At 46.1% G+C, this 576716-nt stretch overlaps 1 protein-coding gene across 1 annotated transcript; it reads left to right on the top strand.

The window, feature by feature from the left end:
• Positions 1–290808: 290808 nt before the first annotated feature.
• Positions 290809–551757, top strand: CAPZA2 (capping actin protein of muscle Z-line subunit alpha 2). The gene is made up of 10 exons (XM_069228921.1): positions 290809–290961; positions 363013–363076; positions 364562–364613; positions 386489–386552; positions 388187–388393; positions 431849–431928; positions 490902–490980; positions 491177–491248; positions 511567–511629; positions 551019–551757. Exons 1-10 carry the CDS (start codon positions 290923–290925, stop codon positions 551157–551159), a joined length of 861 nt encoding a protein of 286 aa, XP_069085022.1. The 5' UTR covers positions 290809–290922; the 3' UTR covers positions 551160–551757.
• The last annotated feature ends 24959 nt before the right edge of the window (positions 551758–576716 follow it).

Below are 576716 nucleotides of genomic sequence, written 5' to 3'. Positions count from 1 at the left end.
GTTGGTGCACGCAGGCCCTCTTGCACGGAGTGACACCATGGGACCTCTTTTCAGTGTGGTGTGTGAGCAGTGAATCCCTCTGGGCCACTGTGACTTCACTCACGACTCTCACTACTCGTAACTCATCTGTGTCTCCTGACTCTCCAGTCTCCACGCCAACCCCACCTCCCCTTGTGTGGGTGCCGCTGCCCAGATAGTGCTCATGTGTGGGTGAGCGCTGAGTGGCCGGGCGACAGGAGCCTGCCCCAGCCCAGGCTCCAGGCCTGTGAGCACCACATGCCAGCCAAGGGCCCCTCTGCTCTGAACGAAGAATGAACGCATACTGCGTAGTGAGTGCAGTGCAACCGCCAGTGGTCGGCAAGTAAGTTAAGTGCTGCGGCTGCCTGCAAATGCAATTGCAAAGGAAGGGAATGATCGCCCATGAGGGCAGTGTCCACTGTACCTCCACTGTCCAACTTACTCACACATTGTAAGTTACCTAAACCAGAGGTCAAAGTGATTTTAGCATTATTACTTCTATCACTGGTTTAGGTAACTTACAGTGTGTGCACAGCCACTTCAGGGCATGCAGTGGTTGCAATGGCCAGTGCCACTGCCTCCAGGGACAATTATGTGAGGGTTGGGTGCCAGTCACAGTTTCTAGTTTGACTGTAACATGATTTCTCAGTGTGCTTTTGCGTACATACATGAACATGGCATTTGAGTTGTTATGAGTGACATCACACGTCTCTATTTCCCTCCTCATGGTTGTATGGTACTTGGCTGGGCAGGAGGGATTGCATCCATGTTTGAGCTTCTGTGCATTAAGTATAGGAACTGTGATGCTGCATGCAATGGGGGTGGTATGAAGAGTAGTTAAACAAAATAATCTGTAAGTATTTTTGGTCTTTCACCCTCAGGTAGCTACATATAAAATATTGCACAGCTTATATGAGAATATATAGTAAATTATGAAACCCTTGTTGGTTAATTCACTACAGAGACCTGGGTGTAACAAGAGAGGCACAGAATTAATTCTTGGTGGTGCAGTGGAGATTTTGGAGAATAGTGAGTTGTGTATTTTTAGTGCTGCTATTGCCCTTGCTTTTTGTTTACAAACAAGACAAAATAACCTGCCTGCTACAAAGGGCTCCAATGTGAAAACTGGTGTCAAAAGGACTGCTGTGACCTTGATCAAAGCCAAAAGCTGTGAAACATACAAAGGATCAAACCATAAGTGACCGAATGAACCATTAGCAATTTCACTTCACCAGCCACATTTACTTACAGATGCAAGCCTCACACTTTGAAACAAGCTTATCCAGGCGCAGGATGTGACTAACGCATTTTCTTTCTGTCTCCAAACAAAAGAAAATAAACTAGCTGCTACAGGCTCCAATGCAAAAAGGTGTGTCAAAGAAGGATCACTGTGCACGTGATCAAAGACGTACGTGTCTCACCAAGCTCAGATTTACTACTTGTTCCAATTGTCTGCTCATTAAAAGCGATTGACCATTTTTCCATGTGTATTTCCATTTTTTGTGTGTAATGCAATTAATAATTTATGCACTGTGAGTTCCGCATATTTACTTCAAATAGAAATTCGATTTATGCTTCAAAATGTTTGCTTCAGCTTATGATTACATTATTTCAGTGTTCAAATTTTGGGCTACTTTTTGAGCTAAGACCGGTTCATTTGGGGCTTACTTTGGGCTGGAAGTTCAACAGCTTTGGGTTTTATGCAGCTTTTAAAATCTGGCAACACTGCACTGTAGGAATCTGCAGTAGAACATCGAGGAATCAATTGACAGACTGCTGCTTCTGTTGGAAGTACATGGTTTACCCAGTATGTCAGACTTTATTCTCACATGGCTGAGGAAGATACACTCTCATTTTAGCTTCTAGAGCACCTTCCAAAATCTTTATGACAAAATCATGAGAGAAAACAAACAGTTTTCTCTTAAACATGGTCCAGCAAATCCCGGCACAAGATCTGCATTTTACATAAGTAAAACCATCTTAGGGTACACCACAATGCCTAACATTAATATGGTACCACCAAGAAATTATTTATATTGTGACTACACTCTGTCAGCACCCTTTATGTGTGCTCCTTTTTGTAACCCTCAAAACAGGCTTTCACTACAATGCATTTCTATAGGGACCATGTCCCAGAGTCATGCAATGGCTGCCACAACATATTGTTAATGTTGTGGCAGGCCAATAAAGGGGGTTTCCTTTGAGAGCACCCACATGCCTTTTGGGGTCAGAGCGTGCTCACCCTGCCATCGTTGTGTATATTTTTTTATTCATTTTCAGAAGGCAGGGACCATGCCCTGAGTGCTGTAATGGCTGCCAAAACATATTATTTAGGTTTTGACGAACCAATCAGGATTGACTAGTCACCTTTAAAGTGACCAATCAGAACATATCTGGAGACCAATGGTCAATAGATATATACATTTTGAGCCTACATTTCTCAAAAACTACCGAACAGATTTACACTAAATCACAAAAAGCACACTTTCTGTGTAAAGATGTAGCTTACTGACACATTTTGGTGTCATTCTGTTCAGCTGTTTTGGCTGTAGCACAGACTAAAATTCCCCATGGAAAATGAATGGGAAAAAATAATTTAGAGACCACTCTTTTTCTCAGCCCTGCATGATGGGTCACCAGAAAAAATTCCAGGAAGGAGCTGCGGTGGATGAAAAAATTTTTGTTGGAATTCTGTGTGTTTGACACACAAAATTAATCAAATGGAGTGAATTTTATTAGCAAAACAAAAAACGTTCTTCCTATGGAAAGTCTCACCTAACTCTATTTAAACAGTGGTGACTGCCACTATATATATGAAAAACAATACACCCAGAAAACCTTTAAACAATCTCAATGGTTTTCTCTGTGCCCAAAGTTTAAATGCAACCTGTATTACTTTCTGTAATTACTTTACACTCTGAGCTTTACTGATTACCTGTGGTACATGGTATTTCCATAGCACCACAAAGGTTCAGGCACCTTTCTGCGGGAGCAGGTATACTGCAATCATAAATAGACGATATCAAGAAATACAAAGAAACGATGAAGCCATGCTGGGACCAGAAGATTCACAGCACATGGATGGGAGCCCAGTGACTGTTCTGTTGCTGTCTATCCATCTCAGTGCTCTAGGTAGCCAAACGTGAATCTTGAAACTGTTGCAAGTTGGAATTAGTCATTCAGTCCAGCTGTCAAGACCCGCTCTATGTCATTTAACCAGAAACACCCTTTCTGTGCTGCTAGCACATTGAACAAGAAATCCACTGGCAAACAACATGATGATAAAGTGGAAAATCCATTAAAAAAACTTCTGTGGTTTCTTCAGTGGCACATCCCTAACATTGAGCCTATTTTTCTTTTTTTATTGGAACAAATGATAAGTACATGAAAGATATGCATACCTCATCATACAATAAAAAAATATGGAGAGATAAAGGAGCCAAGGGTGACACTAAGATTTGGAACCAATAAGGACAATACAATGCAGGGTGCAACTGATCGTTAGGTACTGCAACAAAATTGAGAGAAGAAAAAAAAGTAATTAGATGGACGGTAACAGATAGCCATGAACAACCCTGGCCAGTTCGAAAATGGCTCAAAATCCCCCTCTTTGGGTCCCAGATGCTCCTCAGCCTGCACCTACTTTCATCATTGCCAATTAATTGCGTACCCAGGGAGCCAGTATTTACAAATATATGCCACCAAAACGTAGGCTTATGAGCCTCCTTAAACAGCCAGTGTCGGGCCAGCTCTAACCTTGCAAGAAATATCACAGAAAAATATATCCCTCTTAAGTGTGATGGGATAACTGGTGAATGTCCTAAAACTATTAACTTAGAATCCCAAGCATCGTTAGTCTGAAAGGTTTGCTAGAACTGACTCCCAGAAATGCGTGATTGGCGGGCAAGAAGCAAAGATATGGACTTCTGCTGGCTCAGACATACAGCAATACAATTTAGCATCGTGTCTAACCTTCATAATCTAAAGCCAATAGGGTGTAAAATAAAAGTCATTAATAGAATTGAAATGGTGAACTTTGACCCTTGAAACGTTTAAGACACTCTCCGCAAGCATATTAGTATTCCTGAGAACGTCCACTGTGATCTCTGACCCGAAGGGCGGGGACCACTTGTTCGCTCCAAACTGAAAAGAACCCATTCTACCTCCCACCAGAGCCTCAGCTGAGGAAATCATCCGGTACGCCAAAGTAATAGTTCGCCTAAGGGGACCTTTTATAAGATAATCGAGAAAATTACTCTGAGTACGGTGTAAATTTTATAGATTATTAGTACCCAGAAAATGTTGTGGTTTTAAATACCGAAAAAAATCCGACACATGAAAGAAAGAACCTTTGTTGCAAACTCTCATAAGAGAGAAAAATACCTCCCTCATAAAACTGTCCTAGTGTAAAAAGTTGAGAGCATTCCCAGCATGTCAGGAAGCTCTCATGCACTTTCCAAGACCAATTAGGATTATGTCCCAAATATGTGTATGCATTATAGAGGACAATTTGGGGTATTATTTTTTGAGATAAAACTAGATGAGGTGATAGACCTGTAGGATCTTAAACCTAGTCCTTTTGAAGTAAATCATGTCAATAGTGCCCCTATGGGGCACAGTGGTCTCACCCCATGGCAGACACTCTGGGAACATATGCCCCAAACGCCACGATTCCCTACCGAGCACCATCTTAAATCGGGACATAAATGCAGCAAGATAATAAACCTGCAGGCCTGAAAAGAGAGACCCACCCCTTCTCCTGTGGTAATTGAAGAAACTGTATATTAGATCTAAGTTTCGGGTTCCTTCATATCAATTTCTGCCAGGACGCCTCCACCCTTGAAAAAAAGATTTTAGGAAGATAAAGAGATACACATCTGAACAAATAAAGATAACAAGATGAAATAATAATTTGAATGAGGTTACATCTCCCAATTATCCCCAGATGAGGTCTCTTCCATTTAGCGGACATCTCCCCCATTCTCTTGAACAATTGGTCATAATTCAATAGAATTATCTCCTCCATTTACAGTGACAACTCAACCCCCAGATATGTTGCAGAATATACCCAGTGTCAATCGTGTCCTGGGGCAATAACGTTAGACAAAACTTTAGCCTTATCAATGTTAAGCTTGTACCCTGAGACAGAACCATAAGTGCTGGCAATTGTATCTATTGCTGTCAGGGCAGTAATCGGGACAGATGTCACGATGGCAACATCGTCCACATGAGCTATAACATTAATCTCTAGACGGTGGATCTGCAGTGGAGAGATATCCTTGGCCATCCTCGAAGTTGGATATAGGGCTTGATGTATATCTCGAATAGCAAGGGTTAGAGAGGGCAGCCTGTCGGGTGCCCCCGGTGATACTGATAGGATCCAACAGAATACTTGAGCACAAAACCCTAGCCTTTAGGCCTTTATATAGCTGTTGAACCTGATTGATAAACGGGAGGAAAGCAAACTGCTTCCATCACTGACCACCACTATGACCAGGAAACCCAGTCAAATGCTTTTCCAGCATCAAGTACTATCATTCCGACCTGGCTCCCGTCAGAGGACACAATTTCTATAGCAGAGACAGCCGTGTTCACACAGGCTGTGGTATCTCTCCCACATTGATTGTCATCAACCAGGTCAACAATAAAAAAAGATAGTCCGTTTGCAAGAATCCAAGAGTAGATCTTGGAATCCACGTTGATCAATGAGATTGGCCGATGACCCACACAACCTGGGGTCCTTCCCCTTCTTAGGAAAAATTAGAATATTAATTTCTGGCCAAGTTTGGGGGACCTGCCTAGACAATCCACAAAAGTTGAAAAGATCACATAGGAGGGGCACAAGGGCCGCTGAAAAGGTTGCATAAAATTCAAGAAATTTGATCCGGGCTGGAAGCTTTCCCCCTGGCTAGCTGCCTTATTATGGTCTCAACTTCCAAAAGGGTAATTGGGTCCTCCAAGCAAGACTGCTGTGGGTCGGTCAATGTGCGATGATAGTGCTGGCAGATAAATGAGTTAATGGTATCTATTGGAGCTGCCCCATCCTTGTGATACAGCTTTTGATAGTATCTACAGAATCTTTTGCAAATGAGGGTTTGGTCATTAACTAAGTCACCACTTTCATTAGTCATCGACTGGATACTATTTATGCTTACTCTATCCTTGACCCAAAACGACAGTATGCAATCCACCCCTTCATTATTTTCAAACGTATTTATTTCCTTTGCTCTTATCTTCTTTACCAACTTATCCCAAAGTCTCTCCCTAGGTGTGGCCTAAGCAGTTGTGAGGTGATCCAAGACAGAGGTGAAAGTCCCCCAATTTTGATTTAGTATGTAAAGTGCTAAAAGACGCTCCATGTAATCTGAATATTTCAACATATAGACCCTCATTACAACATTGGCTGTTAATGCCACCTACCGCCGTGCTGACGGCCGCCAACCTACCATGACCGCGGCGGTATACCGATACGGATATTATGACCCACACAGAGAAATCCACCACTATACAGACACCCACACAAGTCCGCCAGCCCAAAGGTCAGTAATAAACTGGGGTACCAAAACCCACACCGTTACGCCAACAGAAATACGCCCACAGCATCATGACCCACGAATCACCGCAGCGTACATTCAACAGCGGTAAACCATTGGCGGTACACACCGCCGCGCTCAAAATACACACACACTAACAAAACCACACCACAATGGAGAATTCAAACTACACACACCTGACACACATTCACACACCCACACACTCAGACCACTATAAAACACACGCCCACAATACCCACAACCCTTTACAACGAAAAAAAATATTGCCAACTGAGAGAGAGACAAGCCAGGCGCACCCACTGAATCTGAGCCACATAACACCATCACCCATACACCATCCACGCACCTCACAGCACACACCCCAACACATCACCCCACACACCCTCACACATATCACTCACACTACACTCATGGCACCACAAAGACACCCCAGTTTCTCAGAGGAGGTGCTAAGGGTCATGGTGAAGGAAATCATCCGGGTAGAGCCACAGCTATTCAGGTCACAGGTGCAGCAGACGTCCATTGCTAGGAAGATGGAGCTATGGCGGAGAGTCGTGGACAGAGACAACGCCGTGGGACAGCACCCCAGAACAAGGGATGACATCAGGAAGAGGTGGAACAACCTACGGGGGAAGGTACGTTCCGTGGTTGCAAGACACCAGGTAGCTGTACATAGGACTGGCGGTGGACCCACACCTCCTCCCCACAACTAACAACATGGGAAGAGCAAGTCTTGGCGATCATGCATCCTGAGGGCCTTGCAGGAGTATCAGGAGGACTGGACTCTGGAAAGTCAAATCTTTACTACTATATCCCCCACCCTACCTGCATGCCATCACAAACACCTACCCCTACACTCACCCCATCACTCTACCCACTCACATATACCCCATTATCACAACCCACCCATCCCAATACCAAGCCCTGCATGCAGCACCAATACATGGACACCCATCACAGACCTGCATGGAGACCCATGACCACAGCATGCACACTAGTGACAATCACTTAGCCAAACCAAGCACAACTCACACAAGCCAAAGCTGCCTTGCTAATAACAACCATAGAGGGAAACATATCCATGCACAAGATGGCAAACGCAGATACAATAACACTGCATTTACATCCCCACAGGACCCCCACTCAACGTCACTGGAGAGGAGGTGCCAGCCACATCCAGTCCCCCCACAGAAGAGGCCCACAGTGATGACAGCAGCTCTGCACGCTTGGATCAGGATGACCAACCTGGCCCATCAGGGACCTCTAGACAGTTGGAAACCCTGCCACAGTCCCAACCCACCACAGAGCCTCCCCCCTCAGGAAACACCAGCACAGCACCCACCCAGCGGGTCATACCTCTGTCCCCAGGACACGTCAATCAGCAGTGAGTCCTCCACTACAGGGACCCCAGGCAATCCCACAAACCCAAGACAATCAGAGAACTGGGGTCAGTGGCAGTGGGCACACGGGTCAGGTAACAGAGGCACAGGACAACAAGGAAGGTGGGGGGACTGCTGTGCGACAGGGGGAGGACAGGCCCAGGGAACCCATTCTCCACGAGGCACTTGCAGGGATCCTGGGAGCATACCACCATTCCCAGGAGACCATGGGCCAGATACTGTACAAGTTGCAGGAGACCCAGCGGCGGCAGGAGGGACAGTACCTGGGGATCAGGGAGGACCTGAAAGACATCCACATCACCCTGGTCACCGTTGCAGGGGTGCTGGCAGACATGGCCAACACCATGAGGGAGGCAGTGGCACACCAACGGGCCCCTTACACCAGCCACACCAAAGAACAGCCCTCCACCTCCACCGGCGCTAGTGGACAGGAGGCCCTGCCACAGGACCAACAGGCCACAAGCACCCCACCCACTGCAGAAGGAGAACCACCCCACAAACAGTCCCTTCGATCCAGGAAGAAGCCAGAGAGCATTGCAAAGACCCCCGCCTGGGAATAAGGCTCTCCTGATTGTCACCCTTCTGTCCCACTCTGTACCCCTGTACACCTTGAACTGCCATTGCTCCATTTCCTATGCCCCCTTGGACAATGCACTTGTGACAGAAATAGACTGGACTCTACCCTGGACTTTCCTCCATCAGCAACCCAGCCCATTGCAATACCCCCTCCACTTATTAGCACATAAATAAACACCCTTGAAACAAATTCAAGTATGGAGTCTGTCAATTGTTTGACATATCTATTAGTTTAACAAACTGTAAACATTGCAATTGAAATTATCTATAATATTTACATAGGTATGACCTGTAGTGGGCACCAGTAAACACACCAGGAGCCAGAGTGGGGCGCAGAGATCTGAAAATAGAGATGCCAAAGGGTACAGTAAGTGGCCATAGACATAGGGAAATCAGACTGACATGTCCAATGTCAAACACAAAACTGCAATGGAAGGTGAAGTTACAGTGTCTTACCTGTGTGTCACTGGAAGTAGTGTTGAATGAGTGTACTTCTGTTGCCCACATCTTCATCCTCTGCCTCCTCTGCCTCCTCTTCATCACTGTCCACAGGCTCCATCGCTGCCACAAGGCCATCTCCAGCTCATCCTCCTGCAGAAAAGGCACCTGGCGTCTGAAGGCCAGGTTGTGCAACATGCAACGATGATCTGGCACACCTTCTTGGGTGAGTAGTACAGGGATCCACCTGTCAGATGGAGGCACCGGAATCTGTCCTTCAGGAGGCCAAAGGTGCGCTCCATTGTCCTCCTTGTTCGCCCATGTGCCTCATTGTAACGTTCCTCTGCCCTTGTCCTGGCATTCCGCACTGGGGTCAGTAGCCATGAGAGGTTGGGGTAACCAGAGTTACCTGTAAATATCGAGGGATACCTGTTAGCCACACACTCACCCTTAGGGCCAAACCCACACCCATATAGCTACATCAACTGCGTGGGGATCATGGGCTCACCTATTAGCCACAGCCCGTGCCTCTGGAGTTGAGACATCACATATGGAATGCTGCTATTCCTTAAGATAAAGTCCTCATGCACAGAGCCAGGATACTTGGCATTCACATGGGAGATGTACGGGTCCACCAAACACACCATCTGCACATTCAGAGAATGAAAGCTTTTTCTATTCCTGAACACTTGTTCATTTCTCGGGGGACAGAAATGCTATATGTGTACCATCAATGGCACCAATGTTTTTGGGGATATGTCCCAGGGCATAAAAGTCAGCCTTCACTGTGGCCAAATCCTCCACCTGGGGGAATTCGATGTAGCTGCGCATTTGTTTCAGCAGGGCAGACAACACTCTGGTCACCACGTTGGAGAACACTGGCTGAGACATCCCTGATGCCATGGCCACTGTTGCTTGGAAGGAACCACTTGTGAGGAAATGGAGCACTGACATTAACTGCACTAGAGGGGGGATACCTGTGGGATGGTGGATAGCTGAAATCAGGTCTGGCTCCAATTGGGCACACAGTTCTTGGATTGTGGCCCTATCAAGTCTGAACTCTAGGGTGAAAAATGTTGAGCAGAGGGTCATATTCACACATATGTTAAAATAAATATGCATTTTTTCCTTTACAGAAACAGTATGTGAATTTGAGAGTCAGTTGATGTGCCAATGTCTGCTATGACGCTGTTAGGTGCCATGGCCTGTGCCCCCCTGAAATGGCAGCTGCCTGACCTATGAGGAGAGACAAGTGGAAATAAGGTAATTCCGCTGGCATCATGCGCCATTGCGGTTGGCGGTCGACGACTGCCGCGCAACTCTGCATTGGTTATCATTGGTCCCTATGGGTTCCAGGAGCCAATGGCGTTGTACGCCAGCGGTGACGGTACGCACCACCGCGAACGTAACCGCCATTTTCTATCTGTTCACTCACTTGCTACCTAACCTTCAACAAGAGAGGGCCTACACTGCAAGTACTGCTGTGACCTGTGTCTGGACGCGACAATGGCTTGAGTGTGTGGGGAAAGGGCCCCTGCCTTCACTTCGGAGGAGTTGGAGAGACTGGTGGATGGGATCCTACCCCAGTACACTTTACTCTATGGTCCTCCAGACAAACAGGTGAGTACACTGTGAGCATGATGCGTGGGCCATGAATGTATGGATTGCTGTGTGTGTAAGCCTCGTGTAGGGGGGACTGAGGTGTCCTGGGCAGAGTGCTGCATGTCTGGTGGTCAATGTCTGTGCGTAAGGGGATGGGAGGGATATTGTGAGCTATGAGTGTAACAGTCTGGATGGTATGACTAATCCCTTTTTCTATGCATATTTTCCTGCAGGGCAACGCCCATCAGAAAAAGGGTATTTGGTGTGCCGTCGCCAAGGAGGTGCAAACCCTGGGGGTCTTTGATAGGCAGAGCACCCACTGCCGCAAATGGTGGGAAGACCTGCGCTGCTGGGCAAGGAAGACGGTGGCGGCCCAGCTGGGGCTGGCCTCCCAACGAGGAAGGGGTGCCCATCGTACCCTGATCCCCCTGATGTTCCGCATCCTGGCGGTGGCCTATCCAAAGTTGGATGGGCGCTTGAAGGCATCACAGCAGCCACAAGGGGGTGAGTACAGATTCAGAATCATGACTTTGCGCACGTTAAGGTTTTACCTGGGTGGGGGATGTGAGCTGTGGGTGCCCCTAGGCCAGGGCGTACTGGCAGGGTAGGTCCCTTGTGGGGAAGTATCTGAAGTACTCCAACCCCAATAGTGTTAGTGGGCATCTACTACTGGGCAGGGTCCGGTGGGTTTCAGGTGTGCAGCTAATGGCATTAGGCAATGTACCCCTTCTTGTTTTGTCACCCTGTCCTTGTGTGCATTAGCATCATCTGGCGGAGGAGCAGAGGCAGCGGCGAGGGAGGGAGCTGCATGCCACATGGGCCTGGAGGCCAAATCCATAGACAGTGAGGGCACCAGTGGGACTGAGTGCGAGGGTAGTACCACGACGGAGACAGGAGAAGACACTACCGACAGCAACTACTCCTCCGATGGAAGCTCCCTGGAGGTGGCGGACACCTCTGTGCCCACCCCAACAACAGGTACAGCTGCCACCCACCGTACCAGCACCTCCGTGCCAGCAACCCCTCAGTGTGTTTCCCGTGCCCGCTCACCCAGGATGGTGGGCATATCGTTCGCCCCAGGCACCTCAGGCCCTGCCCCAGTCAGCCCTGCTGCCCTCAGTGAGGAGGCTATTGACCTCCTGAGATCCCTCACTGTTGGGCAGTCAACCATACTGAATGCCATCCAGGGTGTCGAAAGGCATTTGCAACAAACAAATGCATACCTGGAGGGCATTAACTCTGACGTGGCGGCCCAACAGAGAGCATTCCAGGCTCTGGCCTCCGCACTGATGGCAGCCATTGTCCCTGTCTCCAGCCTCCCCCCTCCAACTTCCTCTACCCAGTCCCAATCCCCTTGACCCAGGCCTATCCCAAACACACCTTCATACCAGCAATTACCCAAATCAACACACAGAAGTGGCTCAGGCAAACACAAGCACCACACTTTGTCACACAGGCACTCACACAAGCACCATACCCATGCAGACACACCAACATCCACTGCCTCCACTGTGTCCCCCTCCTCCTCCTCATCCACCTCCCTCCCAGTAGCATCTCCACTCATACTTGCATGCACTACATCCTCATCCACTACCTCCATCATCAGCACGCCTATCACTACATGCCCCTCAGTCGCAGTCACCACCCCCACATCTATGCACATGTCCCCTGTGTCTTCTACCACTGTGTCTGTGACCCTTCCTCCCAAAGTACACAAACGCAAGCACAGACCCACCCAACAGCCATCCTCACAACAGCATCCAGCTCATGCACCCGCACCCAAACACAGGAGACTGACACCTCCTACAACCACTCCTTTTTCCTCCAGTTCCAAACATTCACCCTCTTCCCGGCCCAGTGTCCCTGAGAAGCTTTTCCTCGCCAACATTGACCTCTTCCCTACCCCTACCCCCTGTACTTCACCTTGGGCCAGAGTGGCCTGAACCCAGCCCAGCACCTCAGCCACCCAGTCCACGTCCACTGTGGTTTCTGCAGCTGTGAGAGGCTCCAAGGAGGCACCCGCCAAGAAGATTCCGCCACCCGGCAAGGGCAAGAAGGGGAAAGCATCCAGCAAGGGGAAGGAGGGACAACCAGCCAGCAAGGCCAAGTCAAAGACTCCAGCTGGCAGAAGCAAGGAGGCACCACCATCTGCCAAGGGCAGGAAAGGGCACAGAACACCAGCAATGGCACTTCAGCCGTCCGAGGCTTCAGGTGAAGGCCTGGAGGCTACCACCACAACCGCCAGCACCGCCACCTGCACCGCCGCAAGAAGCACCACTGACAGCAGCAGCAGCCCCAGTGGGCAGCCGTCCGAGGCTGCAGGTGAAGGCCTGGAGGCTACCACCACCACTGCCTGCACCGCCACCTGCACCGCGGGCAGCACCGCCACCTGCACCGCGGCCAGCACCGCCGAAAAGCAGCACAACTGGTAGCAGCAGCAGCCCCAGTGGGCAGCCTTCCGAGGCTGCAGGTGAAGGCCTGGAGGCTACCACCACCACTGCCAGCACCGCCACCTGCTGCGCAACTGTGATTCACTGAGCAGCCATCACCACTGGTGAGCAATGTGTAGTGGTTGCCTACATGGGCTGCAGTGCGTCCTGCCCCCAGCAAAAGCTGTCGTTGTGACACTCAGGTGAGTGACCTTGCACTCCAAAACATCTGCATCACAGGGCGCAATGCCCCCTCCAGAACCAGTGGAAGAAGCCATCCACTCAGCCCCTCCTTGCCAGGATGAAGCACACTGGGCACAAGGCCGACTCCAGAACCAGTGAAAGAAGCCATCCACTCAGCCCCTCCTTGCCAGGATGAAGCATACTGGGCACAAAACCCCCACCAGAACCAGTGAAACAAGGCATCCACTCACCCCATCCTTGCCAGGATGAAGCACACAGAGCACAAGGCCCCCTCCAGAACCAGTGGGAGAAGCCATCCACTAGAGAGACTGTGGCCTTGCACTCCCCAGGACCAAGCAGTGGGCAATCCACCCACTAGAGAGACTGTGGCTTTGCACTCCCCAGGACCAAGCAGTGGGCAAACCACCCACTTGAGAGACTGTGGCATTGTACTCTCCAGGACCATGCAGTGGGCAAACCACCCACTTGAGAGACTGTGGCCTTTCACTCCCCAGCACCAAGCAGTGGGCATGGACCCCCCTCCAGGAGCAGTGGCTTTGTACCATCTTCTGGCTGAGGTGCCACCATCCCATCCCCCTGAGGTGCCTGTGTGTTTTCGACTTGATGCCCCTGCAGTGTTCTCTCTGTATTGAGGCAGGAGTCAAGTGTGGCCTTGGCCTATATGTTTTGGCCCAGTGGGCCCGAACTATTTTTGAGCAGGCATTGTCCGGCCTTTTGTATATATTGTATATATTGTACATACTGTTTTTTCTTTTTGAACGCATTTCTAAGTATTACCAATATTATACTCATTTGACTCCATTCCTTTTGTCCTTGCATTATTCCTGAGGGTTACGGGGGTTTATATGTAATGTTGTTGCATGTGTTCGTGTGTATAGTGTTGTTAGTGAGTGTGGGTGTGGGGGTGTTGCGTGTTGCATGTGTGTGTCACTCTCTTATTCCTCCCTCCTCCCTAGCGTGCTAGGTGCAGTACTCACAGTGGTCGTCATCGCAGGTGTTCATGCTCCTGGTGTATGAGAAGATACACCAGCATGGGGAAAACCTGCAGCTTGGGCTCCATGGCGTCCTGGTTCTTCTTTGAGTGTCTCGAACTGAGTCGTTTCCCTTCAGAGTACTGTTTCCGGCGTGCTTTTGATGACGTTGGTACCGCCTCGGAAAACGTAGCGGATGGATGGGTTGTAATGCTGTGGGCTCTACATTGTCTTCCGCCTGGCTGTTGGCGGTTACCACCACGGTGTTTGTTGCTACCGTCGTGGCGGTCAGAGTGTTAAAGTAGCTGTATGTGTTGGCGGTTTCCACCGTGGTCATAATTAATTTTTTTTTACTGCCGGCCTGTTGGCGGTGTTACCGCTGCTTTAACACCGACCGCCAGGGTTGTAATTAGGGCCATAATCTCTACAACAGGCCTTAAGCACGTCCCATACCACTGGTGAGGAGGAAAAACCCACATTAAGCTGCACATATTCCCATTGTTCATTATTCATATAGCTGATGTATCCCTCTTCATGTAGCACCATCTACTGAAAGTCCACTTACGAGCCAAACCGGTCTGAGCAGGTTGTTCTATTAAATATTAACCCCTACGGTGCCTTGGACGAGGTGGTCTCGTCCCAGCACACGGTTCCCGTGTGCCTGGGCTGAGACCACCTCGTCCTGCACCTGGCCCACAGGGGAAGCGCTAGCGCTCCCCTGTGGGCCCCCCGCCTACACACCCCCATCAGGGATGAAAGGGGAATCGCTTCCCCTCACCCTGACCCCTCGAACCCCTCCAGTGACATCTGATGACGTCAGCACGCAATCACGTGCTGACCTCATCAGAGGTCGCCTCCCGTCGCGCTGGAAGCATTCTTCTGCTCGGGAGGAGGGGAGCGGGAGGGACATCGGAAGAAAGGAAAGGCTTTTCCTTTCTTTCGATGTCATTCTGAGCATTTCTGCTGCCCGATCACGATGCGATCAGGCAGCAGAAATGCCCACTAGACACCAGGGTTTTTTTTTTTTTTTAATTTACATGAGGGGAGTGGCCCCTTGGGCAAGGGTCGCTCCCTAGGGGCCAAATAATTTTTAGGTCATTTCTGCCCCCCTTGGGGGCAGATCAGCCTAATAAAATTAGGCCGATCTGCCCCTGGGGGGGAGAAATGCCCACTAGACACCAGGGAATTTTTTTTTTTTCTTTTATGTGCAGGGAGCGACCCCTTAGGCAAGGGTCGCTCCCTGGGGGCCTAAATTGTGTTTAGGCCATTTCTGCCCCCTCTGGGGGCAGAAATGCCCACTAGATACCAGGGATTTTTTTTTTTTGTGTTTTCTAATAAAGGGAGCGGCCCCTTGGGCAAGGGTCGCTCCCTAGGGGCCATATTATTTTTAGGCCCTTTCTACCTCCCTGGAGGCCGATCGGCATAATATAATTAGGCCGATCGGTCTCCAGGGGGGCAGAAACCTCTAGACACCAGGGATATATATATTTTTTTATTTACTTTATGTTTTTATGTATGGGGAGCGACCCCTTAGGCAAGGGTGGGGGGAAATTGTATTTAGGCCATTTCTGCCCCTCTTGGGGGCAGATCGGCCTATTTTTGTTAGGACAATCGGCCCCCAAGGGGGGCAGAAACCACTAGACACCAGGGATTGGTGTGTGTATGTGTGTGTTTTGTTAGAGGGGGCAGCCCCTTGGGCAAGGGTCGCTCCCCATGGGGACACATTACTGTTGGCCATATCTGCCCCCGTTGGAGGCAGATTGGCCTATACTTGGAAGGCCCAACTGCCCCCAAGAGGGGCAGAAAGCTCACCAGAGACCGGGGAAGATTTTGTTTTTCAAAATAAGAGGGTGGTGTTATGGCCATACCCCCACCCCAAAATAAATGGGGCCAGAGTTGTTCTGCCCACCAGTGGGCAGATGGGGTAATTACCCCAAATCCACACCCCTGGGGGCAGAAAATCTAATAGATGTCATGAAATAAAAAATAATAAAAAATAGTGGGGTGGTGACTACCAACCAGTATGGGCCTGGTTATGTCCCCACCCCAACTGAGGGAGTATCAGTCTTTCAGCTCTCCCCCCACACACTAAAACATCTTATCCCACGGCAAGCAAGAGGACATTGGATTATTTTGGGTTTTGGTTTTACATTTGGGCCATGAGAGCTTGGTAACTCTCAAAATCGTCCCACTAGGAATGGTGAGGGCTGAACTTTTTTGGCTTTGGGACGCTGCCATGTATAAAAATCCACAAGACCTAGACACATCTGAAAACTAAACACCTGGGTGAGCCCAGGGTGGTATGCTTCACATGCACACCGCACCATTTTCTTACCCACAATGCCCTGCAAACCTCCAACTTTGCTGGAAATCACACATTTTTCCCACATTTTTGTGATGGAACCTACCAGAATCTGCAGGAATCCACAAAATTCCTACCACCCAGCATTGTCTCATCTATACCGATAGAAATTCTGCCCCACTTGTCAGCCTAAAATGTTTTTTTTTTCCAAACTGCCCTTTTGGACCCGCTTTGGTTCCCCCTCAATTTCAACATGTTTTTGGTTCTTCCCTGTCACAGAACCAGCTGCAAAAAGTGAGGTATAATTTTTACCGGGAGACTGAGGGGAACGTTGGGTGGTAGGAAATTTGTCCTGGTGCGGTGATCCCAAACAGAAATGTGAGGAAAAATTTGATTTTGTAGCTAAATCTGAGGTTTGCAAAGGATTCTGGGTAACAGAACCTGGTGAGAGCCTGACAAGTCACCCCATCCTGGATTCCCCTAGGTCTCTAGTTTTCAAAAATGCACAGGTTTGGTAGGTTTCCATAGGTGGCAGCTGAGCTAGAGGCCAAAATCTACAGGTAGGCACTTTGCAAAAAACACCTCTGTTTTCTTTGAGAAAATGTGATGTGTCCACTTTGTGTTTTAGGGCATTTCCTGTTGCAGGCACAAGGCCTACACACACCAGTGAGGTACCATTTTTATCGGGAGACTTTGGGGGAACGCTTGGTGGAAGGAAATTTGTGGCTCCTCTCAGATTCCAGAACTTTCTGTCACCGAAATGTGAGGAAAAAGTGTTTTTTAGCCACATTTTGAGGTTTGCACAGGATTCTGGGTAACAGAACCTGGTGAGAGCCCGACAAGTCACCCCGTCTTGGATTCCCCAAGGTCTCTAGTTTTAAAAAATTAACAGGTTTGGTAGGTTTCCCTAGGTGGCGGCTGAGCTAGAGGCCAAAATCCACAGGCAGGCTCTTTGCAAAAAACACATCTGTTTTCTTTGAGAAAATGTGATGTGTCCACTTTGTGTTTTGGGGCTTTTCCTGTCGCAGGCACAAGGCCTACCCACACAAGTGAGGTACCATTTTTATCGGGTGACTTGGGGGAACGCTGGGTGGAAGGAAATTTGTGGTTCCTCTCAGATTCCAGAACTTTCTGTCACCGAAATGTGAGGAAAGAGTATTTTTTAGCCACATTTTGAGGTTTGCAAAGGATTCTGGGTAACAGAACCTGATGAGAGCCCCACAAGTCACCCCGTCTTGGATTCCCCTAGGTCTCTAGTTTTAAAAAATGCACAGGTTTGGTAGGTTTCCCTAGGTGGTGGCTGAGCTAGAGGCCAAAATCCACAGGTAGGCACTTTGCAAAAAACACCTGTTTTCTTTGAGAAAATGTGTCCACTTTGTGTTTTGGGGCATTTCCTGTCGCGGGCACTTGGCCTACCCACACAAGTGAGGTACCATTTTTATCGGGAGACTTGGGGGAACATAGAATAGCAAAACAAGTGTTATTGCCCCTTGTGTTTCTCTACATTATTTCCTTCCAAATATAAGACAGTGTGTAAAAAAGACGTCTATTTGAGAAATGCCTTGTAATTCACATGCTAGTATAGGCACCCCAGAATTCAGAGATGTGCAAATAACAACTGCTCCGCAACCCGTTATCTTGTGCCCATCTTGGAAATACAAAAGTTTTCTTGACACCTATTTTTTACTCTTTATATTTCAGCAAATGAATTGCTGTATACCCTGTATAGAATGAAAACCCACTGCAAGGTGCAGCTCATTTGTTGGCTCTGGGTACCTAGGGTTCTTGATGAACCTACAAGCCCTATATATCCCGCAACCAGAAGAGTCCAGCAGACGTAACAGTAGATTGCTTTAAAAAATCTGACATTGCAGGAAAAAGTTACAGAATAAAATGTAGAGAAAAATGGCTGTTTTCTACCTCAATTTCAATAGTTTCTTTTTTATTTCAGTTGTTATTTTCTGTAGGAAACCCTTGTAGGATCTACACAAATTACCCATTGCTGAATTCAGAATTTTGTCTACTTTTCAGAAATGTTTAGGTTTCTGGAATCCAGTATTGGTTTCACACCCATTTCTGTCACTCACTGGAAGGAGCCTGAAAGCACAAAAAATCGTAAAAATGGGGTATGTCCCAGTAAAATACCAAACTTGTATTGAAAAATTGGGTTTTCTGATTCAAGTCTGCCTGTTCCTGGAAGCTGGCAATTTTAGCACTGCAAACCCTTTGTTTATGCCAATTTCAGGGAAGAAAACATAAGCCTTCTTCAGCAGCCCTTATTTCCAATTTTGTTTAAAAAAATGAAATTTTCACTGTATTCTGGCTAATTTCTTGGTCTCCTTCAGGGGTACCCACAAAGTCTGGGTACTGTAGTGAATCCTGGTTTGTTTTAGCGGGATAACAGGAGTTAGCTTAGCCGTAGGCTTGTAAACTCGTGCCCCCGTCACCCAGTGACTTTTAACCTACTTAGCTTGCTCTGTATTAGTCCATTTAATTATTTAATTCCTTTCAAATGGCGGGCTTGTTTATAGTTAGGCCACTTGTTATGGGTTCTATTATCAGTGTCACTGCGCCAAGGCGTCAAGATCAAGCACGAAAGACAAACATACAGTAGGCATTCACACTTAGGGATTTTCCCTCTCTATACTTTCGAGGGATGTTGATATTAATTGCCGTCCCAAGCATGCCTGTTATCTATTGTTATGAATAACACTTATGTCAGGGGACCTTGTAAATCTGTATAAATACAACACACTTTTAGACAGATAATCAGAGGGATTCCGACCAGAGGGCATCGCCACCATCACTGATACCGATGCTGCAGTCATCTTGACGCTGACCCAGTCTTCGTGTCCCTGTGGAGTCTGAGATAGAGACCTCATTCCAAGGTAACGAGGGTTGGGGGCTCCTCTCATGGACACGGCTTTGGCAGATTAGGTTTAACGAACCCAGCTCTCCTTTTATAGGTAGGAGGTTAGACTTACTCTCCTTAGGGTATTAGGGCTTATTCCATTTTTTACATATACATATATTTCTTTCATATATTGCATAATGGTGGGGGTCTTTATAACAATCACTCTCCTCTTCACAATACTGTTGCTTGGTATATTCATTATCCTAATCATTGCAGTTCATGCAACTTATCGCAAATTGCAGTTATGTTGAATAAAAACTATTATAACTTCACTGCATCTGTGTTTTTGCCTTTGTTTGTATGAGACATAATAAATCTGTGAGAAAAGGGTAATTTCCGTTCAACCACGACAACCCTGAGAGATCTTACTTTGAGTCCATGCGTAAGCGACTGCTACAAATCACCTTTTACTATTATGTTTCGGGTGAGGTACTGCTAGTAAGCCGGTAAGGTTTGGACAACAGTTACAACCAGTTGGGGGAAGGAACTTAGTCACCTACAAACGAAAGTACTGTCATCCTGAGACCAGCAGTCTTGCTCAGAGCAAGAGTCCAAACTACGACATGGCGCCACCAACGATGGTGTTTAGGCACTAATTTACAGATACCCTGACTATCACTGTCTCACAGGCAACAGGTACCCTTAGTACCATTATACAGAGATGTCCGTGGTCTTTGGGAGAATCCTCCTCAGCCGAACAGGTAACCCCTAATTAGGCTGTAGGTTGTTCGAGCTCGAACTCACAAAAGGAAAAACTTCCCTTATTTTTGGTGTTCCGTTTCTCTAAAACAACTATGGCTAATACCATAGACATTCCTGCAAATGCTAGACATGCACTTACACAACATTTATCAGCGCATGGCCTTACAGAAGAGGGCGGGGAGGTTACTTTGATTATAGAAGCAAATGAAGCATACCAAACTGAAACATTTTACTGTTGTGTTAGAATCCATTTTGAATTGCTTCGTTCCTTTTACACGTGTAAGTTTGAGCTTTTGTTGTCTCTGAACGCACTGTCTATCACATATGTTATCTTATGTATATTTGTTTAAGTAAAATAAGCCTGGTTCCACGCCATAGGCTTGCAGCTGGTTTCTTTCCCTAACTGGGGCACTGTACTCATTATAATTGTGTGTTCAAATAACTAACTGACCTCGGCTGTGGTATTTTGGGGAAGGAAAGGCTGATATCTATACCTTTGAACCACGTAATCCTTTGAAGGGTCTCAAGAATGTGGGGAGTCAGGCAGCTGCAGAGGGGAGGCAAGGACAAAGCTGGGAATGGAACCGGTGTGTGGAAACTGATTAACTCCTTAAAATATCTGTATGACGTATATCATTATTTACACATTTTATGTATCCTTTGATGTATGAGTATAAATATCACTGTTAAACGCTTTATGCTAGCACACTTTACTTCGGGCCTGGGATGCCAGTGGTAAACCTGTCCTCTTTGCTGCAGCAAAAATAAACAGACCTTTGGTCATTGATTTTTCACTCCGGCTCTCCGTGTCAAAAACTCCTTTGTAAATGCATTTGTAAGTATCTGCAAATATGTGCATTTGACAATTTGGCGCCCGAACAGGGACCTTCCAGTGGATATCTTCAGTAGCTCTGTCAAGAGACGTGCTGCCAGTGGGGGGACGCCGTTCCGGAGGTGTAGATTTCAGGGGCCCCTGCACAAAGACTTAGTTTCAAAAGCAGCTGCATCTTATCCACCGGGCAGGCCTCTCCCCGCTTTCTCGTGATGTCCCAGCGAAGTCCCTGAAAACATCGGTTTTTATCTTGACTGATTAGTCTGACACGGGCGGCCGGAGAGAAATCCAGGAAAAAGCAGATAGTCAGGTAAGACTGTTCCTCGCTGGCTACTTGTCTGCTTTAACTTGCATTTGAGAGAATAATTGTTTTTGGATAACTTATCACTTTTGGGAATGATTAGTTCTTGGTAAATTTGCATTTGTACAAGGTACCATTTGACAATTTGTATTACACGTGTTTCTCTTGTTTGAGTAATTTGCCCAGGCCTGGAGCAATTTGTAAGTTGGTAAATATTTGAAAAAGGGTTTTTTTTTTCCTTTGGTGCACATTTGAAAAAGGTTTTCTTTGGTGCACATTTGAAAAAGAGTTTCTTTGGTGCATGTTGCATTTTGAAATTTGGTGCGTGTTGTCTTTTGAAAATTTAAAAGGTTAGATATGGGAAATAAGAAATGTTGGCAAGGGTTATGTCTTTGTTTTCGCCGAAATCATGTGCCACGTTTAGATAAAAAGCAACCGATCCCAAAAGAGGGAACACCAGGGTGGGACATGTTAAAGGATTATGGCTTAGAGAATAATTTGTATAATAGTATATGGCGCAGGTATACGAGACATTGTCCTGACCTCCAGTGGCCGGAGGATGGGTCTCTTGATTTAAAGAAACTAACCTACCTACAGGAATGTTTGTTTCATAAAAAGGCTAGACAACATATGTTTGAGGTATACAGAAAATGGGAAATGGAGGCCACTAAAAGAAAAATTAAATCAGATAAACTGATAGAGAGGGAAAACAGGAGAACCATCATGCAGAAGGCCGCCCTTTATCACCATTCCCAAACCCAGAAAGGGATTGAATCTGAAGATAGAGTCCATAGGGCCCAGGTGGAGGGAAGTTATGTATCAAAGCCAACAGAAACCAAACATGCATTAGAGGAAGATGAGGTAATGCTACAGCTATTAGATAATAGCCCTACTGCACCTAAACCTTACACACCCCCTGCAGTAGCCCAACCTATCATGGGGGCACAACAACAGCAGCAAGGGCAAGGGCACAATTTGGGAAATCCAGGTGCACCACTACAGCAGCATGTGCCACAACCACCACAGCCTCTAGCCCAAGCTACCCCAATAGCCCAAGTCCTAATCCCTCCGCCACCTGCCCCACCACTACCAGCCAGCACTGTAAGGTTACCAATAAGGTCCCCTGCCCCTAATACCCCAAATGGACAACGCCGGCAGTGCACAGCCACACACTCACTTTCACCCATATAGAGCACACCTATTAAGTCGATTTCGCCCCCTAGTACCCGCTCCACTATTGGGGATGGGGAAAAACGGGTTATCAAGAATCAGTCAGAGAACTGGATGTCACATCCTATTTACACCCACACCGATATTATGGACACAATACAACAGATGTCACATTTTGGACAGCAATTAGCACTACAGTATATGATTGAAAAATTGGAGAGGGATTGGAAGTCTTGTATTACAGATTCTACCCCTCTCCCTTATGAACAAGAATTATACCAATTATGGCGGGACAGAGTGGCTTGTATTCTTGATAGTAACAGCATAAATGAGGGAGTACGCATTTGTGTCATAGCCAGGGAAGATGTTCTTAATATATATGACAAGGGGTACCCAATGAGGGAAGTGCACCCTGATATGCCCACTGCAGCTGCAGTTGCAGCAGCAGCTGCCGCCGGACGACCAGCTCCCGTGCCGGTGGCCCAATTTGTCCATATATCATGGAAAAGGGAGGAGGTAATGGCTATAAAGAAAGACTTGCCAGACCCTCGAAAGAATCCAGCTGGATTCTATCGGGACCTTAGAACTGCCATTTCCACCACAACCATGACACTCAAAGACATTGACTATTTTTTTGGTGTTTTATTGGGTCCTGAAGTTTGGCATAAAATTAGAAGAGTAGATGATGCACCTACTTTGGGAAATACATGGGGGGGTTTAGAAGCACGGGAAGCACAAAGGGCACCAGGAACCCTGCCGCATCAGGATATTTTAAATTTACCTAACCGGATATTGACTAAGTTAGAAACTGTTATACCTCTTCAGACTGTGGATTGGGGAAAACTTGCCACTTATAAACAGAAAATAGGTGAAGATGTCCCAGATTATTTTACTAGAATTGAACAAGCTTTCATAGATTTTAGCGGTCAAGACCTCGCCACCGTAACAGGTGTCACACTATTTGTAGAACGCTTTGTTAATGGCCTTCTACCTGAAATATCACAAAAATTAAAAGCAACAGAGAGTTCGTGGATGACGAAGGGACAGGCAGAGATTTTACAGATGGCACAATACTATGAGAGCAGGTACAAGGAAGAATTAGAAAAGAATGAGAAGTCAGTAAAAGAATTGAAGAAAAAGGTATTATTACAGCAGGCATACCCCCAGCGGGATACAACCCCTCAGCAAAGGGGTGGCCCACCAAGGGGACGGGGAAGGGGTCGAGGCCGAGGTGCATCTGCACCACCCCAAGACCGCCGATTAAATATCAACCAATGTGCCTACTGTAAGCAGGATGGACATTGGCGTGATACTTGCCCATTACTGGAAGGAAGACAAAGTATGTCACTTCATAGAGGGAACGCGGCAGGTAATGCACGAGGACGAGGAAGAGGTAGAACTGATCAGAATTCGCAGAATGAGAATCAGGTCCCGCGTAACACTAATATTTTTGACAATGCATTTGAACGACAATATTATGCTGATGATTTCTTTTCTGAATCCTACAATTATTAGGACAGCCACAGACAGGGCCAGGGGCGAGTAAGTATTCCTGTAGATCAGAATGGTCCCTACATTGATGTAAAAATCGAAGGAGAGGGCCATAAGTTTCTTCTAGATACTGGTGCCACCAGAACATCTATTGCACATTCTGCAGTCCCCGGGGCTCCCCTGTCTGGGCTTCATACCACATCAATTGGGATTTCTGGGATCCCCGTGGTGAGCCCCATCTCAACACCTATGAGAGTAACTGTAGGCCCATTTACAGTACACACGCCACTCTCTTTAACATCAGGTTGCAATGAAAACTTGTTTGCATTAGATTTGTTAAAGAAATTAAATGCAGTTATTCACTGTTCAATGGATGGTGTCTATGTAACTATGGATAGTGTTTCCCCTACTCGGTGCATGTTCTCACAGGAATACGACTTACCCCCAGAGCTAAAGGAAATAGACCCTCGCTTATGGGCCAAAGGCAAGAATGATGTAGGCATTATGGATATCGACCCTATTGTAATAAAAATCAAACCAGGTGCCCGGTTACCTCGTGTTCCTCAATACAAATTACCTAAATCAAGCGAAAAAGGGCTCAAGGCAGTCATATCTGAACTTGTGCATGCAGGTGTCATAAAGGAAATAGTGAGCAGCCCATGTAACAGTCCAATCCTTCCTGTTGTAAAGAAACAAAATGATGCTAATAGATTAGATGGTGAGCAATCAGTTACTGATAACACAGTATATCGATTAGTTATTGATCTCCGAGAAATTAATAAAATAGTAATTCCCCAGTTTCCCGTGGTCCCAGACATGAATAGTCTTTTCACCATGATTCCACCCTCTGCGTGTTTTTTCACCGTAATCGATTTGAAGAATGCTTTCTTCAGCATTCCAATTGCCGAAGAATCTCAATATTTGTTTAGCTTCGCGATTTTTGGTAGATCATTCGCGATGACAAGAATTCCTCAGGGATTTGTTGAGTCCCCGAGCATATATAGTCAATGTCTTAAACGTCAATTAGACCAATTCAATCCACCTTCAGGCTCTGCATTGTTGCAGTACATTGATGATATTTTAATTGCCTCAGATTCCATGACACAATGTAAGACTGATACTGTTGCATTATTACATCATTTAGCACCTCTGGGCCATAAGGTGTCCCTTCCAAAATTGCAGTATTGTAGAGAGGAGGTCACCTATCTAGGACACCTCCTCTCTAAGGAGGGAAGGAGATTACATCCAGACAGAATTAAACTGGTTCATACAATGACTGCACCACGCACCCCTTCTGAAGTCCGAGCATTTTTGGGATTTACATCCTTTTGCAGACAGTGGTAAACCTGTCCTCTTTGCTGCAGCAAAAATAAACAGACCTTTGGTCATTGATTTTTCACTCCGGCTCTCCGTGTCAAAAACTCCTTTGTAAATGCATTTGTAAGTATCTGCAAATATGTGCATTTGACAGTTGGGTTGCCTTTCCTGGGGCTGACCAAAGAACGCACACATTTCACACATATGACATTGCGGACGTACCAGTACGATACGAAGCATACCACTATCATGAAATATCGCTCACATATCAAGAGCATCAGAACTGGTTTGAAGGCGCCCTACCACATGTACTACGACGAGTGAGGCTAGCTCCTTTAAGTAATGAAGGGCCTACATGGCCCATGTTTGCCACATATACACCTCACCCGGGCATACAGAATATGCCGGTTGTCGATTTAAGAATATTATATAATGAATTAGTGGCATTGTATAGACGACTAGTTCAGTTCGTAATGCGAACATTGAACACTACACCAGCGCGTCCAGCACTGCCAGTGGCTGGTGGATATCAATTGGCTACTGGGATTAATCCACAAACAGTACATACCATTAAGGGTAAAGTGCCCGAGGAACGAGAAAAAATACCGTTCTGGATTGCTCTGAAAACAAATCAGCTGGAAGCTGTGTTCCCCCATACGGGGCCACAGGAAAAACATAGATTGCTCACTATGTGCTTGCCATTTGGGATGGTTCCCTCGGTGGATGATTGTGCCACTTGGGGTACAGTCTCCGCTGCTGTTTATACTACAACACATGGTACCCCTACACTTGCCAATTTACCGGAAGTGTTAAAACAAATACAAAATGAGCATGGGGCTGCACCGGCCCTAGATCTGGGGATGAAATTGATGCGCAACTTTGACGCCGTCTCCTCGATAATATTAAGTAATATTAAAGGGGAAGCAGTGGCACTGGCGATACCCCAACGTCTCCGAGAAACTCCACATGTGGAACAGGAGAGACAGCTGCCGAAAATAATATCCGATACCTATACTAGTATAGGACGGGATGGGTTGGGGGCCAAGCCTAAAAAATTGGACATACCAAGTACCACCCATAAGGAAGGTACAAAGCAAGCACAAGAGGGCTCTAAGAAGCGCTGGGACAAACAAAAAGATTTCAAAGACAGGAGAAATAAGAGAGCTGATTCTCCACATCCGGAGTACTCCGAAAGGAGGTATAATCTCAGGAATAGGGATAACATTAGAACTCCAGACAGATATACTGATTCACGTCCTTCTCGTTCCTTTCAGGACGCACCGGATAAACGTAGCGAGAGAGGGGGCCGTCAAGATCGACGTCCGGAATACGTGAAAGAAAAGAAAGACTCGCCGCAGTCCACCATTAAAAAAAAAGAAAAGACTGCTCAGCAAAAGCCACAATTTAAAAAGAAGAAAGTGGCAGCACTGACTATTAAAAATGCCAGTAGTTTTGAGAACGCTGTTGAGGAACAAGAGGTGGGCAGTGACTCTGTTAGACAGCGCAGCAGAGGTCACGATATGTCGCCAGAGTCTGAAAGATCATCTGGATGCGACAGCAACTAGCGATTACATCGCAGTTGAAGCGGCGGATGGCCGCGTTCTCCCACCCGATCGGGTTTATGATTTAACAATTCAGATAGAGGGAGACATGGAACGCATTATTAGTGTAACATTCTGGGATGAACTAACTAGTGATATCCTGTTGGCCGAGAGAGATTGGCCACCTGAACATGTCCGCAAGCTCCCGCATGCGGAAGGTGTCATTTTGCCTTCTTTCTCCGATCTTGTTCCAGAGGCTGACAAAAAAATGTATGCTGCTGAATGGGCTTTAGCACAGGCACCTGCATTATACCGTAATCATGTAGGTTGGGACAAGGACTCTCCTTGTCATGTTATTCCCGTCCGGTCTACACCTCACCCGCAGCCACAATACCCTGTTAAACATGAAGCGAAAGCTCCAGTGACGGAGATACTGTCACAACTTGAATACCTGTGGTTCTAAAAATTCTGGACCCATGTAATTTACTTTGCCACAGCAGTACGATTTTAGTATCAAAAGACCGATAATGACTAGTACACTAAGCATGAGCATTTTCGCTCAATTCCAGCAGCGTTTTCACCTCGAAATCGCCATTTTCATCCTGCACTCGTGGATCCCATTTTATGCACGGCAGCCATTTTTAAAAGTTGCCCTCACATAGGCTTATAATACAGTCAGATTTGATTCCAAGGACACGTACACCTTGATTGACTTTTCTCTGACCTGGGCAAGCTGGAACCATTGCCTCAGGCCAAACCTGTTTGGTCAGTCCCTCTCCCAGTGGCCGAATCAGATAGCATCAAGGCACACCATGCCATAAAACCCTTATTATCGCTCACACACCCTGCCTAATCTTGCCCACACCTGCACCTGCTCTTTTCTTCTTCTTACTTTACGAGGGGGAGGTGCCCGTTTTTATTGGGGGTCCACACTTATCTGATGTAAGATACTAGGCCTTGCCGGGTAATTTATTATGGGTTGGATGACATGAAATATGAGGTTTCATCATGACAATGTTTTTTCCTTTGTAGTGAAAACATGTGAATGACCAACCAAAATGTCAAGAATGTTTGCCTGAAGCTTAAAAAACTGTATATAAGGAAACCTGACTTTGCATTGAAACACAGTCTCCTGAGAACATACAAACCGTGCTGTTGTACTTCTAGGACGCTTGTTACTTGGTTGCAGCCAATAAATTCGATCTTTGCTTTCACCTAGAAGACTCTGAGTTTCTGTGGTCTGAATCAGGAAAGTACCCGAGGTCTTTGGGTGTACCCTGGCACCACTGGGTTACCGGATCAGTACCGGTTCTGAAAAACCCAGTACCTCATACCAGGGAGTAATTGAGCCCTGTGCATCGGCAATGAATAATCCGCTATTTCCTGTTGCGAAACCTGATCATTCATATAGAATAGTGATTGATTATAGACACTTGAATAGTCATACACGAACATATGCTATACAAAATTCGCACAGCACAGCGCTGATCAATAATATAGTGCGTAAAAAATACAAAACTACATTGGATATCTTGAATGGATTTTTCTGCCAGAATTTAGCACATGAAAGTAGGGACCTAAGTGCATTTTCCTTTGGCTCTCAGAAACGCTTTTGTCGTTTACCACAAGGCTATAAAAACAGCCCAGGGCTGTTTTCGGCCCATGTAACATCAATATTGCATGAGCTAGATCCCGAGGCATTATCATATGTGGATGATATCTATCTCACTGATGACACCCTTGACATTCATCTTGCAAGGGTCGATCGGATAATTGTGGGATTTGCTGCCTTCGGATATAAATTTAATTTGAAGAAAAGCAAGATAGCTTATCTTAGTGTATTGTTCCTGGGATATGAGCTATCAAATGAGGGGAAGAGCCTGGCCCCGCACTTCCTAGAAAAATGTGCTCAGCTAAAGCCTCCGAACACGCTTAAGAAATTACAGTCATTACTGGGTTTCTTTAATTTTGGCAGGACCTACATTCCAGATTATGCTGAACGCATCAAACCACTATATGACTTAATACAGCCCAATTTTTCTAGCAGGCGATGGACAATTGAACACACACACATCCTAAGGGATATACAACGTGACATGCTGGAAGCTAGACACTTGTACTCATGTGATAACAAAACGAACTTGGTCATCAGAATAATAGCTGGTGCCCTTGGGTTTACATATGTCACCTTTAATGAGGGTGACACAGTGCCTATAGCATACAAATCACATTTGTACTCCAATGCAGAGAAACGTTTTGCTCCTACTGAAACAATTCTGACAGCAGTTCAGATGGCCGTCATAAAGGAGAGACCACTTGCCCAGGGGAAGCGCATAATTGTTGTCTCCCCGGTGCCGGCCTTAGAGGCTGTCACTAAAGCGAGCGTTCCAAACGCTAAAGCATTACATCCACGCTGGATTCAATGGGCAACGTCTCTGACCGCCACTGATGTTGATTATGTGTTTGATCCAAGACTTCAGACACAAGAATTTCTCCAGTATGAACAGGAGTACCCCGCTCCCCTACACATATTGCCAATAGACAGTTATGATACCATCATTTATACTGACGGATCGGCACAACCGACTGTGGGTACTAAACATCAATACTCGGCAGCTTGCGCAGCCGTGTGCGGGATAATGGAAGACGGAGTTTTCCATCCTCATAATACCTACACTCAGACCTTAGGGGACTGCACAGCCCAGTTGGCCGAGCTTAAGGCTCTTCTTCTAGCGCTCGAACATTCAGAGCCAGGAACACAGACTTTGATTGTCTGTGATTCATATTACAGCATCCAGTCATACAATGAATACCTCAATCATTGGAAACTGAACGGGTTTAGAGATTCTAAAGGGAACACCATTAAACACAAAATGTTGTGGGGAAGGGTGGCTGATCTTAAGGATAAGCTGCCATGTGTCCATGTAGTTCATACATTGGGGCACCAACGTGTAGGAATACATGTTGCCGGTAATACATTGGCTGATGAGGCGGCCAAAGCATCAGTAGCTACGGCTTCTGTAGCTGCAGTGACTCGTTCTCGGACGAGGTTGGATAATGAAATACTGCTTGCCGTTAAAGCCTCGGCTGCAGGCAAGACCCTTCCGAAAGGATACCCTACGAACTATACCTATCATGTCAGTGCACAGAATGTTGCTTTTGCAACAATTCCTGATGTTGGTGATCGAGTGATCCCAAATGAAGACCAAAGATTGGAGCTGATTACAGCTGCACATGAGGGTGTCGCTTCTGCACATGCTGGTATACAGGCCACTATTACCATTTTACAACAACGATACTGGTGGCCTGGTCTATGCAGACGGACTAAACAGTATGTCCTTTGCTGTGACATTTGTCAGCAAATTAAGGGCTCCAATATCAAACGCCCTCCGCAGACATCTCTCTTAGTGTCAGACAAGCCACTCCATTGTGTGTACCTGGATCATTGTGGTCCCTTACAACCTGATGGTGCATACAAATACATTTTAGTGGCTGTAGATTCCTGTTCTAGATTCCTGTGGGTATGGCCACAGCGGTCGGCTGACGCCCAGACTGTTATAAAAGATTTGCTGATCTTTATCGGTACATATGCGGTTGCAGCATTCCATTCGGACCAGGGCCCTGCATTTGCCTCTAAGGCTTTCAGGGACACCATGAGGACGATGGGTGTTGAACTCCATTACTCCTCACCATACCATCCCGAGGGAAATTCGGTCGTGGAGAGGCGGAATCGTGATCTAAAGCAGTCCTTAACAGCTCGAGTATTAGGTTCAGGCCGCAGTTGGTTACATCACCTATATGGGGTCCAGAGAGCACTGAATAATCTGCCAAGACGGTCCTTGGGGGGTAAGTCTCCATATGAGGTTCTCTTTGGGACACCTATGTATGTCCCCGATCTTGATGCCCCTGTTATGGTGGCAGCAGAAACACCATTTGACATAAAAGAACGTCTCGCTGTTTTACAGGAGCTTCAACAATTCCGTGATGATAAATCATCTGCAAGTGCTGCCACCTTGGGAATAAGGGACTTGGCGAAAACTTCGACTGGCTGGATTCCTAACGTTGGGGATCTGGTTCGTGAGAAGATCGCTGTGAAAAAAGAGTTTGGTCCATCATACAGAGCACCTGTACCAGTCTTGGGAATAAAAGGCACCAGGACTGTCATCCTTCCACCTTTGTCTGGTTCCAAATCAAACAGGTTCATCTCCATTGATGACATCAAATTACACCATGTGGCCGATTCTTCACAGTTGACCAGGAGGTCCCTTGGGTAGTTCCCGATCCCCTCTCACTACCCAACAGGACATCCCTCTACATAGTAGGATGACTATCGCTACTACTGACTATGCAACTATGTCAGCTGCTGTTCCAGACACTTCCTCAACCATGGGGAGGGCGGAAAATGAACTTTTGTTGGTTCCAGTAACATCTTCGGAGAGCGCCCGCTACAGGATTTGGCTGTATTTTACACGAACACTTCCACGACTGGTAACGTGGTCTATCAAGAACTTCCACAACCAGTGGATGAGAATTCGATGGGTCCTGTGTTTGTGGAAAATTCCTCTGGTTATTTTGTAGACATTGATGATTTTTCTTCAGATTCATCCTCAACTGAGACTGACAAACTTTCCAGAGGTAGCAGCTTCTATAGATGGCTTAAGAAGAACTATTTGATATATCCATGGAACTATCTCTGGTTCTGTTTGACATTTATTGCATTGTTTTTATGGATTGGTTTTGTGACTGTCTTCTTTTTACTAATTAATGGTCACTATATCGCTGGTCGCTCCTCAGTGGAGCCTGTTGATGTAATTTTAACACCACATCGTTCGTCACATAAGGTCCGACGTGATTTGTCCCCGTCAATATTACAGCTATTGCAATTCCTGATGGGATTGTATGGGATAAAGTTCCGTTCGATATATACAGGCCTACAGAGATAATTGAAATACCATACACCTAATGTTGTCTCTGATGATTGGGATGTCCGAACAGTCGATTCAATGCTGACTGAAATGAAGGACTACTCCGCTTTTGGAAGTGATGATGTATATGATTATACAATGAATTATGGGGAAATGTTCTGCTATAACAATTGGGGACATCACTACCTGCACCGTGCAACTAGATATAGGCCTCTCTTTAACTACACACAATGGGAACACTGTTCACCTCTAGTACCTCTAGAATCCCTAGGATGTTGGGAAAAAAGGACGCAAATTTGGCATGGGTAGCTTATGTGGATAAAATGTTATGAGGGCCTAAGCGCGCCCTGCCCCAAATAGCCAAAAAAAGGCCTGGCACCTGAGGGGGGAAAGGACTGGCAGCGAAGGGGTTAAGAGCAATAGAGGGTTGTGATCAGAGATCACCCTGGGGTTCAGCCGGACAATGAGAGGGGATACTGATGAATAGCTCACTAGAAACATATCAGTTAATGAAAGTGATTTATTAGGGACAGAATAAAAGGTATATCCAGTTTTGTTGGGACAACAACATCGTCATACATCCACCATTTCCTGTCTCAAAGCCTCTCTAATACGTTGTTTTGTTTTAGGAACTCCACTCGGCCCACCAAATCGCATGGAGTCCATACCAGGATAGAGAGTAACATTAAAGTCCCTGCAAGGTATCATTGGCTCAGCCCAGAAATGCAGTTCCACCAACAGACGGTTGAAGATCGTAGGATCATCTTCATCCATATACTACACACACTGTGAGTGTTATTTTTTCCTGGGTAATAGTCGTAATTAGCCATTGACCCTTCGGGTCCGAGCAATGATCCCCCATGACCCAACTCTTATCTCGAACCAAAAGAGCCACTCCCCTGGCAGCAGAGGGAAATCTAGCTGTGGAGAGCATTCGATAACCCAAGTCATCCAATGGTTACATTTCAGTCCTGGAGAGATGTGTATCCTGTGGGAAAACAAAATGTGAGCATAGACAGAACTCTTCCCTAATTAATCTACACCTACAGGATGCTTTAACTCAATTGTAGCCAATTTCATTGATATTTGCAGTTCTGCCATGCACTCACCCCCTATATAATGATCTTGCACGATCTCCCTGAATTCAATCCACTAGAGGATAAACCCCTGTTGGGCGACCTGGATGACCACAAAATAGCGAGAGTATATCACTCTCATCTCTAATACCACAGACATGATTCTCACCTTCAGGGGGGGGCTGGAAGGTGGTTATTGGAACCCTACAGAATGAAGATTGGACTGAGGCTCTAGGGGTGCCCCAGGAGACTGCCATTTCTGCCCACCAATACAAATCAAATTTCTCCACAGGTTGTACTACACATGCCTGTGGCATATGGGGGTGATTGCCTTCTCGACTTGCCTCTGTGTGGGGTTGCACCGTGCTGAACCGGTTCTGGTGCGGAGTGCCAACCTGTCTCAGTGAACTCTTATAGTGGTCAATCCCACTGAACTCAAAATTGATACTCCTACATGTCTCAGATGGCCTCGGGAGGAACAGATATAAAGATCATTCAGATAGAAAAGATCACTCTTGTTTCTGGGATTGACCCTGGCAAGGTGGGAGATAGTTAGGGCATGGAAGGCCCAAAGCCCCCCAAGCCCAACCTGGGAAAAGGGGATGGATCAATGCATGGGTCTGGAGATCGCGGTGTACCAGACCAAGGGATGCCCGCAGAAACACCACAAGATTTGGCAGGAATGAGCGAATTATAGGCATTGTATTGAACCAGTGTCGTTCCTTGGGTACATAGATGGAGGTGGAGATTCAGATGTTTCGGGGGGTGGAAAAACAGGTGACCTGTGTTCAAATTGATCTAGGTGCCATGGGTTGATGTGCTGCATTTGTGTAGGGTGTCAGCCATGCAGGTTCTTGTTAATGTTTATGGGTATGTTGACATTATCATTCTGTGTTTTTTGCTGGCCCATGAGGCCATGAATCATTGTCAAAACAGAATAAAATATTGTTAGAAATGGGGTCTCTAGTTGGCAGAGGTATACACTCTTGTCCAAGAAGGGACCACAATCCTAGTCAGGGTAAGTCACACACAATACAAATTATCCTGTGCCCACCCACTGGTAGCTTGACACTGAGCAATCAGGCTTAACTTAGAAAGCAATATGTAAAGTATTTGTGTAATAAATTATGCAATAACACAGTGAACACACCACAAAAATACGCCACACAGGTTTAGAAAAATATAAGATATTTATCAGAGTAAGTTAAGTTCAAAATGATCAAGATTTCAATTTGATAAGCACCAGTTGAAATATCACTTTTGCAATGAAAAGAAGAGTCTTAAGTCTTTAAAAATCAACAATTGTCTCTTGTGTGCACAAAGTACCTGGTATGCGTCAAAATTACACGCACTGAGACTGCAGAGGAGGAGATGCATGGAATATGGGAGGTGTGCGTCGGATTTGAGGACGCGCACAGACGATGCATCGATTCTTCCCACGCTGCAAGGGTCTTGGGTCCATTTCCGGCACGCAGTCTTGGAATCTCACTACGATGCGGGGTCTTTTGATGCCCAGCAACGATGCGCAGAAATCTTGGGCGTGCAGGACGAAGTCACAGGTGCTACATCAATCCGGTGGGTGATGCGTCAGAGTTTCTGTCACACGGCAGGCACTGCGTCGATTCCTCAAGCAGAAAAGTCAGGCTACGTCATTCCGGCTCGGCGATGCATGGATCCGGTGGGCGTCAATTTCCACTCAAGGAGGCGGGCTGTGTCATTCCGGGTCAGCGATGCAATGATTCTTTCACCACTAGGCAAGCTATGCGTCGATTCCGGGAGGCTGTGTGTCGATTTTTACAGCACAAGGAGTTCCTTTGAAGAGAATAAGGGTGTCATTCTGACCCTGGCGGCCGGTGACCGCCAGGGTCACCGACCACGGGAGCACCGCCAACAGGCTGGCGGTGCTCCCGAGGGCATTCTGACCGCGGCGGTTCAGCCGCGGTCAGAAAGGGTAAACCGGCGGTCTCCCGCCGGTTTACCGCTGCCCCATTGAATCCTCCATGGCGGCGGAGCGCGCTCCGCCGCCATGGGGATTCAGACACCCCCTACCGCCATCCTGTTCATGGCGGGAAACCCGCCATGAACAGGATGGCGGAAGGGGGTGCCGGGGGGCCCCTGGGGGCCCCTGCAGTGCCATGCCAATGGCATGGGCACTGCAGGGGCCCCTGTAAGAGGGCCCCGCAAAGTATTTCAGTGTCTACTTTGCAGACACTGAAATACGCGACGGGTGCAACTGCACCCGTCGCACCCCTGCAACTACGCCGGCTCAATTCTGAGCCGGCGTCCTCGTTGCAGGGGCATTTCTGCTGGGCCGGCGGGCGCTCTTTCGGAGAGCGCCCGCCGGCCCAGTGGAAATGTTTAAATGGCCGCCGCGGTCTTTTGACCGCGATGCGGTCATTTCACGGCGGTACCTTGGCGGACGGCCTCCGCCGTCCGCCAAGGTTAAAATCACCCCCTAAGTCTTTTGTGGCCCTGAGACTTCAGGAACAGGAGGCAAGCTCAATCCAAGCCCTTGGAAAGCACTTCTCAGCAGAGCTAGAGGCCAGCAAGGCAGCAGGGCAACAGCAAGGCAGCAGTTCTTCATAGCAAAGTAGACCAGGTGAGTCCTTTGGGCAACATCACAAAACAAAATAAAATTATGGATGGAGTATTGAAACTTTTCAAACACTCACCCCCAGTCACAGATCTAAGTTTAATCCATCATTATTTTGCTTGTCACGTCACCCCAGTTTGGACCCAGACATATGCAAATCAGTCTTGACCCTGTTCCCCATGGGAACAGTTGTGCCCGAACTGCTAGGCCAGGTCCTCCGTGGACAGGAAACAAGCATCCTGGGGCCGGTTTCAGGGTATCACCCTTCATCAGCCGGGCTAGCTTGAATCCAGTGGCGCAGCAGGCAAGGGACCCACGTCTGGGCATACCCTTGCCACTTAGGGCGCATAAAGCAACATCGCAAAACAAAATAAAATGATGGACAGAGAGTTGAAACTGGGTTTAATCCATTGTTTTTTTGTTCGCCACGTCACCCCAGTTTGTCCTTCGGGCAGCCAGGCAGCTCCTCTAGGCAGGTTGCATGGTCTGGTTCAGAGTGTATGCCCCAGGAAGTGTCTAAGTTGGTAGGGTCAGGGACCCAATTTATATACCTAAAAGTGCTATGGAAGTGGAGGAGACTTCAAAGAGTGGTTTTGAAGTGCACAAGGTCCCCTTTCAGTACCGGTCTGTCTGCCAGAGTCCCAGTAGGGGGTTTGGAAGTCCTTTGTGGGAGGGCAGGCCACTAGCCTTTGAAATGTAAGGTTCAAGTCCTTCCATTCTTCCAGCCCTGGAAGATCCATTCAGTATGCAGATGTGTGCAAGTGTTACTGAGCATTCTGTGTTTCTGGTTGTCTGGGTGAAATGCACAAGGGAGCTGTCAACCAGCCCAGCCCAGACGTAGATTGGAGACAGGCTGTAAGGCACAGATGGATTTTAAGTGCAGAGAAATGCTCATTTTCTAAAAGTGGAATTTTGGCCATACTAAATATGACCTGTTTACCCCTTTCTGGTCAGTATCTACCACTCAAACAGTATATGAGGGTAGCCCTAATGTTAGCCTATGAAAGGAGCAGGCCTCACTGCAGTGGAAAATGAATTTAGGAGTTTTCCACTACCAGGACATATAAAACACACAGGGATATGTCCTGCCTTTTACCTACACAGCCCCCTGCCCTATGGGTTACCTGGGGCCTACCTAAGGGGTGACTTATATGTAGAAAAAGGGGAGTTTGGGGCTTGGCAAGTACTTTTAAATGCCCAGTTGAAGTGGCAGTAAAACTGCACACACAGGCCTTGCAATGGCAGGACTGAGCGAGGTTTAGGGGCTACTTATGTGGGTGGCACAACCAGTGCTGCAGGCCCGCTAGTGGCATTCAATCTAAAGGCCCTGGGCACTTGTAGTGCACTTTACTAGGGACTTACAAGTAGATGAAATATGCCATTTGGGTATGAACCAATGTTACCATGTTTTAAGGGAGAGAGCATATGCACTTTAGCACTGGTTAGCAGTGGTAAAGTGTGCAGAGTCTGAAAACCAGCAAAAACAGTGGCAAAAAGTAGAGGGGGTAGGCAAAAAGTTGGGGGTGACCACCCTAAGGCTGTCAGGTCTAAGTAATATGTTCTGAAAAAAATGTTAGTCATTTACAATACCCATCCTAGAACAGTCGCACCCCCGAAAAAGCTTGAAAATGATCCCCTGCCTCAAACAATAACCACCCTATGTGACTAAAGTACTAGTGTTTTCCTTCACATTTTTTTTATTACCCATAATCTGCTGCCCATTTGCTTCTATTTCAGATAAACACCCTGACACAGACATGACCTAATCCCCTCCCCAATGCAAAACCCTCTGAAAGCTATCCAACCCCCCCTGCAGCCCACCCCCCAGACAAAGGCCCAACCCAGGGCATTTCTCCCTACCCCCGAAGTACAAGAGTGCAAGAACTATCTGACTATCTAGGAGCCGTGGGGATTGAAACTCCCCTCATTCCTCCCTAGGACTGTTCCACGATGATCTATAAAACAGAAAGTCCTCCCTGTGCTGCTGTAAAAGATCACAAATTGCAGATAAGGTTGGAGAGACAGTCTTATTGGAATTCACACTGGCTAGCAACTGAGGGCCAGCCGGACTCATGGCCAAAGCATCCTGTGTGGAGGGGCAGCTGAAGAAGAGTCTGACTCTAGAACTGGAGGGATGGAATTTGTAGGAGTAAGCTTGGTGCCATCAGAATCCCACAAGAGTTTGTCGTCTGATGCAGATATGGATGTCAATGTCACAGTATCCAGAACCCCCGGAGAAAAAGCCATCATCACAAGCTCTGACATTTGGGCACATGTGGAAAAACCAGTCACAGCCACCTAGCTGCCAGCACCTGGCGCCATTTGTTCCGTTGTGCCTCTACATCTGGGAGAGCTCTCCCTGGTACCAGTATTCCCTACTGAGTGAATTGGTCTATCTGAGTCCGACAAACAGCTGGAGTCTGATAATGAAAAGAAGGCCTCTGCAGACTCGAGTGGGGTACTTGTAGAGGATATAAGTTGAGTACCATTATCAATGCTTCTACAATTCTGTTCTCAGGAGACCGCCGAGCCTTCTGTTTCCAGCAGGGAGTGAGTAACAACCATAGGTTCGGGTTGCCCACCTGAGTTAATCAACCAACCACCTGAGCAAGGCCTCTTGAAACTGTTACCCAACCCGGTTTCCTCAAGTATGGCACTTGCACAGGGATACAGGGGGTAACTCTGATTTGTTGAGATAGTCCCAGCTGTACCAACCGGTTTGAGAGGTGAGATGTATTGATCCATAGTCCTTTGGGGGGATGGCATTGAGGTTAATATGGGCGATGGAACCACTCCCCTATCCTCCCCCGAGTTCAAAATTCCCTTCTTCTTGCAGATGATCTGACAGTTCGAGATTAGACTTAGCATCAGAAACCTGTAGCCCGTCCATTGCAGGAGACAGATCCCCTGCATTAATGGCCTTAGTGGGTGCCGTAAAGGGCAGAGCTTTTGTAATCTGAGGTTTCTTCCTTCCCATCCTCTGTGGGCTGGTGGTGGGGTGAATCAAAAAGCTTTGAGGTACCTTTCCTTGTGTAGCCACTGCCTTCAAGAACATCTGGCCAAAAATAGCTACACAGAAAATGCCAAACAAAGCCCCAGGGCCTCCTCCTTATTTTTTGCAGGCACAGAAGATAGAAAAAGTCCCAGAGGTAAAGGGTGAAACAGTGTTGTGGCAGAAAGCTGCCAAAAACACTTCTCTGAACACAATAGAACAAGAGTCGTTCATAGAACTGCCAGTGACTGCTATACTCACAGTGCTGTGGCTGTTCTAGGCTTTGTTTCCCCTTAGACCCGGCAGTGGTATCCCAATACCCGGCAGCTTCTGTGAGATGCAGTCTATTGCCTCCTGTGGTGGAGAGAACCACCTATCCCACCATTCAGTATGATCTCTAGGGGAAGAGGAAAGGAGATGAAGGCCCACTAACCCACCTGCAGCTGTGACTGGAATCCACTTTCTCACTTTTCCTACTGCTGGGTCAACCTGGTGAGCCCCGAGCCAGTGGCCACCAGCTCCAACCGCCCCAAGAGTCAGACAGTCGTGGTCCAGTCAGAGAAGGTAAGTCCCCACAACCTCCTACAGGCTGCAAGCAGTTTCAATCCTGGAGGTTGCTCAGAGAGGATTGCATCTTCTCACGGCTAGTCCTGCACTGCCATCTTACCTGATCAAGCCTATTTTTCTGTTAAAATCCTGCGGCAACATTGTAGTGTCTTGAAGCTCTAAATGTATCTATGTAATGTAATTGTGGAATTTTTGTGTGTAACTAAGGGCCGATGTACGAAAGTTTTGCAAGTCGCAAATGGGTTGCAGCGCTATTTGCGACCTCGCAAAAAGCGAAATGGTATGTAGCAATGCCATTTCGGAGTTCCAAATAGCAATGTGACCCATTACCGACTCGCAAAAATTGCGACATGAAATTGCGACTCGCAATTACGAAGTCGCAAATTACGAGTTGCAAAGTGAATGCACAAGGCAGTCACAAACTGTGGCTTTTCGCAAAAAGCCTGTTTTGCACACCCAGATTAACACTGATTCCGAGACCATTCCGTAACAAGAACCAAAGTATAAAAGGAGACCCAGAAAGCATCTGGGTTTCTCAAAATGGCTGCACTATACGTGATTGCATGGAGTAGGAGAGCCCAGGCTGCCCAACAGAGGAGGAGGAGGCAGAGACAGGAGAGGATATACCGAACCAGGCAGACACTATTTCAACAAACTGATGGTGAGATTTATGATAGATACAGACTGGGTTTCTCAAAATGGCTGCGCTATACGTGATTGCATGGAGTAGGAGAGCCCAGGCTGCCCAACAGAGGAGGAGGAGGCAGAGACAGGAGAGGATATACCGAACCAGGCAGACACTATTTCAACAAACTGAGGATGAGATTTATGATAGATACAGACTGAGCAGAACAGTTTTCCTAGAGAATATTGAATTGCTGAAACCTCAGCTTGAACGCCAGACAATGCTCCATTCCCACACATGTGCAAGTGCTCAGCTCACTGCACCTCTTAGCCTCGGGTAGCTATCAGGGGGTGATTGCAGTGGCAGGTGGGGTATCCCAAAGTGCCCTCTCATGATTCTTCAGACATTTCCTAGATGCCATACACGCGCACATGTCCAGATATATGTACCTTCCCAGGAATGAGGTGGAAATTCCAAGTTGGTCTTCTACAGAATTGCCAGCTTCCCCCATGTAATCGGGTGTGTGGATGGGACACATATACCAATTTGCCCACCAGCAAATCTGGAATATGTGTTCCGCAATAGGAAATGTACCCACTCACTAAACATCCAGGTGGTATGTGATGCCCATAATGTCATTACTGACATTGTGACTAAATATCCAGGGAGTACACATGATGCATACATATTCAGGCACAGTGGGATACACCAACGCCTAGAACGTGGGGAGTTTGACGAAGAATATTTATTAGGTACTGTTGAGTACACTCTGAGGCCTTAAATACATGTCACTGCATAACCCTGAGATGCCCTGCTAACTTTGTCTCTTTTGTCACTCAGGTGACAGTGCCTATGCCCTGAGACCATGGATACTCACCCCATACCTAACACCTGGCAATCAGAATGAGAGGCGATATAACATAGGACATCGGCGGACCAGAGCTGTCATTGAGAGGACGTTCGGCTTGTTGAAGTCACATTTCTGATGCGTGCACAAAAGTGGAGGGGCACTCCAGTATGTCCCAGAAACTGCATGCAAGATCGTTGCAACTTGTGCCATCCTCCATAACATTGCCACCAGACGTGGGCTATATCTCACCCTCCACGACACAGATTTGGAGGATAAGGGGCAAGAGCTACCACACCAACAACCTGGGGATGGAAGCATCGCAATGGAGGGCAGACAGAGATGGAACCACATTGCAACCCACTACTTTGGCAGGTACGTGGCAACCGTGACAACACTCACAAATGTAAGACACACATAGCCCAGTTGTGTAGTACAACAAATTATCCCTTTAATTTCAGGAATATAATGTAGAAACTCTTGTCAACTCAACTGCACGAAAAAAGCAAAAAGTAATGTCTGACACATTAAGTTCATGTGCCTGAGTCAAAACACAGATTGGTAGCTCACAGCCTCCTGCGGCTATGGCCACCATGGCCCAATCCAGGTTGGTCCCCTGATCCTTGCCGGGCACTGCTACTCTGCAGGATCCTTTCATCAGAAGCAGACACACTGCTGACGCTGGAGATCTCCTCGCTATCCTGAGGGGTATCGCCAATGCCCCTTGCTGCCTGGCTGGTCTCTATCAGGTCCACTGCATGGCTGATGCGCCCTAGTCCTCTTGCCACATCACTAGCAAAATGGGCAAGTTCCACCTGCAGCTTCACTGTGCGCCTTGACAGGCAGGTTGTTGTGGTTGCAAGGCGCCCAATTGATACACTTAGTCGGTCCAAACGGGCAGCAGGGTTGCGCTCTCTGCGCCTTGCATGTGCCCTATCTGCCACCATTTCCCTGACCAAGTCGTTTATGGAGCTTGTAAGGTTTGCTATGTTGTGTTCATGGCAGTAAATTGATTGTCCTCATTGGCAAAACCCTGGGAGAGTGTCTGCTGCAGTCTGTTTAGGTTCCTATTTATCACCCGCACTTTGTAGTAAGGATGCCTCCAGTCCTAAAAATTGTTCGTCGTTGACATCCTCCTTACTGGCTGACTGCATTGGGTGTTGCCGTCTCCGCACAGACCCAGCTGACCTATGTGGCTGACTCCCACTCATCAGTGGCCCCGGTGTCAGGTTGCCTGCCTGAAGACCCAGACCAGTCTCATCAATGTTCTCTGGTGCATGTTGGACGGGTGGTGTAGTCATGCACTCCCCAGCAGTTACAGTGGCTGCCTCGTCTGCTGTGTTTGTGTCAACATCAGGGTAGTGCGTGCTCTACAGGCTACTGGAATGCAAAAAAACAACACTTTTGCATTGCAGAGTTTAATCCTGAAGACTTATATTCAAGGTGCTTGTAAATACTGTTCATTTGCAATGTATTGCTGCAGGCTTTCAGACTGTGTCAGGGTGTGGTCCCTTTCCAGGGCCTTCTAGAAGCTTTCTCTGTAGCATGACTGGGTGTGGTTTGTGGGCTGGGCCAGACTCTATATAAGGGAGCCAGCCCAGCACCACGTGCTCACTATTCAGAGGTCCTGGTGCAGAGCAGCAGCAATTTCTTTAGCTCCTGTTCCGGAGGCCTACCTTGATCTTCCAGGCCATTGCTCTTCATTGTATTGGTCCTTGATCAGGGCAGTAAGACGGAGGTCGGGCTGATTCCGTTTTCGAAGGCATTCGAGTTCTTGGGCCTAGTTTTTCATGTTGGAAGATTTTTCCTTGTGCGTGTGAATGTGCTCTTGGTTTCTGGCATTTACATGTTGATATTTGATTCGCCAAGACCTCCAATTCATTCTTGGCATTTGACTTTTGAGATTCGGGTCTGCAACAGTGTGCGCAACCATTTCTAGACATTTGCATATTGACATTTGAATCGGCAAAACGCGCGATTCATTCCGTGCATTTAACTCTTGATACTCATTGTGCGCTACCATTTCTTGGCATTTACATGGTGGTATTCGAATCGGCAAGGTGCGCGATTCATTTCTTGCATTTAACTCTTGATACTCATTGTGCGTTACCATTTCTTGACATTTACATGGTGGTATTTGAATCGGCAAGACACGCGATTCATTCCTTGCATGTAACTCTTGATACTCATTGTGTGCTACCATTTCTTGGCATTTACATGGTGATATTCGAATCGGCAAGACACGCAATTCTTTCCGTGTATTTAACTCATGATAATAATTGTGTGCAGCCATTTCTTGGCATTTACATGGTGGCATTCGAATTGTCATGCATTTTACTCTTGATAATCATTGTGCGCAACCATTTCTTGCCATTTTCATAGTGGTGTTCGAATCGGAAGGACGCGCAATTCATTCCTTGCATTAAAACTTTGATAATCATTGTGCGTGACCATTTCTTGGCATTTACACTGTGGCATTCGAATCGGCAAGACACGCGATTCATTCCTTGCAATTAAAACTTTGATAATCATTGTGCATGGCCACTTTTTGGCATTTACATGGTGGCATTCGAATCGGCAAGACGCGCGATTCATTCCCGCATTTTAAATCTTGATGTTTCAGATCACTTGCAGAGTACGCAATCATTTCATGGCATTTGCATTCCTAGATAATGTGTAACATTTCATGAAAAGTTTCATTGAGAAGTTGTAGTAATCATTCTTGATTCCTTCCCAGGTACCCAGGCTTCTTGAGGCCTAGTTATTCGTCCTTTCTTAAGTTATCTATGGTTACAGTATGACAATGCTTAAAATCATAGTCTAGTAAAAGTCAATGTGATATAATCTTGATATTGTGTGGTTTAACCTTTTGTTTCCTACAGGTCTCCTTCCCAGCTTTCCCCATCCTAATCCCCTTTTCCCCCGCTTGGACTCTCTCAGTCTCTGTGCTTTTATCTATCAGAGACTTGGAGCTGTCTAGTGGTGGACATGTTGGGAACGTGCTCAGACACCGAGGATCTGGTCTCCCTGACAGTTTGTGGTTGGTTCATCTCCCTGCACAGTAGGGATGTTGGTGGGTCCCTGTGGGAGATCTGTGGGACACAGGGGATACACTGTCAGTGCCTCACATATGTTTGATGTCTCACAATAAATATTTCTCAAAAGTTGGACTACTGTACTACATTGGCCATAATGCACTGTTCTGTAGGTTGCAATATAGGCATGGAGCAAATCTGGAGGATGCATGCTTATGTGTACTGTGGTTGTGTGCATGGTGCATTGAGTGGTGTAAATAAGTGAATTTTGGTACTTACTTTTGGATGTTCCCGGAGCAGATCTGTCAAGGTCTCCAATTCCAATTACAGCCTCCGGCTCCAGAGTGGTCTCCACCATGGTCTCTATGGCTGTAGGGGGTGGTAATGTAGATGGTCCTCCTCCAGTGCCATGCATCTCCCTCATCCGCTCGGCCACCCTTTCCTTGGTCCTGGACCAGAGGTCGTACCACCTTTTGCGGACCTCATCTATTGTGCGATGGCTGACTCAATGGCATTTATCTTGGTAAGGATGTCCTGACAGATTTTCTTCTTTTGGGTGTCAGGGACACTCATTGCTGCCTTACCAAACAAGACTTCATGGTGCAGGCAGCACTGCTATGTTAGGACCTCCATCTCCTATTCAGAAAACTTCAGTTTCCTTTTCCTGCCAGCACTGGGTGTCTCCTTGTCCTGAGATGCCATGGTTGTAATAGCTCCTCCCAGCTGGGTGTAACTCTGCTGTTTGTGCTGGGTAGGCTCCTCCCTGTTCCATGGGGGTACTTCCTGGTTCTGATCTCATCACTCAGAACCAGGAAGTGTGTTTTTAACTATTTTTTTGCACCTGCGTGCAATTTGTGACCCAGTCGCAATTTGCGACTCCAGACCACACCCTTGTGCAATTTGCGACCTCACAAATTGCGAACTCGCAAATAGCGATTTTGCAAAATACGAGGTCGCAAATTGCAGTGCGACTCCACACCGAATCGCAATTTGTTATTGCAATTTTTTTCATGCATCTCGTTTTGCGAGTCGGAAATAGCAATTCGCAAGGAGTCGCTATTTCCGACTCGCAATTTTGTTTTCTTCCTACATCTGGCCCTAAGTCACAAGGATGGAGCTGGTAGATTTTGCATGTTACCAAAAATATGAAAGGGCGACTAAGGAACAAATGGGAAAGAAAATAAAGAAAATAAATAAAAGATGAAAAAAACTCTACCTTATGTGGTACTTGAATCTGTTGATGCTTTTATTCTATCCAAAAGGATTGATCTGCAGGATCAGTGGCAGGCACTACGTCATGAATAATTTCAAAACAGGCTCTCACTTGGTCTTTTTTAATATATTTTTTAATATTAGATTTATTCAGTAATCATAACTAACGTAACAGAAGTACTGTAACCAGCAATATAGTACAAATCGTTAAATCAATTGTATGTTCATGGCACATAACTTAACTAAGAAAACAATAAATAAACCAAATTACAAAGGCATTTTCAAATAACCAAATCACAAATTTCAAGCATAAAGTGTTCTGCACTATAAGATCAAAGTGTGTACAGAAAGCCCATAGATATATGAGCACATATCAAACACATCTGGAAAAATAAGTTAAATTAAGTTAAATGATCAACTGAGCAAAGTAAGTTAAAGTGAGTCTACTGAATGAAAAAATAAGCCAATTGAGCTCCAAGCGTCTTCTTATAGTGTTTTGAACAATACGAGTAATTTATATACATGGGATGCAGCTCCCTCGTGCTCCGGTGCCACTGCTCCTCCGCCTGATGATACTAATGCACACAAGAATAGGGAGACCGCAAAAAAGGGGGGGGGGAGAGCAGAAGAAAGACATGTTGAGTGCATGGCTTACCGCTACCGTTGACGGACAAGACAGACACAGAAGCCCCCTGCACTACGTCGTGCTGTTGGGCTCTACAGTGCAATTCCTGGGAAATGGCCTACAAGGCTATGGACGACATATGCACACATAGATGACACAGGGGCATGAATAGCTGTACTTGGAACTCTACAGAGGTGGTGTGGGGGGCCACAGGGCCATGCCTTACGAAAGGGCCTAGCCTACGGAACTCGCCCTGACCTAGGGAAACCCACAGCCCTCCTCCCCCACCCAGACCCCTCCACTGCGCGCAAAGTCAGCTGAATGAGAGTGTACTCACCCCCTTGTGTCTGCTGTGATGCCCTCAAGCGCCCATCCAACTCTGGGTAGGCCACCGCCAGGATCCTGAACATCAGGGGGGTCATGGTTCGACGGGCACCCCTCCCACGTTGGGAGGCCATCCCCAGCTGAGCCTCCGCCGTCTTCTTGCTTCAGCGGCGAATGTCCTCCCATTTTTCCGGCAGTGGGTGCTCCGTCTGTGGTGGATCCCCAGGGTCCGGACTTTCTTGGCGATGGCACGCCAAATATCCTTCTTCTGGTGGGCGCTGACCTACATGAAATGTACAGGGGAAGAAGAGAAATCATTACCAACTGCCCCGTCAAAGTGAGTGGCCCCCATCCCTACCCTTGCCATGTGGCACATGCACCCACCATCTTTCATGCGCGCAGAACTCTGCCCCCTTCCTTCTTACAACCAGCCCTCTCCACACAGGCATAGCCCATACAACATGCTCCCTGTGTACTTACCTGTTGGTCTGGAGGACTGTACAGTAGCGTGTACTGGGGGAGGACCCCATCGACGAGCTTCTCCAACTCCTCCAATGTGAAGGCAGGGTCCCTTTCCCCAGATGCACGAGCCATTGTCTCTTCCAGACCAAGTTCACAGCAGCACTTGCAGTGTAGGTCCTCTCCTGTCGAAGATCAGGTATCGAGTGATTCAACAGATAGAAAATGGCGGTCACGTCCGCGGCGGTGCGTACCATCACCGCCGGCGTACATCGTCATTGGCTCCTGGGACCCATAGAGTCCAATGTTAACCAATGCAGCATTGCGCCTCGGTCTTCAACCGCCTACCGCGACGGTGTACAACGCCAGCGCAGTTACCTCACATCCCATTGTCCCCCTTTAGAGGTCAGGCAGCCGCCATTACAGGGGCCCACATGGCCTAATTACCAACAGCGTCACACATACCTAGGCCTACTCTCAACACAGATACAGGCCACATTTTGTGTATGAATGGTGTTCTGTGTAGACTGTGGGTACATACCTCTGAGTTGTTTGACTCTGTGCTCACTGTTGTCCTTCATAGGCCCCGTCCGCTGAGACATGTGAGGAGATGGCGGAATCCTCCGGTGTACCGACCGCTGGTGGACCTGTCGACAATGGAGGAAAGAAATTTGATTATCACCTACAGGTTTGACCGTGCCACAATCCAGGAACTGTGTACCCAGTTGGAGCCTGACCTGATGTCAGCAATCCGCCATCCCACAGGAATCCCCCCTCAAGTGCAGGTGCTATCAGTGCTCCATTTCCTTGCAAGTGGGTCTTTTCAAACAACTGTGGCCATGGCATCAGGGATGTCCCAGCCTATGTTTTCCAACGTATTGTCCAGAGTGTTGTCTGCCCTGCTGAAACACATGCGGAGCTACATCGTTTTCCCTCAGGTGGAGGATTTGCCTACAGTGAAAGGTGATTTCTATGCCCTTGGACATATCCCCAACATCATAGGTACCATTGATGGGACCCATGTGGCTTTGGTCCCCCCCCACAGGAGTGAACAGGTGTACAGGAACCGGAAGCGTTATCATTCCATGAATGTACAGATGGTATGTTTGGCAGACCAGTACATCTCCCATGTGAATGCCATGTTCCCTGGCTCAGTGCATGACGCCTACATCATGCGGAATAGCAGCATCCCTTATGTGATGGATCAACTCCAGAGGCACCGTGTGTGGCTATTAGGTGATTCTGGTTACCCCAACCTGTCATGGCTACTGACCCCTGTGAGGAATCCCAGGACAAAGGCAGAGGAACGCTACAATGAGGCACATGGGCGAACTAGGAGGGTGATCGAGCGGACATTCGGCCTCGTGAAGGCCAGGTTCAGGTGCCTCCATATGACAGGTGGATTCCTATTCTACTCACCAAAGAAGGTGTGCCAGATCATCGTGGCCTGCTGTATGCTTCACAACTTGGCTTTGCGACAACAGGTGCCTTTTCTGCAGGAGGATGGTCCAGATGGCGGTGTTGTGGCAGCTGTGGAGCCTGTGGACAGTGATGAGGAGGAAGCAGAGGAAGAAGACATGCAGAACAGGGACTCAGTCATCCAGCAATATTTCCAGTGAAACACAGGTGAGACTGTATTCCTGCCTACTACATGTACTTTTACACTTCTACCTCTATCCTGTCTGTCAATTTCACCCAGTGTATAGTCACTGAGTTGTCACTTTCCCTTACGGTTTCACAGGTGTGGGCCCCAATGTGTGTCATCTGCTTAGATTCCTCAGGGACTAGAGCTGTGTGACATAGGTATGTTAACATTACTATTTCATGAACACTTTGTCACTGTAATTGCAAATACATTATTTCGAAATCACAGACAGACTCCAGAACTTTTGGTGCTTTAGGTGTGTTTATTTAAATACAAAAAATTGGAGGGGGAAGTTAAATGGTGAGGGGTGATGGCGAAGGAGTGTCCATGGCAGAGTCCAGTCTAATAGTCTCACAGGTGCATTGCCCATATGGGCATAGGAAGTGGAGCTCGGGCAGTTTCAATATGGACAGGGTGACAAAGTGGGACAGTGGGATGACAATCAGGTTGGTCTCATTTCTTGGCGGGGGTCTTGGCATCGTGCTCTGTCTTGTTCCTGGATCTCAGGGACCGTTTGCGGGGTGGTTCTCCCTCTGCAGGGGGTGAGGTGCTGGTGTGGTGGTCCTGTGGCGGTTCCTCCTGTCCACTAGCGCCGGCGGAGGTGGTGGTCAGTTAATCGTCCATGCTAGTGTCAGGGGCCCCTTGTAGTGCCACAGTGTCCCTCCTGGTGTTGAGTATTTCCTTCAGCACCCCTACGATGGTGCCCAGGGCGGAGCTGATGGTTCTGAGTTCCTCCCTGAACCCCAAATACTGTTCCTCTTGCATGCGCTGGGTCTCCTGAAACTTGGCCAGTGCTGTTGCCATTGTCTCCTGGGAGTGGTAGTATGCTCCCATGATGGAGGAGAGGGCCTCGTGGAGAGTGGGTTCCCTTGGCCTGTCCACCCCATGTCGCACAGCAGCCCTCCCAGTTCCCCTGTGTTCCTGGGCCTCCGTCCCCTGGACTGTGTGCCCACTGCCACTGCCCCCAGGTCCCTGTTGTTGTTGGGGTGGTGGGTTATCCTGGGTTCCCTGTAGTGGTGGACACACAGCTGATTGACATGTCCTGGGGACGGAGGTATGGGCCCGTTGGGTAGGTGTTGTGCTGGTGTTTCCAGAGGGGGGAAGGTCTGTGGTGGCCTGTGCCTGTGTGAGGGGAACCGACTGTCCTGAGGCCCACGATGGTCCGGGCTGGTCATCTAGATCCAGATTGACAGATGTGCTGTCATCACTGTGGGCCTCTTCTGTGGGTGGAGTGGAGATGTCTGGACCCTCCTGTCTGGTGACGTTGGATAATGGTCCTGCAGGGGTGGAAAGGCATGATTATTGCATCTGTGTGTGTCATGGTGTGCAATGGGTGGGTGACCGTGTACCCCAGTGCTGGCATTCCTGTGTGGGGGCTTGTGTGATGAAACCAGGGTAGGAGTTACGAGTGCTCCAAGTGCTACATCGGGTATTGAAGAATGGCAAAATGGGCCACCAAACCCAAAAGGGTGGGACAAGATAACTGAAAAAGATCTGAAAACCTCAGATTGGGCTTAAGACAGTAGCAATAAATTTTATTCTCTGACAGAAGAATCAGATGTCAGCAGTGGAGAGCATAGCTTCAGTGAGTCTGGTAGCAGTGAAACCTCTGAGACTGGAAATAAATCATCAATCAATGTGTGAACCCACAGTGCGGCAGCTGCGGCGGCAGCAGAAGGTTACAAAGGTACGGCCTGATCCTCAAGAGGGTCTCGAATTCTCGACATCTACTGGTAGCAGGACATTAAAATGGGATTACTCTGGCATTAGACTAACAGACACCCCTACCACAAGCGGCCAGGAACTGGTTAATAACAATATGGAAGGAAGTACAGGAGGCCCTGCAAGCGGTATGTGTTTAGCTGGCGCCGACTCCGGGATGCTGCAGTCGATATACAATCAATTAAAGAACTTCAAACAGAGACCAGGATTGAAAGTCGCCGAGCAAGGGTCGCTACAAAGCGACTGCAAGGGACAGTTCGCAAGGTTGCAAAATCATGCACGGAAATTGAAGCCAAACTAAGCTCGATGGACAAAAGGATAGGGGCGGTAGAAGAGGATGTGGATGCCCTTAAACAACTGAGCACTACAAGGGATGGCCAACTGAAGGATGTAATGTGGAAACTGGAAGACTCTGAGAATCGACAGGGAAGAAACAATCTACGCTTCTTGGGTCTAGCCGAAGGGCTGGAAGGGAGTGACATTCGGGCCTACATGATTAAGCTTTTGCGGGGGACCTTCCCGGAACTGGGTAATTGGGATTGGGATAACGAGGTCCAGCGTGTCCATAGGTTTCCGGCAACCCGGCGGGAGGGAGGTCAGTTGGCAGAATCCAAATACCCCAGAGCTATATGGGGCTTTTTTGGCAACTTTTTGCTACAACAGGCTATTTTTGATAAAGCTCGTCCCATTGCCCCATGTAGTGTGGAAGGGGTTACATTCTTCACTCGGCCAGATTTTTGCCACACAACCCTTGAACGGAGGTGGCGGCTTCAACAGCTCATTAAACTGTTTTTGGACAAAGGGGGGGGAGGCCTATCTGATGGCCCCTACTCAACTTAAAACGATAGTGAACAGGAAAGTAAGAGTATTCACTTCAGAAATCCAGGCAAAAGAATATTTGATGGGGCTTAAGTAATAGAGGTTAGAGACATGAAGATGATAAGTGAACTTGGGGGGGCTGGCGGCCCGCATTTACACGGAACCAACAGTCAGGCCATCGGGGTCTGATTGCTCAACAGGATGGGAGGGGGCTGGCTGGGAGAGGGAGATCGCAACCAGCCCTGGGGGTGGGGAGGGGGGAATGGAAGGGGTGTGGGGAGGAGGGAGGGGTTGGGGAGAAGGGCAGTGCACATGGGAGGGGGAAAGAGAGAGGGGGAAAAAAATGGAAAGGAGGTGAGGAAGGGAAGCAGGAGAAGCACAAGGACAGAGACGGGGGAGCAAATAGAGAAGGGAACTCAGGATCTTGCGTAGCCAGTTGGGAAGCAAAAGGGAGGAAAAAAATAAAATAGAAATTGACTAGACTTCGAATTGCCTCAATTAACATATGTGGACTAAATGACCCCTGTAAGAGAAGGAAAGTTGCCGAAGATTTAAAAACTCTTAAGGCTGATATTTACTGCCTACAAGAGACACATGTGGAGTACCAAAATCTCCAGAATTCTAGGGTCACTCTGTATGAGAATGATGGTGTGCTCTGAGCAAGATGTCAGAACTAAAGGTGTGGCAATATTGGATCAGAGTAACAAATTAAAATTCACTAGACAGAGGGCTGACAGGAATGGGAGATGGGTGATTGTAGAATGCTGCTACAGAAAAGGTAGCTTTACACTATGCTCTGTATATGGGGTAGTCACAGATGACCCAGCAGTATTGGACACTCTCGCTATAGAGCTAACAGGCTGGTCTCCCCCATATATTCTTTGCAGTGATCTCAATTTCAATGGCTCTTGGGAGGCCCTGATGCGATCCCTCTAGAGTTCTATAAAACCTTTAAAGTACAACTGCTTCCTCTGATGATGGAGTTATTTGTCCAGGTACAGAATGGCGGGGAAATCCCGCCATCATGGGATAACCAACATACTAGTCTTTCTGAAGAAAGGGAAGGCCCCACAAAGTCCCTCTTCATATTGGCCGATTACATTGATTAATAGTGATGTAAAAATATACTCAAAAACACTGGCCGCCCGATTATCCTCAGTGATCAAGAAACTGATAATATCTAGACAACATGGGTTAGTTCCAGGCAGAGATACTACAGACCATATTCGAAGAGTCATCACGCTCTTCGATGCTACAGAAGTAGCAGAGGAGCCCATGGCAGTCGCATTATTAGATGCAGAGAAGGCATTTGATCGGGTCAACTGGAAATATCTATGGCAGGTAATGGAGCATTATGGCTTCGGGAAGAAAATCATTCTAGCGGTAAGGGCTATATATAGGTCACCGGGAGTGAAAATACAACTAATGGGAGGGCAATACGAGTGTATCCAGGTGAGGAGAGGTACCAGGCAGGGATGTCCATGCTCTCCGCTGCTGTTTTCGCTATATACAGATGCTTAGACAGTTAGAAGAGAACAGCAGGATTGAACCAGTGTGTAGGCATGGATGGGATACAAAAGTCCTAGCATATGCGGATGACATTGCTATCATAACCTCCAATCCAGATTCAGCACTAAAAGAAGTTGAAGAGGTGATGAGAAAATTCGGAAGGTTTTCTGGATACCTGCTAAATAGAACCAAAACGCAATTACTGATTAATCAATACACGAATACTCAGGATAATCGGAGGGTCGATCATGTAGTGTATCTGGGTATAGATATAACACCAAGAGTAGGAGAGATTATCAATCTAAACTTAGACCCAATACTTGCGAAAACCAAAAATGATATGTGCAGGTGGAATAATTTACACATGACTATAATGGGGAGGTGCAACATGGTTAAAAGGATCCTCCTCCCCAAACTGTTGTATGTTTTTCGCGCTGTACCATTGAGCTTTACAAACCCCAGATTTGAGGAGATGGATCGGCTGGTCATGAGATTTATCTGGGCATATGGCAAATGTAGAAGATCGAGTAAGTTTATGTCTCGACTGCGGGAAAGGGGGGGGGTCTTTACCAAACATAAAACTGTACCAAATGGCAGCAGCTTTTCAGTACATGCGGCCACTATGGGGGGCTAAGAAAGGAGGGACTGAGGTAGAGGACTGTCCTCATAAATACGAGCTGCAGGTAGCAGCAGCAGCCAGTGGCTGCCTGCTAACATTTCACGAGCCTGGTTACTACAAGAAAGCTTGATTTAAGGTATTAGAGGTGGCTTATAAAAGCTGCCGATTACGGTGGAGAAAGAACGGGCTTGGTAGATTCAATTATTATACTATAATAAAAATATTTAAGGATAGCTGTATGGTAAATTGGGCTTCCTTAGGTATAGGTTAGAGAATTTCTTTGATAATTTTGAGGTTAAGGCGTTTAGTGATCTTCAAGAGCAGTATGGTTTAGAGGGAAGGGACTTCTCCAAATACTTACAGATACAAGACTTCTTGGGTAAAAAAACGGGGGGGGCACTGGGATTTAGAAGTAATCCACTGCTTAACGACATCTTGGTAAAATCCAATATAACAATTAGGTCAATCTACTCATCATTGATGGCAGAGCAACCTGACGACCTGGAGAAAATTAGCGAGAGATGGAAGGACAAGCTGGTCGATGGGAGCAGTAATTTTTTTAAGTCATTAGAACTGGGACATACTATTTTACTCTCCTCTTCGTTGCAAGCACAACATTATAAGACCGTGTTCGACCTGTATTATACACCAGCACATCTTGCCAAGTGGGGGGGCTCATTAGGAACAAACTGCCCGAGATGTGGGATCTACGGAACGGATTTTGTACGTATGTTTGCCACTTGTGGGGAACTAAGGGCTTTGAGAGATGGCATCCAATCTGTCCTAAAAGGGGTTCTGGGATACGATCTGGATCTTAACCCCGAGATCATGGTGTTAGGGGTCGCCGAGGGAATAAGGGGATGCCATAGAGCATTTATTTTTCTCGCCATAGCGGTTTATCGAATATGTATTGCCTCTGCATGGTTGAACCTACGACCACGGACATGGCAGCAATGGTTGGGCAAACTATTGTCTGTATACTGTTTGGAAATGGCATTGTATGAACGTAAAGGGAGGCAGGCTAGGAATAAAGGGAAGGCAATGTGGGGGCAATTCCAGGATTTAATTCTGGCCCATTAATATTTAATTAACCAAAGCTCTCTCCAATTCATAATAATGAAAGCCTCCGCCTCTAGGCCAATGGGGCTATGTAATAATCTTTTTTTGAACTCTTATGTCTTGAGCGAAATGATGTATGATCATAACTATTTATCCTTCCTTTCCAAATAAAATATATATAAAAAAAAAGGAAGGTATGACTCTAACCTATAGTTTTTATTTACCAAATCATATTCTTATATTTCACAAAACGCTGATTGGTTCTTCTTGCAATGAGGACATCACCCGGCTCTTCCGGTATCAAAATTGTTGCACATGGTTCTCTAGTCAGTGCTTCCATTATTCAAGTCCAGGGAAAGTACATTTAGCCTACACTACACATAATTGTTTCAAATTGTCTTCACCATCTCCTATCCGTCGATACATTGCAGAATGTTCTAGCTAAGCAACTTGAACTCTGAGCGGTTCAAGGTCTCTGTTTCCAGTTACCAGTCCTTTGCGAGGCGTTCGAATTCTCCATGTTCAGAGCGAGCAAGATCCAGTAAAAGTAGGTCTTTGGTACGGCTAACTTAAAACTATTGAATTAATACAAAACATAGATTATACATCTCATTATGACATAGTAGTACATTTTTCTCATATATTCTTCATTATTTTGCACATTTAGTCACTTTAGTAAATGTGGTGATCACTCCCCGAGGGCACATTTCTAAACATGCACATTATTTCCTACTATTAATTTCTCTATGCATTTTTCTCAATATTATACACACATATAAGTCATTAGAAATTTCTTAATTAACATATCTGCTCCAACATAGGTAACAAAGAAAAAGATCCAGGAATGGAGGGCATAGTTTGCAGGTGCCATGTTTGGCTGGTAAAAAGCATGATGACAACTAAACACAATCTTACACTGCATAGGCATGTTCAGATTGTCTGTGCACTTCTATATGTACTTTCATTCTGCCTTAGCTGCCTCTGGTCTGTTGATGGCGCCCCCATTGGGAAACGTGTTTGGGCCCAGACATTGGACAAAGGGCCACGTCTAGAGGGGACTGCATCTTCCTGACAGCATGGCTGGGCTGGAGCTATTTCCTGCCCGGAGTACACTTCAAATGGACATGCCCCAATACATACAAAGGAACGTGACACCCAGCATGCCCCTTCCTTTTGTTTCACTAGCCAGACTGGAACCAAACCCAGGGAAGAGGGAAGAACTGACCAGAACTAGTTTTGAAGTATACAAAGTTTTGTCCTCCATCCACAGGTTGGTCCTGGACATAAAAGTGACAACTCGAGGAAATTAGAAAACTCTTTGATTTGAGAAGACCCAGAAGAAGGACTACCCAGGGAGAAGACCCAGAAGACTGCCCAGCTGTTGAATAAGGAGGCTCCACAGGCCCTACACTGAAGTCAGAAAGTAAAACAACAAGGGAGACAAACTTAGTCCAGTATCTGGACCACACTCCATCACGGTCAGCATGACTGCATGACCAAATACAGAAGCTGGCAATTTACGTCTTTTGGCACTATTTTGAATCTTAAACTTTAAAAACCCATGACTCTGCTTACACTGACTACATTTTTGTCATTTTTATGTCATTTTATTATAATATTCCATATTTTTCTAAATTGGTTTGGAAAATTGCCTTGGGTGGTGCTTTCATTGTAATAATGTCTGAGTACTGTATAAATACTTTGTTCTACTCTAAGATAAGCCTGACTGTTTTGTGTCAAGCCACCAAAAATTTAAGCATAGGCTTATTTATCGACATTTGTGGTTCACACTGACAAGGATACCCAGTTATGTCAAGTTACATTTCAGAAACACCTTAGGTACTGCTCCAAAGGCTGACTGGTTCTCACACTAAGTGCACTAGGTGAGGATCCGATGATGACGCTTGCCACGGATGGTAGCTGTGGGTGAGGATCCTATTAAAAAAATCGAAGGGGTGCCAGGATATCACTAACCACCTCCTGTAACATGTAGAATATAGAGGATAAGGTTAACCCTCCAAATTTTTTTAGCAGGTACTATATTTGGGAGGCTGAGGGTACTCTTTTGTTCATAGTTTCTCCCACCCCCTTATTGTGATACATATATTGAGCAGCATATAGCGGTGGGAGTAAGGAAACTATGGCCCTCATTACAACCCTGGTGGTCGGTGTTAAAGCGGCAGTAAAAGCGCCAACAGGCCGGCTGTAAAAAAAATGGAATCACGACCGAGGCAGAAACCGCCAACATAGACAGCCACTTTACAAGGTTCCACCCACTGTATTGCAACAGTCCAATCCGCCACCTTTTCCGGGTTTCACCGTGAACAAAAACACGGCGGAAACAGGACTTGGAAGGGAAAACGCTCACCTCTACACACCCCACGAGGAACCAGGACGCCATGGAACCTGAGGTCCAGATACTTCCAGCCTTTGTCTTCCTACTCCTCTACCAGGAACATCAAAGACAGCGGCGAAGACCACGGTGAGTGCTGCACCTACGACACAGGGGAGGGGAGAGGGAAAAAAGAGTGACACACACATGCAACATTCCCACCCCCACCCTCACCCACTACAACACACACACAAGTACATGTTGATACATTACATTTACAACCCCCAACCCCCCCCGGAAGAATGCAAGGACAAAAGGAAATGAGTTGAATGTTTGTAATCTATTAAAATACAGTAATCAAAAATATCCTCGGGGTCTGCGCACGTTCCCAACATGTCCACCACTAGACAGTTCCAAGACTCTGATAGATAAAATCACAGAGACTGAGAGTCCAAGCGGGGGAAAAGGGATTAGGATGGGAACAGCTGGGAAGTAGACCTGTAGGAAACAAAAGGTTAAACCACACAATATCAAGATTATATCACATTGACTTTTACTAGACTATGGGGGTTATTACAACTTTGGAGGAGGTGTTAATCTGTCCCAAAAGTGACGGTAAAGTGACGGATATACCACCAGCCGTATTACAAGTCCATTATATCCTATGGAACTCGTAATACGGCTGGTGGTATATCCGTCACATTTGGGACGGATTAACACCTCCTCTAAAGTTGCAATAACCCCCTATGATTCTAAGCATTGTCATACTGTAACCATGGATAACTTAAGAAAGGACTAATAACTAGGCCTCAAGACGTCTGGGTACCTGGGAAGGAATCAGTCTCTCAAGTGGATAACAGTCTCCACTGGCTCTGGAGTGGGCTTTGTGCCTAGAGAGCTTCATCCTGCCAAGGACTGAGGTAGTGGATGCCTTTCTCCACTGGTTCTGGAGGGTGCTTTGTGCCCAGAGTGCTTCATCCTGCCAAGGACTGAGGTAGTGGATGCCTTTCTCCACTGGTTCTGGAGGGGGCTTGGTGCCCAGAGTGCTTCATCCTACTCGTGGCGGCCTCAGTAGCGTCGGAGCTTTTGGCGCTCATTGGCCTGCGGTGCTGGTGGTGGCGGTGTCCTGTTCAGCAGTGCTGGTGTCAGCGGTGTCCTGTTCAGCAGTGCTGGTGGCGGCGGTGTCCTGTTCAGCGGTGCTTCTGGCAGCGGTGTCCTATTCAGCGGTGCTGGTGTCGGCGGTGTCCTTGGCAGCAGTGCTTGTGGCGGCGGTGTCCTTGGCAGCGGTGCTTATGGCGGCGGTGTCCTGTTCAGCGGTGCTGGTGGCAGCGGTGTCCTGTTCAGCGGTGCTGGTGGCGGTCTTGTCCGCCGTGCAGGCTTTCAGCGACTTGCCTGTTTTTCTGTGCCCGTTCCCCACCTTGGATGGTGGGGCAGCTGTCTTCCCACTCCCAACTGTACTCCTGGGAGAGGCTTTGGTGGTAGATGTTTTGCCTCTCTCCCGCGGGGCAGTTGCCAACGTTTTGTGCTTTTGAGGTGGGAGACTGTCCGTGGTCTGGCTCCTTGGCACACTGGCTGCCCTGCTGCTTGGCACACTCCAGAAGCCGGTTACTACTGGCACCACTGTTCCCGCAGATGTTGTGGCTGAGGTGCTGGGTTGGGAACTGGAAAGGTGGGCCCTAGGAGACTGAAGGGGTGGGGGAGGTGAGGGGAAGAGGTCAAGGTTGGACAGGAAAAGTTTTTTGGACACACTGGGACGGGTAGATGGAGGGGGTTTGGGAGTGGAAGAAGAGGTAGTGGTTGTAGGAGGTGTACGTTTGCTGACTTTGGGTGAAGGTGCATGGGCTGGAGGCTGTTGTGAGGTGGATGGCTGTTGGGTGGGTGTGTGGCTGCGTTTGTGTACCTTGGGAGGTGGGCTCGCAGACACACTGGGAGAGGACACAGGGGATGTGTGAATGGTAGTGGGGGTGGTGAGTGCAAGTGAGCAGGGTGTGATGGTGGGTGTGATGGTGATGGAGGTAGTGGCTGAAGATGTAGTGCATGCAGGTGTAAGTGGAGACGAGACTGGGAGGGAGGAGGGAGACGAGGAGGAGGGGGACACAGTGGAGGCAGTGGATGTTGGTATGTGGTATGTGATGCTTGCATGAGTGCTTGTGGGATGTGTGGTGCTTATGTTTGCCTGAGCTTCCCTTGTGTTTTGTGGTGTGTGCATGCTGGTCTGATGGTGTGCTTGGGATAGGCTGAGGTACAGGTGTTTGGGTCTAGGTGGAGGAAGTTGGAGGGGGGAGGCCGGACACAGAGACAATGGCTGCCATCAGTGCTGAAGCCAGAGTCATAAAAAGCTCGCTGTTGGGCTGCCTGACCAGAATGAATGCCCTCCAGGTATGCATTTGTATGTTGCAACTGCCTCTCTACACCCTGGATGGCATTCAAAATGGCAGAATGCCTAACAGTGAGGGACCTGAGGAGGTCAATGGCCTCCTCACTGAGGGCAGCAGGGCTGGCAGGGGCAGGGGCTGAGGTGCCTGGGGTGAAGGAGATGCCCACCCTCCTGTGTGAGCGGGCACAGGGGAACACGCTGAGGGGCTGCTGGGAGGGCGGTGCTGGTAGGGGGGGTGGCAGCTGTACCTGTAGATGCAGGGGGCACAGAGGGGCCTGCCACCACAAGGGAGCTCCCATCAGAGGAGGAGTCCGTGTCGCTGGTTTCAGCTCCTGTCCCCGCCGTGGAGCTCCCTTCGCCCTCCGTCCCACTGGTGGCTTCTGACTCAGTAGTCTCGCCCTCCAGGGCCATGTGGGATGCAGCTCCCTCCTGGTCCGATGGCACTGCTCCTCCGCCTGATGATGCTAATGCACACAAGAACAGGGAGACCACCAAAAGGGGGGGGAGACAGAAGAAAGACATGTTGAGTGTATGCAATACCACTACCGTTGTGGGACACTACAGACACAGAAGCCCCCTGCACTACGCCGTGCACTTTGAGTTCCCAAATTAATCACAGGGACATGGGGTACAAGGCCTATGCCCGAATGCTGCACAAATGGCAGTCACAGGAGGCTGACTAGGTGTAGTTGGCTCTGAACACAGGTGGGGTGGAGTGCCACATGGTCTGCCTTAAGAAGGGACCTTGCCTACTAAACTCGCCCTGGCCTAGGGGAACCCACAGCCCACCTACCCCACCCAGACACCTGAATCAGCAGAATGAGAGTGTACTCACCCCCTTGTGGATGCTGTGATGCCCTCAAGCGCCCATCCAACTCCGGATACGCCACTGCCAGGATCCGGAACATCAGGGGGGTCATGGTGCGACGGGCACCCCTCCCACGTTGGGAGGCCATCCCCAGCTGGGCCTCCGCCGTCTTCTTGCTCCAGTGGCGAATGTCCTCCCATCTTTTACGGCAGTGGGTGCTCCGTCTGTGGTGGACCCCCAGGGTCTGGACTTCCTTGGCGATGGCACGCCAAATATCCTTCTTCTGGTGGGCGCTGGCCTACACGAATAGTACAGGGGAAAAGGAGAAGATATAACCGTCCACGCTGTCACAGTCATTGGCCCGCATCCCTACCCTTGCCATGACGCACATGCATTCACCGTCGTTTCATGCATGCCTCATTCTCCCCCCCCATCTTTCATCCACACCACTCCACACAGGCATTGCCCATTCGGCATGCTCACAGTGTACTTAGCTGTTTGTCTGGAGGACCGTAGAGTAGTGTGTACTAGGGGAGGACCCCATCCACTAGTTTCTCCAACTCCTCCTTGCTGAAGGCAGGGGCCTTTTCCCCAGACACATGAGCCATTGTCTCTTCCAGACTGAGGTCACAGCAGCACTTGCAGTGTAGGTCCTCTCCTGTCGAGGATCAGGTATCAAGTGAGTGAACAGACAGAAAATGGCGGTGACGTCTGCGGCGGTGCGTACCGTCACTGCCGGCGTACATCGTCATTGGCTCCTGGGACCCATAGGGTCCAATGTTAACCAATGCAGGATTGCACCGCGGTCTTCGCCTACCGCGACGGTGTACAACGCCAGCGCAGTTATCTCACATCCCCTTGTCCCACCTTACAGGTCAGGCAGCTGCCATTTCAGGGGGCCACATGGCATTAATTCTGACTGAGTCACACATATCTAGGCCTTGCATAAACACTAATACAGGCATATATCTATTTAAAAAAATTATGGAATAAAGTTGTGCTTGCGTACCTCAGTGTTGGTTGACTCTCTGCTCGCTGTTCTCCTCCATAGAGCATGTCCGCTGGGGCAGGTGAGGAGATGGCGGCATCCTCCGGTGTACAGATAGCTGGTGGACCTGTTGACAATGGAGGAGCAACATGTAATTGTCACATACAGACTTGATGATCGTACCACAGTCCTGGAACTGTGTGCCCAGTTGGAGCCAGACCTGATGTCAGCTATCTGCCATCGCACAGGAATCCCCCCTCTAGTGCGGGTCCTGTCAGTACTCCATTTCCTGGCAAGTGGGTCTTTTCAAACAACAGTGGCCATTGCATCAGGGATGTCCCAGCCTATGTTCTCCAACGTGTTGTCCAGAGTGTTGTCTGCCCTGCTGAAACACATCCGCAGCTACATCGTGTTCCCTCAAGTGGAGGATTTGCCTACAGTGAAAGGTGACTTCTATGCCCTGGGACATATCCCCAACATCATAGGTGTCATTGATGGGACACATGTGGCCTTGGTCCCCCCGCAGGAGTGAACAGGTGTACAGAAACCAGAAGAGTTACCATTCGATGAATGTAGAGATGGTGTGTTTGGCAGACCAGTACATCTCCCATGTGAATGCCAAGTTTCCTGGCTCAGTGCATGACGCTTACATTTTGAGGAATAGCAGCATCCCTTATGTGATGGGGCAACTCCAGAGGCACCGTGTGTGGCTATTAGGTGAGGACATGGACCCAATACAGTGTGACTAGGTGTCTGGGTCTAGAGATGTCCCTAACAGTTAGTGTGTGTCTAACAGTTGTCCCTCGACATTTGCAGGTGACTCTGCTTACCCCAACCTGTCATGGCTACTGACCCCAGTGAGAAATCCCAGGATAAGGGCAGAGGTAAGCTACAATGAGGCACATGGGCGAACTAGGAGGATTATAGAAAGGACCTTTGGCCTCCTGAAGGCCAGGTTCAGGTGTCTCTATATGACAGGTGGTTCCCTATTCTACTCACCAAAGAAGGTGTGCCAGATCATCGTGGCCTGCTGTATGCTTCACAACTTGGCTTTGCGACGACAGGTGCCTTTTCTGCAGGAGGATGGTCCAGATGGAGGTGTTGTGGCAGCTGTGGAGCCTGTGGACAGTGAAGATGAGGAAGCAGAAGATGAGGACATAGACAACAGGAACACAGTGATGCATCAATACTTCCAGTGAGACCCAGGTAAGAAGCCAACACTGCCTGCTACATCTGATACAATTCTTCTACCTCTCATCTGTCTGTCACTTTTACCCAGTGTATGGACCCTGATTTGTCACTTTCCCTTTCAATTTCACAGATGTGGGTCCCACTGTGGAACATCTGCTTTGTTTCCGTAAGGACTAGAGCTGTGTGACATAGGTATGTTGACAATACATTGGATGTAGCGTTTTTCCACAGTTATTGCAAATACACATTTTCGAAAGCACAGACTGACTCCAGATTGTTTTGTGATTTAAGGGTGTTTATTTAAGTGCAAAATAGTAGAGGGGGTTGTAAATTGGTCAGGGGTGATGGTGGAGGAATGCCCATGGCAGAGTCCAGTCTATTAGTCTCACAGGTGCATTGTCCAAAGGGGCATAGGAATTGGAGCTAGGGCAGTTTAAGGATGGACAGGGTGACAAAGTGGGACAGAAGGATGACATTCAGAGTGGTCTCATTTCTTGGCGGGGGTCTTGGCATTGTTCTCTGTCTTTGTCCTGGATCTCAAGGACCGTTTGCGGGGTGGTTCTCCATCTGCAGGGGGTGGGGTGCTGGTGTCGTGGTCCTGTGGCGGTGCCTCCTGTCCACTAGCGCCGGCGAAAGTGGTGGGCAGTTCACCGTCCAGGCTAGTGTTGACGAGTTCCTTCAGCACCCCTACAATGGTGCCCAGGGTGGTATTGATGGATTTGAGTTCCTCCCTGAACCCCAAATACTGTTCCTCCTGCAGCCGCTGGGTTTCCTGAACCTTGGCCAGTACCGTTGCCATTGTCTCCTGGGAATGGCGGTTGGCTCCCATGATGTTGGAGAGGGCCTCGTGGAGAGTGGGTTCTCTGGGCCTGTTCTCCCCCTGTTGCACAGCACCCTCCCAGTTCCCCTGTGTTCCTGGGCCTCTGTCCCCTGAACCGTGTGACCACTACCACTGCCCCCAGGTCCCTGGTGTTGTTGGGGTGGTGGGTTAGCCTGGGTTCCCTGTAGTGGTGGACACACTGCTGCTTGACGTGTCCTGGGGACAGAGGTATGGGCCCACTGGGTGGGTGCTGTGCTGGTGTTTCCAGAGGGGGGAAGCTCTGTAGTGGCCTGTGACTGTGTGAGGGGAACCGACTGTCCCAAGGTCCCAGATGGGCCGGGCTGGTCATCTAGATCCAGTTGTACAGAGCTGCTGTCATCACTGTGGGCCTCTTCTGTGGGTGGAGTGGACATGTCTGGACGCTCCTGTCCGGTGACGTTGGGTAGGTGTTTTGCAGGGGTGTAAAGGCATGATTATTGCACCTGTATGTGCCATGGTATGAAATGGGTGGGTGACCCTGTACCCCAGTGCTTGCATTCTTGTGTGGGACCTTCGGTGATAATGGTTTAGGGGGGTGTGTGGGTATGCGCAGTGGCCATGAATTGGTGATGGGTGCCCATGCTTTGGTGTTGCATGCAGGGCTTGGGTTTGGGATGTGTGGTTTGTAATAGTGGGACATGTGTGAGGAGTTGGAGTGATGGGGGTGAGGGCGAGGGTGGGGGTATGTAATAGCATGCAGGTAGGGTGGGGGACGAAGTAGTGAAGATTTGACTTACCAGAGTCCATTCCTCCAGCTACTCCTGCGAGGCCCTCAGGATGCAGTATAGCCAAGACGTGCTCCTCCCATGTTGTTAGTTGTGGGGGAGGAGATGGGGGTCCGCCGCCAGTCCTCTGAACTGCAATCTGGTGTCTAGAGACCACAGAACGCACCTTCCCCCGTAGGTCGTTCCACCTCTTCCTGATGTCATCCCTAGTTCTTGGGTGCTGTCCCACAGTGTTGACCCTGTCCACGATTCTGTGCCACAGCTCCATCTTCCTAGCTATGGTGGTGTGCTGCACCTGTGATCCGCATTGCTGTGGCTCTACCCTGGTGATTTCCTCCACCATGGCCCTGAGCTCCTCCTCAGAAAACCTGGGGTGTCTTTGCGGTGCCATGGGGTGGTGTGGGTGATGTGTGGGGTGGTGTATGTTGTGATGTGTGGGGTGATATTTAGGGGTGTGGTGTGTGAGGTGCGTGGATGTTGTGTGAGTGATGGTGTTGAGTGTCTGTGGATACTAGTGTTGTTTCTGGTGGTGTCTCTCTCTGGCCTTCAGTCGCAATTGTGGTCGTAGGGGTTTGTGGGTAATGTGGGTGTGTGTTTTGTATTGCATTGAGTGTGTGGAAGTGGTGTGTGTATGTGTATCAGGTGTGTGCATTTGGATTTATCCAATGTGGATGTGTTTTGTAAGAGTGTGTGTATTTTGAGCGCAGTGGTGTGTATCGCCAATGGAATACCGCGGTTCAAAGACCACTGCGTGGATTCGTGGGTCATGATAGTGTGGGCGTATTCCTGTTGGCGTGACGGTGGAGGTTTTGTTATCGCCAGTTTATCACTGACCTTTGGTGTGGCGGACTTGTGTGGGTGTCTAAATTTTGGCGGATCCCCAGCTGTGGGTCATAATAGCTGTGGTGGAATTCCGCGGCCGTGTGTTGGGGGTCTTCTGCACGGCGGTAAGCGTGGTAAGCGGCTTTTACCGCCAATGTTGTAGTGACCCCTTGTATCTCCTATTTCAGAATCTGCCAATATCAGCAGAAATCTTGCAACAATTGCCTTTAGTGCTAATGTCATGTAAGAGATCCCCTACATAACGCCTCAACACACCTGTAATTAGGCACACATTGAATACACACCTTTTAAAGCAAGCATGGCAGAATACGTAGGCTTGACCTTCACTAATGAGGATGTAAACCAGATTTTGGCAGGACCATGTCTCATGGCCAATCTGAAGATAGCACAGACAATAGCACAAACACAAGAATGGAACACACTGACTGAGCTCAAAAGGAACTGTATTAGAAATATCTTGCAAGGCGACATTAAGAGAGAATACCTCAGGGTGTATTCAGCCCTGTGGATAAGCAATGCCCGAGGATATTTCTCGAATATGTCCCCTTTAGAAAGAAATGGACCCAAATAGCCTGGCATTGTACCAGGAACTGGCTGATCTTGATCATAAAACAGGGAGATTACCAGATACTGTTCTAATAGAGATACGAGCCAGCAAGGGTCACCTTAAGAACACAGTGGCCACCTTTAAAAAGTGACTCAACAAGATCAACAAGGAGATAACTGAGTACACAATTTCTTAACACAATCTAAGATCCAAAGCTCCAGAAAGATGTGAAAAGGTTTGCATTCAATGAGGTGTATCAATACTCAGTACCTCACTATAAGGCACCAGCAGACAAGGATTATGATCTAACAGAAACAAACTCCTCAGATGACAGGCCTACCGACTCGGAGGGGTGGTTGAGTGATAATGACCAGAGGAGGAAAACAAGGCCTAGAAATAGGAGAAAAACTTGGGCTCAGCAACGACAAGGATTTTTTTTTTTTTTGCCAGCTTCATCTTTCTATCAACCACCTTTCCCACCACAAGGGCAACCAATGATGCCATTCAATCAAATGGTACCATCCAGATTCCCAAAAAACTATTGTCTTTTTTTTTAGCCAGGGGCCAATGCCACACAAAGCATGACAAACGCACCACCAGGACCCAGCAGAGGGCCAATTTAGTGACAAATTTGATTGAGAAAACACTTATAGACACCCAAATGAAGACACTGAACAAAGGACAAGGTTTTGTTCCTATCCCTACCTTTAATAAGTTCCATCTACACTGCAAGTAGGCCGCTTGCTTTAAAAACTATGTTTGAAGGCACATTTCGGAGATCAGGAACAAGTACAGGGACTAACAGATGAAGGATTACAGAAAAAGTCCAGCTTCATCCTCCCACAAACACTAGCTCTGTAGAGCTACTGACTTTCTAACAAGGAAGTGGAAGAAGTGGAAACTAAAGCGGTCATTATGAACATAGGCGGTCGGGACCGCCATGCCGGCGGTAATTACCGGCACTGGCATGGCGGTCCAGACCGTCACAGGCGGAACTCTGCCAGTGCCAGGCTACTGCCGCCAGGCAGCCAGCCTGATGATGGAGGAGCTCCTTATCCAAAAGGGCAGGGCTGCAAGCAGCACTGCCCGCCAGATAAAGAACCTGTGTCCACCATCCTTTCCCTGCCGGTCACTATCCATGCACTTGGCATGGGCAGTGCAGGGGCCCCTGTGCACAGCCCCGATGCGCATGTCACTGCCCAATTTACGGGCAGTGATATGTGCAACGGGTGCTGCTGCACCCGCCACACTGCTACATTGACGACGGCTCCATGTGGAGCCGTCGGCAAAGGCCAGGGTCAGCATTCCGCTGTTTCCACCCACCAGCCCAGCGGAATGTTGATTATTCAGCCAGCGGGGTCCTCAACAGGCTGGCGGTCTGTGTTTAGACCACCAGCCTGAACACAGCCGGAAATCCCGCCATGTTTATGAGGGCCTAAGACTTTGCAGAAATTCCAAAATCTAAGCAAGATATAAAGGGAAACCCTGAACAAACTGAAACAAAGCACCACCATAATCATAAAACCCACCGATAAGGGCAGAGGGATTGTTCTCCAGACCATGACTGCATATAGGACAGACTGTCTGGGGATGTTAGCAGGGGCACAGAACTACAAAGTTCTGGACACAGACCCGACCTCTGCACTCATGAGAGAGATAAGCTCCATGATAGAAGAGACAGAATGAGAGGGGTGGATCAGGAAGAAGACAGAATACCAGTCTAATAACACCATGGGGGTCATTATGACCCTGGCGGAAGGCAGAGAACCGGCGGTAAGACCGCCAACAGGCTGGCGGTCTTACTTTGTGGAATTATGACCATGGCGGTTACCGCCATGGTCATCCGCCGGTTCTTTGTTCCGCCTGCCAGGGCGGAGATGACTGCTGGGCTGGAGACCTGGGTCTCCAGCCCGGCGGCCGTCACTAGTATTTGGACCCGTATTTACGGGCTTACCGCCGTGGATTTCCAGCGGTTTGAACCGCCATGAAATCCATGGCGGTAAGCACTATCAGTGCCAGGGAATTCCTTCCCTGGCACTGATAGGGGTCTCCCCCACCCCCCACCCCCACCCTGACTCCCTACCCTAACCCCCCACCACCCCTGCCACCCCCCAAAGGTGGCAGGGCCCCCCTCCCCACCCCGACCCCCAACATCACATTACCCATACCCACACGACACGCACGCAGGCACCACCTACACACTTACAAGCACACACACCGACATACATGCCTACATCCACACACACAGTCAGACACGCACACCCACATTCAAACATACACGCACACATCCATACAGACATACCCACAGACATACACGCACTCATTCCCATACACACAACACCCCCGCAAGCATACACGCACTCACACACCCCCTCTACAGACGCACACCCCCATGCACTCACACAACACACAACACCCCCCCACCCCCCTCCCCTCACGGACGATTGACTTACCTGGTCCGACGATCCTCCGGGAGGGGACGGAACCATGGGGGCAGCTCCGCCGACACCACACCGCCACGGCGAATCACAGGAGGGTGTTCTGTTGGCGTGGAGGTGGAGCAACCTCCACTTCCCCGCCTCCCGCCAGTATGGCTGTTGGCGGCTCTCCGTCCATAAAAGGACGGAGAGCTGCCAACGGTCATAATAGGCCGAGCGGCCAACCGCAACCACTAAAAAAGACCGCCAAGGTCAAAATGACCCCCCATATTTTTACACCCTCCCCAAAATTCATATATAACGCACCCCTCTCTCATGGTAGGCTAATTGTTTCAGGCATAGGGTCCCTATTGGAACCTCTGTCCCAATTCTGTGACTGTATTCTAAAACCTCTAGTGCACAAAACAGAGACATACATAAGACACCAATGACCTGTTGGCACACAAAACAAAATAGAATTTGATCAACAACAGAATGTGTTAATGAGTTTGGATATGGAAGGCCTGTACACCAGACAGACAGAGAGAGAACATGGCCGGAAAACTGAGAGCCTGGGATTATCGGGAATGTATCATCCAAAAGGCTAACCAAAGGACCAGAATCCAAACTTTACTTGAAACACCAGTAAAGGAAAACCAGGATCCCACCTTAGTATGTGTGACGACATACAATATCACCTCAGATTGTGTCAAGAAAATCATTAAGAGGAACTGATGCACCCTGTATATGGGACCAAGGCAGTGGGACTACCCATTATTTCCCCACAAAACAGCAAAAAGCTTGAGGGACTCCCTTGTACATACAAAACCAAGACAGATAACAAGAATTAGACCATACAGCAAGCTCTGGGTCTCCCAGATATAGTGGGACACTACCCATGTGGGCAGTGTAGTGTTTTCCTCTTGACATCCCCAAAAAAGGAATTAGACCTGGGCTTACAGTTTCCCTGGCAACTAATAAGACATATCAATTGTAACACAAAGAAGGCCATATATATATGATAACCTGCCCATGTTGCCTTAAGTATATAGGTATGACAGCCAGACAGGTTAGAACTAGGATATGTGAGCACAGAAGCAATATTTGTTGCAAACATAACACCACAAAAATGGATGTACTCTTTATCACCAAAGCACAATCTCAAATAGTTTGTTTTGGAACAAGTAATAGGAGAAAGCAGACATATTGAGAAAACTCTCTTTGAAAAAGAACAGCATTGGATATACAAATTATCAACAGACACACAAAGATTAAATGACAATATTCTGTGGTGGAATATACTATAGAATAAGCTATGAATTCAATTTTACTATCTTAGTATTCCCCCACTTACTCTTAAGTCATTAGCAATGTCTAGTAGATCAATACTGGAGAAGAGTATGACTCTCCTGCAAGGTACTTTGCTTAAAATAACTCATTTTTGTACTATTTAGCCCTTTTGACCAAGGAAAACTCTTTGATGAAAGAAAGTGCATTCCTGGTATAACGAACACACGCAGGTCATTAATAGGTGAATAGCTAAGAAATGTATGATGCCCTCATAAGATACTTTTCATAAATGAGTTCAGTTTGTACTAATCGTTTTTTTACCCTTCAAAAAAGAATGCACACTTCAGACATCCTCAAAATAGATAGCTACTAAATTAGAAGACGGGTAGCTAGATAAGGACCAAATCTCCCAGTCGGCTATGCGCTGAACTACAGAACAGTGCCCCTTAGCGTACACTGAGAAAGCGCAACCATGATCAAGTGCCCACCATGAAAAAATATGTGATGAAGAATCTCTTCATCTCTAACTCTACACAATACAGAGGAAAAACTCTGGTATGGTCTATATTAGCATGCATGTCTCTTTTTGAATGTGTGATAGTGTCACACCACTAGTAGAATATGAAGTTGTAAATACCAACCAGAGAAAGGTAGGGGTTATATTTTACTTGGTCCCGGAGGAAGCTCATTGACCCTTAGAGGCACAGATTGAGGCTGAAACATGTCAACCCCGATTTGATGTTTTGGGCCATTGTATACAGTTACATCACTCTGTTTTTAACCTTGCCAAAGAACCTACGATTACAGACACAGACAAGAAGATCCAGTAGGCAATTTTAACTGACACAATACCTCTCAGAAAGCGCTCCGCTTACAAAGTGCATTGCGCCGACCCACTCTCACTAGGTGTAGTAGGGGAGGATCCGATGATGAAGCATGCCAGGATCTCACTAACCACCTCCTGTAGCAGGTAGAGTGTATAGCAGTGGTTCCCAAGCTTTTGATTTCCATGGACCCTTGCTTTATCATTACTGGAACCCAGGGACCCCGACTGAATCATTACTGGAAGCTGGGGACCACGGCCTAAACATTGTCAATGATTTGAACTGCCAAACAATATACAAAAAATACAGAAACAAGCATTCATCAAATGAATGCACAAATGATAACACATATTACTCAATTTGCAAACAAATATAAATAAAAAAGTAAAGCTTGCAATAGGAAGATAGGAGCTTTTCTAAATTTAGTTCAAGCCACACATCCTCCATACTATATTCTGTTTGGTGCACCTGCACTGCTCCCACAAATCAATCTGAGAATACTAATTTAATTTTTAGCTTCTAATTTCATATTCCTTGACATTTACAATATGTTTTGAAATTTTCAGTTGCACATTTAGCAACTTGATTTATATTCACTTTATTGATCTGTTATTATTAATTTTCTATTCAGTCCCTGACCCCCTAAGGAGGTTTGCGGACCCCAGGGGCCCAAGAACCATAGGTTGGGAACCACTAGTATACAGGATAAGGTTAACTCTCCAAGATTGTTTAAATGGTTCTCAGTAAAGACCTTAGTAAGGGAGTAGAACCCTCAGGATAAACCACAGGTTATTCCTAAAGCAGGACACAGAGCTTTCCAAATTTGAGACATAAATTGTGATTCTCTATCAGACACAATGATTACTGGAAAACAATTAAGGTGGTAAATATCCTTGATACAACACAATCCCATTCCTTTAGTGCTTGGTAGTTTATGAAATGCTGAAAAATGGGGCATTATGGTAAATGAATGCTCACTAACCATTAGAATAGTAGGCTGATCAGCAGGCGATAGGTCAACTGCAAAGTGTGTGGCTATTGTATGCCACAGGCCCTGAGCAAGAGGTTATGTTTGATACAGTTCAATTTGTTTTTGATTAGAGGTTTTATATTCAGCACAGGATGAGAAATCTTTTATCCATAGTTCTACATCTAGATCAGTGCTCATAATTCATCAAGAATGCAGTTGACACCCAGCAACAGGAGTACATCAGCAAGAATCTAGGCCATCAATCGGGGTTTAGACCATGCTACAGTATTGAAATAGCTACAATTAAAGTACTCCAATTACACCCCTACCTTAATGACAAAAACACCTTTGAGTGCTGCTGAAATTCTCTACAGCTTTCAATGCCCTCAACCGTACATGACCTCACAATTCACATGGGCTCCTCTTGCACAATCCTACAATGATTCACATCCTACCTCACCAATCTCCAGCTGACAGCAATTCATTCAGATATTAACTACTAGATCCCAAACTCTACTTGAAACCTGCAGAGTCCCGTATGGCTCCATCCTGCTACCCATTTTAAAGTTCTATATGTAACTTCTGGGAGACATCCTTTTAGACAGCAGTATCAAGATCCACCACTATGCTGATGATACCCAATTAAGGTTGCTACCTTTCTCAGAAAATAATACTGACCATTTGTTTACATTTTTCTATTCTAGAAAAGCCAAGAACTGGTAGGAAAATTAATTTGTGTACAATTGTCGGGATTCTTTTGTAACATGACCATTATCCCTCTATTTGCGCTAGTAAATCATCCTGAAATGATTTAGACAACCCTCAAATACTTTTCAACTGTTTTTAAAATATATATTTGGCCTTTTTTAGGTTTATGTTTCAGAATGCAAAAAATACTGGATTTCACTGCTTTTCCCAATAATTATACTAGCCTGGACATAAAAATACAGGACAAGATGGTAAAAAAACAGCCAGGTGGCAATTCTACACCCAAATGTCCGTCCAAAATTACTCACACAATGACATACAGAGAGTCAAAGCCTGCCTCAAACACCTGCAAATATCCATGTCAACAATCTACCTGATATTAAACCCAAGAAGCCTGGATTCCTCTTGTTTACTAACAATACCAGGCATTCTCTGATTTAGTCCTGGCTCTCTAAATTAAATCTAATGGCTTTAAACCCCATCTGACAGAACAAGCTACATTTCCCAGATTAACTGGCTACTTGAACCTCTCGTTCAAAGAACACTGACAGGAATACCAAAACAGACTGTTTTCAACTCTCACCTTAAAAAGTGAATTTGTTCTCTCAGACGTAGACTTCAGAACAATAGTTTAAACCCTGATCCTTCCCCACATAAACACATGCAACACCCTGCTCAGCGGCATCCCAGAGACCACTCTTACATATATAATCACCATATGTGTACGGTGGTGTGGTGTGAAAACGGTACTCATTGCTAATGGGGGGATGACTGTATGTGTCTGGGGGAGTATGTGTGTGTGTGTGTGTGTGTGTGTAAGTGAACGTGGGTGAGTGAGTGGGAGTGATTGAGAATGAGTAACAGTGAGTATGAGTGAGTGAAATTGAGTAAGGATGAGTGATTAGAGTAAAAGTATTGGGAAATGAGTGAGAGAATTAATAAATAAGAATGAGTGTGAGGGCATGTGAGAGTCTGAGGGAGGGAGAGTAAGGAAGTGAGAGTAAAAATGAGTGAGACAGAGTCAATGAATGGGAATGAGTGAGTCTGAGTGAGTGAGAATATGTGAGACTGACTGAGAATATGTGAGGTTTACACTAATGCCTGTGCCATGCATCATCTAAAGATAATGTATTAACATGTTTCTATCTACCAGAGCATCTATAACATTTATTATAAAATTGTCACTGAAATTCCTGAAAGCTTGTGAGGATTCAGGATGATATTAAAGATCCTCCTCTCCCAGCTCTAGTTAGGAAAACATCTTGGTTCAGTAATAAAACTACAAGGGAACTGTACTTGCCTTCTCGAAGTTCACAAAACTTGAAGATTCTTCAACTTGAAGAGTCAATTACATTTGTAACATTCTAGAAATATGAACCAGATTATGATACAAATGGAGTCGTATCCCTGATGGGAATACTGCTCTAGCATTTTCCAAGTGGCCATTTGTTGCCTTCTATAGGACTATACCAATGGGGAGATACCAGCAACATTCTAGCCCTGGTATCTATCTAGGGACTTTTTAGCCAATTGGTATTCAGGATCTGTGTCATGCTTCAAGCTCTTTTTTTGAAATACAACAGACCATCACCATTCCAAATCATAATTCTACTTTTCAGCATTATTGTACTCAATTGATTGAATTGCTGCAGAACTAGATGGCTGATGTGAAATTTATCAGTGACAGGACATGGTGTTGCTTTTATTCTGAACATCATCAGTTTTCTTAATCTGAATACAAAAGAGATGAGAAAGAGCTCAATGACACACTAGTGTGAGAATTTTAGTGGGTTTCTTGGTTGTGTGCAGCACATCAAGGAACACTTATTTGAATCAGTTGGATATCACAACAAGATAAGTGGTGATGCTAAAATAGGAAAATGTAATAACATATTTCAAAGACTGTAAGGTTCCTTTAGCCTGTCACCATTCTTAGTATTCTCACCTGGGAGGACTCCCATTCTTAGCGTTTCAGGTGATCTTTGCTAAACATTTTTCCCTCTTCCGATATGTAGAAGACAATTAGCAATTGCATTCATGTAGATGCAAAATGACGTGTTATACAGTTCTTTGTCGGTTTTTGCAGACAAGTCTAAAGCCAAAGAGTCCTGAAATGTAAGTGAAGGACCATAAAAAATGAACAGTGGTTTATTAGTTGGAAAGTACTGACCAAATGAATTTATACACCATACTCTTGCTCCCTTATGGCCACCAGACATTGTCCCTTGCCTGATGCCTTTTATTCAAAATGAATAAAAGGGTAATGGAATGTGTCTTCTGATGAGCACCTACAATTCTCTTTGTTAGGCCATTTGTTTGAAACCATCCAAACATCCTACCCCTTGACCATTGAAACACTGAATCCAAAAGAATCCTGTTTACGTCTCATGGATCAGTGTGAAGGGTAACTGCGAAGATTGCCACAGATGTAGCTGTTACAAAATTAATAAATACAAACATTTGGGTTTATGTGGTTTTTGATCAATTCCTGATGCATTTAAGTTTTGCTTTAGGTCTAATCAAAAGTCTATTATAAGGATGTTTTTAGCATGTGATCTTTATTGATATCCATAAACAATAAATATGTATATCACGCCATGTGTGCTAATTTATAGGAAGGAAATTGCATCTTTCCTCTTGTGCTCACTCCTTTTGAACTTCATAGGGAATACCTGAGCCAGTATGCTAGGTCACAGCAAGCTTCTACACGAACACTGTTACTTTAAGATCATTGGATGACTCATGATGGAGTGTTAACCCGTGCATTTTGATTTACAGAATAGAAAGAAGCAGCTGTGCAACAACTGCAGGTTATCAAGGACCTGGACAACACAATATCTAGTGATGTCAATGAATCCGTTTGTATACATAGCCATATATGTGTCCACAGATCTTCTCGGCATCAACAAATCCAGGGCAAACATTTGGGTCTACCGTTCACAGGCTAAATTAGGGTTTCTCCTCCAACAGATGAGTTTCTGAGAAATGCATGACGGTGTTGTAAGGGCTACATCCATCATTTCACTAATCTCTCCTCTCAAAATATAAGATATTTCCAGCCTAAAAGGCTTTTAAAATTTTAAAAAGCTAAACAGTTATCCCAAGAAAAGCAGAAGACTTCTGGCAACAAACAAAGATTGCTATTAGTTGTTTTCTCCTCAGTAGTTTTCATGGTGATCTCAAGGGAGCCATGTTGATTTTCTCTTGGAAGTTCAGGATGCATTGATTCACATTTTGGAGGATCCATTCTGTATAGGAGGAGAGCTGTTGTCATTTTATTATGAATGGGTATAATTATGTCCAAAGCAATTGATGCAAGGAAGATGGAGCTATGGCGGAGAATCGTGGACAGGGTCAACGCTGTGGGACAGCACCCCAGAACTAGGGATGACATCAGGAAGAGGTGGAAAGACCTACGGGGGAAGGTGCATGGACACCACCCACAGACATGCATGGACACCCATCACCAAAGCATGCCCAGTAGGGAGACTCAGCCAGCCCACAAATTCACCACCCACACAAGGGCAAGCTAACAGGGACAGCACAATCATACAGGGAAACACACCCATGTACAAGATGGCACACACAGATACATTAACAATGCATTTGCATCCCAACAGGACCCCTACTCAACAGCACCGGAGAGGAGGTGGCAGCTACATCCAGTCCCCCCCGAAGAGGCCGACAGTGACAACAGCAGCTCTGCAAGCCTGGATCAGGATGACCAACCTGGCCCATCAGGGCCTCTGGACAGTTGGTTCCCCTGCCACAGTCCCAACCCACCTCAGAGCCACCCCCTCAGGAAACACCAGCACAGCACCCACCCAGCGGGCCCATGCCACTGTCCCCAGGACACGCCAATCAGCAGTGTGTCCACCACTACAGGGACCCCAGGCAAACCCACAAACCCAGGATGATCACGGACCTGGGGTCAGTGGCAGTGGGCACACAGTTCAGGGGACAGAGGTACAGGACAACAGGGAAGCTGGGAGGACTGCTGTGCGACAGGGGGAGGAAAGGCCCAGGGAACCCACTCTCCACGAGGAAATCTCAAACATCCTGGGAGCATACCACCATTCCCAGGAGACCATGGGCCGGGTACTGGCCAGGTTGCAGGAGACCCAGGGGCTGCAGGAGAGACGGTACCTGGGGATCAGGGAGGACCTAACAAAAATATACACCATCCTGGTCACCATTGCAGGGGTGCTGACTGACATGGGCAAGACGATGAGGGAGGCAGTGGCACAACAATGGGTCCCTGACACTAGCCATAGCGATGAACAGCCCTCCACCTCCGCCGGCGATAGTGGACAGGAGGCCCCGCCCTTGGAACAACAGGCCGCCAGCACCCCACGCCTGGCAGAAGGAGAACCACCCCGCAAACGGTCCCTGCGATCCAGGCAGAAGACAGAGCACAATGCCAAGACCCCCGCCAGGAAATAGGACTCTCCTGATTGTCACCCTTCTGTCCCACTCTGTCACCCTGTCCACCTTGAACTGCCACTGCTACCCTTCCTATGCCCCCTTGGACAATGCACATGTGATACCAAGAGACTGGACTCTAACTGGACATTCCTCCACCATCACCCAAGCCCCTTGCCCATACCCCTATACTTATTGGCACATAAATAAACCCCCTTGAAACAAATACCATACTGGAGTCAGTGTAACGAATCTCAAATGTATTAGTACAACATTTCCAAAGCATTGCAATGTGTATGTAGAGTGAAATCTACTACAGGATGACCTTTGATGGGCAGCAGTATATATAGCAGGAGCCAGAATAGGGTACAGAGATCTGAAAATAGAGAATCCAAAGGGAACAGTCAGTGGCCATAGACATAGGGTAAGAGGCTGCCATGTATAATGTCCAACAGTTACTGAAATGTTGAGTTAAGTTACAGTGTCTTACCTGTGTGTCACTGGAAGTACAGCTGTATTATATTTGCTCTGTTGTCAACATCTTCTTCCTCTGCCTCCTCTTCATTACTGTCCACAGGCTCCACTGCTGCCACAAGACCATCTCCAGGCACATCCTCCTGCAGAAAAGGCACCTGGCGTCTCAAGGCCAGGTTGTGCAACATGCAACGTTGATCTGGCACACCTTCTTGGGTGAGTAGTACAGGGATCCACCTGTCAAATGGAGGCACCGGAACACCTGTCAGATGGAGGCACCAGAACCTGGCCTTTAGGAGGCCGAAGGTTCTCTCAATTATCCTCCTTGTACGCCCATGTGCCTCATTGTAATGTTCCTCTGCCCTTGTCCTGGCATTCCTCACTGGGGTCAGTAGCCATGAGAGGTTGGGGTAACCAGAGACACCTGCAAATATAAGGTGACAACTGTTAGATACACACAAACCCTTAGGGGCAATCCCATACCCAAACACCAACTGATACTCAATGGGGACCTTTGGCTCACCTATTAGCCACACCAGGTGCCTCTGGAGTTGGCCCATCACATTTGGGATGTTGCTATTCCACAAGATAAAGGCGTCTTGCACAGAGCCAGGATATTTGGCATTCGCATGGGAGATGTACTGGTCCGCCAAACACATCATCTGCACATTCATCAAGTGATAGCTTCTTCTATTCGTGTAAACCTGTTCATTTCTCCGTGAGGGGGAGGGACAAATGCCAAATGTGTACCATCAATGGCACCAATGATGTTGGGGATATGTCCCAGGGCATAAAAGTCAGCCTTCACTGCGGCCAAATCCTCCACCTGAGGGAATACGATGTAGCTGCGCATGTGTTTCAGCAGGCCAGACAACACTCTGGTCAGCACGTTGGAGAACATTGGCTGAGACATCCCTGATGCCATGGCCACTGTTGCTTGGAAGGAACCTCTTGCCAGGAAGTGGAGCGCTGACAGGACCTGCACTAGGGGGGGGATACCTGTGGGGTGGCGGATAGCTGAAATCAGGTCTGGCTCCAATTGGGCACACTGTTCTTGGATTGTGGCCCTATCAAGTCTGTACGTCAGGATAATGTGCCTGTCCTCCATTGTTGCCAGGTCCACCAGGGGTCTGTACACGGAGGGATGTCTCCATCTCCTATTCATCCTCAGCGGTTGAACTCTAGGGTGAAAAAGGGTGAGCAGAGGGTCATATTCACACATATCCTAAAATAAATATGCATATCTTCCTTTACAGAAACAGTATGTGAATTTGAGAGTCAGTTGATGTCCCAATGTCTGCTGTGACGCAGTTAGGTGCCATGGCCTGTGCCTCCCTGACATGGAGCTATCTGACCTGTGAGGAGAGATAAGTGGAAATGAGGTAATTCTGCTGGCGTTGTGTGCCATTGCAGTCGGCGGTCGATGACCGCCGCGCAACTTCGCATTGGTTATCATTTGTCCCTATGGGTTCCAGGAGCCAATGGCAATGTACACCGGCGGTGATGGTACACACCGCCCCGGACGTGACCGCCATTTTCTATCTGTTCACTCACTTGCTACCTGACCTTCAACAGGAGAGGACCTACACTGCAAGTGCTGCTGTGACCTGTGTCTGGAAGTGATAATGGCTTGAGTGTGTGGGTAAAGGGCCCCCGCCTTCACTTCGGAGGAGTTGGAGAGACTGGTGGATGGGGTCCTACCCCAGTACACTTTACTTTATGGTACTCCAGACAAACAGGTGAGTACACTGTGAGCATGATGCGTGGGCCATGAATGTATGGATTGCTGTGTGTGTGCGCCTCATGTAGGGGGGGGCTGAGGTGTCCTGGGTACAGTGCTGCATGTCTGGTGGTCAATGTCTGTGCATTAGGGGATGGGAGGCATATTGTGGGCTATGAGTGTAACAGTCCAGACGGTATGACTTATCCCTTTTTCTATGCATATTTTGCTGCAGATCAGCGTCCATCAGAAAAAGGGTATTTGCAGTGCCATTGCCAAGGAGGTGCGGACCCTGGGGGTCTTTGACAGGCGGAGCACCCACTGCCGCAAACGGTGGGAGGACTGGAGGCCGAATCCACTGACAGTGAGGGCACCAGTGGGACGGAGGGTAAGGGGCGCACCACGACAGAGACAGGAGGGGACACTACTTACAGCGACTCGTCCTCTGATGGAAGCTCCCTGGCAGTGGTGGACACCTCTGTGCCCACCCCAACAACAGGTACAGCGGCCACCACGTGCCGGCACCGCCCTCCCAGCAGCCCCTCAGCGTATTTCCTGTGCCTGCTCACCCAGGATGGTGGGCATCTCCTTCGCCCCAGGCACCTCAGGCCCTGCCCCAGTCAGCCCTGCTGCCCTCAGTGAGGAGGCTATTGACCTCCTGAGATCCATGGTTGACTGCCTCACTGTTCGGCAGTCAACCATACTGAATGTCATCCAGGGTGTCGAAAGGCATTTGCAACAAACAAATGCATGCCTGGAGGGCATTTACTCTGATGTGGCTGCCAGACATTCCATGCTCTGGCCTCCCTACTGATGGCAGCCATTGTCCCTGTCTCCAGCCTACCCCCTCCAGGTTCCTCTACCCAGTCCCAATCCCCTCAAACCCAGCCTATCCCAAGCACACCTTCAGACCAGCAAATCACCCAAATCAACACACAGAAGGGGCTCAGGCAAACACGAGCACCACACTTCATCTCACAGGAACTCACACAAGCACCATCCCCATGCAGACACACCAACATCCACTGCCTCCACTGTGTCCCCCTCCTCCTCCTCATCCACCTCCCTCCCAGTATTGTCTCTACTCATACCTGCATGCACTAAATCCTCATCCACTACCTCCATCATCAGCATGCCTATCACTACACACCCCTCACTCGGAGTCACCACCCCCACATCTATGCACACATCCCCTGTGTCCTCTCCCACTGTGTCTGTGACCCCTCCTCCCAAAGTACACAAACACAAGCACACACCCGCCAAACAGCCATCCACCTCACAACAGCATCCAGCTCATGCACCTGCACCCAAACACAGCAGACTGACACCTCCTACAACCACTCCCTCTTCCTCCACTCCCAAACCTTCACCCTCTTCCCGCCCCAGTGTCCCTAAGAAGCTTTTCCTCGCCAACATTGACTTCTTCCCTACCCCTCCCCGTCCTTCACCTCAGGCCAGGGTGGCCAGAACACAGCCCAGCACCTCAGCCACCCAGTCCACGTCCGCTGTGGTTTCTGCAGCTGAGAGGCTCCAAGGAGGCACCCGTCAGCCCAGTCAGTGTGCCACCAACACCTGCCAAAAGGCCAAAAAGGTTCCGCCACCTGGCAAGCACAAGAAGGGGACAGCATCCAGCAAAGGAATGGAGGCACAACCAGCCAGCACGGCCAAGTCAAAGACTCCAGCTGGCAGAAGCAAGGAGGCACCACCATCTGCCAAGGGCAGGAAAGAGCACAGAACACCAGCCATGGCACTACAGCTGTCCAAGGCTGCAGGTGAAGGCCTGGAGGCTACCACCACAACTGCTAGCGCCACCTGCACCGCAGCCAGCACCACCACCTGCACCGTAGCCAGCACTGCCACCTGCACAGCCGCAAGCAGCACCACCGCCAGCAGCAGCCCCAGTGGGCAGCCATCCGAGGCTGCAGGTAAAGGCTTGGAGGCTACCCCCACCACTGCCAGCACCACCACCTGCAGCGCAACTGCGATTCACTAAGCAGCGTCACCACCGGTGAGCAGTGTGTAGTGGTGACTACATGGGCTGCAGTGCGTCCTGGCCCCTACAAAAGCTGTCGTTGTGACACCCAGGTGAGAGACTGTGACCTTGCACTCCAAAATAGCTGCATCACAGGGCGCAATGCCCCCTCCAGAACCAGTGGAAGAACCCATCCACTCAGCCCCTCCTTGCCAGGATGAAGCACACTGGGCACAAGGCCCCCTCCAGAACCAGTGGAAGAAGCCATCCACTCAGCCACTCCTTGCCTGAATGAAGCACACTGGGCACAAAGCCCCCTCCAGAACCAGTGGAAGAAGGCACCCACTCACTCCATCCTTGCCAGGATGAAGCACACAGGGCACAAGGCCCCCTCCAGAGCCAGTGAAAGAAGCAATCCACTAGAGAGACTGTGGCTTTGCACTCCCCAGGACCAAGCAGTGGGCAAACCACCCACTAGTGAGACTGTGGCCTTCCACTCCCCAGCACCATGCAGTGGGCAAACCAATCCACTTGGGAGACTGTGGCCTTGCACTCCCCAGGGCCAAGCAGTGGGTGAACCACCCACTTGGGAGACTTGAGAGAATGTGGCTTTGCACTCCCCAGGACCAAGCAGTGGGCAAACCACCCATTGGAGAGACTTAAGAGACTGTGGCTTTGCACTCCCCAGGACCAAGCAGTGGGCAAACCACCCACTTGAGAGACTGTGGCTTTGCGCTCCCAGGACCAAGCAGTGGGCAAACCACCCACTTGCGGGACTGTGGCTTTGCACTCCCCAGGACCAAGCAGGGGGCAAACCACCCACTTGAGAGACTGTGGCTTTGCACTCCCCAGGACCAAGCAGTGGGCATGGAGCCCCCTCCAGGAGCAGTGGTGTTGTACCATCTTCCGGCTGAGGTGCCCCCTCCCATTCCCCCTGAGGTGCCTTTGTGTTTACGACCTGATGCCCCTGCAGTGTTCTCTCCGTTTTGAGGCAGGAGTCAAGTGTGGGCCATGGACATTTGCAAGGGACAGTGTACGGCCTTCTGTACATAGTGTAAATATTTGTATATACTGTTTTTCAAATCGTTAACTATATCTGCATATTTCAAAATATCACAGTTTGAACTCAATTCCTTTTGTCCTTGCGTTCTTCCAGGGGAATACAGGGTGTAAATGTAATGCTGCTGCAAGTTTTTGTGTGTATGGTGGTGTGGGTGAGGGTGAGGGTGGGGGTGGGGTTGATGCGTGTATGTGTCACTCTCTTTTTCATCCCCCCCTCCCCTGTGTGCTAGGTGCAGTACTCACTGAGGTTATCGCCGCCGCCTTTGATATCCATTGTGTATGAGGAAGTAGACCAGCATCGTCAGGACCTGCAGCTCAGGCTCTTCATTGAGTGTCGAGAGGTGAGTGGTTTCCCATCCAAGTCCTGTTTCCGCCGTGCTTTTGATTTCATTGGTACCACCCCAGAAAAGCTGGCAGATTGGCAGGTTGTGATAGGGTGGGCGGTACATTGTCTTCCGCTTGTCTGTTGGCGGTGACCGCCGCTGTGTTTGTTGCTACGGCAGTGGCGGTCGGTGTGTTAAAGTGGCTGTCTATGTTGGCAGTTTCCGCCGTGGTCATGATCCCATTTTGTTTTACCGCCGGCCTGTTGGCGGTATGACTGGTGCTTTATTACTGACCGGCAGGTTTGTAATGAGAGCCAAAGTCTCATCATATGTGGATGGCCTCCTGCTCTTCCTTTTGTATTTGAGATATACAAGCCCTAAAGTAGAGCAGAGAGTAGTGGGGAATCAAAAAATCAAAACCATCAATACAAAAAAGTTTAAATTTGTACTGTATACTTGTATTTTTCTTTCATTAACATATAGTTAACAGGTAATGAACAGATAAGAGGCACTCGTTGAATAAACACTTGTATAACAATGAGTACAAAGGAAATCTCCTGAAGTCACTGCAGTTGTCCTTTGAAAGAGAACACCAGGCTATGTGTCTTTAGGATGGAGTGAAACACAAACACAATAATTAAAGAGGCGAGGCAGTCTCCAATGCGGTTCCCAAACTCTTGAACTTTAATATCAATGTCCAAATTCAATCCAGTCAGTTACTCAGCAATACTGCCATGAATCATAGTTTTGATGTTCCAATCAGACCCCACAGCCAACACGTGTTTTGTCCAGGGGATACCCCATCGACTTCATCAGGGCTGAAATTTTACCAAACATATTCCTAGTAAACACATTTGGACAATCATCAAGTAATAAAAAGAATTTTGTGGACCCGTCACCATACCAAAACGTGGGATGGATAGATGTGAACTTATAGTGAGGCAGGTGCTGTTAGGTAAAACACACACTATAGTGTACATGCCCGTGACAATATCACTAAACGTGGACTCACACTGGGAAGTTCCCAACAGAAATCTATTAATATAAGTCCCAACATGTCTCCAGTGGTTGTGATGTAAAGAGACTAGAGATATATTACTAGAATGAAACACTAAAAAGTAACACTTGTCTCAAATGGCTAAAGTCCCTAGGTATCAAACAAGAATCAAGGAGTAGATGTGAGAAAATATATGTAGCCTGCCATTAATCATGCAAACGGACAATATTGTGAAATCAAAAATAGCCAGTAAAAGAGTTACCTGTAAGGCAAATCAGCTGTGTATCTCAAATCTTAGGATAGTATAGAAATAGGTCATCTATTTGTGAGCTAATATAATGCTCCTCTCCAAAATCACCTAGTTAACAGGTATATAACATTAATTGTGAGAATTCATCTAGAATAAAGTAGGTATATTAACCACTGAGGCTGCAACACGTGTTTTGCGGACTACATCTGTTTATTCAGGGCTGAAAGATCTATACAATAATGTCACTTGCTTATAATTGCAAATACAAACAAGTCATAATTTGAACAAAATTTATAACATAAAAAGTTTGACTATCAGTATTAAGAAACGGTGCCTAGTCTGGTTAATATAAAGATTATCTAGTTAATGAGAAAACAATAATTAAAGTGACAAGAACAGCCTCAATGTCCTTTAAAATGTAGAAAAGGAAAAGGGTAACATTAGATACATGTACATAGGTAAGAAAAATGAGAAAAAGGAAACAATAGAAAAGTATAATGAGAATGGAATGTGCACTAAACATAAGCTCAGAGGTAGCCAGTTGGGTTCAATTCTTAGGTAATTAAAGGAATAAAACATCCTTAGGTTTGCTTTTTTGTATTATCCTATATCTCAGTTTATATATGTCACCTCCACAAGGGACTCACTAAAATAGTCTTTAAAAAATATCCCTTATTGAAAGTAGTTTAATCAGAAAATGTTCTTATATCTTTCAGACCTTAACTGGAGATGCAAAAATCAAAGAACAGCATATACAATGTCAGAAATAAAGTGTGACACTATATTACATGGTAACATGTGTAGCTATCTCAGCTTGAACTACTTGTGAAGTATAGCATGCTTACTAAAAATATATAATGATATCCACACAATTGCACAACACTTATGATAAAGCATCATCATTCCCAGTCCAACTGTGAACAAACTAAAAAAACACAATGAATATCAACAGAGAAGTGCAATGATGTAAAATGCATTCATACTCGAAAGAAAGTTGAAAATAACTAATCAGTGCAAAGGTAAACACAATTTAACTACATCATTTGACTGCTCTTCATAACAGGAACTTTCCTACAAACATAGTCAACATATGTGAAGTAAGATTGTCAACTAAGATACAAATTTGAATTAACCAAAGATTAAGCATCACAAACATTCCATCTTCTAAGTACAAGATCAACCACATGCTATCATTCCCTCGTGTTCTCAACGCAATACATTTTAAATATTGCGTGCATATACCAACTTTTAGTTCAACTCGATATGTGCATCAAGACCTTCATAGTGCTACAAATCACTAACACAAAATTAAAAAACTACCAACATGTGTACAAGTGGCTGAATATGACACGCAGCCCACCACTTTGTGGTGCCATGTTAGCTGATTAATAACAGTGATAATCATCTGAACACGCTTCCATCACATGAGCGCATAGCTGTTCTTCAAAGTGCATTGAAAATGAAAAAACAATGGAAAGCACAGTTAACTACTCTCATATTGTCACATTTGCTAAGTTTCCAAAATGGAGAAACACGTTTGCCATTGTGTAAAGCCCCAGGTTTATGAGCAACCCACCTGTTTTGGCATCTCCTTTCCCACCAGGCTTTGTGCATGTCTGATTAGGGGACTGAAGGGAGGGCCTGTCCTGGTATCAGCTAACATTTGCAACTGACTATGTTGGAATTAATCAAGTTACTGGCCTAGATGATCCTTCTGCCAGAGGAGCAGAAACATCCCCCCAAACATAAGCCTTTGTCCTGCTCTGGGAGCAATTTTCACACTGCATCAAGGGGGGTATTCAGCTGCCATGTAACAGCTGGAACTTTTGCACACGGGCATATATAAGCTTAGACCAGGAAAGGGTAACTTTCAAAAAGTACCTTTTCCCATATATCTATTAAAAATTAAACTTCATGCGTAAACTGAAATTTTGATAAATATTTCAAAGAATCCAAGAATGACATTTCTAGGTTTTTCAAGCCGAAGATAACATTATTATAATCAATATTGCATCTCAATTCTTTCCTATTGAACAGCCAGCCTGTGAAGAATCATGAATTGCTAACATATTCAGGGGACCAAAAAACCTGAAGAACTAGTGATCAAGTAGGAGGAAAGTAGGATTCCCCTGGGCACAGTAGAAACATAGAGAACAAAGGATGATGGAATGTGACTGGGCAGGGTTCAGGACTTAGGGGGGCGAACATGACCTATTACTCTTGAGTTTATTTGTGTGAAAAGAGAGATCTTAGGAAATATTCGAGAAGAAGAAAGGGTGAAAACCTGTTAATCTATTACACCTAAGTGGGAGACAGTTTATTAACAAACAGATTTACTCTTAGTTCTAGAATTTTCTTGTGACATGATACAAGTTTATTTTTGTATTTTCGAAGGAGGGGGATTTGGCTCGTTCCCTCAGATAACGTACTGTTCTTTCAAACTCTTAAGATTGAGAAAAACAAGAAAAATGCAATCCAATCTGAGAATCTATCACAATAGGAGGAGCACATGATAAGACTTCACTACAGCTTGCCTTCTTTATTATCCAGAGCCTCAACAATTCAGCTAAGCGTTTGAGTATTTTAAAAGAGGTTGCAGACTTTAAAGGGTCTGTTTCCTCTAGGAGACACACTTTTCCAAAAAAGATCAAAGGCAAATGCCTCTTCCCTATACAGTATTTTGTCTCAGCACCAAGAAGTGGAGAAAAAAGTCAGCTGGACTGACTAAATTAGTAAAGGAACAAAAAGCATATGTAGAGAGAGGATAAGAAGAGATAAGGATGAGACATTGGTTATAGTGCCTGGGACATGAACTGACCACCAGTGCTGGGAAGACACTGAAGCTTCTGCCATTTGGTGATGACCTTCTGGCATTCCTGGATGTCCCCTGACTGTCTCTAAGCGAGCTGCTGCCTGAAAGTAGTAGACTGTTGCATTAACCTTCACAATGTCAGGAATCCCCAAGGTGCCTTCTGCATTATCTGTCAGCATCCCCAGGGATTAGCGTTAAATCATATCTCTGTTCTTGGTTAAACTTTCATGTTTCTAGTTAAACATAATGTGCTGTGTTACACAATTGGTTTTTACCAATGCTTGTTTCATCAATGCTTGTTTGCTAATGTGAGCAGGTGTAGACATGTGCTTCTAAATTGGGTGTGGTGTAGACATGTGCTTCTAATTGCGTGTGGGGACTCATCCACATTTGGAAACTCAACTGCTTTCCTGATTGGCTAAAAATAGCAGAGTGAAGCATGCCTCCCTGCTTGGCTTTGTTTTGCTTCCTGATCTCAGCATCTGATTTGGCAGTCCAGCCCCTGCTGTCATCCTCGTATTCAGGACTTTTGGAGGCAATTCTTTTCTTTGTTCCTGTACCAGCTGACACCAGGCATTCCTCCAGCACTCCGGAAAAGACTGCAGCTAAGTGACTAGTATTCTCCAGGGAGTTTGTTCTTTGAGCGCTGCGCTTTCCTAAAACAGCTGGTGTATTTCAGACCTCATATTTTGGCAGAGTGCTTATTTTGAAGAGACAAATGCATTTCTGAACATTCTGCATTATTATTGTAGTTACTTGCCTAAATGTACTTCAGGAAATCCGCTTGAGCTCAAGTACTACAAAAAGTGACAGTGCAATTTTAAAAGAGCATTTACGTGACTTTTCTTTCTCTAATAGCATAACTCTTGGATTTAAATTGTGTCATTCATGCCTGTGTTTCAGGTTTGAGGAATTTGCTTTTGAAGGGTTTTTCACACACACAGCGAAACCAAATCAAACTGTGCGACCCTAACTGTTTAAACCCAGAGTGGACATTTGTATTTCTTGGATTGTTTTTGTTCCTTTTAATTTAACCCTACGCATGCAGGAAAGTTATACATGATATAATTAATGCCCTTGTTTGTCTTTCTTGTGCATGATAAGTGCAACCACAGTTCTAATTTTAGTGTGCAACAGTCAATCTCTGTGAAGCCAGCCCTAGTGTCGCAATACTTATTGTTCTGGTACTCAGTTTGGGGTTTTGGTAATGCAGTGTTAGTAATTGTGCCAACCGTTATTATTATCCAAGAAAAGTGCAGGAACATCCTGGTGTTCTTCTACTGCTCCCATGCCCATATCAGAAATAGAGATTCAGTTTCAAGGAAGTTCAGTGCACTAACTCTATTATCACTCTGTCAACAACGACCTGCCGCCCGAAAATACAGGGTGCCTGGCTGGACCGGCAAGACGTGGCAGTGTTTTGTCTCTTTCTCTTCCACTCCCCCTTTCCTTTTTGGACACCCGCCGGGGTTTCTGTGTCCACCAGGAAGTGCCGAGAGGTGTTCCAGGAGGTCGGGGGGCATACCATCGCCCCTGCAGACATCCTGCTTTTCAGGTGAGTGTCCCTGTCTCGACACATAAGTCAGAGGCACCAAACAAAGCTGGCGGGCATATTACAATCATGTACTCTGTTCTTATGGTATCTCCTATTTGGGAATGAGACTAGCTGGCACATCTGTATCAGGGAGAATTTTCCTACCTTTTTGAGAGAAATCAAAGCATGGACCAGGACTTGCCACAACTATACTGTTTCTTGGGCAGGACCAATCATGGCCTGGAAGATGATGATACTACACAAGATATTCCATTTATTTCAAACCACCCCTTTATGCCTTTTGGTTGAGGAAATATAATTTGCCACCAGAAAATATCTAACTCTTTTATAAGATCTAATAGGAAACCGAGACTCAAATGGCAGCAATGCACTACACACTCGAAAATGAGGGTGAGGGTATTTGGCGTTCTATATTGTAACAGTTACTACTTAGCCTTCCAACTTAGATACATAGTAGAGTGGCAGAAGGGGAAAACAGGTAAACTGTGGTAGGGTGTATTCATCAAAATCAAGCCAACCAACCAATGGGTGAAGTCCCCTGCATCCCCAAATACTAACAAGGTGACAACCCATAGAGGTCACCAGTTTCCAGGTCACTAGTTACACAAAATGCCCTACATGTGTGGGATCAGTTGACACACATAGCATGCTTACTCCACATCCCTCTCCAAAGACACCTTTCTATGGCAACAGAAATAAGCTGGCTAAATCACTCTTTCTCCACTATTTGTAGAAGGCACAAGGAGATTTCTTTTGGAATTTAAAAAAGCCTATCCGGAATCACAGCAATCCCATTATATTCAACTGAGACACTAGGCATACTCAGACTGAGGTGAAAAGAGGAGCAAAAGGGCTACAGACTCCATTTGAACTATTTCACCAAATACTGACCTTTTCCCAAAATCGTGAATATGCCTCACATGCATACAAAGTTTCTATGAAAACTGCACTCAATGACAATAAATAATGTTTTCATTAAAGCAAATAATGTTTCCCTGGAGAAGAAAAGAAGTCATCTATAAGGTATGACACTCCTGTAACTACAAGCCAGCCACATTGCAGATCATTGACCCATCAAGAACTAGAGGACGTTTGATCCAAATGGTACTCTACTGCATATCTTTTGGAGTTGCCCAATATTAGAGAAATATTGGGCTGACCTTATGGAAGGGTTACATCATATCATAGGAAATGAAGTAGACTGGTGCCCAGAGATCATATCTCTGGGGTGACCAGCTCAAACTGGCTACTACTATTACTGGCTACTAAACAAGTGATCTTATCAATATGAAGGATGGAACAAATACCAACATATGAATTATGAATTCAGAGCCTAAGAGTGCTAATACATCAGAAATTTTAATTTACTACCCTTCGTCTACTTCGTCTATTCTGTAATAAACTTTGGTACCTAGTGTTAACTTACATCTTCCAAGATTGTAGAGGGCTTACTTGTCCCACAAGGCTTTTTAAATGAAGAAATATATTTAAACTATACATTGGGCACCTAGGCTTGATAAGCCACAGGTACATGGGATATTAACACCAACAACATGGTTTCTTCGTGTTTGAACATATAGGAAATTATGATTAGGTCAGGATGCAGTAGAGGGGCATGAGTCAATCAATAAAAATGATTGCAATCTAGAAAAAACAAATGAAAGACATGCAAATTGCAGACAAAAGCAAATAATTCTAGCAAAAACCTCTCATATGATGGATCATGGCCTGTTGGTGTGGATTTCTAGTAGGGTATGACTGATGTCGAGAGGAAAAAAGAGAACGAGAAAAGGAAAAGAGAATTAGAAACTGGTGGAGATTAGGAGAGGAAAGACAGGAGAGGGAACATGAGGGAAGAGAATGAGGAAACAATTCAAGTTCAAGTTTTATTATTATCCACGCAGAGTCAAAAAAGACCATTACATGCATTCAAAAGATAAAAAGGGAACAATTACAAAAACAAAGTTATTCTGCTATTCAATTACAAACAGCAGTTAGTTCAAGTTTAAAAAACTGTAACTAATTCATTGTTAAAAGAATGTACCTTTTGTGTTCAAATGTTCACGTACCGCAGTGCCTTTTGATTTTTTCATTAACCAGGAAACTCTATGGGCCAAGCTATTCCCTGCCTCAAAACTAAAAGACTCAAAGAAATGTTGGATGCGGATTAACAATATTGATAAAGGCCCAAGGTTAGCCTATAATGCAAATATTAGTGAGAATGACTGGGTCATTTATTTGGAGTCACATTTAAGTGGAACCATACAAAATGCAGCTGGGCCAGGGTGCCATCAGGGGATTTATGCGGTAATTACCACCACTGACACACTGGAGTATATGGCATCTGAAATCACCAAAATTATTGAGACAGCTCGACCCTATTGTGCCCCGGGCCAAATTAAATTCCTCAAGCAGTTTAAACTAAAACATGTTGCATTGGGCCCATTTTTTGGCTGTGTTGTTCAAGCCTATCTTATCAACTGGGTCCATCCTGGGGAGTTGGAAAGGATCAATTATTCATCCAATTTTTTTAAAGGAGAAGCTGCTTCATTACCAAGCAACTACTTTTTAATAGCCCTTTTAGCTGTAGATCTCAAATACTTCTCAACGTTATTGCTTCAAGATCTAGAGGCACAGGCATTAGACACAAACAGGCTACCATTTAACCAGATGGGGTTTATAAAAAAGAAGGGAATACTAACTAACCTTATGGCTGTAGGCCTAATCCTGAGCAGAGCAAAGGCCACGCACACTCCATTGCCTATGTGCATCGTGGACTTTAAAGCAGCGTTCAACAGCATTACACGTGATAAACTGTGGGAAATGATCCATGTAACCTTACAAAGGTGAATAGGATGCTCTTAACAACATATGGGTCAAGATCAAGGTTGAGGATGGTACCAATCTGTCAAGAGAAGTGAGGTCATCGATGGGTGAGTGCATTCTGGCACTGCTTTCATTTAATTTAAATATCTTTGTTCTCCCTCCAGCACTTGATGAGATAGTATCATATGCCCGACACTTGGCGGTGTTCAGCTGGCGAACATGGTGTATGCAGACAATTTGCTTTCGTTCAGTATTACCAGGAGAGGTCTGCAGAGATTAATTAATTGCCTGGCAATCCATGCAGCCGACAATGGGTTGGAGATCAACCAAAAAAAAACAAAAGTAATGTTGTTAAGTTGTTGCATCCTGAATCCACGCAGATGGTGTCTCGATGAGTTGTCATAGAAGAAAAACCTGTCTATGACTATCTATTGGTCAAAATCGATTTGAGGGCCTTGTTTAATCCACAAAGGGAAGAGATGATGGAAAAAGCATTGACCTTACATTTTGCATTTTCAACACTAGCAAAAACCATTTGAGGGCTCAATATCTAACCACTGGCACAATCACAAAGGCAAAAGTGATTCTCACACTTTTGCATGGAGGCGAAGTGAGGATGGGCACAGATGCTCCTTTATTGGACAAACTTGTACAAGCAAGTACTTTGGATGCCAAGATCTACATAGCCTGCACAAGTAAGGCTGGAGTTTTCACTGATATAAGAGTCCCTTGCTAGACCTGGAGCATTCGTCAAATGCTGCCATAAGCTAAGAGCTGCAACAAAGGGCATGCTAGCCTACTTGGTTTGGACCAAAATTTACCTCCAAAGAGGTCACTAAATAGGAGCATCAAGATGCAAGGTTGGTTAGAGGATAAGTAGCAGTATCCACGCGTTCTTATGGATGGCTGGAATTTAATTCCTATGATGACCCAAAAGAGCACCCTTTTTTAGAAGTCACATCCTTGCTAAAAGTCAAACAGAAACTTCTGTCACTGAGACTGGAAGAGCTACCTACCCTGGATTTTACACCAAATGGGCAGGAAAAAGCCAAAAGGGGGAATAGACGATGCCTCTTGGTTCATCAGTCAAATGAGACGCCTTTACATGTACTTTTTATTTGCCTATACAGGGGTGTGGAATTTAATAAAATATTTACTTGTCCATGAGTCAGGTTGCTTCTTAAGTCTACTTGTCCTGTAAAAAACAAAATCTACTTGTCCCTTTGGTGCCATGTAGTTCAGCAACAAATTATGGCAGCAATCTCATTATGTAAGAGCTCTGATGATAGCCTCTCTGATTATGTAAGGGCTACTACTATAGTAGGGTTTGAATACTAGCAATTCAAATCCCTACTATAGGAATTTCCTTATTTTGCCACCTTTTCGCTGATCTACATTTTGGAGCTGGAGGAAGCAGTAAGCAATAGTTCCAGGGCTGGAATTCCTTTGAGTCTGCAAACCTATTAGCTTGCATGTTTAAGGATTTTCACCAGCTCTTCTCTAATCATTTCCCCATACTGAGAAATGCTGAAAATTTACTCTTGAAAAAGGCGGAAGTAGAAGTTCTTCCAGGATTGGGGAAAAAGTGGTTGAAGGAAAAGCGACATTGTAAATGCTCAATAGATTTTCACATGAGCAAATCTACACATGCATATTTGCTTGTTCTAAAATAAAATACAGTTCACAAATATTTTCTAGGAGTACGATTTCCTGGTCTACTTCTGTAAGTTCTTGTGAATTCATGAAGGCCACTAATTCAAAGACATATACCATGGGTGCATCTTTGTGACTTTCTTTAAGACTTAGGTCCCTAATTAGGTCTGGCATTAACCAAGACATTTTGTTTTTATTAAACTTCTATTTCTCTCTCTACCTATCTATGGCTTGACTTTACTGTGAGTGATCACATTCTGCTCTTCCACAAGGAGCATATTGGCACACAAGTAGTTTTGTTCAGTGCAAGGAAATACTGTGGCAATCAGGGGCGTAATGAAACCCCCCGCAAAAAACTTGGAGGGGACTCTCACTCCAGACTCACTCAGGGCAGGTGCTGTCATGGTGGGACAAGGAGGGGTCCCCCCTCAATGCAGCGGCTCTGAGGTCTTTGTTACGCCACTGGTGGCAATATGTGCTTTTTGAGACCAAAAAGCTTGGTTTGCTTTTTGCCAGTGTTCGTTACAATGGTGCAGGCCTGGCAACTCCCATAACAATAAAGTGTTACAAAAGTTATGTCAAAACAAGACACGCATTGACGAAACCAAAAGACTCACAACAAATGTCGGATTGGTAGGCTTTACCAGTGCTTGTTTTTTTCCATGCTTCCCATAATCTTGTTGAAAATGGTTGCACTGATTAGGAATATTTTTGGAAAATACTAGCATGCATCAACACATTGTACTAATTGACGCTTCAAAGAAATAGCACCTAAGATTTCATAGTAATGAAATGTTTTTTTCCTACTTGCATTTTTTTCTGAACATTTTATTTTTAACAAAGAATCATCACTCTTGCTTATAAGCTTCTGAAAACATTTGTATCTAATCAGGGAACATTATACGTAGCCTCATATTGATAAACTTTTCAAACAAGCGTGTACGCTTCTTTTTCTTTTTTTTTTTACTGGAACTGCTGTCAGTAGTGTAGTGTGGCCTAAAAACATTTATTTACAGTGCTACCCCTAATAATAAAGGCTTTTCATTAATGAACCATAAATACAAGTTCGAACAACATTAACATATAAACACACATATTACCTAAACTGCAGTCAGTTCCCTTCTCTGTAAACTGGCAGCCAAAGGGTTTGTGCTGCAGGGGGTTGGGCCTACTTGTCCAAAGGACAAAATAAACATGAAAACCTGTTGCCCTCGACCCCAAACAATATGTCCTGGGCATTCGGCTATAGGAATTCCACATCCCTGCTGTGATTAGGTCATCAGAGGAGGTCCCTGCTGAAGAACTATTTTAAGACATTGGGGATCAGAACATGCAGATCGGCAATGATAAAGTCACTTGATTCAAGAAACACAATGCTCAATATTCACCTGGTGCAGTTCCTGGATATTTTTAAGGACCTTGTTAATAAGACTCTGGCGATCCAACCTGGGTTTAGAGATGCCGGTCATGATGAGCACCCTGAGGAGGGCATGGTACCCAACCTTGTCACAGCAGGCTGCTAGGAAAATGTAGGATCTACTAAACCGCTGTCCTGTCCATGGGCAAGGGAGTCATTACAAAAATTGATATATGCACCACACACTTGATCTGAGAGTTTGTTTAGAGCTTGGCAAAAGAGCCATTTGGCATGTATTGATGTATTACCTAACTGAGGAATAGATGTTATGCAGGGTCGCTAGGGTGATACAAGTCCTACTATCTCCTATCCAGTCAACTTAATGTTATGGTGGGTTGTCAGGAGGGTCCTACTATTCCCAGGTCAGTCAGCTTGAGGGTTACTTTTCTGTATTAACTGATATCCACACCATGGCACTTTATTTGCGAGTTTGCACAGTGTGGTAAAGAACTTGAATCTTTTCCCTCTAATTTTTATGTGAGAAAATATAGATGGCTTAAGGTTTGTTTACTGTCCATTCTACCCCTTCAAGGGACACCTCTTACAGAAATTAATACATGCGCCTTGGCTGCCTATTTGAGGGTCAGCTCTTATAGAAGCTGATATATGCACCTTGGCACTTTATGAGTAGGCACTGACTCTGGGAGATCGAAAACCTGCATTCGAAGTGCGGAAGGATGTACATACGAAGGACGCATGCACGAAACAGGCAGAATGGGGTTGCATAGTTGAGGGGGAGCTGCAGGATCCTTTTCAGACGGTTTCAGCTATGGCTACGGCTCCTGTAAACCCCATCACCCAGTAAATGTTTGCCTTTCTCCTAGAGGTCCCGGACTCAGTACTAGAACATCATCAAGGGGCCAGGGCAGTATCTCTGCCTTGTGCCCCTGCCCTCGTTATCGTCCCTGTTGCCTGTTGTCCAGCCACCTGGCTTGACATGCCTTGGCCCTGGGACGAGTGGAGGGACTCAGGCGACAGCAAGAGAGCAGAAGCCGCAAGTTGCCCGCATAGCAAAGGGTGGTACAGGGAGCTCAACATCAACAACAACGGTGACGCACCACTGTAGGCGAAGATTGGAGTGCAGTGTCCAGCAAGCCAGATGACCAAGACAGCAAGGCAGGAACATGGGAGGGTGGTGAAGGTGGTGATAAACCGGAGTCTAGAAGCCCTCCCCTCAGCTGTTCCCCCCCCCACCTGCACTCTGTCAAGGGCCAGCCAAGTGCACGGACCTATGAGTCAGGAGTTCGGTGTGCTAGTAGCAACACCACCTTCTGCCCCCTCCCTCCCGAGGAGTTTTTAGCAAGTGCTTGCCTTCTCTTACACTCCTGGACTACTGGTACATTCAAAACACACACGGGGTGAGGCAGCACCAAACACTGGATAAACTTGGGAGCCCTCATTCACCAAAGCAATCTGGGCATGCTCGTGCTTCCAGCCCACCACCACCCCAAAAGGAGTGCTCAGCAAGTGTAAGACCTCTTTGGCGCTCCTGGTCTCTCGACCATCTCAGTACATCTACAATGCATACGGAGGGGGAGGTGGCACAGAGGAGTGATTGTTACCATCCAAAGGTCACCGGGCGCTTCTAATGCAGTGACAAGCAGTGAATATAAGGATACAAGCCGTGCCTGGTAATCCAGGAATCTACTGACCCTATTAGGCCTGCTAGGCCTGGAGCACCTCAGAGATCGTTGAAGCATGGGGCGCGTCAAATTAAAAGAGCTCCTCCTAGAGGTCCCCCTAATATTTGTACAGGCTGCATTTGGCTGTATTACTATAGTCAGGTGCAAAGGAGGACAGTGGACACAAGCCACAGACCTCTGGGCCATGGCCCGATACTACGATCACATCGAAAGGTCAACGCCTGAATCAGACCTCGGGAAAAAGGCCACTACAATAGGAACAACTATCCTCAATGAACACTCACCTCATGAGCTTCTCAGTAAGTGTCAAGAAACCTCAAATCCAGCCTCAATTCACACAGACATAACACCTGAGGGAAGCCCACTGGCCCAGAGCCTAGAAACAGAATCTGAGACATCAAACAAGATGAATCACAGGAAACATAGAGAACTTCCATAGAATCTCACTCAAACAGCCAAACGGTGGCAATCAGGCAGGAGTCTTCGACTCAAGTAAATACATGGGCAACTGTATACTCTAAGGATACAACCACCAGCCCCCGGAAAGTTGGTCATCAGCCAAGCGACGATGTGGCAAGGGCTAATCCAGGAAGACGTCCCCCAAACCAGCCAGGGGAAATTAAGCAGGGGGCAGAGGGAGGCCAAAGAATGTTAAACAGTAACGCAGTAGTTCAGCCGTCCGGAAGGAATGCAGGCTGCCCAGAAGGAAGAGCAGAGTTTTCAGACCTGACCCAGAAGGAGTGGAATTAATTACTGGCCTCCTATGCCTCTGATGAGGACCACAACACGCCAACAAAGGGCACCAAAAGTACCAAGGAAACCTCAACCCCGCAGGTGGCACGCAGCATGACAGCACCATAAAGCACCAGGTACAATCCAACAATTATGTCTGGCCCTCTTTGTTGACGACCATTCAATCAATGGTCGAGGCTCTAGTCTATCACTCTGTCAAAATAGACGTTCAAATTGAGGTCCTTAATACAGTTGCAGCCCACGTGGTCAGAATTGATGACAAAATTGCAGAGCTGAAAAAGCTGATCAAAAGAGCACAAGAAGACAGTCTGGAACTGACCCTCAGATGTACATGTTCCCCAGTATTGGAAAAGTTAAGCACCTTACCTGAGTTATTAGGGGAGGAAATGGAGGGTCTCAAGGAAACAAATAAGCTAGCAATTAGGGTGGATCAGTCCTTATGTGTGAGGTGACAGGCACTGAAGCAACTATCACTGCCAGCAGCTGAGGTGGCCCAGCCCTTAACAGACCAGCAGGCCAGCTCACCTATGGCCCCAATCAAAACATTGAGTACAGCACCAAGTAGAAAAAAACTGACACAAGGGCTTAATACATCGCCAGTGGACAGACCTGTACCCCAGGTTCACTAAGTGAATCACAGAATGCAATACAAATGTTGCTACCTCCAAAAAAAAAAAACTCCCCCTTCAATCCCAGCATTACATAAATTCTAAAAGAACTCAAAAAAGGAAATCCTGTAACAGAAATTTACCTAAAAGAACCTGGCTGTCAAATTATGCTCTTTTTGTAACACCCGGCTATAAACTGAAAGGACAAAATAGCGTTCCTTCGTCACCAGCTGAAGAACAGCAGCTGCAGTGCCCTACTATACAACCTGAGAACCAACGGGCCTTATCTGGGTCCCTTCATTACCTCAAAACCAAATCTCTAACTCTGACACACAAGATAACCATGCAGTTAGCTCCACAAAAGTGCAAGACTTCAACGCCTTGAAGGTCAGCACAACAACCCCACAATGAGGAAATTAAAAGAAGGGGGTTCACCCTTGCGGCAGGGATTTCTGCAGTGTTTAACAACCTGAAGGGACACTCATTTAGCCCAATTTTGGAAATCAACAGAGCCCAAGTAGCACCCACCCTGGCATATGGTTCAGCAGCCCTATGAAGGCGGGATTGGAACAACCTTGGACACAACAGTAACACACATTTACAGACACATTTTCCAGCTTCCTGGCTACCCATCACCAGCCCAGATTAGGCTAGAGTTTGGGCTTGTAAAACAGCCCTTGTGAGGCAAGCAGCATTTTCTTTTTTTTGCCATAAGCTCAAACTCACTGAGGTACACACATTCAACCTTATTATATGGGGGTCAACACTGAAAGGCCATGCTTACCTGCAAGGGCTTACCTTGAAGAAACAATAACTCAATTCAGGCTAGTTGAATTGTGGCATATTGCTGTGAGCCACGGAGTCGTAAAAAAAGCTGTCCACAAAACCATGAAAATGATCTCACTAGAGGATAGAGCTACCTTGGCTAACCACACACACACTGGGGCCACACTAAACATCTACAACGCCTTAAGACCTCAGGAATACCTTGGGACAGAATTACATTTTTAGACTCATGGTTAGATATCTCGTTTACCATTTAGGGATCTTGCCATACTCTACCCATAGCAGCCCCTGGAAAAGGTCAGCTGGGGCAAAGATTTGTCGATTGTGGGGCTCAATGTTTGAAGATCTACAGCATACTATCTGCCTCTGCAGCTCCACCCTGGACAAACAACGACAATTGCTGCGCCCCAATTGGAATCAGCGAGGGATGCGCTTCTGTAGCCAAGCCGTCCTCGTTTGGCTCAACTCGGCTGACCCGGGTATAATTGTGCAAATGGTGAAATGCCTGCTGGGAGTTGAGAGGTCTTTTGCATAAGCAGGCTATGACCTATGATAGTCCTTTTTTGGTGATGTCAGCTGACCACTGATTACTTGTCAATCAGCATATCCCACGGAAAAGCTGGACCTTGTTCATCACTCAGCTTTTGCTCTGCACCCGCATTTCATGACTTACAACCCCATGGCTGCTGCTGGAAGTTGAAAATGTTAATGTTTGTTTGAGCTAAGGTTATACTGTGACGTCCTTTTGTAGGACTTGATTTCTAACCAGTATTACAACTCTGGCGCCTTACAACGCTAACTTTCTCATCTCAGTGGTGAAACTGCTGCTTCTTTCCTGAGCTTGTACTGTGCTAAAGGGGTTGGTCTTGACCAGTCTGGTGCTTTTAAAATGATATAATGATATTGGGTTTTTTAACTAGCTTTATAACCTTGGTATTTTATCATTCCTACTACCTCCAGTTTTAATCTGAACAGTTGTCATCATTCCACACTTGCACTTTGTCAAAGGAGCAGGCTTTGATCAGCTTGTTCCTTTTAAATGATTCAAGCTCACCATGTTTGTGGATGGTATCCATGCCAGCCAGTTTCACAATCCCAGTTCTCTATAACGTTAATATTTCAGGCTTATTGGCAAAACAGCTGCTATATCTGCGCTTTTCTCATCGATAATGGTACTGTTTTTTAATCAATTTTGAGTCCCTGAATGGAGGTCACTTTCTAACCCCTTGTATCTCAGCGTTATTATTTATCACATTTTTATTATTGATATTTGGCACTGTTTTTGCATAGAAAATTTTGTAAAGGTTTTAATTAACTGAATACAATAAAGATACCACTATCATGACTCCGGGGAAAGATCCATCTGGATTGAATGAATGTAATATTTAAGTGGGGTTTTGCTGATGTTCTGGTGGGTTGCTAGGGCGAAAGAGGACCGATTATTTCGTATTACACTAAATTGAAGCTTTGCTCCTATATTAGCTATTACTTGCACCTAGGCATTCTGTTTTTGAGTTTGTATAGCGCCTGGTAAAGAACATGGCTCATACCCCTGCAACGTCTAGGTGGGGAAAAGTCGATGGATCAGGGTTCTCCTTGCCCCGCTAATCTGAGTGTTGCGTCTCCTATATATGAATATATACACCATGGCACTTAATGCAAGAGTTTTTACAGAGTTTGGCAAAAGAACTATATGAAATGTACTGCTGTAATACCAAAGTGGGAATCTCCTGGGAAATTGTTGATGTTATGGTGGGTTGCTAGAGTGACAAGAAATCCCCTATCCTCCTAAACTCAGGTTGCTCAGGTTTATTTTTTATTCTGGGTTGTATTTGAGCCTTCTATCATTTTTGGTGACTTTGATTGAAATATGATATTGCAAGGTTTATGGTTTACTTTGACCATATTGATATTTCTACTTGTTTGCTGTGATCTTGATTGCGATTTGACAATATAAGGCTTATGGTTTCATTTAACTAATAAACCATTTATACACACTAAGATTTCTCATTTCTGTCTTAAATGGTACTTGAACCCTTGCTGTGAGTCTATCAGTGCCAGAAGTATGAGGGTGTAAGGAAACAGTGTTTTTTCAGGTTTCTCCCTACTTTTGGCCCCCACTTAGACCACTGGCTGCTCGTTTTTTTAGTCTGAGAGTGTGCTGTGACCTGCTGTCCAGACTTCAGTGACAGTGTCTGGTACCTTTACAAACGTTATGTTGAATTGGGCATCCCTAATTGGCAAGTACTGGCTTACTTATAAGCTCCTAGTATATGGAACACAGGGTACGGAGGGCATGTAAGGCAGAGTGTCCGTTTAGAGCTTCAGCACTGTTTGTGCCAGCCTGTGTGTGAAAAAGTACAAAAATGGCTTCCAGCCTGCCACTGCAGACTGGTAGATCATTGTTTGCACAGACAGTGTGGCTTTGCCATTCACCCCAATGGCAAAACCACCCTATCCTTTAACAATATATATAAGGGCCTGATTTAGAACTTGGCAGACGGGTTACTCCGTCACAATAGTGACGGATATCTCCACTGCCGAAATAAAAATCTCAAAGCAAATAATGGGATTTAGATTTCGGCAGACAGGATATCTGTCACCGTTGTTACGGAATAACCTGCCCATCTAAATCTAAATCAGGCACTAAGTCTCCCCTATGGAAAGCCTATATAGCAGTATAGCAGGGAGCTATATTTTCTTAAGTAGGACATATATTTTTTATATGTTTCAATAGCAACATGTCCAAATTGCCCTTTTGCTGTGGATAAAGTTAGTATCCCATTAGCTAACACAGGGTTACAGGTTGTCACTCCAACCTCGCTAACTCCTGAATGGAACTACCTAAGTCGGTCATGTAAGGTATCAAATTAATTGTGATATTAAATGTGACATGATGGTCGACATTTATGTCACTTTTAAAGTTGAGCAACTTTTAGAAAGTTGCCACTCTGTGCCCCAGCCAGGCCAGTGCCCTCACAAAGGCCCTGGTACACAGACAGCTTTCTGACCACCTGAGGAGACATGTGAATGACTCCCAGGCTCAGGAACAAAGGCAGTTGCCGCAGAGTGAGGTGGAAGCTCCTCCTCCAGGATGGCCACTCGGGTGTTAGCCCAAAAGGTGAGCTTCAAAGGTGAAGCCGCCTTTGAAGGGAAAATTGTGACAACCCTCCCAAGCAGATTGCCTTTTGTTCCTGCAGACAGTTTGGCAACAGGGACAGAGAGGGAAGCCCAGTGTCAGAACCGGTTTTCCTGTGGGCAGGCAGCCCCTAGGTAGCCACACCTCAAAGGTGGTCTACCAAGCTCCTGACGACCAATGCAGGGTTGTGCCATCATCGAAGGATCAAGAATGTTGCACTCTAGGATAGCCAGATGCCACACCAAACAGGAACTTCATCACAGAAGAGGAGGGGATCTATTAGCCCATTGACTAGTGACTGCATTCTCCACTGACGACATATTCCTATGATAAATATGCCACCTTTGGCACCCTAGACTTCAGATCATGCAGGAATCAGAGAAACGACAAAAGAAGGACTGACAGGTTTGCCTTGGACCCGCACAAAGAGGTTGCACCATTGGAAGGACTGCACCTGCTGAACTTTGGGCTAGTAAAGTTTGGACTCTGCCTGCAACTACTGGCTTGGGGTATTGTGTAGCCATTTTAGTTATAGCTCCATGCACGTTATTTTAGCGTGCTAAGCCTGCTGCTGTGCACTTTAACCTAGATATATTTTATTCAGCTTTGTTTAGTAATGTGACAATAGCCACATTTGCGGTCTTGTTTTATTTCTCTCTTGCTAGCTGTTCTTTGCCTAGGTCAGCAATGAGTTCTTAAACAAGACATTTCTTTCACTCTGTGCTTTTTTCAAGGCTGCAGTAAGATAGGTTGTCGATAAACGTGGCAACGATTTGTTTCTGGTATTCATAGAAACATACACATCCTTATGTGGGGACATTTTCTCAGAACATCAGCTGTTTTATTATAAAAAAACACTTCTCTATCCCATACACGTTAGAGGGAGATTCCAGCCAGATGACCACAGCTGTATGCTGATTGCTGAACGCTTCACTACAGCTGCTTCTGTAGACTACAGGCCTCTTGCTCGGGTATGAGGGGTGATGCCTTCCCAAGGGAACCTGAAGGGCAGAACTAGAGCTTAACCTGCTGTGCTCTAGTATAGCCTAGCTAGGAATTATATTAATGATTCTAGTGACAATATGGTAGTGTTATTTTTATGCTTGTCACAATTTTAATCCTGTCATGCTTCACCGTCCTTGTTATTGTAGAACATGCTTTATTATCTGCGATGCAGTTGCTTCATTAAAATCTTATTGAAACATATGCTGCCTCTAATTGTCCTTGTATATGTGAGACTAATGTAACTGAGAGAAACGGATGCGATCTGAGTGACCACGATTTCCCTGAGGAGTCAATTGTGTAATGCGCTTGGCTGCCCAATCATCCCTGCTCTTGGGTGGAGATAAGGCACTTCTAGTTAGCCAGAGCAAAACCCGGATTAGGCCAACAGGTATCACCTTTAGTAAGTTTAGAGTCAGTCCCCCACACCGCAGGCGATTATGCCGCTCAAATCCAGTAGTCTCATTAGAATAATGAAAGCCTACGTAACAAGGCGCAGCCAATGTTTGTTCAGGCTCTAATTTTCGGGTCCTTCCGAGTATCTCACTATATGCAAAGAGACCTCAGAACTATATACGGAGACGTCTGTGGTATTGAGGATTTCCTCCTCAGCTAAGTAGGGAGTTCCTAACTAACGCTGTAGGTTGATTAAGCTTGATACATTAAAAGGATAATCCCCAATTGGTGTGCTTATCTCTGAACAATTTTACCATTCATTATGGTGAACTCACAACAGGTAGGAATTGCAGTCAATATGTGACCACCCCTTAGAGAACATTTACTGGCACATGGCCTAATGGCCCAGGGGGGTCCAGTTACATTTGTTGTTGAGGCTCATCCAGCCTATAGAACAGACATTTTTTATTCTTGGGTCACATTTCCAGCAGCTGATGGGAACACAAATACATTTCATCACTATACACATTCAAATATACCTGCACAATACAAAGCATATGCATATCTAAAAATACCTCTATCTTATCAAAAACATAATAATTGGCTTGATGGCACCCTACCCCACATAATTGTACATTAGGTTAGGTCCTCTAAGTAATGATGGTTCTATCTGGCCTTTATTGGCCACTTATACACCTCATCCTGATGCAGCAACCTTGGCGGTAGCTGAAGTCTGACGCTTATACATTGAGCTGATGGAAATATTTAGAAGATTAGTACAGTTTGTAATGCAAACATTAACTACAAACCCAGCAAGTGCTGCTCTGGCGCAACCACATGCAGTAACACCAAGTATTAATCCTGCGACTACATTCGATCATGGGTAAGGTACCCGCTAAACGGGAAGAAATTGCGTTTTGGTTAGCTCAAAAAAATAAATGCACTGAAAGCAGTAGTTCCCCATACGGGACCTCAGGATAGGCATGGAATATTAACTATGTGCTTGCCATTTGGGATGGTTTCCACTATAGATAACTGTAATACTTGGGGCACAGTATTTGCCACGCTCTACTGTATACTACCGCACATGGTACACCGACACTTGCCAATTTACCGGAAATGTTGAAACACATTCAAGATGGATACGGGGCTGCCCCAGCCCTGGACCTGGGAATGCAACTAATGGGCAATTTTGCCACAGTATCCTGAATTATATGAAGTAACCTTAAAGGGGAAGCAGTGGCACTAGTGGCGCGCATGCAGCTCCGGGACGTTCCTCCACAGGATGAAGAACGTGCCAAAGATTATTGCGGAAACCTACTCTAGCATTGGTCAAGATAGTCTGGGGGCCAGACCCACAAAACCACAATTCCAGGTTAAATCTAATGAAGATTCTACCAAGCAAGCTCCTGAGGGTACTAAGAAATGCTGGGATAAAAAACAACAAAGACCTAAGAAAGAAAGGGGAGAATCTCCGCATACAGAGACCCCACAAAATAGATATAATCTCAGAAATAGAGATAATATAAAAATGCCTGACAGATATCAAGATACTGATACACGCCAATCTCGTTCCTTTCAGGACTCACTGGAAAAACGCAGTGAGAGAGGTGGGCGTTCAGAGCGAAAAACTGAGAATGTGAAACAGAGACATGAATCACAGCGCTCTACGGAAGTTTCTGTTAAAAAAAGAAGTTACATTTCCCCAACAAAAACCCCAATTGAAAAAGGAAAAAGTGGCAGCAGTTGGAGGTGAAAACAACTGATGACTTCCTACAAGTAGAAACTGCAGACATGCGTGTCTCCACGCCTGATTGGGTGCACAAAGTAACGTTACAGTTAGAAGGGGACGTCGAGCGCACGATCGACGCAATCTTTTGGGACCGCGTCATGAACATATATGATATTCTACAGGCCGAAAGGGATTGGCGACCTGAATTTGTCTGTACTTGCCAATATGGGGAAGATGTTATCAAACCTTCTTTCTCGCCTCTTGTTCCCGATGAGCTCGCAGAATCCTGCGCCGATTGGGCATTGGCGCAGGCACTCGCATTATATCGCAACCACGTAGGATGGGATAAAGATTCCCCCTATCATGTAATCCCTAATAAAATTCAACCACAACCCCAATATCCAAAAAAACACGATGCAAAAGCACCTGTGAGGGAAATCCTCACACAACTGGAGTGCCAGGGCGTAATCGAACCCTGTGTCTCACCAATGAATAATACCTTATTCCAGTAGCTAAACCGGACCATTCGTACAGAATAGTCTTAGATTACAGACAATTAAACAGTCATACACGCACATACGCTATGCAAAACTCACATAGCACAGCACTCATGAACAACATAGTGCATAAAAAATACAAAACAACATTGGACATTTCCGATGGTTTTTTTTTGCCAAAATATAGCACCTGAGAGTCGAGACTTAACAAGTTTCAGCACACTAGGCTCCCAGAAAAATTCTGTTCTTTACCCCAGGGGTACAAGAACAGTCCAGGACTGTTCGTGGCTCATGGGTCTTCAATATTGCACGACATTGACCCTGAAGCATTGTCCTATGTAGATTATATTTATGTCACAGGTGATGAATTGCTGCAACATTTAAGATGGGTAACCCGCATTTCTGTGGAATTTGCTGAGTACGGCTACAAATTCAATTAAAAAAAAAAAAAAAAATAGCCTTCCTTATTGTCCTGTTTTTGGGATACAAGCTATCAAGTGAAGGAAAGAGCCTAGAGCCACAATTCTTGGAAAAATGCGCACAGTTACAACCTTCAAATGCAATTAAAAAACTCCAATCCCTATTGGGTTTCAACATTTTTACCGAACTTACATTCCTGATTACGCATCACGCATAAAACCTTTATATGACCTAATACATCCTGACTTCTCCAGTACATTTTGGACAGTCGAACACACACGCATTCTCAGAGCTTTGCAAACAGACATGCTTGCAGCACAACACTTACACACAAGGGACAACAAAAAACATCTGGTCATCAGAGTAATTGCTGGTGCCATTGGTTTCTCCTATGTAACTTTCAATGAGGATGAGACAGTCCCGATTGCATACAAATCACATTTGTATTCAGCAGGAGAAAATTCTCACTGCTATTCAGATGGCCATCATTAAAGGAAGACCACTAGCCCATGGGAAATGCATTATTGTCATCTCTCCAATTCCAGCCCTTGAGGCTGTTACCAAAGCCAGCGTTCCAAACGCTAAAGCATTACATCCACGTTGGATTCAATGGGCAACGTCTTTGATAGACACTGATGTTGACTACATTTTTTACACAAAATTACAAACTCAAGAATGTTTGCTATATGAGCTAGAATACCCAGTTCCAGCAAATACGCTGCCTATTGATTAATATCAAAGAGTCATGTACACCGATGGCTCAGACCAACCTGCGATTGGCACAAAACATCAATACTCCGCTGTTTGCGCGGTCGTAAGTAGACATATGGAGGATAATACATTTTGTCCTCAACATACATACGTGCAGACCCTAGGGGATTGCACAGCACAGCTAGCAGAGCTAAAGGCTCTGGTGATGGCACAGGAACATACAGATCCTGCACAGCTAACACTGATTGTTTGTGATTTGTATTGGTGTGTCCAGTCCTTCAATGAATACCTGCATTACTGGTGCCAGAATGGGTTCAGAGATTCTAAAAGCAGCACCATCAAACAGACCTCTGTGGGGGAGAGTAGCAGATCTGAAGGAAACGCTACCAAACATCTATGTTGTACATACACTTGGACACCAGCCCGTTGGAATACACGTTGCTGGAAACACATTGGTTGGTGAAGCTGCCAAATCTGAAATGGCTACAGCTGCTGTTGTTGCAGTAACCCATTCTGTAATGAAACCAGATGATGACATATGGGCTGCTGTGAAAGCCACGGCTGAAAGCATGCCCTTTCCAAAAGCATTTCCAGCTAAATATTCCTACCGAATGGGGGGCTGCCTTGAAGCCGAAGTAAAAATACCAGGCATGGGGGTTCGAGTAATTTGCAACAAAGATATACGATCAGAGTTGATTAAGCAGCGCATGAGGGGGTAGCTTCTGCCTATGCTGGTGTGGCCTCTACAATAGCATTATTGCAAGCCCCTTATTGGTAGTCAGGTCTATACAAACAGACCAAGCACTATGTCCTTTGCTGTGATATCTGCCAACAAATTAAAGCTTCCACTGTCAAACGCCCACCGCAGACACCCCTCCTAATTTCCAACTAACCTTTACAATGTGTGGACTTGGACCATTGTGGTCCCCTAACACCTGACAGTGCATACAAATACAACTTAGTCGCTGTTGACTCTTGCTCCAAATTTCTATGGGTGTGGCCACAATGCTCGGCTGATACCCGGACTGTTATTAAAGATTTGTAAGTCTTTATCAGTACATATGCAGTTCCGACATTCCACTTGGACCAGGGCCCTGCTTTTGCCTCAAGGGCATTCAGGGACGCCATGGCTTTGTCAGGGGTCCAATATCATTACTCGTCTCTATTTCATCCCGAGGAAAATAGTGTAGTGGAGCGACGAAACCATGATTTAAAGCCATCCTTAACAGCCAGAGCCTTAGGTACAGGTCGTAGTTGGCTTAATAGCCTGTAGGGAGTCCAGAGAGCACTTAACAATCTGCCTAGAAGGTCCCTGGTGGGGTCGTACTTCATAAGAGTGCGTGTTTGGAATTGAAATATATGTTCCAGATCTTGATGGTCCTGCTGAGAAGGTGGCAGAAACACCTTTTGACATAAATGAACCTGTCACTGTCTTGCAGGAATTCCAACATTTCCGTGATGACAACGCTTCTGCCAGTGTTGCCTCCACAGGAATTAAGGATGTACCAATAACACCTACCTGCTGGATTCCTAAAGTTGGGGATCTAGTACGTGAAAAAGTTGATGTGAATAAGGAGTTCGGTCCTTCTTATCGTGCACCGGTCCCAGTCTTGGGAATACAAGGTACCAGAACTGTCATTCTACCACCGTTGGCTGGTGCTAAAGAAAATCGCTTTGCATCTATCGACAATGTCAAGTTACTCCATGTGGCTGATCCTGACAGCAGACTAAGAGGAGCAGCCAGTAGTTCCCGAATCCCTCTCATTACTGGTCAAGATGTGCCTCTACAAGTTTTGAGCAGTAACGCTGACATCTCTCCAAGCTTGGGGAGGGTGGAAAATGATCTTGCATTAGTTCCACTAACATCTGTTACAACAAACAATACTGAAAGTACTGACCGATTTGACACAATTTCAATACAGGCGGATGGTGTCATTTACTATGAACCACCGCGGGAGATCCTTACCAGTTCTCCTCCTACAAATACGGCTCAAGTTTTTGCACAAACTGCTTCTGGATTCTTTATGATGTCAACGACACATTCTTGGACTCATTTGCCTCTTCCACATCTAAACTGCCAAAAACACATAAGCTGATAAACTGTCTTAGAACACATTACTTTATTTTCCCATGGAACTATCTGTGGCTTTCCTTGACTGTATTAGCTTTCCTCCTTTGAATTGGTTTTGTTATAACGTTCTTTTTATTAATACATGGCCATTTTCCTCCTGAAAGATCAACAGTTGAACTGGTGGATGAGGTCCTAAAACCCAATTTTTCTTCTCACAAGGTCCGCAGAGACTTGTCTTTCGTGAACATTTCAGCTATACCAATTCCTGATGGGATTGTTTGGGATAAGGTCACATTTGATATATATTGCCCCACGGAAGTCATTCAAATACCATATGTGTTTAAACTTTCAATGAAGGATGTAATAATACCTGGACTTGTTTCTGAAGACTGGGATGTGAAAACAGTTGATTCTAGGATGACTGAATTGCAGTATTTTACGGTATTCGAAAGTGAAGCTGTTTATCAATCTAAAGAAAATTATGGTGATATGTTTTGCTATAATTATTATAGACACCATTTCATTCATAGAGCAAGTACCTCAAAGACTATTTTAATTACATAAAATGGGAACACTGTCCAACTCCACCACAAGGGAGTTCTAAAACATATTCTGAAACATTTGCATATTTTTCTGGGCACAATGTTAAAAACGCTGAGTCATATTATTTTAAATTGCCATCAATGGAAAATGTACATATATTATTGACAGATACGAAATTCATTTATTCGGATTTCTTTGTTTCCCTGCTGGCTATAGAAGACTATGAACATTGGCTGAAGTCGATTGACTTAAAAAGTGTGTAAGGAACAAGAAATTGGCAAATAAGGGGGAAGGAAACTTTATTTAGAGCATGCCTGATACCTGTTCAAATGATATTTCTAAATGAAACTGCACAACAAACAAGTTGTTTAGGCTTAGCAAAGAATAAGGAATTGAATGAGCCCAATATTCCTGCCCCTGCAAAATTTTACAAATGGCAAAAGTATAGAAATGTAAGTGAAGATCAGCTCGATGAGTGGGTTCAGAATGACACGTTTACTGCTTCACTGTCACGTCTTGGGGGTGGTTATTGTGGCGAATAAATACCAATGGGTGACATAAATGTTTTATAAACTCCACAGGGTTTTAGAACTAGTAGTCTGGACCCTCGCTATGTGTCATCCGAACATGCAGGTATAATAACAACATACAGGGGGTCATTCTGACCCTGGCGGTTATGGACCGCCAGGGCCAACGACGCGGAAGCACCGCCAACAGGCTGGCGGTGCTTCCGGGGGCATTTTGACTGCGGCGGTAAAGCCGCGGTCAGAAAAGGGAAGCCGGCGGTTTCCCGCCGGCTTCCCGCTGCCCCAGGGAATCCTCCACGGCGGCGCTGCAAGCAGCGCCGCCATGGGGATTCCGACCCCCTTCCCGCCAGCCTGGTTCTGGCGGTTTTCACCGCCAGAAACAGGATGGCGGGAACGGGTGTCGTAGGGCCCCTGGGGGCCACTGCAGTGCCCATGCCACTGGCATGGGCACTGCAGGGGCCCCATAACAGGGCCCCACATTGATTTTCAGTGTCTGCGTGGCAGACACTGAAAATCACGACAGGTGCAACTGCACCCGTCGCACACCAGCAACTCCGCCGGCTCCATTCGGAGCCGGCATTCTCGTTGCTGGTGCTTTCCTGCTGGGCGGGCGGGCGGCCTTTTGGCGGTCGCCCGCCCGCCCAGCGGGAAAGTCAGAATCACTGCGGCGGTCATTTGACCGCGCTACGGTGTTCTGCCGGGGGAACTTTGGCGGGCGGCCTCCTCCGCCCGCCAAAGTTAGAATGACCCCCACAGTGTAGAGAAACTATGCCAGCAATGGTTGAAGAGTTCCTCACTAGATGCTGTTACAGAACATCTCAGTCTCCTGTCTAATAACACTGATTTATAGGACTTCCTGTTAGGCCCCAGAAAACAATGCAGAAAACGCTTCTTGTATGCAGTATATAGTGAAATTTGGAAGCTTTCCCAACAAGAAACTGCTGCCCAGTTAAGGTAAATAGATCAGGAAAACTTACAGAAGGCATTAACTGTTGTAGATAATGGGATTCATACCCTGTCCGACCGGATATACACCTTAAACAACGTTGTTTCTTCTGCAATAGACATAATATAAAGTGATATGTCTTTGTTACACCATGGACAGTTTCAACTGAGGTCCATTATGCAGTTGGGTTGGACACCACAAACATTGAAGGCAGTTGTCAGAGTCACCAGATCCTCGGGGTCTGTGCATGTTCCCAACACGTCCACCACAAGACAGCTCCAAAACTCTGATTAGAATGTCACAGAGTCTAAGAGAGTCCAAGTGGGGAAAAGGGGATTAGGTAGGGAGCAGCTGCAGGAAGGAGGCCTGCAGGAAGCAAAAAGGTTAAAACACACAATATCAAAATTATATCATATTAATCATTGCTAGGCTATGACTCTAAGCATTGTCATACTGGAAACATGAATAACTTAAGCATGGACTTAAATAACTAGGCCTCAAGATGTCTTGATACCTGTGAGGGAATCAAGAAAGATTAATACAACTTTCCAATGAACCACTCAATGAAATGTTACACATGGATTAGAAACATCAGAGCCGTCTAGAATTATGCTTTCAAATTCAAGCATAGTCTTTTGCATGAGGACCAGGAAATAATCTGAATGATTTCTATAACACCCTACGAACTGTACTTGAGGGACTTATTATGCACATACAATATAACATCTAGAATTCTAACACTTTAGTTTTCTTAAAATACCGGAACATGAATTGCAGATTTCCACAAAAGTTTGTAAATGCCATGAAATGATTGTGCACAAGGAATAACATGAGTTAGACACGAGAAATGAATCACGCGGCTTGCCGATTCGAAGGCCACCAAGTAAATGCCATGAAGTGGTAGCGCACAATGAACATCGTGATATAAGCACAAGAAATGAATCGCGCGTCTTGCTGATTCGAATACCACCAAGTGCATGCCATGAAATGATAGCGCACGATGAGTAACATGAGATTAGCACAAGAAATGAATCGCGCGCTCTGCCGATTCGAATGTCACCACGTAAATGCCATGAAATGGTAACACACAAAGAATATCATGAATTAAACACAAGAAATGAATCGCGCATCTTGCCGATTTGAAGGCCACCATGTGAATGCCAAGGAATGGTAGCGCACACTGAATATCATGAACTATGCACAAGAAATGAATCGCGCGTCTTGCCGATTCGAAGGCCACCATGTGAATGCCAAGAAATGCTAGCGCACACTGAATATCATGAATTTAGCACAAGAAATGAATCGCACGTCTTGCCGATTCGAAGGCCACCATGTGAATGTCAAGAAATGGTAGCACACTGAATATCATGAATTTAGCACAAGAAATTAATCGCGCGTCTTGCCGATTCGAAGGCCACCATGTGAATGCCAAGAAATGCTAGCGCACACTGAATATCATGAATTAAGCACAAGAAATGAATCGTGCAACTTGCTGATTCGAATATCACCATATGAATGCCAAGAAATGGTAGCGTACAATGAATAACATGAATTAAGCACAGGAAATGAATTACGCGTCTTGCTGATTCGAATGCTACCTTGTAAATGCCATAAAATGTCAGCGCACAATGAATATCAAGATTTGTACACGAGTAAAGAATCGCGCGTCTTGCCGATTCGAGTGTCAGCATGTAAATGCCATAAAACATTCACATTCACACGCACAAGAGCAAAATTGTTTTATCATGCTAATTAGGCCCAAGAACTCGAAAACCTTCGAGAGCGGGATCGGGGCCCAGCCCGACCTCCGTCTTACCGCCCTGATCAGGAATCACCGACAAAGTGAAAGCGGAAGGCCTGGAAGATCAAAGTAGGCCTCCGGAATAGGAGCTCAGGAAGTTGCTGCTGCTCTGCACCGGGACCTCTGAATAGTGAGCACATGGAGCTGGGCTGGCTCCCATATATAGAGTCTTGGCCCAGCCCACAAACCACACCCAGGCATGCTGCAGGGAAAGCTACTAGAAGGCCCTGGAAAGGGACCACACCCTAACACACTCTGAAAGCCTGCAGCAGTACATTGCAAATGAGCAGTATTTATAAGCACCCTGAACATAAGTCTTCAGGATTAAATTCTGCAATGCAAAAGGTTAAACAACAGCATATCAGCACGATGCATAAATTACGTTATCTTGAAAGTGCTGGGTTTTTGCATTCTAGTCGCCCGTAGAGCGCTCACTGCCCTGATGTTGACAGCAGGTCGCGTTTCCTGGCAAAACGTTAACACAAGGGAGATATTTTCTACATTTAATTTAACGCAACAACAACAACTAATGGCTAAGAAAGAAGCAACTTAGGCCATGTTAAACATCGAAAAGTTACAAAAGTTGCCTTTTAATGTGGCTGAAATACCATCTGCTGAGTGGTTAATAGACAGGGCCATTAATCTGCCTATTGCAACACTCTAATTCATGTCCTGCTTAAAACACATTCCAGTAGGCAAATATGAAAGGCTGGGAGATAGTTACATCCATGGCCCTTGATAAGACCTGCATTCCAGATGCTTTCAAATGGCATCTATGTTCTCCTCAACACGTGTGAGAGCTTCCCTTCTCAAAAAAATGTCTCAGTGGCATGAAAGAGGTCTTTCTTAGCGGTAGTGAATGCGAGACTTCTGTCAGCCATTCGATAGTTTGTAAACAGCTGTCCTTGCACGGGGCGTGTAACGCTTCGGCAGCGAACTTGGCTTGTTATTTGAAGGGAGTTCCAGTCCCCTTGATTAGACATGCGTTCCAGGTGCTCTCAAATGGCAGCTATGTTCTCCTCAATAGCGAAAACTGTTGTGGGATGCGAGCCGGAATAGTTTATGTTGTTTCGGTCTCTAAGATTGTTACATGCTGCGGGAACGCACTTTTTCCTCCCACAAGACAGAGGGAAGTAGCTGAGATTTGGCCCCATATTGCTATTTCTAATGTGAATTTTGACAAGTTGAGCAGACTCGAGGCTTGATTGTTCCAAAAACATGTAGCGCTTACATCTGCACGCGAGCCCTATGTGCTTCAGGTGGCAAGGTCACCAGCAGAGATACAGTCCCTTTTAAGTACTAACTTTCTGAGACACTTTGGTGAGCTCGTGGATATTTAATGCATCCAGTACTACTGGAATCGCAAATTTCTTTAAGGCTGTTGGTTCTGGTTTCGTTCAAATCTTCTCCTCTATATTCGGTTTAATACCATCAGTCTTCCACTCAATATTCTCCAGTATTTTGGGGCGATTTCCGATAACTTTGGCTATAATAGGTGGTATTTTGTTATTGCTACTTTTTCTGCACAATGGCTATCCTGCCGCAACAATAAGTACTGAAAGCGCTCCCACCAGGGCAGCTGTGTCGTGAACGAATGATGCAGTACTTTGGAGCAACAATCCTGGAGTAATTGGAGTGTGACTGGTCTCTGTCATTCAGACTGGTTTTGCATTGTGTGCAGCCCATGTTTCGGTGCCTCTGGTGCTCATTCGAACATGCACTGAAAGGTTGCCTTTCTACGCAGCACTTGCTTTCATTGGAAGCTGATCTGTTGACGTTCTCGCTGGGGGCTCATTACCAGACATGCACATTGAGGGTGCTTATGAGTTGCCCTTCATGGAGTATGCAGCTCTAAACTCATTGTTGGGCACACCACAGAATGCTGCTGCCCTTGCTAGAGCCCAGGCTTTGGAACACGAACGCTCCTTGGTTTTCCTTGGCGATTAATTTCCTACTTTACCACCTGCCGACATGAAAGATTTCCTATCTTCAATTATCCCGGATTCGATTGGTAACTTTCAAAATGACTCTGACTCTTGAAATTCGGCCCTTTTTTACACCACAAGTTAACATTTTTAAATTGTCTTTTTATACATACTCAAGTGTCTTTTTAGCTTGTCATTATTGACATTTTTATCTATATCTTAGATAGATTTGAATAGCTTTTATATATTATTAGGCTATGAACCACCTATGAACCGGCAAGGGGAGGGTGTTGTGTAGCCATTTTAGTTATAGCTCCATGCACGTTATTTTAGCAAACTAGGCCTGCCACTGTGGACTTTAACCTAGATATATTTTATTCAGCTTCGTTTAGTATTTTGACAAAAGCCACATTTGTGGTCTTGTTTTATTTCTCTCTATCTAGCTGTTCTATGCCTAGGTCAGCACTGCGTTCTTAAATAGGACATTTCTTTCACTCTGTGCTTTTCTCAAGGCTGCAGTAGATAGGTTGCTGGTAAACGTGGCAACGCTTTGTCTCTGGTATTCATAGAAACATACACATCCTTACGTGGGGACATTTTCTCAGAACATCAGCTGTTTTATTATAAAAACACTTCTCTGTCCCATACACGTTAGAGGGAGATTCCAGCCAGATGACCACATCTGTATGCTGATTGCTGAACGCTTTGCTACAGCTGCTTCTGTAGACTTCAGGCCTCTTGATCAGGTATGGGAGATGATGTCTTCCCAGGGGAACCTGAAGGGCAGAACTAGAGCTTAACATGCTGTCATCTAATACAGCCTAGGTAGGAATTATATTAATGATTCTAGTGACAATATGGTAGCTTTATTTTTATGCTTCACTCTTCTTGTCACAATTTTAATCCTGACATGCTTCACCGTCCTGGTTATTGCAGTACATGCTTTATCTAAGATGCAGTTGCTTCGTTAAAATGTTATTGAAACTAATGCATCTCTGATTGTACTTGTATATGTGGGACTAATGTAAATGAAAGAAACGGATGTGATCTTTGTGACCACGATTTACCTGAGAAATCAATTGTGTCATGCGCTCGGCTAGCCAATCGTCCCTGCTCTTGGGTGGAGATGAGGCACTGCTAGTCAGCCGGAGCAAAACCCCGGATTAGGCCGACAGGTGTCACCTTTAGTGGGTTTTGACTCCACACCGCAGGCGATTCTGCCGCTCAAATCCAGTAGTCTCATTAGACTAATGAGAGCCTAGGCGACAGTGGAAAAGTTGATTTCCAGCCCCAACCTACAGCCGTGACTCCAAGGATCCGTTGGCTAATCTCCTGGAACCAGTCCTGAGGACACAAGAGCTGAAGTAGCCCAACCCCACAAATTGGTAGCCACTGCAAACTGTTTGCCCCTACCCATTTCCAGTGAATTCTGTTCATCAAGGTCTCTACAAATTCATAAAAATGTAATCCATTCTTGTAAATTGGTGTCTTCTTTCTTTCATGTGTTGTTGCTTTCTTATTCTGTTGTTTGGTGCTGTTAAATGCTTTACACATAGTTCCTTTGCTAAGCCTAACTGATCACAACCACAGCTATCCAGGGTTGAGCTTGAGGGTAAGTAAATGAGCCTGACTGGACCCAAGATGGTATTTGTGAGTCTAGTGCACAATAAGGCCCCACAGCCATATCATATAGTACACCAAAATGCTCACAGAAGGCATTAAAGTGTCTCTGTGTGTATGGAACCTTTAGACTTGCATCCTTGGATATTCAAATCATTTTGAATTCTCACTACTCTTCTAAAGGATCTTGGCACCGGACCATGACTCTATCTGTGCCAAAGATTCTGGGGTATTAAGGTGTCTCTAGATCAGTAGGCCAATTGGCCTTGCACCCTTGGATTCTCGAGGTGCTTAGTACAGGTACTGGAAGTGCTCGAGTGCTACAGGTCCTCCCAAGATCTCTTGTTTTTTTTTATGCTTGTATCTGGAATATAATTTCTCGATAAAGGATCTATGCAGTCAAAGGTACTTGGGAACATGAAGACCTGTAGACGTTCTCCTCATGTTTTCTTTTGAAAAAGCAGTGAGCTTGTTTTCGTGGAGAGGCTCTCGAGAACAGGGCCCTTGCATGATTAAAGTGCTCAGGGGCTTAGCTTGATCAGTAATATTGGGTGGGAGGAGAGATTCAGATTTTCCAACAATCACGTTGGCATATAGGGGGTCATTTTGACCTCAGCGGTCTTTTTTAAAGACCGTCGAGGGACCGCCGTGCGGAAGACCGCCAGTGTTGGCGGTTTGCCGCTCAGCCTATTATGACCGTTGGCAGCTCTCCGTCCTTTTACGGACGGAGAGCCGCCAACAGCCATTCTGGCGGGAGGCAGGGAAGTGGAGGTTGCTCCACCTCCACCGCCATGCCAACAGAACACCGCGCAGCGAATCACGTCCTGTGATTCGCCGTGGAGGTGTTCTGTTGGCGGTGTGGTGTCGGCGGAGCTGCCCCCATGGCTCCCGTCCTCTCCCAGAGGATCGTCGGATCAGGTAAGTCGATCGTCCGTGAGAGGAGGGGGTGGGGGGTTGTTGTGTGTTGTGTGGGTGCATGGGGGTGTGCGTGTGTGTATGTAGAGGGGGTGTGTGAGTGCGTGTATGCTTGCGGGGTGTTGTGTGTATGGGAATGAGTGCGTGAATGTCGTGTGGGTATGGGTGATGTGCTGTTGGGGGTCGGGTGGGGAGGGGGGCCCTGCCACCTTTGGGGGGTGGCAGGGGTGGTGGGTGGGGGAGACCCCTATCAGTGCCAGGGAAGGAATTTCCTGGCACTGATAGTGCTTACCACCATGGATTTCATGGCGATTCAAACCGATGGAAATCCACGGCGGTAAGCCCGGTCAAAATACCGCCAGCGGTATAGTGACGGCCGCCGGGCTGGAGACCCAGGTCTCCTGCCCAATGGTCGTCTCCGCCCTGGCGGGCGGAACGGAGAGCCGGCGGATGACCATGGCGGTAACTTCCATGGTCATAATTCCACCAAGTAAGACCACCAGCATGTTGCCGGTCTTACCGCCGGTTCTCCGCCTTCCGCCAGGGTCATAATGACCCCCATAATGTTAAAATACATTATATGACAAACAGGATGCATGAGAGGGGCTTAAATGACAGTGGGAAGGGAGACAAATGTAGATTGGTAGTAATACTAAGTGAGAGTAAACAACATTTATGAGGACTTTAAAAACAGAGTGTGTGCATGCATTTTACTCTGTGTGTATGTAGAAATTCCAGGTGAAATCCAACAGACACCTCACTAAACCCAACAGAAAGCATTTATAGCCAACTATTTATCAGAAAATACATTTATTAGGGGATGTAACACCCCCAACAAAGCTACGTCCCCGAAAGGTACTAAAGTGTGTATTTGCTCTTATATCTTTTTAGAGCATAAAAAGCTGCAGCATGTTTAAAGCTAGTTTTGGTGACATATTATGGTAGTGTCATCATAGTTGGGACAATCATGCTTTGAGTTGCGTCTGTTCAGTTTTGGGTGACTTGTGATTGACTGACCTTTTTGTCAAAGATGAGCATGAATTTTGTGAAACTGCCATTCAACCCTGTGTTTGCTGGATTCAATGCCCCAGTGATAGCTTGCCTAAACATCCAGACTGATAGCTGATTGAACAACATCCTAAGCATGAGGCATCATTCGTTCAGTGCGGGACAAATGTGTAGCAACTGTAGCATTCTCCCCAGCCTTGGTACTCGTAAATGAACATGCCACACATGGAGCTTGGTATTACATGTCTCTATTCTTCGGCGTGCCAGTGTGAACGCACCATTTTACAACTGAAATTCAGTCACTACACCCAAACACTCCTGTCACAGTTCTACGGAGTCCTTCAGGAACCTGAAGGGTCTCATCATTACTAATCACACAACAGTAATGATTCCTTTGTAGCTCAGCAGAGCCTACAGCTATGCACCCTGCTCTTTTTTTCCACAGTGGAGGGCTTTCAATGGTGAGCAGACGCCAAGCCATTGTAGTAGAAATGAACCTTTAAATAATCTGGAAAAGCAAATGTGATAGTAGGGCTGGGCTTTTAAAGTGGTATATGTATACTTTTTTGGCCAATCATGGCCCCGTTTGGCTACAGTGGCTACACTGTCCACTATATTAGACTGTGTGTCAGTTTGTTCAGAGCTGTTTTAAAGCTTGTGGGTGATAACAGATGAGATCATTTAAAATCCAACTGTAAAGTGCCTATGGATTCCTTCAGGTTGCATTGATGGAGAGACTCCTTGCAAAACGAGTTCATCTTGTGCCATGTGAAATGGATCAGGCCGAACTCGAGATGTACTTAGGCTTGAGATGTATGCTAAGGGATTCTAAAGATAAACCTATAGCTTTTGGCGATCTGAAGGTCCAAAAATTAAGTATGTTTACCCCTCATGATTTTGTTTCCATCCGAAATGGATGGTGACAATTTAGAGCTCATAACTTTCAAAGGCGGCTTAATGTGGGTCCCCACAATACTTTAGGTACTGTGTAAAAAGCCCATCTCAATACTAATGCTTTGGCTTCCATTAAATGACTGTGCACTATATAAGAGCCCCTACTGTAATGATAACTCTGAAGTATATTTCGATACACTGTTCAGTTTTTCTCCATTGATATGCAATGAGCACGGTTGCCAAGTATAACCACCAGTTTGGAGTTAGTTGTGAAAACATGCAGGGTGTTGAGTAATATGGAGGCCTGCCTCCATCTTGCTAAGTAATAGAAGGTCGTCAGCATAACAATGATTTGATAGTTGCCGGCCACCCAGCTTTGGAGCATGCGCATTGACTGTCAACTTAACTTGACAGGTCTGAGATTAAAATATTAAACAGCAGGTGGCGAGCACACAACCCTGCTCAAGACCAGAGTCAGCATAGACTTTTTGGGACAGTTTACCACCATCACCTAATTTTCCACTAAACCAGGTGTTTGCATACAGAAGTTGGATGGCTCCGGGTAACGTTGGAGAAATACTAAAATCTCGTAACTTACAGGTTTCTTGGAACATTATTGAATGCTGCCATGAAATCAATGAGGCATGCAAAAGAAGTTGATTTGGCTAAAAGTGATCTTTCCATAGAGATTGCAAAGTCCAGGAGCTTTTATAGGTTGCGTTGCCTCCCATTGTACCAATGAGGCTGCTGGATTTGGTCAGTAGCATCACCTGAATTGTGAGGAACTGAGCTTCATCCCACACCATGTCACAACTGTCGGCCTAATTTGTTTCTGTCCATCTAGCGGCGCTTCACCTACACCCAAGAGCAGGGATGATCTGTGGAAAATGGGCACATTACATTGTGACTTTTCAGGGAAAGTGTTGTGGATCAGATCTCATCCTTTTCTCTCAGTTACATTCATCTCACACATGCAAAGACAAACAGAAGCAGGGAATGGTTCAATAAGATTTATTGAATTAGCTGCGTCCTTGATAAAAAACATTAAATGCAATAATTAGGATGATGAAACATACTAGAAGCAGAATGGTGACAAAAAAAGTGAAACCCAAGAAAAGGCCCACCGTACTCTCACTATGCAGGATGTATGATTTCTACCTAAGTCACTAATGTTCTATGTTAGAGCACAGCAGCATAAGCCCTAATCTGCCCTTTAGGACCCCCAGACAAGACATCATCCCCATATAGGCCACAGAATCGGCAGTCTCAGCGAGCATCTGTAGTGAAGTCAGATAGCATGTGGTAGTGGTCATCTGGCTGGAACCTCCCTCTAACGTGCAGCGGACAGAGAGATGTTTTTATAATAAAACAGTTAGAGTTCTGAGAAAGTGTCCCGACGTAAAAATGCATATATTTCTGTGAAATGTTAGAGACGCAGTGTACCACCTTGTGCTGGAAACCCTATCTTGTTGCAGCCTTTAAAAAAAGCAGACTGAAAGAATGTCATGCTTCAAAATGTAAAGGCTTTCCTAAGCCAGAGGACAGCAAGATAAAGGAAAATAAAACATCACCACAAATGTGATCGTTCTTAAAGAATAAAATGAAATACAATAAAATGCTACTAGGCTAAAGGGCACAGACAGCAGGCCTAGTTGCTAAAATAACATGCTAACAAACAGCACTAAAATGACTCCACTACACCCTCCCCTTGTCAGTTTAGAAGTGGTAAAGGAGCCTAGTCCCTAAGTTAAAAGCAACTAAAATTCAGTACTTCAAAACATATATGCATATGTCAATTGAGACAAGTCAGAACATACCCAAGCAAGCAAATAAAAAGGTGAAATTGACAAATTAAACGTTTAGCAGTGGCGCCAATAAAGCCAAATTTCAAAAGTCAGTGTCCTTCTGAAAATCTCCAATCACAGCTGGGACAACTGAATCAAAGAAATATTCCATTTCGGCAGGTGGTAATGGGATCAAGTTGGTGCCAAGGAAAACCAAAGAACACTCATGTTCCAAAGCCTGAGCCCCAGCTGAGGCAGCAGTATTCCGTGTAATGCCAGATATTGAGGCAAGAGCTGTATCATCCACGAAGGGCAGCTCATAAATGCCTTCCCGTAGCAAACACACCCTTAATGTTCATGCCTGGTAATGAGCCCTCAGCGAGAACATCAAAAGATCATCGTCTAATAAAAGTAAGCAGCACGTAAAAAGGCAAACTTCCAGTACACATTCAAAAAAGCACCAGAGGCGCTGAAACACAGGCCTTACACAATCCAAAATTGGTCTAAATGACAGAGACCAGTTCTTCCAGGTGTGGTGCTCCGAAATACTGCAACATATGTTCACAACCCAGTTGCGCTGGTGGAAGCGCCATCAGTCCTCCTTGTTGTGATGGGCCAGCCATTGAGAAAAAAGACAGCAACAGCGAGATGGCACCTATTAAAGACAAAGTGATTGGAAACCCCCTGAAAATATTGAGTGTATGGCTGAAGGTATTATGCCAAAAATAGGAAAGGTGCTAACCAAAACCAACAGCCCTAAAGAAATGTACAATCCCTGTAGTACTGGACATGTCAAAAATCCATCCCACAAGTTCACTGAAGTGTCTCGGAAAAATTGTATTCAAAGGGGACTGTATCTCTGCAGATGACCTCACCACATGGAGCGCATAGGTCTTACGTACAGATGTCAAGGCCACATTTTTTTGGAACAATAGTGCTTTTAGTCTTCTAAGCTTGTCTAAATTCACACTTGAAGTAGCAATGTGAGGCCAAATGCCTGCTACTTTCGTCTGTTGGGTGGGGAGAAAGGTACATTACTGCAACAGGTGACAATTTGGGAGACCAAAACTACTTAAGCAATTCTGGCTTGCATTCTGCGACAGCTCTCACTATGAAGAAGCACATAACTTCCATTAGAGAGCACTTGCAACGCTGGTCTAATCAAGGTGACTGGAACTCCCTTCAGATAGCATGCTAAATTTGCTGCCATTCAGCAGATGGTATATCAGCCACAGTAAAAGGCAACGTTTCCAACATTTTGATGTTTAGCACAATATAAGTGGCCTCCTTCCTAGCCATTATTTGTTGCTGTTCTGTCAAGTTAAAGGCTGAAAAGATGTCCCCTGCACTAACATGATTCTATTGAACACAACAAGATTTTAACATTTATAGTGTCCATCTCAACTGCATATTGGACCAACGCTGGCTCTGTCCATGTTGTAGAAATGACATGTCACTTTGTACAATGCCTATTGCAGAGGAAACAATGTTGTCTAGAGTATATATTCGGTCGGGCAGGGTGCTAATCCCATGATCTACAACAGCTAATGCTTTCTGTAAATTTTCCTAATCTATTCGCCTAAACCAGGCAGCGACTTCTTGTTGGAAAGTTTCCAAATGTCATTGAAAATTGCATATAAGAAGCACTTTTTACATTGTCTTCTGGGGCCTAACAGGAAGTCTTGCAATTCTGTGTTGTTAGGAGACTGAGGTGTTCCTAAACACCATCTAGTGAGGAACTTTTTAACCATTGCTGGCATAATTTACCAACACTGTATGGTGTTACTATACCCAAATGTTCTGGTGACACATGGTGGTGTCTGGTCTAGTTGTTCTAAAACCCCCTGTGGGGTTTACGAAATGCCCATGACAACCATTTGTGTCCACAGGCCACAATAACCACCTGCAAGGATGTGAAAGTGATGCGTTAAATGTTCAATGTTGGACCCACCCATCGAGCTGATCTTTAGTTGCATTAATGTACTTTGCCATTTATAAAATTTAGCAGGAGCAGGGATACTGATTCAAATTCTTAATCTTTGCCAAGTCTAAACAACTTGTCTGTTGTACAGTTTCATTTAGAAATATAATGTATCCAGGTACCAGGCATGCTCTAAATAAAGCTTGCTTTTCCCTTATTTGGCAGTTTTCAGTTCTCCATGCACTCTTTAAGTCACTCGACTTCAGCCAATATTCATAGCTTTGCTCAAACGGAGCAACAAAGGAATCAGAATAAATCAATTTTGTATCAGGCAATAAAACATTGTGCATTGCCATTTAGCATGCTATCTGAAGGGAGTTTCAGTCACCTTGATTAGACCAGCGTTCCAGGTGCTCTCTAATGGAAGTTATGTGCTTCTTCATAGTGAGAGCTGTCGCAGAATGCAAGCCAGAATTGCTTAAGTAGTTTTGGTCTCCCAAATTGTCACCTGTTGCAGTAATGTACCTTTCTCCCCACCCAACAGACGAAAGTAGCAGGCATTATGGCTTCATGTTTGATTGGATATTTGAGTTGAGGTTGTGGTTGGGACCTAATTGGTATGATATGGTAGGGAGTCATTATCCCACCCTACATGGTTACGATACAGCACTGGTGCCTGTGTAAATGCCCAATCAATAGCACAAGCCTCTCTGAGCTTTACTGGAACAAGTGGTGAAAAAGATGGTTCAATTACCTCTTCCCCATGTGGGAGATTACGGACAGAATCTGGTGGGCAATCTTTTTCGGCCAATAAAATATAATAAATGGTAGTTACACGATCCCAAAAGATAGCATCATTTGTGCGCTCAATGTCTCCTTCTAATTGAATTGTCAGTTAAACACCCTATCGGGTGTGGAGACGCGCATGTCTGCAGTTTCGACTTGTACAAAGTCATTAGTTGCTTTCACCTGCAGATGCTCTTGAAGATACCGGCAAACTATTGTGACCCCTGCTGCTCTGTCTAGCAGGGCCAGTGCCCACTTCCTGTTCTTCTGTAAAGCACTCATCCTCAGTGGCATTTCGTATGGAAACCACTGGCACTGTCTTCTTTTTGAATTGAGTTTTTTTGGGGAAATATTCACTTCTTTTTTAACAGAAGCTTCTGATTAGCATTGTGACTCCTTTCTCGGTTTCATGTACTCAGTTCGCTGTTATGACCACCCATCCCTCTCACTGCGTTTATCCAGTGAGTCCTGAAAGGAAGAAGATTGGTGTGTAGAATATTGACATCTGTCAGGTGTTTCATATTATCTCTATTTCTGAGATTAATGCGGTTTTGAGGGGTCTCCAAATGCGGAGATTCTCCCCTTTCTTTTTTAAATGTTTGTTTTTGTTTATCCCAGCATTTTTTAGAACCCTCAGGTGCTTGCTTGGTAGAATCCTTATTGGATTTACCCTGTAATTGTGGTTTACTAGGTCTGGCTCCCAGACTATCCCAACCAATACTAGAATAGGTCTCGGTGATAATCTTTGGCAGCTCACAGGAATGTTCCGCAGCCCCCATGCGCAATGCTAGTGCTACTGCTTCCCCTTTAAGATTAGTTTATCATATGGAGGACACAGTGGCAAAATTGACCATTAGCTGCATCCCCAAATCTAGGGCCGGGACAGCCCTGTACTCATCTTGAATTTGTTTTAACACCTCCGTAAGATTGGCAAGTGTTGGTGTACCGTGTGAAGTACTATAGAGCGTGGCAAATGTTGTGTCCCAATTGTTGCAGTTATCTACTGCGTTAACCGTCCCAAATAACAAGCACATAGTGAGAAATCTGTGTTAATCTTGAGGTCCTGTAAGGGGAAATACTGCCTTCTTGCGAGTTTATTTTTTGAGCTAACCAAAACGGAATTTCTTCCAGTTTGGCGGGTAACTTACCCACAATTGATTGTACAGTTGCAGGGTTAATGTCTGGTGTGACTGCATGTGGTTGTGTACTAGGTTAGTATTTAATGTTTGCATTACAAACTGTACTAAGAGTCTATGGCCCTCATTACAACATTGGCGGTAAATGCCGCTTACCGCCGTGCAGAAGACCGCAAACATACTGCCGCGGAATTCCACCACAGCTATTATGACCCATAGCTCGGAATCCACCAAAATTTAGACACCCACACAAGTCCGCCACACCAAAGGTCAGTGATAAACTGGCGATAACAAAACCTCCACCATCACGCCAACAGGAATACGCCCACACTATCACGACCCACGAATCCATGTGGCGGTCTTTCAACCGCGGTATTCCATTGGCGGTACACACCGGCGCGATCAAAATACACACACATTTACAAAACACAACCACATTGGACAATTCCAAATACACACACCTGATACACGTACACACCCCACTCCCACACATCCAATACAATATAAAACACACACCACCAGGCCAGAGAGAGACACCACCATCTACAAACTAGCATCCACAGGCACTCAACACCATCAATCACACAACATCCACGCACAAAACACCACACACCCCTAAACATCACCCCACACATTACAACACACACCACCCCACACATCACCCACACCACCCCATGGCACCGCAAAGACACCCCAGATTCTCTGAGGAGGAGCTCAGGGTCATGGTGGAGGAAATCATCCGGGTAGAGCCACAGCTATTCGGATCACAGGTGCAGCACACCACCATAGCTAGGAAGATGGAGCTATGGTGCAGAATCGTGGACAGGGTCAATGCAGTGGGACAGTACCCAAGAACACGGGATGACATCAGGAAGAGGTGGAACGACCTATGGGGGAAGATACATTCCATGATATCCAGATACCACATTGCGGTTCAGAGGACTGGCGGCGGACCCCCACCTCCTTCCCCACAACTAACAACATGGGAGGAGCAGGTCTTGGCTATACTGCATCCTGAGGGTCTCGCAGGAGTGGCTGGAGGAATGGACTCTGGAAAGTCATATCTTAACTATTATATCCCCCACCCTACCTGCGTGCTATCACATACCCCCTCCCTTGCCCTCACCCCCATCACTCCAACTCATCACATATGTCCCACGATCACAAGCCACCCATCCCAACACCAAGCCCTGCATGCAACACCAAAGCATGGTCACCCATCACCAATGCATGGCCACTGCACATACCAACACACACCCCTAAACAATTATCACACAAGGTCCCACACAAGAATGCAAGCACTGGGGTACAGGGTCACTCACCCATTGCACACCATGCCACACACAGATGCAATAATCATTTCTTTACACCCCTGCAGGACCCCTACCCAACGTCACCGGACAGGAGGGTCCAGGCATGTCCACTCCACCCACAGAAGAGGCCCACAGTGATAACAGCAGCTCTGTCCAACTGGATCTAGATGACCAGCCCTGCCCATCTGGGACCTCGGGACAGTCGGTTCCCCTCAAACTGGCACAAGCCACAATAGAGCCTCCCCCCTCTGGAAATACCAGCACAGTACCCACCCAGCGGGCCCATACCTCTGTCCCCAGGACACATCAAGCAGCAGTGTGTCCACCACTACAGGGAACCCAGGCTAACCCACCACCCCAACAACACCAGGGACCTGGGGGCAGTGGTAGTGGGCACACGGTTCAGGGGACAGAGGCCCAGGAACACAGGGGAACTGGGAGGGCCGCTGTGCGACAGGGGGAGGACAGGCCCAGGGAACCCACTCTCCACGAGGCCCTCTCCAACATAATGGGAGCCTACCACCATTCCCAGGAGACGATGGCAACAGTACTGGCCAAGTTTCAGGAGACCCATCGGCTGCAGGAGGAACAGTATTTGGGCTTCGGGGAGGAACTCAAATCCATCAACACCACCCTGAGCACCATTGTAGGGGTGCTGAAGGAACTCGTCAACACCAGGAGGGACACTGTGGCACAACAAGGGGCCCCTGATACTAGCCTGGACGATGAACTGCCCACCATCTCCGCCGGCGCTAGTGGACAGGAGGCACCGCCACAGGACCACGACACCAGCACCCCACCCCCTGCAGATGGAGAACCACCCCGCAAGAGGTCCCTGAGATCCAGGACAAAGACAGAGAACAATGCCAAGACCACAGCCAAGAAATGAGACCACCCTGATTGTCATCCTTCTGTCCTACTTTGTCTCCCTGTCCATCCTTAAACTGCCCTAGCTCCACTTCCTATGCCCCTTTGGACAATGCACCTGTGAGACTAATAGACTGGACTCTGCCATGGACATTCCTCCACCATCACCCCTGACCATTTTACAACCCCTCCAATATCTAGCACTTAAATAAACACCCTTTATGCACAAAACAATCTGGAGTCAGTCTGTGCTTTCAAAAATGTGTATTTGCAATAACTGTGTAAAAATTATATATCCATTGTATTGTCAACATACCTAAGTCACACAGTTCTAGTCCATGAGGAAACAAAGCAGGTGTCACACAGTGGGACACACATCTGTGAAATTGAAAGGGAAAGTGACAACTCAGGGTCCATACACTGGGTGAAGATGACAGAGGTTGAACAATTGTATCAGATGTAGCAGGCAGTGATGTCTTCTTACCTGTGTCTCACTGGAAGTATTGTTGGATCACCGTGTTTCTGTTGTCGATGTCCTCTTCTTCTGCTTCCTCTTCTTCACTGTCAACAGGCTCCACAGCTGCCACAACACCTCCATCTGGACCATCCTCCTGCAGAAAAGGCACCTGTCGTCGCAAAGCCAAGTTGTGGAGCATACAGCAGGCCACGATGATCTGGCACACCTTCTTTGGTGAGCAGAATAGGGAACCACCTGTCAGATGGAGGCACCTGAACCTGGTCTTCAGGAGGCTGAAGATCCTCTCTATAACCCTCCTAGTTCGCCCATGGGCCACATTGTAGCGTTCCTCTGCCCTTGTCCTGGGATTCCTCACTGGGGTCAGTAGCCATGACAGGTTGGGGTAGCCAGAGTCACCTGCAAATGTTGAGGGAAATCTGTTAGATACACACTAACTCTTAGGGACATCCCCAGACCCAGACACCTAGTCACACTGTATAGGCTCCATGTCCTCACCTAATAGCCACACACGGTGCCTCTGGGGTTTCCCCATCACATAAGGGATGCTGCTATTCCTCAAAATGTAAGCATCATGCACTGATCCAGGAAACTTGGCATTCACATGGGAGATGTACTGGTTGGCCAAACACACCATCTGCACATTCATTGAATGGTAACTCTTCCGGTTTCTGTACACCTGTTCACTCCTGCGGGGGGACCAAGGCCACATGTGTCCCATCAATGGCACCTATGATGTTGGGGATATGTCCCAGGGCATAGAAGTCACCTTTCACTGTAGGCAAATCCTCCACCTGTGGGAAAACGATGTAGCTGCGCATGTGTTTCAGCAGGGCAGACAACACTATGGACAACACGTTGGAAAACATAGGCTGGGACATCCCTGATGCTATGGCCACTGTTGTTTGAAAAGACCCACTTGCCAGGAAATGGAGTACTGGCAGGACCTGCACTAGAGGGGGGATTCCTGTGGGATGGCGGATAGCTGACATCAGGTCTGGCTCCAACTGGGCACACAGTTCATGGATTGTGGCACGATCAAGTCTGTAGGTGACAATTACATGTGGCTCCTCCATTGTCAACAGGTCCACCAGCAGCCTGTACACCGGAGGATGCCGCCACCTCCTCATCTGCCCCAGCGGACGTGCTCTATGGAGGAGAACAGTGAGCAGAGAGTCAACCAACACTTGGGTACGTTAACACAACTTTATTCCACATTTTTTTTAAACCGCTATGTTCCTGTATTAGTGTGTATGCAAGGCCTAGATATGTATGACACATTTAAAATTAATGCCATGTGGGCCCCTGGACATGGCGGCTGCCTGACCTGTAAGGTAGGACAATGAGGATATGAGGTAACTGCGCTGGCATTGTACACCGTCGCGGTAGGCGGTCGTAGACCGCGGCGCAATCCTGCATTGGTTAACATTGGACCCTACGGGTCCGAGGAGCCAATGACGATGTACGCCGGCGGTGACGGTACGCACCGCAGTGGACGTGACCGCCATTTTCTCTCTGTTCAATCACTTGATACCTGATCTTCGACAGGAGAGGACCTACATTGCAAGTGCTGCTGTGACCTCAGTCTGGAAGAGACAATGGCTCATGTGTCTGTGGAAAGGGCCCCTGCCTTCAGCACGGAGGAGTTGGAGAAACTAGTGGATGGGGTCCTCCCCCAGTACACGCTACTCTACGGTCCTCCAGACAAACAGGTAAGTATACGGTGAGCATGCCGAATGGGCAATGCCTGTGTGGAGTGGTGTGGATGGAAGATGGGGGGGGGAGAATGAGGCGTGCATGAAATGACGGTGAGTGCATGTGCGTCATGGCAAGGGTAGGGATTCGGACCAATGACTGTGACGGTGCGGACAGTGAAATCTTTTCCTTTTCCCCTGTACTATTCCTTTAGGTCAGCGCCCACCAGAAGAAGGATATTTGGCGTGCCATCGCCAAGGAAGTCCGGGCCCTGGGGGTCCACCACAGACGGAGCACCCACTGCGGTAAAAGAAGGGAGGACATTCGCGGCTGGAGCAAGAAGACGGTGGAGGCCCAGCTGGGAATGGCCTCCGAACGCAGGAGGGGTGCCCATCGCACCATGACCCCCCTGATGTTCAGGATCCTGGCGGTGGCGTATTCGGAATTGGATGGGCGCTTGAGGGCATCACAGCAGCCACAAGGGGGTGAGTACAGTCACATTCAGCTGTTTCTGCGTGCAGTGGAGGTGTCTGGGTGGGGGAGGTGGGCTGTGAGTTCCCCTAGGCCAGGGCGAGTTTAGTAGGCAAGGTCCCGTCGTAAGGCAAGCCATGTGGCACCCCACCCACCTGTGTTCAGAGCCAACTACACCTAGTCAGGCTCCTGTGACTTCCATGTGTGCAGCAATTGGGCATAGGCCTTGTAACCCATGTCCCTGTGATTAATTAGGGAACTCAAAGTGCACGGCGTAGTGCAGGGGGCTTCTGTGTCTGTAGTGTCCGCCAACGCTAGCGGTATTGAATGCACTCAACATGTCTTTCTTCTGTCTTCCCCCCCCTTTTTGTGGTCTCCCGGTGCTTGTGTGCATTAGCATCATCAGGCGGAGGAGCAGTGGCACTGGAGCAGGAGGGAGCTGCATCCCACATGGCCCTGGAGGGTGAGACAATGGAGTCTGAAGCCACCAGTGGGACGGAGGGCGAGGGGAGCTCCACGGTGGGGACAGGAGGTGAGACCAGCGACACGGACTCCACCTCTGATGGGAGCTCCCTTGCGGTGGCGGGTCCCTCTGTGCCCACCGCATCTACAGGCACAGCCGCCACCCCCCCTACCAGCACCGCCCTCCCAGCAGCCCCTCAGCATGTGCCCCGTGGCCGCTCACCCAGGAGAGTGGGCATCTCCTTTACCCCAGGCACCAAAGCCCCTGCCCCAATCAGCCCTGCTGCCCTCAGTGAGGAGGCCATTGACATCCTCAGGTCCCTCACTGTTGGGCAGTCTACCATTTTCAATGCCATCCAGGGTGTAGAGAGGCAGTTGCAACAGACCAATCCGTACCTGGAGGGCATTCATTCTGGTCAGGCAGCCCAACAGAGAGCTTTTCAGACTCTGGCCTCAGCACTGATGGCAGCCATTGTCCCTGTGTCCAGCCTCTCCCCTCCAACTTCCTCTACCCAGACCCAAACCCCTGTACCTCAGCCTATCCCAAGCACACCATCAGACCAGCATGCACACACCTCAACACACAAGGGAAGCTCTGGCAAACAGAAGCACCACACATCCCACAGGCACTCACACAAGCATCATACCCATGCACACATACCAACATCCACTGCCTCCACTGTGTCCCCCTCCTCCAAGTCTCCCTCCTCCCTCCCAGTCTCATCTCCACTCACACCTGCATGCACTACATCTTCAGTCACTACCTCCATCACCAGCACACCCATCACCACACCCCGCTCACTTGCAATCACCACCCCCACTACCATTCACACATCCCCTCTGTCCTCTCCCAGTGTGTCTGTGAGCCCATCACCCAAGATACACAAACGCAGCCACACACCCACCCAACAGCCATCCACCTCACGACAGCATCCAGCCTGTGCACCTTCACCCAAAGTCAGCAAACGTACACCTCCTACAACCACTAACTCTTCCTCCACTCCCAAACCCCCTCCATCTACCCGTCCCAGTGTGTCCCAAAAACTTTTCCTGTCCAACCTTGACCTCTTCCCCTCACCTCCCCCACCCCCACAGTACCCTAGGGTCTGCCTTTCCAGGTCCCAACCCAGCACCTCAGCCACCACATCACCGGGCACAGTGGTGCCAGCAGTAACCGGCTTCTGGAGTGCGCCAAGCAGCAGGGTAGCCAGTGTGCCAAGGAGCCAGACCACGGACAGTCCCCCACCTCAAAAGCAGAAAACGTTGGCCAGTGCCCGGCGGGAGAAAGGCAAGACATCTACCACCAAAGCCTCTCCCAGGAGTACAGTTGGGATTGGAAAGACAGCTGCGCCACCATCCAAGGTGGGGAAGGAGCACAGAAAGAGAGGCAAGTCGAGGAAACCTGCACGGCAGACAAGACCGCTACCAGCACCGCTGCCAAGGACACCGCTGCCACAAGCACCGCTGCCAAGGACACTGCCGCCACCAGCACCACTTCAGAGAACGCTGCCGCCACAAGCACCACTGCCAAGGTCACCGCCGCCACAAGCACTACCGCCAATGACTCCGCCGCCACCAGCACTGCTACCAAGGACACCGCCGCCACAAGCACCACTTCAGAGGACACCGCGGCCACAAGCACAGCTGCCAAGGACACCGCTGCCACAAGCACCGCAGGCCAATGAGCGCCAAAAGCTCCGACGCTAATGGGGCCGCCACGAGCAGGATGAAGCACTCTGGGCACCAAGCCCCCTCCAGAACCAGTAGAGTATCCCATCCACTACCTCAGTCCTTGGCAGGATGAAGCACTCTGGGCACAAAGCCCTCTCCAGAACCAGTGGAGTAAGGCATCCACTAACTCAGTCTTTGGCAGGATGAAGCACTTTGGGCACAATGCCCCCTCCAGAATCAGTGGAGTATCCCATCCACTACCTCAGTCCTTGGCAGGATGAGGCACTCTGGGCGCAAAGCCCCCTCCAGAACCAGTGGAGTATCTCATCCACTACCTCAGTCCTTGGCAGGATGAGGCACTCTGAGTGCAAAACCCCCTTCAGAACCAGTGGAGTATCCCATCTACTACCTCAGGCCTTGGCAGAATGAAGCACTCTGGGCACAAAGCCCCCTCCAGAACCAGTGTAGTATCCCAGCCACTACCCCAGTCCTAGGCAGGATGAAGCACTCTGGGCACAAAGCTCCCTCCAGAACCAGTGGAGTACCCCATCCACTACCTCAGTCCTTGGCAGGAAGAAGCACTCTGGGCACAAAGCCCCCTCCAGAACCAGTGGAGAAAGGCATCCACTACCTCAGTCCTTGGCAGGATGAAGCACTCTGGGCACAAAGCCCCCTCCAGAACCAGTGGAGACTGTTATCCACTTGAGAGGCTGTGGCTTTGCACTCCCCAGGATAATGCAGTGGGCAAACCGCCCACTTGAGAGACTTGTGAGACTGTGGCTTTGCACTCCCCAGGACAAAAAAGCAGTGGGCAAACCACCCACTTGAGAGACTTGTTAGACTGTGGCTTTGCACACCCCAGGATAAAGCAGTGGGAAAACCACCCACTTGAGAGACTTGTGAGACTGTGGCTTTGCACTCCCCAGGATAAAGCAGTGGGCAAACCACCCACTTGAGAGACTTGTGAGACTGTTGCTTTGCACTCCCCAGGATACATCAATGGGCATGGAGACCCCTTGTGGATCTGGCGTCGTGCACTCATCCGGCTGAGGTGCCCCCCCTTCCCTTCCCCCTGAGGTGCCTGTTGTATTTCGCACTGATGCCCCAGCAGTGTTCTCTCCGTTTTGATCGGGTATCTTGTGTGGGCCTCGCCCATGCATTTTGGGCCCAGTGGTCCACGGACTTTAATGGTGGAATAACTTGGACTTGTATTATTGGTGTTTATATTTGTTAATAGTGTATATATATTTTTTGAATACTGAATTTTAATAGATTACAATCATTCACCTCATTTCCTTTTGTCTTTGCATTCTTCCTGGGGGGTTAAGGGGTGTAACTGTAATGTATCAATATGTATTAGTGTGTGTGTTGTTGTGGGTGAGGGTGCGGTGGGGATGTTGCGTGTTGCATGTGTGTGTCACTCTCTTTTCCCTCCCCTTCCCCTGTGTCATAGGTGCAGTACTCACTGTGGTCTTTGCCGCCGGCGTTCATGCTCCTGGTAGAGGAGCAGGAAGACAAAGGCAGGGAGTATGTGGAGTTCCGCTTCCATGGCGTCCTGGTTCCTCGTGGGGTGTGTAGAGGTGAGCGTTTTCCCTTCCAAGTCCTGTTTCCGCCATGTTTTTGTTCACGGTAAATCCGCCCCGGAAAAGGTGGCGGATTGGACTGTTGTAATACTGTGGGCGGTACTTTTTCCTCCACCTGTTTGTTGGCGGTTACAGCAGCAGTGTTTGTTTTGTACCGCCGTGGCGGTCGGAGTGTTAAAGTGGCTGTCTATGTTGGCGGTTTCCGCCACGGTCGTGATTCCATTTTTTTTACCGCCGGCCTGTTGGCGGTTTTACCGCCGCTTTAAAACTGACCGCCAGGGTTGTAATGACCACCTATATGTTGCTGTGAGCTCAATGTATAAGCGGCAAACCTCAGCTACCACCAGTGCGCCTGCATCAGAATGCGGTGTGTTGTGGCCAATAAGTGCCAGTTAAGGCCATCATTACTCAGAGGGCCTAAACTAACATGAAGTATGTGTGGGGATAGGGCACCATCAAGCCAGTTTTGGTGGTCTTGAAAGGATAGCGGTACCTCTAAGTATGTGTATGCTCTGTATTCTGCAGGTAAATAAGAAGGTGTATAATGATGAACTGTATCAATGTTCCCATCAACTGCTGGAAAATTGACCCAAGAATAAAATGTTTCTGTTCTACAGTCTAGATGAGTCTCAATTACAAAGGTAACAGGACCCCACTGGGCTGTAAGGCCATTAGCGAATAAGTGAGCAGTGAGGGGAGGTCACATGTTTACTACAAATCCCGCCTGTTGCAGGTTCTCCATGCTAAATATACCTGTTCAGAGATAAGGACACCAATTGGGGATTAATCCTTTGAGGGTTCAAGCTTGAACAACCTACAGCATTCAATAGGTACTACCTATCTAGCTGAGGAGGAAATTCTTAATGCCAGAGATATCTCCGTATACAGTGTTGAGGTGCCTTCAGCATGTGGTGAGACAAAGATAATCAGGACGATCCGAAAATCAGTGACTGACAAAATGTTGGCGGCACTATGTCGCATTGGCTCTCATTGTACCTATGAGGCTGCTGGATTTGGATGGCAGCATCACCTTTATTGTGGGGAACTGAGCTTGATCCCACATCATGTGACAACTGTTGGCCTAATCCATTTCCAGCCAGCCTATGCCCAAGAGCAGGCGTATCTGTCGCAACCGGCGCATGACATTGTTACTTTTCAGGGAAAACATTTTGGATCAGATCTCATCCTTTTCTCTCAGTTACATTCCTCTTACACATGCAAAAACAAACAGAAGCAGGGAATGGTTCAATAAGATTTATTGAACCAGCTGCGTCCTAAATTAAATAACAGAAAATGCAATAATTAGGAGATGAAACATACCTAAAGCAGAATGGTGACGAGAAAAATTAAACACAAGTAACATCCCACCATACTGTCACTATACAGGATGCATGATTCCTGCCAGCGCCACTAATGTTCTATGTTAGAGCACAGCAGGATAAGCCCAATTGTTCTGTGCGAGCCACTCACCTGAATTCCAGGCGTTCCGATGGGCCAAACTCAAAAACAATCAACTTGACTAAAGGGCTTCTTTGTGTTCTGAAGTAATCTCTTGCCAATAATAGTTCTGATAAACTTGCTCTAATTCCAATCTCCCAATTCTCAGGGGAGTGCTGGTTTCAAGAAATACGTCTTTCCTTAATGTCTGTTTAGATGTAGCTTGGATTCCAACCCAAACAATAAATCACGCTAGTTCTTATTGTCATAAATTATTTAAAAGACAGAGCTCTGTTTTGTTTCATTTAAGCGATCAATCTTTCTTTACTTTGAAATGAACTTACTTGCTTGAAAATTTCAGAAGAGCCCAAACTGTTTTTTTTTCACCTTTCTTATTTCCTCTCTTCCACAGAAAATACAAGATCATCAGCAGGAAATGGAAGGGGACAGCTGGGACTCCGCAGGAAGCTGAACGAAGGACAAGGATCGCCAGAAGTCGACTGGAGGCTGTCAGGAGGACGAGAAATGCTGTATCTCGACTGGAAGCTGGTCGGAGAACAAGGAACACTGGAACTCGACTGGAGGCAGCCTGCAGAACACTGGAACTCAACTGGAAGTAGGCTGGAAGACAAGGAACTTGACTTGACTGGTAACATGTGAGCAGAGCAATAGGTACGAAGCCAGGCAAGGCCTTAGACTCACAAGCATCCTTAAATAATACAATCTGCACATGTGCCTTTTGGCAGTTGATTGCATGTTAAGAAAATAAGCAATTAGTCTCTTGATTGTGGCACATGTTCAATACAGATAACATTGTGAGGAGCTCATGTATTGGAAGTTACAGTTGGAGCAGGCGGAAAGGCAGTTGGTTGCTTGTTAAGGAAATGAGCACTTATCCTCCTGATTGTGGCATATGTTCAATACAGATCACATTGTGAAGAGCACATGTTTTGGCAATTACAGTTGGAGCAGGTGGAATACAAGGTGGATAATCAACAAGCATTGGTTATAATAAATGAACCATTTAACAAGGATTGGTTATTGCAAATTTTATATTCAAGGATGTAATGAATATGCTCAAATAAGTCTGAATGTTGTAAGCAACGGTATCTTACTGTAATAGAGCTCTTGGATGTGCTAGTGCACCCACAACACTAATCCACCCTTCAGGATCCCACAGGAAGACATCATCCCCCATACATGAGTATGACAGGAGCGTAGACACCTGTCCTCTATTTAGACACCTTCCCCACATAGACCAGGGAACCGGCAATCTCAGTGAGCAGCTGTAGAAAAGTCAGACAGCATGCAGTGGTGGTCATCTGGCTGGAACCTTTCTCTAACGTGCAGGGGACAGAGAGATGTTTTTATAATAAAACAGCTACTGTTCTGCGAATTAGACCCCATGTAAAAAAATGTATGTTTCTGTGAAATTTTAGATGCAGTGTACCACTTTGTGCCAGCAACCCCATCTTGTTGCAGCCTTGAATAAACACAGAGTGAAAAAATGTTGTGTTAAGAAATGTAAATTCTTTCCTAAGCGAAGGACAGCATGAAAAAGGAAAATAAAATATATCCACAAATGTGATTGTTCTTAAAAGAATAAAATGAAATAAAATTAAACATTACTAAGCTAAAGGGTACAGACAGCAGGCCTAGTTGCTAAAATAACATACCCACAAACATCACTAAAATGGATTCACTAAAAATCCAGTACTCTGGTCAAACCCCTGTCTGGCTCAAATGAACTATTTTCGAGTTGGTTTCCAAATTATCCATCTCCCGGAGGAGCAGGCTTGCATAGTGTCTGTCCTTGAATGCTAGGAGAGCTACAGGTCTATAATTACCTGATTTGCTGTTTGAAAATTAGATGTTTTATGGAGCCTCTCTACAATTCCAGAACCTCTCCTATGATCTAAGTTGTGTTGTATAAATTGGTCAGTTCTTTAGCCAACAAATGAGTGTTGCCTTTAAAAAGGGCATGTGGCAAGCATTCAGACTAGGAGCACCATCGGCACGGGTATTCTTGATCACCTTCACAAGTTGTTCCCCATGGAGAGCCCCAGGTGATACTGTTTCAGAGATGTCCAAGGCTTAGCTTTTGGTTCAGGACTGTCTTCTGCATCTGAGGCCTCACAATCCCTCAAGGCCATAGAGTAATGCTCCTGCCGATGACTCACCCAGCAGCTTCATTTATGTTTGAGTTGTATTCTTTGGCTGAACCTTTATCAATGTCATGTGTCATCTTTCAGAAGTCTTTTGGATTTTTCTTTTTACTGGCGGATAACATTTTGCATTAGTGCAGATCTTGGTCAATCATCGATGTGGAGTCTGCCACGCGTGTGCCCAAGCCATGGTATCAGATACCTTTCAGTACAGCAAGAAAATGATATATTTAAGGACCATGACTAACTGTCAAAGCTCCAATGTCATATATTGCATTATGTGCCCTTGCCATCTAGGATATGTGGGAGAAACAAGAAGACAATTCAGGGTATGTTTTAGTGAACACAAGTCAGCGATTAAGAATCGGCGACTTCAAGCTCCCGTAGTTGACCATTGTAAGGAGAAGGGTCATCAGCACGGGGAATTTAGGTGGACCAGTCTAGAGAAGATCGCAGAACTTCAAGGAAACACAGACAAATATAGAAGGAAAAGAGATGTTTTTTGGATTTATTTTTTAGATACAGTACATCAAGGACTCAATGATAAAATATTGTGGGAGAATGCCTTCCTTTGACAGGTTAGTTGTTCTCTCACATGCTTAACAAATATAGAGTATATCCAAATATGTCCAAACCATCTTTTGTTATATCGACTTTCTTCTCTATTTGGTGGCAAAGGTCTTTAATATTGCCACTTGCCATTTTTCTTTTTAACTTGTAACTTTATTTGCAGACACATTCTTTATTTTTTTTTATAGATATTCAGTTAATCAGAAAATGAGTCTTTTCATAGATTCTTTTTCGTTTTGCTGACGGAGGGCCTTACTATTGCCTCCAATATAGATATTTGCCACATTGTTTCTTTGGCTCTTGTATTTATCAGTAAATAACTACATACCCCCTTTTTTTCATTATATAAGATGACCTCTTTTCATCCTTTTACACCATAATATGGAGTTTTCACACTGAGGAGTTTATCCAAAATGGTGGGATTTGTAGTACCCTGCGGAGTGGCTATTCCAACACAGTAGGAGGCTGTTCTGTTATAATGTGATGACTACTCGATAGAACCACACACTGAAGATTGAGTGTATTTGATTATTTTGGAATTATAGATTCCTACAACTTTTATGCCTAAACAAGTGAGATCTTTTTCCTTGCTTTTTCATTTATTGTTATATTGTTTCAATACATGTTCTACAATTCAATATTGTTATTGGACATGGCTTATATATGATTGTTTTATTTTTTGCTAATTGAGAGTGGTTACATGAATAGTTAGTTGAATTGTAAAAATATTGCATTATGCTGGGCACGTTCACTAACGGTTCTTCTTTTTGACAACAGTCCAAAATGGCGACTATGTTTTCCCACGGCACATCAAACATCAGTGTTGTTCGTTGTTCATTGCATCTCTGACTGCTTTTTATCACGAGCTCTCGCATTACTGGCGTCTTCCGGCCGCTATATGGCATGTGGAACCCTCATCTATATCGTGAATACATATTAGCGAAGAAGAGCACGGTGAGGACGAATATTAGAGGCATTGCTTAAAATGCCAATATGATACATATGAATCTAAGAGGTAAGGACTTTGTAGGATCCATAGATTAACATTTTAAGGCATTAGTAAATAGATCGGTGGGCTTATATTCCCTAGGGGACATTCAGTCCTTCTGATGTGTTTGCTGTTTTGTGTTTTTCTATTCTACACAAGGATTCTTGATATTCGTTGAGACCTACGAAAGAAACTCCTTATCGCGTGAGTAGGATTGGAGCTCTATTAGCTCTCCTCTCAATAGTAAGTGCTTTTCGAGAAGGAATTCACTCCTAGGGAGTCAGCTAATAGCTCTCTAGTTTGTGTTTCTCTTTGGTGTGGACATACTCATTGGGACCACTTATAAGCACACTATACTAACCCCATCTTGGGATTTTGACAAGGGAAGATACTAAACATTTATCTACACATACTTTTGTGCATATATATATATATACACATATATATATATATGGAAAATATGCTTTAATGGCGTAAGTTTTCTTTCTGCATGAACACTTCCATCATCAATGGCACTGGAAATCACATACAGTCCTCTGTGATTTCCCTCTTTTTCTGTCTTTTCTTTTCTTTTTTCAATCTTGTCATGACATTAGTCTTGTCTTTCTTGTTTCTCAAGCCAATAGGTATAAGTAATTTTTCTATATTGTAGGAATTCAGTTAATGATTACTATGGTCTCTCCTGGGATGGCCATATATACATGAATGATATGTGCCCTGAAGAAGGTGAGTGACCCCTTGTGGCCACTTATCACCAAAAAGTGCGTCGGCACTACTGACCTGGACAAAGAAGGCTCATTGGATTTTTTCTCCCTTTCATTTCTTCCATTAACTAACAAGAAAAATGTCCTCAAATAAAAACATTATAACAAAAATAGAGGACTTTTCAACAATAATGTAAAATATCTTTTTTGGCCATTTAAATTGTGATCATTGAAGAATTGTAATTCAGTTGGATCAACTCATTGGGACTAGTCAGAGAGAGCATCACATGCCTATTTTGTATATGTTATGGATATTTATTGTTTTGTCCAGGTTGTATTTATATTGTATGATTGAGATTGTGTGATTGTGTTTTTTTATTTGTTCTTTTTGTCCCAGGAGATATAGGACTTTTTTGTATTATACATTTCTATTTAATAACTATATCAATAAACATATCAATTGTTAAATAAAAAAGTTGTCTCAGAATCACTGCTTTGGACATTAGAGATTTATATTTGTTCCTTACACTTTTGGCTTGATCTTATTATTGGTTTATAGTTTGGGATTCTATATTTTAGGAACCTAGGTCTGAAGGGGGGTTTGATTCAGTTTGTTGTACTCACAATCCCTCAAGGCCATAGAGTAATGCTCCTGTCGATATCTCACCCAGGCAGCTTCAATTTTTTTGAGTTGTACTCTTTGGCTGAACTTTTATTAATGTCATGTGTCATCTTTCAGAAGTCTTTTGGATTTTTCTTTTTACTGGCGGATAACATTTTGCACCAATATGGATCTTGGTGTGACCTCATGACTGACCATACCTCATTTTTGTATCTTTTCCTCATGAGATGTACCTGGGACTGCTGTGGCAGATGAAAGGGATTTTTCTTCTGTGTGCAAAATCCCCTACTGATTGCCTTGTTGGTCTTCTTAAGGCATGTGTTCATCTAGGTGAATTTGTAACCAGTTACCCTTGACTGCTTCACCTTACTTGGGTATGTTGCCACTAGTGTAGTGACAAACTTTTGCCAGACTGAAATCCCATTGCTCCCTAGGCATTTACTGTCCTATAGTAGTTTGCTCACTTCTCCACTACCTCCTGGATGATGTGTGTATTCCATGTTAGCCTCTGTAGGTCATCAGCGTGCTCATCTTCCAGCATGAGATTGGCCGCTTTGAAAATCTTTGTTTTTGTCTGGATTGTAATTGTTTGAGGCCGATGGTCATTCTCTGTTCGATGTTCAATTGTATAGTTGTAATGTATTTAAATTAAGACAGACTCAATATTGTGTAGTTAATGAGTGAGTTTGTCTTTGAACTAGGAGGCATCCAAGATAGTGGCTGGTCGTCCCTGAAATGTCTTTTTAACACTCTTATACTAAGTGGCATACAAGTTTAGGCCAATTCATCTCCCATGGCATACCTAAACTTTCTTCTCAAGCTGAGGAATGTTGCACACTTCATGCACAATGATTTTTTCATCGTAGTATCCTAGGTGGAGGAGATTTAAATTAAAATCTCAGATGAGCAACAAATAAGCATCACAATACCAGCCAATAGATTGGTCATTATATCTTCCATTGTGGCGCCATGCGATCTCTTTTCTCCATTGCTTGGATGGATATAAAACATTCAGGATTATTAGAGGGTTTGTTTGTTCAATTTCACTTGTATCCACTTTTCCGTAGTGTGTACTGGTTCAATTTTTATGCCGAGTTTCACACTTGCATAAATTGCTAAGCCACCTCTAGGCCACCCATTTGCATTCACTCTATCCACATGGCTGTAGTATTCCAAAAGGCCTGGAAAGGGCAACAAGGACACTGCCCAGATTTCCTCGAGGGCCATCACTTTAAAGTGTTAAAAACAGATTGAGATATTGCAAGTTTGTGTTTTGGACCATAATCCTCCCACGAGCCATGAACAAAGCTTCAGGGTAGTGGTAAGGATCATCTGCAGGGAGTGCATCCGTTTCTCTGACTGGAACAGTTCATGTTTTTAGTTCTGTTTGTAAAGCTGCTGGGAGCCAAGCCCAGTCTGAGCTGTTAGGCGAATATTTTTGTTTTGAACATCTCCGTGAGACTATTGACTGGTGGTCTTCATTTCCAGCTTGCTTTTTACAGGAGTTTCTGCTAATTAATTCCTTCCCTACATGTTTGTTTAGGATTTAGAAAAGAGCTTCATTCTTTTTATTCTGTTATTGTGCTTGCTTAGCTTAGAAGACTCCTCACTTGTTGGCTTCCACTTGACCTTGTACTGTGTTTTGCCATTTGGTGGAATTTGTTTTTTTTTTCTCAGTGGCACTGACTCGCTCTTTGGTCTCCAGCTGGCATCAGCCTTTTATTCTGACTTAGGGGGTGAGCTTTGAATGCTTGTTATCCCTAAACTTACTGAGATCACCCACATCATCACACAAAGACTGACACATTGGTTTGACCTGTGTGTTATTTCAGATCTGGAATACAAGTACATGCTTAATACTACACCACATACACCTTATATTTATATTTTGCCAAAAACACATAGACCTGGACACTTCCTACCAGGTAGGCCATTCAATTCTAGTATACGTTTCTGACAGAACACATCTTGGAATTTATCGATGCATATCTACAGCCTCTGGTGCAGAATCTACCTTCTGATACCAATGACTTACTGTGTCAATTTGAGTATATATAATGGGGGGTGGACTGTATCTTTGTCACTCACTTTACACCTGCATTCCTTTGAAGAAAGGTATCTCTGCCCTGACTTCCACTCTCTCTTACAGAAATAACACTCTATTTGAATACACAGAGTTGCTTAATGACCTTACTAGACTGGTCTTGGAGAATAATGTATTTTTACACAACAGTAACTGGTACAAACAAGCCCAAGGAGTAGCTATGGGAGCTACATTTTCACCCTCATCTGCCAATGTGTACATGGGTCACTTTAAGAAACATCACTTGTGGTTGGCTTGTCCCCCTGAGGTATAGGAACACATCTTATACTGTGGTATATATATTGATGATATTTTTAGCATCTGGACTGGTGGTTCGGCACTATTGCAAAGACTGGACAATCATCTTAATGGTAACCAGTACAATATTATCTTTAGTTTGCATATGAGCTCTGACCAAATTGAGTTTCTTGATGTTGTATTGTACAATGAAGGTCCCCAAATCATGTCTAGATTATATAGGAAATCTCCAACCTGTAATTCAATTTTATATGCTCATAGTGCACATCCCACCATGCAGATCAATGCCATCCCACTAGGGAGATGACTAGGATATGCCGCAATTGCAGTGCTGATCAGATCTTTACCCAGGAACTGGTTTCACTGGAACAACAGTTTCGCCAGAGGGGTTAAACTGATCACGTACTACCTAAAGCTAAAAAAAAGATCACCAACATCTCCTATGAATCTTTGCTGGCCCATAGGACTCACAAGTGCAGTTGAGATAAACGCATGACTTTAATCACAAGACTTAGAGCACAAAGTTCTGTATTTTTTCAAATTTTGAAACATCATTGGCACCTTCTTTTGTTGGATAAAACTTTATGCAAATTTGTGAGCAACAAACCCCAGATTACCCATAGCAGGGGAATGACTCTCAGGAACAGGCTATATCCAAGCTATGTTGTCCTCACTTCATGGAAGCAGACCACTAGCTGGTTACCTGCTCCACCTGTAGGTTTTTACAAATGCACGTGTTGCAATGTTTGCCAGTTTGCCATGGACAAGAATTTTTTTTTTTTGTATAAGTCAGCTAGAGTGTTCTCTATACATCAGTTCATCAATTGTAATAGCAAATTCACAGTATATTGTATTGTAGGCAAGTGTGATTTGATATATGTGGGCAGCACCATCCGACCTCAGAAGGAATGTATTCAACAACATGTCAAAGCTATTAAGAACAATTACACTAGCTATCCAGTAGCAATTCATTACAATACTACTCATGCAGGGTCGGAGTTATTCATATAAAATTTCATGGGACAGCACACATTGTGAATGATGTAAGGTGGGAGTGATAGAGTTGACAGACTCAGGAAGTGTGAAGCAAAATGGATTATCAAACTGCAAGGAGTGGACAAAGGTCTCAATACTGATAGGGAACTAAGGGGGTCATTCTGACTTTGACGGGCGGCCAAAGTCCCGCCGGCAGAATACCGCTGCGCGGTCAAAAGACTGCCGCGATAATTCTGAGTTTCCCGCTGGGCTGGCGGGCGACCGCCAGAAGGCCTCCCGCCAGCCCAGCGGGAAACCCCCTTCCATGAGGATGCCGGCTCCGAATGGAGCCGGCGGAGTGGAAGGGGTGCGACGGGTGCAGTTGCACCCGTCGCGATTTTCAGTGTCTGCTTGGCAGACACTGAAAATCTTGGTGGGGCCCTGTTAGGGGGCCCCGCGACACCCGTTACCGACAGCCAGGTTCTGGCAGTCAAAACCGCCAGAGCCAGGCTGGCGGTAAGGGGGTCGGAATCCCCATGGCGCTGCCATGGAGGATCCCCCAGGGCAGAATGCCCATGGGAGCACCGCCAGCCTGTTGGCGGTGCTCCCGCAGTCGTTGGCCCTGGCGGTCCATGACCGCCAGGGTCAGAATGACCCCTAAAATGTCTTTCTTTAATGATGGTATCTGTCTTCTTCTCTCACCTTTATTTGTGATAAGGCCCGTTTTGAGCATGTGAATACAGAACATCTAGTGCAATTTTCTTACCAAATCTGCACATTTGCTAATTCCCACTGCTGATTTGTTATACCTATGTACGCAATAAGTTATTATCCTAGCATCCATTTGTTTTACTAACATCTATTTACAGATATGATGTGTGTCCCAGGCCATCATACTATGTATACGTATCTCTTTCTGTTTGCATTAAGACATCTTTTTTGTTCTTTCTTATCCCCTTCTAGACCGTTGTTGGTCTTCACTTTACTTTCTTTGCAATTACATCTTTTGCACTGGGACTATTATCCCAGGGAGAATCATGCAACATAGTTCCTATTAGTTGGAATGTACTAGTCAGGACTCTCCTTCTTTTACTGCGTATCGCTATTATATTTTTTCACATTTTCTTAATGGGACTTTACCAATATGGCCGCTGTCTCTGCACAATTTATGTGGCTGTGCTCCTAATTTTTTATTTTTTTACGTATTTTTGAACTAGTAAGAGATTTAGGCCCTCATTACAACCCTGGCGGTAAATCCCGCTTTCCGCCGTGCTGAAGACCGGCAACATACCGTTGCGGCTGCTGAATTCCGCTACAGGTATTACGACTCACAGCTCGGAATCCACCACAATACAGACACCCACACAAGTCCTCCACACCAAAGGTCAGTGATAAACTAGTGATACCAAAACCCACAACGTCACACCAACAAGAATACGCCCACACTGTCAAGACCCAAGAATCAACGCAGCAGTCTTTCTACCGTGGTAATCCATTGGTGGTACACACCGCCACGCTCAAAATACACACACATTTAAAAAACACAACCACATTGGACATTTCAAAATACACATACCTTACACACATACACACACCCACCCACACACCCAATCCAATATAAAGCACACACCCACATCACCCACAAACCCTTACAACCCAAATTTTGAAAGGCCAGAGAGAGAGATTAGCTAACACAACACCAGCATCCACAGACACACAACACCATCACTTATACAACATCCACGCACCTCAAACAACACACACCAACACATCCCCTCACACATCACAACAGACAGCACCACACACATCACCCACACCACATCAAGCACCTCAAAGAAACCGTAGGTGTTCTGAGGAGGAGCTCAGGGTCATGGTGGAGGAAATCATCCGGGTAGAGCCACAGCTATTTGGATCACAAGTGCAGCAGACATCCCTTGCTAGGAAGATGGAGCTATGGCGGAGAATCATCCACAAGGTCAACGCAGTGGGACAGCATGCAAGAACACAGGATGGCATCAGAAAGAGGTGGAACTACCTACGGGGGAAGGTACGTTCTGTGGCATCCAGACACCAGATTGCTGTACAGAGGACTGACGGTGGCCCCCCACTTCCTCCACCACAACTAACAACATGGGAGGAGCAAGTCTTGGCAATACTGCATCCTGAGGGCCTCGCAGGAGTAGCAGGAGGACTGGACTCTGGTAAGTCATATCTTAATTACTTTATTCCCCCACCCCACCTGCATGCCATCACATACTCCCACCCTCACCCTCACACCCATCACCCCAGCAACCACAGATACCCCACTACCACAACCCCCACAACCCAAAACCAAGCTCTGCATGTAACACCAATGTATGGACACCCATCACCAAAGCATGTCCAGTAGAGAGACTCACTCATGCCCCAAACTCACCAATCACACAAGGGCCACGGCAATAATGCAAGCACAGGAGTACAGGTTAACTCACCCATTGCACAAGATGGCAGACACAGATACTAAGATTATGCATTCACACCCCAACAGGACCCCTACCCAACGTCACCGAACAGGAGGTGCCAGACATATCTATTCCCACCACAGAAGAGGTCCACAGTGATGACACCAGCTCTGCACGCCTGGATCAACATGACCAGCCCGGCCCATCAGGGACCTCAGGACAGTCGGTTCCCCTGACACAGTCACAAACCACCACTGAACCTCCCCCCTCAGGAAACACCGCCACAACACCCACCCAGCGGGCCCATCCCTCTGTCCCCAGGACACGTCAATCAGCAGTGTGTCCACCACTACAGGGAAACCAAGCAAACCCACTAACACAGGAAGGTCAGGGACCAAGGGGCAGTGGCAGTGGGCACACGGTTCAGGGGACAGAGGCACAGGATAACAGGGAAGCTGGGGGGACTGCTATGCGACAGGGGAAGGACAGGCCCAGGGAACCCACTCTCCACAAGGCACTCTCCAACATCATGGGAGCTTACTACCATTCCCAGAAGACCATGGGCACGGTACTGGCCAAGTTTCAGGAGACCCAGCGGCTGCAGGAGGAACACTACCTGGGTATCAGGGAGGACTAGAAGTCTATCAACACCACCCTGGTCACTATTGCAGGGGTGCTGGCAGACCTTGTCAACACCAGGAAGGACACAGTGGCACACCAACGGGCCCCTGACACTAGCCTGGACAATGAACAGCCTTCCACCTCCGCCGGCACTAGTGGACAGACGGCACCGCCACAGGAACAATAGGCCACCAGCACCCCACCCCCTGCAGAAGGAGAACCACCCCACAAACGGTCCCTGAGATCCAGGAACAAGACAGAGAACACTGCCAAGACCCCCGCCAGGAAATAAGCCCCCCCGAATGTCACCCTTCTGTCCCACTTTGACACACTGTCCACTTTAAACTGCCATTGCTCCACTTCCTATGCCCCATTGGACAATGCACCTGTGAAACAAATAGAGTGGACTCTGCTATGGACATTCCTCCACCATCACCCCAGCCCATTTTACACCCCCCTCCACTTATTAGCACAGAAATTAACACACTTGAATCACAAAACAATCTGGAGTTAATCTGTGCTTTCACAAATGTGTAATTGCAAAACCTCTGGAATATAGCAATGTCAATGTACTTGTTCACATACCAATGTAACACAGCTGTAGGCCAGCAGTAAACATAGCAGAGGGCACAAAGTGGGACCCAGATCTGTGAAATGGAAAGGCAAAGTAAAAAGTCAGAGTCCATACACTGAGTGAAAATGACAGACTTATGCCAGCTCCAACAATAGTATGAGATGTGGAAAGCAGTTACATTTTCTTACCTGTGTCTCACTGGAAGTATTGCATGATGATGTTGTTTCAGTTGTCTACATCTTTTTCTTCTGCCTCCTCTTCTTCACTGTCCACAGGCTCCACAGCTGCCACGCCACCACCATGTGGCCCATCCTCCTGCAGAAAAGGCACCTGGCGTTGCAAAGCCAGGTTGTGCAACATACAGCAGGCAACGATTATCTGGCACACCTTCTTCGGTGAGTAGTATAGGGAGCCACCTGTAAGATGGAGGCACCAGAATCTGGCCTTCAGGAGGCCAAAGGTGCATTCTATAGTCCTCCTAGTTTGCCCATGTGCCTCATTGTAGCGTTCCTCTGTCCTTGGATTCCTCACTGGGGTCAGTAGCCATGACGGACACTAACCCTTAGGGACAACCCCATACCCAGACACCTATGTCAACTGTGTTGGGACCTTTGGCACACCTATTAGCCACACACGGTGCCTCTGGAGTTGCCCCATCACATAAGGGATGCTGCTATTCCTCAAAATGTAAGCGTCATGCACAGAGCCAGGACACTTGGCATTCACATGGGAGACGTACTGGTCTGCTAAACACACCATCTGCACATTCAGTGAATGGTAGCTTTTCCGGTTTCTGTACACCTGTTCTTTCCTGCGGGGGGGGAACAAATGCCACATGTGTACCATCAATGGCACCAATGATGTTGAGGATATGTCCCAGGGCATAGAAGTCACCTTTCACTGTGGGCAAATCCTCCACCTGAGGGAAAACGATGTAGCTGCGCATGTGTTTCAGCAGGGCAAACAACACTCTGGACAACACATTAGAGAACATTGGCTGGGACATCCCTGATGCCATGGCCACTGTTGTTTGAAAAGACCCACTGGCCAGGAAATGGAGTACAGACAGAACCTGCACTAGAGGGGGGATTCCTGTGGGATGGCGGATAGCTGAAATCAGGTCTGGCTCCAACTGGGCACACATTTCCAGGATTGTTGCACAATCAAGTCTGTATGTGATAATGATGCGATGCCGCCATCTCATCACCTGCCCCAGCAGACGTGCCCTATGGAGGAGAACAGCGAGCAGAGGGTCATCCAACACTAAGGTATCACAATGTGTTATTTGGTAAAACGTTGGAAAATCGCAATGTGTCTTTATCTGTCCGTATTCCAGGCCTAAATAGGTGTGACACAGTTTTTTTCCCTGCCATGTGGCCCCCTGAAATGGTGGCTGCCGGACCTGTAAGGTGGGACAAGGGGAAATGAGGTAACTGCGCTGGCGTTGTACACAGTCGCAGTAGGCGGTCAAAGAACGTGGCGCAATTCAGCATTGGTTAACATTGGGCCCTATGGGTCCCAGGAGCCAATGACGATGTATGCCGGCGGTGACGGTACGCACCGCCGCGGACGTGGCTGCCATTTTCTTACTGTTCCCTCACTTGATACCTGACCTTCAACAGTAGAGGACCTACACTGCAAGTGCTGCTGTGACCTGTGTCTGGAAGCGACAATGGCTACAGTGTCTGGGGAAAGGGCCCCTGCCTTCACTTCGGAGGAGTTGGAGAAACTGGTGGATGGGGTCCTCCACCAGTACACGCAACTTTACGGTCCTCCAGACAAACAGGTGAGTACACTGTAAGCATGGTGGATGGCACATGATTGTATGGAGTGTCTTAAATGGAAGGGGGTGAGGAGAGGGACAGGCCAGCATGTCAGGATTGTGTGTGTATGTATGTCTGGGCCAGGGTGGGAGGTGTTTGGCAAGGCGTGAGATTAAATGTACGGGATAGAAACATCCATTTTTACTTCACTTTTCCTCTAGGTCAGCGCCCACCAGAAGAAGGGTATTTGGCATCCCATCGCCAAGGACGTCCGGACCCTGGGGGTCTACCATAGACGGATCACCCACTGCCATAACAGATGGGAGGACTTGCACCGCTGGAGCAAGAAGACGGTGGAGGCCCAGCTGGGGATGGCCTCCCAACGTGGAAGGGGCCCCCTGATGTACCAGATCCTGGCGGTGGCCCATCCGATATTGGATGGGCGCTTGAGGGCATCACAGCAGCCACAAGGGAGTGAGTACACTCTAATTCAGCTGACTCGGCATGCTTTACGAGGTGTCTGGGTGGTCGAAGTGGACTGTGGGTTCCCCTAGGCCAGGGCGACCTTGGTAGGCTAGGTCCCTTGGTAGGCAGGCTCTGTGGCACCCCAACCCCACTACTGGTAATAGCCATCTACACAGAGTCAGGCTCCTGTGACTTCCAGGTGTGCAGCAATTGGGCTTAGGCCTCGTCCCCCATGGGCATGTGAATTTCCTAAGAACTGGTAGTGCATGACTTAGCGCATAGGGCTGCTCCCTGTGTGTTGTGTCCGCCAATGGTAGTGGTGTTGCATGCACTAAACATGTGTTTCTTCTCTCTTCCCCCCCCTTTTTGTTTTGTATCTCTGTTCTTGCGTGCATTAGCATCATCTGGCGGAGGAGCAGTGGCATCGGAGCAGGAGGGAGATGCAACCCACATGGCCCTGGAGGGTGAAGCAACGGAGCCTGAAGCCACCAGTGGGATGGAGGGCGAGGGGAGCTCCACGACGGGGACAGGAGCATACACCAGCGACAGCGACTCCTCCTCTGATGGGAGCTCCCTTCCGGAGGCGGGCACCTCTGTGCCCACCGCATCAACAGGTACAGCCGCCACACCCCCTACCAGCACCGCCCTCCCAGCAGCCCCTCAGCGTGTGTCCGTGCCCGCTCACCCAGGAGGGTGGGCATCTCCTTCGCCCCAGGCACCTCAGCCCCTGCCCCAGTCAGCCCTGCTGCCCTCAGTGAGGAGGCTATTGACCTCCTGAGATCCCTCACTGTTGGGCAATCTACCATTTTGAATGCCATCCAGGGTGTTGAGAGGCATTTGCAACAAACAAATGCATACCTGGTGGGCATTCATTCTGGGCAGCCGGCCCAACAGAGAATATTTCAGGCTCTGGCCTCAGCACTGATGGCAGCCATTGTCCCTGTGTCCAGCCTCCCCCCTTCAAATTCCTCCACCCCGACCCAATCACCTGTACCTCAGCATATTCCAAGCACACCATCAGACCAACATGCACACTCATCAACACACAAGAGTGGACATGGCAAAAATAAGCACCACACATCCCACAAGCACTCACACAAGCACCATCCCCATGCAGACACAGCAACATCCACTGCCTCCACTGTGTCCCCCCCTCCATGTCCTCCTCCTCCCTCCCTGTCTCATTTCCACTCACACCTGTACTCAGCCACTACCTCCATCACCAGCACGCCCATCACCACACATCGCTAACGTACAATCACCACTCCCACTGCCATTCACACATCCCCAGTGTCCTCTCCCAGTGTGTCTGTGAGCCCTCCTCCCAAAGTACACAAACGCAGGCACACACCCACCAACAGCCATCCACCTCACAACAGCCTTCGGCCCATGCACCTTCACCCAAATTCAGCAAACGTACACCTACAACCACTACCTCTTCCTCCACTCCCAAACACCCTCTATCTTCCCGTCCCAGTGTGTCTAATAAGCTTTTCCTAGCTAACATTGACATTTTCCCTACACCTCCCCCCCGTCCTTCCCCTATGGCCAGGCTTTCCAGGTCCCAGTCCAGCACCTCAGCCACAAAATCCCCAGGCACAGTGGTGCCAACAACTGCAGTGTCATCGAGTGCGCCACCCATCAGGGCTCCAAGTGTGCCACCTAGTGAGGCCAAGGACATTCCGCCACCTGCCAAGGTGAAGAAGGTGCGCACATCCCAGAGGGAGAAGCCGCACCTACCAGTCACCAAAGGCTCCTCCAAAACAAAAGGGGACAGAGGCAAGACACCTGCAGCACCATCAAAGGTGGGGAAGGGACACAAGCCGAAGAGCACGTCAGGACAGGGCACGGTGGCTCCGACTGAGAGACTAGAGTCACCCCTTCTGTCAACCACTACACCAACCATTTACGGCGGCGAACACCGCCACCTGCACTGCCACCAGCACCACCACCTGTACTGCCACTTGCACCACCACCTGCACGTCTGCAGCCTCAGCAACAGTCCCCAGCATCTTATAATAAACAATGGAGACCTAGGCACTCATATGTACATCAGAACTATATAGAAATCACTATTAAGGATTAAACAGAGTATGTTTATCATTGATTACGCATCCACTAAAAATTGCAAATTAACAGAATCCAATAGGGATCAATTTGATTGGCGGATCCATCCTTTAATGTGATACAGAAACAGCCAACACGTGTTTCGTCATGGGAGTAGGTACTCCCCGTGACTTTTTCAAGGCTGAAAGAAATATCAAACATACGAAATATACATCACCAAACAAAGTTCCCAATCTGTCCGTTACAAAATTCCACATGGTTAATATAAATCAAATAACATAAGTAACAATTTGCCAATTCCTTAGTGTTAGGCTTACATTAATAAAATAATAATCAGGAACTAATCGTTAAGTATACTGTGACAATATCATTTGACATTATATGCTAATATTGTCCCAGTCCAGTAAGAAAAGTGAGAGAGGGAAACCAAGGCATAGACCAACAAGTATCCAAATTACTAATAGTACTATATATCACATAGAGAACATAAACACTAGTAATCACTCTAGTGCATATCCGTGAAAATCCATCAAAACCACAAATAGTCGGTGAACCATATCCCAAAACAGTGCAAAACTAAGGTTCCACTATTGTGTGCCAAAAATCGCAAAATATCCGATGAGTGACCCCCAGAGCACACTGCATCATACCTCAATCGGGTATAGTATAGAGACTACCAGTACTTCCAATTGCTTGACGGATTAACGACATCCACTGTATAAACAAATCATGCAAAATGTGTAAGAAAAGACTGGTAGCAAAAGAATACTAGAACCAAGTGCTGCACCAAACATCAACAAAGAGCACCTACCCGCTAATAGTCATCTAAACATGGCTATATGTAGAAGTGAAAAAGTATCCAGAGCACCTATAACAGCAACAATAGTTGTGTGCAACCGATTAGTATAACACTGTATTAAGGATATCTCATGTACTTAAATATCATTTCAACGTGAATAGCAGTAAATCTTAATCTCTTACCGAATTCCCAAATGCAAACATGCACACCTAACGGAGCTGGAAATACCAGCTCCGCAAGTCGATACTCCAAAGAAACCCGTTTGCACTGAGCCGCCATTCTTATTATCTCGACCCATATCCGGCGCACGTAAAAGTGAAACGCGCGACCGTTAGATCCCAATGCAGGTATTTCGCAACCGGCAACATGCGGGCGCCATCTTTGTGGGAAAAAAAATAACATCAAGCGCTCCCCCAATATTCCACGATTGTTAAGCTTTGCGGCCGCTTTTCTCTACCCTGTTATAGTGGAGAGCGGACGTCCAACACAACCAATTATAGAAATGAAAAAGTCACAGAAAAACGAAGATAAACAAAAAATGAAATACCACGAAAAAAGCCCTTAGGGATCAATATAATCACTATATTGTACGATATCAAGGACCTGCCAATAGGCAACTACCTATTGATTTCGCAAAACCGACCCTTACATATATCCTATATTGTTGGTATCTCTTATACCTAATAACACAAAACGTTTTTGCCTTAGCCCCTCCCACACAAATCAGACTAGGTGGTAACAGATCAATTAAGCATGGTTAGCAACCATTCTTCACTGAATATAACATACAAGAATATCATATACCAGACATAAAACAGATGGAGAAGGCTATAAATGTTAGCAAAATTAACAATATGACACTATGGGGGTCATTCTGACCCCGGCGGTCAGAGACCGCCGGGGCCAGGGTCGGCGGGAGCACCGCCGACAGACCGGCGGTGCCCCGCAGGGCATTCTGACAGCGGCGGTTCGGCCGCGGTCAGACAAGGAAAACCGGCGGTCTCCCGCCGGTTTTCCGCTGCCCCTGTGAATCCTCCATTGCGGCAGAGCGCGCTCCGCCGCCATGAGGATTCTGACACCCCCTACCGCCATCCGCCAGGAACAGGATGGCGGTAGGGGGTGCCGCGGGGCCCCTGGGGGCCCCTGCAGTGCCCATGCCAATGGCATGGGCACTGCAGGGGCCCCCGTAAGAGGGCCCCACTTTGTATTTCAGTGTCTGCTTTGCAGACACTGAAATACGCGACGGGTGCCACTGCACCCGTCGCACCTTCCCACTACGCCGGCTCAATTCTGAGCCGGCGTCATCGTGGGAAGGTTGATTTGCCCTGGGCTGGCGGGCGGCCTTTTGGCGGTCGCCCGCCAGCCCAGGGCAAATCCCAAAATACCCTCAGCGGTCTTTCGACCGCGGAGCGGTATTTTGGTGGGGGAAGTCTGGCATTCCCTCTTCCTCAATTGTAATTCTCTATTGCCGCCATGTGGATTAGCATGAACCATCTCAAAGCCAAAGAATTTGAAGGTGCACGTGTCCGTCTGACTGGGGCAATGACTCATATGTGTGACAATAGGATAACGCTCGTCTCGCTGTATCAGTGCTCTGTAATGCTCACTAATTCTCACTTTGAGGGATCTTATGGTGCTGCCTATATAGTATAAACCACATTTGCATACTATCATATATATGATGAAGCAACTATCACATGTGATGTGGGAGGTAATGGAGAATTTATCTCCGAACAAGCTCTCAAAAGTAGAAATACCAGATCTACTTAGTTTGCACATCCCGCACCGACTACATTTAAAGAACCCCTTGCTACGAGTAGTAAGCCAATTGTGGTGTGGAGATATCCTAGGGTAACTTGGACATAGAATATTGTGAATCTAATATTGAAATGATTGGAATTCAGAAATTCGACAAACTCATTTAATTGAGGGATATCACCAGTCCAAATCATAATACAGTCGACAAAGGAAAAGTACAGCTTGTAATTCAATTTTGCACGCCAGTAGCGCACATCCTAAACACCAGATCTATTCTATTCCCTATGGGGAAATGGTACGTGCTAGGAGAAACTGTAGTTTGGAAGTGGACTTCATGGAGAACATTCGTGACATGTCAGCCAGGTTTAAATCACGGGGGTATCCTGATGGGGTTTTGGAGAAAGCGTGTAAAAAAATTAGTTGTTTATCCAGGGCCGATACCTTAAAGCATAGAAACAGAACATCGGATAATCATGTTAGGTGTGTGGTTGATTATACTCCTTCCTCAATGGCCCTACGGAAATGTATGAAGAAGCATTGGCAGACACAACCCTCAAGGATCAAATATCTAATTCACCCACCTTTACTTTTCGCAGGGGTAGAACCTTGAAAAATATTCTATGTCCAAGTTACCCTAGGATATCTCCACACGACAATTGGCTTACTACTCGTAGCAAGGGGTTCTTTAAATGTAGTTGGTGCGGGATGTGCAAACTAAGTAGATCTGGTATTTCTACTTTTGAGAGCTTGTTGGGAGATAAATTCTCCATTACCTCCCACATCACATGTGATAGTTGCTTCATCATATATATGATAGTATGCAAATGTGGTTTATACTATATAGGCAGCACCATAAGATCCCTCAAAGTGAGAATTAGTGAGCATTACAGAGCACTGATACAGCGAGACGAGCGTTATCCTATTGTCACACATATGAGTCATTGCCCCAGTCAGACGGACACGTGCACCTTCGAATTCTTTGGCTTTGAGATGGTTCATGCTAATCCACGTGGCGGCAATAGAGAATTACAATTGAGGAAGAGGGAATGCCAATGGATTCTCAAACTTAGAGCTGTAGAAATGGGGCTTAATTCAAATTACGAAATGGAATACTTTTTGGATTGACTCAATATGTTAATATACACTTTTGCTTATATATAATTGTATTGTCATTAATGTATGGGTCTTCCCGTTTCTAGAATGCAATTTTTATTTATTGAAATTGTGTTATTGAATTCAATTGTTCATGTTGTTATTATATATTACACAACAATGTAGATACAGATATATAGTGTCGTATTGTTAATTTTGCTAACATTTATAGCCTTCTCCATCTGTTTTATGTCTGGTATATGATATTCTTGTATTTTATATTCAGTGAATAATGGTTGCTAACCATGTTTAATTGAACTGTTACCACCTAGTCTGATTTGTGTGGGAGGGGCTAAGGCATAAAAGTTTTGTGTTATTAGGTATAAGACATACCAACAATATAGGATATATGTAAGGGTCGGTTCTGCGAAATCAATAGGTAGTTGCCTATTGGCAGGTCCTTGATATCGTACAATATAGTGATTATATTGATCCCTAAGGGCTTTTTTCGTGGTATTTCGTTTTTTGTTTATCTTCGTTTTTCTGTGACTTTTTCATTTCTATAATTGGTTGTGTTGGACGGCCGCTCTCCACTATAACAGGGTAGAGAAAAGCGTCCACAAAGCTTAACAATCGTGGAATATTGGGGGAGCGCTTGATGTTATTTTTTTTCCCACAAAGATGGCGCCCGCATGTTGCCGGTTGCGAGATACCTGCATTGGGATCTAACGGTCGCGCGTTTCACTTTTACGCGCGCCGGATATGGGTCGAGATAATAATAATGGCGGCTCAGTGCAAACGGGTTTCTTTGGAGTATCGACTTGCGGAGCTGGTATTTCCAGCTCCGTTAGGTGTGCATGTTTGCATTTGGGAATTCGGTAAGAGATTAAGATTTACTGCTATTCACGTTGAAATGATATTTAAGTACATGAGATATCCTTAATACAGTGTTATACTAATCGGTTGCACACAACTATTATTGCTGTTATAGGTGCTCTGGATACTTTTTCACTTCTACATATAGCCATGTTTAGATGACTATGAGCGGGTAGGTGCTCTTTGTTGATGTTTGGTGCAGCACTTGGTTCTAGTATTCTTTTGCTACCTGTCTTTTCTTACACATTTTGCATGATTTGTTTATACAGTGTATGTCGTTAATCCGTCAAGCAATTGGAAGTACTGGTAGTCTCTATACTATACCCGATTGAGGTATGATGCAGTGTGCTCTGGGGGTCACTCATCGGATATTTTGCGATTTTTGGCACACAATAGTGGAACCTTAGTTTTGCACTGTTTTGGGATATGGTTCACCGACTATTTGTGGTTTTGATGGATTTTCACGGATATGCACTAGAGTGATTACTAGTGTTTATGTTCTCTATGTGATATATAGTACTATTAGTAATTTGGATACTTGTTGGTCTATGCCTTGGTTTCCCTCTCTCACTTTTCTTACTGGACTGGGACAATACTAGCATATAATGTCAAATGATATTGCCACAATATACTTAACGATTAGTTCCTGATTATTATTTTATTAATATAAGCCTAACACTAAGGAATTGGCAAATTGTTACTTATGTTATTTGATTTATATTAACCATGTGGAATTTTGTAACGGACAGATTGGGAACTTTGTTTGGTGATGTATATTTCGTATGTTTGATATTTCTTTCAGCCTTGAAAAAGTCACGGGGAGTACCTACTCCCATGACGAAACACGTGTTGGCTGTTTCTGTATCATATTAAAGGATGGATCCGCCAATCAAATTGATCCCTATTGGATTCTGTTAATTTGCAATTTTTAGTGGATGCGTAATCAATGATAAATATACTCTGTTTAATCCTTAATAGTGATTTCTATATAGTTCTGATGTACATATGAGTGCGTAGGTCTCCATTGTTTATTTTCTGTATCTGTGTTTTCACAGTTTAGGGAAGATTCCTCCGAGGCCGGGAGCACCATTTTTTCCAATATTATTATTCGTTTCTAATTTTACAAGGGTATTGTTGGGAGCGCTTTTTCCCCTAGTATCTCTTCCCTCTTAGTCCCCAGCATCTTCCCCAGTGGGCAGCCATCCGAGGCTGCAGGAGACGTCTTGCTGTGTCCCTCAACAGGTGCTGACACATGCACCATCACCAGCACCTCCGCCACAGACACTGCCGCAAGCACCGCCACCAGCCCCGCAACGTGCTCAGACAGTGGCACCACAGCTGACATGGCTACCATCCCCAGTGGGCAGCTGTCCGAGGCTGGAGGAGACTTCCTGGAACCTGCCCAGCTTCCATGAGGCATGACTCTCATCACTGTTTGCACGTGCAGGTCAGGTGGAAGGCGAAGCCGCAGCACGGTGGGGTATGTCTCTGCCTCCATGGTGTATCATACTACCTGTTCCTAGGCAATCTCGTGCCACACACACCCATGTGAGGTAATGGGACCAGCCACACTGCATATGGAGCACTCTGGGCACCAAGCCCCCTACAGAACCAGTGGAGAATCACATCCACTACCTCAGTCCTTGGCAGGATGAAGCACTCTGTGCACAAAGCCCCCTCCAGAACCAGTGGTGAAAGGCATTCACTACCTCAGTCCTTGGCAGGATGAAGCACTCTGGGCACAAAGCCACCTCCAGAACCAGTGGAGAATCACATCCACTACCTCAGTCCTTGGCAGGATGACGCACTCTGGGCACTAAGCCTCCTCCAGAACCAGTGGAGAAAGGCATCCACTACCTCAGTCCTTGGCAGGATGAAGCACTCTGGGCACAAAGCCCCCTCCAGAACCAGTGGAGACTGTTATCCACTTGAGAGACTGTGGCTTTGCACTCCCCAGGATAAAGTGGTGGGCAAACCACCCACTGGAAAGACTTGAGAGACTGTGGCTTTGCACTGCCCAGGATAAAGCAGTGGGCAAACCACCCAGTTGCAAAGACTTGAGAAACTTTGGCTTTGCACTCTCCAGGATACAGCAATGGGCATGGAGCCCCCTCGTGCAGCAGTGGCGTCGTGTGCTCATCCAGCTGAGGTGCCACCCCTCCCCTTCCCCCTGAGGTGCCTGTTTAATTTTGATCTGATGCCCCTGCAGTGTTCTCTCCGTTTCAAGTCAGGTATCTTGTGTGGGCTTCGCCCATACATTTTGGGACCACTGGTCCACAGACAATGATTGGAACACTATCCGGACTTGTGTAGTTGGTGTACATATTTGTATATACTGATATTTGAACTTTCACTATCTGATTTTTCTTGATTACACTTGTTACAATCATTTCCTTTTGTCCTTACATTCTTCCAGGGGGTGAGGGGGTGTATATGTAATGTTGCTGCATGTATTTGTGTGTATGGTGTTGTAGGTGAGGGTGGGGGTGGGGGTATTGCATGTGTGTGTCACTCTCTTTTCCCTCCCCCCCACTCCCCTGTGTTGTAGGTACAGGACTCACCGTGGTCCTCAACGGCGTCTGTCCTGCTCCTGATACAGAAGGAGGAAGACCAGCATGGGCAGGACGTGTAACTCGGGCTCCATGGAGTCCTGGTTCCTCGTTGGGTGTCGAGAGGTGAGTGGTTTCCCTTCTGTGTACTGTTTCCACCGTGCTTTTGATAGCATTGGTTCCGCCCCGGAAATGTGGCGGATAGGTGTGTTGGAATACAGTGGGCGGTACTTTGTCCTCCGCCTGTCTGTTGGCGGTGAACTCCGCGCTGTTTGTTTCTACCGCCGTGGCGGTCGGAGTGTTAAAGTGGCTGTCTATGTTGGGGGTTTCCACCATGGTCATGATTCCATTTTTCTTCCACCAGCCTGTTGGCGGTATTACCGCTGCTTTAACACCGACCGCCAGGATTGTAATGCGGGCCTTCATGCTATCATTACTCTCATACCTTATTACCAATATATGGCACTTACTTCAATTTCTCTTATGGGTAGCTTTTATAATGTGACAGATGCCTCTGTACCACTGTTTTTTGGGGCGCAATAGACATTTTTTGTATTATCAAACATGGGTGAGATATTTTGCCATTTGAGCATTGGATGCCGTGCTTTTTTTTCTATAGCTACTTTCAGCTTGAATAAACATTGTGTAGGTTTGTTTTTCACTCAAATTCTATGACCAGGTCTGGTTGATTTGCACACTTAGGTGGTCATTATGACATTGGTGTTTTTTTGCAAAGACTGCCAAGGTGATGGCCGCCAACAGACTGCTGCGGAGGCGGTATTCCAACTGCCAGATTATGACACACAAACACAAAACCGACAGAAAACTGCCACAACCACCAGTCTGCCAGACCCAACTAAGGCGAAAAACTGTAGGACCCACCACCCACACCGACATGCCAGCAGAACACCGCCCTCCAAATTATGAACCACGAATCACCACCGTGGACATTCAATGATGGTCAACCATTGCCGCTGCGGTGGAATTGGGCACCCATCACCACTACAAGCCAAAATTGGCCAGGTCAAATACCCCGCACCTGACACATTAACACACCATACACACCCACCAATAGCACTATAAAACATACCCCAACACAACCCACAATCCCTTGCAAACACAAAATGACTGCCACACCTTGCCAGTCCAATCCCTTACAGAACTGCACACACACACCAAATCCACCTATACAACCGTCACGCATCACACATCACACACCTCACCACAACACTGAACACACTGCACAACACACACAACACACCATAGGCATGTCCCCACAAAAGCACCCCGGTTTCACAGATGAGGAGCTGTGAGTGATGGTAGAGGAAATCGTCAGGGTAAAACCAGAGCTTTTTGGTGCACAGGTCCAGCAGATCTCCATTGCCAGGAAGATGGAGCTATGGCAGAGGATTGTGGACAGGGTGAACTCCATGGCAAAATATCCATGCACAAGGGATGAAATCCGAAAGAGGTGGAACGACCTACAGGGGAAGGTGCATTCCATTACATCAAGGCACCAGGTCGCCAGCATGAGGACTGGCGGTGGACCCCCACCTCCTCCCCCACAGTGGACAGCATGGGAGGAGCAAGTCATGGTAATCCTGCATCCTGAGGGCCTCACTGGAGACACTGGAGGGCTGGACACGGGTACGTCACCATTACTTACCTACCACCACCAATCCCTGCATGGCATGTCACCCCCTCACCCTGACTCCCTTCACCCCACTCCATCCCATACAGTGCACCACCCCATGACCACAGGTAAAATCTGTACCCCTGCATGACCTACCCACTGTAGGCACACCCCTCCCAGCACTGCATGCACACCCACCAGCAATGCATGGGCAGCATGTAGTGCTACCAATCCCACAATCCAACACCATACACTACCAAAGGTGGGAGGACAACACCAAACCCATAGGGAAAGGTAGAAATGCAGAAAATGTGACAGACAATGACCCTAACAAATCACTTACATTCCAACAGGTGCCCCAGCCAATTTCAGCGACAAGCAGGTACCACAGCAACCCAGTCCTCCACCAGAAGATGCCGCCAGTGACAACAGCAACTCTGGATGTTCCGAGCTGGATGAACTCCCTGGCCCATCTGGGACCACAGGTCAGTCGGCTTTAATGTCCGACAGTCAGTCCACCACAGGACCCTGCCCCTCCGACTCAAACTCCACAGCAGCCACCCAACATCCCCAATCTCCTGTCCCCAGGACACATCGATCAATAGTGTGCCCACCTGTACAGGGACCCGAGTCGACACCACACAGGCAAGACAAAGAAGGTTGTGGTGTAAGTGGGCACACCGTTCAGGGGACACAAGCACAGGGTGCCAGGGACAGTGGCAGGTCAGCTGTGCGCTGGGGGGGCAGGCCCAGGGAACCGACTGCCCAGGAGGCACTCACACATGTCCTGGGGGCATACCAACAATCCCAGGGCAAGATGGGCCAGGTCATCACCATCATGCAGGAGAACCAGCGGCTGCAGGGGGTACACCACCAGGAGGTCATGCAGTAGTTGCAGGGCCTAAATGCCAACATGGCCTCCATTATAGGGGTGACATGGCCAACACCATGCGGGAGAACAGAGTACACCAGCTGCCCACTACCACTAGCCACTCCACTCAGCAGCCATCAACATCTGCAGCAGCTAGTGCACAGGAGGACCTGCCACAGGACCCACAGGTCACCAGCACCCCTCCCTCTGCAGCAGAAGAACCACCCTGCAAAAGTTCCCTGCAACCCAGACAGACACCAGAGACTGTTGCCAAGACGAAGACCACAGCCAGGAAATGAGCCCCTCCAGAATGTCCCCCTTGTGTACCACTGAGTCACCTTGTTCACTTTGGACTTCCATTGCTCCTCATCCTATGCCCCCATTGACATTGTACCTGTGCTCCTGACCAAATCGACCACTACACTGAGGTTTACCTCAACCACCACTCCACTCTATTGCACTGTCCCTTCATTATTGTCACTTCAATAAACACCCTTGAACACAGCTGTTGTAATTGTGCTTTATCAGACAGAAATGTGCAGTGTAATGGACTGTATCATACTATGCAAATGTCCTGTAAAATGTAACTGCATCAAACAGATGTTGAGAAGCAGTCTGTAGCCATCACATCAGTACACTGTTGTTACCACACCAAGATCTGCAAAAAGGGAAGGTATAAGTGACAGTCAATCGAAAGGGTAATGCAGTGATTGGCTCAACACAGCTGGCACACAGCACTCCACAGAAATGGAGAATTTAACAGCTCTACAGTCTTACCTGTGTGTCAGTGGAAGTACTGCTGTATGATATATGTCCTGTTGTCCACATCCTTCTCCTTCTCCTCCTCCTCCTCCTCCTCACTGTCCTCAGTATCCACTGCTGCCACAGGTGCATTGTCACCCCCCTCCTCCTGCAGGTAGGGCACATGGTGTCTGAGGACCACATTGTTCAGCATGCCACCACAATCTGGCATACCTTCCTAGGGGTATAGCATAGGGACCCACCTTTCAAATGGAGGCACCTGAACCTGGCTTTCAGTAAGCCAAATGTGTGTTCTATAACCCTTCTGGTACAGCCATGTCCCTCATTGTACCGATTTTCAGCCCCTGTTCTCGTATTCCTAACAGGGGTCAACAGCCAGGACAGGTTTGGGTAGCCGGAGTCACCTGGAAGTAGTGAGGGACACACATTACTCATTTACATCGGCATGGTGCACATCACCAGTTGCCACACACTGACATACATTATGTGAAGACTCATGCTCACCTATGAGCCACACTCTGTGCCTCTGTAGATGTGCCATCACCTGTGGGACCCTGCTATTCCTCGAGACATAGGCATCATGCACAGATCCAGGATACTTGGCAGTGGCATGGGAGATGTACTGATCTGCAAGGCACACCAACTGGACATTAATTGAGTGGAAACTCTTCCTATTCCTCCATACCTGCTCATTTGCCCGGGGAGGGACCAAGGCAATATGGGTCCCGTCAATGGTCCTGATCACACGTGGTATGTGTCACATGGTGTAAAATCTAGCCTTCACAATGGGCAAACTTCACTCTGGGGAATGCGATGTAGCTGCTCATGTGTTTGAGTAAGGCAGCCAAAACCCTTCCAAGCACAACAGAAAACATTGTCTGTGACATTCCTGCAGCCAAGCCCACAGTCACCTGGAAAGAACCACTTGCCAGGAAGTGGAGAACTGAGAGTACCTGTACTACAGGGGGAATAGCTGTAGTGCTACGGATAGCAGGCATTAGATCAGGCTCCCATTGCGCACACAGCTCAGCAATGGTGGCCCTGTCTAGACGATAGGTTAGTATGATATGCTGGTCCTTCAGTGTAGCCAAGTCTACAAGGGGGTCTGTACATGGGTGTTTGCCTCCTCATCCTCATCCTCCACAGTGTTTGGTATCTAAGTGAGCCAAAAGTAAAATGGGTGTGACTACAGGACCTATGAACACACAACATCATAGTACGAAGAGCATATATGTATGTAGGAGACTGGAATTGTCTCGGTGTGAAAAGTCGATACCAGTGACACACATATATCTTCCCAACATGAGTACTAGCAGTAGGAAATGTCAACCGCCTGTCCTGTATACAGAAACAGGTGGAAGTGACCTCATTCCACCCGCGTTAGACGTCATGGGGGAAGGCTGTCTGCACCGCTGTCAAATCCTCATTGGCTAACATGGGGCTCTATGGAGTACAGGAACCAATGATGATCAAGGGCGGTGGTGACGGTGTTCGCCGTCGCGAACGTGACTGTCATTTTCTTTCTAACACTTCACTTGATTCCTGACTTTCCACGGTACTACATCTCCACTGCATGTGCTGCTGTGACCTGTGTCTGGAACCTGTGATGGCCCCTGCTACAGGGGAAAGGGCCGCAGTCTTCACATCCATGGAATTAGAGAAGCTTGTGGATGGGGTCCTACTCCTGTATGGGCAGTTGTATGGGCCTCCAGACCAACAGGTGAGTACATAATGGGTATGGTGGATGCGACATAGCTGCATGTAGATGTATGTGTGTGCTGGCAGTGTGTCATGGTTTTTTTTTGCTGCATGCAATGTGTATGCAGAAGTATGGGTCATGTGTGTACTGGATGCGAGGCAAATGCAGTATGTAAGCCATTTGTGTGACAGAATGGATTGTATAGTTCATGGTGTCCTTCTATCTGTGTTTCCTCTGCAGATAAGCACCCATCAAATGAAAGGGTTATGGCGTGTCATCGCCAAGGACATGCGGACCCTGAGGGTTCATAGCCGGTGGAGCACCCACAGCAGGAAACGGTGGGAGGACCTGAGACGCTGGGCCTGGAAGACCATGGAGGCCCAGCTGGGGACAGCCTCCCAAAGAGGGAGGGGTGCCCGTCGGAGTCTGACCCCCCCAATGGCCCGCATACTGGCAGTGGCCAATCCTGAGTTGGATGGGCGCTTGAGGGCAGCACACAGCCACAAGGGGGTGACTACAGGCTGTGTGGTGTTTTGTATTTGTTGCCTGCCATGGGCTTTGGGTGCAAGGTTCTTGTCAGTGGATGCCCCAATATGCCGGTTGAGCTATTACTGTGTGGTTCTGCTTAGCTATGTAGGATGGTATGCATTTTTTTGTATTGCTAGGTAGCCAGCATACCATGGCAGATAGTCCCAGTAGGTGTGCAGTTGGTAGTGAATGGGTTCCTTTTTGCTGTTGTACCTAGTCAATGGTTTGTCACTGCGGTCCATACTGCGCAATGTACGTCCCAGTGAGTGATTGTGCTGTTGGTGCTGTGATTGACCCTGTGCTACCTTTCTCTCTCCCCCATCTCCTTTTGTCATCATGTCCATGTGTGCATTAGCATCATCTGGCGATGGAGCAGGGGCACCGGTGAGTGGGGGAGCTGCAGCCCATGCGACCCAGGAGGTGGAGAGCACAGATGCCGAGGGGACCAGTGGGTTGGAAGGCAAGGGGAGCACCACGGGGGAGACTGGAGCAACCATCACAGACACAGATTCCTCCTCCATTGGGAGCTTCCTGGTGGTGGCAGACCCCTCTGGGACCACCCCAGCTACTTCATCTTCTGCCACCCACCGTACCAGCACCACCCTCCCAGTAGCCCCCAAACCAGTTGCCCATGCACGCTCACCCAGAAGGGTGGGCATCACCTTTGCCCCAGGAATCTCAGGCGCTGCCCCAGTCAGGCCTGCTGCCCTCAGTAACGAGGCTATTGACCTCCTGAGATCCATCTCTGTAGGGCAGTCTACCATAGTGAATGCCATCCAGGGGCTGGCATCCCAGATGCAGCAGCGCAATGCCTTCCTGGAGGGCATTCACGGTGGCTTGGCTGCCCTACAGAGAATGTTTCAGGCTCAGACCTCCTCTCTGACGGCAGCCAGTGTCCCTCTTTCTTCTGTCCCTCCTCCAACTACCTGTTCTCGGTCCCATAGCCCTCTTCCCCAACCCATCCCACGCACACAATCTGACAAGCACGCACACAGAACAACAGACAGGACTCACACAGACATACACAGGCACCACACTTTACTCCCCAAGCCCACACACAGCCAATACCCAGAGCACATACTACAACAGCCACTGTCTCCTCCTCCTCCTCTTCCCTCACAGTCCCATCAACACTCACACCTGCATGCACTGCATCATCAGTCCCAGATCCTGCCACCTGTACAGCTGTGCCCACAGTCACCACAACAGCAGACATGCACCCCACACACCACATGCGCAGTCACCACCACCACCATCACCACCTCATGCAGCATACCCACCTCACTTGCAGACACCACCACAACATACATACACACAGCCTGTTTGTCCTCCCCCACCCTCTATGCCCCCCTTCCAAATACACATAAATGTTCCCACTCAGGCACCCAACAGCCATCCACCTCACACATGCACACTGTCCATGCACCTGCACCCAAGTCCAGCACACCTCCTCCACCTAAAACCACTCCCTCTAACTCCACTCCCATTCCTCCTCCCACACACCGCCTCATTGGTCCTACAAAGCTTTTCCTTTCCCGCATTGACCTCTTCCCTGCCCCAACCCCTATCCTGCCCGTAAGAGAAAAGTCCCACCCTCCCATCCCAGTACCTCCAGCTCCAAGTCGACTCCTGTTCCTCCTGTCCCTCCCTCTAAGAGTACGCCTGCCACTAAGGTGAAAAAGAGTGGCACTCTGGCCCCCCATCCCGAAACCACTCTTCCGCCACCAAAACAGAAGGGCAAGGACCCGCCCCCTCCCAAACACAAGGAGAAACCCTCACCACCAACCCCACCCCCTTCACCACCTGAGGTACCTGACTACCATCTCCATGATACCCCTGCCCAGTGGAGTGACTGGGCTGTCAGGAGTCAAGTTGGGCCTTGGATGTTGCCCAGTGGCATTGTACTTCATTTGGACTGGCCCATGGCCCTATCTGTAAATATTTATATTTGATATTCTTGAGGTCGCTATACCCAAAGTATTACAGTTGTTAGACCAAAGGAATGTGTCCTGGCTTTCTTTCCTTCTGGATTATGTTGCTGGGGCATTTCTCTGCAGATGGTTCAGGGTGTGTGGTATGTGTGTATGTTGTGTGTTGTGCATGTGTGTGTGTCACTCTCCCCTCCCTCCCTTGTGTGCTAGGCGGCTGTACTCACCGCCGTCGTCTTCATCGACATTGTTGCTCCTGGACTACCAATGCGTGGTACAGCATCGGGATGACTTCCAGTTCTGGTTCCATGGCGGCCGCGGACTCCTCTGTGTCCCTGAAGGTGAGTGTCTCTTTTTATATGATGTGTTTCTGCCAGGCTTTTGGTGGTGGTGATCCCGCCCTGGAAATCCTGGCGGTCTGCTATGTCATATGGTGGGCAGGTCCTTGCCTTCCGCCTGCCTGAAGAGGGCTACCGCCGTTCGGGTGGTATATTGGCTGTCTATGGGAGGGACCACCGCCATAGTCATAATTTGGTGGTCTTCACCGCCGGCCTGGTGAATGTACTACCGCCATCGCCGGCCATCAATGGCTGCCAGAGTCATAATGAGGGCCTTAGTTATTTCCCTACCCACATGTGCCATGGCTTTCATGGGGGCACAGAGGTCTGTCTTCTATGTCAAGGAAACCAAATTGTGTATATAAATGGGAGAGATAAATGGCATCTCCTTAAACTAGGAATGCTGTGTTTTGTAACACTTGGACCATTCAGTGAGTGTGCTCTTCTTTTGCGGTGACGTGTTGTTTTTGGTGTGGAAGTTGTTTTTCTACATTGATTTTAGTTGGTTTTGTTTTTATGTCACAATTTTGACATACCGTTTCTTTTTTGGGTGATACATGAACTTAATCAGGGTTACATTATGACAGTCCCACTCAATGGTATGACTTGGTGTTTTCTTAGCGTAATCTCTACTTTATACATGCCGTACAGTAGGACACATTGCGGTTTGTAAATTATGTTGCTATTTCTTTTTAGGCATGTGACTTATCATGGTTACTCACCAGCAATGAACTTCGGATTGCACTGGACCTTGGTGTAATGGGCACCTGTTGACATTATTAGGTACTCGATTACATTTATTTTTCAAACCCAAGTACCTGTATGGTAGGTATCATGTTGGTGTATCATATTCAGATGCAGGGAGTTTTGGATCACCATATATTTACATATACTACCTTTGAGGTTCTATCTGTTATCTCCCTTTCCAGATACTAGGTTTCTACAAAACGGGATATAGCTATATTGATATCTACTGCCTCTGCCGCCACAGTTATGATTGGGACATAGGCCATGTGGACTTTTGATGGTGTGTACGCAGTTCATGATACCAACGACAGATTCTAGGTATACCTTTCCCGTGGTTTTATAGGTCCTTGTTTTCTTATGATATTTCTGTTGGTCTTGTCGGAACAGCACTTCATTTTGCTGCATTGCTTCTCCACTTGACTCCCCTTGGACTATAGGTTCTTACATAGTGGGTCAGTATTCACTATATGTTTTTTTTCCAACCCTCTTCCGTTTCATTTCCTACGTACTATGGTACAGCACCAATCTTTTTCTTTTTTCAGTCCATTTATCCTTTTCGACACATGTTTTCACTCCACAAATATCCTTTTGGTGGCATCCCTTCTTATCTAATGCATTTGGTGACATTCTGGTTAATCTTCACTGTTTCCATTGCTTTTCTTCTTTTTTGATTGGTTCCTTCAACTGGTCTTCGCTATAGGCTTGAGCCCACTCAGAGTCTTGTTCTCGTTTTTAGCATGTTTACTTGTATACCTTGACTGTTTCATGGCTCTACTTATAGTTATTGTTTCTCTGTCACAATACTCAAAGGACTTATTTTGTTTTTGTGTTTTTTTGTTTATTGTATTTTGTATACTTTAAAGCCTTGAAAAAGTCACAAAGGTGACGAAACATGTGTTGGCTGTGGGTGTTGCTACATTTGAACGCTTGCAGAACTGATCCTCTAAAACATCAATAAAAGGCTCCAACCGTTCAAGTTTTCCATGGACTTTTCTTGACTGATATTATATTGTGGACTGCGTTTGAGTGCTGCAGTATTTTTGCAATCAATCATGACGGTGTTAACATTAAGGGACAGGCATTTATATGGAAACTGCCGATCTTTTTTGCCTTAATGTACCATTTACATCCAGATCGAATTTGGTCATTTATTGAGTGGCTCTCGATGTTGGTCGCCTCCTGAGTTTAAAATTTGTATTGAAGTCAGGTCTGCTGACTCCAAAGCGTTCAAGCTGTGGAAGGATTTATAAAGGTTAACTAGATTGTCCCAATTCAAGGTGTTGTGTATCTTTTGAATGCTATTCAGGAGCAAATAGTAGTTTTAGGGAGATAGACACAGAAGGAGGCCTTGTGTGTGTAGGTCTTGCAAGAGAGAATGACGTGGAAGGAAGGGTGAGTTAAGCAGAAGGAAGTAGGAGAGGCAATGAAAAAGAAATATAATAAAGGAACACAAAAAGGAGTGGAAGAAATGCGGTGTTGGGACAGAAATGTCCCCTGACAGTATACCTGTGTTTTCCCCTGTGCTGGGGGCTCAACTGCTTGAATATCTATTATCCGGATTTATATTTTAGGAGTGGAAGAAAAGCAGTGTTGGGACAGGAATGCCTCAGTACCTTTATATAAATGTGTTCCAGTGCCCTCGGTGTCCTAGTGCGTGATTATCTATTATCCTGATTTTTATTTTGACCCTAGTGTCACGCTCATCTAAACATGAGCACAGTGGCCTAGGCATGTCCCTGACTATGCAAGGACCTGAACCAGTCCTGTGACCTGAAGGGGCACACCTATTGTGTCCTCATAGTGGACAGAGGACTACTGTCCCTGGTATAGCACATAAAGGTATTATGGCAGCATACTGTGTTTTGATATTGATAGTGTGACCAGGCATATGTGTGTGTGTGTGTTTTCATGTATTCATTGTTACTTTGATGACAAGTTGACTTCACCCTGAAATCACCACTACTTATAGCACTGCTTTTCTTCCTTCAGTTTTTCTCCTCTTTGCCAGCATGGACTTTGCGTGCAGCGTTAGCTCACAGACTTTAGTTGAATGGAACATAGCAGCAGACCTGCAATTCACTGGCATGAGACCCACTTCCAGTTTTATCATACATCAGCACATGCCCACGATGCCAGAACTGGCCCTACACTGTGAGCTGGCACCAACACTGTAAACCAGTGTGTTGTACATTTATTGGCAACTTTGAACGCCCATTCAGGGTGATATACTCCTGGCAAGCACATATCTCATTGTAGCGGCCATCATAAATTGCATTCAAAATTTAGTGTATGGCACTTGTCAGTGTTGGCTGGAGCCAACCTGCACTTTGCAATAAACATGCTGCCATTTTGCTTCAGAAAAATTGTATTACTTACTCATGGACTCACAGGTTTCACAGGTTGAGTTTCACTGCAGAATGTATATGGCAATAATAATTTTTAATAACTTATATGTGTAGTGCAATTGGCAACACTTGCCTTATCCACTTTTTTTCCTGATTATCAGTACTGTCTTTTGCGGTGGTGCATTGCTACATTATGTTGCCGTTCACCTCTACCAGATACATTTAAGCAACATCTTCACATAAAAGCTTTCTTCTCAGTACAGCATCTGTTTTCTAGAGGCACAGCTTAGTTCCCCGGACATTATTGAGCTGTTCCAAAATCTGCACTCAAATGCATCATAACACAGTGTGCAAATCATCCTCCACCATGCACACAGAATCCTAGATTCCAGTTAGGAACTGGGACAAATGGATGTGGCTCTGTAACAATTATATGTTGACCATGGAAGGAGAGACCCTCATTATCCCACCTTTGGTGTTGCTGATAATGGGCGTACCAGTATCACCTAGGGCAAGAAAAATCGAGCCCATAACAAGTTAGGTGCCTGGTTCCACTATGAACTATCATCAAACAAGTGGTCCTTATGGGGGAAGAGATGTGATATGGGGAGTGACCCTTGTCATGGGTCTGCTTGGTCGGCTGGGCCCCTAGACACAACATGACAGGTACTTTTAGTTTGTGAAGTATGGAGTGGGAGTTGGGGCGGTGTGGGGATTGGGTGGATGGGAGGTTGGTTTGAAGTTAACAGGTTAATAGACAGTTTACAGCGAGGCGAGGCAATATGAACTGAGGGATGGGAAACTACGAGTGTAGGCACATACCTTTATGATGACTACCAGTACGAACGAGGGTAACAAAGCGAACCTTACTATATTAGGCACACTTAAAGTGTTATCATGGAACTTGAATAGGATCTCAGACAAATTTAAATGAGGAGCAGTTCTTACGTCAGCAATGAGAAAAGAGGCAGATATAGTGCTTCTTCAAGAAATGTATTTATTAGGTAATAGATGCCCTTTCTTGGCGCCTAAAGGATTTTCTCAGGTTTATCTTGCAGGATTTCATAGGGGGTCAAGGGACACGGCCATCCTAACTAGGAAGCGCACGCCAATGGCAGTGACGCATACGTGGGAAGATGGCATGGGGCGATATGTGGCCATTACCGGGGTACTCCAGGGTCAATCCATACCAATACTAAGTGTCTATGCCCCAGCCCACTCACAATGGGGTTTTTATTTACACTGGGCGGACTACTTAGAGACCTGCCAGAGGCTCCATGGATAATGGGGGGGAAATTTAAATGGTCTCTGTGATGTCCGCATGGACCGTTCCTCAGGTGGGATGGGAAGCAGTGCACACACACCCTTGGCCATCTTTCTGTGTAATCTGAACTTAGCAGATATATGGAGAATCCATCATCCTGGTGAGAGGGTTTATACCTTTTACTCTGGGGAGAACAAGACCTTTTCTAGACTTGACTATTTTCTCATACCAGAGGAACGCCACAGGGTACGGAAAGTGAGGCACATGGCGCAGGTGCTGTCTGATCACTCGCCGGTGGAAGTGATTTTGTCCTGGGGAGAGAGAGGGGCGAGGGCTGGGTGGAGACTGGATGGGTGATACCTACAGCAGGACGACTTTAGGGAGATGCGCCACAAGAGTAGTGCGCAATTCCTTCTGGAGAATCAGAACTCAGGACCTCGCAGGAGGCAGTTTGGGAGGCTCAAAAGGCCTCCATGAGGGGTCAGATTTTTAGTTATGTGAAAGGTTGCAAGGAAAAGAGCAAACAAAAGGTCGAAGATCTGGAGAGGCGCATTGCAGATCTAGATGGAAGTCTAGACACAGCGATCAGGGGGGTCTTTGTGTGATTTATTGCACTTACAAACTCTGTTAGGGCAGGAATTAACAAAAAAAGAGGCCCAGGAGGCCTGGAGAGCCACGCGCAGCAGGGTCTACCAACGGGGGGACAAGACAAGTAAAACCATGCACTTGCTGTGCAAGCCTAGAGCAGGGCCATAACCCATGCCATAACTGCAATTGCGTGATGGTACAGGGGCATTGGGCCAATGGTAGATGGTTACTACTGTGGCCTGTATTGGGCGGAGCAGATTAGTTCCCATGCCGATTTATACCAATTAGTGCGGGATCTACTGGTCACATGCCTGTCTTCCGAGGATAGAGACTCTCTAGAAGCAGATGTTACTGTAGAGGAATTAAGGGTCGCCTTGGCTCAGCTAAGACCCGGGAAGGCTCCATGACCAAATGGGTTTCCGCCCAAGTATTGCCACCTGGTGTGGCAGCAGACAGGCCAACCTATGCTACAGGTGTTTTATGAGGTGCTGGAGAGGGGTATGCTCTCCTCAGACGTTCAGACAACTGCTATTGTGGTGTTGCCCAAGCCGGGAATAGCTGAAGTACATTGTGAGGACTTTAGACCCATCTCCGTATGCAATACTGATGTGAAGGTGAAGGTATGGGCTAAAGTGCTGGCTGCCCATAGGAGCAGTTATAGGACGTCTGGTTCACCCAGGTCAATCTGGGTTCATGTCAAAATGAGCTACAAGACACAATTTAGGGATTTAGGGTGGGTACCTAACGTGATTGCTCTGAGCGAGTCAGTGGGGAACACAGGGCTCTGTTATCCGATGTTTTTCAGAAGGCCTTAGACTTGGTCAATTGGGCTTATATGTTTGCCCTAATAGAAAGAATTGACTGTGGACCCAAGTTCCTCAGCTACGTAAGTTTGCTTTATAGGGATCTTAGAGCGAGGGTTTGAATGGAGGGGATGGTGTCTGATTGGTTCTTGGTTGGGAGGAGCACCAGACAAGGCTGCCCCTTATATCGATTATTATTCGTGGTTGCGATTGAACCACTGGCAGCCTGGGTGCAAGAGGACGACCTGTTTTGGGGTTTCCACTGGATGCGGAGAGTGACAAAAGATCATTGTACGCAGAGGATGTGCTCCTGTACCTGGGGAACACTGGCATATCTGGGCCGAGAGCATTGCAAATCCTAGAGCAGTTTGGCAGGTATTTGGGGCTTCACTGTAACCCTCAGAAATCTATAATTTATCATATAGCCTCATGCCCCACGGATATGTCACGGGCGTCAGGCTTATCGGCAGGCTTATCGGTATAGCCTGAAGGGTTTAAATACTTGGGGGTATTCATTATTAGGAATGTGCGCCACTCATTTGAGAAGAACCTGCTGCCACAGTTAGATAGATTGTCAAGGAACATTGTATTCTGGCAGGCTCTTCTGCTGTCATTACTAGGATGGTCAGCTAAATTTAAAATGGTGGCCTTATCATGTTTTTTGTATCATCTGCTAAATCACCAGTTCCCAATCGCCAAATCCTTCTTCCTAAATGTGAATGCACATTTGCACACATTACTGTGGAGGAGTTGGGTTTTGCGCATTTCCCTGGATAAGTGTTGTAGACCAGTGTTCAAGTGAGGCATCTCCACACCAGAGGTTTGTCTGTATTACTGGGCTGCCCACCTCCTCATTATAAATGACAGGTGGTTTGAGGGAGTCATGGATCCAGCTTATGTCCTTGAGGGGACGGTTATGGGGCTACAGGATCTACCACATCTATTGTATGTGGGGGCAGCACGAAGGGAACTACTACCGGTCACTCAAGTGGTGCTGAATGCGTAGGAGGAGGCTAAGAAGGCTACAGGTTGGAAGGACAGGCTTATGCTCGTAATGCTCTTGTGGCGGGGGACCGGCCTCCCATGGGATGCGGCCTTGCCAGCCTGCACGGCCTGCATGGCCTGGGACTTGGTGGGGTTCTCCACTTTAGGGAACATCCTGACTAATGGAATATTGAAATCCTTTCAAGACTCACAGACGGAATACACCTTACACCGTACGCAGTTCTTTCAATACTTACAGCTCTGACATGCACTGACACCCACGCTGCGGGACAACCCGTACATTCTGGAGTTCTTGTCCCTGGAGATTAAACTCCTTTTAACAAATATGACGGAGCACAAATTATCACAGACGTACAAGACACTGTTACGTAACATGCCAGACTCAATGGAGCCAATGCGCAAGGCATGAGAGAGAGACCTGGGAGACATTGATGATCGAGATTGGGGAGGCATTGGAGGGACCCAGAGAAGTGGCCATAGCCTCACAGTTTCATCACATTCACATTCAACTAAAAGTACTTCATCAAACATATTATACTAGGGCGTGGCTGCATCACATGGGCTTCCTGACAAATAGTGAATGTTTGTGATGCAGAATTACACCTGAGGATTTGATACACACGTTTTGGCACTGTTCTGCCCTCACACATTTTTGGGAGCGGGTATTGTGACAACTGGAGGAGGTAGTGGGTTGGACCGTCTCGAGGGACCCTAAGTTGATTCTTCTACACATTACTACTAACCTGGGAGGTACACAGTATCAAAGGTTGCTCCTGTGGTTGGGTCTCTAGATTGCTAAAAGGGATATTGCAAGGGCTTGGAAGGATACGGCACCTTCCTCGGTACAGAGTTGGGCCCAGGGTATGGATTTCTGCATGGGATTGGAAACACCCATCTACAAAGTGAGGGGTTGCCCCAAACATTTTTACAAAGTTTGGAACGGATGGGTAGAGGTGAGGGTAATCTACCTGGAGCCATGCCTGGCTAGGCCCTGGGCACTGAACAATGGGGAAGGGATCCAAGAGGATCAGTGGGGATCATGAAGGTATCAGACAGCAGGAGGAGGGTGGGGAGGGGAAGCAAACTCTGAGTATAATGTGTATAATATTCCTATTGTAGTGCCTTACACTGTAACACTGTCACTCGCTGCTGTACTGCCTAGTGCCACTTGATCTGTATGTAAAGAGCTTCAATGCCCCAATGTTACTGTAAAGGTAAAATTCAATAAAAAGGTTTTTTTGTTGTTTTTTTTAAGTCTGAATGAGGACAACCTAGCATGGGGCGAGCAATATATTACTATAGGGAGGCCAATCCTTGAAAACAAACTTACCAATAAAAATGATAACTCTCGCACATGCCACTAATACTTCAAAACAGAGGCCCCCGAGCAAGGCGCTGGTGGCTGCCTTATACTCCAATGGCGGTCTGGAAATTAATCAAACGTAACTCAAAATAAAACACAATTACGTTTGCTTGCCTCTAATAGACCATAGTGTATTTATATATTAAATCTTCAGTCATGAAATCACGAAATCGCTGCCATTAGAAGTCTCCATAGAACAACAACCAATGTGTAATGTGACCATTAAGTAATATGACAAAGCCTTGTACCAAAGCAGTTCTTCAAAAGTAAGGGGAAAATCCCATCAAATCTTTAATTGAGTCATGGAAACGGCTCATAATAAAAAAAAACTACGGGGTCCCGTTATCGCAGCCACAGACTCTCAAGAGCCTCTACGTAGCACACAGTACTAAGATGTGAAACGGAATTACCCAAACATATTTATATATACATGCAGCAATGCAGCGAAGCCACTCACCCTAGTTGCCACCTCGAGCGAATCAGTATTGATCTTGACAATTGGCAAACTGTCAGCATAAATGTATCGCCGCAACGCATCAGATAGCACATCCCCCGGGACTTGATGAACTTAATGCAGATGTCGGCCCAGACGCTGAAAACAGGGCGCGCCTTTAATGCCTGTTTATATCCGCGCCACTTAGTGGCTACTTTTCATATCCATTTTAGCAAAATCCACCCTTCGTGCACATCGCATCTGAAAGAATAACGTAATGCGTATTTTGTCATGCTTTCTCACATATTCAAAATTATTTTAAAAAGGAAACCTCTCATACCAACAACCTTGTAAGGATTATTAAACCACCTAATGGAAACTGGATCCCTACGCACATAAAAGCAAGACCTCAATCAATACGTATAACGGGAAACACAACTCATACCACTGTGCATTACCTTTTACGCATTTAAGAAATATCAATCAGTGTAATAAAACAATCTGTTCAACACAATATAAGAAAAATATTCATACCATGTGTTTCCTTAAAACAATTATGAATACGATATTCTGATGACTAATAAAAAAACATGGCACTGCTGCATTAATGCTAAATTCATGTGCATCCACTATGAAATCATAAATGACTGGGGAACTCTGTATAGTTCGTGTCTGAATTGAGCAGCCAAAGTCTCCAGGTCAAAGTAGTGTCTTCACAGATCTCAGAATTTTGATGAGGATGGTAACTACTGTGAGCTGCCCCATCAGAATTAAGTGGTCACTTGCAACAATGTCCAAATGTTCAAACTGCCCAGGAAGAAAGCCTTATTAATCACTCTCTTGGTAATGGAAGGGCGAACCATGTTGGAGCACTTGCCTCTAGAGACACCTCCAGCTGGTAGTACAAGTAGGGCATAATGACGTACATACTGAGGCCCTTGGCAGGTTAAAACAACATTCTGCTGAAGAACCTCACATTATAATGGGGAGGAACACCTTTTACACCACATATCAATTTTAAGCAAAACAATTGATGAATATTTAACAATTAACCATTAAGAATCCTTGCAGATAAGCGCAAATTTGGAACAATCACTGATCAATAACTGTCACATGCTCCAAAAAAAGATCAAGCAACAACTACTATGACATCCTAATCACAGTAAAACAGAATAGCGACATTTCAAGAAGTGTTGGAAGTTCCATTAAGTTATTAAAGACACCTAGGTGGTCATTCTGACCCTGGCGGTCTTTGACCGCCAGGGCGGAGGACCGCGGGAGCACCGCCGACAGGCCGGCGGTGCTCCAATGGGGATTCCGACCGCGGCGGTAAAGCCGCGGTCGGACCGGCACCACTGGCGGGGTCCCGCCAGTGTACCGCCGCCCCATTGAATCCTCCGCGGCGGCGTAGCTTGCTGCACCGCCGCGGGGATTCCGACCCCCCCTACCGCCATCCAGATCCCGGCGGTCGGACCGCCGAGATCCGGATGGCGGTAGGGGGGGTCGCGGGGCCCCTGGGGGCCCCTGCAGTGCCCATGCCACTGGCATGGGCATTGCAGGGGCCCCCGTAAGAGGGCCCCTACATGTATTTCACTGTCTGCTGCGCAGACAGTGAAATACGCGACGGGTGCAACTGCACCCGTCGCACAGCTTCCACTCCGCCGGCTCGATTCCGAGCCGGCTTCATCGTGGAAGCCTCTTTCCCGCTGGGCTGGCTGGCGGTCTGAAGGTGACCGCCCGCCAGCCCAGCGGGAAAGTCAGAATTACCGCTGCGGTCTTTCGACCGCGGAACGGTAACCTGACGGCGGGACTTTGGCGGGCGGCCTCCGCCGCCCGCCAAGGTCAGAATGAGGGCCCTAATGTGGATAGGACATCTGGTACAGAACTTGCTATGGCCAGCAATAAGTCATATAATGAGAAGCAATTTGCAAATGAAAAACACAAAAGCAAAATAATTAGTACATGTCAACAAATTTCATGTGTGATTTTCTGCAGAGTCAAAGAATGGGCTTGCAGTTAAGGGAATAATAAGTTGCGTTTAAAATGTTGTCTACTGAAAAAAAGAATAAAATAACACTTGTAAGGTATAGGGTAATATAATGGAGTGGTTCAGGGTTTTTAGGATCCAGGGGAAGATAGCACTCAAGGGTAGTGTAGGGCTTTTGAGATTCGGGTACCAACAAGGGGAAATTCATTTCCCCCTGTGCGAGATGTGTTTTTGCCCCCTTGGGAGGGACTTCTTGTTAGTCGCCCTGAGCGAGACTTATTTTCACCCCCTTAGGAGTGCCTTCTTTTTTCCCCTTTGCAAGATTCTCTCTTCTTGGGGTACTTTTTCTTCTTCCCTCTGTGCAAGATTTATTTGTGTTCCCTTGGGTGGGCCGTCTTATTTTTCACCCTGTGTGAGATTTATTTTCTCCTCCTCAGGATGGGAGGACTTCTTTTTTTCTTTTTTTTTTTTCTTCTTCTCCTTCCCCCTGTGCAACATTTTTTTCACCCCTTTGGGAGGATATCCTTCTTTGTACCCCTCTGCAAGATTTATTTTCAGCCCCCTGAGAGCCCGATCACCGGTGAAACTTTGGATCGTGCAAGTATATATTTTTTTTGATAAAGACGTTTTATTGCAGCTTTGTAGAATAACAACAACAGAACATTTGCTCATCCCAAGCGAGTGATCACATTGCAATACATCCGTATCCAACTGCCCTCCCAGCCAACAGTGAAAATCACAGAACCCACAGGTACAATGTTGTAATGTCCCAGGATCACCTGGTTGACATACCATGATGTTCCCACCACTTTTTCCAAATTCTGACATATTTGCGGGGGGACCCCCAAGCCTCATAAATGTTTTCTTCTTACATTTACCACACCAGTCTATGCCCAGAGTCCAGGCCATGATTGAGGGGGCCACCAAGGAAGTCTAGTTACGGGCAATATGTCTTTTAGCAATCATCGTGCCTATTCCCACCAATATCCTATCTCTCTTGGGTCATCCCAGGTTATCAAGTACACCCATTAGGGGGATCCTGGGATCCTTAGCAATGGTTGTACCCACCACAGCAACAACGCATCCAGTACTGCCCCCTGGATCACAAGACAGAGCCATACCATGTGGAAAAATCACCCACCAAGCTCTTACACCTGAGGCACATAGTGGAGGCAAGAAGGCCAGCCTTGTGCAGAGAGGGGTCATGCATGCTTGATGCAAATATTTGAATTGTATAAAGCGGAGTCTAGCAGAAGTTACCAAAATGCGGTGGGCCATACAAGCATCTATCCAGTCTTCTTTGTCTTGTTGACCCACATGGCCTTCCCATCTGTCCCTCGGAGAAGTCAGGGATATATGGGCATGTTTTACCAGGGATTTATAGATCTGGGAAATCCCCCTTTACCAAGGCTGCCCAAAATAATCTTTTTTTCCTGGGGACTTTTGTTCGAGAATTTTATGTAGGGCATTGTTCTAAACATGTAGTGTTTGCCTGAGTTGCTTGGAGTTCATAGCACACCTTCATATGGTCGCCACTCGAAACACCTCTGACCTTCCATATCCTTATGGAGCCTCACCCCTTGAATCCTTGCAGAGTGGATAACTGCTCCATCCATCAACCACCCATAACGGAGGTTCTTCTGTAAGCTTGAGGTTCCAACCCAACCATCGCCATGCAGTCCTCCACACTCCAAGTACCACCTGGGTGACCTCCGGAATGTCAGAGGGAATAAGGGCACCATAGAGGATGTAGAGGACATTGTCCAGGCCCAGAATGGTGAACTCCCCTATGTAAGCTAGGTCATTCCACCCTCTGTCCAACCATTCATTGATAGGTAGTATTTGAGAGGCCCAGAAGTAGAGGAGAACATTAGCCATGGCGAGGTCGCCGTCATGCAATGCGCGAGTGCACTTGCCAAAGGACACCCTGCGTGGCCCCACCTGCCCGAATGAACTTGCGGCTCACAGCTTTTACGGAGTCAGACTAGGTTTCGGGGATGCACATCGGGTAGTTTTGAAGGGTGTGTAAGAATTTAGAAAGGGTCACCATTTTATATAAGGCAATTCTCACCATTGTATGAAGAGAAAGGTAATAAAGCATGCAAGATCCTCCTTCACCCAATGCAACATAGGGGACAAATTTAGGCTCCATGTCAAGCCCAGTTCCCATGATATGTGTTCCCCTAGGTATGGAAAACTAACCGGGCGCACTGCGATCCGGGATTGCCAGGCTTCATACCAACAGTGTACGTGCAGCGGAACCACAAGGGATTTTTCCCAATTGGCCCAGAAACCTGAGGCATCTCCTGTTGGAAAGTGGATTATTGGTAAGGGGAGGTAAGTACCTACACATAGCAACAGGCCACTAACTTCCACTTAGGTCCAGTTAGGTCTCAATAAATTAAACCCAGCTCAACCCTTGGTAGCTTGGCAACGAGCGACAAGGCTTAACCTCGGAGACAAGTGTGTAAAACATTTAAAAACCACAATACAGTAAATAAGTAAAACACAAAACAAAATACAAATCCAACACCAATTTATAAAAATAGATTATATTTTTATCTTTAAACTGACACCAAAATGATTAAAATGGGATACGGGGAAACAGAGATATGAATTTTTAAAGAATTTATGTTTTCTAGAGCATAAAAGCAACTAGCGCTCAAAGGGTTAAAAAAGGTCACACTGGACAGGGACAAAGTCCAGAGTTCAGGCCACCCATGAGGTAACACTGTTGCATTTACCTTCATAAGTGGTTCTTGATTCAGGCAAGTGGTCCACAGCACCAGACAAGGGTTCAAAGGCTATGGTTTGCCATTTGGGGGCTGGGATTACAACTCCCACAATGCACCTCTTCAAATTATGGAGCTGCTCCAAACGCTTCCAAACTTCTGGATCTTCTTCCAGAGGTCCTTTGTGGGTCCTTGAAGTGTCCACAGCTTGATCCAAGGTTCCAGAAGCTCTGAGTTGCTCCTTGGGAGTTGGGACTACAATTCCCAGAATACACCTGGTCAGAATCCTCAAATGGCCACTGGACGCTGGTCAGCTGGGCTCTGCTTGCAGGACTTAATGCAGGGGACTCTGGGTAGCTCCTTTGTACCTGTAGCAACCAGGGAGTCCCTTCTTGAAGCAGCAGAAGACAGGCAAAGTCCTTTTAGTGGTGAAGCCTAAGTGTGCAGCTGGTGCAGTCCTTCAGTGTGGAGTGTCCAGGTGTAGGTCAGGGGTTTAGCAGGGCAGTCGTTCTTCTTTGTCTTGTTCCTTGTAGAGAGCTGAGGTGTGGGTGCAGCTCTGTCATATTTATCCTTGCTCCTGGGTGGAAAACAGGGGGGCCCTGGTTATCCAATCATAGACAGGCTCTTCCCCCCTTTGATGACCCTTCCTGGGAAGTGTGGCAAAACTCAATCCCAGGGAGCAACATTCTTCAAAAATCCAACATGGCTGAAAGTGATTTTCGGAGGTTAGATCTGGCTGAGCCTACACACAGGTGTGGCTAAAAATCCTTAACACACCCCTCCCCTGTCCTCTCCTAATCTAATAAAGAGGTCACCTAATTGTCTGGATGTGAGGGATTGCAAAATGTGAGGGAGGTGCTGGGCTGCTCCAAATTTCCTTCTCTGCCTTTGAAGACCAGTTTAGCCGCCCTTCCCCTTTCTGCATCCCCATCTGCTGAGGAAGATCGTCTCCCCCAGGCACATCCTTTGTGTTCAGCCCAGGCCACTTCACACCTCATGGCTGAAAGTGATTTTCGGAGGTTAGCTCTGGCTGAGCCTACACACAGGTGTGGCTAAAAATCCTTAACACACCCCTCCCCTGTCCTCTCCTAATCTAATAAAGAGGTCACCTAATTGTCTGGATGTGAGGGATTGCAAAATGTGAGGGAGGTGCTGGGCTGCTCCAAATTTCCTTCTCTGCCTTTGAAGACCAGTTTAGCCGCCCTTCCCCTTTCTGCATCCCCATCTGCTGAGGAAGATCGTCTCCCCCAGGCACATCCTTTGTGTTCAGCCCAGGCCACTTCACACCTCATGGCTGAAAGTGATTTTCGGAGGTTAGCTCTGGCTGAGCCTACACACAGGTGTGGCTAAAAATCCTTAACACACCCCTCCCCTGTCCTCTCCTAATCTAATCAAGAGGTCACCTAATTGTCTGGATGTGAGGGATTGCAAAATGTGAGGGAGGTGCTGGGCTGCTCCAAATTTCCTTCTCTGCCTTTGAAGACCAGTTTGGCCGCCCTTCCCCTTTCTGCATCCCCATCTGCTGAGGAAGATCGCCTCCCCCAGGCACATCCTTTGTGTTCAGCCCAGGCCACTTCACACCTCATGGCTGAAAGTGATTTTCGGAGGTTAGATCTGGCTGAGCCTACACACAGGTGTGGCTAAAAATCCTTAACACACCCCTCCCCTGTCCTCTCCTAATCTAATCAAGAGGTCACCTAATTGTCTGGATGTGAGGGATTGCAAAATGTGAGGGAGGTGCTGGGTTTCTCCAAATTTCCTTCTCTGCCTTTGAAGACCAGTTTGGCCGCCCTTCCCCTTTCTGCATCCCCATCTGCTGAGGAAGATCGCCTACTTTTAATTCCAAAGTCGAATTTGCATATAACTTTAGTTCAAAAGCAGCCAGCAAGGCCTTTAAAATGACACTGGGCACCTCAGCAGTGCACATATGGGTGCACTACCTATGCTGGGGGGTCCATAAACCTACATGCCCTACCATATACTAGGGACTTATAGGTAGGTTGACATAGCCAATTATAATTTGCCTAATTTGCATACTTATTTTACACAGAGTTCAGGCCCTGGGACTGGTTAGCAGTACCCAGGGCACCATTAGAGTCAGGAAAACACCAGCAAAAAGTTAAAAATGGGAGCAAAAAGTTGGGGGCCCTCTGCAATCAGCCCTGTTTTCTCACATCCCCAAAGGTATTAAGAATCTGGATAAGCTGAGGCCCAGTCTCCTCTGGTTTGGATATGAATAAGAGGACATTGTTGGCATATAATGCTATGCGGTCCTCCATGGCCAGGCCCCAATTGAAGCCCTACGCCTGTGCATCACACCGGACCCACACAGCCAGTGGTTCGATAGAGAGGGCAAATAGTAGGTGGGATAAGGGGCAACTCTGAAGGGTGCCATGCGTCACCAGGAAGGCTCCCGACAGCACTACATTGACCCGCACTCGAGAGCGGGTGCCCAAGTACAGAACTTTCACATAAGTATGGAATTGGGGCCTAATGGCCAACCTCTAGGTAGGGCCAGTTGACTGTATTGAATGGTTTTTCGAAGTCAATGAGCATGAGGGCAGCCAGGCCGTCCAAGGCTCTGAATTGGTCCTGCAAGTGTTTTTACCTGCAGTTTGTAGGGGACTAGTGCCACTAGTCCAGGGAAGTCTCAGGGTCCTTCTGGCTTCTACAAGGGTCCCTCTGGTCAGAGGTTTAGGTTTATAGAATGGTGGCATTAAAGGATATTAAGGGCTTTGGGGTTCAGGGAAGGGTAGTTTTAAGGGGTAGTAGGATGTTTTTAGGATTGAGTCAAAGGTAACATGATGGGGTTGTAGTTTTTTTTCAGGGTTCATGAAAGGATAGTGTAAAAGTGTAGTAAAGTGTTTTTAGAGCTCAGCAAAGGATAGCATTAAGGGTAATAAGGGGTTGGTAGAGTTTAAGGAATGGTAGCATTAAGGGGTAGGGAGGTGTTTTTAGGATTCAGGGTAGTGTTAAGGGGCAGTAATGGTTTTTAGGCTTCAGAGAAGAGTAGCATTAAGGGACAGTTTGTATTTTAAGGTTTCTGGTATGGGAAGCATAAAGGGCTATTAGGGTACAGCTAGATAAATTATAGCATGCACATAATAAAAACAGACTTTTATGTTATGGCATTTTTGTAATTATCATAGGTTATAATACGGAGAAAACATAATTACCTCAACATTTTCAACTCAACTTTAATGAAGTCAAAATTTTAAAGTCAACTTTAAGAGGCAAAGAGTAGGTCAAATGCAACATGGTGGGACATTTTTGCAATGTGTGTAATAATAGACGCAGATAGTTGATATATTACAAGAAAGTGATGCTGTCAAGGAAGTTATGTGAAATTAGTTTTAAGTGTTCACATGACTAAGGATGCCAGCAAGATGGAGGACCAGGTACCATCTAGTACATACACACAAGTTTTAGAAACAGACAAGGAACCATATGTCCCATCTAGATATGTCAGTGAAATAGAAGGTCGGGAGTTAGAAGTACTGGCAAATTTTGGGTCACTATTCACTACTATGTCCATCACATAACTTTAAGAAGACCAGGTAACAAAACATTGGAAGCTAACAGGGTGAAAGCATTAGTATATGAGGAGATTAGAATTGAAATGATTGGATATTTTGCTACAACACAAGACGTTCCTCTAGTTAGAGGCGGCAAACCAAGTAAGGCTCAAGTGTGATTGAGCCAAATAACTGTCTCAGGATCAGCTCTTGCCCCCTTAGTACTGGCTGCACAAGAGAGCCAGAATAAGTACCCCATTTTCTCCCTAATGCAGTTTTTGAAACACAGAAATAGTTCAATGCAGACCCGCTGAACAAATGTATGAAATCTCTCTTGTCTGAACTAAAAAGAGGACCAATTCACATGGGCCTCACTGTAAGAAATTGGGTTTATGATTGAAGAGGGTGAAATCTTTACTCAAGCAACAACCACAATCCTTGCCAGGATGAACCACAAAAGTTACTAAAATAACCTGTGCTTAACTCTGTTGTAGCTTGGCACAAAAGCAGATTGACTTAACTTAGAGCACTGTGTTAAGTGTTTATGCCTCACAGAAACTTGATTAAAGTGAAAACATAACTCAAGAAAAATCCAACACCAATTTAGAAAACAAAGTTCAATCTAATCATTTGTTATGATTTTTTAAAGTTTTTAGTGAAAAATAGCACCTAAAAGATCAAAATGCCATATGTGGGTATTTGGTTGCTGACCGCGATAGAGGACGGTTCGGATACATGAGGTAGACTGGACCTGGTCTCCGCTTACCTTCGGACTTAGAAGAAATTGTGAAGAAAGGTCCAGGCAAAGGTAGAGTTCAGTGGGACAAAGCAGCAGGTTGTGTTCAAGGAGAAGTCATCATCACCAGGTAGTGCTGGATGAGGTCTTCATAGAGCCACGACAATGACGGGCAAAAGTTCGGAGCAGGAGAAGCTGTATTTCCAGGCTCAGGAAGTTGGCACCGTCGATAAGGAGCCTGTCACACTGGTGATGCACCTTGGGCAGATTGACCAGCAGGTACTTTTGGTCTTCTGTTGGTTCTTTTGACACTTTTTGGTGAATAAAGGGTTAGACCGGAGCAGCACCTCTACCACCATGTCAAGCGTCCAGGACCTGAGGGGCACCACTTGGGAGGTTAGGACTCACTCCAGCAGAAGCCAGGTGCAGGGAACACGAGGTCACTGGAGTTGGTTATGTTTTTGTAGAGCAGAGACTAGCCCTCAAAGTCACTCTGTTAGTTTTGGGTTGAAGGAGATGGTCCTCTCTCCTTCAAGCAGCATGGCAGGCCTCAAGATGCAGGGCAGTCCTCTGAAGAACAAGGCATGCCTCAAGCAGCAGGGCAGTCTTCTGAAGAACAAGGCAGGCCTCAAGCAGCAGGATAGTCTTCTGGAGTACAGATCAGTCATCTGAAGTCTTCCACAGGTCCAGGAGAGTCCTGAAATGTGGTTCTGAAAATCTGATATACGTTCCTGGTGCCAGCCTTTGGAATGGGGATAACATCCTGGCTACCCCCACATCTGGTTCTAAAAAGTTCTTCCTTTCCCTTGCCAAGGCTCCAAGTAGTCTGATGTTACAAAAGACTGGTGTCAGGTTCATTGTGCGTGTGCTGGAGGCAGCCCTTCAAAATATAAATAGGCCAGGAAACAGCTTTGTCGCATCCATCCTGCCAATACCTAGTCCCCCTTTGTCTCACTGTCTGGGAAGAATACACAAAGGCCAGCTGCCAGGCAGCAGGCACCCAATGGTTAAGACAAGAAAATGGCAACTTTCTAAAAGTCGCATTTTCTGAATTGTAACATAGAATCCGACTTTACCATTAAAGGGGATTTTAAATTACAATTCATTTAAGTCCAAATGTGACTTTCCTAGCTGTTCCCAATCGAAAGTTAACACTTATTATCTAATGAGAGAGATACGCCTTACAGTAGTGAAAAACAAATTTGTGATTATTTCACTACAGAGCATGTGTAACTTAAACATGCATGTCCTATTTTTTAAATACAATGCACCTTGCCCTATGGTCTATTTAGGGCCTACCTAAGGGGTGACATATGTTTCAAAAAGGAAGATTTAGGCCTGGCAAAAGGTTTATTCTGCCAGGTAAAATTGACAGTTTTAATAGTGCACTACAGGCTGCAAGGGCAGACTGAGATGTTTTAGAGTGTTACTTAAGAGGGGGGCACAATGAGTTCTTCAGGTCCACTGGTAGCATTTAATTTACACTCCTTGGCTACATGTAGTGCCACATACATGGGACTTATAAGTAAATGAAATACACCCATCAGGTGTAAGCCAATTATACTGTCGCGTGGGCTCTCATTATTCTAAATGAGACTTCTGGATTTCTAGGCAGCCGGATCGATAACGGTGTGGGGGACTGAGTCTGACCCACGTGTAAAGAACTCTGTCACCCTAAATCCGTTTTTTGCTCCGGCTAACTAGCAGTGCCTCATTTCTCCCATGAGGAAGGAATGATTTGGCAGCCGAGCGCATGACATCTTCGGAACTTCTCAGGGAAGTCGTGGTCACTCAGATCCAAACCAACTCTCTTATTTCCAATATGATCTCATATACAAATGACAAAGACAGTATAAGTTTTATATAATATTTTAATAAAACAACTGTATTTTAGATATTAAGGCGTGAGCAGCAATAACCAGAACGATACAACACAGTAGGATTGAAATAGTCACCAGGAGAGTAAAACATAAGAACAAAGCTATCATATTGTCTAACAGTTTCTACTCTCCCTCTGCTTGTTCTATTTAGAGCACAGCATGTTAAGTTTCTAGCTTGCCTGTCAGAATCACTGTGGAGACATCAGCCCTCATACCTGAGCAAAGACCTGTGATCTTGGTTCAGCATCTGCAACGAGGCAGTCAGCGTCTAGTTGTGGTTCCCTGGTCGGAATCTCCCTCTTGCGTGTATTGGGACAAGGAAGTGATTTTATAACTAACATGTCATTGTGATCACAAAATGTCCCTACGCAGGAATGCCAAGTCTAAACTCCTACCACGTCTATCGGCAATGTACCAGACTGTATCCTTGACTGAAGCACAGAGTAAATATGTTATGGGGAACTCCAGTGCCAAGTAGGCAAAACAGTGTGATATGAATAAAAAAATAACACCGTAGAACTGGCTATTTGAAAAATAACAGTACGAAGCCTAATAAAAAGCATGTAGAGCAAAGTGCACAGAGGGTCTAAGCTATCAGCATATGAATAAAATATATTCAGTGCAAAGTGCACAAAGGCCTAAAGCCTGAAGCTAAAGCGCAATGAATACGTAAAAAACTGACCACACTACAATACCACATTTTAGGGAAAGACAGAGAGCCCTAATCCCAACAAAAATGAAATTCAGAAAACAGGAGGCATGAAGGCAAAAAGTTTACGGAAATACCACACCAAGAATGACAAGTCTAACACTTATGAAGACTCATGATCCAGAGCACACTCTTGTGCATCTCCTTTGTTTTGCTATTCCATTTATTTGCTGTCATTGAGGAACAATTTAAAGTAAGCCTGTTTTTATGTTAGTGTAAGGCATTGATATTAAAACAAAGGCCCTCATTACGACTTTGGCAGTCCATTCCAAAGACCGCCGTGGCGACGGCCGCCAAAAGACTGCCACGGAGGCGGTAATCTGCCACCATATTATGAGTTACAAAAACAAAACTGCCAGACAGCAGCCACAAAGTCAATACCGGCAGATCTAATGACGGCGGGAGAGAGGCGGTCCCACCACCACCACAGCCACTCCAACAACAAACCGCCCTCCCAATTATGACCCATGAATCATCACAGCACTCTATCAACGGCAGTAATCCATTGGCGGTGCATATTGCTGCTGACAACAGAAGCCAACGTTAGCCAAATTGAAAAACCCACACCTGATACACATACACACACCGTACACACCAACAGCACTATAAAACACAACCCAAAATTCCTTGCAAGTTCACAAATTCTGCTACACGTTGCCAGCCCACATATCCCTAGATCTGCACACACAAACCACAGCTACCAATACACCCTTCATGCATCACACACCACACATCATACTCTTACACCAAACACCAAACACACACAACACAACACCACTGCACTCAATCACTACTTCACTGCATCCCACATATTCAAACAACCTGCACCCCCACCAAACACCCAACCCTCAGCACATCACACACACTACACAATCAGCATGTCCCGACAAAAGCATCCCTGTTTCACTGATGATGAGTTGCGGGTCATGGTAGACAAATCGTCAGGGTAGAGCCACAGGTTCAGCAGATATCCATTGCCAGGAAGATGGAGTTATGGAGGAGGGTTGTAGACAAGGTGAACTCTGTGGGAACCTATCCACGCGCAAGGGACGACATAAGGAAGAGGTGGAAAGACCTACGGGGGAAGGTGCGTGCCAATGGCATCCAGGCACCACATTGCCATCATGAAGACTGGCGGTGGACTATACCTTCTCCCCCACAGTTGATAATATGGGAGGAGAAAGTCTTGGCTATCCAGCATCCTGAGGGCCTCACTGGAATAACTGGAGTGCTGGACTCTGGTAAGTCATCCATACTTCTCTACCATCATGTACACCTGCATGGCATGTCTCCCCGTCACCCTATCTCCCTTCAACCCACTCCATCCCAAACTCATACCCATCCCCTAAACTACCCTTATCAATTTACCTTGCATGCCCAAACCACTAAAATAACACATCTTCAACGTCATCATTGACACACATAAGTAATGCATGGTTAGCATGAAGCACTACCAATTCCACAATGCATCAACATACACAAACCAAATGTTTAAATCACGACACCCATCCCATAGGGAAACCTATCAATGCTGAGCATATATACACCTGGAACACCTGAGGTGGCAATGGCAAACCAGGATATGGCAATGCCATTTACTGCTAAAAACATATATACAACATGACTTTTTAAATAAAAATATTCATATGAAAATGCTTTCGGCAATGGAGTAAAAAATCATTGTCAACTGCCAATGCCATACCTGGGGAGCAAGCACCCTGCACTAATTCCCTGCTTTGCCATATTAATATCTGAGGATGATATGAACAACTGTCATAGATGTCCACGGGTACCCCAGCTAATGTCAGCCGGCTGCATGTGCCACGTCTACCTAGTCCTCCACCAGAAGACTGCCCCAGTGATGACAGCTACTCTGGATGTCTGGATCTGGAAGATCTCCCTGTCCCATCTGGCACCACTGGTCAGTCAGACACCACAGGCATCACCCAGCCTACCCCAGAGCACCCCAAATTGGACTCCACTACAACAGCAGCCACCCAATGTCCCCAAACCTCTGTCCCCAGGACACGTCAATCTACAGTGTGACCACCTGTACCGGGACCGGAGTCAACACCTCCCAAGCAAGACAAAGAAGGTCCTGTTGTAAGTGGGAGTGGGCACATAGTTCAGGGGACACAGACACAGTCGGCCAAGACCGGTGGGAGAGCATCTGTGCGCCAAGGGCTGGGCCAACCCAGAGAGCCGACTGGCCAGGAGGCACTGTCACAAGTCCTGGGAGCATACCATAAATCCCAGGACAGGATGGTCCAGGTACTCACCACTTTGCAGAAGAACCAGAGGTTGCAGAGGGAACACCACAAGGAGGTCATGCAGCAGTTGCAGACCCACAATTCCAACATAGCCTCCATTGAAGGGGTGCTCAGTGAAACTGCCACCATCATGCGTAAGTCCTCAACACACCAGCGGTCCCCTTCCACTAGCCAGAGTACTGACCAGCCCTCTACATCTGCTGCAGCTAGTGGATTGGAGGCCCTGCCACAGGACACACAACCCACCAACACCCCCCTTCTGTAGCAGAGGAACCACTCCGCAAAAGTTCCCTGCTAGCCAGACATCCTACAGAGACTGTAGCTAAGACCAAAACCACTACCAGGAAGTGAGTGTCTCCTATATGTCTCCCTTGTGTGCCACTGAGACACCTTGTTTACTTTGGACTGCCATTGATCCTTTTTCTTATGGCACCATGGATACTGGACCATTGCTACAAACTAACTGGGCCACTACACTGAAGATTCTGTCCACCATCACCCCACTCTATTGCACTATCCCTTCCTTTTTGTAATTTAAATAAATGCACTTAAACACAACTGAAGGATTTGTGCATTTATTTTATCAATATTCAATGTCTTGACCTTTATTTTGCTGTGCAAATGTAATGTAAAGTGTGAATCCATCCAATGTACAGTCAGCTTGGGGTACACATTACCATTGTAAATGCTTGCCACAAATCACAATCCACCCAACTGTGTTAAAGCAGTCTGTAGGCATTCAATGAGTACACAGTAGTGACCACACCAGCATCTGAAAAAAGGGAAACCTTTAGTGACATTCAAATTGGAAGTAAAGGTAAGTAAAGCAACATTATCCGCTGTCACATAACAACTTACATTCATCTGGTCACATCAAGTTAATATTATGCACTGCAATTAACTCCAAACAACAGTAATGACGAGACACAACTTTTGTAAGGGCCTTAGACAAGATACCATGATTTTAGCTATGCCATGTTGTCAGTAAGCCAATCCCTCCTCTATAACACCAATCCAGGCCAAACTGTCAGGGACAATTAAATCACAGAGTGGTTGTGTAAGCAAATTGAAACTCACATTAAATTCCCAGCAGCAAGTCGTAAAGAATGTATGAAATGAGGTCTTTTTGATGCGAGCATGTATTTGAAACTGCAAAACAGCTGAAACATGGCATAGGCAGAATAAGCTTTTTTCCATAAATCCTACCACTGCAACACAAACCACTAATGAAACAGTGTTGGGTTTCAATACGCACACATTAGAGCTTGGTACATTATAGCTGCCACACAGCTCTTCATTAAAATAGTGGTATGAACAAAACTACAGACTTACCTGACTGTCGTTGGAAGTACTGGTGTATCAGAGTTGTCCTGTTGTCCACATCATCCTCCTCCCCATCTTCATCTCTGTCCTCAATTTCCTCTGCCGACACAGGTGCATTGTTCCCCCCCCCAACTCCTCCTGCAGTAATGGCTCATGCCTTCTGAGGGCCAAATCATGAAGCATGCAGCAGGCCATGACAATCTGGCAGACCTTTACTGGGCAGGAGAGTAGGGATCCACCAGAAATATGTAGGCACCTGAACCTGGCTTTCAGTAGCCCAAATGTTCTTTCTATCACTCTTCTGGTCCATCCATGTGCCTCACTGTAGCGATTCTCAGCCTCTGTCTTTGGATTCCTCACTAGTGTCAACAGCCAGGGTAGGTTTGGGTAGCTGGAGTCACCTGGAAAGAGTCAAAATCTAATATTATATGTGTACAATACTACAGAGGACAACGTAAAGATAATATACTGTGACATACATTGAATGAAAACATCATACTCACCAATGAGCCAGACTCTCTCTCTCTGTAGTTGTGCCATCATCTGTGGGACACTGCTGTTCCTCATTATGTAGGCATCACGTACAGATCCTGGAAACTTGGCAGTAACGTGAGAAATATACTGATCAGCAAGGCACACCATCTGCACATTAATGGAATGGTAACTCTTCCTATTTCTAAATACCTGCTCATTTATCCTGGGAGGAACCAAAGCAATATGGGTCCCATCAATGGCCCCAGTCATGTGACATATGTCCTATTGTATAGAAAGCAGCCTTAACAGTGGCCAAATCATCACTCTGGGGGAATGTGATATAGTTGTAGCTGTGTCTCAACAAGGCATTCAGAACATTTTTCAGCACTATAGTAAACATTGGCTGAGACATCCCTGGAGCCAAGCCCACTGTCACCTGAAATGATCCACTGACCAGGAGGAAGTGGATCACTGGCAGCACCTCTACTATAGGAGGTATTTCAGTAGGACTACAATGAGCAGGAATGAAATCTGGCTACAAACGTGCACACAGTTCAATGATTGTCACCCTGTTGAGACGATAGGTGAGAAATATATGGCATTTCTCCATTGTAGGCATGTCAACTAGGGGTCTGTACACAGGTGCATTCCTCCTCCTCCAAAGTGGTTGGTATCTAAACAGACCAAACATCACAAGTGTGAGAAAGCATGAAGGATTTGAACACACAATATTACAGTAAATAGAGCTTTCCAATACATTTCAGACAACCAATGTTTGAAATCTGCTCTGGTTGCCTCAACATGCAAACAGACTTCTGATACTATCCAATATTATTATATGGTAATACTGCTTCACAGTTGTAGTCTAAGTAGTAAGACGTTATTTGTATCATCACATTTTCAATGTTCGTCAACTACTCTTATTCAAGCAGTGCACTGGTATGAGCACTAATTTTTAAGGCAGATATCTGCCACCAAATGTGCAATGTTAACGTGTAGGAATTGCCTTGATGTGTACTATAAGTACCTATGACATACATATCATTGACTACAATGATAACAAATTTCAGAAAATGGCATCCGCCTGTCCTGAATGCAGAGGACAGGTGGAAGTGACCTCATTCCACTGGCATTAGTCGTCATGGTGGAGGGCAGTCAGAACCGCCATGCAACTCCTCATTGGTTAACATTGATGTCTATGGAGAACAGGGGCCAATGATGATCACCGCCGGTGGTGATGGTGATTACTGGCGTGGAATGACTACCATTTTCAGAAACACATTTCACTTGACGCCTGACTTCACCCTATCAAGACCTCCACTCCTTGAGCTGCTGTGTCCTGTATCTGGAAGCCACTATGGCCCATTCTACAGGGGAAAGGGCCCCAGCCTTAACATCCGAAGAACTCGAGAAGCTTGTGGATGGGGTCCTACCCTTGTATGGACAGATGTATGGGGCTCCAAATCAACAGGTGAGCACCATTTTGGCATTTTAGATGCAACATGGCTGTATGTTGATGATGCGTGTGCATACAGTGTGTCCTTTAGGCAGTATTGTCTGATGCATTCAAAATGTACACAGAGGTACGAGTGATGTGTATGAAGATTGTGAGATCTATACAGTATGTAGTCCATTACTGTAACTGACTGAAGTGCGACGTTGATGTTGTCCTTCTGTCTGTGTCTCCTATGTCGGTCAGCGCCCATCAGAAGAAAGGGTTATGGCGTGCCATCACCAATGACGTACGGACCCTGGGGGTCGGGAGCACCCACTTCAGAAAGAGGTGGGAGGACCTGAGACACTGGGCCCAGAAGACCACGGAGGCTCAGCTGGGGACGTCCTCCCAATGTGGGAGGGGTACCCGTCGGACTCTGAACCCCCCTAATGGCCCGCATAGTAGCAGTGACCAGCCCAGAGTTGGGTAGGCGCTTGAGGGCAGCACAGCAGCCACAAGGGGGTGAGTACTCACAGTGTTTTTTTTGTTTCCTTATGACTGACATGGTCTTTGGATACAAAGGTAATAGTCAGTGTAGCCTCAGTATGCCATTGTTGGTAATGTTGCATAGTTCTTCATTGCTATGGTGAGTAGTATGTACAATAGGTATTAGTTATTTGCTGGGCTTTTCTACATAAGTAAGGGCCTACAACCTGACTCTCTAGTGTAGGAGTGATACTCTGATGTCCACTATCTAAGTGGTATGTCCTGGCAATTTCAAGTTGTTCAGTAACTGTATCGGAGTAAGTGAAGCTGTACCCTTGTCAACAGGTAGACATGGATTAGTGAGTCTTAATAGGTGTGCAGATTTCAAAGTACAGGGTTGCTTATGGAGGATGGTAGTTTCTTCAGATTTCATGTTCAGCTGTTGTTCCCAAGCAATTGTGCGGTATTGTGGTTGTCACTGCATAGTGTAAATTGCCAGTGAGTCATTATAATGTGCATTCCACATGTGATGTAATTGCTGTAATTGACCCTGCCCTCCCTTTTCTTTCTCCCCCAGCCTCCCTCCTTTTCTTCCTCTGTCCTTGTGTGCATTAGCATCATCTGGCGAAGGAGCAGGGGCACCGGCGAGGGGGGAGCTGCAGCCCATGGGACCCAGGAGGCAATGTACACCAATGCCGAGGGGACCACTGAGTTGGAGGGTGAGGGGAGCACCACGGGGGAGACAGGAGCTGCTACAACTGACTCTGATTCCTCCTCCGATGGGAGCTCCCTAGTGGTGGCGGACCCCTCTGGGAGCACCTAAGCAACATCATCTTCCACCATCCCCATTCCAGTAACGCTCTCCCAGTACCTCCCCACCCAGTTGCCCTGGCCCGCTCACCCAGAAGGGTGGGCAGCTCCTTTGCTGCAGGCACCTCAGCCCCTGCCCCAGTCAGCCCTGCTGCCCTCACTGAGGAGGCCATTGACCTCCTGAGGTCCATCTCTGTAGGGCAGTCAACCATAGTGAATGCCATCCAGTGGCTGGCATCCCAGATGCACCAATGCAGTGCCTACCTGGAGGGCATTCATGTTGGCTTGGTTGCCCTACAGAGATCGTTTCGGGCTCTGGCCTCCTCTTTGATGGCAGCCAGTATCCCTCTTTCTTCCATCCCCCCTCCAACTACCTGTACCCAGTCCCAGACCCATCTCCCCCCACCCATCCCAAGTACACAATCAAACATGCACCCAAAACAACAGACAGAACTTGCAAAGACAAGCACAAGCACCACCGATCACACCACAAGCATACACACAGCCAACTCACAGAAGCACACACAACAACAACCACTGCCTCCACTGTCTGCCCCTCCTCCCTCTCAGTCACATCAGCACTCACACCTGCAAGCACTGCATCCTCAGTCCCTGATCCTGCCACCTGTTTAGCCTTGCCCACAGTCACCACAACAACAGACATGCAGATTGGCACCCCATTCACCACATGCGCAGGCACCACCACCACCATCACAATCACATGCAGCACACCAAGCTTACTCACAGACACCACCGCAACATACATTCCCACAACCTGTTTGTCCTCTCCCTCCCTCCCTCTCTCTTCCTTCCTCCCAAAACACATAAACGCTCCCACTCAGACACTCAACAGTCATCCACCTTACAGAAGCACACTTTGCATGAACCTACAACCAAGTCCAGAACACCCACATGTCCTACAACCACTCTCTATACCTCCACTCCCAAACCTGCTCCCAAAGTCCGCCTCACTGTACCTAAAAAACGTTTCCTTGCCCGCCTTCACCTCTTCCCTCCTCCTGACACACCTCGTGTTGTCCCTAAACGTCAGGTTCTTCTCCCACAGCCTGGTCCCTCCAGCGTCCAGTCCTCCAATTGCCCCCCTAGTGTTTCCAATGTCCCTCCACCCGCAAAAAACCTCCCTCTACCGAGCACAAGGTAGCCACTTCCACCTCCCGCTCCAGACCCACTATCCCCACCCCTAAGCCGAAAACCAAAACCCCACCCCCTCCCAAACCAAAGTTCAAGGATCCCCCTTCCAAAAAGAAACCATCCCATCCCCTGTCCCCGGAGGTGGCTGCCTTCCACATGGATGGCCCTACCCAGTGGAATCAATTAGGCTGGCAGGAGTCAAGTTGGGCCTATTTGTGAACCATTCGTGCCCTGTGAGTTTGTAGGGACATTTGGACTGGCCAATGGCCCTGTTTATAGTTTCTGTTTTATTTCTTGCCTACTTTCAAAGCAATACCCAGCTCAATACAGTGGTTAAATCACAGGTATTTTTCCTGCATTTATTTTCTTATGGCTTATGTAATTGTTGTATTTTACAGCGGATTCTTCTCCATGTGTGTAGTATGTGTGCAAGGTGTGTGTTGTGCATGTTGTGTGAGTGTTGGGTGTGTGTGTCTGTAGTTTGTGTGTAGTGGTGTGTTTGTGGATGTGTGTGTATCGGGACGGATGTTTGTTTGGGGTGTATGTATGCGTCACTGTCTGTGGCGGGTGTGTGTGTTGCATTTGGGTGTGTCACTTTCCCCTCCCTCCCTTGCGTGCTAGGCGGCTGTACTCACAGTTGTCGTCTTCGTCAACGCTGCTGCGTCTGAACTTCCATCGCGTGGTACAGCATCGGGAAGACTTCCAGTTCGAGTTCCATGGTGGCTGCAGACTCCTCTTTGTCCCTGGAGATGAGTGTCTCCTTTTATAGGGCTCGTTTCTGCTAGGCTTTTCGTGGCAGTGGTCCTGCCCCGGAAATCCTGGTGGTCTGCTAAGTCATAATATGGTGGGCAGTGAGTGGTCTTCCGCCGGCCTGAAGATGACAACTGCCAGAGTCGGAGGCCGGACCACACTGGCGGTTCTGGCAGGGCATTGGCTGTATATGGGTGGGATCACCGCCATGGTCATAATGTGGTGGTCTTCACCGCCAGCCTGGGGTGGTACAACCACCAGCGTGGCGGTCATCTGACTGCCAAAGTCCTAATGAGGGTCAAAGTGTCCTGCCTTCCCTTTCATTTAACGCTGTATGTTATTCTAAAAAGACTTTTGATATATGTTTTGTCAGATTAATTTCACATGTTATTTGTATTGATTGAACAGAGTGTACTAATTTAACTCATAACAGAAGAAAACACATTGTGGTCTATTCACAAACTGCATTTTGTAGTATGTGAAGTAGTACTACAGAAGTACTATTCATATATTACAAATGCTATTCACCACCCTCACCTTTCCTATTCTTTCTGTGCAGAGATGTCTTCCAAAGTGGTATAGATTTCTATAAACATAACTATATGTTTATGTAGTAAATATGGGAGGGACCCGGGGAATGGCTGGATAATAGGGAATACCTATTAGAAAACATGAAGGCTAAGGAAGGTTTGGGAAGACCATGCTAAAACAAATACCCATCCACAAATAAGTACGCCCATTGGTATTCACAAACTACACTTCTAAAGTTACTGTACCTCAAAAGCCCACAAAAACATATTCCGCCCAGCCTTGGAGTAAGTCTAGCACAACAGAAAGCCATTCACAGGTACTGAACTACACTCCCATAGACAATAATGGAGGTAGGGACGTAAAATACCATCCCATAAGAAGTAATGTTAAAATAAATACATTATTTCCACTTTTAAAGTAACATATACACACATATATCTATCTATCTATCTATCTATCTATATATATATATATATATATATATATATATATATATATATATATATATATACATATATATGTAATTGTTTGTGTTGTAAATATTACATTTAAATTTAAATATTTTATAATCCAAAATTACCTTATTAACTATTTTTTCAATTAAACGTTTAATTTTAATACATATTTAAAATGTTACAAACACAGTTTTTACTATACTAAAGGTCACAAAGAAGATGTGGAAAGATGCTAAAGTTTGAAAACCTCTCCTGCAAAAAGTTAGGTACGCTAAATAGTACTAAAACAAACTTCCATTCTAGTTAAACACAGACTAAGGCCCTCATTATGACCCTGGAGGTCGGCGGTAATATTGTGGAAAGTACTGCCAACAAGCTGGCGGTGCTTTCCACCATATTATGACATTGGCGGTTTGGCTTCAGCTAAACCGCCAATGTACCACTCCGACCGCCACTGCAGTACTGCAGTAACGCCCGTGACCGCCGCTGGCAGGATTATGACACAGCCTACCACCATGGTTTTCGTGGCTTTCTTACCTCCATGAAAACCATGGTGGTAGGCACTATCAGTGACAGGCAATCTCTTCCCTGTCACTGATAGAGGTCTTCCCCACCCCCCTCCCCACAGTCCCTCCCCCTTACTCTCCAAACCCCCTACATTCATGCCCCCTTCACACACATGCATACACATACCCATTCCCAAATTCATCCACACATGCATACATCCATTCACACACACATCTGCACACACTTTCATGCATACACGCAGACACACATTCACAGAACAGAACATACACGCACTCACACCTCCATACATGCACACACATTCAACCTGCAACACACTCGCTTACACGCACACACAAACATTCACACACACACCTACATACACAAACACCCCCCATTTCCCCTCCCCTGTCGGAGTGCCCACTTACCTGTGTTCATGGGTCCTCTGGCAGGAGACGGGACGGGGTGCTGCTACCGCCAGCAGCGCCCACCAGCAGAACACCGCCAGGCCGTATTATTTCTCATAATACGGCTGGCGGCGGTCTACTGCCGTGGCGGTGCTGGAGGTAGCAGTGGCACCTTACCGCCATCCCCTGGCATAGCCACAGACGGATTTCCACCATCCTACTGGCAGAAATCCGTCTGTGGTCATAATACGGCGGACAGCTGGTAGCCGCGGCGACAGTCTTTTGGCGGCTGTCACCGAGGCGGTAGGCAGTGTTTACTGCCAAGGCCCAAATGAGGGCCTAAGAGACATTCCTCTTAAGCAAGAAGAGATAATAAACTATAACGTTGACGGAAATTGCTATTGATAGAAACAGTAGCTATAGTAAAATGGGTTTCACCTACAGTTTTGGTACAGATGAAAACAGATCACTAAGGTTGTGTGCTGATCTGCACTCTCTCAATAACAAGATTGAGGTACCCTGTCACCCTTGCCATGATACATTAAATTTTGGCATGTACAGCACAGAGCTGACAAATAACCATCTTCATTACTCCTTACTTTAATTTAAATATATCAGGATGGTGATTGGTTTGACAGCTTCCATGTCAGTGCTTCAGAAGATCATATTTTCATTGTTTGTCAGGAGAGAATGGGTGGCTGCCTTCTAGGACGCCAACTTGGTGTTTGTCAATGACGCTAAGCAACACAGTGCAACTATGAAGGAAGTGATGAAAATATTGCTAAGCAAGGAAATGAAACTGCAGATAGAAAAGTGCAAATTTGTGGGTGAGGAGATTGAATATTTGGGCTACAAGATTTAAGGAGATTGCATTAAACACAAAGTTAAATACCTGCATAGTACATACAAAGTCACAGCACCAAGAATAAAAATCAACTTAGTTTGTACCTGGGGCTACGTGACTTATTTTGCAAACATGTTGATGTTTCTTCCACTGCAATTGATTCCCTTAGGATGATAATAAAAAAATGTCAATTATTGTAGGACAAAAGTTCAAGAATAGGTGTTCCAATGTCACTTAAACTTAGTTTTCCAGTGTAAACTTAGTTTGTTCTCTCACATAGCAATGAGAATTATCACAGTGGATACCAGTTCGGAATGTTTAGGGCTGTTCTTTCTCAGAAAGTAATAGGTAATAAATATTCTGTAGCATTTCACTCTGGGACTCTCAGTATATATATATTCTGCAATATAATGTGAGGTTTTAGACTATAGTTTGAAGTTGATGTGTCTCGCTTACACTCTGGGCCCCATTCCACTGCCATCCTGAGCACCAAGACTGCAACGGAACAATGCTAACCACAGTGGGGCACCCCCCCTCCTTCAGTTTGCTAGGGGGGCACTTGATCCCTTAACAATGGTCCCAGCAGTGGCATCACTGGCTTGTTGGAGTGGCCCAATCTGACCCTGGCCGACCATCCAACTTATTGCTGCGACCTCGCGACTCACCCGGCCTGTGGGGATGTCCATTGGCAGAGTGATGTCACCTAGAGCCCCCCAGAGTTTGTGGTGCAGCCTGCCACTACGGGCCGCCATCTTCTTCCTAACCATGCCACATTTGCGGGGCTTGGGCCTGAGGCGCACCAGCACCAGTAATCTGTCTACTGCATGTGGGGAAGTAGTAGCCTCTGGTGGAGGCTGCCTACAGGCTACCTTAGAGCCCGCCTGGAGGCCAGTTTTGGGGGTGAAACCTCCATTTTGCAAGCGGCCTGCACAAGACCTTGTTGCCTTACTTTTGTGGGCAGCCCAGTGAGTACAGGTAGTGGGACGGATTAATCACACATGCATCCCTGCATACCCCTGCCTCTCCCTCCCAGCAACTACAGTCTGCCTGAGAACCTGCGACTCCTAGTAGAGGAGTGACCTGCTTGGGCCTGCCGTTGGAGAAGCTGGGAGCACTGCCAGGCAACAGTGGACCGACCTCTACCCCATGGCTACACTTCCTGAGCCATGGAAACCTGCCCCACAGAGACCCATACTGACCCATGCCACTTTTCTTTGAGTCTGGACCCTGAATGGTGGTGCAGCCCTGAGGCATTGACATGCCTGCCCATGTGGCTGGCTGGAGGCAGCACAGCACTTGGTGAGTGCTCTGGTGGTCTCCTGCCACTCTAACATTGCCCCCTTGTACCTCTGCTGGGGAGGGCCGCTGACTTCCCAGCATCTGCGTCTGTGCCTCATTGGCATGGCCCCTACCGCTGCCCCAAACAGTGAGTACTCCCACCCTGCTAGTGTCTTTTGCTTCCATTCGGGGAAGCCTGAGGTGGAACCCGTGGCCTCAGCAACTGTCCAACCTGCGGCACTTGACACAAATGGGGGGCTAAAACTGACACAGCACTTCTTCCTCAAATTGCTCCCATCCCTACCTTACTGGCCACTTGGTTGACTTCCACCGGATCTGTGAAGACCTTGGACTCTTACTACAGGGTGGGGCACCATGGGCCCTCAGTGTGCCTCTACTTGACTCCTGGAGGATGCGCAACCCTCCCTTCTCTTGGGACACCCTTGGTCCCCACACAGCTGGCACTTCTTTTGAGCTTTGTTGGTGCATTATCTGCAGCACAGTCTTGCCAGTGCAGTGCACCTTCTGAGTCAGAGAAAGAGAGAGGGTATCATCCCTCCCTTTGAAACAAAGCTCCCCCAACAGACATGGAGAGGGCTGACCCCGCACTTACCATCACGACTGGGGGTACAGCCCCTGTGTCTATCTCACAAGACTATGGCCCTCATTACAACCCTGGCGGTCGGTGGTAAAGCGGTGGTAAAAACGCCAACAGGCCGGCGGTAAAGAAAATGGAATTATGACCATGGCGGAAACCGCCAACATAGACAGCCACTTTAACACTCGACCGCCACGGCGGTACAAACAAACAGCATGGCGGTCACCGCCAACAGACAGGTGGAAGACAATGTACCGCCCACAATATTATGAGGGGCCAATCCTATTCTAGGGCCGATTCAACGCGAACAAAACACAGCGGAAACAGGACTTGGAAGGGAAAACACTCACCTCTACACATCCCACGAGGAACCAGGACGCCATGGAGCCTGAACTCCAAATCCTCCCTGCAATAGTCTTCCTGCTCCTCTACCAGGAGCACGAATGACGGCGGCGACGACCAAGGTGAGTACTGCACCTACAACACAGGGGAGGGGGGAGGGAAAAGAGAGTGACACACACATGCAACACGCAACACCCCCACCCTCACCCACAACAACATATACACTAATACATGCTGCAACACTACATTTACACCCCCAACCCACCCTGGAAGAATGCAATGGCAAAAGGAAATGATTGTAACCATTGTAATCAAGAATATACACTATAAACAATTATGTACACCAAGAATTCAAGTCCAGGTACTGCACCTATATAGTCCGTGGACCACTGGGCCCAAAATGCATGGGCGAGGCCCACACTTGATACCCGATCGAAACAAAGAGAACACTGCAGGGGCATCAGATCGAAATAAAACAAGTACCTCAGGGGGAAGGGAAGGGAGGGGAACCTCAGCCGGATGTGTGCACGACGCCAGCTCCACGAGGGGGCTCCATGCCCACTGATGTATCCTGGGGAGTGGAAAGCCACAGTCTCTCAAGTCTCTCCAATGGGTGGTTTGCCCACTGCTTTATCCTGGGGAGTGCAAAGCCACAGTCTCTCAAGTCTCTCCAGTGGGTGGGTTGCCCACTGCTGCATCCTGGGGAGTGCAAAGCCACAGTCTCTCAAGTCTCTCCAGTGGGTGGTTTGCCCACTGCTTTATCCTGGGGAGTGCAAAGCCACAGTCTCTCAAGTCTCTACAGTGGGTGGTTTGCCCACTGCTTTATCCTGGGGAGTGCAAAGCCACAGTCTCTCAAGTGGATAACAGTCTCCACTGGTTCTGGAGGGGGCTTTGTGCCCAGAGTGTTTCATCCTGCCAAGGACTGAGGTAGTGGATTTCTTTCTCCACTGGTTCTGGAGGGGGCTTTGTGCCCAGAGTGCTTCATCCTGTCAAAGACAGAGGTAGTGGATGTCTTTCTCCACTGGTTCTGGAGGGGGCTTTGTGCCCAGAGTGCTTCATCCTGCCAAGGACAGAGGTGGTGGATGTCTTTCTCCACTGGTTCTGGAGGGGGCTTTGTGCCCAGAGTGCTTCATCCAGCCAAGGACTGAGGTAGTGGATGTGACACTCCACTGACGGTGGTGCAGCATGCAAGCTGCCCAGGCCGCTGGAACTGACCACCAGCCTCGTACGAATGACCACTGGGGATGGCAGCCATGTCTGCGGTGGTGCCAGTGGCTCAGGATGTCACGGGGCCGCTGGCGGTGCTGGCGGCGGGGTCAGTAGCAGCGGTGCTTGCGGCGGTCATTGTGGCTGCAGTGCTGGTGGCGGCCTCACTGACAGCGGTGCAGGTGGCTGGCTCACTGACTGCCGTGCTGGTGGCTGGCTCACTGACTGCCGTGCTGGTGGCGGTGTCAGTGGTGGCGGTGCTGGTGGCGGGCTCACTGGCCGTGGTGCTGGCAGCGGTGTCAGTAGGGGTGGTGCTGGTGGCGGGCTCACTGACTGCGGTGCTGGCGTGGGTGTCAGTAGCGGCGGTGCTGGTGGCGGGCTCACTGACCGCGGTGCTGGCGGCAGTGTTAGTAGCGGTGGTGCTGCTGAAGGGCACAGTGTCTGCGGTGCTGGTGAAGGGCTCAGTATCTGGGGTGCTGGCGGCAGTGTCCGTGGCAGCGGTGCATGTGGCGGTGCCAGTGGCGGTCTTGTCCGCTGTGCAGGTTGGCGGCGACGTTGACTTGCCTTTCATTTTCAGGCCCTTCCCCACCTTGGATGGTGGTGCAGCTGTCTTGCCACTTCCAACAATTGTCTTGGCTGAGCCCTTGGTGGCAGGTGTTTTGGTCTTCTCCCTCCGGGATGTGGGCAACTTTTTCTGTTTTGGAGGTGGAGGAATGTTCTTGGCCTCGCTCCTTGGGACACTGGCAGCCCTGTTGCTTGGTGCACTCCAAAATCCGGCTATTGCTGGCACCACTGTGCCCGGTGATGTGGCGGCTGAGGTGCTGGGTTGGGACCTGGAGAGGCGGGCCCTAGGGGACGGATGGGGTGGGGGAGGTGTAGGGAAGAGGCCAAGATTTGATAGGAAAAGCTTTTTAGACACACTGGGATGGGTAGATGGAGGGGATTTGGGAGTGGAGGAAGAGGTAATGGTTGTAGGAGGTGTTTGTTTGCTGACTTTGGGTGAAGGTGCATGGGCTGGAGGCTTTTGTGAGGTGGATGGCTGTTGGGTGGGTGTGTGACTGCGTTTGTGTACTTTGGGAGGAGGGCTCATAGACACACTGGGAGAGGACACAGGGGATGTGTGAATGGTAGTGGGGGTGGTGAGTGCACGTGAGCGGTGTGTGGTGATAGGCGTGCGGGTGATGGAGGTAGTGGCTGAAGATGTACTGCATGCGGTGTGAGTGGAGATGTGACAGGGAGGAAGGAGGGAGACTTGGAGGAAGGGGACACAGTGGAGGCAGTGGATGTTGGTATGTGTGCATGGGTATGATGCTTGTGTGAGTACCTGTGGGATGTGTGGTGCTTATGTTTGCCAGAGCCACCCTTGTGTGTTGAGGTGTGTGCATGCTGGTCTGATGGTGTGCTTGGGATAGGTTGAGGTACTGGGGATTGGGTCTGGGTGGAAGAAGTTGGAGGGGGGAGGCTGGACACAGGGACAATGGCTGCCATCAGTGCAGAGGCCAGAGCCTGAAAAGCTTGCTGTTGGGCTGCCTGGCCAGAATGAATGCCCTCCAGGTATGCATTTGTCTGTAGCAACTGCCTCTCTACACCCTGGATGGCATTCAGAATGGTAGATTGCCCAACAGTGTGGGATCTCAGGAGGTCAATGGCCTCTTCACTGAGGGCAGCAGGGCTGACTGGGGCAGGGCCTGAGGTGCCTGGGGCGAAGGAGATGCCCACCCTAATGGGTGAGCAGCCACGGGACACAAGCTGAGGGGCTACTGGGAGGGCGGTGCTGGTAGGGGGGGTGGCGGCTGTACCTGTAGATGCAGTGGGTATAGAGGGCCCCGCCACCACAAGGGAGCTCCCATCAGAGGAGGAGTCGGTGTCGCTGGTCTCTGCTCCTGTCCCCGCCGTGGAGCTCCCCTCGCCTTCCGTCCCACTGGTGACTTCAGACTCCGTTATCTTGCCCTCCAGGGCCATGTAGGATGCAGCTCCCTCCTGCTTCCGTGGCATAGCTCCTCCGCCTGGCCAGAATGAATGCCCTCCAGGTATGCATTTGTCTGTAGCAACTGCCTCTCTACACCCTGGATGGCATTCAGAATGGTAGATTGCCCAACAGTGTGGGATCTCAGGAGGTCAATGGCCTCCTCACTGAGGGCAGCAGGGCTGACTGGGGTAGGGCCTGAGGTGCCTGGGGCGAAGGAGATGCCCACCCTAATGGGTGAGCAGCCACGGGACACAAGCTGAGGGGCTACTGGGAGGGCGGTGCTGGTAGGGGGGGTGGCGGCTGTACCTGTAGATGCAGTGGGTATAGAGGGCCCCGCCACCACAAGGGAGCTCCCATCAGAGGAGGAGTCGGTGTCGCTGGTCTCTGCTCCTGTCCCCGCCGTGGAGCTCCCCTCGCCTTCCGTCCCACTGGTGACTTCAGACTCCGTTATCTTGCCCTCCAGGGCCATGTAGGATGCAGCTCCCTCCTGCTTCCGTGGCATAGCTCCTCCGCCTGGCCAGAATGAATGCCCTCCAGGTATGCATTTGTCTGTAGCAACTGCCTCTCTACACCCTGGATGGCATTCAGAATGGTAGATTGCCCAACAGTGTGGGATCTCAGGAGGTCAATGGCCTCCTCACTGAGGGCAGCAGGGCTGACTGGGGCAGGGCCTGAGGTGCCTGGGGCGAAGGAGATGCCCACCCTAATGGGTGAGCAGCCACGGGACACAAGCTGAGGGGCTACTGGGAGGGCGGTGCTGGTAGGGGGGGTGGCGGCTGTACCTGTAGATGCAGTGGGTATAGAGGGCCCCGCCACCACAAGGGAGCTCCCATCAGAGGAGGAGTCGGTGTCGCTGGTCTCTGCTCCTGTCCCCGCCGTGGAGCTCCCCTCGCCTTCCGTCCCACTGGTGACTTCAGACTCCGTTATCTTGCCCTCCAGGGCCATGTAGGATGCAGCTCCCTCCTGCTTCCGTGGCATAGCTCCTCCGCCTGATGATGCCAATGCACACAAGAACAGGGAGACCACAAAAAGGGGGGGGATAAAGAAGAAAGACATGTTCAGTGCATGCAATACCGCTACCGTTGGCAGACACTACAGACACAGCAGCCCTCTACACTTAAAGTTCCCTAATTAATCAGAGGGACATGAGGTACATGGCCTATGCCCGATTGCTGCACACATGGAAGTCACAGGAGCCTGACTAGGTGTAGATGGCTCTTACCACTGGTGGGGTTGGGATGCCACTTAGCCTGCCTCAAAAAGGGTCCTTGCCTACAAAGCTCGCCCTAGCCTAGGGGAACCCACTGCCCACCTCCCCCACCCAGACACCTCCAATGCGCACAGAGTCAGATGGATGTGACGGTACTCACCCCCTTGTGGCTGCTGTGATGCCCTCAAGCGCCCATCCAACACCGGATACGCCACCGCCAGGATCCGGAACATCAGGGGGGTCATGGTGCGACGGGCACCCCTCCCACATTGGGAAGACATCCCCCGCTGGGCCTCCGCCGTCTTCTTGCTTCAGCGGCAAATGTCCTCCCATCTTTTATGGCAGTGGGTGCTCCGTCTGTGCTGGACCCCCAGGGTCTGGACATCCTTGGCGATGGCACGCCAAATATCCTTCTTCTGGTGGGCGCTGACCTACAGGAATAGTACAGGGGAAAAGGAAAAACTTTAACCGTCCAGACCGTCACAGTCATTGTCCCACGCTCCCACCCTTGCCCTGACGCACATACACTCCCCGTCCGATCATGCAGGCCTCATCCCCCCCATATCTTCCATCCACACCACTCCAAACAGGCATTGCCCATACAGCATGCTCACAGTGTACTCACCTGTTTGTCTGGAGGACCGTAGAGTAGCGTGTACTGGGGGAGGACCCCATCCACTAGTTTATCCAACTTCTCCCATGTGAAGGCAGGGGCCCTTTCCCCAGACACATGAGCCATCGTCGCTTCCAGACTGAGGTCACAGCAGCACTTGCAGTTTAGGTCCTCTCCTGTTGAAGATCAGGTATCAAGTGAGTGAACAGACAGAAAATGGCGGTCACGTCCGCGGCAGTGCGTACCGTCTCCGCCGGCGTACATCGTCATTGGCCCCTGGGACCCATAGGGTCCAATGTTAACCAATGAAGGATTGCGCCGTGGTCTTCGACTGCCTACCGCAACAGTGTACAATGCCAGAGCAGTTACCTCATATCCCCTTGTCCCACATTACAGGTCAGGCAGCTGCCATTTCAGGGGGCCACATAGCATTACTTTTAAATGTGTCACACTTATCTAGGCCTTGCATACACACAAAGACAGGCACATAGCGGGTTGACAAATGTGTGCAATAAAATTGTTTTTTTACTACCTCAGTGTTGGCTGACTCTGTGCTCGCTGTTCTCATCCATAGGGCATGTCCGCTGGGGCAGGTGAGGAGATGGGGGCATCCTCCAGTGTACAGACCTTTGGTGGACCTGTTGACAATGGAAAAGAGACATGTAATAGTCACCTACAGACTTGATCGTGCCGCAATCCAGGAACTGTGTGCCCAGTTGGAGCTAGGCCTTATGTCAGCTATCCGCCATCCCACAGGAATCCCCCTCTAGTGCAGGTCCTGTCAGTACTCCATTTCCTGGCAAGTGGGTCTTTTCAAACAACAGTGGCCATTGCATCAGGGATGTCCCAGCCTATGTTCTCAAACGTGTTGTCCTGAGTGTTGTCTGCCCTGCTGAAACACATGCACAGCTACATCATATTCCCTCAGGTGGAGGATTTGGCTACAGTGAAAGGTGACTTCTATGCCCTGGGACCTATCCCCAACATCATAGGTGCCATTGATGGGACACATGTGGCCTTGGTCCCCCCCGCAGGAGTGAACAGGTGTACAGGAACCGGAAGACCTACCATTCTATGAATGTTCAGATGGTGTGTTTGGCCGACCAGTACATCTCCCATTTGAACGCCAAGTTTCCTGGCTCAGTGCATGACGCTTACATTTTGAGGAATAGCAGCATCCCTTATGTGATGGGGCAACTCCAGAGGCACCGTGTGTGGCTAATAGGTGAGGACAAGGACCCTAAACCCTGTGAATAGTTGTCTGGGTCTGGGGTTGTCCCTAAGGGTTAGTGTGTGTCTAACAGTTGTCCCTCGACATTTGCAGGTGACTCTGGTTACCCAAACCTGTCATGGGTACTGACCCCAGTGAGAAATCCCAGGACAAGGGCGGACGAACTCAACAACGAGGCACATGGGCGAACTAGGAGAGTGATTGAAAGGACCTTCGTCCTCCTGAAGGCCATGTTCTGGTGCCTCCATATGATAGGTGGTTCTCTGTACTACTCACTAAAGAAGGTGTGCCAGATCATCGTGGCCTGCTGTATACTGCACAACTTGACTTTGCGACAACAGGTGCCTTTTCTGCAGGAGGATGGTCCAGAAGGAGGTCTTGTGGCAGCTGTGGAGCCTGTGGACAGTGAAGAAGGAGGAGGCAGAAGAAGAGGATATCGACAACAGAAACAACGTGATCCAGCAATACTTCCAGTGAGACACAGGTAAGACGACATCACTGCCTCCTACATCTGATAAAATTGTTAGACCTATCACATGTCTGTCACTTTCACCCAGTGTATGGACCATGACCTGTCACTTTGCCTTTCCATTTCACAGATGTGGGTCCCACTGTGTGACCTCTGCTATGTTACCTCATGGACTAGAGCTGTGTGACATAGGTATGTTGACAATACAATGGACATTGCTATTTTCCTCAGTTATTGCAAATACACATTTGTAAAAGCACAGACTGACTCCAGCTTGTTTTGTGATTCAAGGGTGTTTATTTAAGTGCAAAATAGTGGAGGGGGTTGTAAAATGGTCAGGGGTCATGGTGGAGGAATGCCCATGGCAGAGTCCAGTTATTTGTCTCACAAGTGCATTGTCCAAAGGGGCATAGGAAGTGGAGCTAGGGCAGTTTAAGGATTGACAGGGTGACAAAGTGGGACAGAAGGATGACATTCAGGGTGGTCTCATTTCTTGGCGGGGGTCTTGGCATTGTTCTCTGTCTTTGTCCTGGATCTCAGGGACCGTTTGCGGGGTGGTTCTCCATCTGCAGGGGGTGGGGTGCTGGTGTCGTAGTCCTGTGGCGGTGCCTCCTGTCCACTAGCGCCTGTGGAGGTGGTGGGCAGTTCATCGTCCAGACTAGTGTCAGGGGCCCCTTGTTGTGCCACAGTGTCCGTCCTGGTGTTCACAAGGTCCTTCAGCACCCCTACAATGGTGACCAGGGTGGTGTTGATGGACTTGAGTTCCTCCCTGAACCCCAAATACTGTTCCTCCTGCAGCCGGTGGGTCTCCTGAAACTTGGCCAGTACCGTTGCCATCGTCTCCTGGGAATGATGGTACGCTCCCATGATGTGGAGAGGGCCTCATGGAGAGTGGGTTCCCTGAGCCTGTCCTCCCCCTGTCGCACAGCAGACCTCCCAGTTCCCTGGTTTTCCTGTGCCTCTGTCCCCTGAACCGTGTGCCCACTGCCACTGCCCCCAGGTCCCTGCTGTTCTTGGGTTGGTGGGTTTGCCTGGGTTCCCTGTAGTGGTGGACACACTGCTGCTTGACGTGTCCTGGGGACAGAGGTATGGGCCCGCTGGGTGGGTGCTGTGCTGGTGTTTCCTGAGGGGGGAGGGTCTGTGGTGGCTTGTGACTGTGTCAGGGGAACCGACTGTCCCGAGGTCCCAGATGGGCTGGGCTGGTCATCTAGATCCAGTTGGACAGAGCTGCTGTCATCACTGTGGGCCTCTTCTGTTGGGGGGGGGGGATTGGCCATGTCTGGAACCTCCTGTCCGATGATGTTGGGTAGGGGTCCTGCAGGGGTGTAAAGGCATGATTATTGCATCTGTGTGTGCCATTGTGTGCAATGGGTGGGTGACCCTGTACCCCAGTCTTACACTCTTGTGTAGGACCTTGTGTGATAATTGTTTTGTGGCCTGTGTGGGTATCTGTAGTGGACATGCTTTGGTGATGGGTGTCCATGCTTTGTTGTTGGATGCAAAGCTTGGTGTTGGGATGGGTGGTTTGTGATAGTGGGACATATGTGAGGTGTTGTAGTGATGGGGGTGAGGGTGAGGGTGGGGGTATGTGATAGCATGCAGGTAGGGTGGGGGATATGGTAGTTAAGATTTGACTTACCAGTGTCCATTCCTCTAGCTACTCCTCCGAGGCCCTCAGGATGCAGTATAGCCAAGACCTGCTCCTCCCATGTTGTTAGTTGTGGGGGAGAAGGTGGGGGTGCGCCGCCAGTCCTCTGAACTGCAATCTGGTGTCTTGAGACCACGGAACGCACCTTCCCCCGAAGGTCGTCCCACCTCTTCCTGATGTCATCCCATGTTCTTGGATGCTGTCCCACTGCGTTGACCCTGTCCACGATTCTGCGCCATAGCTCCATCTTCCTAGCTATGGAGGTGTGCGGCACCTGTGATCCGAATAGCTGTGGCTCTACCCAGATGATTTCCTCCACCATGACCCTGAGCTCCTCCTCAGAAAACCTGGGGTGTCTTTGCGGTGCCATGGGGTGGTGTGGGTGATGTGTGAGGTGGTGTGTGTTGTGATGTGTGAGGGGATGTGTTTGTGTGTGTTGTGTGAGGTGCGTGGATGTTGTGTGAGTGATGGTGTTGAGTGCCTGTGGATATTAGTTTGTTGATGGTGGTGTCTCTCTCTGGCCTTCTGTCGCAATTCTGGTCGTAAGGGTTTGTGGGTGATGTGTGTTTTATATTGTATTGGGTGTGTGGGAGTGGTGTGTGTATGTGTATCAGGTATGTGTATTTCGAATTGTCCAATGTGGTTGTGCTGTAAATGTGTGTGTATTTTGAGCGTGGCGGTGTGTACCGCCAAAGGAATACCGCGGTTGAAAGACCGCCGAGTGGATTCATGGGTCGTGATAGTGTGGGCGTATTCCTGTTGGCGTGACGGTGGAGGTTTTGTTATCGCCAGTTTATCACTGACCTTTGGTGTGGCGGACTTGTGTGGGTGTCTGGATTTTGGCGGATTCCGCGCTATGAGTCGTAATAGCTGTAGCGGAATTCCGCGCCCGCAGCAGTGTGTTGGCGGTCTTCTGCACGGCGGTTAGCGGCATTTACAGCCAATGTTGTAATGAGGGCCTATATATGGACCGCTTTCTGCAGGAAATCTGCCGTGAAAAAGGCTCACTTAAAGCAGACTTTAAATCTTGCATCCAAGACATTTTCTGAGATGTCTATGCTCGTGGGCGACCTGGAACAAATTGATGACACTCGCTCAGAAGATCAAGAGATGCTATGGCTTAGGGTGGCCGTGCACTACAATCAGCAGATCGAGCTGCAAACATAACAAGAAGACTTGGAAAGCCGAAGAGATAATATACGCATCGGAGGTGTACCCAGGGGAGCAGAGGGTAGCAACATTATGGCGGTCATTCTGACCGCGACGGGAGGCAGTCGCCGCCCGCCATGTGGTCACCGCCAAATGGCCGCTCCGCGGTCAGGAGACCGCGGATGCCATTCTGGCTTTCCCGCTGGGCCGGCGGGCGACCGCCAAAAGTCCGCCCGCCGGCTCAGCGGGAAAGCCCCTGCAACATAGAAGCCGGCTCCGAATGGAGCCGGCGGTGTTGCAGGGGTGCGACGGGTGCAGTAGCGCCCGTCGCGATTTTCACTGTCTGCAAAGCAGACAGTGAAAATCTTCATGGGGCCCTGTTAGGGGGCCCCTGCACTGCCCATGCCATGCCCGTTCCTGCCATCCTGGTTCTGGCGGTGTAAACCGCCAGAAACAGGCTGGCAGGAAGGGGGTCGGAATCCCCATGGCGGCGCTGCAAGCAGCGCCGCCATGGAGGATTCCCTGGGCCAGGGGAAAACTGGCGGGAAACCGGCGGGAAACCGGCGGGAAACCGCTGGTTCCCCTTTTCTGACCGCGGCTTTACCGCCGCGGTCAGAATGGCCCTGGAAGCACTGCCAGCCTGGAATGACCCCCAATATCTTTTACAGATGAGCTCCTGCAGACCATTCATGGAGATAGGAAGGCCCACAACCTTGCCCTGGATAGGGCCCATTGATTGGCATCTGCATCAAGGTGAGCGGACTCAGTTCCTGACATCCTGATATGTGTACACTTCTTTACAGACCAGGAGGCTATCATGAGTGCCTCCAGAAGCAAGTATGATCTGGTATTTTGTTACCACACCATTCAACTGTTCCAGGACCTTTCCCTGTCACACTGTACCGACAATGCAACTTCAAGCCAGTCACAGACAAAAAAGCAGAAGATGAACATTCAATATCAGTGGGGTCCACCCCTTCGCCCTCTTATTTTCCTGGGAGGGTAAGTGACGAGCCCTCCGCTATTTGGCAGAAGCAAAGCATCTACTGGGGCTCACAACAGATTACCAAGACAAAGGGCCTCATTCTGAGGCCGGCGGGCGGCAGTCGCCGCCCGCCTGGTGGGAACCGCCATATGGCCGATCGACCGCGGAGGCCATTCTGGCTTTCCCGCTGGGCTGGCGGGCGACCGCCAGAAGGCCGCCCGCCAGCCCAGCGGGAAACCCCTTCCCACGAGGAAGCCGGCTCCGAATGGAGCCGGCGGAGTGGGAAGGTGCGACAGGTGCAGTTGCACCCGTCGCGAATTTCAGTGTCTGCTAAGCAAACACTGAAATTCTTTGTGGGGCCCTCTTACGGGGGCCCCTGCAGTGCCCATGCCATTTACATGGGCACTGCAGGGGCTCCCAGGGGCCCCACGACACCCCATACCGCCATCCTGTTCCTGGCGGGCGAACCGCCAGGAACAGGATGGCGGTATGGGGTGTCGGAATCCCCATGGCGGCGCAGCATGGAGGATTCCTGAGGGCAGCGGAAAACCGGCGGGAGACCGCCGGTTTTCCCTTTCTGACCGCGGCCAAACCGCCGCGGTCAGAATGCCCTTGAGAGCACCGCCAGCCTGTTGGCGGTGCTCTCGTGGTCGTTGACCCTGGCGGTCAATGACCGCCAGGGTCAGAATGACCCCCAAAGACTCCTCCCTGCCTTGCTTGCCAACAAGAGAAGGGTTGCGCCCATGTGGTCCATGTTTGGCCCCATCACCCAGACAAGCGACACAAGGAAGCGGCTTCTTAGGCGAACAAGTGTGGTATCTTTCAACAGCAGCGGAGCAAGAAAGAAAAACCTCCCTGGCCCTGTCCACCTCAGGCTCCTTTTAAAGCTTTTCCATCCAGGCACCGCATTTTCTGAGATCTTGACCCATGGATGTGTGGTGCGACAGGGCCCGGAGGATGCCCTGACCATTCTCTCATGCAGAGACTCAGTCTACATGAGACGACCTGTCACTCACGGTTTTCACCCCAGGAGAGTGACTCCTCAAGCGGGATTTGTGCATATCCATGCTGATCTCCGTGGGACACAGAAGACTCTATTGGACCTTGTTGGCTTGCAGTTTCTGGTTTTCTGTGTTTGCTTTCTCTTTTTAGGTCCATTGCTCTGGAAATGTGTTACTTCCACTCACTTTACACCACATATTGCATGCTGCCTGACCCAATTAGGTGATGCTCAAGCCACTCACCACCTCCTCTCTGGGCCTCTCTGGCTGCCACGACCCTCACGGCCCCCCAGGGTTTACATGTTCTCAATGTTGGGTGTAAGTGCTGGGACTTCGATGGGTGTTGCCACTTCCCTCCACTCTCAACCCACGGCCACTCTCCAGGTATCATGAGGCCCCTGCGTGCTTTTCTACACAATGATCCACCCATGGGTACCAAATTGCTCTCCCTGAATATCGGTGGGCTCAACTCCTGAGAAAGTGCAAGCAGGGATGGGGTTACAAACTACAATATAATCCAGATATTGTTCTCCTCCAGGAGACCCATCTTCTGGTTGTGGACAGCCACCGGATGGCCCATCTGAAATAATCGTTGGGATACTGGGCCCATGCTCCCACTACAGACGTTGGGGTGGGTGTCCTCTGCAAAGCTGGCTTCTGCTTGTGGTGTCAAAGGTAGTAAGAGACAAAGAGGGTTGTTTCTTGAACTTTTGTATACTTAGGGGCATACGGCTGTTCACTCTGCTCAACATCTATACCCCCAACCATGCGCAGGACCTCTACCTCCAACACACTTTACAGGACCAGCTGGTGGGTGTAGGATGGCATATTTGTTTGCGGTAACTATAATTTAGTATGGGATCTAACCTTAGAAAGGAGCACAGTCACTTATTAGGGAACTGCGGCGATGCCTGCCCAAATTAAGTGCAGCATAATGGACTTGGGGGTGGTGGACGCTTGGCGCTACAAACACCCGGATGTTCGGGATTTTCTTTTATTCCCATGTTCTTACATCATGCATTGACCATGTCTTCCCAATTTATTCCCTCATTGGTGGCCTTGACTAGGTGGAGATCTTGGCCATGTCTTTCTCCGACCACTCCCACATGGAATTGGTCTGGGGCTGCACTGGGCCCTCTCATGCGGGCCCACCAAGCTGGCGCTTGCCTCCGAGGCTCCTTTGAGATCCAGTAGATGTGGCCAAGATTCATAAGGGAATCACTGAATATTCTGAGCTGAACGCCTTTCTGGACACTCCGCTGCATATGTTATGGGACTGCTTCGAAGCTACTATAATGGATGTGATTTCGGCCATAGCAAGGAGAAGAGAAGTTCAATTTGTGGAAACCAATGTGGCCATGATTACTACTAATATCTCAACATGTGAAATGATGTCCTGCCAGCCTCGATTGAGGAATACGTAAGCACATGCAACTGGGACCCCATTCATCCCAAACACGCCAAGCTCCTTGACAGCCCAATCACGGTCGAGGAGTTGCGCCGGACAGTTTTGGCTCTCCCGCTAGGTAAAACCCCAGGTCCTAATCGGCTCCCTTTCATTTCCTATAGATTGTTTCTCCCCATAATGCAGGACCACCTACTAAGGCTGTTTAACTCCTTCACTCAGGATGTAGGCCTCACACCCATTATGGTGGCAGCAGAGATCTCACTTATACCCAAGCCAGGCAAGGCCCGCACGCACTGCTCATCTTATCACCTCATTGCTCTTCTCAGCACGGATGCGAAAATCTTTCTGAAGATCTTAGCCACTACACTTGAGCACTACCAGGACTTATTGACCCTGACCAGGTGGACTTCATTCATAACAGACAGTGGGCAGGCAATGTGCGACGGGTGGCACACTTAGTGGAAAAGGCTCACTGCCACAACATCCCAGCTTGCCTTCTCTTGCTTCATGCGGAGAAGGATTTTGACTGGGTGGAAAGGTCCTCTCACTGGGTGGTCTTGGGTGAGATTTGATTAAGGCCAGGGATGATTGCTAAGATTATGGCTTTGTATTTTGCTTGCTCAGCCACCATCCAGGTCAATGGGCAACACACAGATCTCATCAGCATTCTTATGGGCTCCTGTCAGGGATATCTGCTCTCACCCCTACTTTTCACCCTCACTGTTGAGCCTTTAGCCATTCACATCCGCTGCAACACTGCCATTGCAGGTATCCCCTTTGGGGGCAGAGAACATAAGATCAGCTTGTTCACTGAGGATCTTTTGCTCACTATTTCTCGACACACTACCATTTTGCCAGCAATTGTTTACAGCCTCGTCACGTTCGAGGCGGTCTCGGTCTTCAAAATCAACCAGACTAAATCTCATTCACTTAATCTTACTATACCTAAACTGTACCTCCCTGCCCTGCAAGCCTTTACACCAGTTCAATGGGCTACTAACACAATCAGATATCTAGGTCTCAGCCTCACTCCCACCTTGTCCTCCTGGACCCAGTCCAACCAGCTGCAACTCCAGAAATCAATTTTGGCAGATCTCAATCAATGGAGGCCCATTTTTCTCTCCTGGTTGGGTGGGGGGGCATCAACTTCATAAAAATTAATGTTCTGCCTGAGGCTCTGTATCATTACCAATTTTCATCCACCCCAACCCCCCAGGGCAATACCTCTGACCTACAGCGAGACATTTGCTCCTTCATCTGGAATGGGAAGAAACTGAGGATCTCCAACTTTTTACTGATGCAAGCTATAGACAGGGGTGGACTAGCCTGCCCTAACCTCCTCAAATATTGTTAGGCTGCTTACCTCTGATACATCTTTGAGTGGGTGAGAAACACTGGTTCCATATGGATCGGGTAGTCACTTGCAGGCCACTTTCGGACATAGCCTGGCTGCCCAAGACGACAGCCATGCAACGCTTATCTAGCTACTCCCACTGGGACAGTTCTTTACATTTGGGGCAAACTGGCACTCAAGAGGGGACTTACTACTTTCCCCTCCCCATCACACTGATTGCACGCACCCCTGATTTTACAGCTGTGCTCAAGCCATACTCATTTCCTACCTGGGAGAATAGGGGCTGGAGGACACCGTGGGACCTCTTTTTGCCATCTGTCATGAAATCCTTTGATCAATGCAAGACCGAATATCAGCTCCCAGAAACGATGCGGTTACAATACTGCCAATTGCGTCATTGGGCACTACATCCATCCAATTATCCTCAGGCCATATACCTCTTTTGAAAAGCTGATGAGAGTGTTTGCTGTGTCCTAGGGGCTTATCTCTAACACATATCAGACCCTCCAACATTCCATACCCCAAATCCATCCTTATCAACATTGCTGGCAGGATACCGCTAAAGAGGGCATCTTGCCAAAACAATGGGAAACCCTCTGGTGCAAAATTCCCAACACCTATCACTGTCTGTCACACAGGGAGATGGCTTATAAGTTCATGTTCCTACTGTATCATGCGTCAGTTCGTCTCACCACCATATACCCCACTATATCCTCCCTCTGCTGGCAATGGGGACTTACAACAGGGAACTTTTGTCACATTTGGTGGTCCTGCAGCCTCTTCACCACCTACTGGAAAAAGATCTTGGAGCACATTAAAGCTACCTTAAGGCGGAACATAGCATTGACAAGAAAAAAAACAGCTGCTCCCTCCATTGCCCAATAGCATGTATTAGCGATAAAACAAATATTCCACACCCTAGCCGACAAAAAATAAATTTCAACATGTTTGGTTCCCTTTAATCCACTACTTGACCCACTTGGATTTCCCCTGCTTCAATCTCCCGAGACTCAGGGCTCTGCAACTTTCTGACTGACTCTCTTCCAATGCCTGGACCTACAGGCATGCCTTTTTCCAACCATATACCCTCTGCAGCACCCATGCATTCAATAACTCACAACACTACACTTTCTGTGACCTGCTATGTGGATACCCTCGACGTAAAATTGTTCAATTTTGACATCTGTTTGTCTTTTCCTTTCTTGTTCAGTGACACAAATTGGTATAGGAGACTTTTGTGAATATATCCTTTATGCATGTATTGCTTATTATGTGCTGCCTTGGGATGCCCCTATGTTATGCAATTACGTCTCTCCTGATCTCACACAATGGCCTCTGGCGGCTATGTCGTCTCTTGCTGTAATGTGTCACAAACTTTCAATAAACTGATTATGAGCAAAAAATGGAGTGAGCTGCAAGATGATAACGCTCATTTGAAGGACAAGGTTGTTCCTTTACTTTTATCGGACTCATAACAAACTAGGTTTTAACATTTTATTAGAGGACTACATTTTGAGGACCATGTGGAGAAGCTGACTGTGACTTTAAAAATTGTTTTTTTATTATTTTCTTACTAAGATGTTTTAGTTGCATTGATGTGTACACACATCTAAAATGCAGAACGTAAATTTATCTTCATTGTTTCTACAAAGTACAGGTCAACCAACTATTAGGTGCAATTAGTAGAACAGACCATTCAAAAACTGCCTAATAGCAATAGATGGTAAGACATTTGAAAGTACGTGTCTTAAAGCTACTTTTGTACAACTGTTTAGTTTCAGAAGGTTTAACGCCCTTCGATCACCTGTCTGATAATTGAAACTTTGGGTGATGGAATTAATTCATGGAAGCGGTGGAACCTTTGGAATGCCATTTCCAACATCAAAGTATTATAGTAGAAAGGCACATATTTTACAAAAGAAAACAAATGCCTCGTGAGTCTACCAACACTTATGTAGCAGCTTTATGCATTTTGGCAGCAACAGGTGACCTTAAGGGGTCTAGACAACAGTAGCTGCATGATCAGATAGTTGAAAATTGTTATGCAAAAAATGCAAGAATGTCTTTTATGTGGCTCTAATCCAACACTATCAGAGACCATTGCAATAGCAAAAGGAATTGAAAGCTCTGCTATGGCATCCAGAAAATTAAGCAAAATGCGTGAAGCTGTATCCAGTGGAGTCATTGAAGTACTTGCAATTGGTGAGGATGGGATGTAATAACAAAAAAGGAGCATACAAAGCTACTGTTACAGTTTTGAAACACACACATTTGTGAACATGTACAGCTGTTCTGCCTTGAATAAAGTTTGTAAAAAAGTGCAAAAAGACAGGTCATTTTGCAAATATGTGTCATAATGCTTACAAACTGTACATGTAAACAAGGACTAACCTTGCAGAGGCTACTGAAAGTTCAGAATAAGTATTAATAGTCAAATCTGGGGACAGCAATGATGCTGAAAGTGTGCCAAAAGGGGACCAGGTTTATGGCATTGTTAATGGAAAGATGCTTCCTACCCTCACAGTGGATTCTGTGGATTCCAAATCACAATACTTACTTATAAAATGTATTAGAAGGAATGAAAGGTCCTTCCCCAGCAGGAACTGTAACACCTGGCGGAGAGCCTCAAAGGCTCAACCCCTTTGTTACAGCGCCACAGGGCATCCAAGCTAGAGGAGATGCCCGCCCCTCTGTCCACAGCCCCCACTTTTGGCGGCAAGGCCGGAGGAGATAATGAGAAAAACAAGGTGGAGTCACTGCCCAGTCAGGACAACACCTAAGGTGTCCTGAGCTGAGGTGACTCTGACTTTTAGAAATCCTCCATCTTGCAGATGGAGGATTCCCCCAATAGGATTAGGGATGTGATCCCCTCCCCACCAGGAGGAGGCACAAAGAGGGTGCAGCCACCCTCAGGGCTAGTAGCCATTGGCTACTAACCTCCCAGACCTAAACACACCCCTAAATTGAGTATTTAGGGGCCCCCAGAACCTAGGAAGAGAGATGCCTGCAACCTGAAGATGAAGAAGGACTGCTGACCTGAAGCTCTGCAGAGAAGACGGAGACACCAACTGCTTTGGCCCCAGCCCTCCTGAAGATGAAGAAGGACTGCTGACCTGAAGCTCTGCAGAGAAGACGGAGACACCAACTGCTTTGGCCCCAGCCCTACCGGCCTGTCTCCCCACTTCAAGAAAAACTGCAACAGCAACGCGTCCCCCAGGGTCCAGCAACCTCTGAAGCCTCAGAGGACTACCCTGCATCTAAAAGGACCAAGAACTCCAGAGGACAGCAGCTCTGTTCCAAAGAAACTACAACTTTGCAACAAAGAAGCAACTTTTAAAGACCACACGTTTCCCGCCGGAAGCGTAAGACTTTCCACTCTGCACCCAACGCCCCCGGCTCGACCTGCAGAAAACAAGCTCTACAGGGAGGACTCCCCGGCGACTGCGAGCCCATGAGTAGCCAGAGTTGACCCCCATGAGTCCCCTCAGCGACGCCTGCAGAGGGAATCCAGAGGCTCCCCCTGTCTGCGACTGCCTGCTTCAAAGAACCCAATGCCTGGTAAACACACTGCACCCGCAACCCCAAGGACCTGAAGGATCCGACCTCCAGTGCAGGAGCGACCCCCAGGCAGCCCTCTTCCTAGCACAGGTGGTGGCTACCCCGAGGAGCCCGACCCCTTGGCTGCCTGCATCGCTGAAGAGACCCCTGGGTCTCCCATTGAAACCTATTGCGAACCCGAAGCCTGTTTGCACTCTGCACTCTGCACCCGGCCGCCCCTGTGCCTGCTTGTGTCCCCCCCGGTGCCCTACAAAACCCCCCTGGTCTGCCCTCCAAAGTCGCAGGTACTTACTTGCTGGCAGACTGGAAACGGGGCACCCCTATTTCCATTGAAGCCTATGTGTTTTGGGCACCACTTTGACCTCTGCACCTGACCGGCCCTGAGCTGCTGGTGTGGTAACTTTGGGGTTGCCCTGAACCCCCAACGGTGGGCTACCTTGGACCCAACTTTGAACCTTGTAAGTGCTTTACTTACCTGTGAAACTAACAAATACTTACCTCCCCCAGGAACTGTTGAATTTTGCACAGTGTCCAATTTTAAAATGGCTTATTGCCATTTTTGCCAAAACTGTACATGCTATTGTGATGATTCAAAGTTCCTAAGATACCTGAGTGAAATACCTTTCATTTAAAGTATTGTTTGTAAATCTTGAGCCTGTGGTTCTTAAAATAAACTAAGAAAATATATTTTTCTATATAAAAACCTATTGGCCTGGAATTGTCTTTGAGTGTGTGTTCCTCATTTATTGCCTGTGTGTGTACAACAAATGCTTCACACTACCCTCTGATAAGCCTACTGTTCGACCACACTACCACAAAATAGAGCATTAGAATTATCTCTTTTTGCCACTATCTTACCTCTAAGGGGAACCCTTGGACTCTGTGCATGCTATTTCTTACTTTGAAATAGTACATACAGAGCCAACTTCCTACATTGGTGGATCAGCGGTGGGGTACAAGACTTTGCATTTGCTGGACTACTCAGCCAATACCCGATCACACAACTAAATTCCGAAAATTGTCATTAGAAACTGATTTTTTTAATTTGAGCTATTTTTCTAAATTTTTAAAAGTCCTGCTAGGGCCTTGTGTTAGTCCCTGTTAGCATTTCTTTTAGAGTTTAAAAAGTTTATAAAAGTTTGAATTAAGTTCTAGAGATAGTCTTAGATTCTTCAAAAGTATTCCAACTTTTAGAAACAAAATGTCTGCTGCAGAAGAGATAGTGATGGAACTCAACCTCACCCCTAACCTGCTTTGTCAGAGTTAAGGTCTCTCTGCAAAATCAAAAAGATAAAAACTGGTTCAAACCCTACCAAAGTACAGCTCCAGGAGCTCTTGGCAGAGTTTGCTAAAAACAACCCCTCTGATGATGGCTTCACAGAGGGGGACACTAGTGATGTGGAGGATCTCCCACCTCCAATCCTAGATAGGGAGCACAGGGTTTCTCCAACCCTGACTCCAGAAGTGATAGTCAGAGATGTTGCTTCTCTCACAGGAGAGTCCAACAGCTCTAGAAGCAGAGAGCAGTCTCAATGAAGATGACCTCCTGCTAGCCAGGATGGCCAAAAGATTGGCTTTGGAGAGACAGCTCCTAGCCATAGAAAGGGAAAGACAAGAGATGGGCTTAGGTCCCATCAATGGTGGCAGCAACTTAAATAGGGTCAGAGATACTCCTGACATGCTAAAAATCCCCAAAGGGATTGTAACTAAATATGAAGATGGTGATGACATCACCAAATGGTTCACAGCTTTTGAGAGAGCTTTTACAACCAGAAAAGTAAACAGATCTCACTGGGGTGCTCTCCTTTAGGAAATGTTCACTGGAAAGTGTAGGGATAGACTCTTCACACTCTCTGCAAAAGATGCAGAATCCTATGACCTCATGAAGGCTACCCTGATTGAGGGCTTTGGATTCTCAACTGAGGAGTACAGGATTAGGTTCAGGGGGGCTCAAAAATCCTCTGGTCAGACCTGGGTTGATTTTGTTGACTTCTCAGTCAAAAGACTGGATGGTTGGATTAATGGCAGTGTTGTAAATGTTTATGATGGGCTGTACAATCTGTTTATGAAAGAACACATTTTAAGTAATTGTTTCAATGATAACCTGCATCAGCATCTGGTAGACCTAGGACCAATTTCTCCCCAAGAATTGGGAAAGAAGGCGGACCATTGGGTCAAGACTAGGTGACCAAGACTTCCACAGGGGGTGACCAAAAGAAAGGGGTCACAAAGACTCCCCAGGAGAAGAGTGTTGAGACATCCAAGGGTAAAAGTAAAGACTTCTACAGGGCCCCAAAAACCTGCTCAGGAGGGAGGGTCTTAAGCCTCTTCACAACCCAATTTTGGGTACAAGGGTAAAAACTTTGATCCCAAAACGGCCTGGTGTTGTAGCTGTAATCAGCAGGGATACCAAACTGGAGACAAGGCCTGTCCCAAGAAAGGTTCCACTTCAAACTCTACTCCAGTTAGCACTGGAATAGCCAGTTTCCAGGTGGGATCAACAGTGTGCCCAGAGCAAATCAGGGTTCACACTGAAGCTACATTAGTTTCTGAGGGTGGGGTGGATTTAGCCACACTGGCTGCCTGGCCCCCTAATATGCAAAAATACAGGCAGCAACTCTTAATTAATGGGACTAGTGTAGAAGGCCTGATGGATACAGGTGCCAGTGTCACCATGGTGACAGAGAAACTGGTTTCCCCAGGACAATACCTGACTGGACAAACTTATCCAGTCACCAACGCTGACAATCAGACTAAAGTACATCCCATGGATATGGTAACTTTAGAATGGGGAGGGGTCAATGGCCTGAAACAGGTGGTAGTCTCATCAAATATCCCAGTAGACTGTTTGCTTGGAAATGACCTGGAGTCCTCAGCATGGGCTGAGGTAGAAACTCAAAATCCATGCAGCCATGCTGGGTATCCCTGAACTGGTGTGTGTCAAGACAAGGGCACAGTGCAAGGCTCAGGGTGAAAAAGTGGTGTTGGAGCCTGGAAAAATGGCCCAACCCTCCAAGAGAAAAGGAAAGAAGACTGGGGAATCAGCTTCAACACAACAAAAGGAAAAAAGAACCTCTCTTCCCAGGAAGAAGTTCTACCCTCTGAGGGAACTGATCCCATGGAGTTGGAAACTTAGGTTGAACTCTTAGGCCCGGGGGACCCTCAAGGGAACAGTTGTGTAAGGGGCAAGAAACCTGTCCCTCTCTTGAAAGCCTTAGGCAGCAAGTTGCTGAAGAAACCAAAGGAAAAATCAATGGAACACATAGAGTCTATTGGGAAGATGGACTCCTCTACACTGAGGCAAGAGATCCCAAACCTGGTGCCACTAGGAGAGTGGTAGTGCCTCAGGAGTTTAGGAAGTTCATTGTGTCCTTAGCTCATGCTATTCCACTTGCTGGGCATGTGGGACAAACCAAGACTTGGGAGAGGTTAGTCAACCATTTCTATTGGCCCAACATGTCCCAGAAAGTAAAGGAGTTTTATGTGTGCCTGTGCCACCTGTCAAGCCAGTGGTAAGACAGGTGGCCATCCAAAGGCCCCCCTCATTCCACTTCCAGTGGTGGGGGTCCCCTTTAAAAGAGTGGGTGTGGACATAGTGGGTCCACTTGAACCTCCCACAGCCTCAGGGAACCAATACATACTAGTAGTAGTGGATCGTGCTACTAGATACCCTGAAGCAATTCCCCTTAGGTCCACTATTGCCCCTGCAGTAGCAAAAGCACTCATTGGTATCTTTACCAGAGTGGGATTTCCTAAGGAGGTGGTGTCTGACAGGGGAACCAACATCATGTCAGCATACCTGAAGCACATGTGGAATGAGTGTGGGGTGACTTACAAATTCACCACACCATATCATCCACAAACCAATGGTCTTGTGGAATGGCATTGAAGGGCATGATCATGGGGCTCCCTGAAAAACTCAAAAGGAGATGGGATGTCCTCTTGCCATGTCTGCTTTTCGCCTACAGAGAGGTGCCTCAGAAGGAAGTAGGGTTTTCCCCCTTTGAACTTCTGTGTGGCCATACTGTAAGGGGACCACTAGCTCTTGTAAAAGAAGGATGGGAGAGACCTCTTCATGAGCCTAAACAAGATATAGTGGACTATGTCCTAGGCCTACGTTCCAGGATGGCAGAGTACATGGAAAGGCAAGTAAAAACCTTGAGGCCAGCCAACAACTTCCGAAGATGTGGTATGGCCAAAAGGCTGCTATGGTTGAGTTTCAGCCAGGGCAGAAAGTCTGGGTTCTGGAGCCTATGGCTCCCAGGGCACTTCAGGATAAATGGAGTGGCCCTTACCCAGTGCTAGAGAGAAAGAGTCAGGTCACCTACCTGGTAGGCCTAGGCACTAGCAGGAACAGCAGGACCCCCAAAAGGGTGATCCATGTGAACCGCCTCAAACTCTTTCATGACAGGGCAAATGTGAACCTGTTGATGGTTACAGATGAGGACCAGGAAGCTGAGAGTGAACCTCTCCCTGATCTCCTCTCCACTGACCCTAAAGATGGCTCAGTAGATGGAGTGATCTATTCAGACACCCTCTCTGGCCAACAGCAAGCGACTGTAGGAAGGTCTTACAACAGTTTGCTGAGCTCCTTTCCCTAACCCCTGGTCAGACACACCTGTGTACCCATGATGTGGACACAGGAGACAGCATGCCTGTCAAAAACAAAATTTTCAGACAGTCTGACCAAGTTAAGGAAAGCATCAAAGTGGAAGTCCACAAGATGCTGGAATTGGGAGTAATTGAGCACTCTGACAGCCCCTGGGCTATCCCAGTGGTCTTAGTCCCCAAACCTCACACAAAAGATGGTAAGAGAGAGATGAGGTTTTGTGTGGACTACAGAGGACTTAATTCTGTCACCAAGACAGATGCCCAACCCATTCCAATGGCAGATGTTAATTGACAAACTAGGTGCTGCCAGATACTTAAGTACCTTTGACTTGACAGCAGGGTACTGGCAAATCAAAATGGCACCAGGAGCAAAAGAAAAGACAGCATTCTCCACACCTGATGGGCATTATCAGTTTACTGTAATGCCCTTTGGCTTAAGGAATGCCCCTGCCACCTTCCAAAGGTTGGTGAATCAAGTCCTTGCTTTAGTGCAGCTTATCTTGACGATATTGCTGTCTTTAGCTCCAGCTGGCAGGATCACCTGGTCTACCTGAAGAAGGTTTTGAAGGCCCTGCAAGCAGCAGGCCTCTCTATCAAGGCATCCAAATGCCAGATAGGGCAGGGAACTGTGGTTTACTTGGGACACCTTGTAGGTGGAGGCTAAGTTCAGCCACTCCAACCCAAGATCCAGACTATTCTGGACTGGGTAGCTCCAAAAACCCAGACTCAAGTCAGGCTTGACTGGCTACTACAGGAGGTTTGTGAGGGGATATGGATCAATAGTGACACCCCTCACAGAACTTACCTCCAAGAAAATGCCTAAGAAGGTAAACTGGACTATAGAATGCCAACATGCCTTTGACACCCTGAAACAAGCTATGTGCACAGCACCAGTTCTAAAAGCTCCAGATTACTCCAAGCAGTTCATTGTGCAGACTGATGCCTCTGAACATGGGATAGGGGCAGTTTTGTCCCAAACAAATGATGATGGCCTTGACCAGCCTGTTGCTTTTATTAGCAGGAGGTTACTTCCCAGGGGGCAGCGTTGGAGTGCCATTGAGAGGGAGGCCTTTGCTGTGGTTTGGTCCCTGAAGAAGCTGAGACCATACCTCTTTGGTACTCACTTTGTAGTTCAAACTGACCACAGACCTCTCCGATGGCTAATGCAAATGGAAGGTGAAAATCCAAAACTGTTGAGGTGGTCCATCTCCCTACAGGGAATGGACTTTATAGTGGAACACAGACCTGGGACTGCCCATGCCAATGCAGATGGCCTTTCCAGGTACTTCCACTTAGAAAATGAAGACTCTCTTGGGAAAGGTTAGTCTCATCCTCTTTCGTTTGGGGGGGGGGGGGGGGATTGTGTAAGGAAATGCCTCCTTGGCATGGTTAACCCCTGACTTTTTGCCTTTGATGATGCCAAGTTATGATTTGAAAGTGCACTGAGGCCTGCTAGCCAGGCCCCAGCACCAGTGTTCTTTCCCTAACCTGTACCTTTGTCTCCACAATTGGCACACCCTGGCATCCAGGTAAGTCCCTTGTAACTGGTAGCCCTGGTACCAAGGGCCCTGATGCCAGGGAAGGTCTCTAAGGGCTACAGCATGTCTTATGCCACCCTGGGGACCGCTCACTCAGCACAGACACACTGCTTGCCAGCTTGTGTGTGCTGGTGGGGAGAAAATAACTAAGTCGACATGGCACTTCCCTCAGGGTGCCATGCCAACCTCACACTGCCTATGGCATAGATAAGTCACCCCTCTAGCAGGCCTTACAGCCCTAAGGCAGGGTGCACTATACCACAGGTGAGGGCATAGGTGCATGAGCACTATGCCCCTACAGTGTCTAAGCAAAACCTTAGACATTGTAAGTGCAGGGTAGCCATAAGAGTATATGGTCTGGGACTCTGTCAAACACGAACTCCACAGCACCATAATGGCTACACTGAAAACTGGGAAGTTTGGTATCAAACTTCTCAGCACAATAAATGCACACTGATGCCAGTGTACATTTTATTGTGAAATACACCCAGAAGGCATCTTAGCGATGCCCCCTGAAAACATACCCGACTTCCAGTGTGGGCTGACTAGTTTTACCAGCCTGCCACACACCAGACATGTTGCTGGCCACATGGGGAGAGTGCCTTTGTCACTCTGTGGCCAGGAACAAAGCCTATACTGGATGGAGGTGCTTCTCACCTCCCCCTGCAGGAACTGTAACACCTGGCGGTGAGCCTCAAAGGCTCACCCCCTTTGTTACAGCGCCACAGGGCATCCAAGCTAGTGGAGATGCCCACCCCCTCCGGCCACGGCCCCACGTTTGGCGGCAAGGCCGGAGGAGATAATGAGAAAAACAAGGAGGAGTCACTGCCCAGTCAGGACAACCCCTAAGGTGTCCTGAGCTGAGGTGACTCTGACTTTTAGAAATCCTTCATCTTGCAGATGGAGGATTCCCCCAATAGGATTAGGGATGTGACCCCTTCCCCACCGGGAGGAGGCACAAAGAGGGTGTAGCCTCCCTCAGGGCTAGTAGCCATTGGCTACTAACCTCCCAGACCTAAACACACCCCTAAATTGAGTATTTAGGGGCCCCCAGAACCTAGGAAGAGAGATTCCTGCAACTTGAAGATGAAGAAGGACTGCTGACCTCAAGCCCTGCAGAGAAGACGGAGACACCAACTGCTTTGGCCCCAGCCCTACTTGCCTGTCCCCCCACTTCAAGAAAAACTGCAACAGCGACGCGTCCCCCAGGGTCCAGCGACGCCTCAGAGGACTACGCTGCATCTAAAAGGACCAAGAACTCCAGAGGACAGCAGCCCTGTTCCAAAGAAACTACAACTTTGCAACAAATAAGCAACTTTTAAAGACCACATGTTTCCCGCCGGAAGCGTGAGACTTTCCACTCTGCACTCGACGCCCCCAGCTTGACCTGCAGAAAACTAACTCTACAGGGAGGACTCTGCGGCGCCTGCGAGCCCATTAGTAGCCAGAGTTGACCCCCCTGAGCCCCCACAGCGACGCCTGCAGATGGAATCCAGAGGCTCCCCCTGACCGCGACTGCCTGCTTCAAAGAACCCGACGCCTGGTAAACACACTGCACCCGCAGCCCCCAGGACCTGAAGGATCCAACCTCCAGTGCAGGAGTGACCCACAGGCGGACCTCTTCCTAGCACAGGTGGTGGCTACCCCGAGGAGCCCCCCTTGCCTGCCTGCATCACTGAAGAGACCCCTGGGTCTCCCATTGAAACCTATTGCGAACCTGACGCCTGTTTGCACTCTGCACCTGGCTGCCCCTGTGCCGCTGAGGGTGTACTTTTTGTGCCTTCTTGTGTCCCCCCCGGTGCCCTACAAAACCCCCCAGGTCTGCCCTCCGAAATCGCGGGTACTTACCTGCTGGCAGACTGGAACCGGGGCACCCCTATTTCCATTGAAGCCTATGTGTTTTGGGCACCATTTTGACCTCTGCACCTGAGCTGCTGGTGTGGTAAATTTGGGGTTGCCCTGAACACCCAACGGTGGGCTACCTTGGACCAAACTTTGAACCTTGTAAGTGCTTTACTTACCTATGAAACTAACAAATAATTACCTCCCCCAGGAACTGTTGAATTTTACAGTGTCCAATTTTAAAATAGCTTTTTGCCATTTTTGCCAAAACTGTACATGCTATTGTGATGATTCAAAGTTCCTAAGATACCTGAGTGAAATACCTTTCATTTAGAGTATTGTTTGTAAATCTTGAACCTGTGGTTCTTAAATAAACTAAGAAAATATATTTTTCTATATAAAAACCTATTGGCCTGGAATTGTCTTTGAGTGTGTGTTCCTCATTTATTGCCTGTATGTGTACAACAAATGCTTAACACTACCCTCTGATAAGCATACTGCTCGACCACACTACCACAAAATAGAGCATTAGAATTATCTCTTTTTGCCTCTATCTTACCTCTAAGGGGAACCCTTGGACTCTGTGCATGCTATTTCTTACGTTGAAATAGTACATACAGAGCCAACTTCCTACAAAGCTGCTCAGAGTGGCCCCACAGTCCCCACACCCCCCCCCCCCCCAAGAGGAGATGGCTTTTCCAAGCACATCAGCTATAGACTCAGACAAACTTTATTCCTCACTTCTGACCATAGAAATATCTATTATCTCCCTAGAGACAAAAGTAGGTGTGGTATTCATTAACGTAAACCTTTTATGGACTGACCACAAAAAACTTACAGAGCAAGCAACAAAGTTGGGGAAAATGCTTGAAGAGTTACTTTCCAGAATTGTACATCTCCAACAATAGCTGTGGTACTTGGTAGAGCAGATCAACTTTCTGAAGGGCAGAACGGAGGATGTGGAGATCAGGGCTCGCTGAAGTAATCCCTGTATAGTTGGCTCATCTGAAGGCTCTGAAGGTCACAACATGGTGGAATAACTTTAATCTTGGTTCAAAGACTTTATGCCACCTTAGGACCTTACTCCTTTCTTCTCCATTGAAATGGCCCATTAGGTGTCAGCTCAACACCCTGCTAGACCAATGGAGACCAGCTGTTACACTATAAGGAATGGGCTGCAATTTTAAAAGTGACGAGACGGATGGACCAGCTTCAAAAAGATAATCTACGACTAGTTGTCTTCCCTGACAACATGCTTGAGGTCCAATATCAGCTTGCCTCTATTCTGGGGAACATTAAACAAAAACTGAGAGAGATAGGTTTAAAATATGCATTACTATTCCCCTGCTAAACTTAAGGTGAAGATGGGGCAAAAGGATCATATCTTCCTGGACCCAAAGGAGGCTTGGAACTGAACAGAGAACCAGGGCACATCTTCCCAAGCGGATGTCACCAATAAATAACCATGAAGCTCACCCAGATGGTGACGTAGAACAGCTCAGAAACAGGTGGGAAACATGATACCTTCCACAATGACCCCATCCCAAAAGAAGGCCTGGGGCGGAAGTGACTGGCCCTCGCAGTGGCAGCCACCTTTCGTAACCCACCTCAGAACCTCTTCAAATTCTTCAACAGCAGAATTGGAAGGAGAAGATATTGCCTTTCCTCTACTTCAAGACCTAGAGACCCCAACAAGAGTCACCCGACAAACTGCTGATGTACTCCTACAGTAAGCACCATCAACTTTGGTTTCAACGATTGGCCTCTTCGTATTCATATAATTCCCCTTGGTTATGCTGATCCCTGTCCCTCCCTCTTAACGTGAGAGGTGGGGGTTTGTGCATCACTCCCAACTAAAGGATCCCCGGTCCACATCCGTTTTCATTGAGCATTGTCCCAACCCTGGTTCTAAGATCTTACGCAGTATTCTTACTCCCTTGGATTGAGGATGGGACTGTCGCTCTTTGTAGAACCCTGTCAGGTTTGCAGGACACCTGGTGAACTCCTATAATAAGCATTGTTAACTTGGGTTTCAGTCAAGACCCTCTTCGGATTTCTTTCATTCCCCTTGGCTATCATGGTCCCTGTCCCTTCCCCTTAGGGTCAGAGGTGAGGGTTTGTGCATCACTTTCCACCAATGGGTCCCCGTTTCACATCTGTTTTCATTGAGCGGTGCACCTACCCTGGCTCTAGGCTCTTACACAGTATCCTTACTCCCTTGGATTGTGAGTGGGACTGCAGCTCTTAGTGGATACCCTTTAGGTTTGCAAGACACCCATCTTCCTTAGGACCAAACTGATGCAGCGGTACGTGCTGTGTTTCATTCTAATGGGAGCCACTGCCGAATAGTCCTAATAACTAGAGAGCTCTGGCCACAGCTACCCCAGATGTCACAATTGTGCCACTTATCTCCAACGAGACTTTAGAGGCCTTACAATGCCATTTGGACAGCTGGCAGTTTGCTTTCCGTCTTTTGTATTGCACTAGGTTTTTTGTATAGTTTTGGCTTTAAGGTGATGGCTTCTAATGAGATGGAGAGCAGCTTAATGTTCACCTATGGCCCGAAATGCCATTGTATCCTCACTGATGTTGAGAACCATCTAGCAGGAACTTTTACACGCTTTTGAATTGCCACCTTAGCACAACCCCAGAACTATCATACTGTATTATCTCCTGGAATATTAAAGGGGTGCAGACATTGACTAAACAGTAGAAATCTTTCTCTTTTCTTAAACTCAAAGGGGTTCATATAGCGCACCTTCAGGAGGCTCACATTACACACTGACCGAGGGTATGGCTGTAGAAGCAGTGGAGAGGCCAGGTATTTATTACTAAGAACTCACCGAAGCTTCAAGTTGGTGGTCGTCGTGGGTAGCAGAGTCTCAACATGAAGAGCCCGTTCATGGTTGTGAGGAGCCCAAACTTCAGGATTTCACCATTTCGTCTTTGGAGGTGCTCAAACAGATACCAGCAATGGGCCGAGGACCTGAGGAACACCTCCTGGGCATCACAAACTTACTCCAGCATAGACCAACAGGGCTCAGGCAGTCTCAGTTGCAGGTCCAGTGCAGCAGATCAGCTGGGCAGTTGCAGGGCGGCCTCTGGAGCTTGTTAGGTCCCTGTACCTTACACAGGTAAACCGAATGACCGTTGGGGTCACTCAGGTTAGCTTGGGTTGAAGGTAAGCAGTTCCAGACTTCCTTCTCCAATAGCAAGGCAGTCCTAAGCAGCAAGGCAATCCTTCTTCTGCACTGTCCACAGGTCCAGGAGTGTTCTGGTGAGTGGTTCTGGAGGTCCAATATGTATAGCTGGGGGCAGCCTTTGTGTGGGGGGACTCTCTGTCCTACCCTCACATCTGGTTCTAGAAAGATATTCCCTTCCCATCAAGGCTGTAAACTGTCTCGAGTGATAAAGGACAGTGCAGGCCTGGTGTGAGGTTCATGTGGGTTTGTAGGAGACAATGCCTATTGAAGTGTAAGTGGGGCTGGGTGCAGCCCTTCCCAGACTTTCCCAAAACAAAATGATGATGGACGGAGTGCTGACAATGCAAACACTCACCCCCAGTCACAGATCTGGGTTTAATCCATCGTTTTTTTGCTGCCCATGCCATTCCAGTTTGGACCCAGCCATATGCAAATCAGTCTTGACCCTGTTCCCTATGGGAACAGTCCAGCCCGAACTGCCAGGCCAGGTCTTCCCTGGACTGGAAACAAGCATCCTGGGACCGGTTTCGGGGTTTCACCCCTCATCAGCCAGGCTAGCTTGAATCCAGTGGCATGGGAAGCACGGGACCCACGTCTGGGCATACCCTTCCCACTTAGGGCGACATTAGCAAAACAAAATGATGATGGACGGAGTGCTGACAATGCAAACACTCACCCCCAGTCACAGATCTGGGTTTAATCCATCGTTTTTTTGCTGCCCATGCCATTCCAGTTTGGACCCAGCCATATGCAAATCAGTCTTGACCCTGTTCCCTATGGGAACAGTCCAGCCCGAACTGCCAGGCCAGGTCTTCCCTGGACTGGAAACAAGCATCCTGGAACCGGTTTCGGGGTTTCACCCCTCATCAGCCAGGCTAGCTTGAATCCAGTGGCATGGGAAGCACGGGACCCACGTCTGGGCATACCCTTCCCACTTAGGGCGACATTAGCAAAACAAAATGATGATGGACGGAGTGCTGACAATGCAAACACTCACCCCCAGTCACAGATCTGGGTTTAATCCATCGTTTTTTTGCTGCCCATGCCATTCCAGTTTGGACCCAGCCATATGCAAATCAGTCTTGACCCTGTTCCCTATGGGAACAGTCCAGCCCGAACTACCAGGCCAGGTCTTCCCTGGACTGGAAACAAGCATCCTGGGACCGGTTTCGGGGTTTCACCCCTCATCAGCCAGGCTAGCTTGAATCCAGTGGCATGGGAAGCACGGGACCCACGTCTGGGCATACCCTTCCCACTTAGGGCGACATTAGCAAAACAAAATGATGATGGACGGAGTGCTGACAATGCAAACACTCACCCCCAGTCACAGATCTGGGTTTAATCCATCGTTTTTTTGCTGCCCATGCCATTCCAGTTTGGACCCAGCCATATGCAAATCAGTCTTGACCCTGTTCCCTATGGGAACAGTCCAGCCCGAACTGCCAGGCCAGGTCTTCCCTGGACTGGAAACAAGCATCCTGGGACCGGTTTCGGGGTTTCACCCCTCATCAGCCAGGCTAGCTTGAATCCAGTGGCATGGGAAGCACGGGACCCACGTCTGGGCATACCCTTCCCACTTAGGGCGACATTAGCAAAACAAAATGATGATGGACGGAGTGCTGACAATGCAAACACTCACCCCCAGTCACAGATCTGGGTTTAATCCATCGTTTCCGCCTGAATGGCCCATACTATCCACACCTAAGCCCCCTTTGTATTGCAGTCTGGAAGTAATAGACAAACCCCAAGAGCAGAGCAATTCACAGTCATGTGACCCAGGACACTGGCAGAAGGCACAAGTGGTTAGGACAGAAAAATGCCAACTTTCTAAAAGTGTCATTTTCAGAATTGTGACTTAAATCCAACTTTACTGTTAAAGATGATTTTTAATGAAAATGTATTTGTGTGTAAACGGTATACCTTAATTTGCCCCAATCCTAAGTTATCACTTATTAAATGTAATAAGGTAACACAGTGTTAGTCAATATGAGAGATAGGCCTTACAATAGTGAAAACAATTTATAGTTATCACTGCCAGGGCATTAAAACTTAAAGACATATGTCTACTTTTTAAATGCAATGCAGCCTGCTCTATGGGCTATTTAGGGCAATCTTAGGGGTGACTTGCATTTTTTTGAAAGGAAGGTTTGGACTTGCAAAAAGGTTTATTTTGGCAGGTTAAACTGGCAGTTTTAATGCTGCACTCCATCCTGCAAGGGCAGACCTGATACATGTTTAAAGTGCTATTTAAGTGGGTGGCACAACGAGTGCTGCAGCCCCACTAGTACCATTTAACCCCTTCGCTGCCAGGCCTTTTCCCCCGCAGGTGCCAGGCTTTTTTTTGCTATTTGGGGCAGTTCGCGTTTAGACCCTCATAACGTTTTTTCCACATAAGCTACCCACACCAAATGTGCGCCCTTTTTTTTCAACATCCTAGGGATTCTAGAGGTACACAGAGTTTGTGGGTTCCCCTGGAGGAGACCAAGAAATTAGCCAAAATACAGCACAATTATTTTTTTTTAAACAAATGGGGAAAAGGGCTGCAGAAGGCTTGTGTTTTTTTTTCCATGAAAATGGCATCAACAAAGGGTTTGTGTTGCTAAAATCACCTTCTTCCCAGCTTTCAGGAACAGGCAGACTTCAATCAGAAAACCAAATTTTTCAATACAATTTTGGCATTTTACTGGGGCATACCCCATTTTTACTATATTTGTGCTTTTTGCCTCCTTCCAGTTAGTGACAGAATTGGGTGTCAAACCAAGGCTGGACCGCGCAAAGCAAAACATTTCTGAAAAGTAGACAAAATTCTGACTTGAGCAAGGGCTCATTTGTGTAGATCCTACAACGTTTTCCTACAGAAAATAACAGCTGAAATAAAAAAAATATTGAAATTGAGGTGAAAAAAAAACAGCAATTTTTCTCCACGTTTTACTCTGTAACTTTTTCCTGCCTTGTCAGATTTTCAAAAGCATTATAACGTTAAGTCTGCTGGACACTTCTGGTTGTATGGATATATAGGGCTTATAGTTTCATCCAGAGCCCTAGGTACCCAGAGCCAATAAATGAACTGCACCTTGCAATGGGTTTTCATTGTATACCAGGTATACAGTAATTCATTTGCTGAAATATAAAGACTGAAAAATGGGTATCAAGGAAACCTTTGTAATTCTGAAATGGGCACAAGATAAGGTGTTGAGAAGCAGTGGTTATTTGCACATCTTTGAATTCTGGGGTCCCCATATTAGCATGTGAATTACAGGGCATTTCTCAAATAGACATCTTTTTTACACTCTTTCTTACATTTGGAAGGAAAAAATATAGAGAACAACAAGGGGCAATTACACTTTTTCTTCTATTCTGTGTTTCCCCGAGTCTCCTGATAAAAATGGTACCTCACTTGTGTTGGTAGGCCTAGTGCCCATGACAGGAAACGCACCATGGATATATCACATTTTTACATTGAAATCTGACGTGTTTTTTTGCAAAGTGCCTAGCTGTGGATTTTGGCCTGTAGCTCAGCTGGCACCTGGGGAATCCTGCCAAACCTTTGCATTTTTCAAAACTAGACACGTAGGGGAATCTGAGATGGGGTGACTTGTGGGGCTCTCACCCAGTTCTGTTACCCAGAATGCTTTGTAAACCTCAAAATTTGGCAAAAAACACATTTTCCTCACATTTCGGTGGCAGAAAGTTCTGGAATCTGAGAAGAGCCACAAATTTCCTTCCACACAGTATTTCCCCAAGTCTCCCGATAAAAATGGTACCTCACTTTTGTGGGTAGACCTAGTGCCTCCAATAGGAAATGCCCCAAAACACAACATGGAAACATCTCATTTTCCCAAAGAAAACAGACCTGTTTGTTGCAAGTGCCTAGCTATAGATTTTGGCCTCTAGCTCAGCCGGAACCCTGGGAAACCTACCAAATCTGTGAATTTTTGAAAACTAGACACCTAGGGGAATCCAAGATGGGGTGACTTGTGGGGCTCTCACCAAGTTCTGTTACCCAGAATCCTTTGCAAACCTCAACATTTGGCAAAAAAACACTTTTTCCTCACATTTCGGTGATAGAATGTTCTGGAATCTAAGAGAAGCCACACATTTCCTTCCACCCAGCATTCTCCCAAGTCTCCCAATACAAATGGTACCTCACTTGTGTAGGTAGGCCTAGTGCCCGCGAAAAGAAATGCCCCAAAACACTATGTGGACACATTAAAATTATCAAATACAAAACTACCTGTTTTTGTGGGGGGGGGGTGTGTAGGAAAGTACCATCTTGCCTGGCATGTTACCCCCATATTTCACTGAATATATGTTGTTTTAGTTATATGTGTCACTGGGACCCTGCCAGCCAGGGCCCCAGTGCTCATAAGTGTGCCCTGTATGTGTTACCTGTGTTAAGACTAACTGTCTCACTGAGGCTCTGCTAACCAGAACCTCAGTGGTTATGCTCTCTCATTTCTTTCCAAATTGTCACTAACAGGCTAGTGACCAATTTCACCAATTTACATTGGCATACTGGAACACCCTTATAATTCCCTAGTATATGGTACTGAGGTACCCAGGGTATTGGGGTTCCAGGAGATCCCTATGGGCTGCAGCATTTCTTTTGCCACCCATAGGGAGCTCTGACAATTCTTACACAGGCCTGCCCTTGCAGCCTGAGTGAAATAACGTCCACGTTATTTCACAGCCATTTACCACTGCACTTAAGTAACTTATAAGTCACCTATATGTCTAACCTTTACCTGGTAAAAGTTGGGTGCTAAGTTACTTAGTGTGTGGGCACCCTGGCACTAGCCAAGGGGCCCCACATTGTTCAGGGCAAATTCCCCAGACTTTGTGAGTGCGGGGACACCATTACACGTGTGCACTATACATATGTCACGACATATGTATAGCGTCACAATAGTAACTCCGAACATGGCCATGTAACATGTCTAAGATCATGGAATTCCATGATCCCCCGAGTCTTTAGCACAGACCCGGGTACTGCCAAACTACCTTTCCCGGGGTTTCACTGCAGCTGCTGCTGCTGCCAACCCCTCAGACAGGTTTCTGCCCTCCTGGGGTCCAGCCAGGCTTGGCCCAGGAAGGCAGAACAAAGGACTTCCTCAGAGAGAGGGTGTTACACCCTCTCCCTTTGGAAAAAGGTGTTCGGGCTGGGGAGGAGTAGCCTCCCCCAGCCTCTGGAAATGCTTTGATGGGCACAGATGGTGGCCATTTCTGCATAAGCCAGTCTACACCGGTTCAGGGATCCCCCAGCCCTGCTCTGGCGCGAAACTGGACAAAGGAAAGGGGAGTGACCACTCCCCTGACCTGCACCTCCCCTGGGAGGTGCCCAGAGCTCTTCCAGTGTGCTCCAGACCTCTGCCATCTTGGAAACAGAGGTGCTGCTGGCACACTGGACTGCTCTGAGTGGCCAGTGCCAGCAGGTGACGTCAGAGACTCCTTCTGATAGGCTCCTTCAGGTGTTGCTAGCCTATCCTCTCTCCTAAGTAGCCAAACCTCCTTTTCTGGCTATTTAGGGTCTCTGCTTTGGGGAATTCTTTAGATAACGAATGCAAGAGCTCATCAGAGTTCCTCTGCATCTCTCTCTTCACCTTCTGCCAAGGAATCGACTGCTGACCACGCTGGAAGCCTGCAAAACTGCAACAAAGTAGCAAAGACGACTACTGCGACCTTGTAACGCTGATCCTGCCACCTTCTCGACTGTTCTCCTGGTGGTGCATGCTGTGGGGGTAGTCTGCCTCCTCTCTGCACTAGAAGCTCCGAAGAAATCTCCTGTGGGTCGACGGAATCTTCCCCCTGCAACCGCAGGCACCAAAGAACTGCATCACCGGTCCTCTGGGTCTCCTCTCAGCATGACGAGCGAGGTCCCTTGAACTCAGCAACTCTGTCCAAGTGACTCCCACAGTCCAGTGACTCTTCAGTCCAAGTTTGGTGGAGGTAAGTCCTAGCCTCCCCACGCTAGACTGCATTGCTGGGAACCGCGTGTTTTGCAGCTGCTCCGGCTCCTGTGCACTCTTCCAGGATTTCCTTTGTGCACAGCCAAGCCTGGGTCCCCGGCACTCTAACCTGCAGTGCACGACCTCCTGAGTTGTCCTCCGGCGTCGTGGGACCTTCCTTTGTGACTTCGGGTGAGCTCCGGTTCACTCCGCTTCGTAGTGCCTGTTCCGGCACTTCTGCGGGTGCTGCTTGCTTCTGAGGGGCCTCTTTGTCTTGCTGGATGCCCCCTCTGTCTCCTCACGCAATTGGCGACATCCTGGTCCCTCCTGGGCCACAGCAGCATCCAAAAACCCTAACCGCGACCCTTGCAGCTAGCAAGGCTTGTTTGCGGATGTTCTGCACGGAAACACCTCTGCACGACTCTTCACAACGTGGGACATCCAACCTCCAAAGGGGAAGTTTCTAGCCCTTGTCGTTCTTGCAGAATCCACAGCTTCTACCATCCGGTGGCAGCTTCTTTGCACCCACAGCTGGCCTTTCCTGGGCATCTGCCCACTCCAGACTTGATCGTGACTTTTGGACTTGGTCCCCTTGTTCCACAGGTACTCTCGTCAGGAAATCCATTGTTGTTGCATTGCTGGTGTTGGTCTTCCTTGCAGAATTCCCCTATCACGACTTCTGTGCTCTTTGGGAAACTTAGGTGCACTTTGCACCCACTTTTCAGGGTCTTGGGGTGGGCTATTTTTCTAACCCTCACTGTTTTCTTACAGTCCCAGCGACCCTCTACAAGGTCACATAGGTTTGGGGTCCATTTGTGGTTCGCATTCCACTTCTAGAGTATATGGTTTGTGTTGCCCCTATCCCTATGTGCGACCATTGCATTCTATTGTGACTATACATTGTTTGCACTGTTTTCTATTGCTATTACTGCATATTTTGGTATTGTGTACATATATCTTGTGTATATTTGCTATCCTCATACTGAGGGTACTCACTGAGATACTTTTGGCATATTGTAATAAAAATAAAGTACCTTTATTTTTAGTATATCTGTGTATTGTGTTTTCTTATGATATTGTGCATATGACACTAGTGGTACTGTAGGAGCTTCACTCGTCTCCTAGTTCAGCCTAAGCTGCTCTGCTAAGCTATCTTTTCTATTAGCCTAAGCTGCTAGACACCCCTCTACACTAATAAGGGATTCCTGGACCTGGTGCAAGGTGTAAGTACCCCTTGGTACCCACTACAAGCCAGGCCAGCCTCCTACAGGGGGGCACCTGCGTTTTTGGCCCTGGGCTCAGCAGCCATATAAGGAAACCTACCAAACCCAAACATTTCTGAAAATTAGACACCCGAGGGAGTCCAGGGAGGAGTGACTTGCGTCGATCCCCCAGTGTTTTCTTACCCAAAATCCTCAACAAACCTTAAATTTAGTTAAAAAATAATGAAATTCCCACATTTCTGTGTGGGATCACAGCACCAGGACAAACTTCCTACCACCCAACGTTCCCCTCAGTCTCCCAGTAAAAATGATACCTCACTTGTGTAGGTGGGCCAAGTGCCTGTGACAGGAAAGAGCCAAAAACATGTCGGAATTGAGGGGGAACCAAAGCGGGTCCAAAAGGGCAGTTTGAAGAAAAAAAACATTTTTAAGCTGACAGGTGGGGTAGAATATTTATCGGTATAGATGCGACAATGCTGGGTGGTAGGAATTTTGTGGATTTCTGCAGATTCCGGAAGGTTCCATCACAAAAAATATGGGAAAAATGTGTGACTTCCAGCAAAGTTGGTGGTTTGCAGGGCATTGTGGGTAAGAAAATGGTGCAGGGTGCATGTGAAGCACACCACACTGGACTCACCCAGATGTTTAGTTTTCAGATGTTTCTAGGTCTTGTAGATTTTTCTACATGGCAGCGTCCCAAAGTCCAAAAAGTGCAGCCCTTACCATTCCAAGTGGGCCGATTTATAGAGTTAGACAAGCTCTCATGGCCCAAATGTAAAACCAAAACCCAAATAGTCCTCTTGCTTGCCATGGGATAAGATGTTTTAGTGTGCGGGGGAGAGCTGAAAGACTGTTACCCCTTTCAGTTGGGGTGAGGGCATAACCATGCCCACACTGGTTGGTAGCCACCACCCCACACTGTTTTTTTTTTAATTCCCTGTAATCTAGTAGGCTTTCTGCCCCCAGGGGCGTGGATCGGGGGTAATTGCTCCATCTGCCCACCGGTGGGCAGAACAACCTTGGCCCCATTTATCTGGGGTGGGGGTATGGCCATAACCCACCCTCTTTTTTTGAAAGAAATAAATCTTCCCTGGTGGGCTTTCTACCCCCCCCCCCACTTGGGGGCAGATGGGCCTTCCAAAAATAGGCTGATCTGCCCTTAAGGGGAGCACATATGGCCAACAGTAATGTGCCCCCATGGGGAGTGACTCTTGCCCAATGGGCTGCCCCCACAAACAAAACACACACGTACGCACACATCAATGACTGGTGCCTAAGTGGTTTCTGCCCCCCTTAGGGGCAGATCGGCCTAATAGAAATAGGCCGATGTGCCCCCAAGGGGGTCAGAAATGGCCTAAAATAAATTTGCCCCCATGGGGAGTGACCCTTGCTTATGGGGTCGCCCACTTGCGTGAAATTGGCACAAGGAAAAAAATACTTGGTGCTGAGTGATTTCTGCCCCCCTCGGGGGCAGATTGGCCTAATAAACATAGGCCAATCTGCACCGAAGGGGGGCAGAAATGGCCTAAAATAAATTTATCCCCCAGGGGAACAAACCTTGCCTAAGGGGTCGCTGTCCTTGCGGGAAATTGACAGAAAAAAATTAAAGTCCCTGGTGTCTAGGGGTTTCCGCCCCCCTTGGGGGCAGATTGGCCTAATAAAAATAGTCTGATCTGCCCCCAAGGGGGGCAGGAATTGCCTAAAATAATATTGCCCCCAGGGAAGCGACCCTTGCCTAAGGGGTCGCTCCCCATCTGTTAATAAAAAAAAATGTGTGGTGCCTAGTGGTTTCTGCCCCCTTGGGGGAAGATCAGCCTAATTAAAATAGGCTGATCTGCCCCCAAAGGGAGCTGAAATGGCCTAAAATAAATGTTCCACCCTCCCCCAGTGGAGCGACCCTTACCTAAGGGGTCGCTCCCCTTACCTGTAACTAACCTAAAAACAAATCCCTGGTGTCCAGTGGTTTCTGCCCCCCTTGGAAGCAGATTGGCCTAATAAAAATAGGACAATCTGCCCCCAAGGGGGCAGAAATGGCCTAAAGATAATTTCGCCCCAGGGGAGCGACCCTTGCCTAAGGTGTCGCTCCCCACGTGTAAATAAATAAAAAAATAAAACAAATTATCCCTGGTGTCTAGAGGTTTCTGCTTCCTTCTGCACCTAAAAACTCAATTCAATTTTATAATACATTCTTGACTTTGAAAGCATTATCTTTACCACTTTTGCCTCACTTTGTGAAGACAAACTAGATTCGGTCTCATCTCTGCTCACACTCGGCTCTTCTGGTCCTATCTTTTCCACCTGCACATGAGAATTGTTATATGGCGGAGTCTCACTTCAGTCAACAATATGTCTATCCCCTCCCTCAGAATCACGGTAATTTTTTGTTTGTATGTTTTTTTCTGATTTTCGTTTTTATTTTTATCTTTCGCTTTCTGTGTGTCTGATTTGTCAGTAATTTACAATTTCTATCACTATCCATGCCTTCTTCCTTAAATGCGAGATTACATTCATCCAATGGTTGGCAGCTTTACCAATTTGTCCCATCAACATGTTCTTATATGCTTTCACATTCTATTCTATTCTGATTTGTAAAGTGCATGGCTGCCCCACCGGGGCTTCTCACCACTAAAGAACAGATGGGGCATAAGATTGGAAATTAGAATAGCCAAGTTTTCAAAAGTTTTCTGAACGTCTTTAGTGCAGTACATACATGCATCATCTGAGAAAGAGAGGTCCACATTTTTGGACCTAGAAAAACAAAGGAGCACCATCCTTGTCTAGCCAACGCCATGAGGTCCCACTCAGGGCTTTGAACTGCATGGATCTAGGCTGCATCATCATCTCAAACATAATACGCCCCAAATTCTCAATCTTTTTAACTTCAAATGTACTATTCAGTGGAAATTGTAACTTTTTTAATCAGCAGTAATTCTATTCCATTCTTTAAGCCACAAGCAAGTAAGTAACCCATGGTCTAACAGTATTTCGTGGGTGGGGTTAACAATTCAGGGTGGAGCCTCTCCTGCATTACCAGGAACCGCATGCTTATTCAAAAGTGCACTGAGGGTAATCCCAGTCTAGCACACAATATAGGTAATACTAAAACAACCAATCACAATATGATCTCAAAACAGACCTGAAAAGTAATACACAATATTAATAACCACAACAAATAAACGTTTGTCTTTCTACTGGGATATGTGACAGAAAATCAAACGCACCACATAAAGGGATTAGCATCTAACATGCTTCCAATCATACCAAGATAAGCTCTCAACAAGTAGCAACCTACCCATAAAGTCAGCATTCAACCTTTTTAGACTTTAAACTAAAACCTGCCATGACGCCACAGTTTGAACTGGACAGCTCCCATGGGGAGCAGAGTCAAGACTGATTTGCATATGGCAGGGGCCAAATTGGGGTGGCGTGGTGGGCAAAAAATAATGGATTAATCCCAGATCTTCATGACTAAAGGTGAATGTTTGCATTGTTCAGCATTCCGTCCATCTGTTCTTTTTGCCTTTGTCACCCTAAGTAGGAAGGGTATGCCCAGACATGGGTCCTGTGCTCACTGCGCCACTGGTTTCAAGCTAGCCTTGTTGATGAGGAATGAAATCCTGAAACTGGTCCTAGAATGCTTGTTTCTGGTCTAGGGAGAACTAGGCCTGCCAGTTTTGGCTGAACTGTTCTCAGGGGTAGGAGGCTCAAAGCTGGTTTGCATGTATATGAGTCCAAACGTGAGTGGTGTGGTGGACAAAAAAAATGATAGATTCTATCCAAATCTTTGTGACTGGGGTGAATGTGTGTGTTGTTCAGCATTCCATCCATCTCTTTTTTTCACCTTAGCCACCCTAAGTGAAGGGTATGCTCTGGCATGGGTCCCATGCTAACTTTACCACTGGATTCAAGCCAGCCTGGCTGATGAGGGGTGATACCCCAAAACCAATCTTAGAATGCTTGTTTCTGGTCCCGGGAACACCAGGACTAGCTTTTTGGGCTGGACTGCTCCCATAGAGAGCAGTGTCAGGACTGATTTGCATATAGCTGGGTCCAAGCTAGGTTGGGGTGGTGGGTAAAAAGCGCAATGGATTAAACCCAGACCTTTGTGACTGGGGGTGAATGTCTGCGTTATTCAGCATTCTGTCCATCCTCCGTTCTTTTTGCCACTGGATTCAACCTAGCTTGTCTGGTGAGGGATGATATCCTGAAACTGGTGTTAGGGTGCTTGTTTCCGGTCCAGGGAGGACCAGGGCTGGCAGTTTGAGCTAGACTGTTCCTATGGAGAGCAGGGTCCAAACGGGGGTAGCATGGCATGGTGGGCAAAACAAAACAACAGATTAAACCCAGATCCTTGTGACTGGATGTGAATGCATTGTTCAGCATTCTGTCCATCATCCGTTCTTTTTGCCTTTGTTGTCCTAAGGGGAAAGGGTGTGCCCAGACGTGGGTCCAGTGCTCACTTCACCACTGGATTCAAGCTAACATGGCTGATGAGGGGATGATAGTTCAAAACTGGTCCTAGGATGCTTATTTCTAGTTCAGAGAGGACCAGGCCTGGCAGGTCAGGCTGGACTATTCCCATGGGAAGTAGGGTCTAGGCTGATTTGCATATGGCTGGGTCCAAACTGCAGTGGCGTGATGGGCAAAAAAACTATGGATTAAACCCAGATCTTTGTGACTGGGGTGAATGTTTGCATTGTTCAGCATTCTGTCCATCATCTGTTCTTTTTGCCTTTGTCGCCCTAAGTGAGAAGGGTATGCCCAGACGTGCGTTCTGTGTTCACTGCCAGACTGCATTCAAGCTAGCCTGGATGATGAGGGGTGATACCCTGAAATTGGTCCTAGATGCTTGTTTGCGGTCCAGGGTGAACCAGGGCTGGCAGTTTGGACTGGACTGTTCCCATGGAGAGCAGGGTCCAAACTGGGGTGGCGTGGCATAGTGCGCATAAAAAACAATGGATTAAACCCATATCTTTGTGACTGGATTAGAATGTTTGCATTGTTCCATCCTCTGTTCTTTTTGCCTTTATCGTCCTAAGTGGAAAAGGTGTGCCCAGAAGTGGGACCCGTGCTCAGTGCACCACTGGATTCAAGCTAGCCTGAGTAATGAGAGTTGATACCCCGAAACTGGTCTTAGGATGCTTGTTTCCAGCCCAAGAAGGACCAGGCCTAGCAATTCGGGCTGGATTGTTCCCATGGGAAGCAGAGTCAAGGCTGATTTGCGTATGGCTGGGTCGAAACGAGTGGCGTGGTGGGCAAAAAATGATGGATTAAACCCAGATATTTGTGACCGGCAGTGAATGTTTGCATTATTCAACATTCTGTCCATCATCTGTTCTTTTTGCCTTTGTCGCCCTAAGAGGGAAGGGTATGCCCACACGTGGTTTCCGTGCTCACTGCGCCACTGGATTTAAGCTAGCCTGGCTGATGAGGGGTGATACCTCGAAACCGGCCCTAGGATGCTTGTTTCTGGTACAGAGAGGACCACGCCTGGCAGTTTGGGCTGGACTGTTCCAATGGGGAGCAGGGTCAAGGCTGATTTGCATATGGCTGGGTCCAAACTGGGGTGGCGTGATGGGCAAACAATCGATGGATTAAACCCAGATCTTTGTGATTGGGGTGACTGTTTGCATTGTTCAGCATTCCATACATCATCTGTTCTTTTTGCTGCATGCCTTTTCAGCAGACATTCTCATAATATTATCTCAAGATCTTAGATTTCCATAGCCCTGTAACCAGTCTACATAAATCTAAACACCCTTGTACATAGATTACATAATATCACACTATCTCTTCATTAACAGCACAATTTAGACATCTTTAGCAATTTGCGCAACACATGACAATGCAATACAGTTTTTGATGCATGTGCAAAACAACATACAAGACATAACCAACATAATAAGTTATGCTGCTCACATAAAATGAATGACTTCAATCCAACTCACACAACGCAAGACAAAGCACACTTCAATTACTGATACTGAGATCTTCTTCAAAGAGTGGAAGACAACTTACCAGTCAAGGCCCTTTTAATACTTATCTAATGCATCTGATACCATCAACAGTTACACCAGCTTTAACCCACATGATTCCAGGATTCTCTAACTTCTAGGGTGCACATTTTTAATTATATTTTGCACTACAATTTTCACATACTACTTTGCACCACAATGTGCACATATTAGTGCCTGCATTCTCCACCACAACTGTGTGAATGTTTTTAACTAATAAATTAAAAATGTTCATGCACATGGCCGCCCATGTGAGTCCAAAAGTATGAGGGCCCATGTGTCAATAAAGAAAACCTTTTCCAAATAAAATTAAAAGTCAAAAACATAATGGTTTATTCATAATGAAGGCATCATTACAGACAACATAAACAGTTAGTCAGATTCAAATTAGCATGAGTAATACATCACAAATGTAAATTTTGTGAGAGGTAATACAAAAGCTCACACTCCAAAGCAAATAAATTGCCAGAAGCAAAATATAGTTCAACAAAGAACTAGCATACAGCTACTCATTTCATAAGTCAAGGAAAGTCTAAATATAAATCAGCAAGAGCATTGACATAAAGGCCGATTTATACTTTTTGGTGCAAAACTGCACTAACGCAGCTTTGCACCATTCCTGTGCACCACCCGGGCACCATATTTATGGAACGGTGCAAGTAGGTGGCTAGCGTCGGGTGGGGCTGGTGGTATGGAAGAAGGGGGTTTTGCACCAAAAAATTACGTTAGGCAGGTTAGAGTAAAGAAAATTTACTCTAACCTGCCTAGAATTATTTTCTGACACAAAACCATCAATACCACATGACTCCTGTCTTAGAAAAGACAGGAGTCATGCCCTCCACCCCAATGGACAGCACAGGGGACCAGGGTCCCCTGGGCATGGCCATTGCACCCAGTGCCATGTAGGGGGGGGGGGGGCATTTCAGGGCTCCCAATGGCACTTTAAAAACAAAGTACTTAATTATACTCACCAGGCATGGGGTTCCCCATCCTCTGCGGTCCCTCTGGTGTGGATGGGGGTGTCCCTGGGGCCTGGGGAGGGCACCTGTGGGCTTATTCCATGGTGTTCCACCATGGAAATAGGCCCATATGTCCCTAACGCCTGCCCTGACCCAAGCGTTAAATAATGGGGCTAAGCAAGCTTTGCCCCATTATTTGACCCCTCCCCCCACTCGTGCATGATTTTAGCACTGGGATAAATATGGCGCAAAGGCCATAGAGTCATTTTTTGCACTGGAACGCCTACTTTGCATCTCATTGACGCAAAGTAGGTTTCCACATCCCAAAAATTGCTTAAACTCCATAAATTTGGCGCTAGACTGGGCTAGTGCCAAAGTATAAATATGGAGTTAGTTTTGCACCGAATTTGTGAAAATGACGCAAATTCGCTGCAAAACAAGCATAAATATGCCCCAAAGTCTGCCTCGGGGAAAAGAACCAAAAGATGCAAGTATAAATTAAAGAGACAGTCTAATGTTGAGTCTGCCTTCAATAATGAGTGAAAATAGTCTAAGGCTCTGATAAATAACAATACCACAGGCTATGTTATTTATTGGGGATGGTAAATAACACCAATCATGAGTTGGTGGGAATAACATGCAGAATAAAGTGTTTAACACACCAAAATCCACATCATAAAGTAAATAGTTTATGTTTTTCCCCTGTTAGAATTCAGAAGGTTTGACCTGCCAGAATGTAACTGTCACGGGGTCCTTTCCTCGGGATCTGCACGTCGCTGGAAAAAAGGCCCACCTCCCGGCATCACCAACACAGAAAGCTATTATAGCACAGAGTTATGGTGAAGCCAGTCGGGTCGAAGGGAATTAGGGAAGGGAACAGCAGGGAGAGAGATCTGAAAAGGAAAGGTTAGCACAATATGCATTTACTCATTCATAGAAACGTAAATCATTTATAGACTCCTGACTAAATGTGTCGCCGAGATATCAGGTGGAGACCTCTTCTGAAATGAGGGCGAAGCCCCTTGTAAAACACGACCTCAGATTCAAGAGATGCCAAGAACGTCGAACTATGATTATACACAGAATAACAATCCTGTAACATTTATGTATTCACAACATAAACGTTTGATCATGACTTAGAAAATCTCAAAGACTTAAATATGTTTTTCATATCTTAAGTTATTCAAAGAACAATGAAAACTTTTATTTGTTTATCTCCAAAATACTTTCACATTCATAATAATAAATGTCAAAAAGGTTTTACTCATTAAACCTAAAGCGCCTTACTTAATAATACCAGGAAGCGATTTTATTCAAGTAGTCTAAATCACTTAGATCACTGTGCCAAGAACCTTTTCTTCCTGTGAATTGAAGCGCTTTTTATCTGGAAACTGAAGCACCTGAATTATCATGCCAAGAGCGCTTTACATCTGTGGACTGAAACGCTTTGAATTACAGAGCCAAAATATCGCTTTTCAACTGTGAACGGAAACACCTTGAATTACGTGTGCACAAAGCACGTTATCTCTGTGAACTGAAACGCTTTCAATTACTGAGCCAAAAGAGCGCTTTACATCTGTGAACGGAAACACCTCGAATTACTGTGCATAAAAGTGCGTTACCTTTTGGCAGTAATAACTTCCTCCAAACTTGGATTCAGCAAGGCCTTACCGCTACGAGTACGACCTACTCGTTTTTTAATGCACCATGGACTTTGGTTAGACAATACTCTGCCATTCAGAAACTCTGGACTTCTCCAGAGAAACCTCCACGAGGTCTGGCTGCATCGAAGTCTTCAAAATAGTGAGCAACGTGCTTGGGTGTGGCTGGGCTTTATAGGCCTGCCACACCCCAAGATGGCCGCTGCCTCTAAAAACATGGGAAATGTAGTCCCTTCATAGGATAGCACTGATAAGTGTATCTTGTCCACCAATGCCCTGAACCTGCAGCTATGTGAGCTTTACCACAGGGCAGACGACGCTGATGGCCATTCTTTGAACAAGCGAGGATGACCAATGGTGCGCATAAAGCATCGCAGAGTTGCGCAGTGGAATTTCGCGCGAGACCTGGACCGCGTCTGGCCTTATTCCTGACAGTAAAGAAGGTCGAGGTATTTAACCCATCCGATCATTATCAGATGTGTTAAAATACCTACCAATTCATAATTCTGACCCATACATAAAACAGAGTTTACACAAGGGTCAGACTATACAGTCCACCTCATAACCAGGCTCTACGTTTAGAGTCATATGGCAGTCTGACACAGAGACTGCTTGAGTAAAAGCAAGGAAATGTTTCTAAGTTTAAATCAGCTGACAGACCAATGTGGAGTCTCTCTTCAAGAAAGTAAGTAAAATGTCTTGCACACATCCCAGAAAGGGCACATTTTATAGGTTACAGACGATGAAAAGCACACTCTCAACATGGTGAGATTTGTCATCAGAAGCCAGTACTAATAAAGTAAATTTCACATAAACCAATAGTAAAACAAAAATAATACATCAAAAATGAAACAACTTAATGAACCCCTACTTTGCATAGGAAATGAGAATAATAATGTAACATTTATGCAACTAGTTAAAACAAAACACAGTGCAGTTAATGAATGACTCCTAAAGAACACTAAGGCAGGTTACATTTAAAACACATCTTCCTTCTTCAGAAAGACAAATTAATTCATTGTATTTGCTGCTTCTACAGCACCATGAAAATTAAATATATTTCATGTATTTTATGAAAAGGAAAAACCCTAGTTAGAGACATGAACATGAATGCTTATTCATGGAAAATAAAAGCAACACTTTTCCTTCAGCAACATTAAAATGGATGTCAGAGCAAGCAGGCTGAGGAGCAGTAATGTCAATATGGTTCCGAATTATGGTCACCTAAACACAGCTAAATAAACATTATTCCTAATTAATAAAGCACTTTCTCAAAAGCATGTCTTAAACAGCCTGTCTTTCGGTTTTTATTTGATTAAACAAAAAATGTGGTTATTTGAGTCTTGCATCGGGCATTCTGCAATCAAGTTACAGAGATAATAAATTGTGCGGATCAAGACAGCTGGATGTGCACAATAGATTATTACCTGCCAACATTGAAGAAATGTTGTATATTCTTTATTTTCAAAATTGGCAATAGAAAATAGACAGAAGTGCATTTTCATTTATTTGAGCACATTGCAGCTGTTCCCTTGTAGTTCTGAAAAGAGTGAATATTTGCAAAAGCACTTCTAAAAAGAATAGAAAGTTGTAAAACCAAAAATGAATGTCATCTGGTCAAAGTTACCAAACAAAGGCTGGAAATTTGCTCTCTTCAGGAGGATCCAGCTCAACTGGTCCACTGTGTGTTATTAATTTTTCACTAAGAGATCAGGTGAAGAGAGAGCTGATATTATGTGACACACAGTGACCCCATGTTAGTGGCCACGTCTGGATAAATGTGAGAATTTTCTGTCACTTTCTGTGACATCACTAGGCCATAGGTCCTATGATGTCACTTCCTCTGATGTTGCTGCAGTCAATAGTACGGTGGCCTGGATCTCACCCTCTAAACCGCTCTGAAAGACTGAGAGGTATAGTATCTGGAGCATGCAGTGTTGCAGTGTGACAGGACGGATCCAACTGAGGTCAATAGGTGTCTCCATGCAAGTGGTCCCATTACCCTTGGTTTGATCCATTCCTGCTAGGCCCGGGCACACAGGTGGGACAGCGCTTTTATTGGTACAGGTAGGGTAATGGTGGATAGTATGAATTTTGTGGATTCCTCCAAATGGCGGAAGTTTCCATCACAGAAATATAAGGAAAATGGGTGTTTTCAGAAAGAGATTGAGGTTTGCAAGGCATTGTGGGTAAGAAACCCTACTGGGATCCACAAACGTCCCCCCATCCTGGGTTTGCTTAGGGGGTCTAGTTTTAAAAATGTACAAGTTTGCTAGGTTTTCCTAGGTTCCAGCTGAGCTAGAGCCCAAAATTCACAGCTAGGCACATTGCAAAAAAAAAGAGTCAGTTTTTAGTGGAAAAATGTGCTGTGTCTACATTGCGTTTTGGGCCATTTCCTGTCATGGGCCCATGGTCTACCCACATAAGTAAGGTACAATTCTTATCGGGAGACTTAGGGAAACACAGAATAGTAGGAAAAATGTTATTACCAATTGTCTTTCTCTGCATTTGTGCCTTCTAAATATAAGACAGTGTGTAAGAAAGAACTCATTTTGAGAAATGCCCTCTACTTCACATGCTAGTATGTCTAACCACAAATTCAGAGATGTGCAAATAACCACTGCATCTAATTCCATACCTTGTGCCCATTTCGAAAATATATTAGGTTTCCTTGGTACCTATTTTCCACTGTTTATATTTTACCAAATGAATTACTGTCTACCCGGTACACAATGAAAAACCATTGCAAGGTGCAGCTCAGTTATTGGTTCTCGGTACCTACGGATCTTGGTGAACCTACAAGCCCTATATATCCCTGCAACCAGAAGGGTCTAGCAGATGTAACGTTATATATTGCTTTTGGAAATCTGCCATAGTTCTAAGAAGTTACAAATTAAAGGGTAGACACAAATGGCTGTTTTTTTCAACTCAATTTAAATATTTTTTATTTCCACTGTTACGTTTTATAGGGAAACCTTAAAGGACCTACACAAATGACCTCTTGCTAAATTCAGAATGTTGTCTACTATTCAGAAATGTATAGCTTTCCGGGATCCACTGTAGTTTTCATACCCATTTCTACCACTAACAGGAAGGAAGTTGAAAGCACAAAAAATAGGAAAAATGGGCTATGTCCCAGTATAACGCCAAAACTGTGTTGAAAATTGTGTTTTTCTAATTCAAGTCTGCCTGTTCCTGAAAGCTGGGAAGATGGTGATTTTGGCAAACACTTTGATAATGCTGTTTGCAAGAAAACAACAGATGCTTTCTTTGCCAGCACTTTTTCCCATTTTAGCTGCATTTTGCCTAATTTCTCGGTCCCCTCCAGGGGAATAGAACATTTTCTAGCATATAGAACAAGAATTTTAAATTCTATTAAGGACAAGGAAGCGAGGATTATGCTTCTCAATCTTTACTACTAAAAACACAGCAGCCAATGAAAAAAACAGTAAAAACATACTACATACCCTATGAGGCTTTGAACCATGCCTCTTCATCAACATACCAATAATGCCAAGGCATAACATACAAAATAGAGAGACACCATCTTTCCTGCCTATTTCTTTGTGAAAAACGCAGTCCAATCAATAAGAGAACCAAGTCCATAAAAGGAAACAAAAGAAAAGATCAAATGACACTCAACAGAGAGTCACCCAAATCCGAAGAGCTTTGAACTTAAATCTGTAGGGAACTCCATAGCACTCCAAGTAGAGTCTTGAACGCAGTCCCAAGAAAACAGCAACCATAAGATGCTTCAACTTTGCTTCGGTTTTCAAGCCTTACTGAACCAAAAGGGCGGGAAAACATTAACAGACTGTTATATGTTATATAACAGGCAAAACAAAGCACTGATGCTATACAGCTTACCTGTCCCAACGGGTGGAATAATCCTCACATCTGTGACCTTAATAGAATCTAAAATTCTTGTTGCATATGCTAGAAAATGTTCTATTCTATGGAAGGACCGGAGGCTCTGATTGCGCTTGTTCAAAGCTGACCAACCACAACAGAAGAAGCATTCACAATAGGATTGTAATAAAAAATCTTAAACATAGAGTCAGAAGACCAATCAGCAGCACTAATAATATTTTCTAGCCTAGAACCCAGCGTGAAAGCTTTGGACTCCATGGCTCCTCTAGCTGAATGAGCCCCATACCTAGAAATGTCAATGCCAGCTTCAGAAATGACCCAGCAAACCCAACGGGCCAGGGTTGCTGCCGATACCGGACAGAAAAGTTTCTGAATGGCTAACAAAAGAGGGCCCATAGGGTCAGCCCTATGTACCATAGTGGATTCTTCGTAAACTTTTAAACATTTAACCACACATAACTTACCATTGTGGGGAAAAGCTGGATAATCAGTGGATTGGGACATGGACTTTGTCCTCTTTGAGATAAGAAACAAAACACCATCTGGAGAAAACAACCTACCTGCAAGATCCATTGCTCTTACATCTGGGAGTAACGAGACTTAGGAGAGTTTGCCACCTTAATACCTTTTAGTAACTTACACACCAAAGGATGAATACCTACTGACTTACCATTAATGAGATCATGACCAGCAGACAATGCTGACCTGAAATTATTTACAGATCTGTTACATACTCCAGATTCAGCATATTCTGAAAGGAAATTCAAAACATCCTTTAATTCGGATCCCCCGGCATCCACCTCCTGTTGAAGACACCAACCCACCCATTTCTTCCATGCCGAAGAATATCGTTTGCGGTTAGAAGTAGCCCAAGCCTGGTGTATAAAAGCGGCAGCCGCTGATGAAACACCCTCAGTTTGACCATGTCTCCCGATATCTCACAAGACATAAGAGTTAACTGGCCTTGAAGAAGAAGAGGATGGGAGGAACCCGCCAGATCCAACTGAAGATGCGGGAAGACCGGAAGAAGCATGGGAAGATCTATGGACATTTCCAGAAGGGTTGGAAACCAAGGTTGTGTTTTACACACCGGAGTAATCAGAACTAATGAAGCTAACTGCCGTCTGGCTTGAGCTGTGACCCTCGGAATCATGGCAAAGGGCGGGAACGCATAGTTCACCTGACCTGTTCAAATCTGTAGAAAGGCATCGATCGCCAGGGCTGTAAAAATCCTTCAGCTAAGCATTCAAGCTCGAAGCAAACAGGTCCATCTGACAGGGTCCCAAGGACAGCATAATCTTCTGGAAGATACAAGGATGGAGTTCCCAATCGCTGTAATCCACCAGGAATCTGGAATTTCAATCCACCATCAGATTGTCTTTCTCTGGAAGGAATTCCGCCAGCATTTATCTTCTGCAAGAGGCAAAATGCCAGAACTCCCTGTCTATGTTAGCAAGAAAGCAAGATCTGGTTCCGCCCAACCAATTGATGTATCGGACTAAGACACATTGTCCAACCGCAGGAGGATGCAGCAGTTTCTCTTTACTGGAGACAGGGACCATATGACGAACAGGCCTGCCAGCAGCTCCAAACAGTTTATGTGGAGTCATAGTTCTTTGGACAGCTATCGACCGCCGGGAGAAAAATCTCTGCATCTTGCTCCCCAACCCCAGTGACTGGCATCTGATTCAATGATAACATCGGGAGCCACCTCAAAAATGGCTTTGCCATTTCACGCCTCCATATAAAAAAGCCACCACTGAATCTCTTCCTGGGCTTCTGGGGACAATAGTTACCGGTGATCATAACTGAAACACTGTTGAAGGTACTGACTCTTCAGGTGCTGAAGAGCCCTGTAATGTAAGGGACCGGGAAGACACTGCTTGAATCGATGAAGCTAGCAACCCCCACAATCCGAGACAGGGATCGGAAAAACACCACCTGTCTGGAGACAGTAGACCTCAGTTCCCGTTTGATGGATTTCATTGTTTTGTGGTGGAAGCAATAATTGGCCTTTGACAAAATCCACCTGAAACCCCAAGAATTCTTTTAGTTGGGAGGGAATCATCCAGGATTTCGTGTCCAAGACAGATGTTTTGGCAGATGAATTTTGTCTTAAGCTCAGAGAATTATGTCATCTAGATAGACAATCATGCAAACCCCTAGCCCGTGCAAGTGTTCCACCTCAGTTGTCAATAGTTTGGTGAACATCCATTGACAGAACAAGAGACGGAATGAAAGGGACCGGTATTCGTACCACTGATCTCTCCAGCGGAACTGAAGATACTATTGGTCAAGGGGAGAATTGGGAACTGATAGGTAGGCGTCCTTTAGTTTCAGATAAACCATCCAATCTCCTTCCTGAAGCAGATCTCTTAGAGGATGGATACCCTCCATCTTGAAATGGTGATAAACCACATAAGGGTTGAATTCCGTGAGGTTGAGAATCAGCCTCTGACGGCCACACTTTTTCTGAACTAGAAACATTGCTGCAGAATAGCTATGGATGAGAAGATGTAGGGGTGATGGCATGTTTTGACAAAAGCTCTAGAGTTTCAAAGTCTATAAAAGACATGTCTTGTTGAGAAACAATTAGAGGAAGGGGAAAATAAGGTTGAACGGGGATGAGACAACTCTATGCAGCCCTGAATCATATTTAACACCGAACCATCCATTGAAATCTTGGCCCAATTGTGGAGAAAATGGTGTAACATTTCCCCCCAGAGGAAAAGGCGAAAGAGAAGGAGGATTTGTTACATGAAGATTGATTGTCAGAGGCTCAATGGCCCCTGTTGATGTCTCTGTTAAAATGACTGTTGTAGCCCCTGGATCTGCTGGGGTAGAAGCCCGCCTGGACTTTGCCTTGACCATGGCCTCTGCCTCTGGGGTTGAAATCCTGTGGAGGACCTTGCTGATTGAAGCTGCCGGCCGAGTGTCCTCAGCTGCGACCAGCCCGGCCAAAAAGGGGGTTGAACATCCTCTTCAAGAATGACTGAGATTTATCAAGAGATGTGAAGGTGTTCACAAATTTTGCAATGTCTTTGACGAAGAGATCTCCAAATAACTGCACCTCAGCAAGGGGGACTGGTTAAGCAGAAGCCAGTTCAACCAACTGGGGTCAATCCGTAACAGTACAGATTTGCAGCGCTCTGAGGCCAGCAGGCAGTTAGCATTACCCAGAGGGGCAGATTGACCACTATGTCCACCCAGCCAGAACTTCTGGGTGGATAAGGACACCCATCTCCTGCACATCGAGGGACAGTTCAAGAATCTTAGCCAAAGGGCCAGAGACATCAAGAAGTTTGTCCTGACAGGCCCTGAGGGCTCTGTTCGGGTCTTTGTTGTTTTTGTTTTATGAAGGTCAACATAGTGGCATCTAGCTCAGGGGTAAGAGCACTTTTATAAGGTAGGTCAGGTCTAGGGCATTCGTATCTGAGCCGGGCTCAGACTTCGTTTTCGAAGCCTTTGCGGAGGTGTAGATGCATATAATCAGCCACCACAGGGATCCAATCTGAGAATTTGGGGAGGACAATCACAGAAGGTTCAAACGTTGATGGAGTAGAAAGCAAAGGAGCGTGGGGAAGTTTATATTGTTTAGAGTGTTTAGGAATCTGGTACTTGTGGGAAAAAGAGGATGAATCTTAATCTGAGTCATTAGTGGGGGAGGTTGCAGAGGGAGGGGGGAACAGGGAGAGCTCCAGAAGAATAAGTGTGATCGGTAAACGCTCTGTAATATTGCATATTCATTTTCACCTGTTTTTTTCCTTCCCTTGCCCTTCCTCCTATTCTTTTCTTTTTCACTTGTAATCTATTGGTTTAGAAGTGTGAGCTTAGAATGTTGGGGTGTAGGCAGTTCGGGGAGGTGACGGTTAATGGGTATTATGGTTGGAGACGTGAAGACAACAAGTTGTACAATAAATGCGCTCCTTCTATACTTAATTTTTCAGCCTTCATTCTTAAGATTAAATGAATACAACATTTATTGTGGTGACAAAGAACCGGGATGCTTGCTGAGCGGAGTTATTTATAGCTGAGCTATCGTGGACAGATGCTCCGCGGCTTGACTGACTCTGTTTGCCGTGCTGGACTGAGTGAGGGCACTAAGTGACATGTGCGCTGACTAGAAGCTAATTCCTGTGTCATTACTAGTGTGCGCAGTATTGATTTCCTGATCCATGCTGGAGGGCGTTTTTTTTTTTTTAAGTGCTTACAATGCTACAGTCACACCTTAAAGAGGAATTTACCTTCTCCTCAGGTTAAACTGATTCTCCAGCGTGTCAAGCCTCACTTTGGATTATTGACAGCCATTTTAAATAGAAGTGTTTTCTATCGTTTTCTTGCATTCCAGTTGAATCGACTGCCATTGTAAACTGTGTTTTAGCCTTTGGCAATTGTTAAAGTAAATGAATAGAGTTCACCAAGTACTTTTCCTGTAGAAAAAAATATATATTTTTCACATATAAATTGAGAAGAGTTTTTTTCTTCTCTAGAAATACAGTTCTACTGATTAAAAAATGTTTTGGAGCACTTTCTAAGTTGAAGACATGCAATTAGATTCTCCTGTGAAATTTTTGCAAATAAAGGGTGAACCCCCTATTCCTCGGAAAAGATGGAACCAGGAGTTTCAAACTTATTTAATGGCTATTGATGGTGATAGGATGCCAGTGGAAAGGAATAAAGTATTATTTTGCATTTTTTGGGATCTTCGGGACGGGAGATTTTCAGATCATTACCTAAAGTAGAAAATAAAAATGAAGAAGAGGGAATGAATGAATACAATGAGGCAATATTGAGATTAGATGTACGTTTTAAACCTATCATAAGTACGACTCTTGAAAGGTATCACTTTTATGCCAGGAGACAAAAAGAAGGAGAATCCACTGATGAGTTTCTGACAGGCCTGAAATGTTTATCCAACACATGTAATTTGGAAACACAACAAATGAGATGATAAGGGACCAACTCATGGTGAATACAAATAAGAAACTTATGCAGGAACATTTGTGGATAATGGGGGATCCTACCATGGAAGAAGTTGTGGCTTGTGTCAAAGCAGTAGGACAAGAACTGGGTCAAAGAAGTTAACGAAACACAGCGGAATAAAAAAGAAAATGAGGTTTGCATTGCGGCAGAAAAACATGGAACAAATGAAAATTATAAAAGTGGATGTTAAGATAACAAAACTTACTGTTTCAGGTGTGGCGATACAAGTCATTTTGTATCTTCTAGGAACTGTCCACCACTTAATAAAGAGTGTGACAAAATAAAAGATCATTTTTCTAAAATGTGCAGAGACTTAAAAAAACAATTTAAACATAGAGTTCCACAAGTATCTGAAGGCACAGGCTTCAGGGAAAACGACATGGGAGATTAAATAGTAATGGGAAAAAATGTAGTTTTGATGGTGCAGACAGCTGATACAAAAGATGATGATTAACCTATCAATCCTCCAATGTGCAATTTACAAGTGTTGGATACAGAGTTATGAGTGATGGCTGATTTGGGTTCTCCATTCACAATAATTTCAAAAGCGTATTTTGAAACTGAATTAGGAATGAACATGCCATCTTTATGGAAACCTGATGTGATAGATGCCACTTTTGATGGATGTTGTATTGATTTTATAAGGTATTTTTTAGCCATGACAATATTTAAAGGAAGAAATGCAAAATGTTAAATGTATGTGGCCAATAAAGGAGCAAATGTATTATGTTGGAAAGATCAGAGTAGGCTAAACATTAAACTGGATCCTAATGTTGTGGACCCCATTCTGGTAGTTCATGAGTTGAAAGCAAAAAAATACATAATTACTCTCTTTCCAAAGGTTTTCAGTGAAAAGTTGGGAATGCTAGAAGGATATGAACATGAAGTAAAACTCGAGAAAGGTGCTGAACCAGTAAAACAAAAAGTGAGGATGGTGCCATTCAGTGTAAGAAAAGAATTACAAAACCTGTTGGATCAAATGCTAAAAGATGATGTCATTGAAGAAGTAGAAATGTCAGAATGGATTTCTCCTATTGTTTTGGCCAAGAAAAACAATGGGAAACTCAGACTAAGTATAGACTTGAGAGCACTTAATGAAAATATTGTTGTGGATAGACATCCTTTACTGAAAATTAATGACTTGCTGTCAATGTTTAATGGAGCTACAATGTTTTCCACTCTAGACTTACACAGCGCTTACCATCAGATTAATTTAGCAGAAAAAATCTAGACCTTTTACAGCGTTCATTATGACCTGTGGTATATTTCAATTTAAAAGGAAGCCGTTTGGGCTGGCATCAGCATCTTCTGTTTTTCAGAGAGCCATATTTCTTCGATGCCTCGGCCGGAATGCGCGCTATAAATATGAAATACATCCATACATACAGACATACATATGTACATACATATGTTCCAGGACATGGAAAGTCATCTAAAATGTTTTCAAGATGACATTCTTGTGTTCACAAAGGTGCAAGAAGAACATTATGATGTGCTTCATAAAGTTTGTAAGAGACTATCTGAAAAGGGCCATGGTTTGTGTGTTAATAAATGCAAATTGTTCAAATCGAAAGTCGATTATTAGGACACACTCTATTGGCCAAAGGGGAGGTATCTAAAGAAGACCTTGTGCATACTATAAAACAATGACCTGCACCTGATGATAGGGGAAAATGGACGTCTTTTATTGGATTGTTTGAGTATTATGGAAGATTTTTGAAGGATTTTGCCACAGTGATAGAGCCATTGAGAAAACTGTTATGCAAAGATTGCATGTTTGTGTGGGGTACAAACCAACAGAATGCATTTGATAAAATAAAGCCACACATTTTAAATGCACCCACACTACAACCATTTGCAGAAGAAAAAATAATGTGTGATATCCGTGGATGCGAGTGCTGTAAGATTGGGTGCGGTATTGTCACAAAAGTCAGGAGGCTTCGAGTGGATTGTGGCATATGCCTTTAAGACATTGAGGGGGTGATTCTAACCCTGGCGGTCGGTGATAAAGCGGCGGCCAACCCGCCAACAGGCCGGCGGTCGAAAAAATGGAATTCTGACCCTGGCGGCAACCGCCAACACAGCCCACCACATTAACACTCCGACCGCCACGGCGGTACAGACAAACAGCGCAGCGGTCACCGCCAACAGGCAGGCGGCAGACAATGTACCGCCCACAGTATTACAACTCACCAATCCGCCACCTTTTCCGGGGCGGGAGCCCCGCCGATAAAAACACGGCGGAAACAGACTACGGACGGGAAAACGCTCACCAAAACACACTCCACGAGTACGGAGGACAGCATGGAACCCGAATTAAACATCCTACCTGCTTTCGTCTACCTTCTCATCTACCACGAGTACGAACGCCGGCGCAGACGACAACGGTGAGTACTGCACCTACGACACACGGGAGGGGGGAGGAGGGAAGCTTACGGCACACACATATGCGACCCCCACCCCCCCAAACTATGTACACACCAATGCAGAGCAACAATGCACAGTGACACCACCCAAACCCCCCTGAAAAATGCAAAGACATAATTAAATTGTGAAGAAAAATTTATATAAAAAATAGACTCTGATATGTATCGGTCAACTATGCAAAATATCCATAACAAAATAATACTATATACACTGCCATGGAGAACCGAGGCAATTAGTCCTCTACATCAAAGTTAAATAGAACAGTCCGTGGGCTACAGTGTAGCGACACAAGGGCAAAGCCCACACAGGAGACCTGAGTCCTTTGGAGAGAACACTGCAGGGGCATCTGATGAAAAAACTACAGGCACCTCAGGGGGAAGGGAAGGGGGGGGCACCACAGCCACATGAGTCCACGACGCCAGATCCACGAAGAGGCCACCATGCCCATTGATGTATCTTGGGGAGTGCAAAGCCACAGTCTCTCAAGTCTCTACAGTGGGTGGGTTGCCCACTTTACCATCCTGGGGAGTGCAAAGCCACAGTCTCTCAAGTGGATAACAGTGGGTGGCTTGCCCACTGTGCCATCCTGGGGAGTGCAAAGCCACAGTCTCTCAAGTCTCTACAGTGGGTGGCTTGCCCACTGTGCCATCCTGGGGAGTGCAAAGCCACAGTCTCTCAAGTCTCTACAGTGGGTGGGTTGCCCACTGTGCCATCCTGGGGAGTGCAAAGCCACAGTCTCTCAAGTCTCTACAGTGGGTGGGTTGCCCACTGTGCCATCCTGGGGAGTGCAAAGCCACAGTCCATCAGGTGGATGACAGTCTCCACTGGTCAAGGAGGAGGCATGGTGGGCACAGTGAACCATAAACAGTGCTTGACAGGAAGGGCCCAGCGGAGCGGTGCTTGAGACAGCGGTGCCCAGCGGAGCGGTGCTTGAGACGGCGGTGCCCAGCGGAGCGGTGCTTGAGACGGCGGTGCCCAGCGGAGCGGTGCTTGACAGGAAGGGCCCAGCGGAGCGGTGCTTGAGACGGCGGTGCCCAGCGGAGCGGTGCTTGACAGGAAGGGCCCAGCGGAGCGGCGCTTGAGACGGCGGTGCCCAGCGGAGCGGTGCTTGACAGGAAGGGCCCAGCGGAGCGTGCTTGACAGAAAGGGCCCAGCGGAGCGTGCTTGACAGAAAGGGCCCAGCGGAGCGGTGCTTGACAGGAAGGGCCCAGCGGAGCGGTGCTTGAGACGGCGGTGCCCAGCGGAGCGGTGCTTGACAGGAAGGGCCCAGCGGAGCGGTGCTTGAGACGGCGGTGCCCAGCGGAGCGGTGCTTGACAGGAAGGGCCCAGCGGAGCGGTGCTTGAGACGGCGGTGCCCAGCGGAGCGGTGCTTGACAGGAAGGGCCCAGCGGAGCGGTGCTTGAGACGGCGGTGCCCAGCGGAGCGGTGCTTGACAGGAAGGGCCCAGCGGAGCGGTGCTTGAGACGGTGGTGCCCAGCGGAGCGGTGCTTGAGACGGCGGTGCCCAGCAGAGCGGTGCTTGACAGGAAGGGCCCAGCGGAGCGGTGCTTGAGACGGCGGTGCCCAGCGGAGCGGTGCTTGACAGGAAGGGCCCAGCGGAGCGGTGCTTGAGACGGCGGGCCCTGTTCAGCGGTGCTCTTCTGCACGACGGGCCCTGTTCAGCGGTGCCTATCTTCACGGCGGGGCCCTGTTCAGCGGTGCCTATCTTCACGGCGGGCCCTGTTCAGCGGTGCTCTTCTGCACGGCGGGCCCTGTTCAGCGGTGCCTATCTTCACGGCGGGGCCCTGTTCAGCGGTGCCTATCTTCACGGCGGGCCCTGTTCAGCGGTGCTCTTCTGCATGGCGGGCCCTGTTCAGCGGTGCCTATCTTCACGGCGGGGCCCTGTTCAGCGGTGCTCTTCTGCACGGCGGGCCCTGTTCAGCGGTGCTCTTCTGCACAGCGGGCCCTGTTCAGCGGTGCCTATCTTCACGGCGGGGCCCTGTTCAGCGGTGCCTATCTTCACGGCGGGGCCCTGTTCAGCGGTGCCTATCTTCACGGCGGGCCCTGTTCAGCGGTGCTCTTCTGCACGGCGGGCCCTGTTCAGCGGTGCCTATCTTCACGGCGGGGCCCTGTTCAGCGGTGCCTATCTTCACGGGGGCCCTGTTCAGCGGTGCTCTTCTGCACGGCGGGCCCTGTTCAGCGGTGCCTATCTTCACGGCGGGCCCTGTTCAGCGGTGCACATCCAGTAGGTCAAGGGAGCCAGACCTGGGCTGGACTCCCTGCTCAGTCGCCCTCCGACCGTGATGTTTCTGGACCCTTCGGTGACGGAGTCCTGGGCCCTTTGGTGTCCTCCTTTACAGCTGGGATGTGGCATGTGGGGCCCACCTGCTCCGCGCTCCTGCTGGCTGACTTCTCCGCCCTGCTGCCCTTATGCTCCTTAGATGGGGCTCTCGGGCCCTTGCCTCCCCTAGATGTTGTGGCTGGTGAAGTGGGCGAACTTTGCTCCTTGGGGGCAGCCATGTCAGTCCTCGCACGGCGGCCCTTATGTTTCCTGGTCCTCTTGCCGGGGGGGGGCTGGATGTGTCCTTGCTGCTGATTGAGGTGTCACTGCTGGCAAAGGGTGGACTCCAGAACCCATGCACAACAGTGACACCCGAAGCTGGGCTGGTGGTGGCTGTGGTGCTCTTGGGACTCTTTGCAGATGGAGGGGGTAGGTCATCGGAGGGAAAGAGGTTAAGATTAGCCAGGAAAAGTTTTTTAGGGCCAAGGTAAAGGGTAGGAGAAGTGGTGATGGGAGTGGAGGAAGAGGATGTGGTTGTAGGAGAGTCAGGTGTGCTGTCATTGGGTGAAGGTGCTGGTGCTGTAGGCTGTGGTGAGGTGGATGTCTGTTGGGTGGGTGGCTGCCTGCGTTTGTGTGTCTTGGAAGAGGGGGTGACAGACACAGTGGGAGAGGACACAGGGGACGTGTAAATGGCAGTGGGGGTGGTGACTGCACGCGTGCGGACTGTACAGGAGGGTGTGGTGGTGATGGAAGCACTGGCTTGGTGTGCATGCAGGTGTGAGTGTAGACGTCACAGGGAGGGAGGAGGGAGACGAGGAGGAGGGGGACACAGGGGTGGTAGTGACTGTTGGAATGTCTGCATCTGGGTGTTGCTTGGGTGAGTGTTTGTGGGATCTGTGGTGCTTGTGTCTGGATGAGCTGCCCTTGGGTGTTGAGGTGTGTGCAGGCTGGTCAGATGGTGTGGATGGGATAGGCTGAGGAACAGGAGACAGAGACAGGGTGGAGGCAGTCAGAAGAGGGAGGCTGGAAACAGGGACAATGGCTGCCGTCAGTGCTGAGGCCAGAGCAGTGAACGATCGTTGATGGGCAGCCTGACCCGAATGAATGCCCTCCAGGTAGGCATTGCTCCGATGCACCTCCCTTTCTACCCCCTGGATTCCTTTTCACTTGTAATCTATTGGTTTAGAAGCGCGAGTTTAGAATGTTGGGGGGTGGGCGGTTCGGGGAGGTGACGGTTAACGGGTATTATGGTTGGAGATGTGAAGACAGAAAGTTGTACAGTAAATTTGCTCCTTCTATACTTCTTTTTTCGGCCTTCATTCTTAAGATTACCTGAACATAACACGCTCCTTGGGATATTTTTGTAATGGTATCCGAATAGGGCCAAGAGGGTTCTGTGGAGGGGATACAATGGTGAAGGGCGGGACCTCCAGATGGGGAAAGGGTGTAATGGCGATTTGTGAGCTCATCAAGATGTTTAGAAATGGGTTGCAGGGCCGAGCTAAGGGCTTTATCAAGGGATTTGTGGAATGATTTATCAATAACGTGCTCCATACCCTCACTATAGTACTAATTCTCATCTTTGTTTGGGCCACAGATTTCAAGGATCTGATCATATGTCTCATAATCAGACAAGGTCACTGGAGGGAAAAATAACCTCTCAATCACAAATCCCTAGAGGGAAGCAAGGGTCTTCTAGTTATACACAGGAGGAAGGGGTTAAGAGACCCTGATACTCAAATTATTACATACCTGCCCAGCTCAATGGATCAGGACGTCAATGGGAGCCAAAATCTGGTAGCAGGAACTATAAGACAACATTCTACACTGTTCCAAAAATTACAGTAAATTCAGGTATTTTTTTCAGCTATAATAGGGGAAAACCATGTATGTAGCTATTAGAACTATTTGTTATTGTGTTCCTGATGTTTTCGCAGCCTCCAAGATCCCCTGCTTTTCCAGCCCGTGGAGAGGCGTCACCAGTGTGTGAACTGTAAGCTTGCCGGTTGAGAAAAAGATGCTCCGACAAGGATTCCTAAAGCTACTCGGACCATATCCCAAGTGGGCTACACAAAGCGACCTTGCATCTTCGAGGGGCTTGCCACCTGCATAGTGGCTGTGTGAGCACGCTGGGAGAATAAAATGGGGGAGGACTAGACCAGGAACAACAGGAAGGCGCAACACCGGAGATGCAACAGCATAATTAAAATGGTTAGTAAAAACAAGCCTTAAAGTGCTTTAGTGATACAAAATAGAGAGGCACTTATCTCGACTGCTGAGCAACACAGAAATAAGGATGGTGCCTCCTAATTTTGTATGTTATGCCTTGACATTGCTAACGGGTCCCTTTATGATAATTTATTTCACATCAGGACTTGTTTTAGGCCAATGAATCTTTTGACCCAGTTGAGAGGCAACGAAGGACGAGATAGCTAATCAATATATAAATCAATACATCAATAACGTCATCAATATTTATCATAACAATACATTTCACTTTAGTAAAAGTCATTAATCAATACAACCGACGCTACCATGACCTTTCAGCCATGAATAACCACACCTGTTTAGTAGAATTTTATTCCCTATTAGTTACAATCTAGCATAAAAAGCATTAATCTCAAAACCAAGAAACACAATAGCATAGTCACGATATGGCAACTTTGATAAGATCTCAATAAGGCAAGAATCACGAACAATAGAATATAACACGGCATGAACATAGATCCAGTTTAGCAGAGTATCAATAATGATCAGTTCAACATAGCATAATGTCAGTCATTTGTCTATTTGCGTCAATTTGGTGAACACCTGTCCTCACCACTAATTAGCATTAGCATGTTGGGCTTCATGCAAAACAATTTGGAATACCAATTTGGAAAACATCTAACTAAGGTCTCTGTCAAAAGCAAGCAGTTGGTACCTAGAAAAGAAAAGCAAACAGACAAATTACAATTGCATTGTCATAATTACCCTCCAAGGATTAGGTCAGCGCACAAGTTCAGTCTTCGTCTTCAGGACATCAGTCAAATCGCCATCAGTCATGTCTCAACTAAAGGGCAAAAGGGCACTTCCCTCATAAGGAGGAAAAGTGTAAATGGGCAGTCTATGGGTGAGTATGGTTTTCAATAAATCTCAAATCACCAAACAGAGTGACAGAGTTTCTGGATAAAATCAATAGGATTCCCTACCTAATTCTCCTGACCTCCCCGTGACATGGGTTTTTATCTCTTTTTCGTTGTACATTCCCCCGAAATTCTATTGGACATCTTCTATACCCCATTATCTTAAGCCTATTAAATTTGACATTAGGTAATTCTAATCTTCACCCCATATTGGTTTACAAATCTTTGATTGGTCTTCGCAATTGACGTCTTCAGAGGTGGCACGTCCGGTGTGACTTCATATTTTGGCATTTCTTGGCACATCTTTTGGTCAGCAGTTCCATTGTGTTCACCGGTCTAAATGACCTTGTACATTACATTGATCTACACTTGTTTCAATTCATTTATAACATTTAATCCATGGCACAGAAGATGCGACTGGGAACGGATTTAATATGGTTACATTCATCTTCCAAGTTTGAAGAAAAAGAACATTTGCTGGGTCATGGCCCCTTGTGAGTCAGCACACTGAAAAATAGAAAAATGCATTTAATATGAGAAGCAGGCAGCTAAGCTGCAGCTCACGCTAACTTAAGGCCTATGAGGATTTTCAATACAGATTCAATAATGCAAATATTAATATAAGCTTAATTGAACATAACATAAACATTTTATTCATCATTATTAGTGCGCGTATACATTGGTGGCCACTCTTCGTGGTCACAATTCAAGTGCACATTTACGCAAAATCGCTATTATTCGAGTTTCTATGCGGCAACATCACACATTGATATATAAACATTTCATGTTAATATAGATTATATAAGCTGCGCTCTCAGTCCCTCCTCTGATGACGCTCGTCATCACATAAACCTTTCCTTTTGACCTTTCACTTAATTTTTCACTTTACGCATAATGCGCATTTTAACATCTTGGGGGTCATTACAACATTGGCGGTAAAAGCTGCTTACCGCCGTGCAGAAGACCGCCAATACACCGCCGCGGAATTCCGTCACAGCTATTATGACCCACATCTCGGAATCCGCCGAAATTCAGACACCTACACAAGTCCGCCACACCAAAGGTCAGTGATAAACTGGCGATAACAAATCCTCCACCGTCACGCCAACAGAAACACACCCATGCTATTACCACCCACGAATCCACGCGGCGGTCTTTCAACCGTGGTATTCCATTGGCGGTACACACTGCTGTGCTCAAAATACACACACATCTCCAAAACACCGCCACATTGGACAATTCAAAATACACACACCTGATACACATAAAAACACCACTCCCACACACCCAACACAATATAAAACACACACCCACATCACCACAAACCCCTACGACCCAAAATTAGAGACGAAGGCGACAGAGAGAGAGCACAGCAATAGGCAACCCCACCACACAGAGGCACACAACACCATCACCCACACAACATCCACGCACAAAACACCACACCCCACTACTCATCACCACACTCATCACCACATACACCACCCCACACATCACCTACACCACCCCATGTCATGCCAAAGACACCCCAGGTTTTCGGAGGAGGAGCTCAGGGTTATGGTGGAGGAAATCGTACGGGTAGACCCACAGCTATTTGGATCACAGGTGCAGCACACCTCTATAGCTAGGAAGACGGAGCTATGGCGAAGAATAGTCGACAGGGTCAACGCAGTGGGACAGCACCCAAGAAATCGGGAGGACATCAGGATGAGGTGGAACGACCTACGGGGGAAGGTGCGTTCCGTGGTCTCCAGGCACAATATCGCAATTCAGCGGACTGGCGGCGGACCCCCACCTCCTCCCCCACAACTAACAACATGGGAGGAGCAGGTCTTGACCATTATGCATCCAGAGAACCTCGGAGGAGTCGGTGGAGGAATGGACACTGGTAAGTCAAATCTTAACTATCAGATCCCCCACCCTACCTGCATGCTATCACACACCCCCACCCTCACTCCCTCCCCTATCACTCAAACTCCTCACTAATGTACTAATAACACAAACCACCCATCCTAACACCAAGCCCTGCATGACACAACAAAGCATGGACACCCATCACTTAAGCATGCCCACTGCACATACCCATAACACCCCCTAACCATCATCACACAAGCCCCCACACAGGAATGCTAGCACTGGGGTACACGCTCACCCACCCATTGCACAACATGACACACACAGATGCAATAATCATGCTTTTACACCCCTGCAGGACCACTACCTAACGTCACCAGACAGGAGGGTCCAGACATCTCTACCCCACCCACAGAAGAGGCCCACAGTGATGACAGCAGCTTTGGCCAACTGGATCCAGATGACCAGCCCGGACCATTGTGGGCCTCGGGACAGTCGGTTCCCCTCGCACAGCCACAGCCCAACACTGACCTTCCACCCTCTGGTAACACCAGCACAGCACTCACCCAGCGGGCCCATACCTCCGTACCCAGGACACGTCAATCAGCTGTGTGTCCACCACTACAGGGAACCCAGGATAACCCACCACCCCAACAACAACAGGGACCTGGGGGCAGTAGTAGTGGGCACACGGTCCAGGGGACGGAGGCATAGGAACACAGGGGAACTGGGAGGGCTGCTGTGTGACAGGGGGCGGACAGGCCAAGGGAACCCACTCTCCACGAGGCCCTCTCCTCCATCATGGGAGCATACCACCACTCCCAGGAGACGATGGCTACGGTCCTGGCCAAGTTTCAGGAGACCCAGCACATGCAGGAGGAACAGTATTTGGGGTTCAGGGAGGAGCTCAGAACCATCAGCTCCGCCCTGGGCAACATCGTAGGGGTGCTGAAGGACATACAGAAGACCATGAGGGACACCGTGGCACTCCAAGGGGCCCCTGACACTAGCCTGGACGATGAACTGACCACCACCTCCGCCGGCGCTAGTGGACAGGACACCCCGCCACAGGACCACCACACCAGCACCCCATCCCCTGCAGACGGAGAACCACCCCGCAAGCGGTCCCTGAGATCGAGGAACAGGACAGAGCAAGATGGCAAGACCCCCGCCAGGAAATGAGACCACCCTGATTGTCATCCCACTGTCCCACTTTGTTACCCTGTCCAGATTGGAACTGTCCCAGCTCCACGTCCTATGCCCATATGGGCAGTGCACCTGTGAGACTAATAGACTGGACTCTGCCATGGACATTCCTCCACCATCACCCATCACCATTTTGCCACCCCCTCCAATACTTAGCACTTCAATAAACACCCTTGAACCACAAAACAATCTGGAGTTAGTCTGTGATTTTGAAAATGTGTATTATCTATGACAATGACAAAATCTGTTTGAAAATGTAATGTCAACATACCTATGTCACACATCACAAGCCCATGAAGGATGCAAGCAGATGACACACGTTGGTAACGACACCTGTGAAACCGTAATGGAAATGTACCACTCAGTTAGCAAATACTGCTTCAAATTGACAGACAGGATATAGGTAGAAGTGTGAAAGTAAATGTAATAGTAAAACAATTGTTCTTACCTGTGTGTCACTGTAAATTTTGCTGTATGACAGAGTCCCTTTTATCAATGTCTTCTTCCTCTGCTTCCTCCTCATCACTGTCCACAGGCTCCACAGCTGGCACAACACCGTCATCTGGACCATCCTCCTGCAGAAAAGGCACCTGGCGTCGCAAAGCAAGATTGTGAAGCATAGAGCAGGCGATGATGATCTGGCACACCTTCCTTGGTGAGTAGAATAGGGAACCACCTGTCATATGGAGGCACCTGAACCTGGCCTTCAGGAGGCCGAAGGTTCGTTCGATCACCCTCCTAGTCCGCCCATGGGCCTCATTGTAGCGTTCCTCTGCCCTGGGATTCCTCACTGGGGTCAATAGCCATGACAGGTTGGGGTAACCAGAGTCCCATAATAGCCACACACGGTGCCTCTGGAGTTGACCTATCACATAAGGGATGCTGTTATTCCGCAGGATGTAGGCGTCATGCACTGAGCCAGGGAACATAGCATTTACCTGCGAGATGTACTAGTGTGCCAAACATACCATCTGTACATTCATCGAATGATAACTCTTCCGGTTCTTGTACACCTGTTCACTCCTGTGGGGGGGGGGCCAAAGCCACATGGGTCCCATCAATGGCACCTATGATGTTAGGGATATGTCCCAGGGCATAGAAGTCACCTTTAACTGTAGCCAAATCCTCCACCTGAGGGAAAACGATGTAGCTCCTCACGTGTTTCAGAAGGGCAGACAACACTCTGGACAACACGTTGGAAAACATAGGCTGGGATATCCCTGATGCCATGGCCACTGTTGTTTAAAATGACCCACTTGCTAGGAAATGGAGTACTGACAGCACTTGCACTTGAGGGGGGATTCCTGTGGGATGGCGGATTGGTGATATCAGATCTGGCTCCAACTGGGTACACAGTTCCTGGATTGTGGCACGGTCAAACCTGTAGGTGATGATTAAATGTCGCTCCTCCATTGTCAACAGGTCCACCAGCGGTCGGTACACCGGAGGATTCCGCCATCTCCTCACATGTCCCAGCTGACGGTGCCTAGGAAGGACAACAGTGACCACAGAGTCAACCAATTCTGAGGTATGTACCCACAGCTACACAGAACACGACACAAAATACAAAAATCTTCCTGTATGTGTGTTGAGTCCAGGCCTAGGTATGTGTGACGCAGTTGTAAATGAAGCCATGTGGGCCCCTGAAATGGCGGCTGCCTGACCTCTAAAGTGGGACAATGGGATGTGAGGTAACTGCACTGGCGTTGTACACCGTCGCGGTAGGCGGTCAAAGACCGCGGCGCAATGCTGCATTGGTTAACATTGGACCCTATGGGTCCCAGGAGCCAATGACGAAGTGCGCCGGCGGTGATGATACGCACCGCCGCGGACGTCACCGCCATTTTCTATCTGTTCAATCACTCGATACCTGATCTTCGACAGGAGAGGACCTACACTGCAAGTGCTGCTGTGACCTCGGTCTGGAAGAGACAATGGCATGTGTGTCTGGGGAAAGGGCCCCTGCCTTCACTGCACAGGAGTTGGAGAAGCTCGTGGACGGGGACCTCACCCAGTACACGCTACTCTACGGTTCTCCAGACCAACAGGTGAGTACATTAGGTGCAAGTTGTATGAGCTATGCCTGGGTGGAGAGGGCTGGATGTAAGTAGGAAGGGGGCAGAGTAATGCGAGCATGAAGGAGTGTGAATGCATGCACCACATGGCAAGGGCAGGGATGTGGGCCACTCACTACGATGGTGCAGTTGGTAATGACTTCCCTTCTTCCCCTGTACATGTCACGTAGGTCAGCTCCCACCAGAAGAAGGATATTTGGCGTGCCATCGCCAAGGAGGTCCGGACCCTGGGGGTCCACCAGAGACGGAGCACCAACTGCCGTAAAAGATGGGAGGACATTCGCCGCTGGAGCAAGAAGACGGCAGAGGCTCAGCTGGGGATGGCCTCCCAACATGGGAGGGGTGCCCGTCGCACCATGACCCCCCTGATGTTCCGGATCCTGGCGGTGGCCTACCGTGAGTTGGATGGGCGCATGAGGGCATCACAGCAGACACAAGGGGGTGAGTACACTCGCATTCTCATGACTTTGCGCGCAGTGGAGGGGTCTGGGTGGGGGAGGAGGGCTGTGGGTTTCCCTATGCCAGGGCGAGTTCCATAGGCTAGGCCCCTCTGTAATGCAGGACATGTGCCACTCCACCCCACCTCTGTAGAGTGCCAAGTACAGGTATACATGCCCCTGTGTCATCTATATGGGCAGATGACACTCATAGCCATGTAGGCCATATCCCAGGAACTGCATCTGTAGAGGCCAAGAGCACGGCGTAGTGCAGGGGGCTGCTCTGTCTGTATTGTCCTCCAGCGGTAAGCCATGCACTCAACGTGTCTTTCTTCTGTTTCCCCACCCCTTTTGTGCTCTCCCTGTTCTTTTGTGCATCAGCATCATCCGGCAGAGGTACAGGGGCACCGGAGCACGAGGGGGCTGCGTCCCACCTGGCCATGGAGGGCCACACCACGGACTCGGAATACACCAGTGGGACGGAGGGCGAGGGGAGCTTCACGGCGGTCAGCGGATCAGCAAACCGCGACACAGACTCGTCCTCCGATGGGAGCTCCCTTGTGGTGGCGGCACCATCTGTGCCCCCCACTTCTACAGGTACAGCCGCCACCCCCCCTACCAGCACCGCCCTCCCAGCAGCCCCTCAGCCTTCGCCCGTGCCCGCTCACACAGGAGTGTGGGCATCACCTTCTCCCCAGACACCTCAGCCCAGGCCCGTCACCCCTGTTGCCCTCAGTGAGGAGGCCATTGACCTCCTCAGGTCACTCACTGTTGGGCAGGCTACCATTGTGAATGCCATCCAGGGTGTAGAGAGGGAGTTGCAACACACTAATGCATTCCTGGAGGGCATTCATTCTGGTCAGGCTGCCCATCATCGAACCCTGCAATCTCTGGCCTCAGCACTGATGGCAGCCATTGTCCCTGTGTCTAGCCTCCCCCCTCCAACTTCCTCCACCCAGGCCCAAACCCCTGTACCTCTGCCTATCCCAAGCACACCATCAGACCAGCCTGTACACACGTCAACACACAAGGGCAGCTCAGGCAAACATAGGCACCACACATCCCACAGGCACTCACACAAGCATCACCCACATACAGACACAGCAACATCCCCTGCCTCCACTGTGTCCCCCTCCTCCCTCCCAGTGTCGTCTTCACTCTGACCTGCATGCACTACCACTACAGCCACTAGGACTCGCACCAGAACACCCACCACCACACCCCGCTCACCTGCACTCACCACCCCCACTACCATTTACACGTCCCCTGTGTCCTCTCCCAGTGTGTCTGTGATGCCCCCTCCTAAAGTACACAAACGCGGGCACACAAACACCCAACATCCATCCACCTCACGACAGCCTCCAGAACATGCACCTGCACCCAAAGCATCAAAAGTTACACCTCCTACAACCACCTCCTCTTCCTCCACTCCCAGACCCCCTCCAGCTACCCGTCCCAGTGTTCGTCAGAAACTTTTCCTGAGCAACCTTGACCTCTGTCCCATCACCCCCCCTCCAATTCATAGGTCCCGTAGTAGCACCTCAGCCAAAAAGATTCCGGTACAAATGGTGCCTGTTAGAGGTATGTGGAGTGCACCAGGGCAGCCAGTGTGACACGGAGCTAAAGCACTGCCAGTCCACCCCCTGTGAAGCACCAGAAGTTGGACAGTGCCCGACGGGAGAGGGGGAAGACACCTACCGGCAAAGCCGCCCACAAGGGTCCCGGGGGGAGTGTCGAGTCAGCTGTGACTCCTCCCAAGGTGGTGAAGGGGCAGAAGAAATCTCCAAAGTCTGGAAAGAGCAGCACGGCGGAGAAGGCCGCCATCCTCCCCGCTGCCCAAGACGCCACCGCCAGCCCCATCGTCAATGGTCAGGAGACCACCGCCAGAGTCAGTGCCCAGGAGGGCAGCACAATCGTCACTGGTCAGGAGACCACCGCCGGAGTCAGTGCCCAGGAGGGCAGCACAATCGTCACTGGTCAGGAGACCACCGCCGGAGTCAGTGCCCAGGAGGGCAGCACAATCGTCACTGGTCTGGAGACCACCGCCAGAGTCAGTGCCCAGGAGGGCCCCGGCAGCCACAGCCACGCTGGGCAATGAGGGACCGCCATGGCACACACCGCTGCACAGGTCAGAGACAGCAAAGTCAAGCAGCGCTGAACAGGGCAAGCACCGCTGAACAGGGCAAAGACTGCCATGGACAGCACTGCTGAACAGGGCAAGCACTGCTGAACAGGGCAAAGATCGCTGAACAGGGCAAAGACCGCCATGGAAATCACCGCTGAACAGGGCAAGCACCGTTGAACAGGGCAAGCACCGCTGAACAGGGCAAAGACCACCATGGACAGCACCGCTGAACAGGGCAAAGACCGCCATGGACAGCACCGCTGAACAGGGCAAGCACCGCTGAACAGGGCAAAGACCGCTGAACAGGGCAAAGACCGCCATGGAAAGCACCGCTGAATAGGGCAAGCACCGCTGAACAGGGCAAAGACCGCCATGGACAGCACCGCTGAACAGGGCAAGCACCGCTGAACAGGGCAAGCACCGCCAACGCAAGCATCGTTTGCCCATGAGCGGCAGGGGCAGTGACTGAACTGGGACCGTCACGGGGAGCGTGATGCACTGTGGGCACCAGTCCCCCTCCAGAACCAGTGGAGACTGTTATCCACTTGAGAGACTGTGGCTTTGCACTCCCCAGGATGGTCCAGTGGGCAAACCACCCACTGAAAAGACTTGTGAGACTGTGGCGTTGCACTCCCCCGGATGGTACAGTGGGCAAACCACCCACTGAAAAGACTTGTGAGACTGTGGCTTTGCACTCCCCAGGATGGTACAGTGGGCAACCCACCCACTGAAAAGACTTGAGAGACTGTCGCTTTGCACTCCCCAGGATGGTACAGTGGGCAAACCACCCACTGAAAAGACTTGTGAGACTGTGGCTTTGCACTCCCCAGGATTGTACAGTGGGCAACCCACCCACTGAAAAGACTTGAGAGAAAGTGGCTTTGAACTCCCCAGGATGGTACAGTGGGCAAACCACCCACTGTAGAGACTTGTGAGACTATGGCTTTGCACTCCCCAGGATACATCAATGGGCATGGAGCCCCGTCGTGGATCTGGCGTGGTGCTGTCATCCGGCTGAGGTGGCCCCCCTTCCCTTCCCCCTGAGGTGCCTGTTGTATTTCTATCTGATGCCCCTGCAGTGTTCTCTCCGTTTCAGGACAGGTATCGTGTGTGGGCCTCGCCCATGCATTTTGGGCCCAGTGGTCCACGGACATTGAAAAGTGCATACCTGCACTACTAATTGTGATGTATATATTTGGAATGTGTATATATTTATTTATATATGAGCTTACTGTATTTTGATACATTACAATGGTTGTACTCATTTCCTTTTGTCTTTGCATTCTTCTGGGGGGGTTAGGGGTTGTTACTGTGATGTTTGGAAATGCATTGGTGTGTGTGTTGTAGTGGCTGAGGGTCGGGTCGGGGGTGTTGCGTGTGTGTGTCCGTGACTTTTGCCTCCCCCATCCACTATGTCATAGGTGCAGTACTCACCGTTGTCTTCGGCGCCGCCGTTGCTGATGTTCGTAGAGGAGCAGGAAGACAAGCGCAGGGAGTATTTGGAGTTCCGGCTCCATGGTGCCCTCCTTCCTCATGGAGTGTGTTAAGGTGAGCGTTTTCCCATTGCAAAAGCTGTTTCCGCTGTGTTTTTATCCACGGTGTATCCGCCCCAGAAAAGTTGGCGGATTGGCCTGTTGTAATACTGTGGGCAGTACTTTGTCTTCCGCCTGTCTGTTGGCGTACACCGCCGCGCTGCTTGTCTGTACCGCCGTGGCGGTCGGAGTGTTAAAGTGGTTGTCTATGTTGGCGGTTTCCGCCACGGTCATAATTCCCTTTTTTCCGCCGGCCTGTTTGCGGTATTACCGCCGCTTTAACACCGTCCGCCAGGGTTGTAATGACCCCCCCTTGTCCCTTATAAGAACTTTCCATAATTTCATTGAACATTTTCTCCCTTTCACTTTCTTCATTTCTCCTGGTTCTTTTCATCCAATTTCTTTTATCATTAATTTTGCATGCTCCCCATAATCCTAATAGACAGGCCAGAACAATTAATAGACCCCCTCATATTTTTGCAAGTACCCCATTCCAAATGTTGCTAAACCAGCTTCCCACTCTGGTAATTCATTTTCCAAATTTCTCCCACACTCCAGGTTCTTTCAAATCCTTCAAATCCGCACTATCTTTGGTTAGATTAGTAAGCATACCTCTAATCTTTTTACTATTATCTGGAATGAATGAGCAACAATGAGGCTCGTTGAGCATCTTGCAGACCCCTCCACTCTTTGCTAAAAGAATGTCTAAAGCAAGCCGATTTTGAAGAGTCATAGCTCTTTCCGCAGCAAGTTCAGTATCCATCAGGAGTATTGCCCCTGTAAATTTTGTCAGCATGTTATCCACAATAGTAGACAACCTTTGAATCTTCATGGAGTTCAAGATAACCCCTACTGAAGGGATTATTGCTCCAAATATGTCGCCAATGACAGCAGCCACTGACTCTCGTTTTTGTCTAGAATGTTGAATTTCAGACGTCTTATGTATTTGCTTTAAGTCATCAATCTGGTAGATCTTTGGAAAAACTATTCCCAAATAACATGTCCCATACCATCCCTTAGGGAGTCGGTAATAAGCATTAAGTCCACAGATGTAATAGATCCCAGGGATCGCTGGACCTTGTCCATTCAACATAAATGCCCATTTACTCTGAAACAAAAACACATGTCTGCATTCACTCGTTCCCACAATAAAGTGTCTTGATCAGATTTTGGCCTATATATACAAAGCCTACCTACATGTAATGCATCTATAGCTAATTTACCTTGCGTTTTAATTGCGGTGTAAGCATAATCATTTGCATATGTGCATTTTTCTAGCCCCTTTTCTAATCTTTCCTTTAATGCTTTGCGTCTATCATTAGTGTGATCTAAAAAGCTTTTCTCTACAGGTGTCAATAAGCAGGTCAGATTATTGCGGTGTGCATAAGCTGTCTCAAATGTAAGCGTCGGTTCAAAGAAGCCTCTAACTATTTTTATATTATGCTCCTTAGCAAACTTGTTCAGAAACTCAATCACAGGCACATAAGAAAACACAACATCTAGATTTGAATAAAAGTATTGCACATGCTCTTGATTATAGAATCTTGTTAATAGCAAGCTACAGCTAATCCCGTAGGTTAATGGAAGGCTATGATAGGTGACCCCTTCTTGCACTGACGAAGGAATCTTTGTACACAAATAACAATTTTTTGCATCCATAGTCTCGACATACTCATTCAGCAAGCGATAGAAGACATTAGTAGAAAGTTCCCTATTAGAATTAGTTCCCTCATGCAAATGTCTTGCATCCTGCTCAAACTTTTCCCACGGTGTTAATGTTGTAGTCTCAGGTTTTGAAGTAGCGTTAGTTGTTTTCTTACCTAACCACGGCATTCCCACAATTACTCCCACAATTATTATTGCACACACAATACCTATTATAAGACTCAACCAACCACACACCTTACCCTTCTTGTTACTACCTCTATTATAAGCCATGTCTGTATAGAATCAGATAGCAGAATAACAATCAACTTGAGGACGATATAAAACTTTTTCTTCTTTCTGTCTCTCTGCGTGTATTTACAGCGATTTCACTCACTCCAGGACCCCTTTGTCAAATCAGGTTAGCAGCTTGTCACAATCAGGTTTTTCAAAGTCAAATCAGGTTATCAATGTCGCATCCAGTAATTTATAAGTCTCTTTTCATAAGTTTTCAGCTTTCGATTTTTAACAAAGTCTTTTCGGGTACCGTAGTATTGGCCTGGTACTTCTCGATCAAAACAGAACGCTAGGAATTCTTGTTGCCATTCAGATGTTGTGGCATACGCCCACTCAGGACCTGTGTACCTCCTATTTGCGATTCTTTTTCTTTTCAGTCTGCACTCACCTTGCAGTTCTCCTTCACTTAGATCTTCTATTCGAGATGTATCAGTTTCTTCTGTTATTGTTTCACCTGCTTTGCTTCTTACCCTTGCAACCGGTTTCTCTGGCCAGTTATCATCCTTATGTGTCTTCTTCCGATTTGTCTTTTCAGGGTGCTGAACAGCACCCTCCTCTTGTAATATGGTGTTTTCGCTTGATGGACCTGCAACTGGCTCAGGGGATGCCGGAGTACTTTGATCTCCTTCTATTATTTCCCCTTCTTATTTTTCTTCTTCTTCTGGGTCTCTGACGGGTTCAAGTTCTAACCCGTATTCGTCTACTTCTGGGAGAACCTCTCCTTGATTTAGTTCTCCTGCTTCCTCTACTGAGATAGGCACACTGTCACCTCTCTCGAACTCATTCACTGTTAGAGGGACTAGGCTGTTCTCAGTGGGCTCTTCTGCAGTCTCAGTTCCCTCTTGGCTGTTTTCTGGCCCTGAGACTTCCCTCTCTAGAACTGTTGTGCCGGAAGCTTCAAGTTCCTCATCAGTTGGACACGTTACCTTCTTTGTGTGACTGGCATGTATCCAGTTTGGAACGCCTGCACATTTCACAGCAGTCGTTGTTGTCAAGATTACTTGATATGGCCCCTTCCAGCGCGGCTCCAAACACGACTTTCTCACATGCTTCCTGACAACCACGCAGTCACCGGCTTGTAGAGTGTGACCTGGATCTCCAATCGGTGGCAATGTGTTAGCTTCTACCTGGTGAGAAAAAGAGCGAATCACATCAGCCAAGTCTTTGCGGTAGTCCAACACCATATCATCTGTGATATTCACTAGAGCATTCGCAGATACTGCCGGTAGCCTCATAGCTCTACCCATCAGGATTTCATGGGGTGATAGTCCTGTCTTATTATCAGGGGTGTTCCTCATTGACATCAGCACTAAGGGTAATGCATCTGGCCATTTCATATTGGTAGCTGCGCACATTTTTGCCATTCTTGATTTCAAGGTACCATTCATTTGCTCTACTAGTCCTGATGCCTCAGGGCTGTAGCTACAATGCAGCTTCTGTTCGATGTCTAATGCGTCACACGGAAGTTTAATTACCTCATTGTCGAAGTGTCTGCCCCTATCTGACTCTATAGAGACCGGAAACCCAAACCTGGGTATTAGATCCCTAAGTAGCAATTTTGCAACTGTGAGACTGTCATTTCTACGTGTGGGGTAAGCTTCAATCCAGTGACTGAAAACACACACAATCACCAACACGTACTTCAATCCTCCGCAAACAGGCATCTCAATGAAATCCATTTGTAACTTGCTAAATGGACCGCCAGCTCTCCCAATGTGGCTCAAAGTCACCACAGTCCCTTTTCCGGCATTCATCTGCTGACAGATGATGCACCTGTGACAGGTAACCTCTGCGGCATGTCTGAACTTTGGGTTAAACCAATCGATTTTGAATGACCTAATCATTGCATCCCTTCCAAGATGAGCCTGTCCATGGTAGAGCCAAGAGAACTGTGACAGAAGGCTGTTTGGCAAAACAAATTTCCCCTCCTCTGAGACCCACAAGTCATCAGCCCTCTGTATACATTGCATTCTTTGCCAGGAGCATTTATCCTCCTTGCTAGCACGACACTGTAGTGTCTTTAACTCATCTAGGGTATCAACCACCCTTAATGCAAGGCTCAAACATATGTCATTTTCAGTTTGTGGTAACAATTCCCACTGATCCTTGAATGATATACAGTTCAATGCGCAAAACCTTGCGACTTGATCTGCATAGCCGTTTCCCATGGACACAAAGTCTTGTGACTTAACATGAGCATTGCTTTTCACCACAGCAATTTCAAGAGGTAACTGAATTGCATGTAACAAATCCTTTATTTGTTCACCATTTTTCGCAGGAGAACCAGAAGAGGTCATGAAACCTCTCTGTGACCACAACTGGCCAAAATCATGTACAATTCCAAATCCGTATCTGCTGTCAGTATAGATAGTGACTCTCAAATTTACAGCTGCGTGGCATGCCTTGGTAAGGGCAACTAGTTCTGCCACTTGTGCGGAATATACTCTCTCGAGCCAGGAAGCTTCGATGATACCAGCTATGGTACTGTAACGGTACGAACAGTATAAAGGCAACTGAGAGGCACTGGACCAAGTGCTCACGGTATGGGATTTATCTTTAAGTGATTCACACGTGCAATCCCAGTGTCACACGCCTTCCTTTCCCCTCCTCTGCCCTTGTTACCATCCCTCCCCAGCCCTTTTCCCAGTGGTGTCCCGCTTGTGTGCCCACAGGGACCGTACCTTGTTAAGCCACGACCCTCCAGGGTCGTGGCTGGCTTCCTCGTGCTCCTGTAGCTGATCCCCTTCGTTGACGTGACTCGGCTCCGATACTTCCGTGGTCACAGGTGCCCTTCTAGTGGATGTCTCTGGCCAGCCGCCTCGGGGAAACTCTCCTTCGTCCGTAGGTTTTCCTTTTCCTCGTGCCGCTCCTCTTGAATCCTCTGTCTCCTTCCAAATCGCCGTCCCGTATTCTGAACTCCCGGGCCTCTTCAAGCGCTCGGGGCGGAAGTCGTCCGAGGTTGCCCCGGCAACCTCGGGACGCCTGCCTCTCTCTGGTCGCGTTCCCATGGAGACGCCGGGACGCGGAAATGACGTGTCGGAAGCTTCCGACACGTCATTTTCATCCCGTTCTGCCTTCGTGACCGGGAACGCCCGGTCACACACCTCTCCCCATGAACGGTCCTGCTCGAGGACCGTGGTCGAGCTCGGAAAACGAGACAGATAATCAGCAGGGGCCTGCTGGGAACCTGGTAGGTGGCGTACCTGAAAGGAAAATGGCTGCAGTTCAAGGAACCATCTAAGAATCCGGGAATTAGTGTCTTTATGTGCAGCCAACCACGTGAGGGGAGCATGATCCGTAAAAAGAACAAATGGTCGACCCAACAGATAATACTGTAAAGCGTCCACGGCCCACTTGATGGCCAAACACTCCCTTTCAATTATGGGAAAATGGCGTTCTCGTGGAAACAGTTTCCTACTGATATATATCACCGGGTGATCACGTCCCTCCCCGTCAGGTTGAGCTAGCACCCCGCCCAGTCCTACGTCGGAAGCATCCGTGTATAGATGGAAGGGTTTCGAGAAGTCGGGACATCGCAATATGGGTTCTTTGGTCAGATAGGATTTCAATTGTTCAAAACTAGCCTTCTGGGAATCTGAAAAAGGTTTCAACTGGTTGGGGTGTGCTTTAGACAGTAGGTCCGTGAGGGGAGCTGCAAGGGTGGAATAATCAGGTATGAACCTTCGATAGTAGCCGACCAATCCTAAAAACGAGCGTAAGTCTTTTTTAGTTAGTGGGCTAGGGGCGTGGAGAATGGCTTCTACCTTCTTGTATTGGGGTTGTAGTGTTCCCTGGCTGATTTTATATCCTAGATATGAAATGTCTGGTTTTCCAATAACACATTTTTTTGGGTTAGCAGTAAGTCCTGCCTTCGCGAGAGTGTGAAATATGTGATGTAAATGGGTTAGATGATCTTCCCAGGTTTCACTAAATATAACTACATCGTCTAGGTAAGCTGCTGTAAAGGTATGAAATGGTTTTAATAGTTTATCCATTAACCTTTGAAACGTGGCAGGGGCTCCATGTAGTCCAAACGGTAGGACTGTGAAATGATACAGTCCGGACTGTGTCGCAAAAGCTGTTTTTTCTTTGTCTTCTGGGTCTAAAGGGATCTGCCAATACCCCTTTGTTAAGTCTAGTGTGGACATATATTTGGCTTTTCCCAGTTTTTCGAGGACATCGTCTACTCTAGGGATGGGGTATGTGTCAAACAAGGAATTTTCGTTAAGCTTCCGGAAATCGATACAGAATCTGATAGTACCGTCCGGTTTTGGTACCAGAACGACTGGTGAACACCAGGAACTATTCGAGGGTTCCACTACTCCTAGTTCTAACATTTTCTGTATTTCCTCTTCCATAATCTGCTTTCGGGCCTCTGGGATACGATATGGACGTAACCTAACTATTTTACCTGGTGTGGTTCTTATCTTATGGTGTATTAAGGTGGTTTTACCCGGTGTTTCTGAAAAGAAGGGTTGGAACTGTTTCAGTAAACTATATACTTGTCCCTTCTCTCGCGTTGTTAAATCTTCATTTATCAAGGGTAGACCCTTTTCCTTATGGGAGTCAGTGGGACAAAACTCAATAGTTAACTCTTTACTGGGACATAGGAACCTATTCACTCTTGTGGGACTGGTAGGATTATTGGGTTCTTCCCATTTTTTTAAGAGATTTATGTGATAAATCTGGGTTTTCTTTGGATTGGACGAGATTTCAATTAAGTACGTAACAGGAGAAACTGATCGGATTACCCTATGAGGGCCCTGCCATTGTGCTAGGAGTTTGTGTTCCGAGGTGGGACGCATTATTAATACCCGATCTTCTGGTTGTAAAACCCTCAGCTTACTTCCTCTGTCGTAATACTGCTTTTGGGTTCTTTGGGCCTGCTCCATATTCACTCGGACCTCTTCCCATTTGGTTTGTAGATGGGACCGTAGGTTGTGGGCATATTCTAATAGGGGCCTTCCCTCTCCTTCTGCCTCCTCTTCCCATGTTTCTACTGCCATGTCTATAAGGGAACGGGGCTGTCGACCGAACACCAATTCAAAGGGGCTATGGCCGGTTGAGGCCTGCTCATGGGTTCGGATAGCGTACAAGACCAGGGGTAATTTCTGATCCCAGTCTCTCCCTGAGTCCTGTACTACTTTTCTTAGTAAGGTTTTGATGGTTCCGTTGTATCGTTCTACCAATCCATCTGTCTGTGGATGATAAACTGAGGTTCGGATTTGTGCAACACCTAACGTTTTACAGACCTGTCTCATTAAATTAGACATAAAAGGGGTTCCTTGGTCGGTAAGTATTTCATGGGGAAACCCAACTCGAGAGAAGACAGTTATCATCGCTTGGGCTACTGATTTGGTAGTTATACTTGTCAGTGGAATAGCCTTGGGGTATCGGGTGGCGTAATCAACCATAACTAGAATATATGTATGGCCTTTGGATGAAGGTACTAGGGGTCCAACCAGATCCATTCCTATTCTGCTAAAGGGAATGTCAATGATGGGAAGGGGCATCAGTGGGTTTTTTTTCGGTTTCCCTGGTTCCGTAAGCTGACACCTGGGACACTGCGAACAGTATTTTCTTATGTGTGCAAATACCCCCGGCCAGAAAAACCGCCTGAGGAGATTTTCTTCGGTTTTCTCTCTCCCATAATGCCCCCCACCTGGTTGATTATGGGCCAGGGTCAGGACATAATCCCTAAATTGTGTTGGTACCAATAATTGTTGTTTACGTTCCCACATACGATTAGTGGTTATCCTGTATAAGAGTTTTTTCTTAATTAGGAAGTAGGGACCCACCTCATCGGTTTCTTCTGACTTTGCGGACCTCCAAGCCTGAGTGAGGGAGGGATCTTCCCTTTGGGGTTGTTGGAAACTGATAGGTGTTTCATGTATTTCTGCTACAAGTCTGTGGGCTTGTTCGGGGCCCTTCTGACCCCGGAACTGTTCTTTTCCTTCCCTTTTCTCTCGACGGGAAAGTTTCCTATGTGTGACAGGGTGCTCAATATCGTCGTTCGAGAAAGGTGCTTCCCTCCACCAGCCCTCTGTCACCTCGGGTTTTCTAACCTGGTCCAGGAGTTCTTGGAAATGTTCATAGTCGGTCCCGATGATACATTCCTCAATCAATTGTGTCATGATTCCCATAGGCAGGAAGTCCCTGTGGTGGCCCCACTCTATTGTCAGTATTTGCAACGGATACTGCTCTTTGTCCCCGTGAATACAGCAAATATTCACCCACTGTCTTGGTTCCCTGTCAACGGGTCCTATCAGATCTCTCCTCACCACTGACTGGCTGCAGCCCGAGTCTACTAGAGCACATACTGATCGTCCGTTAATGCTCATTACTTGCTTAAACTTCATGTTACCTCTTCCGGTACACAATACCCGTCGTCGAGTTACTCCGATCTCCATTGGCTCACTACTGTCCTGTTTCCTCGGACACATACGGGCTATGTGTCCCCATTCCCCACAGTTATAACATTGGGGTCCCTGTACCGGTGGACTTTCTATTGGTCTACGGGGAACGGTCTCGTCAGGAAGGGCTCTTGGAGTACTTTTTGGACTGGACACCCCCATTCTTATACCGGGCCTGGGTGGTACACCCCTCACATCCACGGAACGATGATATGCGCAAGCTAAATCGATCGCCATTTCAGTATTGACTTTTGGATGTTGGCGAATCCAATGTTTGGTGGAAGTAGGTAAGGCATCTAGGTACTGTTCAAGGACAATGGTTTGTATCACTTCCTCGCGACTATTCCCGATAGGGCCTAACCATTTTAGAGCCAAATCTTTTACTCGATAATAGAAGGTGCGGGGATCCTCACTTGGTCCCCATTTGATTTTCCGGAATTTGACTCTGTAATATTCTGCATCATGCCCCACCCGTTCCAGGATGCTAGTTTTTATCTCTTGGTATGGTGTGGTGCCCCCTGGGTTGGCAGCTTGATAGGCAGCTTGTAAAAGACCGGTGAGCAAGTGGGCGACATACTGGCCCCATCTATCTTCGGGCCACTGGGCGGAGGAGGCCACTCTCTCGAAGTTAGTAAAAAATGCCTCTGGGTCTTCCCCTTCCTGGTATTTCTGTAACACAGAGCTGGGTACATTGGGGTGGACCTTACTGATGGCAATGGTCTCGGTTAATTTCTTCATAGCGGTCTCGTGTACCAGCTGGTTATTTGCAAGGATGGTTGCCTGGCTCTTCAAGGCCGACTGTAAGGCTTCCCTGTCTTCTTTTGCTTCACGTTGGTGGGCCTCCCATACCAACTGCAAATGTCGCTGGCCGTCTGCCAGTTGTTTGATCATATCCTCCAAAGATGGGCTCTCACTCATGGTTTTATACTGTTCGTACTTGGTGTGGGTAATGTCAAATCCCACTTCTGACACCACTGTAACGGTACGAACAGTATAAAGGCAACTGAGAGGCACTGAAAATACTCAGGTAAGTGTTTATTTTTATTTGTAAGGGTTAATTGTTCGTTTTTATGGGGTTGAGTGTCTTTTCTTTAAGATTAGGTAGGTATCTCCTTCTATGGCTGATGGTTTCTTCTGTTTTCTTTTTCCCCTTTTCAGGTTAACGTCCCAGTGGTCTCCCGGGTGTTTTCCAGACTCGAGTACCGGAAACAGAAAGGACAGAAAATACCACGGTAAGTGGGGTCGACAACCTCCTCTATTTCGCTATAAACTAGGACGGACTGGGAACATTATAGGGAGAAACAAAAGGGGGACTGTGCCTGTGAGGAGTGGATGGGGACCAAGTGCTCACGGTATGGGATTTATCATTAAGTGATTCACACGTGCAATCCCAGTGTCACACGCCTTCCTTTCCCCTCCTCTGCCCTTGTTACCATCCCTCCCCAGCCCTTTTCCCAGTGGTGTCCCGCTTGTGTGCCCACAGGGACCGTACCTTGTTAAGCCACGACCCTCCAGGGTTGTGGCTGGCTTCCTCGTGCTCCTGTAGCTGATCCCCTTCGTTGAGGTGACTCGGCTCCGATACTTCCGTGGTCACAGGTGCCCTTCTAGTGGATGTCTCTGGCCAGCCGCCTCGGGGAATCTCTCCTTCGTCCGTAGGTTTTCCTTTTCCTCGTGCCGCTCCTCTCGAATCCTCCGTCTCCTTCCAAATCGCCGTCCCGTATTCTGAACTACCGGGCCTCTTCAAGCGCTCGGGGCGGAAGTCGTCCGAGGTTGCCCCGGCAACCTCGGGACGCCTGCCTCTCTCTGGTCGCGTTCCCATGGAGACGCCGGGACGCGGAAATGACGTGTCGGAAGCTTCCGACACGTCATTTTCATCCCGTTCTGCCTTCGTGACCGGGAACGCCCGGTCACAGGTACATACAGCGTAACCAGCTCTCAATGTTCCGATTGAATCTCTCAAACAGGACCCATCAACAAACATGATGCAGTCATTTTCTTTTAACTGTGTATCTTGAATATCAGGTCTTGGCTTGGTACATAGTTCTGTTACCTCAAGACAGTCGTGCTCAATTTCCTCCTCATTATTAACTTCAGTATTCTCAGCAGGAAGTAGAGTTGCCAGGTTCAACACAGTACATCGTTTCAGCGAAACATTAGGTGACCCCAGTATAATTGTCTCATATTTGGTGAGACGAGCATTTGTCATGTGCTGAGTTTTGGTTCGAGTCAACAAAATTTCAACTGAATGCGGAACCATTACTGTTAGGAGATATCCCATCACTATGCCTTCACATTGCATAAGGCTCTAACCAACTGCTGCAACTGCGCGCAAACAACCTGGTAAGGCTGCTGCGACGGGGTCCAAGGTAGCTGAAAAATATGCTACAGGGCGATTTGCACCTCCATGGACCTGTGTCAAGACAGACAAAGAACAAGCATCACGTTCATGACAAAACAGTAGAAAAGGCTTCGTGTAATCAGGCATACCCAAAGCTGGCGCCCTGCACATGCATTCTCTCAACTCCATGAATGACTCAAGCTCTTCTTTGGACAAAGCTATGGTATACGGTTCATCCGTGATCTCTTTACCTGTCAGTCTTATCGAAGGCTTTGAGATAATTGAGAAGTTGGGTATCCACTGGCGACAGTAGCCCACCATTCCCAAAAACATCCTGACATCTCTCTTTGTTGTTGGGGGGTTAATTTGCAAAATGGCTGTTATTCTTTATTTCAATATTCTCCTGGACCCTCTTTCAATCAAGTGTCCCACGTATTTTACTTCTTTCTGGCAGTACTGCAACTTCTTGGGTGACACTTTATGTCCATTCTTTCCCAAATGATTCAATAAGGCAATTGTGTCATATTTACAGTTGTCCCTTGTCTTGGATGCAATCAGCAGATCGTCAATGTACTGCACTAGAGTTGAGTTAAAAGGCAGTACTAAGGATTCTAAATCCTTTTTCAATATCTGATTGAAGATGGACGGTGACTCAGAAAACCCTTGAGGAATTCCGCACCAACTGTACACCTTATCCAGGAATTTGAAACTGAACAAAAACTGTCTGTCCTCGTGAAGAGGTATTGAAAAGAAGGCTTGTGACAGGTCTACAACGGTGAACCACTCAGCATCGCACGGAACCTGAAATATAATCACTGCTGGATTTGGCACTATGGGGCAACATTTTACCACAATCTCATTTATTTTTCTCAGATCCTGCACAATTCGAACCTTCCCACAAGGCTTTTTCAGACCCATTATCGGTGAATTACATGGGCTACTCAACACTTCTTTCAGGACTCCCTGTTTCACAAAGTCTGCAATTATCTGTGACACTTAAATAAGAACATCTTGTGCCATGTGATATTGCTGCACCTGAGGAAACACTGCATTTGGTTTCACTTGTACTTTAACTAGTTCTACTCCTTTTATCAGTCCCACTTCCTTTCCTGTCAAATCCCACACTTTCTCTGTCACAGTTCCCTGTAACTCGGCAGGTAGGTCAATTACTGTAAGCATCGGGAACAATGTAATCAAAGGGTAATCTTCATTAGTAGTTCCTGTCTCTAACTCTGAGAACTGACCATCATCGCCTTCATCATCACTGTTTGTCTGTACTTCGATCCCGTCATTGGAACAAGTAATCGAACATTTTCTCTTGCACAGTAAGTCTCTTCCCAGTAGGGATACTGGACTCGAATCGCAGACTACAAACTTATGCAGTCCCTGGAAGTTTCCGATCTCAACCTGCACTGGATCTGTAATCGGGTTTTTCAGGTACTGGTTTGCTACTCCGACTACCCTTATGGTACGCCCCAAAAGCGGTAGTTTCGGAACCTCTGCACTTCTGACTGTAGAGCGTGTAGCTCCGGTATCAACCAGGAATGAAACCTTGTGACCCATTACCTTTCCCTCTACATAGGGTCCCCTCTGATCTACTTCTAGGGACGCTGCAAGTCTGCATTCTTCGCTATCTGAGCTGTCATCCGACCACTCCTCATTCATATAATCTTCACCTCGTAATGGGAATTGCTGTACTGTATTATTTTGATTCATTACCTGACCTGTGCCCTGCTGAGGAAGCATCGCCTGCTGCTGTCCCATTGGAGCCATTGGTAATTGCATTTGCTGTCTAGGTACCATGGGATCAACAAAGGGAGGGACTGGGAGATTAGTTGGTCCAGTGTACGGTCTCCCAATTAACTGAACATACAAAAAAGGTGTACACTGTTCCAAATGGAAAAATATAATCACTAGGGGAACATTAAAGTTCAGGAGCAAGAGCCCTCACACATCCGAGAAGATGTCATGCTTCATCATCAGGTAGCTCCTTGTCAGACCGGCGCTGCAATGTCTGACGGGCTCCCCGTAAGGGGGCTCTTTGACGGAGATCTTTTAGGTAGCAGCCGTGGTAGCGGACACTACAAGACGTGGTGTTGCGGTCAGGCGCTAATCCTGGCAGGAGAGTGAAAGCTAAAATTGGTTCCCAGTCTTAATAGGAGCGAGTCAATTTAATTAAGCAATGGAATAAGACCGGGACCAAGATTAAAAACTGAAGGAAAGTGTAAAATGAGGAATAATGCTCAACCACTTTCTGCATGGTGCTGGAGCTTAAGGAGATTATCGTCGGGCTCCTAGGACATGGTCAACATGTTTCGCGTTTAGTGGTCTAACAAGATCCTATGACGCTTCTTCAGGACCAATACATAATAAGACTTCTCCTGTCTATATTACCGAAAGTTTGCAAAAATGTCAAACAAATCATATAGTCACTTACATTGAAGTTCACTAATTGTCAGAAACCTCTAATGGTCGCTCTAGAAAAATACAAACAAATCATTTTGATAAAAACACACGGAAAAATAAGGAAGGACACCCGTGACACAACAGTGTGTAGTAACCAGTTGTGTAAAAACATAATAAGACAATATGCTTACCATCCCTTGGTACATGGGGGGCCCCTTGGGAAGTAGCATGCCGAAAGCGGTCACTACTAATAAAGTGGTAAAGCAGACACCATGAATGCAGTGTAATCAATCAGAACCAAAACAGTCACATTCACTACTAGAGGTCGGTTGGTTAAATTGATTATGAACATCAAGCACATTATTAGTCCATGTCACTTGGAAATTCATACACAGACTCGTCACTAGCATTTATGACATTTGTTGAAGGAAAACTGGGAGGAATAAAACAGTTTTACAACAGAAAATATTTCTAAAAAGGCTTGGTGAGTACTGTAGCAGAGTGTAATAGTCTGCGTGGTGATTTACAAAGGCAAAAACACACTGGCAAAGCGTGGTTATCAATAGAATATTAAGGGATTACCCCGACCTAAGTCTGTTAATACTTTGAGAGATGTCATTAGTTGAGCTCAATATACATCCCCAGAGTAAATAAGTAACTGAAAAAAGTGATAAACACACAAACGCGAGGTCACTTACTTTGTGGATGACGGCAGTCTGCAGGGGAACCTACCCTGACGTGCTCTCCCGAAAAGACAACTTCCTGACTCGGTGCGAGTCTTTTAAAGAGAAGTTTTCCCGGCAAAAATGGGAGAGGGTGGTCAAAACTGTAGAAGGACTACCCTCCGGGAACAGGTCTCAGAAATAAAAGAAGGACTCATGCAAAATTACGGCGGCCATCTTTGTGAACAGAGATATAATAGACTAGAACGAGCATTACTCCAATAGCCTCGTGGGTGGTAGTCAAAACAAACAATGGACTAAAAACATCGTCGGCCATCTTGGAATGGCTGGAACTGGATAGTGAGTTATGTCAGTTAATACAATGAGTGGTTTGGAGTGGGAAGCCGGAAATAACCGCCCTAGTAGACAAAAGAAAGGTATGAGCCACAGAGTAATACATAAAATGGGGCTCCCTAAAACCATAGTCTTTCACAGTCAGTCCAATTAGGATGGAAATAAAAAGTGAAAAACAGAACAAATATAGATTGAAGATACTGAATACTCTGTGGTAAATCCTTAAAAGGGGTTGATTAGGCAGACAATGTAGTCCAGGGAATGGCAACATTCAACCCATCTGTATCAGTATGAAGCTTGAAAACCCACCGTTGTTCCAGTCTGAACAAGGAGTGTGGAGAGTCAGTAGTGATTCTAGGGGCGTCAAGTACGACCCAACTTAAATCATCGGGACTGTGGGGGGCATCTAGGAAGTGTGCGCATAATTTTGTTGTAATGCGTCCACACCTGATGTTGCTCCTATGCTCGTTAATTCGTATTTTAACTGGTCTAGAAGTCATGCCCACATAACGTAGCCCGCATGGACACGTAATCATGTAAATGCAGTTTTTAGTGTTGCAATTCGTGTGTTTTGTCAGGTGCCATTGGCTTATAGGTGCCAAATCTAAAGTTTTGTTGGGGCTAGTCAATTGACAGACATTACAGTGTCCACAGGGATAATGTCCAGTTACAGGTGGAAGGTTCCAGAGTGTAGTTTGTGTCTGTGTTCGCAATGTGTCTTTTGGACGGGTATGGACTATCAGATCTTTAATATTTTTAGATTGTTTAAATGCAAATAGGGGCCTAGGAATGGTATTGCCCCCACTGTTGAGGATAGGCCATCTTTGATTAATCAGTTTTATTATCTGGTTAGATAGTGGGGTGAAAGTAGACACACAAGTCAACCGTCTATTCGTGACTCTAGTATTAGTTTGAAGTAGAGAGTCACGATTATTGTTCCTTGCTCTCTTACGAGCTCGGTTGATAACGTGTTGGGGATAATGTCGTTCAAGGAGTTTTGTTTGAAGATCATCTGCTTGGGTATTGTATTCCTGTATTGAGGAACAGTTTTGTCGTAGTCGCAAGAATTGGCCAAATGGTAAGTTGTCACAGAGGGATTTAGGATGATGACTCTCGTACATTAGCAGGCTGTTGCGATCTGTAGGTTTTTGGTAAGTACAGGTTAATAATTTCCCCTGTTCAATTGTAATCAGTAAGTCCAAAAAATTAACCTCCTTATCCGACACCGTAGAAGTGAATTTCAAATATGGGTTTAGTGTGTTTACCCACTTGGTCAGTGAACTAGCTGTAGCCAAAGGGCCTTGCCATACAACCAAGATGTCGTCAATGTACCGACGCCACAATTTTATGTTATCGGTGAAAGGATTAGAAGCTGGTAAAATGAATTCTTTTTCAAAGTTATACATATAGAGGCATGCCAAGCTGGGAGCAAAGGTACTTCCCATGCTAGTACCTCTAATCTGATGATAAAATTGATCTTCAAAGCGAAATAAATTTTCTTTCATTGCTAAAGTGGCACATTGCATGATAAATGCAATGGGTGATGTCAAATTGTCCCTATTGTGCTGTAGTAGAGATTCCACTACCTGTAGAGTTGCATCTTGGGGTATATTAGTATAGAGAGCCTCCACGTCCATAGTAATTAGTGCCTGGACATCTCCTGTGTTATTAATAGTCTCAATCAGATTGAATACGTCTTTAGTGTCCTGTAAATAAGTGGAGGAGCCCTTTACAAGTGGTTGTAGAAAGTGATCGCAAAAGATCGATAAGGGCTCGAGGATCGAACCAATCCCAGACACAATTGGTCGCCCCGGAGGGAATTGTGTACCTTTGTGGATTTTAGGTAAGCAATAGAAATAGGGAGTTACCGGATTGGTTGCATCTAGGAAAGAAGCTTCTTTAGGGGTGATCCATTCATTGTTGGATGCCTCCGAGATCATAACCCTTATCTGAGTTTGAAGTTTTGGGGTAGGGTCACGCGGAATCAAGGCGTAGTAGGTCTCATCGCCTAGCAAGCGTAGGCATTCCTTGCGATAGTCGTCAGTGTTCATTAGAACAATAGCTCCTCCCTTGTCAGCTTGTTTTATAATGACAGAATTATCGTTAGACAATCGCTCGAGAGCCTTCTTCTCGATAGTCGAGATGTTGATGAAAGGACGTTGCGGGCGTATAGATGTGAGATCCGCAAGAACAGCTTTTTCAAATGTTTGAACTTCACAGGGGACAGCCGACAGAGGGGGGACAAATGTGGATTTGGGTCTAAGCCCAGAGTCCCCAGGTGTGCTATTCACTGGGCGGTCGTCAAAATAGAATTGCAGTCGGATTTTGCGAAAAAATTGTGACAGTTCGCAATTAAGTCGAAAAAGATCCTCAGATGGAGTAGGGACAAACCCTAAACCTCGATTAAGTGCTGTTATCTCCATGTCCGTGAGAGTTCTTGTGGAAAGGTTTACTACTAAGTTTTCGGGGGCTGGTGCTTTCCCTGGCTCCTGGTGACCATTTGTGGTTCTTCTCTGGACCGTTGCACACGTTTGCCTCTGCCTCTTCTTCTGCCTCTCCCTCTGCCCCGGCCTTGGCCTAAAAAAGGCATGAATGGCATCATGGGGCGGGGTTGATAGAATGGATAGGGTGGTTGCCAAGGCATTTGGTGGCTGCCAGGGAACTGAGGATAATTATAAAAGGGTTGAGAGAGAGTGCTCTCATCTGTACTCCATCCATCTGAGGACGAACTGTTGCTGTTGTTGCTGGGCTTTCTGGGGTAGGACTGTGACTCATCAGAAGAGCGTGATTGTGTGTCAAAATCATCTTGAATATAGTGATATATCTTTTCCCTACTGAATCTAGTGATATCCTTTTGGAGTTTAGAAATTTTCTGGTTAGTCAAGAATTCTTTGGTTTCATTTAATTCCACATTAATCTCCGCTAAACGGCTCTTGAAGGCAGCCAAGGTCACAGTGGTTTTTATGGTGCCTTCAAGGAGATTGATTTGAATAGCGATAGAATCTGCTAGACGCTTGGAAGTATTGATGATCAGGACTAGCCAGTCCCTGGTACACTTCCAAGCAATCTGGGCCCAGTCTTTTATAAATGCTAAGTCTTGAAGAAAGATCCTGGGCATATTGGAAACTAATAGGCCATTAGGGGCGATATTGGCTCTTAGGTATTCAGTCATTATGGTTCCGTGCATGATGGTCTTAATCAAATCGCGTTTCAGGGTGGACAATTTGTCCCAATCCTCTTTCAAACTGCCTGAGGGTGCTGATCCATCTAGGCTCAGGATGGACAGTGTTTGCAGAATTGCTGCTACCACGTCGTCATCGAAGCTAAGACCTTGGAAAGTATCCATGATCTTCTTAACACTAGTGCTGAGGGTTCCGCGTTAGTTTATGAGTCCCACAGCGAACCCGCTGTACTAAAGTATCAACAAAGGGAGGGACTGGGAGATTAGTTGGTCCAGTGTACGGTCTCCCAATTAACTGAACATACAAAAAAGGTGTACACTGTTCCAAATGGAAAAATATAATCACTAGGGGAACATTAAAGTTCAGGAGCAAGAGCCATGGGAACCTGCTGTTGTACTTGTTGCATTTGTGCTGGCTGAACACGCTGCATTAGCATCTGCTGCATGGGCTGTACCCCTTGCATCTGCACCATGTTATTTTGAAAGATCGGGTTTTGATTTTTCAATCTTGGACCTCTCACATTTTGCAATGTACCAACATTAGTACTTTGTTGAACGACACCATCCTGCACCACATTTGGGCACTCCCGTTTCCAATGCCCCACGCCCCCGCACGCGTGACATGGTGACATCTTTTTCATCCCTTGCACCTCGTTTTGAACTACAACAGTATTTAAGTCTGGACCGCGATTCACAAACCCTCGAACTCTCGGTTGTGACTGAAACACACCATTTACTTGCGGTTGCTGCTGTATATCTGTTGAACTCCGTTTGCCTGTATTCCTGCCTGTGCAGCCCTTATCTGCATCACCATCACTTTCTTCTTTAACTTTTTCTGTTTCAACTCAATTTCGTCGCCACAGTATTTCGCATACTGCAACACCTCATCGATCGGCTTCGCTTGCCAACAAATCAAATTATTCTTAATCATCTGGCTAACGTCTGGTCTCAGCCCTTCAACAAATCTGAATACAAGATGGTTCATATCCTTCGGCTCAATGGTCTCAGTACCACCGTAATGTTTGAATGCCTTTAACAACTTCTCATAGTAAGCATGTATTGATTCCTTAACCTCCTGCAAGGTCCGGTCGATTTTCTGCCAATCAGTCACCTTCGGCGACACCTTTTGCTTCAAAAACTCAATCACCTTACGATAGTACTTCATCACCTCCTCAGAGGGAGCTCCGGTTACCTTATCCCTTGCCAGCTCCTTCGTCGGCCAGTCTACCCCTCTCTTGCACTCGAGCCACAAATCAGGCGGAACAATAATCTCAAACAAGGTATTCAAGTCTTCCCAGAGACATTTTGCAAGTTTCACAAACCTATCTGTTTGTTGATACCACTCGATCCGTTTCTCCCTCAATCTGGGATAATCATTTGTAAAAGACAGGATGTCTCCTCTGGACCACGGCACATGAATTAAAACTCCACCAGCTGTTTCTCTCATGGGTAATATTTTTACTGATTCTGTATCGGGTGAAGCTTTAGCCTGACTCGACCCTGGACTGTCTCCCTTTCCTTTATCTCTTTTCTTTGCCCATCTGCCTTCCCATTTTTCTAATGCACCCCAGATTTGCGCACTTTGCAATATTTCTTTTAAATGCGCTTTCATTCCGGCAGACCTCATGTGCTCAAAGTCTTTTGAATCAAAGTCTAGTCTGTAACTTCTTTTCAAATGTTTGGTGTTTTCAATGTCAATGTTGTACTTGTCTGCTAGGTTTGCTAAACTCTGATGCACCTTGCCCACTTCTTTCGTAATCTTAGGACACAGATATCTCAGTTCTGCTCTGGTATATGACTCTAATCTGTTTACCCCCGTTGTTCCGTCCACTAGTTCAGTAGCTTCCACTTCCAGTCTCACAAAATTCAGATACTCATATTTCCCTATCTTTTCTGGTTCTACAGCAGTCACTGTAGTCTTCTGTGAAGCATAGGTCTTTTCTAGCCACTCATTCAGCTGTTATAAAACCTTGCAGTGAAATGCTCCCTGTATGCATCATTGGCGATTGTGAAGCATTTGTATTTATTGTCTGTGGGGTTAGCACCCCTAGCCCTACCTGTCGCATTGCTTCCAATGGTGCTTCAACCGGGCTTAGGTCTATCAAAGACCTCGGTTTCTCGACTGCTTGTTCTCCTGGGGCCATTAACTGGGGAGTCCCTATGGGCCCTCCTCTTATTGCATCTTGGGTCAATACTCCCTGATCACATACGCCAGATTTACCTTGTGCATACAATGGCACCGGCTGACCAACAGTAATTGATAATGATATTGCGGCAGGTGTCTGACCTGGTACTAGACTTTGTGGAGCAGTAACTCCATAGGTCTGTTCTAAAGTAGACGGGACAGGTACTAATGGAGGACCTGCTACTGGGTTATATCCTGGTATCAGTTATGGCTGCGGCTGGGACAGCAATTGCGGAGTTGACTCAATCTGCACTAACCTCGATTTTGTATACATCGGGTCTGGCGGCACTATCAGATTTGTGGTAGTCTCGAGTACCGGGACGTCTGGATAGATTCTCTGTATCTGCGGTGGAGGTTGCAACTGTATCTGCATGTCTGGCGCAGTGGGTACACTGACACCATTCTGTATCGAACCCATATCACTAGTCTGTACCGTATCAGTAACTCCCTTCTCCTGCGTCTGCTTCCCAGGACCCACGCTAGTGCTCGGAACACTGTCGCTCACCGCATAAGGTGGTGGGCGATCATGTAATAATCGGTCCATGAATTCCTCATCGTCTGAATCGTCTTCCTCTTCCCAAGGTCACTTATTTTCTTTAGGCTTTCTAGAATCTTTGCCTGTTTTACAAGTGACTTTCTTTCCCTGTGTCTCTTCTCCCTGTGTAATTGCTGGGAACAATTTCAATCCATTAACTATTCCCCGTCTCCACATTTTGTTCTCATTATCCCACCTAGCTTCTGCATAAGACTTTTCTGCCCTTTTTAGTCTCCTTTGGAATCTTTCTTGTCTATGTTTAAGGGCCATTAAATCCCAGATTGCTAAAGTCTCATACTGAGCTGGTCTCGGAGGTGGTTTTTGTGTACTCAACATCCACCTTAAATTTTCTAGCACTTTTGGATTGAATGTCCCATGTTCTGGGAACGCTAAACATCCCTCCTTCTCTGTTAATTTGCGCCACTGTTTCATCCATAAATAAGGCGCAACACCTTTTTCCTCCATAACTATGTAAGCTGGAGTACCCTCAGGCGGTGTAGGCTCCCCATCAGTCGCCATAATGTATGCGTCCCCTTTCAGAGCACTCTTAAAGGCCTTGACAAAATTATTTTTTGCGTTTTCTCTTATTTGTATTTAATCAGAAAGTGACTTTAATTCCCAGGACACTCTTCACCCACCTTTCTCAACCTATTGCCCCTCACGGACGGCAGCCAATACGTGCGCGACCCCTCTCGACAACTGACCTATCTCAGCGCGGCACCACTGACATCACACTCACACACTGCAGGTGACAAAGTCTTGCGGCTCATCCACCCCTCACTGGATTCACACAAACTAATGCAAAAATTTCTGCGAGCACCTTAATAACACACAAATCTGCCGGTTTACTACAGGAAGGGTAACACATTCGCTTCAGAACTTTACAGAGATTTCACTTGAAGCCTCGGCCGCTACTCTCTCCTTCTCAGTTCCCGCACCCGCAAGCAGAATTCGACCCGCAAATCCTACTCTCGACTTGTCAATGGTTCGTCCTAGTGCACTTTAGAACTTGCCAAATCTCCATCGAAGGTTTCACACATACATTTCAACTCAAACTTGACTTGTCAACCACGCCCGATTGACCTATTAAACCGCACAGATTACAACATAAACCCAAGTGTCTCCTACACTTGTCAATATACTCCGGAGTCTTAGACCACGACGGGTCCGTACAAAACAACCAACCACGTGGATAATTTTTTTGCACAAAGCGCCACACTCATATGAAGTACGCCGACTTCCCTGATCTCATACTGTGGAGTACACCCACTCCTACTAAAACAACATTTACCTGGCCTAAATACACACAGATTTCACAATCACCTGCAAAAAGGCATAAGCTTGAGCAAGCGCGAAACCCTATACCACACACGCTATGACGTCGAGAACATTCCCAACTCACTTAGGCAGGCTCCGAGATCCCGGGAAAGTCATGGTGAATTTAGAAACACATCATACCTTCAATTTGCATTATCACAGAAAAACAATTTAAACAATGATTCTTCGTCCTAGGGCCCCAAAGGGACAAACCGTTGCTCTGCTACCAGAACTGCTAACGCGTCCCTTTATGATAATTTATTTCACATCAGGACTCGTTTTAGGCCAATGAATCTTTTGACCCAGTGAGAGGCACCATAGGAGGAGATAGCTAATCAATATATCAATCAATACATCAATAACGTCATCAATATTTATCATAACAAAACATTTCACTTTAGTAAAAGTCATTAATCAATACAACCGACGCTACCATGACCTTTCAGCCATGAATAACCACACCTGTTTAGTAGAATTTTATGAATTGTATTCCCTATTAGTTACGATCTAGCATAAAATGCGTTCATCTCAAAACCATGAAACACAATACCATAGTCACGATATGGCAACTTTGATAAGATCTCAATAAGGCAAGAATCACGAACAATAGAATATAACACGGCGTGAACATAGATCCAGTTTAGCAGAGTATCAATAATGCGTCAGTTCAACATAGCATAATGTCAGTCATTTGTCAATTTGCGTCAATTTGGTGAACACCTGTCCTCACCACTAATTAGCATTAGCATGTTGGGCTTCATGCAAAACAATTTGGAACACCAATTTGGAAAACATCTAACTAAGGTCTCTGTCAAAAGCAAGCAGTTGGTACCTAGAAAGGAAAAGCAAAGAGACAAATTACAATTGCATTGTCATAATTACCCTCCAAGGATTAGGTCAGCGCACAAGTTCAGTCTTCGTCTTCAGGACATCAGTCAAATCGCCATCAGTCAGGTCTCAACTAAAGGGCAAAAGGGCACTTCCCTCATAAGGAGGAAAAGTGTAAATGGGCAGTCTATGGGTGAGGATGGTTTTCAATAAATCTCAAATCACCAAACAGAGTGACAGAGTTTCTGGATAATATCAATAGCATTCCCTCCCTAATTCTCCTGACCTCCCAGTGACATGGGTTTTTATCTCTTTTTCGTTGTACATTCCCCCGAAATTCTATTGGACATCTTCTATACCCCATTATCTTTAGCCTATTAAATTTGACATTAGGTAATTCTAACCTTCACCCCATATTGGTTTACAAATCTTTGATTGGTCTTCGCAATTGACGTCTTCAGAGGTGGCACGTCCGGTGTGACTTCATATTTTGGCATTTCTTGGCACATCTTTTGGTCAGCAGTTCCATTGTGTTCACCGGTCTAAATGACCTTGTACAATACATTAATCTACACTTGTTTCAATTCATTTATAACATTTAATCCATGGCACAGAAGATGCGACTGGGAACGGATTTAACATGGTTACCTTCATCATCCAAGTTTGAAGAAAAATAACATTTGCTGGGTCATGGCCCCTTGTGAGTCAGCGCACTGAAAAATAGAAAAATGCATTTAATATGAGAAGCAGGCAGCTAATCTGCAGCTCACGCTTACTTAAGGCCTATGAGGATTTTCAATACAGATTCAATAATGCAAATGTTAATATAAGCGTAATTGAACATAACATAAACATTTTACTCATCATTAGTTCGTGTATACATTTGTGGCCACTCTTCGTGCTCACAATTCAAGTGCACGTTTAAGCAAAATCGCTATTATTAGAGTTTCTATGTGGCATCATCACACATTGATATATAAACATTTCATGTTAATATAGATTATATAAGCTACGCTCTCTCAACATTATTGGTAGGTTGATGGAAAGGTGTGGTTCAAAGCCTCATGGGTTATGTAGTACGTTTTTACTGTTTTTTTCATTGGCTGCTGTGTTTTGAGTAGTAAATATTGAGAAATATGTAATCGGAGCCTCCAGTCCTGCCATAGAATCCACAAACCATGGGTGCCTTTTAAATCTCTGGGATGTTGGGAAAAATAGGACACACATTTGTCGTGGATAACTTATGTAGATAAAAAGTTATGGGGGCCTAAGCGCGAACTACCTCAAATATCCAAAAAAAGGGCTTAGCACAAGAAGGGAAAAAGACTTAGCAGCGACGGGATTGAAGGGTAAGAGTTTAGTAAGCATGTGTAAGCAGGCAAGTCCCCCTCCGACTGACCTGACGTGCCTAAACAGTGAAGTGGGGGGGGCACCATAGTAGTAAAATATATAATCCAATCAAGAAAGGCACAGACAGTGGCATGCCGCCACTCAAATGAAAGAATGGGGAAGAAGAGGACGAAGTATGTTGACGGGGTATTTCCGGGGCAGCGGCCATGTGTAGCCCAGGCAAACGGCGACTGCTCTGTTTGGCAATTGGTTGGTGCCCATTGTTAAATATTTATGACTATGACGTTTTGCTTATTCCTACAACGAACGTTGGCCCCGCGCGCCTCCGAAAGTCACAACGCGATCATCAGCAGAGGAAATGGCTTGTTGCGCCCGAACAGCTCCGCCCATTCACATCCGCTGACCCACCCCATTCTCAAAATTTGTCAAGCGTCACACCCGGCAGGGGCGGTGTCGTGTGCTGACGTCACGCGACACCCGGGTAGTTCCGCTGTGCGTCGCCCGAAGCGAAGATGGCGGATCTTGAGGAGCAGCTGTCCGACGAAGAAAAGGTGAGAGGGGTCTTCCTCCTTGCCCTGCCGTAATATGACAGAAAGAGATAGGAGCTGCGGGAGGCGGGGCGGACACAACAAAACAACTGTCGGGGATGGAGACCGTACTCTCTGCCAGGTTGTGCAGTACTACGTTTCCCCAGGAAATGCTTGCTTGCGGTGACACGATCTCTACCAGTTCCACCTTCCACGTCTCTGTCTCTGGAATATGAAGCTGCGCTTTGCATGCTTGTTCACATCGCATCGTCAGCTCCCGTGATAAGCCACCCTTCCCCATGCCATTTAAAATCTCTGCCGGTTTATGCTGAATCCCCCCCCCCCTCCAATTAGCCTGCACAACCCCTCTCAAGTCATGTACTCCACATGTATCCCGAGGTCTGATTCAAGATCACCATAGCATGCTAAATGCCCCCCTCCCAACCCAGGGTCCAGCTGCATTTCCCCTTTTTGCCTGTTTTCAACCTCTGTTTCATCACACCAATCCCTTGTGTCAGGCTGCACCCTGCCCCTTGTCTCCTCCCCCGTGTCATCCTGCACCGCCCCATCTGTTCCCAAATATCCACTGTCCCTGGATCCAGAAGACTGCTGCTGTCAGTCTCAAGGGACCGGGCCGCTCCTCCGACCCTTGTAGGGTCCTAGCACGAAAATAGGGACTAGGCAGAGGTTCCGCCTTCTGCAGCCCGGACCTGGCCATCGCCTCTGCTGCTGATGCTCCTGTTTCTTTTTATAACCCGCAGCAGTTACGACGCCTTGCGGTCTGGCTGAAGCTGATCGGGGTGAGAGCTCCCTAGTACTTCCTGGAGCAGGGTGGCCGGGTGCAGACGGCTAGGCGGGGCCTCTGGCCGCCGCATGTCTTCTCCACGCCTCTTATCCCAAACCGCATCTCACACTTTGCTCTGTCACACTTCCACCTCGCCCCAGGGACATGCTGGCTCCCTATGTTAGCTCGTTCTGCCCTGTCCCATACCCCTGGGTGTGTTTATTTGGTTAGCCAGTTGGTTGGGAAATATTTTTTATCCTATAGCTGATCTCAGCAATGGAAACGCGTTAAGAATCGTCAGAGCAACTTGTACGTGTTCACCAACCGGTTTCTGCAACTCGTTCACGAAAGCCTGCTTTCATCTTTCTATGTACACGTGTTTGTGTTGTCTCCCTGGGTCTAGCGTCAGAATAGCAAATTGACGATCAATTTCGTAAGTGAAAGTAGAGTAGCACTACCAAATTGCCTTTTCAGTGCGTTGATATTTATAGACACAAGGTTTAATTGGGTTGGTTGGTCAGGCATAAATAAGCAATTTAGAACAGTGTGCTTATGTGCACTGTTACAAAGACCCCAGCACAACATACTCAAGATGACTTCAGCAGCATTTACGACTAGTTAACGGGAGGAACAAAACGTGTCGGGGCAGAGGAGAAACTTTGAAAATCTATATTCTTTCGGCGCCGAGATTTCCTTTATGCTTGCACATCTATGGTTTTTATTGTTATCCGATATGCATGTAATGTAGAGGTGGTGAAGCCAGGGAATTCATAGGGCCATCCTAGCAGAGCCAGGGGCACAGCTTGCCCACAAGAGCCGGAACATAAACCGAACCACCCCCAAAAACTTTATATACATAATACAGCAAGCGCCATGTTAAAATATGATAGTCTCTTTCAGATTAGCAAATATGTTATTTCCTTAATACCAGTGCTTGGAATGGAAAACTAGAAGAGCAGGTACTCCGTACCGTAGTACCTGCTTATTTCTGAAAAGTGTCGGTACTCTAAAATTAAAAGTATCAGATTTTTCTTGAGAAGTGTAGGTACTCCCCCTCTCAAAATAAAAAAGTGCAGGTACCCCGTACCGGACAGAACCTACCCATTTAAAGCACTGCTTAACACGCGCGGTTCACTTTAGTGCGTTATATTTTATCGCTGCATTGACATCAGTTTAAACTAATAGCATGTAAACATTAACTTTTCCACACTTCAGGTGCGCTGGCATCACTACCTTGACTAAAGCAAGAGATGTCAGTATGTCATTTTTGCTGTTTACAGGGTCAGTTTTATTGCCTATTGAACCAGTACTAAGTGAGATTTTTATATAACATGCATTCTAAAGTGAATTCATTGAGATTGGTTTCAGATTTGATTATCAGTTAAGATGATGCACATTAAAGTGATTGCAGGATCGTAAAATTTGGTCAAGTGATAAAACTGGGCTTTGAACCCAGTTTTCCTAATTGAATATTGTATATCACTTTCCCTTTTACTCCCAGTGGTTTGTGTTCAGTTATTTCATGGCTTAAATTGGTACTGTGTGATCAATAACGACCTCTAGGTTCTTCAGGATGCCTACTTCCATGTCCCTATCCACCTGTTTCACCGGAAGTGTCTGTGCTTCTGTGTCAACAGCTTTCACTACCAATTCATTGAGCTGCCACTCAGTCTGAAGTCGGCTCCTTGTGTGTTCACCAAGGTGGTGGCTCTGCCGGTGGCATCTCTCCATTTCCAAAGAATATGCCTGTATCCATTTCTGGACAATTGGCTTCTGTATACTCCCACGGAACAACAACTTTTGTGGATATTAAAGGCGATGCTGGTGCATGAGCCTGGTTTCCTGCTTAACTGGGACAAAGTGTCAACCATAACCCGCACAGGAAAGACATTTCATAGGTTCCTTTTTTCATGACATTCTTGAACAAGGTGTTTTTTCTAGATTCACAGCTGGGGCTCGGAGGGATTTGGTGTCCCAAGCGATTCAGTTTGTCTCTGTCTGTTAGCTATCTGCTGCAGGGTCATATGGCAGCAACTGTCTTCACGGTCCCTTTGGCCAGTTTCCATCTTTGCACCCTTTGGAGTCACCTTCGTGCCTTCTGGGTTCCTTCTCTAATGGACTTTGATGTGGTCATTCCTCTGAGTCCCAAGTTCAGGGATGCTCTGTCTTGGTGGCTTCTGCCGGAGTCGTTGTGCAGGGGGATGGAGCTGCAACCAGGTTCTCCCAAAAGATTTTGACAACCTGATGCCAGCTCTTTTGGGTGGGTGGAGGTTCTTGAGACATCATCCACTCAGGCTTGTTGCTGTCTGAAAGAAAGCTGTCCGTCTTCAAACTGGATTGAAGTAATGGCAGCCAAGCAAGCTCCGTTGTATTTTCAGGCTGTCCTGATGGGGAATCATGTGTTGTTTAGGAGAGACAATACAGAGGCTTACGTAAACAGCCATGGGGGTACCGGGTCAAGGTCCCTAAATTTAGTGGCTAGGCAGTTGATGGGCTGGGCAGAGATCCATCTTCTTTCCATTTCTGCGGTTCACATTTTGGGGAATGTGATAGACTCTAAATTGAACTAACCCCCCCACCCCCCTCTTGTGATGTCCTTTTTCAAGTAGATATGTTAGAGGTATGGGGTTCCTTTTCTGGATCTAGTTGTCTCCTGAATCACTGCACAGTTTCAGAGGTTTTGTGCGAGGGCCCCAGAGGAGGCAGCATTGTGGTAGAAGCCATACTGGTTCCATGGTCAAACAAGCTACTCTTGCTGTGCCCATATTTAGGGAGATTTGTCAGAGGTTTGGGGTTCCCTTTCTGGATCTATTTGCCTCCTGAATCGATGCCCAGCTTTGGAGGCTTTATGTGAGGGCCTTACAGGAGGGAGCATGGGGTGTGGACGCTGTACTGGTTCCATGGCTAACAAGCTACTCTATGCATTCCCTCCTTTTCCCCTAATTCCCAGACTTCTGCCCAGGCTCCAGAGGAAAGACAGGGTGATGATCCTGGTGGTTCTGTTTCCAGTTCTCATGCCTCTGGCCCTTCAAGATCCTTGGTTGATTCCTCTTCATCCTTCCCCTCTCAGGTTTTGAACAATAATTTTTTCCCAGCGACTGCAACTTTGGTTTGGAAGTTGTGAGGAGGCGTTAGCAGCATCAGTGATTGGCAAATTATATAACAGTGGTGATTCAGAATGCCTGTCGTCCAGTTTTGGTGTGCGGCTCATTCTGTCTGTCCAGTTGCTTGTTCTCTTACGTTGTATTGCACTTTTCACGATGTAGGCCAATGCATTCAGGGATGTTTTACTAAAAGTCTTTCTCCTGGGCTGAGGCTAAGGGTGTGTCCACTGTTGAAATGTGTAGTGCTGCTGCTTGGGCAGGACCAAATACTTTTGTTATACATTAACTCCTTCAAAATGTGTTGCGTACTCATAAGAATTTTGGGCTTGGGATTTTAGACTCTCCTTTGTCCTAATTTTCTTCTGTATGATTCCGTTTGTTTATTAAAAGAGTTTGTTCTGGCAGTATTTTGTTTGATTGTGTCTAGAGGTTTTTGGACTGATATCTGAAGGTCTTGTTTGGGACCACTCTGGTATTCCTCTTGAGTATAGGTAATGCTAGGTAAAGTGCACCCTTATAGGATATTTCCTATGGGGAAAAAGGAAGGCATTTTTACAAGCATTTCCTGTTATCTTTTCTGTCTTGGGGGAGGCAGGGGTTGGATTCGCCTCATGAGTAATGAATGGGACGGGGACAAATGGGTCTAAGACAATTGAGGATTACCGGTAAGTAATTGAAGCAATAACAAGTGAATTCAGTATGATGCATTATATGCCTAGGATGGCAAAATGTCTTTTTTGAAATTAAAAACTGAGATAAATGTAAGTGAAGACAGGATATTTTTTAATGTTAATATTGCTGCCTGACTCTGATTTAACAAATGGCAAAACAGAGAGGGTCAACACATCACTGATGGTAACTATATTACCAAAATAAAGAGGACTCTGACTTCCTGCACTTCTCCTGAGAGGCATGCAGATTGTAACTCAGTTTGACTGCAGTCACATGATAGAAAAGCAGATAGTTAGAATTAATGTGCTCAGCTCTAATGTGGCTAGTGGGGTTTGGATTTTGAAAATGCTTTTGGGAGTGAAAAATGTACTGCCTGGGATGCTTGGCCCGGCTCCTTTTTGGCAGGCAGTTCCCCATGGGAAAAGGACAAACCATGCTTGGCTTGCTCACCATTTTTAAAACACAAGAAGAGAGATCGGAGAAATCAACCCTGCCCCGCAACCTCCTAATCCGTTACTCAATTCACACACCAAGGTAGATCAAGTATGTGATTGACACCCTCAGTTTATAGAGCCATAGTCTTCTGTACTCTTATTCTCCAGTATTACCCCTGCATGGACATTTGTTGTTTATGGCTGGAAAGGCCTCACTCCCATGATTATGGCATGCTTCTTCCTTGGAAGTCCACCCCATCAGGTTAAGGTGATACTAACAAAGCAGTCTTAACCCGAGAAAAGTTGTTGGTGGGGGGGAAGGGCGCCCAGACTAAAGTATGTCCTGTTAAATGTAGGGAGTCAGATCTCAGTATAGTACAAGCATTTGCAGTGAAATGGGTCTCGCATATGCTCCAAGTAGGCGTTTTATATTCCTAACTGGACTTCTCTTGCCACATAAATTGAAAAGTAAAACATTAATTGACCTTAGCGAGACGATTCAAAGCGCCATGGCCGCCATGAGCGCGAAGGAGAGACACAAAAGGCAAATAAGTTCGCTCACAGTCAAACATATCAGCAATCGTGCATTTATCCATGTAACAGGGTCAGTCTGAAAGGTTGGTAACAAATTCTCCCCAAGAGGGCACAAACATAAAGCATTTACCGCTGATGATAAAGGAGTTTTGAAAGGTAGTCCCGCAAACGAGTGATGAACGTGAGGTGGGCGTGGTTAAAAGCCCACAATACTTACAACAGGTCAAAGCACTTGCATGCTTAACATAAAAACTGCCTCTGTTCATGAATAGGATTAAAAAACAAAATAAGTTGCTCCAGTCTCAGGAGCAACTTTAGTTGGGTGTTAAGAAGGGATAAGGATTCACCACACCCCCACGTCCACTAATGCTAACATGTTTCGGCCCACCAAAAAAGGATACCCGTTTGGTGGAAAAATATTGATTCCAGGTAAAGGGTCTTGGGCCTTCGTCAGGACACATCCGTCACAAGGTCCCTACTGTCTGTAATGGATGCCTAAATCATGCATAGAGATGAGACTAATTTGTAAAAACACAGTGAAAAAAACACACAATTCACAACTACATTAATTGTTTGCATTCCTTGTGATTGCACAACATTGTTTGAAACATGCAACACATGTGTCTGTACAAACTTACCCTGCAGTCTTCAGGGTTATACCTCATCAGGCTTGCTCACCTTTACTGTAACCATGACGCTGGTCTGGTAAACAATTGTTTGGGGTCTTGTTTTATCAAGGTTAAGAGTTTCTTTCATGGCATAGCAACTTGTAGTGCCGATGCTATTAAATAATAGGGAATAGTCTTCTTTTTTTTTTTTTTGTGCGTGTGTTTATTGACCAATATGACACACAATATATGAACTTCTCACTTCCAGGACATTAACTCAGCCTCAATTCTATTGAAGAATGAGCTAAGTCATTCCCATTATCTTTCTTTTTTATTTGTTTGTGTTAGAGCTGGCATACTTGGCTTGGTCTCCCCTAACTTTTTTGCCTCCACTTCCCAGGATGTTGCTGTGTGCTGAACTCTATTTTTGCTGTTTTTGTCACTTTTGGCAATTTACCACTGCTGACTAGAACTAAAGAACAAGTGCTCCCGATGTAAAATTGTATGTGTAATTGGCTTTTCCATAATTGGCATATTTGATTTACTAGTAAGTCCCTAGTAAAGTGCACAAGAGGTGCCTAGGTCCTCTAAATCAAATGCTACTAGTTGACCTGCATTACAGATTGTGCCACCCACATAAGTAGCCCTGTAAACATGTCCTAGACCTGCCACTGCAGTGTCCGTGTGTGCAGTTTTTAAACTGCCAATTCGACCTTACCAGTGTACCCACTTGCCAGGCCCAAACCTTCCCTTTTTAGGGTTGAGCCTGCGTTGCATGCGCTCGCGCATGCGTTTCGCAGCGAGACTCATTTGTATTTATAAAAGGGCCCGGAGCCCTGTCAACTTCACATCAGTGTTTTTTATTGGTTGGTGGGCTTCCCTAATAAAATCCGCTTGCTTTCATTAGTGGAAGGCACGCATATGGCATGCCTTTTCCGGTGGCTAGCCCTCCTCGAGCGCAGCAACCAAGTACAGAAAACATGCGAGGCTCGCTGTTTTCCCTGGGCTCGTGGACTTTTTTTTCTCTAATTTACGAGCCCCATCTCGCTTGGCAGAAGTGGAGCGCTTTACCTACTTGATTTCACTTTTTCGGGTTATGTACATAAATGCACTTTTGCCCGATAGGTGAAAAGTCGGGTTAGGAGTTTACAACGCTATCAGCTCTAACATGAGCAAACGCGAGACCCGGTGCATTGTAAATGCTTGTTATACATGTAAGGCACCCACAAGGTAGGCCTTAGGTAGCCCCATGGGCAGGGTGCAGTGTATGTTAAAGGTAGGGCATGTACTGATGTGTTTTACATGCCCTAACTGTGAAATACTGCCAAGTTTTGTTTTCATTGTTGCAAGGCCTATCCCTCTCATAGCTTAACATGGTGGCTGCCTTTAAATATTAAAGTGCAGTTTCCCTCAGAGACCAGATAGAAATATGGAGTTTGGGGTCTCTAAACTCACAATTCAAAAATACATATTTTAATGAAGTTGGCTTTTTGATTGTTAGTTTGAAAATGCCACTTTTAGAAAGTAGGTATTTTCTTTCTTTAACCATTCTATGACTGTGCCTGTATGTGGATTCCCTGTCTGGGTCAGACTGACAGCTGGGCTGTTTGCACCTCTCTAGACAATGACACAGAGAGCTGGGGTGTAGCCTACATATCTTGATGAGCCATCTGGGCTAGAGTGGAGGGAGGAGTGGTCACTTACACCCGAGTGCTCTTTGCCTGCCCTCACACAATGCAGTCTCCAACCTCCTGGTGTGTGTCTGTGGCCTGGCCTGGGCAATGCACGATCCTGTAAACAACAGAGACTTTTCTGTTGGGCAACTTCAAAGGCAGAAAGGGGTATAAGTATTGGACCCAAAGCCCCAGACTTTAGATTTCTTCAAGATTAGCTTCTGGAACCAAGAGGAACCTCTTCCATGGAGAAGAGCTGAGAAGAAGTGCTGCCCCAACTTCTGACTGTGCTTTGTTGGGATATCCTGCAGTTGCTGCTTCTGCCTGTGAAAGGGGACAAAGACTGGACTTTGTGGTATATTCCTGCTTGAGAAAAATCTCCAAGGGCTTGGACTGAGCTTGCCCCCTGTTCTGATGTCTCGGGGCCATCAAATACTTCCTCTGCCAGCACCTGGACTCTCTGCTGAGACTCCTGCCCTGCCAAGTCGTCCCTGGGCCCTTGAAAGGAGAAGCTGGTGGAAATGCCAATAAAAACCAAGTGAACTGACTGATGCTGCTGCAGAATCCCGTGACTCCTCTTGCAACCAAAGCCATGGTCCTTGCTGGTGTATGATGACCCCGTAGGCCCAACCCCGCTGAATTCCCCATCTCTGTGGAAGGCGCCACACCAGGTCATGACCGCCGGACATTGACTCCACCAGAAGTGCGTGGATCCAATGATTTGCACTGACTCCGCCTCACCTCCACTGTTATGCAACAAGGCCCGATGCATCTTCATGACACCTTCGCTCTGCAGCACCAGACCTGACGCCACCTCCGATCCAGAAACGCAGCGATCCCAGACCAGGGATAAGCTTTTCTGCTCATGCCAAGCTACTGGGGGGGGTAAACTGGGGTTAACCAGGTGGGTTTCTCCATTGACCTGACTAGAGTGAGAGTTCTTGCATGGACAGGGGGAAACCTGACTGCCAATCAAAGACCCCATTTCTAACAGGTTTGAATCTTCATTAAATAAAGGGTGCATGGTTTCCATCTGTCCTTGTTTCTTGCCCGCTCTACTGCCAAATACTGCCACGTGCTCTGTTTTCTCTCTCTCTCTCTCCCCCCCTCCCTCCTTCATGTACTTCTCCTCCCATGCCCCCGTGTTGCTGTCACCTTTGTGCCACAAATCCCTTTCCCACAGACCGTTAGTCTTTCTTAAAATATATACATCTATTTATTTATTTGATGGGCCAGGCAGCAAATCAATGCTGACTTTCCACAGAAGCACTTTCATGCAATTAGTTTCATTTGTTTGACCAGACTAAGTGGTGCCCACTATCTATGATTGCCAGTGGTCGAAGTGCATTAAAAAAATATGGGAACTGTGATGCAGTTCCTAAAGGGAGCGTCGCTGCTTATGATACTGTGGTTCCTCTTTTCTGTCATGGAGGTCTGTAATAGCAATTGCTTGCTCAGCCACCCAGTCTAACTGCTTCCAGTTATCAGTCAGCAGCAGCTTCTCATTAGAACATTAGCATGTACAAGGATTCTAATAATTCATCTAAAATCCCATGACTATATGGATTAGCTCTCTTCTTCATTATTTGCTGTTATAAGGAGTGGCTTAACCATTTTGGGGCATGACGGCAGGAGCTAAGGGACCTGTCCCAGGTTAATCATGCAAGTTTTTTTTTTTTTTTTTTTTTTTTTTTTTTTTTAAATAGCAAAAGAAGGCCCCCTCAAGGGAACTGACAGTAGACAGTCATGCAAGCCCAGCTTCTTTACATCTCAGGCTCCGATTCCTTTCTCTCAAAACAGACTAAGCATCCTATAGTGACTTCACACAAACTAGACTGAGTAGCTACAGTCATATCAGCTCAACCTGAATAGTATAATTTTTAGTGAATTCGTACGGTCTGCCCTCCCCCAGACAAGGAAATAATACAGGAACAGACCAGCAGTTACCTAAATAACGTAACCCACAAATTAATATATTCCTTGGGTTATGCTTGTGCAAGTTGTACAGAAGGAAGATCTTGACAGTGAGGTAGTGGAAAGTCCACCAGGGGAGCCGTAGAGCAATACATGGCAGGATGCATATGTTGGTTAAATTTACAATTGAAACTAACTTCACCACTTGATGCTTCCTGCAGTCCTTAAGATGCTCTCGTGCACACTTCAGTTAGCTGAAGATGACTTTGAAACACCTGCCATAAAGTGGGTTTGGTCACTTTAGTATTTACCACTTTCTTTGGATTTCATGCCAACTTATTACATCTAAGTAGATAACTGTGGAGCTGTCTACTGTCCTCTTGTGAAATAAATGACCACCTTCTGCAACTTGTACAATATTTCTGTTTTGCTAGTGCTGCTGTTGTAGTTTTGCAGCAAGTGTTTTTTTTTATCTTGTATGCAGTGAGGTAGGAGTTTTTTCAGGCCAGGAATTCGCTCACCTTGTTGAAGCTGTATGCACAGCTTAATGAAGTGGCTGCATCACAGATAAAATTACATTCAGAGTTATAAAGAACAAATTATGTTAAGAACAAGATTACAGTTTAAGTATCTTTATTGAACTCCAGTGGCGCTCAGGTGAGGTTTGTAGAAGCTCAGCGCAGGTTTCTCTAGGTTCTTTGCCCAAACACTAGCCCCAAACCAATGGCTACTTGGGGTTTGTAGCATGATGCTCAGGGTCTATAGAAGCTATTTCCACAAAAACTAACAATTTCAGCATTTAAAGGGCGCTGCTAAGAATGCACATTTATATTTAAAATGTTTGGCTACTTGGCGATGATTCAGATTTAATCAATATTTTTATGTTCTTTAAGATTAAAGTCGGTTTTGTTATTTCTTCCTGTTTCAAAATACTTTATTCAGTTACCAGAACCATCGAATTACAGAGTAAAAACATTATAAGCAATCATAAAATGATAAACCTTAATATAATCGAAATAAAACTCAAAAGTATAGACACATTTAATAATTTGTAATGCACACCCAAAGTACGACAATTGTTAAAACATAACAGTTTAAAGATAAAAAAAAAATCTAGATACATAATTACTAAAACGATGCAGACTTAAAAGTGCCATGTTAGAATGCAATCAAAGATCTAGGCGTTCTGGTGTGCTGGTAGTTACTGGCTTAAAATTTAATACAGCTGTCACATTTCACACAGCAGGTAGGAAATGCGTATGCCTTAACCACTTGCCCCACTGTGAGACACTCAAAAAGAAACGCAATTCACAAGAACCAACAAACAGCAGAATATATTACTCCAGCCATAGCTCATACTTAAAACTAATTGTTAAATATGTCAGAAACTTACTCCACTCTCATTGCAAAATCAAAAATGTTGCACACTTGTACCATATTTTCAGCTACTAAATAATGAGAGGTACCCCTATTTTGGCAAATCTGCTGGATCCACTTGCGAAGAGCGCTTCAGTACCCCGGGCAGAAAACAATGAACATATTCCTCTCTCTCAGGGGCCAGAGCACAAACTTGACATATGTCAGAGGATAAATCCCTCTTCCAATTGGAATTAAAAACCAGAACAGTAAAACAACCTGGGCGAATCCGCACATAGAGGCTGTTAGGTAAAGGAGGGGTGCTGGAATAAAAAAAGGCCTCAAACTTGGGTTACAACTTAAGCTCTAAAAACTGGTTGGGTCAAACTACCAGAAGACCTACTCAGAACCTGCTGCACAAGAACATGCTACCCTGCATATTCCGACCCAGTCTCCGCCGCTCTGCACATGGCGTTTTACCACAAATGCATCACTGGATGAGGTGTTCCATTCTGAAGTCTGTGACTCCATATTGGAGTATTTCACTCTCCATGCGGGCACCATTCAGAAATATGTGATGCTCTGGGACGCCTTCAAAGTCTACTGCAGAGAGGCGAAGCATGCTGGAGTACACCAGTCTTTTAGGGGTGACCTTGCTTGAATTATGCGCAAACTACAGGCACTAGAGCTACAGGTAATATTAGCCTCTATGCCGCCGCTTCCTCCACTGAGAGCCTCCTTGGTGAGGGACTTTCGCAAAACTGCTGATCCTGAGGTGTTGTATCGTGGCAAATAAGCCACGGCAAGGCCCTGTGGGGAGGGTGAGCAGCCTTGCCACACACCTGCTATACCCATCATACCTGTCCTCATATGTTACCGCGCTACAGATGGGAGATAGGGAAATGGCGACAGGCACCCCCCCACATCCTGTCCACTTTAATATCGTATTACTGATCTTAATATACGACACACACTTCCTCAACTGTGTCTGAACTTAGTGAATACTTGACTGAGGTTTCTATGGTGTGGCTCGAAACTGGCCAGCAGCAATTCCTGTCCTCGCCCATTAATGCAGAGTAGATTTCACAGGATATTGGTTCTCTTAGCAGTGCTAAGGCCCCAGGGTCGAACGCTTTACGGGGGCCTTCTATAAGGTGTATAGAGAGGTTCTTATTCCGCACCTACTCGAGGTCTAGGCTTAATCACTCGACCAGGGCATCCTGCCCTCCCTCCTTCCCCCCCCGCGCTTAAACCCGGGAAGTCCCCCACCATTGCACCTCCTACTGCCTGTTATCATTACTCAACCACGACAATAAGATCCTAGCTAAAATCCTTGCTACGCGCCTGTCCTTTTTAATGGAGAGTGTAATTGCACCCATGCAATCAGGATTTGTGCCCCATCGATCCACCTCAATTAACTTGTGCACTGTGTTTGCTGTCCTTAATCAGGTATCTCCGTATCTTTCCATGGCCGCTATTCTGCTTGATACAGAAAAGACTTTTGACTCACTTGAGTGGCCCTTTCTCCATGCCGTCATGAACAAATTAACTATACCGCAAGGCTTTCGGGACCATATAGCTCTGTTGCATTCATCCCCTTCAGCCTGGATCCAGGTTAATGAGGCTCTATCTGACTCATTTACTTTAACTCACGGCACCTGACAGGGTTGTCCGCTATCCTCTCTGTTAGTTATCATTTGTATGGACCCATTAGTGCACCATTTTCAGGAGAGGCATCTTCATATAGGGCTTCGATTCCTCCACAGACCCCCTCCTTACCTCACTTTATGTGAATGACATTCTGCTTTTCGGCCGGGATCTGATCACCAATGTTGCCCCACTGATAGAGGAGGTGGTCCACTTCGCAGCGTCTTTTCTGGCTTGTCCATCAACTAGAATAAGTCTGAAATATTTCCTCTCACTGACGTCACGGTACCCTGTTGGCTCTCTTGCCCATTGATCTGGAGAGATGGCTCTACTAAATACCTCGGTATACATCTTCACAGGTGCAGCTCCGAAGTAATTATGGCCCAGAGGTCAACAGGCTCGCCACTCAGGTTGAGAGAGGAACAGGATCCAGTACCTCAGACCAGAGCGTTCACAAACCCCCGCTGCATCTCTTTCCGTCTTACTGCCTAAAGGCCTACCGAGAAATCCGGCAGAAATACATACTCTCCTAACAACCTGCTGGGCATGGACTAAACTATGCTGCTTTAGGCTTTGAACTCCTTTATTCACCACACATCCCCCTTTCTAACAATACATGGCTCCCACTCACATGCAAGAGGCTTACTCAGCGCGCTTTTACGTTACTTCCGTTTATACACAATCAATGATTTTATTTGCAGATTCCAAGCTCCACTCGGCCACAAATGTGACCAAGGGGTATCAATCCTCAGTGATGGATAGATAAATCTAGCATAGACTACATGGTATACCGCGCGCTATACTGCCTACATACCATGCAAAACTAAGAGATTTCCCCCCCTTTGTCCTTTACCATTACAGCTTCTGACCATGTGCATTTCATCTCCCGCCTGTATTACTCATCTCTGCAACTTAGACCCATTGCACCGGAAAAGTCGAGGACCGCCTGGGAGAGGGATCTGGGGGTGCTCCCTGCCAGACATGCTTTGGTATTATTGCTGCACACAAGCTAAACTTGTATCATACAACTATTGTCACAAATTACTACACTTTAAATTCATACACTGAGCATATGCAACCCACTTGCTCTCTTTAGATTATATCCTACACAATCCCATCTCTGTCCAAAGTGCAAGGCCGAGCAGGCCAGATTTCTTACATTCAACCTGGTCCTGTCCTGATCTCTTTGCATACTGGGGCGCCATTTCCTCTGCTCTCTCATGTTTGATCAACCCAGACCTTACTCCTGATCCCCTCCAGGCTCTGCTGGGTTCTGTGAAAACGCTGCCAAAGTCTGCTCTGGGACTACTGCTTGCTAAACGGAGGATTGCCTTACACTGGGGCAGTGCTTTCCATCCTATGGAGGCAGCTTGGCTACGGAACCTCACTTAATGCAACACCACTAGCGAACTATTTGCTTCTTTACAACCTCCGGCTTCTTGCGTGAAGGATATATGGCAGCCTCTAAGGTCATATCTTCAAACTCTAGCACCGACCCCCCTATGATGGGCACTCCCCTATCTTGGATTGTTAGCCCCCATAATTCCCTCCCCCTCCCACCCCACCCCACCCTCTGGCTCACTGATGGCCTTCAGTGCCCTACGTTGTGTTTTTGTACTGCAGCTCGCCCTGTTTTTTTTCAATGCATCTTATTGATCTGGTCAAGGGTGTCTGATTGTAATGCTGTGCCTTAGTTTACATTGTTTGCATATTTATGCTTGATGTGCTGTCTTTGTCCTTATGTCTCCAAAAATATAAAATAAAGGTGAAAAACAAATTGTCCCAGTGAACTCCATAGTCTGTTTTTTTTTCAATAAAATGCTTGCTCACCACAGGTCCTCCTCCTTTGCAACTTTATACTTCTTTAATTGCTCATACATCTGTTGAATGATAACAATTTTTTGGTACAACACAGTGGCTCTTGGACACAAATATAGTTTGAGCTTGCAAGTGTTGATAAAAAAACAAAAAAAAAAACATGTATGTGAATGTCTAAGTCTTCAGAGCTGCCTTTAATTCTGTTGTCTCATGTCCCTTCTCAAATACATTGAATTCTGTAGGACAGCAACTCAAACCATTTTAAGTAAAAAAAATTCAGCAACAGACTGAACTTCCCGTTACTGCAATGCATTAAGGAAAAGTACTTTATTTTCTTTCAGTGTGAAAGTTTGTGCCCATCACGTGCCATTAAATTAGTGAAATGTGAATCCCAAACTTGGATTTAATTCACTATTCTCCTGAAACTTGCAGAAACATAGGTGGAAAGTTGGCATGTTGATGTACTGAAGCTTGACTCCGAGAAGTGATGTGATGCGCCTATAGCATTCTGGGCTACTAACTACATTCCTACTGTGGTGTCAAGGTGGTGTGTTCCCACTCTTCTTTCCTCATGCAGTCAACATGAGATTAGACGAGCGTCATGATCCACAACTGCTTTCCACTTTTCCTGAAGTGTTTTTCGTGCTTGATGGCAGCCATAGAAACATTTTGCTTGGATACAGGAATTACCCCTTCCCAAACGGATCCAGCATGTAGAAATGCATAGTAGAACAGTCAGTATGTTGCTTCAGTTAGAAGAGACAAGACCAATATTACGAGTGCACCAGTAAGTCAGACAAAGAAGTTGAACAGTGCCGTGTTGACTATTGCAGGCAGGCAAAGTACACAGAATGTGTTGATGTCAAAAAGCCAAATCACAGGTTTTGGTGAAGAGTTGCATTGGCTGTGACTGCTTATTGGCAAAAGTGATGAAGAGGAAAAGATGAGTGAAGATTTTTTTATTCCCAGATAGAAGAAGGCCTGCTCAAAATAGCCCTGAACACTTTCAGTGTCATGACTCCTTCAGCAACTGGAGATCAATAGTCTTTGCTGCTATTGGAGAAACATCTCAGTTGAAGTTAATTTAATTGTTCCCAACTGTTTGTACAGGTTGGCACTCTGACGTAGAGACTCCGAGAGGCAGCCTGTTGCCCAACTAGAGGGAATTGTTGACTGTCCTATGTGCTCTTCCGTTCTTTGCTACTTAACTGGAGGAGAAGGCCAAATTGGTCTGGACATCAGAGGGGGACAAGGTTTCGCTCTCACTCTCATATTGCTGCTTACATTTCCATCTGGGCAGAGCTAGCTCTCCATGCCATGAATGCCATCTACAGTTCAAGAGTGGGCAATCATCATGATAACACTATCTCTTTTTTTTAATCTGCCTCTCATTTACCTGGTGCTTGGAAATCTGCAGGAGTTTCCGTACTCCACTAGGCCCATGTACTTCTAGGGAAAATGTATCTTGTGTCTCAAATCGCAGATGTCATCAGATACTTGCTTGCATCTAGGGCTTTTCTGTGCCTTCCTCAACTGAACTAGCGGGATGTTCTGAAAATTAGATAGGAGTGTCCTTTCATTTTTTTTTTTTTTCTTGGTGGTTCCTTCATGGTTGCAAAAATTGTGTTTTTTTTTTCTGCTACTCAATTTGTCCGCTGATAGGAAATGGATTTCCCTTAGGTTGGAAGTTACAAAATATTTTGTAGAACAGCATTGTGGGATTTCGGTTTCTTTTAACTGCCTTTAAGGCAAAAGTTGTACTATTGAAAGTTTTGATTCTTATGTCCGTTTAAGGTGTGGCCATAATATAAAGTTTATGAAATGGCTCTGAGATGAATTTGTAATTTTGACGTTAACACCTTGGCTCTCTCAGCATTATTTGGTGAGACCCAGCCAGAGGAAGGACGGCACTTAGTGCTGCTGAAAATATTTGTCCCTCTACTTCTTTTGGATTAAATGTATCTGCTGATAGCTGGATGTGGCTTTCCAGTTTTGCCTCAGATACCCATTATTATTTATAATTGGTGTTTCAACTCAGCCATAACTTAACACAGCTGTATTAAAGGCTAGGTGCTGCTGCCGCGTTGGTTTATAGCTGCGTGACTATAGATGTGCAACTTGTTGTTATCACCTATACAGGTAAAAATGTGTTTCTAAAGCTTCTTTCTGTAGGAGACCTCCTTTGCTGCAATTCTTCTTTCTCAGACACCAATCCTTGAGACAACCATCTGGTAGAACTCCCTCCCAACGGAAAGAGTTGCACATGACAGTCTGACAGGGATCTCATTGTGCCCCAGTATGAGGGTTTTAAAGATGTGCATTTCATTAACTTTTTTGTGCTGAATTTCTTTAAAATGGCTATAAAGCCATTTGTCTTTTGTCACCAAGCTCTTTTTTTGTTTCTTTTGAAGCATATGGAACAATTCATGTTACCCAGTCACAACACCGGGGCAGACTTTTAAAGGAGGTCAAAACCATCAAGTTGACCTTCGATCAAGGGGAAATTCCTATCTTGATTTTTCTTAGCAGTGTTTGACAGTGTCTCCACCCATTATGCCCCAGTGCACTGTGTTAACGAAAGTGTGTGTGTGGGGGGTGGGGCGGTTGGAATGGGTCGGGCATTTGAGTAGATTCATCCTTTCTAAGAAAATAGAGGACCGGCTGTCTGGATGACACCTTGTTCATCCATTGCCAAGGCTCTCAATCTGGGGAGCCACAGGGCTCATCTTTGAACCCTACTTTAATATCTATGTATCTCCAGTGGCTTCCTTAGTGGATTATTCATTTTGTGGTATGATAATTTCTTATGCAGATGACACACGGCTGTTCCTCTAATTTGAGAATGAGTCCTCAGAAGTCCTTCAAACCCTGTCTTGTCGGTATTGAATTGAATGTGTTCTAGCACCCTTCAGCGTGACTCAGACAAGAGAAATTCTGTTTGTCTTTTCTTCCTTATAGTGGGAGAACAGCCGGCAAGTCACCTTGCCACCACCACCTTCACCTGCCACAGTGGCCAAGAAAAGGAAGGGGGGGTCCCAAAACGCTTTTTCCCACATGCCATTTTCCATTGAGATTTTGAACATGGCTGAGCCCGAAACACTGAACGGAATGACACTAAATTAGGCAGAAAGGAAGATCGTGGTCCAGAAAGAGTCCTTTTAAGGCTTTGCCTCCACAGTGCGCTCTGTGCTTGGGAAATCTTTTGTGTTTAACAAAAAAATAAAAAATCTTACAAGGGCTTAGCACCCGCCCATTACTTACCTTTGGTCCAATCCCTTGTCGCTCGATTCTACTTGCTCCTCATTGGTCAGTATGACATGCACATCGTAAACTGCATTCACTTCCTGCTCTTTCAGCTTTTTCCAACTCTGCTTTTGCTGTCACGTGGTGCTTTGACGAAGTACTCCTTCCAGTCACTCACATTGGCTGCTAAGAGTGCCCTTCCAGTAAGTACTCACTTGTCGGGAACAATGTTTTTTTTTTTTCAATTCCTAATGGCCACTACACCACCCACAGTACACAGCCAGTACGGCGATCCTGTGAGTTGTCTCGTCATGTTTACTGTGTGCAACGTCCTCCCCTGCCCTGCCGCTTCCCAGTCCTTTGTGTTAAAGACCAGAACTGCATTTTGTTCAAGACCGGAGCTGCATTTTTTTCACAGCGTCTGCCATGGTGGCAAAAAACAGAGAATCCAGCTGAGATTATACCGAGGTTTTTCCAGATAGAAGCATGTGTGTTCAAATACAGACAGCCCCCTTCCTTGGTTTTAAAAAAGGCAGCGTTGCTTGACAAGTCAAGCAGTCCGTTGCTGCACAAAATGGGGCTTCTCGAGAAGTGGGTGGTTTGTGTATGAGCGTGCAGTGCAACAGTGGCTGTATTTGGCTGTCTAATCTCCCCCATCCCCACATGTGTACACGTAATCTGGCTTCTGCTTTTTCACCCTTTCAAAAAGCTTTCGGTAAGGTATGCATTTCGCCTCCAAATGCCTTCTGTTCAGTACATTAAATATCACAGTTTGAGCACTCTTCTATTTATATTTTTTAACATTTGCACTCCATAGAGAAGTGCTCTTTTCAGAAGAGGATTCCTACAACTAGACACTATTAGAGATGAGGAGCAGGACCAAGTGATGTTAATCAGAGGATTTCTGTGCATGTAGGCTGCAAGGACTGAAATTATGCTAAATGTAGCATTTATTTTAAACCATGCCTGAGAGAAACACGAATTCTAACAATTCATGTGAAATGGTCCTTGCCAGAAACACTTGAAGCAGAACCCTGTGAGTAGAACACCTGTGATATCACAAACTCTTTAATGTGATGTCACGAGGCATCGGGTATGTGCAGAGAGGAGGAATCCACTGCAGCAAAAAGGAAATAGGTCACAGTAGTATATATGGTAGCGCTGGTTCTTCTTTTCAGGCCGATGGCTTTAACATTTTAGTAACATACTAGCGGGATCTCATTAAAAAAAAAAAAAGAGATCGTAGTCATGCTAGACCTGCTCCTCTATTAACCTGAACAAAATGGTATCTCCGGCAAAGCAGTGATGTATTGTGACACAGCTCCATTGTGACATGATCTCGGAATAAAAGCCTGGTAACCAGGGACCTGTAAGATTGAACACTTGGGCACCGTACAGGTAGGACCACTGCAGCGACTGAGCAGACTCTTGATAGGAAGGGGGTGGTAGCAAGGCAACAAAGGTGAGTGAATAAACTAAACCAAACTGAACTGGAAACCAAACTAAAAACAGACTTCTAACTGACTTGAAATTCCCATTCCCCCTAATCCTTAATTACTCCACCCCATGTTCTTCCACTCCCATACTTCCAAACCACAGGTTCTCCTACCTTAATCGTTAATAATTCCTTCACCCTACAATCTTCCACTCTCATTCTTCCAACCCATTTTCTCCTCCCTGTCTAACCTTCCCCTTCCCTTCTTTTGTCTCCTCTCCATTCCTATTTCCTCCTTCCCACCTTTTTACTCAATATCCTACAAAATCCCCTTGCCATCCCACCTCACCTCTGTTTCACGTACCCTCCTCCATATGCTTAATTTATCTTTCTGTTTTCCCATCACTTTGGATGCACTCTCACTTCATTTGCAATGTTATCATTTAAACTTCTCTATTTCACTCCTCTCCATTCTGTCACTTTCTCTTCCCTATCCACTTCACCCCTTTCCATCACCATCCCTTCCTTTTTTCCATGCTCTCCCACTTCACTTCATTTTATTCTACTCCCATTTCCTCATCCCCTTCCATCCCTGTTTCCTGTTCTCTCTTCCTAGCCAAACCCCTGTCAGTTCCCTCTCTTTCAATTCCCCTTCATTTGTTCCGTACCCTTTCACCCTGAACCCCTCTTTACCTACCCTACTGCAGGCACTGTTCTCCTTCACCTTCTCCAATTTTCCCAAATCCTTTACCACCCGTCTCCCCCTTACAGTGCCATGCTTTTATGCCCTACACTTCCTTCTGTCCACCAACTCCCCCTGTCCTCCAATTATCGCTTCCACCCCTTCTCCCTAAGCTTTTATTCCATTCACTTCCCACTTCTCTCCATACCAGACCCTTTGCCCATACCTCATTCCTTTTCTTCCAAATACACCCCTTCTCTTCCATGAACGTCTTCCCAACCCTCCTCCTTCCCTTCCTATCCCTACTCCAATTCTCTTTTCATTTTGTCTTTGAATCCCTTCCTTTGTTTTCCATTCCCAATCCCCTGCCCATAGGTGAAACCTGTTGGCTTTGTCAATGCATGTTATTTGATGTAAATTTGTTCAGGAGTTTTTGAGCTATTAAAGGAAAAATGCATGTAAATATCTAGGAACTCTGATAAGATGGTCCCCATGCTGGTATCTGATTGGCTGCTAACACTTCAACCAGGAAGTGTTAGCAGCCATTTTGAGACTCTGACTCAAGGGAGTCCCAAAAACAATGTAAAAAATAAATAAAAAAGAGGGGCAGACTACGAATACTCTGGCCTTCCAGGCCTGGTTGCTAGGGCCACAAAGTATCTGCGAATCCCGTGATTTTAATTCTTTTATTTTTCAAAAGCATACTTGTTTACAGATCGCCCCCGGGTGGGCCACATTCAGGGGGTGGTGGATATATAATATTTTGAGCACACTGCGGTGGTGTTGCTTGCACAGGTGTTCCCAGACCCCAGCACACCACCTTGTGTTTCGATAATATGGTAAGGCTCGCCACTGTGAAGGAAAAAGCACACACTGTGGAAAGAAATGATTTTGCACTTTTGTCAGGGTTGGGGTCTGAGGGTTGTCTTTAAAAGAAGTTCCATGCATGTTTACTTCGAAGTCACCTGGGGTCTGGGCTGATTGATTTGCAGGTAAAACATATGTTCACATTCACTGCAGTTAGCTCCTGACAGAAGAGAACACCTCGCGTTTCTACTCAAGTTTCTAAACTTTAGGCCGTGGGAGTGAGCGCTTCAATGTAATTCTGGCTTTCACTTTTCCCCACGTTGTGTGCACAACATCTTGGTGTAGGAAGTTGGCTCTGTGCACACTATTCCTTACTTTGAAATAGTGCATACAGAGTCCAAGGGTTCCCCTTAGAGGTAAGATAGTGGCAAAAAGAGATAATACTAATGCTCTATTTTGTGGTAGTGTGGTCGAGCAGTAGGCTTATCAAAGGAGTAGTGTTAAGCATTTGTTGTACACACACAGGCAATAAATGAGGAACACACACTCAGAGACAATTCCAGGCCAGTAGGTTTTTGTATAGAAACATTTATTTTCTTAGTTTATTTTAAGAACCACAGGTTCAAGATGTACATGTAATACTTCAAATGAAAGGTATTGCAGGTAGGTACTTTAGGAACTTTGAATTAGCAAAATAGCATATACAGTTTTCACATAAATCACATATAGCTATTTTAAAACTAGACACAGTGCAATTTTCAACAGTTCCTGGGGGGAGTAAGAGTTTGCTAGTTTTTGCAGGTAAGTAAACCACCTACGGGGTTCAAGTTTGGGTCCAAGGTAGCCCACTGTTGGGGGTTCAGGGCAACCCCAAAGTTACCACACCAGCAGCTCAGGGCCGGTCAGGTGCAGAGGTCAAAGTGGTGCCCAAAACGCATAGGCTTCAATGGAGAAGGGGGTGCCCCGGTTCCAGTGTGCCAGCAGGTAAGTACCCGCGTCTTCGGAGGGCAGACCAGGGGGGTTTTGAAGGGCACCGGGAGGGACACAAGTCCACACAGAAAGTACACCCTCAGCAGCGCGGGGCGGCCGGGTGCAGTGTGTAAACAAGCGTCGGGTTCTCAATAGGAATCAATGGGAGACCAAGGGGTCTCTTCAGCGATGCAGGGAAGGGGGGGGGGCTCCTCGGGGTAGCCACCACCTGGGCAAGGGAGAGGGCCACCTGGGGGTCGCTCCTGCACTGGAGGTCGGATCCTTCAGGCCCTGGGGGCTGCAGGTGCAGAGTCTTTACCAGGCGTCGGATCTTGGAAGCAGGCAGTCGCGGTCAGGGGGAGCCTCGGGATTCCCTCTGCAGGCGTCGCTGTGGGGGGTCAGGGGGGCCAACTCTGGCTACTCACGGTCTTGTATTCGCCGGGGAGTCCTCCCTGAAGTGTTTGTTCTCCACAAGTCGAGCCGGGGGCGTCGGGTGCAGAGTGTCATGTCTCACGCTTCCGGCAGGAAACGCAAGTTGTTTCAAAGTTGCTTCTTTGTAGCAAAGTCGCAGTCTTGGGTGAACAGAGCCGCTGTTCTCGGGAGTTCTTAGGTCCTTCTAGATGCAGGGCAGTCCTCTGAGGCTTCAGAGGTCGCTGGTCCCTGGGGAGAGCGTCGCTGGAGCAGTGTCTTTAGAAGTGGGGAGACAGGCCGGTAGAGATGGGCCCAAAGCAGTTGGTGTCTCAGTCTTCTCTGCAGGGTTTTTCAGCTTAGCAGTCCTCTTCTTCTTAGGTTGCAGGAATCTGAGTTCCTAGGTTCTGGGAAGCCGCTAAATACTGAATTTAGGGGTGTGTTTAGGTCTGGGAGGGCAGTAGCCAATGGCTACTGTCCTTGAGGGTGGCTACACCCTCTTGGTGCCTCCTCCCTGAGGGGAGGGGGGCACATCCCTATTCCTATTGGGGGGAATCCTCCATCTGCAAGATGGAGGATTTCTAAAAGTCAGTCACCTCAGCTCAGGACACCTTAGGGGCTGTCCTGACTGGCCAGTGACTCCTCCTTGTTTTTCTCATTATCTCTCCTGGACTTGCCGCCAAAAGTGGGGGCTGCGTCCAGGGGGCGGGCATCTCCACTAGCTGGAGTGCCCTGGGGCATTGTAACACGAAGCCTGAGCCTTTGAGGCTCAGTGCTAGGTGTTACAGTTCCTGCAGGGGGAGGTGTGAAGCACCTCCACCCAGAGCAGGCTTATATTTCTGTCCTCAGAGAGCACAAAGGCCCTCACCACATGGGGTCAGATACTCATCTCTCAGCAGCAGGCTGGCACAGACCAGTCAGTCCTGCACTGAATGATTGGGTAAAATACAGGGGGCATCTCTAAGATGCCCTTTGTGTGCATTTTTTTATAAATCCAACACTGGCATCAGTGTGGGTTTATTATTCTGAGAAGTTTGATACCAAACGTCCCAGTATTCAGTGTAGCCATTATGGGGCTGTGGAGTTCGTTTTTGACAGACTCCCAGTCCATATACTCTTATGGCTACCCTGCACTTACAATGTCTAAGGTTTTGCTTAGACGCTGTAGGGGCATAGTGCTCATGCACATAGGCCCTCACCTGTGGTATAGTGCACCCTGCCTTAGGGCTGTAAGGCCTGCTAGAGGGGTGACTTACCTATGCCACAGGCAGTGGGAGGTTGGCATGGCACCCTGAGGGGAGTGCCTTGTCGACTTAGTCATTTTCTCCCCACCAGCACACACAAGCTGGCAAGCAGTGTGTCTGTGCTGAGTGAGGGGTCCCTAGGGTGGCATAAGACATGCTGCAGCCCTTAGAGACCTTCCCTGGCATCAGGGCCCTTGGTACCAGGGGTAGCAATTACAAGGGACTTACCTGGGTGCCAGGGTTGTGCCAATTGTGGAAACAATGGTACATTTTTAGTGAAAGAACACTGGTGCTGGGGTCTGGTTAGCAGGCTCCCAGCACACTTCTCAGTCAAGTCAGCATCAGTATCAGGCAAAAAGTGGGGGGTAACTGCAACAGGGAGCCATTTCTTTACACTTGGTGTGCCCCAATCCTGGAGTGCTGTAACGCAAAACGATGGATGTTGAATGTTACGAAGGATCGCAGAGTCTTCCATATCTTGGACATATTCATTGTCCATGGGCTGACTAGTGTCCCCGTAAAGTACTGGCCCCCTTTTAAGTGTTGTGGGCCTGCAGCCATGTACATGTGACCTGAAAATGCAGGTGCGACCCTCTGAGGGTCACTGGCAGGACAGCAGATTGAGAGCGATCCCATGGACACCCGAGCAAGACTGAGAACTGAGGTACCTACCCATGCCTCTCCCTCCTACCCAGCATACCTACGCACACCAAGCTTAAGCAGACGGAGACAGCAGGGCTATATGTCCAAGATCACACATGTGGTCAAAGGAAGGAGCCGGTATGAATTTATTGCGCTGTTTTGCCCCTAAACCAGAACTCCATGCTGAACATCATGACAGCATAACAGCAACAGCGCGGGCATCTATACATACCTTATCCCTTGATGATACCTGCGTAATGTAACATTTGAAGCTTTCATCTTTATTTTGTATACTATTTACACCGTCCTGCTCTTTACATACAATGTAGCATGGTTGTTTCTGTTCCTTGTTGGCCGCCACTCCGGTGGACGCGCACACCTCCGCTGCTTCTGGGGGTTTTAAGACGAGATTTCACGTTTTTTCTGAATCACTAAATATTGCTCTTGAATGTTTCTCTTTCCATTGCGGTTGGTAGTCGAGCGCTCGCTGTTCACTGGAGCACAGAGCGTTGTTACTTTCTCCTTGTTTCTCCCTCTCAAGGCCTCTCGTGCATCAAATCAATCATTTGTAAATCATTCATTCGCCCGAATGGGTGTTCAGTTATCTATTCACGTGCACATTACCCAGCGAACATGGTTAAGGACATGGTGGTTCAGTAGACTCCGTATCAGTTACGCCGTTATAGACCCCTGGGGCTGCAGGCTGGAAACCGCCTGTCTATCATCATTTACGGGTCAAACAAGAAACACCAAATGTCGTTGTTTAATCACGGCCCGACTTTCATCCTCTGTTACTGACTTGGGTGCGGTGTTCCTGCCTTTGGTAACAGTACAGCATGCAATGTGATATATCATGTACATTGACTTTACACACGTGAGCTAAATGGAGCCATGGAGATTTTTCTGTGCCAGGTGCCTGTTTATTCCAAAGTTTCATCCCTTGCCCCTTTTCCGGGGGTTCGGAGCCCCAATATTGAGGTGATGTGTTTAAATAGTAATGAGGCCAAACACAATAGGTATATACGCAGATCTTACGGGTAAATCATGATGTTTCGATATGCCAGGGTCTTGCATCCATCAAGCAGTGCTTTAAATGGGCCGTACTGTCCGGTACTGAGCACCTGCACTTTTTTTATTTTGAGAGTGAGAGTGCCGGCACATCTCGAGAAAAACGTAATACTTTTAATTGGAGAGTACCGGCACTTCTCGGAAACAAGCAGGTACTCTGGCACAGAGTACATGCACTTTAATTTTTCCATTTCAAGCACTGATCAGGAGCATCCTTTCATATCAGCAGGAAATCTTGTCTGTCCCTGTAAATATTGCGTTTCATCCAGAGGGGTTGGTTGTGCCGCTAGGCCGCGCTTGCCAATGCTCTCTGCATAGGTCATGTCACGACAATGCAGACACATGGCTGTTCACCTCAGTTCGCTATAACAAGGCAGTCCCACCATATAGGACCTCCGTTTAGCTTGTACATGTTTCTGGCACTTACCCTGCGTCACTTTATGCAAATAGGTCTATATGGAATATGGTGCTTTTAAAGCGGTTCTGAGGACAATAAACCATTTGAGTAAGGATCGGGTTGAACAGACTGGGGACAGTTAATAAGGAGCATAGTATTGTTCTGTAAATTACCAGTTCAGGCAGACACTGTGTGTGGGGGTGTGGGAGAGGTATTACAACTGAACTGTTGTGTTTCATTTATAATAAAATTGTTTCCGAGCATTTTTCTCAAACTAACGAGCTCTGCTAGGCCTATTTAGCATTTCGTCTTCTAAACGTGGACATGTTAAGTAACAACAAATTGGTTAATTGTATCACCTGTGGTTTACATTGATTCATTAGGCAGATTGCTTTAACTAGCTCCATATAAAGCAAAGTGTTATTTAAAAGGGAGTCACTAAAAAAGCTGGTACTTGGATGCATGTATAAATCGATCTATTAATGAAAGACTAGTTGCCTATTCGCTTTAATCTTGGTGTATCATGTCAGGATGAAATTTATAACACTAGACAAGTAACCCCATACAGGAGGCAACTGACACACGATTGGCTGCACAGAGCGCTATATTCGTAAAAAGCGTGACTAGTGAGTGACACCTGGATGAATGTGTTCACGTCTGATTTTGTTAGAGACTGTCAAATGGATAAAAGGGAACCGATTTGAATAAAAACTTGACAGGTACGTGGGAAATCATATACACTCTGATCTGTGGGAGGAATGAGAGTCAAACGTGCTCTCAAATGCACCAGGGGAATACATCACGAATGTGAGAATTTATCAAAAATGTTAAATTAATTTTAAAATGTGAAATATTCTTGCAGTGGGCACACGGAACCCATGAAAACCTCAGGCTATGGGCTGCTTGCAGACCCTTTAAAGCAGATTAGATGTATCATACACAGTATTTTATATGAAGACATGATTTCCTGCTGTGAAGAAATGATAGAAAATAGAATTAAAATAACCTTAGAAATTCACTAAAAAACTAAAGGTTAGGGGGAAGTTATAGTTTGGTTCAGATCTTACAGGCACAAAACCATATAAATTCAACAATTATACTGATCTCAAGACACTAACTCATGCTCCAAGGTAACTATTACTCATGTCCTCGCCATGCACTGCTATTACCCTACATATTACATCAGCAATGACATCTTCCTTGACATCTTTGATAATATCACTGCAACATTTGCAAAAATATTGATGAGAAAACTGTGCATGGCAGGGGCGCGCGTTATAGTTACCTTAGGGCACGAGTAGATAGTGTTTTGAGATAAGTATAACTATAATTGTTGCATTTCTAGGTGTTTTTGCATGTAAAATCTGAACCGGACTATAATGTCCCTCTACCTTTTGTATTTTTTTTTTGGTGTGAATATATATGTATACACACAAATAGGATTCCTTCAGCTAGCTTCCAACAATAATTGGTTATGTAACAGCAAGCATTGACAAAGCAATAGGTCAAACGTTTGTGACTTGTTGACTTTGCCCGATGCTTTTGGTGGTAGTGTTCAGCATCTGCTTGTTTTGTGCTGCATCACTAAAACAATAGGGCTCAATGGTGATAGCATCATTCCACTGACCTTCAAAAGTATCAGAACACTTGCACACCAGCAGAATGATGTCAGCGCAGTGTGCTTTAATTTATTATTTACCAATCTAAGTGGGTGTCACTTGGTTTGGTAAATAAAAAAAAAAAAGTAGGGATTTTCTTTACGTCAAAACATCATTTAAAAAGAACTGTGGGTGTTGCAGGGTGGGTGGGAGGACGGAGAAAAGCAGCACGTGGAAGGTTTTGGGAGAAGCACAATGGGGGAGAAAACATTATGGAAACACACAGGGGGGAGAAGCACATGGACAAGCAAGAGCATCACAGACCTGGAGAAGACAGCAGGAAAACACATTCACTTGCTTAAGCAAAAGGAAATGAGGGATCAACGTGGGGGTAAGGGCTAGACCAGTACAGGCATGAGTGAGCAACACTGAACCGGTGGTGGTGAAGCATATGAAGAAGTCAGCTAGAAACCCCATGCACTCGTGTGGAGTGCTTACACAAAAAGAATGTAAGCAGTCACCTAAGCGTGAGCAGTGAAAGGAGATAAAGCAGATATGCTTCGTGGGAGGGACAAGCACAAGAAGAACAAGGCCAGCCATTGAGTAAGAAGCAAACACATACGTTTGACAATAAAGTCAGCCAGTTGTAAGCAATGGACAGGCTCTCAACCCACTGTAAGTTCTTGATGAGCCGACAAATGGTCTTTGTCCATCTCATAAACATTGCAGATCTACTATTGAAAGCATAAAGTTGTATTACCAGTTTCCTAAGTGCCTTCATACTGGTACTGTATGCACTTGTGCATTCTTTTCATGAAGTCTCTTGCAGTATGAAGAATATGCAAGAAGCCATTGAGCCAAGGTGAGCTGAGTTCAAGTCTGTGGCACATATAAAATAAAGCATCAGATTAATATAACATTAGATCTCCGCCTGGACGGCAATTAGCTCTGGCCCCTCCTATCCAGACTTTTGCTCACTAGAAGTGCTCAGGTGTATCCAAAGAGAGACATGCAGTGCTGAATAAAACTCAAATAAATATTCAGTCAGCTTGTTGGCGTTAGAAAAATACAATGAAGTGCCAGCATCCTGAATGATTTTCTTTGTCATCTGCTTGTTGCTGTTTTTAGGTCAAAGATAGATCTCGCTTCCGTAAGTTGCCATTTAGCTAGCATCTCCAATAGATGCTTTCATTTTTTTGAGGCGTGGGTACTCCTTGGATAGCTTGCTGTGAAAAATTGAAATGTTCTTTTCAGTTGGTTCAAATAGAATAACCTGAACCTAGTGGATGGGATCTCTGCAGGCGGTGATTTGAAACTCCGAGCTTAGTAGTTCCTCACAGTCTACACAACCATTTGTCCTTTTTTTTGTGTAAACTTCCAGGTGATTGAAAATGCTCCAGCCCAACACCCGTCCCCCCGACCCCCAACTTCCCACCCCTGATGCTTCCCCATTGAAGTGGATAGTGCAGGTAGAGAGCTGAATACGTTAGTTTGATGTAGAAATGATCTTCACTGCTGAGGACGATGGCTGCTAGCCTCCTGTCCCCCTCAAAGGCCTCTTTTAAATGAATGGAGGTGTCTGGTGATCCAGGTATGGCGAATACTGCCACTTTGGCTGATAAGCATTTTTTTACTTCTTCCTTTTTTAGCTTTACAGATTTAAGTGTTTCTACTTTCATCATCTCATGAGCACGTGAACATGGTATTTTCTTTAGAAGCTGCATTATTTTTGTTGCATATCATTATTGTGCATTGAGTTTAAGTTGTGAGTTGAACCAGACTGGTTGACACATAATGATGCCATATCATTAAGCTAAATAGTCTGATATATATGCAGAGCCATTGATGACTTGGCTGGAAATTCACCATTGCTGTGGCTGAAGTGCATCAGATGCCGATTTCTGCCAATGGCATTTGTCAAACTTGGCTCTTATTACTGATACACCAACTATGTTTGTTAAAGCCATGTAGGGTGTTCACACTGCTGAGCTATTGTTAAAATCAGTTAACAGATCTTACTGAAGGAAAATTGATCTGCTGTCTTTTAATTTTTGCAAAAAGAACAAGCGATGGACGGAATGCTGAACAATGTGTAACATTCACCCCAGTACAGAGATTTGGACCTAAATCCATTGTTTTTTTTTTTCTTTTTTGCTACACTTGCCCTTCCAGCTTGAACCCAGCCATATGGAAATCAGACTTGACCCTGCTCCCTATGTGAACAGTCCAGTCTGAACTGCCAGGCCAGGTCCTCTGTTGGGTGGAAACAAGCATCCTGGGACCAGTTTCGGGGTATCACTCCTCATCAGTCAGGCTGGCATGATGAGCATGAGACCCATGCCTGGCACACCCGTCCCTCTTAGGGCAACAGATGCAAAAAGAACAAGTGATGGATAGAATGCTGAACAATGTCTAACATTCACCACCCATTACAGAGATCTGGGCCTAAATGGCAGCTTGACAGTCCAGGCTGGACTGTTCCCATGGGGAGCAGGGTAAAGATTGATTGCATATGGCTGGGTCCAAACTGGGGTGGCATGGTGAGCAGAAAAAATTATGGATTAAACCCAGATCTGTGAGTGAGGTGAATGTTTGATTATTTCCCCATGCTGTCTATCATCTGTTCTTTTGGCTTTTGTCACCCTAAGTGGGAAATGTTTTGGGGGAAAATGTGCTGCAGTGGTGATAGTTTTAAAGTATTAATGCACCTCATTTATAATTTGACTCAGTACATTGTGTCTGTCAACTACCATGCGCCTTGTCCCCATCTCCTACATTATTCTGTGCACCCAGTACACACAACATATACACCATATACCATCATGGAGTGGTTTAACATCCCCCATGCCAGAATATGTCTCAGCACAACACGTGAAAATTAATCGACCAGGGACATAATTAAATCTAGCATCTGAATAATTTATTTGGCCATGAGTTAAAGGTAAATTCTCCAACGTTTGGTACCAAATATCCCTGAGGTACAGGGACTTTATCAGTGGGGTGTGTGTGGTAGGGTAAGAACTGTCAAGAGTCTAATCCATTAAACTTTTGAAGTCTCCCTACACCCAATATGTTAAAGCTGGTTTGATATTCTCTAGGAATTATATTGATCAGTGTTGTGGGGTTTCTGTATAAAAGACCTGAGATGGCATTGTAGTAACCCAGTGGATCTCTCCATGTTTTAGAAGTTGCAAAGGAAGATGGCATTTAAGAAGTACTGCAGCCAGTCTTGAGACCCTTGTGAAACTAGCATGTATATCGGTTGAAAACCTGTAGTTGGCCAAGAAGCCACACTTGGTCTCAATAAGGTGTGTCTTATTTACAGAGGACAGCTGTACCTTGCTGATTTTTTTTTTCTTCTTCTTCTTATCTTTGAAAGATTGAGTGCTGGTGCCAAAAGCTCCCCTCAGGAGCTGCACCTGGCACCATTATATGTCGGCTCGTGGAATACCATGGCTGTGTAGTCTTGAATTCACCTCAGGCCGCTATAATTCTCTTCCAGGCGCTCTCTGCCCCTTTATCTCACTCTTGCTGGGCCCTGCTTTCTCCCTTCGTGATGGTTTTTCTCCTTCTCTTTCTATTCCTCCTCCTTTTACCGCTGGTGTGTTTTTCCCCTATCTTACTGTCTGTCAATAATTTGATGAGGAAAAACTAGTGCTGGTTCCCAAAAATAAGTGTCAGTGGGAGCCACCGACAATCAGTTGCTCAAATTAAGCACTTCAGATGGGGAAAATCTCTTATTTCTTTCGGAATGCTCCTTGATTAATCTTGTGTAATAGGCTATCCCTATTCCAGATACAAATCCGAGCCACCAAACAAGTTATTAAGGGAATAGGTAGTCATCATATTAGACCATACTGGTGGACTAGGCTAAACAGAAACAAAGCTTCTTAACCTCCGCAGTCCTCCAGCTGGAGCGCCCACCAACATTTTGAAACAACCCCCGCCCCAGATAGTTGTGCAGTCAAGTCTGTGACCAAGAGCCGAGGTTTGAGGGGGCATTTCGAGGGGGAGGAATCCTTAGTCTCCACTACTTCCCATCAGTCTGCATTACTGATGCTTCCAATAACAGTTTAAAGGCAGATCTTTTGACTTTGCTTTTTCACCTTAACTTTCAACAGATTTAGCATGCACTACATACATGGTGAATAGATTTGTTCTTACTCCACAGAAATGTAAAGATGAGTTTGCTTAGGCCCGTGGATATGTATTATCATGCACAGATGATGCATTGATGCCTCTGCCTGACATCTGCAAACACACTGTTCTTTAAAACCCCACTCTGACATTACAGGGGCATACAGTAAAGTTAAAGAAAATGCTAATCTGTTGAAAAGGAGTTTAGAAAATGGAAAGTCAACCTTCAGCATATGTTACCACCTAAAAGATGACTTTAAAAGAAGTGCAACAACACTCAACTGTAGTTGTGTATTTATGAACTACACGCTGTAAACCTTGTAAAGATATATGCAACTTCCTGGTTGAACATAGGAGGAGAGCACTCAGCCCCGGAGGAAGGAGTGGCATAGCTCTGAGAGAAAGAAGCAGCAGCCGCGCTCCTGGCAGCAAGAGGAGGGGTGGAGGGAGCCGTTCTGTATTTGCAGAGCTCGAAGTCCCAGCAGCAAGGAAACCGGAGGAGAGGTTGAGCAAAGGCACAGCAGAGTTGAGCTCAAAGACGAGGGAGTGGCAGTACATAGCACAGGAAGGAGGGAGCAGTAAAGTGGGGCTTCTTGTCCTGAGGGGAGAGGAGGAGGAGGTGGAAGAGAGCAGAAGATATTCAGCCGAGTGAAGGTGAGAGGAGGAGAGATCAAGGGCCAGGAGAAGAGAACACAATTCCTAACAAACTTATATTTGCATAGAACGAGCGCGTATGACAGTTATGTGTAATTACTTGGGGAGTATAAAATAGTCCCCCTTCATTACAAAGCACACTTTCTAAAGGAGGCCTGATGAGGCAATGCACAGCCAAGAGCATAAGGTGAGCGAGAGAAATGCTTGTCAAAGGTGGTGACAAAGCCCACTCTTTTTTTAAAAAGAATTGGTAAGTAAATGTCTTAAAGAAAGATAAAGCTGTGTGTAGTTAGACGTAAGAGTCTGCAAAGAAATGCCATGAGGGAATAATAGAATGGACTATGAAGGAGCAAAGCTGCAGTCATGTAGTTTGGAAGTACTGAGCAAGCTGAAATCGACAGACAGCATGCACCAATAATTTCTTATTTGCTATTTCTGTGTCCAGTTTACAGTGGTTATCTTGCTATCCACAATATCTCGTACCTAAGAGACCCTTGTATATTGTATTATAACCCCCCTCAGATACATGAATGACATGAATTGCAGTCTATAGTACCTTACCCTCTAACACACCAGATGTGGGCATTGTCTCGCAGCCCAGTCAGAAGCTGTGTGCTCAAGAGTAACAAAACGGTAGAGGGTGCGAAGAAGAACAAGGTGGAAGGTTGTGAGAGTGAGGAGAGTGTACCTTCATTAGGGGCGGACCAATTGAATGAGCCTGTTAAAAGTAAATCAGAGTCTCTTAGGCCTCGTCCATCAAACCCTTTCCCTCCACTCTCCCCCAGAATGCTCACTATATGTCCTAGTCTTAAGAAATGTGCCCGGTGTAGCATCTCCTGTAAGGGAAGGGTTTTTCACCTTGAGGAAAAATAGTATTGTATTGGCTAAGGGTAAAAACCGGGGGAGTGTGGATTTCATGAGAGAACTATTAATGATCAAAAGAGCTCCCTGGATTGACCCCAGAAAGGAGAATTGCCCAGTGGACTGCCTCATTATTAATTTCAGGTCTTCTCATCTGATAGATTCTCTACTCCAGTTCTTCTATTTTCTTGGTAGGGGACTAGGCCCCATCCAAGCTCTTCCTCTGGGTTATTTGTATCGGCAGCAGGCCCTCTACTTTACATCTAGTCAAGGAAGTTGTCATCAGCAGGAGGATGCACACCAAGAATTTAGTATTGAGGTCTGGAATTCCTTAGAGCCACTTACCTCCCTTGAGGAATAGGATTGACTCGCCATTGATCTGGAGGATGAGATATGGATTGGTAGCAACCATAAACAAGCATTTGCAATGCAATGGGTCTTACATTTGCTCGAGTTGGAGCTATTAGCGTTGTAAGCTCCTAACCGGACTTTTCTTGCCACATAAACTGAAAATGAAAAGTAAAACAGTTTCACATAAGCGAGCCGACAGCAACCATGAGCTTGAAGGAGACACACAAAAGGAAACAGAAGTTTGCTCGCAGTCAGACATACCGGCAAAAGTGCAATTATCCATGTAAGCGAGTCGATGTTGTGCAAAGCGCTTGACTACCACCCAGCAAAATTGCACTGCGTAGGAAATAAAAAAAAAAAAAAAAAATTGTAGCCCAAAAGCCATGCGGAAATCATGGAACCTCGTATGTTTTCATTGGTGTACTGGTGCTCTCAGGGAGGGCTAAACACCAGAAGAGGCATGACATATGCATGCCTTTCACTAAAGAAATCAAGCAGATTTAAAAAGGCAAGCTCACGAGCCAACCAAACTGATGGGCATGATATAGGCATGGTTAAAAGCCCACAGAGAGATTACAAAAGGGGCTAGAGCGCTTATGCGCTCAACTCTAAGAATTAGTGGAGATTGTTTTGATGCCCAGGGTATGACTGGGCGTGGAAGAGGTGCAAGCTCCATCTTCCAAATTGGGAGTAGGGTATTATGCGCCTGTTCCATCTTGCCGTGGTGGTATGGGGGCACAGCGACTGGGGCTTAGGGTAACTTCATTCAATATAGCGGGCATTCATAATAAGTTGACAAACTCTGACTTGTTTACTCAAATAAGAGAAGACAATATTATCTTCTTGCAAGAAATTTGGGTTCGGGAGGACTTCGGTATTATTCTCTGTGCAGCAACCCCATGCCTTCAAGCTCAGGACGGGCTTAGAGGGGTTTAGCCATCTTAATCTCAGTTACCCTGGTGGGCCACCTCTCCAAGAATCATTCGGTGTTTCCCACACTTCCAGTTTATCCTCATTAAGACCCTTAACGCTTTTGATTTGATAAACTTGTATAATAATATATTTGATTCAAGAGTAACAGAGGTATTGGAGGAATTGGAGAGTGCCTTAGATTATTTTACTGAAAGGTATAAGAGAGAGATGCTCCTAATTCGGGCGGGTAATTTTCATATCTAGCTCTGTAGGGTTGATAGCTGCATGTGTTGGGATGTAAAAGATGAGGATGGTGTTGGCGCCTTCCACTTTCAGCATTTTTCAATTGGGATTATATAAATAAAATAGGTTTATGATATCTTGGAATCTGATCTTTGGGGACTAATGAAGTGAGCCCAGTAGCCCTACAGTTGTCTAAGTCAAGGAATAAGGGGCTATGGGTTAAATGGGACACTCTGGACAAGGGGGGCTTCCTTGACCAATTTGGCCAAGGGTAATTTGCAATGCTTCTTACTATTGACTTAAATGGAGGAATCCTTTACGTCTATTACTGTGGCTTTCACTTCTCTGTATATGGCAATTGATAGTGGCTTGAGGAGGAGCAGAACGTCAAAACCACCCTCTCCCTTGTGCTGGATTAACCATGAGTGCACTGTGGCCCACAAAAAATTAAGAGTCCCTATCTAAAAAACCCTGTGTCAAGGAAGAGAGCGTGCAAGCTCGCAGGGCATATAAAGTCACCTTGGAGGCTAGAAAATCTGAGCTGATGGGGTCTGTTTGGGAAGAGTTGGACAAAGCATCTAGGTTGAGGGACAGGGCCTCTTCTAGAAGACAGTAAGTCAACCATTTTTACAAGGTATTACAAGCCTTCTCTGGATTCGGTAATACTGGCCGAAGCATGGATGGAGCATTTTGGTAATACTTGTAACCCTAGAAGTGGAAAGGCTATTAGCCAACAGAAAGGGTTGGAACATATGAGCTTTGAGTGACCTGATAGATATTGTTGCTGATATCCATTATGCACAGTCAAGCGGGGAAGGTTCCAGGGCCACTGGACCTCTTCAAGGAAATTGAAATGCTTTGAGCTCCCATTTTACCTAATGGTTTTAAAGCATCAATTAAAGGAAACCTAATTCCATCATGGTCCAATGCCATGGTCATTCCTATATTTAAGAAGAGGGATCAGCATCCTCAAGCTTGTTAGCTTCCCATATTTCTTCTGGATAGTTCCCTGAAAAGTTTCGGAAGGGTCCTTGCTGCTAAACATGAAGCCTGGCTGGAGGAGAATCAGTCTGTTCAATGCTCAGTACAGAATCCTTCCAGGGCTTGGCACTATGGAGCAGTGCCTAAATTTACAACTGATTATAGGGAAATATGTCAAAGCAAGGAGAGTCTCCATCCACCTTGCGTTCATAGACCTCTCTTCTGCTTTTGACTTGGTCAACAGGAGAAAGATGTGGGACTGTTGGACTAGGATGGGGGTTTAGCTGGGCTTAACTGGGTTGTACTGGGTTACTAATATCGGAGTTAGATATGGTAGGGATGGGGAGTTTACAGAAATTATAAGGTCACATCTTGGGGTGAGACAATGGTGTGTCTTGGCCCCTTTTTTGTTTCTCATTTATATCAATTTTTTGGAATCCCATTTGACCAGAATATGGAAGGCTCTCCCTAGAATTAAGACAAGAACCCTGCCCATGCTACTGTATGCAGACGACTCCGTACTAATGGCGTGGACGGCTAAAGGTCTCCAGCTACTTTTAGACGGATTTTACAATTTATTGAGGGGCCTTGATCTCAATACAAATCTACAAAAATCATTTATAATGAGTTTAGGCTCTAGAAATGTAAAAAGGTTTTGTTTTGGGTGTGGGAGGGGGTGGAGTTATGGGGGAACAGAAATTCACAGGGTGAAGTGTTTTAACTATCTGGGGCTTTATTTTAATCAAAGCTTAAACTAGCAGAGTTTACAAAAAGTAGGGCTGCACATATTCCAAGAGCTGTGGAGACTGTGTTCTCATTTGTGAGGAGGTTGTGGCACAAACCTATTAAGGAATTGAGGGAAATTTATTAAAGTAAATGTGTGTTTGTGGCGACTTATGGTGCAGGGTGATGGGTCTGTAAAGCTTCTGGGCCTATCCAGCAAGTATAAAAGAAGTTTGATCGTAGGCTGCTGGAGGTGCCCCAGTCATCCCTGGCTTTTATATGTCTCTAAGAGCTGGGTTTAACACCTTTTAGGGGACAAGATTAAGCTGGCACCACTGCTTTTGGTTAAGGATTTGGGGGAACCCTGATGCCCAACTCTCAAAGGACCAATTGGAAGACTGTCTTTCGCTGAAGAATGCCCTTAACATACCCTGAATTAGATTTGTAAAGAAAGAATTTTCGAGAGGTGGGCCTGCAGGACGACACTGAAAATCGGGCAAGTATGGACTCCAGAGCTATCCCAAGAGTAAAGGAGTCTTTTCGGAATAGTCAAGGCAGAGCCCACCAGGCATCCTTCAATAAACTGTAAGCCGCGCTTATAACCCAATTAATTTGACACATGGTTGTGTGAGCCTTAACCTTCTTGGTTCTTAAATGGGAACCTTAGGTTTTATTTATCTAGGTTACGTTTTAGCATGCACTTGATTGTTGCCTTTCCTCTGAACATTGTATGGGGAGAACTGCTGCCCAGATGCCAGTGCAATAACTCTGCCAGTCAAAGCAATGTGCACTTTATTGTATTCTGCCCCTTGTATGCACATGCTAGGAAATTATTTTTGTATCCTATTTTTCTGCTCTTTTAATATGAACTCCCATAAGGAGGCTTTCGAGCGATAGCAAAGGCTAGAGAACCATACAATTTGTGTGGATGTTGGAAATTTTGTTCGTCTTTCACTGAGGGGTTAGAAACAAATATGGGTTCATTATAACCTTTCCACCCTTGTCTTACTGGTATTTTAAGATTTGATTTTGTTTTTAACTTTTTAAACTTATGTGTTAGCTTGTAATCCACCACTGGCATGTATTTCATACAGTGAATTTTATGAATATAATTGATTGCATTTTATTTTTATTGAATGTTATGAATTTCGTAATGCTATTATAAAAATGTCTTATCTGTACTTTTATGGCCGTGTACGACCGATTAACATGTCTGTGACTGACCCTTGTATACTTTTTTGCTATCATGGCTAAAGAAATTATGATAAATTAGTGAATGCTTACAACAGGGTCTCAGCAGAATTGGTAAGACCAGAGGTGTGCACATTTAGAAACAGTATGACAGAACTGCTGAGTAAGCAAAGAGGCAGTGCTGTGCAACACTCCTAGATCAGCAACCATGAATCTCTTTTAATAGTTAATTTACTTTAAAACGTAAACGTTTGTTTAGGTTGCCCATATTTAGTTTGCACCACCTTACGATGCATCCTGCGGTTGTACTTGCATGTACTGTTTCTGGATTCTGCTCTCGATAAGGTTGGCGGGCTGGAACTCAAAAACAACCGAGTGCCTGTTTCAAGGACCTTTATAACATTTCCCTTAGCTATTTGTGTGAAGAGTGCACATTTTTAGAAGTCGTTATCCCTTATCTTTTCCATAGACTCGTTCATCGATCCGGAGTGTTGTGAAGTAGGTTTTCCCTGTAACATAGTGTATCTCTGAATTCTTCAATCGAGTTGTTACACGAAAAACGTGCCTTTCCCGTAGATGTAGTGATTATTTATAGTTCTGTTTTAAATCTCCCACTTCTAACCAAATATGGACATTTCAGTTGCCAAAGTCTAGTTGTGAATTAGTCACATTCTGGTATGGTCTTGCACAGGAAGTGTTACATATATGCTCTGTCTTTCTACAGAACAGCTACAACTTCCTGTTTAACCTAAAGTCCAGGGTTATTGAAAAAAACAATTTGGCTTTTTAATCGTGTGGTTTCCAAAAATGATCTGCTTTGTAACAAAAATATTTTGCTCGCACTGCAGCGTGTAGAGTGAAGGAAAAGATGATCAAAATCGAAAGAGGGCCAGTGCCTGGCATACCTGACACAGCTTCTTTGGAACATTGGATCATTTTGCTATTTAGCACGCTCAAAAAGTGGTTTTGCGAGAAATTATCGCAGCTTTGTCACCCATAATTCTTTGCCTTCCAGTAGCGAAACTCCGCAGGTGGACCAAGATCAGCGGTCCGTTCTATTTTGCGGAAGATACTGTTACATGCTGAAGTAGGCGAACCACTGACTAGTCCCTGAGGTTTCATTTTACGGCATTGCTGTAGGACCGTTCCTACTTCTTAAAAAACCCTCCTTGATGCAGAACACACTGAAACATGGTTTTGAGTACATTTCATATTTATTACTGTCCAGAACTAGCATAACCATAGCTTTCCACATCACCCCCCCCCCGCCCCTGCACTTAACCGTTGGCCTTACCCTTCAGTTTATAAGTTACACTCCAGCAGCATCATATTGACTGTTGCTTAGTCCATCCTGGGATGAGCTTTCCTCAACTGACCCACTTGGAACACACACACACCTAACATTCCACAAAAATCACACATTTTCACAACTGATATCGTTCACGTAGGTATGGACAAAGAAAGACTAGCCCACAACACGCACCCTATCCTCTTTGTATATTTGAGGAAGTAAATGTATTCCTGGTGGCTCCTACACATAAATAGTTACATTACAGTGAACTGTAGAAGTGCTGATTCCCTTTTTGCAGTGTGGCCCGTTGATATATATTGATATACCAATTATGCGAAAAGTATTTCAACACCTCAGTAGGAAAATATATGTAAAGCTTAACCACCTTCACACTGGCAGTTAATATAATTATGGGGCTGCGCCAGACCAGTGATATTTGCACTTCCTTATATCTTTTAAAGCCAAATAAAGCAGGACTTCTCTGGAATCACTATTAGCAAGTTCAAAATTGCTTTATTGCTCCCCCAAACACAGGCCTACGAACGAAGGGTGCTCCAAGCCCCGGGGTAATTGTTTTACCTTCCGAACCCATATCCTATCTTAGGAAGGCAGAAGACAACATTTGAACATCCAAAATTGTTGCACAGATCTTTGGGAATCTAATTCTCTATACTTTACAAATAGTTTTAATTTCCCATATATAATTTTTACAACTTGCATAATGATACAGTAACTAACAGTCCACAAACCAGGACATCACAAATAATTATTCGTCGTGCTTATGCTTTGCAATTTATGGGCATTATTTTATACTCACCAAGACATCACATATGTAATTATTTGTCATGCATGCATTCTCCACAAAAAGCAATTATTGTTCCTATGTTTTTGTCAGGACTGACTTGAGGGTAAGCCTGCCTTTCATATTGCCATTCCTTTAACACACTGAATGTGTTTTTACCTTTGACCCTGTACAGTAGTCTGCTACATTTGGCTAGCTTCATGATATTTAGGTATCACATGCATACAAGCAAGTTTTCAAACTGTCAATGTTCATCCACTGTCTTGATGCTAACTGCTAGAGACCAGTGCAAATTAAAAACCAGCATTGACAAAGTCGATGGGCCATGCCTGTGGGATAGTGATTGGCCTTGTCATTTTCTTTTAGCCATATGCAGCATGGTTGATAGTTAGAAAAAAAGTGTTATGACATGGAAATATTTTCTGCCTTCACAAAACACGTTTAGTTGTCTTATGTCTGTGTTATTTTAACAACCTACCTTTTATGTTGTTTTTAAGTAATTTTAAGGTTTAGAGTGGCTAGAGGGGAAAGGAGTGTGAGGTGACGAGGGTTCTGCGGTGGGTAGGGTTACAGGGAGCTGAGAGAGCTGAGAGTAACGAGGGTTCAGGGGTGGGTAGAGAGAGATAAGGGTGACTTGGCTTGGGGTGGGTAGATGTAAAGGGAGATAAAGGTGATTTTAGTGGTGGATCGAGGTAAAGGGAGGTAAGGATGATTTTAGGGGCTAGGAGTGTGTATAGGTAAAGGTGAAACATAAACCTTTTGAAATCACACATGTGTAATGATGAGTAAAACATCCTCTAAATTATAAAAGAGGTGAACAGCAAATAAGTAAATGTGATGCATACTAGGTTACTTCAGAAAAACACATACTGTATGATGACCGTTATAAGCCAAGGGAGAAGGTTTACAGCTTCATCAAAAAGGCAGGTGTATGGTCAGATTCCCTACCTTAGAATTTCCCAGGTGTCAGACTAGAGGCAGAAGATATTTGTGCAAGTAGTACCCCTGCGCATCTGTAGGTGGCATCGACTAGCTCCCCGCGTCGTCCACACTGATGTGATGTCCCAGTCACCTATATAGTTGCCAACTCAGCACGCTGACATCAGTTGTTTTCTTTCTGTGCCAGTTAGCTTTGGTCTGAAGAAAAGCTACTTCTCTGTCGGTTTGTGACAGACTTTCTTCAATATTTTGTCTAAAAAAGATTTTGAGGTTTACCTCCTGGGAGGACAGCTGATGTCCTGGACCTCGAACTACCCTCAGTGGTGAACATCCTGACGGAAGTGTTTCAGCCTGGAGCTTCCTCAACCCGAATTCCTACTCCCTTTTAACAAAGCACTGACTGATTCAGTGCTGGGAACCTGGTCCAATACAAGCATAGGAGCTCCTGTGGAAAGGGCAATTGTCTGCTAGCATCATCCCACCCCTGGGAACCCATCTTTCCTCACCCAACACCCCACTCCAGAGAGCTTGGTTGTCCCAGTTTCTACCTCCCATGGTGCATTGCCTGCCCCTCCCCAGGACAGGGAATCTGAGAGGCTAGGTAGCCTAGGAAAGAAGATGTTTTCTTCCACCAGCCTTGCATTGCGGTTTGTGAACACAGCATTCTTATTGGGCCAATATTCCCACACATGGGACACAGTTGCACAGGTGATGCCACAGGTTCCGAAGATGGCCCAGGCAATTCTGCCCAAGCAGTCAAGGACAGGAGAGATGCAGCCAAGTTCACCATTCGGTGTGGTTTAGGCACTGCTGACTCGCTAGGCAGAGCGGTTGCCTAGACTGTGGCACATTAACATCATGCCGGGCTTAGAACATCTGGCTTTTTGGGGGCTGTCCAGACTCACCTCATGCACATGCCCTTTGATGACGGACATCTCTTTAGAGAAAAGGCACACTCAGCACTGGAGCGCTTTAAGGAATTGTGGGCCACGGCCTGGTCCTTGGGCCTCTCAATTGCCCCACATTCCCAGTCTGCCTCTTGCCCCTTTTGTGTATGTGGAAACGGCTCTCCACTGCTTCAACCCTATGCCAGCCACTGTACTGTGCAAGCTTCCCAAGCTACGCGTGGGTGCTGTGCATACTAGCCACAAGGGTCAGGTAGCCAGAGGTCTGCCACAACCACCAACCCACTGGCAGCTGTAGCCTCCAACCCCTTCCCAAGCATAACATTGGACAGGTGGGTCTTACAGATCATTCGGAGGGGCTACTCTCTCCCCTTCAAATCCTCCCCTCCCCTATACCTCATCACACTATCGGCAGATGGAGGACCACCTGTTCCTACCCTGCATGCAAGTCGCTGCCCTCTTGGCCAAAGGAGCCATAGAGAGGGTTCTGATATCAAAAGTAGATGTTGGTTACTAATCCCACTACTTTCTGATAACTAAAAAGAACAACGTTCTTCAGCCTATCCTAGACCTCTGAACCACCAGTCTCTTCCTCAAAAAGGAGAAATTCAAGATACTCATATTAGCTCAGGTCTTGCCTGCCTCTAGACTAAGGAGATTGGACATGCAGGATGCATATTTCCTCCTTCATGTCCTGCCAGCCCACAGACGTTACCTGCGATTTACAGTAGGCCATGAGTACTTTCAGTTCACTGCTCCCCTTTGGCCATATCAGCACCCCTCAGGAGTTCATCACAGTGATGGCAGTGGTCGCAGCACATCTGCAGAGATTAAGGGTGTCCATTTTCCTGTGTCTTGATGATAGGCTGTTGAAGGAGGCTCACCCAAGTCTTTTGTCTCCCTCTTCCAGACTACAGCAGACCGGCATTCTCTGGGGTTCACTATTAACTTGCCAAAGGCACACCTGAATCCCTCTCACATGCTCCCCTTCATCAGATCTGTTCTGGACACATTGCAGTTTCAAGCTTATCCTCTCGAGCAGCGAGTCTGGGATATTCAGGCTATGATACCGATGTTTCAGCCTCTATACTGGATTTCGGTGCAAATGACTGAGGCTGCGAGGCCTTATGGCCTCCTGCATTCTGCTTGGACACATGCCAGATGGTATATCCAGGATCTGCAGTGGGACCTCAAGATCCAGTAGGCGCAGCATCGGGGGAATCTCTCCGACATGGTCCAGATCTCAGAGGGAACTGCAAAGGACCTGCAGTGGTGGCTAACGAACAGCTTTTTAAGCAGACCTTCCCCAACCAGATCTCACAGTGGTGATAGATGCGTCACTCCTGGGATTGGGCAGCCATCAGGGAGAGGTGGAGATTAGAGGACTCTGGTCTCCAGGAATTTGGTCTCCACATCAACTTGCCAGAGCGCTGAGCAATCCGACTGGCTTTGAAAGCCTTTCTACCCTCCATCCATGGAAGGCTAGTGAAGGTGTTCACGGACAACACCACAGACATGTGGTACTGCAAGAAACTGAGCAGGGTGGGGTTATGGACCCTTTGTCAAGAGGTCCTATCTGTCTACACATGGCTGGAACAGCAGGGAATATTCCTTGTGGTTAAACACCTGGCGTGTTCTCTCAGCCACCTATGCCTAGCTGATGACAGGTGGCGACTCCATCCGGAAGTGGCACAAGGTCTCTTTCAGCAGTGGGGAGAGCATTGATTAGATCTATTTGCCTCTGAAGAGAACGCACAATGTGAATAGTTTTGCACGTTGAGACTTCCAAGGTGGCAACTGCGCAGAGACACTTCATCTTGAATAGAACTCTGGCCTCCTGTACGCCTTTCCGCCCATACTACTCCTGCCCAGAGTTCTCAAGAAGATCAGGAACGACCGGGTCCAAGAAATCCTGGTGGCTCAGGACTGGTCATTGTGAGTCTGGTATCCCAAGCTTCTGCAATTGAGCATCGATCCTCCGATCAGGCTGCTCCTTTGTGAGAATTTTCTTTCACAGCAGCAGGAGAGGGTCTTCCACCCGAAGCTGTCAACTCCATCCCTTCTTGCAGTGAGATTGAGGGGTGTCAGTTAACAACTTTTTACCTTTATTCCTGAAGTCTAATGATGTCCTTCTACCAAGACTGTATACGCCTGCATATGGGTGAAATTTGTGATATATTTCACAGTGAAATCGTCTTACCTTCTTTCTGCTTCTCTATCTGATATCCTTTTCATTCTCACCCTGGTCCAGCAGGTCTCTGCTTTGGGTACTTTTAAAGCTTTCCTTTCTGCTCTGCCTGCCTTCTTGCATCTGCCTGACCAATCCTCCCTACTTAAGTTACCTATTATAAAACGATTCATCAGAGGACTTGTATACATGTTTCTCCCTTCACCTTTCCCTATGCCTCTGTGGGACCTTAATCTTGACCGCACTTTTCGGATGTGTGCTCCCTTTGAGCCATTGCACAATTGTCCCCTCTGTCTGCTCACTATTAAAACAGCTTTTCTTGTGGCAATAACATCTGCCTGGAAGGTGAGTGAGCTGCAGGCTTTGTCATCCAAGTCTCCCTACTTGTCTGTTTTTCCAGACTAACTGGTCTGACTAACTGGACTAACACAGTAGGCCCTCTTTCCTTCCGAAAGTGGTGACACCATTTCATCTGGGCCAAACTGTCAACCTTGCCCACTTTCTACGCTCCTCCACATCCCTCCAAAGAAGAGGTGCGACTCCACCGTCTGGACCCCAAAAGAGTGTTGTTCTACCTTGACTGCACAAAAGAGTTGCGGGTGGACGGCCAACTCTTCATGGGCTATTTTAGGGCTAAGAAAGGTTTGACGGTGCAGAAGCGAACAATCTCCTGAATCTAAATATGCTAAAAATTGGCCAAGAAGCAATCCCTTGAGGGCTTGCAGGCCTATTCCACCAGAGCCAAAGCTGCAACCACTGTGTTAGATCATGGAGTACCAGTCTTGGATTTCTGCCAGGCAGCTATGGGGGCATCCCTGCTTATGTTTACCAAATACTACTGCCTGGACCGTCATGCCCACAGGGACGGGCATTTTGCCTTCTTGGTTTAGAAAATTTGTCTGCAGCCCACCACTGGGGACCGTATTGCTTGGATATCTATTCAAAGGTAAAGAATCTGCGGCTAGATATCTCTACCAGATGGGCAAGTTACTTGCCTTTGGTAATGCATTATCTGGTAGAGACAATATCTAGCTGGAGATTCCTTACCAAACCACCGATCCTCTCTGCTCTGCGGACAAATTTCTAGGGCTATTGTTACTCCCTTTCAGGGACCTAGTTTGGACACACCAGTGTTGGTGCACTTGTGTGGAAAGTCATGAAACAGTAACTGACGTCAGTGCGTCGAGGTGGCGGCTATATAGGTAACCGCAAGGTCACTTTTGGCGCCAGTGATGTCGCACAGAGCCGATCAATGCCACCTACATGTGCGCAGAGGTACTGCTCACGAAAATATCTCTGGATCCAGTCTGACGCCTGGGAAATTCAAAGGTAAGGAATCTGCGACTAGATATTGTCTCTACCAGATAATGCATTACCAAAGGTAAGTAACATGTTCTTTCAGACATTGGCCACATGGCAACAAACGTTTGTTACTGCTATTGGGTTGTGTTCAGTTCTTAGAAATACTGGGATGTGCGAGGTTCAACTCTAATGATTTCAAGTTGTCTTGCAAGCAAAACACAAAAGAAAAAGGCATCCCAATCTGAGCAAAAGCAGTGTTGAAGAACACTAATCCATAAGCACTCAATCCATGCTCTAGGGAAGAAAACAAAAACACACAAAGTGAAGCCGATAAACGGTGGCCAATGAAAACGAGTGACTATGAAGCCAAGCACTGGTATGTAATGGGAGAGGCGAAGTGGGCATTTGTTTTAGAATTTTTGGACAGCACACATGCGCATTGCCTTAGGCAGGATCTAAAAAACGAGGCAGCAGGGAGCCCCCTTTTTTATTCACTGACCAGTCCTCAGCTGATTACATGTGAGCATTGACTAGCTTCTGAACACACACAACTCCATTCCTCCCCCAAAACACTTATAGCTTACCTCCACCACACTGGGGCCAAGTTATAGGTTATTATGCACCGTTAAGTTGTTGGTAGGGGGGGCATGGAGCTGTTGGTGCATGGTGGCAGGGGTGAGGGGGAGATTGGAGATTAAGGAGTTTGATGGGGTGTTTTAAAAAAAAAAAAGAAAAACACGCCTCTGAATGTAAAAACACACATATATATAAAAACCAGTTTAAATGTAATCACTCGAACCAAGTCAGAGGGATGCTGCTATTTGCATAACCTTAATGCAGAGAGCTCCGTGCCATTGTAATCGAACACATAGACACACATTTGCAAATGAGTGTTAAAAACGAAGTAGGTACAAATGTATTCACGCAGCTCATACACTCGCACGAGCAGCCAATTTATGATGTAGATTGTGCATTAAGTGCACTAAATTGCACCAATCCACACAGGACGTAAGGAGGAGAGACACATAAGTACAGTGATTTATGCTAGGGGGAAAAATGGTTCCTGAAATATTAAAGTTTTAATTAGTTCAGACTTTACGCATGCCATACAATACGGCAGTTAGGTACAAGTCATTTATGTACATGAATACCATCCAGTTATGCATGTACTTTCAGTGATTAGCTTGAATAACAAAGTTGAGAAGTATGCAGATGCGTTATACTAGGTTATTATGCACCATTAACCCCTTCGCTGCCAGGCCTTTTCTCCCTCAGGTGCCAAGCCTTTTTTTGGCTGTTTGGAACGCTTCGGCCCTTCATAACTTTTTGTCCACATAAGCTACCTACACCAAATTTGCTTCCTTCTTTTCCAACACCTTAGGGATTCCAGAGGTACCCAGAGTTTGGAACAGGCAGACTTGAATCAGAAAACCTGATTTTTCAACACAATATTGGCATTTTACTGGGACGTACCCTATTTTTACAATTTTTTTGTGCTTTCAGCCTCCTTCCAGTTAGGGACAGAAATGGGTGTGAAACCAATGCTGGTTCCCAGAAAGCTAAACATTTCTAAAACGTAGACCTTTCTGAATTCAGCAAGGGGTAATTTGTGTAAATCCTACAAGGTTTTCCTCCAGAAAATAACAGCTGAAATAAAAAAAATATTGAAATTGAGGTGACAAAAAAACAATTTTTCTCTGTGTTTTACTCTAACTTTTTCCTGCATTATCAGATTTTTTTATAACAATATACCATTATATCTGCTGGACTCCTCTGGTTGCGGGATATATATGGATTGTAGGTTAATCAAGAACCCTAGGAACCCAGAGCCAATAAATGAGCTGCACATTGCAATGGGTTTTCATTCTGTACCGGGTATTCAGCAATTCATTTGCTGAAATATAAAGAGTGAAAAATAGGGATCAAGAAAACCTTTGTATTTCCAAAATGGGCACAAGATAAGGTGTTGAGAAGCAGTGGTTATTTGCACATCTCTGAATTCCGGGGTGCCCATACTAGCATGTGAATTACAGGGCATTTCTCAAATAGACATCATTTTTACACACTTTCTTACATTTGGAAGGAAAAAATGTAGAGAAAGACAAGGGGCAATAACACTTGTTTTGCTATTCTGTATTCCCCTAAGTCTCCTGATAAAAATGGTACCTCACTTGCGTGGGTAGGTCTAATGCGACATGGACACATAACATTTTTACATTGAAATCTGACTTTTTTTGCAAAGTCCCTAGCTGTAGATTTTGGCCTCTAGCTCAGCCGGCACCTAGGGAAACCTACCAAACCTGTGCATTTTTTTTAAACTAGACACGTAGGGGAATCCAAGATGGGGTGACTTGTGGGGCTCTCACCAGGTTCTGTTTCCCAGAATCCTTTGCAAACCTCAAAATGTGGCCAAAAAAACACTTTTCCCTCACATTTCGGTGATAGAAAATTCTGGAATATGAGAGGAGCCTCAAATTTCCTTCCACCCAGTGTTCCCCCAAGTCTCCCCATAAAAATTGTACCTCACTTGTGTGGGTAGGCCTAGTGCCTGCGAAAGGAAATGCCCCAAAACACTATCTGGACACATAAAAATGATCAAATACTGAACTACCTGTTTTGGGGGGAGAGGGTACCTGCGTTTTTGGTCCTGGGTTCTGCATCCATAAAGGGAAACCTACCAAACCCAGACATTTCTGAAAACTAGGCACCCAAGGGAGTCCAGGGAGGTGTGACCTGCTTGGATCCGACAGTGTTTTCTTACCCAGAATCTTCAGCAAACCTCAAATTTAGCTGAAAAATCACATTATTCCCACATTTCTGTGTGGAATCACCTCACTGGGACAAATTTCCTACCACCAAACGTTCCCCTCGGTCTCCCAGTAAAAACGATACGTCACTTGTGTAATTGGGCCTAGTGCCTGTGAAAGGGAAGAGCCAAAAACATGTCTAAATCGAAGGGGAACCAAATCTGGTCCAAAAGGGCAGGTTGAAAAAAAACATTTTTAGGCTGACAAGTGGGGCAGAATTTTTATCGGTATAGATGAGGCAATGCTGGGTGGTAGGAATTTTGTGGATTCCGGAAGGTTCCATCACAAAAATGCAGAAAAAATTTGTGACTTCCAGCCAAGTTGGAGGTTGGCATGGCATTGTGTGTAAGAAAACAGTGCCTGGGTGCATGTGAAGGACACCACCCTGGACTCACCCAGATGTTTCGTTTTCAGATGTGTCTAGGTCTTGTGGATTTTTCTATATGACCATGTCCTAAAGTCCAAAAAGTGCAGCTTTCACCATTCCAAGTGGGACAATTTTGAGAGTTAGCCAAGCTCTCATGGCCCAAATGGAAAACCAAAACCCAAAATAACCAAATGTCCTCTTGCTTGCCATGGGATAAGATGTTTTAGTGTGCGGGGGAGAGCTGAAAGACTGTTACCCCTTCAGTTGGGGTATTGCCCCATCTGCCCATTGGTGGGCAGAACAACTTTGGCCCCATTTATTTGGGATGGAGGTATGGCCATTTCCCCACCCTCCTATTTTGGGAAATAAATCTTCCCTGGTCTCTGGGCTTTCTGCCCCCTTTGGGGGCAGATGGGCCTTCCAACAATAGGCTGATCTGCCCCCAAATGGGGCAGATATGGCCAACAGTAATGTGCCCCCATGGGAACCAACCCTTGCCCAAGGGGGTTGCCCCCCCCCCCCCCAAACAAAACACACACATACACACAAACCAATACCTGGTCCCTGAGTGGTTTCTGCCCCCCCACCCCGGGGGCAGATCGGCCTAATAGAAATAGGCCGATCTGCCCCCAAGGAGAACAGCCCTTGCCTAAATAATAAAAAATAAAAAAAATCCCTGGTGTCTAGTGGTTTCTGCCTCCTTTTGGGGCCAGATTGGCCAAATAAAAATAGGCCGATCTGCCCCCGGGGGAGGGGGGGGGGTGTGGGGGGGGTTTGAAATGGCCTAAAAGTAATTTTGCTCCACAGGGAGTGACCCTTGCCTAAGGGTTCGCTGCCCACATATAAAAGAAATTAAATAAAAAAAATAAAAAAAATGTAGCCCTGGTGTCTAGCGGTTTCTGCCCCCTCCGAACCGCTCTGGAAGCTCAGGGGGCAGGCGTCTGATGAGGCTGATGTCATCAGACGCCACGGGGAGGCGGGAGTGGAAGGGGAAGCGATTCCCCTTCCATTCCGGCCTTGGGGGTGCCGAGGCGAGGCTCTTGGGGGGGAGCATTAGCTTTCCCTCAAGAGCTAGTCCAATGATATAATGTTACGTCCTTGGTGCCTCAGCGCCGCTGCCAAGTACGTAACCGTTACATCCTTGGCTGCGAAGGGGTTAAGTCACAGTGTATACTACTGTAGTAGAGTGTAGTGGCATAGCTTTTTGAAACTGCCTACACTGGTTGATAATGTGGTCTAACAATCTGCAAGCACAAACAACCTCACTTTTTTTAAACATTCATCTGAGTCAGAGAAGGACAATACAATTCAACAAATAGAGCAAAAACTTGCTCTGTGTGCGGATCGTGGAAGCTTTTATCCAGAGACTGAGGACATTACAGTACTATAGAAACAGAAACATCAGGGAATGAAGGCACTTTATTCCATGAGGTTTGTTGGAACCTGAAGGGAGCTGGCTGACAACACAGACAGAGCAGACACAGACTGAACCTGGGATGCATTGTCAGAGTAATGCCCCATTGTCACTCAACGACAAACATATGTGGAATGCATGCCGTGCTCTAACTCTGCAAGACACGGTGCCTCACAGGACTGACAAACAGGAAGAATGAGTGTCACATTGTAAACAGGCAGGGATAGTGTTGGCTCAACATCCTGTGATTCTGGGCAAATAACTTAATCTCCCTAGGTCTGGAAAAAAAACTGGTGCTTAAGTAAAGAGCTTCAGTACCTTTTGGCTCGAGTTTGCACTACCTAAAAATGCAATAAAAAAATAAAAAAAACAGATAGTACTTCAATTACAGCGCAAACAGTGGATGAACACTTATTTAGATAAATCAATTTTACTTGGTCCGTGTTCCACAAAAGAAAAGGTAGTGATACTTTGGTCGTGCTGCCAAATTAGAAGGCTGCAAAGAAGAGTGATTATGATGTCAACAAACGATTAATAATTGGTAGGCTAAAATCCCTTTTTTGGAGGTGTTTTCTTTTTTGTTTATATTTTTAACACTATAAATTGCCAAGCAACAGCACATGTGCACTGCCTGCAGGCTCAACCTGAAAAGCCACAGTGGGCCGAAACATAGTTCACATGCCACAGAGTTATTTTTTTTTCTTTTTTTTTTCTACTGGTAGTGTATTTAGTATTTAGTTCTTGGAAATATCAGGAAGCACAAGTTTCAGCTCTGGTGGTTTCAAGTTCTCTTCAAAAGTGCTACAAGTGCAGAAGAACACTAATCGGAAAATCAACTAGTACTCGGACCATTCTCCTGGAAAGTACTCACACGTAGATGAAGTGAAGCAGAAAGGCGCAGACATGTGCTCACCAACGTAAAGAAAGAAAATATGAGTGACAATGAAGCCAACAAATGGTAAGTAGTGGGTGGGCTAAACACCCCCCCCCTTTTTTTTTTTTTTTTTTCCCCCGCATCCCCCCCCAAAAAGGTGTGTGTTTTTTGTCACAAAAGACAGTGGAGACTTAAACATCCCAACACCTCCATTCATGCCCTTCTCCACCTACCTGCAGGAGACAAATAAAATAGAAGTTCTGTTTATTAACGTGTGGAAACTAAAAGGGAATTTCCTTTTGGGCATTCTGGACAGTGGCCTCATGGCAGAACACTATAGTTGAAGATTTATTGACTTGCGCCACACGGTGTCATCTGGTCGTCAGTTGCTCAGATGGTTTTAACATCATTTTGCTCGGTTTTAAATAATTCAAGAACCAGTCCCCAAGTCAGTAAACCTGGAAAATATCCCCTTCTGCACTTTGTTTTTGTTTGTTGTGTGTGCGAAATGCACCATGGCCCAGATGACAGTACTGGCTCACTGCCGCTGGTCTGCACGCATAAACTTTTAAAGGTGTGCCTGGCGCAGTCTGAGACAGCGCACCATATTATCCTGAATGCACTTTTTCCAGGGCAGCGCATTCAGTTAAATATAGAGCAGCTGCTGCCAAGTAGTTCTGTATTCCAGAGTGCAGGCCGCAGCTGCCTACACTTTAAAGAGAGGAGTAAGACACCCATGCATGTGGGTACAGTAAGTGACTGCACCCACCTGCTGGGGGACATCTGGGGGGGGGGGGGGGGGGAGTCCATTAGGCTCCTTCCTCCCTCTTCAAAGGGCTTCCCTCAAGCAGTTTACTAAAAGTGCGCCATCTCATTGTGTTAGTGTGCCTCCTAAGGGCTGTTTGTCTCTGTTCCTGCTTCCGTATAAGCGTGTGGGCAAAGAGGCAAAGTGATTCCCTCATTTGCATGGAGCCACACCTTCAGGCAAAGGAGAGAGCATGCTCACAAAATAGCACTGTACTGCCATGTGCAATAGGGCTGTCAATATTTGGAAGGGGCCACGTAAGCATCTGCAGCTTCTTCTAAATATCACAGTGTCTCTGGTGTATAAACACACCTGTTGCACCCCTGGGCCGTATACATAATATAGGAAATCATGTTATTAAACTATGGGAGCGAGCGAGTGAGAGAGAGACCACAGTCTTAATGTGAGTTATAACTGAACTCCCACAAGACTTCAGATCACCTAACCCATGGAAGGATAACTGGTTTACAAGAGGAATCCTTGGCTCACTCTTAATAGCTTGGCTCTGTCCAGGTCTTCCTGTGAGAAATGCATGTGATACTTGAGCAACAGCTAAATCAAAACGAACCACACAGTCGGAAAATAAGGAACATTACGGATTAAAATGATTCATAACAGAATGACATTTTGAGGCACTCAAAGGTTGTAGCAAAAAAAACTGTTTTTGTAACACATAATGATGAGTTGGCTTTCAATCAAAGGGGAAAAATGACTTTCCCTCACTGGCCATTATTAGGCAAGCAGTGTTTGTTTTTATTTTTGAAAGGAAGCAATGAAACCAATTTTATTTGAACGAAAAATATCTTTTTTAAAACAAGTCTGGTTACTTGCAGCGGAACTGTCCGACATCGCAGAAAATGTTCCTGCTTAACAGTACCTCGATTTATTTATTTATTTATTTATTTTTTCTTAAATGACATTAAAAAAAAAAAAAGCATTTGCAATGCGTCTCACATTTACTTGAGTTGGAGCTATTGACATTGTCAACTGGACTTCTTTTGACAGATTAATTGGTCAACCCTGCTGCATAGTTTGGTCCTTTCTGCCACATAATTTTCAGTGGCCCTGCATATAACTAAACGGCTAGTAGGCCTTCTGGAATATTTTTTTCAAACAAGGCCTTTAAAACACAAATTCCTTTGATGTGCAAACAAAAGTTCCAGTCATAAAAGAGCTTACAAATAAATTGAATAGTGGGATGGGTTATTATTTTGGGGCCCCAACTGACCTAGTGTGAGGACCCAGGGTTGACCTAGACAGAAAGAGTACGTCGTGCTGAAGGTTTTGGTAGTGGTCCCATTGTCCTAGGACCACCACAGGCTCAGTTGTGGGGGAAAATGTTTTTTTTTTAAAGAATGCCCTGTAAACCATTATGGGCCAAGCTTCCGAGTGCTGCATATATTGTAGTATGTTGACTGTAATGCTCAGAATAGGCCCTTTAGGACACCACAATAAGTATAGCATTTATAAGAAACCTGATCATGTAACCATATAATTAGCCCCTAGAGGGCGTACAGGGATGTGGAATTCCTATCGCCCGACGCCCGAGACCTATTGTTTGGGTCAAGGTCAACACGTTTTTGTGTTTACTTTGTCCTTAAGACAAGTAGGCCCACCCCCCAGCAGCACAATCCCTTTGCCTGCCAGTTTACAGAAAAGGGAACTGTTTGCAGTTTAGGTAATGTGCGTCTCCATATGTTAATGCTGTTCAAACTTGTATTTTATGGTTCATTATTGAAAATCCTTCATTATTAGGTAAATTTGGGCCCCACTGACTGGGGGCGCAGCCGGCGACTGTACTGGGCCCCGCGGCCCCAGTGGACATAGGAGGAGGAGCAACAGCCCGAGAGAGGGGTGAAGAGGTGTCCTGGATGGTGACTGCGGACAGCCGGTGAGGAGCAACGGCAGGTGGAGGCGGGACAGAGAGCCCAAGAGGTGTCGTGGCCAGGAGAAGTGAGGGTGGCCTTCGGGGCATCCAGCCCCCCCTTGGAGTGCTCCTGGAAGCTTGGGAGGCAGCGCAGTGTGCGGTCGCCCTTGTCAGCTGGCAAAGGAGATGTGAGCAGCGGCAGGTGAGAAAGGGTCTGGCAGCCACCCCTGGGGGCCCTCCCAACCCCCTTTCAGGGTGTGGTCGCAGCAAGTCGGTGGCGGCCCCAGGAAAAGAAGAGCCGTCCAGCAAGACTGAGTGTGGTGCCTCTGCAGGACCTGAGATCCAACAACAAAGACTCCAGCTGATCACTCCGTGGAAAACACAGACGGAGTGAGTCAGACAGTATCCGTGACAGCGAAAGGACAAGGCAAGGACAAACCGACACGACTTTCCATGGCACAAGCATGCATCAACCAATTCGCTATGGGCCCTGGCGCGACTCATACCGGAGATCTGGAGGCGGGCGGAAACTAGCATCCGCTGGCAACCATCCTTCAAGCTATCCAGCCGTTCCAGAAAGTGGGAGAGGCCAAGATCGGAGAGGTAAGGGTGGATGTGGCAGTAGAGCGCCAGGATCTCCGCAACGCAACTGCCCGGATCACAGAAGCGGAATCGAGAATATCCACTGTGGAAGATGATCTGCCTGCCTTGAAAACACAAGTGTTCACGCTATCGACCCCTACATCAGAACTATATCGTAGAGCAGAAGATGCTGATAAAAGGTCTAGGCGCAGCAATCTTAGTATCGTGGGTCTTCTGGAGAATACTGCGGCCTCCACGTGGCCTCTTTCTTGGAAGATTGGTTCCAGTCCTGGATGCCTGGAGACCGCCTCACACCTTGGTTCGCTATAGAGTGAGCCCACTGAGCTCTGCAGGCCAGACCACTGCCGGGCTTCCCACCAAGGCTGGTGATACTCCGCCTCTTCAATTTGAAAGACAGAGACGTGGTGCTGCAGGAGGCGTGCTCCATGGTGGATCTACACTGTGACAGAGCAAGGATCCTTGTGCTCCCAGACTACACGAGAGACGTGCAGTTGCAGCGCCGCTCCTCCACAGATGTGAAACAGAAACTGAGAGTGATGGACATACGCTACCGCCTTCTCTTCCCTGCCAAGCTCAGAGTAGTACATAACAATAAGACTCATTTCTTTGAGAACCCTGTAGTGGCGTGGACATGGCTAACCGAAGAGGTCCCATTGGGGCCCTTCCCACCCCCCGGTGGAGGCCCACGGCAAGCTCGAGACAGACTCCAACAGACAATCAGCGGAATCGCCCACCTAGCCCCCCGCCAACGAACACGCGACGGGGCTTGCGCTCCGGCTCCCCAGTGGAGTCCCCATCAGAGAAGCTGTCAGAGCAATCGGTAAACAAAGGGGAGGCGAAGGGGGGCCACAGGCGGGAAGGGCTGACACCTGTATGCCTGGAGACGGCTGACAGCTCTGATCTGTCGCGAAGCTTGGTGCTACAGACCCGCATGTTGGGAGGGGGGAGCCCACAATGAAGCCTTTTCTGGAATATGACTGCCTACTATCCAACGCTCTTTAATCCAATGATATGGAGGGGTCCAGCACTGCTCAACTGATTTAGGTTTAAAACACTGTGTTAGGAAGTGAGATGTTCTTTAAGGGCGACAGATGCTTCTTGGGAGAAGTATGGGGTGTGGTGGGAGTTGGGGGTATGGGAGTTCAGGCCTTGTAAGGAGGCGCTTGTTACTGTTATTTGAATTCATTGTTTGCTGTTATTTGCGACTGCACAGGGAGGTGAGTCATTGATACTACGGGGTAGAGAGTACGCTACACACCGAGACACTATACCTACACGAAGGGGGGAGGACCTAGGGGCTACCCGGGTGGACTTAGGAAACAGAGCTGTGATGGACATACGCCCGCAAACCGATACAAATTATCTAATGGAGCATTAATGGTCTTCTAGATAAGATCAAGCGCGCAGCTGCACTTGCATATACCCACTGATCTGACATGCTTACGCTGCAAGAAACTCATCGCCTAGGAGACCGATGCCCCTTTCTGGCCTGCAAGGGCCTTGACCAAGTATATCATGCGGGGTTCGTGTAGCGATACTGCTCCACTGCTCATTTCCCATGGCGGTTATCCAAGTGTGGAGGGATCAGCAGAGGCGATATGTAGCTGTCACCGGGAAAGTGGAGGGCCTCACGATCAATGACAGCGGTGCGTGGGACTCTTAATGATCTGACCAACTTGCTTCTGGACCTACCTCCAGAAATCACCATGTTGGGGGGAGACTTCATTGCAGTTCCTGATCCTGGGCTGAACGCGACTGGGTCACCATTGGCCCATAGACAGGCAGTGGTCGCTGGATTATCCGGGTGGCTGGCATCCGTGAGGCTATGCGATGCATGGAGGTTATGGCACCCATGGCGCTGTCATTTTACACACACCTCTGCGGCCAATCTAGAATTGACCTCATGTTTCTACTGGCCACAGATTGCTGCCCCCCACACACATTGAAATTCTACTGCATGGGATCTCTGACCATGCGCCTCTCCGGCTTATTATGGGACCCGCTCAGGTGTTGATCTGTCCTATGTGGGGACTGAATGCGTGGTACCTGCAGCACAAGCCTTAGGTTAAACAGTTGCAACAGGCGCTTTGAGAATACTTTGCCCTCAGTAGGGATTTTTGGTGATGTCCTCTGAGGTCCTGTGGGCCGTGGGTAAGGCGGTACTAAGGGGGATGGCCGGGAGCCTTGTTCGCTCCCGGGAGCGTTCCCAGAATCCTACATTGTTCAGCTGGAGGCTCGGGCCATGCGGATGGAGGTGGGACAGAGTGCACAACCCAATGAGAGGGTGGCTAGACAACTCCTACTGATCCGAGAGGAGATCCACGACCCTTCTCTGGAAGCGGCCAAGTACCTTTGGCGAGCGACTAATGCTAGGGGCTGGGGGATAAAACTGGGAAGCTGCTATACTGTCTGACTTCCCATCAGCAACCCTCTAGAATCATTCCCGAAATTTTAACACTCAGGGGGACCCTGTGTCCAAACTCCGAGAAGTAGCAGACACGTACTCGACATACTACAAAGTACTATACCAAGCCTCAGCAACGATCGATCCGCCAGTTTTTGTTGGACATTCCCCTCCCAACATTGCCTCCGGTGGAGGTAAAAATGCTTGACGGACCTCTCACAGAGGAGATCGGAGAGGCCATCTCCGAACTGGGGACTAGTAGGACCCCTGGGCCCAATGGGTTTCCGCTAGAGTATTATAAGGTGTTTCGGGACGACCTGGTGCCGTACCTCTCGGCTTTGTATGCAGTGGTAGATCATCAGAGCTCTTTCCCAGAGGGGTTGGATGTAGCCACTATTGTGGTGCTCCCCAAAGCCCAGCCCCTTTCGCAGCAATGTGCCGACTACAGGCCAGTATCTTTTGATTAATAGCAAAGTGAAAATTTATGCCATGATTCTTGCCTCCCGTCTTAAGAGGGTACTACCGCTGCTGATACACCCAGACCAGTGTGGATTCATGGCCAACCGGAGCACACAACACTGTATACGTCAGCTGCATGTGGCCCTCGCTAAACACCACCAGTTGCCCCAGAACCTTGCACTCCTATTTATTGACTTTGAAAAGGCATTCAACACTGTTGAATGGGGGTTTCCCTTCCTGGTGCTCCAGCGTGCCGGCTTTGGGCTGAGATTTAATCAACTGGTCCAGGCCTTGTATGCCAACCCCACGGCCTTTGTGCAGGTCAATGGTACCTTGTCCTTGACTTTTTCTATCCAATGGGGAACACGCCAGGGCTGTCCCACTGTCCCCTCTCCTTTTTGCATTGGCCATCGAGCCTTTGGCGATACTGATCAGGATAGATTCACTGTATCGTGGTTGGAATTGGGGCCCTCCTCTGAGGACCGAGTGGCCCTTTACGCTGAGGATGTTCTGCTTTATATGGAAGAACCCAGCGATACTGGTCCAAGGAGTTTTCATCTTCTGCGCTGCTATGAAGAGGCAACAGGGCTCAAAATGAAACCCGCCAAATCGGTGGTAGTGGCCTTAGCGATATCATAAGACTGCTTTGATTGGCAAGAAGTGGTGCCCACACGCAGGCTGAGTTTTTAAGTACCTTGGTATATGGGTGGCTCTCCTTCTGGAATCACATGGGCCCTACACCTGGCCCCACTACTATCCTGAACCAAGGCGGATGTGCAAAGATGGCAAACACTGCCATTGAATGTCCTGGGCTGTGTAGCCCTATACAAAATGATGGTACTGCCACAACTTTTGTATGTGCTCCAAAATGTTCCTTCTTTGATCCCACGTTCCTGGTTCCAGGCACTAGAGAGAGCCACCACCTCATTCCTTTGGTGTGGAGCGAGACACCGCGTGGCCGTACAATACTGTCAGAGGGGGATTTACGACAGGGGACTAAGAATGGCTAAACCATACCTGTACTACTTGGCGACCAAACTCCTGGTTGTTCACGATTGGTTTAATGGGGGATGGGCAGACCCAGCCTATCATATAGAGTTAGTCACTGAGATTTCTTCGTATTCTGGACTTTCTTTATGGCTTGCCTCTCTCCCGAGACATGGAGCCGGTAACTAGAGTGGTCTTGCTCGCTTGGCAGACGGCACTGCGATATACCCAATGGAACACTGTTATCATCCAGCAGACCCCACTGTGGCACGGCAGTTTGTTGAGTGAGTCGGCAGGACTCGAGGGGTTCGCGGAATGGGTCCTCGTTGGCCTTTCACACGTAGGAGATGTATGGAGGGGGGATGCTATGAAATCTTTTCACGAGTTATAGGCTTACTTTTAACTGTCCATATGCAGTTCTTTAGATATCTCCAGCTCAGGCATGCTCTGAGCGTGCACTTAGCCCGCCCTGACTTGATACCGGAATTCAGCCCACTACAGGTTAAGCTGCTTATGGGTAACTTGGGGAAGAAAGGTCTATCCCAAATTTATAAAATGTTGATAATGCCCTGAGCAACCTAAACCAAATTAGGAACAAGTGGGAGGACTGATTGGTATCCATTGAAAAGACTGACTGGGTGGAGGAGCTGATGGCACCTAGAACATTGGTGGTGTCGTCGAGGCTTCGTGCAGTGCAGTTATATTTCTTATACGTGGCTTACCTATCTCCTGACAGACTGCATCGGGCGGGACTTTGCCCCTCCGCTCAGTGTCCGGGATGTAAAGGGGATTGGGCTGATTTCTTTCATATGGTTTGGTAATGTCCATTGATACAGGCCTATTGGGGTAAGATAAACTGTGAGTTGAATGTTGTGCTGGGACGGGAACAACAGTTGTCTCCAAGACTGGTTTTATTGGGCACCAAGGAGGAGCTGGAGGGCACACGATCAGACCGAAAATTTGTTGGTACGGCCTTGCTGGTGGCCAAGAGACATAGCAGCTGCCTGGAACTCTCCCACAGGACCGTCCCTCCAGAAATGGAGGCGCGGAGTGGACTGGAATGCGAACCCAGAAAAGTTGGTTTATGAGTCGAGGGGCTGTCACCATAAACATGGGAAGGTGTGGGGGAAATGGCTGGGCCTTCTCCCATGAACTCAATATGTATGTGTGCTTTCGGGTGATACAGCAAGGTGTAGATCTGTCATCTAATTCAGAGTTTTTCACTGTAAATGTAATTTGAAACTGGTTGCACTTGAACTTACCTGTGCAGGATGTTGCGTTTTCCTTTTTGTTCTCCTCTTTCTTTCTGCCTCAAAACTAATAACATTTGTTTATTTAAAAAAATAAAATAAAATCAAGGTCACACTGCACTACTGACAGTAGTGGTTTCAGTAAAAAAGTTTTGTTTTTTTAAATGTACACACGTTTGAAAAGTTTACCAATATGAGGCTAAGTGTAATGCTCCCAGAATGCCCTCTGATTAGATGCAGATGTTTGCAGAAGATTGTAAGCAAAAGTGATGATTCTTAGTTTTCAAAATAAAATGTTCAGAAAAAATGCAAGTAGGAAGAAAAGAGTTTTGCTACTGTGAAATTTAGGTGCTATTTCTTTGAAGCATCATTTAGCAAAATGTGTTGATAAATGCTTGTATTTCCCAAAAATATTGCTAATGGAAAGTCAGTGTAACCATGTTCAAGAAAATTATAGGAAGCATGAAAATAAACAAGCACTGGCAAAGCCAACCGATCCCCAAAAAAATTGTGAGCCTTTTGGTTTCGTCAATGCGCATCTTGTTTTGATGTGGCTTTTGTATCTCTTTATTGTTGTGGGAGTTGCCAGGCCCTCACCATTGTAACAAACACAGGGCAAAAGGTAAAAAAAAGGTTTTGGTCTTAAAAAGCACACATTGCTACTAGTGGCCTAACAAAGGCCCCACTACCTCCCTCCAGGGTGCCCCTTCAGCACAGTACCTGTCCTGAGTGAGTTTGGAAGGGGATGGGGCTCCATGTTGTTTGCAGGGGGCACCTCCCTCCAGCTTCGTTATACCACTCATTGCTACAGCATTTCCTGGCACTGAACAAAACTACTTTGTGTGCCAATATGCTCCTTTTGGAAGAACAGAATGCTATCACTCATATTATAGCCAGCCGATAGAGAAATAAAAGTTTAATAAAAACAAAATGTCTTTGTTAATGCCAGACCTAATATGGACCCAATTCTTAAATAGAGTCACAAAAGTGCACCCATGGTATATGTCTTTGAATTAGTGGCTTTCACGAAATTGCAAAAACTTACAGAAGTTTATCAGGAATCGTACTCCTAGAAAATATTTGTGAACTGTATTTTAGCATGAGCCAATATACATGTGTATATTTGCTCATGTGAAAATCTACTGAGCATATACAAGTTCACATTCTCTCCAACCACTATTTTCCCAACCCTGTAAGAACGTCTACTTCTGCCATTGTCAGGAGTACATTTCCAACCTTTCTCATTATGGGAAAAGATTGGAGAAGAGCTGACGAAAATGATTAAAACATGCAGGTTAGTAGGTTTGCAGACTCCAAAGGCATTCCAGCCCTGGGACTATCGTTTACTGCTTCCCCAGCCTCTGTATGTAGATCTGCGGAAAGGTGGCAAAATAAGGAAATTGCTATAGTTGGGATTGAAATTGCAAGCATTCAAGCCCTTCTATAGCAGTAGCCCTGGCATAATCAAAAAGGCTATTATCAGAGCTCTTACATAATGAGATTGGTGCCATGTAGTGTGGCAACATATGGCAGCAATGAGACAAGTAGATTTTTTTTTCAGGACAAGTAGATTTAAGAAGCAATAAGTCCCATAGACAAGTAGATATTTTATTAAGTTCCACATCCCTGGCGTAGTACAATTTATTACATATTTTCAGGGCTGGAAGGCCTACTGCAATGATATTACAAACAAAGCCCTTAAAACGTTAACTACTCTCAGCTGTAAAATAAAAGTTCCAGCCATGAGACACTGACTGGTGGGAGGAGTTATTATTTTGGGGTTGACACTAACCTAATGTGGGGACCCAGAGATAACCTAAACAGAAAGAGTGCATTGTGCTGAATATTTTGGTTGTGGTCCCATTGTCCTACAACCACCACAGGCTGAGTTATGGGCAAAAATATTTTGCAAAAGAATGCTTACAAAGCATTATGGGGCGAGCTTCCCGAATGCAGTTAATATTGTAGTATCTGCTCTCCTGCTGTGCCGGAAGAGCCGCTTTGAGGATTTCTGTGTTTTTTCAATAAAGCATTCATCAATTACAAGTGTAAGCCCTGTGAAAGCTATGGAGCGTGAAAGGAAGAGCCAAAAGAAATTACTCTAATTAGGTAACAGTGCGAACAATTTGACCAGCTCTTCAGTACTGCTGATGGAGTTCGCGCTGCTGTTCTGCGCTGTTAGCGCCATAGAGCATGAAGGGGAGAGACAAAAGTAAAAAAAAACAAAAAATATTGTTTGCCCATACTGAAGTATATCAACAGTCGTGCAATAGTCCATTGTAGGACGTAGGCTCTGTATATACTATCTCAAAGTGAGAGATAGTGTGCACAGAATCCAAGGGTGCCCCTTAGAGGTAAGATAGTGGCAAAATTAGATAATTCTAATGCTCTATTTTGTGGTAGTGTGGTCGAGCAGTAGGCTTATCAAAGGGTAGTGTTAAGCATTTGTTGTACACACACAGGCAATAAATGAGGAACACACACTCAAAGACTTAAATCCAGGCCAATAGCTTTTATATAGAAAAATATATTTTCTTAATTTATTTTAGAACCACAAGTTTCAAGATTTGAAGTAAATACCTAAAATGCAAAGTACTCCACATAGGTAAGTTAGGAACTTTGAATTAGAGCAGTAACATACACAGTTTTAGTTAAAATTGCAATAAGCTATTTTAAAAGTGGACACTTAGTGTTAAAATCAACAGTTCCTTTGGGGTTCAAGGCAACCCCAAAGTTACCGCACCAGCAACACTGGGCTGGTGAGTTGCAGAGGTCAAAGGAGGGCCCAAAACACATAGGTGCCTATGAAGAACAGGGGTGCTCCGGTCCCAGTCTGCCAACAGGTAGGTGCCTGCGTCTTCGGAGGGCAGACCAGGGTTTTTTTGTAGAGCACTGGGGGGGGATGAGGGGGATGGGGGGGGTGGGTGCAGGTAGGCACACAAAACACACCCTCAGCGGCACAGGGGCGGCCGGGTGCAGTGTGCAAAGCAGGCGTCGGGTTTGTAATTGAAAACAATGGAGGGACCCGGGGTTCACTCTAGCGGTGCAGGCAGGGGACAGGGGGTTGGGCCAGCCACCGACTGGGCTAGGCAGAGGGTCGACTGATGGTCACTCCTGCACTAAAGTTCGGTCCCTTCTGGTCCTGGGGGCTGCGGGTGCAGTGCTTGGTCCAGGCGTCGGGTTCCTTGTTACAGGCAGTCGTGGACAGGGGGAGCCTCGGGATTCTCTCTGCATGCGTCCCTGTGGGGGTACAGAGGGGTCGTCTTGGGCTACTCATGAGGTCGCAGTCACCTGGGAGTCTTCCCTGTAGTGTTTGTTCGCTGGAGCTGGGGCCGGCGGGTGCAGAGGGTGAAGTCTCACGCTATCAGCGGTAAGACTGAGTTCTTTAAAAGTTGCGTCTTTGTTGCAAATATGTTGCTGTGGGTGAACAGTGCTGCTGTTCTCAGGAGTTTCTTGGTCCTTCAGGTTTCAGGGCAGTCCTCTGAGGCTTCAGAGGTCACTGGTCCCTGTCTGATGCGTCACTGTGCAGTTTTGTTTGAGTCAGGAGAGAGGCCGGTAGGGCTTGGGCCAAAAGCAATTGTTGTCTCTGTCGTCTCTGCAGGGCTTTCAGGTCAGCAGTCCTTCTTCTTGTTGTATGTTGCAGGAATCTGATTTCCTGGGTTCTGGGGTGCCTCTAAATACTAAATTTAGGGGTGTGTTTAGGTCAGGGGGGCAGTAGCCAATGGCTACTGTCCTGGAGGGTGGCTACACCCTCTTTGTGCCTCCTCCCTGAGGGGAGAGGGGCACATCCATAATCCTATTGGGGGAATCTTCCAATTTCAAGATGGAGGATTTCTAAAGGCGGGGGTCACCTCAGCTCAGGACACCTTAGGGGCTGTTCTGACTAGTGGGTGACTCCTTGTTTTTCTCATTATCCCCAGCCTTGCCGCCAAAAGTGGGGGCAGTGGCCGAAGGGGCAGGCATCTCCACTACCTGGGATGCCCTGGGGTGCTGTAACAAAAGGCATGAGCCTTTGAGGCTCACCATCAGGTGTTACAGTTCCTACAGGGGGAGGTGAGAAGCACCTCCACCCAGTACAGGCTTTGTTCCTGGCCACAGAGTGACAAAAGCACTCTCCCCATGTGGCCAGCAACTTGTCTGGTTGTGGCAGGCTGGCAGAAACTGGTCAGCCTAGCACTAGGAGTCAGACTGGTATTCAGGGGGCATCTCTAAGATGCCCTCTGGGTGCTTTTTATAATAAATTCCACACTGGCATCAGTGTGCATTTATTGTGCTGAGAAGTTTGATACCAAACTTCCCAGTTTTCAGTGTAGCCATTATGGAACTGTGGAGTTCGTGGTTGACAAACTCCCAGACCATATGCTCTTTATGGCTACTCTGCACTTCCAATGTCTAAGGTTTTGCTTAGGCACTGTAGGGGCATAGTGCTCATGCACATATGCCCTCACCTGTGGTATAGTACACCCTGCCTTAGGGCTGTAAGGCCTGCTAGAGGGGTGACTTACCTATGCCACAGGCAATGTGAGGTTGGCATGTCGACTTAGTCATTTTCTCCCCACCAGCACACACACACTGTGAGGCAGTGTTCATGTGCTGAGTGAGGGGGTCCCCAAGGTGGCATAAGACATGCTGTAGCCCTTAGAGACCTTCCCTGGCATCAGGGCCCTTGGTACCAGGGGTACCATTTACAAGGGACTTATCTGAGTGCCAGGGCTGTGCCAATTGTGGGACCAAAGGTACAGTTTAGGGAAAGAACACTGGTGCTGGGGCCTGGTTAGCAGGGTCCCAGCACACTGTCAATCATAACTGGCATCAACAAAAGGCATAACGTCAGGGCGTAACCATGCCAAGGAGGCATTTCCTTACATCCATGTAACAGGGTCAGTCTCCAAGACGGTAACAAAACTGACCGAGACGGGACAAATGTAAAGCATTTACCAATGACATCAAGGGATTATTTAAAGGCAAGCCCACGAATGAGTGAAAATGATGGCTGTTGTTAAAAGCCCAGAGTACCTAAAACAGGTCAAAGCACTTGCGCTTGACCTTAAAAAAAAAATGTGACTTGTTAACTCCAGCTCAGATTGTCACAAGTGCAATTCCATTTGTATCTTTTTTTTTTTTTTTTTTTTTTACCTTTGTAATTTCTCTGCACTAGAACAGCTTTGTTCGTTCTGTTCTCTCCAGACAGAAGAACAGTGCCATGGGGACAGGCAGGTGGAATGGCCAGTTGTAAATGGTCCATCATTTTATTCTTCAGACAGGTCATGGCTTCCTTTTTCTACAACATTTTAAATTTCCATTACTTTCTAGAGTAGGATAGATGTTTCACGGGGCCTCATTGGTGAGTTTTGTACTGCTGTAGCGGGTGGTGAGTGGCAACAAGATGCCATTTTAGATGTTATTCTCTTGGGCTGCTCTCCCTAAAGGATACCAAATCTACACTTTGTGCAATAGTTTAAAACCTTCATGCTGAGAGTTGATGTATGAGCATGGCGGAGATTGAAACTTTAGACTAAAAATGTTGGTCTTTGTAAGTAGGCCACTTCTCGAGCTTTGTTTTTAATTATGTACTGGCCAATCAAGTTGAGTTGTCGGCTCTCTTACAATAATTTTATGGAAAAAAATCATTCATATAAACATGGTTCCAGTAACATTCCAAAAAAAGTCCTATGATGCTTCCAAGTGTTAGAGGTTGAGCTAAAATAATAATTTTTGTAAAATGGCTTTGAGTTTATTGTGCTTAGCCTGTTATAAGAAGACCGACATGGCTTTGTCATGCACGTGCTGACTTAACCACAGGGTACAGAATGGTCTTCCATCACACCAGTTTGTATAGGAGCAAGTCTGTTTTTTGGAGGGGACAGGTGGCGGGTCAGGGTTTATAAACCAGTCAACGTCTCGGCAAGTAAATTTAATTTTCTTGGTAAATCTTGGTCCTCCTGAGGATCTGTTGGACTTGAGGTTGCACTCAGCAGTGTAGAATGGCTCTTAATGTTGAATGCTTAGATCCCTAGTGCTATGAGGTTTATCTGATTCCATTAATGAAAGTTAGTGAAACGCACTGCTTTTAGCTCTTGTGTAAGTAGTGTTTGGTTTGGGGCTAGATGGATGTGATTCCAGCGATTGAACGCACACCCAAGAATGAATCATTTGGCTTTATTTGCACTGTAAGGTTGGTATTGTGTGTTTAAGGAGTAGGGGAGGTCTGTCCCGCTGAAGCGTTCAGAAGTGGGGGAAAGAAATAATTTCTTTATTACCGGAGACTTGTGGCATCTTTAGTCGCTTGTAATAAAGAAATGACGTACATGGTTAATTACAATAATCTATTACAGATTAGCTCTGATGTCCTAATGCCTGCTGCCTGAGCCGGCAGCAAAGGGGAAAGGCAGGACACTAAGCATAAAGCTGCAAGTTTAACACCGATAACGAAACCTGCCTTTTTGCTTGTGTTCTGTTTTGCTAGGTAAACGGTGATCAGAAGGACAGATTTATGTAACATGTTTATTTTTTGCTAGCTTTATGTAATGACAGAATCCCTCTACTTGTTCTACACATTCTGAGCTATAGCTTTTTTTTTTTTTTAAGACTGACTTCTAGTCGACTAATTATAATATCTTTCTGCACACACTTATTGAACTCCTTTTTGGTGGGTTTAGTTTTACACTAGAGTATACCTTTTATTCTTTACATCTGCAAACATCCTAATGTCATAGCAAAGAACAACACACCAAGGAATTAAGCGGTTTGTGGGGTAGGTAATTGTCTCATGAACGCCTCAGTGACTTGCAATATCCTTATAATGTTCGACTGGGGGTACTTTATCCCATACAAAGACATATAGACACACGCAAAGTCCGTTTTAAGCAAAGACACATATTATATGAGAAATACCTTTCTAGATGGTCCTGCCAGTTTCTGTGGCCCAATGTGTGACCCCTCTGAAAATGCCGTCAGAAATCTCAATAGACTGTTCCCTTTCTTATTGCAATACATAGGCATATTTTTGGGAGGAGAGTGAACTGCAGGAGGTACTGATAGAGCCATGAAATGCATTTATGGCGAACATTGTTAAGATAGAAGAACTGTATTGGTGTGTCATCGTGCTGGAGAGCTAAGTGTGCAGGGGCATGTCTTCCTAATGGCGTGCCTGACTCAGATTGTAGATGTCACATCAAGTTAGGAAGGAACATTTAGTAACTAGGTCACCTTACGACCGCAAGTCTCTGTTGACGTAAAACTCAGCCAGAATAGGGGAGCAGCCCTGAATCGAGCGTCAGGAACCAGGATTGATCTTGCCTGGGGGAAAGTCAGCAATGTGTGTTAAGGGGGCGAGTCGAAAAGGATAGGTCGGGAATGCCGTGCATTGCTCTTGTACCTCCCTCCAGTAAGTGAAAAGTAATAATGTCAAGGGCAGTAATGGGAAAGCTCTCGCTTTCGATGACGCTGTAAGCCACAGCAGTCCTGCTAGAGTGGAGGGAGAGAATGCCTATTCCACTTGGACCCAGGGTTTCCTGTCAGGGTCATAGTTCCAGTCAATGGAGGGGTAAAGTTGTGCAGCTAGGATATAGGTTGTCATGTCTGGGAAGCCACCTTCTGAGACTGGTCTGCTCAGAGTCGCTTTTGCTACTCACAAAATCAAGCATTTTTTGTGCACGACTACATTTACGGAGTGAGGAAGGAAGGGCCAGCGGAAGGGTCTGGAGGACATATGTAAGCTGAGGCATGAAGTACATCTTCAGACTATTAAGTCTGCCCAGCCTTTAAATCTTCAGCTTCCCCCAACGATAAAGGTCCTCCAAGAGGGAAATGAGAAGTGGGGGTATGTTGCAAGAGTATATACCCTTCGTCTGGTGCAGCATTGAATTACCTGGTAGGTAATGGCTAGTGTCTCCATTTGAAAGCCGCTCCTTCTAATAGGGTCCTCTAGGCTTTGAGGAGCTGGAAAACTCATACCCCATGACAAGGAAAAATAGATTTTGAAGCCAGATACCTGGGAGAAAGCTTCCATCGCCTCCATCAGTGCTGGGATTGTAGGTCAGGGCCCATTATAGACAGTTGATGTCATTGGCGAATAGAGCCACCTTGTGTTCTGTGCCCTCAACCACCACTCCACTAATTGTTGGATTAACCTGGACCTTGGCTACTAGCAGTTCCATCGTAAGGGCACATATTAAGGGAGGTAAGGGGCATCCCTGGCAGGTGCCCCATGTAAGCCTAACTGTTGGGGGAAAAGAACCATTAATTTTGAGTTTGGCACTGGGTTTCCAAATGTTGACAAGAATAAAGGCTTTAATCTTGGGCCATGAATATATCTTGGTAAGGACCTCAGAGAGGTAGTTCCAGTCCACCCTATTGAACGCCTTCTCGGCGTCGAGGGAGAGAATTGCCATTGGTTGTTGCCATCATTCAGCCACTTCCATGAGGGCCACTGCCAGCTGCCTTTGCCTGTCTATTGCAAATGAAGCCTGATTGGGTCGAAGCGATTATGTATGGTCAGACGTGGTGTAGGTGGGGCAACCAGGATGGAAGCAAATAGCTTCACGCTGCAATTGAGCACAGCTGTGTGCCTATATGAAGGGCATTGTGAGGCCCGGCTTAAGAAGGAGGGTGATGTGAGACTCCAGCATGGTATCATTGACCACTCTGGAGGTCAAGAATGAATTGAACACCTTCACCTGGGAGCTTTATCAGAAGAAAGTCATGGGTTTTGTAAAAGATGGCAGTGTAGACGTCAGGGCTGGGTGCTTTGCGTGGAGTGAGATTACTGATTGGTGTCCAGACCTCTTCTGGGGTAATCTTTTCTGCAAAGGAGTGCAACTCCTCTGCCTTCTCTCGGGGAGTATAGGTGTCAGGTAGTCATCCTAACGCTGGGGGTCGAGTTGTTGAGCCTGGTAGAAAGTAGAATAGTAACTTCAAAACACCTAAGTATTTCCTCTATCTCTCGGTGGACACAGCCTTCGTAGTCTACTAATTCCCTAATGTGGTTAAGAGTGGAGCAGATGCATTGCATATGTGCTAAGAATCAATATCTGCCTTGTCTCCTTTTTCAAAATATTTTTCGTAATGTGTTTGATATAGAACAGCTTCTTGGCTGCCGGTCTCATTGAGATGTTCGAGCTCACCCCTGAGTCTGAGGTTCCTATAGGAGCCCCCCTGACTGTGTTGCACTTCTGCTGTCGTATCTGAGTCTCCAATTCCTGTTGGCAAAGTTTGTTCGCTCTTTCGAATGTTGCTGTATGGGAAGTAAGTTCTCAGAAAACTGCTTTTGCAGCATCCCATAATGTTGCTAGAGACAGGTCTCCAGTGTCATTTCCAGCGAAGTAGTGTTTTATGGCCTTCTTCATGCTGTTTCAGAGGACCGGGTCTCTAAGCGCTACATCGTTTAGGACCCATGGCCTGGGGAATGGGTGCTGTGTAGCCACTGGGCTTAGCATCAACCAGACTGGACATGATCTGAGATGGCGCTAACGTTGATTTTGGTTAGAGAATGTATAGCCCCACTCTGGGGGCAGTGATGATGGCGCCAGGTGTCGACTAATGCCAGGTCCAGTATTCCCTGAGTTAGTACTGTGGGCATACAAGGTTCATTCTGCCGAGGATTGGAACTGTCAAGTTTAGTATCTAGAGGTATATTAGTCACCAGCTAGCACCATTTCCCCGCGATGGAATTGGGAGATCCTTGGGAAAAGGCCAGTGTAAAACTCCCTATCTCCATGGGACCATAGATCGAGGCTCTGGAGAGCCAGTTGGAACCAAATGTGCTCCGTATGCCCATTTATCATCCTTTGTGATCTCTATAAGTTCTGTCTAGAGTAAAAGAGAGCTCACGACAGAGCAGGATAGCTACTCCTCGGTACTTGCGAGTGTAACAAGAGTGGAATTGCGATGGGGTACCAGTAGGAGTTGGGGGTGTTTAGTGTCAACATGGAGGATATGTATCTCCTGTAAAAATGCCACATCATCCTGCTTGTGGAGCAACTAGTTTGTTAGTGCCCTACATTTGAGGGTGGTGTTCAGACCCTTTATGTTGAGGGAAACGATATGGAGGTGTAGTAATGTGTATGAGTTCCCAACAAATCCAGAGCAAAACGATGGGTCATTTCCCACCCCTTGGAGCAGCATGTAATGTGCTTGTGTGTCCGTAATGGTGAATAATTAACAGTGAACATAACTATCAATAACAGAGGTGGAAGGCCAAGCAGCGGGGAACGCGCCAGGGCGCCAGCCATCAAGAAAAAGAATAATGAGTCAAAAGGCAAAGGTTAGAAAGAATAAGTATATTCTTGAAGACAATTATGTAAGGCAACATGGAAAGGGCAAACTCGTGGGTAATCCCCTGGCCCCTCCCCATGACGTACTTGCAGTCTGACTGAGGAACAAAAGTCAGTCATTGGCTGGAGAAGAGAGAGATCCCACCCCATTTACCCAGATAAGTCACAGAGCAAGGGAAGAATCCAGTCAAAGTCATGCTGATGGTGATGGGTTAGTCAAGGTGGTGTGCCGCCATCTGAAGATGGGGGGGGGAATGGTGTCCTTTTTTGGTCTGTTGTGAAAGTTGGAAGTGTCAAATGCCCCCCACTGCCACCCCTACCCCTCGTGTGCTAAAGCAAGGTCTCGACTGAAGGCTGGTCCGCATCGGGTGGAGGGGGGTAGGTCAGCTGCCTCTTGAGCTTCTTGATGCGTGCGAGCAGGGATCCTCCAACTTGATGCATAAAATTGAGGCGGATGAGGAAGCCCCCTTGATATGAGATTTTGTTGTGCTTCAGATGATGAATGGCATCTTTGAAGTCTTTACGGTGGACTGTGGACAGATATTTCCTGAAACAAGGAAACAGAACCTCCACAGACGACTATTGGTTTCTGTTCCTGGCAGAAATAGTGAACTAGAGTCAGTTTTCGGAGCCATGTCCTTTTGGTGTTGGAAGGCAGAATATATGTACCCTGTGGGTGCGATTGAGGAGGACTGGGGGGAAAGGGGGAAAAGGGGGGGGGGGGGGGTGCCGCCGGGCCCCAGTTGCTGATGAGGGAGGTTAAATCATTATGGGGCAGGGCTCTTTGCCGCACACAACCACAGAGTGGGAGGAAGGGGCTGTCACACTCACTAGACGGCTACCTCAGCGTTTTGGCGAGCCAAGCTTTAATTCACAGTGTGTGCCTCACCCCTCTCATTTGCTCCAGCAGGTGAGTGGCACTGTGCACATGCACTCATGTGGGTAGTCTGGGGCTGGTGCACACAGCAGGGTGCCGCTCCCCAAGTCCACTCTCTGGTCCTTGTTGTGGGCCACGATGTGTCTGGGCCCGAGCCCAGGGGAGTCACCTTCTCGTGCCCAAAGCCCCTTCCTTCCGGCGTCTGGCAAATCTGAGTGAGCAGCAGTTGCTCTGCGAGTTGAAGTCAACCATGTTGGGGGGGGGGGGATTGCAATGTCAGGTCGGGCTTCTGTTGTCCCCTGAGTTAGTTGCATGCCAGGCCTAGGCCTTATCCGGCCTCTGTGGTGTCACGACCGTGGCGATTTTGGGGCTCCATGCTGGAAGCCATGTACTGGTTGTCTTGGGGGCACCTAGTCACTGAAATTGCAATCGGCTGCCGAGGACCTGCAGCCAGTGATGCTGGAGGGTCACTGCTGCTGGCATCAGTTACCATCTCAAAAGAAATGCCGCAGCGCGTGAGTCATGCTGGCGCAGCTCTAAGATGGCAATCGTGACTCCTCCAATTGCTGATGACTTCTGGTGGGCTGACGACTCCCAGGCATTTCTCCTGCTCTGGTTGGAAATGTCCGCTCCCCCCTTCGCTGCGATGTTGTTGCAAGATGTTGAGTGGGGGAGGGTGGGTGTATTAGAATCAGTTACAACATCCCCACCAAAAACTGGCCATTACAGGGAAGGGGGGTTAAGGGCCCAGCGTGAGGAGCTCAGGGGAGAGATGTCTTGGCTGATCTCCTTGGTCACGCACCCTCGCACTGATATTTCTAATATGAACGAACCACAACATATTTTTTTTATTGCAAGTAAAAGCATTTAAAGCACTTTCTATTAACCTCTGTGCGTTTTTCATGAATGGTCAGTCAAGTACATTTGCCAAACAGCTACATGGCTGCCACTCAGTTACTTTGCCAGACTCCTCTGGGTTCCTAGTCCACTCATTAAACTCTCATATAGATCAGGCATTTTCCTTTGACTCCTAAATTATTTCTCGGTTTTCCCACCATCCGGTGTTGGAGATATGTTTGCTAATCACTAGTTAAGTGGATCAAATGCACTCCGTGAAGTAACATTGCAGTGCATCCTCCGTTTAAGTAACTCCAGGTGTTTTAAGAAACCGAGACCAACACTTTTAAAGGCTTTTTTCTGTCTACTTTCATTCCTTACACAACCCAGTTGCTTTTAGAGGTAAATTTAGTTCTTACTTGGCCGTATACAAAAATATATTATCTTAGTTATGAGAAACTGTTCCTGCTCACATGGGAATATATATGTTCAAGAATTGGGTAAAGATGTGACACTTACTTCTGATCTGTTTTCTCTGCCAACTTCCTTGAACAATTTAGCCCTTCTTTAAAATTGGCCTGGTAATTTCCAGTATGTGGTGTAGCTTCTGTTACTGTAAGTACCAGAATTATCAGTTTTTATCACACCTGATGTATGCTGGGTGCCATAAAACACTCCTCATAAAAGTTTGGCAGGTCACTGTAGCCTAAATTTAGATATGAAACATGAGTAGACATTGGATTTTGGTCCGACAGGCACCCAAATTAACTTGTTATGCCCCCTTTTAGTGGAATATGCATAATTTGTGCTTTTATCATACCCAAATAAAGTATATCATGGTATTGTTGTTTATCAGCTGTGATAACTTCTGCATCTAATAACATATTTTCCATGGTGTAATACTTGCAATATCACCATGGCTTTTATTCTTTCTATTTACTTTGAATTGTTATAAGACACAGTGCTACTGGCTGGTAGTCCACTCAATGTAGAAGGAACAACATTTAATTGCATAGCGTCACTTACAGAGAGGTATCATATAATATTAAGAAAACAGCAGAGAACAGCTCTAGGTGAAAGAAAGTATCCGCCAACCAATACGGACTAAAGGACTAATTAAAAAAAGGAGCTCTGAGATAACAATTAAAAGATAGAAAATTGAGAAAACAAGGCAGTTTTGTCAACCTAGACAAGAAAAGTGGAAAGATGTAAGTGAAATAAAGTAAAGAAGATGGTACATACCAAGATGGGAGAAGATAGAGTTAAAAAGAAGCAGATGCAAGTAGACAAGGAGGACTAGGGAAGAATACTGCTGGTAAACCACAAAGGGCTAAGTATAGGGAGAGACATACAAAAACAATCAGAAACTGGCTGTAAATTGGGTCTAAGACCACATGTAATACATTTTAAACAGTTATTTTTTTTCCAGGTTTTTTGTTTTTCTGAGAAGTGCTTCTGAACCTCTCAGATCAATTGGGAGAGTTCCAAAGGATTTAGTGTTGACTCAGACTGGCCGTAATTGTCTTACTTTTGATGAGATCCAACTACATGTTAATATGGACAAATTATATTGATTGTAAGTGGGTTAGATACCACTAGTACTAATGCTCTTCTGTTTTAAAGACTGCAGTTGTATATCCCTCCTTGTTTAAAGAAAATCAGAACTAATAATTGGAGCAGCGCCATCTAGCCAACTAAGGAGATAATTTATGGGGTTCTCTTTGCTTTTCTAGGTACGCGTAGCAGCAAAGTTCATAATTCATGCTCCTCCTGGAGAGTTTAATGAGGTCTTCAATGGTGAGTGAATTCTTGCTCTTATATTTTATTTTGTTCCTTTGATTCCGCTGTCAGCATATTGCTTTGTGCATCCACCTTGTTTTATTTTATGACTGTTTATCTGTTTCTGCAGCTTCAGATATGTTGTGTCACAAATGTTTTGATGAAGTGGAGTTGAATTTGTATTTTTGTTTTATGAAACGGAGTTGTTGCCCTATAAGATGTCCTATGCTTTGTTGGCTTTGACCCTACCTCAAAAGTAATACTATCTCCAGTGTAAATTCCTGGGTGTTCTAGATGTGACCCTTTCCACCGGTCTCCCTGCCTGACAATATAGACGTGGATGTCTTGTTTGTACACCCACCCTCTGGGAAACCTTAAGTGCTTGCTCGGGAAGACTTCCCCTTCTGATCCACTTCTTGGTGGGAAGAGGAAGCACTGACGCAGAGGGTTATATGAACTGCAGACAGTACCAGAGGAAATTCAATAAGATCTTGGGATATTGGATCATTTACCATGGCTTCGAATTAATCCTGTGACCAGTCCATGCATGGGACCCTACATTGTGTGCTTTTGTCAACTAGAGATATTGTTCACAGAAAAACTGTTAAGCACTATGAATGTTCCTCTGCTTGCTCTAGTTCTTGCTATGTTTGGTAATTTTGTCTCTAGTTTTCAGAAATGTTTGGCGTTAGTCAGTTTCCCTGGGTGGCGGCTGACCGTAACCATGGGCCGAATTTCGGCAGATATCCTCCATCCCACAAGTCTTATCTTACTCAAGCATCTTTTCCTCCATGCCCATGTTGCATCCTCAGGTCTTTCAGTTCCCTGCAATATGCCCACCTTGCCATGTGGATTACTGTTTCTGTCGGGAGAAGTATGGGCAAGATGGAGTGTAATTCTGCAGATGCAGTGATAGTCACTCCTGCAGCACTATCATCACTGCTGGTGCTTCCTTTTCCTTTCTTTCCTTCCCAGGTCCCTTTGTTATCGCCGGCATGAGGCTTGCGTTCTTTGTGGGTTAATTCTCCATGTAATTTTCCTGTGGGAGAGAGTGCACTAACTCCATGGCACCTCTTGGGTAATGTATACATAGGGTGCAGATCCAGGCCTTATAGCGCAGCTGCTTCTGTAATATGTTGCAAATGGCCTTACTACCAGGAAGATAACGGAATGGTCTATTTACATTGCATGGTGGTTAGTTTGCACCTGTGCTATATGCTTCACGGTTAAGCTACATGCGTTTGAAGCCCCTTCTGTAATACCAAAGTGCTGAAAGAGGAAGGGGGAAATAAATTGGTGTACCAGTGTTCCAGAGTAATAGAGCACTCTTCTGTGGCCGTCAAGATATTTGGAGAAAAAGTCACTGGAAGATGTTTTACAGTACAGGATTTAAATTTGTCTAAGATTGTCACCTATTTCCTGTAATTCACTTGAGTTGTTTAGCACCTAGCTTGAACAACTGTGTATTGTATTTAGCAAATAATAATTATGTTCTTCCCTTAGATGTCCGGTTGTTGCTTAACAATGATAATCTTCTCAGAGAAGGTGCAGCCCAGTAAGTAATGCTTGCTTTCAAGCTAAAATGTTGCTTCGTGTATCAAATTATTATGTGCAAGTAAGCAATTGTTTTACTGAGTGATAAAATAATGCATTTTCTATAATACAGTAATGGACACATGAAATTGCATGCAGTATGTGCAAGATGCTAGCATATATTACTGCTTAGTTTGCTGCAATATACAATAAAATCAATAGGTTTGTGAACATATTTTATATTAGAATCTATCTTAACTTTCAGATGTGCATTCATTGTAGCTGAAGACATATTTTGATGTAATCGAACTTATAAATTTCTCCTTAGAGTGCTAATGTTTTGAAAGCTTGGGATGGTGCTGGAAAACACACATGGCTTTCGTTCTATCCTATAGGCTTAGATGTTTAGTCTTTACTAACAATAAATTGGCAAAAGTAAAATACATATGCATTCATGTGTTTTTACAGTGGATAAAAACACATAAATGCATATTTATTTTACTTTTGCCAGTTTATTGTTACCCCTCCACTGTAAAAACCTTGATGAATTTCTCTATTCCCAAAAGCAATACCCCTAAAAGAAACCCGCAGTGGAGGGGTTGTACAAAACACAAAAAAAATCACTATTTGTGGTAGGTAGTGTAGTCATGCATCCATCAATGCTTTGCTCATGAATCTCGTGGTGTTAAGGATAACTTCACATCTGTGAAGATCACATGTGGCAACAGAAAATGGATCTTGCTGCGAGCCTGATCCTGCACCCATAATATAAGGGGTCTTAGTCAAAGGATGACGAAGAGGCTCTGGGAAGGAAGTGTTTAGAAGTGTTCAGATTCTGACTTGAATGTATTACACCCAGAATTCATCAGGCATGTCTAAAGTGCTGAGACAAGTGGGCTCTTTGAAGAGTGTCCATGCCCCAAACTGGACATGGGCACTGGGTGTATTTAGTTGGGGCTTTTTGAACCCGTTCACTGTCATCTGAAGTTGTTAAATTATATACTGTGATTGTATGGCTTGTCCCTCAAGTGCTGTAGCTCCTGATCAAGTAAGCTTTCGGCTCAAAACTTTTTCACAGTGAGAAAAGCTCCTTTGCAAAGTCAGTTTCTTAAGCTTTGGTTAAACCAAACCGATAGTCAAGCGGACTTAGGAATGAAGTTGCATCAAGACGTCACAGGGATGCCACGCATATCAGTTCCGAAGTGATATTCTCAGTCCTGTCACTGATACTATTGTTTATGATGCTATCTGTGGTGTTGTGTGTGAGGCCCTGAGCAGTACCCAGCTGGAAGAGGTGCATTGCTCCCTATTATTGAAGAATCTTATGGGTTTTGTTTAGGTCTAAGACATGCATTAAACTGAAGTACTAAAACATGACGCATTTCAACTCTTTTCTCTGAACTGTGGTCTATGTTCAAACATAAGATTGAATTTCATGATTTTGTGGAGGAACTTAGACCAAATGTTTTTGTAACAGAAACCTAGCTTTAGGAAGAATCTACTCTAGATATACTCCAAGCCATCCTGCTGGGCTACGCGTTGGTCAGACTGAATAGGCCACAATGGGTAGGGGGAGGCATAGCTATAATTTTTAAAAATGAATTCAAATGCTCTTTTTCAGACGTATCCATTGAGGGGAGTGAAGCAGCTTTTTTCTCCCTGACCCTTGCAAAAAACTTCACGTTGTCCGGAGTTCTCATCTACTGCCCTCCTGAGCCTGTGTCTAGTTTTCCTACCTCGCTAGCGGACATGCTCTGTATCCTAGCTCCGCGCTATCCATTGCTGATGGCTATAAGGGATTTTAACATTCATTTTGATTACTTTAGTTGTCAGATAGCCCTCTAGGCATCTCCTGTTAGTGGTTTGACTTAGTTGTATCAGCTAGTTTCAAAGCTCACTCATGAAATGGGTCATACCTTGGATCACACATTTATCAATATAGATTAATTGGAAATCTGCCTGCTGTTTCTACTCGCATGGTCTGATCATTTGGCCTTTCCCATTAATGTATTCCACACCAAGAAACAAATGGCCTCGACTCCTGCCCCCATATGGGCTCCGAAATTGGGTAAAGTGACTCCTACAAAGCTGCAACAGGTTTTAACGAAGAACAGTCTGATCTTGGATAATAATGTCTGCATAGCCAGCTCCCAGCTGGATAGCTGCCTAAGAGAAGCTCTAGATCAGACTGCCCCCCTGACAATTAACTGCTCCGAGACTGTGTCCCTCTGCAGGGTGGTTCAATGATAAACTTCTCAGCCACAAAAAAAAAAAACTGTATAAGGTTGGAACGCATTAGGTGCCAAAAGTATGACCCTGGATGTATGTCAAAATGTAAAGTTGGCCCTAAAGAAATATCACCAACTTATCTCCCAAACACATGAGCCTATTATTTTCAAAAGATTTCTGACCTAAAAATTTGTCGCATGAAATCTTTCAAACTGTAAAATCTCTGATGTCCCTAACCTCTTTGTCACCTTACTTCCGGTCTTCGGGAGGGGGTTGTAATATTTTACCTTTTTTATTTTTTTTTTCTCCGGAAAAACTATACACATCCTTTCCCAATGAACCTAGATGCCACCCACAGATGGAGTTTTGCTCTGTTTCACCCACCGCCAGAGCAAGAGTTAAAGCAATTTTGCCCAATTTCTTCCATCGATTTGGCCTTACTGTGTTCTCCTGTCAAATCAGGTTCATCTGTGTATGTAATCACCCCTGTTATTCTGGAGCAGAAAACTGTTGGCCCATTTCTTTGTTGCCTCTCTTTGGCAACTTAACAGAAAAGCATGTTAAACAGCATTCCCACTTTCTGGAAGATGAGAAGAAATCTGCATAGGACTCAATCAGGCTTTTGCCCATCCTATAATATGGAGTCAGCCCTATTGCTGGCTGCTGAATCCGTAAAACAGATTATGGACGAGGGCAACACCGCGGCTATACCAATTCTCGATCTCAGTGCCGCATTTGACACTGTAGCTTGACTTCCTTTCTGTAGGAGTGCACTTCTCAGGTTACTCAAAAGCCTTTTCAGTCATCCATTCAATCCCTGCAATAATTAGTACCTCAGGGCTCTTCACTGAGCCCGACGCTTTTTAGTGCTTGTCAGCTCTCTGACTGAGGTCATTGAGCGACATGATTTCACTGTAATCTCATACGCCGATGACACACAATTTATCATTACTCATAGCAATGATCATATGGCTTCCTCTCTTTGTGTGTGTCTAGCAGATGTTGCCTTTTGGATAGAACATAATTGTATAAGTTGACTACAGGTAAAATTAATGTTCTAGTACTACGGAAGCATCCTAATCTTTGGTCCAGTGCCTGGTGGCCTTATTGAAGAATCTGGGCATTTGGGTTGGTGAAAAGCTTTCCTTTGACACACCAATCACCACTTTGGCAGATAAGTGCTTCGGGTTGTTGAGAGATCTGAAAGTCTTCACCATCTTTTACCAGACGCTGCCCAGAAACAGGTGGCCCAGGCTATGAATATATCGCGCCTGGACTACTGTAGTGTTCTTTATCTGAGTATTACCCAAACACGGATGAATAGGCTTCAGCATGTGTGGAATACAGTGGCTTGGATTTTACTCAGTCTCTCAAGACAAGCATCTATTAGCTCCGCCCTGCAAATACTACATTGGCTTCCGGTAAAACAGAAAATTACCTTTAAGGCTTTCTTTTACTGCCACAAGGCACTGTTCAGACAAGTTCTGGCTTATTTGCAGGCTCTGAACACCTCCTATGCCCCAATACGCAATCTGAGATTGATGGACACTAAACTGGCAGCGTCCATAATCTGGGGCTCTGCTTTTATATATCTGACCCCGAAAGCCTGGAGTTGTCTACTGCTAGAATTGCTCTCAGCTCCCTTCCGAAAAAAAAAAAAATATATATATATATATATATATATATATATATATATATATATATATATATATATATATATATGTATGTATAGTTTTACAACTTGTTTTTCTTTGAAGAAGTCTTTTTGAGTCACGGGATCAAGTGACTCCTCCTCTTCAGTTCCATTGCGCTTGGGCATCGACTCCATTGTTAGATTGCTTTCTTTCCGCCGTCGGGTTTGGACGTGTTTCCTCTCGCTCAGAGATTTTGATACGGAAAACTCTGTAAAACTCTCTTTTCGTCGGTATTGTATCGATCGGGTTAATATCCTTCCATCGACATAGCAGTACCGTCGGGAAAACAACTTTGTTCGCCCTTCGGGGTGCGCGCGCCCAACTCTGGCCTATTCATGCCAACTGCGTGGAAGCCTCATGGATCGGACCATTCCGATTCTGTCCTCGGTGCCATGCGAAGTACCCGTACACAGACCAGCATCTGGTTTGCAACCTCTGCCTTTCCCCATACCATCAGGAAGAAAACTGTGAGGCCTGTCGATCCTTCCGATCGAAAAAGACTCTTCGAGACAGAAGGGCAAGAAGACTCGAAATGGCGTCGCGTAGCGGTGAACATCTCGACGTAGAAGAAGAAGAATTGATGCAGACTGCAGTCTCAGTTCGAGATTCCGAGTTCGAGCAGGAATCGGAGGAAGACAGACCAGTCACAGCAAGAAAACATGTGAGTACGTCTGCCGCTGCACCGTCACAAAAGAAAAAGCAAAAGGCCTTGGGTACACCACTGCCGGAAGACCATGGCTTGGCCCGAAAAAAGACTGGCGGTGACCAACTTTCCAGTTCAGCACCCAAAAAGGGCACTCCTCCGAAAACATCAGAGACAACAAAGAGCTCCGTTTCCGACTCCACTATACACCAATTTTCGGAGTCGAGATTTAGAAAGCCAGTTTCGGAGCCGTAACCTTCGTCCTCATCTTTTTCAATCCCAAAAAAGCATGCTTCGGAGCCGAAAAGACCAACTTACACAGAGGAACATGGACTTTCAAAGAGACTTAAAGCCACAAACCCTCTGAAGAGGAGTTAGAGGTACAACGAATACTAGAAGTTATGGATGAAATGCAATCCAGGATCCACTTCCATAAAGAAACAGGGAGAATTCTGACAGCACCTCCTTTAAAAACAAAGAGGAAGCTAGCTTTTCAGGAGGAATTGGACACTATGCAGCCTCCAGCAAAAGTGCCAAAGCAGAAGGAGAAACCACCACCTCCTCAATCTTCTCCTCCTTACTCTCCTCCTCATTCTCCCCACCTACCTACCTCTCCTCCTACTAGCCCTACACCAGTGCAGACACCCACTCATTCTCATGATTCACAACAGGACAATGTGGATCCATGGGATCTTTATGAGCCAGATCCCATTCCAAGTAACGATCCAGACAGCTACCCCTCTAAACCATCACCACCTGAGGATAGTACTGTCTATAACCAAGTCGTAGCTAGCGCTGCAGCATATCATGGTGTTACTATGCATACAGAGCCCCTAGAAGAGGATTTCCTGTTTAACACTCTATCCTCAACACATTCTAGGTATCCATGCCTCCCGATGCTCCCAGGCATGGTAAAACATGCGGATCAGATCTTTAGTGATTCTGTTAAAGCACGCATCATAACAGCTAGGATAGAGAAGAAATATAAACCTGCACCCTCTGACCCTGGTACCTCCTGATTCTGTGGTAGTTAGTGCTGCCAGGAAGAGAGCAAATAGTCATCAGGAGATGCACCCCCTCCTGATAAAGAGAGCAGGAAATTCGATGCTGCAGGGAAGAGAGTTGCGTCCCAGGCAGCAAACCAGTGGAGAATAGCCAACTCGCAGGCACTACTAGCTTGCTATGACAGAGCCCATTGGGACGAGATGCAAGACATAATACAACATCTCCCCAAAGAACACCAGAAAAGGGCACAACAAATAGTGGAGGAAGGGCAAGCCATTACTAACAATCAAATACAATCTGCCCTAGATGAAGCAGATACCGCTGCTAGGAGTGTGAACACTGCAGTCACTGTACGCAGGCATGCATGGCTCAGATCTTCTGTATTCAAGCCAGAAATACAGCAGGCTGAGTTAAATATGCCGTTCGATTGAAAAAAAAACCTATTTTTGGGCCAGAAGTGGAAACAGCCATAGAAAAATTGCAAAAGGACTCTGACACAGCAAAGGCAATGGGTGCACTGTACTCTGCACCATATAGAGGGTCCTTTCGAAAACCTAATTCTCGAGGTGGATTCAGCCACAGTGCTCTGAGGCATCCACCTCACAGGCAAAGCCAACCGCAATACCAATGTGGTAGTTTTAGGGGCACATATAGAGGATAGTACCTCATAAATAGAGGGACAATTGAAGCCTCTAAGCAACCTCCACAGCACCCAAAACAATGACTTCCCTCATTCCCTTCCACTCCACACCTCTCCTGTGGGGGGAAGACTACAACAGTTCCACACAAATTGGCAAAATATTATCACAGACAACTGGGTGCTATCAATTATCCGCAATGGCTATTGCCTAGAATTGATAGACACTCCTCCAAATATCACACCAAGGTCACACAAACTATCCACAGAACACACCATTTTGTTACAACAAGCAGTCCAATCTCTGCTACTCAAACAAGCAATAGAATTGTGTAAGGAAATGCCTCCTTGGCATGGTTACCCCCTGTCTTTTTGCCTTTGCTGATGCTAAGTTATGATTTGAAAGTGTGCTGGGACCCTGCTAACCAGGCCCCAGCACCAGTGTTCTTTCCCTAAACTGTACCTTTGTCTCCACAATTGGCACAACCCTGGCACTCAGGTAAGTCCCTTGTAACTGGTACCTCTGGTACCAAGGGCCCTGATGCCCTTGGTACCTAAGGGCTCTAAGGTCTCTAAGGGCTGCAGCATGTCTTATGCCACCCTAGGATCCCCTCACTCAGCACATGCACCCTGCCTCACAGCTTGTGTGTGCTGGTGGGGAGAAAATGATTAAATCGACATGGCACTCCCCTTAGAGTGCCATGCCAACTTCACACTGCCTGTGGCATAGGTAAGTCACCCCTCTAGCAGGCCTTACAGCCCTAAGGCAGGGTGCACTGTACCACAGGTGAGGGCATATGTGCATGAGCACCATGCCCCTACAGTGTCTAAGCAAAACCTTAGACATTGTAAGTGCAGGGTAGCCATAAGAGTATATGGTCTGGGAGTTTGTCTAACACGAACTCCACAGTTCCATAATGGCTACACTGAAAACTGGGAAGTTTGGTATCAAACTTTTCAGCACAATAAATGCACACTGATGCTAGTGTGCAATTTATTGTAAAATACACCCAGCGGGCATCTTAGAGATGTCCCCTGAATACATGCCTGACTTCCAGTGTAGGCTGACCAGTTTCTGCGAGCCTGCCACACACCAGACATGTTGCTGGCCACATGGGGAGAGTGCCTTTGTCACTCTGTGGCCAGGAACAAAGCCTGTACTGGGTGGAGGTGCTTCTCACCTCCCCCTGCAGGAACTGTAACACCTGGCGGTGAGCCTCAAAGGCTCACCCTTTTTGTTACAGCACCACAGGGCATCCCAGCTAGTGGAGATGCCTGCACCACCGGCCACTGCCCCCACTTTTGGCGGCAAGGCTGGAGGAGATAATTAGAAAAACAAGGAGGAGCCACCCACCAGTCAGGACAGCCCCTAAGGTGTCCTGAGCTGAGGTGACTCCTGCTTTTAGAAATCCTCCATCTTGAGAGTGGAGGATTCCCCAAATAGGATTAGGGATGTGCCCCCCTCCCCACAGGGAGGAGGCACAAAGAGGATGTAGCCACCCTCCAGGACAGTAGCCCTTGGCTACGGGCCTCCCAGGCCTAAACACACCCCTAAATTCAGTACTTAGGGGCACCCCAGAACCTAGGAAATCAGATTCCTGCAAACTTAACAAAGAAGGACTGCTGACCTGAAGCCCTGCAGAGAAGACCGAGACAACAACTGCCTTGGCCCCAGCCCTACCGGCCTGTCTCCCAACTTCAAAGAAAACTGCAACAGCCACGCATCCAACAGGGACCAGCAACCTCTAAAGCCTCAGAGGAATGCCCTGCCCCCAAGGACCAAGACTCTGGCTCTGTTCAAAACCAGTTACTTCTTGGCAACAAAGAAGCAACTTCCAAAGACTTCACGTTTCAAGCGTGAGACTTCACCCTCTGCACCCTACGCCCCGGGCTCGACCTGCAGGAAACCAACACCTCAGGGGGGACTCCCCGGCGACTGCGAGCCCGTGAGTAACCAGAGACGATCCCCCTGAGCCCCCACAGCGACGCCTGCAGAGAGAATCCAGAGGCTCCCCCTGACCCTGACTGCCTGTAACAAGGGACCCGACCCCTGGAACCAACACTGCACCTGCAGCCCCCAGGACCTGAAGGAACCAAACTCGAGTGCAAGAGCGACCCCCAGGCGACCCTCTGCCTAGCCCAGGTGGCGGCTGCCCCAAGGAGCCCCCGTGCCTGCCTGCATCGCTGAAGTGACCCCTGGGTCTCTCCATTACTTCCTATACAAAACCCGATGCCTGTTTGCACACTGCACCCAGCCGCCCTTGTGCTGCTGAGGGTGTACTTTCTGTGCCTTCTTGTGTCTACCCACCCCTCGGTGTCCTACAAAACCTCCCCAGTCTGCCCACTGACGACGCAGGTACTTACCTGCTAGCAGACTGGAACAGTGCACCCCTGTTCTCCATAGAAGCCTATGTGTGATGGGCACCTCTTTGACCTCTGCACCTGACCGGCCCTGAGCTGGTGGTGTGGTAACTTTAGGGTTGCCTTGAACCCCCAACGGTGGGCTACCTATGCCCCAACTTTGAGACTTGTGTTTTACTTACCTTTAAATCTAACCTTTACTTACCTCCCCCAGGAACTGTTGATTTTTGCACTGTGCCCACTTTTGAAATAGCTTATTGCCATTTTTACAAAGACTGTACATGATATTGTGTTCATTCAAAGTTCCTAAAGTATCGTAAGTGAAGTACCTTACATTTAAAGTATTAACTGTAAATCTTGAACCTGTGGTTCTTAAAATAAACTAAGAAAATATATTTTTCTATATAAAAACCTATTGACCTGGAGTAAGTCTTTGAGTGTGTGTTCCTCATTTATTGCCAGTGTGTACTACAACATGCTTAACACTACCCTCTGATAAGCCTACTGTTCAACCACAACCACAAAATAGAGCATTAGAATTATCTATTTTTGCCACTATCTTACCTCTAAGGGGAACCTTTGGACTCTGTGCACACCATTTCTTACTTTGTAGAAGTTGGCTCTGTATATACTATTTCAAATTGGTTCCACACTCTCAAATAGGGACAAGAGTTTACTCACTATATTTTATAATTCCCCAAAAAGATGGCACCCTCAGACCAATATTAGACCTCAGGCCCCTCAATCTTTACATCCTGTCAACTTTTTCACATGGTAACTTTACAGGATGTCATCCCACTACTACAAAAACAAGATTTTATGACAGCCTTAGACCTCAAAGATGCATATTTTCCCATCCATCCTGCACACAGAAAATATCTCAGGTTAGTCATTCAAGGAAAACACTACCAGTTCAAAGTTTTGCCCTTTGGAAAACAACATCGCCAAGAGTATTCACAAAGTGCTTGGCAGTAGTGGCAGCCTACCTAAGAAGACAACATATACATGTCTTTCCTTATCTAGACGATTGGTTAATAAAATCAAACAGTCATACACAATGCCTAAATCATACGCATTATGTAATACAAACCTTACACACACTAGGCTTCTCAATAAACTAAACAAATCACACCTTCAGCCAGCACAAATGCAGCAGTTTAGGCGCAATACTAAACACTCTGCAAGCTCTAGCATTTCCAAATACACAAAGGATACAAGCTTTCCAAAATATAATCAAGCAAATACAAACAAATCAACAATACACTGTCAGATTTGTCATGAAAATTTTAGGAATGATGGCATCATGTATTGCAACTGTGCCACACGCAAGATTAAACATGCGGCCCTTACAACAGTGCCTTGCACAACAATGGTCACAGGCCCACGTTCAACTTCAAGATCTAGTGTTGATAGACCGCCAAACGTACATGTCCCTTCAGTGGTGCAATTCCACAAATCTAACCAAAGGGCGGCCATTTTAAGACCCTGTGCCTCAGACCATAATTACAACAGAACATCAATGATTGGTTGGGGAGCTCACCTAAACAATCACAACATTCAACGGCAATGGGATGTCAAACACAAACAGCTACACATAAACTGCTTGGAGTTATTAGCTGTCTTTCTAGCACTCAAAGCTTTTCAACCTCTTCTCACACAGAAGAATGTTCTTATCAAAACAGACAACATGACAGCCATGTATTATCTCAACAAACAGGGAGGGACACATTCACCCCAACTGTCCCTTCTAGCCCAGAATATTTGGAAATGGGCAATCCACAATCAAATTCATCTACTGGCTCAATACGTTCCAGGAATAGACAATCAGTTGGCAGATATCCTCAGCAGAAATCACCAACAAACTCACGAATGGGAACTTCATCCGCAAGTACTTCAAAAATACTTTCAAAAGTGGGGAACTCCAAACATAGACCTGTTCACAACAAGCTAAAACACAGAATGCCAAAACTTTGCATCCAGATATCCACATCACCTATCCAAAGGGAATGCTCTATGGATCAATTGGTCGGAGATATTTGCATACGCTTTTCTCCCCTCTCCCACTCCTTCCGTTTCTAGTCAACAAATTGCGTCAAACTTCACTCACAATGATACTCATAGCACCAACATGGGCACGTCAACCGTGGTACACAACATTATTAGATCTGTCAGTAGTACCACACCTCAAACTCCCATCCAGACCAGATCTGACACAAAACAAAGGCCAAATCAGGCATCCAAATCCCAAGACACTCAATCTAGCAATTTTTCTCCTGAAGTCATAGAGTTTGGATATTTACAAGTCCCATCAGAATGTATGGAAGTTATTAAGCAATTAAGAAAACCCACTACTAAACAGTGCTATGCAAACAAATGGAAAAGGTTTGTATACTACTGTCAATCCAAAAGTCTAGACCCTCTTACAGTGTCAATACAAGATATTTTATGTTATTTACTTCATTTACAAAAATCAAACTTGGCATTCTCTTAAATAAAAATTAATCTTACTGCAATTTCAGCATATTTACAAAATATACAACATAGCTCTTTATTTAGAGTTCCTGTCATTAAAGCTTTCATGAAAGGTTTAAAACGCATCATTCCACCCAGAACACTTTGTGCCAAATTCAATTTCTAACATGGAAAGTTGCCTTCTTAGTGGCAATTACTTCTTTAAGACGAGTAAGTGAAAACCAAACCTTTACTCTTGAAGAACCTTTCGCCCAAGTACACAAGCATAAAGTTGTACTAAGAACAAACCCAAAAGTTGTATCACCATTTCATATAAATCAAACAGTGGAACTGCCAGTCTTCTTCCCACAGCCAGATTCTGTGGCAGAAAGAGTTCTACATGCATTAGACATCAAAAGAGCTTTAATGTACTACATAGATAGAACTAAACCGTTTAGAAAAACTAAGCAACTATTTATTGCTTTCCAAAAACCTCATACAGGCAATCCCATATCAAAACAAAGGTTAGCACGATGGATTGTAAGATGCATCCAAACATGCTAAATTAAAGCAAAAAGACAGCTTTTAGTTACTCCTAAAGCACATTCTACAAGGAACAAAAGGTGCAACAGTGTTTTTTTTAGGGAATATACCAATGGCTGAAATAAGTAAAGCAGCCACTTGGTCAACACCACAACATTAAATAAACACTACTGTGTAGATGTATTATCACAACACCAAGCCACAGTAGGCCAAGCTGTACTAAGAACATTATTTCAAACAACTTCAACTCCTACAGGCTAACCACTGCTAATTTATGGGAGGACAAACTGCTTTGTAGTCTATGCACAGCATGTGTATCTGCAGCCACACATGCCATCGAACGGAAAATGTCACTTACCCAGTGTACATCTGTTCATGGCATGTTCCGCTGCAGATTCACATGCATCCTCCCTCCTCCCCGGAAGCCTGTAGTCGTTTAAGTTACAAACATTTGTACATATGTATATACATTTACATTAGCATGGATATCTTTTACTTTGTACCTATATACTCTCACTCCTTCCTTTACCCTCTGCGGGAAAACAATCTAACAATGGAGTCGATGCCCATGCGCAATGGAACCGAAGAGGAGGAGTCACTCAATCCTGTGACTCAAAGAGTTCTTCAAAGAAAAACAACTTGTAACACTCCGAGCCCAACAGTAGATGGTGGACTACTAATGCACAGCATGTGAATCTGCAGCGGAACATGCCACAAACAGATGTACACTGGGTAAGGTACATTTTCTATTTCGGACGTGTTTCCTCTCGCTCTGAGATTTCGAATCGGAAACTTTAGAAAACTCCCTTAATCGTCGGTATTGTCAATCGCGTTTCCACCTAGCCTTGAACCGGTGGTACAGTCGGAAACTAGATTTCGCTCTTCTGGGCGCATGTGCCCAACTCTGGCCTGTCTGAGCTTACTGTGTCGAAGCCTGATGTACCGGACTCCATTTCGATTTTGTCCACGGTGCCACGCTAAATTTCCTTACAACAACACCTTGTTTGTAATTTGTGTCTTTCTCCCGATCACAAAGAAGATTGTGAGGCCTGATGATCGTTCCGATCCAAGAAGACCCTGTGTGATCGGAGAGCCAGAAGATTGGAAAAGGGGTCAAAGTACAGAACATCTTGACATCATGGAGGAAGAACAGGCGCAGACTGCGGTCTCCATCTGAGACACCGACTCCGAAGAAGAATTGGAAGAAGATAGGCCTATCACTGCTGGACAGCACATAAGTACGCCTGCCTTTACGCCCACATATAAAAAACCATCGAAGGCCTTTGGTACACCACTGCCAGAGGGCCATGGTCCAACCCAAAAAAAGACTATAGTCGACCTACCTTCGGGTTCGGCGCCGAAAAAGGCCACTCCTCTGTCGACATCGGAGTTGAGTAAATCTGTAAAGAGTTCTGCCTCGACGCCCTGCTTCAGAGCTGAAACAACAGACTCCATTTTCGGGACCGAAAAAGCTTCGATCCTCTGAACCGAAAAAATCTTCTTATTCAGAAGAGCAAGGACTTTCGAGCCATCTCAAACAGAGTTTGAAATCACTACATGAACAATCCTATAGACTTTCTGATGAGGACCCTGAGATTCAGCCTATCCTTGAGGTTATGGATGGGAGACATTCCAGAATTCACATCCACAAAGAGACTGGCAGAATAGTTACTGCACCTCCTCTGCAAACCAAAAGGAAGCTGGCCTTCCAGGAACAATTAGACACTGCTCAACCACTGGCAAATATCTATAAGCAGAAAGAAAAGCCAGCACCTGCCCCTACAACTTCCCCCCCCCCCCCCCCCCCCCCTCAGTCACCACAGCTTTCCTTTTCACCTCCACCCACTAGCCCATTACCTTTACCTTCACCAACGCACTCGCAGTGTTCACATGGTGATACAGTGGATCCTTCGGATCTATATGACCCAGATCCTATCCCTGATTTATACGCCTCCAAGCCTTCTCCACCAGAAGACACTACTGCATACACGCAGGTTGTATCCACTGCAGCTGCGTACCATGGGGTGCTTGTGCACACAGAACCCCTAGAAGAGGATTTCCTGTTTAACACTCTATCCTCTACCCACTCTATATATCAGTGCCTTCCTATGGTACCTGGTATGGTTAAACATTCAGACCAAATGTTTAGTGAGCCAGTCAAAGCTAGAGTAATCACTCTGCGTATTGACAAAGTACAAACCTGCTCCTACAGACCCTGATTATATCACACACCAAGTTCCTCCAGACTCAGTGGTAGTGAGTGCGACTAGAAAGAGGGCTAATAGCCAAATATCAGGGGATGCTCCTCCCCCTGATAAGGATAGTAGGAAAGTTGATGCTGCTGACGAGAGTGGCCACACAGGCGGCCAATCAATGGAGAATTGCAAACTTGCAAGCCGTGCTAGCGAGATAGAGCCCACTGGGACGAGATGCAAGAACTCCTACAGCACCTCCCAAAGGAACATCAGAAAAGGGCACAGCAGATTGTATAGGAGGGTCAGGAAATAAGCAATAATCAGATACAGTCGGCCCTTGATGCTGCAGATACAGCAGCCAGAAGTGTCAATACAGCCATGACTATAAGAAGACCTGCATGGCCACGTTCTTCTGGTTTTAAACCAGAAATCTAGCAGGCAGTACTCAACATGCCTTTTGATAAAAAGCATTTGTTTGGCCCTGAAGTTGATACGGCCATAGAAAAACTCAGGAAAGACTCACACACTGCCAAAGCAATGGGAACATTATACATAACACCGTATAGAGGCTCCTTTCGCAGACAACAGTTTAGCGGAGGATTCAAGCCACAATCCACTGAGGCTTCTACCTCCCCAGCAAAGCAAGGACAACAGCAGAGGGAATACCAGAGAGAGGGATTTAGAGGGTCTTACAGAGGCCAATACCTTAGAAACCGAGGCAAGTTCCAAACTTCAAAACAAGCCACTACACCATCTAAACAGTGACTTATTTACCATCCCTCAGCCCTACACCTCTCCTGTGGGGGGGAAGGCTGCAGCAGTTCCACTCTCATTGGCAAAACATCACCACAGACCATTGGGTGTTGTCATTTATCCGCAGTGGCTATTGCCTAGAATTGATTTCTAACCCTCCAAACATGCCTCCACGTTACAACAGGCTGTCCCCAGAACAAAATGTTCTGTTACAACAAGAAGTGCAATTGCAACTACTAAAACAAGCAATAGAATTAGTCCCACATTCTCAACAAGGAATAGGAGTATACTCACTATAATGACATATTCCCAAAAAGGATGGCACTCTCAGGCCTGTCCAAGACCTCAGAGCTCTAAATCTATATATCCTGGCAGAACACTTTCACATGGTAACTCTGCAGGACGTCATTCCACTACTACAAAAACAAGATTACATGACTGCATTAGACCTCAAAGATGCATATTTCCATATACCCATCCATTCAGCTCACAGAAAATACTTCAGGTTTTTCATAGCAGCAAAACATTATCAGTTAAAAGTTCTACCATTCAGCATAATAACAGCTCAAGGGGTATTCACAAAATGTCTAGTGGTATTATCAGCCTACCTAAGAAGACAACACATACACGTCTTTCCATATCTAGACGATTGGCTAATAAAATCAAGCAATTTTATACCATGCCAACAACACACTCAATACGTAATAGAGACCCTACATACACTAGGGTTCACTCTCAACTACCAAAAATCTCATCTTCAGCCAGCACAAGTACCACCTTACCTAGGTGCTATTTAAAAACGCAAAGAGCCCTAGCATAGTAAAATACACACAGGATACAAGCTTTCCAAAATCTCATACTACAAATACAGCCAAATCAACAATACACGTAAGATTTATCATGAGAATCCTAGGAATGATGGCATCCTGTATAGCAATAGTATCACATGGAAGACTCAACATGAGGACACTACAACAGTGCCTCTCACAACAATGGTCTCAAGCACAGGGTCAGTTGCAAGATCTAGTGTTATTGGACCGTCAAACGCACAAGTCCCTTTAATGGTGGAATCTCAGCAATTTAACGAAGGGACAGTCATTTCAAGACCCTGTGCCTCAGACCACAATAACAGATGCACCAATGATAGGTTGGGGAGCTCATCTCAACAACCTTACCATTCAAGGAGAATGGGATGCAAAACAGAAACATTTTCACATAAACCATTTAGAATTAATAGCTGTGTTCCTTGCCCTTAAAGCATTTCAACCCCTTCTCAAACACAAGATTGTTCTGATACAAACAGACAATATGACGACCATGTATTACCTCAAAAAACAAGGCGGGTACATTTGTCTCAACTGTCCTTTTTAGCCCAGACAGCATGGAGATGGGCAATTCACTATCACATTCATCTATTAGCAGAATACATTCCAGAAATATACAATCAGCTGGCGGATCTCTTTAGCAGGACCCACCAACAGACACATGTAGGAAGTTGGCTCTGTATATACTATTTCAAAGTAAGAATTAGTGTGCGCAGAGTCCAAGGGTTCCCCTTAAAGGTAAGATAGTGGCAAAATTAGATAATTCTAATGCTCTATTTTGTGGTAGTGTGGTCGAGCAGTAGGCTTATCGGAGGGTAGTGCTAAGCATTTGTTGTACACACACAGGCAATAAATGAGGAACACACACTCAAAAACTTACTCCAGGCCAATAGGTTTTTATATAGAAAAATATATTTTCTTAGTTTATTTTAAGAACCACAGGCTCAAGATTTGAAGTAAACACATAAAATGCAAGGTACTTCATGTAGGTAAGTTAGGAACTTTGAATAAAAGCAATATCATATACAGTCTTTGTTAAAATGGCAATAAGCTATTTTGAAAGTGGACATAGTGCAAAAATCAACAGTTCCTGGGGGAGGTAAGTAAAGGTTAGATTGTGAGGTAAGTAAGACACTTACAAGTCTCAGTTCCTGGGCATAGGCAGCCCACCGTTGGGGGTTCAAGGCAACCCCAAAGTTACCACACCAGCAGATCAGGGCCGGTCAGGTGCCGAGGTCAAAGAGGTGCCTAAAACACACAGGTGCCTATGGAGAACAGGGGTGCTCCGGTTCCAGTCTGCCAGCAGGTAAGTACCTGCGTCCTTGGGGGGCAGACCAGGGGGGTTTTGTAGAGCATGGGGGGACACAAGTAGGCACACAAAACACACCCTCAGCGGCACTGGGGCTGCTGGGTGCGTTGTGCAAAGCAGGCGTCTGGTTTTAGATAGGATTCAATGGAGGGACCCAGGGGTCTCTGTAGCGGTGCAGGCAGGCACGGGGGGAGGGGCTTCTCGGGACAGCCACCACCTGGGCTAGTCAGAGGGTTGCCTGGGGGTCACTCCTGCACTGAGGTTCGGTTCCTTCAGGTCCTGAGGGCTGTGGGTGCAGTGCTTGTTCCAGGCGTCGGGTCCCTTGTTACAGGCAGTCGCGGTCAGGGGGAGCCTCTGGATTCTCTCTGCAGGCATCGCTGTGGAGGTCCAGGGGGATTGTCTCTGGCTACTCACGGGGTCGCAGTCGCCGGGGAGTCCTCCCTGTAGTGTTTGTTCTCTGGATCTCGAGCCGGGGGCGTCGGGTGCAGGGTGGGAAGTCTCACGCTTCCGGGGGGAAACGTGAGGTCTTTAAAAGTTGCTTCTTTGTTGCAAAGAAGTTGCTGTTTTTGAGCAGATCCGCTGCTCACAGGAGTTTCTTGGTCCTTTAATCCAGGGCAGTCCTCTGAAGCTTCAGAGGTCGCTGGTCCCTGTCGGATGCGTTGCTGGTTGCAGGTTTTTGAGTCAGGAGACAGGTCGGTAGGGCTGGGGCCAAAGCAGTTGTCATCTTCCGTCTTCTCTGCAGGATTGTAGGTCAGCAGTCCTTGTTTCTTCAGGTTGCAGGAATTTGATTTGGTGTGTTTAGGTCTGGGAGGGCAGAAGCCAATGGCTACTGTCCTTAAGGGTGGCTACACCCTCTTTTTGCCTCCTACCTGTGGGGAGGTGGGCACATCCATAATCCTATTGGGGGAATCCTCCAAAACTTAGATGGAGGATTTCTAAAGGCAGGGGTCACCTCCGCTCAGGACACCTTAGGGGCTGTCCTGACTGGTGGGTGACTCCTCCTTGTTTTTCTAATTATCTCCTCCAGCCTTGCCGCTAAAATTGGGGGCAGTGGCCGGAGGGGCAGCATCTCCACTAGCTGGGATGCCCTGGGGCGCTGTAATAAAAGGGGTGAGCCTTTGAGGCTCACCGCCAGGTGTTACAGTTCCTGCAGGGGGAGGTGAGAAGCACCTCCACCCAGTACCGGCTTTGTTCCTGGCCACAGAGTGACAAAGGCACTCTCCCCATGTGGCCAGCAACTTGTCTGGTTTGTGGCAGGCTGGCAGGAACTGGTCAGCATACACTAGAAGTCAGATCGGTATTTAGGGGACATCTCTAAGATGCCCTCTGGGTGCATGTTACAATAAATTGCGCACTGGCATCAGTGTGCATTTATTGTGCTGAGAAGTTTGATACCAAACTTCACAGATTTCAGTGTACCCTTTATGGAACCGTGGAGTTCGTGTTTGACAAACTCCCAGGCCATATACTCCAATGGCTACCCTGCACTTACAATGTCTAAGGTTTTGCTTAGGCACTGTAGGGGCATAGTGCTCATGCACATATGCCGTCACCTGTGGTATAGTGCACCCTGCCTTAGGGCTGTAAGGCCTGCTAGAGGGGTGACTTACCTATGCCACAGGCAGTGTGAGGTTGGCATGGCACTCTGAGGGGAGTGCCAATGTCGACTTAGTCATTTTCTCCCCACCAGCACACACAAGCTGTGAGGCAGTGTGCATGTGACGAGTGAGGGGTCTCCAGGATGGCATAAGACATGCTACAGCACTTAGAGACCTTCCATGGCATCAGGGCCCTTGGTACCAGGGGTACCAGTTACAAGGGACTTATCTGAGTGCCAGGGCTGTGCCAATTGTGGAAGCAAAGGTACAGTTTAGGGAAAGAACACTGGTGCTGGGGCCTGGTTAGCAGGGTCCCAGCACACTTTGAATCAAAACTTAGCATCAGCAAAGGCAAAAAGCTATGGGGTAACCATGCCAAGGAGGCATTTCCTTACAACACACGAATGGGAGATTCACTTTTAGGTACTTCAAAAGTACTTTCAAAAGTGGGGATCACCAGAAATAGACTTATGTGCAACAAGCGAAAACGCAAAATGCCAAAACTTTGCATCCAGACAAGGGCAATGCTCTATGGATCAACTGGTCAGGGATATTTGCTTATGCTTTTCCCCCTCTCCCACTGCTTCCCTTTCTGGTCAACAAACTGCAGACATCTCTCACCATGATAATCATAGTCCCAACGTGAGCACGTCAACATTGGTACACCACACTTCTAGACCTGTCGATAGTACCTCACTCCAAACTTCCAAACAGGCTGGATTTGTTAATACAAAACAAAGGTCAAACCAGGCATCCAAAGCTCAGTGCTCTCAACTTAGCAATTTTGCTCCTGAAGTCATAGAATTTGGATACCTAAAACTTCCATTAGAATGTATGGAAGTACTCAAGCACGCAAATAAACCTACCACTAGACAATTTTATGCTAACAAATAGAAAAGATTTGTTTAGTACTGTCAATCTAAAAATACTGATCCACTTACAGCATCAATGCAAGATATTGTATGCTATCTACTTCATTTACAGAAATCAAATCTTTCTTTCTCATCCATTAAAATCCATCTTACTGCAATATCAGCATACTTGCAGACTATTCAACACACCTCTCTATTCAGAGTTCCAGTTATAAAAGCCTTCAAGGAAGGATTAAAACGTATTATTCCACCTAGAACGCCAACTGTTCCTAATTGGAATCTAAATATCGTACTCACCAGACTCATGGATCCACCTTTTGAACCCATGCATTCTTCTGAGATTCAATTGTTGACATGGACGGTCACCTTCCTAGTAGCTATTACTTAATTGCGAAAAGTTAGTGAAATACAAGCATTCACTCTTGAAGAACCTTTTTTCCAAGTGCACAAACATAAAGTGGTATCACCTTCTCACATAAACCAAACAGTGGAATTGCCAGTCTTCTTTCCACAGCCAGACTCAGTTGCAGAAAGAGCCCTTCATACTCTTGACCTCAAAAGAGCTCTAATGTACTATGTAGATAGAACTAAAGAATTTAGAAAAGCAAAACAACTTTTTGTCGCCTTTCAACAACCACATAAAGGCAGTCCTATCTCTAAACAAAGATTAGCTAGATGGATAGTTAAATGTATAAAAACATGTTACATTAAGGCAAAAAGACAACTTTTGATCACACCTTAAGCACATTCCACCAGAAAGAAAGGTTCATCTATGGCATTCTTAGAAAACATGCCAATGGCAGATGTATGTAAAGCTGCCACATGGTCTACTCCACATACATTTACAAAGCATTACTTTGTGGATGTATTTTCAAAGCAACAGGCCAATGTTGGTCGAGCTGTCCTAAAAACATTATTTCAAACAACTTCAACTCCTACAGGCTAGCCAAAGCTTCTTTTGGGGAGAGCAACTGCTTTTTAGTCTATGCATACCATGTGTATTTGCAGCTACACATGCCATCAAACGGAAAATGTCACTTACCCAGTGTACATCTGTTCGTAGCATGTAGTGCTGCAGATTCACATGCACCCACCTTCCACCCCGGAAGCCTGTAGTCGTTGCAGTTTCTTACTTGTATATATGTATATACATTTACATTTGCATGGACATCTTATTTACTTAACACTTTTATAGCTATAGCTGTAGCTGCTGAATTTCTGTGGTTTTGTGTGTAAAATCCAAATCGAGCTATAACATCCTTGTAACCTTTGTTTTTTTCCAGTTAATTTCTGTTCTTTTATGCCTTTTCCTAACTGTAATGTCCCTGTAACCTTGGGTGTAGGAGGGTGTGTATGTGTGTGTGTGGTGGGTGTGAGTTTGTGTACGGCTCGCTGTGTGGGTCTGTGAGGAGTGGCTGTGTGTGAATAGATGTGGGAGTGGCTGTGTGTGTGAATAGATGTGGGAGTGGCTGTGTGTGTGAATAGATGTGGGAGTGGCTGTGTGTGTGAATAGGTGTGGGAGTGGCTGTGTGTGTGTGAATAGGTGTGGGAGTGGCTGTGTGTGTGAGTGGTTTTGTGGCTGTTTGAATAGTTGTCTGGGTGTGTGAGTGGCTGTGTGGGTCTATCCGTGTGTAAGTGGCTGCATGGGTGTGTAAGTGGCTGTGTGAGTGCTGTGTGGGTCTGTCAGTGATTGTGAGTGGCTGTATGGGTGTGTAAGTGTGTGTGTGTTGGGTGTGTGGGTCTGTGACTGAGGGTTTCCAAAAAAGTACTGGAATGTATGTGTTTTTTAATTGGGCACTTGATCCGCAGATTAACCCGAATCCCTGTCCAGGTAGATCCATGGATCTTTATGTGCTTAAATTTCTTGCCCATGAGTGGTCCCTCACAGACCTCTCCCTTTGTCCTATGTAATCAAGATACCTCTACCATGACCCCTTCTATCACTTTTCAATTTTATTCTCCCCTCAGGAAACAGTCCCAGTGAACATAACGCCAGCTTCAGCCTTCCTCTCAGGTTGCGGCCAGCCAATCACAGAATTGCCGTTGGGGCATAAATCCACCCCAAATCTGCCGGTGATCCATGGCAGATCCGCATCCCTAGCTATCTGTATTTGTTTTTCCTTTAATAACTCCAAAACTACGGAACAGATTTGCACGAAATTAAAAAAAGCACTCTTTCTGGACCAAGATCTAGCTTTCTGCCAGATTTGGTGGAAATGTGTAGAGCAGTTCAGGCTGTAGTTGTGAACTGTTTTCTCTGAAACTCTCTCCTGTGCCAGGCAGGAAACTATGTATTTTGCAACATGAATCCTGTTCTGGATTCACATGCTGTGTGTTCCTCTATTTAGTGGTTTGCGCAGAAATTGCCCCACCACTCTTCTTGGGCGTAGTCAACCACAATTCGGTGGTATGACCATCCCCTGGAGCATTTACCTTCTTGAGAAAATTCCACAAAATATTCAAAGCATATAATAGGTTTTTTGGTCAATAGCATTAAAGATGTACTTTTTTGCCGGATCAACCAGCAGAGATGTACTTTTGTGCGGGATCAACCAGCTTTCAGTACCCAAACTCTGATGGTCAACAACAGCATTTCTGTTAAGTATTATATTTTTGCAATATTTTAAATGCAGATGGGTTTATATTAAACTGTTGGTCTAATAGCTTAGTAGCTAATTTCGTTTTTGAAAAAAACAAAGTTATTTTTCCCCTTCTTCCTAGAGCATATCATTCATAAATTTACTGTTGTGTTAACCTAACCCACACTGTTCTGTTTATTTCAGTGCCTTTGCACAGTACAATCTTGACCAGTTCACTCCTGTAAAACTCGAAGGCTACGATGACCAGGTATGCACACATTTTAAAGTATGTATTGTGCATTTTTCCCAGGAGAAGACGGTGAAAAGGTGATTTAAAAAAAAAAAAATTTTTAAACTACTGTTCTACTGGGAGCTATTTGTAATCATACTATTCAAACCATGATCTTAGAAACTTTTTTTCTAATTTTAATATCAGCGATTGTGACTGTTGCTAGGATTAAAATATAACAATAAAATGTATGCCAGAACCTGTAAGAGTTGCAGCCCTTCTAAGTGGAAAAAGTGATAATGACGTTTCCATTAGCTTTTCGGAACACCCAGCTAATAATAATAAAACAATTTTTAAAAAGTTGTGTGCTGTGTTTAATTTTTTTAAAAAAAAGTCTTCCTGTGCAGTTAATTCACTGCAGTTCCTAGGAACATTTTTTGAGACCGTTTTGCAGTATTGCATTGTATATCACCTTTTCGGACCTTATAGGATGATGATTTATTTGTTTTTATATTTTTGTACCATTAATGAAAGGCTACTACTACTTGCTCGTAATTATTGACATGAGTGAATCCATCTTACAGTGTAAAGGTATTAATATCCTTCTCACGAAAGTGTCCTTGTCACTGCTCAGATGTGCATACATGGGGACACATGAGAATGACATCTGACAATTAATGCAAAGGTTATTGGAGCTTTCTCTTTTACAGGATTCTTATATAGCAATGTTTAGGGATAGCCTTTTTATTAGGGATAGCCTTTTCATCCTTGGTCAGGTGTTCTAGAGTGAGCAAGAGACACTTTTAGAAAGTAAAATGTAGCAAAGTGGGCAAGCAGTCTGAAAGGCAAAGGCTTGGCTACGGTTGCACTTCCCTTTTTGCTACTTCTCCTTTGCTCACTGCAGTCTCGACTCCCAATCCGCCTCCCCATCTGACACCATCCCATCCCCTACTTTAAGGACTGTCGCATGAGAACACGAGAGGGCCTGGGCTTAATAGCGGTTTTAGTGCCCAGCAAATGGTTGGAGGAGTAAAATACAAAAGCACTCTGTCCACTTTGTCGAATGGCACCTGTTAAGAGTCACTCCCACTTATGGCAACAATAGATCTCTTCTCTGAGTGCAGGCAAATGGGAAATAAGCTGGACAAGAGCTACTTGAGTTTAATATATTGCACACACTAATATAACATTGTTAGTGAAATATCTAAGGTTATACAATCAGCTAGCCATGGAGCACGTACTGCTAACAAATAAAATTTGTGTTTTGATAGTAGTATGCCAATAATAAAATGTTCTGCAACTGTTTTTGTTTTATCTAATGCTTTTATGTTTCATGTGGAAACGCCTTACTGCAGGTTTTTGGTGGTTACTAATGGATACTTGATTTTCAGAATGCATTCAGTTTTTGTTTCCATCCAAAAGCCTCGCAAGCTATAAGTCACAATTTACTTGATTACGGGGTGGTAGTGGATATTTACTTATTGTGCCATGGCAGTGGAAGAGCAGAACTTAGCAGATTTGTTTATTTGCCGTGCCCCAATAATTGTTTTTTTTTTTTTTTTTTTTTTTTTTTTTTTTTTTAAGACTGCTCATTGAAATTAAAGGAAGGATATTTTATCTGTTAACAGAATTATCACATAAATATGTATAAGGAAATATTTTCTTTTTGACAGGTATTAATAACTGAACATGGAGAACTTGGCAGTGGGAAATTTTTGGATCCAAAAAACAAGATTTCATTCAAGTTTGATCACTTGAGGAAGGAGGCTAGTGACCCAAGACCGCATGAAGCTGAAAATGCAATTGAGTCGTGGAGAAATGCAGTTGATACTGCTATGAGATCCTATGTAAAGGATCATTATCCAAATGGTGTCTGCACTGTAAGCATATACACGTATCTCATATATATACTCACTTTGTTTATGTACTGAGCAGGTCCTTCTCTGTAAATTATCCAGGATGTTGTTTGTTTATTCTTTTATATTTGTATTATCTTTCAAGTTTGTTCTAGGGAAACATTGACTAGAAAACTCAATAAATGTACAAATATGGAATTCATGTGGATTGGGCTATAAATGGGATGAAAACAGCAGGTGTCTCTAAAAGGTAACGGATGTAGAGGTAGAGAGAGCGTAAGAGGAAACCGAGATCTTCCCGAATAGAATATTTTACTGTTCTCCTTTATATCATTGCCATGATGAGACTTTAAGTAAGGAGAACCTGCAGGGTGGATCATAGTAGAGACCTCTGGTGACTACAAATATGAGGAAGATATAGTTGGTCTTCACAGGCCTGTCTGGTTATTATGGGGCTACAGGGGTGTGGAATTTATTAAAATATCTACTTGTCCAGGGGACAGGTTGCTTCTCAAATCTACTTGTCCTGTAAAAAGATCTACTTGTCCCTTTGGTGCCATGTAGTGTGGCGACAAATTATGGCAGCAATTAATAGCCTCTCTGATTATGCCAGGGCTACTACCAGAGTAGGGCTTGAATACTTGGAGTTTCAATCCCTACTGTAGCAATTTCCTTATTTTGCCACCTTTCTGCAGATCTGCATACTGGGGCTGGAGGAAGCAGTAAGCAATAGCTTCAGGGCTGGAATGCCTTTGAGTCTGCAAACCTACTAACCTGCATGTTTTAAAGATTTTTACCAGCTTCTCTCTAATATTTTTCCATAATAAGAAAGGTTGGACATTTACTCCTGACAATGGCAGAATTAGAACTTCTTCCAGGGTTGGGAAGAAAGTGGCTGGAAGGAAAATGAACTTGCAAATGCTCAATAGATTTTCACATGAGCAAATCTACACATCGTATTTACCCATGCTAAAATACAGTTCACAAATATTTTATAGGGGTACGACATATACCATGGGTGCACTTTTGTGACTTTCTTTAAGAATTTGGGGCCACATGTAGGTAGGTTCAGATTTGTGACCTGCAAATTGCGAGTCGCAAATCCGAATGTAGGATGGTGTCCTTGACACCATCTGTGATTCGCAAGGGCTTTGCAAATGCCCACCTCATGAATAATCATGAGGTGGGTCGCAATTTGCGACCCCCTCGCGAATGGTGGCCTGCTGGAGACAGCAGACCACCATGTCTGTGACTGCTTTTCAATAAAGCAGTTTTTTTTTGTTTTTTTTTGTAATGCAGCCCGTTTTCCTTAAAGGAAAACGAGATGCATAACAAAAACGAAAAATGAAACGTTTTCGTTTCATTTTTTCAGAGCAGGCAGTGGTCCGCAGGACCAGGACCACTGCCTGCTCTCAAAAAAATGTTTACAGTGACATTCACAATGGGGAAGGGGTCCCATGGGGATCCCTTCCCTTTTGCGAAAGTGTTAGCACCCATTTGAAATGGGTGCAAACTGCGATTGGTTTGCGCCCGCGTTCGCGGTCACAAAACAATCCTACATTGCACTGCGAGTTGCAATTAGGAAGGGAACACCCCTTACTAATTGCGAGTCGCAAACCCCGTTTTGTGATTCGGTAACCAGGTTACTGAATCGCAAAACTGGGATTGTGCATCGCAATGTGCTTTTTGCATGTCGCAAACAGCGAAAGTCGCTGTTTGCGACATGCAAAAAGCTACCTACATGTGGGTCTTGGTCCCTAATTAGGTCTGGTGTTAACAAAGACATTTTGTTTTTATTAAACTTCTATTTCTCTCTCTTTCGGCTGGCTTTACTGTGAGTGATCGCATTCTGCTCTTCCACAAGGAGCATATTGCCACACAAAGTCGTTTTGTTCAGTGTCAGGAACTACAGTGGCAATCAGTGACGTAACGAAACTGGAGGGTGCCCCTTTGCAAAGAACATGGACGAGCCCCCTCTCCAGACTCACTCAGGGCAGGTGCTGTGCTGGAGGGGCCCCCTGGAGGGCGGCTGCGGGGCCTTTGTTATGCCGCTGGTGGCAACGTGTGCTTTAAGAGTTCAAAAACTTTTTGGGGGGGGTTTTGCTAATGTTTGTTTCAATGTTGAGGGCCTGGTAGCTCCCACAACAATAAAGTGTTACAAAAGCCATGTCAAAACAAGACACGCATTGATGAAACTAAAAGACTTATAAAAATATGTTAGATCAGTTGGCTTTGTCAGTGTTTGTTTATTTTCATGCTTCCCATAATCGTGTTGAAAATGGTTACACTGATTTTCCATTAGAAATATTTTTTGGAAATACTAGCATGCATCAACACATTTTACTAAATGACACTTCATTTGCATATAATCAGAGAGCATTCTGGGAGCATTATACTTAGCCTAAACTTTTCAAACATGTGTGTACCTGTGTTTTTTTTTTTTTGTACTGGAACCAAAGTCAGTAGTGAAGTGTGACCTTAAAACATTTATTTACAGCACTCACCCTAATAATGAAGGCTTTCAAATAATGAACCATAAATACAAGTTCGAACAGCATTATCTTTTGGAAACACATTACCTCAACTGCAGAGAATTCCACTCTCTGTAAACAGGCAGCCAAAGGGTTTGTGCTGCAGGGGGTTGGGCCTACTTGTCCCAAGGACAAAGTAAACATAAAAACTTGTTGCCCTTGACCCCAAACAAGATGCGTCGTTCCAATGGTCCTGTCACATATTATGTACCTCTTCCATTAGGGATCAGATATTGAATTTGTGTGTGGTTTTGTAGGATGACACAGGTTACACTCACTTCTCCGTTTTGAATGACCTGAAGTCTTCTGGTCAGTTGCATGGTGATTCCAGTGTAAAGAGCATTTACATAGTTCAGTCAGCTGGTGATGAGTGCTTGAGTGCGGATTGTCAGGTGTTTATTGGAAGCCAACTGAACACTATCTTCAGGAGTTTGAGGGTGTAGAAGCAGGTGGAGATGACCGTGCTGACCTGGTTAGACATCAGGATTTATTTGTCAGTCACAATCCCTAGATTTCTTGCTGTGTTTGACAGTGAGGGAATTGGCCTAAGTACTGAGGGCCACCAGGCTGATGACCAGAGGGTGGTCTTGTTGGAGAAGAGTTTCAGGCAGTTGGTCTCATCAAGGTTTGACTTTTGACATGAGTTTCCTGAACTTCTATTGGGCATTTGAGTTGTGGCCGGAGAGAGGAGAGGATAAGCTGTATCTCCTCTTTGTACGAAATGTTGAGTCCATGGGATGAGACTATGCTAGCAAGCAGGCCATGTAGACTTTGCATAGCATCTGTCCGAGGGAGGAGCATGGGGGGTGGGGGGCCTGATGATCAGGTTGAAAGCACAGAACAAGTACGGGGCCAGGTTTACATATTGGGTATGTCCTGAGAGGAAGGAGCAGATCCAGCTGAGAGTGGGCCCTCTTAGTCCAGTGTTGTGCAGGCATTGAACGAGGAATGGGGTAAGAGATGACGTCGATAGTGACTGAAAAGCATAATTGGATGAGTGCTGTTGTGTCTCCTTTGTCCATGATTAGACAAATGTGTGCTAGCTTGTCTGTGGCTTGCTCTGTGCTGCCGGGTGGATCTGAGTGGTGCAAGGGTTTCTGCACAGGAGGCAATCTAGGTGTTATAGTTTCGGATGCAGTCGGCAAGTTCGTCGTGGGAATCGATGTCTTTGAGACAGGTTTAGACTTCCTCAGGGACCTTGTTACATTTGTGTCAGGAGATTTTGTTGAGCGTGGTTGTGTGTTGATAGAGTAGATGTAAACTTAAGTGGGCAAGGGCATGGTTAGTCCAAGTGAGGGAGATGTTTTGTCTACTGGTGATGTCTGCGAAGTTGGTGAAGACTGGGTCAAGGAGGAGGCTGGCCATGTGGGTGAGTTGGCTTACTTGTCGGATGAGTTCCATTATGCAGGTCTTAAGTCAAGGACATTGAGAAGGATGAATGAGCTAAAGTCCAGCTCCAGCGGGTCGACGAGGCAGCCCTTTTATACTATCTCTTATCAAGGGTTGGAATTTCTGACATACGTTCAGGAATTCCTGATGTAGATTATTTGCATCAAGGTGTTTGTCCCAGACATATCGTGATGATCTTATAAGGTCCATGGTCGTTGGTTCAAACTACACTGTTTTGACTATTCATCTGTATTTGCTCTTATTTGACCTGCACATTGTGATACGACTTGTCCCAGACTGATGTTGCATCAAGTGTTTTATCTGTGTCAGTGTCTGAATAACTTGTCACTTTCACAGTTTTTGAAAAGATAAGGACAGATGAAATCGGTGACAGTGGCAGACATGACAATGGAGACTCTGTTTGTCCAACCACAATGAGAGCCGCAAGTGCTTGAGCCATTCTAGGCAGATATGACAGGGCTTTATAGGATTCCATGCAACAATTTATTGATCATTTCTCATGAGACAAACAAGAAGATTTCCAAGAAATCCTCAATGAGGGGTTACTCGTCTTCAGCCAAATTATTAGTGCTGCAGCTAATTCCTCTCTCCTTGCAGTACATGAATACTGCCACTGGATTGCTCTCCAGAAGCATTCTTGACTTTGCCCTACTTCACTTAAACCAGAGGCTCAACATAGAATTTTAAATCTACCATTCTCTGGTACTACCCTACTCAGAAGCCACACTGATGACGAGATGGCAAGGATAAAGACAGAAATTGAGACATCGAAGGCCATTGGCCAGGAAAGATTCAAAGAACAACAAAGACTTTTCTGTCCCTACCAACGACGGTACTATACTCAGAGGGTTCAAACCCTTCAGTGGAGACGCCAACAAACCGCCACTCAACAACGCCCTTACCACAAGTACCAAAGAAAACAGACTAGGGGTAGATCCACCCATTAGTCAACTTGAGGTGGAAAGCACCCATCTGCATCAAAACCCTGAGTCGTTACTTCCCCCTCTTCTGTTACCCACTCTGTTTGGGGGGGGGGGGGAATATTCTCTCATTTGGCAGAGTGGCAAGACATAACAAAAGAAGCCTGGGTTCTGAATACTGTACAAAATGGATATTGTCTCAGGTTCCCCAGTCCTTCACTGTCTATCCCTCAGAAGCCGCCCAGTTTTCAAATCCCACTGCTACGGTCGGAGGTCAATGTCCTCTTACAGAAACAAGCAGTGGAACCTGTTCCTCACCATCAGCTAGGAGTAGGCATTTATTCCAGGTACTTTCTGGCGAAAAAGAAAGACAAGAACGAATTCAGACCTATTCTTGACCTCAAATCAGCCAGCAAGTGGATTCAGCGAGAAAAGTTCCAGATGCTCTAATTGTGGATACACCAAATGTATCCCCAATTACACCAGAGGGGTTGGCTCTGTTCCATTGACCTTTAAGACAAATACTTTCATATTCCAATTGCCAGAAAGCACCGCAAGTTCTTGAGGTTTGTAGTTGGACAAGATCACTACCAGTACAAAGTCCTTCCATTTGGTCTGAAGTCAGCACCCAGAACCTTTTCAAAGTGCATGGCAGTGGTGGCTGCCGATCTGTGGAGGCACAACATTTTTTCTAACCCTACCTAGATGACTGGCTGAAAAAGGCATCAATGTCTCAAGAAGCTCAACTTCACTACACTGGGCTTGCAGTCTCTTTCAAAGATTAGGCCTCCAGGTCAACCTCAGAAAGTCAACTTCAGCACTGGTTCAAATCTTACACCTCCTGGGAGCTTCCATCTATACAATACAGGAAAGAGTGTATCCTTTGGAGGAGAGGTATATATCAATCTGTCAGAAATGTCACTCTCTCATGACTGCCTGATTTCCAACAGTGAGTAAAATATTCCCTCTCCTCGGCTCGATAGCATCGTGCTTCTTCCTCACACCGAAAGAACGTATCCACATGCGACCCCCTAGAAGAATGTCTTGAGGACCAATGGGACCAGCTGACGGGCAGTTGTGATGACAGGATAGTGCAGTCTCGTCATGCAAAGCTTTCCTTGAAATGTTGATGCTCCCCAAAGAACCTACTTCGAGGGATGGCATTTCATCAGGAGGTTCCTCCTCAAACAATAGTAATGGACACCTCACTGCTAGGCTGGGGGGCTCACATGGACCATCTCTAGATCCAGGGCAAGTGGTCAGAGAGAGAGTCAACATACCATATCAACCTCGTGGAGTCCATCTAGCGCTAAAAGCATTTCACCCATCGTTCAGATCTAACTCTCTGCTTGTCGAGATGGACAAGATGACCACCATGTACTACCTCAACAAGCAGGGAGGGACGAGGTCCAGGCCTCTGTCACACAAAGCCCAAGCAGTCTGGAAATGTCTTATAGCCAGGGATCTAACAATCGTTGTAACTCACCTTCCAGCTGTACAAAATACACTGGTAGACTCAGCAAGATTCTGCAAGAAAGCCACAAGTGAATCTTGCACGAAAACATCATTCATTACATATTTCATCTGTGGGGCTCACCTTCCATCAACCTGTTTGCCACCACAGAAAACACAAAATGCCAAAACCTCACCTTGAGGTACTTCCAGCCAAGGATGCTGGGAAATGCCCTATGGATTGACTGGTCCAGCACATTTCTTTGTGCCTTTCCACCAATTCCCCTGATCCTAGTAGTCCTTATCAAATTGTCCCACTAGAGTGCCAGGATGATCTTAACAACTCTGAAGTGGCCACGCCAGTGGTGGTTCACAGACCTTATTCACGGTCCTTCAGTCCACATCTCAGACTACCATGCAGGACAGATCTGCTTACGAAGTTTGGAGGTCAGATGGTACACCACAGTCTCTCCTCCTTGAATTTGGCGGCATGGCTTCTGAGCTAGTGCAATACAGGCACTTGAATCTGTTGCAAGACTGCATGGACATCCTCAAAGAGGGTAAGCGGCCTTCCACTCTTTCCACTTAGGTCTTCATATGAGAGAGATTCTGCATCTGGCGTTCCTCCAAGAACGTGGACCCCACTTCTTGCCAGGAGGGGGTCATTCTGCCATACTTATTCCATATGGCAAAATCTGGCTTGCAGTTCTTTTCTATAAAGGTTCACCTGACAGCCCTTACTGCCTACAGAAAATGTCCCTCACAAACCTCTTTTTACAAAAACCCAGTTAATAAGGATTGTCTAGAAGGTTTGAAAAAGTTTTTTCCCCTCCCACTAGGCACCCTTCCATGGGAGCTTAACATTGTACTCTTATCTTATGCAGGATCCCTGTGAACCTATTCACAAAGCCTCCCTGCAACACCTCTCTTGGAAGATAGCTTTCCTTGTAGCAATAACATCAGCTTGCAGGGTTAGCGAGATCCAAGCATTTTGTTATCACGAATCATACACAGTCTTCCATTGTAGCAAAGTGGTTGAGAACACCCCCCAAAATTCCTCCCTAAGGTTATTTTGGACTTTTACGTTAACCAGACCATATCTCTCCTGACATTCTTTAAGAACCCTTCTACTCCAGTGGAAATATTTCTCCATTCCCTGGATGTGAGGAGAGTTCTGAAGTTCTAAACAGGACACGTGACATCCACAGGTAGAACCAACTGTTTATTAACTACGGTCCGGTCCATACAGGCTTGGCTATTTCTAAATAGTCCATTTCCTGATGGATAGTCTCTTGCATCCTGTTGTGTTATCCAAAGGCTAACAAGACTCTACCAGCTAAGTCTAAAGCACACTCTACAAGAGGTAAAGTGGCTACTGCTGCATTATTGAGAAATATCGCTATCCCTGATATTTGCCAGGCAGCTGTTCATGCATTTATCTAACATTACTACCTGAATTAGGAATCGGTTTGCTTGAAATTACTTTCCCTGGCTCTCCACCACCTTAAGTTGGGAGGGGCTTACTACTCTGTTCTGTGCTTTTGACTATAAATGGAAATTACTTATGAGAGAAGGAATAGTTTCTTACCTGTAACTCCAGTTCTCGTGTAGTGGGAGATTCCATTCTAGTCATAAGCTACCCTCCCCGGTAGAGTGGACAAAGTTTCACTAGAAGACTGATGTTCAATGGCATGTGTAGCTGTAGATACACATGCTTTGCATAAGTCCGCCATCTAGTGTTGGGCTTGGAGTGTTACAAGTTTTTTTTTTCTTCAAAGAAGCTTTTTCGAGTCACAAGATCAAGTGACTCCTCCTCTTGGTAATAGTGCACATGGGCATCGAGTCCTTTGTTAGATTGTTTTCTTTCTGCCGTCGGGTTCAGGCGTGTTTCTCTCAATCCGGTGAATCTCGATTTGGAAATTCATAACTTAATCTAATCTTTATGCAGTATCCTCAGTAATGTTTTCAATCACGTTTCCATCTATACTCGATCAGATTAAGACCGTCAGGTTGGTTTTTTCTTGCCTTTACAGGACTCCGTTTTGATTCTGTCCTAGGTGTCACGCAAAATTTCTGTACACCGATCAGCACTCGTTGTGCAATCTGTCTATCTCCAGACCATCAAGGAGACAATTGCGACACCTGTAGATCTTTTAGATCCAAGAAGACTCTTCGAGACCGTAGAGCTTTTCTTCCCAAGATGGTGTTCAAACCAACAGAAGACACACTGGACGTCTTCGGTGAAGAACATGCCCAAGAAGAGGTTCGGTATGGGGCAGTCTTTTCTGTCCAAGACTCCGACTGCGAAGAATATTCTGATGACGACAGCCACCATGTGCCTGCGGCGCAGTACGTGAGTACAACTGCCTCATCGCACCACACAAATATTAAAAAGACTCCAGCACTGGTCGTTGATCCTCCACTGCCGTCAGGCCATGGTTGGATTCGAAAACAAAGTCCGGATTACAAACCTTCGGGTTCAGCACCGAGATTTAAGACTAAGGTGCACTTGGCTTTGACCAAACAGACTCCCACACCAATCTATGAGTCGAGCCGAAAATCTGAAAAAACAACTTTGGAGCCAAAAAGATCAGCCGAAAAGGACTACACCGCCTTTGGAGCCGACACTTTTGGTTCAACCAAAGCAAAAAAAATTCAGAGTCGAAAGCTATGGGTAGTGAAGAAACTACTTCTACCCAGGAGTCCTTACACATTCAACACATTTTAGAGGTGATGGATGCCAAACGAAGAACAATGCTTATTCAGAAGGACACAGGAACAATAATTGCCTCCCCTCCAATGTCTTTTAAAAGGAAACTGACTTTTAAAGACACTTCAAAAGATGCACCTCCGTCAGAGAAGGTCTTCAAGCACAAACAGGGAGAGGCTTCAGCACAGAAACAGTCTTCACCACCACATTCTCCTGTTCCTCCTGCCACACCACGTCCACCATCATCACAATTGGAACATGAGGCACAATTATCACCACGTACATCCTCAATTTCACCACATTGGGATAATTTTAGTGATGTTCAACAGGACACAGTTAGGGACACATATGACTCTGATCCCATTTTACCAAATAACCCTCAGTTATATCCTGCCAGACCCCCACCACCAGAGGACATTACAGCATATAATGAAGTAGTAGCAAGAGCTACAGCATACCATAATGTGCAAATGCACACTGACCACATTGAGCAGGATTTTCTGTTTGACACACTGGCTTCAACACATAAGCAATATGAATGTCTTCCTATGCTCCCAGGCATGCTCAGACATGCTTCTGATATTTTTCAAGAGCCTGTTAAAGCTAGGATTATCACTCCTAGAGTGGACAAGAAATATAAACCAGCACCCTCAAACCCTGTGTTTATAAGAGCTCAACTACCTCCTGATTCCATTGTAGTTGGTGGAGCAAGAAAAAGGGCCAACAGTCAGTCCACAGGAGATGCCCCTCTTCCTGATAAGGAAAGCAGGAAAATAGATTCAGGTGGGAAAAGGGTGGCCTCACAAGCTGCAAATCACTGGAGGATAGCCAATTCACAAGCTCTTTTGGCTAGATATGACAGAGCACACTGGGACGAAATGGAAGAGCTACTACAATACCTTCTCCAGAACACCCAAAAAGAGGACAGCAAATAGTTAACGAAGGGGAAGCAATATCTAACAATGCTATTAGATCTGGTATGGATGCAGATGTTACAGCAGCTAGATCAGTTAACAGCAGTGTGCTTATTAGCATACATGCCTGGTTGATGTTCAGGTTTCAAACCTGAGGTACAACAGGCAGTTTTAAACATGCCCTTTTGATAAGCAGCACTTATTTGGCCCTGAAGTCGACACAGTAATAGACAAACTTAAAGCAGATTCGGAAACAGCTAAGGCCATGGGGGCTTTGTATACCACACCCACCAGGGGTAATTTTCGTAGACCACAATTTAGAGGGGGTTTCAAACCATAGGCTATGGAAACGGCAACCACCCATCAAAAACAATCCTCACAATTCTACACTAGAGGATCATTTAGAGGCTCCTATAGAGGATCTAACAGTAGAGGAAGAGGTAAACCCTCTATATCCAGAGGTTCCTCACAATTAAACAAATAGTGAGTTTCTCACCATCCCCACAGAGCACACATCTGTTCTATCCACAATGGCACAGCATCACTACAGATGAATGGGTTCTGTCAATTATCCAACATGTTTACTGTCTGGAACTCACTTCCACTCCACCAATCATTCCACCTCGTTCACACAAACTAAATCAGGAGCATCTCATTCTGTTAAAACAAGAAGTACTAACACTTCTACTTAAAGCTCAACAAGGGAAAGGAGTGTATTCTCTATACTTCCTTATACCAAAAAAGGATGGTACTCTCAACCCAATTCTGGATCTCGGGCCTCTCAATCAGTACATCCTCTCAGAGCATTTCCTGATGATTTCTCTTCAGGATGTCGCTCCCCTATTACAAAAACAGGATTACCTGACAGCATTAGATCTTAAAGATGCTTATTTCCACATTCCCATACATCCGGCAAATTGCAACTACCTAAGATTTGTGATATAGGCAAGCATTACCATTTCAAAGTGCTACCCTTTTGAGTACCAAGATCACCAAGGGTAGTCACCAAATGCCTAGCAATGGTTGCAGCTTATCTCAGGAGGCAACATCTACATGTCTTTCCCTATCTGGACGACTGGCTCATAAAAGCCAGCACCATTCAAACCTGTCAACAGCACACACAATACACAATCTATACCCTACGCAGTCTAGGGTTCACAATTACCAAAAATCTAATCTCCAACCAGCGCAAATACAACTGTATCTGAGAGCAATTCCGAACACTCAATCAGGATTAGCGTACCTAAACCAACAGAGAATTCAAGCTTTCGACAATCTCATATTGCAGCTACAATACAATCAAACTTACTCAGTAAGGTTTATCATAAAACTATTGGGAATGATGGCATTTTGTGTAGCAATAGTACCCAATGCACGTCTAAACATGAGACCCCTACTAGAGTGTCTCTCTCAACAATGGTCTCAGGCACAGGGTCAACTTCACGACCTAGTGTTGTTGGACCGCCAAACTTACAACTCTCTGCAATGGTGGAATCACACCAACTTATCAAAAGGGCGGCCATTTCAGGACCATGTGCCACAGACCATAATCCTCACGGATGCATCAATCATAGGTTGGGGAGCCCATCTCAACAATCTTACTGTACAGGGAGAATGGGACTCCGTCCAACAAACTTGCCACATAAACCACTTGGAATTGCTTGCAGTGTTCTTAGCACTTAAAGCATTCCAAACACATATCACACACAAAACAGTGTTAATAAGAACGGACAACATGACAACAATGTATTATCTGCAAAAACAGGGTTGAGGGGGCACACTCATCACAGTTGTCCCTTCTTGCACAAACAATTTGGAAATGGTTAATTCATAATCTCATTCAACTACTAACAGAGTATATCCCAGGGAGACAGGACCAACTAGCGGACTTCCTAAACAGGACGTAGCAACAAATACGCAAATGGGAGATTCACCCACAAGTAATTCAACGGTACTTTCACATGTGGGGAATACCAAACATGGACCTTTTTGCAAAAAGTGAAAATTCAAAATGCCTAGACTTCACATCTAGGTACCCACACCATCTATCCAAGGTCAATGCTTTATGGATCAATTGGTCAGGGATATTTGCTTACACTTTTCACCCCTTGTAAAGAAATGGCTCCCTGTTGCAGTTACCCCCCACTTTTTGCCTGATACTGATGCTGACTTGACTGAGAAGTGTGCTGGGACCCTGCTAACCAGGCCCCAGCACCAGTGTTCCTTCACCTAAAATGTACCATTGTATCCACAATTGGCACACCCTGGCATTCAGATAAGTCCCTTGTAACTGGTACTTCTAGTACCAAGGGCCCTGATGCCAAGGAAGGTCTCAAAGGGCTGCAGCATGTCTTATGCCACCCTAGAGACCCCTCACTCAGCACAGACACACTGCTTACAAGCCTGTGTGTGCTAGTGAGAACAAAATGAGTAAGTCGACATGGCACTCCCCTCAGGGTGCCATGCCAGCCTCTCACTGCCTATGCAGTATAGGTAAGACACCCCTCTAGCAGGCCTTACAGCCCTAAGGCAGGGTGCACTATACCATAGGTGAGGGTACCAGTGCATGAGCATGGTACCCCTACAGTGTCTAAACAAAACCTTAGACATTGTAAGTGCAGGGTAGCCATAAGAGTATATGGTCTGGGAGTCTGTCAAACACGAACTCCACAGCACCATAATGGCTACACTGAAAACTGGGAAGTTTGGTATCAAACTTCTCAGCACAATAAATGCACACTGATGCCAGTGTACATTTTATTGTAAAATACACCACAGAGGGCACCTTAGAGGTGCCCCCTGAAACTTAACCGACTGTCTGTGTAGGCTGACTAGTTCCAGCAGCCTGCCACACCAGAGACATGTTGCTGGCCCCATGGGGAGAGTGCCTTTGTCACTCTGAGGCCAGTAACAAAGCCTGCACTGGGTGGAGATGCTAACACCTCCCCCAGGCAGGAGCTGTAACACCTGGCGGTGAGCCTCAAAGGCTCACCCCTTTGTCACAGCCCAGCAGGGCACTCCAGCTTAGTGGAGTTGCCCGCCCCCTCCGGCCACGGCCCCCACTTTTGGCGGCAAGGCTGGAGGGAACAAAGAAAGCAACAAGGAGGAGTCCCTGGCCAGTCAGGACAGCCCCTAAGGTGTCCTGAGCTGAGGTGACTCTGACTTTTAGAAATCCTCCATCTTGCAGATGGAGGATTCCCCCAATAGGGTTAGGATTGTGACCCCCTCCCCTTGGGAGGAGGCACAAAGAGGGTGTACCCACCCTCAGGGCTAGTAGCCATTGGCTACTAACCCCCCAGACCTAAACACGCCCTTAAATTTAGTATTTAAGGGCTACCCTGAACCCTAGAAAATTAGATTCCTGCAACTACAAGAAGAAGGACTGCCTAGCTGAAAACCCCTGCAGAGGAAGACCAGAAGACGACAACTGCCTTGGCTCCAGAAACTCACCGGCCTGTCTCCTGCCTTCCAAAGATCCTGCTCCAGCGACGCCTTCCAAAGGGACCAGCGACCTCGACATCCTCTGAGGACTGCCCCTGCTTCGAAAAGACAAGAAACTCCCGAGGACAGCGGACCTGCTCCAAGAAAAGCTGCAACTTTGTTTCCAGCAGCTTTAAAGAACCCTGCAAGCTCCCCGCAAGAAGCGTGAGACTTGCAACACTGCACCCGGCGACCCCGACTCGGCTGGTGGCGATCCAACACCTCAGGAGGGACCCCAGGACTACTCTAAGACTGTGAGTACAAAAACCTGTCCCCCCTGAGCCCCCACAGCGCCGCCTGCAGAGGGAATCCCGAGGCTTCCCCTGACCGCGACTCTTTGAATCCAAAGTCCCGACGCCTGGGAGAGACCCTGCACCCGCAGCCCCCAGGACCTGAAGGACCGGACTTTCACTGGAGAAGTGACCCCCAGGAGTCCCTCTCCCTTGCCCAAGTGGAGGTTTCCCCGAGGAACCCCCCCCTTGCCTGCCTGCAGCGCTGAAGAGATCCCTAGATCTCCCATTGACTTCCATTACAAACCCGACGCTTGTTTCTACACTGCACCCGGCCGCCCCCGCGCTGCTGAGGGTGAAATTTCTGTGTGGACTTGTGTCCCCCCCGGTGCCCTACAAAACCCCCCTGGTCTGCCCTCCGAAGACGCGGGTACTTACCTGCAAGCAGACCGGAACCGGGGCACCCCCTTCTCTCCATTCTAGCCTATGTGTTTTGGGCACCACTTTGAACTCTGCACCTGACCGGCCCTGAGCTGCTGGTGTGGTGACTTTGGGGTTGCTCTGAACCCCCAACGGTGGGCTACCTTGGACCAAGAACTGAACCCTGTAAGTGTCTTACTTACCTGGTAAAACTAACAAAAACTTACCTCCCCCAGGAACTGTGAAAATTGCACTAAGTGTCCACTTTTGAAATAGCTATTTGTGAATAACTTGAAAAGTATACATGCAATTGAAATGATTCAAAGTTCCTAATGTACTTACCTGCAATACCTTTCAAACAAGATATTACATGTTAAATTTGAACCTGTGGTTCTTAAAATAAACTAAGAAAAGATATTTTTCTATGCAAAACCGATTGGCTGGATTTGTCTCTGAGTGTGTGTACCTCATTTATTGTCTATGTGTATGTACAACAAATGCTTAACACTACTCCTTGGATAAGCCTACTGCTCGACCACACTACCACAAAATAGAGCATTAGTATTATCTATTTTTACCACTATTTTACCTCTAAGGGGAACCCTTGGACTCTGTGCATGCTATTCCTTACTTTGAAATAGCACATACAGAGCCAACTTCCTACATTGGTGGATCAGCGGTGGGGTACAAGACTTTGCATTTGCTGGACTACTCAGCCAATACCTGATCACACGACAAATTCCAAAATTGTCATTAGAAATTGATTTTTGCAATTTGAAAAGTTTTCTAAATTCTTAAAAGACCTGCTAGGGCCTTGTGTTAGATCCTGTTTAGCATTTCTTTTAGAGTTTAAAAGTTTGTAAAAGTTTGAATTAGATTCTAGAACCAGTTGTAGATTCTTAAAAACTATTCCAACTTTTAGAAGCAAAATGTCTAGCACAGATGTGACTGTGGTGGAACTCGACACCACACCTTACCTCCATCTTAAGATGAGGGAGCTAAGGTCACTCTGTAAAATAAAGAAAATAACAATGGGCCCCAAACCTACCAAAATACAGCCCCAGGAGCTTTTGGCAGAGTTTGAAAAGGCCAACCCCTCTGAGGGTGGCAACTCAGAGGAAGAGGATAGTGACTTGGAGGACAATTCCCCCCTACCAGTCCTATCTAGGGAGAACAGGGTCCCTCAAACCCTGACTCCTAAAATAATAGTCAGAGATGCTGGTTCCCTCACAGGAGAGACCAACACCTCTGAAATCACTGAGGATAGCCCCAGTGAAGAGGACATCCAGTTAGCCAGGATGGCCAAAAGATTGGCTTTGGAAAGACAGATCCTAGCCATAGAAAGGGAAAGACAAGAGATGGGCCTAGGACCCATCAATGGTGGCAGCAATATAAATAGGGTCAGAGATTCTCCTGACATGTTAAAAATCCCCAAAGGGATTGTGACAAAATATGAAGATGGTGATGACATCACCAAGTGGTTCACAGCTTTTGAGAGGGCTTGTGTAACCAGAAAAGTGAACAGATCTCACTGGGGTGCTCTCCTTTGGGAAATGTTCACTGGAAAGTGTAGGGATAGACTCCTCACACTCTCTGGAAAAGATGCAGAATCTTATGACCTCATGAAGGGTACCCTGATTGAGGGCTTTGGATTCTCCACTGAGGAGTATAGAATTAGATTCAGGGGGGCTCAAAAATCCTCGAGCCAGACCTGGGTTGATTTTGTAGACTACTCAGTAAAAACACTAGATGGTTGGTTAACTGGAAATGAAGTGTGTGACTATGTTGGGCTTTATAATTTGTTTATGAAAGAACACATTTTAAGTAACTGCTTCAATGAAAAGTTGCATCAGTATCTGGTAGACCTAGGTCCAATTTCTCCCCAAGAATTGGGAAAGAAGGCAGACCACTGGGTCAAGACTAGGGTAACCAAAACTTCCACTGGGGGTGACCAAAAGAAAGGGGTTACAAAAACTCCCCAGGAGAAAGTGGGTGACACTAGAAACAAAGAAAAAGAGTCCTCTGTAGGCCCCCAAAAACCAGAACAGGTGGGTGGGCCCCAAGACACAACCCAAAACAAAGGTGGGTACCAGGGTAAGAACTGGGATGCCACTAAGGCATGGTGCCACAACTGTAAACAGTCTGGGCACCACACCAAGGACTCTTCTTGTCCCAAAAACAAACCCCAGAACAAAATTCCAGGGGTAACCAGTGTAGCCATGGGAGATGACTCCTCAGATGAGGAGGTCTTCCTAGCCTTCAACTGGAAACAGGGCCCAACAGGTGAGTTGGAGATTCCAGAGGGAAGTAGACACTTCCACCACCTACTGGTGAATGGAATCCCAACCACTGCCCTGAGAGACACTTGTGCCAGTCACACTATTGTGCATGACAGGCTGGTGCTCTCAAACCAGTACATCCCAGGTGAGACTGCCAGGGTAAGAGTTAGCCTAGACAGGGTCACTAAGAGGCCTGTGGCTTTAGTGCCCATAGAAGTGGGTGGCACTCTTAGCTGGAGAAGGGTAGTAGTCAGTACAGACCTCCCCCTTGATTGTCTCCTTGGAAATGACTACCCAGAGGTTAGTCAGAGCCCAAGAGAGAAACTGGTCCAGTGCCAGTCCTCTCCCAAGGATTCTGGAAGTCCTGCCTCTGCAGTAAATGCAAGCAGGCCCCAGAAGAAGAAGAAAAGAAAACAGAGTAGGAAGGGTGGACAACCTTTAGCCAAGGTTACAGCAAGCCAAGGAGATTTTGCTCCAGTAGGGGAGAACTCCAAAAATGGCCCTGATAAAGTCCAACCTGACCCACAAGAAGTCCTGGCTAGTCAGGCAACTGTTAAACCTGAGTGGGTGGCTCCTCAGCTAACAGAAGAAAGAGTGGAAGAAGGGTGTTTACTACAAGATGTGGTAACCCCCCACTCTAATACAGCAGACAGGCAACCTGAACCCAAAGAAGCCTGTAACTTAGCCCCTTCCCTTTTAGGTGAAGAGCTAAAGGTGTGGTTCTGGGCACTGACAGCTGTCAGTGGCCTCTGCTGGGTGTTAGCCTTTATGGCTGCACTATCCTTAGCATGGTGGTCTGACCCCATGCCAAATAGCAAGTTAGGCCCCCTGACCCTATTGGTCATGGTGGGGTTACTCCAGCTCTGGGTAACCTCTCTGGGTAAGCTAGGGGTAACCCTGGCCAAGATAAGGTTAGCAGAGGTGGATACCTCTAAGACCAAAATAGAAAGAATGGGTGGAGACATTGAAGAGGCAGACAAGAGGCAATTCAGACTAGGTCCTATCACTGTGGAAGTGGGTCAGTTCCCCAAAGGGAATGACCTGAACAGAAGGATGTAAGGCAGAGTAGGCCCTGCAACTAACCAGCCTATTTCTCCTACTCTTCCTCGCCTGACAGACTAGGAAGACTCTCCCAGCTTGGGCTGAGTCTCCTGGCCTGTGGGCTGGGGGGGGCTTGTGTAAAGAAATGGCTCCCTGTTGCAGTTACCCCCCACTTTTTGCCTGATACTGATGCTGACTTGACTGAGAAGTGTGCTGGGACCCTGCTAACCAGGCCCCAGCACCAGTGTTCCTTCACCTAAAATGTACCATTGTATCCACAATTGGCACACCCTGGCATTCAGATAAGTCCCTTGTAACTGGTACTTCTAGTACCAAGGGCCCTGATGCCAAGGAAGGTCTCTAAGGGCTGCAGCATGTCTTATGCCACCCTAGAGACCCCTCACTCAGCACAGACACACTGCTTACAAGCCTGTGTGTGCTAGTGAGAACAAAATGAGTAAGTCGACATGGCACTCCCCTCAGGGTGCCATGCCAGCCTCTCACTGCCTATGCAGTATAGGTAAGACACCCCTCTAGCAGGCCTTACAGCCCTAAGGCAGGGTGCACTATACCATAGGTGAGGGTACCAGTGCATGAGCATGGTACCCCTACAGTGTCTAAACAAAACCTTAGACATTGTAAGTGCAGGGTAGCCATAAGAGTATATGGTCTGGGAGTCTGTCAAACACGAACTCCACAGCACCATAATGGCTACACTGAAAACTGGGAAGTTTGGTATCAAACTTCTCAGCACAATAAATGCACACTGATGCCAGTGTACATTTTATTGTAAAATACACCACAGAGGGCACCTTAGAGGTGCCCCCTGAAACTTAACCGACTGTCTGTGTAGGCTGACTAGTTCCAGCAGCCTGCCACACCAGAGACATGTTGCTGGCCCCATGGGGAGAGTGCCTTTGTCACTCTGAGGCCAGTAACAAAGCCTGCACTGGGTGGAGATGCTAACACCTCCCCCAGGCAGGAGCTGTAACACCTGGCGGTGAGCCTCAAAGGCTCACCCCTTTGTCACAGCCCAGCAGGGCACTCCAGCTTAGTGGAGTTGCCCGCCCCCTCCGGCCACGGCCCCCACTTTTGGCGGCAAGGCTGGAGGGAACAAAGAAAGCAACAAGGAGGAGTCACTGGCCAGTCAGGACAGCCCCTAAGGTGTCCTGAGCTGAGGTGACTCTGACTTTTAGAAATCCTCCATCTTGCAGATGGAGGATTCCCCCAATAGGGTTAGGATTGTGACCCCCTCCCCTTGGGAGGAGGCACAAAGAGGGTGTACCCACCCTCAGGGCTAGTAGCCATTGGCTACTAACCCCCCAGACCTAAACACGCCCTTAAATTTAGTATTTAAGGGCTACCCTGAACCCTAGAAAATTAGATTCCTGCAACTACAAGAAGAAGGACTGCCTAGCTGAAAACCCCTGCAGAGGAAGACCAGAAGACGACAACTGCCTTGGCTCCAGAAACTCACCGGCCTGTCTCCTGCCTTCCAAAGATCCTGCTCCAGCGACGCCTTCCAAAGGGACCAGCGACCTCGACATCCTCTGAGGACTGCCCCTGCTTCGAAAAGACAAGAAACTCCCGAGGACAGCGGACCTGCTCCAAGAAAAGCTGCAACTTTGTTTCCAGCAGCTTTAAAGAACCCTGCAAGCTCCCCGCAAGAAGCGTGAGACTTGCAACACTGCACCCGGCGACCCCGACTCGGCTGGTGGCGATCCAACACCTCAGGAGGGACCCCAGGACTACTCTAAGACTGTGAGTACAAAAACCTGTCCCCCCTGAGCCCCCACAGCGCCGCCTGCAGAGGGAATCCCGAGGCTTCCCCTGACCGCGACTCTTTGAATCCAAAGTCCCGACGCCTGGGAGAGACCCTGCACCCGCAGCCCCCAGGACCTGAAGGACCGGACTTTCACTGGAGAAGTGACCCCCAGGAGTCCCTCTCCCTTGCCCAAGTGGAGGTTTCCCCGAGGAACCCCCCCCTTGCCTGCCTGCAGCGCTGAAGAGATCCCTAGATCTCCCATTGACTTCCATTACAAACCCGACGCTTGTTTCTACACTGCACCCGGCCGCCCCCGCGCTGCTGAGGGTGAAATTTCTGTGTGGACTTGTGTCCCCCCCGGTGCCCTACAAAACCCCCCTGGTCTGCCCTCCGAAGACGCGGGTACTTACCTGCAAGCAGACCGGAACCGGGGCACCCCCTTCTCTCCATTCTAGCCTATGTGTTTTGGGCACCACTTTGAACTCTGCACCTGACCGGCCCTGAGCTGCTGGTGTGGTGACTTTGGGGTTGCTCTGAACCCCCAACGGTGGGCTACCTTGGACCAAGAACTGAACCCTGTAAGTGTCTTACTTACCTGGTAAAACTAACAAAAACTTACCTCCCCCAGGAACTGTGAAAATTGCACTAAGTGTCCACTTTTGAAATAGCTATTTGTGAATAACTTGAAAAGTATACATGCAATTGAAATGATTCAAAGTTCCTAATGTACTTACCTGCAATACCTTTCAAACAAGATATTACATGTTAAATTTGAACCTGTGGTTCTTAAAATAAACTAAGAAAAGATATTTTTCTATGCAAAACCTATTGGCTGGATTTGTCTCTGAGTGTGTGTACCTCATTTATTGTCTATGTGTATGTACAACAAATGCTTAACACTACTCCTTGGATAAGCCTACTGCTCGACCACACTACCACAAAATAGAGCATTAGTATTATCTATTTTTACCACTATTTTACCTCTAAGGGGAACCCTTGGACTCTGTGCATGCTATTCCTTACTTTGAAATAGCACATACAGAGCCAACTTCCTACACCCCTCACCCACTAATTCCATTTCTGGTCAACAAAATACATTGCACCTCCCTCACTATGATACTCATAGCTCCCACGTGGGCACATCAACACTGGTGCACAACACTATTGAATCTATCTACCATACCACGTCACAAGCTCCCAAACAGGCCACACCTGTTGACTCAAAACAAAGGTCAAATCAAGCATCCCAGTATGCTCAACCTGGAGATTTGACTCCTGAGGTCATAGTTGGGATATCTACAGCTTCCATCAGAATGTATGGACATTCTAAACGAAGCACGTAAACCTACAGCCAGGCAGTGCTATGCAGCTAAATGGAAACGTTTTGTATATTACTGTCAACCCAAAAACATTGATCCACTTAAAGCATCCGTACAGGATATTGGATGTTATTTGCTTTACTTACAAAAAGCAAATCTTGCATATTCATCTATTAAAAGTCATTTAACAACAATATCATCCTACCTCCAAAATAGGCAGCATACCTCTTTGTTTAGAGTTCCTGTCATAAAAGCTTTTATCGAAGGACTTAAGAGTTATTCCACCTAGATCTCTGCCATCTCCTGCCTGGAATATTAATATTGTGCTCACAGGCTTATGGGTCCACTATTTGAACCTATGCATTCTTGTGCTCCCCAGTTTCTCTCATGGAAAGTTGCTTTCCTGGTAGCAATTACCTCCTTAAGGAGAGTTAGTGAAATCCAAGCCTTCCCTTTAGAATAACCTTTCTTCCAAATTCACAAACATAAAATAGTACTTAGGACAAATCCAACATTTCTACCCAAAGTGGTTTCACCATTTCACATCAATCAGTCAGTGGAATTGCCAGTCTTCTTTCCACAGCCAGATTCAGTTGCTGAAAAAGCTCTCCACACTATTGACCTCAAAAGAGCTCTCATATATTAGATATATAGACAGAACAAAAGATTTTAGAAAATCTAAATATTTTTTGTAGCTTTTCAACAGCCTCATAAGGGTAATGGTATTTCAAAACAAGGATTGGCCAGATGGATTGTAAAGTGTATTCAAACTTTCTATCTTAAAGCTAAAAGGCAACTGTTAGTAACTGCTAAAGCACATTTTACTAGAAAGAAAGGAGCTTCAATGGCATTCTTACTAAATATACCAATGGCAGACATATACAAAGCTGCCACGTGGTCCACACCACACACTAACACTACTGTGTGGATGTGCTATCTCCCCAACAAGCAAATGTTGGTCAAGCAGCACTTTAAAAAACTATTTCAAACTACTCCAACTCCTACAGTCTAGCCACTGCTTACTTTAGGAGGGGACTGCTTTTCAGTCTACGCAAAGCATGTGTATCTGCAGCTACACAGGCCATTGAATGGAAAATGTACCTTGCCCAGTGTACATCTGTTTCTGGCATGTAGTGCTACAGATTCACATGCGCCCTCCCTTCTCCCCGGAAGCCTGTAGCCGTTGTAGTACTTTCTTATGTAAATAAATTGCATGGATATCTTTTTATCTACTATATATACCTACATGTTCGATGGCATGTGTAGCTGCAGGTACACATGCTGTGCACTGTTTCTGCCATCTAGTGTTGGGCTCGGAGTGTTACACGTTGTTTTTCTTCGAAGAAGTCTTTTCGAGTCACGGGACCGAGTGTCTCCTCTCTTTCGGCTCCATTGCGCATGGGCGCCGACTCCATCTTAGATTGTTTTCTTTCCGCCATCGGGTTCGGACGTGTTCCTCTTCGCTCTGTAATTCGAATCGGGAAACTTTGAAAATCATAGAAAATTTGTCAGTATTGTTTACGTTCGGGACCAGTTTAGTACCTTCACATCGGCACCGACAACAAGACCACTTTGGCGGCCCTTTGGGGCTTCCGCCTTGGACCAAGGCCTGGTCGGCCCGACCACACCCGTCGTCTCAGACTAATGGACCGGACCCCCTTCCGTTTCGGTTTGAAGTGTCACGCCAAGTATCCTTATACAGACCAGCATCGGGTCTGTAACCTGTGTTTATAGCCCGAAAACAGAGAGGATACTTGTGAGGCCTGCCGAGCATTTGATCCAAAAAGACCTTAAGGGATCGACGCACAAGACGATTACAGATGGCGTCGAAACCAACACAGCATCTCGACGTCGAAGAAGAGATGCGGATATCCATTCAAGGTTCGGACTCCAATGAATCCGACAGGGATCAACCTTCGGCGGCGCAAAAAGTGAGTACACCTGCCCTGTCCCACACACAAGGTCAGAGCAAAAAACAAAAGGCCAAGGGAACGCCACTGCCAGAAGGCCATGGCTCGATCCACAGAAAGGAAGGTGACCAAGTAACATCAGCACCAAAAAAGGCCAAAACATTGCCGAAGACTTCCGACTCCGGTCGAGAAACCGGCACCGGAAAAATTTGGCGTCGAGCAAGCCTCGAAAGAGCCTATCGGAACCAAAAAAGACAATTTCAATAGGAATTTCGGTACCGAAAAAAACTGCTTCGGAGCCGATAAGGACTTCCTACACGGAAGAACAAGGTCTCTCTCTCTACAGCTCAAAGAAAGGCACAGATTCGAGCATGACCAAACTCAGCAGAGGCTACAAATCCAGAAAGACGGAGGGAAGATACAAACATCCCTCAGCTCAAATTTAAAAGAAAGCTGGCTTTTCATGAGACTGAGATGCAACCAAAAGCCAAGGTGGTTAGAGAAAAGTCACCACCCCCACATTTCTCACCACAGCCGTCCCCACTTCAATCACCACAGTTGTCACCAGTGGGTACACCAAAGGCCCAGTCACCCACACATACAGGGATGACTCAAGACGATGTAGACCCCTGGGATCTATACTACCCACCAGTTTCAGACAACAGTCCAGAGTGCTACCCAACAAAACCTTCACTGCCAGAGGACAGTACGTCCTATACGCAAGTACTGGCCAGAGCAGCAACATTTCACAACGTGACAATGCACTCCGAACCAGTGGAAGATGACTTCCTATTTAACACTCTAGCAACCACGCATGTATTGCACCAAAGCCTGCCAATGGTACCGGACATGCTTAAACATGCACAACAGGTTTTTCAAGGACCAGTAAAAGGGCGAGCCATCACACCAAGGGTCAAGAAGAAATATAAACCGCCCGTCAGACCCTGTGTTTTACAACACAACAGCTCCCTCTGGACTCAGTGGTTGTGGGGGCTGCAAGAAAACTGGTAAATTCGCAGTCATCAGGGGATGCGCCACCCCTTGATAAGGAAAGTCGTAAATTTGACGCAGCAACGAAAAGAGTGGCATTGCAAGCAGCCAATCAGTGGCAAATTGCCAACTCACAAGCCCTACTAGCCCACTACGACAGGGCGCATTTGGACAAGATGCAAGACATCATCCAGCACTTACCCAAAGAGCATCAAAAACGTGCCCAACAAGTTGTTGAAGAAGGACAGGCCATATCAAACAACCAGATCCACCTCTGCACTAGACTCTGCTGATACAGCAGCACAGACTGTCAATACAGCAGTAACAATTAGAAGGCATGCATGGCTGCGAAGTTCTGGGTTTAAACCTGAGATATAACAGGCGGTATTGAATATGCTGTTTAATCAACATCAGCTTTTCGGGCCGGAAGTGGATACTGCAATAGAAAAAATGAAAAAGGACACGGACACGGCCAAAGCCGTGGGCGCGCTCTACTCCTCTCAATATAGGGGCACATTTAGGAAACCACAGGTTCGATGGCATCTGTCGCTGTAGATACACATGTTGTGCATAGCCCGCCATCTGGTGTTGGGTCGGAGTGTTACAAGTTGTTTTTCTTCGAAGAAGTCTTTCGAGTCACGGGACCGAGGTACTCCTCCTCTTTGTCTCCATTGCGCATGGGCGTCGACTCCATCTTCGATTGTTTTCTTTCTGCCATCGGGTTCGGACGTGTTCCTTTCGCTCCGGGTTTTGGAACGGAAAGTTAGCTCAAAATCGGAAAATTACGTCGGTATTGTTGCGCTCGGGATCGGGTTAGATAGCATCGACATCGCATCGATACGATAACATCTCCGTTGCCCTTCGGGGTATTTTTCGATCCCCCGTCGGGGCCTGGTCGGCCCGACCGCGTGTGACTTTGGCGCTGATGGAACGGACCCCGTTCCGTTTCTGTCCTAAATGCCACAACAAATACCCATATACAGACCAACATTCGGTCTGTAACCCGTGCCTGTCGCCCGAGCACAGGGAAGAAACTTGTGAGGCCTGTCGTGCGTTCCGGTCCCGAAAAACGCTCCGTGACCGCCGAGCCAGAAGACTGCAAATGGCGTCCACGCCGACAGGACACCGAGATTTCGAGGAACAAGAAGAAGTAGAAGCCTTCTCGATCCATGAATCGGACTCGGACGAATTGAACGACCATGAAACAGTGAGTAAGACGTCGAAGATAGCACATAAGAAAACTGACAAGGCCCAGGGGACGCCACTGCCATCAGGCCATGGCTCAACCCATAAACTCGGTGACGACCATCGGCACCGAAGAAGGCCGAAATAGTGCTGAGATCGTCCGACTCGGGTCGAGACACAGGCACCCAGCCATCTCGGGACCGAGATAGTGCTGCCGACAAAGATCGACGCCGAGATAGCGGAGCCGAAGCTGCTCGACACAGAGACCGCGGCACCGAGGAGGATCGACGCCGAGAGGGGTCGACTCCGAAAAAGAGGAAAGTCGCCTCGGAGCCGAAAAAGAGCGTGGACATGGTTTCGGTGCCAAAACGACCTGCAACCGAGCCAACTACCGGTTCCTATTCAGAGGAACAATCACTGTCCTCTCAAATGCGAAAGCATAGATTCGAAGAGGAATTACAATCCACTGAGGTGGACCACACTCAAAAAAGGATTTTTATACAGAGTGGAACAGGGAAAATAAGCACCCTTCCCCCTATTAGGAGGAAGAGGAGACTGGAATTCCAACAAGAACAAACACCACAAACAAAACTGGTGAAGAAGGTCACTCCACCACCCTCTCCTCCACCTGTGGCTCCCATTTCACCGGCACAGACTCCGTCACATTCACCGGCTCACACCACCTTAAGCCAAGGTGACCAGGACCAAGATGCTTGGGACTTATACGACGCCCCAGTGTCGGACAACAGTCCTGAGGCGTATCCTACAAAGCCCTCACCACCAGAAGACAGCACAGCATATTCACAAGTGGTGGCTAGAGCAGCAGAGTTCCACAACGTGTCTCTACACTCGGAGCCTGTCGAAGATGACTTCCTCTTCAACACCCTCTCTTCCACACATAGCGCCTACCAAAGCCTGCCTATGCTCCCAGGAATGCTAAGGCACGCAAGGGACATATTCAAAGAGCCTGTCAAAGGTAGGGCAATAACACCGAGGGTGGAAAAAAAATATAAAGCACCTCCCACAGACCCAGCTTTCATCACCTCACAACTGCCACCAGATTCGGTTGTGGTAGGGGCGGCTCGCAAGAGAGCAAACTCCCACACATCGAGCGATGCACCACCCCCAGATAAGGAGAGCCGAAAGTCCGATGCAGCCGGTAAAAGGGTCGCAGTACAGGCTGCAAACCAGTGGCGCATCGCAAACTCTCAAGCGCTCCTAGCGCGATATGACAGAGCCCACTGGGATGAGATGCAACACCTCATTGAGCATCTACCCACGGAACTACAAAAGAGGGTGAAACAAGTGGTTGAGGAGGGCCAAAACATCTCCAATAACCAGATACGCTCCTCTATGGACGCAGCGGACACAGCAGCAAGAACGGTTAACACGGCAGTAACCATCCGAAGGCACGCGTGGCTACGAACATCTGGTTTTAAACCAGAGATACAGCAGGCGGTGCTCAATATGCCATTCAATGAGCACCAATTGTTCGGACCTGAAGTGGACACGGCAATTGAGAAGCTAAAAAAGGACACAGACACTGCAAAAGCCATGGGCACGCTCTACTCCCCGCAGAGCAGAGGCACTTTCAACACCTTCCGCAAGACAACCTTTAGAGGGGGGGGTTTCGGGGTCAATCCACACAACCCAGTACCTCACAGTCAACACCGTCCACCTACCAGGGACAGTACCAAAGGGGAGGCTTTCGGGGCCAATACAGAGGGGGACAATTCCCTAGAAGCAGGGGAAGATTTCAAGGCCCCAAAACACCTACAAACAAACAGTGACTCACACGTCACTCATCCCCTCCACACAACACCAGTGGGGGGAAGAATAAGTCAGTATTACCAAGAGTGGGAGAACATAACAACAGACAATTGGGTCTTAGCAATTATCCAACATGGTTATTGCATAGAATTTCTACAAATCCCTCCAAACATACCACCAAAAACACAAAATATATCAAAACAACATTCGGACCTCCTAGAAATAGAAGTTCAAGCATTACTGCAAAAGAACGCAATAGAACTGGTACCAGATACACAAACAAATACAGGGGTTTACTCACTGTACTTTCTAATACCAAAGAAGGACAAAACACTGAGACCAATCCTAGACCTCAGAACACTAAACACATACATCAAATCAGAACACTTTCACATGGTCACGCTACAGGAAGTGTTACCATTGCTAAAGCAACAAGATTACATGACAACCTTAGATCTCAAAGACGCGTATTTCCACATACCAATACATCCGTCGCACAGGAAATACCTACGGTTCGTATTCAAAGGAATACATTACCAATTCAAAGTATTGCCGTTCGGTTTAACAACTGCACCAATAGTCTTCACAAAGTGCCTAGCAGTAGTGGCTGCACACATCAGAAGGCGGCAAATACACGTATTCCCGTATCTAGACGACTGGCTAATCAAGACCGACTCACTGACAAGGTGCTCACACCACACAGATCAGGTCATACAAACCCTCTACAAACTCGGTTTCACCATCAACTATGCGAAATCACACATTCTGCCGTGCAAGGTACAACAATACCTAGGAGCGACAATAGATACAACAAGGGGAATAGCCACTCCAAGTCCACAAAGGGTTCAAAATTTCCAAAAACTTATACAACGCATGTATCCAACACAAAGAATACAGGCGAGGATGATATTACAACTCCTAGGCATGATGTCCTCATGCATAGCCATTGTCCCAAACGCAAGGTTGCACATGCGGCCCTTACAACAGTGCCTAGCATCACAATGGTCACAAGCACAGGGTCAGCTTCTAGATTTGGTGTTGATAGACCGCCTAACATACCTCTCGCTTCTATGGTGGAACAATATCAATTTAAACAAAGGGTGGCCTTTCCAAGACCCAGTGCCACAATACGTGATAACAACAGATGCTTCCATGACAGGGTGGGGAGCACACCTCAATCAACACAGCATACAAGGACAATGGGACGTACATCAAAGAAAGCTGCATATAAATCACCTCGAACTACTAGCAGTTTTCCAAGCATTAAAAGCATTTCAACCAATCATAACTCACAAATACATTCTTGTCAAAACGAACAACATGACAGCAATGTATTATCTAAACAAACAGGGGGGGGACACTCGACACAGCTGTGCCTTCTGGCACAAAAAATATGGCAATGGGCAATTCACAACCACATTCGCCTAATAGCACAGTTTATTCCAGGGATCCAGAATCAACTTGCAGACAATCTCTCTCGAGATCACCAACAGGTCCACGAGTGGGAAATTCACCCCCAAATTCTAAACACTTACTTCAAACGTTGGGGAACACCTCAAATAGACTTATTTGCAACAAAGGAGAACGCAAAATGCCAAAACTTCGCATCCAGATACCCACACAGGCAGTCTCAAGGCAATGCCCTATGGATGAACTGGTCAGGGATATTTGCGTACGCTTTTCCCCCTCTCCCTCTCCTTCCATATCTAGTAAACAAATTGAGTCAAAACAAACTCAAACTCATACTGATAGCACCAACATGGGCAAGGCAACCATGGTACACAACACTGCTAGACCTATCAGTAGTACCCCACGTCAAGTTGCCCAACAGGCCAGATCTGTTAACACAACACAAACAACAGATCAGGCATCCAAACCCAGCATCGCTGAATCTAGCAATCTGGCTCCTGAAATCCTAGAATTCGGACACTTAAACCTCACACAAGAATGTATGGACGTCATAAAGCAAGCTTAGAAGACCATCCACTAGACACTGCTATGCAAGCAAATGGAAAAGGTTTGTTTGCTACTGCCATCATAATCAAATTCAACCATTACACGCATCTCCAAAAGATGTAGTGGGTTACTTACTACACTTACAAAAATCGAACCTGGCCTTCTCTTCCATTAAAATACACCTAGCAGCAATATCTGCATACCTGCAGATTACCCATTCAACTTCACTATTTAGGATACCTGTCATTAAAGCGTTTATGGAAGGCCTCAAAAGAATTATACCACCAAGGACACCACACGTTCCTTCATGGAACCTCAACATCGTCTTAACAAGACTCATGGGTCCACCCTTTGAACCTATGCATTCTTGCGAAATACAATTCCTAACCTGGAAAGTTGCATTTCTCATCACCATCACATCTCTAAGAAGAGTAAGTGAAATTCAGGCGTTTACAATACAAGAACCTTTTATCCAACTACACAAAAATAAAGTAGTCCTAAGGACCAACCCGAAATTTTTGCCAAAGGTTATTTCACCGTTCCACCTAAATCAAACGGTAGAGCTACCAGTGTTCTTCCCACAGCCAGATTCCATAGCTGAAAGGGCACTACATACATTAGACGTCAAAAGAGCACTAATGTACTACATCGACAGAACTAAACACATCAGAAAAACTAAACAACTGTTTATTGCATTTCAAAAACCTCACGCAGGAAACCCAATATCGAAACAGGGTATAGCCAGATGGATAGTTAAGTGCATCCAAATCTGCTACCTTAAAGCAAAAAGACAACTGCCCATTACACCAAGGGCACACTCAACCAGAAAGAAAGGCGCTACCATGGCCTTCCTAGGGAATATTCCAATGCTCGAAATATGTAAGGCAGCCACATGGTCTACGCCTCACACATTTACCAAGCACTACTGTGTAGACGTGCTATCAGCACAACAAGCCACAGTAGGCCAAGCCGTACTAAGAACCTTATGTTCGATGGCATCTGTCGCTGTAGATACACATGTTGTGCATAGCCCGCCATCTGGTGTTGGGTCGGAGTGTTAAAAGTTGTTTTTCTTCGAAGACGTCTTTCGAGTCACGGGACCGAGTGACTCCTCCTTTTGTCTCCATTGCGCATGGGCGTCGACTCCATCTTCGATTGTTTTCTTTCCGCCATCGGGTTCGGACGTGTTCCTGTCGCTCCGAGTTTCGGAACGGAAAGTTAGCTAACTATCGGAAGATTACGTCGGTATTGTTGCGTTCGGGATCGGCTTAGATAGAATCGACACCGCATCAAAGTTTGAAGAGCTCCGGTGCCCTTCGGGGTAGCTTTCGATCCCCCGTCGGGGCCTGGTCGGCCCGACCGCGTGTCAGACAACGCAGATGGAACGGACCCCGTTTCGTTTCTGTCCCAAATGCCACAACAAATACCCGTATTCAGACCAACATTTGGTCTGTAACCTGTGCCTGTCGCCTGAGCACAGTGAAGAGACTTTCGGGACCGGGACGCACGACAGGCCTCGCAAGACACTCCGTGACCGTCGAGCCAGAAGACTTCAGATGGCGTCCACGCCGACAGCACACCGAGAGTTCGAGGAACAAGAGGAGGAAGAAGCCTTCTCGATCCACGAATCGGACTCCGAGGAATTCGACGATCAAAGAACTGTGAGTAAGACGTCGAAGGCAACACACAAGAAAAGTGACAAGGCCCAGGGGACGCCACTGCCACCAGGCCATGGCTCGACCCATAAATTCGGTGACCGACCGTCGGCACCGAAAAAGGCCGAAAAAGGGCCGAAATCGTCCGACTCCGGTCGAGACACCGGCACGCAGCCTGCTCGGGACCGAGACAGTGCTGCTGAAAAAGATCGACGCCGAGATAGCGGTGCCGAAACGGCTCAACGCCGAGACAGTGGCACCGAGGAAGATCGACGCCGAGAGGTTTCGACTCCAAAAAAGAAAAAAGTCACCTCAGAGCCGAAAAAGAGTACAGACAGGGTTTCGGTGCCAAAACGAGCCGCAACCGACCCAGTTACCGGTTACTATTCAGAGGAGCAATCACTGTCCTCTCAGATGCGAAAGCATAGATTTGAGGAAGAGTTGCAATCCACCGAAGTGGACCATACGCAGAAACGTATTTTCATACAGGAAGGAACAGGTAAGATAAGCACCCTCCCCCCAATTAGGAGAAAAAGGAGACTGGAGTTTCAAACAGACCAAGCACCACAAACAAAAATGGTGAAAAAGGTAACTCCGCCACCCTCTCCTCCACCTGTAACTAACGTTTCACCAGCACAAACTCCATCACATTCCCCGGCTCACACCACCGCGAGCCAAGGTGACCAGGACCAAGACGCTTGGGACTTATACGACGCCCCAGTGTCGGACAACAGTCCAGAGGCGTATCCCACAAAGGCCTCACCACCATGAGACAGCACGGCTTATTCACAAGTGGTGGCTAGAGCGGCAGAGTTACACAACGTAAACCTCCACTCAGAACCAGTCGAGGATGACTTCTTATTCAACACCCTCTCCTCCACCCACAGCTCCTACCAAAGCTTGCCTATGCTCCCAGGAATGCTTCGGCACGCAAAGGAAATCTTCAAGGAGCCGGTCAAGAGTAGGGCAATAACACCAAGGGTGGAAAAGAAATATAAAGCACCTCCCACAGACCCTGTTTTCATCACCACACAGCTGCCACCAGATTCCGTCGTAGTAGGAGCAGGTCGCAAGAGAGCCAACTCCCACACATCTGGGGATGCACCACCCCCAGATAAAGAGAGCCGCAAGTTCGATGCAGCCGGAAAGAGAGTCGCAGCACAGGCTGCAAACCAGTGGCGCATCGCTAACTCCCAAGCACTACTTGCGCGCTATGACAGAGCCCATTGGGACGAGATGCAACACCTCATTGAGCATCTACCCAAGGAACTACAAAAGAGGGCGAAGCAGGTGGTTGAGGAAGGACAGAACATATCTAATAATCAGATACGCTCCTCTATGAACGCAGCGGACACAGCTGCGAGAACAATTAACACATCCGTGACTATAAGAAGGCACGCATGGCTACGAACGTCTGGTTTTAAACCAGAGATACAGCAGGCAGTGCTCAATATGCCATTCAATGAAAAACAACTGTTCGGACCAGAGGTGGACACGGCAATTGAGAAACTGAAAAAGGACACTGACACTGCTAAAGCCATGGGCGCACTCTACTCCCCGCAGAGCAGAGGCACTTACGGCACCTTCCGCAAGACAACCTTTAGAGGGGGTGTTCGGGGTCAGGCCACACAAGCCAGCACCTCACAGACAACACCGTCCAGCTACCAGGGACAGTACCAGAGGGGAGGCTTTCGGGGCCAATACAGAGGACAATTCCCTAGGAATAGGGGAACATTTCAAAGCCCCAAAACCCCTACAACCAAGCAGTGACTCACATGTCACTCATCCCCTCCACACAACACCAGTGGGGGGAAGAATAGGTCAGTATTACCAAGCATGGGAGGAAATAACTACAGACACTTGGGTCTTAGCAATTATCCAACATTGTTATTGCATAGAATTTCTACAAATCCCTCCAAACATACCACCAAAAGCACAGAATTTATCAAAACAACATTCAGACCTTCTAGAAACAGAAGTTCAAGCATTATTGCAAAAGAACGCAATAGAACTAGTACCAGAAACACAAATAAACGCAGGAGTTTATTCACTGTACTTCCTAATACCAAAAAAGGACAAAACACTGACACCAATCCTAGACCTCAGAACACTAAACACCTACATCAAATCAGAACACTTTCACATGGTCACGCTACAAGAGGTGTTACCATTGCTAAAACAACAGGACTACATGACAACCTTAGATCTCAAAGACGCGTATTTCCACATACCAATACATCAGTCGCACAGGAAATACCTCAGGTTTGTATTCAAAGGAATACATAACCAATTCAAAGTATTGCCGTTTGGTTTAACAACCGCGCCAAGAGTCTTTACAAAATGTCTAGCAGTAGTGGCTGCACACATCAGAAGGCAGCAGATACACGTATTCCTGTATCTAGACTGGCTAATCAAGACCAACTCACTGACAAAGTGCTCACACCACACAAATCAGGTCATACAAACCCTCTACAAACTCGGTTTCACCATCAACTATGCAAAATCACACATTCTGCCGTGCAAAGTACAACAATACCTAGGAGCCATAATAGACACAACAAAAGGATTAGCCACTCCAAGTCCACAGAGAATTCAAAATTTCAACAAGATCATACAACGCATGTATCCAACACAAGGAATACAAGCAAAAATGATATTACAACTCCTAGGCATGATGTCCTCATGCATAGCCATTGTCCCAAACGCAAGACTGCACATGAGGCCCTTACAACAGTGCCTAGCATCACAATGGTCACAAGCACAGGGTCTCCTTCTAGATCTGGTGTTGATAGACCGCCAAACATACCTCTCGCTTCTATGGTGGAACAGTATAAATTTAAACAAAGGGCGGCCTTTCCAAGACCCAGTGCCACAATACGTAATAACGACAGATGCTTCCATGACGGGGTGGGGAGCACACCTCGATCAACACAGCATACAAGGACAATGGGACGTACATCAAACAAAACTGCACATAAATCACCTGGAACTGCTAGCAGTTTTTCAAGCACTAAGAGTATTCCAACCAATCATAACTCACAAGTACATTCTTGTCAAAACAGACAACATGACAACAATGTATTATCTAAACAAACAGGGGGGGACACACTCACCGCAGCTGAGCCTTCTAGCACAAAAGATATGGCGCTGGGCAATTCACAACCACGTTCGCCTAATAGCACAGTTTATTCCGGGGATCCAGAATCAACTTGCAGACAATCTCTCTCGAGATCACCAACAGGTCCACGAATGAGAAATTCACCCCCAAATTCTAAACACTTACTTCAAACTTTGGGGAACACCTCAAATAGACTTATTTGCATGGCAAAATGCCAAAACTTCGCATCCAGATACCCACACAGGCAGTCTCAAGGTAATGCCCTATGGATGAACTGGTCAGGGATATTTGCGTACGCTTTTCCCCCTCTCCCTCTCCTTCCATATCTAGTAAACAAATTGAGTCAAAAGAAACTCAAACTCATACTGATAGCACCAACATGGGCAAGGCAACCTTGGTACACAACACTGCTAGACTTATCAGTAGTACCCCACGTCAAGTTGCCCAACAGGCCAGATCTGTTAACACAACACAAACAACAGATCAGGCATCCAAACCCAGCATCGCTGAATCTAGCAATCTGGCTCCTGAAATCCTAGAATTCGGACACTTAAACCTCACACAAGAATGTATGGAAGTCATAAAGCAAGCTAGAAGACCATCCACTAGACACTGCTATGCAAGCAAATGGAAAAGGTTTGTTTGCTACTGCCATCAGAATCAAATTCAACCATTACACGCATCTCCAAAGGATGTAGTGGGCTACTTGCTACACTTACAAAAATCGAACCTGGCCTTCTCTTCCATTAAAATACACCTCGCAGCAATATCTGCATACCTGCAGATTACCCATTCAACTTCACTATTTAGGATACCTGTCATTAAAGCGTTTATGGAAGGCCTCAAAAGAATTATACCACCAAGGACACCACCCGTTCCTTCATGGAACCTCAACATCGTCTTAACAAGACTCATGGGTCCACCCTTTGAACCTATGCATTCTTGCGAACTACAATTCCTAACCTGGAAAGTTGCATTTCTCATCGCCATCACATCTCTAAGAAGAGTAAGTGAAATTCAGGCGTTTACAATACAAGAACCTTTTATCCAACTACACAAAAATAAGGTAGTCCTAAGGACTAATCCTAAATTTTTACCGAAGGTTATTTCACCATTCCACCTAAATCAAACGGTAGAACTACCAGTATTCTTCCCACAGCCAGATTCCGTAGCTGAGAGGGCACTACATACATTAGATGTCAAAAGAGCATTAATGTACTACATTGACAGAACAAAGAACATCAGAAAAACTAAACAGCTATTTATTGCATTCCAAAAACCTCATGCAGGAAACCCAATATCAAAACAAGGTATAGCCAGATGGATAGTTAAGTGCATCCAAATCTGCTACCTTAAAGCAAAACGACAGCTGCCCATTACACCAAGGGCACACTCAACCAGAAAGAAAGGTGCCACCATGGCCTTTCTAGGAAATATTCCAATGCACGAAATATGTAAGGCAGCCACATGGTCTACGCCTCACACGTTCACCAAGCACTACTGTGTAGACGTGCTATCCGCACAACAAGCCACAGTAGGTCAAGCCGTGTTAAGAACCTTATTTCAAACTACTTCCACTCCTACAGGCTGAGCCACCGCTTTTGGGGAGATAACTGCTTACTAGTCTATGCACAACATGTGTATCTACAGCGACAGATGCCATCGAACTGAAAATGTCACTTACCCAGTGTACATCTGTTCGTGGCATCAGTCGCTGAAGATTCACATGTGCCCACCCGCCTCCCCGGGAGCCTGTAGCAGTTCGGAAGTTAGCTTAAGCTTTGTACATTTGTAAATATATTATTTAAACCTTAAATAGGTACATACTTAGTCACTCCATTGCATGGGCACTATTACTACAACACAACTCCTACCTCACCCTCTGCGGGGAAAACAATCGAAGATGGAGTCGACGCCCATGCGCAATGGAGACAAAAGGAGGAGTCACTCGGTCCCGTGACTCGAAAGACTTCTTCGAAGAAAAACAACTTGTAACACTCCGACCCAACACCAGATGGCGGGCTATGCACAACATGTGAATCTTCAGCGACTGATGCCACGAACAGATGTACACTGGATAAGTGACATTTTCATTCAGACTACTTCCGCTCTGTAAAGAAATGGCTCCCTGTTGCAGTTACCCCCCACTTTTTGCCTGATACTGATGCTGACTTGACTGAGAAGTGTGCTGGGACCCTGCTAACCAGGCCCCAGCCCCAGTGTTCCTTCACCTAAAATGTACCATTGTATCCACAATTGGCACACCCTGGCATTCAGATAAGTCCCTTGTAACTGGTACTTCTAGTACCAAGGGCCCTGATGCCAAGAAAGGTCTCTAAGGGCTGCAGCATGTCTTATGCCACCCTAGAGACCCCTCACTCAGCACAGACACACTGCTTACAAGCCTGTGTGTGCTAGTGAGAACAAAATGAGTAAGTCGACATGGCACTCCCCTCAGGGTGCCATGCCAGCCTCTCACTGCCTATGCAGTATAGGTAAGACACCCCTCTAGCAGGCCTTACAGCCCTAAGGCAGGGTGCACTATACCATAGGTGAGGGTACCAGTGCATGAGCACTGTGCCCCTACAGTGTCTAAACAAAACCTTAGACATTGTAAGTGCAGGGTAGCCATAAGAGTATATGGTCTGGGAGTCTGTTTTACACGAACTCCACAGCACCATAATGGCTACACTGAAAACTGGGAAGTTTGGTATCAAACTTCTCAGCACAATAAATGCACACTGATGCCAGTGTACATTTTATTGTAAAATACACCACAGAGGGCACCTTAGAGGTGCCCCCTGAAACTTAACCAACTATCTGTGTAGGCTGACTGGTTCCAGCAGCCTGCCACACTAGAGACATGTTGCTGGCCCCATGGGGAGAGTGCCTTTGTCACTCTGAGGCCTGTAACAAAGCCTGCACTGGGTGGAGATGCTAACACCTCCCCCAGGCAGGAGCTGTGACACCTGGCGGTGAGCCTCAAAGGCTCACCCCTTTGTCACAGCCCAGCAGGGCACTCCAGCTTAGTGGAGTTGCCCGCCCCCTCCGGCCACGGCCCCCACTTTTGGCGGCAAGGCTGGAGGGAACAAAGAAAGCAACAAGGAGGAGTCACTGGCCAGTCAGGACAGCCCCTAAGGTGTCCTGAGCTGAAGTGACTCTAACTTTTAGAAATCCTCCATCTTGCAGATGGAGGATTCCCCCAATAGGGTTAGGATTGTGACCCCCTCCCCTTGGGAGGAGGCACAAAGAGGGTGTACCCACCCTCAGGGCTAGTAGCCATTGGCTACTAACCCCCCAGACCTAAACACGCCCTTAAATTTAGTATTTAAGGGCTACCCTGAACCCTAGAAAATTAGATTCCTGCAACTACAAGAAGAAGGACTGCCTAGCTGAAAACCCCTGCAGAGGAAGACCAGAAGACGACAACTGCCTTGGCTCCAGAAACTCACCGGCCTGTCTCCTGCCTTCCAAAGATCCTGCTCCAGCGACGCCTTCCAAAGGGACCAGCGACCTCGACATCCTCTGAGGACTGCCCCGGCTTCGAAAAGACAAGAAACTCCCGAGGACAGCGGACCTGCTCCAAGAAAAGCTGCAACTTTGTTTCCAGCAGCTTTAAAGAACCCTGCAAGCTCCCCGCAAGAAGCGTGAGACTTGCAACACTGCACCCGGCGACCCCGACTCGGCTGGTGGCGATCCAACACCTCAGGAGGGACCCCAGGACTACTCTAAGACTGTGAGTACAAAAACCTGTCCCCCCTGAGCCCCCACAGCGCCGCCTACAGAGGGAATCCCGAGGCTTCCCCTGACCGCGACTCTTTGAATCCTAAGTCCCGACACCTGGGAGAGACCCTGCACCCGCAGCCCCCAGGACCTGAAGGACCGGACTTTCACTGGAGGAGTGACCCCCAGGAGTCCCTCTCCCTTGACCAAGTGGAGGTTTCCCCGAGGAACCCCCCCCCCTTGCCTGCCTGCAGCGCTGAAGAGATCCCTAGATCTCCCATTGACTTCCATTACAAACCCGACGCTTGTTTCTACACTGCACCCGGCCGCCCCCGCGCTGCTGAGGGTGAAATTTCTGTGTGGGCTTGTGTCCCCCCCGGTGCCCTACAAAACCCCCCTGGTCTGCCCTCCGAAGACGCGGGTACTTACCTGCAAGCAGACCGGAACCGGGGCACCCCCTTCTCTCCATTCTAGCCTATGTGTTTTGGGCACCACTTTGAACTCTGCACCTGACCGGCCCTGAGCTGCTGGTGTGGTGACTTTGGGGTGGCTCTGAACCCCCAACGGTGGGCTACCTTGGACCAAGAACTAAGCCCTGTAAGTGTCTTACTTACCTGGTTAACCTAACAAATACTTACCTCCCCTAGGAACTGTGAAAATTGCACTAAGTGTCCACTTTTAAAACAGCTATTTGTGAATAACTTGAAAAGTATACATGCAATTTTGATGATTTGAAGTTCCTAAAGTACTTACCTGCAATACCTTTCGAATGAGATATTACATGTAGAATTTGAACCTGTGGTTCTTAAAATAAACTAAGAAAAGATATTTTTCTATATAAAAACCTATTGGCTGGATTTGTCTCTGAGTGTGTGTACCTCATTTATTGTCTATGTGTATGTACAACAAATGCTTAACACTACTCCTTGGATAAGCCTACTGCTCGACCACACTACCACAAAATAGAGCATTGGTATTATCTCTTTTTGCCACTATCTTACCTCTAAGGGGAACCCTTGGACTCTGTGCATGCTATTCCTTACTTTGAAATAGCACATACAGAGCCAACTTCCTACACGCTCCTACAGGCTGAGCCACCGCTTTTGGGGAGATAACTGCTTACTAGTCTATGCACAACATGTGTATCTACAGCGACAGATGCCATCGAACGGAAAATGTCACTTACCCAGTGTACATCTGTTCGTGGCATCAGTCGCTGAAGATTCACATGTGCCCACCCACCTCCCCGGGAGCCTGTAGCCGTTTGGAAGTTAGCCTCAACTTTGTACATTTGTAAATATATTAAATCTTAAATAGGTACATACTTATTCACTCCATTGCATGGGCACTATTACTAACAAACAACTCCTACCTCACCCTCTGCGGGGAAAACAATCGAAGATGGAGTAGACGCCCATGCGCAATGGAGACAAAGAGGAGGAGTCCCTCGGTCCCGTGACTCGAAAGACTTCTTCGAAGAAAAACAACTTGTAACACTCCGACCCAACACCAGATGGCGGGCTATGCACAACATGTGAATCTTCAGCGACTGATGCCACGAACAGATGTACACTGGGTAAGTGACATTTTCATTTAGGGGAGGGTTTAGACAACCCTCAGAACCATCCACCTCCCAAACAAAACCCACTTACCAGCCTCAGTACCAGAGAGGGGGGGGGTTTGTGGTTCCTACAGAGGACAGTTCCCAAGAGGAAGAGGGAAATTCCAGCCTGCCAAGCCAACCCCTAGTAGCAAGCAGTGACTTCAGTGTCGCATTTCCCCAACACATATCACCGGTGGGGGGGAGATTAACCAAATACTACCACAATTGGACACAAATTACCACGGACACGTGGGTCCTATCAATTATTCAACATGGTTACTGCATAGAGTTCACAAGATTCCCTCCAGATGTTCCCCTAAGAACGCACAAAATGTCTATACAACACTTACCCCTATTACAAATAGAGGTCCAAGCACTGCTAGCAAAAGAAGCCATAGAGCTAGTACCTTATCACCAGAAAGGAACAGGGGTTTATTCCCTGTATTTCCTTATCCCGAAAAAAAGACAAAACGTTAAGGCCTATCTTAGATCTCAGAACACTGAACCTCTTCATCAAATCAGATCATTTCCACATGGTAACACTTTGGGACGTAGTCCCCTTACTAAAACAAGGGGAATACATGGCAACACTGGATCTAAAAGATGCATATTTTCACATACCCATCCATCCATCTCACAGGAAATACCTCAGGTTTGTAATACAAGGCAAACATTACCAATTCAAGGTGTTGCCGTTCGGAATAACAGCCCCCAGGGTATTTACAAAATGCCTAGCTGTAGTAGCAGCTCATATAAGGAGACATCACATGCACGTATTCCCATATCTAGACGATTGGCTAATAAAAGCCAACACTCAATGACAATGTCACGTTCACACGCAATATGTAATAGATACTCTACACAAACTAGGGTTTTCTATAAATTACCAAAAATCACATTTGCAACCATCCCAAATACAACAATACCTGGGAGCAACGCTTGACACACAAAAAGCAATTGCCACTCCAAGTCCACAAAGAGTTCTATTGTTACAAAATAGAAGATCAACCATGCAGCCAAACCAACAATACACGGTCAGGTTTGTGATGAAACTGCTAGGCATGATGTCATCATGCATAGCTATTGTCCCAAACGCAAGGCTAAACATGCGGCCCTTAAAACAGTGCCTAGCAAAACAATGGATGCAGGCACAGGGTCAACTACAAGATCTAGTATTGATAGACCGCCAAACACACTCTTCGCTTCAATGGTGGAACCCTGTAAATTTAAACAAAGGGCGGCCTTTTCAAGACCCAGTGCCTCACGCCATTATCACAACAGACGCATCCATGATTGGGTGGGGAGCACACCTCAACAATCACAGCATACAAGGTCAGTGGGACAATCAGCAAAAACAACTTCACATAAATCACTTAGAACTGTTAGCAGTCTTTCTAGCACTAAAAGCCTTTCAACCCCTTCTAGCCCACAAACACATTCTTGTCAAAACGGACAATATGACAACAATGTATTATCTAAACAAACGGGGGGGACACTCGTCACAGCTGTGTCTCTTAGCACAAAAAATATGGCTTTGGGCAATTCACAACAACATTCGCCTGATAGCACAATATATACCAGGCATTCACAATCAGTTAGCCGACAATTTCAGTCGAGATCACCAGCAAACTCACGAGTGGGAAATACATCCCCAGATTCTACAAGATCCCTTCTACCGCTGGGGGACACCAAACATAGATCTGTTTGCAACAAAAGAAAATGCAAAATGCCAAAACTTCGCGTCCAGATACCCACACCCTCAGTCCAAGGGCAATGCTCTATGGATCAGCTGGTCAGGGATATTTGCTTACGCTTTTCCCCCTCCCCAGCTCATTCCTTATCTGGTCAACAAACTGAGTAAAAACAAACTCAAAGTAATACTTATAGCACCAATGTTGGCTCGCCAACCGTGGTACACCACACTGTTGGACTTATCGGTAGAACCCCACATCAAACTACCAAACAAACCAGATCTGTTAACACAACACAAACAACAGATCAGACACCCGAATCCAGCATCGCTCAACCTTTCAATCTGGCTCCTGAAGTCATAGAATTCGGATATCTAAACCTTTCAAAAGAGTGTATGGAGGTCATTAAACAAGCAAGAAAACCCACAACAAGAAGTTGTTACGCTAACAAATGGAAAAAATGTGTTTGCTACTGCCAGGCTAATCAAATTATGCCGTTATACGCCTCCACACAAAACATTGTAAGTTATTTACTACACTTGCAAAAGTCAAATCTAGCCTTTTCCCACATTAAAATCCATCTCACTGCAATATCTGCTTATCTGCAGATTAAACATACAAAATCACTTTTTAGAATCCCAGTTATCAAAGCCTTTATGGAAGGACTAAAAAGAATCATACCCCCAAGGACACCACCAGTACCTTCGTGGAATCTTAATATTGTATTAACACGACTCATGGGCCCACCATTTGAACCCATGCATTCTTGTCAAATCCAATTTTTGACTTGGAAAGTAGCCTTTCTAATAGCCATCACATCACTTCGAAGAGTTAGTGAAATATAGGCGTTTACTATTCAAGAACCCTTTATACAAATACATAAACATAAAGTGGTTCTCCGTACAAATCCACAATTTTTACCAAAAGTCATATCACCGTTCCATCTAAACCAAACTGTGGAACTCCCATTCTTCTTTCCACAACCAGACTCAGTAGCTGAAAGGGCATTGCATACATTAGACATAAAAAGAGCGCTAATATATTACATTGACAGAACAAAACAATTTTGTAAAACAAAACAATTGTTCGTAGCTTTCCAAAAACATCATGCAGGTAACCCTATATCCAAACAGGGCATTGCCAGATGGATAGTTACATGCATTCAAACCTGTTACCTTAAAGCTAAAACAGAATTACCCATTACACCAAGGGCACACTCCACTAGAAAGAGGCACCACAATGGCTTTTCTTGTTAATATATCAAATGGCAGAGATTTGTAAGTCAGCCACCTGGTCTACGCCCCATACAGTTACTAATCATTACTGTGTAGATGTGTTAGCAACAGAACAAGCCACAGTAGGACAGGCTGTATTAAGAACATTATTTCAGACAACTTCAACTCCTACAGGCTGACTACCGCTTTTGGGGAGATTACTGCTTTGTAGTCTATGCACAGCATGTGTATCTGCAGCTACACATGCCATCGAACGGAAAATGTCACTTACCCAGTGTACATCTGTTCGTGGCATGTTAAGCTGCAGATTAACATGCGCCCTCCCACCTCCCCGGGAGCCTGTAGCCGTTTTAGTTGCATGTAAATTGTAAATATGTAAATAAATATCCCTTTACTACACACTATGTACATACATTTCTACTCCATTGCATGGGCACCTCTAGTATCCTTACTTTACCAACTCCTACCTCACCCTTTGCGGGGAAAACAATCCAAGATGCAGTCGACGCCCATGCACAATGGAACCGAAAGGGAGGAGTCACTCGGTCCCGTGACTCGAAAAGACTTCTTCGAAGAAAAACAACTTGTAACACTCCAAGCCCAACACTAGATGGCAGGAACAGTGCACAGCATGTGAATCTGCAGCGTATCATGCCACGAACAGATGTACACTGGGTAAGTGACATTTTCCATACAATCCTTCACTCCTTACTTCACCCTACTGCCGGAGAACAATCTAACAAAGGACTCCGTGCCCATGTGAACTATCACCAAGAGGAGGAGTCACTCGATCTTGTGACCCTAAAAAGCTTCTTCGAAGAAAAACAACTTGTAACACCCCAAGCTCAACACTAGATGGTGAACTTACGCAAAGCATGTGAATCTGCAGCACTACATGCCACGAACAGATGTACACTGGGTAAGTGACATTTTCCATATCGCACACGTCACCTCAAAATGAACTGAAGCAACTGCCACCTGCTCAGCATGATGGGATACTGGTGGTCTCTGGGTTCTTAAAGGCGCAGCCTCTATTTTAACTCATATAATGGGAGCCTATGGCGCTATATCGCCCTGCCTTACTTCATCTGTGTGTTATACCGAAAAAGGGTTTGTGAAAGACATTTGTGCTGTTTTAAAAAAAACATGAAATTATATACATATATTATCTCCTGGCCCCTTTTTTTAAGTAAAGATAACAATTGGGCCATTGTAGCCTGTTACTATAGGCTGCGTAATATTTTTCTCTCTCAAGTGACTCTGTAGGCCTTCCTGAAGAAAGGCGAACATCTGCATTTGAGAAATAATGTGAAAAAGGGCTCTGGGGTCCCCGCTCGTGGGCGGAACTATCTTGAAACATTCATGTTTCTTTGTAACAATCAATTGCATCGTGATTGGGAACTGGCCCACCACTCTGTGCTCCCTTTGCATTGCTGCAGGACAATCAAGGGAGCATTCTGCTAGTTACCAGCATCCCACCACTATGCTATAGGACCTGGGAGCAAGGACGTTGTTTCCTAAAAAGATAGGAAAAATACGTCTTGTTCTCCAGTGACTCGGCCTCTTTAGATGCAGCCTGTTTACACATGGGCTGCCTGGACTCTTTGTTTTTGGTAGGAGGAAAACTCAGTTAGCCCAAAACGTTTTAAAAAGTAAACAAACGCCTTGCTTCTTTTTTTGTCTGCTAGTACCTTTAACAGTACCTTTGAGTCTGCTTGTGGATCATACACTACTCCTTCATGCAACCAAATTCCTAAACCATGTTGGAATATATATATATATGTGTGTGTGTGTGTGTGTGTGTGTGTGTATATACACACACAACTGTAAAGTTTTATGGGGCGTAGTTTATATGTTTTACTGAAAGGAAAGAAAATACTTGAGGGGGCCTGATTGTGCATTTATCCTCTGGCTTGCCAAGGATCAAGGGAAAGATAATTCACTTGTCAGATGATTACACTTTCAGCTTAAGAGCGTTAATAAGAGGATGGTTAAATATTTACTTTTAATGTTAGTAACCAAGCCAGCTTGAATGTTTTCATCTGTCATCATATAAAACATTTTATTTTATGGTTTCGGGATGTATCATTTTTTGATGAACACCTATGAAGATGAAGAAGGTTCACAACTAAGTCATGCTTACATTTGTAACCTTATGATCTTTCTTTTAAGGTTTATGGGAAAACCATTGACGGACAGCAAACAATTATAGCGTGCATTGAAAGCCACCAGTTTCAGGCAAAAAACTTTTGGTGAGTAATTCTAGATTCCAGCATTTGTACCCACCAAATAAATGCACTGGAGCTATATTTTGATACAAAGATAATGTAGAAGTGTCTGTTCAACCTGGATGAGAAAAACTTGGTCAAATAAAAGAATATCATAAAACGTGCTTTTTTTTTATGAAGACCAATTTTCCAGTTTGATATGTCCGTTTTCCTTTTGTTTGAGTTTGTCTTGTTACATACAGGTTTGCTTCTTAAAATTTGACATTGCAATCAGGCAAGGAAGACCTAGTGATTTCCCTACAATCTTTCTGGACATGGTATCACTTCTATCACACAGTGGTGTGGAAAAGATCCAGTGAAATTGCTTTCAGAGTGCCATTGGTTTGTCCTTGCCATTGAGACAAGGACATTTCTCTGTTTATTTGTGTACCACAGCTGTTGTCCCATCCTGGTAACATGAAATTTGAAACAAAATTCTGTTGTAGTGTCATTCACAAACCATTTCCACCCACTGCAGAATACAGCATGGGGCATTGGGTCAGCTCACTTCAGTCTTTTGCTAACTCACTGTGAATTTATTCCGCTCTTCAACAAGGAGCACATCAGCATACAAAGCAGTCCCCTTCGGAGCCAGGGACTGCTTTGACAATGTGTACTTTTGGAGACCAATAAAATGTTTGCTTATACAATTTTTTTCGTTTTGGCGACGGCCAGGCAGTCTCCCTCTGACAAAGTTTAACAAAATACCATGATCAAACAAGAATTGACAAAGGCAAAATGTAGTCGGGGAGCACACATGCCAACTTGCACAATGCTGCTGTGTCACACAATATCTGCTTCTTTCTCACAGGCACCTAGTGAAGAGCTAATTGCACACTTGAGCAGGGGAAAGAAGCTGGAAACCACTGCACATCGTGGGTTGCCAGCTCGTCTTTGAAGGCTCTGTTCAGCAGATTTCCATTAATGAATGGGTTTCAAAACATCCCAGGGCATCTGCAACAGCCTCAGCTATATCTCTCTCTCTTCTTGATTTTAGTTGTCTAAAAGGGTGAAAAAATCCGTATAAATAGGCTGAAGATTCTGGTCAGGTGAGCTGTGATCTACTCCTTTTAAGGTGGGATCTGCTCTGCGTCAATGGCTAATTGCTGTAATAAAACCAGGAGGCATTCAGCCTGGACCAGAGAGCAAGGAAAAGCAGAACAATCTTTCAAGTGGATTATGGTTCACTTTATTCATTCGTCTTAGACTAGTTGTAGGAAGTTGGCTCTGTATATAGTATTTCAAAGTAAGAAATAGTGTGCACAGAGTCCAAGGGTTCCCCTTAGAGGTAAGATAGTGGCAAAATTAGATAATTCTAATGCTCTATTTTGTGGTAGTGTGGTCGAGCAGTAGGCTTATCAGAGGGTAGTGTTAAGCATTTGTTGTACACACACAGGCAATAAATGAGGAACACTCACTCAAAGACTTACTCCAGGCCAATAGGTTTTTATATAGAAAAATATATTTTCTTAATTTATTTTAAGAACCACAAGTTCAAGATTTGAAGTAAATACATAAAATGCAAGATACTCCACACACGTAAGTTAAGAACTTTGAATTAGAGCAATAACATAAAAATGACAATAAGCTATTTTAAAAGTTGACACTTAGTGCAAATATCAACAGTTCCTGGGGGAGGTAAGTAAAGGTTAGATTGTGAGGTAATTAAGACACTTACAAGTCTCAGTTACTGGGCATAGGCAGCCCACCGTTGGGGGTTCAAGGCAACCTCAAAGTTACCACACCAGCAGCTCAGGGCTGGTCAGGTGCAGAGATCAAAGAGGTGCCCAGAACACATAGGCACCTATGAAAAACAGAGGGGTGCTCCTGTTCCAGTCTACCAGCAGGTAAGTACCCGCGTCCTCAGGGGGGGCAGACCAGAGGGGTTTTGTAGAGCACTGGGGGGGACACAAGTAGGCACACAAAACACACCCTCAGCAGCACAGGGGCGGCCGCGTGCAGTGTGGAAAGCAGGCGTTGGGTTTTAGATAGGAAATAATGGAGGGACCCGGGGGTCACTCTGGCGGTGCAGGCACAGGGGGGGCTTCTCTGGACAGCCACCACCTTGGCTAGGCAGAGGGTCGCCTGGGGGTCACTCTTGCACGGAGGTTCGGTTCCTTCAGGTCCTGGGGGCTGCGGGTGCAGTTCTTGGTCCAGGCGTCGGGTCCCTTGTTACAGGCAGTCGTGGTCAGGAGGAGCTCTGGATTCTCTCTACAGGCGTCGCTGTGGGGGTCGTCTCGGGCTACTGACAGGGTCGCAGTCGCCGGGAAGTCCGCCCTGTGGTGTTTGTTCTCTGGACCTCGAGCCGGGGGCGTCGGGTGCAGAGTGTGAAGTCTCACGCTTCCTGCGGGAAGAGTGAGTTCTTTGAAAGTTGCTCCTTTGTTGCACAGATGTTACTGTTTTTGCGCAGAGCCACTGCTCACAGGAGTTTCTTGGTCCTGGGGGTCGGGGCAGTCCTCTGAGGCTTCAGAGGTCGCTGGTCCCTGTTGGATGTGTCGCTGGTTGCAGGTTTTCGACTCTGGAGACAGGCCGGTAGGGCTGGGGCCAAAGCAGTTGTCATCGTCCGTCGTCTCTGCAGGCTTTTAGGTCAGCAGTCCTTCTTTGTAGTTCGGGTTGCAGGAATCTGGTTTCCTGGGTTCTTTGGTGCCCCTAAATACTACATTTAGGGGTGTGTTAAGGTCTGGGGGCAGTAGCCAATGGCTACTGTCCTGGAGGGTGGCTACACCCTCTTTGTGCCTCCTCCCTGAGGGGAGGGGGGCACATCCCTAAATCTATTGGGGGAATCCTCCAAAATCAAGATGGAGGATTTCTAAAGGCAGGGGTCACCTCAGCTCAGGACATTTTAGGGGCTGTCCTAACTGGTGGGTAACTCCTTGTTTTTCTCATTATCTCTCCTGGACTTGCTGCCAAAGGTGGGGGCTGTGTCCAGCGGGCAGGGATCTCCACTAGCTGGAGTGCCTTGCGGCATTGTAACACGAAACCTTAGCCTTTGAGGCTAACTGCTAGGTGTTACAGTTCCTGCAGGGGGAGTTGTTAAGCACCTCCACCCAGTGCAGGCTTTGTTTCTGTCCTCAGAGCACAAAGGCTCTCACCCCAGGGGGGCAGAAACTCATCTCTCAGCAGCAGGCTGGCACAGATAAGTCAGTCCTGCACTGAAGGATTGGGTAAAATCCAGGGGGCATCTCTAAGATGCCCTCTGTGTGCATTTTTTGATAAATCCAACACTGGCATCAGTGTGGGTTTATTATTCTGAGAAGTTTGATCCCAAACGTCCCAGTATTCAGTGTAGCCATTATGGAACTGTGGAGTTCGTTTTTGACAAACTCCCAGACCATATACTTAATATGGCCACACCGTACTTACAATGTCTGAGAAGAGACTTAGACACTGTAGGGGCATGTTGCTCATGTAGCTATGCCCTCACCTGCGGTATAGTGCACCCTGCTTAGGGCTGTAAGGCCTGCTAGAGGGGTGACTTACCTATGCCACAGGCAGTATTTTGTATGCATTGCACCCTGAGGGGGATGCCATGTCGACTTTGCCTTTTTCTCCCCACCAACACACACAATCTGCAATGGCAGTGTGCATGTGTTAGGTGAGGGGTCCCTGAGGGTGGTACAACAAATGCTGCAGCCCTTAGAGACCTTCCCTGGTCACAGGGCCCTTGGTACCACTGGTACCTTTTACAAGGAACTTATCTGTGTGCCAGGGGTGTGCCAGTTGTGGAAACAATGGTACATTTTTAGTGAAAGAAAACTGGTGCTGGGGCCTGGTTAGCAGGGTCCCAGCTCACTTCTCAGTCAAGTCAGCATCAATATCGGGCAAAAAGTGGGGGGTAACTGCAACAGGGATCCATTTTCCCACACTAGTGCAATGAGAAACTGACTAGAGTATTGTTTGTCCACAAAACATTTAAGCCAAGCCTGTTTCTAAGTAGGATAACGTTTCCTGTGGTAATCTACACATCATAAAGCTCAGCTGTAGCACGTTGTTGTTTTCTCATCAAAATAAAGCAGGAGTATATGTACCATCACTGGAGAACAACTCCTTTTTTTAATGAATTCAGTGCCCAAAATGTCAAGCACTACTTATAAATTTATGCAAATGTTTGCTTACTATCTTTCCTTTCTAAAGATCAAGGCAATAAATGACTTCAGCCAGCAATTGTGGTGATGCTTTATTTTGTTAAATTTTTGTTTTGTTCATCATTTTTAGAGGCAGATCTGTTTGGACCAAGGAGATAGGCACTCATTTTTATAGTGCACTGCTTTTCTCCATTTTCGTTTTGCACTGTAAAATAAACGATTTTCCTCGTTGCTATATCCTATTGTAAGGAAGTTGGTTATGAATTGAAAAGGATGTGGCATCGTCACAAGTAATAAGCCCACAGCCTCATTTATACTGTGCACCAAGCCCCCCTTTGTAGCACTTGACTTTCTCAAGATGAGGCTGAGCAGTCATAGGCATACTCCAGGGAGATAGTGGTGGCTAGTACCCTAGTCCTCTGGCACAGAACACATTTCTAATCAACTCGAGTCAGTGCTTTTACTTATAAAAAGAAATGGTATGTTTTACACATTTTACAAATGCAAACATATTAGTTGAAAAAATGTATGGTGAAACCCTCCAAACAGTTCACACCCCTAGCGAGCCCTGAACCATATAACTTCAATACACTGCACCAATACTAGACACAGTGTAATTGTGTGTAGTTCTCAAAATGCAGGCCTGCGGTCTTCGTCAGGGTATCCTCACATTAATAAAAGCAGAAATGTGTCACAATAAACCAGCGCAATACTGTTAAGATCATCATAGATGATACTATCTTATAGGGACATCCATTAGAGCATGGAATGATTCGTTGCAAACTTTGTGATCATCAATAAAACATTTCAGAACATTTAATGACCTTCATCGAAACCTGTGACAATGCACTGCTAAGCTTGTCATTGACAATAATACATTTCAAAATATTTTATAGACCTTCATTAAAACATGTAATGATTCTCTTTCTCATTGTCAATAAAGCATTTCCAGTTTCATTAAACTATGGGCATGGGCTATTTTTAATAAGCTGTTACGCAGCCTTGGGGCCACTAAATTGTACTCACACAAGAGACTCTGAAACCAGATGAAATTTCCCCCAGGGCACTAATTTGACCCCTTCAAAGACTTATGGTAACTTTTTAAAGTCTAGGGAGTTCGCTGCTCACGCTTGGTAGCCCCAGAAATCAGTCAGACATGTGAGTGGTCTTGGAAGCTCCACAATAAAAATGCATTTTCACCTATTTGCAATGGGTTATGTGGTGCTCACTTGCCTCAGAGAATCAGCTCCTACAGCAACCCTTTGATGCTACTACCACAGGGCAAAGGGTCCTTTTTTCGTTTGGTGGCTTTTGGAAAAAAAGAAAATATTTATTAAAGGTGCCCCACTCCCAGTTGGAGCATCGTTTTCCTATTTTTGATAGGAGATATGAGGGAGCCCCAGAGCCCTTGTGGATCCAGCTGCTCCTCACACACTGCAATTTTGTATACGGCCAGCGCAGTAGCAGCTTAACTTCTTTACCACCCATGGCTACAAGCGGGTTCCTGCCTCAGCACTCTTCCATCTCCACCAAGACAATGCATGGCGATTAGAAGGTGGCATGGCAGTGTGCCCCCAGCACTGGTCTCTTCAAGGGCAGTTCTCCCCTCAAGCACAGTGACACTTAATTATCCTGCTTCAGCATGTCTGTTTGGGTTCTTCATCTGTTTCTGGGGCGATGAGGAGCCCCTGGGGCACCCTTAATAAAAAATGAGGGTGAAGGATGCATGCTTGCACATGCCCCCACCCCCAGACCATTTTCTTTTGCTTTGAATCCTCTGGAAGATAGCCCCCACCTCTACCCACCCCCGTCTTACGATCGTACAAACTGGAGGGATACCATGCCTGACCTGTCCCCTAGGGTACCAGACTTCTTTCTTTCATGCTTTCCTTGGGCCACAGTGGACCCATTTGGACATTGAAAGTTTTGTTTTGCTCCTGGTGGCAATTTCTAGTTACCAAGTGCGTTGATTAGTCTCCTGCCCTCTAAAACATTGCAACCCTAGAGGGGCTTGATTTGCACTGCACTCCTCCTTTGCGCAGGATCACTTTCTTGTCTGGGTGCCTGGAACTGCTCCTATGTCCAAGGTGTTCATTAGCAGCACCCCCAAGGCCGAGTGTCCTCACTGCCTGCACCCTCCAGGTCCCTTGGCCTCTTTGGCTACTTGCAGAGCACAAGTCCAGAGTCCCCCTCTGGAAGGTACCACTTCTGCAGTACCAGTCCACAGAACATTCTGGGGAGCCCACCAGGATCCTCCCCAGCGGGGTGCATCCCTCTTCTGTCTCCCAGAGGATGTAGGGAACAGGTACCTCTCGCAGGAGAACACATCCTAGTCCCTGGGCATCAACTGAAGTCTGAAGGTTTTGAAACCATCTATGCAGGAGTCGGGGTCTTCTCTCTTCCAGCTGAGTATTCCTCTGATGTTACTTCTTCTATGTCCAGGCTGTTCTCAAAAGTGTCTCATTTGTGCAGAGCTTTGTAAGTGGGGGTGGAAAGTTCTAGAAGCTTGGCCCATGTGCCCTGTCCTCCAAACATTTAGCATTTTGGGAATTTCTAAGATGGTGCTGTCATAGTGGCTGTTGAAAGACCTTGTCTGAGACCCTAAACCCAGTCACAACTGCCTGTTTGCTTCCCATCAACAGGTAGCCGCTCATGTGGCTAGATCCAGAGTTCTAGCTACTCTTTTAAAAAAAACAATTTTTATGGTATTAAACCTTCCTTGGCCAGGTAAAGGGTGAAATATAATTAGCACGTGCAGACTCTGTACCCACCCTCTCCTCTCCACAAAGCAAACCTTATTTCTGACAAATGGGTGTATAGTTTATAGAGGGCTTTGATCATCCAGCTTGCCCCCTAGCCAAGGGTAATTACCCCAGCCCAGCTGGGTGACTCAAAGGCCTGAAACTCACTGGACACTAAGATAGAGAAAAATGATACATTTTATAAGCGCCACTAGAATTGAGGCTATGTGGAAATTAATATCAGGACTGCATTTGGTACCCTGATTTACCACTTATTGACTGAGACTTTACGCTCAACTGTGGCGAAACAGTAGTTTGGTGCAGATTTCATTGATAGTGTATATGTCACTGTAGCACACTACAGATGTACATACACGCAGTATTAATGGCCACTCCTAATACAAGACCTGCACAAATCAGCACCAACTCTTGAAGGGTTACGTCTGCTACTGGCTTCCTAGGAACAGATACCGTGTTGAACAAGACTGCAGTGTCATATGCTCAGCCCGTCCACGTTTGGACACTTATGTACACAGATGTTCCATTGCAACCAGCCCAGAGACACTTAATCTTGTTTTTACATCAGTAGACCTTAACTTAAAAGGTGTACTCTGGCAGCTAGCCCCCCCATACCATTGTAACAGAGCTTTTAATGGGTAAGACTCGCTATCAACAGAAGTCCATAGGCAAGGTAACCCATAAAGTAAAAAATCATGGAGTTTAAAAGGGGCGGAACCCATTTATCACACGTTTATTGTTGTGGTATTTCCTGTTTTTGTATTGCAGGATCTATAAATTGCTTACCCTTTTGGTGCTTTTGACATAGGTATGCAGCTTCCTAACTGCATTGATGTGGGTGAATTGTTTAGAACATATACTTTCAGTTGTTCATAATGGATGAGGGGGAAGGTTTTGCAGCGGTCTAATATATACCATGTGTAAATTGTGAGTGTGTATTGGATTCTCGCTGGATCATGGTTCACAATGAACATTCAGGTCCTCCAAGATCTTCCACCTAACCTAAATCAGAGTGAAAGTGAAGTAGCAATGGGTAATGGTAATGTATACTTCCAAACAGGTCTTTCTAATGCAGTGGTAAGTGTCTCTTCGGTTTCTCATTTGAATTCTATTCTTCCAGAGCAGGATTCTGGTAGAATCATACCATCCTAGTTTTCTCCCCCCTTCCACTTTGTAGTTGAAACAGATCGGTCACTGTCCTGATTTATTATTAGTGTTTTTCGGTGCAACATTCCTATGTCTTTGTGTCGGACGTTTCCTTGGCCAGCACTGCTCACTCTGTCTGAGTGACCCATGTACCATGTCTGCATGTCCCTTTATTTTCCTGCCAACCAAAGCTGTCTTGAGGTTTTTTTTTCCATAAGGCTCCTGTACAGACGCTTCGCCCTAAGCTCTCTGGGATGCATAGGTGTATGTATCAATGTATACAAAGTGACTGGTAGCCGAGAAGCCTAAAATCAGACTGTTCCATGTCTATCCAGTTCACCTTAGGGGAGCATGGCATAGCTCTTCTCTGGTCTTTGACAGCAAGAGATTCTTGTGTCAGAGTTGTGGGGTAGCTCTTTTGTTTTGTGGCAAGTGAGGAATAGTTGTTGACTAGTAAATGAGGGTTTTTTCTGTTTACAATAGGTGAGATAACTGTTCAGAGATATATATATATATATGTTCGATGGCATGTGTAGCTGCAGATACACATGCTGTGCACATCCCGCCATCTGGTGTTGGGCTCGGAGTGTTACAAGTTGTTTTTCTTCGAAGAAGTCTTTTCGAGTCACAAGATCGAGGGACTCCTCCCATTTCGACTCCATTGCGCATGGGCGTTGACTCCATCTTAGATTGTTTTTTTTCCGCCATCGGGTTCGGACGTGTTCCTTTTCACTCCGTGTTTCGGGTCAGAAAGTTAGTTAGAATCTCGGAAAAATCGTCAGTATTGTTTGCGTTCGATATCGGGTTAGTTATAACAGATCGACACCGACTTTTGAAGAGCTCCGGTGGCCCTTTGGGGTTTTTTCGATTCCCCCGTCTGGGCCTGGTCGGCCCGGCCACGTGTCTCTTCAAGGCTGATGGAACGGACCCCATTCCGCTTCTGCCCAAAATGCCATAACAAGTATCCATATACAGATCAGCATCTGGTCTGTTACTTGTGTCTGTCTCCAGAGCACAAGGAGGATACCTGTGAAGTGAAGCCTGTCGAGCGTTTCGGTCGAGGAAGACATTAAGAGACCGAAGAGCAAGAAGACTGCCGATGGCGTCGGCGCCGACAGGACAAGGGCGTTTCCAGGAGGAAGAAGAAAGCTTCTCTATCCATGAATCGGACTCGGACGAGCTCGATCCCGAAGAAATGCCGAAAACCGTGAGTAAGACGTCGAAACATAAAACTCACGAGAAGACAACAAAAGCCCAGGGGACGCCACCGCCAACAGGCCATGGCTTAACCCGAAAAATAGGTGACCGATCATCGGCACCGAAAAAGGGCACGCTGGTGGCGAAGTCATCCGACTCCGGTCGAGATCCGCCACACAGCAATCTCGGGCTCGAGATAGTGGCTCCAAGCAGATTCGGCACCGAGACAGCGGCACCGAAATGAGCCGGCACCGAGAGACCACGATGCTGAAAACAAAAAAGGTTTCGTCGGAACCGAAAAAAGTAGCCGAAAAGGTTTCGATACAGAAACATCCGGCTTCGGAACCGAAATCAAGTTCCTACACAGAGGAACAAGGACTGTCCTCACAAATGAAAATACATAGATTTGGACAGGAATTCAAGACAATGGAGCCAGACTACACCCAAAGACGGCTCCACATCCAAAAAGAAACGGGAAAGATCAGCACTCTCCCTCCTATTAGGATGAAACGCAAACTTGCCTTCCAGGAGAAAGACAAGCAGCCACAGGCAAAGGGAGCTAAACAAGTAACCCCGCCACCATCTCCACAATGCTCTCCGCAACCATCACCGGTAGCCACTCCACCTATGATGCAATCCCCGACCCACACAGGGATGAGTCAAGATGACCCTGACGCATGGGACCTTTATGATGCACCAGTGTCAGATAATAGTCCTGACTGTTATCCAGCTAGACCGTCGCCACCAGAAGATAGTACAGCCTACGCACAAGTGGTGTCGAGGGCAGCGGCATTTCATAATGTCAGCCTACATGCAGAGCCCATTGAAGACGACTTTCTATTTAATACACTGTCGTCCACACACAGCCAATACCAGAGTCTTCCCATGCTACCTGGGACGCTCAAACACTCCAAACAAGTGTTTCAGGAGCCTGTAAAAGGAAGGGCCATTACTCCAAGAGTGGAGAAAAAATATAAACCGCCACCAACAGACCCGTGTACATCACACAACAGCTAACACCGGACTCAGTTGTAGTAGGGGCAGCTCGCAAGAGAGCAAACTCACATACTTCAGGAGATGCACCATCTCCAGATAAGGAAAGTCGCAAATTCGACGCAGCAGGCAAAAGGGTGGCGGCACAGGCAGCATGTAAGGAAATGCCTCCTTGGCATGGTTGCCCCCTGACTTTTTGCCTTTGCTGATGCTATGTTTACAATTGAAAGTGTGCTGAGGCCTGCTAACCAGGCCCCAGCACCAGTGTTCTTTCCCTAACCTGTACTTTTGTATCCACAATTGGCAGACCCTGGCATCCAGATAAGTCCCTTGTAACTGGTACTTCTGGTACCAAGGGCCCTGATGCCAAGGAAGGTCTCTAAGGGCTGCAGCATGTCTTATGCCACCCTGGGGACCTCTCACTCAGCACAGACACACTGCTTGCCAGCTTGTGTGTGCTAGTGAGGACAAAACGAGTAAGTCGACATGGCACTCCCCTCAGGGTGCCATGCCAGCCTCTCACTGCCTATGCAGTATAGGTAAGACACCCCTCTAGCAGGCCTTACAGCCCTAAGGCAGGGTGCACTATACCATAGGTGAGGGTACCAGTGCATGAGCATGGTACCCTTACAGTGTCTAAACAAAACCTTAGACATTGTAAGTGCAGGGTAGCCATAAGAGTATATGGTCTGGGAGTCGGTCAAACACGAACTCCACAGCACCATAATGGCTACACTGAAAACTGGGAAGTTTGGTATCAAACTTCTCAGCACAATAAATGCACACTGAGGCCAGTGTACATTTTATTGCAAAATACACCCCAGAGGGCACCTTAGAGGTGCCCCCTGAAACTTAACCGACTATCTGTGTAGGCTGACTAGTTCCAGCAGCCTGCCACTCTAGAGACATGTTGCTGGCCCCATGGGGAGAGTGCCTTTGTCACTCTGAGGCCAGTAACAAAGCCTGCACTGGGTGGAGATGCTAACACCTCCCCCAGGCAGGAGCTGTAACACCTGGCGGTGAGCCTCAAAGGCTCACCCCTTTGTCACAGCACCGCAGGACACTCCAGCTAGTGGAGTTGCCCGCCCCCTCCGGCCCGGCCCCCACTTTTGGCGGCAAGGCCGGAGAAAATAATGAGAATAACAAGGAGGAGTCACTGGCCAGTCAGGACAGCCCCTAAGGTGTCCTGAGCTGAGGTGACTCTAACTTTTAGAAATCCTCCATCTTGCAGATGGAGGATTCCCCCAATAGGGTTAGGATTGTGACCCCCTCCCCTTGGGAGGAGACACAAAGAGGGTGTACCCACCCTCAGGGCTAGTAGCCATTGGCTACTAACCCCCCAGACCTAAACACGCCCTTAAATTTAGTATTTAAGGGCTACCCTGAACCCTAGAAAATTAGATTCCTGCAACTACCAGAAGAAGGACTGCCTAGCTGAAAACCCCTGCAGAGGAAGACCAGAAGACGACTACTGCCTTGGCTCCAGAAACTCACCGGCCTGTCTCCTGCCTTCCAAAGATCCTGCTCCAGCGACGCCTTCCAAAGGGACCAGCGACCTCGACATCCTCTGAGGACTGCCCCTGCTTCGAAAAGACAAGAAACTCCTGAGGACAGCGGACCTGCTCCAAGAAAGGCTGCAACTTTGTTTCCAGCAGCTTTGAAAGAACCCTGCAAGCTCCCCGCAAGAAGCGTGAGACTTGCAACACTGCACCCGGCGACCCCGACTCGGCTGGTGGAGATCCAACACCTCAGGAGGGACCCCAGGACTACTCTGATACTGTGAGTACCAAAACCTGTCCCCCCTGAGCCCCCACAGCGCCGCCTGCAGAGGGAATCCCGAGGCTTCCCCTGACCGCGACTCTTTGAATCCAAAGTCCCGACGCCTGGGAGAGACCCTGCACCCGCAGCCCCCAGGACCTGAAGGACCGGACTTTCACTGGAGAAGTGACCCCCAGGAGTCCCTCTCCCTTGCCCAAGTGGAGGTTTCCCCGAGGAACCCCCCCCTTGCCTGCCTGCAGCGCTGAAGAGATCCCGAGATCTCGCATAGACTAACATTGCGAACCCGACGCTTGTTTCTACACTGCACCCGGCCGCCCCCGCGCTGCTGAGGGTGAAATTTCTGTGTGGGCTTGTGTCCCCCCCCGGTGCCCTACAAAACCCCTCTGGTCTGCCCTCCGAAGACGCGGGTACTTACCTGCAAGCAGACCGGAACCGGGGCACCCCCTTCTCTCCTTTCTAGCCTATGTGTTTTGGGCACCACTTTGAACTCTGCACCTGACCAGCCCTGAGCTGCTGGTGTGGTGACTTTGGGGTTGCTCTGAACCCCCAACGGTGGGCTACCTTGGACCAAGAACTGAACCCTGTAAGTGTCTTACTTACCTGGTAAAACTAACAACAACTTACCTCCCCTAGGAACTGTGAAAATTGCACTAAGTGTCCACTTTTAAAACAGCTATTTGTCAATAACTTGTAAAGTATACATGCAATTTTTATGCTTTAAAGTTCCTAAAGTACTTACCTGCAATACCTTTCGAATGAGATATTACATGTAGAATTTGAACCTGTGGTTCTTAAAATAAACTAAGAAAATATATTTTTCTATACAAAAACCTATTGGCTGGATTTGTCTCTGAGTGTGTGTACCTCATTTATTGTCTATGTGTATGTACAACAAATGCTTAACACTACTCCTTGGATAAGCCTACTGCTCGACCACACTACCACAAAATAGAGCATTGGTATTATCTATTTTTACCACTATTTTACCTCTAAGGGGAACCCTTGGACTCTGTGCATGCTATTCCTTACTTTGAAATAGCACATACAGAGCCAACTTCCTACACAGCAAACCAGTGGCGTATTGCAAATTCACAGGCTTTGTTGGCCAGATACGATAGGGCTCATTGGGACGAAATGCAACATTTTATAGAACATTTGCCCAAGGAGTTCCACAAAAGAGCACAGCAAGTAGTTGAAGGACAGAGTATCTCCAACAATCAGATACGGTCAGCTATGGATGCTGCAGACACAGCTGCTAGAACTGTCAACACAGCAGTGACAATAAGGAGACATGCATGGCTGCGTACATCAGGATTTAAACCAGAAATACAGCAAGCTGTGCTCAATATGCCATTTAACGGACAGCAGTTGTTTGGGCCGGAGGTGGACACTGCTATCGAAAAACTTAAGAAGGACACTGACACGGCCAAAGCCATGGGCACACTCTACTCCCCACAGAGCAGAGGCACATTTCGAAAAACAGTTTCGAGGGGGGTTTCGAGGGCAAAGCACAGAACCCACGACCTCACAAACAAGGCCCACTTATCAGAGCCAATATCTGCGTGGAAGTTTTCGGGGACAATATAGAGGGGGACAGTTCCAAAAAAATAGAGGAAGTCCCAAAACTCCTCAAAATAAGCAGTGACTTACAAGTCACACATCCCCAACACATAACACCTGTGGGGGGGGGAGACTAAGCAAGTTTTACAAACATTGGGAGGAAATAACAACAGATACTTGGGTACTGGCAATTATCCAGCATGGTTATTACATAGAATTTCTCAAATTCCCTCCAAACGTTCCACCGAAAACACACAATATGTCAAAACAACATATAGATCTTCTAGGACTAGAAGTTCAGGCGTTGCTACAGAAAGAAGCAATAGAATTAGTACCAAACCAACAGAAAGGAACAGGAGTTTACTCTCTGTACTTTCTCATACCCAAAAAAGACAAGAGTCTGAGACCTATATTAGATCTCAGAACATTAAATACCTACATCAAATCAGATCACTTTCACATGGTGACATTACAAGACGTAATCCCACTGCTCAAACAACAAGACTACATGACAACACTAAACCTAAAGGATGCATATTTCCATATACCGATACATCCTTCACACAGAAAGTACTTAAGGTTTGTATTCCAAGGGGTACACTACCAATTCAAGGTGTTGCCGTTCGGAATAACAACTGCACCAAGAGTTTTTACAAAATGCCTAGCAGTCATAGCTGCACATATCAGAAGGCAGCAAATACATGTGTTCCCGTACCTAGACGATTGGTTAATCAAAACAAACACGCTAGAACGGTGTTCACAACACACAAAGTAGGTCATAGAAACCCTCCACAAACTAGGTGTTCGATGGCATCTGTCGCTGTAGATACACATGTTGTGCATAGCCCGCCATCTGGTGTTGGGTCGGAGTGTTAAAAGTTGTTTTTCTTCGAAGAAGTCTTTCGAGTCACTGGACCGAGTGACTCCTCCTTTTGTCTCCATTGCGCATGGGCGTCGACTCCATCTTCGATTGTTTTCTTTCCGCCATCGGGTTCGGACGTGTTCCTGTCGCTCCGAGTTTCGGAACGGAAAGTTAGCTAACTATCGGAAGATTACGTCGGTATTGTTGCGTTCGGGATCGGCTTGGATAGAATCGACACCGCATCGAAGTTTGAAGAGCTCCGGTGCCCTTCGGGGTAGCTTTCGATCCCCCGTCGGGGCCTGGTCGGCCCGACCGCGTGTCAGACAACGCAAATGGAACGGGCCCCGTTTCGTTTCTGTCCCAAATGCCACAACAAATACCCGTATTCAGACTAACACTTGGTCTGTAACCTGTGCCTGTCGCCTGAGCACAGTGAAGAGACTTGCGAGGCCTGTCGTGCGTTCCGGTCCTGAAAGACACTCCGTGACCGTCGAGCCAGAAGACTTCAGATGGCGTCCACGCCGACAGCACACCGAGAGTTCGAGGAACAAGAGGAGGAAGAAGCCTTCTCGATCCACGAATCGGACTCCGAGGAATTCGACAATCAAAGAACTGTGAGTAAGACGTCGAAGGCAACACACAAGAAAAGTGACAAGGCCCAGGGGACGCCACTGCCACCAGGCCATGGCGCGACCCATAAATTCGGTGACCGACCGTCGGCACCGAAAAAGGCCGAAACAGTGCCGAGATCGTCCGACTCCGGTCGAGACACCGGCACGCAGCCTGCTCGGGACCGAGACAGTGCTGCTGAAAAAGATCGATGCCGAGATAGCGGTGCCGAAACGGCTCGACGCCGAGACAGTGGCACCGAGGAAGATCGACGCCGAGAGGTTTCGACTCCAAAAAAGAAAAAAGTCACCTCGGAGCCGAAAAAGAGTACAGACAGGGTTTCGGTGCAAAAACGAGCCGCAACCGACCCAGTTACCGGTTCCTATTCAGAGGAGCAATCACTATCCTCTCAGATGCGAAAGCATAGATTTGAGGAAGAGTTGCAATCCACCGAAGTGGACCATACGCAGAAACGTATTTTCATACAGGAAGGAACAGGGAAAATAAGCACCCTTCCCCCAATTAGGAGAAAAAGGAGACTGGAGTTTCAAACAGACCAAGCACCACAAACAAAAATGGTGAAAAAGGTAACTCCGCCACCCTCTCCTCCACCCTCTCCTCCACCTGTAACTAACGTTTCACCAGCACAAACTCCATCACATTCCCCGGCTCACACCACCGCGAGCCAAGGTGACCAGGACCAAGACGCTTGGGACTTATACGACGCCCCAGTGTCGGACAACAGTCCAGAGGCGTATCCCACAAAGCCCTCACCACCAGAAGACAGCACGGCTTATTCACAAGTGGTGGCTAGAGCGGCAGAGTTCCACAACGTAAACCTCCACTCAGAACCAGTCGAGGATAACTTCTTATTCAACACCCTCTCCTCCACCCACAGCTCCTACCAAAGCTTGCCTATGTTCCCAGGAATGCTTCGGCACGCAAAGGAAATCTTCAAGGAGCCGGTCAAGAGTAGGGCAATAACACCAAGGGTGGAAAAGAAATATAAAGCACCTCCCACAGACCCTGTTTTCATCACCACACAGCTGCCACCAGATTCCGTCGTAGTAGGAGCAGCTCGCAAGAGAGCCAACTCCCACACATCTGGAGATGCACCACCCCCAGATAAAGAGAGCCGCAAGTTCGATGCAGCCGGAAAGAGAGTCGCAGCACAGGCTGCAAACCAGTGGCGCATCGCTAACTCCCAAGCACTACTTGCGCGCTATGACAGAGCCCATTGGGACGAGATGCAACACCTCATTGAGCATCTACCCAAGGAACTACAAAAGAGGGTGAAGCAGGTGGTTGAGGAAGGACAGAACATATCTAATAATCAGATACGCTCCTCTATGGACGCAGCGGACACAGCTGCGAGAACAATTAACACATCTGTAACTATAAGACGGCACGCATGGCTACGAACGTCTGGGTTTAAACCAGAGATACAGCAGGCAGTGCTCAATATGCCATTCAATGAAAAACAACTGTTCGGACCAGAGGTGGACACGGCAATTGAGAAACTGAAAAAAGACACTGACACTGCTAAAGCCATGGGCGCACTCTACTCCCCGCAGAGCAGAGGCACTTACGGCCTCTTCCGCAAGACAACCTTTAGAGGGGGGGTTCGGGGTCAGGCCACACAAGCCAGCACCTCACAGACAACACCGTCCAGCTACCAGGGACAGTATCAGAGGGGAGGCTTTCGGGGCCAATACAGAGGACAATTCCCTAGGAATAGAGGAAAATTTCAAAGCCCCAAAACCCCTACAACCAAGCAGTGACTCACATGTCACTCATCCCCTCCACACAACACCAGTGGGGGGAAGAATAGGTCAGTATTACCAAGCATGGGAGGAAATAACTACAGACACTTGGGTCTTAGCAATTATCCAACATGGTTATTGCATAGAATTTCTACAAATCCCTCCAAACATACCACCAAAAGCACAGAATTTATCAAAACAACATTCAGACCTTCTGGAAACAGAAGTTCAAGCATTATTGCAAAAGAACGCAATAGAACTAGTACCAGAAACACAAATAAACACAGGAGTTTATTCACTGTACTTCCTAATACCAAAAAAGGACAAAACACTGAGACCAATCCTAGACCTCAGAACACTAAACACCTACATCAAATCAGAACACTTTCACATGGTCACGCTACAAGAGGTGTTACCATTGCTAAAACAACAGGACTACATGACAACCTTAGATCTCAAAGACGCGTATTTCCACATACCAATACATCAGTCGCACAGGAAATACCTCAGGTTTGTATTCAAAGGAATACATTACCAATTCAAAGTATTGCCGTTTGGTTTAACAACCGCGCCAAGAGTCTTTACAAAATGTCTAGCAGTAGTGGCTGCACACATCAGAAGGCAACAGATACACGTAGTCCCGTATCTAGACGACTGGCTAATCAAGACCAACTCACTGACAAAGTGCTCACACCACACAAATCAGGTCATACAAACCCTCTACAAACTCGGTTTCACCATCAACTATGCAAAATCACACATTCTGCCGTGCAAAGTACAACAATACCTAGGAGCCATAATAGACACAACAAAAGGATTAGCCACTCCAAGTCCACAGAGAATTCAAAATTTCAACAAGATCATACAACGCATGTATCCAACACAGAGAATACAAGCAAAAATGATATTACAACTCCTAGGCATGATGTCCTCATGCATAGCCATTGTCCCGAACGCAAGACTGCACATGAGGCCCTTACAACAGTGCCTAGCATCACAATGGTCACAAGCACAGGGTCACCTTCTAGATCTGGTGTTGATAGACCGCCAAACATACCTCTCGCTTCTATGGTGGAACAGTATAAATTTAAACAAAGGGCGGCCTTTCCAAGACCCAGTGCCACAATACGTAATAACGACAGATGCTTCCATGACGGGGTGGGGAGCACACCTCGATCAACACAGCATACAAGGACAATGGGACGTACATCAAACAAAACTGCACATAAATCACCTGGAACTGCTAGCAGTTTTTCAAGCACTAAAAGTATTCCAACCAATCATAACTCTCAAGTACATTCTTGTCAAAACAGACAACATGACAACAATGTATTATCTAAACAAACAGGGGGGGGGACACACTCACCGCAGCTGAGCCTTCTAGCACAAAAGATATGGCGCTGGGCAATTCACAACCACGTTCGCCTAATAGCACAGTTTATTCCAGGGATCCAGAATCAACTTGCAGACAATCTCTCTCGAGATCACCAACAGGTCCACGAATGGGAAATTCACCCCCAAATTCTAAACACTTACTTCAAACTTTGGGGAACACCTCAAATAGACTTATTTGCAACAAAGGAGAACGCAAAATGCCAAAACTTCGCATCCAGATACCCACACAGGCAGTCTCATGGCAATGCCCTATGGATGAACTGGTCAGGGATATTTGCGTACGCTTTTCCCCCTCTCCCTCTCCTTCCATATCTAGTAAACAAATTGAGTCAAAACAAACTCAAACTCATACTGATAGCACCAACATGGGCAAGGCAACCTTGGTACACAACACTGCTAGACCTATCAGTAGTACCACACGTCAAGTTGCCCAACAGGCCAGATCTGTTAACACAACACAAACAACAGATCAGGCATCCAAACCCAGCATCGCTGAATCTAGCAATCTGGCTCCTGAAATCCTAGAATTCGGACACTTAAACCTCACACAAGAATGTATGGAAGTCATAAAGCAAGCTAGAAAACCATCCACTAGACACTGCTATGCAAGCAAATGGAAAAGGTTTGTTTGCTACTGCCATCAGAATCAAATTCAACCATTACACGCATCTCCAAAGGATGTAGTGGGCTACTTACTACACTTACAAAAATCGAACCTGGCCTTCTCTTCCATTAAAATACACCTCGCAGCAATATCTGCATACCTGCAGATTACCCATTCAACTTCACTATTTAGGATACCTGTCATTAAAGCGTTTATGGAAGGCCTCAAAAGAATTATACCACCAAGGACACCACCCGTTCCTTCATGGAACCTCAACATCGTCTTAACAAGACTCATGGGTCCACCCTTTGAACCTATGCATTCTTGCGAACTACAATTCCTAACCTGGAAAGTTGCATTTCTCATCGCCATCACATCTCTAAGAAGAGTAAGTGAAATTCAGGCGTTTACAATACAAGAACCTTTTATCCAACTACACAAAAATAAGGTAGTCCTAAGGACTAATCCTAAATTTTTACCGAAGGTTATTTCACCATTCCACCTAAATCAAACGGTAGAACTACCAGTATTCTTCCCACAGCCAGATTCCGTAGCTGAGAGGGCACTACATACATTAGATGTCAAAAGAGCATTAATGTACTACATTGACAGAACAAAGAACATCAGAAAAACTAAACAGCTATTTATTGCATTCCAAAAACCTCATGCAGGAAACCCAATATCAAAACAAGGTATAGCCAGATGGATAGTTAAGTGCATCCAAATCTGCTACCTTAAAGCAAAACGACAGCTGCCCATTACACCAAGGGCACACTCAACCAGAAAGAAAGGTGCCACCATGGCCTTTCTAGGAAATATTCCAATGCACGAAATATGTAAGGCAGCCACATGGTCTACGCCTCACACGTTCACCAAGCACTACTGTGTAGACGTGCTATCCGCACAACAAGCCACAGTAGGTCAAGCCGTGTTAAGAACCTTATTTCAAACTACTTCCACTCCTACAGGCTGAGCCACCGCTTTTGGGGAGATAACTGCTTACTAGTCTATGCACAACATGTGTATCTACAGCGACAGATGCCATCGAACTGAAAATGTCACTTACCCAGTGTACATCTGTTCGTGGCATCAGTCGCTGAAGATTCACATGTGCCCACCCGCCTCCCCGGGAGCCTGTAGCAGTTCGGAAGTTAGCTTAAGCTTTGTACATTTGTAAATATATTATTTAAACCTTAAATAGGTACATACTTAGTCACTCCATTGCATGGGCACTATTACTACAACACAACTCCTACCTCACCCTCTGCGGGGAAAACAATCGAAGATGGAGTCGACGCCCATGCGCAATGGAGACAAAAGGAGGAGTCACTCGGTCCCGTGACTCGAAAGACTTCTTCGAAGAAAAACAACTTGTAACACTCCGACCCAACACCAGATGGCGGGCTATGCACAACATGTGAATCTTCAGCGACTGATGCCACGAACAGATGTACACTGGGTAAGTGACATTTTCATTCTCGATCAACTACACAAAGTCACACCTTCTGCCGTGTCAAACACAGCAATACTTAGGGGCGACAATCAACACAGCAAAAGGGATTGCCACGCCAAGCTCACAAAGGGTTCAGGCATTTCACCATTTAATACAGACCATGTATCCAAAACAAAAAATACAAGTCAAAACAGTTATGAAACTCCTAGGCATGATGTCCTCATGCATAGCCATTGTCCCAAACGCAAGGTTACACATGCGGCCCTTACAACAGTGCCTAGCATCACAATGGTCACAGGCACAGGGTCAACTTCTAGATCTGGTGTTGGTAGACCGCCAAACATACATCTCGCTTCAATGGTGGAACAGTATAAATTTAAACCAAGGGCGGCCTTTCCAAGACCCAGTGCCACAATATGTAATAACCACAGATGCCTCCATGATAGGGTGGGGAGCACACCTCAATCAACACAGCATCCAAGGACAATGGGACACTTAGCAAAAACAGTTTCACATAAATCACTTAGAACTATTGGCAGTATTTCTAGCGCTCAAAGCTTTTCAACCCATAATAAGCCACAAACACATTCTTGTCAAAACAGACAACATGACAACGATGTATTACCTAAACAAACAGGGAGGGACACACTCAACGCAGTTGTGTCTCCTGACACAGAAAATATGGCATTGGGCGATTCACAACCACATTCGCCTAATAGCACAATTTATTCCAGGAATTCAGAATCAGTTAGCAGACAATCTCTCTCGGGATCACCAACAGATCCACGAATGGGAGATTCACCCCCAAATACTAAACATTTACTTCCAAAGTTGGGGAACACCACAAATAGATCTATTTGCAACAAAGGAAAACGCAAAATGCCAAAACTTCACATCCAGGTACCCACAAGATCAGTCTCAGGGCAATGCGTTATGGATGAGTTGGTCAGGGATATTTGCTTACGCTTTTCCCCCTCTCCCACTCCTTCCATATCTAGTAAACAAGCTGAGTCAAAACAAACTCAAACTCATACTAATAGCACCAACATGGGCAAGGCAACCTTGGTACACAACACTACTAGACCTCTCAGTAGTGCCTCATGTCAAACTACCAAACATACCAGATCTGTTAACGCAACACAAACAACAGATCAGACACCCAAACCCAGCATCGCTGAATCTAGCAATCTGGCTCCTGAAGTCCTAGAGTTCGGACATTTAGACCTGACACAGGAATGTATGGAGGTCATAAAACAAGTTAGAAAACCTACCACTAGACATTGCTATGCAAATAAGTGGAAAAGATTTGTTTATTACTGCCATAATAATCAAATTCAACCCTTACACGCATCTGCCAAAGACATCGTAGGATACTTACTACATTTGCAAAAATCAAAGCTAGCTTTTTCTTCCATTAAAATATATCTTACAGCAATTTCAGCTTACCTGCACATTACGCACTCAACTTCTCTATTTAGAATACCAGTCATAAAAGCATTTATGGAAGGTCTAAAGAGAATTATACCACCAAGAACACCACCAGTTCCTTCATGGCACCTCGACATTGTCTTAACACGACTCATGGGTCCACCTTTTGAGCCCATGCACTCTTGTGAAATGCAATACTTAACATGGAAAGTTGCATTTTTGCTTGCCATCACATCTCTAAGAAGAGTAAGTGAAATTCAAGCATTTACCATACAAGAACCATTTATTCAGATACACAAGCATAAAGTAGTTCTACGAACAAATCCTAAATTTTTACCAAAAGTCATATCACCGTTCCACTTAAATCAAACAGTAGAATTACCAGTGTTCTTTCCACAGCCAGATTCTGTAGCTGAAAGAGCACTACATACATTAGACATCAAAAGAGCGTTAATGTACTACATTGACAGAACAAAACTTATTCGAAAAACAAAACAATTATTTATTGCCTTTCAAAAACCTCATACAGGAAATCCAATTTCTAAACAAGGCATTGCTAGATGGATAGTTAAGTGCATTCAAACCTGTTATCTTAAAGCAAAAAGAGAACTGCCTATTACACCAAAGGCACACTCAACCAGAAAGAAAGGTGCTACCATGGCCTTTCTAGGAAATATTCCAATGACCGAAATATGTAAGGCAGCTACATGGTCTACGCCTCATACATTTACCAAACACTACTGTGTAGATGTGTTAACGGCACAACAAGCCACAGTAGGTCAAGCAGTACTACGAACATTGTTTCAAACAACTTCAACTCCTACAGGCTGAACCACCGCTTTTGGGGAGATAACTGCTTACTAGTCTAGGCACAGCATGTGTATCTGCAGCTACACATGCCATCGAACGGAAAATGTCACTTACCCAGTGTAGGAAGTTGGCTCTGTATGTGCTATTTAAAAGTAAGGAATAGCATGCACAGAGTCCAAGGGTTCCCCTTAGAGGTAAGATAGTGGCAAAAAGAGATAATACTAATGCTCTATTTTTGTGGTAGTGTGGTCGAGCAGTAGGCTTATCAAAGGAGTAGTGTTAAGCATTTGTTGTACATACACACAGGCAATAAATGAGGAACACACACTCGGAGACAAATCCAGCCAATAGGTTTTGATATAGAAAAATATCTTTTCTTAGTTTATTTTAAGAACCACAGGTTCAAATTCTACATGGAATATCTCATTTGAAAGGTATTGCAGGTAAGTACTTTAGGAACTTTGAATAATTACAGTAGCGTATATACTTTTCACATAAAACACAAATAGCTGTTTTAAAAGTGGACACAGTGCAATTTTCACAGTTCCTGGGGGAGGTAAGTTATTGTTAGTTTTAGCAGGTAAGTAAATCACTTTCAAGTCTCAGGTTTGGGTCCAAGGTAGCCCACCGTTGGGGGTTCAGAGCAACCCCAAAGTTACCACACCAGCAGCTCAGGGCCGGTCAGGTGCAGAGGTCAAAGAGGTGCCCAAAACACATAGGCTTCAATGGAGAGAAGGGGGTGCCCCGGTTCCGGTCTGCCAGCAGGTAAGTACCCGCGTCTTCGGAGGGCAGACCAGGGGGGTTTTGTAGGGCACTGGGGGGGACACAAGTCAGCACAAAAAGTACACCTTCAGCAGCGCGGGGGCGGCCGGGTGCAGTTTGCAAACACGCGTCGGGTTTTCAATGAGAGACCAAGGGATCTCTTCAGCGGTGAAGGCAGGCAAGGGGGGGGTCTCCTCGGGGTAGCCACCACCTGGGCACGGGAGAGGGCCTCCTGGGGGTCACTCCTGCACTGAAGTTCCGTTCCTTCAGGTGCTGGGGGCTGCGGGTGCAGGGTCTTTTCCAGCCGTCGGGTTTTCAGAATCAGGCAGTTGCGGTCAGGGGGAGCCTGGGGATTCCCTCTGCAGGCGTCGCTGTGGGGGCTCAGGGGGGACAACTTTGGTTACTCACAGTCTCGGAGTCGCCGGAGGGTCCTCCCTGAGGTGTTGGTTCTCCACCAGTCGATTCGGGGTCGCCGGGTGCAGTGTTGCAAGTCTCACGCTTCTTGCGGGGAGTTGCAGGGGTCTTTAAATCTGCTCCCTTGAAACAAAGTTGCAGTCTTTTTGGAGCAGGGACGCTGTCCTCTGGAGTTTCTTGTCTTTCTTGAAGCAGGGCAGTCCTCTGAGGATTCAGAGGTCGCTGGTCCTTTGGAAAGCGTCGCTGGAGCAGGTTTCTTTGGAAGGCAGGAGACAGGCCGGTAGGACTGGGGCCAAAGCAGTTGGTGTCTTCTGTTCTTCTTCTGCAGGGGTTTTTCAGCTCAGCAGTCCTCTTCTTCTTGCAGTTTCAGGAATCTAAATTCTTAGGTTCAGGGAAGCCCTTAAATACTAAATTTAAGGGCGTGTTTAGGTCTGGGGGGTTAGTAGCCAATGGCTACTAGCCCTGAGGGTGGGTACACCCTCTTTGTGCCTCCTCCCAAGGGGAGGGGGTCACATTCCTATCCCTATTGGGGGAATCCTCCTTCTACCAGATGGAGGATTTCTAAAAGTCAGAGTCACCTCAGCTCAGGACACCTTAGGGGCTGTCCTGACTGGCCAGTGACTCCTCCTTGTTTTTCTCATTATCTCTCCTGGACTTGCCGCCAAAAGTGGGGGCTGGGTCCAGGGGGCGGGCATCTCCACTAGCTGGAGTGCCCTGGGGCATTGTAACACGAAGCTTGAGCCTTTGAAGCTCACTGCTAGGTGTTACAGTTCCTGCAGGGGGAGGTGTGAAGCACCTCCACCCAGAGGAGGCTTTGTTTCTGTCCTCAGAGAGCACAAAGGCTCTCACCGCATGGGGTCAGAAACTCGTCTCTCAGCAGCAGGCTGGCAGAGACCAGTCAGTCCTGCACTGAACAATTGGGTAAAATACAGGGGGCTTCTCTAAGAGGCCCTCTGTGTGCATTTTTTAATAAATCCAATACTGGCATCAGTGAGGGTTTATTATTCTGAGAAGTTTGATACCAAACTTCCCAGTATTCTGTGTAGCCATTATGGAGCTGTGGAGTTCGTTTTTGACAGACTCCCAGACCATATACTCTTATGGCTACCCTGCACTTACAATGTCTAAGGTTTTGCTTAGACACTGTAGGGGCATAGTGCTCATGCACATATGCCCTCACCTGTGGTATAGTGCACCCTGCCTTAGGGCTGTAAGGCCTGCTAGAGGGGTGACTTACCTATGCCACAGGCAGTGTGAGGTTGGCATGGCACCCTGAGGGGAGTGCCTTGTCGACTTAGTCATTTTCTCCCCACCAGCACACACAAGCTGGCAAGCAGTGTGTCTGTGATGAGTGAGGGGTCCCTAGGGTGGCATAAGACATGCTGCAGCCCTTAGAGACCTTCCCTGTCATCAGGTCCCTTGGTATCAGGGGTAGCAGTTACAAGGGACTTACCTGGGTGCCAGGGTTGTGCCAATTGTGGAGACAATGGTACATTTTAGGTGAAAGAACACTGGTGCTGGGGCCTGGTTAGCAGGGTCCCAGCACACTTCTCAGTCCAGTCCGCATCAGTATCAGGCAAAAAGTGGGGGGTAACTGCAACAGGGAGCCATTTCTTTACACCCAGTGTACATCTGTTCGTGGCATTAGTCGCTGCAGATTCACATGCACCCACCTGCCTCCCCGGGAGCCTGTAGCCGTTCAGAAGTTGATCTTGAACATTTGTAAATTCGTAAATTTGTAAATACATAACTTTAAACTACACTAGGTACATACCTATTCACTCCATTGCATGGGCACTATTACTAGTATACACAACTCCTACCTACTGCGTCATAGGCTTATGGATCGGACTCCATTTCGATTCTGTCCTCGGTGCCACGCCAAGTTCCCCTACACCGACCAGCATTCGGTGTGCAGCCTCTGCCTTTCTCTCGACCACCAAGAAGAGACCTGCAAGGCGTATCTGTCCTTTCAATCGAAGAAGTCCTTACGAGATCGAAGAGCAAGGCAGTTGGAGATGGCGCCAAAGTCCACAGAGCAAACGCCTGACATCTTTGGTGAGGAATAGGCACAGACTGAAGTCTTCATTCGAGACTCTGACTGAGATTCATATGAGGACAGCCAGGTACTCCCTGCTGTGCAGTATGTGAGTACACCTGCCCCTTCCCGTCAAAAACATACTAAGAATCACAGAAGACCTTTGGTCTACCACTGCTTGCTGGCCATGGTTCAACCCGAAAACAACAAATCGTTGACCAGCCCTCTGGTTCACCGCCAAAAACATCCAAGACTCACTCCCACAAACAGACTGTCACACCTGTTTCGGCGTCGAGTCGAAAGATGGAGGCTTCCACTTCAGAACCGAGTCGGCTTCAGACCACATCGGAGCCAAAACATCCACGCTCCTCTTCAGAGTCAAAACATCAAAGCCCATCTTCAGAGCTGAAAACACTTTCCCCTACTGATCAGACTACTTTTTCGGCCCATATGAAGCATGCTGCCACCAAGCTTTCTGAGCATTAATTAGGACGCAGAAAACAGGTTTCATCTTCAGAACAGGAGGGAGATGAAACAGACATTAGACCCATTCTTGAGGTCATGGACCAAAAACAAAGGAGGATTCAAATCCAGAAAGACTAAAAAGATAATTGCCTTTCAGCCTCCAATTACAAAGAGGAAATTAGCATTCCAATAAAGTTTGGATGCTGGCCCCTCCCCAGTGAAAATATTTAAACATAAAAGCCAAAGACTGTACAGCTTTCTCCACTGCGTTCGCCTTATCTTCTTTCTTCTCCACCAGCTTCACCCACACAGTATCATGCTTCTTCACATGGGGACTATATGGGTGATAGTATTTTCAACATGGATCCATGGGACATCTATGACTCTGGCCCAATCCCACCCAATGATCCTGATTCTTATCCCACAAGACAGTCTCCACCTAAGGATACCACAGCCTATAATCAAGTCATTTCCAGAGCAGCCGGCCATCACAGTGTGCAGATGCACTCTGAGCCAATAGAAGAGGATTTTCTATTTAACACTCTTTCCTCAACCCACAAACAATATTAATGTTTGCTAATGTTGCCGGGTATGCTGAAACATGCCGATTACATTTTCAAAGAGCCAGTGAAGTCCAGGATATTAACACCTAGAATAGATAAAAAATATAAAGCGGCACAAACTGATTCAGTTTTTATTTCACAGCAGTTTCTGCCAGATTCCATCATAGTCAGTGCAACCAGAAAACAGGCAAATAGCCAGTCCACAGGGGATACTCCTTCCCCTGATAAAGAAAGCTGCAAATTCCAAGCAGCAGGCAAAAGAGTAGCAACTCTGGCTGCAAATCAGTGGTGAATTGCTAACTCCCAAGCTCTTTTAGCCAGGTACGACAGTACACATTGGGATGAGATGCAGGCGTTCCTGCAGTACCTCCCAAAGGAACATCCGAAAAGAGCACAACAGGTAGTGGAAGAGGGACAAGCCATTGCTAATAATCAGATCCGATCAGCACTAGACGCAGCTGACACAGCAGCTAGGGGAATAAACACTAGCGTCACAAGCCTTTTAATAAGCAGCAACTCTTTGGGCCAGAAGTGGATACAACCATTGATAAATTAAAAAAGGACTCTGAGACAGCAAAGGCCATGGGAGCCCTCTATAGAACACCTTTTCTGGGCTCATTGCGTAAACCTCAATTTAGAGGAGGCTTTAAGCCACAAACTTCAGAGGCCTCTACCTACCAACAATAACCGGGACAACAATAGTATCCCAGGGGATCTTTCAGGGGCTCTTATAAAGGACACAATTTCAGATCCAGAGGTAAATCCCCTGCCACAAGAGGTGCCTTCACCTCATCAAAGTGGTGACTTTCCCTGCATCCCCAAAAAGCATTCATTCCCTGTGGGAGGAAGACTGCAATAATTCCATTCTCATTGGCAACATATTACGACAGATCAATGGGTACTGTCAATTATCCGCAATGGTTATTGCCTAGAACCAATCTCCACTCCACCAAACATTCCACCCCGTTCACACAGGCTTTCTCTCAAACATAGCTCTGTTAAAACAAGAGGTAGAATCTCCTCTAATCAAAGGTGCAATAGAAATTGTTCCCACAGTCCGCAAGGGACAGGAGTATATTCTCTATACTTCCTCATACCAAAAAACAATGGCGCACTCAGACCAATTCTCGATCTCAGACCTCTAAATCAGTATATCCAGTCAGAGCATTTCCACACGGTCACTCTTCAGGATGTCATTTCCTTGTTACAAAAACAAGATTACATGACCGCATTAGATCTAAAAGACACTTACTTCCACATTCCTATACATCCAGCACAACGTAAATATTTAAGATTTGTTGATCGCAGGCAAGCACTATCAATTCAAAGTACTACTCTTTGGAGTAACCGCAGCGCCAAGGGTATTCACAAAATGTCTAGCAGTAGTTGCGGCATACCTCAGAAGACAGTACATATGTCTTCCCTTATCTGGACGACTGGTTAATAAAAGCCAGCACCATTCGAAACTGTCAACAACACACACAATACACAATAGATACCCTACACAAATTAGGGTTCTTAATCAATTACCAGAAATCTCACCTTCAGCCAGCACAAATTCAACCTTATCTAGGAGCAATTCTGAACACTCAGTCAGCAATGGCCTGCCCAAATCCACAACAAATCCAAGCAATTCACACTCCCATATTTCAATTGGAGGTCAGTCGAACTTACACAGTAAGGTTTGTCATGCAGCTATTGGGAATGATGGCATCATGCATAGCAATAGTGCCCAATGCACGTCTAAACATGAGACCACTGCAACAGTGTTTCTCACAACGATGTTCTCAGGCACAGGGTCAACTACAGGATTTAGTTTTGTTGGACCGCCAAACTTACAACTCTCTGCAATGGTGGAATCACAACAACTTATCAAAAGGGCGGCCATTTCAGGACCCTGTGCCACAGACCATAATCACCACAGATGCATCAATGACCGGTTTGGGAGCCCATCTCAACAATCTTACTATACAGGGAGAATGGGACTCAATCCAGGAAATTTACCACATAAACCACTTGGAATTGCTGGCAGTGTTCTTAGCACTCATAGCATTCCAACCACATATTATACACAAAACAGTCTTAATAAGGTCAGACGACATGACAACAATGTATTATCTGCAAAAACGGGGAGGGGGGCACATTCATCCCAATTGTCACTTTTGGCACAAACAATTTATCAATGGGCAATTCACAATCACATTTACCTGCTAGCCGAATACATCCGAGGGATACACAACCAGCTAGGGGACCTCTTAAGCACGATGCAGCAACAAATACACGAATGGGAGATTCACCTACAAGTACTTCAGTATTACTTTCAGATGTGGGGGAACACCAAACATAGACCTTTTCGCAACAAGCGAAATCGCAAAATGCCAAAACTTCGCATCCAGATACCCACACCCTCAATCCAAGGGCAATGCTCTATGGATCAATTGGTCAGGGATATTTGCTTACGCTTTTCCTCCGCTCCCAATAATTCTGTTTCTGGTCCACAAGATCAGTCACACTTCCCTCACTATAATACTCATAGCTCCCACGTGGGCATGTCAACATTGGTACACAACACTATTGGATCTGTCAGTAGTACCACATCACAAGCTCCCAAATAAACCAGACCTATTGACTCAAAGCAAGGGTCAGATCAGGCATCCCAATCCCAGTATGCTCAACCTGACGATTTGGCTCCTGAGGTCATAGAATTTGGATATCTACAGCTTCCACCTGTATGTATAGACATTCTAAAACAAGCACGTAAACCTACAAACAGGCAGTGCTACACAAATAAATAGAAACGTTTTGTATAAAACTGGCAACCTAAAAACATTGACCCACGTAAAGCATCAGTACAGGATACTGTATGTTATTTGCTTCATTTACCGAAAGCAAATCTTGGATGTTCAATGATTAATATTAATAGCAATATCAGCCGACCTCCAAAACAGACAACATACCTCTTTGTTTAGAATTCCTGTCATAAAAACTTTTATGGAAGGTCTTAAAAGAGTTATTCCACCTACAACTCCAGCAGCTCCTGCATGGAATCTTAACATTGTGCTCACAAGACTTATGGGTCCACCTTTTGAATTCAAAGATTCTTGCGCTCTTCAGTTTATCTCATGGAAGGTTACTATCCTTGTAGCAATTACTTCCTTAAGAAGAGTTAGTGAAATTCAAGCATTCACTTTGGAAGAAGACTTCTTCCAAGTACACAAACACAAAATAGTACATAGGACAAATCCAAAATGTTTTCCAAAGTGGTTTTACCATTTCACATTAATCAGTCAGTGGAATTCCCAGTCTTCTTTCCACAGCCAGATTCAGTTGCTGAAAGAGCTCTCCACACTCTTGATCTTACAAGAGTTCTCATGTATTATATAGACAAAAGGAAAGACTTCACAAAATCTCAACAACTTTTTGTGGCTTTCCATTAGCCTCATAAGGGTAATCCCATTTCCAAACAAGGATTGCCCAGATGGATAGTAAAGTGTATTCAAACTTGCAGTCTTAAAGCTAAAAGGCAACTATTAGTAACTCCTAAAGCACATTCTACTAGAAAGAAAGGAGCTTCAATGGCATTCTTGGGAAATATACCAATGGCAGACATATGCAAAGCAGCCACATGGTCCACACCACCCATTTACTAAACAGTACTGTGTGGATGTGTTCTCGACAACAAGCAAATGTTGGTCAAGCGGTGCTTAAAACACTATTTCAAACTACTTCAACTCCTACAGGCTAACCACTGCTTACTTGGGAGAGGGACTGCTTTTCAGTCTATGCACAGCATGTGTATCTGCAGCAACAAATGCCATCGAACGGAAAATGTCACTTACCCAGTGTACATCTGCTTGTGGCATGTAGTACTGCAGATTCACATGCGTCCTCCCTCCTCCCCAGAAGCCTGTAGCCGTTGTAGTACTTTATTATGTAAATATGTATATACATTGAATAGACATCATATATATCCCAACTCGGGCCTGGTCGGGTTGACTGCGTGTAAGCCTCCTGGATTGGACTCCATTCCGATTCTGTCCTAGGTGCCATGCTAAATACCCTTATACATACCAACACCTCATCTGTAATTTCTGCCTTTCCCCGACCATCGGGAAGAAAATTGTGAGGCTTGCAGATCCTTCCGGTCGAAAACACGCTCCGGGACAGAAGAGCACGGAGACTCGAGATGGCATCAAAAAGCACCGAACATCTCGACATCGAAGAGGAAGAAATCATGCAGACCGTTCGAGGATGCGACTCTGACCAGGATTCCGAGGAGGACAGACCGGTCACGGCAGGACAGCATGTGAGTACGCCTGCCCCTGTACCATATAAGCCGAAACACAAGGCCTTGGCGACGCCACTGCTGGAAGGTCATGGCTCAACCCGAAAGAAAACGCTCGGTGGCCAACCCACCAGCTCGGCACCGAAAAAGGCCACCCCTCCGAAGCCATCGAACTCGAGCCGAAGCTCCATCTCCGAACTGAGCAAACACCTCTCTTCCGAGTCGAAATCTCGAAAATCCTTTTTGGAGCCAAGACCATCTTCAACCCCATCTTTTTTTATACCGAAAAAGCTAGCTTCGGAGCCGAGACAACCTAGTTATATTGGGGAGCATGGACTTTCAAAAGCACTTAAAGAAAGCCTCAAAACTACTGAGGAGGACTCACAAATGGAAGCAATGGATGAAAGGCAAGGCAGGATTCATATCCATAAAGAAACTGGCAGAATTTTAACCGCACCTCCTCCAAAACCAAAGAGGAAATTTGCCTTTCAGGAGGGATTAGACACTACACAGCCTCCAGCTAAAGTGCCAAAAACAAAGGAGAGACCTCCACCTCCTCAATTTTCTCCTCCTCAGTCTCCTCCTTACTCTCCACATCTACATTTCTCTCCTCCTACCAGTCCTACACCTATGCAATCACCATCACACTCATTTGATTCACAGCAGGACAATGTGGATCCATGGGATCTTTATGATCCAGACCCCATTCCAGACAATAACCCAGATTGCTATCCCTCTAAGCCTTCACCACCAGAGGATAGTACAGGCTACACTCAAGTGATAGCTAGGGCGGCTTCATATCATAATGTCACCATGCATACTGAGTCATTAGAGGATGATTTCTTATTTAATACACTCTTCTCCACGCATGCAACATATCAGTCGCTTCCTATGCTCCCCGGCATGCTAAAACATGCTGACCACATATTTAGAGAGCCAGTAAAGGCAAGGATAATTACTCTTAGAGTGGAGAAAAAATATAAGCCACCTCCTTGCGATCCTGTCTATATTACCCAACAACTACCTCCAGACTCAGTAGTGGTAAGTGCTGCCAGGAAGAGAACGAGCTCACAGTCAGGTGATGCACCCCCACCAGACAAAGAGAGTAGTAAGTTTGGTGCAGCAGGGAAAAGGGTAGCATCTCAGGCAGCCAACCAGTGGAGAATAGCCAACTCAGGCATTGTTGGCTAGATATGACAGGGCCCACTGGGACAAGATGAGATATAATCCAGCATCTCCCCAAAGAACAGCAAAAAAGGGCACAACAGATAGTGGAGGAAGGGCAAGCCATCACTAATAATCAAATTAGGTCAGCCCTAGACTGCAGATACAGCAGCCAGAACCATCAACACTGCTGTAACCATAAGGAGACATGCATGGCTTAGGTCTTCAGGATTCAAACCTGAAATCCAACAGGCAGTGTTGAATATGCCATTAAAACAAAAACAGCTTTTCGGCCCAGAAGTCAGCACTGCTATTGAAAAAATGCAGAAGGATTCAGACACCGCAAAAAACAATGGGTCCACTGTACACCACACAATACAAGGGGATCCTTTCGTAAACCCCAGTTTAGAGGTGGATTTAGAGCCCAAACTGCAGAGGCATCCACGTCACAGCCAAAGCCAGCCTACCAACCTCAATACCAAAGAGGTGGTTTCAAGAGCACTTATAGAGGTCAGTACCCCAGAGGCAGGGGAAAATATCAAACACCAAAATAAGCCTCACAACAAAGTAAACTGTGACTTGTGCCATTCCTTTCCAATTCACACCTCCCCTGTGGGGGGAAGACTGCAAAAGTTCCACAACAATTGGCTAAACATTACCACAGACACCTGGATATTATCAATTATCCGCAGTGGCTATTGCCTAGAATTGATACAAACTCCACCAAGCATTCAAGCATTCCACCAAAACCACACAGGCTATCCACAGACTATTGCGATTGTTCCACATGCAAGACTAAACATGCGGCCCTTGCAACAGTGCCTTGCACAACAATGGTCACAAGCACAGGGTCAATTTCAAGATCTAGTGTCGATAGACCGCCAAACATACTTGTCCCTTCAGTGGTGAAATTCCACAAATCTAAACAAAGGGCGGCCATTTTAAGACCCTGTGCCTCAGACCATACTTATAACATGCATCAATGATTTGCTGGGGAGCTCACCTCAACAATCACAGCATTCAAGGACAATGGGATGCCCTATACAGACAGCTACACATAAATCACTTAGAGCTGTTAGCTGTCTTCCTAGCACTCAAAGCCTCTCCTTATTCACAAAAATGTCCTGATCAAAACGGACAACATGACCACCATGTATTACCTAAACAAACAAGGAGGGACACGTTCATCCCAACTCTCCCTCCTAATTCAAAAAATGTGGAAATGGGCAATACACAACCAAATTCACCTGGTAGCACAGTACATTCCAGGGATACACAACCAGTTAGCAGATATTCTCAGCAGAAATCATCAAGAGACACACGAGTGGCAGATTCACCCTCAAGTACTTCAAAAATACTTTCATCAATGGGGAACACCAGACATAGATCTGTTCGCCACCAGCGAAAATGCAAAATGTCAATCTTTTCATCCAGATACCCATATCCCCTATCCAGGGGCAATGCTCTATGGATCAATTGGTCAGGGATATTTGCTTAACCTTTTCCCCCCTCTCCCACTCATTCCATTTCTAGTCAACAATCTGCGTCAAAACACGCACAATCTGATACTCATAGCGCCAATGTGGGCACGTCAGCCATGGTACACAACACTACTAGACCTGTCAGTAGTACCACACTCCAAACTCCCAAACAGACCAGATCTGTTGACACAAAACAAAGGGCAGATCAAGCACCCAAATGCCAACACACTCAATCTAGACATTTGGCTCCTGAGGTCATAGAATCTGTTTATTTACAACTACCACCTGAATGTATGGAAGTAATTAAGCAAGCGAGGAAACCCACTACTAGATAGTGCTATGCCAACAAATGGAAACGATTGGTATATTACTGTCCATCTAAACAAATTGCCACTCTTTCAGCATCAGTACAAGATATTGTATGCTATTTACTTCATTTACCAAAATCTAATTTAGAATTCTCTTCCATAAAAATACATCTCATTGCAATTTCCACATATTTGCAAAATATACAGCACAGCTCTTTATTTAGAGTTCCTGTTATCAAAGCCTTCATGGAAGGTTTAAAACGCATCATCCCACCCAGAACACCTCCAGTTCCTTCGTGGAATTTAAACATAGTGCTTACGGGACTTATGGGTCCACCGTTTGAACCTATGCACTCATGTCAAATGCAATTCTTAACATGGAAGGTTGCCTTCCTAGTCGCAATTACATAATTGCGAAGAGTTCGTGAAATTTAGGGTTTAAGCTTTCACTATTGAAGAACCGTTCATACAAGTACATAAACATAAAGTCGTACTACGAACTAACCCTAAATTTCTTCCTACAGTAGTATCACCTTTTCATATCAAACAGTGGAACTACCAGTCTTCTTCCCACAGCCAGATTCTGTGGCAGAAAGAGCTCTACATACATTAGACATTAAAAGAGCTCTAATGTACTACATAGATAGAACAAAACCATTCAGGAAAACTAAACAACTATTTGTAGCTTTTCAAAAACCTCATACTGGTAACCCCATTTCAAAAAAAGGTTTAGCAAGATGGATAGTAAAATGCATCCAGACATGTTGCCTTAAAGCTAAAAGACAACTCTTAGTTGCACCTAAAGCACATTCCACAAGGAAATAAGGTGCCACAATGGCCTTCTTAGGAAATATACCAATGGCTGAAATATGTAAAGCAGCTACTTGGTCAACACCACATACATTTACTAAACATTATTGTGTAGATGTTTTAGCAGCACAGCAAGCCACAGTAGGTGAAGTTGTACTAAGAACATTATTTCAAACAACTTCAACTCCTACAGGCTGACCACCGCTTTCAAGGGAGGACTAACTGCTTTGTAGTCTATGCACAGCATGTGTATCTGCTGCTACACATGCCACAGAACGGAAAATGTCACTTACCCAGTGTACATCTGTTCGTGGCATGTTCCGCTGCAGACTTACATGCACCCTCCCACCTCCCCGGAAGCCTGTAGCCATTTAAGTTAAACAAACACTTGTACATATGTGTATATATATATATATTCTTCGAAGAAAAACATGGCAGACACATGCAGAGCATGTGAATCTGCAGAGGAGCATGCCACGAACAGATGTACACTGGGTAAGTGACATTATCTATATATATATATATATATATATATATATATATATATATATATATATATTATACAATTCTTCACTTCTTACTTCACCCTCCTGCGGGAAAACAATCTAAGAAAGGAGTCAATGCCCATGCGCACTATCACCAAGAGGAGGAAAACAACTTGTAACACTCGGGGCCCAACACTTGATGGCGATATATGCATAGCATGTGAATCTGCAGCACTACATGTCACGGACAAATGTACACTGGGTATCCCATCTATCCACACTTTGTTTTATTGACTGTTATTTTTTGACTATATAGATTTTTATGTTAGAGGTATGTGTGACTGTAGATACACATGCTTTGCATGCTCCTGCCATTTAGTGTTTGGTCCGAATGTGTATAAGTTGTTTGACTTTAAAAAAAGTCTTTTGAGCTAAGAGGTCGAGTGACTCCTCCTCTTATTGATAGTGCTCATGGGCATCTACTCCATTGTAGATTTGCTCTCCGCCAACAGGTTTGGACCTGTGTGCCTTCGCTCTGTTACGGACTCCATCATTGTTCACTTTCTGTTTGCATATCCAGTCCTTTTGTCGGTATTGTTGTTCAGTTTGCATATTAAACCTAGTCTTTATCACTTTGGCTGCAATCGACCGCAGCCTTCCTAGGGCCTCGCCCTTTGTGGTCTCCTTCAGACTCCATCCCACCCATTTCAGCATGCCCGACTGGTGATGAAACAAACACCTTTTCGGTACTGCCTGCGTTGCTACGCAAAATATCCCCACAGCAACCAACACCTGTACTGAAACCTGTGTTTGTTGCCTGATCACAGGGAAAAGGATTGTGACATCTGTAAATCCTTCGGCTCGAAAAAGGATATTCGAGAGTTAAGCACATCACCTAAGAATGTCGAGCAGAACCATCGACGACACTACAGATATCTTTGGTTAAGAACATAGAGGAGGAAATAAGCTACCCTCGACTGTCGGCTGTGGAAGAGGGATTTCCTGTCAAATAGAGTTCTGGCTATGACCTTAGTCTGTAACGAAATGGAGGACGTGCAGTCTCCCCCGCCCCCATACATCGGCCAGACCCCACCAAGAGGCACTCTGCTCCTTTGGATCCACACTTGGAGGCCCTCGGCCCACCTCTGCCTTCCGACCATGGTCGGTACTGAGCATCTGGTTCAGACGCCCCACCCCCTGGCTTGATGCAGCTACCAAGACTTGTTGTCTTCTGCTCCAAGGAATCTTCAGGCTCCGAGTAGCCTCGGCCCTCAGCACTCCTTCCTGCAAAGCACAGTCTCCTCTCTGCTTCGCCAGCAACGTGGGACTCCTCTCCAGGTGTGCTGATTGGATCTCACTGCAGCTTACTGTGTCTTCTGCCAGTGGGTTGCCTTTGGGGGCTGCAACTGCTTCTGTTGGCTCTCCTGACTGCTGAGGGTCACCCCGGACTCCCCTCCAAGGGTTGAGTCCCCTGGGCCTTGCTGGTCCTCTTCAGCCTTGCAGCCCTTATTTTGCTCCTCTTGCATTTGCCAAGGCTTGTTGGTGGTTCACCAACACCCCTTACCATCTGCAACCCGGTGGGCCAGAGGACACATTTGCGACACCAACACAAGATGACCCCTGGGATAAATACAATGCTGATCCCCCTTTGGACACAGATCCAGATCTGTTCTCCACAGGCCCTTATCCTCCTGGTCATGCCACCTCTAACCTGGAGGTTATAGCCAGAGTTGCTGCATTCCACAACGTAGAATTGCATAAAGAGCCTTCAGAGGAAGGCTTCCTCTGTGACACACTATCTAGCATTTATAAGCTACACATTATCCCCCTATGTTGTAAGGCATGTTATGACACAGGGCAGATATATTCAAATATCCTATCAGAGCTAGGGTCATAACACCCAGAAGTACAAGCCCTCACCATCAGACTCTATATCAATGTTTTTCAAACTTGTTAATGCCGCGCTCAGACTTTTTCATAACTATTCTATTAAATTGGCAGTGTTTAAACAAGTCTAGACTTATTTAAACATTGCAGTTAAGTTCTGTTACCTTTTTACAAGTGCAATAAACATTTGTCTTCTTAAAACAAAGCACTATTAGCTGCATAATCTTTCTTTTGGCCAGAACCTATCAAAGACACCAAGGCAAAAGCACATCCCCAAGGGGCTACTATTGTGGCTCAGACAGAGGCAAAAATAGTAAAGAAACATGTAAGGGTGCCTCCTGACATGGAGCAACACCTTCCACTTGATAATGACTCTCCTCGCCCTCACCGATCACATGACACCGGTTGGGGGCCAAATTAAGCATTTTCTACCCACATAGCATGAAATTACATCAGACCAGTGGGTGTTAGCCATTGTCCAACATGGCTGTTGTCTGAAGCTCACTTACCACACTTCCCAACATTCCACCTCGCACTCACAAGCTGGCACTGGAGCATCAAACATTACTCAAACAAATAGTTCAAGCTCTTCTTCTCAAAGGACTTATAGAGCCCGTCCCACTTCAACGCCAGGGCTCAGGAGTATACTCCATACTTTCTAATCCCCAAAATGACAGGTCTCTGTGGCCAATCCTAGATCTCGGACCACTAAAAGAGTGCATTCTATCAGAGCACTCCCACATGGTCACCTTGCAAGATGTGATTCCACTTCTTCAGCATGGCGACTTTATGGCTATACTAGACCTAAAGGATGCCTACTTTCACATACCAGTGCACCCAGTTCATCACAAATATCTCAGGTTTGTGGTGAGCGGCAACAACTATCAGTTCAAAGTCCGTCCTTTCAGGGTAATTACTGCACCTCACGTATTCTCCAAGTGTCTAGCAGTAGCAGCAAGCCCATCTGTGCAAACAAAAAGTCTGTGTTTCCATATCTGGACGATTGGCTTAACAAAGATGTAGGAAGTTGGCTCTGTATGTGCTATTTCAAAGTAAGGAATAGCATGCACAGAGTCCAAGGGTTCCCCTTAGAGGTAAAATAGTGGTAAAAATAGATAATACTAATGCTCTATTTTGTGGTAGTGTGGTCGAGCAGTAGGCTTATCCAAGGAGTAGTGTTAAGCATTTGTTGTACATACACATAGACAATAAATGAGGTACACACACTCCGAGACAAATCCAGCCAATAGGTTTTTGTATAGAAAAATATCTTTTCTTAGTTTATTTTAAGAACCACAGGTTCAAATTCTACATGTAATATCTCATTCGAAAGGTATTGCAGGTAAGTACTTTAGGAACTTTAAATCATAAAAATTGCATGTATACTTTTCAAGTTATTGACAAATAGCTGTTTTAAAAGTGGACACTTAGTGCAATTTTCACAGTTCCTAGGGGAGGTAAGTTTTTGTTAGTTTTACCAGGTAAGTAGGACACTTACAGGGTTCAGTTCTTGGTCCAAGGTAGCCCACCGTTGGGGGTTCAGAGCAACCCCAAAGTTACCACACCAGCAGCTCAGGGCCGGTCAGGTGCAGAGTTCAAAGTGGTGCCCAAAACACATAGGCTAGAATGGAGAGAAGGGGGTGCCCCGGTTCCGGTCTGCTTGCAGGTAAGTACCCACGTCTTCGGAGGGCAGACCAGGGGGGTTTTGTAGGGCACCGGGGGGGACACAAGCCCACACAGAAATTTCACCCTCAGCAGCGCGGGGGCGGCCGGGTGCAGTGTAGAAACAGGCGTCGGGTTCGCAATGTTAGTCTATGAGAGATCTCGGGATCTCTTCAGCGCTGCAGGCAGGCAAGGGGGGGATTCCTCGGGGAAACCTCCACTTGGGCAAGGGAGAGGGACTCCTGGGGGTCACTTCTCCAGTGAAAGTCCGGTCCTTCAGGTCCTGGGGGCTGCGGGTGCAGGGTCTCTCCCAGGCGTCGGGACTTTGGATTCAAAGAGTCGCGGTCAGGGGAAGCCTCGGGATTCCCTCTGCAGGCGGCGCTGTGGGGGCTCAGGGGGGGACAGGTTTTGGTACTCACAGTATCAGAGTAGTCCTGGGGTCCCTCCTGAGGTGTTGGATCTCCACCAGCCGAGTCGGGGTCGCCGGTTGCAGTGTTGCAAGTCTCACGCTTCTTGCGGGGAGCTTGCAGGGTTCTTTCAAGGCTGCTGGAAACAAAGTTGCAGCCTTTCTTGGAGCAGGTCCGCTGTCCTCGGGAGTTTCTTGTCTTTTCGAAGCAGGGGCAGTCCTCAGAGGATGTCGAGGTCGCTGGTCCCTTTGGAAGGCGTCGCTGGAGCAGGATCTTTGGAAGGCAGGAGACAGGCCGGTGAGTTTCTGGAGCCAAGGCAGTTGTCGTCTTCTGGTCTTCCTCTGCAGGGGTTTTCAGCTAGGCAGTCCTTCTTCTTGTAGTTTGCAGGAATCTAATTTTCTAGGGTTCAGGGTAGCCCTTAAATACTAAATTTAAGGGCGTGTTTAGGTCTGGGGGGTTAGTAGCCAATGGCTACTAGCCCTGAGGGTGGGTACACCCTCTTTGTGCCTCCTCCCAAGGGGAGGGGGTCACAATCCTAACCCTATTGGGGGAATCCTCCATCTGCAAGATGGAGGATTTCTAAAAGTTAGAGTCACTTCAGCTCAGGACACCTTAGGGGCTGTCCTGACTGGCCAGTGACTCCTCCTTGTTGCTTTCTTTGTTCCCTCCAGCCTTGCCGCCAAAAGTGGGGGCCGTGGCCGGAGGGGGCGGGCAACTCCACTAAGCTGGAGTGCCCTGCTGGGCTGTGACAAAGGGGTGAGCCTTTGAGGCTCACCGCCAGGTGTTACAGCTCCTGCCTGGGGGAGGTGTTAGCATCTCCACCCAGTGCAGGCTTTGTTACTGGCCTCAGAGTGACAAAGGCACTCTCCCCATGGGGCCAGCAACATGTCTCTAGTGTGGCAGGCTGCTGGAACTAGTCAGCCTACACAGACAGTCGGTTAAGTTTCAGGGGGCACCTCTAAGGTGCCCTCTGGGGTGTATTTTGCAATAAAATGTACACTGGCATCAGTGTGCATTTATTGTGCTGAGAAGTTTGATACCAAACTTCCCAGTTTTCAGTGTAGCCATTATGGTGCTGTGGAGTTCGTGTAAAACAGACTCCCAGACCATATACTCTTATGGCTACCCTGCACTTACAATGTCTAAGGTTTTGTTTAGACACTGTAGGGGTACCATGCTCATGCACTGGTACCCTCACCTATGGTATAGTGCACCCTGCCTTAGGGCTGTAAGGCCTGCTAGAGGGGTGTCTTACCTATACTGCATAGGCAGTGAGAGGCTGGCATGGCACCCTGAGGGGAGTGCCATGTCGACTTACTCGTTTTGTTCTCACTAGCACACACAAGCTGGCAAGCAGTGTGTCTGTGCTGAGTGAGAGGTCTCCAGGGTGGCATAAGACATGCTGCAGCCCTTAGAGACCTTCCTTGGCATCAGGGCCCTTGGTACTAGAAGTACCAGTTACAAGGGACTTATCTGGATGCCAGGGTCTGCCAATTGTGGATACAAAAGTACAGGTTAGGGAAAGAACACTGGTGCTGGGGCCTGGTTAGCAGGCCTCAGCACACTTTCAATTGTAAACATAGCATCAGCAAAGGCAAAAAGTCAGGGGGCAACCATGCCAAGGAGGCATTTCCTTACAAAAGATAACTCTCACCAACAGTGTCAACAACACACTCCGATTACAATAGATCTGCTATCCCGTTTAAGATTCACCATCAGTGTTCCTAAATCTCACCTACAACCTCATCAGGTTCAGCCATATCTAGGGGCAATTCTAAGCACACAAATAGGATTAGCCTCTTCAGGAAGAGTCCAGATATTTTAGACACTGTGCTCTCGATTTCAGGCAAATCAACAACTCACTGAGGACATTTATGCGCCCCTTGTGGTGATGGCCCCTTGTATTGCCATCGTACCCAATGCCTGATTACACATGCGTACGTTACAGGAGAGTTAAGTCCAATGATGGTCTTAGTCACAGGGTCAATTAGAAGATTTAGGGGGTTATTACAACTTTGGATATACCACCAGCCGTATTACGAGTCCATTATATCCTATGGAACTCGTAATACGGCTGGTGGTATATCCGTCACTTTACCGTCACTTTTGGGATGGATTAACACCTCCTCCAAAGTTGTAATAACCCCCATAGTGTTGATTAACCACCACACACATCATTCTCGGCAGTGGTGAAATATTAGCAATTTGTTAAAAGGGCTGCCTTTTCTTTTCTCGACCCTGTTCCCCCTTCAGTTCCTTTCTTGAAAAGTGGGATTTTTAGTCACTATCAAGTCACTTAGACCTGTTAGTGGGCTCCAGGCTTTAACCTTGGAAGATCCTTTCTTCCACCTACCCAGACAGGGTGGCCCTGCGCACACACTCTAAGTTACTCCGTAGGGTTGTCTCCCATTTTCACCTCGATCAATAAATTGAGTTACCATTTTTTCCCCGCAGCCAGCTTCATTTGCAGATAGGGCTCTCCATATGTTTTATGTTAAAAGGGCCCTTATGTTCATTGATGGAACTAAAGATTTCGGGAAAACTAAGCAGCTTTGTGTTGCTTTTTTGTCTCCCTGTAAAGGGAGCCCTACATCCAAATCAGGCATAGCCAGATGGATAGTGACGTGCATTCAAATATGTTGCACCAAAGCCAAAAAAACTTTACCTCCACCTCCTAGAGCATCCATGGCTTTCCTAGGAATATTCCAATAGCTGACTTATGTAGGGCAGCTACATGGTCCACACCACACACCTTCACAAAACATTGTGTGGATGTTTTAGCACGCCAACAAACCAGTGTAGGTGAGGCAGTGCTACGTATATTTTTTCAAACAATTGCAATACCCACAGGTTAGCCACTGCTTCTGAGGGGTCTGCTTTACAGGGCTGCTTTACAGCCGCATGCAGACACCCTTCTCCCAGGACACCTGTGACTGTTGCAGTTTTCTTAGATTATATTCACATGGATATCTCATTAATTACACTTATGCACTCCATTGTCACCCTCTAGCGGGAAAAACAATCCAACAATGGAGTTGATGCCGATGCTCATTAACACCGAGAGGAGGAGTCACTCAACCTCATAACTCCATAGATTTCTTCAAAGAATAACAACGTGTACATATCCAGACTCCACACTAGATGGCAGGAATATGCAAAGCATGTGAATCTACAGCACTACATGTCATGAATAGTACTTACAGGGTGTGTAACATATCCCTTTTTACTTCTGACCTTTTTATTTGTCTCCACTGATTCAGATGAATGCATTCATTATATATTCCCATGTCTTGCGTACACATGCAATCCAGTGAATAGATCTGGTATAGTTTCAGACTGTTTAAAAAACAGCCCTTTTTGATAGTTCATTGAAGGGCCTTTTTAGGTTGCACCCATCAGATGGCTCAAGCAAAAAACCTATTATGGACTTACCAAGAACTTACTGGGGCTTACATCAAGCATATATGTGCTTTGTTGTTGCTCTCATTTGCTTGCTGCTTTATTCTATGGCTTTCCTTGTCCAGCTTTTGTTCTCTCCTTTGAAGCAAACCCACTTGACCATTCTTTTGACTGGCTGACATATGCACGTCCACTGCTCACTTTTAGGGAACTGCTTTTTTTGTTTCTGATTAGGCACGCCATTAGAGTGCATGTGTTTTCCAACTCTCTGCTTATGTTTCTCTGCTCTCCTAGCCCCTTTTGTGTTTTCTTTCCCTTATGGCTGCACGCTATCTCGCCCATGTACTTCTGCTCCGGCACATCCCCACCTTTCCTTTTTCAAATATATTTTGCCAGAAAAGTATTTTCACACACATAGATTGTATCTGTTTTTTTTTTTTTTTTTAATTGACCAGTCCGTGTTCTGCCCACCGTCTTTGATCAGTCTATAAAAAAAAATGAAAGACAGTGGCGCACATCATTCTATAGGTGGGCACATATGTGGTATGCATGCTTGTGTCTACAGGATAGCACAAATGCCATGTTATTTGCTGATACTAAACAGCAGTGGCAGAAAGTATTGCTGCAAACGGATGTTGTTCAGCATCTCAAACATTGGCAAAATCAGTAGGTTCCAAAGGCAAGGCTTAATGTCTTTTCCAGTGGTTGTTATAATAAAGCTGTTTGACATTGACTAGAAGCCACCCCATAATGCGCAATGATGTGAAACAATTTTAAGATGTTTTTGTCCTCCATTTATTTTGATACAATAAACAGTAACTCTTATGTGATTGTTGTGGGTTTTTTTTTTTTTTTACTAAGTTGACAGGATGTAGGGCAAAATAATGCACAGAAGGACACAGAGTACTTGGAAGACTTAAAAAATAAAATAAGTAGTATTCAAATAGCTCTTCCATGAAAAGTCAGATTACACAGCTGCAAGTTCCTCATAGCTGGGGGCCCGCCCCTGGAAAACCTTTGAGAAACACTGCAGTGATCAGGCCCTTTCTCCTAGATCTGAAACCTTTTAAGTAAATGAGTATTCAAACACTGTAGAACTTATTGCCTTATCTTGCGAAGTAGGATCAGTTAAAATAAGTAGGCTGAGGTATTTTGTCTTCAGATCCCAATTAATCCCAACCACAGAAAATAGCTCTGCTTTCTCCACATCCCACCCACACAGTTCAAGGACCTCTTCCTAATGATAAATCCTGCATTGAGTACTCTTGAGGTGTTACATTACACCGTAGTAGTTGAGGATCTGAACAACTGGGTAGCAAGAGTTTGTTGTGTAGCCATTTTAGTTATATCTTCCTACATGTTATTTTAGCAAACTAGGCCTGCCGCTGTGCACTTTAACCCAGACATATTTTATTCAGCTTAATTTTATTATTTTAACAATAGCTACATTTGCGGTCTTGTTTTGTTTTCTCTATCTAGTTGTCCTTTGCCTAGACAAGCACTGAGATCTTAAAAAGACATGTCTTTCACTCTGTGCTTTTCTAAAGGCTGCAGTAAGATAGCTTGCCGGTAAACGTGGTAATGCTTTGTAGTTTTCAAAGAAATACACACAATCCTTTCTTGGAGCATCAGCTGTTTTGTTATAAAAACACTACTTTGACTCATGTACGGTATAGGGAGATTCCAGCCAGATGACCACGCTGCTGCTGCTGCTTATGTAGACTACAGGCCTCTTGCTCAGGTATGAGGGATGATGTCTTCTAGAGGAACCTGAAGGGCAGAATTAGAGCTTAACATGCTGTGCTCTAACATAGCCTATGGAGGAACTGTTTTAACGACTCTAGTGACAATATGTTAGCGTTATTTTTATGCTTTACTCTCCTCGTCACAATTTTAATCCTGTCATGCTTTATCATCCTAGTTGTGGCATTGCATGCTTCATTACCTAAGATGCAGTTACTTCAATACAATCTTATTGAACTGTATTCTGCCTCTGATGTCCTTGCATATGTCAGACTAATGTAACTGAGAGAAGCGCATGAGATCGGAGTCACCACGATTTCCCTGAGTCAATTGTGTCATTCTCTCAGTGTAGGAAGTTGGCTCTGTATATACTATTTTCAAAGTAAGAAATAGTGTGCACAGAGTCCAAGGGTTCCCCTTAGAGTAACGATAGTGGCAAAAAGAGATAATTCTAATGCTCTATTTTGTGGTAGTGTGGTCGAGCAGTAGGCTTATCAGAGGGTAGTGTTAAGTATTTGTTGTACACACACAGTCAATAAATGAGGAACACACACTCAAAGACAAATTCCAGGCCAATAGGTTTTTATGTAGAAAAATATATGTTCGATGGCATGTGTAGCTGCAGATTCACATGTTGTGCATAGTCCGCCGTCTGGTGTTGGGTCGGAGTGTTACAAGTTGTTTTTCTTCGAAGAAGTCTTTTCGAGTCACGAGACCGAGGGACTCCTCCTCCTTTGTTCCATTGCGCATGGGCGTCGACTCCATGTTAGATTGTTTTTTTTCCGCCATCGGGTTCGGACGTGTTCCTTTTCGCTCTGGGTTTCGGGACGGAAAGATAGTCAAAACTTCGGAAAACTACGTCGGTATTGTTTCGTTCGGTAACGGGTTAGAATAGAATCGACACCGAATCGTGAAGAGCTCCGGTAGCCCTTCGGGGTAATTTCGATCCCCCGTTGGGGCCTGGTCGGCCCGACCGCGTGTAAGATCGACACTGATGGAACGGACCCCGTTCCGATTCTGTCCTAAATGCCACAATAAATATCCATATACAGACCAACATTTGGTCTGTAACATGTGCCTGTGGCCCGAGCACAGGGAAGAGACGTGTGAGGCCTGTCGTGCGTTTCGGTCCCGAAAAACGCTCCGTGACCGGCGAGCCAGAAGATTGCAGATGGCGGCCACACCGACAGGACACCGAGGGTTCGAGGAACATGGAGAAGAAGAGGAAGCCTTCTCCATTCATGAATCGGACTTGGAAGAATTCGATGTCGAAGAAACCGTGAGTAAGACGTCGAAGCAAGCACCACACAAGAAAACAGACAAGGCCCAGGGGACGCCACTGCCAACAGGCCATGGCTCAACCCATAAAGTAGGTGACCGTTCATCGGCACCGAAAAAGGCCGAACCGGTGCCGAGATCGTTCGACTCCGGTGGAGACACAGGCACGCAGCAATCTCGGGACCGAGACAGTGCTGCCGAAAAAGATCGACGCCGAGACAGCGGAACCGAAGCTGCTCGACGCAGAGACAGCGGTACCGAGGATGATCGACGCCGAGAAGGCTCGACTCCGAAAAAGAGGAAATTCTCCTCGGAGCCGAAAAAAAAGCCAAGACACAGTTTCGGTGCCAAAACGACCGGCAACCGAACCGACTGCCAGCTCGTATTCAGAGGAACAATCACTGTCCTCTCAAATGCGCAAACACAGATTTGAGGAAGAGTTGCAGACCACTGACATGGACCACACACAAAAGCAGATCTTCATACAAAGTGGGACTGGGAAAATCAGCACCCTTCCCCCAATCAGGAGAAAAAGGAGACTCGAGTTCCAACAGGAACAAACACCACAAACAAAAGTGGTTAAAAAGGTAACCTCGCCACCCTCTCCTCCACCTGTGACTCATATATTACCGGCACAGACTCCGTCACATTCACCGGCTCATACCACCATGAGCCAAGACGACCAAGACGCTTGGGACCTGTACGACGCCCCAGTATCAGACAATAGTCCTGAGTCGTACCCTACCAAGCCCTCACCACCTGAGGACAGCACAGCGTTTGCACAGGTGGTAGCTAGGGCAGCAGAGTTCCATAACATGTCGTTACACGCAGAACCTGTCGAGGATGACTTCTTTTTCAACACCCTCTCTTCCACCCATAGCACCTACCAAAGCCTGCCTATGCTTCCAGGAATGCTAAGGCACGCAAAGCAGATCTTCAAAGACCCTGTCAAGAGTAGAGCGATAACTGCAAGGGTGGAGAAGAAATATAAAGCACCGCCCACGGACCCTACTTTTATCACCTCACAGCTGCCACCAGATTCAGTCGTGGTAGGGGCAGCTCGCAAGAGAGCCAACTCGCACACATCAGGCGAGGCACCACCTCCGGATAAGGAGAGCCGCAAGTTCGACGCAGCTGGGAAAAGGGTCGCAGTACAAGCTGCAAACCAGTGGTGCATCGCCAACTCTCAGGCGCTCCTAGCGCGATATGATAGAGCCCATTGGGACGAGATGCAGCATCTCATCGAGCATCTACCCAAGGAATTTAAAAAACGGGCAAAACAAGTGGTTGAGGAGGGACAAAACATCTCCAATAACCAAATACGCTCCTCTATGGACGCAGCGGACACAGCTGCAAGAACAATAAATACCGCAGTAACCATTAGAAGGCACGCATGGTTGCGCACATCTGGCTTTAAACCGGAAATACAGCAAACGGTGCTCAATATGCCGTTCAATGAACAACAATTGTTTGGTCCCGAAGTCGACACGGCAATTGAGAAATTGAAAAAGGACACTGACACAGCCAAGGCCATGGGCGCACTCTATTCCCCGCAGGGCAGAGGCACTTTCGGCACCTTCCGCAAAACAACCTTCAGAGGGGGTTTTCGGGGTCAAGCCACACAAGCCGGTACCTCACAATCAACACCGTCTACATACCAGGGACAGTACCAAAGGGGAGGCTTTCGGGGCCAGTACAGAGAAGGACAATTCCCTAGAAACCGGGGAAAATTCCAAAAACCCCTCCAACCAAACAGTGACTCACAAGTCACTCAACCCCTTCACACAACACCAGTGGGGGGAAGACTAAGTCAGTTTTACAAATCTTGGGAGGAGATAACAACAGACACTTGGGTCTTAGCAATTATCCGACATGGTTATTGCATAGAATTTCTCCAACTCCCTCCAGATGTCCCACCAAAAACACAGAATATGTCCAAACAACATCTAGACCTTCTAGAACTGGAAGTTCAAGTATTACTGCAAAAGGACGCAATAGAATTGGTACCATGTACACAAAAAAACACGGGAGTTTACTCACTGTACTTTCTAATACCAAAAAAGGACAAAACACTGAGACCAATCCTAGATCTCAGAACACTAAACACCTACATCAAATCAGACCACTTTCACATGGTCACGCTACAAGACGTGTTACCACTGCTAAAGCAACAAGACTACATGACAACCTTAGATCTAAAGGACGCGTATTTCCACATACCAATACATCCCTCGCACAGGAAATACCTAAGGTTCGTATTCAAAGGAATACATTACCAATTCAAAGTGTTGCCGTTCGGTATAACAACCGCACCAAGAGTATTTACAAAATGCCTGGCAGTAGTAGCTGCACACATCAGAAGGGAGCAAATACACGTATTCCCGTACCTAGACGATTGGCTAATCAAGACCAACTCCCTAACAAAGTGTTCACACCACACGGATTATGTCATACAAACCCTCCACAAACTCGGTTTCTCCATCAACTATACAAAATCTCACATTCTGCTGTGCAAAACACAGCAATACTTAGGAGCAACAATCAACACAACAAAGGGAATAGCCACTCCAAGTCCACAAAGGGTTCAACATTTTCACAAGGTTATACAAGCCATGTATCCAACACAAAAGATACAAGGAAAGATGATATTAAAACTCCTAGGCATGATGTCCTCATGCATAGCCATTGTCCCAAACGCAAGACTGCACATGAGGCCCTTACAACAGTGCCTAGCATCACAATGGTCACATGCACAGGGTCACCTTCTAGATCTGGTGTTGATAGACCGCCAAACATACATCTCGCTTCTATGGTGGAACAGTATAAATTTAAACAAGGGGCGGCCTTTCCAAGACCCAGTGCCACAATACGTGATAACAAGAGATGCTTCCATGACAGGGTGGGGGAGCACACCTCAGTCAACACACCATCCAAGGACAATGGGACGTACATCAAACAAAGCTGCATATAAATCACCTTGAATTGTTAGCAGTTTTCCTAGCGTTGAAAGCATTTCAACCCATCATAACCCACAAATACATTGTTGTCATGTTATCTTGTCAAAACAGACAACATGACAACAATGTATTATCTAAACAAACAAGGGGGAACACACTCGACACAGCTGTGCCTCCTGGCACAAAAGATATGGCAATGGGCAATTCACAACCACATTCGCCTAATAGCACAATTTATTCCAGGGATCCAAAATCAACTAGCAGACAATCTCTCTCGAGATCACCAACAGGTCCACGAATGGGAGATTCACCCCCAAATTCTAAACACTTACTTCAAGATTTGGGGAACACCTCAAATAGACCTATTTGCAACAAAAGAGAACGCAAAATGCCAAAACTTCGCATCCAGGTACCCACACAGGCAGTCTCAAGGCAATGCTCTATGGATGAACTGGTCCGGGATATTTGCGTACGCTTTTCCCCCTCTCCCTCTTCTTCCATATCTAGTAAACAAATTGAGTCAAAACAAACTCAAACTCGTACTAGTAGCACCAACATGGGCAAGACAACCTTGGTACACAACACTACTAGACCTGTCAGTAGTACCCCATGTCAAGTTACCCAACAGGCCAGATCTGTTAACTCAACACAAACAACAGATCAGGCATCCAAACCCAGCATCGCTGAATCTAGCAATCTGGCTCCTGAAATCCTAGAATTCGGACATTTAAACCTCACACAAGAATGTATGGAAGTCATAAAACAAGCTAGAAGACCATCCACTAGACACTGCTACGCAAGCAAATGGAAAAGATTTGTTTGCCACTGCCATAATAAGCAAGTTCAACCATTACATGCATCTCCAAAGGATGTAGTGGGATACTTACTACATTTACAGAAATCAAATCTAGCCTTCTCTTCCATAAAAATACACCTCGCAGCAATATCTGCATACCTGCAGATTACCCATTCAACTTCACTATTTAGGATACCTGTCATTAAGGCGTTTATGGAAGGCCTAAAAAGAATTATACCATCAAGAACACCACCTGTTCCTTCATGGAACCTCAACATCGTCTTAACAAGACTCATGGGCCCACCTTTTGAACCCATGCACTCTTGCGACATGCAATTCTTAACGTGGAAGGTTGCATTTCTCATTGCCATCACATCTCTAAGAAGAGTAAGTGAAATTCAGGCGTTTACTATACAAGAACCTTTTATTCAAATACACAAAAATAAGGTAGTCCTAAGAACTAATCCTAAATTTTTACCAAAAGTTATTTCACCGTTCCACTTAAATCAAACAGTAGAACTACCAGTGTTCTTCCCACAGCCAGACTCAGTAGCTGAAAGGGCACTACATACATTAGACATCAGAAGAGCATTAATGTACTACATTGACAGAACAAAAGAAATTAGGAAAACAAAACAACTGTTTATTGCATTTCAAAAACCTCATACAGGAAACCCAATATCAAAACAAGGTATAGCCAGATGGATAGTTAAGTGCATCCAAACCTGCTACCTCAAAGCAAAGAGAGAGCTGCCCATTACACCAAGGGCACATTCAACCAGAAAGAAAGGCGCTACCATGGCCTTCCTAGGAAACATTCCAATGAACGAGATATGTAAGGCAGCCACATGGTCTACGCCTCACACATTTACTAAGCACTACTGTGTAGACGTGCTATCCGCACAACAAGCCACAGGGGGTCAAGCCGTACTAAGAACTTTATTTCAGACTACTTCCACTCCTACAGGCTGAGCCACCGCTTTTGGGGAGATAACTGCTTACTAGTCTATGCACAACATGTGTATCTGCAGCTACACATGTCATCGAACTGAAAATGTCACTTACCCAGTGTACATCTGTTCGTGGCATTAGTCGCTGCAGATTCACATGTGCCCACCCGCCTCCCCGGGAGCCTGTAGCCGTTTGGAAGTTATCTTCAACATTTGTACATTTGTAAATATATTACTTAAACCTTATTTGGTACATACTTATCTAATCCATTGCATGGGCACTATCACTAACATACACAACTCCTACCTCACCCTCTGCGGGGAAAACAATCTAACATGGAGTCGACGCCCATGTGCAATGGAACAAAGGAGGAGTCCCTCGGTCTTGTGACTCGAAAAGACTTCTTCGAAGAAAAACAACTTGTAACACTCCGACCCAACACCAGACGGCGGACTATGCACAACATGTGAATCTGCAGCGACTAATGCCACGAACAGATGTACACTGGGTAAGTGACATTTTCATTTCTTAGTTTATTTTAAGAACCACAGGTTCAAGATTTACAAACAATACCTTAAATGAAAGGTATTTCACTCAGGTATTCTAGGAACTTTGAATTATCACAATAGCATGTACAGTTTTGACCAAAATGGCAATAAGCTATTTTAAAAGTGGACACAGTGCAAAAATCAACAATTCCTAGGGGAGGTAAGTAAATGTTAAGTTCACAGGTAAGTAAAACACTTACAGGGTTCAAAGTTGGGTCCAAGGTAGCCCACCGTTGGGGGTTCACGGCAACCCCAAAGTTACCACACCAGCAGCTCAGGGCCGGTCAGGTGCAGAGGTCAAAGTGGTGCCCAAAACACATAGGTTTCAATGGAAATAGGGGTGTCCTGGTTCCAGTCTGCCAGCAGGTAAGTACCCGTGACTTCAGAGTGCAGACCAGGGGGGGTTTTGTAGGGCACCGGGGGAGACACAAGCAGGCACAGAAAGTACACCCTCAGCGGCACATGGGTGGCCGGGTGCAGAGTGCAAACAGGCGTTGGGTTTTCAATAGGAATCAATGGGGAGACCCAGGGGGTCTCTTCAACGATGCAGGCAGGCACAGGGGGGGCTCCTCGGGGTAGCCACCACCTGGGCTAGGCAGACGGTCGCCTGGGGGCAGCTCCTGCACTGGAGTTCGGTTCATTCAGGTCCTGGGGGCTGCGGGTGCAGTGTGGTTTCCAGGCGAAGGGTTCCTTGAAGCAGGCAGTCGCGGTCAGGGGGAGCCTCTGGATTTCCTCTGCAGGCGTCGCTGTGGAGGCTCAGGGGGGTCAACTCTGGCTACTCACGGGTTCGCAGTCGCCGGCGAGTCTTCCCTGTAGTGTTCGTTTTCCGCAATTCGAGCCGGGGGCGTCGGGTGCAGAGTGGAAAGTCTCACTTCCAGCAGGAAACGTGTGTGCTTCTTTGTTTCCAAAAGTTGCAGTTTCTTGAACAGGGCCGCTGTTCTTGGGAGTTTCTTGGACCTTTTAGATGCAGGGTAGTCCTCTGAGGCTTCAGAGGTCGCTGTACCCTGTTGGATGCGTCGCTGTTGCAGTTTTCTTTGAAGTAGGGAGACAGGCCGGTGGGGTTGGGGCCAAATCATTTGTTGTCTCCGTCTTCACTTCAGGGCTTCAGGTCAGCAGTACGTCATCTTCTTTAGGTTGCAGGAATCTATCTTCCTCGGTTCTGGGAGCCCCTAAATACTCTATTTAGGGGTTTGTTTAGGTCTGGGAAGGCAGTAGCCAGTGGCTACTGGCCCTGAGGGTGGCTACACCCTCTTTGTGCCTCCTCCCTGTGGGGAGGAGGGCACATCCCTAATCCTATTGGGGGAATCCTCCATCTCCAAGATGGAGGATTTCTAAAAGTAAGAGTCACCTCAGCTCAGGACACCTTAGGGGCTGTCCTCACTGGGGAGTGACTCCTCCTTGTTTTCCTCATTATCTCCTCCAGCCTTGCCGCCAAAAGTGGGGGCAGTGGCCGGAGGGGGCGGGCATCTCCACTAGCTGGGATGCCCTGTGCCGCTGTAAGAAATGGGGTGACCCTTTGAGGCTCACCGCCAGGTGTTACAGTTCCTGCAGGGGGAGGTGAGAAGCACCTCCACCCAGTACAGGCTTTGCTACTGGCCACAGAGTGACAAAGGCACTCTTCCCCATGTGGCCAGCAACATGTCTGGTGTGTGGCAGGCTGGCAGAAACTAGTCAGCCCACACTGGAAGTCGGGTATGTTTTCAGGGGACATCTCTAAGATGCCCTCTGTGTGTATTTCACAATATAGTGTACACTTGTGTAAGGAAATGCCTCCTTGGCATGGTTGCCCCCTGACTTTTTGCCTTTGCTGATGCTATGTTTACAATTGAAAGTGTGCTGAGGCCTGCTAACCAGGCCCCAGCACCAGTGTTCTTTCCCTAACCTGTACTTTTGTATCCACAATTGGCAGACCCTGGCATCCAGATAAGTCCCTTGTAACTGGTACTTCTAGTACCAAGGGCCCTGATGCCAAGGAAGGTCTCTAAGGGCTGCAGCATGTCTTATGCCACCCTGGAGACCTCTCACTCAGCACAGACACACTGCTTGCCAGCTTGTGTGTGCTAGTGAGAACAAAACGAGTAAGTCGACATGGCACTCCCCTCAGGGTGCCATGCCAGCCTCTCACTGCCTATGCAAGTATAGGTCAGTCACCCCTCTAGCAGGCCTTACAGCCCTAAGGCAGGGTGCACTATACCATAGGTGAGGGTACCAGTGCATGAGCATGGTACCCCTACAGTGTCTAAACAAAACCTTAGACATTGTAAGTGCAGGGTAGCCATAAGAGTATATGGTCTGGGAGTTTGTCAAACACGAACTCCACAGCACCATAATGGCTACACTGAAAACTGGGAAGTTTGGTATCAAACTTCTCAGCACAATAAATGCACACTGATGCCAGTGTACATTTTATTGCAAAATACACCCCAGAGGGCACCTTAGAGGTGCCCCCTGAAACTTAACCGACTGTCTGTGTAGGCTGACTAGTTCCAGCAGCCTGCCACACTAGAGACATGTTGCTGGCCCCATGGGGAGAGTGCCTTTGTCACTCTGAGGCCAGTAACAAAGCCTGCACTGGGTGGAGATGCTAACACCTCCCCCAGGCAGGAGCTGTGACACCTGGCGGTGAGCCTCAAAGGCTCACCCCTTTGTCACAGCCCAGCAGGGCACTCCAGCTTAGTGGAGTTGCCCGCCCCCTCCGGCCACGGCCCCCACTTTTGGCGGCAAGGCTGGAGGGAACAAAGAAAGCAACAAGGAGGAGTCACTGGCCAGTCAGGACAGCCCCTAAGGTGTCCTGAGCTGAGGTGACTCTAACTTTTAGAAATCCTCCATCTTGCAGATGGAGGATTCCCCCAATAGGGTTAGGATTGTGACCCCCTCCCCTTGGGAGGAGGCACAAAGAGGGTGTACCCACCCTCAGGGCTAGTAGCCATTGGCTACTAACCCCCCAGACCTAAAAACGCCCTTAAATTTAGTATTTAAGGGCTACCCTGAACCCTAGAAAATTAGATTCCTGCAACAACAACAAGAAGGACTGCCCAGCTGAAAACCCCTGCAGAGGAAGACCAGAAGACAACAACTGCCTTGGCTCCAGAAACTCACCGGCCTGTCTCCTGCCTTCCAAAGAACTCTGCTCCAGCGACGCCTTCCGAAGGGACCAGCGACCTCTGAATCCTCTGAGGACTGCCCTGCTTCGACGACAAGAAACTCCAGAGGACAGCGGACCTGCTCCAAAAAGACTGCAACTTTGTTTCAAGAAGCAGCTTTAAAGAACCCTGCAATCTCCCCGCAAGAAGCGTGAGACTTGCAACACTGCACCCGGCGACCCCGACTCGGCTGGTGGAGAACCAACACCTCAGGGAGGACCCCCGGACTACTCTACGACTGTGAGTACCAAAACCTGTCCCCCCTGAGCCCCCACAGCGCCGCCTGCAGAGGGAATCCCGAGGCTTCCCCTGACCGCGACTCTTTGAAACCTAAGTCCCGACGCCTGGAAAAGACCCTGCACCCGCAGCCCCCAGGACTTGAAGGACCGGACTTTCACTGCAGAAGTGACCCCCAGGAGTCCCTCTCCCTTGCCCAAGTGGAGGTTTCCCCGAGGAAGCCCCCCCTTGCCTGCCTGCAGCGCTAAAGAGATCCCTTGATCTCTCATTGACTTACATTGCGAACCCGACGCTTGTTCTAACACTGCACCCGGCCGCCCCCGCGCCGCTGAGGGTGAAATTTTTGTGTGGGCTTGTGTCCCCCCCGGTGCCCTACAAAACCCCCCTGGTCTGCCCTCCGAAGAAGCGGGTACTTACCTGCAAGCAGACCGGAACCGGGGCACCCCCTTCTCTCCATTGAAGCCTATGCGTTTTGGGCACCACTTTGAACTCTGCACCTGACCGGCCCTGAGCTGCTGGTGTGGTGACTTTGGGGTTGCTCTGAACCCCCAACGGTGGGCTACCTTGGACCAAGAACTGAACCCTGTAAGTGTCTTACTTACCTGGTAAAACTAACAAAAACTTACCTCCCCCAGGAACTGTGAAAATTGCACTAAGTGTCCACTTTTGAAATAGCTATTTGTGAATAACTTGAAAAGTATACATGCAATTGAAATGATTCAAAGTTCCTAATGTACTTACCTGGTAAAACTAACAAAAACTTACCTCCCCCAGGAACTGTGAAAATTGCACTAAGTGTCCGCTTTTGAAATAGCTATTTGTGAATAACTTGAAAAGTATACATGCAATTGAAATGATTCAAAGTTCCTAATGTACTTACCTGCAATACCTTTCAAACAAGATATTACATGTTAAATTTGAACCTGTGGTTCTTAAAATAAACTAAGAAAAGATATTTTTCTATAACAAAACCTATTGGCTGGATTTGTCTCTGAGTGTGTGTACCTCATTTATTGTCTATGTGTATGTACAACAAATGCTTAACACTACTCCTTGGATAAGCCTACTGCTCGACCACACTACCACAAAATAGAGCATTAGTATTATCTCTTTTTACCACTATATTACCTCTAAGGGGAACCCTTGGACTCTGTGCATGCTATTCCTTACTTTGAAATAGCACATACAGAGCCAACTTCCTACAACTGGCATCAGTGTGCATTTATTGTGCTGAGGCTTTTGATTCCAAACTTCCCAGTTTTCAGTGTAGCCATTATGGTGCTGTGGAGTTCGTGCTTGACAGACTCCCAGACCATATACTCTTATGGCTACCCTGCACTTACAATATCTAAGGTTTTGCTTAGGTACTGTAGGGGTATAGTGCTCATGCACATATGCCCTCACCTGTGGTATAGTGCACCCTGCCTTAGGGCTGTAAGGCCAGCTAGAGGGGTGACTTACCTATGCCACAGGCAGTGTGAGGTTGGCATGGCACTCTGAGGGGAGTGTCATGTCGACCTAGTCATTTTCTCCCCACCAGCACACACAAGCTGGCAAGCAGTGTGCATGTGCTGAGTGAGGGGTCTCTAGGGTGGCATAAGACATGCTGCAGCCCTCAGAGACCTTCCGCGGCATCAGGGCCCTTGGTACCAGGGGTACCAGTTACAAGGGACATACCTGGGTGCCAGGGTTGTGCCAATTGTGGAGACAAAGGTACAGTTTAGGGAAAGAACACTGGTGCTGGGGCCTGGTTAGCAGGGTCCCAGCACACTTTCAAATCATAACTTGGCATCAGCAAAGGCAAAAAGTCAGGGGGTAACCATGCCAAGGAGGCATTTCCTTACACTCAGTTGCTCAATCATCCCTGCTTTTGGGTGGAGATGAGGCACTGCTAGTTAGCCGGAGCAAAACCTGGATTAGGCCGACAGGTGTCACCTGTAGTGGGTTCAGACTCTGACCCCCACAGTACAAGTGATTCTGCCACCCAAATCCAGTAGTCTCATTAGGATAATGAGAGCTTACGCGGCAAGTTCATACACTGCTAAAATGTATTTACTTTGCTTTGAGCACAAATCAACTTGGTAATTGTACAGAAAACAAACCTGATACAGTAGTTCATGTTTTTAAGAGGTGTCGGAATAAAGAAAGGGCTGCCTGTTACTGCGTTCCTCGTACCCAAGTTCCAGGTATTAGAGTTTGTAAAGAAAAATATATTAAGTATGGCTAAGAAGCATAGCATGGATGCTCGGTGTCCAAATGTATCAGACGTATGCCACTGTCATACCTTGCCAAACATATCTGCTTATTAAATCCTAGATGGACCTAAGGAGCTTTGACAAAAGGATGCTGTAAGTCCCCCATTCCATAGGTCATGTGCGAGTGAGGTAAACAGTCACAGCCCTGGTACCAGACTATTGGAACTCTGCCTTAGCAGTTTATGTATTCTTCCAACTTTCCATCCTTTACAGAGATAGAGAAAACAGAGTAAGAAAATGGGTTTTCATGCTTTTCACTGCACATTCCTCCCCTTTTAAATATTACTCAGGAATCAAACTGGATCCAAAAACTCTTTAGCAGTATCCCTACACACTAGCAGATGCCAGCGTGCAGCTTCATACAGACATAGCTCTGTTCCAGGAAACGAAGTGTGGAGTTGCATATACCGTCATCCATGCATGCCAACAGAAGTTTTTTTTTTTGTTTTTTTTTATTTGTAAATACCAGATTGTGAGGGAAAATGTCACCCCCTAAAACTACAGGATTTAAACATTGTATTGGCTGGTGCGAGCAAATGTCTCTGACAGATCCCATTAGACTTACCTGTGGTTGGAACACAATTCCAAGGCCTGCACTGACTGTGCCTCAATGCATCCCAAGGCCATCAGGGACTGCAAAGCCAACTTCTATGTCTCCAAGCATCTGAAGACTACACGCCATGACCAGTCAAGGTCAAAGGGAATGTCCTGGACCTGGTCCCACTCCCAAAGTCATTCCCATAGCCCATCTTCGTCACACTCGCAGTCTTCGGGTAAGTCGAAGGAGAAACTTAAAAAGTACACGTGGCCTTATTACCTGCCACTCTTACTCAAGAGATGGCACTAGGACGTTGTTCTCTCTCCTAAAGCCGATCCCTTTAAGAGCAGATTACAACCACTGTTCCAAGCCAACCAGAATTTCCCAGTCCGTCAGCGACTGTACAGTAAGTCCATGAGTTTTGTGAAGCCACATGTTATCTGACTCATTACCAACTCACTTTGGCTTTCTTCCAGTCTCCAAGGCCCTCCATCTGGGACTCTGGCAGTAAGTCGGCCCTCTGTACCAGTTGGACCCTCTGGAGCTGCTACAGTCTGGTTTAAATGCCAGCTCTGGTCCTGGTGCCACAACCCACGCTGAATCATGGATCATTGATGCGGACAGACGAAGTGCAGCCCATTTTGATCCCCGACTCAGAGTCTGTGCTGCTTTGACCTTGACTGAGTCCGCTCCGTGATCCAGCTGGTCTGCAGCATTTTGGTGTCCCAACAGACTTCGATACATTGCCGGGCCTCAAAGTAAGGTCAATCCAAATGCATTCCCCACCATTCCACCAGACCAGGAATCAAAGCACTTGGAAACATTTGGGAAGCACGTTTTTTCTTCCACTAGTTTGGCCCTGCTTTTGGTCAATGCCACCTGCCTTCTGTGGCTTATACTCATACCTTTTGGAATTCTGATGCACAAATCTTGCCTTTTGTCCTGGAAGATTTGTGTCCCACTCTCACACAAGTCACTCAAGACAGCTGAGATGCAGCTAAGTTTACTATTTGATGTGGCCATTAGGCTAGGCCCCTTGATGATGTCTTTGGGCGTCTGTGGTGACGTCCAGTTCACCTTGATTGACATGCCCTTTGATGGGTCTTTCCTGTTTGAGCAAAAAGCTGACACTGCTCTCCAGCGCTTTAAAGATCGTAGGGCAATGTTGCACTTGTTGCGCCTGTCTGCTCCGCCATGTCAGCCACATCACAAGTTTCATCCCTCCATGGCTACGGTAGGGGCTTTCAATATAGCCAGTTGGTGCAGTCAGTCCCACAAACCTCTCAGTCTTTTTGTGGCAGTTGTGGTCCCATCTCTTTGGTATGCGCTTGCTATTCTGTTCAGTGTTTATGGATATTAATCAAGATCTCATGATGGCAATCGTAATTAATAGTTAAATCGTGTGCATCTGCAGTTTCATTAACAACAATATGCCTGCCTACTGAAAACAAAGGAGACTGAATTTCTCACATGTTTTATTTAAAAATGTTTTTCCTCTTTGAAAATAAAGTTTCCAGAGTCTCAGGAGATATTCAGTATATATTAATTTATTGTTATTTTCCATATTTGAGCGCTGACATTACAGCTTTGCTTACACTCGATAATGCAGAAGAGATGTGGCACAAACTAGCAAACACAAACTAATATGATTTGTAGTGATAATACCTGCTCTGCTGTGATAGACTATGCTGTACTCTCCCTAAGTAAAGTGTTCTGACCGTGCTTTCTGGTAGAAGTGAGTATCCTATTACCGAGCACCGGCCCTTAGAAAAATGGTGTGAAAAGTATTGTCTTATCATTCAGATGCCATTTAGAACGACACCAATAAAAGTGACACCTTTAGCATGTTTTTCAAATGTAATTTACAGATGAAGCATGTGACTGTATACTGAATTAAAGTGCTATGTACGCCTAAAATACTCTTATGTCTGTCTTTAAGGAATGGTCGTTGGAGGTCAGAATGGAAGTTTACGATTACCCCTTCTAGCACTCAGCTGGTTGGCATCTTGAAAATCCAGGTACTTTATTACTTTTATTACATGTAGAGGCCTTGAACTTTCTAGCATGATTTTAACTTAATTTCACTTAGCTCACTGAATCGCAAATGAGGAGAAGCCCCCAAAAAGGCAATGCCTGTTAGGTTTTGTCCCTTTGAATGGAGCTGTAACATTTATAGAGTCAAAACCTATTTCTGTATCTGTTTTTGTCTTGCAGGTTCACTATTATGAAGATGGCAATGTGCAGCTAGTGAGTCATAAAGATATACAAGAATCTCTAACAGTGTCTGTAAGTATTCTGTTTTCGATGCATGCCTATATTGGGTGCAAACTGTTCCTGAAGCCACCAAGATACATACTTACACTGGAAAAGTCACTGTTTCTGATTTTGTGATAACTCTCCCTGCATATTTCAGACCTGTAAAGAAAAAAGGTAATCAAACCGTTGTAACACAAATTAAATCAGGAAGCCGAATGACTGGTGGGGGAGTAAGGGGGGAATAGTACTTCTCCTCTCATATCCACTTGATTCTGTACCTCAAAGAAACAGAGCCGTTGATGCCTAAATGTGAGTCCTTCAAAGTGGACAAAGTCACATTTTCTTTTTCATGTTTCCCTTCCTCTTAGTGTGGAGACCTTTCTTTGACATCTGGGATGTCCACACTTTAGCCTAAGTAACTTTCCACAGATTATATTTGCATCATGTTTCCACAATTTTTGAGTATGGTAACAATTGTCAGTGTTTATGATTTCTTCTGAAGGAGTCTTAGAAAGTTGCCAAACCAGTAATTTTTCTCTGTTTAAAATGGGCAAAAGTGTTGTCTAAGAAATATATGTACAGGGAGTGCAGAATTATTAGGCAAGTTGTATTTTTGAGGATTAATTTCATTATTGAACAACAACCATGTTCTCAATGAACCCAAAAAACTCATTAATATCAAAGCTGAATATTTTTGGAAGTAGTTTTTAGTTTGTTTTTAGTTTTAGCTATGTTAGGGGGATATCTGTGTGTGCAGGTGACTATTACTGTGCATAATTATTAGGCAACTTAACAAAAAAAAATATATACCCATTTCAATTATTAATTATTACCAGTGAAACCAATATAACATCTCAACATTCACAAATATACATTTCTGACATTCAAAAACAAAACAAAAACAAATCAGTGACCAATATAGCCACCTTTCTTTGCAAGGACACTCAAAAGCCTGCCATCCATGGATTCTGTCAGTGTTTTGATCTGTTCACCATCAACATTGCGTGCAGAAGCAACCACAGCCTCCCAGACACTGTTCAGAGAGGTGTACTGTTTTCCCTCCTTGTAAATCTCACATTTGATGATGGACCACAGGTTCTCAATGGGGTTCAGATCAGGTGAACAAGGAGGCCATGTCATTAGATTTCCTTCTTTTATACCCTTTCTTGCCAGCCACGCTGTGGAGTACTTGGACGCGTGTGATGGAGCATTGTCCTGCATGAAAATCATGTTTTTCTTGAAGGATGCAGACTTCTTCCTGTACCACTGCTTGAAGAAGGTGTCTTCCAGGAACTGGCAGTAGGACTGGGAGTTGAGCTTGACTCCATCCTCAACCCGAAAAGGCCCCACAAGCTCATCTTTGATGATACCAGCCCAAACCAGTACTCCACCTCCACCTTGCTGGCGTCTGAGTCAGACTGGAGCTCTCTGCCCTTTACCAATCCAGCCACGGGCCCATCCATCTGGCCCATCAAGACTCACTCTCATTTCATCAGTCCATAAAACCTTAGAAAAATCAGTCTTGAGATATTTCTTGGCCCAGTCTTGACGTTTCAGCTTGTGTGTCTTGTTCAGTGGTGGTCGTCTTTCAGCCTTTCTTACCTTGGCCATGTCTCTGAGTATTGCACACCTTGTGCTTTTGGGCACTCCAGTGATGTTGCAGCTCTGAAATATGGCCAAACTGGTGGCAAGTGGCATCGTGGCAGCTGCACGCTTGACTTTTCTCAGTTCATGGGCAGTTATTTTGCGCCTTGGTTTTTCCACACGCTTCTTGCGACCCTGTTGACTATTTTGAATGAAACGCTTGATTGTTCGATGATCACGCTTCAGAAGCTTTGCAATTTTAAGAGTGCTGCATCCCTCTGCAAGATATCTCACTATTTTTGACTTTTCTGAGCCTGTCAAGTCCTTCTTTTGACCCATTTTGCCAAAGGAAAGGAAGTTGCCTAATAATTATGCACACCTGATATAGGGTGTTGATGTCATTAGACCACACCCCTTCTCATTACAGAGATGCACATCACCTAATATGCTTAATTGGTAGTAGGCTTTCGAGCCTATACAGCTTGGAGTAAGACAACATGCATAAAGAGAATGATGTGGTCAAAATACTCATTTGCCTAAAAATTCTGCACTCCCTGTAGTTTGATTTCTAAATTGACCCCAACCAAATTGTTGCTGTATTTAGAGCAGCCTCTTTCCAGTTTTCTGAAGTGGTCAAAGGCTGGAAAAATACAAAACATTTACCAATATGTTGCACTTTTCTAATTGGTTGTCAATTACTTTTATATTTTAGGATTTATACCTGTTGGCATGTTATGCTGAATGTAGGAAGCTGGCCTGGTGCGTGGTCGGTACCTATGGTATATACACTTTATACCAGGTCCAGGTACCCCCTCTTAGTTGTACAAAAATAAAGGTACTTTATTTAGGCAAAAATCACCACAAAATACTAGACAGGTGACCTACCTTTAGGAGGTAAGTGATACACTCAATAAATACACTAGCAAACAGAAATAGGCATAGAAAAGGTTAGAAAACAGTGCAAATCGTAATAACCAATAGTGACCCTAGGGGGAGGACAAACCATATACTAAAAAATGGAATGCGAACAAGGTACCCCCACTTAAGTAAGTAAAATGTGTAGAGGGGAGTTGGGGGTATTAGAAAATCAAAAGTAAGTAACACCGTACCCCCCAGCGACCAGGAATGCAGGAGTAAAACACTGGATTTTCTCCAAACCACCCAAAAGGAGGAAAAGAAGAAAAAAAAGACACCCAGAGAAGACTGCAAGGAAACCAGCAGTGGATCCCTGAAGAAAGAAGGCCTGTAGTGAGAGGAGACCAAGTCCAAGACTCACAGTGGAGTCCAGGAGGAGTAGGAGCTACTAAACCCCTGCCCCCCCCCCCCCCCCCCCCCAGCTGTGGATGCACGAGTTGGTTGATGGTGATGACAAACTGGTCAGCACTGCAGCCCTGGAGCTGGAGAAGAGCTCCTAATGGATGAGCTGAAGTCCCACGCTGGAAGGACGATTGCAGGTGGGTGTTGGAGCAAGAATTCCACCAACAAACCTTGGCAAAGGCACACCCACGGTTAGTGGAAAAGAGGTGAGCCAGGGACCAGCAAAGCCCAGGAGGACTCTCCCCAGAAGGGGGAGTCACAGGGGACCCTCAGCATCGCAGAGTGTGCACAGGAGCAGAGGCAGCACCCCCAGGAGTCCCACAGGACTACAAAAGAGGATCCCATGCTGCAGGAGAATCGCGCAGGAGGCTGGGATTTCAGGAAGGAGAGCTGGGGACTGGAGCTGCGCGTAGCCTGAAGATCCCTTGGAGGAGACAGACAAGCTTTGGCAGCTGCAAGGGAAGCGGTGCACAGGGGTACTGTATTGCTTGGGAAGGCAAGGGCTTACTTCCACCCAAGTTGGACAGCTGGCAGAGAGGACCAATGGGACCACTCCTGACCACCACCCATGATGCCGGATCCACGCAGCTCAGCAGGAGAGGGGATCCACGCAGCTAGTAGGTAGGTGCCTGCAGTTGCAGGGGAGTGATTCACTCCAAGGGAGATTCCTTCTTCAGGAAGGCTGAAGAGTTGCAGTCTTCTAAGGATGCTCAGCGAGGGAACTGTTGCAAAGCTGGCAGCTCTGGATACAGTGTTGCACAAGAGTCTTCCTCGTCGATCTGCAGCTTGTTGGTTCCTGGAGGGTCCAGTTGCATTTCCAGTGGCCAGAAGTCGAAGTCGAAGTGGATGTTGAGGAGGAGTCCTGCTGGAATCTTGCAAGCCAAATCTGAGGACCCACCAAAGAGAGAGCCCCTAAATAGCCCTGAAAGGTCACCTAACCAGGTAAGCACCTATCAGGAGGGGGCTCTGACGTCACCTGCCTGGCCTGGCCACTCAGATGTTCTCAGAGTTCCCTGCCAACCTTAGAAATAAGATGGCAGAACCCAGGGACCCTCTGGAGGAGCTTTGAGCACCGCCCCTGGGGTGACGATGGACAGGGGAGTGGTCACTCGCCTTTCCATTGTCCAGTTTCGCGCCAGAGCAGGGACTGGAGGTCCCTGAACCAGTGTGGACTGGTTTAGGCATGGAGGGCACCAAATGTGCCCTTCAAAGCAAACCAGTGGCTTGGGGAGGCTACCCCTCCCAAGCCAGTCACATCTATTTCCAAAGGGAGAGGGTGTAACACCCCTCTCCCAAAGGAAATCCTTTGTTCTGCCTTCCTGGGCTTGAGCAGATCAAGCAGCAGGAGGGCAGAGACCTGTCTGAGGGGTGGCAGCAGCTAGGGCTGTCTGGAAAACCCTGGAAGACTGGTGGTAGCAATGCTGGGGTCCTCTAATTAGCCCCCAGAGTGCATGGAATCATATAACCAGTACTTGCAAAAGTATTGGGGTATGATTCTGACATGTTTGATACCAAATATGCCTAGGTTCAGAGTTACCATTATGTAACTGGACAAAGTAGTGACCTATGTCCAGTACACGCATAAAATGGTGTCCCCGCACTCATGGATTCCAGGAAAATGGAGCTGGAGTTTGTTGGGCACCTCTGCTAGTGCAGGGGTTCCCACATGCACAGGTACGTGCACCCTGCCCTCTGGGCTAGGAGGGCCTGCCATAAGGGTGACTTGCAGTGACCTGGTAGTGAAATTTTGCATGCAGGTTAGGCAGTGCAGAAGAGGACCATCTCAATAGGCATTGATTAAGAAGAACCCCCCTAGAGGGTTTGCATGCTCACTCTACCAGAACAACAGCTGCAACCATTGCGTTAGCCTGCGGAGTTCCAGTCCTGGACATCTGTCAGGCAGCAACATGGGCATCACTACACACGTTCACCAAACACTGCTGCCTGGACAGTCCGGTCCGAGGGACGGGTACTTTGCCTATTCGGTGCTGCGGGACTTCCTAGAATGATTTTGGTTCGCACACCCTCCTCTGGGGATGGTATTGCTTGGGTATCTATTCTAAGGTAAGAAATCTGCAACTATAAGTCTCTATCAGATGAACGAGTTACTTATCTTCGGTAACAAATTATCTGATAGAGACATAATCTAGTTGCAGATTCCTTACCGACCCACCCATCCTCCCTGTTCTGCAAACTGATTTCTAGGGACGGTGACCTCTATTTTGGGGCCCTAGTTCTGGTGCACCAGAGTCTGTGTTCTTCATGGCTCTGTGCTTCTGGCGTGGAAACTGACGTCAACGCGCTGGTATGGCACCGATATACGACCAGCCATTTCATATCCGAAGGCCACATCCCCAATGACTAATGTGGAGTCGACCAACGCCACCTAATGGTGCTCAGGGGTACTGCTTGATGAAAAGTCTCTGGATCCAGACTGATGCCTGGGGGAAACTCTAAGGTACGGAATCTGCAACTAGACTATCTCTCAGCCAGGTAATCTGTTACCAAAGGTAAGTAACTTGTTCATTAAGCGCACACAAACAAATGAGGGTGCTTTCCTGGCTCAAGTGTGTGTGTGCACTCCAAATGTTTTTCTGTATGGCATCATAAATGAAGACAGGTGGCTGTGCAAGCGCACTCTCTATAGGGCAGAGTGGCAACCGCCCTCCATTACCTTCATTCCAGACAGCGTTATTGAGGATTCAGGTGGCCTCCCTACCAGAAAGTTGTGATTACCTTCCATGTTTCCTGTTCCATCACTGTCATTGTTTTTTTACCCTCCTCACCCCTCAAACGAGAATAAGAGGCTCTATTGTGTAGACTGTAAGAAGGTGCTGAACTTTTACATCAGCCGCACAGTGGAGCATTGCTTAAATTGTCAGGTCTTCGTGGGTTTTCTGGTGCAAAGAAAGGCAAGGAGTCCAAAATAGGATGCATAGATCTATTCATCAAAATCTGCTGTCCACTGGACAATCCACGGTCCCAGAATGCCTGTGGGCTCATTCGACTAGGGCCGAGGACACTAGAAGGGCTTTGGTACAAGGGGTGCCTGTTCTGGTCATCTGCCAGGCTTTGACATGGGTGACAGTCTGATCTGGAGAGGTTGTCACTTCCCCCACTTGGTTCTGCAGGGCTTTTTGGTCTGAGTCTATTCTCCAAACCCTTCACCTTTGGGATGTACTGCTGTGGTATCTATTCTTAATGTGAGAAATATGTGGCTACAAGTATCCATCAAAAGACATTACTTACCTTCAGTCACACTCTGTTGTGGCCTCTTACATTTGATTTTCTCCATTTGTTCTGGCCTCCATATCTGAGGGCGCAGAAGGTTAAAGGTACAAGAAACTGATGTCCATATGCAACGGGGATACTTACATGTGGCTCCGCTCCATCTCATTAGGGGCAGTATATTGTCACTTCAGAGCCATTGGGCGCCACCTATTGGCATGCTGGGAGTTTTCTTGGAAGAATTCTCCAGATCTAGTCTGGCGCCTGGGGATATGTTAAAAGTGAGGAATCTGTGGTTAGACATGGTATCCAGCAGAAAAAGCATTAGTAAGGGTAAGGAACTTGTTCAAATAGACTTTTCTTAATAAGTAATTATTCGGCCCACATGTGGACTAAGTGCTTCAAGATATATCACCGGTGCTGGCATTGGAGCTTGACCTGGCTCCATAAATATGAATATCCAAACAGAACGCTACACTCCAGGGTGATTAGTTGATGTAGGAAACTGGCCTGGTGTGTGGTGGACACCTATGGTGTTGGCACCTTATACCAAGTCAAGACAACCCCTATTTGTGAAGTGTAGGCAGTAGCTAGGAAGCAAGGGCTCTCTAGAGGTACCTGTGGATGAGGAGCCAAGACTTATCCAGGAGACATGCAAAGTTTATGCAATACCACTATAGTCACACAGCAACTTATCACACACAAAAGAACCACACAGTATTACAAAAATAAAGGTACTTTATTATAGTAACACAACACTAGATTACTTGGAGGCAACCCTCCAACTGGAGGTAAGTACACCCTAGTATACACAATAGCAATCACAAATTGCCATAGAAACAACAAGCATTGGCAATAATATTAGAATAAAGTGAGGGCCCTAGTGGAGGGCTAAACCATATACTAAGAAAGTGAAATGCGAAGTGAAGTCCCCCACCCAAGGATATGGAGTTGTTAGAGGGGAGCTGGAAGAACTAGGGACCCCAAGAGGCGAGTACCTGAGTGCCCCCAGCGACCAGGAGAGCAGAGGTGGTAAGTACCTGGTCTTCCCAAGGACTAACAGGGGGACTTAGAATAGATATTGTGCAAGAACAGGACCAGTCTAAAAGAAACCAATGGTGAATTCTGAAAGAGGACCTGCAAAAGAAGGCAACAGTCCAGTTCACGATGGAGAGTCCAGTGGGGGGCAGGAGCTATTACCCACCAGCGGCAGCCGCTACAAATCTCAAGGGGAGGGGTAGGGTGGGGGGGACAGAGTAAGGGGGTTGGGGGAAATAAAAAAAATAAAATAAACTTACCTCCGCCACAATGCACCCGTCTCCTGCCACTTCACGTTCTTCTTGCCTGGATATGGTGTCCCAGCATTCACTGGGACACCAGCACAGACTCCCCAGCTATCCTGGTTCTGCTTTCATACTACATCTAGCATGAAAGCAGTGCCAGGATTGGTCTAAGTGGCTTGGCCAGCTGCTCACATAGTTCCTGGGATCTGTGCAGTTTCTCCAGCCCGGCTGGTAAACACAGCCAGGCTGGAGAAACCGAAGTGCGCATGTGTGTTTTGCCGGCCTAAGACGGCTGGCCAAACACACATGCGCGCTTAGATGCACTCTCCCTACCTCCCATGGCTCTGCCCTTCCCTGCACTGCTGGCTGGGTCACCAGCAGAAAAATAAAACCATAGCAAAGTAACGTTTAATTTTTCTGCTGCTTGCTCAGGCGGGGGTGACACTCCTTCGCCATAGCAAAGGAGCCGCCCCTGCTACCCACCCGTCTGTGGGTGAAGAACCAGGTAGATGGGAAGAAAACTAGCTGTGGAGCCCAGGAGCCGGAGAGGTGTCCTTGGAGCAGTGCAAATGGTGTCCTATGTCTGTTGTTGGGTTGCAATTGGTCAGTGGTGTAGGAGAACCACCAACAAGCCCTGGCAAATGCAAGAGGTGCAAAAGAGTTGCACGGCTGAATAGGACCAGCAAGGCCCAGGGTTCTCGACTCTTGGATGGGGGGTTCCAGTAGTCAGGAGAGCCAACAGAAGCAGTCACTGCCCCCACAGCCAACCCACTGGCAGTAGGCGCAGTAAGGCCCAGTCAGCACACCTGAACAGGAGTCCCATGTCGCTGGAGCAGCAGAGAGGAGAATGCTTGGCAGGAAGAAGTGCTGTGGACCGGGGCTACTTGGAGGCTGAAGATCCCTTGGAGCAGGAGACAACAAGCCTTGGTAGCTACAAGAGTCGCAGTGCACAGGGGTACTGTCCTGCAAGGAGAAGCAAGGGCTCACCTTCTCCCAAGTTGGACAGCTGGCAGAGAGGACCAATGGGACCACTTCAGACCACCATCTATGATGCAGGATCCATGCTGTTCCTGAGGTGAGCAGATCCACTCTGCCGTACGTTGTTGCTGTAGGTGCCTGCAGATGCAGGGGAGTGACTCCTTCACGCGAAGGGACATTCCTTCTTGCTTCTTGGTGCAGGCTGAAGTCTCACCGACTCCAGAGGATGCACAGCTGGGGAAATGTTGCAGTTGCTGGAAGGAGCCAGAGAAACAATGTTGCAAAGTAAAGTTGTCGCCAGAGTTGCAGTCTTGTTGGTTTCTGAAGAGTCTGGTTGCGATTCCAGTGGCCAGAAGTTGAAATAAACGATGCAGAGGAGTCCTGGTGGAGTCTTGCATGTCGAATCTGGGGATCCGCCCACAAGGAAGTCCCTAAATAGCCCTAAATGGAGGATTGATCACCTAGGAGGGTCACCACCTATCAGGAAGGGTCTGGTACGTCACCTGCCTGACCTGTCCACTCAAATACTCCCAGAGCCTCTGCACATGTTTGTTTCAAGATGGCAGAAATTGAGTGGTCACCTTGAGGAGCTCTGGGCACCACCCCAGGGGGGGTGATGGACAGGGGAGTAGTCACTCCCCTTTCCTTTGTCCAGTTTTGCACCAGAGCAGGGACCTGGCTTCCCTGGAAAGGTGCAAACCGGTTTGTGCAAGGAGGACACCAAATGTGCCCTTCGAAGAAAACCAGTGGCTTGGGGCGACTACCCATCCAGAGCCTTGTAACACTTATTTCCAAGGGAGAGAGTGTTGCCTCCCTCTCTCACAGAAAATCCTTTTTTCTGCCTCCCCTGATTGAACTCGTCATGCAGCAGGAGGATAGAAACCTGTCTAATGGGGGGCAGCAGCGCGAGCTGCCTGTGGAAAACCCTAGAAGGCTGGTAGGAGCAATACTGGGGGGCGGTCCTCTAAGGAGCCGCCAGAGTGCATGGAATCATAGAACCAATACTGGCAACAGTATTGGTGTATGATTCCAACATGTTTGATACCAAACATACTCAGATTTGGCGTTAACATTATGTAGCTGTGTCCAATACACTGGTAAAATGGCTTCCCCGCTCTTACGAAGTCCGGTGCAATGAGGCTGGAGTTTGTAGGGGCGCCTCTGCTCAAGCAGGCGTGCCCTTACACAGGAACCTCCACCCTGCCCTTTGGGCTAGGAGGGCCTACAATAGGGGTGACTTAATGTGACCTGGTGTAGTGACCTGTGGTGAAAGGGTGCATGCACCTTTTCACGCAGGCTGCAATGGCAGGTCTACAGACACATTTTCCATGGGCTCCTATGGGTGGAACAATACATGTTCCAAAGCCATGGGTACCTGAGTGCCATACACTAGGGACTTATAAGGGAGAACCAGTATGGCAAGAGAGGAGTGCACAAAGGTCCTAGGCAACCAAATTTAGAGGGCGAGAGCACATTCACTGAGGGTCCTGGTCAGCAGGGTCCCAGTGAGAACAGTCTAAGCACACTGATAGCAGGCAAAAAGTGGAGGGTACTTTCCTACATTGATGAGTCAGTTCTTTATTTCAAATGCACCACCACTACTCCACACAAAAGCAGAGCTCTTCCTTTCAAAGACAATAGTGAAGGAGATTAATTGATTTTGGAAGACTACCATGCCAAACAAACCAGTCTTTCCATCATCATCCCTATGCACAAACATCTGTATTCGCAGTGGCAGCTAATTCAAACAAACAGTTTTCGAGGCTGGTCCAGATCCCATACCAAATTGTCCAGGTTAAGGAATTTGTCTTCCATGAAAGTAAAGATTGAAAGACTTTCCTCATTTTTGAAAAAAAAATAAACACAAATGGGTGCTGTCTAAAGAGAAAGTGGATATTACATCAAGGTCAAACAATGTCCTCTGCACATTCTAGTTTGCAAACATAATAACAACAAGGAACACTTGTCTCTGCTATCAAAGGTTACCACAAAGGGTTCAAATCACTTCTGTGCCTTCACTCAAAGAGGACAGGGGAATAGTCTCCATACTTTCTGATAAAGAAAAAGGACTGAACAGAAAACACACTTTCCAGTGACTGCAGGAAATCAGAATTACATGAACACAATGGACCAAAAAGAATCATATTTTCACATCTTGATGAATCTACATGTACAGCAGTATCTTTGAATATAGAATGTTTCCACCTACCTCAGATCGAAGTGTTCAGGTTTGGGGTTAAATCTGCTGCAAACGTATTTGTGTGACTGAGGTAGCAATATACCTGCGCAATCAAATCATTCATGTTACCCTTTTCTAGATGATTGGTTAGTAAAGAGAAAGATAACTCAAACAATGCTTAATTTGAGCCCGTGGAGGGCCACCAGGACTCATGTTTGGGTACCAGCACTTAGTTTTCTGCATAAGACATTTACTGTGAACAAGAAAGGAAAAGACGGAGAAACAGAAAAACCGCCACAAAGGGAGAAAGCAGGAACCTGCATAAGTGTGACATGAAGTGGCAGGGGGTGCCTGGTAGTTAATTAAAGCTGTAAGGTGAATTTAGGACTATGGAGCGTTGGTATTCTGCGCACCAACCAGTCGTATGCTTCTGATTAGAGCTTTGGTCACCATCAACTCTTCTTTTACAAATTGAACACCAAGCTCAACAGTGTCTGACAACCACACACATACAACATGCACATACGTTACTTTGTAGCACAGTCTTGATTTTTCCAACAACAGGAATAAATAAATAACATCTGCAACTTCGGCAGGTGCAAACCTTTCTGGGGCTTAACACCCAGCTGTTCGTTGGTAAAAGTACAACCTACAAAGAATGATTCCTCTTTACCAGGCATAGGAGTCTCGTGACAGTGAGGAAGGTAACTAAACTGTTAACAATGATGACTTTGTGTATTCTGTTGGCTCTTTATATGTATCCTCTAATAAGTTCCGTACAAGAGTGTTCAGCAAGCCAATGGAAAGGGAGGATCTTGTGTTGTCATCCATTATTAGGTATATGTTGCTTTGGTGAAATAATAGGTTTCTTAGAGGTCAGAGGATTTACAGACCCTCTGGGACAGGTAACACGCACTACTAGGTGGAGGGGCACACTTGATAGACCTACCTGCCCAGGTAGCAGGAAGGACCCCATTGAACTTACAGTAGCACATTAGTGTGCAGTGCACTAGGCCCTCAAAAGTGTTTGACATTTCTTCAAGAATAAGTGGTGTTGATTTGAACATACAACATGACAACAATATATTGCATTCAGAAGCAGAATGTAACCCTTTTGCTTTATGCCAAAAGTTCTCAAGTAGGTTTGTGCATTGTGCTGTTGACTGAACATTTTAGTGGGAAATAGTCAAAAGTGTTACATACTTCCACAGGCGGCCATACTACAAATAGATTTATCTGTGACCAGTGACTACAGAAAATGGCACAACTGTGCCTTACGCAGTGTTTCCCTGATTTTTAGTGGGTCGCCAAAGCCCAGGCAATAAATAAAGATGCCTTTAAATTTTGTATTTGTGTCACATTTGCTGCAGCTTCAAAGACAGAGGCCATATGTCAGGCAGTGTCATCTTCTTCTGCTTATTTCTTTTAGCACAACTGGTGTTTATGAACTCCTCTCACTTTGCAACCAGAGAAAAATTGTAAAGTGAATTATATACTAATCTTTCTGTGGTACGTGATATGTGAAAGGATGTCACTTTATCCTAATATACAACAAAATGTAAATGTTTGTAAATAAACTGTACACACATTCAGCAGTTAGGAAAGCAAAATGAACCAAAAAATTTTAAAATTTTCAAGTGTGTTGGAAACTGACATCTTAGTTGGATTAGTACAAACCAAGATTCTTCACTTGGTGATACACAAATAATATTCACTGAAAACCGATTTTCGTACATTATTATTTTTGTGCAATTAAGTTTTATAAGTAAAACTATGTCTGCAAGTTAAGTGAACATTTTAATGAAAAATGTACCATTTGCAAATAACAATGTGCTACCACACCATACTTTTTTTTTTTTTTTTTTTTTGTAACCTTAAAAAGTCGCCACCTTTATGTCCATTTAAGTTAGGTGGGGTTGCGAAAGTCGTGGTACTAAAATGTGGGGCTTGGTTCTAAAACGCTTTGGTAACCGCTACCTTTACGGTAGTCACATCCCTTGCATGTGGTATGGTTAAATTGGTCAGGGACATTTGCTGATGCTTTTCCTTCTCTGACACTCATTCAAATGTGCAAGGAATCAGTGGTGATAATTGTGATTGCTCTCACCTGTGCACAGCAGCCTTAGTTAACAATCTTTAGAGATGTCAGTGTAGCCACGTTGCAAGCTCCCATTAATTCCAGATTTACTAACTCAACACTGCAGTCAGATTTGCCACAGCAGATGAGAATTTCAATCTGATCATCTGGCTCTTGAGATCCTTGACTTTGGTTATTTGCAATTAAATGTATGAATTATGTAAAAACGGTTATATATCCCTCAACAGAAAGCTTGTTATGTTGCATAATGGAAACATATTGCCAATTGTGTAGCATTAGCAAATGATCCAGTATCTATTGTTCAACTCTTATTCTCTTTATGAAAGGTAAATGGGACCATCCTTTGATCCTTTGTATTCCGGTACCTTACAGGCACCCACGTAGATGATATTTTAGTAGCAATCAGCTCTTTATGCAGGGTCGGTGAATTGTACTCAAATATCTGTACAAGAACTGTAGTACTGCATAACGATATATTAGTTTTACACACACCCATTTTTTTATTTTTATTTTAACATGAAACAATATCACTTTTTCATGGCAGTGTAATTGCCTTCCAAATCCTCAAAATGAAGCAGAAAAGGTTTTACATATCCTTAAATACCAGAAGAGGTTTACGTTATGACAATAACAGAGCTAAAGGTATTAGAAAAACAAAACAGCACAAAGTTGGTCTTTTTGAGCAAATACAGTAGGAGATCTGTGATAAATTTGCATATTGGTCCAAATTGTATTTCTTTTAGTTTGTTTATTCTTGGAATTGAATATTTACCTTGTTTTAATCCATAATGGTGATCCAAACTAAAATGAGCACTAAGGGGTCCAGGTTTTCGTGATATTCAATATATATATATTTTTTTTTTCTGTTAAGATTGAGGATAAATAGTGTCTGTAGTGTCAGTGTCACTCTTCCCCCAGACATATATCGACCTTTTCGGGTATGCCTGGATATGTATTCAGATTTTTCCCACCCTTAATGTTATTTTTAAAAAAAAACCTAAAGATGATTGAAAGTCTGTGTTAAATTTGGTGCTAGCTGTTCATATATTTGAGTTCACCTTTTACTAGATACTTTATTCCCTGACAGTAGAACATTACATTACTATGATTTGTTTTGTCTATTAATTTTTTAAGAACCTGTTTGTAAAGCTTAGGGACAGAGGGACCTGTGGAATAGAGGTTGATTTAATTAAAGCAAATTTGGGCGTTAATGGTGCCAGCAAAGTTGGATTATTTTTATATAACTAATTGTTTTTGACAAATAGTAACACAAAGAGAAGTTATCTTTGGAGCTAAATATCTGTTTATAATGTCATTTTATCATAAGTAGCCAAAATATTTCTGGGTTTCACCAAATTCGCCTAAAAATTAGGAAGATAGATTCTTCAATGTGAGCATCGTCTTCGTGTGCTTTAATGCTTTGGTTGCTTCTCTTAGAAGCCAGAGCACTCTTAAGACTGCTTGTGTTACTGATGAAGTCTTACACACCTCTTCCCACTCAATATTTAGCCTCTAAACTAAAAGCATCAGTTAGGCTTAGATCACTACATATTAAACGAACTCTGCTCCTTGATCCCCCACCTCCAAAAAATGTACAGTGTCACATGCCTCTTTATGGTCTGGCTTGAGAGGTCAGCTGTCAACAGACAATTGTGAGTTTCACTACAGAGGGGTTTTGGCCCCACCCACGTGCTCGGAGGAAGCTTTGATTGGCCAGACTTGTTGTGCTTCCACAAAAAAGTGTTTGCACTCCATACTGCTGTGATAATTGTGTTTATTTATCCAGCTGCCTAGGCTTGAGTTTTCAGGACACATGCATGATTTTGGAATCCTGTTAAAGTGTCTTAGATAATTAACCCCTTCGCTGCCAGGCCTTTTCCCCCCCTCAGGTACCAGGCCTTTTCTTGGCTTTTTGGGGCAGGGCGCGCTTAGGCCCTCATAAAGTTTTGTCCACATAAGCTACCCACGCCAAATTTGCGTCCTTTTTTACCAACATCCTACGGATTCTAGAGTTACCCAGACTTTGTGGGTTTCTCTAAGGAGACCAAGAAATTAGCCAAAATACAGTGAAAATGTCATTTTTTTTTAAAGGAAAATGGGGGAAAAGGGCTGCAGAAGAAGGCTTGTGGTTTTGTCCCTGAAAGTGGCATCAACAAAGGGTTTGCAGTGCTAAAATCACCAGCTTCCCAGCTTTCAGGAACAGGCAGACCTGAATCAGAAAAACCCAATTTTTCAACACAATTTTGGCATTTTATTGGAACATACCCCATTTTTACGATTTGTTTGTGCGTTCAGCCTCCTTCCAGTCAGTGACAGAAATGGGTGTGAAACCAATGCTGGATCCCAGACATCTAAACATTTCTGAAAAGTAGACAAAATTCTGAATTCAGCAATGGGTAATTTGTATAGATCCTACAAGGGTTTCCTACCGAAAATAACAACTGAAAGAAAAAAATATTGAAATTGGGGTGAAAAAACAGCCATTTTTCTCTACGTTTTACTCTGTAACTTTTTCCTGCAATGTCAGATTTTTTAAAGCAATGCTCTGTTATGTCTGCTGGACTCTTCTGGTTGCAGGGATATATAGGGCTTGTAGGTTCATCAAGAACCCTAGGTACCCAGAGCCAATAAATGAGCTGCACCTTGCAGTGGTTTTTCATTCTATACCGGGTATACAGCAATTCATTTGCTGAAATATAAAGAGTGAAAAATAGGTATCAAGAAACCCTTTGTATTTCCAAAATGGGCACAAGATAAGGTGTTGAGGATCAGTGGTTATTTGCGCATCTCTGAATTCTGAGGTGCCTATACTAGCATGTGAATTACAGGGCGTTTCTCAAATAGATGCCTTTTTTACAAACTGTCTTATATTTGGAAGGAAAACATTTAGAGAAATACAATGTTCCCCCCCAAGTCTCCCGATAAAAATGGTACCTCACTTGTGTGGGTAGGCCTAGCGCCCGCGACAGGAAATGCCACAAAACACAACTTGGACACATCACATTTTCCCAAAGAAAAGTGTTTGTGACAGGGAAGAGCCAAAAACACGTCGAAATTGAGGGGGAACCAAAGTGGGTCCAAAAGGGCAGTCTGTAAAAAAAACATTTTTAGGCTAAGTGCAGCGGAAATTTTATCGGTATAGATGAGACAATGCTGGGTGGTAGGAATTTTGTGGATTCCTGCAGATTCCAGAAGGTTCCATCACAAAAATGTGGGAAAAATGTGTGCTTTCCAGCAAAGTTGCAGGGTTGTAGGGCATTGTGGGAAAGGAAATGGTGCGGGGTGCATGTGAAGCACACCACCCTGGAATCAACTAGATGTTTAGTTTTCAGATGTGTCTAGGTCTTGTGGGTTTTTCTACATGGCAGCGTCCCAAAGTTTAAAAAAAAAAAAAAAAAAAAAAGTGCAGCCCTCACCATTCCAAATGAGACTATATTGAGAGTTGCCAAGCTCTCACAGCCCAAATGTAAAACAAAAACCAAAAATAATCAAATGTCCTCTTGCTTGCCATGGGATAAGATGTTTTAGTGTGTGGGGGAGACCTGAAAGACTGTTAGCCCCTTCAGCTCGGGTGGGAGCATAACCAGGCCCGTACTGGTTGGTAACCATCACCCCACCTTTTTCTTTTCTTTTTTTTATTCCCTGGCATCTAGTAGACTTTCTGTCCCCCCCGGGTGTGGATCAGGGATAATTGCCCAACAACTTTGGCCCCATTCATTTGGGGTGGGGGTATGGCCATACCCCCAACCTCTTATTGTGGAATTAAAATCTTCCCTGGTCTCTGGTGGGCTTTCTGCCCCCCTTGGGGGCAGATGGGCCTTCCAAAAATAGGCCAATCTGTCCCCAAGGGGGGCATTTATGGCCAACAGTAATGTGCCCCTATGGGGAGAGACCCTTGCCTAACGGGCTGCCCCCCCCCCCCCCCCCCCCAAATAAAACACACACATACACCAATGCATGGTGTCTATAGGTTTCTGCCCCCTTTGGGGGCAGATTGGCCTTACAAAAATAGGCTAATAATAATAGGCCGATCTGCCCCCGGAGGGGGCGATGGGGGGACAGAAACGGCCTAAAAATAATTAGCGCCTCGAGGAGCGGCCCTTGCCCAAGGGGCCGCTCCCCTTATTTGAATGCCAAAAAAAGAATTCCCTGGTGTCTTGTGGGCATTTCTGCTGCCCGGGCAGCAGAAATGCTCAGAGAGACATGAAAGGAGAGGAAAGGCCTTTCCTCTCCTTTCATGCCTCTCTACCCCCTCCACGTGATCGGCGGAGAAATGCTTTTGCGAAAGCGCGCTGACGTCATCAGATGCCACGGGGGGCGGGGTGGAAGGGGAAGAGATTCCCCTTCCATCTCTGCCCAGGGGAGGGGAGTGCTCAGCCATCTCGCTCCCCCTGGGGGTCCATAGCAGGACGGGCTGGTCTCGTCCCGGTGTCAAGGGCGAGACCAGCTCGTCCAGGGCACCCTAGGGGTTAAATAATTTGTTGTTTTTCTCTGGCAACAGCACAGATGAGGTGGGCATTCATTAACCCACATGGATTTTAGTCCTAGCTTGACAGTGCAATTATACCCTGACTTTATAACCCACACCAATATTATTTGACAGTTCTTCTACACAAATGCATATCTTTTCCCATACTGTTCATATGTAATGCTTCACATTACCATAAAACGTTCCTTTAAAGCCAGACTGTTAGAAATTGGGTCTTTAGTTGGCATATTTATGCACCCTGTCAAAGTAGGGACCTAGTCAGGGTAAGTCAGTTACACACCATAAATTAACTTGGGCTCAGCCCTTGGGTAGCTTGGCACAGAGCAGTCCGGTGTAACTCAGAGGCAATGTGCAAAGTATTTGTGCAACACTTCAAATAGCAAAACAGTGAGCACACCACACAAAGATACTACACCTGGTTATAAAAAGAGAGTTTAATTTAATTAACAAAACAGCAAAAATCTCAAAAATAGAAGAGATGCATCTGCATCGATCCCGCTGGATGTAGGTGATGTATCTGTTACGAGCTGTGCAGTCCAAGGTGCGTCGTCATCCAGCCGCGCAGCTGGCTTTATGATGTTTTTGTCCTTGGCGACTGTGGGAATGCGTGAGGGGTGGAGGGGGGGGGGGGGGGGCGGAATTAGTTTCTGACTGGCAGATAGGTGATAATGGAGTTTGTAGTTGCAGCACTTTATACCCACTTCCAAGGGCCCAGGTCTGGATTGGCATCACTTGGCAGGGCAAGACTTGCAGCAAGCAACGTCTAGGTGGTGTTGCAGGATGAAGTGAAATCTTTGATGTGAGACTTCAGAACGGGAGGCAATCTAGAAAGCCTTTGGAGTCACTTTGCTTCTGTGGCTGTAGAGATGAAGGGACCAGTCACTCTCACTCCCAGGTAAGGAGGGCAGCAGGGCAGGCACAGTAGAGCAGGAGTTCAGTAGAGTGACAGTCCCTTCAGCAGCACAGCACAGAAGTCCTTCTTACTGGCAGAATATCCTCAGGTCCAGAAGTGTACTGGTTTGGCGGGGTCAGAAGTCCAGTTCTTATACCCAGTGGTGCCTTTGAAGTGGGAAAGACTTCAAAAGAAGTGCAGAGTCCCTGCCTTTCCTGCCGTGGCTCCAGACAGGACAGGAAAGGCAGTCCCCAGGGGGTTATGCAGCCCTTTGTGTGGGCTCAGGACACAGCCCATTCTAGTGTGTAAGCTCTTACATCCGATGGCTATCAGGATGTTGCTATTCCTTCAGTCATACCTAAGCTCCCGTTGTGTGTGGCTGTCTGGAGGGATTGCACAAGAGCCCTTCTGTCACTCACCCAGACGTGTGTTCAGAGACAGGCAGAAGGCACTAGATGATTTAAGGTAAGACAATGCCAACTTTCTTACAGTTTCAAATATGACTTTACCATCACTTGTGGTTTTAAATTGTGATTCTAGAGACACCAAACTTGGGGGTTCCATAATTTCCCAATTTGAAATTACACTTATAAAATGTCATAAGGCAATCTAAATGTTAACTTGTGGGAAAGATAGACCTTGCTGTAGTGAAAAACAAATTTATGAGTTTTTCACTACATGTACATGTAAAACCTAAACGTGCATGTCCAACTTTTAAATGTACTGCACCCTGCCCTTGGGACTGTCTAGGGCCTACATTAGGGGTGACTTACATGTATTAAAAAAGAAGGGTTGGGTTTGACAAGAGGGTTAACTTGCCAGGTTGACATGGCAGTTTAAAACTGAACACACAGGCTCTGCAATGGCAAGCCTGAATTATGTTTAAAGGGGTACTGCAGTGGGTGGCACAATCAGTGCTGTAGGCTCACCAGTAGCATTTCATTTACAGACCCTGGGAACAGGTAGTGCACTTTACTTGGAACTTATAAGTAAAATAATTATGGCAATTGTGAATAAGCCAATATTTCCATGTTTTGAGAAGAGAGCACCTGCACTTTAGCGCTGGTTAGCAGTGGTAAAGTGGTCAGAGTCCTGAAACCAGCAAAAACGAAATGAGCCAAACAGGAGGTCAGAGCCAAAAGTTTGGAGAAACCGCACCAAGGAGTCCAGGTCTAACACAGACCTATTGGTATTGCCAGTGCTTGACTAGCAGTGCAACCTGAAGTCTTTGAAACTCATAATGTATGAGGTTGCTCTGATATTTAATAGTTTGCTGTACTTTCATTGCATTCATTGTATCTCTAATCTCTGACATTGCGTCTTTCACCTTGAAACTTTTGTATTTTTGTTAAAAAACACATACTGGCAACGTTTGTAGCGCTATACGATATGTAAACTTCAGAAGAAATAAAGGTGGTTTGAAGGATTTAGGAACAGTGCATGAATTATTTTTGAAAATATTTTCAACTAACCATTCCACTGTTTTTTAGGGTCGAGCCTGCGTTGCATGCGTATCGCAGCGAGACGCTTTTGTTTTTAGAAAAGGGCTCGGAGCCCTGTCAACTTCACGTCAGTGTTTTTTATTGGTTTGTGGGCTTGCCTAATAAAATCCGCTTGCTTTCATTAGTCGAAGGCATGCATACGTCATGCCTTTTCCGTTGGCTAGCCCTCCTCGAGCGCAGCGACCAAGTACAAAAAACATGCGAGGCTCGCTGTTTTCCATCGGGCTCGTGGACTTCTTTTTCTCTAATTTACGAGCGCGATCTCGCTTGGCAGAAGTCGAGCGCTTTACATCGTTCATTTCACTTTTTCGGGTTATGTACATAAATGCACTTTTGCCCGATAGGTGAAAAGTCAGGTTAGGAGTTTACAACACGATCAGCTCTAACATGAGCAGATGCGAGACCCGTGGCATTGTAAATGCTTGTTCTGTTTTGAGTTAATCTTATCTTGTCTTAAGGAAATCACTGAAGTGGTACACAGAATTTCCATTGTTTAATTGTAGAAGGGTCTGACACAGTCAATGTACTCATTATTAAATAGAGCCTAAGTGGTCCTGATTGAAAAGCGTGTATGTCATGGACACTAACACAGTGCACTTTTTCTTTACAGCTACCACTCTTCTGCATAATTCAAATGTAAAGTCAATTTAATTTCAATTGAAAAAAGTAGCAGTTAAGCTTTATTGAATACTGTATTGTATGTCATGAACCTAACAAAAAAATATAAAGAAAGAATATCCTTCAGTCATTTCAGAAAAGTTGCAAGTTGCCTTTTAAAAAAAATTGTTTTTTATCTAGAATGAAGCGCAAACAGCTAAAGAATTTATCAGAATTATAGAAGCTGCTGAAAACGATTACCAGGTATGATATTCAAAATGCAGAGCGTGAACTTTAACATAATAAGCAACAGTTATAGGGGAAATATTTGTTTTGATATATGGGGACCTAGAGTGTGTTATTAATCAACAGTGCCTACTTAATAAAATAATCTTTGTGATTTTTTTTTTTTTTTTATTTTATTTGCCATTATTTTTAGATGTTTACTCGATATTTCTAATTTCACGCTTAATGTTGACCATTTCAGCTTACTTTTAGAGCAGGAGAAAACAGTGGATCATCAGTTTTAAAAATGCACAAGAGTAGCTGAGGTAACTATCCAGGTGTAGTCTTTGATAGCTCTCTATTGGCTTTCTTATGAACCTGGCTCTTGCTACCAATATCATAGAATTGCTCAATTGGCAAGTGATACAGCGTCAAATACAACATTTGGTTACTGAATTGGAAACCCCTAGCAAACATAGCTGGATTGAAAGGTGTAGGAGATAGAGGGGAGTACATGGATGGAAAAAGAAAGTAGGTAAGAGATGAAATAGTAAGTGGGAGGATATTCAAGATTGGTAAGTAGAGTAAGAGGTTGGTGTGCAATTGGGCAGAGAAGTTGCATGAGGAGATGCTAGACGAAGAAAGAGGCAAGATGTGATATGAGGAGGGATTGACTGATATTTTTAGGGAGGAAGTGGCCCAGGTGTTGGAAAACAGTGGCTGAGGTAAGGGAAAGTGTACAAAAAGGCGGTATTGCTGATTGGAAAAACAAAGTAGAAGAAGAAAGAGCGGTTGAGGAAGAAAGGGTGAGTGAGGTCTGGGAAGGTTGTGACTATAATGTAAGTGGGGAGCGGCTGAGGGGTTGGAAGATGGTGGCTGAAGTGTGGGCAGGTGGAGGTTGAAGGTGTGGACAGGGGTAGCCAAGGTGTGAGGAGGGAGATGGTGGTCAGGGAGAAAGAAAGGTGGCGGTAGAGGGATAGGTTTTGGGGAAAGGAGTGGTGGGAGAAGTAGAAGGGGGAAGGTGGATTAACCAAAGATAAAGTATAAGAGGCACAGGTATAACTGTGAAATAGAACTGCATTATGTTCGTAAAGGTGCAAGGTGGTAGAGGGAGGTCGAGAAGTTTTAGCTGAGAAAAAGCATAGGGTGGGTTGCTCCCAAAGGAGTGGAAGGGTGGTGTTGGAGGATAAGATAAGATAATGGAAGAGAGAGGAGGATGTAGTGAAGAAAGTATCTGAGGACAAATGTAGAGGTAGGGGAAGCATAGGTAAAAAATGTGAAATAAATGGAGAACTAATTGTACCTTGTTAAAGTGGTAGGTGGGGGAGGGCTAAGGCCAATGGGTTAGAAAGGTGGTGGAGTGTTGGTCAATGAATAGCAGTTTTGAAAGGTGGAAAGAAGATGCAGGGGTACAAGGTTAAGGCATGGAAGCAATTTGGGAGTGGGGGGAGGCTTGGGAAGGTAAAGGTGACCAAAAAAAGGAGTTATCACTGAGAAGCTAATTATTCATGCCATTTAACTTATAGGGCATTAAAATCATTGCAGTCATCCTCAAAGCCTGTCCGTGGGTCCTTGGTTGCTAGTTTGCATCAAATGTGTGTTTTGGGGGCATTGTAGCATATAGCAAAGCATTCAACAGGAAGACCTTTCTGTCAAGTTGAGAACTTTATAAACTCGAAACACTGAACAACGAGATATGATAATGAATGGAAGTTCAGTGTCAACTAGCACCAGTGAAGCCTCATTTTTATGGAGAGAATACAACAAAGAATCAAGATTTAATGAATGTTAGTCTTTGACTCTCAGAAGAGCACAGTAATGTATATACTCCTCAAATGCAGTCTCCTGATACAAAAATACCTGAGGCATTCACCCTGAAGGGCAGACTATAAATTCACCTGTGATGAGCCTAAATGTGCACGTGTTTACATCTTTGTAGGAAAGTACCCTCTTTTGGCTTGGTCACCCCCACTTTTTTCCTGCTATCATTATGCTTGGGCGGTTTTTACTGGGATACTGCTAACCAGGACCCCAGTGATTGTGCTTTCTCCCTCCAAATGTGGTTAGCTTGGACCTTTGTGCATTCCATAATTGGCATGCTGGTGCCCCTTAGAAGCCCCTAGTAAATGGTACCCAGGCCATTGGGACACAAAGGGGTTCCCCATGGGCTGCAGCATGTATTATGCCACCCATAGGAGCCCATGCAAAATGTGTTTGCCAGGCCTGCCATTGCAGCCTGTGTGAAAAGGTGCATGCACCCTTTCACCTCAGGTCACTACACCAGTTCACTGTCACCCCTATGGTAGGCCCTTCCAGCCCAGAGGGCGGGGTGCAGGTTCCTGTGTGTGAGGGCACTCCTGCATGATCAGAGGTGCCCTTTACGAACTAGTTCCAGTGCACTGGACTTCGTAGGTGCAGGGAAGCCATTGTACCAGTGTACTGGACACCTGTGGTCAAGCTACATAATGGTAACACCGAACCTGGGCATGTTTGGTGTCAAGTGTGTTGGAATCATACCCCAAAACTAATGCCAGTATTGGTCTCATGATTCCATGCACTCTGGGGGCTCCTCATTGGACCCCCAAGTATTGCTCCTATCAGTCTTCCAGGGTTTTATGGGCAGCCCACGCTGTTGACACCCCTCAGACAGGTTTCTGCTCTCATGCTGCTTGACCACCTCAGGCAGGGGAAGACAGAACAAAGGATTTCCTGTGAGAGAGGGACGCAACACTCTCTCCCTTGGAAGAAGGTGTTTGAATGCTGGGGAGGGGGTAGCCTCCCCAAGCCACTGGTTTACTTTGAAAGGCACATTGGTGCCCTCCTTTCATAAATCAGTTTGCACCAGACCATGGACCCCAGCGCAAAACTGGACGAAGGGAAGGGGAGTGACCACTTCCCTGTCCCATCACCACCCAGAGCTCCTCCATGTGGCCACTTGAGTCTGCCATCTTGAAAACAAGATTTGCAGAGGCCCCTGGGAGCATCTTAGTGGCCAGGTCAGGCAGGTGGCGTCAGTGATTCCACTGATAGGTGGTCACCGTGGAAGGTGACCAGACCCCCTCTTAAGGCTATTTAGGGACTCTCTTGTTGGTGGGTCCCCAGATTCGGCGTGCAAGACTCCACCAGGACTTCTCTGCATTGAGCTCTTTTGCTCCTGGCCACCGGATCCTCAACTGGACCATTCAGGAACCAACAAGACTGCAACCCCCGAGACAAACTCGCCTTGCAATATTGTTTCCCTGGCTCGTTCCAGCGACTACAACATTTCCACGGCTATACAATCTCTGGAGTCAGCAAGACTTCAGCTGCACCAGGAAGCAAGAAGGAATCTCCCTTGGAGTGAAGGAGTCACTCCCCTGCATCTGCAGACCTCTACAGCAATGACGTCTGGCTGTGTGGATCTGCCATCTTCTGGAACTGCATGGATCCTGCAACACAGGTGGTGGTCCGGAGTGGTCCTCTTGGTCCCCTCTGCCCTCTGTCCACATTAGGAGATGGTGAGCCCTTGCCTCTCCTTCCAGGACGGTACCCCTTGTGCACCGTGACTCTTGCAGTAACCAAGGCTTGTTGACTGCTGCTCCAAGGGATCTTCAGGCTCCAAGTAGCCCCGGCTTCCAGCACTTTATCCTTCGATGGACAGTCTCCTCTCTGCTGCTCCAACGACGTGGGACTCCTCTCCAGGTGTGCTGATTGGGCCTCACTGCAACTTACTGTGCCTGCTGCCAGTGGGTTGCCTTTGGGGGCTGTGACTGCTTCTGCTGACTCTCCTGACTGCTGAGGGTCAGCCTCGACTCCCCTCAAAGGGTCGAGTCCCCTGGACCTTGCTGGTCATCTTCAGCCTGCAACTCTTCTTTTTCTCTGACTTGCATTTACAAAGGCTTGTTGGTGGTTCCCCTGACCACTGACTGACTGCATCTTGGCGACTGACGTGGAACATAATTTGCACAGCTCTAAGGACTTCTCTGCAGCTTCTGGGCTCCATAGCTGATCTTCTTTAACCCCATATTGACCTGGATCTTCGTCCACAGAAGGGTAGGTAGTGGTTCCTGCCCAGTCTGGACACTCCATCGAGGACTGGACTCTGCCCCCTTCTTTTGCAGGTCCTCTTCTTCCAGAATCCACTTTTGGGTTCCTCTGATCTGGTCCTCTTCTTGCAAAGTTCCTTTTCTAAGTCCTCTTGTTAGTCCTTGGGAAGTCCAAGTATTTACCTCTGGTCACTGGGGGTCACTTAGGTACTCACCTCTTGGGTTCCGTGGTCTCCCATCTAACTACTCCATATCCATAGGTGGGGACTTCACTTCGCACTCCACTATTTTAGTATATGGTTTGGCCCTCTCCTCGAGCCCTAGCCATTTTCCAAAAAATCCTTGCCAAGCTTGTTGCTTTCTAGTCTAATTCCTAATATTTACTTTGTGTATGTATATGTTCGATGGCATGTTTAGCTGCAGATACACATGCTTTGCATAAGTTCGCCATCCAGTGTTGGGCTTGGAGTGTTAAAAGTTGTTTTTCTTCGAAGAAGGTTTTTGGAGTCACAAGTTTGAGTGACTCCTCTTCTCGGTGATAGTGCACATCGGCATTGAGTCCTTTGTTAGATTGTTTTCTTTCTGCCGCCGGGTTCGGACATGTTTACTCTCGCTGCAGCAGATTTCGGTTCAGTACTACCGGAAATTCTCTCTTCTTTCTATAAACGTCTATTGTTTTCAATCGCGTTTTTCTCACTTACCTCCTTGGCATGGTTACCCCCCTGACTTTTTGCCTTTGCTGATGCTATGTTTTGATTTGAAAGTGTGCTGAGGCCTGCTAACCAGGCCCCAGCACCAGTGTTCTTTCCCTAACCTGTACTTTTGTTCACACAATTGGCACACCCTGGCATCCAGGTAAGTCCCTTGTAACTGGTACCCCTGGTACCAAGGGCTCTGATGCCAGGGAAGGTCTCTAAGGGCTGCAGCATATCTTATGCCACCCTGGGGATCCCTCACTCAGCACAGACACACTGCTTGCCAGCTTGTGTGTGCTGGTGAGGACAAAACGAGTAAGTCGACATGGCACTCCCCTCAGGGTGCCATGCCAACCTCACACTGCCTATGCAGTATAGATAAGTCACCCCCCTAGCAGGCCTTACAGCCCTAAGGCAGGGTGCACTATACCATGGGTGAGGGCAGCAGTGCATGAGCACTGTGCCCCTACAGTGTCTAAGCCAAACCTTAGACATTGTAAGTGCAGCGTAGCCATAAGAGTATATGGTCTGGGAGTCTGTCAAACACGAACTCCACAGCACCATAATGGCTACACTGAAAACTGGGAAGTTTGGTATCAAACTTCTCAGCACAATAAATGCACACTGATGCCAGTGTACATTTTATTGTGAAATACACCCCAGAGGGCACCTTAGAGGTGCTCCCTGAAACCTTAACCAACTACCTGTGTAGGCTGACTGGTTTTAGCAGCCTGCCACACTCGAGACATGTTGCTGGCCACATGGGGAGAGTGCCTTTGTCACTCTGTGGCCTGTAACAAAGCCTGCACTGGGTGGAGATGCTATCACCTCCCCCTTGCAGGAGCTGTAACACCTGGCGGTGAGCCTCAAAGGCTCACCCCCTTTGTTCCAGCGCCACAGGGCATTCCAGCTAGTGGAGTTGCCCGCCCCCTCCGGCCACGGCCCCACTTTTGGCGGCAAGGCCGGAGGAGATAATGAGAAAAACAAGGAGGAGTCACTGGCCAGTCAGGACAGCCCCTAAGGCAACCTGAGCTGAAGTGACTCTGACTTTTAGGAATCCTCCATCTTGCAGATGGAGGATCCCCCCAATAGGGATAGGAATGTGACCCCCTCCCCTTGGGAGGAGGCACAAAGAGGGTGTAGCCACCCTCGGGGCTAGTAGCCATTGGCTACTGCCCTCCCTGACCTAAACACACCCCTAAATCTTGTATTTAGGGGCTCCCCAGAACCAAGGAACTCAGATTCCTGCAACTTACGAAGAAGAGGACTGCTGAGCTGAAAAACCCCTGCAGAGAAGACGGAGACACCAACTGCTTTGGCCCCAGCCCTACCGGCCTGTCTCCCTCCTTCAGAAGAAAACTGCTCCAGCTACGCTTTCCCCAGGACCAGCGACCTCTGAATCCTCAGAGGACTGCCCTGCTTCCAAAAGACCAAGAAACTCCCGAGAACAGCGGCCCTGTTCAACAAAGACTGCAACTTTGTTTCCAGAGGAGCAGATTTAAAGACCCCTGCAATCTCTGCAAGAAGCGTGAGACTTGCAACACTGCACCCGGCGACCCCGACTCGACTGGTGAAGAAACAACGCTACAGGGAGGACCCCCAGACGACTCCAAGACTGTGAGTAACCAAAGTTGTCCCCCCTGAGCCCCCACAGCGACGCCTGCAGAGGGAATCCCGAGGCTCCCCCTGACTGCGACTGTCTGAATCCAAAGTCCCGACGCTTGGAAAAGACCCTGCACCAGCAGCCCCCAGGGCCTGAAGGATTGGAACTCCAGTGCAGGAGTGACCCCCAGGAGGCCCTTTCCCTTGCCCAGGTGGTGGCTACCCTGAGGAGCCCCCCCCCCCCCCCCCTTGCCTGCCTGCATCGCTAGAGAGACCCCTTGGTCTCCCATTGAAACCAATTACAAACCCGACGCTTGTTTGCACACTGCACCCGGCCGCCCCCGCGCTGCTGAGGGTGTACTTTCTGTGTGGACTTGTGTCCCCCCCGGTGCCCTACAAAACCCCCCTGGTCTGCCCTCTGAAGACGCGGGTACTTACCTGCTGGCAGACTGGAACCGGGGCACCCCCTTCTCCATTGAAGCCTATGTGTTTTGGGCACCACTTTGAACTCTGCACCTGACCGGCCCTGAGCTGCTGGTGTGGTGACTTTAGGGTTGCTCTGAACCCCCAACGGTGGGCTACCTTGGACCCCAATTTGAACCCCGTAGGTGGTTTACTTACCTGCAAGAACTAACATTACTTGACCTCCCCCAGGAACTGTTAAAATTGCACTGTGTCCACTTTTAAAATAGCTATATGTGTTTTATGTAAAAAGTATATATGCTATTGTGATTATTCAAAGTTCCTAAAGTACTTACCTGCAATACCTTTCAAATGAGATATTACATGTAGAATTTGAACCTGTGGTTCTTAAAATAAACTAAGAAAATATATTTTTCTATAACAAAACCTATTGGCCTGGAATTGTCTCTGAGTGTGTGTTCCTCATTTATTGCCTGTGTGTATGTACAACAAATGCTTAACACTACTCCTTTGATAAGCCTACTGCTCGACCACACTGCCACAAAATAGAGCATTAGTACTATCTCTTTTTGCCACTATCTTACCTCTAAGGGGAACCCTTGGACTCTGTGCATACTATTCCTTACTTTGAAATAGTGCATACAGAGCCAACTTCCTACAACCAGGTTATAGCTAGGGCAGCTGCATATCACAACGTGCAGTTGCATGCAGATCCCATTGAGGATGATTGTTTTATTCAACACATTATCATCCACTCACAAGGAGTATCAATGCCTAAACATGCTCCCAGGCATTCTTAAACATGCAGATGACAGTTTCAAGGAGCCAGTGAAGTCTAGGGTTATTACACCAAAGGTAGACAAAAAGTACAAACCTGCACCTTCAGATCCAATTTTTACTACCCAACAGTTGCCACCTCACTCTATAGTTATTGCTGCAGCCAGGAAAAGAGAAAATAACCAATCCATAGGGGATGCTCCTCCCCCAGACAAGTAAAGTCACAAGTTTGATGCAGTGGGGAAGAGAGTAACATCTCAAGCTGCTAATCACTGGAGAATTGCAAATTCTCAAACTCTATTAGAAAGATACAGTAGAGCGCATTGGGATGAGATGGAGGAGTACTTACAGTAGCTTCCACCAGAACACCAAAAAAGAGCACTGCAGATAGGTACAGAGGGCCCGGATATCTCTAACAACCAAATTAGGTCTTCCTTAGATGCAGCAGACACAGCGACAAGGGGAATTAACACCAGTGTGGTTATTAGAAGGTACGCATGGTTACAAACTTCAGGGTTCAAACCTGAAATATAACAGGCAGTACTCAATATGCCTTTTGATAAGCAACACTTATTTGGCCCAGAAGTAGATACCACCATAGAGAAACTAAAGAAAGGCTCTGATACAGCTAAGGCTATGGGTGCCCTTTAAACTACCCCTGCTCAGGAAACTTTTCGTGGGCCCCAGTTTAGAGGTGGTTTTAAACCATCCACCTCCGAGCCGTCCACATTCCAACAAAAGCAAGGACGAAAAGTTTACACCAGAGGCTCTTTAAGAGGATCTTAAAAGGGAAACAACTTTAGATGTAAAGGTAAATCCACCACCACAAGAGGTTCCTCCACCTCAACTAAACAGTGACTTTTTACACATCCTCACACAGTATACATTTCCTTTGGGAGGAAGACTAGAACATTTCTCTCAACAATGTCACAACAGATCAATGAGTGCTGCCAATTATCCAGAATAGTTATTGCCTAGAACTCATCTCTACTCCTCCAAACATTCCCCATCACTCACACAGGCTTTCTCTAGAACACCTACATTTATTAAAACAAGAGGTACAATCACTTGTACTCAAGGATGCAATAGAGATGGTACCTGTATCTCAACAGTGGAAGGAGTATATTATCTATACTTCCTTATACCAAAAAAGGATGGTGAACTCCTGGATCTTAGACCCCTCAGTAAGTACATCCTGTCTGAGCATTTCCACATGGTCACTCTTCAGGACGTCATTCACCTGCTACAGAGTTGGATCTAAAAGATGCCTACTTCCACATTTCCATACATCCAGCACATCGCAAATTTCTAAGATTTGTGATAGCAGGCAAGCACTACCAGTTCAAAGTACTACCCTTTTGGAGTAACAAAAACACTGAGGGTATTCACCAAATGCCTTGCAGTGGTTGCTGCATTCATCAGAAGGCAACAAAAACATGTCTTTACCTATCTGTCTGACTGGCTTATAAAAACCAGCACCATTCAAACCTGTCAACAACAACACACAGTACACAGTGGATACCCTACACAGTCTAGGGTTCACAATCAATTACCAGAAGTCTAATTTGCAAACAGCGCAAATAAAACCATATCAGGGAGCAGTTCTAAACACTCAATCAGCATTAGCGTACCCAAACCCACAGAGAGTTCAAGCTTTCCACAATTTCATTTCTCAACCACAATACAATCACACTTACACAGTAAGGCTTATCATGAAACTTTTAGGAATTATGGCATCGGGCATAACAATAGTACCCAATGCACGTCTAAACATGAGACCCCTACAACAGTGTCTCTCGCAACAATGGTCTCAAGCACAGGGCCAACTTCACGATCTAGTGTTGTTGGACCGCCAAACTTGCAACTCTCTGCAATGGTGAAATCACACCAACTTATCAAAAGGGCGGTCATTTCAGGACCCTGTGCCACAGACCATAATCACAACCGATACATCAATGATAGGTTGGGGAACCCATCTCAACGACCTTTCCATACAAGGGGAATAGAACTCAATTCAGCAAACTTATCACATAAATCATTTGGAATTGCTAGCAGTGTTCCTAACACTCAAAACCTTCCAGCCACATATCATGCACAAAACAGTGTTGATAAGGATAGACAACATGACAAAAATGTATTTATATCTGCAAAAACAGGGGGGACACATTCATCTCAATTGTCCCTTCTAGCTCAGACTAGACCTATTGACTCAAAATATTGATCAAATTGGGCATCCCAAATCCCAGTATGCTCAACCTGGCGATTTGGCTCCTGAGGTCATAGAGTTTCGATATCTTCAGCTTCCAACAGAATGTAAGGACAAAAGAAAAGTATGCAAACCTACAACCAGACAGTGCTATGCAGCTAAATGGAAACGTTTTGTAAATTACTGTCAACCCAAAAACATGAATCCACTTAAAGCATCAGTACAGGACATTGTCTCTAATTTGCTTAATTTACAAAAAGCAAATCTTGCATACTCATCTATTAAAATTCATTAACAGCAATAGCTGCTTACCTCCAAAACAGACAGCATACTTCTCTGTTCAGGATCCCTGTCATAAAAGCATTTATGGAAGGCCTTAAAATAATTATTCTACCTAGAGCACCACCAGCTCATACCTGGAATTTTAACATTGTCCTCACAAGGCTTATGGGTCGCCCATTGAAACCCATGCATTCTTGCATTCTTCAGTTTCTCTCATGGAAGGTTGCTTTCCTAGCAGCAATTACTTCCTTAAGGAGAGTTAGTGAACTTCAGGCATTCACTTTAGAAGAACCTTTCTTCCAAATTCACAAAAATAAAATATTACTTAGGACAAACCCAACATTCCTACCTAAAGTAGTTTCACCATTTCACATTAATCAATCAGTGGAATTGCCAGTCTTTTTTCCACAGCCAGATTCAGTTGCTTAGAGAGCTCTTCACATTCTAGATGTAAAAAGAGCTCATGTATTATGTAGATAGAACAAAAGATTTCAGGAAATCTAAAGAACTTTCTGTGGCATTTCAACAACCTCATAAAGGTAATCCCATTTCAAAACAGGGATTAGCCAGATGGATAGTAAAGTGTATTCAAACTTGCTATCTTAAAGGTAAAAGACAGCTATTAGTAACTCCTAAAGCACATTCTACTAGAGAGAAAGGAGCTTCAATGGCATTTTTAGGAAATATATCAATTACATATATTTACAAAGCAACCACGTGGTCCACACCACACACATTTAGTAAACACTACTGTGTGGATGTGTTCTCGCCAACTACCAAATGTTGGTCAAGCAGTGCTTAAAACACTGTTTTAAACTACTCCAACTCCTACAGGCTAGCCACTGCTTATTTTGGAAGGGGACTGCTTTTCAGTCTATGCAAAGCATGTGTATCTGCAGCTACACACGCCTTTGAACTGAAAATGTTACTTTCCCTGTAGACATCTGTTCGTGGCATGTAGTGCTGCAGATTCACATGCGTCCTCCCTGGAAGCCTGTAGCCATTGTAGTACTTTCTTTATGTAAATATCTATATGCACTGCATGGACATCTTCTTTTCTTACACTATAAGGCTTTCTTCACTCCTTACTTCACCCTCATGCGGGAAAACAATCTAACAAAGGACTAGATGCCCATGCACACTATCACCGAGAGGAGTCACTTGATCTTGTGACTCTAAAAAGCTTCTTTGATGAAAAACAACTTGTAACACTCCGAACCCAACACTAGATAGTAGACTTATGCAAACATTGTGTGGTTCCTTTCTGGTGTGATAAGTTACTATGTGACTGTTGTGGATTTGCAAGTGTTCTACACTCCTCCTAGATGAGTTCTGGCTGCTCATCCACAGCTACCTCTAGAGAGCCCTGACCTCCTAGACACTGTCTTCATTCACTAAGAGGGGTTGCCTGGACCTGGTATGAGGTGCCAACACCATAGGTGTCCACCACACACCAGGGAACTTCCTACCATTTTTACCTTAAGTGGAATTACACTACATCAATACATATAAGTCAGTTCTAGATGTCCTGGTACAATGAATAGAGATAAGTTTCCAAAGTAAAAACATTAAGATATTAGGAACATAATTTCTGGAAACATGTGTAGTGAAATCAGAAGATAAATTAGTTTACTAAAGTGAAACAGGACCATCACCTTGTCGTTCATGTTTGAAGTTAGGTTACATTTCATAACTTTAAAAATGACCACAGTCAAAACGTCTTGGTACAAGTGAATTTGTAGTGTACATAAAGTAGCTTCCTTACTATAAGGTCTATATTGGTAATTGCAAAGATCATCAAAGTTTTGGAGATAATAAGTTTAAATTTACAACAAAGACTCAAATATCCCAATTCATCATCAAACGGGTACTAACCTTGGGTGTGGTCTAGAGCCGGATGACGGCTCTCAGGTGAGCTCCGTGGAGTCCTCTGCTCTCCATCTTGATTTCTTCCCATTAATCTGGCAATAATGCTCACTAACTACATCGAGGCATTGCTCTGACAGGGCATGCAGTTAACCTGGACCAGAGACACGTTTTACTCACTAGATTGAGCCGGATTCCTGCTTTATCAGGGACCTAAACGGAAAATGGTGCCGCCCATTTACAAACCAGCCCCAACCCCTGCGCAGTAATCCCCCATCTACATCAGGAAAAAAAAAGTTTCTGTTGTGCCGTATGCTGGATATCGACCCTACCTTTTCCCTCTGAGCTCATTATGTATGTCAGTGGTTCATTGCAGAATACTGGAGTGCATGTTTATGGAGCATGGGGGACCCATTGAGCAGATAAAAACTGAAGCCTGGAGGGAGCAGTGTACATAGGCCATGCCGCTTTCCATTTCATACTGCTGCGCTCCCGAATATCTTGCATAGATATCTTGCAGGATACATCTGATTGCAGGAGTGACTTAATGCTCCTCAAAACGATGACGCACTGCTGCCCACTTTTGTTGCAGCTGTGCCTTTCAATTTGGTGCTCTGTGACTGCTGGGCATGACGTGCTGTACCGGAGCGCACCACACTGTAGCTTTTCCATCCTGAAGCTGAATTTAGTACATCACCACAATATGTTTACCTGCCTTTCTGCTGGATCTTACCCACTTTAGGAAAGTACCCTCTTTTTTGGCATGGTTACCCCCATTTTGTGCCTGTCTTCAGTGTGTTTGACTGTCTCTACTGGGATCCTGCTAACCAGGACCCCAGTAGTTTTGCTCTCTCCTCTAAATTGTACCATTTCCTCCCACAATTGGCATACTGCCCCCCCCCCCCCCCCCCATATGTAAGTTCCTAGTATATGGTACCTAGGTACCCAGGGCATTGGGGTTCCAGGGGATCCCTATGGGCTGCAGTAGGTATTCTGCCACTCATGTGGAGCTCATGCAAAGGCTTCTTGCAGGCCTGCCATTGTAGCCTGCGTGAAATGGGCGTCTGCACCTGTTTTCACCACAGGTCACTGCTCTAGATCACTTAAGTCACCCCTATGGTAGGCCCGCTCAGTCCAGAGGGCAGGGTGCAGGTACCTGAGTGTGAGGGCACCCCTGCACTAGCAGAGGTGTCCCCACAAACTCCAGATCCTTTTTTTGTGAACTTTGTGAGTGCCGGATGCCATTTTACGCATGTATTGGACATAGGTCACTACCTAGCTCCAGCTACATAATGGTAACTCCGAACCTGAGCATGTTTGGTATCAAACATGTTGGAATCATACTGTTTCACGTATTGGAAGTATGATTCTATGCACTCTGTGGGCTCCCTACCCCCAGTCTTACAGGATTTTCCTGGCAGCCAGCTACCGCCACCCTCAGACAGGTTTCTGCCCTCCTGATGCTTGAGCTGATCAAGCCCAGTAAGGTGGAACAAAGGATTTCCTCTGGGAGAGGGAGGTAACATCCTCTCCCTTTGAAAATAGGTGCGACTGGCTTGGGAGGGGTAGCCTCCCGAAGCCACTGGCCAGCGATTAGGTGGCTGCAAACTGCTCTGTGTCAGTCATCGGCATCGTCAATGCCAGATATTACGTTGTGGGTCCTACACAGGCGCCACCCAGTGCGCTGACTTCAGGTCTTTCTGTGCCAGCCAGCACTGATCCAAAGAAAGCGCTACAGCTTAGTCACTTTTTGACTGGTCTTTTTTCGACTTTTGTCAAAGCCTTTTTGAGTGTTTGCACTCCTGATACTTCAAGGAATGTCTTTGCATAAGGCCGGGTTCAAACCCTGTGCATCCTGCCTTCGGGTGATGTCCATGACTAAGTCGCACCTTGTGTGCCATTGGTGTCTGGAGCGCAACCACAACCTTAAGTCATGCTCCGAGTTCTGGGCCACGAACCCAAAGGCTTTGTGAGAGCGATCCCTAAAGCTGATGGGGTCTTGGTGCTCGGCTCTTCTTCTACTTCTGATCATAGTCAAGAGGAAGATCTCCGCAGAGCCACCTATCTTCTTGTCCCACTCCAAGTCCTCAGAATGTTTGGGTAAGTCGAGGCATAAGAAAAAGTTGAAGAAGACAAACAGTTTTTCGACTTCGCCTTGTCTGTCAGTCAACACGGGAGCATCGTCGATTGAGGCTTCCATCTGTGGAGCCTGCATGTGGGCCGACTTTGTACTTCCACGAGCAGGAGCGACCCATGCCTAGCTTAAAGAGTCTTATGAGGCCATGCGCCTTATCTTTGGGCAGTCCGATTCCATTGACTCTTTCAGGCCTCATGGAGTTGCAAGGGGTCCCTCTGGGTTCCACACTGGCGACTTTGGCCTCGGCTCCGATGGGCACCCAGGGATCTCTTCATGGATCAGAGTCAGCACCAGTTGTACCACTTAGACATTACTCGGTGACAGTTCTGATGTTGATGCTCCCATCCTCATTGTTGTCTCTGACACAGAGCCAGATGGACGTAATACGACTCCAGCACTGGCAGGGGCCTTGCCTCCATTTTCGAATCCTGAGACTTATCATGGCCTAGGTTACGTGAGGAAGGGGAGGGGGTCACTGGACCCTTTAGAATACTAGCTCCAAGACCCCGTGAACTGGCGTATGGACCTGGGTGAAGCCAGTGGATTGGATACCTCTCCAGATACTGACATGCTCTTTTCCCCCCTATAGTGGCTACGGAAGAGGGTGCTTCATATTCAGTGGTGGACAGAGAGCAGACAAGGTCCTGGACCTTGAGCTGCCTTCGGTGGTAGTAAGGGCTAACCTCCTGAGAGATGCTTCAGCCTGGGGCTCCATCCTCTGACCCCCTGCTCCCCTTAAATGAAGCCCTTAGACATCCTTCTGGGTACTTGGTCCAACTCAGTACAGGGGCTCCTGTGAAAAGGACTGTTGCCCACCTCAGTCACCCTGCTCCAGGTGACCCAGGTTTCCTAATGCAGCACCCCACCCCTAAGAGCTTGGTTATCCAAGCTTCCACGTCCCATGGTGCGTTCCCTTCTGCGCTCCCAGATAGGGAATCCAAGAGGCTGGGACACACTTGGTAAGATATTTTATTCCGCCAGCTTGGCATTGCAGTCCATGAACATCGCATGCCTTTTGGGCCGTTATTCCCACACTCTGTAGGATGAGGTTACTCAACTGCTGCCAGAGGTCCCGGTGGAGCCCCTGGATGTAATTTTCCAAGCAGTTGCTGATGGGAGGGACGTAGCAAAGTTCACAATCCAGTGTGGACTGGACATGGCCGACTCACTGGGCAGAGCAGTTTCATGGACAGTGGGCCTTGGACGCCACTTCTGGTTGAGGACGTCTGGCTTTTTGGTGCATGTCCAAGCTAACCTTATTGACATGCTCTTTGATGGTATCTGTCTCTAGAGAGAAAGCAGACTCTGTGCTCGAGCGCTTCAAGGAGCCTCATGTTCCGGCCAGGTCCTTGGGCCTTGCGGCAGCCCCTCATCCTCCTTTTTCCTCTTTCGTGGCTATGGAAGGGGAGCCCAACCACTTCTGTTCCCCTCCAGCCACTTTGCTGTGCATGCTGACCACTTTCTGTGTTGCTGGGGACTTGGATCCATCCGCGTGGATCAGGGAGCCAGCAGTCTGGCCAGGGGAGCCATAGAGAGGGTCCTTGTGCCAGAAGTAGGTCATGTATGTTGTTCTGCTATTTTCAGGTACCCTTTGGTCCATCAATTTCTTTCTTAAGTTTAAACTGTCAACCTGGCTCATGTTTTATCTTCCCTGGACCCATGCGCCTGGATGGTAGCTTTGTATTTGCAGGACCTTTATTTCCATATTCCCATCCTGCCTGCCCACAGAAGTTACTTGGGGTTCACGGTGGGTCACAAGCACTTTCAGTTCACCATGCTCTCCTTTGACCTTACCAGCACTCCTCTGGAGTTCACCAAAGTTATGGTGATGGTCACAGCTCATCTGCGCAAATCGGGAATTTTAGTCTTCCCTTAGCTCAGTGACTGGCTGTTGAAGGCTGGCTTGCCCCAGGCTGTTCTCTCCCACCTCCAGACTACGGTGGACCTCTTACATTCGCTGGGTATCACTATAAATGTGCCAAAGTCACAGTTGACTCCCTCTCATACGCTCTGTTTCATCAGAGCTGCCCTGGACATGCAGTGCAGTTTCAGCATATCCTCCTGGGCATTGAGTCTAGGATATTCAGACTGTGATACAATGTTTCAGCCTCCATCCTGGATTTTTGAAAGAATGATTCTGAGGCTGCTGGGCCTCATGGCCTCCTGCATCCTGTTGGTGACACATGCCAGATGGCATATGCGGTCTCCTTAGTGGGACCTGAAGTTCTAGTAGGCACAACATCATGCGAACATAGTCCAAATCTCTGAAGGAACTGTGCAAGATCTGCAGTGGTGGTAAAGGAACCACGACTGGGTCAGAAGCAGATCCCTCTCCCTTTCTCTACCAAATCTGACAGTAGTGGCAGACGTGTCACTCCTGTAATAGGGTGGCCACCTGGCAAAGGCGGAGATCAGAGGGGTCAGGTATCTGGTGGAGTCTAGACTCCACATCATACTGTTGGAGCTCTAGGTGATCCGACTAGCATTTGAAAACATTTCTTCCTTCTCTCAAATGGGTATTGCAACAAGCAGGGTGGGATCGAGTCATAGACCCTTGTCAAAAGGCTCTGTGCCTCTAGACATGGCTGGAAAATCAGGGCATTTCCTTGAGGGTTCAACCTCTGGCAGGCTCTCTAAATGTCAAAGCAGACAAACTCAGCCATCAATGCCTGGTCTAGCATGAATAGCGTCTCTATCCGGAGATGGTACTAGATCTCTTTCACCAGTGGGGAGAGTCTTGGTTAGATCTGTTCGCCTTTGCAGAGAACTCTGTCTCAGCAGTATTGCACTTTGGAGTTTCCACGGCAGCTCTCACTCTGCGATTGTTTTCATCTCCAGTAGAACTCAGGCCTCCTGTACACCTTTCTGTCCATACCACTTCTGCCCAGAGTTCTCAAGAAGACAAGAACGACTGGGCATGAAGTTTGTTTTCCGTAGCTAATGAGCATGGCCATTAATCGATCAGACTGCCCATTCAAGAGTATCTTCTGTTTCAGCAGCAGGGGTAGGTTCTCCACCTGAGCCTGTCCAGTCTCCACTTTCTTGTGTGGAGATTGAGCAGCGGCAGTTGACAGCTTTTGACCTTCTGGCCAAAGTCTGTAACTTTATCTTGACAGCAGGCATCCCTCCACCAAAACGGTATACGCCTGTTGTTTTAGGAAATAATTTTTCACATGCTGCACAGACAATTCTGACCCCCTTTTTGGCCACTCTTTCTGAGGTTCTCTTGTTTATACTTTATTTAGCCCACCAGGGCTCTGGTGATGACATTCTCAACTTGGGCATCTCTGCCTGGACAGTCAGGTTCGTAAGGACAGGCACTTTGCCCGTTCGGTCCTGCAGGACTTTGTAGTATGATCTTAGTTTGCAGACCCACCTCCGGAGATAGTATTGCTTGTGTATCTATTCTAAGGTATTCTAAGGTAAGACAAGTTACTTAATTTCGGTAACACCTTATCTGTTAGAGATAATATCTAGTTGCAGATTCCTTAACGACCCACCCATCCTCTCCACTTGTTGCGAACTGATTTCTAGGCACAGGGACTGCATTACAGAGCCCTAGTTTTGTGCACCAGTGGTCAGTGTACTTCATGGCTCTATGCTTCTGGTGTGGAAAGTCGTAAAAATAAACTGACATAAGCATGAGATAGCAGCATATCTGAATTTCAAAAGAAACTAATCACAAGTGTTAAAGACAAACTAAAGACTTTTTAAATGCTCCCAAGTTTTTGTCTCGTAATACATGCCATTGGTTTCTACCTCCGAAGACAAATGCTTACTATTTCTAAATGCAAACGTGCCCCCTAATTCGGTCTTCTCATCTAACCGAGAAACTCTCAACAGACCTGTGTTGATAGAGGAGATTTATATGGCAAGTAGATCCACCCCAACTGGTAAGGCACCTTGCCCAGATGGGTTACCCATTATTTGCTAGATACAATCCTATCCCCTCTTCGTGCTGTTCTGGGCTAATTTCCAACAGTTAATAAAGTCTCTCATTCGGCCACAGAGGCAGCCATAATAGTAATCCGGAAAGAGGGTAAGGATCATTTGGACCCCAAAAAAATTCGGCCAATCTCTTTAATCAGTATGGAAGCTATTGAAAAGGACCAGTTTGTCTCCTTGCCCCCAGCTGCCTATGCCTTGATGCCAAAAAGACCTTAGACAAGTTATCTTGCCCTTATTTAGAAGCCACTCTTCAATACCACAACTTAAGTTCCTCCTACCATTAATATGGTGATGGATTTGCATAACTCCACATTAGCCAGAGTTAGAATCAACAGCTCCCTCTTGGATTCCTTCCCACTCCAACAGGGAACCAGACACGGTTGTCCACTTTCTCCTCTATTATTCCTTTTGGCCATTGATACTTAACTGCAACTTCTCAACAATTCTACTGATGTAAAAGGTGTTAACGCTAGTTCAGCTACCCTAAGAACTGCTGCCTATGCTGAAGACATATTGATTTTCTCAGAAAATACATATGTTCTAATACCTGCAATTTTAGATATTGTAGTCCTCTAAAATTTCGGGCTATACAGTAGTTTAAATAGAGACACAATTGAAGTCCTGCCCTTAAATGTCTATTGTCTTCCTTCTTTTAAGAGGGATTCTGGCCTTCACTGGCAACCCAAATTTATCAAGTATCTCGGAGCATTGTTTTCCAGTGATCACAAAAAATACAGATAAAATTCAAAAGACGTCTAAGACTCATGGTCCCTCAAACACATTGTGTGGTGGGGTAGAGTTGAGTCAATAAAAATAATGATCTCACTCCTAGTGGATTTTATTGTTATGCTTCCATTTTACCTTTCTAATTATTTTTTCCCTTGATTGATAAAATTATTTTTCCTTTTTGTGAAACAACACAAAGGCCAGAATCTCTCCTAAGAAACTCAGTTTACAACTCCCCAGTTGGATAAATCACCAAACCGCTTATCTCACTTCCCAGGGAGCACGATGATGTTTTGATTTCTTTACTTCTTTACTGTATTGGTGCTCTACTGAATGATTTTTCTTCCACTTCACCAATAATATCGATTATGACAATGACCCACTTGAAGATTTGTTCTAAGTGTGCAGGTTTAAAGGACACCACTAGAGCTGTTCTCCATATTGAACAAAAAAGCATGGTGAAACTAATTTTGAAATCTAACCTTCCATCTCTTCGGAACTGAAAAAAAAAACCTCAGTAGGTGTGCCATCAGCGAATGGGACTAAATGGCCTTTAAAAGGTATTTCATTTGTTCTGAATCTGCACTATTATTCCAGACCCCTCTCCTTTGCTGAGTGTCATATCTTGAAAAACCTAATCTAAATTCTTACACCTTCTTAAACATAAAGGCTGAGATTTAGTATAATTGTCTCACTCCACATTCCAAACATAAGCTCCTCGTGTTGCAATAGGTGGCGTAGTCCGTACAACAACTAAAATATAAAAACTAATACATTTTCCTCTTAATAAACCATGTTATTAAGTGGGATAAACACATCACGAATCTGAAAAGATCCGGGCTGGTGAAGCGATCTGGACCAACATATCCTCCAAACCTCTGCAGCGCAAGATTTTACCTTCCCTAGCTCAGTCAAAATTCTTCATGCTGCCTCTATCTCACTGGACCTCGTGCAGATTAGCCAAGCTTAAACAAACTGGAGGGACCACACGCTGGAATTGCAAAAAAAGAACCAGGAGATCAGGAACCATGTTCTTTATTTGTAGAATGTTGAAAAATATCTGGAACCAGGTGACCGAACGCCTCTCTAACATTTCCAAGCGACCAGTTTCATTGACTTTCCTTATAGTGATCCTAGGTCACTAGCTTCCATATGTCCTCCTCCCATGAACTGCTCAGAACATGCCCTAATGGTAAAGAGACCTTCTTTTGACCATTGTGGTCAAGCAAATTATTTTCGATTTGAAAGTCTATTCACATCTTGTTCCATAGATGGTGGGATTGGGCAACATAAATCCGAAGTGTGGATATCTCACACAACCCACGACAACATGGTTTTAAAATACTTTCCAACATACGGTATCCTCTTGATAGCTTTATCAAAGAAACAACTAGTCTTTAACCCATCTATTTCACCAGTGTGCTCCGTCATTTAGATTGTTCGCATGTCAGCTCCCTACTTCCTGTATTACTCTACTACTTATTCTTTCTTTTCTGTGTTTACTTTGCCTACAATATTTTGTTTCAAAAATATGACCACATGTTTTAAAGAGTGGACTTTTCAGTCTCCTTAATGTCCAAGTATGCATGTTAGTGCCATCTAACGTTCTATGCATATTTGTCTAATCCTTACAAGGTCACATGTTTGGTTTTGGGCCACACTATTCCCACTCATTTGTCCGTTTTGGTGAATTTATCTTCTTTATATAAAATCTCTTGAAATCCAACCGGATACCACCCTGTATTACGGCAGTTGCAGTATTTAGTATTTCAAACCAAAAAAAACTTAAGAGCAGGCAGCTGTCCAAAAAAGTTTTAAGCAAAGTTCTGTTTTTGGTTCATTAACTTAACAGAAAGAACCCTTATGTGTTTAAACAATTGTTTATGTGATATATTTAACAGGATTGCTGTTAAAATCACGCATTATTGGTCATCGTTAGTTTGAATCGATTGGTTCAGATTAAGGAAATGTTTCATTTGTTGCTGAAAAAATGCTAGAGCAATGTAGAGAAATGCTTATTTGTATTTGGAGAACAGCACTTTAAGAAAAGGTGAAGTCCAAAAATGTAGTGATGCTAAAAGGTGATCTCTCAAGGGGTGAGCAGCTTAAACCTAAAACAGAATAGTGTTCCAATGGCTTATACACCTTAATACCCAACCTTTCCCTCATCCATCTGTAGCCTCACACATAGATCGTGTGCAGGTAGCCTCCCAGTCAAACATTTTAAAACAACAAGTTCCTAACTACCAAATGGAAAATCTGGAACCCACCCTGGCACATTCCTTCAAAGTGTCTCCATCATCTTCCCGCTAGCCATAATACCCAAGAGCACAAAGGTTCAAACTTCCATGTGAGCTCATTTCCAGACACCCATTGTGGAGACTATACAAGTATAAATAAAAAGCCCTGGCTTTCTGATATACACAATGATGAAAAATATTAGGCCTAAGAACATTATAAACACACAAACACATCTCACGGTAATATATATACAGTAATAATAAAATAACTTAACTTTGTGTGTTAATTTAAACCCCAACTTCATGAAAAGTCAGTCCTAAGTAGGGCCTTACATATGCAGTAAATGACATGCCAGGGTTCATAGTCAAGGAAGTGTATTGTGTGCTTGGCTTTTATTTTTAACATAAATCGATCCAGTTGTTAGGCATGTGGAATTTGCTGTTACTGAATTTCATATTTTTGGGCTTGAATGTAGTAATATGGTGAAATATACTGCAATGGAAGATTCAGCTGTTTATCCAGCCTGAAATAATGTTTGCAGTAGTATACTTCCTGTAAGAGAGCATCGACTCAGTTGTTTTTCTCCGCCATCAGATTTGGACGTGATACAGTGTGCTTCCGGTCTCAACAAGTTTGTCATTTCGACCTTGATCCCACTGCCTTCCACCCCCACCAATAGAAGAGGTTTCAACATGCTTTTTAACTTGCACCACCTGTTTCTTGTCTTACTCCCATGAACAACAAGCATCTGGGCCTCTCTGCCCTCGGGCCCTTCTAACCACAGTGTGCTCCGGTCTCCCTCCCATTAATAAAGATGATTTTGAAGTAAGGAAACTGATGGCCTTCAAGAGATGCCCCCAGTGTCATTCTAAGTATCCCTTGGCTGACCTTCACACCGGTTGCAACTTATGTCTTGCACTGGACTCATGGGCGCACACCAAGGTGTTTAATGTCAAACCCTTTCCTTCTATTTCCTCTCCTCTCCCTCCCACTCCATTCCCACCTCAGCCACCCATACCTCTTCCTCCCTCACCTCACATAATCTCTTCTAGAAAGGTCCCCAGCAGCCCAAGCCCTTATTGGACTGCTGAGGTTTTTGCACATCTGTGCCCTAGTACTTCAGATGACTCATGGAAGGATTCCAATTATGGGCACAAGCCCCCACCCCCCATTCCCATTCACCTACTGACCCAGATCTAGAACATGTCCCCGTTGGGGCCTCAGAAGCACCCCACCACCACCACCGCCACCCTTAACGATACCACAGCTTACCACAGTGTTATTCTTGACAAGGAAAGCAAGAGGATCAATGCTTTAGGGAAGAGGGCAGTGGTGGATGCGGCCACACACTAGGCATTACAAACTCAGTTCACCTTCTCTCGAAGTATGACAGGGCCAAGAAGGGGAAGCACTTCCCTGACCAGCATTGTATAAGGGAAGCAGAACTGGTTCAAGAAGACAAAGGCATCTCCAAGGCCACCATTATGCACGCTTTGGACGTGGCCGACACAGTGGCCAGGCAAATTAATACTTTTTTAATTCTGTGGAGCCATACCTGGTTCTGCCTGCCTAGCTGCAACCCGGAGGTTCACCAGCACCTCATCATCCTGCCATTCAATGGGGAGCTTTTCTTCGGACCTCAGGTTAACATGATACTTGGAAAAAATAGACAGACTGACACAGATTGCCAATGCAATGAGATCTTTACAGGTACCCTCTGACAGGGGCTTCTTTCGGAGGCACCAGTGCAGAGGGGGCTCAAAAGCCATTTCCCAGAACCAGCAAAAGGGCTACCACCCACAGGGTCGCAGAGGTTTCACCTAGGACTCTTTCAGAGGAAGCAGCTCTAAGAGCAGGGGGACCCACAATAAAGGAGTCTCTACCTACAAAAACTGGAGTGTGACTTCAGGGATTTATTCCCTGTTTAGAGGTAATCACCGCTGATTGATGGATCTTGTCCATTGTTGAGCACAGCTACTGCCTGATGATCCTGCCACCCCCACTAGATATTCCCCCCTCACACCCACACTCCCGGCATTCTCATGCTGCTTCACGAGGAGGAGCGCTCCTGTCAAAGGGTACCATAGAGCCAGTGCCCCTCCAGCACTGGGGCAAGGACGTCTATTCCCTTCTTTTAGTTTCCTCATCCCCATAAAAGGCAGATCCCCCAGGCCAATCCTCGACCTCCGTCTCTCTCAACCAATACAACCTATACATCCTGTCAGAGTATTTCAACATAGTCACCCTACAGAATGTCACCTCCCTTGTGCAGCAAGGTGACTTCATGACCACCCTCCACCTGAAGGACACCTACTCTCACATCCCAGTTCATCTACATTGTATGCAGCACTTCCGCTTCATGGTAAGTGGTCAACACTACCAGTTGAAAGTGCTGCCCTCTGGAGTAACCACAGCTCCGAGGGTCTTCACTAACTATTTAGCTGTGGTAGATGACCACTTGAGGAGGAAGGGAATCCCCATTTTTCCATACTTCAACGACTTGCTTATCAAGAGTGCAAGCAGGAAAGAATGCCTGATTTACACCCATGCTGTAGTATCCCACCTGCACAGCTTAGGGTTCGCAGTAAATGCCACAATGCTCCCCTTTGAACCACTTCAGGTCCAACTCTTCCTAGGAGCAGTCCTCAATTCTGTAGTGAGAAAAGCCTCCCCCCAACCCACAAAGGGTGCAGGCATTCCTGCAACTGCTGCCTCTTCCTTAACCACTCAGTCACATTTCAGTTCGTACAGTTACGCACTTCTTAGGAATTATGGCCTCATATATTCCCATAGTGCCCCACACCAGACTTCATATGCACTAGCTTCAGGAGTGCCTCTCAAGCCAGTGTTCTAAAGCAGAGGGTTAGATGGGGAATCTAGTGTTCATAAGGGCCAGCACCCATCCCTGTCTAAAGTGGTAGAACAATAACAATTTGTTTCAGGACAGGCCCTTTGCATACATTTTTCTACACGTAACCATCCCTAGGTGGCTGGGGGGGGGTACACCTAGGCATGATAATCCTAGGTCTGGGGGGGGCACACCTAAGCATGACAATCCTAGGTCTATGGCCACTTCATCTGCAGGGTATTTACATCAATCAGTTGAAACTGTTAGCCATTCAATTAGCTCTCAAGGCATTTCTCCTTCAGATTAAAGGCAAGATAGTCCTGGTGTATATTGACACCATGACCACCATGTTCTTTCTGCAGAAGCAGAGAAGCACTTGCTCATCCTCCCTGTCGACACTAGCCCAACAGATTTGGCCATGGCCTATGTATCACGATGTTCATCTCCTGGCTGAGTACCTACCAGAATTGGACAAATTTGCAGACCTGCTAAGCATGGCGCAGCAAGAAGTCCATGATTGGGATCTCCACGTGCAAGTCCTGCTCCCTTGTTTCCTCACGCAAGGCACACTAGAACTAGCTCTGCTTGCCACAGCAAAAAACACCAAATGCTCAAACTTCACTGCCCCACCCCAAGCCCATAGGCAATGCTATGTGTATGAATCGGTCAGGGATCTTTGTCTTTGTTTTTCCTCCTTTCCCATTCCATATGTTGTTATGAAGATTAGGCAACTATCCCTCACCCTGCTTGCTCAGACATGGGCCAAACATTTATGGTTCTCTACCCTGCTCTAGATATCCATTGTCCCACATGAGAAGCTCCCCAACAGTCCGGACCTTTTCACTGAAGATTATGGCAAGGTCAAGCATCCAGATCCTAGGCATGTCATCCTAGCAATTTGACTATTGAAGCCAAATAGTTTTGTTACCTTAGGTTGCCGCAGGAGTGTATAGACCTATGCAGAGAAGCCTGTAGACCCACCACAGGCTCCCGATATGCTGGTAAGTGGAAACATTTTGTGCATAACTGTACCCTAAACAGCATTACTCCACTCACTCTGACAGTGCAGGACATTCTTTGCTACCTCCTACACCTTCAAAGTTCGGGCTTGGTTTATATGTCAGTCCGGCAACTTCTAGCCCCTATTGCTGCAAACATGCAGAAAAGGGAACACTATTTTCTCTTCAAAATCCCTGTTATCAAAACATTTATGGAGGGCCTTAAGCAGGTAATCCTTCGTAGGGTACTTCCTACTCCAGCCTGGAACCTCAACACTGGCCTTCCCAACTAATGGGGTCACCCTTCAGGCCCATGCAATTCCTCTTTTGCAATATTAACTTCATCACAGCCACCCTGACGCATCAGTAAGTTGCACGCCCTAACACTTCAGGAACATTTTTTTCTAAGTACACAAGGACAAGGTGCTTCTCCAAACCAATCTTATTGTTTTTGCCCAAGGTGATCTCTCCTTTCCACCACAACCAATCCGTTGAGCTTCCTCTCGTCTTCCCACAACCTGACTCAGTAGCTGAAAGCATCAAGCATGCTCTTATATACATAGACAAGACCAAACCCTTTCGTAAAACACAACAGCTTTTCCCCAGCCTTCTGAAGGACATGGCATTTTTAACGTAGGGATTGCCAGTCAGATTGTTAAATGTATCCAGGCCCACTACACTAAAGCTAAAAGAACCCTACCTTCCCACCCAAGCCACACTCTGTCACAAGTAGGGTGCTACTGTGGCTTTTCTGGGGACATACCCACAGCTAGCAGGCGTCAGTAAGACTGCCACTTGGTCCACTCCACATATACCTTTACAAAACATTGTGTGAATGTCTTGTCAAAATAGCAGGCCGGAGTTTGTCAAGCTCTCTTCAGGACTCAATTTCAGAACTCTGCTCTATCCACTGGCATCACGCCGCTTAGGGGAATACTGCTTTTCAGTCTCTACAGAGCATGTGTATTTACAACACCACGTGCTACAGACAGGATAGGTTACTTACCAGAAAGCATTTTTGTTGTTGCGTGTAGTGCTGTACTCATATGCCTCCACACTCTTCCCCAGAAGTCAGTGGCTGATACAACTATTTTTATCTTCAAGATAATTCTTCTCTACTTGCATGGTCCCAATTCTTTTCTGTACACAACTCCATACTTACATTCTCTCGTTGGGTGAAAAACAATCTAACAATGGAGTTGGTGACCATGTACATCTACATCCAGAGTAGTGACCAAGGTCTTAAGACTCCAGACTTCTTCAAGAAAAACTACATGCAACGTCTAAGCCCAACACTAAATGGCAGGAATATACATAGCATGTGACTCTACACCACTACATGCAATGAAGAGATGCTTACAGGGTACTTAACGTATTCCTTGCTAGACATTATCACTCGTGAAAACCACTATGAGGGAATACATATTGATCATGACACAGATGAGTCATTGATAGCAACATGTAGGACAGCAAGTTTGAAAACTATGAATGAAGTATTTGGATACAGTCTACTGCAACCGAGTGACGAGCTGGAAGAGACCAACATAGCAGCAGTTGGTTATGATTAACTCCTACAAAAGGAGTTGGAGTTAAAGCTCCATAAACCTCAATTGTCTGAAAAGGCTGAGGGTGAAATAAGAAAAATAACATACATTGCTAAAGTCTCAGTCGCTGCCATTCCTCACATTCCGCCTTGAGTTTGAACACTGTCTACTTTCAAAGTAGATCATCTCTGTTCTTAAATACATTTAAACATAATGGGTCATCTAAGCCTCCTCTTCCACTGGTCTCTCATAACAAGCCTTTGAGATTTTCTTAACAGCTTCAACAAAGTTCCCTGCCCTAGCTGGGCTTCCATATAAACCTCAGTTCATCTTAGTTCACGTACAGTTTCCAGATTTGGGACCCGTGATATTTGCTCAAAATGTGAAAATGGAATGTTGGCACTTCTGTTCAATAATATTCATATATCGTAGTACTCGTGCATTATCCTAAAACGTGTACTCTAGTATGAGGCTGCTACAAGTGTGCCTGGAAGACCAGTGATTCAAGGATTCTGGATAACGAAGAGGACAAATCAGCCCATTCCTTTCTTTAATGTGATGGTACTACGCCAAGTGTATGCTGAAATTGAGTCACTTTGTACCCACATTTTCTATCACTGAATTTTGATCAGTATTATTGGTACTTTCCTTGCGGGAAGGGGATTGCACATGGGTCATCCGTGGCATCGATAGCTTGGTCCTTGAAAAAATCTATTTAATACATAAGCCTGCTGCAATTGAATGTGACAGGCTGTACCTAAAATTATTTCCAAACCATCCGTTTTTAAGGTACTCCTGTGTTCTACAATTGAATGGAGAGAATCCATGTTTATTAACTTAATGAATAACTACATGGAGCTCTAGGTTAATAAATAACTTTTCCTTCTCTTAAATTGGCATCTTTCAAATATTTGCATGTGGCATGCTCTCTTTCCTATATCAATTAAATAGGTATCTAACCAACAACATGTTTAATTGGGTTTCCGGACAAGATATCAGTGCTGAAGAAATACACTTACAGATACATATTTGAACTGTTTTAGTTCAGATATTCATTTGCCACCCACAGAACAAGCCTCTACTTATGTTTTTCAATAATTGCATGCCTTCCCCGTTTATTTTCCTTCCTATAACCAAGAGCATTTGATTCTCACAATTTGGGGGCCTAGTCACACAGTATATTTACTCTTGTGTAAGTCTACTTCTGCACCTGTGTGTATACCTATACTGTTGTGCTGTCCACCGTTTCCATCCAAGTGAAGACTTGCATATCGCCACCCCTCTAGAATCCGGAGATGGAGGCATCTAAGAACAAATTTACAAGCGTAAAGTGTTTAACTTCTAGTAACCTTTCACATGTAGGTGATGATCTACGCCACCCTGGTGGCTGTCTCACTGTGGAAAGATATAGGAAAAATTATTTGTGTATTATTCCATTAACAACATATTAAATATATGTTAATATGAATGTAAAAGAATGTGACATTTATTATTAACATAGAACTAATAACGTTACTGTACATTCTTATTGAATTAAATGTGTTAGATAATTAATATAAATATATTTATTTCATTTATAAATATTTTGGTATAGTTTTAAAATATCCCACCCACCGTAACCTATTTATTTAATATAAATTAAAATTGTTGTGTTGAATTAATGTGTTCATTTTATTTACATTTTTAATAAAAATGTAGTTTTATTTTTAAACTGTTTATTACATTTTAAAATACTTGCTTAATTTTATGTAATTCTTTAACATTAAAGTTAAACTATATGTTCTATGGCATCTGTCGCTGTAGATACGCATGTTCTGCAATAGCTCGCCATCTGGTGTTGGGCCGGAGTGTTACAAGTTGTTTTTCTTCGAAGAAGTCTTTCGAGTCACGGGACCGAGTGACTCCTCCTTTTGTCTCCATTGCGCATGGGCGTCGACTCCATCTTCGATTGTTTTTTTTCCGCCATCGGGTTCGGACGTGTTCCTGTCGCTCCGAGTTTCGGAATGGAAAATTAGCTAATTTCGGAAGATTTTCGTCGGTATTGTTGCGTTCGGGATCGGCGTACTTAGATTCCACACCGCATCGAAGATCGAAGAGCTCCGGTGCCCTTCGGGGTAGTTTTTCGATCCTCCGTCGGGGCCTGGTCGGCCCGACCGCGTGCTGAAGAACGCCGATGGAACGGACCCCGTTCCGCTTCTGCCCCAAATGCCACAATAAATACCCCTACACAGACCAACATTTGGTCTGCAACCTGTGCCTGTCACCTGAGCACAGCGAAGACACCTGCGAGGCCTGTCGTGCGTTCCGGTCCCGAAAAACACTCCGAGACCGTCGAGCCAGAAGACTTCAAATGGCGTCCGCACCGACAGCCCAACGGGAGTTCGAGGAACAGGAAGAAGAAGGTACCTTCTCGATTCAAGACTCAGACTCCGAAGGATTCGACGATACACAAACCGTGAGTAAGACGTCGAAAACCACACAAAGAAACATTTACAAGGCCCAGGGGACGCCACTGCCACCAGGCCATGGCTCAACCCATAAATTCGGTGACCGACCGTCGGCACCGAAAAAGGCCCAAACAGTGCCGAGATCGTCCGACTCCGGTCGAGACACCGGCACGCAGCCTTCTCGGGACCGAGAAAGTGCTGGAGACAAGCCTCGACACCGAGATGCCGGTGTGGACACGGCTCGACGCCGAGACAGCGGCACCGAAACAGATCGACGCCGAGAGGTTTCGGCCCCGAAAAGGAAAAAAGTCACCTCGGAGCCGAAAAAACACGCAGACAAAGTTTCGACGCCGAAACAAACTGCAAGCGACCCAGCTTCAGGCTCTTATACAGAAGAGCACTCGCTAACCTCCCAAATGCAAAAGCATAGGTTTGAGGAAGAGCTACAAGCAACTGATGTGGACCATACGCAAAAGCGTATCTTCATTCAGCAGGGGACAGGAAAAATAAGCACCCTTCCCCCCATTAGGAGAAAGAGAAGGTTGGAGTTCCAGACGGAACAAGCACCACAACCAAAAGTGGTGAAAAGAGTTACACCACCACCCTCTCCTCCGCCCGTGATTAACGTTTCACCAGCACAAACTCCATCTCACTCCCCAGCTCACACCACCATGAGCCAGGGTGACCAAGATCAGGACGCATGGGACCTATACGACGCCCCAGTGTCAGATAACAGCCCGGAGGCATACCCTACAAAGCCATCTCCACCAGAAGACAGCACCGCGTACTCTCAGGTGGTGGCTAGAGCAGCACAATTTCATAACGTAAGCCTCCACTCAGAACAGGTCGAGGATGATTTCTTGTTCAACACACTCTCCTCCACCCACAGCTCCTACCAAAGCCTGCCTATGCTCCCTGGTATGCTCCGGCACGCAAAAGACATATTTAAGGAGCCGGTCAAAAGTAGGGCAATCACACCAAGGGTGGAAAAAAAGTATAAGCCGCCTCCTACGGACCCGGTTTTCATCACTACACAGCTGCCACCAGACTCTGTTGTTGTAGGAGCAGCTAGGAAAAGGGCCAACTCTCACACATCTGGAGATGCACCACCCCCAGATAAAGAAAGCCGCAAGTTCGATGCAGCTGGTAAGAGAGTCGCAGCACAAGCTGCAAACCAGTGGCGCATCGCGAACTCCCAGGCACTACTTGCGCGCTATGACAGAGCCCACTGGGACAAGATGCAACATCTCATTGAACATCTGCCCAAGGACTTCCAAAATAGGGCAAAACAAGTGGTTGAGGAGGGACAGACCATCTCCAACAACCAGATACGTTCCTCCATGGACGCTGCAGATACAGCTGCACGGACAATTAATACATCTGTAACTATCAGAAGGCATGCATGGCTCCGAACGTCTGGATTTAAACCAGAGATTCAACAAGCAGTTCTCAATATGCCTTTTAATGAAAAAGAACTGTTCGGTCCAGAAGTGGACACAGCGATTGAGAAACTCAAAAAAGATACGGACACTGCCAAAGCCATGGGCGCACTCTACTCCCCGCAGAGCAGAGGGAATTACAGCACATTCCGTAAAACGCCCTTTCGAGGGGGGTTTCGGGGTCAAAGCACACAAGCCAGCACCTCACAAGCAACACCGTCCACTTACCAGGGACAGTATAGAGGAGGTTTTCGGGGACAATATAGAGGAGGGCAATTCCCTAGAAATAGAGGGAGATTTCAAAGCCCCAAAACCCCTACTACTAAACAATGACTCACATGTCACTCACCCCCTCCACACAACACCAGTGGGGGGAAGAATAGGTCATTATTACAAAGCATGGGAGGAAATCACTACAGACACTTGGGTTCTAGCAATTATCCAACATGGTTATTGCATAGAATTTCTACAATTCCCTCCAAACATACCACCAAAAGCACAAAATTTAACAACACACCATTCCAATCTCCTGGAGATAGAAGTGCAGGCACTATTGCAAAAGAATGCAATCGAATTAGTGCCAAACACACAAATAAACACAGGAGTTTACTCACTGTACTTTCTGATACCAAAGAAGGACAAAACGCTGAGACCAATCCTAGACCTCAGAGTAGTGAACACTTTCATCAAATCAGACCACTTCCACATGGTCACACTACAAGAAGTATTGCCATTGCTAAAACTACACGACTACATGGCAACTTTAGACCTCAAGGATGCTTATTTCCATATACCAATACACCCATCGCACAGGAAATACCTAAGGTTTGTATTCAAAGGAATACATTACCAATTCAAGGTACTGCCTTTCGGATTAACAACCGCACCAAGAGTCTTTACCAAATGTCTAGCGGTAGTCGCTGCACACATAAGAAGGCAGCAAATACATGTGTTCCCATATTTGGACGACTGGCTAATCAAGGCCCATTCGTTCATACAGTGCTCAAATCACACAAATCACATCATACAAACCCTCTTCAAACTCGGGTTCACCGTCAATTTCACAAAATCCAAAATTCTGCCACGCAAGGTACAACAATACCTGGGAGCCATAATAGACACATCAAAGGGAGTAGCCACTCCAAGTCCACAAAGAATTCAAAATTTCAACACCATCATACAACGCGTGTATCCAACACAAAAGATACAGGCAAAGATGGTATTACAACTCCTAGGCATGATGTCATCATGCATAGCCATTGTCCCAAACGCAAGACTGCACATGAGGCCCTTACAACAATGCCTAGCATCACAGTGGTCTCAAGCACAGGGTCACCTTCTAGATCTGGTGTTAATAGACCGCCAAACTTACCTCTCGCTTCTGTGGTGGAACAACATAAATTTAAACAAGGGGCGGCCTTTCCAAGACCCAGTGCCACAATACGTAATAACAACAGATGCTTCCATGACAGGGTGGGGAGCACACCTCGATCAACACAGCATACAAGGACAATGGAACGTACATCAAACAAAACTGCATATCAATCACCTAGAACTTCTAGCAGTTTTTCAAGCACTAAAAGCTTTCCAACCAATAATAGTTCACAAATACATTCTCGTCAAAACAGACAACATGACAACAATGTATTATCTAAACAAGCAGGGAGGGACGCACTCCACGCAGTTAAGCCTGCTAGCACAAAAAATTTGGCATTGGGCAATTCACAACCAAATTCGCCTAATTGCACAGTTTATACCAGGGATACAAAATCAACTCGCAGACAATCTCTCTCGAGATCACCAACAGGTCCACGAATGGGAAATTCACCCCCAAATTCTGAACACTTATTTCAAACTCTGGGGAACACCTCAGATAGACTTGTTTGCGACAAGGGAGAACGCAAAATGCCAAAACTTCGCATCCAGGTACCCACACAAACAATCCCAAGGCAATGCCCTATGGATGAACTGGTCAGGGATATTTGCTTACGCTTTTCCTCCTCTCCCTCTCCTTCCTTACCTGGTAAACAAACTCAGTCAAAGCAAACTCAAACTCATATTGATAGCACCAACTTGGGCAAGGCAACCCTGGTACACAACGCTGCTAGACCTATCAGTGGTACCCTGCATCAAATTGCCCAACAGGCCAGATCTGTTAACACAGCACAACCAAAAGATCAAACACCCAGATCCAGCATCGCTGAATCTAGCAATCTGGCTCCTGAAATCCTAGAATTCGGGCACTTACAACTTACCCAAGAATGTATGGAAGTCATAAAACAAGCAAGAAGGCCATCCACCAGGCACTGCTATGCAAGTAAATGGAAGAGGTTTGTTTGCTACTGCCATATTAATCAAATACAACCATTACACACAACTCCAGAACATGTAGTGGGTTACTTGCTTCACTTACAAAAATCTAACCTAGCTTTCTCTTCCATTAAGATTCACCTTGCAGCAATATCTGCATACCTGCAGACTACCTATTCAACTTCCCTATATAGGATACCAGTCATTAAAGCATTCATGGAGGGCCTTAGGAGAATTATACCACCAAGAACACTACCTGTTCCTTCATGGAACCTAAATGTTGTCCTAACTAGACTTATGGGTCCACCTTTTGAACCCATGCACTCCTGCGATATACAGTTCCTGACCTGGAAGGTGGCATTTCTCATCGCCATTACTTCCCTGAGAAGAGTAAGCGAGATTCAGGCGTTTACTATACAGGAACCTTTTATACAACTACACAAAAATAAAGTCGTCCTAAGGACCAATCCTAAATTTTTGCCAAAGGTTATTTCACCGTTCCATCTAAATCAAACAGTGGAACTTCCAGTGTTCTTTCCACAGCCAGATACCGTAGCTGAAAGGGCACTACATACATTAGATGTCAAAAGAGCATTGATGTATTACATTGACAGAACAAAGAACATCAGAAAGACTAAACAACTCTTTATTGCATTTCAAAAACCTCATGCAGGAAACCCAATTTCAAAACAAGGTATAGCCAGATGGATAGTTAAATGCATCCAAATCTGCTACCTTAAAGCTAAACGACAGCTGCCCATTACACCAAGGGCACACTCAACCAGAAAGAAAGGTGCTACCATGGCCTTTCTAGGAAACATCCCAATGCAAGAAATATGTAAGGCAGCCACATGGTCTACGCCTCACACATTCACCAAGCACTACTGTGTAGACGTGTTATCCGCACAACAAGCCACAGTAGGTCAAGCCGTATTAAGGACATTATTTCAAACTACTTCCACTCCTACAGGCTGATCCACCGCTTTTGGGGAAATAACTGCTTACTAGTCTATGCAGAACATGCGTATCTACAGCGACAGATGCCATCGAACTGAAAATGTCACTTACCCAGTGTACATCTGTTCGTGGCATCAGTCGCAGTAGATTCGCATGTGCCCACCCGCCTCCCCGGGAGCCTGTAGCAGTTTGGAAGTTACCTTCAATTATTTATATATGCATCATCTCAACCTTAAATAGGTGCATACTTAGTCAATCCATTGCATGGGCACTATTACTACAATTCAACTCCTACCTCACCCTCTGCGGGGAAAAACAATCGAAGATGGAGTCGACGCCCATGCGCAATGGAGACAAAAGGAGGAGTCACTCGGTCCCGTGACTCGAAAGACTTCTTCGAAGAAAAACAACTTGTAACACTCCGGCCCAACACCAGATGGCGAGCTATTGCAGAACATGCGAATCTACTGCGACTGATGCCACGAACAGATGTACACTGGGTAAGTGACATTTTCAATATTTTTATTTTAAACATCAAATGAATTTTATTTTTTAACTTAACTTCCTGCGGGATGTTAATTTAAGTTCTAGCATCTGTAATTTTCTATGGGAGTGTTTTGCACTAACTTTGGCTGGCAATGAGTGATGTCTGACTTACTCCAAGCCTGGGCTGGAGTACATTTATAACTGTTTTGTCACGTTTGTGACTACAGTAGCCTGTCTCCCCTTAAGCTCTGTACTTTCCCTAAATCCCTACCTTTTTGTAGTAAATATTCTCAATGTTCCCGCCATTCACACAGTCCCGCTCACTTTTGCTACTAGATAGTAAACTTGCATGTGTGAAGGCTTAATTTAGAAAATGTAATAAGGCAACTCCAATGTTTCCATATGGGAGAGATGGGTCTTGCAGTAGTGAAAAATGAATCTAAGGGTTCTTCAGTACCAGGACATGTGAACCTTAATAGTACAGGTCTAGCTTTCTAAATGCACTGCAGCCTGTGCCTTTGGGACTGTCTACGGCCTACCTTAGGGTTGACTTGTATGTATTAAAAATGAAGGTTTGAGCCTGGCAAAAGGTTCACTTTGCCTGGTTGAAATTACAGTTTAAACTGCACACACAGGCTCTACAATGACAGACCTGAGACATATTTAAAAGGCTACTTTGGTGGCACAACCAGTGATGCAGGCCCACTTGCAGCATTTAATTTACAGGCTCTGGGCACATGTAATGCACTTCATTAGGGACTTATAAATACATTAAATATGGAATTGGGGATAAGACAATATTACCATCTTTTAAGAAGTGGGAAAATGCACTTTAGCACAGGTTAGCAATGGTAAAGTGCTCTGAGTCCTAAGGCCAACACAAAATGGGTCCAGCAAAATGGAGGAGGAGAGGCAAAAAGTTTCAGGGAAGACCACCCTAAGGCAGCAGGTCTAACACCTACACTATGGCTTTCCAGACTCCACACTGGTGCCCCCTGAGTGCATCCTACATGCCGCTGCACGTTTTATACCAGGCCTGAAGAAATATGATCACATCACCAACACTCACATAGAACTCCATTGGCTTGCCTTGCAAGCCCACACCATCTTCAAAACAACCTGCATCATATACAAAACCACCACTACCGGCATCCCTGCTTACCTTGCAGACACATTATCCATCATTGGTGGACACCATCATACTGCAGATCAAGAAGTGTAAAAAAGGAAAACAAGACAACAAGCCTTTCATCTATGCACACAAAATCTGACATCATCCCATATCCATCAGGACAGCCCCAACGCTGCTCCAATTTAAAAAAGAGTTGAACACTCACCTCTTTAAAGAACACTATATCACAATGCATTAACCATCAACAACTCAGCTTCCTCTCTTATTACTCACCAACTTAGAGCTTGCCTGTGACCATATAAAACGCTCCGCTGCCTTTTGGCTATGTTTCGACTATAGAAATAACACATACAAACTTACAATTTTTAAAGCCCTGTTGCTCCTTATTTAGCAAACATGCCATAAATATTGAACTTACTGTTTTTGTTTATTTGTTATGTTGCACTCTGATTTACCCAACCTGTCTGTATTATACCCCACAGTCAGATGAAATGTTAACACACAGCAGTTTGGCTGACAGTAATTATTATGAGTGTTAGGTTAGGGGTAGTGCCACACCTTTGTTAGTCAATGTCAAATTTGTATGGCATTCGAGTTAAAAATTCAGCGAGCCTTGTCTTGGATATTACTTTTGAGCACAGCACTTAAGCATAAAAAGTTTTCCTCGCTCTTGTTGGTTGCACTCCAACCTAACACAGTGTGGATGCAACATCGGTTTTGAATAATGGAAATTTAAATAAATAGAATGTTTGCAAAATGATATAGTCCAGATGATAACTATGAGAATGTAGAGATATTATGTGGTCATAGAAATTCAGTCTAGTCAGTCATTGTCTCAGGACAATCCACAATATTTCCGTGTGAAGAGACTGCATTAAATATGACTGCAGGAGATTTGTTTGTGGAAATAAGCCCTAAGTAAGAAAGTCATTCCATAGCTTGTGTGCGACAGAGATCTAGAATTAGAGGGGTAACTCTAATTAAAGGATGTTTTTCAAAGAGGGATTGTGAGTGATATGAAATAGATAACAAGAGCAAAGCTCAAGTTCTCTGTAATTTCACTCAGAATCCCAAAGTGAAAAACATCCCCTTTATTCATTTATGTCTACATTTTTATATTGCGTATGGTTTCTAACCCTGTCCTCTATCGTGAACAATATTTTCAAATTTGAAAGCTTGGAAATAAACATGGCTTGAAAGAACCAGGGTCCAGCTTCAGGATTGATCACTCTTGCGTCACAACAATGGAAAAACAGCTTTTGTTTCTCACGTCTGTGACATAATTGGAGTGAATGACTGCATCTTTAGACACCTGTTCAGGCTAGTGGGTGGGAATGGTTTACTAATGTATAACAAGACAGTTTGAGATACGTCTATAGTCAAAATACCTGTTTAAAGGATTTAGATACATTTATGTGGGAAAGTCACTGTCTGCTCCCCTCCCCACCATTGATGTATTTATTCTAAATGTTAAAAAATCAGTCATTAGATTGCTACTTCAGACACTACCTAGTTATGGTGTTTAGGCACAGCACTTGCCTCTTTAAAATAGGTGTGTTTTAAGTCCTTTTCAGAAGATTGAAAAGAAGGAGAGCAATCGTAGTTATTTAACTAACAAATCATGAGAACTGGGTCCACTACTAAGAAGGCCCTACTCTGACAGTCTGTCCCATCTGGATTTAAGTTTAGTTCAGCCTATGCATAACAGTCGTCCTGGCTCTGTTGTTTTATAGCAGATTGTTGTAATAGGATCCTGTCACAAAGGGTATTCCTGTAGTCCAGCTTGCCTGTGACCAGGATGCACGTGATGTTTTTCTGGGTGCTGATTGGTAATTTGAAAATCTTCCTCAGCACCTTCAGGGTACAGAAGCATGAGGCAGTGACTACTTTAACTTGGGTGATTATGTGTAGTTTGCGGTTATTGATAATTACAAGATTCTTGGCGAGGGTGGTGGGGATGGGGGTCGGTTGTAGCTCTGTTGGCCACCAAGTGAAGTCCCACAGCGGTGCTGTTCCTGAAGATCACCATTTCGGTTTTGTCAGTGTTCAGCTTTAGACAGTTGTAGCTTTAGACAGCTGCAGGAACATGTATTAATCAGAAGAAAATGTTACTTACTTTCATAAAAGGCATTTTCTAGTATTCCTGCAGATTCCTCAGACTCTTACTGTTACAACAAGGAGTGGACTTTATGTGCTGTATTTGCCACTTTTGTTGCTTTCTCGGTATGTCTCTGCATGCCGCAGTGGGGTGCAGAAAAAGTTTAGGAAGTGGTGTCAGTGCACCAGTTGGAGCCTGTTACGCACCTATTATACTCCAATGTTGTCATGTCTTAAGGAAGAGTCACGGCTAAGCCTTATGGTGCCACCTGGTGATGCTAGAGTGATATTGCGAGCTTAAAAGCTGTTCCGGGCGAGTCTTCTAAGGAAAGATAACTCAAGTGACATGAGTAATCTGTAGGGTGATTATGTATGGTTCAGAAATAGTGGTGCTTAAGGTAAGCAACTTTTTCATTTTTGAGTCAGATACAAGTTTTTCTCCAAAGGCATTAGGCCGGGGAAATGATCTAAGGTCAGCAAGGAGACCTTGGATTCCAAAAGGGAGAGCCTCAGTCTGGGAACCAACTGGCTATGACTTGATTGGTATGCTTCTAGAGTTAGCTATTCCTAAGCATTTTTTTAAGTTGCAGGCCTGAAGGCATATACTGCTAAAATCTTATTTATTTTTATAATGTCTGCATAAGACTGCATTTGTCCCTGTGTGTCCTTAAAGTCAAAATAGGAGGCCATGTAAATGTTGAAGCAAATTGGTAATAACAGTGAGCGCTGCAGTACTCAGCTGGAGCTGACATGAGCGAATAGAGTTTCTTCCTTTGAGCCTGATGGCTTAAAAAAAAAAAAGTAAACCGTTTGATGATGGAAGGGTTTACTTGATGCACCATAGCAAGTTAGTCAGCAAAATATATTCATAGTATTGCAAGCCACAGACACATTTAGTATGACTAAGAAGCTTCCTTCCAATTGAGGTATTTTGTGCCGTGAAGAAAAGCTCTGATTGGAAAAGTGGAAGACAATTAAGAGCATGCATATGACTTTGGAGCTTTGTAACAACTATTTTCTCCTTCATTTTGGCCAACACAGAGATAAAGGATAGGCTTTAAAGTGGTCAATAAAGTCGGACCTATGTTAGTTTTTTTCAGCAAGGGGCTACCGATAGTATTCTTCTGCTCGCGATTTCCATGAACCTTTAAACAAGCATGGCAAAGTCAATAGGTCTCACCCTTAGAATATATCGGCTTTGCCAATTCAATTTGGTGATGCTGTAAACCAAAGCCAAGAGGAAAAAGCAATAAAAAGACACAATGAAGCGACCACATCATTACACATTGCACACACATACATCATTATGCACGGTGTTCCTACAAAATGGTGCTCTTCCACTTCTCTTCTGTTTACCAATCAGAAATGAATTGGTATATTAAAGATGAAATAGAATTAGCATAGAAGCACTTTTTTAAAGGTGCGGACTGGCAGCAATTTCCTACCCTGACCACCCCAAAAAAAGAATGAAAAATAAAATATTAGAAAAAAAGATTGTGGGGGTGGAAAGGGGAAAAGCAGCAAGTGAACGGAAGAAGCTTACATGCGACAAAGCGAAGTATGGCGAAGAGAGAAGTATACAAGAGAGATTCCAACACGAAGGAGCCAGCAGCACAGAGTGCAGTGGCTGAGGAGGAGCACAGGAGAGAGACTTAGAAAACACATGCAGCTTGAAAGTGCTCAAAGTTAAAATGCAGAACCAAAAACATAAGCACTGGTTGGGTACAAGTCAGCCCATTAGAAGGATGCTACAGAAGCTATATTTCAAGGAAGGAAGAACCATGAGATGGGCAATGAAAATTGTATAAGAAGCAAGCAAATGAGTGACAATCAAGCCAACCAATAGAAAGCAGTGGGCAGGCAGTAAGCACACAATAGGTCTTTTTCAACTAAACAACTTGCGCTGTCTGTTGAAACCTAAAAAGAAGCATTTCACTGCATGGCAAGTGGAGCAAACAAAAGGGGTGGGCTGTCGACAGCCGCCCCTGAACGGAGGCCACAGGTGCAGTGGCGAGATTGAGTCCCGCCCCTCTTCCAGTTTATTAGACTTTGTTCTTCCTCCGTGCATTTTGATTTTACTGTTAGCACACGTGCACCCTTGTTTATATGTAATGGCTTGATAGCAAAACAGTCGTCGATTGCGTTACTTAATTGTGCACCTTTACTTAAATCATTGTTTGAGTTTACTTCATGCATGCCACAACATTAGCTAATTACACTCTCTTCACCATTTTCTTTACAGACTGCCATCAGCGAGAACTATCAAACTATGTCGGACACCACCTTCAAGGCCTTACGTCGGCAGTTGCCAGTCACCCGCACTAAAATCGACTGGAACAAGATTCTCAGCTACAAAATTGGAAAAGAGATGCAGAACGCTTAAGATGAACATTGCATGACTGGATCATTTTAGTGTCCTTGTATACAAATGAAAACATTGCAGAAGTATTCAGAACTGGCACATTTCCCAGTCGCCGCCGGTCTTAGCCATTCGAAGTCACTTAATTAGAGCACAAAGCTTAGCTAATCTATTTTTCCTTTTTTTGTATTTTAAATTTCTTGAAGAAAGCTGGTAAATCGGCTAACCTGAATAACTCCTTCCTTTAGCATTATTTCAAAGAAAATAAACATACCCATTAGATTTGGGTTGAAAGTAGGAAATGATAAATATTTTTACTTAATCCTGTAATTAATATTTGGTACTTTATTATGAAGGGGATAGTCTCTCAGATGTAATGAGGTCGGGAATGGACATTTCTAGTTCCAGATTCATCATAGCTTTTGCCGTTTGCGCTGCTTTGGAAATAGTCTTTCTTCTTTCCATTCTAAGAAAGCAATTTATGTTAAAATCTTTGGAAATGCATTTATTGTGCGAGTTCAGTGTTTTACTGAAACATTTTTAAAGGCGGCCAAGGTATAATGTAGTTTTAAGGTTTTTGAACAAAGGAAATAAATACAATTAATGATTTGTTTTCATGAGAGCTATTTAAGTGAGTGTGGATTCCATCTCCTCTAAACGTTTTTTTTTTTTAAATATACAACCACAAATGTATTATAACACAGCAAACTGTAATATATATATAACCCTGTACTCTTTACTGTGTCTGTTTTTCCTCGATTGAAATGTGCTACAATTCAACATAACATTAAAATGCACATTTTGTATTTATGTGAGTTGCACATAACTTGAGTTTATGGGGTTTGGCCTTGACTTTCATAATTATTATGGTTTTCATATTTTATGAAATGCCAATTAGTTGTATAATAGTTTATAACATCTTTCGGTAGCATCCTTTCTGCTCATCCTACTTAGAACTCTGCATTTTGTTTACAATACTTTCACAGCTGTTTTCTCGAATTTGCTGGTCATGCCAGGGTTAAGCCTTATAGAAGGAAAGGTTCGTTAGACTAAGATTATATCTGCTTTTAGGAACCCCAGAGATGGAGATGAGCGAAGGGTGGGGATCACAAGGAACATTTGTGATTGCACAAACAAGGTTTGGAGCAGGTGTGTGGAGGCTTCAACACCCTACACCAAGGACTGCCAGTGTAGGACAGTTCATGCAAAAAGTGTTGCCTTTCGGGTTGCATAGAATCTACAAGGCAGCTAGACCTCTGAGCATAGAGCCATTTGTCCTTTGTATATTGAAGTAACGCTTGAACTCTTTCAGTCATCATGGTATCTGGAAGCTGGGATGTAGAGTCTGCTGTCAAACCCCCATTGGCCGAGGTCATTATTGTTGTTCATTATCTTCCATGAACAGATTATGTGCAGTAGTCCTAGGAGTCCATTTAAAGACTCTGCATGGTGATTGTGGCATAAGGTCTCCCTCCCATTAGCCATGCAATCTATTTAGTCTGAATCTTGAATCTGAAAAGTCTAGGGTTCCAAGGGATAAGAAGAAAAGTCTGTGGAAAGCAATCCTCAGACCAGTCATTCGCCATGAGGAGTCTGTTCAGAGCTCTCATGGCTATTGAAACCTATGAATAAACTCGGGACTGATTAAGTTCCTCCTTATCTTAGAAAGGTATCTTGGGGCAGTAGAACAGATTAGCCCGAAGATCCATTCACAAAAGACCCTGCACAGTTGGAATAGTCTGCTTCTCATTTAAGAAAATCTAGAGTCCGGACAATTAGGAAGAGCCTAAACCATTTTAATTTTGTACATTGTTCTATTAGCTGTTGTTTACTCTTCTGTAGGTTGATTTGTAGATCCGTTGCAAATGTAAGTTTGTTTTTATGTTCGTTGGGATTGTTGTGCTTTTTCATCTTGCTTTTTTTCTTTTTCTTTTAGTTACGAAGATTGTTTTGCCACATCTATTTCCTTTTTTCTCCATTTGATCATTTTTAAGCTGCGTACAGTGCGCTAATGTGCTACAAGGTCCACACAAGATTTGAAACATCTTTGTCATGGAATTTTAATCCATATTATAAATCTAGAATATCTCTTGTATGTGAGGTCCTGGATTGATGTTTTCAACAGAAATATTTCTATAATATTTAATGTAAATTCCTTGATAAAGGCTAAACTTACTGTCCTTTTAAAATAAATGCAACTGAAACCTAAAACTTAAAGCAAATGTGGGTTGAAAACGCCCTTCTCACTTATTAATATTAATAACAGGTAAAAAAAATAAGAAAAAGGGTTAAATAGGGAAAATGATCTTCAGAGAGATATTCAGCCCTTTCCTTAAGGCAACTGTTATAGTTGGTGTCTCAGAATGCAAAGCACAAGCAGTTATTTTTTTCTTCTTTGTGGAGAAACTATACCTTCATGTTTATCTGCGCCATTTTGCCTTATTTTTCTTATGGAACAAACACTATTGAAATTTGTTTTTTGGTGAGCAGAATATTTGCACATGCAGAGTGTGCTGAAGAAGGATCATGGAGTAGTTAACATACTTTGTATTATCTTATAGAGCATCACACTCTAGAAGTGTGACATCAAAACGTGACTTCTAGGAAACAGAAGGATAGGAAGACAGTTTGTCTGCTAGCCACGAAACACTGAATGACTCTGAGTAGGAACCCTGCTATGAGGCCATGAGTGGACATATATTTACTTTGGACCTCCTTGGACTCACTCTGATAGTTGCAGAAATCCCTTAGATCTGAGTCTCCATTATGGCTTACAGTTGACATCAAGGGTTTCTCTGATTTACTTGCTGTTGATCACCAGTTTACCAACCTTTAGGGCCTTCAACTTGCCATAGAATTGGTAAAACCCTTAGGCTTTAGTCCCTACCATTTCTCCAGCTCTCTCTCAGGATTGAGGCAACCCCGCCTAGAGCACAGGGTAGCATCCAGAATAGACATCTGTACCACCATCTCTTGCATTGGAAAGCCAAAGTGCAAGAAAAATGTCCCATTTGAAACGAGAGCAAAACTCCATCTCACCATCTTAGAAGACACTCACCCAATAACTCCATGGATACCTCAGCAGTACCCAGTCTTTACTGCTAAAAGAGGGTCTCTTGTGGGGGTGCGATTTTCTCTTCTGCATGATTGGGGCAGGTATTCTCATTGCTACAGTTTACCCATTTCAGAATCTTGTCAGTGGACTTTATGGCAACCTTCAAAGAAGTGGCAAAATGATTCACCAGAAAACTAATAGTAACACTTCACCCTCTTAGGTGGATGAATTTTATATTATGAACTGTGCAATTAAACTCGTAGGCCTCTATGTAGTACTGGGCTACTGGTTAAGTGAAACAAGTAAACTTTTTCCTAAATCACCCCTTCTTTAGATTAGTGATTTGTTTTATATTTTGGCTACAGTTAAAAAAAAAAAAAAAGTTCCCATCTTTTTCCCTTCACTGCTCCTCCTGAGATGAAAAGCAAGCTAATGGACACCGCAGGGAAGCAAGTTACACAGTGTAGACTGCAACATGTGCACTTGATTAGGTCGTTATGGGGTTTCCTCTAGCAATTCAAATATTTATTTTCAGAAGCTAGAACCAGGTTTCAAGGAGATATTAAAATCTTGAATCGAAATTTTTAACCCAGCTAAATAAGTATCCAGTTGAAATTCTAAAAGAAGCCCTATGCTTTACTGTGCTGATGCCAGGTCCCCGGACAAAGGCATTATTCTTAAAATTATTAGACCTTTCTACCTGGGACCTATGAAGACTAAAGTAGAATCCCTTAAATGAGTGGGCTTAGAAATGGAAAGAAAAAAGTTATGACTTCTCCATTTAGTATAATAAAACGCCTGAATTTCATAAATATCTTCACAGAGAAATACTTAATTTCCAAACAAAAAGCACCAGGCTAGTGACAGAGTAGAAAACCAGATGTAACCTGCACCTGAAAAGCTCTGGAAAGCAAGCAACGACCCCATTCTTTTGAACCCACCTTTGAGTGCCTGCCAAAGGACAGGTCTGACTCATGCTTTTAACATTGCAGAGCATACAACAGGAAAAATGGGTCTTTTACTTTGTACTGACAGGGTACACTATGATTAATGACTGCGCCTATGAATCCAAAATAGTTGTTTAAACATTAGGGAAACGGAGGTACTAATTCCTTCAACTCTCTAAAAAGAAATATCCCATCCAAGAGAAAAATGCAAGCAAATGGGTAAAGAATAGAAGCCCGGAATGTTGGCTTTGACTGTATTTCATACTCTGCCTAAACAGGCAGACTGAATGTGCACAATAGACCTCTAAGATGAATACTTCCACATTCACATCATGAAGAAACCCAGGAAATTGAACAATCAAGACTACCTTTTTAGTCTGAAGACCCCCTCCAAATGCTTGACTATACTAGTGATTATACTCTGAAGGGTGCGCCTATTGTTTGTCTACATGAAAGATTGCCTACTATAACCCAGTGCATGATAAGGTTTTGGAGGGAAACATAATAATTTCTTGATGTAGTTTTTGGGGAAAAAAAACACATCTCAATCATACTGCAGAATCTGAGACTCCAGATCATATCACAGCTAGTTAACATCTACTGAATTACAGATGTTCACCATTTGGGCAGGTTTGTATGCAACATTAATTGGTTTAGAGAACACACTGTCTTCTGCGTAACAAAAATTACTTTAACAAAAAAAATATTGTCGTGCTCCCTGACTGTAATAGTCTAATTTTCGTTTAACTGCCTCTTGTAGCATCGATTTTTGCTGAGCAGACACCTCTTCAGAGATTACTTGAAGAGCAGTAGTGCCACAGGTGGGATACTGGGAAGAGCGTTATCTCTATATTCATCTCTATACCACATATGGCTTCCATGGTGGTACCAGAATAAGAACCCCATGAAAGGAGAGTCTTGTCAGGAACCCCTTTTCACTCAGACATTAGTGTTTAATGCATCAATTCTGGGTGGCATGTCATATTGTCCATCTGGGCACTAAATGAGCGTCCTCGGAAAAGACGCAATCATATCAAATTGTTGTGGAGTTGAGTACCTTCCATTTACCTATCCAGTCCTTTTTATTGTCCATCTGGTCTGCAACAGTCATTATAGAAACAGATACCGCAGAGATGTACTATCTCGGAACCAAGGAACAAGGTAAAGGATTCTCTTGAGGGCAGCTCATGTTATCTAGCAGAAACCTATGTGGACACAGTAGTTCATGAGAATTCTCATGGACCAGCGTTAGTAGGCCATCAAAGACAAGGGTTTGGCAGAAATGTTATTATTATGCGGAATGTTGGTTGGATGCATTCACCATGGCACCTGACCAATTATATGATGTTCAGAACCCAACTAAAAAGGGAATGTCCTTTTGATCAACTGGCCAATTTTATTTCTATTCACCTTTTGCCCTAAACTCCTCTGCTTTTAAAATTGTCAAACAAATCACAATGAATCAAATTCAGGCAATCAAAATTGAAACAATCCACAGCAAGGATGGACCTTATTGCCCCAACTGGTCGGACTAGTTCCTCCTGTCACTTAATCCACACAAGATGAATAATTTCAGTCTGAATTTCCTATACAGAATAAGTGGTTTAATCCACTGTCCATATCACCAGTTACCTTAGTTTGACCCCAGAGAGTATTAACATTTTTCAAGAATCTAAATTTCAGTAAAGAAGGCCCTCCATTATTCCTGTCACTTGTGTCGTCCACCGAAAAATGGATTGACCCAGAAAGGTGTCATCTTCACAAATATCATGAATGAAAATCTATTCAAGCAACTATTACAACCTTTACAAACCGGCCTCTGAAATGGCCTTCCTTAATTGATTATGCCCTCTCTGTAATAACGTGGCCAGACCGCCATGTGAACTTGTGCACAAACCTAATCTTCAACCCTTTTTTTGGAATGTACTAGATTTAGTGACCACAATGCTGGCCTGCCTAAAGGGTTAGCAAGAAGCTCATTCCCATAAAAGACATTAGTTCAGTCTTTAGGGTTCTTTGAGAACTTTGTTCAATTAGTTGGATTTTATAAGGCAAACTTCCATTGTTTCTAGAAATTCTCTGTCTTCAATACAGAGCTCTAATGTCAAGAGAGCTTTGATGTTACTTTGAAAAAACGAAGCAATTCCTTGTTAACAACAGGCCTGTTTACACACGTTTAGCTACTTCTTGGAAGAAGGTTGATAGGTAGATATTTCCATGCATTTGTACCTGCTGTAACAAGGCCACACTCTTTCTTAGAAGGCACAGATCTTTGCTTGTAAGAGGTAAGAAAGCTACTGCTGCTTTCTCGAGGAACGTTCCCATTAATGAAATTTGGAGTATGGTCCATATGTTTGCTAGACAATGCTATTTGGCTTTTGGCTCCAGAATAAGATGTACAATTTGGCCAATCCTATCTTCCACCTAAAGGTGTTTGGTTAATTATTTTGTTAACTGGGTCTTTCTTTTCTTTTGTTTTTCATTCACTTTGTTTTGGAGAAACCCTTGCCATTCGTTGCTAATTAGTATCACCAAAGGGTCCCACAATAGAAAGAGTTGTTGCTTGTTCTAATTATCGGCGATTTACCTCTTCATCAAAGTAATGGACTGCCCATCTGCCTCCTTGGCAAATTCAAGAAAGAGATCTAGGGAGCAAGATGCTTTGTATACATTGTTTAAAAATGTAGTAGGCTGTATGGAATATAAAGAAAAGACAGAAATGTTAACTTTCAATAGCCATTTTCTTCAAATATATTGTACAAAGAGATTTCATTTTGAAAAGTGTGTTCCAAATGTCGTGTCATTTTGTGTTTATAAAGAAAATGACACCCAAGGTGGAGAACTAGAATTACAAGTATGTAAAGCCTTCCTTCTTGATAAAATAAAAATCAAGGGGGCTTGGCAAGTAAGAACAGACTCCGCTGCTCATCTCCTAAAATCTGAGGCTGGCTGCGCAAGGTATCCAGGCGCCATTTTCCCCAAACTACAAATCATAAAAACACTCCTCTTTCCTGTATTCTCTTAAATTCATTGCTGCAAGATGGAAGGTTAGAGTATTCCATCAGAGTAGCTGCTACATCTTTGGTGTCTTGTAGTGTCTGTCTGTGTTCTTTCTCTTGCATATTTGCATCTTTTTATTTCTGTTTGTGTGGTGTTTAATAAATGGGTGTTCCTCAAACTGAGTTTTGTGCTTTGTATAGCTTAAATCTGCATGGGTGCTTATGGAAAAGAATGTTTGCAGTCTGTCTTGGTTTTTTTCAGGCTTTGTGTGTTTCATGTGACACAGACATTTAAGGATTTGGGAGTCCAATGTTGAGCAGTTTTTTTAAATCAGAATTCAAGTTGTGGGATTCGACCTTTTGGCATGTTTGAATTATGTCCCAGAGGGCACCAAAAGGCTATAAATCCTCGAATTCCTGGAAAGATATTTTGACAAATGTTGGTACAGAAGCCGTGAATGTGAGAATAATATCTATTTTGCTGATTTCGACCTTAGTGCCAGCTGTAATAGTGTCTGATCACAGAGAATACATCTTTTAAATACTGTCCACAGTGTAATCAGGTGTTTCTGTGGCTAGGCAAATAGTCTATAACAAGTGCTTGCCTTGAGACCAGGACAATAAGGAGCACCATCAACAAAGACAGACTAGGAGTAATCAACGTCCAGCACACACAGTCCCAGCATATAATCACAAAAGAAGAAATGTGCCGTTTCCTCAAAAAATTAACACTATATGTGTACCCTAATAATGGTCAGGTTTGGTGGGATATTGAAAATATTGGAGCAAGAGCTTTTACCCACTTCCAGAGGTGGCATGCTTCATCATTGGGCTGGCTTCTTGTTGGGGCGGTGCTGCAATAGCTGCTATGCGGGCTATAAGCCTATAGGAGCTCTTTGCCAGAGATTTTTTCTCAATGTATGTCGTCTGAGGAATCTTTCAGAAACCCAATTTTGCCTGAATTAGCAGATTAAAATAACTAGGGGTATACCCCTGAAATTACTTAATTGCAAAGGTCCCTGGTAAAAGTTAAAAACTAAGCAGGAAAACTGATGGGAAATAATATTCTCCTATATTCACCATGTTTCTTGCCCTATTTGTCTCAACAGATCTATGGCAGTTCTTCAAGAGCAGATCACCTAATATATGAATAGTGGGGTTCTATGCTGAAGCCATATAGGCGGTCATTCTGACCGCGCCATGCGGTCACCGCTAAATGGCCGCTCCGCGGTCAGGAGACCGCGGATGCCATTCTGGCTTTCCCGCTGGGCCGGCGGGCAACCGCCAAAAGGCCGCCCGCCGGCCCAGCGGGAAAGCCCCTGCAACATAGAAGCCGGCTCCGAATGGAGCCGGCTGTGTTGCAGGGGTGCGACGGGTGCAGTAGCACCCGTCGCGATTTTCACTGTCTGCAAAGCAGACCATGAAAATCTTCATGGGGCCCTGTTAGGGGGCCCCTGCACTGCCCATGCCAGTGGCATGGGCAGTGCAGGGGCCCCCAGGTGCCCCACGACACCCGTTCCCGCCATCCTGGTTCTGGCGGTGTAAACCGCCAGAAACAGGCTGGCGGGAAGGGGGTCGGAATCCCCATGGCGGCGCTGCAAGTAGCGCCGCCATGGAGGATTCCCTGGGCCAGGGGAAAACCGGCGGGAAACCGCCGGTTCCCCTTTTCTGACCGCGGAAATGGCCCTGGAAGCACCGCCATCCTGTTGGCGGTGCTTCCGTTGCCCTTCACCCTGGCGGTCATAGACCGCCAGGGTTGGAATGAGGGCCATAGTGTCTCCACATAGAATCTAAGACCTCTTCCATGTTGTAGGAAATTATCACGCCCTAACCTGACCTGAAATCAAACTTCTGAGTAAAATGTCAGTTAAACACATCTCAGATTCACCTGTTTTTGCATATAAAAAATCAAGTGCCAATTATCAGTGTCAACACCAGTGTGAAAATCAGTTGGCAAGTAGGATATACAAATATATTGACATAAAACCTGCCAAAACGACATTTGGAACACTCTGGATATACAAGTGGGGAAATAGATTTTAAGAAAGATATATCATCACTGCTCACCCAATCCCTACTCGAATCTGCCCCCTTGGGCCTCGTTGGCTCTTCAGCCACTCGCAGCTCTTTCTAAATATTTAAAAGTAAAAGGTGCAGGTGAATCGTAAAATGTTTCCAGCTGCTGAGGTACGTGCAGCTTTCTCATTTTGGGCTTGACAGCCACTTCAGCCCACTGACTTTATCTTCCAGTGTAATGATGTGCCTGAACAAGAGAAAAACAATGGCATATCACTCCCAGTTGAGCAAGGCATAGTACTGCATTGTATAGAAAGCGTTCTGGTATAAGGGACCTCAAATATTTACAGAACGTTGGCCTTCACTACACCCCTTCCAAGAACTTCTGCTCGAGTTGTGCCCATCTGACCCACTCAAAGACGTTAAAAATACGGAAAGCTGGAGGAAGGTCCCTGGGTGTGCTGGAAGGTCACCTTTTGGAACAGTGTAGACCTGATGCTGCTGTCACAACCAAGTTACCCTTTGTTAAGAACATAAAATAACCTTTTGCTATCCTTAAGGCCAGATTTTTCCTTTGCAAAGGGACTGGCCTCTTTCTGTTTAACTTGATAACTGGCAGCAGCGCTGCTTCCCAAGAAAGGCCGCCTCATGCAGCTGTGAAACTACTTTGAATAGCTGATGTAATCCCCACTGCCTTTCATAGGTCCGTAGTCCTGCGTCTATTTCTATGGCTGACTATCAAAGTCTGTTTTCTTCCTATTTTGAAAATGGGATGGACATCTCGGGTCGATTACTCCAGGTTGATTCTCTGAAGACTAAAGTTAGCGCACTAAAGGTAGAGGGGGTGAGGAAGAGAGGATATGCTGAGGAAAAGAGAGCTATCATTTGTACAAGAAAAAAATAAAACCCTAGGAAATCTGACCTTTGGTCTGTATGACCATTGATCCAAAGACGTTACTCTTTCACTGTTGATTTTTTTTCTTTCGGATTATCTAATTAGCCACAAGTATTTCACGTCCACAGACTGGCATGCTGAAACAATTACTAGGCTTCATACATGTGTTTATTCAAATCTCCAAGCCAGTTTGATGCTGTGTAAAGTATTAAGCACGGCAAAAAGTTTCTTCCACGGCCAGATCGAAAGCTTCAGAAAATCGAAGGAATAAACCTGCTTTTAGTATCCAACCTTCATGTAGGGCTTTCTGCAATGGTACCTACAACCACCATTGGTAAAGAAGAGTAAAACACTTGAAGATTTGGGGGTGAGGCATGTTAAGAATTGCGAAATACACTTATTTAGTATTTTTGTGTAGCTGGTCAGTGATGTAAAATTGAGGAGGGGTATTTGAACTAGTTGAAACATGGAATCTTAACATAAACATCAAGACAGCATTAAATAGTGCCGAGACTTCAAGCAAACAGATTGTTGATAAAATATTATTGGCTCAAGCATTATTTTTTAAACCTAAAGTACAAACAATTTCACAGTATGCTGAACAGGGATTCAGATTTTGGGCCTGGTTTAGAACTTGGTAGACGGTTAACTCCGTCAGAACGTCGAGGGATGTTCCGTTTGCCGAAATCTAAATCCCATTATATTCATCCGTCACTATTGTGATGGTGTAACCCGTCCTCCAAGTTCTAAATCAGGCCCTTTATTTGTTTCACAATTTGATGGACTAAAAACTATTTTAAAAGATTTGTAATAATAGAGCTAAGGGTGATAGCTACTTCAGGAATCTCAGGCTGGAGACATTCAAAACATGTCAACAAAGAAATATTCTGCTGAGCGCCAGATGGACGGCTTTAGAGCTGTTTATGCCAGACCTAAAAGACATGGGGATGATGCTTGCTTTCCTATCTGAGGGTTCTGCCCAGTGAACATGCGTGTAATCTTACAGATCCCTCTTCCAATAGATGGTGTTCACCAGCTACCTCCCCCCTTTCCAGAATTTTTATACAAATGTTTTCCTACACCATATGAAAGATCGCTTTGCATCTTCGACATTCTTCCACCCGAGCTGTGTCTGTTATGTTTGGAAATGTATGGAATATATGTCCTTTTTCAGCGCTTGAATTGTACTAGTTCTAATTTATAGACAATAAGCACAATATGAACCTCCTTGCAAACTTGTTGCTGTTGAACACGTCTGGTCTTCCTGCAGGTCTGTCTTATTGACCTTGCTATTCTTTTGTGGTTTTCTGTGCTGTCCATGGTATTTACTGTCCTGATCTCGCTCATTCCCTTACCTATTCGTACTGCTAGGAACTGTTTTGCAGCATGAAACCTTTTCTTGATTCGCATGCTGTGCATTATGCCGCCATCTAGTGGTTGGGTCCGGAATTGTCTCACAATATGAAACGTTACATTAAGGATAAGACATGTTACCAAAAAAATTATTTGAGTGTCCTACAATAAGACAAAAGGTCGAGAAGCAGGACATATTCTCACTCTTGAGAGATGGCCTATATGCTACCAATGGAATGAATGTGGACGGCTTTCTTTTTGATCTCACCTAGCACCACTGGCAACACGTTGTAAAAGCCTGTGGTGTAGACTTATCTCAAATGACTGCAATTTGAACTGGCCTTTTTGACTTCCAGTAAAATATTTCTTATGCTGTTGACGCATGAGGATATAAGACTAGGTATGCTTCAAACCCCAATTGTTAAGTGGCATCTTATAATATTGGTCTGAACTACTTGGTTCTGGCCCATATAATTTTATGGTCAGGCTTCATTTTTCAGGAAGCTCTGCCACAGAAAGACAAGAATTGTCATAAGCAACCAACACTATTAGCCTGCCAGTGTAGAAAAACAGGAAGGTCTGAAAATTGGAGGCCTGATAGAGAGGTAGAAAACCTGCTGTAAATTCAATTAGCGTGAAGTACAGCCTCACACCACAGGTGCTGTGTGAAGTCGGTTGGGTTGGGTTGGGTATACCACTCACAATTTCCACTGCCTTCTGTGGTTCTCCACTTGCTTGAGGGCATGCTGCCTAGCGCAATGCTTCCTCCCCACTGTCAGAGAGCAGAGTGCAGCATGCCAAGAAGGTAGTGGCGAAAAATCGCAGAGCAAGAACTCATGGTACTATTATTTTATAGGATTTCAAGGGAAGGAGAGGGACCTTTTCTACATTTATAGTGGAAATGGAGGGTGGGAAGGCAGGGAGCACACTAGGAACCATACCAGAAGACTACTTTTATTGATGGCAAATCTTTTTTTGTATGATTTCATTCGGCTTCTATCCCCTGCACATTGTGTCCGTGGACCAGTTTGGAAGGATGTTTTAACGGTACCATACTCAATATAACACTGAACATGGTAGGCATCATTGAAATCGTGCTCCACATCTTGCGTTTGCAAGTGACATCAGAGATAAATGACCCTCACTCATCTTTATACTATTTGAAGCCCTTGGAAAATATCTCCGCCTGGAGGCCTTCTACATAACTTTCTTCAAGTCTGTGATTGCCATCAATGCTTAAAATGGAAATGTAGAAGTGCAGGGACTTGCTTTTTCAAGATACGCATGTTTGCGCCATGAAAGTTCCAGTGCTCTCCCCATTAAACAAATATTGTACACTTCATAGAGGTGCAGGTACTTGGTAACTGGCAGTGCCTGCCCATCAGTGAAAAAGAGCACCTTCACCCCCTATCTGCATCCATTGTTTTATTTTCCATGTCCTTTTAATTTAACAGAGGCAACAGACATTGATGATTTAAAAACATGCGTTTTCAAGCTCTCCTATTTCACAAAGTAACCTAATGTCCAAAAACCATACAATGGTTTCCTGCAGACATTGTGAACAGTTGGAACAGATCAGCAACAGAGGCACCCTCGAGCGCAAATAATCCAGCACTGCCACAAAAGTGAAGCAGGTGAGTAAACAGAAGAGTGTGTTTTTTCAATTCCTATAGACATTAGGGATTCCTGAAAATAATTATAGCATTACTGCATATGTGAGCATGTAGATAACTTCTAAAACGAAAAGATCGCCCTTTTAAGACATCTGAATGTTGTCAAAAAGTGGAAATTAATTGAAAGCTAAACATGGCTTGCCAAAGCCAAAAGTTTTAACTCGTGTGTTGTGATAAAAATGGGTATTCTGTGCTAACGATGTCTTACTTTGGATCTGTATGAAAAATTGGTCCGGATTTAACTTAAAAAGGATGCAACTTTGCTGCGGTGTGCTGCGTTGTATGAAAGGTAAACAGCAGGGGAGCGCCATATGTACAACGATTTGGTGCTCCTGCTGCCATCCTGTGCACTGACGCACTGTAGGCTGCCTTGCACCATGCACACACCTTTGCACCATAGTACAATGGAGTGTGCAAGATGTACCCCTACAGTGCCAAACACTATGCTTAGACATCGTATAAAACATTTTTAACTTTGTATGTTTGCTGTACATTACAGCACATATGCAAAGTTAGAAAAGTTTTGGCGAAATAAAATATTTATCCAACTGTTCTCAAATGTAACCCTTGCCTAAGGGAGGCGTAAATGTTTGTGTAAAAGCCTGTTATCCCTTTTATCAGTACACAGGGATTTGCGTCAAAGTCTAAGGTTGGTTGCATGGTAACACCCATGAGAGGCCCCCTTGATGCAAAGTAGAGCAAAGGGTTACCCCAACATAAAACCGAGGCAATTTGTGTCACATTTTGCACCCGCCCAAAGCCTTGGTAAATCTAATTGCAAAAGTGCATTAGTGTCCCCTGAAAATGAAATGCTGGTTTAACTCGCACTTCCCATCAACATCTATTTATGTGGCTGAATGAAAGCTCAGAAAGGAATACATACTTTTTGTTAACTAAAACATAGGATAACTTGAGTTTTCTCCCTAGATAACTCATTTCAGATTTATGATGGAAGGGTGTGTCAAACTTACTTCCTACGAAAGTGTTTTGTACACGGGAAGATAAAATTGGAAATATCGGTTCTAAATTTGACCCCCCAACCTATGCTTAGCCATTTGCCTGATCTTGACCTGATCTACCATTGATCTGGATGAGCAGTGTTAGAACTGGCACCATTGGATGATAGTTCTACATACTATGTCCCTTCACCCCACCTAGCTTTATGAATTTGTTTTCATTGACTTTAGGACCATGTTCATTTTTACCCCTACTAACCAGTGATAAAGTTCTTGTGCCCTCTCCTTAAAGCATGCTAGAGTTGGCCTACACCTAACTGGCACTTTTAATTTAGTTATAAGTCCCTGGTAAATAGTACTATATGTACCTAGGACCTGTAAATTCAATACTACTAGTGGGCTTGCAGCACTCATTGTGCCATTCACTACAGTAGCCCTTTAAATCATGTCTCAGGCCCACTACTGCAGCCTGTAGTACAGTTTTAAACTGCCAATTGGACTTGGCAAAATAAACCTTTTGACGGCCTAAATCTTCCTTTTTAATACTTCTAAATCACCCCTTAGATAAACCCTAACAGCTCTTAGGGCATGGTGTGTGCTATTTAAAAAGTAGGACATCTGTACTTGAGCTTTACATGTCTTGGCAGTCAAAAACACCTAATGTAGTTTTTCTCTCCCATTGGCTAAAGCTGGGTTACCTTATTACATTAGAGTGATAACTTTGGTTTCGGAGCAGATTTAGATATTTATCTCCTCTATTAATGGTAAAGTCAGAATTTAAATCAATATTCTGAAAATGCCACGTTTAGAAAGTTGGCATTTTCCTGTCCCAACCATTTGTGCCTTACATCAGTGCCTTGGGTCACAAGACACTGAAAGACTGTGCTGTTGATATTTTTGTATGCTGTTTACTCAAGAATTGTAATTTATCTCCTCTTTTAATGGTAAAGTCAGATTTTCAGTATTCTGAAAATGCCATGTTTAGAAAGTTTGTGTTTGTTTGCTTTTTTTGTAATAAGTGTGCCGGGTATGCCCACAAGTGGGTCCTGGGCTCACTGTGCCACTGGATTCAAGCTAGCCTGGCGGATGAAGGGTGATACCCTGAAACCGATCCCAGGATGCTTGTTTCTGGTCCAGGGAGACCTGGCCTGGCAGTTTGGGCTGGACTGTTCCCATGGGAAACAGGGTCAAGACTGATTTGCATATGCTGGGTCCAAACTGGGGTGGCATGATGAGCTAAAGAATTTATGGATTAAACCCAGATCTGTGACTGGGGGGTGAATGTTTGATTGGTTCCACTTTCCGTCCATCATTTGTGTTTCTTCGCTTTTGTCGCCATAAGTGTGCCGGGTTTGCCCAGACGTGAGTCCCGGGCTCACTGTGCCACTGGATTCAAGCTAGCCTGGCTGATGAAGGGTGATACCCTGAAACCGATCCTAGGGTGCTTGTTTCTAGTCCAGGGAGACCTGGCCTGGCAATTTGGGCTGGTCTGTTCCCATGGGGAACAGGGTCAAGACTGATTTGCATATGCTGGGTCCAAACTGGGGTAGCATGATGAGCTAAGGAATTGATGGATTAAACTCAGATCTGTGACTGGGGTGAATGTTTGATTGGTTCCACAATGTGTGACTTTAGCCCGTGCCCTTGGTCACAAGACACTGAGAGGCTATTCTGTTGAAGTTTGTGTATTCCTTTCAAACAGTGACAAAAAGGGAGCTTAGGTGTAGACAGGATGAGAGATCCTGACAGGATGATAGGGAGGGGCAGTATCCAGCCCCACTTGCAATTCAAAGGGCTCTGCGTGCACACACACTCAAAGGCATTTGACACCAGGCCTGCTGCCTTTGCACCCCAGGCAGTTTTGAGTCTTGACAGGGGAAGGGGGAGAGCTCTCCAGAAGCCAGAGAATACAGAGCCCCCCCCAACACACACACACACACACACACACACCACACCACACACCCTACCCCAAACCCCACCCCAGGTGTAAATATTGGACCTCCAGAGCCACTCATCTGATCACTTCTGGACCTGTGGAAGACTCAGAAGAAGGACTCTGCTGCTGGAAGGACTGACCTCTTGCCCTGCTGCCTGAGGAAGGAAGACTGTTCCCTTGAATCCAGACCTACTAGAGTGAATCCAAGGGCTAGCTGGCTGTCCTCCTTGTGGGCTACAGTGCTACAACAAGCTCCAGAGACCTGTCCTGCATCTACCCAGCTGACAAGACCTAATTGGACCTGCCTGTGCCCTGCTAGGCTTTGCTGAAGTGAGTCCTGATCCCCAAGAGGTACAAACCAGGTCCTGAACCTGTGGCTGGTATCACTAAGGGGTTCCCTCAAACCCGACACAGTGCAATGCGACTCTACACAGGACCTTGCATCACAACACCTCACAGCTCCTGATCGTTGGTTCCACCGGAACTGACCCATTACAATGCAGGACCCCTCCTCATAACCCCAAGTACAACCAGGTACACTTTCCAGTGCGCCAAACTGGGTCCTGGCCCGTAGTCCATCGCTGTCGAAATTGTGACTTTGTCCTTGTGAGGTGCGACTAGTTAACTACGGTTGGTGCTTTGTGATTTTGGGTGCTATTTTTCCGAGAAACTCTAAAACTTAATAACTCCTGTTCTGATGATTGGATTTCATTTGTTTCTGGGTCATTTTATTTATTAAAGTTTACTGTATTTTGTTTCACTAAATTGGTGTGGGATTTTTCGTGTGTTTTCAAATTATTACTGTAGGAAAGTGCCTTTTTTGGCATGGTTACTCCTCCACTTTTTGCTTGATATTGATGCTGACTTGATTGAGAGTGTGATGGGGTCCTGCTAACCAGGCCCCATCACCAGTCTTTTCCCACAATTGGCACACTAAGTCCCTTATAAAAGGTACCCATGGTACCAAGGACCCTGTGGCCACGGAAGGTCCCAAGGGCTGCAGCATGTATTATGCCACCTTGGCGGATCCCTCAACAAGCACCTACACACTGCCTTTATAAATTGCGTGTGCAGGTGGAGAGAAAAAGACAAAGTCGACATGGCACCCCTCTCAGGGTGCCATGCCTACAAACCACTGCCTCTGGCATAGTTAAGTCACCCCACTAGCAGGCCTAACAGCTCTAAGGCAGGGTGCACTATACCACAGGGGAGGCATAGCTGCTTTAGCACTATGCCCCTACTGTGTCTAAATACATTCTTAAACATTGTGAGTGTGTGTGGCCATGTAGAGTATATGGGCAGGGAGTTTGTCTTTGTGGACTCCACAACTCCATAATGGCTTCACTGAAGTCTGGGAAGTCTGGTATCAAACTTCCCAGCACAATAAACCCACACTGGTGCCAGTGTTTGCTTTATTGAAAAAAGCACCCAGAGGGCGTCTTCGAGATGCCCCTTGTATTTTAGCCAAACTTCTAGAATGGGACTGACCAGTTTGTGCCAGCCTGCCACTTCCAGAAGAGTTTCTCACCACATGCGGTGAGACCCTTTGTGCTCTCTGTGGCCAGAAACAAAGCATGCACTGGGTGGGGGTGCTTCACACCTCCCCCTGCAGGAACTGTAACACCTGGCTGTGAGCCTCAAAGGCCCAGGTCTCTTGTTACAGTGCCCCAGGGCACTCCAGCGAGTGGAGATGCCTGCCCCCCTGACAAAGCCCCATTTTTGGCAGCAAGTCCAGTGGGAAAATTAGGGATAACAAGGAGGAGTGACCACTTCAGCTGGGACCACCCCTAAGGTGTCCAGAGCTGAAGTGACGTCCCTCCTTGCAAAATCCTCCATCTTGGTTTGGAGGACAGGGACCAATAGGGTTAGGTTTGTGTTCCCCTCTCAAAGGGAGTGGACACCCGAAGGGAGTAGTCACCCTCAGGGACAGTAGCCTCTGATCCCTGCAATGCCACTAAATCCAGGATTTAAGGGCTCCACTGAACCTAGCTCGTCAGATTCCTGGCGACCTCAAGCAGAAGAATGAAGAGAATAAGGACTGCTAAGCCGACACCCAACAGAGAAGCCTGAAGACACTAACTGACTTGGCACCAGCCCTACTGGCCTGTCTCTAGCTTCTGAAGCCCTGCCACTAGAAGGCTATCACATCCTGCAGGACCAGCAACCTCCTAAAAGCCTCAAGAGGACTGCCTTCACCCCAGAGGACCAAGATCTCCCGTGGACAGTGGCCCTGTCCAGAAAGAAACTCTAACAAAGGACTCCAGAACCGCCCTGGATCACTGCCCAGTGTGCACCCGACGCCCATGGCCCGTTTCCAGGTGGCTCAACCGACTAGAGCTGGTCCCCAGGCGATTCCCACCTAGTGTCCACCCTGGGTTGACCCCTCCTGTCTAACATGACGATGCCTGCAGCCTGAATCCGGAGGCCCCTTCTGACTGCGACAAAACCGGATGAAGATTCCAGACGCCAAAAGGTACCCCTGCACCCGCAGCCCCCTGGCCTTGGGGGATCCCACCTTTGGTGCAGCAAAATTCAACAGGCGGCCTTCCTCCTTGTCCAGCCTTTTGGTTTCCCGGAACTGATCCCCCCGGGCTTCACCTGCAGCATCTTTGTGACCCCCGGGGTCCTCCTATAGGAAAGAATTGCAAGCCCGATGCTGTGTTTGCATCCTGCACCCGGCCACCCCTGCGCATATTGAGGGTGTGTGTTTGGTGCTGACCTGTGGCCCCCCAGTGCTCCTCTAAACCCCCCAGGTCTGCCCTCCGAAGACGCAGGTACTTACCTGCAAGCAGGCCTGATTCCGAGTGCCCTCAGTCTCCATAGGAGGCCATGTTAAATCGACCTCAACTTTGACCTCTGCACCCGGCCAGCCCCGTGTTGCTGGTGGTGGGTAATTGGGGTTAACTTGAACCCAACCTGTGGACATCCTAACGCTTGGAGACTGGAACTGTAAGTCTCGTACTTATCTCAAAACCATGCTAACTTTTCTTCCCCCAGAACTGTTTCTGAAAATTGCACTGTCAACTTTTAAAACAGATTATTGCTATTTATTTGAAAACCGTATAACTTGCCAATTTGAAACAAAGTTGTATTGCTACACATGTTGGACAATTACTTGCAAATGTACTTACCTGCAACTTGAAACTTGGGGTTCTAGAAATAAAGTAACAAAATATATTTTTGCTATATAAAAACCATGGGCCTGGAGTTAGTCCTGAGTGTGCTTTATTTATTGCCTGTGTCAGTACAACAAATGCTTTGCACTACCCTCTGATAAGCCTAACTGCTCGACCACACTACCACAAAAGAGAGCATTAGTATTATCTACTTTAGCATTTGTTAAGGCTCTGGGGAACCCCTGGACTCTTCACACTATATCTCATTTTGATATAATATATACAGAGTCAGCTTCCTACAATTACTGTTTGTGTGCTGCATCTATACCTTACGTATTGCCTCTAAGTTAAGTCTGACTACTTCTGCACCAAGCTACCAGAGGGTTAAGCACAAGTTAATGTAGTGACTTTTGTGGTTCACTCTACAAGGATTATATTTATTATTTGAGTGGGACTTCCACCTCTTTCAATTAACAACCCGATTTCTTACAAGCCATACCTCACTTTCCTTTTTTGACACCAATAGTACCTCTGAAGTGGAACACGCTATGCAGTGTATTAGACGGGTTTCCGGAAGACTCCTGTCCTCATCACATTATGGTGTCAAATTTCACCTTTTTTAGTGCCCACCTGAGGGATCGTTTTAATCTGTCTCTTCATTTTGTGAGTTCTCTGTAGCTTGAAAACATGCAAATGTGCTTCCCCTGCTAAAAAAATAAAAACATCAGCAGATCCCACAGATCTGTCAAACTTTTTTCCTGTCACCCCGATTCCTTATCTGGCTAAAACCTTCGAAAGGCTAGTTAACCTACATATTTCCTCTTTGTGGATGAACACAAGCTGCTGGATACCTCTGAATCAGGACTTAGGGCAGCCATAGAACTGAGACAGCTTTGGTAGCTGCCACCAATAACATCAGGCTCAAATTTGAGAAGAGTAGGCTAGCTGTTCATTTTTCTTGCCTATTGGTAGAGTTTGACACTGTTTCTCATGCAACACTGATCAGAATAATGTATGAAATATGCCTTTATTCTAAGGCCTTAAGATAGTCCAGTCCTTCCTTACTGATAGAACTAGGTCAGTTTATATCTTCCCCATTTACATCAAATCCGGTGTCTACTTCTTGTGAAATTGCACAGGGTTCCTCTTTTAGCTCAATGCTATTTCTATCCACATGGCTCCTCTTGCAGTAATTGTCAGACCTTGTGGCTCTGATATGTCTCTTATACATACGGCAAGCAACTGATTATTTCCATTGCTGACAATGCAAAAGCAATTAGATGTCAGTTCAAGGGGGTGTCTGACGAACATGGCGACCTGGGTGAGGACCAGTTGTCTTAAGTTAAATGGGAAGGGAAGACTGCGATCATTCTCTTCAGCAAATGCCAATTCCATTCGATCTAATAGTTGCTCACCCAAATTTCCTGGCTGAATCTGCCGAAAGCAGCCATGAACTTATCATCATGATGACACTCTTACCATGAAAGATCAAATTACAGCTGTATGTAGCCCATGTTATGGGATACTGTGCGTGCTGCACAAAATATTATATTGGCTCCCATTGACTTGCCGAAAGATCAATATTTCGGCTTATCGTGAACCCACTTGATTATGGCAAGTGGACATTGCTATCTGTGACTTGCCTTCATAGCATTCAGAATGCTGCCACTTGTGTGATCTGTGACCTTCCCCAAAGAAATCCTGCATCTCCCACTCTGAGAATGGTTCATTGATTGCTGGTGCGCATGCACTCTATCCCCAAGTTTCTCTGCAAATTAAACAAGTCCTTTTACTCGTCAGGTTCCTTTACCTGGTATGTCTCTCTGTAGACATACCACGGCCCCAAGAATAGCCAACCAAGTTCTACTGCATACTAGGCTAATTCACCTTGCTAGGAACGAGGCCGTTCATTCTCATATCTGGCGACCTACTACTGGAATTCTCTCCTACAGATTCTCCAGTCAACCTTTTGCTTTTTGGAGTTGAAGGAGCTTTTGAAAACTTCTATGATGTTTTAATAATCTCTGTTATTTGGGATACCCCTCTATGCACACTCATTGTGATCAGTATGGAAATGCCCAAGGTTACCACTTTAGGGGTGAGTTTGTGCACTATAAATTTAATTACCATACAATAACAGAAAGAGGGACCACATGTGCACGTGGCAGAGGCATGGCTGGTAATGCCCAATCATCTCATACCCTGGCCCTGCTCACTCAAGCAATCCTGCAACTGGTGAAAGCAATGTAAAGGTTGCATATGAATCTGCTGCTAAAAGAGGAACCGTATTGAAATGTAGGAATAGTTCATATAAAAGAAAAGAAGGGAAATACAGAAGAGATGACGACAACATGAGCAAGAAGGATGGAGTGAAAGAAAGAAGAAAGATCAAGGATCACCGTGAAATAGAATTATTAACAAGGAGGTGGAGTGATGGTAATAATGAAAGAGGGGAGTGCCGAATATAGAGATTGAAAGGGAGTGAGAGAGAGGAGGAGCAGGAGGGTAGGGGTGTGAAGGCTAATCCCCCTCTACAGAGAGTGACATCACAGCAGGTCCCAGCATCCACCTCTCCTGGAAGTGACATTACTGGTTTCCTGCCAAAACAGTCCTTAGAAGATATAGTCCGAGAAATAGTCCTAATTCGTCAGCACCACCCTTTACAGTAAATTACTTCACTGCATTTCCTAGCATCCACTTCTTCAGTACATCATAACATCCCTGCACTTCCAGCATAACATGTCTTGCCTCCGCTTTACTTAACTGCTTAGAGTGGCCTCAGTTAAAGGCAAATACAGAAAAGGGTGCTGTAGGTTTGGGTCTGTTTGAGTCAGAAGCCCTGCTTCTTTGTCACCACAAAATGCCTCTAAAAGGTAAGTTCTTATCACATGCCTAGCCCAACATTCCTATCTCTCTCTCTCTCTCTCACTCTCTCTCTCTCTCTCTCTCTCTCTCTCTCTCTCTCTCTCTCTCTCTCTCTCTCTCTCTCTCTCTCTCTCTCTCTCTCTCTCTCTCTCTCTCTCTCTCTCTCTCTCTCACTCACTCACTCACTCACTCACTCATATGGCAACCTCACAATACAGACCCAACCTACCCCACCAACCATCTTTTACTGTCAAGCTACCAAACTCACATTCCAAATCTTGCACATCCTAGATGTTCTTGTTCCCATGGGCTATAGTTTTAAGTGTGTTTGAACCGCACATATAAGAAAGGAGGGGGACCTCATTATCAATCTTAAGATCTGCTGGTCCTGCACACTAGTCAAGAAGGTTACTCTCAACTCCATGGCATTCCTCATGTGCCACTTTATAGCAATCCAATCAATGACTTTCCAGCTCATCCAAAGGACTCCTCGACAGAGCAAGGACTCGATTAACAACTTCTCATCCCTCCTTACTAATCCATTCATTTGACAGGCCCACACCACCTTTCAAGGTGACTTCAACCTTCCAGACAACACATACACAAAGGACACCCTTTTGAACCTCATCTACACACACAACATAGTCCAGTACATCACTGAATCAACACACTCCAAAGCCACATCCTCAACTTCAGCAACCACCCAGTGAAAATCTCCTATCCCCTGAACTGTACTAACCACCTTTTCATACCAGTCTACCTGCTCAACCTCCAACCAATATAGCAAAATCAGCCCAAAATAAAACCACAAATCTTCATATCCTTTTTAAGACTTCTCCATTGACAACCTATTATTTGAACTCATTTCTCCCCCTGCTAACTCTAAATTCACCATCAGCACCTTTCTAAACAATTTTAACAGTTTTCTGGAATACAGTTTAAACACCCACCCTCCAAGTAAAAGAAGCCAATGGAAGTCCACACTTTCAGCACCACGGTACTCCAAATATCTTCCTCACAAATATCCCATTTGGAGACAGGAAATGAAATGAAAGAGAAACAGAACCCAAATGGACTTATGCTACTGATACACATCTCTTCAACACGCAGACAACTCATTGCAATAGCCTAATCCAAGTGCTATACCAACACTATCAAAGAGGCTGCCATCAAAAGCAGAACACTCTTAAAAATAATCAAGCACTGCATCAATCTCCTGACTAACCCTCCTATCCCACACTTCATAAACAAGTGCAATGCCATCAACCTCTTTCTAAGAATAAACACAGATTTGACAGCACATTAACCACACCTGCTTCCTCTCACATATTTTGTTGACACGCTCAGCTACCTTAAAGCCAGCTCATATGAAGACGATGAGTTACCCTGTTCCTTCATCAAAACACTTTTTGCGAGAAGCTCTCTCAACCATACTCACCATTTTCAATGCCTCCCTTTTTTAAGGCATCTTTCCAGAAGCGATCAGGACAGATCAGATCCTGAAGAATCCCACACTAAACCCTGATGACTTTGCCAATGCACAGAACATTTCTCACCCACCCTTCGGTGGCAAGATCATAGAAAAAGCAGCCTATGCTTAACTCCAAGATCACATCTATTAGAAATGGGCTTCTGGTTGGCAAAAGTATACACCAAAGCCAGACAGAACTTGCCACTCTAGTCAGGCAAGTCAGTCACACAGACTAAATTAACCCGTGCTCACCCCCTGGTAGCTGGCGCAGAGCATGCAGGCTTACCTTAGAAGCCAATGTGTGAAGTATTTGTCCAACACGCAGGCAAGAACGACAGTGAAGCACCACAAAAAATCAGGAAGCTCCACACAGGGTTTTATAGAAAAATAGATACATCTCTATAATGATAAAAGAGGAGTTAAGGTCAACTCAGCAAAGATTCATTTAGGAAATCATTAAAGGTTATCTTCAAATATCGTCAGGCATGATTAGGGCTTTCATTAATATTATTATTACAGATTCCGTTTGGTCAAAGACTGAGGCCCATATTTATACTTTTTTACGCAAAACTGTGCCGGCGCTGTTTTACGTCAAAAACATTACCACTGGCTAACGCCATTTTGGTGTGCAGTGCGGGCGTCAAATTTATACTTTGACGCACAGCGGCGCAAACCACAGGTGTAAGTAATTTTTTTTTACGCACACCGCAGCGTCAAGTCGTAAATCAAAACGACGTTAACGCAGCGGAAATGACTGTAGGTCGATTTACGACACCGGACACTGGATATGCGGCATGTTTTTACGCAATAGCGTCAAAATTCCCTGCGAACACAGCCATTTCAGCAGAGGAGAGCCAAAATGGATCACAGATGCCTGTACAGACCCCAGGAAGATGACAACAGACCAGGAAACAGTCAGGAGGACCCACACAAGACCCAGGACACTTTTAAGAAGAAAAGAAAGTGCCGCTTCAGTGCAGAGGAGCAGGAAATTCTGGTTAAAGAGGTGACGGAACACCAGCACCAACTGTTTGTCACCTCAAAGTTGCCAATCAGTAGGAGAGAGGCAATATGGCAACAAATTGTTGACAAGATTAACAGTGTGGCAGAAGTACGCAGAACAGTCATTGAGTGCAAGAAACGCTGGCATGACTGCAAGCGCAGGACCAAGGAAAAGATGTCCAGGAACAGGAAGGCAGCACTGCAGACTGGAGGTGGGAGTCCAGCACACCAGGAGGCCCTGGACCACATGGAGGAGATGGTCGCAGCCGTCATCCCTGAGGAGATCGTCACAGGGATTCAAGGACAGGACAGCGCAGACTACCAGGAAACAACGCACATTCAGGGTAAGTCGCATGGGGAATTGTAATGCACTAATGTCAACTGTAAGCAGGGGGGGATACCGACCACAAAATGCATGGAAGTCATCATATACATGGACTGGCATGGGTAAAGGGGAATGGCATGGGGGCATGGCCTGCTCAGAGAGAAGCTGGGGCACACCATTACACTACACCAACAACAGTCCCATGGGGGCATGCTGCCATGCCAACGATGGAGCAAAGGTGAAGCCACGCCAGGAGGGAAGGGCACAAAGTAAAATTGACATCCCGGCACACGTCAGCCACTATACCCCCTACATTAACTAGGGCCCAATTAACAACCTCTAGCCATACCGACAACTGGAATGTAACAGTGACAACAGTTGCCACTACCACCTCCGCTCTGTGTGCAGCTCAAGTAGCCAATGACAGTAACTTCCCCATGGATCATGCACACCTAAATTAGAGGGTTGAGGATGACAACTTCAATAATCCCCTGAAACAAGACAAAGGCTCCAGTTCTGTTAAATGTCAAAGCCCATAGTTGTCCAAACATCAGCCAATGTCATCAACAGTAGGAGCTACACAGCACTAAGGTAACACCCATGCTGCATATGTCAGGGTCCATCCTGTGCCTGGGTCACAGTGCAACATCCCAAATGTCATACTGCTCAGACAACAGCATTTTTCCATAAATCTTTTTATTAACATTTTATCATTACAATACTTCATTTTATAATGTCATCATTTTTACAACATAGTGTGGTGTGTAATGGTTGCAGCACTGAGTGTTAGTTGGTAAGTTGGTAATACGATGATATAGGATATTGTATAGCATATACTTGCTGATATTAAATTTTTTAGTTTGCTTGTTGTGTTGTCTGCGATTTTTGTCCATTATTGCTTCCTTGATTAGTATTTTTTACCATTATCGGCTTGTTTTTCAGGTGCGTACTAAGAGGTTAATAACATGCTTA

The sequence above is a fragment of the Pleurodeles waltl genome, chromosome 4_1 (assembly GCF_031143425.1).
Source record: "Pleurodeles waltl isolate 20211129_DDA chromosome 4_1, aPleWal1.hap1.20221129, whole genome shotgun sequence".
Classification (NCBI taxonomy): domain Eukaryota; kingdom Metazoa; phylum Chordata; class Amphibia; order Caudata; family Salamandridae; genus Pleurodeles; species Pleurodeles waltl.
The sequence above is the reverse complement of the archived record's forward strand: the minus strand, read 5'-3'. Positions and strand labels throughout refer to the sequence as shown.

Bases quoted from the DNA above. Each gene is read 5' to 3' on its own strand.
- CAPZA2 (XM_069228921.1), top strand. From the start codon at position 290,923: ATGGCGGATCTTGAGGAGCAGCTGTCCGACGAAGAAAAG. The intron at 364,614-386,488 runs GTAAGTAATGCT...TGTTTATTTCAG, and splicing joins CTCAGAGAAGGTGCAGCCCA to TGCCTTTGCACAGTACAATC. The intron at 388,394-431,848 runs GTAAGCATATAC...CTTTCTTTTAAG, and splicing joins ATCCAAATGGTGTCTGCACT to GTTTATGGGAAAACCATTGA.